The sequence below is a fragment of the Ictidomys tridecemlineatus genome, chromosome 9 (assembly GCF_052094955.1).
Source record: "Ictidomys tridecemlineatus isolate mIctTri1 chromosome 9, mIctTri1.hap1, whole genome shotgun sequence".
NCBI classification, from domain to species: Eukaryota; Metazoa; Chordata; class Mammalia; order Rodentia; family Sciuridae; genus Ictidomys; species Ictidomys tridecemlineatus.
In genome coordinates, this window is record NC_135485.1 from 33,543,802 (window position 1) to 34,120,517 (window position 576,716).

The 576,716-nt window shown below is 34.4% G+C and overlaps 4 protein-coding genes and 1 non-coding gene across 10 annotated transcripts; 2 read left to right on the forward strand and 3 right to left on the reverse strand.

Annotated features, from left to right (window-relative positions):
* Window positions 1-89,893: 89,893 nt before the first annotated feature.
* Kctd8 (potassium channel tetramerization domain containing 8) lies at window positions 89,894-336,967 on the reverse strand. Its single transcript, XM_005319957.3, has 2 exons — window positions 336,005-336,967; window positions 89,894-91,270 (listed from the first exon to the last, which is right to left on the reverse strand). The coding sequence occupies exons 1-2, from the start codon at window positions 336,963-336,965 to the stop codon at window positions 90,810-90,812; spliced, it is 1,422 nt and encodes a 473-aa protein (XP_005320014.2). The 5' UTR covers window positions 336,966-336,967; the 3' UTR covers window positions 89,894-90,809.
* A 22,689-nt stretch (window positions 336,968-359,656) lies between these two features.
* On the forward strand, window positions 359,657-359,729 carry Trnat-ugu (transfer RNA threonine (anticodon UGU)). The gene has a single exon. It is a non-coding gene; the product is annotated as a tRNA-Thr (tRNA).
* A 129,587-nt stretch (window positions 359,730-489,316) lies between these two features.
* On the reverse strand, window positions 489,317-513,746 carry Yipf7 (Yip1 domain family member 7). The gene is given in 6 exon segments (XM_078020758.1): window positions 489,317-490,089; window positions 493,769-493,950; window positions 497,275-497,420; window positions 502,979-503,157; window positions 512,069-512,185; window positions 513,581-513,746. Coding segments are annotated over 5 exon segments (786 nt in total). The 5' UTR covers window position 512,185; window positions 513,581-513,746; the 3' UTR covers window positions 489,317-489,926.
* A 16,416-nt stretch (window positions 513,747-530,162) lies between these two features.
* On the forward strand, window positions 530,163-548,830 carry Guf1 (GTP binding elongation factor GUF1). 4 transcript variants are annotated; one of them, XM_005319959.5, is made up of 17 exons: window positions 530,165-530,576; window positions 532,027-532,138; window positions 532,288-532,436; window positions 532,690-532,770; window positions 534,206-534,283; window positions 535,035-535,118; window positions 536,657-536,721; window positions 537,174-537,377; window positions 538,694-538,833; window positions 540,021-540,144; window positions 540,496-540,628; window positions 542,113-542,256; window positions 543,242-543,375; window positions 545,279-545,380; window positions 545,930-546,049; window positions 547,792-547,828; window positions 548,628-548,830. In XM_005319959.5, the coding sequence occupies exons 1-17, from the start codon at window positions 530,391-530,393 to the stop codon at window positions 548,763-548,765; spliced, it is 2,031 nt and encodes a 676-aa protein (XP_005320016.2). In that variant the 5' UTR covers window positions 530,165-530,390; the 3' UTR covers window positions 548,766-548,830. The 4 variants fall into 4 exon arrangements, with proteins under 4 accessions (XP_077877378.1, XP_077877377.1, XP_005320016.2 ...); XM_013356265.4 differs by lacking the exon at window positions 530,165-530,576 and adding an exon at window positions 530,592-530,921; XM_078021251.1 differs by lacking the exon at window positions 537,174-537,377 and having other exon boundaries at window positions 530,164-530,576.
* On the reverse strand, window positions 533,269-574,217 carry Gnpda2 (glucosamine-6-phosphate deaminase 2). Of its 3 annotated transcripts, none has more exons than XM_021722772.3 (7): window positions 574,088-574,217; window positions 571,365-571,526; window positions 567,400-567,501; window positions 566,267-566,449; window positions 560,955-561,139; window positions 556,497-556,671; window positions 533,269-533,513 (listed from the first exon to the last, which is right to left on the reverse strand). In XM_021722772.3, exons 2-7 carry the CDS (start codon window positions 571,486-571,488, stop codon window positions 533,458-533,460), a joined length of 825 nt encoding a protein of 274 aa, XP_021578447.1. In that variant the 5' UTR covers window positions 571,489-571,526; window positions 574,088-574,217; the 3' UTR covers window positions 533,269-533,457. The 3 variants fall into 3 exon arrangements, with proteins under 3 accessions (XP_021578447.1, XP_005320019.1, XP_040148423.1); XM_005319962.4 differs by lacking the exon at window positions 533,269-533,513 and adding an exon at window positions 550,472-551,787; XM_040292489.2 differs by lacking the exon at window positions 533,269-533,513 and adding an exon at window positions 551,709-554,896.
* Between the last annotated feature and the right edge of the window lie 2,499 nt (window positions 574,218-576,716).

Sequence of the window (576,716 nt, forward strand, 5' to 3'; positions counted from 1 at the left end):
ATATCATCATGGAGTAATTCTTCTTACTCTATTTTTTCCTCATCAGCGACAGTAGGGAAAGTTTACCTGCTTAATTTTTTATTACCAAATATTAATTTAAGACTCACAATCCAAGTCTTATTTACCACTATAAAACTTTATAGCTTCATGCAAATTAACCAGTTCTAAGCAACTTGGATCCTCAAAGCACAACCAGACTCTTCTCTCATTTTAATTACTTTGTTTTGATTTACAGCATTGGACCAAATCTATAGCCTTTTTGAGTCCTCATTGAAGTTAAAAATAAAATGTCATTTCTTGTATCCAAAAAGTTAGAGAAAGCCAAATGTTGCCTGATTTCTACTCCATTAGTTATCCAGCGCTTAATAAGTTCACGTTTGGAGGCTTCATTTTGTTTTTTAATTTTAAGTTATATATTTTCTTTCTTATTTGGCATTTTCATTATGAAACATTCATACTTCTATTGATTTTCAGAATTTGGTCCATTTTACCATTATAATATATTTTCCTCACTGTCTTCTGGAGGTTCTCATTTTTTCCCACCATCATAATTCTTCCAACATACTTCAATTCACAGCTCAGACCTTCAAATTATCATAAAATGTTCATTTTTTTAAAGCATTGGTTCTTTCACTGTTAAGCTTTTATCTCATTTGGATAAGATTCAAAATCTATATGCATTTCACTTTAAATCAAGTTCCTATTTTTCATATATCTTTATTATTCTAACTTGGTTACCTTTCACCAAGATCTCCTTTTGTGTCTCTTAGAATAAACATAAAAAATAAATAGCCAGACGCTCTTAGTAATTTTACAGCCAATATTATTTTCATATCTCTCATTTATTTTCTATTATTTCTCTTAATATTATTATAAAAGCTCCAATTAGTCTATATAATCCCCCTGGCTATAATTTTTGCTTTTAGTTTAATTTTTAAAAGTCACTTACCTTTTTTCCTTTAAAGATTTAATTTGTATTACATGATTTAATTTCTGCCCCTATTCTTTTCCCCTTGGCTGATTTGGAATTCCAAACTATATATATTTTTAACCATATATATATATATATATTTTTCTTTTACTTTGCAATTCCAGAACACACATCCTCCTGCTTACCTCATTTAGATGCAGTTTAATATTGGATATTGTCATTAATTTTGTATTCTACTTAGCAAGCTAGAGTTCTTTCTGGTTGAAGGATTAAATGCACTATATAATTATAGGTGATCAAATGTATTACACTAAATGCTGTAATAAATGCTTGTGATAATAAATTCAACTACCTCCCTCTTCATCAGATTTGCACTGCTAATATTTATAGCATCCAATCATTTTCCATTCTGGCAAACAGTGTAAAAACCTCAGATTGCCTCAGGGTCAACCTGATGTATAAAATGAGAAAGTGAGGGATATATTTTTTAACAACTGAGTGATAACATTTACTTTTCCAGAGAGAGAGCATATTAAAATTTGTTGTCTAAGGATTGAGAAAATAATCAGGTTACCATATAATCATAATTAACCAGTGTGCTATCATGAACTTTATCTAATGTAGACACATTGTTGATAGTTTTGAAACTCAAGTTTGGGACAAGTCTAACAAATCTGACAAATAAAAATTGAATTTACAGGGAATGGAAAAAGTTCATTAAAACCAGGGCTGTACATTTTATTCCACAAGGGAAGGGCTCCCACCTTAGAGAAAGCTTACTAAGTAGAGTGGATAAATATTCTTGGCAGGATTGACAGGCCCATCTGGCTGGGCCCTGCCTTTCTTGCTGATGTGAGCAAGCATTTCTCTCTATGCTATTTTAATTCTGAAAAGGATAATGAAGAAAAAATGTTACACTGTTTTCCTCCTAAAAATGCTAACTTCGGGGCATTTCCATTTTTAAACATGGCTAGATATTCTCCCTCCTGGCTTTAAACAACACATATACAATAGCATCTGCAATACTGAGTTTATAGACTTAACAATTAAATCTGTTCACTACAATGATAGGAAATATAGATATTTGCTTATTTACACACTTGTAGTGAGTTTTTGTTTGTGTCCATTTCTTAACTCAATATTCACCAACGTGAAAGAAATACTTTAAAATTTCAGATGCTTCATCATGTTTTGAAGTTGTCTTGATGCACAAAGTTCAGAGACTAATAATATACAGTTACTTGCACTCAATACCAGAATAGTTATCAATTGATTTTCATATTAAAATATTTTAATACATTGAATAAAATATTTCTGATAAAATTAAGGTTTCATTTATACTTTATTTTTGATCATGCCTCTATCTCCAGAGAGAAGCATTATCATGAGTTGGTATATATTCTTTAGTTTATACTTCAATAATAAGAGGAAGAATGACTACAATGAAGAAAAATAGGAAGAAGGGAAGGTGCAGAAGGAGAAAGATATAAAAAGGAATTATTTTTCTGAAATTTGCTGATATTTTTGTATATAGCAGAGATTCATCATTAATATGATTTGCACATATTAATTCATGCAATCATCAAAACAACTGAATTTATAGATAAGGAAACCAAAGCAAAAAGTTCTTGCAATGTCACAGATATAAATTCTGGAATAGAACATAAACCCAGCAATTCTACTACTATATAGATACATATACTCATAAATTATATTTCAACAATTTTGAGGGGCTTTTTTTGTTTTGTCATAACAATATTTTACATATTTTGTAAATATATTTTTAAAAAGATATTTACATATATACTAGAACATTGTTAGATTTAGTGAATGCATATTCCTATTTTTGGCTGAATATTAATTTGTTCTCTAATATAGATATATGAAATTATACCAGGAGGTTTTTGAATTTTATATTTATCACAGGTTTTTGTAAACATTTCATATTGTCAAACTGATTTTCCCCTCCCCCCATTCAATGGTATGGGATTTTTTGGTTTTAAATTTTTATTTCCCTTGTGGTGTAATAGATAGAAGTTTTTCCTTGAAACACTCCTATTCCAATATTTTCCCCAATTATCTTTTGAGTGCTTAGTCTCTTTTTCATTGATCTATAAAAATTTTAATGAATTCTGGATACAAATGCTGTGTCTATTATAAAAATATTCTTGCAGTTTATCAGATCTTTGTAATCATGTATCATATTATTTTACATGTATTTCCTACTTTGCTAATTTTAACATTCTTAGCTATCACTCTTACTTTAATAAGTTGCACTTTTTAAAAGTCATTGGCTTCATTCAACTGGTATATCCACTTTTCTATATTTATTTTTAATAATTTTAAAGTTCTATGAATGATATGTGTGTTATATGAGGTCATTATGTCTCATTTCATCAATTTTATTATGAATAGACAATAATTTTATTATAGTTAGTGAGCTGTTAAACGTTTTAGTTTTATCCTATAAATGCCAGTTCAGAGTCAGTGGCTCAGGAGGAGGTCAGGGGAAACTATTTTGTAAGTAGTCATTCAGTTGTTATAACAACTAAATAATAGCATATTATAAGAACTAGTTGAAAAGTAAAAATGAATGAAAATAAAGTTAAGTCTAAAATCAAACCTGTAAGCATAGAAAGCAGATGGGGAAAATTATGTTTTCTAAAGATGTCATTAACATTATTTCCCATTCCATATGCTCTTCTGAAATTTCATTTTGCTGATGTGGATATACAGATTGCTTCTCAACCCTCTTGAAACTGAATGAACCATGAGACTGTTTTGTCAATAGACTATGGCAGAAATGACTATACAATTTCCTGGCTCAGGCTTAAATGGCTTGATGTGCTTCTCTGTCTACTTGTTAACAGCTGCTGCCATTAAACATATCAACTTCTGTGAGACCACTAGACATCAGAAGCCCAATCCACCTAAGTTGACTTTCAGGTCAAAATGCCATGTGAGGAAAGAAAGGGATGATGGAGTACCAGTTATGTAAGTGAAGAGCCACCTTTGAAATGAATTTCCCAGTCCTCAGGTGCCTCTTCAGACATTATATATATCAGGGACAGACTGGAGAGGAATTCCTGACTCTTAAAATCTGAGCAAAATAAAATTATTGTTTTAAGTATACTTTTTAGTATTTTGTTACACTAGAATGCATAATTGCAACAGTATACTATTTGTAGACTTCAACTGTAAGATTAAGGTGGAAAAATGCTTCAAAGTGTCAAGTCACTTTCATAGAGGATATTAACTCCACAGGAAAGATTAGACAAGAATAACTCAGAGATCAAACCAAATAGGATGCATGTATTAAGAAATGCATTGCAAGAACTTAGCTGACTTGTTTGTGGAGGCTGGTAAGGCAAGTCCAAAATCCATGGGTCAGAACTTCAGGAGGAGCAGGTTGGAATTCTTAGTCCAGGTTTGAATTTGCAGTTTGCAGGAAGAATTTCTTCCTCCTCAGGGAAGCCTCAGTTCTGTCTACTCAGGCGCACCTGGATTATGTAGCATAATCTCATTTACTTAAAATAAGTGGATTGTAACTGTAAATCACACCTATAAATTCTCTTCACAGCAACATCTAAAGTTAGCCTTTTATTGAAAAACTGGGTGAGTCATTAAACTAATTTGACTACTATACCACGTTAGTCTCTCATTTCAGATGACCTCAAGAAAACATTCCCTTTAAATGTGTTGTAGGGGAAACCATAAGGATGGCATAGCAAAGGAAGAAAGCAGGCTAGAGAGTTGTGTCTGGAGAGGAATTTTGAGTATGATTATTGGAACAGAAACAAATTGATCAAGAACCTGCTAAGTTTGTGTTGGGAGAACTTTTAAGGAAGAGGCCATGAACCTGGCCTCAAAGTTTAGTAGTTACAAAATAATTCTTGTCCCACAAACTTGGTAGAAAGAAATCATTATATAAATAAGAAAGAAAGGTGTTGCTCCACAAAGTCCACTTTGTAAGTTCCCAGACAATCAATAAAGTACTCCCCAGATGGTAGAATCCGCAGTGTGAATAGATATGAGCAACAAGACTGTAAAAACAAGGAGTCTCCTCATGGCTGGTGCTTGGTCTACAAAGTTCCTGCTCTAGAAGATTACATCATTGCTATATGGTTTTTTTTCCATGTTTCCAAATTCCTAAATGGAGGAATTTTTTTTCTCTATTTGTGTATAGACCATGTGCATGTGAAGGATTAGATAACAAGCATTTTAGATGATGGATGGCAATCTAGGAGTCATATCTTGACCTAATGGAAAAGACTTAACTTCCCCTAAGATAAAGTGATATAGTAATCTGATGGCAATCTGAATCATCTTGTAGAAATGGATGAATGGGTTCCATGAGGGGCAGTGAAAATTTGTGTGGATGTTTTGTTGACTAATGAGGAAGAGAGTAGCAGAGTTTGCAAATCATCCTCCAAACTGTGTGTTATCTCTCCCCCCTCTATAATATAGAGATCCTTCTAGGGTATGGTTTTGCAGTCAGGAAGTCAGTTCCAAACCCTTTTTGGCTAATTGAAGCTTAGTGAGTAGTTATGAACACTGGAATACAAGTAGATGATATTACATCTGGGCCAGGGAGTTAAAATATCATTCTCCAATTCCATTCTTTCATTTCCTTTTCTCTTTGATGCTGTGGAACCCAAGGGACTAGGAGATAGTGTGGCAATAATATAGAAAGTGCCTAAATTTCTGAATGGATCCACATTTTTATAGAAAGAAGGCCACATGATTAGAAAGTCAACACTCAACTATTGTACGAGAAAGAAAAATAAAATTGAAAGAAAAAAACTTCCATTGATCCATTGAAAGTCACAATGTTGTCGTAGAAGCTGGTTTGCCTAGAAAATATGATCAAGAACATAAGAACTAAGATGAATTATAAATAGCTCTAGTATCACTAGTTTTTACTGGTAAGTCTTCTAAAGTCTGTAGTTAATATATATCAGTCTCCAAAGAATTTATCACCATAAATATTTTAATTGATTCACAGCTCTTATGTGTCTTTTCTGGATGGTAGAATAATATATGTCAATTTCCTACTTAAAATATTTCCTCTTAGATGATCCATGGACTCAAATTGGTTTCCAAATCCATGAATTCCATCAAGTAAATCTCTCATAAAAATGTCCTCCTAAAATAACAATACTAGCATCATATGAGTTGTAGCAATTGTGTCTCTGATAGTTTTATGTAGAATACATTTAATGTGTATATTAATCTTATCAAATAAGTTGCAAGTTATCTTCATTTTATAAAATGTCATTTATTCACTGCATTTAACGGCCAAGATTCTAACCCCCAGAATCCAATACCAAGGCCTTATTCTCAAATAGAACACTTTCAGCTTTCATTACATCTTACCTCATTTTCTGCAGTCCTTCTTTAACTGCCTTCTTTCTCAAGCATGGACAGTGTCCAAACATGTATACCTCTTAAACAATATGTCTACCAAACCATATTGATGTACTTTCTAAAATCATGCCATGTCTTCATATTTCTTTATTTAGAGATTTTGTTCTCTTTTCAGAGTCAGTGTGACCCATTGTGCTTTGGGCTTCTGTCTCAATTCAACTTCATCTCTGGCCATACTTTTCTTCTTGTGCCTTGCCCAGGTGACAATGAACCAATTGAGGGCCATCTTTGACAGAAATGTCTGTCCTGATCTCATAGCATGATGTATTCATGGAGGCATATTAAACTACTAAAATAAATAGAACCAAAGTACATTGGAGTGATTTGAATATAATAGAAGTTTTTCTTTTTTATATAATAATACAGGGTGGAAGTTACAGGACAGTGAAACAGAAGAGTGGAACCTTACTTACTCATAGTTATTCAGAGCTCAAGAATGATAATGTCTTTGCCATCAGTATATAGTTTCTAAGACTGCTGTCATAGTTCCCATTTCTGTTCATGTGAGATAGGAGGATGTAGAGAGTCTAGGTCTAAGTGACTCTGTGGATTGATACAAATGACTTTGGCTCAGTTTCCTCTTGGAGGAACTTAATCACATGATTTTTATCACTTTTTAACAAGTTGAGGTTTATTGTCCCTAGCTGGGCAACTATACCCCAGGTAGAACTCCATTACCATAGAAGAAAAAAAGATAAGGATGGAAAGTTTTTCCACACATGGTTAGCTCTTGCTTGTCCTTGAGGACACAGATCATAATCATCTGCCCTGAAATGTCTTTTCTGACCCACTAATTGTGATGAAGCATCCCTTTTATGGCCTTTCATGGCCAATTGCCTATTTCCAATTAGATGGTGAGATTTTTGAGGGGAAGGACGTATTTATCAATCTTAATGTTCCCAACATCCAGCACCTTGTTTGGCATATATGCAGTAGTTCTCAAGAACGTAAACTGAATTGAACTGAAGTGAAATGATATGGAGTGGATCAAAAAAAAAAGGAAAGAAACAAAACCCAGAAAACCATAAACAAACAAAACCTAGGAAAACCTCCACATTCCCTCTTTGTACAGAAACCAAATGAAAGAAAAGCTACATGAAATACTTGAGAGCAACTAATTAAGTTTATGTCTGAAATAAAAGATTTTTTACTTGGGGCTCATAAATAGAGGTAAGCATGTGAGATGAGAAACAAAAGGTGAAAGCAAAGATGAAACTAAGTGACAAAAGAGATCTAAGGAGGATTTCACCTGTATTTTAAGAAGGAAATCCTGGCTTTCACAAGAGGTATCATAGGATATAGAAAATAAATAGCTTGCTCTATAATTGTTCCCAAGTGTCTAGACTTGGATTCATTTGTTTCATACTAAGCATAAATAACTCATGCCCTTTAGTATTCAAGGTTAATGATGTCCAATTTTTGGTTTTCTCAATTGTCAAAGAAGTATACTTCCTAAAATAGCTGAGCAGGTATATAATTAAGCAGGCATATTATATTACAGGAATCAGGGTATTTTGAGTGACTTTGAGTATTTGAATGTGTTCCAATTCTCCAAAGGTTATTTCTCAGAAAGGTTTTATTTCTTCTTGCATTTTAAGCTAACAGTGATTATATTTTTGAAGAGAAAACAAATTTAATTTCTGTATTCCTTTGTTAGTACAAATGTGTTATAAATCATACAAATAATGTTTACCTGTGCTCCACTGAAGCCCTTCTTCTCATTTGTCCAAAATAAGCAATTGCACTTTTTCCAGACTTTTTGTATCACAAAAATGAAAATCCTCCTTGATACTGTTTCAGTAGTGACTTCTTTCACCTTCATTCTAGTCTCTTAAGATAAAAGCCTCAGACAATTACAATTTTTTATATGTTTTTAGTTGTTGATAGACCTTTATTTTATTTATTTATATGTGGTACTGAGAATTGAACCCCGTGCCTCACACATGCCAGGCAAGTGCGCTACCGCTGAGCCACAGCCCCAGTCCCAGACAATTACAAAATTTTGAGGAAGCAGAAAAGGGCATTTGACTCTAGAACATCATCTTTTTTATTTTTTTTCTAGTATCACTGTATTCAAGAGCAGAAACTTTTATATCTTTTTTTTATTTCCCAATTCCCTGGATTAAACTCAAGACCTTGTGCCCATTAGGCAAGCACTCTACCACTGATCCATATCCTCAGCAAGTATAGAAACTTTACAAGGCATTAAGGGAATCTGTGAATGTCAGTTATGGAGGAACAAAGAAGACCCTGGAATAGAGCAGTACTACACATCTATTTTTCTTTCTTTCCCCAGTGATCTTTGGACCTGTGTACATACTCTATGAATAGTACTGAGTTATGAACAGCACTGTGTGATCCCACATACCCTTATATCTATATTAAAATATATCTTAACATAAATTGTTGGGATTTTCTTGGAACCCATTTGGAGAATGCAATTGTCCCAGTCAGATCACATTTCTGTCTCATGGCAATCACTAATAATCAGGAAGACAGGGTCACATTCTACAAAGATGGCGGACTTCATGAAATTCTTAGAAAAAGTATATCATGAGCTACTGATGTTTCCATAAGAAAAATAGTTGTATTCAGTCCCAAAGGACAAACATGAGGGTTGGCATCTGAGTCTCTTGGTAGAAGAATACATTACTTACCTTCAAAGATTTTGCTTTTTATTAAGATTAGAGTCTCAGAGATGTATGAACTGAGGGTGGTAAAAGAAAAAGGACTGACCTATACAATTGGTAATACAATGGGAAATGAGACATAAAGAGTGAAAAAATTGTTCTTTGTACTTGTTTAAAAAGTGCCTTTCTCCTCCACACTCCCTCTTTTTAATTATTATTATTATTATTATTATTATTATTATTATTATTATTATTATTATTTTATACTTGGCAAACCTTACTGGGAATGAGTAGTTGTCAACACAGCAAAGCCCAGTTTCTAATTAGCTGTCTACATTTTCAGGGAAATGAGTGAAAGAATTTGATGAGTAATAATTAGTAAAAAGTTAAATTAAGCTATGTTTTGTGTTTTTCTTGGTTCTGAAAAAGATTTGTACTTGTTTGAAAAGATGTTATTAATTGCTTTTCTGAAGGATAATTAACTTCCTTCAAATAACAAATCCCCAAAGCAATTGGACTAAGCAATAATAATATTCTTAGGAGGATATATATGTATGTATGCATGCATAGATATATATAAAATATATATTTCTATATGTAAAATATATGTAATATATAAAATATATAATATATTTTGATAAATATATAAATATATATTTTATAGATATAGAAATATTTTTACAAAAATATAAATATTCTTATAAATATGTAAATATATAAAGATATTTTTATAAATATATATATATATATACACATATATATATATAAAGTTTTTAAAGACTTTATAAACTATTTGGAATTAAACCTCAAAAATTTATTACAATTGCCTATCAGAGTATATAGGCTCTAATTCAAATAGTTCCCAATTTTTAAAAAATTTTGAGATGTTTATTAAGATATAAGTTACATACCATAAAACTCACAACCATGTAAATGGAAATCTCAACATGATTTGTTATTTATTATATTCATGATTTGTTATTTATTATATTCATAATATTATATTTATTATATTCATGTTATTTATTATATTCATATTCATGGAACCATCCCCCATGGTATAATTTTGGAACATATTCATAATCCTCAAAAGAAACCCCATAATGATTAATCGTGGTCTGTCTCCGATCACCTCCACATCCCTGTACTCAGTTCAAGACAACAACTAATTAATCTACATTAGTTTTCTATAGACTTGCTTATTCTGAACATTTTATACAAATGGGATTAAAGAATAAATAGTCTTTTGTGACTAGCTTATTTTACTTGGTATAACATTTTTAGGATTCTTGCAAGTTGTAACATGAACCAAGAATGTATTCTTGTTGCTGAGTAATTTCCATTATAAAGAGTTACCACATTTGTTGATGCATTTATCATTTGAAGGATATATGACTATTTTCAATGGTTGACTATTATTCAAAACACTGCTATGAATATTATTTTTTGAGTGGACATAAGTTTTCAATTTCCTTGGATTGGATTAGATCAGATACTTGCAGTAAGATGACAAGGTAATATGATAACCCAGGCAGGTACATCCTTTAAGGGTTTAGCCTTGCATTTCTGATAGTGAATTATGTTGAACAATCTTTTATGTGCTTTTTTTGTCACTTGTATAAATGCTTGGAAAAATGTCTATTCAGATTCTTAGCCCACTTTTAAATGGGTTACTGCCTCTTTTTTATTTTAATATTTATTGTTTAGTTACAGGAAAACACAAAATCTTTATTTTCTATTTTTATTTGGTGCTAAGGATCAAACCCAGTGCCTCACACAGGTAGGCAAGTGTTCTACCTCTGAGCCATGACCCTTTCCCTTACTGCCTCTTTATTGAAGAATTGCAAAGTTTCCTTATGTATTGTGTATACAAATTCTTTATTAGATATATGTTTTGGAAACATTTTCTCTCATTTGGTGGATTGTCTTTCCAGATGGTATCATTGATGCTTGTCAATAATTGTTTCAATGAAGCCCAATTGATCTACTTTTTTTCTTTTGTCATTTGTAATTTTGGTGTCAAATTTTAGAAACTACTTCCTAGAAGATAAAAAAAAATTATACCTACATTTTCTAGAGAAGTTTTATAGCTTTAGCTTTAATATTTGATTAGTTGATCAATTTTGAGTTGCTTTTTGTATATAGTATGAGTTAGGGGATTCAACTTATTTATTTAGCATGTGAAAATACAGTTGTCCCAAATCCTTATTTTGAAAGAATATTTTTGTATTAGTTAAGATAATTATGAATGAAAAATTAGAAAAAAATATATTGATAAAGTTGATACTTCAAAAATATTTAAAATATTTAGTAAAATGTCACTGGACTCTTGACTGGCAATCCTCTCTATGAAAAGAAAATGATTGTAGCAAACTAAGTGTAAATTCTTTTGTAAAAACAAAAAAATATCCTCATTCAGATTGTCATTGGCAGAGCTAGCTGGTTCCAACTCCTGTGTTTCATGGTCCAGAAAGGAATAACTCCTTGAGTGTATTTAAGGAATGGCTCAAATTATAAGTTTTAGGAATATTGGAAAATTTTAAATTATTTTATACCACTATATTTCATAATCTATAATAATGTCTGACATACAGGAGATGCTCAATAGAAATTTTTCACTGAATGTTTGATGAATATAATTTATTTAGAAATAACGGAAATGATCCCCCTGCTATAATTTGTGAATGGGCAGGAAGAGAAGGCAACAGAATTTTCAACCACTTAATAACTGTTTTGAAAATGGGAAATCTATATAATATGCCTTTGTAGAGTTACAATCTAAAACCTCCCAGGAACAAACAGAACCACTAACCATAAAAGATAATCCATAAATATTGTTAAGGAAATATTGCCAGTAATTTATTTCCAGAGAAAAAAATATATGGCATTTTTCAGAAGTTTCATTTATATATATCTCCAAAATCCAATTCAATGCACAATTCCTTTGTATCATTTTTATACTTACAGGTTTCTGATATAGAAGAAAACCATCGAGGCAATACTTATTCCAGAACAAAGTTTTCTTATTACTACTTCTAGTCTGGAGATCCAACTAAGCACCTATTGCAGGAGTCGTTGTACTATTAGAATAGAAATTAGTTGATTATGATTATTCTTCATTAGGAACTGACAGCTGGCATCTTTTCTTGAAGCAATTACAGCACGGTTCTTGAAAAACACAAGGCTTTTACATCCTTATGATCTAAATGAAGAATAATGTTAGGAAACTGCATCTTAATATTAGAAGTCTAGAGAATTAAGCTATGCTTCCTCATTTCCTATAAATTCTCCAATTTTTGCTCTTAGTTGACTTGAGAATATCTATTCCATATTCTTACTTCATTTTGAGAGTGCTTAAAATTTTTAGTAAGTTTTGAATAGTGAAAAGAGTTCTGGTCCTATAATACAAAATATAGGGAAAATTAGTGGAGTAAAAGGAGATCAAAAGGGAGGGAGGAGAGATGGGATAGGAAGGAAATGAGGAATGAATTTAAGAAAATTACATTGTATGCACATGTAAATATACCACAGTAAATTCCTTATGTATCTGTAAGAAGCACAAACCAAAAATAATAAATAAATAAGCAAAATGAAGATTAGAAGAGAAAGGTGAATTTAGGAAGGAAAGGGGAAAGGGGTAATGAAAGACTAAATCAAATTTGATGCCTGTATGATGTTGTCAAAGTGAAAAAAACTACTATGTATTACTATGATGATCTAGTTTAAAAAAAAATCTGATCTGAACATGGAAAAACCTAGGTCCAAAACTTGTTCTCTTAGTAGTTAGTTGAATGATTTAGAAAATTTAATGTTCTCATTTGAAAAGGAATGTTGAAGCTTATCAACTTGCATGAACAATCTTGAGAAAACATGAATCTGCCTCATACCACCTAATCAGTAGAAGATATAGACACACAAACTAGAAGATTCTGTAGATAGACGGGATTCTGCAGCGACTGGAAAAGCCTTCAAATGGTCTAAATTTTAAATTCTTAGTCAACAGTTTCTTGCCATCAACCTTTTAAGTTTGTTTTTACTCTGACAATTAACAAGTCTATTTTTGAAAAATGCTTTCCTTCAAATCCTTTCCACAGTATCAATTCCAAAGATACAGTCTCTCTCTGGAGTCTAGGAGAAATGAAAGACAGAAATATTTATACAGCAAAGAATTGTTCTTGGTTGCTACTCTCATTGCAAATGAAATGAAGACTCAACTGAATCTTTTGAGTTCTGAAAGTTTTCACATATTCAAAGTAATTAAGAAATTTTGTCAAGTGTAGTTTATTAATTTCTCTGATGTTTCTCTCTCGTTACTAATTGGATGGCCTTGGCCAGTTACTTAAATTTTTTAAATTTTAGCTACCCCAAATGTAAATTGGGGGTAACAACAATATCTACCTCCTAAAGCATTTGCAAGGGTAACATTTAAATGGTAAGCACAGGATTGTATTGAACAGAATCCATATATTTTCATCTCATAATATTATTTTTTTGTTTATAGTGGTTAGAAGATTAACGGCATACATGACCTTCCCTGCCATTTATGCTGTATTCTGAAATTCCAAACCAGTCCTGAAAATAGTCACCTCCCTCTAGATTTCTTCCATTGGAATAGCAAAGATGCTGCAGTAACTTTACCTTAGTCAAACAGAGGGGGGAACAAATGCCTGCATGGTGAAACATGGAGGCTATTTCAGTTTCCAAGCAAAGCAATATTGAACTATCAGAAATGAAACACTTTTTATTAAGGTTTGGTGTGGGGCATGAGAATGGGAAAATGTCATAACTTAGAGAAAAAATGCAAAGATGTCTAATGAGTTGAACTATAAAATTTGTTTTTTTAAATATCATTTTAACAAGAAGATTAATCATTTTTTTTCTGTAATACTTCTGGCTTTATTCTCTTGTGTTTTGGCTTCCTGAAGATGACTTTCATCACAGAATATTATCTAAAATGACAGATTACAGCTACAAATTTTCTAACTTTACATTCTTTGTAGCAACAATGTAGTTTTCTACAACCATCAAATTTCTGAGTTTCACTTTGAATGGGCCAAGATAGACCAATAACCATGATAAGAGCAAGGTCATTGTCCAAGTCTTGAGCCATTGCTCATCCTTGAACCCATGACTATGGCAGTAAGGATATGATTAAGCCTGCTTCTCACATCCATGAGCAGGTACTTGCGGAGCTACAGGTAGAGCCAACATTTATCCCATCCAAATCACACAACTGCCACACAGAAAGAAAAAAAAATTGAATTCCCTAAGGACAAATCTAGGTTTTGCTAAAAAAGGATAAAGTGAAGGAAATAATGTCTGAGTTGACAACAACTAACCAATGATTACTTAAAATCTAATCAAAAAGTCACTTTTTGTGTAGCTGATATAATACTATCTCTTTTCTTGCACAAAGAGCAAATATGGAAAGAATACATTTACATATATTGAGTGTGTCATGTGTTCTATTACCAGTCATGTTCAAAATATCTTATGGAAGTCTTGAGATATCTTTGGTGTGGCAGTAAGGTTTAAATTTCCTCATTTTATGGATCACAGAATGTTGGCTAGGGAACTTGAGACTTGCTCTCTGAACAGATTTTAGGTCCAGCAAAATAACCTATCAAACTACAGGCCGATAATTCAAATCCACTTGTGTTTAGCCCTAAATCTTGTGCTCTCTTTCCACCACACTGCACTGTTCCTTCTTGATTTTACAAAAGCAGCATTTTCAAAGAGAATATTTGGAGCAGTAAACAACATAGTGAAGACACTTTTCTGAATTCAGAGTTAGGAATCAACTTATAGTTTAGGCTATTGAGCACCCAGAAAATTAATAATAGTAAAAATATAAACTTCTTCAAAGAAGCTTTCTAATATATATTCAAATTTAAGTGATTTGCACTTTGGATCTATATACTTCACTGTTAGAGGATAAAAATTTTAGGATTAAAAGATGTGAATATAAGGACATTAATTACAATGTGGTTTTGAAGTAAGAAATAAGAAAAATGCTCCAAGTGGAGATATAATCAAATAACTAACTTTGTATCTATATAACACTCTTGAAAACCTGAAAAGCCCACATCTGGTCAAAATTTAAGGCTGTCTGTGACAAAATTTTTAAAAATATTGTAGAAGTAAAAGTTTGGCTTTATATAATATGACCTCTATTTTTTTAAGTGAGCATTCACTCATGTACTTAAGACTATAGTACTTAATATGATATCAGTGAATGAAATAGTGTTTGTTAGCTTACATTCTAGTAAGAAAATTCTAATAATAATATAATCATTAACAATATTAAAAATACACTGGAAAATAAGGAGAAAACTTTAAAAGAAAGCAGAAGAAATCAGAAGTGCAAGAAGATGGTAGGAGATAGATTCATAATTAAAGAGGGTATAGAGATGGGTCTCATCCTGATAACCATGTTTGAAACTTAAAGAAGAAAATTAGCCAAGTGGAGCCAGTCATGGTGGTGTACACCTGTGATCCCAGAGACCCTGGAACTAAAACAGGAGGATCTCGAATTCAAAGCCAGCCTAGCAACTTGGTGAGGCTCTAACCAACTTGGCAAGACCTGTCTCCAAATGAAAACTCAAAGGACTGGGAATGTGGCTCAGTAGTAAAGAATCCTAGATTTCAATCCTTGGTTACTCCCACTCCCCCAAAAAATTATTGGGTAAGGGAGGAGATAGGTAAAAAAAGAAAAGTAGAAGAAAGCAAAGGGGTAGGGGTGGAAGTAAAGGAAGAAAACACATCCAACTAAATCCAGGGAGGAGATAGGAAATAGGATCTGATTTGCATTTCATAAGGATCACCCGGACTTGGGTAGGGGAGGAACACAGCAATGCAGTGCCATAGATGCATCACTTCTTTCCAGGTGCCAGATAATGACACCTTGAAATAAATGCGGATGTCACATAGTGCTAATGGATAGGAGTGAAAAAAAATGAATTCTTATTTTTTGAAATACTTTTAGTTTATCTTGACTCCGAAAGTTGTTGTTGGTTGAGTCCAGCTATATAAGTTTTTCCTCTAGTACATTGAAGAAGCCAGTCCATTTACTTCTAGTTCTTAGTTATTTTTATAGATCAAGTATGTTAATAGTTTTCTAATTTATTGTGGCTCTAATGTCTTCTGCTAATCTTTGTCAACCTTTAAAAATCTTTATCCTTGGAAAAGCTGGCTTGAATTACCTGATTCTTACCAGTAGAAATAATTTTCTCCTAAAATCAGAAAAATTAATAAAATTAATTTGAAGAAACTAAATTATAAAGTCCCTAGATTATACTGACAAAAATATCAATCTGAATATGTTTACTTTGTTGACGTGATACAGTGATTTAGCATGATGAAAATAATAGAGAAATTTAGACTTAGAAATTATTAGCATAGATATATCATGGACAAATATATTAGCTACAAGTGATAAAGGAATGATTATAGCATGAAAAAATATTGTGTTTAATAAGATTTTCAAAACATCACACTTAAAAAATGACAAAACACTTAGGGAGTAAAGAATATTATTTTATGAACTATCTTTGAGTCAGAAGGAGAACCACAGGATTTCAAGTTCGAGAAACTAAGATACACATGTGTTTCAATGAAAAGAATGCAGAAATTACACCAAAGTATTCAAACATGTCAAAAAGGATATGTTCTCAAGCACTTCAATTTCTACAATTCCAGTGTCCTTAGTTGATTTTCTATAATTGAAGAGGGAGTATATTGCTAGGACCTGACATTTAAAAATGGATTAAGGGATAAGAATGTAATAAGTAAGCAAGAAAACAAATGCAAATGCAGACGTTCTGATTGCTAACAGAATGTAAACTATTCTTTAGTCATTCAGTAATGTAGCTGGACATTTCTTGAACATCTACAACAAATAGGTCCTATGGTGAAGACTTAATGGACTTTGTGTCACAGAAACTCCTCAAAGCAATCATTGGTATCCTCATTTTACAGAAGAAGAAAGTGTGTTTTAGGAATCTTATATTCCTCCAGTCACACATCCAGAAAGAGACTGAGTAAGGATTAAAATACACTCTGTGGCCCAAGGTCTGCCCTCTTGCAACAACACAATGATGCAATTTATGTACTCACTGAGAGATGTAAGTTTATGGTGGAAAGAAGGTATGAACATCAATGGAAAGGAAGAGAATACATAGGAAAACAAGAATATTTAGAGTCAATAGATCAAGGTCCCACTTAAGTGATTTTAGAGAACCTGCCATTGTTTCTATTGGATTGTTTAATTTTTCACAATTATGTTAGAGGGGAGAATGCAGAAATGTGATTGAGACTACAGATTGGTGGACTGCAAATGATTTGAAGATTGTTTAGGGCATAAATCCAGAAGTCTGAACAGATGTATGGAAAGACTGCTATTATACTTCAGAGGCCCAGAGAAGAGAATATAAAATAATCATTTACTGGAACCAGGCATCAGAGCCATAAGACTTTGACCATTAGTGGTTGGTAGGGTAAATTCTTAAATATGAAATTGCTGAGTCAGACTGCATTGCATATATGTTTTTAAGATGTTATACATATTACCAAATTTGCATATCAACTGTCAATTGGGGTACTCAAAGGCTATATTCTACAAGGAAAACTAAAATGATTAAAGACATTATTGCTGAAACTTTGAAAAAAATACTAAATTATTCTTTATTTGATATTTAATGTTGAAACTATGAAAAAAATATTAAGTTATTCTTTATTTGATGTTTTATATTTTCACAATTTTTATTATGAACATTTAAAATATTATGATGATAAATAATATAATTTTTCTTTAAAGATAAGACAAGAACTTAAAAGTGTAATTTGACAAGTAAAAATAAGAAAGACATTTAGGTAAGTGAAAGTTTCTAAGACAGTGTTCCATCATCCATCATTAGATGATTAACCATGGAGCCCAGGTGATGGACTAGTAGGTCCATGGAAAGAGATGAATTCAAAAGGAACACATAAGAGAGTAGATAAGAAATGGAAGCAAAGAGAATGAGGAGATGGCTTGAAGTCATGATGATATTGGAAAACAGGATGAGAAGAAAAAGAAGGAGTAGAAGCAGCAAAGAAAATCAGGAATTTATATGAGACAACAGATTCAAATCCTGAGATCTTTGACAAATAATGGTTTGTAGAGATAGCATGAACATAAAACATCACCATGAATATTTTAAAGAAAGTCAGATATCTGGGTACCAACCTACACTTTTTGAATCATTTCTATCAAGTTTCTGTGCAGTCTTTAACTGAACATTTTATATAATTTCATTTTTATTAGTATACAAGTTGCAGGTTGTTTTGTTTGTTTTTGTTGCCCTAGAGGCTGAAAAATCACATTTATAACTAATCCAATTCCATATAAATAACACTATCCTACTTCTGAGATACAAGTACCCTATAACAAAATAATTATAAATTTAATTGCTCTGTCCTTTCTATTATATCATTATTGTCATTCATTTCACTTATATTTAAGCATCAATAATAAAATACACACATGTATATATACACAAACATTTATTACATATACAAGTATATATAGTTGAAAACATTGTTGCTATTACTATTTTGAGGAAATCATTCTCTGAGAATAATTATAAGGAATAACAATAAAGTTTAATTTACCTTTACTTTTCCTTTTTCTAATGCTATTCCTATTTTTTTCCATTGATTGGAATTAAATCCAGAGTTGCTCTATCACTGAGCTACAATCACTAGTTACTTTTTTCTTTTCTTTCTTCCTTCCTTCCTTTCTTTCTTTCTTTCTTTTTTTTTTCTTTTTTCTTTTTTTTTTTTTTTTTTTTTGACACAGGGTATCACTAATCTGCCCAGGCTGATCCTGGACTTGTATCCCATTGGCTCAGCCTCTTAAATCCTGGGATTATCAGCTTCTTTATTTATATAAATCCTATTTTTTCTGACCTCTATCATGTTTCTTATCTCTAAAGATTTTTTTAAACATTTCTTACAAAGCAGGTATAATGGTGATAAATTTCTTCAACCTTTGTTTTTCTTAGAGAGTCTTTATTTCCCTTTAATTTTTGAAGGATGACTTTATAAGATACAAAATCTGAGGTTGGTAGTGTCTTTCTTTCAACACTTTAATTATTTCATTCTTCTTTGGTTTTTTGCATGGTTTCTAGGGAGAAGTCAGATGTGATTCTCATCCTTGTTCCTCTATAGATAGTGTTTTTTTTTTTCCCTATGTGATCTTTCAGGATATATTTTCTTTAATTTTAATTTTTCTGTACTTTGAAATGATATACCTAAATGTGATTTTTGTTTTGCTTCTGATTTCTCCTGCTTTGTTTTTCTGAGCTTTATGGGTCTGTGGTTAGATATTTGGCATTGATGTGAAGAAATTCTCACTAGCTATTGTTTCAAATATTTATTAAATTCTTTTCTGTCTTCTCTTTCTGTTATTTAACATTACATATATGTTAGACCTTTTATCTAACCTTGGATTCCACCACGCGACCAGCACGCTGGTTTCATCAAAGAGGTTCGTAGTATAGAAGTTAACTAGTGAGATCGAAATAAACACACAGACTCAATTACCTTTTTCTATGCCCAGGTCAGAGATGGCTCTCCCCTCTGGCTCTCACCTTGAACCACGGGCGGGGGGCGGGGGGAGGTCAATGGTCAGTTACACCCCCACATGGACAGGCTCTTGCACCTGGAGAAGGTGGGGATACCTCTGACACAGTTTGGCCAGAACGCCTCACACCCAATCAGGGAGGTGCCCAATCACGTGCGAGAATGGCTTCCCACACTTGGATATTCAGTTGTTTGGTCTTGTGCTTTCTCATTTTCAAGTTTCTACTGATATATTCTCAAATTCAGCCATGTTTAGTTTATTAATCAGCCTATCAAAAGCATTCTTCATTTCTGTTTAAGTGTTTTTCGCTCTCCCACCTCTTTTCATCCTCTTGCTTGGGATTTCCATCTCTCTGTTTACATTTCCCTTCTGTTCTTACATGCTGTATACTTTATTACAGACCTTAGCACATTAAGTCATAGTTGCTTTAAATTCCCAGTCTGATAATTCCAACATCCTCACCTTATCAAACTCTTGTTTGAGGTTCACTTTGTCTTTCCATAGTGTGCTTTTGCCTTTTATTATGTCCTGAAACTGATTCTTGATACCTGGTTAGTAACAGAAACTCCTATAAATCAGATTTCAGTAATGGTGGTGCAGAGTGAGGGGATGGAGGGTGTTCCACAGTCTTGTGGTTGTCTTAGGTTTTTAATAAGCATGTGCTTCTGGGCTGTGACCTTCACAAATGTCTCTTAGTACTCCTCCCCTTAGGTGGAAGAGGAAGACCAGAGTGGGCTGGAAATGGGTACTTCAACCTCTACCAGTCTGTTAGCCTCTGACAATAGTGCAGCATTTTCAGCACTGGATAAATAATGTCTCCTGAGCAGTCATTGTTAAGACAAATAGCATTTTGTAGCCTTTTTAAAAGGAAAATAAAAGAAATTCCATACCAATGATGGAAACAGAAGATTTTTCTCTGATATTTACTGTGATCAACATCCTAGGAGTAAATCTCAAAATTGTGGGGGTCTCTGTTATGGTTTAGATATGAGGTATCCTCCAAAAGTCATGTGTGACACAATGCAAGAAAATTTAGAGTTGAAATGATCTCCATCTGCCAGAATTCTAAAGAGGCTTGAGAGTCAGCTGGCACGCATGGTTTGATGTTCAATTTGTCTAATCAGTGCATTGATACCCTAATAGGGATTAACTGGGTATTAACATAAGGTATTAGGATGTAACTGGAGGTGGTGGGTCAATGGGAGTCAATGGGGTTTATATTTGTTCTGGTGAAGAGAACTCACTCTCTCTGCTTACTGAAGCCAAGTCCTAAGCCACTTTCCTCTGCTACACTCATCCATCATCATGTTTGCCTCAGTTTGGTCCCAAAGCAATGACGCCAGGTGTCCATGGACAGAGACCTCTGAAACTGTGAGCACCAAAATAAACTTGTGCTCTTTTAAAAATATTCTTGTCAGGTCTTTTGATCACAGCAGCAAAAAAAGCTGATTATCCCTCAAGATTTTAGCTCACAATTGTCAGCATTGAGCCTCAGAACTTTGTTCATTACAGTTCAGAGAAATCTCTCCTAACACTAGTTCCCAGGCTAGTTTCTACTAATGAGCCTCTGCTCCAGTAAGCACTGACGTCCTTCACTCGTGTACTGGTCTGTCTCTCCAATCTTAAGGACAATGGTCTGTTCTAGGTCCTCATTTCTTTTGTGGATTCTAGAATAATTGTTGATATTCAATTATTGTTGGGATGAAATGGCAGTTTCTAATATCATCTGAGGAGTAATCAATGGAACTGATGTGATCTTAATGTACACTAGAATACAATGACAATTGATTTCATGATTAGATTGCTGAAATACAGCAGAAGTGGATGCCACTGAGTTCAGGGGTCTGAGAAGTGAGATTTTTGAGCAGAAGATCATGAATTGATGCATTTTATTTATATCTTCCATTGATGAAATACAGAGTGTGGTAAAACTTGAGAAAGAAAAACATAAAGAGCAATATTAAGAAAAATTTATTGGTAATACCAAAACTTTTATTGGAAGTAGTAGCAGATAATGAGAAGGCTGAGCACTTTTCCTGGCCACCCAAGTAGAAAATATCCATTGTTCAGAGGTTAGTAATGATAGCATCTGAGCAGGTGTCTTATAGCTCAGTTCACAAAATGTCAAAAGCTCAAAATGGTGCTTAAGAAACTTTTGAAGAAATGCAACCACTTTTTATTAAAAAGCAAGGGTATAAAATCCACTGTGAAGGAGAATCAAGAATGAGATTCCCTAATAATTTCATGATTCATAAAAGTTTATTTTTTTCTTTGTAGGACTTTTAAAAACATATATTAGCTGCCATTCTAAATCATCTAAAGAGTAATTATGTGCTACAGTTAAATAGGTTCTATTTCTGCATAAAATAAATGCATTTATTTTAATTTCACTTTAAATTAAAGGAATTCCACTGAAATGCATAAAAACAAATTGCTAATAGTGTTATATGGATTTCATTTTTATTGCAATCTATTTAGCAATTTGGAAAAAGTTGATTCTTAATTGCTTTAGGTAATTGTGCCTATCCTGATTACATTAGCAAATAATTTATTACAGAAAGGATTAAGTAGCTATTGATTACAGCTCTATGAATTTCCTAATTAATTTTAAGATATAAAAATGTAAGTTTTAGCTAAGTTTTAGATTTGCTGTCTTATTCTTACTCTTTTGCAAAGGAAATTAGCTGCAAGGATTCTGAATTTAAAATGCTATCCTGATTATTCATCCTTTGGGCCTTAGATTTTTTTATTTTCCTGAGCACTGGAAGAAGAAAATCATATATACCTGAGAGCCTGTGTGCCTGTGCGCACACACACACACACACACACACACACCCCACACACATAAACAGAGGCAAAAATTTTATCTATTATGTTTATCATTTAAAAAAAAACACTTCCCTACATATTGCAATGACCTGTTCAAATGATTCAAGCACCAAATTTGTGGGATCCATCATTCTGACTCCTGAAAAATATGATAGAACTGATACCCTCAAAATCCTAAAATATACAGAAATCTCCTTTCAAAATTTGTAGAAAAAAATGGGCAGGTCATTATTGATAAACTCCTCAAGGGGCAACATCAGATAAAATTTAGTAACATTTTCCATTTACCAAGTTCAGGGTGAATATGATGTCATTGAACTATGTGTCCAGAAGAAGGAGACAAGCCAATCAAGCCTTGGCCCCTAGGAACCAGTAACAGCTGGATGTAGCAGTAAACAAGACAACCTTCCTGGTGCATGCCAGCTGACTATCAAGCCTCTTTAGAATTCTGGCAGATGTAGCTTCAAATATTCGTCCTGCTGTGTGACTTTGAGAAAGTCATTAAACTGTTTAAATAATTGTTTGTTTTATTTCTGTGTCCTATATCCATGGGATTGTTGCATGATAAGAATATAAGTAGATAATTAAACAAGATAATCTTTCCAAACACACAACATATATGCTCACATAAGTGAACATACCTGTTTGCAAATGTTTACATAAGAAGTTTTCCAAATTCTTTTTTGTTTGAATTGGTGTTAATTATTGCAAAAAAATATATATATACTTGGAGTGACTAAAAATAAGAGAATAGATAATTCTAAATATTGTGAAGATGTTGATTTTTTTCTTCTTCAGATAAATTTTCCAGATGCTATTGATTGCTTAAATAGAACTAGGGTCTATGAGGTATCTATGAGAAATAAAACTTAAACGAAGAGTTTCATTACTATATCTTTCTGTTTGATTGACTTAATGAATAAATATTCTGCAAACCTTTGTTTAACGATGATGATGGTGATGATGAAGATGTTGATAGCAAATACCTAGTAGTGATTACAATGTTCCTGTAACAGTTTTAAGAGATTTCCTTATGTTTGATTGACTTAATTATCATCATTGTTTACATTTCATAGATGAGGAAATTTAAGAACAAAAGTTAAGACATTGTGGCTAAGATGATATTTCCTATAAATTCTAAAACTGGTCTAGAACCCAGGTAGTCAGATTCTGAAGTCTATTTGCCTGACAACTTTCCTACTTTCTCCTTAAGTATTTCTACTTGTCAGAAACTTGAACAAATTCTTGCATTTATCTTATAACATTAATGTTTGAGTAGAGTCTGTATTTAAATTTTGAGAGTGAGTAAAGAAAGACTAGACAATTATGAATGATGTAAATCCAAGTTCCAAAGGAATGAGAGATACAGAATTTTTACTTAAGATTCCAAGGAGGGTGCTCTATGAAATGGTTTCCAGAATTATATTGTGTTGAAAATTTCATTTTTTATTAAAAAAATTAACAGTCACTGTTTAATTAAACTGGTGAAAATATTCCATTTTCCTGACTCATTTTCATTTGCCTGGCTGCAACTGCTAATGTAACCTGAAAGCAGCTCAGTTAGCTATACCACCAGAAGCAATGTAAAACAACAGAATGAGCCCTGATTGCAGCTGTAGGTTCTGATTTATAGTCACTGGAATAGAATTGCACTATTTCAGAGATTGCTGGTTTCCATTTGTCTGGCATCTGTATATTTCTGTATAATATCTAAGTCAAACAATGGCTAATAAAAAATATTGATAACTAGGAATTCCAAATGGAAGGTATAAATTGTCAAGCCTGGCAGGGGAAAAATATAAAACCCACCGAGTCCACAGTTTTCTACTTCCAGGGCAAAAACATGTTCCCCCATAAAGAGAAATGAGCATAAGGGCATAACAATAAAGGGATGTGATTGATTTCCTGGGTGACTGGTAGCAATCAGTCTCTTCCATTTGAATTACACCTCATATGTCACAACTCAAAGAGCCTTAATGCCAGCTAATGTCTGTACCCAGGAAGAGCAATAATGAATTCATGGATTGCCTTTCTTTCTACACTTCATTTAAGAAAGCTAATTGTTTAGGGAATAGACGTTCCTTGGCTCATTGGCTTAATAATACAGGAAACTCTTTTGGAATTTCACACTAAGAAGCCAAACTCAACCTATATGAACAATCCATCCATCCTTAACTTACATTTATGAAAAAAGCACAAAGCCTTATTAAAATCTAAACAGATAATGAATGAATTCACTAAGTATTCTTCCCTGCTGGGGCATTTAGTCTTTGGGTAGCCTTGAGCTCTAAACTGTACAGAAAGTAAATCCTCATTAATTTGAAGCTAAAGGAGATCACCAATAAAACATTTATTCACTGAAATTTAACCTCTAGATCAAAGGACCTCCACCAGAAAAAGGTTTCTATATGGTTTGTGAGGAAGGTCACTGGTATTTGATAATGTATTTTTTATTAATTCTCATAGATTTCTGGTAGTATTACAATAACCTCACTCTCATGCATTTGCTTTCTGAAATACAAATTCTGAGTAGGAGAAAAAAAGGTCGAACTTACAGCCACAACACCCAGAATTGCTATAGTAATATGTATATCCAGAAGAATATTTCTCATTTGTGAATATCATCAGTTATGTGTTTCCAAAACTATAACACATTGATTACCCCTGACTGAGTTACTTTACATAGTATGTCTGACTTGAAGAAACTGTCAATTCTCATCATCAAAAGTGTATACATATAGAACAACAACAACAAAAAAAACCAAATTTCTGTCCTCTGAGATTTATGTTGTAGAGCAAGCAATGCTATCATGGACTAATAAGTAATGCATTCATGGATGATAGAGCAAGTATAATCATAATATCACTGTTATTAATAATTTTAATTCCTGAATATTTTGCTATTTAACACATATTGTAGAGTGTTAAATTTGCTCAGAGTAGATAAATAATATGGCTCAGTAGTCAATAATGATGGCAGTTAAAGCCAGGGCTTACTCTAAATCATGTGTATATGTTTTTCTCATATGCCACTGAAATGTGTCCACACAATTTACAAATCAAATTTATATCTAATTTTTAATGAAGGGCAAAGACAATAAAATGGAGGCAAAGAAATTTGAAAGGGTTGAGTACGGGCCTGTGGCAGTTAGGATGCTATTATGATTCTTCATAGCCCATTTCCTCATATAATCCCCTCCTCTTGAGTATGGATAGGATCTGTGAATACACAGAACATCTCACTCTATAGACATTTGACTTAAGGTTAATCAAAAATAGAGTCTCCTGGGTTTTGAAGGTGAGTCTTTGTAAAGAAGGCTTCTAGTGGGGAGGAAGGGGTAAAGGATGTTTTTCCCTTCCTTTTCTGAAGTTTCAATTCTCTAAATCTGTTGAATAGATAGATAAGCAAGAGACAGAAACACACATGCTAATTGATGTGCATTTGTGAATAAGACCTGTACAAAACATGAAACTCTACAAGAGCCTGATGGTTTAGGTATCGATATCTTCTACATAAGAGAGAGGGAAATAGTGGGCTACAGGCAATTCCAGATGGGTATCTAATTCTTTTCAGGAGAAATGAATGGGCCCAAAGAAGAGACAATGGCCTAAGGCAAAAGTCTTCTATGCTTTATGCATGAAGTTTGGTTTTTTGTCTTTTCCTCTAATGGTTAATACTTACTGATTAATAATATTTCATAATTGCTTTCCTTCTGGGAAGGGAATTTCCATTAGTCAGATAAGGGAAGTTCAGAGAAAGCCTCTTCTGGTACTGAGAGAAAGAGATCTAAGTGGACTGAAAGTCATGTAGTGGCATATGTGTGCAATTCCAGTGCCTCTGGAGGCTAAGGCAGGTGGATTGCAAATTAGAGGACAGACTCAACAACTTTATTATTTTTTTAAAAGGTAGGGGGTTAGGAATGTAGCTCAATGGTAAATCACCCCTGCCTTCAATCCCCAGCACCAAAATAAATAAGACAAAGAGACCAAAGATAGGGGAAAGATCAGAGAAAATTGAGTTCTGAGGTTGTTTTTCTAGCTGTGCATTACAAAACACCTCACATTGGGGTTTCATTTCCTGAACACCAATGGATATTAAGGAAAGTAATCATTTTCATTCTTAGGAAAATGTTAATGAAAAGCTCATTCAGGAAGACGAGAGAGAGAGAGAGAGAGAGAGAGAGAGAGAGAGAGAGAAAGAGAGAACTGAACTATGAATACAAGGACAAGTGGGGGTTTATGCCAATGAACAGACAGACAGGATCAATGGATGAATCAACGAGGGAAAATTTTTGCTAAAATTGTATATCAGTATTTTTTCTAAACAGAAGCTAAAGATTGAGCCATCAGAGATGAAAGATGAAGATCTCTATCATATGCCAAGGTTGAAGGAGACTCTTTAAATAGATAACAGAATTCTTGTTAAACCTGGAATTGGAAAGGATGGACCTGTCATCCCACCTGCCAAGGCCTAGTCAAGAAAAGGGCTTCAAGAACCTGGAATAAAGTTTGGTCAATGAGAAAGTCAAGTGGTTGTCATCCCCTATACCTGTGGTCCCACAGAAGTCAACTGACAGATTGAGAATGTAGAAGGGACCACATGGGAAAGACCTGAGGACTGCCTCTAAGAATGAGTGGGGTCCCTGCCTGCACACTAGTGAGAAAATATAACACAGCAATATTTTCACTCATTCAGGGAGAATTGTTTAGGAGGAGGAATTCAGAAATCAACATCACATAGTGCTCTGAAATATGATAAACATATGGCAATTTATAAGTTGGCATGTACAAAATATTGCCTCGTCAGTGATACTCTCAATAGAGTGTTGAAATGATAAAAATTTCAGAATAGCTTTGAAAAAAGAAGGGAAGAGTAAGCTTAATTAGCCAGTAAGAAAATATTGACTTGTATATACAGGAATAAAGCATTCCTCTAGAAAGCCTGAGCAGAATTTAGAGTGAATATATGAGGAAGGTGGTTTGAAATCTAAGTCTAGCTATGTTAAATAATTTGTCACTTTTACTTTATTTGATGTGACAGATGTACTGACACCTTGATGAGGCTTTCATATAGAAAATAATACCTCTTTGTGACCAAAAATCTACATCTTAAAAGGCTATTTCTCTTCTGGGCTAAAAAAGTAAAAATAGCACCTCCTGCCTGTCTTCCATGTGTTACTGGATCCTCACAGTCTCTCCTTTTCTGATTCTGAAGACTCAATGAAGGTGCCCTGAGCCACATCACAACAAAATCTAATAGAGACTGTGACATCTACATTGACATTAAATTGTAAAGGAAAATAGGATATCGCACCCAAGCTAGGGTCATGGAAAATATGCAGCAAGCAGATTTATTAAATGAAGAAATCACATGAAGATGTTACTTTGCATGAAATGAAATACTATATGGCCGTTTCAAATTTTGACCTCAAAATGCTTAATGACTTCAGCAAACTTTACTCATAAGTTAAATGGAAAAGAGGTATCTCAGTCCGAGATTTATTTTGTTTAAAAATATTTAGACAAAATACATGAAAAAAATTTAGACCAACATGTTAGTAGTTAGTATTTTGGGGTAGTGGGGTCATGTATGGTTTTAATTTTTATGTATTTTTGCATCAATTGATTTATGTGTCCTTATTTTTCAATAACATGCAAATTTAAGTGAATTTTGTTAGCTTTAGAATCAGGAAAATATAAAGCTGGAGAAATTGATCTTTGTAGCAGAATATTAGAATTTAAAATGACCTAAGAGGTCTGTATAAAATAAACAAAATGCAATCATTGAATCCTTTCCAGTCCCCAGATGCCCTGATTCTAAGTTCACACCGGGACATGTGCAAAGACAGATGTTCTTTGGCATTTAGCCAAAGCCCATCTTTCACAATGAATCATAAATGAAACATTACTCAGTCTCTTTAGCTATAAAAAGTGGTGGCCAAATCAGATGAGCTTTATGATCTCTCCCAACTATAATGTTTTGTGATTCACTGGTATAAAGTTCTTGCAGATTTCAGATTTTATGCTGGTTAAAAATTTTATTTTGTTTAAAAAAATACAAATTCAAAACATGCAGTCTTAGAATCTATTTTATATCATGAAAGAGTTAGGATGAAATCAGAGAAAGACAGTCCAGAATGGCATTGAGAGTTCCATGGACTGGATCCAGATCACCTGTGGTTGAATCATGTCACTGTCATTTATTAGGTGTGTGACTTGGGGCAGGATACTTAACCTCTCTATGCTTCAGTTTCTCATCTAGGCATGAGAATACTAAGTGCTAAACTCAAAGAGTTGGGGTGAAAATTAAATTAATGAAGACATGACGAGCACTTAAAAGAATGTCTGGCATATATTCAATAAATATTAGCTATTATTATTTTCCTTACTTGCTTAAGTGGGAAGGATAAAATGAGTCAAATGAAAAATGTAGCCCTGGGGATTGAAGCAATTTATCTTGCATTAGAAAAAGACGAATAGGGACATCTCAAATTTCAGTTAAAGCCACCTTATTAACTTGCATGATTGCTTCCCCTCTAAAACCTGGCTTTTTACCTTTAGAAAAGTTAGAAGAAGAATTAAGTGGGCATATTGCTGAAAATCATAAAATTACTCTAAAATTCTAGTTGGGACTAAGAAGGGTTCTGCACATAACTTTGTTTGCATTTCAATTCTTTACCTTTCCTTAAAGGCTGCACTCAAATGTCCTTTTCTATGTAAAATTTTTCTATTCATCAAAAATAGTAGCCTCATTTTGTCTCAAGTTGTCCTTTGTGTTAGCACATATGACACTTTTCATAGAATCGTGTTTCACAGAAAGTGTAAAAATACATTCTTGAGTAAAATATGCAGTAATTATTTACTAAATATTTTGTGGTTTATACCATGTTCAAATTTCTAAGCACTTTGTGAATATCACTTCATTTAATTCTTATGCAAGACTGCACTTTCCAGTCATAATTCCTTCCATCCGTGTTTGCACACCTGTTTGTAATGTGACTTTGCCATGCCTCCCAAGTGTATTTGTACGCTCCCTTGAATTCTTATTGCTCCTGTAATCTCTTTCCATATAGAATGCAACAGAAGTGACATTTTGAGTGTTGAGAGTTGAGCTTGCAAGAAGTTTTGCAGCTTCCCTCATTCTCTTGCTACCCTGAGATTGTCACATAAAGGGACCTAAGCCAGCCTTCTTGAAGAAAAATGACCACAGGGACAGACAGGCCAGCCCCAAATTACCACCACCTACCAGAAATGTGAGTGAAACTCTGAGATTATTTATATGCTCAGGAAAATCACCAGATGACTTTAGCTGCATGAGACATCTAAGCAAGAGCAGCAGAAGGATCACATAACTGATGGAGCCACTAAGTTGGGGACTTCTATTTGTAGAAAAGTCTAAACCACATGTTCTCGATAATACTAATATGAACTAGCTCTAACACAATTCCCATCTTAAAATTGAATGTTCCCAGTGATATTCAAGCAGTAAAAATGAAGAGTCTTAACATGAAATCTCTGTACCTACATGACCTAATGCACAAGGACATTTTATTTCAAGGTGCACTGTTTTAATCAATTTTGCACCATTGTGACCAGCCATGGTACAACAATGGTGTGCATTGTGACCAACCTGACAAGAACAACTTATAAGAGGAAAAATTTATTTTAGGACCATGGTTTCAGAATTCCAATCCATGGATGGCTACATCATTACTCTGGGCCTGAGGTGAGCTAAAACATCATGGTGGAAAGGCATGGTAGAGGAATGCTGCTCTGCTATGGCCATTGGGGAACAAAGACAGAGAGTAAGAAAAGAGCCAAGAACAAGATATAGTCCAAGGGCACACCAGCAGTGACCTACTTCCTCTAGTCATGCCCTACTTGCCCATGGTTAGCACTATTAGGCTATTCAATTATTAACCAACTAGGTTAATTCACGAATGAGGTTACAGCTGTAATCATTCCCTAAAAGCCCCACCCCTCATCCTTTCTGCACTGGGGATGATGCACTCAAAACATAAGCTTTTCAAGGTATATTTTAAGATGAAAATGATACATGCACCAGTAGAATGTCTGAGTGGTAATATTCAATAAATATTTATCACAAATAAATCCTTGAGGACATATCACTCCGTCTTTGTTTAACCTTTCATCCCCATTCTTTGCAAATGAAATCATTCATGCTTCTTATTTATATTTCTTCATTACCCATTTCATGTTACAAAATGTAACAGCAGACACTTTCATAGCCATCCCTAGTAGTGATAATAAAGATGAAATACTAAACGGAAATGAATTTCTATGTTTGCCTTCTCCTTTATATTTTATTCAGTATCTAAGGATTTTGGTGACAACCACCTTAAAATGTGACAGCTTGTGAAAGGAGAAGATAATCTGGTAAAAAGGCACAGAGACAAAAAGAAAGGCCATAGATTTAGGGTTAAAGGTTTTTAACACAAGTATATGACAGGAAAAGGAAGATTATATAGTAGATAAGCACTGTAAAATTATATTTTTGACCTCCACAGAAATAAGTTAGAAATTCTGCATTACACTAATTCATAAGTATTCATGTATATATTATATACATAAATTATATGCATATATGTATGTATATATATATATATATATGTATATTCATGTACATGAATACACAGACATATCTCTATTGCTTGAATGAGACATATGGTAGTTATTTAATTTCATTTCCAACAGGAAACTTTGGATGATTTGTGAACCTCAAGTGCTGATAAAGAGTCCAGACACTTTGATTTATAATTAAATGAATAAATATCACAAATCCCTAGCACACTAAATATCAGGACTCCTGACCTATTCAGATGCTAATGTCTCATTGAAGTTTCTGTCCATTGCCTTAGGAAAATAGAGCTTATGGGAGAATCATGAATGCCAGCCCCGGGTGGCTGAACTTTAAGAACCAATGCAAACACCAGGAAGGCGAGATCTATTTAAGTAGAGAGGATGTGCCCAATGGAAAATATAAATATAAATGTGCTATTCTTCCTACCTCTCCCCTCTCCTCCGACAGCTGTGTCTTTTGGGATATTTGAGGAAAGAAAGAAGCCTGTCAGTTTAGCAAAATGAGTTCACTGTCAAACTTGAGCAAAAGTAGAAAACAAAATAATAGTAGCTTAAAATATTTTTAATGCACAAAGTTTTCATATTCCAGACAGAACATTTGCCACTCTGGGTCAAACTTAATTTTATATGTTGAGGGATACATTAGACTATGTGTTAATTTTTATTATGGTCACTTTCAAGAAACTGAGAAACCTAAGGGCAGAAGCAAGAAGATAAGAACAAGAGAGAACTAGACAGTATATTATTATGGAAGTTGGAATCAATGGATTCAAGAAGATAAAGAATAAGGTCTGCACTTTTTATTATTTCTTTCCTGTCTTTATCTTTTCTCTTGGTACAAAACAAAATTCTAGGATCTGGACTTAAAATATAATAGATTCACTGATGTTTCACCAAGTAAAAATAATGCACATATTACTGTATATTCAACTATAAGTATGAAATGATCTGAATCTAAATTACTACTGCTAATGCAACTAAATATAGTTTGTTTTCTAATGTCCTCCCTTGAAAATAGTTTTACTACTAAGAAGATAGAGGAATTCGATTCAAATTTCAGGGATCTCATCTATATATTTTCTCCTGTGGTATTTAACTAATTTAAGAAATAGCATCAAAATGAATATGAGAACTAAAGAACAATATAGGCTTCATTTTTCCAAAATATGAAAAAGACATGCTTTAAGCCTAGATCCAAAGTAGAACCACCTGTATTCCTTACTCATTCCTGTAAAAAAAAAAAAAAAAAAAATTGCACCTAATTTAGACTAAGGAATTCACCTGGGAGGACTGAGGTTTTAATATAAACTCTGAACATATATGCAGCCAGCTTGTTGAAGAGCATGAGAAGAAGGCTAAAAGACAAACCAGTACTGCTTTTTAAATCAGTTATTCATCTTATTGAGTTCCATGGCATCAATAGGGTGAGAGACAGCTCTTCTGCTGAGAAGAAATGAGTGTGAGGAATTCAGAAGGGGCTCCAAATCCTTTTTATACTTTCCTCTCTGGAATGGAATGGAAGTTCTTAGCAAATATGAATATGGGGCTGTAAAAGCCCCTCCTAATTCTAATAAAGAAGTTATAGGAATTTCCATCTTCAACTCAAAGTTGACTAAGAAAAATGACCAACCCAAGTTCATAGAAGACTTGGATTTTCTATTCCAGCCCATAATTGATTGCCTTAATAACACAGTTATTAGGATTTTGTGTTGTCAGTATACGAAATTGGAAAGGAGGAATGAAGGAAGCAAACAAACAAGTGGGAAGGTAGATAGGAAGGAATGGTGGGAGGAACAGAGAGAAGTCATAAAAAGTTGCTATGATTTCATAACAGAAAATCAGGAAGTTGAGAGAGTATATAGAGATCTATCCCATCCACTGAAGAATTAAAGGAGACAATTTAATATATTTTTTTAAATCAGTAAGATATCGTCAAAACAAAAATTTTACCAAAGCCAAATGGTTAAGGAATACTTTCTTCAAGTCCATTGCAATAGAGAAGGTAGACCAGACTCAGTCTTAATTCATCTCCCCTGAAACAGGGCTGTTGACAGCCTCAAGAGATGAAAGGGGTAAGAGATATTAAAATTTTCTTCTTCTTCAAGTCATGTAGTTTTACAACTTGGATAAAATCCTTATCAAAAGTTAAGTACCAATCCCATCAACATATCAATGAAGTTCTTCACAGAACTAGAAAAAGCAAACTTAAAATTCATCTGGAAGCTAGGTATGATGGAGCATGCCTATAATCCCAGTGGCTCAGAGGCTGAGAGGCAGAAAGATCTCAAGTTCAAGGCCAGCCTCAGCAAAAGCAAGGAGCTAAGCAACTCTGTGAAACCCTGTCTCTAAATAAAATACAAAAAAGGGCTGGGGCTCAATGGTCAAGTGCCTCTGAATCCAATTCCCAGTACCCCGTCCCCTGAGGAAAAAAAAATCATCTAGAAGCATAAAAGACAGCAAATACCCAGCAATATTGAGAAAAGGGAACAATTTTGGAGGCATGAAAATACCTGATCTCAAGATATGCTCCAGAGCCATAGTAACTACACAGCATGATATAGATGTAAAAACAGACACACAGAACATTGGAACAGAATAGAGGAACTAGAAATGAACCCACAGATCTAAAGCAAACTGATTCTTGACATAGATGCCAAAAAACGTACATTGGAGAAAGGATGGTCTGGTCAACAAAAGGTGCTAGGAAAAATGGATACATAACTTCTGCATCAAATCTTGACCCCTCTCTCTTATCCCATAAAAAAATCTACTCAAAATGGACTGAAGACATAAATGTAAAGCCAAACTCTGAAATTTTTAGAAGAAAACAATTCAAGACATTGGTTCAGGTGATGATTTTCTAGATAAGACCACAAAAGCAAAGGAAATAAAAAGTAAAAATTGGGGCTGGAGTTGTGTAGCTCAGTGGTAGAGCACCTGCCTTGCATGTGTGAGGAACTGAGTTCATTTCTGGCACCACATAAAAAGAAACAAAGGCACTGAGTCAATCTACAACTAAAAATATTAAAAAAAAATAAATTAAAAGCACAAATTGATAAATGGAATCACATCCAACTAAAGAGTTTCTGCATAGCAAATAAAACCTACAGAATAGGGGAAAATATTTGATCTGACAAAGAGTTAATATTCAGAGTATATATGCAACTTAAAAATTTGAACAATCAGAAAACAACGAGTGATCCAATTAAAAATGCAAAAATTATTTGAATACAATTATATGAACAAAAGAAGAAATACAAATGGAAAATAGTATGAAAAAAATGTTCAATATGTAGATATCAGATAAATAAAATCAAGACTACAATGAGATACCATCTCAAGCCAAAATTGCTGTCATGAAAAATAAATAAATAAATAACAAAGGCTGATAAGGATGTATAGGAAAAGGAATTCATACTCTGTTGGTGGAAATGGAAATAAGAATAGCCATTGTTAAGCTTTGGATGTGAGGAGTTGCCCCAAAGCTCCTGTGTTAATATGAGACTGTTCTGAGATAAAATGATCAAATTATGAGAGCTCTATCAGTCCATCCTAGTTGGATTGGACTGACTGGGTGGTAACCATAGACAGACAGGCAGGTGGGGCATGACTGGAGAAGGTGTGTCCCTGGGAGCATGCGCTGAAAGGGAACATTTTCCCTGAGACCCTTGCTCTTTCCCTGGCTCTCTCTCTGTCCTTATTGCTATGTGGGGATCAGCTTTCTTTCCCTCAGCTCTTTCCCCTATGATGCCTTTTCCAGAGCAAAGGAGTCTGCCATCTATAGACTGAAACTTCTGAAAACATGAGCACCAAATAAACTTCTCCTCCTCTAAGTTTTTCTTGTCAGGCATTTTTTTTTTTCACAGCAATGCATAAGCTGCCTTAAAGATCCACTTAAAAAACTACCATATGAGGTTCCTCAAAAAACTACCATATGATCCCAGCAAGTCCACTCCTAGGTATAAATCAAAAGGAAATAAAATCAGCATACAAAATGAATTTCTGCATACCTGTTATTATTGCTGCATTAGTCACAGTAGCTAAGATATGGAATCAGCCTAGAAGCTCATCAACAGATAAATGAATAAATAAACTACAGTATATATTTATGTATATATATATATATACACACATATACATATATGTATGCATATATATTTATGTTTATGTATATATAATATTATTGAATAAATAAATTACATATATATTACAGTTTATTAATCTGTTGATAGAGAAAATACAGTATATTCTGGCCAGCGACCAGTGCCAGCTTCATGAAAGAAGGTTCGAACCATGAGCAAAACGCTAGGGAGTTTTAAATAAAAGAGACAAGACTCTAATTATCTTTAAAAACAGCTCCAGGATGGCTCCTCCTAGCTCCAGCCTCCAGCCACCTAATGTGGTAGCAAGGTTTACTGAAGAGGCTAGAGAGACAGAACACGCCAGGGAGTAGACTTTTATTGAGGAACAAAAAATTCTGGGGAAAATCCCATCCAATGAAGATTAAGGGGGGCAGCATCCCAAGGTCAGGGGCGACGATTGGGTCTTCAGGGCAGTGGTCAGACACGCCTCAGCACAGACAAGCCCTGGGACCAAGAAAAGGGTGGGGAAAACTCTGACACAGCTGTGTTTAAGCACCTCTCACCCAGCCAAGGAGGTAACTCAAATCACATGCGAGGATGGCCTCCCACAATATATATACACTGTATATATATTAATGAATAAAGACAATATAGTAGATATTTAGAAAATGCAGTATACATATATATACATACACACATATAGACATTATATACATGCTTGATGGGCGTATAGGCTGGTACATTTATATGCATAATGAAATATTACTCAATCATGAGTAAAATTAAAACTCCTGTTATTTTCAGTGAGATGAATGGAACTGGATGATATCAGGTTAAGTAAAATAAGCTGGACACAGAAAGACAAGTAGCACATGTTCTCTCGTATTTGAAATCTTAAAAGAAAAATCAACATGAAAGTAGAATAGTGATACTAACAACCAGGAAGGGTGTGTGGAGGGGTGGTGGAGAGAAAGAGGGAGGAGGAAGGGTGGATGGATATAATCCGTGCCCGCTGTTTACGTGTATTGAAATATCATCCTCAATCTCATTAATATTATACATATCAAATGTGCTAATTTAAAAAAAAAAAAAAGCTAATCACTACTACTTCAATCTCCCATACAGAAACCAGGAGATAGGGGCACTCTCTTACTCGGGAATTCTATTTTAAATTGACAATTCAAAAGGCCGAAAAACTATGAAACGATTTTTTAAAAGATTTACATCTCAACAAGGCAGAGATAAGGTTTGTAATTACAGTTTTCTAAAGTAAGTGCTTTGGGGAGGTCAGAGGCCGAATGTCAGGAGATAGACTGTCTAGAGTTTAATCAATTTGAGGGGAATGTTAAGGTCCATCTTGGTCAATCTTATAAATAAGAATTTCAGAGGAGAGCAAACACTTGAAAAATCTGATTAATCCAATGCTAATGGTCCAAATTAAGCATAAGAAGGAGCTTGCTAGAGGGTAAATATGGCTGCTCAGTGAGCTTTTCTGAAAGGTTTAGAAAGAACAAATATGTGAAGAAAACAAAAGACAGACAGCCAAGAGTGAACATTAAAGGATAATATCATGAAAAAAGGTCAGAGTATGAAAAGCGAAAATGTGCCCCAAATCCAGAGAGCCTTGACCCAGTACAAACGTTTTTGGTTACCTATTTTATTACAGTGAGAAGAAAACCCAAAATAAATTATTAAAATTGTTTATTATGGTTTATTTATATGAAAGAAAGCAGGGAGACAACTGTTTGATATTGTACTATTAGTATGAAGAAGGACGGTTCATCTTACCTCAGAAATCTTCACTGAAGAGATGAATTTTAAAACAGGAAAAGCTGGCCAGGATAGATAGCACATCCCTGTAATCCCAATGGCTCCGGAGGCTGAGACAGAAGGATCAGGAGTTCAAAGTCATCCTCAGCAAAAGTGAGGTGCTAAGCAATTCAGTGAGACCCTGTCTCTAAATAAAATACAAAATAGGGCTGAAGATGTGGCTCAGTGGTAGAGTGGCCCTGAATTCAATCCCTGGTACCACCCCCCATCCCACCCCCCAAAAGAAACAAAACAGGAAATGCTAACCCAAACACCACTGAAAAGAAAGTAGGCCTCAATAAAGAAGACTATCATAAGTTTACTCAATTATTTAGAGTATGTTTCAGACCCCAGATCCAGTTTCCAGAAATCATCCTAAAGCTCAACTGCTCAGTACATCCAGGATTGGAAAACTTGCAGATTGCAAAAACTAGGCTAAAATCTTTGAGAAATGGTATGAAACAATGAGTACATTAAAAAATAATAATTTAAAAGGTATATAAGGAAAAACTTTATTTCAAATCTTGTGAACCAAGTGCATCTTTTTGTGTAAGTTTTAGCTCCACCCTTGATATTTATTTCAGTTGATAGCTGAAATGACTGGTGGTTACCCATGTACAAAAAGAATCAGCATCTTTTGTTCTTTTTCTTTCTTTTGTTTTGTATTTAAGATTTACAGTGGTGTCAAATATAAGCCTGTTTTGAAAGGACAGAGATGAGGTACAGATATTGTTTGACTTCTCCTCTTGGAGAAATTCATTTATTTTGAAATGTGCATGAAATAAATAATACACAATTATATAATCTATGATTTATCGGGAATGGATTACACATTTCTTTATGTGTTAAAATTTAAAATTATCATTATAAAATATTATTAGGTATCTAAAAATAGATATCAAGTAATATTTTACTGGTTTTACAGGTAATAAAAGAGAAGCCATATCCAAATATTTGCAATCATCTTCATGTTACTACCACATTTTATGTCTCAAGTAAATTTAAGACAGAGCTAACTATCAATGACTTATTCAATAATTTAGCATTTTTTCTCTCATAAGTAATATACTAGGTGTAAGGTGAAAGCTGATTTCAGAATTCCATTCTTTCTTGCTTTTTATTCTACCATCTCAGAAAACAAATTGGCCAACTAATCCCTGGTCTTTTCTCTTCCGTTATCAAAATATACTCTCCAGAAATATTCTGATATTAATAACTTTTATTTAATTATGTATTTGACACATCTAAATGTAATTACATTTATACAGCTAATTCACCTGCAATGTGCCCTTCAGGTTTTTATTCCATTCCCTACAACATGGGAGCAGGTTAGGTGTTGCAATATGGATCCTTAATTTATTTACTCATATGATTATTGTTCATTTATTTACTTTTCTGATTATCATGTCAAATATGCATTCAATAGGTTTGCATATATCAAGAAGTTCTCAAAAATTTAGATCCCATACAATTCCAGTGATTCAGCTAAATATCATCCCCAAACTATCTTATTCTTTATTCAGTGAAAACAAAAATCCTTCACTGTGGATTTTATTTTGCTTTATGTGAAATTGATTCTGAGAGGGGGGGGGACACCAAAATACTTACACCTTGATTGGAGTCACTGCAAGTGCATAATAGGCAGTTAAGGCTCACTGAGTGAGATTGGCTCTTTTATTTGTTCAAACTAGTAGTTTGTCCTTTGCTGATCTCACCCTTAAAATCACAGAAGTGCAAACATTGTCCATTCCTCCCACTTTGATCCTGTCCTGATTTTGCATCAGACTATGATCAGGGGATGCTTCCCTATCTTCATTGACACAATATTTCCTATTTCAACTAGGTTCATCTATATACTGTCTTCATCCAAGTCAATAGATTTCTATTCTAGTCTGTTCTGATGTAATGAGTTTACTCATCTGGTGTTAGAGGTATTTCAGATGACGAACAGTAAGGCATAAATTCTGGAGGGTGGGGGTGGCTACTGCCCTTGAAAAAGCATTGCTTTCCCACCAGGATTCATCTTACATTGGCACATAGCTAAAGGCAAGAAAAATATATCCTGATTTTACTTTCACTCTTTCTTCCTTGCAGTTGCTTTAGATAAGGCCTCATCATTTGTCAACTGGATTACTGCCATAATCTCAGTTTTTCCTCCAACTCTGCATGTCGTCCATCTCTAAATCCTTTGTTCATGCTTACTTCCTTTCATTTCTCTTCCCTGACACTTACTGATCTCTCCTTGCCTGCCATCTTTCCTGAAGGGTTGCTGACCTGCTGCTCCTCAGCCATTGGCCAACTGAGAAGAGAAGAAAGAATCCAAAACTAGTGGTTTCAAGGAGAGGACCCTGAAGGCAGAGCTGAGTCAGGATACAAAGGAACCATAGCCGCTTAAATCTTTTTTTTTTTTTTTTTTTTTTTAAATTTTGAGACAGCGTCTCATCCAGTTGCTGAAAGTCTTGCTAGGTTGTCAAGGCCACCCTGGAACCTGTGATTCTCTTGCCTTAGGCTCCAGAGTTTCTGGAATTTCAGGCACGCACCACTGTGCACCATGTGTTTTTATTTTTAGTGTACACATAGGTTTCTTGGTGTAGGAATGATTTACATTTTCACTGGGATAATTCTTCCTTATCTGAAGTGTTTCTTGGTATTGTAAAATATTTCACATTTATGGCCCCAACTCAATAAATGTTTGTCAGACTCCAAGTCCAATTTTCAAAAGATAGTGTTCACAAAACAAATGTGTGGTATGAAGATGTCACCCAAATATGTGATGAATAAATTAAAGGATGGATAAATGAAGCCTGGCACAGTGGTGCACACCCATCAGGTCAGGAGGCTGAGGCAAGAGGATTGTGAATTTGAAGTGAGTCTCAGTCAAAGCAAAGAGCTAATCAAGTCAGTGAGACCCTGTCTCTAAATAAAACACAAAATAAGGCTAAGGATGTGGCTTGGTAGTTGAGTGCCCCTGAGTTCAAGCCCTGGTTCCCTGCTCTCAAAAAAATGGATAAATTAATTATTTAATGAAGGGATAAATTAATGCCTTTGCTTCAAAATAAACTAGTTTTCTTGTTGTTTTCTCACAAATTCTAAATGAGTTAGTAGTTTTCCCTCAAATATTTTCAATTACCATGAAACAAGTAACTTCTTTTAGACAATTTCTAAGTGACAACTTTTAAAATTATGTTGATGTCATTAATACAGATATTACAATTACACAGAAAATTTTTAATTAACAAAGATTTTTCTGTTAACTTTAAAGTTTAGTCTATATGTATTGAAAACTTTAGTAGATAAACATTCCTTTCTCATAATAGATAGTGCATAACTTTAAAGATAGGTATTATTAAAACATGGCCATTTCATGAAGCATGACATATGCCAACATTTTTTTCTAGAAGTGTGATTATAATTGAAAAATATTACAATTTTCAATAGATTGATCCATAAGTTTGGTGAGTATATGTTGTTTTGACAGAATAAAGATAATGTAATAAGTTTTCTATCAATACTTTAGAGTTTCAAATCATGTCTTTCTGGTTGCATGAGAAAATGCAACTTTCTGGATGCATGAAAAAAGTAGAGAAAGAGTTATTGTCTAGTCAGTGGAGAATTATTATGCATTATCTGTTATAAGAAAAACAATTTCTATGAAAATTGTGAAAATACATAGGCTTAGTCTTTGGGTTTAACAGAAAATCTGTAGAAGTTAAACATTATCAGTTTAAGAAATTTATAGACACAAACACATTTGCTTTGGCAATATAAACTTTATCTCTCTTTAATTGCTTTAGAGCACACACTAAAATGCAATGCAGCTTCATTTAAAAGAAAATCCCTTATAGATTACCTCCATCATATAAACAATAAATACCATACCTCCTGTTTCCTCTATTTTTTATTTATTATTTATTTGTTGTTTGTATGTTTGTTTTTTGGTATTCAGGATTGAACTCACTTTACTATTTTATTCTTTTGTATTGAGACAGGAGTCTTTTAATTTGAGGATATTCTGTTTATTTATTTTTGGTTTTATTTCTTGTGCTTTGGAGATCTCATTAAGGAAGTTGGTGCCAACACCAATATGATTGATGGATGTTGACCCAATGTTTTCTTCTAGCAGTTGCAAAGTTTCTGGTCTAATTCCTAGTACATTGATCCATTTTTACATGACTTTTGTGCATTGTAAAAGATAGGGATCTGGTTTCATTTTGCTACATATAGCTCCAATTTTCCCAGAACCTTTTGTTAGAAGGCTGTCTTTTGTCCAACATACATATTTTGGCACCTTTGTCAAGTATCAGATGACTGGAAGATTTGTCTCTGTGTCTTCTACTCTGTTCCATTAGTCTTCTTGTTTATTTTGATGCCAATACCAATACTGTTTTTGTTACTATAGCTCCTGAACGTAGGAGGCATCAAAATACCTGATCTGAAATTATACTATATATATATTATATACTATATAAATTTTCTTGCTCAGTATTCCTTTAGCTATTCTTGTTTTTTTTTATTTTTCCAAATGAACTTAAGAATTGTATTTTCCAATTCTATGAATAATGTTATTGTATTTGAGTGGGCATTGCAGTGAAACTGTATGTTGCCTTTGGAAGTATGGTCATTTTGACAATGTTAATTCTGACTATCCAAAAAGATAGGATGTCTTTCCATCTTCTGAGGTCTTCTTCAATTTCTTTCTTCAGAGTTTTATAATTTTCATTTTAAAGCCCTTTAATCTCCTTGATTAGATTAGTTTCCAAGTATTTTATTTTATTTTGTTTTTTGAAGATATTGTTAACGGAATGGTTTTCCTAACTTCTTCTTCGACTGAATCACTGTTGGACTGTAAGAATGATATTGATTTATGAGTGTTGATCTTGTGTCCTGCTACTTTGCTGAACTCAGTTTCAGCTCCACGTAGTCTTCTGGAGGTGTTTTTGTGTCTTCTAGGTATAAAATCATGTCATCAGCACACAGAGCTCGTTTGACATCTTTTTTCCCTATTTGTATCCCTTTAATTTCCTTCTTTTGCCAGATTACTTTGGCTAGTTTTTTGAGGACTGTATGGAATAAGAGTGGTGAGAATGAACATTCTTGTCTTGGTCCTAATTTTAGCGTAAAAGCTTTCAGGTTTTCTCCATTTAGTATGACGTTGACTTTGGGTTTGCCATAAATAGCCTTTAAGATTTTGAAATAAGTACCTTTTACCCCTAACTTCTCCAGCTATTTTAACATGAACTTTATCAAAAGTCTTTTCTGCATCTATTCGGATGATCATGTGGTTCTTGTCTAGCAGCTCCACACTAGGGGATATGATCCAAATCTCAAATACTCACGAACAGAACTCCAAAGCCCACTGGAAATTCCAGTTTAGAACTCTGCATTACTTCTGCTACCGTATTAGACAAAGCACTCCCCAGTCTACCCCACCCAATAGTGGGAAATTGGAAGCTGAGAGCTGCTATGTACCTGGTTGGCAGCTAAGTGAAGGAACATAAGGAAAATATCCAAAAATACAGAGCCAAAATAAATATAAAGACTGAAAATCAATCCCTGCCACAGATTTGACCACCACAGTGGGAAAAAAAGCCCTCTATCTCTCATTAAGATTTTTTTTTCTTTTTCTTTTTTCCATTTTTTTCTTCTTTTTTCTTTTCTACTTCCATTTATTTTACTCTTTAAATTTTAACTTTGTTTCCATTTTTCAAACATTTAATTGTATTATTCTTTACTTTTTTCTCATTATGAATGATTTGGTGTGTATGTGAGAGTGTGTGTGTATGTGTATGTGTGTGTGTGGTTGTATATGCTCTCACTTTGTGAATAGATTTGAAAAAAAGTATGTGCATATATGTATTATACACACACGTGTGTACGTGTGTATATATTTGTTCTTATAACTTCATTTACACATTAATAGGTCTCTCCTGCATGTGTTTATTATTGAACCTTCATCAGACTAGATGGGGTACAATTATATGAGAGTTTGAGTTGTTTTAATCTTAAATTTGCTGGTTCACTCATACCTATATTCTGAACCCTCCTATCTCCCCTTATTCACTCTCTTCCCATAGTAACCGCCAAAACTTCCTATTTACTCCTCCTTTCTTCCTTTTAAAAAATATCTTCAGTTAATATTTTTTATAGCTGATATCTGCTACCTATCTCCTTCTTATCATCTGAACACTTTTTCAAATACTTCAAACTTTCTCTTACCTTATTTTTCCCTATATTCTGTTGTTTAAGAAACTATAATCCCACTAAATAATAAAAACTATGTTTTGTGTAGTTCGTATACCATTTACGTTGTTGTAATTATTAATACAGTAGACAACACAGTAGAAATTAGCTGTCAAATGCCTGATCTAGTTCACTTTTTAAATTGTTGGTACTGTTGTTAAAAGCTAACCATATCATTTATATAGGTGGCAATTAGCAATTGGCATTACAGATATTGAAGTAGACAGTGGACATTTTTATTAAGGCTTTATATCTGTTGCTGATATTAGTGCTATTCCTGCTCCCCCACCCCCCTTTCTCTAAGAGCAGATGGAAAGGGTCTGGAACGTTTCAACATCAGAGTAGAGATCTTCCGGCTGAGAAATACTCACAACTCAACCAACCAACAGTGAATTTTGCCTCATACATGTCCAGCCCCGCTCAAGCCTTGACATCACTCCAGCTCAAAGAATTGAGGAGGCAAAAACTCCAAACCAACAACCGGAACTCAAGGAGGTACCTCAACTCCCACCCCTTGGTATCTACCCAGATATCAAAAACAGAAGTCCCAGAGCAAATAAGATAATTACACACAGTAGGACACATGTATTTGATATGTGGATCATGCCCCACATTGATGTGAAGCTGCTGTTCTCTGCTGGACTTCTCAATCTCTGGGACTTCTGGAAAAAATCCACTTTTAGGGTATACGCCTCCACAGGCTTCACCTTCAGCACTATGGATGTGAATTACTGGCTGTCTTCCCTGGAGTCCAGATGGACTAGTGTGGCCACAGTGAGCACCCTCACATTAGCTCTTGTGAGTTTCACCCTTGGGATCCACAGACTGAATGGTCCAGGTACAATTTTCTTAGGTTCAGGCAATCTCTGGGAATTTTTGCATCATCTGCTAGTAACTTCCTTTAGGAGTCCCCAACCCCTTGTCTCTGTTCTCAGCTGCACAAGCTGTGCAGGGAGGATTTCAGTGTCCAGGAGCATTTTCTTCACCTACCAGCATGCTCTGCACTCACAGAAGGCTTTACAAACTGCCCACAGAGAGCTTTCTGCACTGAACTTGTGGAAAGCTTTAATGCCTGCAGACTGCTTTGGATTTGTTTTCACTGAGATGCTTGCCCTACCCCAACTCTGTATCCACTAAAATATGACTTTCTTTGTAGACCACAGATTTTCCCAGGTCAACTTTTCTTTACTTTTTAAATTTCTTTATCTGTTGGCCAAGTGTCTATTTTGTCTGGTTCCTGGATCCTCTGCTGACTACCAATAGGTGGTCAAAGCCAGCGCATCTTTAAGGTATAATTTTTTGTGCTTAAGTTACTGACTTTCTATAGCTATGTGTTTTTTGTTTGTTTGTTTGTTTGTTGCAGTTTACTATTAAGTTTCAGTGAGGGGCATCTTCCCTCTTTGTAAGTCTGGTGCTGAAGAGATGCTGGGACATGCTTCCTTAATCTAATCCGCCATCTTTTTCCACCATTGGGTTTCAAGGGAGAAAAAAATGCTTGATGGAAGAAGGTGTTTGAGGAGTGTGGTTGTGGTTGCTGAGGAGGAGACCCCTCAGACTTACCCTATTTTTTATCCCTCACTGTTTTTCCTTCCTCAGCCTCCCTAATGGACATCCAATCTTGCCTTGCTGTTCCAAACTTTCCCAAACCCTTTAAACAGGGCTCTTCCAGCATAACCACCAACCCAGTCTTCACTGTTGTCAATGATTCTCTTAGCCATTGTCTGTTATAAGAGAAAAAAATTCTGCTGAAAGTTATAAATATATATGTTGTCTTCAAAATTAATAAAAATAATGTAATTGTGCATATTATGTAAGAAATTTATACACACATGTACATAATATGCTGAATCGCTTTTTATTACCTTCAAGATAAACTATATGCATCTTTACAAGCTGCCTGGAGTTTATAATTTCTCCATCCTTCCTTAAATTTCATAGATTTGAATCCTGTTATCATGCCATACCACCTACTACACTTTTTTCTTGTAATTCTTAAGAGATTTAAGATTATTTTCTCTCATTTGTTGAATATTTAAACTTTAGGCTCAAGGCTATTTTCCCAGCATAATGTTTCTCTTTGCTCTTGACAATTTCAATATTCATGTGGATGACACTTCTATTATCCAGGCCCATCAGTTCTTAGCATATAAATTATTGTTCACTTCTGTTTTTTTCAGTGATTTCTCTAGAGTCTGAAAAAAAAATTAAAATTAATCCAAATCTACCTTCATGTAATGATAGCTCATTTTCATGGGCAGTGCAAGTACTTTAGAGCAATGAAATATCCCTAATCACCCGTCTTCCCTTTTATCATTCCATAATTTATTTTATTTGCACGTGAACTATATTAACCAAAGATATTATTGTGAACAAATTCTTATCCTGAGATAATCTGTTGTTGAAAAGATGTGTTTGAATAAAATAGCTCAAAACTGGTATTTTGAATGAATTGGTATCTGTTAGTTCAATTAAGAAAAATAAAAAGAAAAGTTGTAACTTTGGTTTCACTTATGCCTTCTCTAACCCTTTTGCTTTATTTATGTTTCTGAGCTTCAGACCTGTATCATTTTCTTTCTCATAAGAACTTCTTGGTGTATCTTGCAAGACAGGTCTACAGGTAACAAATAACCTCATTTTTGTTTCTCTGAGAACGTTTTTATCTTTTTTTCACTTTTGAAGGGCAATTTTATAAGATACAGAATAGTAAGTTGGGTGTTTTTCTCTCTCTCCTTAAATATTATATTCCATTCTTTTCTTATTTGCGTGGTTCATGGAGAGAAATCAGTTATAATTTTCTTATCTTATTCCACTGTAAGTAAAGAAACATTTTTCTCTGGCTTACTTCAAACTGTGTTCTCCGGCTTATATTCTCTGCACTTGGAATACGTGGTATGCCCAGGTGAAGTTGTTTGTGGATATTTGTTTGTTTTTGGATGATATTCTTTATGTTCTCTGCACTTCCTGGATCTGTGGCTTGGTGTCCACCATACAGTTGGGGAAAGTCTCAATCAAAAATTTCTTCTGCTCCCTTATCTACTTTCTTTCTGATATTTACATTACACATGAGGTTCTGCCTTTTGTAGTTGTCCCACAGTTGTTGAATGTTTTAATCCATTTTTTACATATTCTCTTTTTTTCAATTTTGGAAGTTTCTATTGACATATTCTCAAGGTCAGAGATTCTTCTCTCAGTTTGAGTCCATCAAAGATACCCTGTTACAGTATTTATTTATTTATTTATAGCATCTCTTTTTATTCTTTCTCTGGATTTCCATCTCTTGGTTTATTTTGCTCCCTCTTCTTGCATGTTGTATTATCCATTGGAGCGCTTAGCATGATAATCATGGTTGCTTTAGGTTTCTTTTATGATCATTCCAACATCCTTGCGATATTTCAATCTGTTTTTCATGCTTTCTCTTTCTCCTCAAATTGTGTTTTGTGCTTCTCAGTATTTTGTATTTTTGTTGAAAGTTGGACACGATCTATTGATGTTAGAATTTGGATCTAGAAGGTCCCTCAAAAGTTCATTTGTAGAGAGGTCATGCCCAGCTGGTGACACTATTGGAAAGAAGTGGAAAGGTTGAAGTGAGACCTAGTTGGAACCATGGGTAAACAGAATTGTGCTTTAGAAGTCCATATTTTGTCCCTGGTTTTCAACTTTTTCTCTTACTGTGCTTCCTGGCTGTGGAGAGGTGAGCGCCATTGCTCCATTGCTCCATAATACCTTCTGTCATGACGCTATCTCCTACCTGAGGTTCAAAGCAATGGAATGCTGACCATGAACTGGAACCTCTGAAACTGTAAAGCAAAATAAGTCTTGTTTCCTCTAAGTTAATTTTCTCAGGTATTTTTTACAGTGACAAAAAGCTGACTGACAAACTGACCAAAGAAACTGCAATAAATAGACCTTTAGCATTGTAATGGTAAGGCATAGTGAAAAAAGTAGCAATGTATAATCCCAAAATTAGTATCAGTTTTTGGAGAACTATTGACCCTGGACTGGGAGCCTTGCAAATGTGTCTCAGTCCACTGCCTTTTTGGCAGGAGAAAGGGCTAGAGGGGGACAGAATTTTGTATTTCCATTCCCCAAGATCAATTTAGCTATGATATAACCCCAATAGATTAGGCACTGGTAAAACAGCTCCTCTTGAGGGCAGGCCTACTGGAGAACAGGAAGCTCTGGTTAGTTTACTTCCCTCACTGATGGAAGATAATAGAGGTAAAATTCACATTATACCACTGAAGAAAGCCCCTCACTCTGGAGTTTTTAACTCTCAAACTGGTCCTCACAAAGCTTCCAACAATTTATGAATTGCAGTTCAGGTTTTCCTCCCTGTATTGGCTCCCACAGAGGTTTCTGCTAGCATATCTCCAACTCAGCAAATTGTGATTCTCTGTATGTGCTGTCTTTCCAGTTTTGGGGGCGGTGGTTTCCCCTGGGAATTCAATTCTCTGAACGATGAAAGAGTTGTGGATTTTAATTCATTCCTCTTCTCACTTGTTGCTATGGCACAGTGGTGACTTCCAAACTCTTTATGTGCCAGATCAAAAATACCTGTCCTTCATCCCACTTCAGTCAGTTGCCACACAGCTTATCTTAGACTTTGGCAGCACCAAAGACTGTAAGTCTTCCCCTAAACATATTTTATTTTATAAAATGTGTCATTAAAATTTATATCAATCCTTTTTTTTTTAGAATTTTATCTTTGGCACACTAAAATGTCTTAACTTCACCAAGACTGAAAAGTTATTTCTACATTTCTCTTTCTTTCCTCACTGAAATATGCTTAATTTCTTATTTACTGCTTAATATATGGATCATTCCTATAATCAGTCTCTTGCATCTTCATTCAATATCTATGTCATTCTCTCCTATCTTCAAGGTATCTAAAAAAAAAACTACAAGCAAGTAAATCAAATTCTTTGCATTCTATATTCCTATAATCAGTTGAATGTTTTTGAAGAAGACATCATCCATGCTAACTTTTCTCATCAATCTATTCAACAAATTCACTTTAGTCTTTTTTCTTTTCTCCAAACTAAAACAAACATACACATTCATGTACATACACACACACACACACACACACAAACACACACACACACATGAAGACAAAACTTTATTTTAACCCCAAATTATATTACATCTAAATTCCATCTCTATCTACTGCATCTTAGCAATATTCCTTTTGAATATGATATATGTTGTTATCTTTATTTTTCTCAACTGTAATTCTTCCTTAAATACAATTTAGATTTTCTAAGACATCTAAAAAACCATCAATCTGTGAGGTCATTGATGATTTCTATGAAAAATTAAAATCAATAACTAATACTCTATCATCTTGTCCCATAAGCAGCATTTCAGTGAATATCCAATTATTTATCCTCTTTGAAATTCTTTATTTGTTTGATTTTAAGGTACTTATGATTTTACTAACTCAGTAGTTCCTTCTTTCAGTGGCTTTTGTTGCTTTCTTTTCTTCTACTTGACCTCAATATGCCAGAATTCAGTCCACAAATCTCTTCCCTACTTATATTCTTTTAGTGTCAGGACTTTACTATTCTGAGAGCGACCAGATTTTTATCTATTGCCAGAATTCTACCTAGAATTGAATATGCCAGTGTCAATTCCATATTCTTCCCTGATGGCCGCTAGATATCTCAAGGTCAGCATAATCAAAACACAATTCCTCCTCTTGCCATCACTAGCTCTGTGAAGTTTCAATCTATCATTACAGTTACTCAACTAGAAAATTTTAGTCCAAATGTATATATAACCATAATTTCTAGGATCATGTCAGTAGATGTTTAACTAGCCTTCCTACATCTACCATTGTCCTGTCCTATGATATGTTCAGCACTGAAGCCAAAGCGGTCCACCTGACATTTAACCCAGATCATGTCACTCTTTGGCTAAAACCCTTAAATGATTCCCCACCTGTCTTGGTCTCTTCAGAATGCTCTATGAAAATACCGTAAACTCTGTGGCTTATCAATTACAGAAATTTATTCTCACAGTTCTAGAGTCTGGGTAGTGCAAAACCAAGGGGCTGGTACATTTAGTATCTGGCAAGAAACTCCCTCATGGTGGCACCTGCTCCCTGTATTCTCACATAGTAGAGGGGACTAGCTAGCTCTCTGTGGCCTCTTTCATAAGCTCATTAATTCCTCATGACTGATTCACCTCCCAGAAGCCCACCTGTAAATACTATCACATTAAAGATTGGGTTTTGACAAATTTCATGTGAATTTAGTGGGACACAAATATTCAGACCCTGGTTTTAACTGACACCAACTCAAAAAAGCCATGTTCTCTATACCAATCGGTACAGGGCAACAGTGTTATTGCTCTTCTCTCATTTGCTTCCAGTCTTTCCCTCCTGTTCTTGATCCAGTCACATTGTTCTCCTCACTCTAGTCCTATTAACATGTTCCTGCTTCCAGCTCTTGGTCCTTACTTTTCTCACTGACTAGAAATCTATTATCCAAATGGATTTTTCCTTGAAAATTAAAAAGACTTTAATAAGCTTTATAATTTTAGAGAAGCTTTAGGTTTACATAAAAATAGAGTGGAATGTACATAGATTTCTCTGTGTACCTCCTCAATCACTCTGATCTCAACTTGCCCCTGTGATTAACATTTTACATTAGTACAGTGTGTTTTTTACTATTGATAAATCAACATTGATATCATATTATTAACTAAAGTCCTTTGCTTACGTATTTACATGAGGATTCACTCTTTATGCTGTAAGATTATGGGTTTTGAAAAACACATAATGATACATAACCATCATTGCATTATCATGCAGAATAGTTAAATGCCTTAAAAATAACCTGTACTCTACTTCTTTCCTTCCTATCTTTTCATGGCTTGATAGCTCATTTCTTTTTTAATGTCTGAAAATCCATTGCATAGGTGTACTAGAGTTCATTCATTCACCTATTTGAGGACATCTTGTTTGCTTCTAAGTTTTGGTAAATACAAATAAAACTATTGTAAATATTAACTTGTAGACTTTTGTACAGACATACGTTCTCGACTCATCGGGAGTCTAATTTTTTACTATATGACAAATCATATGTTTAGTTTTATAAGAAACTATGAAATGACTTTCTAAAGTTTTTCTTTCATGTCTTCTCTAAGGCTTCTATTTCCAATTGCAAACCACTGCCTCCATACCATAACCTTGATACTCTTAACATGTGGTAATAGCCCTCCTAGAATAAAGGAATCTCCCAAGAAAAAGGACAATACAATGTGACATAGTCAGTATCTATATGGGCAAGCATAATTGTCACAACTTTTCTACAACTCTGTATAGCCTAGGATACCTAATCAAATTGTATGTTACCATACATGGGAGACATGGGGGCTAATGTGTAAAAGAAACTAACAAAGCATATATAAGGTAATGTCCCAGCTATGTTGGGGCTCAAACTGTAAGTCTGATTGCATACTATATATAATCTGATGATGCAAGAGTGTAATTTTCCTGAGAGTGATGTCATTTTTCCTTGTTTTTTTTTTCCTTTCAATGTTTTATCCACAAGGTTGAAAATATAAAGACCATTTAAAAATTGTAGTTGAACAGACGAATAAATTCAAGGTCAAGTATTTATCAAGAACAGTGAAGGTATGTGGAAGCTAGAGAAAAAATGGATCTCATAAATATAGAGAGAAGAACAGTGGCGTAGAGAGGGACAGAGGAGGGAGGAGAGGAGGGAAAGGGGCAGTATGGAGGAATGAAATTGAGTAAGTTTTATTATGTGCAAGATATGTCACAGATATGTCACAATCAATCCCACTATTATGTATAATTGATATGGATCAATTAAAAAAATCAAAATAGGACTTAAAAGCATCTGAGATTTTATCCTACTTACAAGTTAAAAGTTTGATGCTGTAGTTTCACTGATGTTAGAGAAAACACGAGACAAAAGATTTTATTTGATGTGGCACAGCAAATAGTATAAGTTTCATGGTTATAATGATTCACCTTATTCCCCAGGACCTAGGGAACCAATATTGTGATGGGCCCCAGTGTTTGTTGCACATACATTGAGCTTGTGGGAACTTCAAGAGTAGAGAAATTCAGTCTTTTATAATGAACTGCAAGCGTATCCACAGGATCTTTGCCAAGGAGGGAGAGATATTACGTTTATTATATTAGGCACTAAATAAAACTTATCTCTGTTCCTGGTCTATTAATATCATTCTTGAAATGATAATCTGCAATGATATGTGTCAATGACATTGCACAAGGTGAAGAAACATTAGAAATTCATGAAGATTTTTCTCCCAGCTGTAATGAACTAACTCAATTTTATCTCTTATGTTATTTTCCTACTCATGTAGGAAAGATACCTCAGAAGAGGTATCTCGCATTATGAACTATTTGGAGAGCCCAAAGTGTATCATGATGCTCTGTCTTATCTTTCTTTTCCTGGAAGATGTTCTGATACCCCATTCTACCTGGTATCCCACATTTCTAATTGATGCTTTGTGTTTTTGTTTGTTTGTTTTGTTTCGTTTTCTTCTCTGAGTACCTTAGGACTAAAGATCACCCACCTTAGTTTCTGCACTGTTTCCCATTCAGATATATTTCAGAGCACCAAGAGGTTATATATTTTTACATTCAAATGCTTTGTATTTTCCAGTGGGCCTGTACATACTGGTAAGGCATGTTCTATCATGGAGACTTGCAAATTCATTATTACCAATAATAAAGCACTAGAATTTGACTCTGCATTGACATTTAAGTAAGTCTCAATACTTTTGTTATCATCTTTATTTTAAAATGTTATATTCATATACTTTCATTTCAATATTCTTTGTTTCTTTTCACAATGGAGATTTAATTAAGTGATACTTTATCTCTGAGCACATCCCCAGCCACTTTTTACAATTTTTATTTTGAGACAATGTCTCACTAAGTTGCTTAGGGCCTTGCTAAATTGCTGAGACTGGCCTTGAACTTATGATCCTCCTGCAGTAGTCTCTGGAGTTTCTGGGATTATAGGAATGCTCCACAGTGCCTCACTTCAAAATGCTTTCTTAAATGAGAAAAGACAAACAAATAAACCAAAATCCAGAGGAGTAATAGATCAGCCTCCCTTTATCTGTGGGGATATGTTCCCAAACCTTCAGAGAGTGCCTAAAACTATGAATAGTATTAAAACCTGTATATATTATGTTTTTCCCCATACATTAGCACCTATGATAAACTTCAATTTATACATTAGACTGATATATATAGTAACTACTCACAAACTAGAATGCTTATAACAATGTACAGTAACAAATTTTCAGCATTGCAACTTTTGTGCTTTGGAGGTGTTACTAAGTAAAACAGGATTGCAATTTGATAATATGATCGTCAATTTGATAATCATACTAAATGACAGATAAGTAGTGGACACAGTGTGGGTACTCTGGACAAAGGGATGATTCATGTTTTGGCTGGGATGGAGTGGAATGACTTGAGATTTCATCATACTGCTCAGATTGATGGACAATTTGGCACTGAAGAGTGATTTATTTCTGGAATTTTTCCTTTAATGTTTTTGGACCATAATTGGGTGCAGACAACTAAAAGAGTAGGAGGCAACCATGGGCAAGGGAGGATTACCTTATTCATGAAGACACGCTGTCTAAATTATTTATGAGTAATATTTTCCCAAAGGTTTTCCTTTATCATTAATATAACTAAAGAAAAGTAATTTTTGCTAACTTATCTAGTTATATGTAGTTCTGAACTTAACATTTTTCTATTTATATGTCCCCAAATTTGCTACTGAACAGTATTGTGCAGTATCAAAATGGTACTAGAGGTGTTATTCCACACAAAATAATTCTCCTTAAATTCCAGATTGTAAAATTAATATGATTGTGTACAAAGTTATATTTCTTATATATCTTGTTAAAGAAGAAAAAATAAAACAATAAAGAAAACATTTTTCTAACTTTGGGTCAAGGCTCCTCTTAACTCACTGTGCCTTGAGAGTGAAGCAATTGCTTTATTTTTCATTATTCCATGTGCTGAGACCACTTCAATTTCTTTTGTGGGGAGACAATGGCAGAATTGTGGTATTAACTCTCAGCTGCCTTCCTTTAATTCATTAGTTATAATATTGTTAGATATTTTGTTTTTTGATATTTAAAATAGAAAATATTCATTTTTTCCTATTCATGTAGCTATTTGACTTTTCTAAAGAGAATATTTAATAATTCTACATAGTGTTGGCTTGTACAACCAAATTCATCCATGAAGAAATCAGATAAGTAAGACATTTTGTAAAAATAAAAGAAATATTGCTATGAGACTGTGAAAGCTCAAAAGAAATTCTAACACAATTTAATATATTGTTAGCCTAGAGCAAATTCATGTGATGTCTTAGGACATACCATCTTGTAAAAGCAAAAATAAATAAATAATATACAATAAAATATGATTCTATATACTTCTTAAAATGCTAACATTTGTAGCAGTAATGAAAGCATAATATGTGTCCAAAGTGGCCAAAGGATTAATGGGTTAAGCAGGAGTTACATATTCCTTTAGTTTATAGGTTCATATCATTATTTATCTTGAAATTCCAGACGTAGCATCATCCTACTACAGAGTGGAGGTTCTGAATACCATCAGAGAAGATGCAGTATAGCAAAGGTCCTAATAATTCAGATTTAGTTTGTATGACCTTCAGAACATTATGTCACAAGAAGGCCATTATATGCTGGTAAGGGGAATAATCCAATAATGATAATAAGTGTATATGCCCCAAATATCATCACACCCAATTACACTTTTAAAAAAGTACTCCTTGACATTAAATCTCAGATAAACTCCAATATAATAATACTGTGTGACTTCAACATACCCCTATCACCAATAGACAAGTCATCAAAGCATGAAATCAATAAAGATATATCCAACCTAAATAATACTATAAATCAAATGCACCTAATAGACATCTCCAAAATATTTCACCATAAAACAGATGAATTTACCTGCTTTGCAGCATATCATGGAATCTTTTTCAAAATAAACTATATTCTAAGTCACAGTGTAAGTCTTAGAAAACATAAAAAGAGATTCTCCTATGCATCCTATCAGATCATAATGGAATAAAACTACAAACCAACAGCAAGAAAAATAATAGAATCCCACAAATACATGAAGATTAAACAATGCTCTTTTAAGTGAAGAATAGACCAAAGAAGAGATGAAAGAAGAAATAAAGAATTTCTTAGAAACAAATGAGACCAGAGATACAACATATCAAAATCACTGGGACAGTATAAAAGTAGTGCTAAGAGGAAAAGTTATTGCATTGAATGCCAACATTAAAAAGATAGAAAGAGTCCAAGTTTAAATGCTTGTATTTCATCTCCTGGCCTTAGAAAAATAAGAACAAACTAAAAATCAGCAGGAGACAGTAAATCATAAAAATAAAAACCAGAATTAACGAATTGATAATAAAAAATACACAGGATCAATGCAACAAAGAGTTGATTCTTCAGAAAAGGTAAATAAGATTGATAAACCCTTTGCCAAACTAACCAAAAGAAAAAGAGAGAAGATCCAAATAAAATAAAATATAGAAGAAAAATAATGTATTACCACAAATACTTCTGAGTTATAGAGGATCACTGGAAACTATTTTGAAAATTATAGTCCAATAAAGTACAAAACTCTAGAAGACACTTATAAATTTCTATACATATATGACATGTTAAAATTGAACCAGGAAGATATAGACAGATAAACAAACAGACCAAAATATCATATAGTGAAATGGAAACAGCTATCAAAAGTCACTTGCAATAAAAGCCCAGGACATACCAGACCATTAAAAACAACAAACTAACACTAATCTTTCTCAAATTATTCCGTACATTTGGAAAGGAGAGATTAGTCCCAAATATATTCTATGAAGCCATTATAACTCTTATGCCAAAACCAAAGACACACCAAGGAAAGAAAATTACAGTCCAATTTCCCTAATAAACATAGATGCAAAAATCCTGAATAAAATGTTAACAAATCACATTGGAAAACATTAAGAAGATAATAACCATGATCAAGTACACAGCATCCCAGGGATGAAAGGTTGGATCAAGACACACAAATCAATAATTGTAATTCACCAGGTAAACAGAATTAAGAACAAGAACCATATGATAATCTCAAGCAATACAGAAAAAGGCCTTTGATAAATATAGCAACCATTCATGTTAAAAAAAATTCAGAGAAATTAGTGATAGAAGGAACTTACTTCAACATTATAAAGGTAACATTATAATATTACAATATTATATGACAAACCCAAAGCCAAAAACATACTGAGTGGGGAAAAAAGCTAAAAGCTTTTCCTCTAAAATCAGGAAGAAGTCAAGTTTGTTCACTCACACTATTTCTATTCAATATAGTTTGTGAAACTGTAGGAAGAGCAATCAGGTAAGAGAAAGACATTAAATAAATACAAATAAGAAAAAAAGAAGACACACTATTATTGTTTACTGATGACATGATACTATATCTAAAAGACTCCCCTAAAATTTAAGAAAATGTGGTATATATACACAATGGACTTTTACTCAGCCATAATAAAGAACAAAATATTGGCCTTAGCTTATAAATGGATGGAAAGAGAGAATATCATGTTAAGTGAAATAAGCTAGACATAAAATCAAGGGTCGAATATTTGCTAAAGCAACGTAAGGAAATAAGGAAAGAAGGTCGTGGAAGAGGGGGTTAGATATCATAAAGATATAGGGAAGTTCAGTGGAGTGGGAAACGAATGAGAGGGAGGGAGGAAAGATGGAAAAGGGAAAGAAATGCAGAATGAATCTCACAGAGTCATGTTATACATACATAAATGCACAAAAGAGAATATCTCCTTTATAGATCTATAGAAAGTACCAATCAAAAATAAATAAACAAAGGAGCAAAAGGAAGATCATTACAGACCATAGAGAAAAGAGGGAACGAAGAGGGGGAAAAAAAGGAGGGGGAATGGGGAAAAAACTATGTCGCCTACCTGTGCTTCAATTTATATTCATAAGTTCGGAGTAACAACAACTTTTAATTATCTTCATCATATGCATTATAACAACTAAAATCTTGAGCTTTGCCTTCCTACCTATGTGCTCACAACTGTACTACACCTTTTATGTTTATCATCCTATTTACCCTTAGAGCAAAATCATGAAGTATGTTTTTTTAGATAGGGAAAATGAAGTTCAGAAAGGTTATGTCATGTGCTCAAAGTCAGCTAGAAAGATGCAAAACTGAAATGAGAGCTGGGTGTATCTGAATTCAAAATCTGTCCACTCATCTATGTTCTAGGAAACAAGAAAAGAATGCTTTCAAACTTTGTGACCCAGTCAATGTCATAAAGCAAGTGCTATGCCAGATGGTCCCAATGCAAGTTCTTCAACTCAGAATTTTGTGGAGGTGGCAGGATAAAGAACGGAAGAGGAAGAAGTGCTCATAATTGGTGCCTCCTCCATCTTCATTAGTGATTCATACTATGAGTCACTGCCAAATAGTTTTAGGACAGAGAACTCCCCAAAACAACTAATAAGCATGTATAGAGGAGAGAAGAAATAGATGTCATCAAAGAAAAGTACTGGCTAAGTACAACACAGCACTGGCAGAGTCAGGCAACAGTAAGAGGGGAAAGAGCACTAAACTACTTCCCAACCTGAAGGTTATTTTTCTGGTCATAGAATAGAATGGAACTCTCAGGAAGCATGAACTCACCATGAATCTGTAGCAAATAACACATGGCTTCCCACTGTATTTTCCTTCACTCGGCTTGTCTGTGTTTCATTTTGGCAATACTAAAACCTAGCCCGTTTTGCCCAAGATATAGACCCAAACACATAGGCAAGCATGCAGTCATACTTAAAGCCCAAATCCCTGTGTTCCTGTGCTCCAAAATCAAAGTTTCCTCTTTCAGCATGACTTTTTTTTTCTTAACACACTTAGTGGAACATTCAGCCCTTTTACAAATATTTTCCCATTTAGAGCCCAGATGAATGAAGATTCATCCTGATGAGGTATGTTAAGCATAGTTGTGAACTATGGCAGATGTATGGTTTGCACATGGAACCCGGCATTACAAGATGCATTTGTCATCCATTAGGGCTACCATAACAAATTGCCACAGACTGGGTGCTTTCAACAATAGGGATTTATTATCTCGCCCTTCTGTAGGCTGGAAGTCCAAGATGGAAGTTTTGGCAGAACTGATCTCCTCTGAAGCCTCTTTCCTGTTTTGTGGAAGGCCTTTCTTTCTATGTAATTTCACTGGTGCTTCCCTCCGTCTTTCTCTCCTAATTTCCTCTTCTTATATGGACACCAGTTGTATGGATTAGGACCCACACTAATGACCTCCTGTTAACTTAATTACCTCTATATAGGCCATGGGTTCTCTATATAATAGGCCATGGGTCCAAATACATCACCTCCTGAAGAAGTAGGACTGAGGACTTCAGCACATGAATTTGACAGTAAAGGGACATGATCCGATCTGCAGGCATTGGTAGGCTGCATCTAGGCCCTGATTTCAGAACCAGTCCAGGGACTTGGACCTAGGGACTCCTGTTCTCTCTCCTTTCTTGATCCTCTTTGATCTAGGATAAAGGCCAGCCTTCCAGAGGTCCATAAGGAGGTAGCACACTAATGGAGAAACCCAGAAGGCTGCTCTTCTGAGCTGCTTTCTTTACTTAGGAGTGCCTCGTTTTTTCAAGAGTTTATGAAAGAATAGTATAAGTAACTTAAATTAGTATTTTATGCCCTTCATTTTCTTTGCATCTATAATATTTTGAAAGTCCTTATTGACACAAACACTTGCAGACAGGAGCAATCTGGAGAATTTAGTGTGGGCCTCTGTGATCTAAAGCTGAACCTATGGGCATACATTCCTTCCAGAACTATCTGAGGGAAGACAGAACAATGAAGAAAGCACACCTGCTTTCATGGTGCTTTGTACCACGGGGAGCCATGAAAGCTATGTCCCCTGGACCTCTGAGAACAGGCTGCTCTGTAGCCAGGTTGTGACAGCAGGTTCTTGTGGCAGACAGAGAAAAGACAACCCCTCAGGACAAGCAGTCCTTTTTATCTTAGCATAATTCAAAGATGTCTGGCAAGAGAATTTAAATTCAGATTCCTTTTGTTCACCAACCCTGACTGCAGACACAACCCAATTCCACAGGTATCATCTCCTGGCACTAGATCTCCAGAAGGAGCTCATCTGGTTTTACTAGGGCTGTTTTTCCTGCAGAGCACAGGATTTTGTATTTGTGTATTTAGCTTCCTTACAATTTTCACTACTTAGGTAGAATTACAGCAATTCTTTATAGTGGCTTTTGCTTGTTTGCTTTTTAAATCTGCCTTGAGAATAAGGGATGGGTACATTATGTAAATCCCATAATAAATAAACAGATTATACAAAAACGAAAATGATATGTTGTTCTTTAGAAGTGCTCCTAGGGGCTCAGCTCTAGGCACATGTTACAAATCAGTGATTTTGGAAGCACTTTTGTTAAAAAAAAAAAAATATCCAGTGAGTGTAGGCAAAACTCTTCTCCCTTGTATCTTGTCAGAGGAAACAGCCAGAAAGAGAATTGGCTGCTGTGGACTTGCTCTAGAGCTATTTTGACAGATTTTTCTTTCATGCTTTATACAGTGATTGTTCTTGCTCTAATTATTATTATATTACTGAGCTTAGTATTTCCTCCTGCTGTTCAGAAAGCAAATTTGCAGACAGAATGGCCCATTAATCACATTGATCTTAAGTCATTATCATGTGTTAATTACATAACAACCAAAAAAAAGCCTTAAATCCTTAAATGCATTCTACAACTAGTGACAAAACCTTTGCAAGACTTTCTCTGACCATTGAAACTTACTTTGTTTCCATCATTACCTAGATGTTTTATATTATATTTGTGAAATAATTTAAGCTCTAGATCAAAGCTACATTCACAGAAAAAAATTGTTTCTATTTCTCCTGTGGGATATTTGCTTTCCTGATTTCCTTTTGCATTTGGCTATTAATATCTCAGATGTTACAGACAGCAATTCCTTGATAGAACAAGTTTTAATTTTAATAGCAGAGGTTTCACTCTATTGGAAAAACTTGATTAATCTTTTAAAGTCAGGCATGTCTCTCTTTTCAAAGCTGAATTGTGGAATTAAAATAAATAATAAATTCTCAAACTTTTTTCATGCTAACTTCCTGTGAGCATGCCAATCTAACAATCATTTTCTTCAAATATAAAGATATACAACATTGCTAGTGGCAGTAGCTTTGAACCTATAGATATACATGCTACATATACATATAGATATACATCTACATATGCATTTATATGACTACACACAAATATATACATAAAGGAAATACTGGGAAAATTATTAATGACAAAATTATTTTCTTCATAAACTGTACTATTTGAAAGCTGGTCCTAATGTTGTACATCTGTAATCCTAGCTACTCTGAAGGCTGAGGCAGAATTGTGAGTTTGAGGTCAGACTGTAGAGTTTACACAGGGAGAACTGACTCAAAAATAATATATAAGTGTGTGTACACACAAACATACATATATCATATATGTGTGTATGTGTATACAGGTATATTGTGTATAGAGACATCTGCACTCCTATGGTTATTATAGTACTATTAGTAGCTAAGAAGCATTAGTTTCCAAGTGTCCAGAAACTAATTGGTTTTAGGACCTCAATAACCATAAGAGTGCAGATGCCCTTTGACATTCCAATTTCATCTTCTTTGGTTATGTACCAAGAGCAAGATTTCTTTCTCAAAAGATACTTCTATGATTATGTTTGGAAAAATCTCTACTTCTTTCCACAATGACTGTACCAATTGACATTCCCAGCAACAGTGTACAAGGGTTCCTTTTCTTCACATCCTTGCCAACATTGGCCATCTTTTGTCTTTTTGAAAAGTCATTCTTTATGCAGAGAGTTGACCTTTATTCTCCTGAATTTATCCTTTTCTTTGTGTTTTCCCTGATGCAATTTCTCCATTGTTCTTCTTTTTCTCAACTGCTTTTGTCTGTTTATATCTGTGTGTACATAGTCTAACTTTCCCTTTCACTATTTTGTTTCTGCCTGCCACCCTATAATATAAAATGATAACATGCCCTTTTTATGTTTGCTGTAGTCTGATTGCAATGCTGTGTTGCTGCCCCTCTTGGACCTTAAATGGTGATTTTTTTGTGTGTGCTGGATTTTATAATTCATTTCCTCAGAATGCAAAATTGTAATGGGTAGATAGAAATGTTACTAAATCTGCAGTGTTCAGACTGTCATGAGTGGAGAACACATTTTGGAAAATATATCAAGTAGATTCCCCAGCTACTAATATGAGTAACAAATAAATTTACCGGGAATATTTTTCTCTCAGCTTTCTTTTAGAATCCATCCTTCAGTTAAGCACCTTGGGAGAAAAATCTTCTAAATTTTTTTTACTTTTAAATTTCTCTTTTCTCTGTTCCATGAACCATGTAATAACAAAATGAAAACCACAGAAGGGCTCCTTACATCTCTGGTACCAGTTTTTCTGCAAAGCAAGGGAGCTAGTTTTATACAAAGGAAGGAAGAAGGAAAGAAGGAAGGAAAAAAGGAAGAAATAAAAGAGAAATCAGTGTCTATGAAGTAATAAAGAATGAAACCCTTTGCTAAGAATGAAATGTTGTTTATATCAAGAAATACCTAGCCAAGCACCCTGGTGTATGCTTGTAATCCCAGCATCTTAAGAGGCTGAGGCAGGATGTTGGCAGGTTCAAAAAGCCAGTCACAGTGACTTAGTAAAGCCATAAGCAATTTAGCAAGACCTTGTCTCAAAATAGAAAATAAAAGGAGTTGGGGATGTGGCTCAGTGGTTAAGTGTCCCTGCGTACAATCCCTATGACTAGAAAAAAAATAGAAAGAAAGAAAATAAATTTTTAAATTAAAAAAATATCAATCTCTTATGAATATTCATGGTTACTAAGTGTTATTGCTAGCTCTGTTGTGCTCAATAGGAACCAGATGAGTTCAAAAAAAATCTAACCTGTAAGAAGACTAAGCCTATATTCCCAGCATCATTCATGGTAGAATATTAGTCTTCTTAGAACCCTTGGGTGTCTATATTCATTCTCAATTGGAGGGAACAGAAGTCAATCCAAAACACCTGCCTTATCAATATTAAAATATAAATGCTCTTTGAATGCATACCTTGGAAATATAGCCATCACAGTGAGGCTTAATTTATAAAGTTATGAGGAGTTTTATGCTTATGCAACTAAGGTTTATGAAAGTAAATGGAAATTATTGTTCTTTGTGTACGAGGATTTAAGTGGAAATTCCCTTTAATACCAAAATTTCAGTGAAGGCTGAAACTGGATGATAAAGGGATCCAAATATTCCTACATTCAGACCACTACAGAGCTTTCTGAGATGCTGTGGGATAGGACAATCACCTCCTCTTTAGCCCTGTTGAAAAGTTAACCTAAACACAGGACTATAAGAAATTTAGGTCATGAAGAATCTTGTGAAACAGCTAATTCTCTATCCTTTAGTTCCAAAAGTGTATGAGAGAGCCTGAAGAGAATCACTCATAAATATTTGGGATGCTCAAAAGAAGAAGAGATCAAGACTACTTTCTTTGCCTGAATATTAAGCTGTAGAAGCCACACTCCCTTTTTGCCCTCATTAAAGTAGAAGACAAGGAGAGAACTCTTGGAAAAGTGATGTGAAGGATTGGGGAAGAGTTTTGGTGGCATGCTTAAATGTAGAGACATATGGAAATTCTTATCAAGATTGGTAAAGATAGAAAGGCTGCTGCATCCTGTTGGAGTTGCCCATAGTAGCAGAGCAAACAAGGGGTCTGGTGGCAGCAGCCTGCAAGGTATAAGGGAGCAATCTCAGACCATGCAATAGATAACCATTTGTGCAATGCATACCAAGGTACTGGTAGTAGGCAGATACACATAATGGGACACGTGTTAGCTGAATGATGAGAGTCATGTCCATTTAGAGAACAGAGAAACCATTGTGCAGAACAGAGTGCTAAGGAAACGTGGAAAGCTGCGATTTAGGTAGTGAGTGAACAAAGAGGAACTGAAAAGAACTGATTTGTGTGGTTGATAATATAAGTACTGGATCAATGTTTGCAAATTACTTATTATAATTTGTTTTTGAAACATGTTCCAGAATCTGGATTTGGATCATACAGTTCTCTGATGTAACATTCCACCACTGAGTGCAGGACCAACTTTGATGCTTACAAAAAATGGAAAAACATTGAACTTGTCCATACAAAGTTAAAGACTAGATATACAATTAAAAAGAAAAGAGCATCCCCTGAAAAAAATAAACTATCTTGAAATGACACAAAATTACATGGTGATAGCAAAATAGACATCAGAAATTTCAACAACGGAACTTACAAAAGATGAAAAACCTCTAGATCTTTTTAAAAAATAAATTCAAATTCTGCTTGATTAAAGTGAAACTTTTTATTTCTATCTCACACATGATATAAAAGCAAAGCTTTAGGCACATTTGCATGTAAAATGAAACTTCCTTAACATAAAAAAAGGAAAGTCAGTATAGAATGGAAAATCGGAATAAGAAATCTAAGACCAAGGGTAGAGAAAAGCTGTGTTTATCTGTTTTAAGTAATTAAAGATATTCTTCTCAAAGATGAATTATATACTTTTTTTCTTTTAAAACTCACATATGATGGGCTGGGAATGCAGGGGCTATAGCTCAGCAGTAAGAAGGTTGCCTAGCATGCACAAGGCCCTGGGTTTCATACTACATAATTCAGATTTTCTAGAAAGACTTCAAGGATAACAGCTCCCAGTAGGAATCCTTTCCCAAAATTTTTATATTTTTGAATACACAATTTTGGCATTAGTCACTAATGGGTAAATCTTTTAGTAGTAAGGATAATTTAGCTCTGCTTGATGAATCTTGGTAACTTAGAATATGTGCACTTCCAATGGAGGGAAAATAGAATGGAAACAGTTTAGGGATAACTTGTTATTAAGGAGGACATTTAGCATTGTGTGTGTAAAAAGCTCACTGTTTTGACTAGATTTTTTTTTCACATTTTAGACAAGGCTGTAACTGTACATTTGCATATAGGCAACCAGGGGTGCTATGTCATTAGCCAACACCAGCATCAGCCTTCATTCCAAATCCTGATGGATCCTGGTGGTGGCTTGCTGTCATTCATGGGCACAACTTTGGTTCGTCTCAAGAAATTTACCTTTTCTAAATTCCCAGTCTAAAAAGACATCACTAAAAATTAAAATGTATCAGGTGTGGACAAAAGAGGAAAGAGTACCAACAATCTTAGGATATTTACTTAAGCAAATTTTTTAAGTATATTTTTCTATTTTTAAGTTGTATATGGGTGCAATGCCTGCATTCATTCCTTCCTTCCCTCCTTCCTTCCTTCCTTCCTTCCTCTTTCTTTCTTTTTTATTTATATGTGGTGCTGAGGATTAAACCCAGTGTCTCACATGTGCTAGGCAAGTGCTCTACCACTGAGTCACAACCCCAGCTCTTAGTTAAACAATTTTTTAAAAATATTAAAATACAGGCATAATGCTGATTTTCATGAGCAGTCGTTCAAAAGATTTTTTAAAGTTTGTGTATACAAAATAAACTTGAATAATCCTTGTGTCAATAAGGGTTATGAAACCAAGCATGTGATCATAAATAGAATTTTATTTAAAATTATTCAGACATGAAAAAGTTGACAAGGTACGTGATGTGGAAGGAAAGAGTTATTGACTCTGAGATGCAGAGCATGGAAGAAAGATTAAAATAAAATTAAGTAGAGAGTATTAGTAATATATAATGTGGTTGTCTACATTTAATATATTTGCATATAAATACTGGAGGTGAAATAAAATTACTATCTAAAATGAGTAATGCTATTAAAACAACAATGAATATATCACTGAACATATACACACATACATAAATATTCAATATATGAATAATTGCAACAAAATTGAAAAATTTGCATGTAATTTTACATAATACAAATCATGCTGAACATATATATTAATATTATCATGTGTATGTGTTCTTCAGACACATCTACATAACAAATACACCTTGGAAATTATATTTTATTAATCATTTAGGGCCCTATGTCCCTTAAATAGGAACAGCAGAATGGTTTGGATAAAAATAATGATGCCTAAGTTAGTGAGGTAAACAGGCATTTTGTTTTATAGAAATAATGTGCATAGAATTATGCTTTAGACTCTGGGATTTATGAGAACAAAACAAGGTAAACACCTTCCCTGACCCTACCACCTCTTTGTATATATGAGGAGCAGAATAAAATTAACATGTCACTATGTAAATGCATTATTCCTTCCTTTGCATATCAGGTCAAGGATCATAAAGGCTTACTCAGGTACACACTACTAAAATATTGAAGAAACGATGTTGAGCCAGAGAGAACATCTCTGATGGCCTGGGGGTGGGGAGAAGCAGGAAAATGGAAATATTTGTGCTGAGACGTGCTATCTTAAGGATAATTTTAAATTAATAAAAAGCATGCAAATTAAAATGTGATTGGATATATTTACCATCCGATTAGAAACAAGACTTAAAAGATTAGCAACATCATATATTGATGAGCGGTTAGAAACAGGCACTATTAAACACAATAGTAACTTCTATGGGAATTAATTTATTACGATATTTTACATTACTGGTATTTTAAAGTTGCAATCACATGTACTCTTTGGCAAAGAATCCCACCCCCCAGAAATTTTCCCAAAGAAATAAAATTTGAGACTATCACTATATACATTCAAGGATATTTCATGTAACAGCAAAACTGAAATCAAGCTTAATGTTCATCAATAAAGTATGATTCAGTCATTAAGAAAACCAGATAAAGATACTTCACAGAAGAAGAAATATAATTGATAAACAAACATATGAAAAACTGTTAATCATCACTAGCAATTAGAGAAATGCAAATCAAAACTACTCTAAGATTTCATCTCACCCCAGTCAGAATGGCAATTATTAAGAATACAAGCAATAGTAAGTGTTGGCAAGGATATGTGGGAAACAGAACACTCATACATTTCTGGTGGGACTTCAAGTTTGTGAAACTACTCCGGAAAGCAGTATGGAGATTCCTTAGAAAACAGGGAATGGGATCATCATTTGACCCAGCTATCCTACTCCTTGGCCTATACCCAAATAACTTAAAATCAGCATACTATAGTGACATAGCCACATCGTAGCTATCATGTTTATAGCACCTCAATTCACAATAGCTAAACTATGGAACCAACCTAGATGCCCTTCAACAGATAAATGGATGAAGAAAATGTGGTACATATACACAATGAAATATTATTCAGCCTTAGAAGAAGAATGAAATTATGGTATTGCAGGTAAATGGATGGAAGTAGAGAATATTATGCTAAGTGAAATAAGCCAATCCCAAAAAAACAAAGGTCAATGGTATCTCTGATAAGTGGATGCTGATCCATAGCAGGGACAGAGGTAGGGAAGAATGAAGAAATATTGGATTGTGCAGAGGGGAGTGAGGAGAGGGGTGGGTCTGTGGGGATGGGAAGGACAATAGAATGAGACAAACATTATTACCCTATAAACATTTATGATTACACTACTGGTGGGACTCTGCACCATGTACAGCCAGAGGAATGAAAAGTTGTGCTCCATTTGTGTACAATATCAAAATGCATTCTATTGTCATGTATAACTAATTAGAACAAATTTTAAAAATTAAAAAAGAACAATTTTATTGATATGAAACCGTTTTCTTTTAAAATGCTAAACGAAAACAAATGTATATGTGCATTTTCAATTTAATAAGAATAAAGCCTAGGGCCAGGGTTGTGGCTCAGTGGTAGAGTGCTTGCACAGCATGCATGAGGCACTGAGTTTGATCCCCAGCACCACATAAAAATAGAAAAAAAAAAACAAGCAAACAAATAAAATAAAGGTATTTTGTCCATTTACAACTAAAAAGAAAAAAGTTTTTAAAAAGCATAAGTGTATATATTATGAATTATGAAATGTTTAAGTAGATTTATGAAAACTCCAAAAACACATATGCAGAGTAGCACTCAATCAATGCTTCTTGGACTTCCTACTTAAATTCACTTATCCACAGGCATCTTCTAAACTCAAGCTAATTTCTGATAGTTAGTGGTAATGCTACATCTGTGATCATTTGGACTTAAATTTTTCCACAATGTACAAAACTGGAAGATCACTTTATTCATTTTCAAAATAAGGGCAAGTGGCTTACCTTATATGTGATGATAAATGTCCTCAGTAATACATTTTGGGACAAAAGTATTAATGCTTAACTCCATGGAAATGAAACTGTTGACACTGTAGAGACACAAAGAAATCATGTGAATTTCTGAAACAGAGTAACAAGTAATTTCTTTGGGAGATAATATTGAATGGAAAACCAATAGCAGTATTAAATGAAATGAGTGATAAATATACTTAGTGCACAATAATTATTTTAGGAATCCCCTCCCATCAGGGAAAACTTATCCTAAGAAGGCAATGATTGCCTGAAAGGAAAATTCAATTATCCAAGCCACAGACAACAGTTTTAACAGACACTTTGGCTGTCTATTTGTGATAATGATAAGTAATGATTAACTATTACCTGCTAGCTTTTCACATCTACACCAGGGAGTTTGCTTTGAAGTAGTTCCAAGCAGACCTACCACATGCAATGTCAAAGGTCTGTGCCCTAATCACTGTTCTTTCTTTGGCAGTAACTTGCTTCCTTCTCTTATTTCCAAAAATAAGAATGTAATGTCTAGTTATATTTTTCCTTTATCACATGGTGCATGAAGAAGTGGGAAACTTCTGTTAGTTAACAGAGATATTGCAGAGTTGCAAGTCAACAAGATTTGTTCTTGTCGGTGAGGGATGGAAACATTGGAGAAATGTTATGCTTTCTTCAGTTCTTTTCCCCTCTGTTATAAATGTTTCCTGGCAATGGGATAGCTTAGGCTTTATAGTCCCTTGGACTCCTAGGATCAGTTTGCTGAGTTCATGTATTCCTAGTTGAAGGCAACACTGTCTCATGACAAATGTCCAAGAAGCCTTCTTAGCCTGACCAGTAGATTATTTGAGGACCCTCTGGCACAGTGATCCAACCTATAAATATGCTCTGAAGTGAAACAAGGACAATACAGAACATGATGGTACTCAATTTTTAGATGATAGGTTAACGAAAGAAGTCATTAAATCTTCACTGGGTGGACTGGAGATAATACAAGAAGACTGAAAAAAACTGAAAAATGGCTGAGGGCAACCTTCTTTACTGGGATTTTCTTTTTTTTAACTTGAGTGCAGACCTAAATGACTGTCACTGGGTCCAAGAGATAGTCACTTGTTTTATGGAAAGGTGACAGAGAGTTGAAATCAGACTGGCCCTAGGAAACACTGGGGAATGGATGAAGTGTGTGATAAGGACAACTCCTCTTTCAGCCCTCAACCACCCAAACACAAGTTTCCAACACTCCACCTGCCCCCTTCTTCAGAGAAGGAAAATTGACCCAGGCCACTCACACCTCACTGCGAAACAATTGAATTTTCTTTATTAACTTGAGATTATTTACATGTTTAAAGAGAAAGAAGAACTAATATAGTTAATGGGAATGGAAATTAATTTCCAGTGGTTGAGTTCCAGGCACTTACCAGAATAGGTGATAACTGACTATGATAGAAATGAAGTCTTTCATATGCCCCTCAAATTATGCTACACAAAACCAAAAAAGTACATTTATTCTTCTCAGCTTGAAGAGGCCCGTTTTGTTGTGTGCTGATTGCAAAGAGACAAATAAATATATAATAAGTCCATAATGATTTTATGGTAACTATTTGATTAACAAAGACAGAATTATATCAAATTAATCATTTCTTTAGCTCAGCTAGCCAATACCTCAAATTCTGGAAGGATATAGGATAAGGAAATAATTACTTGACATATATCACATAATTCTTCCCATTTGTCTGAGTACTATCATTTAAGTAGCAAGATTTAGTTTATCTAAGGTATGTAAACAATTATGGTTATTTGAAGTTCTATGGGAATTTGATAGCTACAGTTATCTGCGAGTCACACCAGAAATCACACTAAAGTACAAGCCAAATTAGCACAAAAGAGAGCAGGTTCCAAGACACTGCTATCCCAGCAGCTTGTCAGTGATATCAACGTCATCAGGAAACAAGTAAGATTCTCCCAAATAGCTTCCATTTGTTAATTTTTGCACTTGAGGATGTGAGACAAACATTGCCAGACTTGGTTGAGATCCCATGTATACGACACTAAGAATAAAAAGGAAGAAAAAATAAGTATTGCCAGATGGACAAAAGGTGACCATGAATAACACAGCAAAATCAGGGAAAGAAAAGCAAACTCAGAGAAACCCCATTACAACTCCCTCTAGTGACACCGACTGGCATGTTTTCAGGATCAAAGTCATATCTGCCTTTAGGGTGTGCGGTATGAGCCAAACACACACACAGGCTCCCTCAAGAAAGAAGGCTGTTTTTCTGCAAGTAAAATGAGAAAGTACTTTCTATGAGCAAGCCAGTGTCTGATTTCTAAACATTGCTACATTTGAAATCCATGCAATAGATTAGTTAGTGGAATTGAGGGAAACAAGACAGTGACCACATCTTTTCAAAATAATAGGACAAATATTTGTATGTGGCCTTTTGTAATTACTCTTCCCAGCAAAGAGTGATTGAACTAAAATGACTCAAAAATCAATTCTTAATAATTTAGATTATTTTTAATTAGAAACTAAGAAAACATGGACTCAAACCAGGATATTGTAGTCATAATTCACAAGTTTTTGTAATATTTTTTGCTGTTATCAAATATATTCCAATAAATAAAGGCATGATAAATATAGACACTAACTTTAGGACACTTGAACCATGGGTATGTACTATTCTGGTTTTGAAGATATGCATTATAAATGATGTATATGTTACAGATATAGTAACTGGTCAATATTGAATCAGCTTTTTAGTGGTATGCACAGAATGGGAAAGAAATGCTGTCACTCTCATAATACCAGATAGAGAAATTGGTATTAAAGTTTGCAAAGCCATACTCCATACTGGTTTTGTGCAGGATAATGGGACTCCTACAAATGTTTTATGTGCTAAACAGGTGAAATTGTCAACACAATCTTGTTTATTATGTGCAATGGAGCATTGAACTTCCTTTTCACAAACATCTCTTAAATAATAGTTTATTCCTCTTCTACACACTTCACTTTTTTTGTCTTCCTTCAAGTGCGTAATTATTGCTACTAATCAACTTGGATTTACTTTCTGCTAATACCAATGACATCTTCATTTATAAAATATTCTATGTATGTATTATTTACCAAGCCTATAGAAAGAACTAATTCGAGAGTGTAAATGGCTTGCTGGGGGATTCCAATCACATCCACTGCTGTCTGTACTTACATTCTAATTTGCAATACAAAGTTACTTATGATGGTTCTGCCACCAGAGCCATTTGTATCAGATATGTGACAATATTCTAATAAAAGGATATGTTCTTAATAGCTCTAGATCTTTTCAATTATATCACATCCTTCCATACTCGGAATTTATGGCCCTGTTCAAGTACATAATTGCTCCCCGGGGTTTCTATGACAGAATTCCTACTGGTCAGACATAAACTCGTACATTCTTCTGCTACCAAATTGATAGTCTAAGAACTTTTGGTTCATACACTCTCAAGTTTCTCAATTTTCACTGCTTCCCAATGTTTCTAAAAAAAAAAAAAAAATCTATGGTCTTTGACATGACAAAAGATCCTCCATGTTCTGGTCTCCACTGACGACTTTAGCCCCATCACTCTGCATTCTGTCTTCTGGATTTCTTTCAGTGTTTCATTCATACAAGCCTCTCAACTTCAAAAATATCAATTCCTCAACAACAGCATTAAGTCATACCTTATCTAAAATATTCCTAGTAATTCTTTTGATGTGGGGCCAGTTGTCTTCTGCGAGACCTTCCCATTTTATCCCTGAGTATTTGAGGTCCACCAGGCTCCTGAGGCATATGTGCTTCTATTTTATTACCTTCATTTCTGCCCAGAAGAATTTACTAACGATAAACTGTGTGAGTCTGCTGTGTCTTTCTTATCCATGACTATAATATCAATGTCTAATTTGGTAGACACAAACAAACAAAGTTAACTAACAAAACCCATCAATGAATGGAGAGATTTACTAATAAAATAGTTGATAAAAATATGAATAAAAAATAATTATTTTCTAGCTAGGGTTTCATCTACCTTTTTTGTTTGCATAAGTAAAAAAGCAAATACATTGAAAAACAATAGGACAAGCACATCATACCAACCTATGGGGTATTTTCCATATTCATGTACTCTATAGATTAACTATTTAACATACAAAACATACTATTTTGCAGATAAAAAAATATAGACATGGTGATGGATATAGTGAAAGAGGACATGGTAGCAGCACAGGAAACTAAACATTTTCAATAAAAATTTCAGACATGTCCTTACTGGGCTATACTCAGTAACTGTTTCAGTGTCCAGACATTGACAATAACACCTGTGAAATACAAATTTCATCCTAATTTGAAGTAGTTCCTGTCTGCTCTCCTACTACATGTTTCCACTCACAAATAGAGGAATCTTGGAAGTTCGGCTTTAAAGCAAACCAACATTTTTAAGGGTTCCAGCTAAACATTTAGTATTAAATGATTTAATAGTACTTTAGCTAATTCTTTGCAATTCTAGGAACAATGGCCTACACATTTCTTTGAGATGATAAATATTAGTTACTCAGGACTATAGTGATGATTGTTAAAAGCAAGTTTGCTGAGTACCAAATAACGCATTTATGGCACACTTCATTTTCTTCATGTCCCCAGGTGACAAGAAATAAAATTTTCAGTGAAGATTATTTATTATTTGGAAGAGTCTGGCCTGAGATTGAATCAATTTAATTAAGTGCGGTTTGTGTACAGGTAGATTCTGAATTTTGTGCTAAGACATTGGTAAAGCTATTTATGAGTAATTCACGTGTCCAAGAAAGCTGTTTTATCCTGCATTTGTACTCCCTCTAGTTCAATAGGAAAAAGTCTGAGGTTGTTGAAATAATGAGCAGGAAGTGAGAAGGCAGCTTTCAAATATATTAATGATTTTTTTTGGATTTAGGATTATTACTGTGGTGTCAAAGTGAAAAAGACTGTTTTCAAGAAAAGTTCTAGAAAGATCTTGCTCTGTCTGGCAGCAAGTCAGTCTGTGCAGAAGTGAGCATGTCCTGTTTAAGGTGAGCCAAGCTGTCACTTACCCACTTTGAAAATGCACTTCCACTGGTCACTAGTGATTTTGTTTCTCTTAATAGAAATTTCAAAGCTAAAGAAAACTCCTCTACTGACAAGGGTTTTGAAAAAGGTGACTATTGTAAATAGCAAAATTTTTGCTGCAGCCAGATTGAATCAAGACCAAGCTATCTACTGTTTTGAAGTGATTGGCTTTATTACTTAGTGTAGCAGCTCTTGGCTTGGCCTTTATCACATAGGCTTCTGATTTCTAGGCCTTGAGAGAAGTGATTATTCTGATGTGTTGAAAGCAGAAAATTCTAGAACAATGAAGGCACCTATGAAAACTATACTTTTTTTCCCTTTATTTTGCTGATTACTACCAATATTTGTCCAAGAAAGAAATTCTACATACAGCAATCAGTGTTTTTCTTAACATTAGATCAAATCTGCTAACATTTTCAGTTATGTGAAATGCACCTTTCAAGCTATCACATATTCTTTGATTTGTGTTATTCCATTGTGGTCTGATTTTGCATGGTACATAAATCCATCAAACGATTTCAATATGATCACAGATTGGATAAAATCAAAGAGCAAATAGATAACTCAAGAGGAAAATGATTATTATGTGGTCTCTTTTCCAAGGACGTCAAACTATATTAAGTTTGAATTGGGGCTTCTGAGGCAATGAAGGGAATGACTTGACCCTGGGAAATTTTATATGACTCTGTCATACAAGCACAGATTTTCTGTGCCTAGAAATATGTGATTTGATTTGTATGAAAACTATTCCTCAGAAAAGGACAAACAGCTGGGCATGGGGGCTCACACCTGTAATCCCAGAGGGTTGGGAGGCTGAGGCAGGAGAATCTCAAGTCAAAGCCACCCTCAGCAACAGCAAGGCTCTGAACAACTCAGTGAGACCGTGTCTCTAAATAAAAATACAAAATTGGACTGGGAATGTGACTCAGTGGTTGAGTGCCCCTAATTTCAATCCCTGGTCAGGGGCTGGGGGCGGGGTTTTGTGAGGACAAAAATGGAAATTATACCAATTTCAAAAACATTGATTGGGCAGAAATAAATAAAATTCTCTCTTCCTCATATGCACTTTTAAAATGATTCCAAAAATGAAAACAACTTTTAGTTATGTGAGTGACATATGTTATGCTGAGGTAAGCACATGGAGTAGAGTATACTCCCATTCTCCTTGGGAATATTATATGACACTTATCAGACCATGTCATGTGCATCATTGGCCTCAACTACTGAACTCTAAAACACATATTGTAGGCTCCATTATCTGCAGAGGATGTAGTCCAAGGCTTCTAGTGGATGCAGGAAACCATGGATATTCTGAACCCTATATAAAGTCTTTTATACATTGCTATCAATCAGAACACATATTCCAGTTGTTTTCCATCCATAAATGTAATGCCTTTTTCATTTTAACTAAGCACTTTATCACTCACTGTTGATGTAACTTTTTCAGTTTGAGATGTAAATTCACTAGAATGAATTACTTTTTCCTTGTTTAAAATTTCATAGGTAAACAATTTGTTCTTACAGTAGAACTCAGCAAACAGTATTGAATTTTTTTCTTTCTTTTTTTTATAATTTTTTTTTAAATTTTTATTGTTGGTTGTTAAAAACATTAAATAGTTCTTGACAAATCATATTTCACACTTTGATTCAAGTGGGTTATGAACTCCCATTTTTACCCCGTATACAGACTGCAGCATCACATCGGTTGCACATCCACTGTTTTACATATTGCCATACTAGTGTCTGTTGTATTCTGCTGCCTTTCCTATCCTCTACTATCCCCCATCCCCTCCCCTCCTATCGTCTCTCTCTACCCCATCTACTGTAATTCATTTTTACCCCTTGTTTTTTCTCCCCCTTTCCCCTCACTTCCTCTTGTATGTAATTTTGTATAACCATGAGGGTCTCCTTCTATTTCCATGCAATTTCCCTTCTCTTTCCTTTTCCCTCCCACCTCTCACCCCTGTTTAATGTTAGTCTTCTTCTCATGCTCTTCCTCCCAACTCTGTTCTTAGTTACTCTCCTTATATCAAAGAAAACATTTGGCATTTGTTTTTTAGGGATTGGCTAGCTTCACTTAGCATAATCTGTTCTAATGCCATCCATTTCCCTGCAAATTCTATGATTTTGTCATTTTTTAATGCAGAGTAATACTCCATTGTGTATAACTGCCACATTTTTTTATCCATTCATCTATTGAAGGGCATCTAGGTTGGTTCCACAGTCTTGCTATTGTGAATTGTGCTGCTATGAACATCGATGTAGCAGTGTCCCTGTAGCATGCTCTTTTTAGGTCTTTAGGGAATAGACCAAGAAGGGGAATAGCTGGGTCAAATGGTGGTTCCATTCCCAGCTTTCCAAGAAATCTCCATACTGCTTTCCAAATTGGCCACACCAATTTGCAGTCCCACCAACAATGTACAAGTGTACCCTTTTCCCCACATCCTCTCTAGCACTTGTTGTTGTTTGACTTCCTAATGGCTGCCAATCTTACTGGAGTGAGATGGTATCTTAGGATAGTTTTGATTTGCATTTCTCTGACTGCTAGAGATGGTGAGCATTTTTTCATGTACTTATTGATTGATTGTATGTCCTCCTCTGAGAAGTGTCTGTTCAGGTTCTTGGCCCATTTGTTGATTGGGTTAATCATTTTCTTATTGTTTAATTTTTTGAGTCTTTATATACTCTGGATATTAGGGCTCTATCTGAAGTGTGAGGACTAAAGATTTGTTCCCAGGATGTAGGCTCCCTATTTACCTCTCTTATTGTTTCTTTTGTTGAGAAAAAACTTTTTAGTTTGAGTAAGTCCCATTTGTTGATTCTAGTTATTAACTCTTGTGCTATGGGTGTCCTATTGAGGAATTTGGAGCCCGACCCCACAGTATGTAGCCCATAGCCAACTTTTTCTTGTATCAGACACTGTGTCACTGATTTGATATCAAGCTCCTTGATCCATTTTGAGTTAACTTTTGTGCATGGCGAGAGAAAGGGATTCACTTTCATTTTGTTGCATATGGATTTCCAATTTTCCCAACACTATTTGTTGAAGATTCTATCCTTCCTCCAATTCATGCTTTTAGCCCCTTTATCAAATATAAGATAGTTGTAGTTTTGTGGATTGGTTTCTGTGTCCTCTATTCTGTACCATTGGTCCACCCGCCTGTTTTGGTACCAGTACCATGCTGTTTTTGTTACTATTGCTCTGTAGTATAGTTTGAGGTCGGTATCACTATACCGCCTGATTCACACTTCCTGCTTAGAGTTGTTTTTGCTATTCTGGGTCTTTTATTTTTCCATATGAATTTCATAATTGCTTTATCTATTTCTACAAGAAATGCCGTTGGGATTTTGATTGGCATTGCATTAAACCTATAGAGAACTTTTGGTAATATCGCCATTTTGATGATGTTAGTTCTGCCTATCCATGAACAGGCTATATTTTTCCATCTTCTAAGATCTTCTTCTATTTCTTTAGGTTTCTGTAGTTTTCATTGTATAAGTCTTTCACCTCTTTTGTTAGGTTGATTCCCAAGTATTTTATTTATTTTTTTTTTGAGGATATTGTGAATGGAGTGGTTGTCCTCATTTCCATTTCAGAGGATTTGTCCCTGATATACAGGAATGCCTTTGATTTATGCATGTTGATTTTATATCCTGCCACTTTGCTAAATTCATTTATTAGCTCTAATAGTTTCTTTGTAGACCCTTTTGGTTCTGCTAGGTATAGAATCATGTCATCTGCAAATAGTGATAATTTAAGTTCTTCTTTTCCTATTTTTATGCCTTTGATTTCTTTCATCTGTCTAGTTACTCTGGCCAGTGTTTCAAGAACTATGTTGAACAGAAGTGGTGAGAGAGGGCATCCCTGTATTGTTCCAGATTTTAGAGGGAATGCCTTTAATTTTTCTCCATTCAGAATGATGCTAGCCTGAGGCTTAGCATAGATTGATTTTACAATATTGAGGTATGTTCCTGTTATCCCTAGTTTCTCTAGAGTTTTGAACATAAAGGGATGCTATACTTTGTTGAATGCTTTTTCTGCATCTATTGAGATGATCATATGGTTCTTATTTTTAAGTCTATTGATGTGGTGAATAACATTTATTGATTTCCGTATATTGAAACAGCCTTGCATACCAGGGATGAATCCTACTTGATCATGGTGCACAATTTTTTTGATATGTTTTTGTATTCGATTCGCCAGAATTTTGTTGAGGATTTTTGCATCTAGATTCATTAGAGATATTGGTCTGTAGTTTTCTTTCTTTGAAATGTCTTTGTCTGGTTTAGGAATCAGGGTGATGGTGACCTCCTAGAAAGAATTTGGAAGTTCTCCCTCTTTTTCTATTTCCTGAAATAGATTGAAAAGTATTGGTATTAGTTCCTCTTTAAAGGTTTTGAAAAACTCTGCTGTATACCAATCCAGTCCTGGGCTTCTTTTAGTTGGTAGTCTTTTGATGGTTTCTTCTATTTCCTCCATTGATATTGGTCTGTTTAGGTTGTCTATATCTCCCTGACTTAATCTGGGCAGATCATATGACTTAAGAAATTTATCAATGCCTTCACTATCTTCTATTTTATTGGAGTATAAGGATATTCAAAATAATTTCTGATTATCTTCTGTATTTCTGAAGTGTCTGTTGTGATATTGCTTTTTTCATCCTATATGCTAGTAATTTGAGTTCTCTCTCTTCTTCTCTTCATTAGCATGGCTAAGGGTCTGTCGATCTTATTTATTTTTTCAAAGAACCAAGTTTTAGTTTTATCAATTTTTTCAATTGTTTCTTTTGTTTCAATTTCATTAATTTCAGCTCTGATTTTAATTATTTCTTCCCTTCTACTTCTTTTGCTGTTGTTTTGCTCTTCTTTTTCTAGGATTTTGAGATGAAGTATGAGATCATTTATTTGTTGGTTTTTTCTTTTTTTAAGGAATGAACTCCTAGCAATGAATTTTCCTCTTAGAATTGCTTTCAATGTGTCCCATAGATTCCGATATGTTGTGTCTGTGTTTTCATTTATCTCTAAGAATTTTTTAATTTCCTCCTTGATGTCTTCTATAACCCATTTATCATTCAGTAACCTATTGTTAATTCTCCAAGTGATGCATGATTTTTCCTTCCTTCTTTTATCATTGATTTTCAGTTTCATTCCATTATGATCAGATAAGATGCATGGTATTATTTCTACTCCTTTATATTGTCTAAGAGTTGCCCTGTGACATAATATATGATCTATTTTTGAGAAGGATCCATGTGCTGCTGGGAAAAAAGTGTAACTGCTTGATGTTGGGTGGTATATTCTATATATGTCAATTAAGTCTAGGTCATTAATTGTGTTATTGAGTTCTATAGTTTCCATATTCAACTTTTGTTTGGAAGATCTGTCCAGTGGTGAGAGAGGTGTGTTGAAGTCTCCCATGATTATTGTATGGTGGTCTATTAGGCTCTTGAACTTGAGAAGAGTTTGTTTGATGAACCTAGCTGCACCATTGTTTGGGGCAAGACATAACATATGATTGTTATGTCTTGTTGGTGTATGGTTCCCTTGAGCAGTATGTAGTGTCCCTCTTTATCCCTTTTGATTAACTTTGGCTTGAAATCTATTTTATTTGATATGAATATGGACACTCCTGCTTGTTTCCGAAGTCCATATGAGTGATATGCTGAACATCCAAGAAATATGGGATAACATTAAGAGACCAAACTTAAGAGTCATTGGGATACAGGAAGGTATAGAGGTCCAAACCAAAGGAATGAGCAATCTATTCAATGAAATAATAAGAGAAAAATTCCTAGGCTTGAAGAATGAGACAGAATCCCAAATCCTAGAAGCCTACAGGACACCGAATGTGCAAAATCATAAGAGATCCACACCTAGACACATTATAATGAAGATGCCCAACATACAGAATAAGGAGACAATTTTAAAAGCTACAAGAGAAAGGAAGCAGATTACATTTAGGAGTAAACCGATCAGGATAACAGCTGATCTCTCAACACAGACTCTGAAAGCTAGAAGATCCTGGAATAACATATTTCAAATACTGAAAGAAAATGGGTTCCAACCAAGAATTGTGTATCCAGCAAAATTAAGCTTCAGGATGGAAGATGAAATTAAAACCTTCCACGATAAACAAAAGTTAAAAGAATTTGAAGCTAGAAAACCATCTCTCCAAAAAATCCTCAGCAAAACATTACAGGAAGAGGAAATGGAAAATAACAATGAAAACCAACAGTGGTAGGTAGGACAGTAAAGGGGGGAAAATAATCAAAGAGGAAAACAAACCATGTTTAGTAACATAAATAAACAAATATGGCTGGAAGAACAACCCATATCTCAATAATAACCCTAAATGTTAATGGCTTAAACTCACCAATTAAGAGACACAGGCTAGTAGAATAGATTGTCGTGACCCCTCGCCGGCAAAGGAAACACGACACAGGATTCTTCTTTCAGCAGTTTACTCAGGACCTTTGAATCATGATGAGAAAACAGGAACAAGAGAAGAAAGCGCGCACACCAGCGGTCGGTCTGCCCTAGCTTAAGTACCCAGCCTTGCCAATGAACCAGCACTACGTGGAAGAGTCTAATAGGTACAGTGCAGCAGAAGCAGGCTAGAGCCCAGCCCCACAGCCTTACAAGGAGTTGTTTACTTCTAACAACTCTAACTGCTGAGTCATCAGAAGCAGGAAGCCAGTGCCATTTTCAGGGTGCGGTCGCCGGCTCCCAACAATGGATCACAAAACATGACCCAACAATATGCTGCCTACAGGAGACACATTTGATAGGAAAAGACACACATAGAACTTTTTCTTTCTTTAAGTCGAGAAATTTTATTTTTTCTCTTAAATGACTAACCGTGTGGCTTTTCTTAAACTGCCAGCATCATTACTCTTGCACTTTGGGGTCATTACAGTCAGCCTTTTATATCTGCAAATTCTATAAACATGAATTCAACTTAGCAGTGATTGAAACTGTAGTTCGACTTATGGTGATTATGTCTGTGTTGAATATGTGCAAACTTCATTTTCTTAACATTATTCCCTTAAAAATACCCAGTAATAATGATTTACATAAACTTTATTGTATTAGGTATTATAAGTAATTTAGAGATAACAAACTATACAAGCACATGTGCTTAGGTTATATGCAAGTACACACAATTTCATATAAGGAATTTGAGCACTCACAGATTTGTGTATCTGATGGGGGAGATTCTGGAACCAAACCCTACAAATATAACTGTATGAGTAAAATGAAGGTAACTTGAACACAAGCATTTCAAAACTGTGGCAGTTAATCTGATAATCAAGATGGCTGTGGTGTATTCAGTGCGGATTCACTAGACAAGGGACTAATTCATAATGTGGGTGGGATGGAGTGGGATAATGGGAGATTTCATCAAGCCACTCAGAATGGCATGCAATTTAAAACCTTTGAATTGTTTGATTCTGAGATGTTCCATTTAACATTTTCTGCCTGTGGTTGACTGAGGGTAACTAAAGCTATTGGAAGTGGAACTGCAGATAAGAAAGGATGATGATATAAACCCAAAAGTTTGAAAGATACATTGAGAGCTTAGGCTATGACAGGGCTGTGTTCTGTCAGCATTTAAGATGTTTTCTGAAGTCTCATCTGCCAACACATAAAAATTGGGGAATGAAATCCTCATAGAGGACTTTAAGAAATTCAAATGTTTCTGGCAGTCTATCCAGAAGACTTATGCTTAAGCACCTGGAATGTTTATGGAGAGCCATAAACATTTCCAGGAAGGACCAAGAAAATCCTAAGCTCTCCCGGTTAGCTCCCTTTCATTTTGCAAACAAACAATATTTCTGTTACTGGTAGTTCTAAACATTAGATATTTTTCTTCTCTGTGGGTTACAAAGTATCTAAATATTTAGATATGTGACTTTGAGCAGAAAAATAGTAGTTAGAAAGAAGATATACCTTGGCAATTTTTCTATTTTAACTTATTGTGATTTTTTAACATAAATGTGGAGATGTAAAACATTAACAATGTCCAAACATTTGAAACATTGTCCAAATGTTAGTGATCAGGTTCTGGCAGTTTCATGTTGCAACAAAAATAAACCCGTTCAATTTTTCTAGACAACACCAGGATTTGGATATTTTTAAAAATAAGTAAATTCCTTATTGATGGCAAAAATAAGAATTAAAATTGAAAACGGAGGTACTGAGTCTTAATACAACATGGATATGCCTTGCAAACATTGTGCTAGATGAAGGAAGCTCCACACAGAAGGCCACGTATTTCATGATTGTGTATGTATGAAATGTCAACAATAAGAAATACATGGCGAACAAAAGTAGATTATTGACAGCCAGGGGCTGGCCAGAGATAAAACAGATTAGTAGGCATGATTGTTAAAGGTACTTATTCTCTTTTCAGAATGAGAAAAAATGTTCTTAATAACTGGGGATGGTTGTGTACTTGCTTTTTGTTGTTGTTTTATTTTGTTTTGGGTACTGGGGATTGAACTCAGGGGCACTCAACCACTGAACTACATGGTACCCCAGCCCTATTTCGTATTTTATTTAGAGACAGGGTCTTATTGAGTTGCTTAGCACCTCACTGTTGCTGAGGCTGGCTTTAAACTCTCCTGCCTTAGCCTCTGGAGCCGCTGGGATCACAGGTATGTACCACCACGTCCAGCTGGTCTGTATATACTTGTGACTTTTGTTAATACATTAATGACGGATGAATGGTACCATTGCAAATAGTGTATCATGTCTCAAAAACAGTGGTAATATTTATTCAATAAGTAAGACAGAGAAAAGAGATTCACATTGGATGCCAATTTTATGTACATTCAAAATAGTAATCAATGACATATGAATATTAAACAAACATTGAGGGAAAATATTACATTATGAGCAGCAATACCCCCAGGAAAATATTTAGCAGAATTTCTAAATATATTTGTTTTCTTGTAATTCAACTTGTACTACATTGTATGGATAAGTTAGAATGTTAGATTGTCAGATGGAATATCTACATAAGTAAGTATCTAAAGTGTTAACATTGATTTGTATTAGTGTGATGGTTTCAATCTGGACTGTTCCCATAAAGCTCATGGGCCAAAGACTCCTTCTCCAATGCATTGATGTTCAAAGGTGGGAATTTGGGAAAGTGATTGGATCATGAGGGCTTCGTCATAACAGATGGATTAATCCTTTGCTGGCTTCATAGCTGAACAGACAATTGGAAGTTGATAGAATTAAATATTGGGAGATGATGGAAGCTACAGGAGTGGGGTCTAATTGGAGAAAGTTGGTCATGTCCTTGAGGATATATATCTTTGGCCTCTTCCTTACATATTCCCTCTCTGCACTTCCAGGCTGCCATGAAGTGAGCAGCATTGTTCCATAGGGTCTCCATCTCATAATGTTCTGCCTCATCACATGCCCTTATCAATGGGACAAAGTGACCATTGCCAGAAATCTTGGAAATGAACACCAAAATAAACTTTTGGTCCTTTAAATTATTTTTCTTAGTGACAAAAATCTAGCATATTTTACTTTTCAAAATTTCCATAGAAGAACTTTATAAAGCTCAGTTACATTTTTGAAAACTTCCTAAGACTGCATATTTTCTTCAACTTTTGTAGAGTAGACTAACCTTACTAACAAACAAGGGTCAGGTATAATGAGGAGAAATACATACTTTGGTTTTCTGAAGCTGAAAGGTGATGATAGTTAATTGAAGGCCATAACTCAGAAGTTCCAGGGTTGAGATTTGAATGAAAAATTTGCATTCTGCTGTAAAATAACCTGGGGATTTGAGACAATTCATTTCTCCTGAAATTTTGCTTTACAAATTTATGCTATTTTGCTTAATCATTCATCCATTCTTTCATCTACATATCTGTTAATTTTATTTAATGTAAATATTAGCTATCTGATTAATCATAGGTACTTATTAAGAAACGAATCAAAATGCTACTTAAACATAATAAATTGCAAGGACAGTTCATGTCATATCTATTTTTTAATAAGAAAAAAACCCAGGCACCATTTGAAAACATTTTGAGATAGAAAAATTCTGTATCTCTGCTAAAGGAAATCAAATGAAGAAATATCATGGCAAGGAGGACTTTTCATATGTAGTTGAAAATATCTGAGGGTAATGACAGTTTGTTGCAAGTGCCTGTTGAAAGACAAACAACAATTTAGTTTAAATATCTTAATTGGCCTTACTTTTTATTTTAAAATTTGGTAACACTCCATTCCATAAACCAAATGAGTGTTTTAAAGAGCCAAGCAGAAGGTATTGTTTTTATAAACAGAGAATATTTGACAAAAGCAGAAATAAAAATAAAAAGTACATTGGTCATTACATTTTCCTTATAAGGCAGGTATAGGGAAACAAAATAATAGGAAAATAGCTGACAAATTAGCATCAGGTTATTCCAGATCATTTCCTTTGTACAAGGATTAAAGAGGAGGAAGCTTCATTATTATGACAATAGAAACTGATCTGTCCCAGAAATTTGACATTTTTCCTCTCTAATCATGATTTCTCAGATTAGATAACAATTTAGGTTCGATTTGACCTTTAGTATGTATGATTGCATGTGACCTTTTATTCTGGTCTGCTGCAGCCTGGTATGAGAGTATATTCCAAACCATTTTTACTTAACATGTCTTACATGTTTTAATGCTCCCAGTAATCCTGAGGACAGGTACTATTATTGTCTGTGCTGCATGAAGCTACTGTAGAGGAGACCTAGATCCACTATGCAGTACCCATGTATAACATTCATGCTATGCTGAATTTATCTAAGTTTTCATGGGATTGTTGATTTCCTATACAATAGCATGAGGTGGGAAATGGATTTCCAAATTTGGGGGGAAGAAAATAACATAGCAGAAGAAATGAGAGGAGAATATGTCTGACTGGAACTGAGGCTGATGGGGATTGGAACTGGAAAGGTAAAATGGACAGGCTTTGGACTGTTGGGAGAGGACAATGAATGATGGACTGAGAATCTTTTTATATCTGTTGGATAAGATCTGGAAGTAGGGACAAAGCTACCAGAGAGCCTTGAGACAGACTACTGTGAAAACAGAGTTTTTGAAGAGTCACCTGTCTGATACAGGCTGATTTGTTTGAGAGAATATAGCAATAGCTGTCAGGGAACCATTGGAGTAATTTATCTTTCCATGTTTCAGTGATAGTGGTCAAAACTTAGCCAAGAAAACAGCAATAAGTAGAGTCATGTGACGTTAGCTTTTCTGGATTCCTTTAGTAAAATCCCCAATTAAAAAAGCTCTTTATCTGACCACAACAACATTTCATCCAGATTTCATGTCCAGACCCTGCATTTGAGAACCCATTTTGATTTTATGAGATTTTCAGGATAGTATCCACTCCATTCCTCTAACCTCTAGTCTATTACCTTCTGTCTTCACTTTACTTTACAAAACTGGGTTATGTTTTTCAAGGTCATCATTTAACTAATGCCATCACAAAATTTCTTAATTTTTTTGCCTCTTTGAATTTCATTACATTTCTCTGATGGATAAAAAATTAACACAGTGAAAATTATTTATGAGCCTTTTAAGTTCCCCCATTCTGCCCTAACCCCCTACCCCATGAATCTAGTACTGCTTCAGAAAGTCACATAATGAGATACTTTAGTGTTATTAATAGAATTCTTCTTTACCAATCTCATAAATATTATGTTTAGTTACTCAACTTTGTCCAAAACTCCTATGATGTTTTTGACTCAACATTCTCCTACTCCTCAACGTCCTTTAAAAAATATTCTAAAATCATGGGTATCTTCAAATATGTGCAATAGTAGAAAGAAACTATGAGTAGCCACTTTCTGTAATAATTATCAACATGGCCAACCCTTGCTTCATCTGATTAAATATACTACTCTTTCCTCATGTTATTTTAAGGGTAAATTTTGATATATTTATGCTTTATCTGTTAGTACTTTGAAGAATACCTCTGTTATGGCTTAGTTAGTAATTTGAAGAATACCTATGTTATGGTGAGATGTTCCCCAAAAGCTCATGTGTGAGACAACGCAAGAAGGCTTAGAGGTGAAATGATTGGGGTATGGCAGCCTTAACCCAATTAATGAATTAATAATCCCCTGAGAAGGATTAACTGAGTGGTAACTGAAGATGGTAGAATGTAGCTAGAGGTGGTGGGTCATTGGGGGTATGCCCTGGGGGTATATATTTTGTACCTGGAAAGTGGGGTGTCTCTCTGCTTCCTGATTGCAATGCCCTGAGCCACTTTCCTCCAACACACTCTTCTGCCAAGATGTTCTACTTTACCTGAAATCCTGAAGAATGGCGCCTGCTGTCTATGGACTGACTCCATTGAAACCGTCAGCTCTTAAATAAACTTTTCCTCTCTAAAACTATTCTTGTCAGGTCTTTTAGTCACAGCAGCACAAAATCTGACTAAAACAACCTCTAAAACATAGAGACATGTTTTTTTCCAAAATATCCATAATAACATTATAAAAATAAGTTGTTTTCATTAAACTTTCATCCTAAGATGGATGAATTCCTCAATGGTGATGCTAATGGCAATGATGTTGGTGCTGCTGATGAGGAATTTACAGTTGGTTTGGCAGGATTTGGCATCCAGATAGTTTCCCATTTAGCATGTGTAGAATATATCTTTTGAATATAGGTCCTTGTTATGGTTTAGATTCTGAATATCCCCCACAAGCTCACAGGTTGAATGCTTGGCCTCCAATGCAGCCAATATTCACAGTGGGGCCTTTGGATGTGATAGAATCATGAAGGTCCTAATCTCATCAGTAAATTAATCCATTGATGTATTTATTGCTCATTGGGTTTTGGGGAGGTGGTGAAAACTGTAGGAAGTAAGGTCTAGTGGGATCTTACAAAGGTTTCTTTGTCCTTGTTTTTCCAGAAAATTTTCAGCAATACCTAGAGACTTGTAAGTTTTAGCTCTACTGTTTTTGACAAGAATACATCACAGGTGGTACTGTGCTGGCTATAGCTTTGCATCAGTAATCACTAATGTCTGATTGCCTTCCCATGCATGATGTTAAGTTCAATGGCAGGATCAGTTACTATAAGCCTGACATATTCATTATGAAGTTTTCCATTTTCCCTTCATGTAATAATTTAAGCTGTTATGAACAGCATTTGTTTAGAACTATTACTTCATTAGAGTTTGCAAAATGGCAATATTCTGTTTCTATTACACATTCTGCCTTGCAGGTACAGGTGAGAAAGAGAAAAGATATGGTAGAAAGGAAATGTGTGCTCTTCCTTTCACCCCCATTCTCTTTGTTTTTGTCACTAAATAGAACAGGAGGACTATGCTGACCGTCCTCATTTTTAGGAAAAAAAAGGTAGAGGAAGGACATAAAGACAAGATAACAAATTATGTACTTGTCATAGTAAACATATTGATAAACTAAAGAAAGAATTATTGAATTCTACTTGGGGATGACAAGAAGTTATAAATAGCTGGGAGTGGGGGGGAGGAATAACGGCATATGTGAAGTGTGTTTTTATATGTGGTGTGTGTGCTTGTGTTTGAGTAAACAGTGGTAAGATTAAAGAGAGGAGACAGAAGTGGAGGGCTTTATGAGTTACATGAAGTAGTTTGTAAACTTTTTCTCTAGTAGGCAATGAGATGAAAAGTTTTAATCAACAAGAAAGTAATATGAAAAATGTGTATTGAAGGAAGATCACCTCTCTAGCAGCAGGAAGAATGGGCCAGAAGGAAAAGATTAGTTATAGAGACCAGTATACTCTTTATTATTGTAGCTGCAGTGGAAAATGACAAGATCTGAACTTTCAGTAACATTCAGGGTAGTTCTCTCATGTGCTGCTCATTGGTACTTGTTCAACTCTCTGAAATCACCAGTTTTCTTATCTGTCTTCTGCATTAAACTATGTGTATAAGGAACGGGGGATGGGACCAATTGGCCCTACATGCAGGTAACAAATGTAGATTATACTAAAATGCCAATAAAACTACCAGTTAATCTGCTTTTATTATCACCTTGCATTGAAATCTCAAAACAATATCAGTGTTAAAATAGTCCTGTCTCCCAAAATATTTCCAAGTCTAAGTTCCAATTCACTTGCATCTAGTCATCATTTTGAACTAATCAGCTTCCATTTAGTCTTTTTAAAAACATTCTAAAGAATACTCAATTTGCTTCTACTTTGGCACACTGCTGCTGCATTTGGAGCCTGGACAAAAGACACTGGGTAGGTATAAAAAGAATTTACTCATAAGATATAATCTTGAATATGAAGACTATTACTAAAATAGTCTTCATTAATATATTCTTCAACATAAGGATGATATATGTATATTTGGTATATGAAAACACTCAGTAATATTTTTGTGAAAAATTTTCTAGAATAACTTTGTTTTCTTACATTTTTTAACTTACAGATTTATCCCTTTCTTTGTACCCCTTTTTAAAATCCTCATCCCCTTTCTGTCAAGACCCAGCTCACATTTCACTTCCACCATAAAGCTTTCATTTCTTCTAAATCTGTGTAACAACATTTATGCTTTTATGATACCCAAACATCGCTGTACTTTAAGCATTGTGTATATATCTTATCAAAATGCACTCTATAAGTTCTTGGGCATTTTATTATTTTTGTATCTTTGATATATTTAATAACCCTCAATCACAGTAGGTACCCTAGGGATAGTTATAGATCATTTTGAATTAATTTCTATAAAAATGTATATGAGTTTTAAGAATCTTTCAATCCTGCAGTTGTGAGATTCTTTTAGTGTTCTATGTTATGCTTCAAGTTGACTCTTTTTAGGACTATGAAATGGAAAGTATACATTTGAAGAAAAAAAGATTTGATATTTAAGAGTTTTATAAGAAAATTTTCCAACTCACATTCTTTTTCTAAGTGAACATAACAATTCTTTGGTGATATTTGTTTGATCCAAACTAGAAAGCTAGTCTAAACTAAAAAACACTAGTACACCACATCACAAGTTATGTTTACTATATACCATCAAAAAAGGTTCACACTGTGGGAGAAAAGAAATAATGTCCAGGCTTGGTCACTGTATCTCTAGAAGCCAAAATCACATTCATCAAAATTGAAATAAACTATGAAATATTTTTAAAAATAGTCCTTTAAATAATCTCTCCAGGAGATATTAGCAATGCAAAAATCTATAAGTGGGATTTGGACTGAAAACATAGTAAAATGGCTTTTAGCCAGGATAGGAGATAGGAATTTATCAAGGACTAATGATGAGATTTTTGCACTAAAAATGGTATTTATTCATTTGCCAAGGTGACTGATACCTGCTGTGTGCCATAAACTGTTTACTCATTGTTTCTTCCTGTTTGAATAAAAGTAAGGTCTACATGTCTATGAGACATGTTTAAATCTAATGGAAAAAAATGTAATTATTATGCTCATTCATTACAAAATATAAATGACAGGTACAGCAAGGATATTTTTAAAGTAATTTGAGATATCTAAGAGTGGAATAATTAATAGTTTTATCCTGAGGGATCAAGGAAAGCTTCTAAGAATAGGTTTCATTTCAGTTGAAGTATGAGTAAACTCATAAATTTTTGGATTGAAAAATTTATGTTTTTGGTTTATGGGGTGTAGTGGCTGGTGATGATTTAAGGGTATGACTACATATCCTTAGTAACTGGTGTGCAGAGAACTCAATTCTAGATGTGAACCTGGAAATGATGAGTTGAATGTATGGTAGAGTACAATTTGTTTCAAGTTCTTTGGTGCTTTTCCCATTAAGAGAAAGAGCATATGTCCCAACCCCTTAAACTTGAGATGACTTGCTTTGCCCAAAAGAATATAGGGGAAGTAATATTGCATGTGGCTGAAGCCTTGTCCCCTCAGGCCACACAACTTCTGGACTCACACTCTTGGTCCAGGTGGTAGCATATGTCTAAACCTGAGCTGGACTACTAAAGAGGACATGTGGAGGACTCAGGCACACTGAATCAACAAAGGCCATCAGTGGCCAACATAAAGTGAGGCCAGTACAGATTGTTCAGTCACTGACAAATACAAGTTCATTGTCCAAGTCAGTTTATACAAAGATCATTGGGAGAACAGCCCAGCTGATCTTAGGCCAGCTTGACAGTCCATAGAACTGTAAGTTGATAAATGACTGCTATCCAAAGTTACTAAATTTTGTGAATACAAAGGTCAACTGATATGGTGCTATTTTATTGAGCATCCATAATTTGGTATACAGTACTTGGATTTTCTTCTCCAAAATAGAGTGAGTATTATGTTTAGATAATACCTGCTCTGCTATGTCATGTAAAGGGAAATGGAGATAATTACTAGTAAGAGAAATATATTAGGTCATAAGTTGAGTGCCTACTGTGTACCTAACAGAAGGTAAACCATGTAGAGGAGACTAAATACTGAACTTCGGAGCCTGTTTCCAGGCTTCTGACTTTTAGTGATTATTACAGCTCACCTCTTTGGGAAGAAAGTGTTACATAGCAACTACAGCCAAACTTACCTTTAATTTTTTTGTGTTACTTTTTCCTTCAAGAAAGAGTCCCTGTTCTAGATGCTTCTTTTTATTCCCTTTTATCCCTTTGAGGCAAGCCAGGTTCTAGCCTGGTGATAATAAAATGTTTTAAAAGATTCACACTGAAAGTTTTTTTCTGAAGGGCAATAGCTAGTAATTTGTATTTCTTGAATAGGTTGTTGACCTCTACATCAAATATTTGGAGTATAATAAGTGCTTAACAAATTAGAACTAATATGATTACATCTCCATCCCACGGATCAGAACCTTTATTCAAATCTATCAAGGACTATAAAGACAAACTCACAGGCATCACTTCTTTTAGAAGATCTGAAATAGTGATGAGTTACATAATTCTTTGCATTGCTATTCTACTTGAACATTTGTATAGGAAAAAAAAAAAAAGACCAAAGTGCAAGAGTACCTTTCAGATTGATTCTCTGCCCTTAGCTGTGGGGCTTTGTATCACAAAGGGATCACGTGTACAATTACATTGCTTCTTTGCCAACACTTTCTTTTTACTTGGGAATATGAAAGGTACCCATGGGAAATTAAATATAGGGTAAGCTAGGGTAATTTCCCCTTTTTCTTTTGCTTTGCAAGTAACTGTGACTCCTTAGGGGCTATAGTTCTTACTAGACTGCTTGTCCCTCTGTATTCTAAATTCCCCATTGGAAGATGCTAGTTCCTGGATTCTGTAAAACCACTAGCTCCCAGTTTCTTCCCAGATCCATGAAGGGTAGTTATGCTTTATTTCAATTACATCATTTAAATCTTCTTTATGATGTTATTATTCCTTTATTATTCCCTTATCACCAAAATCACATAGATAATTAGTGATAGACATGGGATTTAAAATTTGGCTCTATCTACTCACCTGTGTTGTAGCTGTATCAAACCATGCTGGGCCTCATAACCTCCCCAGATCACATGAACTTGAGTGCGTATTTTTTAAAGCCTGATAGATAATTCACAATAAATCATATCTCTTAGTTTTTTTCAATAGCCCATTGTAGGTGATATTATATAATGGCACTATGAGAAATCTCAGATACAACCAAAAATGAATGTAGATATTTTTAAAACTTTGAGTTGATAATGCTTATCTCATTCTATCATGCTAAAAGTAATGATACCACATGTATTGCTCAAATTTTCATTTTAGCTAACCACAGAAGAGATTGAGTTCTACAATTCTTGAAAGTATTCTTACCTCTCTCAACTTATTCTTTAGCAAAATTTCATGATATTATACATTTCTAAGACACAGTGGGGCAAAGTTGTGTGGCTTATGATAAGAAAGCTTGTATCAATGAGGAAGAAATCACTTTTCATAAAAGGCTGACCTTTTACTATACTATTGACATTTTGTCTTCTGATTTGTAGGAGGTAACATCCCAATTTTTTTGGAGAGTTTTCCAATCTGGTTGTCAGCTAAAATAAAATTTTAGTGTATTCTCAGATGAGGTCTTTTTCTGTCATGGCTAAGGATTTATTAATCAATACCAAACCTATCTGAATCTAAACTCTAGCTTCATTTTGAATTATGTTTACAATTGTCAACATTAAGTCTGAGCAGACCATTCAACATGGAGTTTTAAAGAAAAGTTGAAGACAATAAAACAATTGTCAACATTAAGTCTGAGCAGACCATTCAACATGGAGTTTTAAAGAAAAGTTGAAGACAATAAAACAATTGAATATTTTTAAAAGAAGAGACAATAGAAATCAAGGAATTCTAATACATTTTCCTTTTTTTAATAAATACATAAAGCTCTTTACCATTTCCCTAAATTATTTTGAATAACATGATAATAGGATCTTTCAGACCATCATTATACCGATTTTTACATCCTGATGTAAAATACTCATTTCACAGAAATCATCATGACTAGCATTAATAGATGAATGTCAATGTAGTAACACAATAGTATAAGGCATATTTACACCATCTTAACATACAGAAATACCATACACATACACATTAAAAAACAAAAACAAAAACAAAAACACATATCCAGAACAAAGAAAACTCAATCTCCTAGACAGCTTACATTTATAGGCTTTGCCTGAAACTTTTTTTTTTTGCTTAATTTTTTATAATTTTTTTTCTTTCCAAGCAACAAACAGATCTTCCCTATTTCTTGTAATGTATTTGTAACATTATGCTCATGCAAAAAAATAATACTTGTTTTATTGCACTGACATTTAAACAGTTTTAGATTTGGATATTAAAACCATCTCTGAAATTTTAATTGATGTTGCTTCGTCCATATTGTCATTTCAGTTGGTGTGATATGATGATTTGTTTTTGGTAAGTTACAAAATGACAAGCATGTCCAGTTGACCACAGTTCAAAAATCAAGATTCTAAGCTTCTTGATCATGCACATTTTACTTTCATTCTTGCAACACGATTTGAATCTGATAGATACACCATTTTGACGCAACTTTTATTGGATTCATTTTTTGAATGGTTTCTAATAATAACAACCACCAAAAAAAAAAAAAAAGAAAAAAAGGAAAAAAAATACTGTCCCACATCCACTGTTCACAATAAGGAAGAGCAGCAAGAATCACACTGACCATCAGTCAGGTGGCGACACTAGTAAACATCAAATGTCATCAAAATACCCAAGGGATGTGATCATCACTATAACCCATACTTCTGCAAGAGTTCAGATTGCCATTGGCGTTTGCGCTCTGGGAAATAATCTGGAATGTGGATTTTTTTAAAATCTTGAATACACTTTTTCATTTCTTCTTCCACACTTAGCTTCTCACAGACTTTCTTTTTGGAAAGATTTGTTTCTCGGGACTTGCTGATGAGTGTCTGAAAGAGTTCACTGTTTCTGCGTTTATCTGGTGGGGGCATCCATTGCACAGGGGCTTTTTTGGAGGGACGATCCAATGTTAAGGTGTTAGGTTGGTGAGCTGTAGCCTGCTGGGCATTGGGCGGGTTGTCCTGGGGAGTGCTGGCCTCTGAGTGGCTGTCACAGCTGGAAGTAGAGAGCTCATTACAGGAAGTCCCACTTTCACTTCCTTTATCTGTCACTTTGTCGTGTTTTCTGTCTTCGTGTTCTTGTTTAGGTGACACTATTTTCTGAGGTGGTCCTAAAGAGGAAAAAAAAAGTGGATCAGAAAAACTGAATAAATTGGAAGGTCAAATTAAATAAGCACTGTATTTTCTATTTTAAATGAAGAACACGGATCATATAAAGAATGCTATTTGTTGTAGTAGCCAGCCTTTGAGATATTATACCCCAAACCTTGCAGCTTTAAGTATACATTGAAACATGCATCATGTTTGTTAATATTTCATAATAATAAAATTTGTGAGGTTTGCTTAATAAGCCTTTGTGCCATGATAGATCATCAGTAGCTTTATGCTGTAAAAAAAGACTTTTGTTATTTTAGTTAGAAGATCCTGAGATCTGAAAAAAAAATATCATATGTAAGTATCATGCTAGTTTTATATTTGTTTCATTAGACACTTGGTTCGTTTCTGATCAGGACACTGTACAAGGTGGTGTCCTTGGTGCATACAGTTTGCCATTATAAAACAGGAAAGTACCATTGCTCTGCTTTACAAAGTAGAGGTATTCTCTCAGCTCAGAGGTGTAATAGCATCATTTATACTTCAGGTGGTAGGCTGATTTAAATCTTACCCTCAGTCTCTTAATCTTGTTTCCTGTCTATTTTCTCAGAAAGAATTATGAAAGTGCTATAATATATATATGGGCCTAATATTATGGTGAAAGTATATAGTTGAAATATAGTATTTTCCCAAAATACGAGACTTAGCATTTGAAATAAATTACCTAGAGGACAGTTTTCAGAAAGTGTTAGCTTGCCAAAATAATTATTTCAAATATACCAAGAGTTTATTTCCAAGAGGGAGCATATTTTATTTTCCTTGACTCCACTGTGGGATTAGGACATCCATCTAGCATTTATTGAGCACTATCATATACCCCAAACAATAATAAAACCTTGATTAAATGGAGCCTAACCATTCAGAGATCTTAGGGGTCCAGATTATCCTTTTTCTAAGTCAACTTTTATGAACATGCTATGTAAGTCGGCCTGGGGGAAGACATCAATGTTCTTTAAACATTATTCGAGGGATTTTACTTTGCATCCAGAATTGAGAAAATTTCTTCTAATTCATGGGGTCTCAACCTTGACTGAAAAGTATAATAATTTAGAAAGCCTTAGCTTATCATTCTCTGGAATCAATCCAGAATGCCTGATGTCATGAGGAGCCACCTGGACATTGGGTCATTTGGTGGCTACAGGTGATTTCAGTGTGCAGCTAGTTATGGACCATTGTTCAATCCAATACATATCACATGAGTTAACAAGCAACATTGGTAGTTTACTCATAAGATCGATGAGACAAATGAACAAATATATTTCATGAAAACTTGTAGTATGTACATCATGCGGCTGGTTGCCATCACAAATTTTCTTATTCAAAACAGAAGAAACAAAGCCAGTTGCAGCAGCATATGCCTGCAGTCCCAACTCCTGGGGAGGGTGAGGCAGAAGGATTGCTTGAACTCAAGATGTTCAAAATCAACCTGGGAAATGTAGTCAGACCCACATTTAAAGATAAATAAATACATAAATAAATAAGAGTAAAAGGAGAACCAACAAGAGTTAAGTGGGACTAAAGTTTTCAAAAAAGCTTGAGAACTTCTCGCAGTGAGATTCCATATCTTGATTGTGGAGCTGGTTAGAAGACTGTATTTGCTTGTCAACAATGATGGAATTCCATATTTTTTTAAAATGGGAGTTTTCTATGTGTAAGCTGTATCTAAATTAACTGGACACCCTACCAAAAGACTTTCTGAAACCACCTCAAAGCAAATGTACGTACATGAAGAAAGGTCTTAACCAATATTTCAAACTTACTTCATCTGCCAACCAGTAAAACTAGAATAAATGCTAATTTTTAAGACTTCTTAGAAAGAAAGTACACTAAGACATTTTTTATAGATTTGGAGCTATGGATTTTTTAAATTTATTGTTGGATTTTTGTTGTTTCTTGAATCTCAACAATTTTTATTTCATTTCTTCTGTCAGGGAGAATGGGACATTGAAGCTGAGGAAAGGAGTAGAAAGGTACATTGTTAACAATTCTGGACTGACCAAGGTCCCTATCCACCCTCCTGTGTCCTGAGGGCCTGATGGACATGGTATTTGTTAGGCTTCTGGCCTTCTGGTTTCTAGGTGGATTTGTCCAATGGCAAGATTAGCCAGACAATGCCCTCACCCCACCCCACTCCTGGGATTGCTGTATTATACTTGTGTTGCTAGTACAAGAAGCCCAGATCTATCAAGTAGCTCTCAATTATCCTCTGCTTTCTCTTCCTCCCCTTTCCTCCTCTTCATCCTTCTTTTCAAATTCCATTAAGGCTCACACTTCAGGCCTGTAGGTCATTATTAAGACCAGGGTATTGTTCACACTCTGGTAAACCACTGCTATTAAGTTCTCTTAAATTATTACCCTGTTAGGTATTTCCTTTTTTCTTCCTGGGTCCCTGACTGATAAAGCCACACCTGCCGTCAGCCATCATCTCCATTGATTAGAAGGGTGTTACTGTAAGGCTCTGATTTTTACTGATACTGTATTTTGATGACAGTTGTACTGGGGGGAAAAATGAGTTTGAAATCCCACTGAGCTGGATTCAATTTCTGGTTGTTTCGCAAATACTAGCCTTATGACCTCGATTAAAATACTTTTCCCTCCTCTGCACATTAGTACTATTTTCCTCAAGACAATTTTGAGACTATATAATATTCCATAAAAACAGAATCTTGTACAATTATTCTCAACAGAGAGAGTACAAATAGGTATAGCAACGGAACCTACTCAATGTTCATGCCCATGCCTGGAGACTTTATTTCAGTGTGCTGAAGGGGTTCTAGATAGTGTTTATGGAGATTGAGATTTAGGGAAGACACAGTATTTGCTTAATTATCTTTATGATAAATGAGATTCATGCAAGCACAAAACTCATCACCCTAAACAACACCAAATATAAAGTATTTTTTTAGTCTTTCTGTCAATCTTTTGCATTTCCTTAACCAAAAATCTCTATTAGAGGAATATAAGATTTTCATTCCTTATAAAGACTAAAGGATTAAACTGCAAATACCTGTGCAAGCCAATTTACATTTAAGGATCAATTAATGAGGAGAAAAATAATTTCCTCTTAATAAGCAGGGGGATAGAGCATTAGATAGAGACACTCAGGCAGAAAAGTAATAACATGGAAATGGAAGACAGTACAGAGAGAGGATGTCAGATACTGCCAAAGTGAATGCTTCATTCTGTTTCTGTTCACTGGGAGAAATAATTGTTAACAACTTATACCAGTGAGGATACAGAGTTACATAAAATCTCTGTGCTAGCTAAATGTGTTACTATTATGCTGATGGTATTATAATTTATTAATGAAAATAAACACCCCTCAACACATACAAATATAGATACTTGCTCTTGTACTGCAAGATGGAAGACCAAAGAAGACTTCCTTGAAGAAGACATCACAAGATCAGCCAACTGTTTGAGGCTGAGTACCCACTATGTGCCAGGCATTGTGCTAAGATCAAAGGACACAAAGATAGATAAGATGAGCTCTCTGTTTTGATGAAGCTCACAGGCTTATTCTAACTCTATGTAGGTGAGGACAATTGGATACAGAGAAAAAGACTGGATATATGTGGCCAAGGATCCCTGGAATTTTCAGTAAAGACAAGCTAAGATGCATTTCCCATCAAATGAGTCCTAATTGAATTTCTCACATGAAGCTTTTTATTTATTTATTCCAATTCTTTCTGTTTTCTTTACCCCTCTTTATCACCTCTGTCTCTTTATTCCTTCCACAAATAAGATGGATCAGAGCATGCTCAAACATAGAGTGGACTTCATAATATTTTATGATAACAACTTAACTGTATAGGATATTTTAGAATATTATACTTCTCTCTGGAGACTTTAAGATCTATAAGGAAAAGATGGTGGGAACCTAAAATTATCATAAATTTATAAGCAAGCTTTAGGCAAGAAGGATTACCAATTATATCAAATAGATAAAGAAGTTTGTATTATATGATCTAAGGGAAAATGTTATTTTGATTTTGTCCACATTTTCATTATATAGAATAATATGGGCAATTCTCTGTAAAAATCATTAAGGATGACCAACAGTCTTCTTTTGATTTATGCCAGCACTTTTAAAAAATTCAAGTTGGTTAAGCATGTTCTAAATCATCATTGATAAGATGGTAGATACAAATTGGGACTAATGTATTTAACTTATTTATGTGCTTTAATGGCATGAAATTAAGAAAAGTAAATTTATTCATGGAAAATAATGATTTACTCTTGTTGCCTAGTTTTCTTGTGGATGCCTGCTAATTGTAGGCTTCTAGGGGTAATTTCAAACTTTAATTTTATATCATTCCATTCAGTAGTCCAAAACCAATTGAAATGCCTTAAGCAGCACACAAACGATAATTTAAATATCACTATGTGGGAACAGCATGACTATTATAAATCCTGCATCTCTTAAACTAATAAGAGAATTGAGTATATATTTGAATGATCTTCCCTCAAAGCATTTAGTCCAGTGAGATAGAGCATTAATCAGACTTGGCATAAAAGGGAAAAGGTAAATGTGCTCTGGAGGTCTTGTCAGCTGGGCTTTCTTCCATCACATAACAACTCATTACTAAGTATTAATGCAACAAGAAATCAGCAAATAAGCAAATCTGTACCTGAGATTTGTTTGAAAAGGAGTGAATTTTTAAAAGCATTTAATTCCATACATAGTTACCCTTTAGACACTTTCAAACATTGGGGCCATTACTCAACCTTTCATTTTTTCATTTACTGTGAAAGCATATTGGACAGCTCTACTGCAAAACCACAGATCATTTTCCATTGGGAAGCACAGGCTTACTGACCCAACAGACCAGCAGGCCACCAACCTAGGTTATGCTGCTCCTTGATTAATTGTTAAAAAAAACTTATTAAAGAATTATGTATGTGCACACCCGACATACCTAATACTAATTTTATGGTATTTTTAACGGTGTGGGAATACCTTGGAAGATATTTATGTTGAATAATAAAATTAACATTTCTGACTATTTACACATGCCAGCCTGAATCAAAATACTTTATGTGTATTAACTAATTTCATCCTTGCCATGATTCTTTGAAGCTTAAAGGTAAGGAAACTGAGTCTGAAGGAATACAAGTCACTTGCTACAGAAAACTAATCTAGTAAATTGTTGAATTGGGGTGTGAATCAGACAGAATGCACTATGTATCTTTAGGCTTCATTCTGGCTGTTGATGATTTAAACACTAAGAATAGATGCATTAAACAGATGTAAGTTGATAGTATCTCCTAGAACTACATCTTGATGAAGTTACAGAAAGTTGTCTTTGAACCCTAAAACTCTGTGGAACACTTTTGTGGAAATAAAATTTATTTCCCTGTTCTAATATCTAATTTCTATCCATGGCAAGTTTTAAAATCTTTAATGTTTAATATTTAATTAAAATTTTATAGTTTGAAAAATCCCTTCCTATTCATTTTAACATTTAGAATTGTAGAAATTTATAACAGATGAGAACTTGGGGCTAATATCACAATATTAAACAAGGACCAAGTGCTATGAATGTTAAATGACCAGTTAACATTAGTTGGATTGCCTGAGCCAGAATCAAACTCAGTTATACTGAAACAAAAAGGAAGAAAGAGGTAGTTTTGCCCACTCATTCAGGTAGATAATTTGGTATAGAAATTGAACGTCAATATTTTTGTCTTTAAATCGCCACATGATTCCTGGGTAGTTCTGGATGTGGGCATGTGCAATAAGAGTAGCTCTATATTTTTCCTTAGAATACAGAAGCATTTCCAAATGAAGTTTGTATACAACTGCACACTTGAAAAAACCCTTTATTTTAATCTCTTTACCTGCCTAGTGATGATAAAAAAGACTCGGTATGTAAAATTTGTCTGCAATGGGCATAATTCCCAGAAGGGAAATTGCCCTTTAATAGTACTAAACTCAATGGTGTGTGAATGGTTATGTGGTACTTGAATAGAATGAACCAATCCATCTTAAATATTAGCACCACATGCTTCTAAGTATTAAGCAGTTGAATCAAAAAGAAAAAAACTCCATTTTTTTCACAAACATTTATTGAGCACCTGTGATATACAAAGTTTCATGTTAGTTACAAGAAGGGGGACACACGTGTGCATATCCCCACAACAACCACAGTCCCTGATATCCAGTGGTTAATGCTGGTCCGCTGCAGAAGTGCAGATGAAACAAAAACATAAATCAATAGACAGGCAGGAGGTAGGAAGGTGTAGAATGTGACTGGCATGAGCTAAGGAATGGAGTCATTCTTAATTCATCAGTAGAATTTCTACAGAAAATTGAAACTTAGAGGCCATACAGGAGGTGTGTTTATCTTGGGAAAAAAAAGCTATTCAAATGAATAAAAATTAATTTCTATGAGAGAAAAAAATGAATTCATATATTTATGAATTCTATTATCTTCACTAGCATTACTTAGCCACTTTTAGGAGTTGAGGGTAATAAAAAAAAGTGAAATTAAAAGGAAAACATGTTATGGTACTCCTCTTTTTATCAGAATGTGACCCTTATCAGCCTGTTCTTCTAATTATCCCTATACTTGTTAATTTTTCTGAGAATTTATTTATTTATAGTATGTTTCCTAGTCCTAAATTATAAACTCCCCAAAGAAGGCTGAAACTGCCTTTTTATTGTATTGTCTTTATTTTTAAATTTTTTTTTTTATTTTGGTACTGGGGATTAAACCCAGGGGCGCTTAACCATTGACCACATCCCCAGCCCTTTAATATTAATATATATATATATATATATAATATATATATATATTAAGTATATATATATATATATAGTACCTACAACTAAATATATATATATATATATTTATATATATATATAAATATATATATATATATATATATATTTAGTACCTACAACTAAATATATATATTTAGTTGTAGGTAGACAAAGTACCTTTATTTTTATTTTTATGTGGTGTCAAGGATTCAACCCAGTGCCCCACCCACACTAGGTAAGCACTCTACTACTGAGCCACAACCCAGCCCATCAGCCCTTTTTATTTTTTATTTTGAGACAGAGTCTTGCTAAGTTGCTGAAGCTGGCTTTGGACTTGCAAACCTCTTGTCTCAGCTTCTTGGGCCACTGGGATTACAGGTGTGTGCTTCCATACCCAGCTTACTGTGGTAATTAAATTAATTAAATATTCATGTTTTTATTAAATTAATATTATTAAAAAATTACTCCTGAATTTCTATAGTAATGGATTTAACTATATTATCCATTTGGTATTTTGTATTCACCATGTTTTGTGTTACTTAATATTCTTGAAACTGACCATAGAGTAGTGTTTTAGGTGGGTTTTTTATTGCTCTGACAAAATACCTGAAATGAACACTATAAGAAGAAAAAATTTGTTTGCCTCATGGATCCAGAGGTTTCTGTCCATGTTAGTTTCCCCCACTGCTTTTGGGCTTTTGTTGAGGTAGAACATCATGGTGGGGAGAGTATGGTGAAGCAAAGCTGCTCACCTCAAGGCAGCCATAAAGCAAAAGAGAAAGACAAGAAGAGACTGGGACCCCAATATCTCCTTAAGAACAGGGTCCCTAAAGACCTAACTTCCTCCAAAAGACCTCGATTCTTACAAGCTCCACCACCTTCTAGTAGTGCCACAGGCTGAAAGCAGATCTTTAGTACCGGAACCTTTGGAAACATTCAAGAACTCAACAATAACAGATAGTAAGAATGCGCCCACTTCCCCACACAAAAATGGGTTCTAAGGTCACATTTTTGTTGTACTATTTCCCTCCAAATGTTATAATTTCCGTGAGAGCAGAGACTGAATTTCCTGTTTGTTTCACCAAGGGCGTTCAGAAGGCTGGTGTGTTTTATCACTGAATAAATAATACTAACAACGTGAGTAAGCAAATGTAACATAGCATTAGGGAAAAAATGTGAGAGTAAATATATTTGCTTATTGGAACATATATTCCAGGAAATTCTAAAAGTAATCTTGTTGTCTTTCTCCCAAAGATTCATAGCCTGTTCTAAATGTTGCTTTCAGCATAAAACCTTCCATTCTCCCATATGGATGTGATTTCTTGTGATTTTTTTTTTATTCCCTTAACAATCCATAGTAGTTTGTTTGAATCTATTTCCAAGTAATGCACAAATTTTGTCTTAAATAATAGCTATTTCTGTACATTTTAACTGCCATCCTTGTTTTGCCTCACAAAATAACACACACACACACACACACACAGAGATACACACACACACATGTACTACAGTACCTCATGAGGCAGAGGTTCTTTCTCTTTTATTTTTGTATTTCCTGAAGTACCTACCACCCATGACCCATGAAAATTCAGTGACTATCAAACTGAATTAAATAAAATTAGTAATATTTATACAACCATATCTAATCACATAGGAAATTGTTGTATTCTAAATAAACTCAAGTATAACTAAGCTTAAGTGGTATAACAAAAACAAACAAAAAGCCAGGAAGTAGAATAAGACAAACCTTCAGCAGTGAAACACAAGACAGACTTCATAGGCTCTTTAGTTATTAAAAATGCCAATCCCTTGGGAAGGTCCCTGCATTATCCCTTCTACTTATTAAGGAGAAACACACAGTACTCCAGAACCCTCTATAATGGAGAAAAACGATTTCCTTTGCTCTGAAAGTGGATTCTACATTATTTACATGGTTTTACCTGATACTTGCGCCTAAACATGACCAGTACAAAAGATATCAGGGGTCCTCTTGGAAGACTGTTATAGCCATCCTGCAAGAGTTCTTCATTTAAAATCCATCTCCATGTTGCATAGAGCTAGGAGTCTATGCTATAGTCACCCTTCTTATGCTTCAAACAAACACATAAATGAAGGCCCTTTTGGGATCCTGCAATTAAGAAACAACCCCCCTGCTTTTTCTAGGTTCCCAAGTCTGAATCCACCAGTCCTTGTTACTGATGTCACAGCTTTCTTCTCATGCCCAGGATGCCACCTTCTCATGACCTCCTTTTCACAGGCACAGAGTATATAAGAGAATGATTTATCTGTTTTCCAAATTTGTGAATAGAAACCTGTGTATGCCTCTTGTTCCACATCTATAAAACTTGGATCATCACCTCTACAAGGTGCTTGGCAAGGATTAATGAGATGTTGTTTTTATACCACATTTGATGGCACTGGGAGGGGGGAAAGGCGCTCTATAAATATAGGCTGGGGGTGCACTTATGATGTGCTGTGCGTAACAAATTTATGTGAACATAAAACATATGCTGGTCGTAAATCATGGTTGTTTGTTATACAGTACTAAACAGCTGCCTGAAGCTCCAGACAAAACTTTGTTGGTTTTAACAGTGGAAGCAGAGTTTGTGAGGAGACAAGGATAAAAATAAAACAACAACAACAAAACAAGCTAACGCTTGTGTACCAAGAGCAGAAGCAATCACCGGCAGAAAGCCATAGTTCCCAGGAATTTTGTCAGATCTTTTCAACTCTGGACTGTCTGCCTGCCAATAAACATTTTCAAGTATTTCCCATAATGTTCTGTGGGATGTGACTTTTTGTGAGCTGCCGTACTATTTAATGTGAGTACCGCCTCTTTTCACTTCGAGATGTATAAAGTGCCTGTTACAGAGGAGGCAGGGTGCAGAATCACTACAATGAATGGAAAATGGAAGCATATATGTGCATAGCAGAGCTTAATTTCACTTTGTGGTATACTGAAAAAAAAAAAAGGAAAAAAAAAATGTTGCCCTATCTTTGAAAATAGTAAACCTGAACTAGAGGTGAGGTTCTAACATGTAATGCCAAATGTCAAAATAATTGTTTGAAACTTATTTTCTTATTTTGCTTAAGAATGAATAAAAATATGGGCATCTTCCTCCTAGAGTGGGGTTTCATGTCAGGATATGTGAAGAACTTTCTAGTAAGGTTATAAGAGGCCCTAGAAAAGACAGTAGGTCCTAAAACCCATAAATGTCACTTTACCTGGCAAACATCTTTGCAGGTATAAGTAAGGATTTTAAGATTGTAAATGTATTATTGTGGATTATCTGGTTGGGTCTTAAGTTTAATTGCAGGTACCTTTATAAGATAAAAATAGAGGGGAACCTGAGAGACACAGAAAAGGTGGAGAAAAAGAAAAGTGATGTGACCACAAAGGCAGAGGTTGGAGGAATGTGGCTACAAAGTAAGATCAAGGCAGACACCAGAACTTGGAACAAGCAAACACTATATGAAATGTTGCCTAGGAACAACGGGAGGTAGCACAACCTTGCTGACTTCTTGATTTCAGCCTAGTGAAACTGATTTCAGGCTTCAAGTCTCTAATGCTATGAGAGAATAAATTTCTGCTCTCTCTCTCTCTCTCTCTCTCTCTCTCTCTCTCTCTCTCTCTCTCTCTCTCTCTCTCTTTTTCCTTTTGGTACTAGGGATTGAAACTAGGGTACTTGACCACTGAGATAATTCCCCAGGCCTTTTTTATTTATTTTTTTTATTTTTTTTAATTTTGAGACAGGGTCTTGCTAAGTTGCTTTGGGCCTTGTTAAGTTGCAAAAGCTGGCTTTAAAATTGTGATCCTCCTGCCTTGGCCTCCCGAGTTACTAGAACTATAGACATGTGCCACCATACCCAGCAATTTCTGTTTTTCTTAAGCCACTAAGTTTTTGTTAGTTATAGAAGCCACTAAAAATTAATATAAGTCCATTTAGTCTAACATCTGGCTCTTTGAGATGCTAAGTTCTCTTATATAAGTGAAGATGATACAATCCTTAATGACAGGATTATACTGAATCTGAATACAGGATTTTAATTTCTTTATTAAAATAAAATGTCTTGCAGATTCTGTCAGGCTGTCATCCTGTTTCTGTGCAAGCTCCTTAGTAATGATAAGCTCAGAATAGTGTATTGCAAATCACTTTTCTTTGGGAGTATCCCTAATTTTAGAACATTTCTCTAGTTATAATTTTTCTCCTCAAATAATGCCAGCCATGGGTCCTGTTTCTATCTTTTGGAGCAACATAGAATGAATTTTCCCCTCTTTTAACTAATAGTCCTTATTATTTTGAAAAAGATTATCACATATTCTAAGTTCCTCCCAGTTACACAGATGAGCCACATTTGAATGAGGTTTACAGTCTCCTTATACCATCTCTGTTCCCACAATACATTATTTTCTTCCTCTTTCTGAAAATACAAACATTACCACCTACTTCCTCATTCTTACACACACACACACACACACAATCATTAAACATGAGGCCCTTGTCTTTAGCTGATTCACACACACACATCACTAGCACCTGATCACTCCTTGAGGTTCCAGGCCCCTGACTTCATTGCCTTCTAACCTTCAAAAACTATGTCAAAACATAATCTCATTATTTCTTTTCCCTCTGAACTTATTATCCTTCCTGTGATTTCTGTTTTTCTTTTTTTTTTTTAAATAAAGGCATCCAATTCTTCTTAATCACCCAAATTTACAATTTGTGACTCATCTTCACTCTTCCAACTCCTACCCCTGGACTGTTTCCCTTCCTAGGTGATCAGCCACCTGATCCTACTGAGTAAACTTTGATGTGCCCCTATCACTTCATCCTCATGCTTATGAGCCTTTATTAACTGAATCTAGGGCAAGAATTCCAAAGAAATGCTTTCTTTTCTAGACTCTATGTCTTATTATCAATGCTCAGATCAAGATCCCAGCTCCACACCAATGAAATATAGCTCTTAATATAATACCTGTTCTAAGATGTTAACACCTTTCACAAGCATCCAAATCTCTTAGTTCCACAGACAACACTTCCCATGGCCTAGACTCAGCTTTAACTCCAAAACTCATTTTGTATTGCTTCCATCCTCTGTCCAAACCTAACTGGAGGAATTAATATTATCCTAAATACCATAAGTATTTGTATTCACTATGTGAATGATAGTTTGGTTTCAGTTTTTAACTATACTTGCATACATGGAGCAAACTGTTATTGGTTCTGTGTGTATGTGTGTCTAAGGACTTACTCAATGCCACTATGTACTTAATGTATTCAGCAGACTCCAGATTTATAACCTAGACTGGCCATTATAATAACTTACCAAGCCAGCCCCATAATCTATGGCAAGAACAGGGCTTGGCAGGCAAATAATCTGGATGGTGCACTAAGCAAATATCTGGGATACACTGAATTCTCTTTGAGGGGGGAAGAAAGAGAAGATTGTTTTACCCTTTCCAAAAAAGATGAGCCTGCATGTGACTGAGTCCCCCAGTCTCAAAGACAGGAGAGGAGAAAGAGAAGATACCCTAGCAGCAAATGGGTGTCTAGATCACTAATTCCTCTGTGCTGTTTTGACAAGTAGTGTTAAACCAAAAATATATATAAATCTTATGAGGAAAATTTCTTTAAAAAACTTAACTAAGTATTTCATTAGATGCAATTAACTTTGAAACACAGCTGAAACTTCTCTTCCTAAAGCAGGTTGATGGAAGTATTGGCTGTATGTGTTATTGGAAAACTTGTAACACTTCTAATGTGTAAACTTAACTTTTTATACACATTTTAAGATATATCTCAGAAAATTTGGGGAAATTTGGAGTAAGGCAGAGAAAAATAATAAATCAACGTGTATTTCTGAGAAAGTTATTATGAGAATAAACCTACAATTCAAAGAATCCAAACTGTTGTACTACTACTGAAGTCACGTACCTCATCTATTGTGGCCAAGATGGGTATTATTGGCTCTATCATTATTATTACTATTATTACAATTATTGTCCTCAACTGAGCTCCTAATCCATTCTGTGTCCTGGGAAAAAGATCTATTTCAATTCAATCAAGTTAAACACAAACACACACATATGCACACACACACACACACACACACACATACACACACACAATCTATCTATGTATCTATCTATCTATATTTTATTTCAATATGAAAAGTGGGGTTAAATATAGAAATCAATATTCTTTGTAGTGAAATAAGTGTCTCACACAATTCCATAGCAACATCTATTGTCACCTTTTTCTGAATAGCCACTTTATGTAGAACAAAATGAGCTGAGAGATAGAAACTTACTGATGGAGTCAGGAGACAGCATGTGTACACATACATTCTCTGAGGCTGGGGACTGTACCAGGGCCTTGCATCTTCTAGACCACTCACTATCAACCAGGCACCTGCCTCATGCACTACATGAGGCATCTCATTTACACCTCACAATCACCTAATAAAGTAGATGCTTATTATGCCTATTTTCCACATAAGGGAATTGAGACTTAGATTATGAAACTTGACAGGTCATATTTGGAAGTGGAAGAGGCAATATCCAGCCATAAATCTGTTTGACTCCAGAGCTTATACTGAATAAGTTCTGGAGATAAACTGCCTCAAAACTCCTGAAATTGGTGTTGAAACCAGTTTCTTTGAAATCTTAAATTAGAGCTATTGTTTCTTATAAATTTCATGCTCTGAGAAGATGAAATCAAGATGCAGATCTGTAAAAATTTTGAAATAAAAGTGTGGAACTATACCTGAGTATTAGTATTTATTTAGGTCATTTTGACATAATATTATTTGATATCATGACTAGCCATTGTGACAAAAAATAAATTTAAAACGTACATATGAAGATGTGGACTACAGTTTCTCTGTTTGTTGTGAACCTTACTAACTGGGACCGTGCTATTTAACCAAGCAATTTCTATTTATCAAATTTAAGGTTTTCCCATTTCAAAATAATTGCTTAAGTTGGATATCCATTGATATACACATTTTTGTAAATTCAGACCAATAATAAAAGCCTATTTGATATTAATTAAATGGACTCAACGTAAGTGAAAACTATGGTTCAAAGGAATAGTGTATATTTGTAAAGTGTATCTTACTATAATTTTATAGAGTGAAATTAATACAATAGACAAGATGTTGAAGGGACATCATAGAGCAGAGAAGGAACAGCAAGGAGAAAGGAAGTATCTTAGGATTTGGGGCATGTCAGACACTATATTTTAAAAACTATCAAAGTTATATTTGTACAGTAAAACACCTGTAAGACTTAATCTTTCCTTGATGTGTTCCTCTTGATTAGAAAAGGTTCTGACATAGGCCACAAGTTTCTGCCAAGTTCTTTCAGGGCTTAATTAAATAATGAGTAGATCCTGCCACTGCAGAGCTACCTGAACTTTCCATGTCACCTCAGAGCATGCTTTAGTCTAAACCCAGAATTTCAACAGCAGACAGAACATTATTTTTCTTTTTTGATATTAAAGCCTTATAAATTAAAAGTAGAAGATTCTGAAATGCTGCCTATGAAACTATTACAAGCTAAAAAGATGTATTGGTACAACCTCTTAGTGGATCAACCAAAATATTATGTCAGGGAAGAATTTGCATGGATGATACTTTTGGAAAAATGTATTTAATTAATAGTTGTGTGAGTAATTATTCATTAAAAGCTTAGAGATAGATTTCTTTAAAAATACAAGAAGCATTAGTAACAGAGTATGTTCTTGACATGACATGTATTGAATAACTTTCCATGAATTGCTGACAGCACAAAAACCACAGAAATGCATAGTTTGCTTTGACTTCATATAGTTCAGTGAAAGTGATCAGAGATGTCCACTTACAGTTAACTTTCCAAAAACTACTTAACAAAATTATGAGCTATTTGAAGGAAAAAAATGAAATATATTCATTTCTTTTAGAAGAAAATTCTCATAATAATAAACGAGAATTGTATAATTATTCAATTACAAAAACTAAATATACAGATTATTAACTAATTGGGAATTGTGATTTACAATATAATTGATTTAAATGTAATTATATCAGTATATTGGTATTACAGAGGAATCAAAAATATCTGTCAAATTAATGATTAAGGGGCTCACACTCCTTTATTTATATGGTCAGCAACAGTGTCTGCCTTTAAAGTGCTATGAACTCTTCCCCAACAAAACTTCAAGGTCAAGGCTAATGGTCAAAGGAAAGACAGAAAAGATTCTGATTTTATAGATCAAAGAGCAGTGAAAATAGTCCATGTTTGCTTTTAATTTGTTTTCTGTCAGTTGGTCCTTTCTGATTACAAAAGATGCAACTAAAAATTTATAATTAAAATCTTTAATACTATGTGTCCAATTGCTCTACTCTTTATCTTATTAATTATAAAAAGATTATTTTATAATCCAATTTGTGGTAATACAAGTTTCATTAAAAATATTACCTGTTGGCACACAGTGCTTTCTATAGATAACTCAAAGTAATTAAGGAAAAATTAATTAAATCCATTCCACTTTTATTGGTAGTATGTATTTATAGAATATCACCAGGGAATATGGTTTCAAGCTTTCAACTTTATAGAAACTGCAAAATATGCATTTCTTTGGCATGATATGGTATGGACGGCATAAGAAAAAAAGAAGGAGATTGAAACAAGATGGTGGGCAATTTCTTTTGTATTTTTAAGTCTGTTGCAAAACCTTTTATAAATGTTATCGGAGCCCAGTGACTCAGGAGGCTGAGGCAGGAGGATCTCAAGTTCAAAGCCAGCCTCAGCAACTTGGTGAGCCCCTAAGCAACTTAGTGATACCCTGTCTTGAAATGAAAAATAAAAAAGGCTGGAGATATAGCTGAGTGGTAAGTGTCTTGGGTTCAGTTCCCAGTGCCCCTTCTTAACAAAAAGAAAAAAAAATGAGACAGGGAGGAGATAAATAGCAAAGGGAGAAGAAGAAAGCAAAGGGAGAAAACATCCAATTTAAGCAGGAAGGAGTAGGAAATTGGATTAGATTTGCATTCTCTAGTGATCATCCGACTTGGGTAGGAAAGGAACAGCTGCCTCATTGCTTTCTAGGTGCCAGATGATGCCACCTTAAAGTAAATGTAGGTGTCACTGTGGTGTTAATGGAGCAGAGTAAAAAATTTGAGATAACTTTAGTGTAAAAGCCAACAGGATTTAGTGATGTCTCATTGTGAGGACAGAGGAGGAACCTGCAGGGAGAGGAAGAAATCAGTGATAATGCTCATCTCTGGCCTTCATAGTAAACTGGGAGACAATGATATATTGAAATTGTAGATATTGGAAGAAAACTAGGTTAATGAGAAAGAAAGAAAGGGGACAAAAAGGATGAGTTCATCTGCAGTAAACCTATTGTATTTGGAGAGTTCAGCACATCAAGTGCAGATTCAGGTACATACACTTGTCCAAATCTCAGACATACATTTGGACATACAATTGTCAGAATCTCAGAAAATAAATTGATCCTTAAATTTAAGAAAGAAGACAGAGAACATAAGGGGAAAACTGGAAAAAAAAGAAATCATGAAGTCATGATATTAAAAGATTACTAGCAATCTGGAACCTAGAACCCAGATGGTTACAATATAGCAAGTGAGAGAGAGGGCTAAGAGAAAGAAATAGCATACTAAAGATGCTTTCTTGTTCAGAAAGAGAATACAGATCCTGGTTAGAACCAAGGGGGAAAATAGAACAAAGCAAGTGAACAGTAAAACACACACTCAGAACTTGGATAAAGTAAGCAGGTTACATTAACACCAAATAAGCAGAAAGGAAGGTTGGGGCACTGACAGCCCCAGAGGCTACATTGTCTCTTCTAACAGGAACTGACTTGGATGCAGAAAGAGAGCAGCAAAATACTAAGAACACAAATGACCAAAGAATATTGCCATATACCTTTTTATTCATCACTATGCTGAAAATGATGATATAGAAAGAAAAAGAGAAACACATAGTACTTTTTCTTTCAGTCTTTCTGTACTCATCAGTAAACCTAAGGGAGACAGTAGAATGCACACATATTAATAAGTGGAATAAACATATTGCTTGTTTTGCGTAGTGTTTCACTCTTCTGGCAAGAAATATGCAATGGAATAGCGATTATGTAAATTTGGGGATTCTATATATGAGTTTAATGCTCTTATATTTGCATTCAAAATTGACATCACAAAATATAAAGATAAACATTAAAACTCATACTAACCATTTAAAATTAATGTTTTTCTTTATTTAGAGCAATAATAAATGGACAAATAAGAAAATACTATTTAACACAATCACACATACATGCATACACAGAAACAGAAAACCACTTGGACAAGTGGAGATAGACCACAGAAAAAAGGGAAAAGCTTTATTTCTTAATACTATCAGCAGCTCTTTTTTCCTGCCTTTTGATCAAGGGATCCTGTGTTTTCATTTGGCACTGGGCCATGCAAATTGTGTCAACCAAAGAATCCAACCAATTTATTAAAAATAATGGAGATAAATGAGGCCACTGCATTCCAAACTCTTAGTACATACACGAAGTGAAAGAAATTATAGTCTTAAAGAAAGAAAATTTGTAGTCTTAAATATATTTAATCAAAAGTGAAAAGGAATAAAATAAATGAACCAAGTCTTCAACTCAATGAACTGAATTAGAGCAAAATAATATAAAATAGTAGTTTAATATAGAAAAAAAAGCAGAGAATAACAGAGATGGGAAAGTTATGGAGAAAATAAATGAAATGAAAAATTGACTATTGAAAACAATAGGCAATTTGGCAATATATCTGATAAAAAGAGAGAAAAGATCATTGAGACTGAGAAAAGTGAATAAATAAAATGTTAGTAATTTAACACCAAATAAACTTCAAATTAGTAACTTTCTAGAGTGTAAAAATTATCAAATTTGGCTCACTGAAAATATGAAACATGAAGAAATTATTATAGCTACAAGAAATAAGAAATAATTCTGAGATCTAATCCTAAAAAGTAAATATATGTAAACAGCTTTATAGAAACAAATTTAGAAAGAAAATATAAAATCTGTGCTACACAAGCATCTCCAAAAAAGTAGAAAATAAAGGAAACTGTCCTAAACAGTTCTTTAAGTGTGAAAAACCCTAACTCTGATATTACGAAGCCAAAATACACATACAAAAATAATTCTGTGGGTCCATCTACTTTCTGAGCCTAGGTGTAAAAATCTTATATAAAAATACACAATTTGAATTCAACAATGTGTCAAAAGAATAATGTATCATATATGAGTCAATAATATTTATATTCTAAAATGAAAGATGTTTCACCACCATTAAATATATGATATTTGGGTTGGAGGTATGACTCATTGTTGGGCACAAAAGACAGCTTAGTTTTCTCTACCATGAACAGTGCTGCTATGAACATTCTGGCTGAAGTTCCTGTACGCACATGTGAGAATTTTGTGGCATACATCAAGAGTAAAAAAAAAAATTAATTTTATAAGAAAATATCATGTCATTTTCCTAGTTTTCTACTATTTTTCTAATTTTCTACTATTTTTTCCTATTTGATTTGTGCATAATTAAAGGAGGAAATAAAAATACTCCATCATGTTATTAATCTTTAAAGTTCCCCACGTGTATTTTTATATTTTGTGCTATTTGTTATAGTTAATTTATTTTAAAAGCTTTATTGTATTTTATTATTATATTCTTAATTTGTAAGAAAATTCTGTAGACTTCAATTCTCATACTTGTTTTAAATCTAAAAAACAGCAAACTAATATTAAGAGGAAGAAAAACATTTTTAATTTGATTGTAAAGTATCAAAAGTATTTTAATTGAAGTTAGAAACAAACCCAAAACAACAGCTATTTTTGTCATTCTTCAATGTTGTATAGAACGATATAATCAATAAAATAACAAAACGTAAAGAAAAATAAGCAAGAATATTGGTTAAAAACAAAGAAAAGCATCATAATTTTCAAGTAATATGATGATCTACATAGAAAAACTAAAAATCCAGAGAGTTTTCTAAGAAGACTGCACACATGATTAATATATAAATCAACATGTTTCCTATACTTTAACAAAACTGAGTTTTTTAAAGCATAGCAAATTCATCATGCACAGAGAAACAAAACAAATTTCAAAATAACTTTGTATAAACTTAACAAGAGGTAGACAAAAAAAATTGAAATTTGGGGACTGCTGGACTTTACTGATACCCCTGGAGGTACTAAATAAATAGTGAGACGTAGTATGTTACCTTCTAGAATAACATTGAAAGGAAGTGGTTTTATCCCAGATAAATGTATGAACACAATGCAAGACTAATACAAATCTCAACAAACTGATTCTATCCACTAACCTAACAAAATGATCTTGACAGACTAGTCCTAAATAAACTGGGAAAGGAAACATATTAAAATTGAGCTACAATATTTCAAAACAGTAAATAATTATGTGAGATTTGCCTTCTTAGCTACAAAATCATGTGTTAAAACTTTAATATGATTGCAGCAATGTGAAAAATTATGGTGGAATGGAGTGAAGAGTGCAAAGACCAAACCATGTACCTAGGGAGGTTTCAGTTTGCTAGGAAAACACACTATTCATTGAGCTGTGTTAAGCAACTTGCTATGCATTTGGGAAATTTGTACATTCATTTTCACTTCATCCCACATATAAAAATACATAAAATATATTGTAGGTCAATTAGAGAGTCAAATATAAACATAAACAAAAGAAAAGATAGTTATTTGAAAATAATTTTATGTTATTTAGTTGGAGTCAAAAATATAGCAGTTATAAAGATGAATCATTTCTATTTATAAAAGTAGAAAATTTCTATTGGAAAAGATATCATTGCAACATTAAAAACTTGCAACAAACTAAGGAAATAACTCCAGGAATATAATGTATTCTGACCCAATTGAGAGACAAACAAAGCAGTCAGTCTGATGGAATTCAAAATGTCACATTTGCTAGTGGTAAAAGCATTAGAAGACCTGAGATTTTCTATGAGGGAGAAATGATTTTGCTCTTACAGCACCCTACAATTAAACATACCATATCACAGGTAGACTTGTACAATTATAGATCTCTTTCTGTAGGGGCCTAATCCCTCTAAAGCTCATGTAATAAAAGAGCAAAGCAAAATTCATCTTTTCTATAGACAAGCAGATTCCCAAGGAATAGATCATGAAAAGCTAGAAGAACACAAGAACATATACCAATCTGATAATCATGTTTCACAGGGAAAAGAGTCTGGTACAGGAAGCATGATGGGGAGCTTTCCTTACATTACTTCGTTTAAACAAATAATTGCAATCAATGCGTTTACAATATATGGTGATTAAAAATACAGGTAGAGAGACATTACAACAAATCTGCCTTCAGTCTAACGAGTGACTTTGCAAAGGAACACCACAAATTTGTGTCCTAATTCACTTGTCTTATAACAGGGGAAACAATTACCAAGGGAACCAAATGATTCCTTTGAATTCTGAAAAATGCAAATATCCCATCAGAAAGATTTAGAGGATTTGGGCCAGCATTTTCTACAAGCAAGGCTTGGACACTATCCCCTTGACTTAAACCTCTGCAGCATGTGAACCCAATGTTCACTGCTGCTGTCAATAAAGATGAAACTATTGGGCATTGCATGTCCAGGTTATCACTGCCTCTGTCTAGAAACACCTATGGATTGCAGAGTGGGAAGAAGAGCTTTCCTTCCACCACCTGGAATGCTGCAACAGGTAGTCTAGGTTAGACCTCGTGACTATTACACATGATGGGATCCAAAGGCCTCACCCAGATCATCTCATTTCAATTCCTATGAGTCTCTGCTAATTGAGAAGAAATCCCATCTGGGATATTGCTGAGAGACACAGAGGTCTGAGTTCAGGCTCAGGTCTGAGACACTTCTTGGCTGGAGGAGATCATATATAAATTAAAATATCTATAAATTAAAATATTTATATAAAACATCTATATGAAATATTAAAATATATCCCTCAAATCAGGGTGTTCTCCTCTGTGAAGGGTTTTTCTGAGGATTGCATGAAACATTCTAGGCAGGTAAGGTAAGTGGTAAGCTTGTGGTATTATTTTAAAATTTAGATAATAACAATAACAGTAATAATACTTCAAATTACTTTCTACTGTGCATCAGGTTCTTTTAAGAACCTTACAAATTTGTGAGAGAGTATATTTGTGCTCAAGGATCAAATGAGAAACCTGAAAAATGGATATGTCAATGGCCTAATCCTGACATTTGTGCTGTGGCTCCCTAGCTGTGTGACCTGGCACAAGTGATTTGAATTCTTTGTATTTTGTACTCCTGAATCTGTAAAATGGAGATTAAAACGTTGTGTTTTCCAAAGTATTGTGCCTTACATTATATATTCAATATGTATCTAAAATTAAATAACAATATAAATCTTCAAGGGAACTTCAAATGGCCAAGGATGATATGAATGATATATCATTTTTTCCTGTGTTTGATAAATATCATCTTCTCTATGAGTTCTACCCTGATGCTCTATTTTAAATCAAAACCCACCTCTTTTTCTTTCCTCCTGCTTCTTCTTTTTCTGGTTCCTCTAATGTATGATGGAATTTACTTTTTATGTTTCTGGTGTATTTCAGCATTTACCCCATTAGAATGTAAATGTCAGTACCTGCTATATCCTGTGTACCTGACATATTATAGGTATTTAATAATATTTATTGAATAAAGAAATGAATGAATGAATTATTGAAAAAATATCTCCCCAACATCCTTCACATTTTTCCTCTATCTCTGGAATATAAAATTGTTTTTTTTTTTTTAACCAAGTGTGTGTGTCTGTCAACAAATCAAGTTAATATGTTTAGACATAGTAACTTCTTAAGAACCCTGCTAGCATATGACGCCTTATTCAACTGCCACATAAACACTAAACACAATATGACAAGCCTCCTTTGTAACAGAAAGGCACTACCGTTTTCCCTACAGGAAGCCTGGGATAATGCTGAAAGATGGAATTGCTCTGCCTGAGGAGTTTTATTAGGTGTTACAAGCACGGGGGATGGCTTGCCACAGAGTTGCTAGCAGTATAAACCCAGCAGAGTAAGCAGGGACAATAATCAGAAGTCCAGAAACCAGGTTGAGAAGATGACATGTGACCCATTTGGGGACTAAAAAAATTCTGGAACTTGAGACAAATTCTGAAGGAATCCCAAGAGATTGTGAGAGTCTAAGAAGTCCTGTGTCCAGCACAGAGTTTTCCTTTTTTTTTTTTTTTTTTTTTTTTTGATATAAAAGGTGAACACAGCCTTTAAGAAGAGATGCTCCTTAGCTTTCTTAGAAATTTCCCCAGGAATTCTCTACTTTTCTTTCATCTGTTGAAACATCATCTCTGATCATTATCATAATTGTAATATAGTAATTGCATTCAGTGTTTAACCAAAGGCACCATTAGTAATTATTTTTACAACAGTTTTACTGAGTCAATACCAATTGGTGTCATCTCTCATATTTGCCCCTGAGTATCCTGGCACTGTGAAGGACCAAATAACAGAGGAAGTAATTATCTGGCAGCATGGCCACGGGGACCTTCACAGAACTGCAGCACCACCAGAATGCATCTTAATGAGTGGCTTTTGAAGCTTTACCTCTACCTCTTATCACTACTTCTATGAAATGAAAACTTCCCTAATTAGGATCATCCTATCAAGCCACAAGATAGAATGCAAATTTTATCAAAAACTGCAAAATAACACCAAAGAAGCAGCTAAGTATACCGTATGCAAATATTCCGTCTGAAAAGCAAATGAACTTGTCCTGTGCCTCTCAACTTCTGGCAGATATATTGCCCTGCCCTTTAATTCATTTGTCCTCATGAAACTCAATTGGAATCTATTCTTACTTATAAAAACTGCAACAACTGAGTAAATCAAAGGCTGCATCCTCAGATGACAAGTTAGAAACAAGGGAGGATGTGTTTATTTTACAGTGCTTATTGCTCTGATTTGGTGACTGAAGTCAAGGCAGGACAGATTACACACCAGTTTAAGGTACATCTTGAAAACATGATATAAATGCCTAGGACAAGATGCAAAGATTTTATTCATTTGCTTGTTTATTAAGAAACATTTAATTTGCATGTGGATTTTATTTGAGGGTTTGTTATTTTATACATGGCATGCACTTCCTTTAAGTATCCTAATAGAAAAATTAAAACAAAAAGATTAAAAATGTGCTTGATCTGGAATCTCAGATTTTTACCTCCTCACAAGCAATAATATTTAATGATCTGTTAAAATGGTGTTTTCTGAAAGGTTTTTATTATGCATACACAGCAGGGTTTGCTTTAGAATGGCTTCTCTTGCAAAGAGGAATAGAGAAAAGAGATGTGATGGGCTTGCACACTTAATAAAAGAATATGAGATTCAGTATTTCTGTTCAAAGGCAAGATACCCACTAGGGAATGCCAAGCTCAAATATGATTTCCTTCTCTTTGAGTTCACTCTCCAAGCTAAGTAAATGCTTTATTTTATAGACTTAAAAAAAAGGTTTCCTTTCTCCCACTTCTTCTACATGTATAATTTAGGTTCTTTGTTCCTCTCTTCATAGATATAGATGAAAACAGATTCACCATAGACATGGATATGCAGATGTAGATATTGATAGATAAAGGCACAGGCACATACATGTACATACATCAGCACTTGTTGAAGCTGCTTGTTTGCTAGGCATTGCCCTGGGTTTCTTGTTTCACCTGTGATTACTCAATTCATTGTGTGTTAGACTTAGAGTTGAATATTGGATGGCTAAAGAAAAGCTACATTATGAAAACTAACGGTGATTACATACTTCTGACTAAATGACTCCATGAGTTGGAAGCCACTGAATGATCTAGAGTTGAGGATTGGTATATAAAAAGCAGAGCTATAACAGAGTCACCAGAAGGCAAATTAACCTCTCTGAACTCAGCTTGAGATCTCCCTATTAGAATGTGTGATATTTACTTTTTCTGGGGATTGTGTAAATATTTCAACAGTTTATCAAATCATCATCTGAGCTTTTCATTATTTTCTTTCCCAGAAATGTTTTCTTCCTGTCTATGAAACTTAAAAACGTCCCCAGTGAACTCGAATCTTTTGAGAGTTTGAGAAATTAGCTAATTATTCAAATGAAACTTCCCAATTATCTAAAATTTGGACTGTATCTGTGGCAATGAAAAGAAAAAAAAAACAAAGCTAAAGTATTTTCCTTTTTCTTACATATTTACCTTCTATCAGCCACAGCATTTTTAAAGCAGTGATAAGACAATCTGGAAATTTTATTTTAATACAATAACCAAGGAAAAGTTTTATCAATGGCTAAAATGTAAGGGATTAGAAAATAAGAAAAAAATACAGTTTTGTTATTAAAAAAAACAAGTGGTTATCTTATTATTATTTCATTATTTTTGTGTGCCTTGAAAATATTTATCTACTGTGCATCTTAATGATCAGATAAGACAAAATTTGACTAAGAGAATTCCCACAGAGATGAAGTTCATCAGTCTTCCAGAGGCTACAATGTGCTTATCACAACTGTCTAACATTTGTATATAGCACTGTATTTGACAGTGCAATTCCCCTTTCACTAGCTCTGTTTATTCGTAAAACATCCTTACAATACTATTAAAATGAAGCAAATTTTACTAGGCTCATTTTACTGATTTTTAAAATTTTTATTATATACTATTTCACACAATGTTACCAATTGTAACATGCTATTCAACAAAACATGATATAGCAAATATTGATGATCACACCATAAATCTTAAGAAGCAAAACTTTACCAGTACCTTTCAAACATCTGTGGCTTCTCTCTGCTGTCATACCTCTGTGTATCCAGAAAGTTAGCTATTACCCTTAATTTTTCAAGTAATTTCCTTGCATTAAAATTGTTTTAGTATTCATGAACACACATACACATATATAATATCTGGCATGGGTCTTCCTATTTGAGTTTTATGAAAATGCCATTATACATTTTATTTTTTTTCTATTCAGTGTAAGTATTTCTAAGATTCATCCAGTTATTAGGTGTAATTCACTCATTTTCAGAGCTTCTTACTTGTGCCATTGTATGAAAATACCTTAACTACTCTCCTGTTGGTGGGCACTGGAACAATATCTAGTTTTTAACTATTATTAACAGTGCTACTGTGAACATTCTGACTAAAGTTCCCATACACACGTGCAAGAATTTTTTAGAGTATATCATGGGTAGAGATAATTCAATTTTATAAGAAAATACCTATCATTTTCTTGGGTTATCTTTACATGGTTTATCTTTATTTACACTTTTTTTGGCCTTTTGCCTTTTAAATAATAAATAAGGAAATAAAAATATCCCAACATTATTAATCTATAAAATTTCCCATATATATTTATGTATTTTGTACTATTTTTTATTATTATTTTTTGTATTTTTCTTGTTCTTTATTACTATGTAGTTTATAATATTTATTTCTTCCCAGAAAATACAAACTTTATAGTTGTATAATGTACCACTTTTTATAAATTTCTTACCTTAAAAATTCATTTGTCATTCTGTTGATATAATTTTTTTGAAATGGCAATTTTATGCACGAAGAATAGACATGTTGTTGCCAGGAGACAGGGATAAGGAGTGGAGTGTGACTATTAAAATATAGCACAAGAAATATCTTTGGTAATAGAACAATTCTCTATCTTGGTAGTAGTAGTGGTTATACAAATTAGACATGATAAAAGTAGACTGAAATAAATACACAAAAGTGAGGATATATAAAACTGGTGAAATCTGAATAAGGTAAGTAGGTTGTACCAATGTTAATTTCCCTGTTGTGATTTTGTAGTTTAATTAAACAAGAGTTGAAGAAACAGGACTAAAAATATAGTATATAGGACCTCACCATACTTTTGTACAAACAAATGTGAATGTATGATTATTTAAAAGTAAAATAGATAATTTTAATTGTTTTTACTAGACACAGCCTAGTAACTTGTTTTCCATTGTTTTACTTCCAAAATATATATTTCCAACTAAGCACAGTGGCTTATTTCTATAGTGCCAACAGGTGAAAGAATTGCTTGAGCCCAAGAGTTTGAGACCAATCTGGTCAACATATTGAGACTTCATCTCAACAAATGAACAATAACAAACAATAATAAAAGCCCACAACTTGTATTCCCTTAGGTTTTAGACATGTCTATTTAAAAACTATTTGGTTATCAGTTTTAAAATGTTAAGTGTTTAGTTACATTTTCAGTGATTTAAATCTCATCTGAAAATCTGTGATTTTTAGCTGTGAATTTCTGTCCTTTACATTTATTGTGATTACTGAAATAAGTGGGTTAATAGCATTTTGTTTTTTTTATTTTTCCTTTTGTCACCTTTCTTTTGCTTTTCTAATTGATTAAATATTTCAATTAAATTTTTATTCTTGTGTCCTATATTTCCTTTAATTTGAGATGATAAATTCTCCTTTCATTCTTATAATGGTTAAGAAAAAATACAATGGATATTAACATCTTTAGATGCCAAGACTAAAGTTAATTAGCGTTTTGGACAACCTCTTAAACAATACAAGGCACTAAGAATATTGGAACTCTGGCCACCACTCTCTCTACTTAAATGCTGTTGTTGCTCAGTATCAACTTCTGTTTTGTTTATTTGCTTTCTAATTCTACAATTTAGATATTATAACTATTATTACATATGAACAATATGTCAATTTATATATACATTTTTTTTCTATGCTTTGGGGCTTTTCTAGAGTAATAGTGTTTCCTTGTAAAACAATTTTTTGTAGATGATTTTCAAGGATGTTTTCATAGGCAATTTTGTATCTGCTTATCAATTTTTTAGTTTTTCTTCCTCTTAAAAGATAATTTTTCTGAGAACATAATTGCAAGTGGATTAAACTTTTTCATTGTAATTTAAAGGTATTTGTTTAATTTTTTTATTTTTATTTATTTTTTATTGGTTGTTCACAACATTACAAAACTCTTGACATATCATATTTCATACATTAGATTGAAGAGGGTTATGAACTCCCAATTTTACCCCAAATGCAGATTGCAGAATCTCATCGGTTACACATCCACAATTTTACATAATGCCCTATTAGTAATTGTTGTATTCTGCTACCTTTCCTATCCCCTACTATCCCCCCTCCCCTTCCCTCCCATCTTCTCTCTCTACCCCTTCTACTGTAATTCATTTCTCTCCTTGTTTATTTTCCCATTCCCCTCACAAAAGGTATTTGTTTAATGATTTCTGACATCTAGCTGTTATACTACAGTCTGTTGTCATTTAAGTGATCTTGCTTTTGTTTCCCATGACACTTGAGCTAGGAATGCTTTTTATATTTTACAGTTTTAAATAAGAATGAGAGAGCAATTCTGCATGACACACAATGCCTCAAACACTTATCCTGGATTGTTCAGTTTGCTGGACCTTATCTCTTATATGTCTGTGTTAAGGGTACTTTCATTTTCCTTCCCCGCCCACTTTCTCTCATGAGCATGTGCACATGCACACAGGTATATTCTCTTCCTCTTTGCTTCTCCTTTGTTTCTCTTTTTGTTTTTTAATTTCTTATTTTTTACAGTATATTTGCTTCCCATTTATTTTTTATTCATTATGCTTTATTATTGTATAATAATATTACATAATTTATACATTATATAATTTTTAAACTTTGGGTTGGTGAATTTAATCAATTTGGCCTACTTAAAAATAATTTTCATTAATTCTTTAAAATATGGTCTTTCTTCTACTTTTCCACAGATAGAACATTTTTTGAAGATCTTACTTCCAATTTAATTTTTATTTATATATTCATGTTAACATAATGAGACCTCATCTTAACAAACAAGCCACTATTTATGAAAAAATAAAAATTGCAATATTTATTGGGTGTTATCTGTTTCAAGGATGTATACATTGTATAACATTCAAAGAAGAGCAAACGTATTTGTCTTCTCAAACATTTATCATTCCTTTGTGGTGATAATATTCAAAATCCTCTCTTTTAGCTTTTTTGAAATTCATAGAATGTTTATTATTGGTCACTTGATAGGAAATAGAACAACAGAACTTATTTCTTATATATAGATACAGCTTAATATGCATTGATCAACTTTTACCCATTGTTATAGTTTAGATTTGAGGGTCCTCCAAAGGCTCTTGTGTGAGACAGAGAAAAAATGTGTAGAGGTGAAATGATTTGGATATGAGAGACTTAATCAGTGCATTAACCCCTAATAGGGATTAACTGAGTAGAGACTGTAGACAGGTAGGGTGTGACTGAAGAGATGGGTCACTGGGAGCGTGTCCTTAGGGTATACATTTTGTCCTTGGTGAGGGGAACTCTGTCTTTCTCTTTACTTCTTGGTGACCACGTCCTGAGCCTCTTTCCTCTACCTCACTCTTCTGCCATGATGTTCTACCACACCTTGGGCTCAGAGCAATGGAGTTGGCTGTAAATGAACTGTGAGACTCAAATAAATTTGTCCTCTTCTAAAATTGTTCTGGTCAGGTCATTTTGGTCATAGATGCAAAATAGTTTACTGAAACACCCAATCCTCTCCCTATTACTATCCCAGCCTCTTGTAACCACCATCAATTTTTTTAGATCACACATATGGGTGAGATCATGTAGTGTTTCTTTTTTTCTGTGCTTGGCTTATCTCATTTAACATAATAACCTCCCTATTCATTGAACTTCTTGTTCTATTCAATGTCTCTTAAACTCTTTCATATTTTCTACCTCTTTATTTCCTAAAACTGCACTATCGCTCAATTTCCTGGCTCCATCTTCACTTTCTTGAGCTCTCATTTCATTTGTATCTGAAATAGCTATTGACAATTTACATCTTTTGTCTTTCTCATGTACTCCAAATAACATCAGAATGTATATCAAAGAAAATGGACCATTGCAGGATTAATGATAACTTCATTGTCCACCTGTCTGTGGCTAAAACTACACCACTTTAAATTTCCTGTAGGTGCTTTTTGCCTGTGATTATAACTCTGATGGTCATGAGGATGGTAATTTGGCCATTTCCCAATGAGCCAGTTCATCCTAATATAGTTCTCCCTTTTTTCCTGCCTTGTCTCTCCTGCCAACCAGTGAGCCAACCAAGTCTTTTACATAATAATGTTCTAAATTCCATAACTTATAAATATGAAGTATTTTTGTATTAAATATGTTGGATTTTATTATTAATCTTATTGATGTCTCATTTACTTATAAATTGGTTTTTTTTAAAGAGAGAGAGAGAGAGAGAGAGAGAGAGAGAGAGAGAGAGAGAGAGAATTTTAATATTTATTTTTCAGTTCTCAGCTGATACAACATCTTTGTTTGTATGTGGTGCTGAGGATCGAACCCGGGCCACACACATGCCAGGCGAAGGCACTACCGCTTGAGCCACATCCCCAGCCCATAAGTTGGTTTTTAAAATTATTAATAGTATTGTGAGCCCATATTTGGTGTAGATTAATATGTGTGATATTTAGCACTTAAACATAGACTTCTTCCTTATAAAGAGGTTGCCATCAAATTCATAGACTTAGAGGAGTGCAAAATCTCAAATTGATCCTTCTTATGGTAGTATAGATTTAGCTTCTTACCTGATCCTGTCTTAACTCTTTATTAGTGTTTGCTCCCTACAGGCTGTGGTTACACACCTGCTGGTAAGCACTATTCAAATTCTCTTTCCCATTTCCCAGTGTCCTCTTCTTCCCTTTTTTTTTTTTTTTTGGTGGGGGTAATACCCAGGATTGAACTCAGAGACACTCTACCACTGAGCCACATCCTCAGCACTAATTTTTATTTTATTTAGAGACAGGGTCTCACTGAGTTGCTTTGTGCCTCGCTATTTGCTGAGGCTAGCTTTAAACTCAAAATCCTCCTGTCTCAGCCTCACAAGCCACAGGGAGTATAGGCGTGTGCCACTGTGCCTGGCTTCCCTCTTTTTTTGACCCTGGGGAATTCCCTTAGTTTCCTGAAAGCCAGGGATCCTTAAATATTATCTACAGTACTATGTCAGTGATATACTAGTAGCAAGATTTATACTTTAGAATATGTAGTAGGTTTTACTTCTGTAAAACCAAAGTCCTCTAACTAGCCCATCTTATAGGTCCAGAAACTAAAAGAATGATAAGGCAATTTTTCTTATAGGATGTAAGTAGCAGAATTAGCACTAGAACTCATAATAATTTCTAATTCCAATTTCAGTGTGTTTTCCACTGGTTACCATATACATCTGTTTTTCATAAAGGAAGTTCATTATTTTCTATTCCTTTAAACTCATTGTGCAGTATAATATGAACTACCCAATTCATCATGATTATTTTTTACAAAATTTGTACAGTTCATTTATTTTAAATGTGTATCAGTTTTATCTCCATATTAATTTTATCTCCATATTGAGACTAGAAATCCTCTCAGGAAACTGTCATTTGTGGAATTGTCTTTTATCTCTTTATACCTCAAATTTCTAAGTGAACTCTGAGCACCAATGCTCATTTCCTGATTGTTTATGAATAAATTTAATCTTTGTGTTGGGGCTCAGGACATACCACCCCCAAACATATGTGAAAATATGTCACCCCCAAATGTCCCTCTTTGGTGTATGGAGTATTAAAGTGGGTTATTATGAAAAGTCTGAGACATAGTAGTTGCTTTGAGAAACTGCTAAGAGCCACAGCCAAGTACTAATGATGCATGGCATTTTTGGTTGAAAGGTGATGTCAGCAAGCCATTGAGATGATATGATTATGTTAAGTTCTGCATTCAAATGGATATTAGACCCCTGCTGTCCATCTCAGCCTGCTATGGGACTCCTGGAGAGTTCCCATTGGTTGGGGAAGTGCAGTAGGAGGGAATTCTGGAGGAGGGATTTCCTGTTGGTGTGTGTGTCCGGGAGAACGCCTCATGTGTGGGTTGACATATTTCCCGGGAGCATACAGGGCATTGGCGGGAGTTTCAAAAATAAAGTTTATTCCTGTTTGAGTGGCTCGTGATTTTATGCCCAGCCAGACTGCGGCAATTGGTGCCCCGTGCTGGGAATGCCTGAAGCTCTGAGGTAAGTAAAATTGCTCGCCCCTGAGGGAAGGCGAGAGAATGGGTGACCATTTCAAAAAACAATGTGTTCTTGTTTTGATTTATTTTGTTTTTGTTTCAAGCTGCCTATCCCTAGAACTTTCTCAGGCAAACTGGGAAAAATGGGTGGCTCAAGGTTTGAAGTTGTTCGGCCCTGAGAAAGAGAAAATTGATACAACGATTTTTCGTTCCGTTTTTGTTTCATTCTGTTTCAGTTTTGTTTTATGTTATCTTGTTGGGTTGTGTTATCTTTATATTAGATTAAAAATTAATAAAAAACAATCTGAAAAACTGTTAAGTAAATTGTTAGAGGTCCAGACTATGCTAGAAAACATGTTAGGTCAAGCAAAAGGGAAGGTCTCTTGACCTAGTCTGATAGAGGAAGAAAATTTAAAGGAAGAAAGCTTAAAGGACAAACAGCTATCAGGCAGGAAACTACAACAGGAGGCTGCTACTAATTCTGTTCTATCACTAGAGGACATAATTCAACCAACAGCTCCATCTATAGAGACAGCTGAGTGGCCCTCAACCCCCATAGTTGATAGACGGAATCCTGAGGCAGGACCTCAAAGATTTGCATGCCCTGTACTTGAGCAGGCAGGAGGGCAACAAATTCACCGTGCTTTAGATTTCAAAACAGTGAAGCAGTTAAAGGAGGCTGTAACAACCTATGGTCCACAAGCACCCTTCACAGTAAGCATGGTCGAATCCATTACCAACTTGGACATGATGCCAGCAGATTGGGCTAGTATGTGTCTATCTGTGCTAAATGGAGGACAATATTTGTTATGGAAGGTTGTCAATGAGGAATTTTGCAAGGAGACAGCTAGGCGAAATGCAGCAGCCGGTTACCCTCAAAGAAATCTAGATATGTTGTTAGGAAAAGGATCTTATGAGGGTCAACGGCAACAAATTGAATATGATCCTGGCTTATACAGCAGTAGAAGCGGTTAGGGCATGGAAAACTTTACAGGGGCATGGAAATTTATAAGGACAATTATCTAAGATAATATAAGGAACTAATGAACCTTACGCTGAATTTGTAGATAGGCTTATTCAAACATCTGTCAGAATTTTTGGGGATACAAAACAAGCAATGCCATTAATAAAACAACTGACTTATGACCAAGCAAATCGTTACTGCAGAGAGGTCATTAGACCATGGAGACATGAAGATTTAAACACATATATTAAATTATGTAGAGACATTAATGAACAAGGGCAAGTCTTGGCAGCTACAGTACAGCAGGCTTTAGATGCCAGGCCAAAAACATGCTACAATTGTGAACAAACAGGACATTTTAAAAGGAGCTGCCCCATAGGAGGAGGGTTTAACAAAGCCAGGTATCAAAGGAATAGAATACCAGGTATTTGCCCACGGTTTCATAGAGGGAGACACTGGGCTAATGAATGCCATTCTCAAACCACCATAGAGGGTATTCCATTATCAAAAAACGGACAAGGACCAAGTGTTTACCCACAATATCCTGGAGAAAGGCATCAGGCTCCATTGCCAAAAAATGGACTGGGGGGCCCAATGCTCCAGGGCCCTCAACCTCAAATATACGGGGCAATGGAGGAACCCAGCAACACCATCAGGGTAGTGCCCAGGACACATTGTACATTAAATCCCTCATCAGACAAACTAGAGGGAGCGCAGGATTGGACATCTGTGCCTCCGCCAGAGCAGTACTAACTCCAGAGATGGGAGTTCAAATCATTCCCACAGGAGTAAAAGGACCTCTTCCCCAAGGAACAGTAGGCTTATTATTGGGACGCAGTTCTTCTACACTAAAATGACTTATGATAAGTTCTGGGGTAATTGATCCCGATTATGAAGGTGAATTAAAAATTATAGCTAGTTCTCTAAGAGGTATATCAGTAATTTCACCAGGAGATAGAATAGCACAGTTATTAATAATACCCAGCCTGCATGATGAATTTTCCAGTCGTACTGTAGAAAGAGGTTCCAGGGGATTAGGCTCCACAGGTGTGGATTGGGCTATGCTGTCTTTAAATTTAGATTCTCGCCCAATGCTAAAACTAAATATTCAAGGACATGAATTTAATGGGCTACTGGACACAGGAGCTGACCTTAGCATCATATCTCATCAAGAATGGCCAAAACATTGGCCATTAAAACAAGCCACTCAAATGCTTCAAGGCCTAGGAGTGTAAACTAATCCCCATAGAAGTGCAATGGTATTAGATTGGAAGGATCCTGAAGGATGTGAAGGAACTATATAACCCATATGTATTGTATCATCTTCCTATAAATTTATGGGGACAAGATGTCCTAGATCAATTAGGTTTGACATTAACAAATAACATCAATCCTAACGTGCCCACTACTATGTTTAGAAAAGTCTTTAGGAAAGAAAAAAGATTAAGAGAACAAGAAAAAGGTATAACAGCATCAATTCAAATAGATCAAGGAATAAATAGACATGGATTGGGTTTAAGGGCCACTGAACAATAAAAATTACTTGGAAATCAGAAAGACCAGTATGGGTTCCTCAGTGGCCCCTGACTAAAGAAAAGATACAAATAGCCCATGACCTGGTCAAACAACAATTAGCGGAGGGACATATACAACCTTCCGTATCTCCACATAATACTCCCATTTTTGTCATTAAAAAGAAATCTGGTAAATGGAGATTATTGCAAGATTTAAGAGCCATTAATAATGAGATGGTTATTATGGGACCTGCTCAATCAGGGATTCCCCAATTGTATGCTTTGCCAAAAACCTGGTATGTTTTAGCTATAGATATTAAAAATTGTTTTTTTTTTCAATTCCAATTCATCCTGAGGATAGTCCACGTTTTGCATTTACTATCCCTGCACTAAATCATGAAGGTCCGGATCAAGATATGAATGGAAAGTACTCCCTCAAGGGATGGCTAATAGTCCAACTATGTGTCAAATTTATGTTAACAAAGCAATCCAGCCACTTAGAAATCAAAATCCTGAACTACAAATATTTCACTATATGGATGATGTATTATTGGCACATAAAGTTAAAAACACATTGCTGGAATGTTATGCCACACTTACAAACTTATTAAAAAATTATAATCTAGAGATAGCAATAGATAAAGTACAATTAAATTTTCTAATTAATTATTTAGGAGTTTTATTATCCTCAACCATGGTCCATCTACCAAAAATTCAAATATGAGTAGATCAACTCAAATAACTTAACGACTTTCAAAAGTTATTGGGAGATATAAATTGAATATGGCCTTATATAGGCATACCAACAGGAGAGTTGGGACCTTGATTTGATATCCTAAAGGATCCATCAAATCCAAATTCACCCCGCATGTTAACACCTGAAGCAAGAAAGGCATTAAAAATCATTGAAATACATAGGGAAAATATGCATTTGGATAGAATTGATATAAGTTTGCCTTTATTATTTATTGTACTACCAACAAAAAATATTCCTACAGGGGTATTTTGACAAGAAGGTCCATTATTGTGGATACATTTATCTTATTCTCCTAACACTATTCTTACTAGGTATCCTGAGGCTGTAGGACAATTAATACTCAAAGGAATAAGAGCAGCAAAGGAAGTGTTTGGGATTTCTCCCAATAAAATTATTACTCCATATATTATGGATCAAATTGATGAGTTAGCTAATGAGTTAAATACTTGGGCAATAATCATGTGTAAATCTAATGTTTCAATTGATAATCACTTACCATCTAATCCTTTGTTGTCTTTTTGGTCTTCGCATCCTGTAGTTTTTCCAAAAATGACAATAAAAAAACCTATCATGAATGCTCCAAATATATTCACTGATGGGTCAAATAATGGTATAGCAGCACTAGTTACCTCTGATCAAACTTTTACATTTTTAGTACCCAAACAATCAGTTGAAAAGGTAGAGCTTAATGCAGTATTACAAGCTTTTATGATGTTTAAAGATTCTGTATTTAATTTATTTTCTGATAGTATGTAGTTAATGCTATAGTATCCCTTGAAGATACTGGTAGAATTTCCCCTTCCTCTACTGTTTTCTCTTTGTTTTCCACTATACAAAGTCTAATCTGGGACAGAAAAGATCCATTTTTTATAGGACATATCAGGGCACATACAGGATTGCCTGGAGCCCTTAGTTTGGGCAATGAATTAGCAGATAAATCTACACATGACATACATATTTTTTCAACAATAGAAGAAACTATAAATTTTCATAAAAGGTTCCATGTCAATGCTAATACTTTACAAAAATGTTTAAAAATAACTAAGGAACAAGCCAGACATATAATAAAACAATGTCAAAATTGTGTGACCTTTTTACCACAAGTTAATCTTGGAGTCAATCCTAGAGGATTGATACCTAACCATATTTGGCAGATGGACGTCACACACTTGCCAGAATTTGGAAAATTAAAATATTTGCATGTTACAGTTGATACTTCTTTCGGATTTTTGATGGGCTCCCTTCATGCCGGAGAGAAAACTAAAGATATTATAGCTCATTGCTTACAAAATTTTGCCACTGTGGGTGTTCCAAAACAGTTAAAAACAGATAATGGTCCTGGTTATACTTCCACCTCTTTTAAACAATTTTGCTCATCATTTGGCATTACTCACATAACAGGAATTCCATATAATCCACAGGGACAAGGCATAGTTGAAAGAGCTCATCAAACTATTAAAATGTACTTATTAAAGCAAAAAGAGGGAATTGGAAAGGGGTATATATCCCCCAAAGATAAACTTAAAATAACCCTTTTTACTCTAAACTTTTTAAATTTGGATTCATCAGGACTTAGTGCTGTGGAAAGACATATGTATCCAAAAAATGTACATAAGCCTAAGATACTTTGGAAGGATATTCTAACAGGATAATGTAAAGGTTCTGACCCAGTGATTGTCTGGAGTTGGGGTTCTGTTTGTGTGTTTCCACAGGGAGAACAGCAGCCGATTTGAATTCCAGAGAGACTAACCAAAGTGATTTCTACAGACCAAAAAGAAGATGATTTGACTCAAATCCATAACAGCTGATATCCAGAGCTGATATCCAGAGCTTGGCTATTCTTATATCTGCAACAGTGATTAACCAGGATGCTTTTTTCAATATCTATTTTATTATTGCTTTTTCCCACATCATAAAGTTCCATTTTATTTTTTGAGCTCATACAGACCTAGGTTAATGGTTTTCTGATCAGTTTTATTTTTTGACTGTGGAGTTTTTAAACATTGCAATGGAGATTTCACGTGTGTAAAGCTACAAGGCCTTTACCATTGTCTTATGTGTTGTTTGTTTGTGTGCACACTTCTGTTTTGTGTTGTATGTCTGTATGTGCGTATGTCCATATATCATAGATTAGGAGCGCTCATGAAAAAATAGATCTAAATTTTTTTATTATTATTCACGTGATTTTAATGGTTTAATTTAAATTGGGTAAACAACTGTTGAGGATTGTTTTAATATGTGAACAAATAGGAGGTTAACAGATCTGTTTGTTTACTTTCACCTTTCCTTTTCATTATATTTAATAATTCTGTTCAGGATAATGTAAATTGTTCAGAAAATTGTTTTCTTAGTACCTGTTGGAATGTTACATAATTTTTTTTAGCATCGTTGTCAGAATTCCTATCTTCATCCCAGTGCCAGTGAAGACAAATATGAAACCAAACTACAGCTTCTTCAATAGTTATCACAACAAACTGTATAAACTGATGCATCAATGAATAATAACTCAACAAGTAATGCTCAATCAAGGAGTCGATTTACTTTGGGAGGAAATGGACATATTGATAGATTCCTCTGCTTTGAACTAATTGCACAACTTGCCTGGACTATGTATCACTTGTATGCATTGTGAACTATCTGTTGGTGCAGCGAATTGTGGTAGTGCTGGCATATCTTCGCTGATGGTGTCACCCGTGATACAATTTTCCCAAAGGAGCCGTCAATTGGCTTGGTGTTGTGGCATTTCTGTATCCTCCTCCCTTCTGCTAGTGATGGTCTAAAATTTGGGGTCCAACAGAGGTGAGGCAAAGAACTTCACCCGCCCACTGGCACCAAGGCCAAAATTGGGGGCCAACAGAGGTGAGGCAATGAACCTAACCCCCCCACTGGTGCATAGGCCTCTCCACAAGTATGGCTGTATGCTGGACCGGTAGTCAGTGACAGGTATGATCCAATTGCAGTGGTACCAACCTAAGACAGGAGGCTGATGCCTAGAGGTCAGCTCATCCAATGACTGGTAAGGACCATATGTTAAATTGGACAACCTAACAGGCATGGTCTCTAAGCCATATTGCTTGTTGCTTAATTAAACTGAAGGGGGGAGATGCTAAGAGCCATAGCCAAGTAGTAATGATGCATGGCATTTTTGTTTGAAAGGTGATGCTAGCAAGCCATTGAGATGATATTTATGTTAAGATCTGCATTCAAATGGATATTAGACCCCTGCTGTCCACCTTGGCCTGCTATGGGACTCCTGGAGAGTTCCCATTGGTTGGGGAAGTGCAGTAGGAGGGAATTCTGGAGGAGGGATTTTCTGTTGGTGTGTGTGTCCGGGAGAATGCCTCGTGTGTGAATCAGCATATTTCCCGGGAGCATACAGGGCATTGGCGGGAGTTTCAAAAATAAAGTTTATTCCTGTTTGAGTGGCTCGTAATTTTGTGCCCAGCCAGACTGCAGCAAGAAACTTTTGTTTTGTAAAGAAAATTTATATCTTTACAGGAAATTTTCATTAGCCAAGGTGTTTTTACCAGGAAAAGAACTACCATCAGACAAGTGTTATCATTTGTTGTCTCCTAGACCTCCAGAAGTTTGGATTCGTCAATGCCCCAAAGCCCCAAACTTCTATTCCTTTTTGTAGGTAAGGATATTACATAAGCTTTGATCATCAGGTCCTGTGCTAGGTCTCATATTTTATGGGACTCCTGAGTATGTGTAAGTAAAATTGAGTTTTTCCAGTTAATCTGTTTCATGTCAATTTAATTCATAGCCTAGCCAAAGAAGCAGAAAGTACAGAGGAAGCCATTGTACTCTCCCTCCATACACCAGCAAATTCCTTGTCTCCTGTTTCTTTTCCTTTGTCTCTCCTCTCTTTCTGCTTCAGTTAATGTCTTGAGAATACAAAAAAAATGTAGTCTTCTCTATATCAAAAGTCTTCTTCATTCTTCTTGAAAAGGAGACCATACATACAAATAATTTGTATATAGCAATAAGAGCAATGATATATAGCTTTGTGTTTTACCAGTATAAATCTAAACCTACAGCAAACAATTTTATTTATTACAAAATAACAAAGCCTTGGTATAAGAATAAAATTCTATGTGACAAATTTAATGACAGGCCAGAGGATGAAGAGGGGGGTAATAAGGAAAAATATTTAACAGTTATAGGCAAGACCAATCCAAAGACTGTTTATGTTGAAATCTGCCCATTGTAACCCCAGGGACAATGTGCCCTATTTATGTTACCTCTGGAAAAGAAATATTTCAGTGGAGAAACACAATTAGAAAAAAAATAAACAATGTGTTTATTTAGAGAGATGGAAGTAATAGAATCGGATGCAGAAGGGTGGCTCCAAGAGTGGAAAGGCCTGGGGTTTCCCATGTGGTAGACATTTTGTATTTGATCTGGAAATCTCTCTCTTCATATATTATGTATTTGGGGTAGTTACTGTGGTTTTTGTGCCTGGCTTATTGTGCCCACGATGGTTTCCCTGTGTTGAAAGTTTACATTAATGTCTAAAGCAAACCCACTGGGGTTTAAAGTTGTAATGGAAATGACAATGAATGGGGTTCCACAAATGACAGCCTCAGTGCTCTGCTCATTGGAAGCTGGAAGTCTGTTAAGCAGATTAAAAATGTCAAATCTGACTCTGAAGGAAGCAGGTTTCTGAACAAGGACCTTTATCCTGAAGTTGGGATGACCTTTTGTCATTCAAGATGGAGCAGGCCCTATTTTCCCTCCCTCCATCCCCCTCTAGTCTCAAGTTACCTACTCTAACAATTAAAAGTAATCTTTTGGACTCATAACCAACAACCAATCCAGAAACAACAGTTGTTCCTTCTTCTGGAAAGCCCTGCTCTCCACCAGCTCCAACCCTGCCCTCCGGGCCCCCATCTGGTTCTTCTCCTCTTATCTATAGCCAATGAAGGCTGTGATGCTTTCCTGTAACAGTTTATAACAATTCTCTTAGCTTTGGTCTGGAGGATGTTTCCTGAGTGTCACCCAGATGTGATGCTGATAGTGGTGGGAAATTATCTCAGGATCTGGTCCTTTCTTTTTTCTTAGCTATCAAATATCATAGCTCAATAAACCCTTTTATTTCAGAGATCCCTTGTTCTCTAGAATTTTGGTCGAATAATAGCATAACGCCCAGGGAAAAATACTTCTTACTTGAAGAATGTTTTAATTAAAAAAAATTATAGTTAAGGAGACAGTTTTAAATAAGATGCATATAAGGTGATAAATTCTTAATTTATTCTAATAACATTCTTTGAAATGGTTTATAATTTTTGATAGGGAAACGCATCTATCATATTTTATCAGAGGGCTTATATATTTCACATTCCTATATTATAATTATAATATTTAATTATGCAGTCCGTCACTTAGGTAAATCCTTAATTCAGAACTCTTTAGAGATACCACAGAGAAAGCGATGTTCATTGATCCTGAATTTTAGCTAAGGTCTGTTTGGAGATCCGGTTATCTGTGTAATATGTAACACCTCAATAACCTTTTAGAGAGACTTAATGAACTCAAATCATACAATACAATAGGGCTTTTGGAAACTGGTGGAGCAGTATTAACCTGCCTAGTTCTCCTGAAAGGAAAGAATCTACACAGGAGAAAAGAGCAGGGTCTGCCCTAACTGACACATCTTAAATTATAAGACCAGAAAACAGGTCTCCTGTGTGGTGTTGTGTCTTATTAGAAGCTTAAAAAAATACCTAAAGGCTAATAATATGGTGAAGTGCACAAAGAGGAAACTGCCAACCTTCACTGAAGCCAAACAACTTTCAATTTTCATACAAAGACTCCATATGAAAGAAAATAGTTCAGAACAGGAAATCAGTATCTGTGAAAAGGATATCTGCTACTAAATTTTTCTGAGTGACAATTCCAAACTAAAGCTTATGATGATACAGAGTTCGCTATGTTGTAGAGATAATCAGTATATACCTTTTATAATTTCTCAAATTAGTTTTCTCATTCCTATTAGCTAAGGTGCCTTTTAAATTCATAGCCATAGTGGTGGTATGTTTTGAATGTGATCTGTCCCTCAAAACCTCATGTGTTGAAGGATTGGTCTCCAATGCAGTAATACTCAGAAGTAGGGTTTTAGAGAGGTGATTGGATCATGAGGGCTCTAACTATATCAATGCATTAATTCATTGATGAAGTCATACCTTCATAGGCTGTTGTATTGGAAACTGGTGGAAACATTAGGAGTTGTGGCCTACTTGGAGGAAAGAGATGACTGGGGCAAAATTGTGAAGGTTATATTTTGTTCAGCACCCATCCCCCTGCTTCCTGGATAGGAGCTCTGCTCCACCACCTGCTCCACAATATGACGTTCTACCTCACCCCAGACCCCAAAACAATGAGCCAAGTGACCTGAACCTACTGAAACTGTGAGCCTAAATAAATCTTTCCTCCTTTATGTTGATTGCTGTCATGTGTTTTGTCAAAATTAGACACAAATACATATGTCTCAATGTTTGTTTCTCATCTCTTACCACTTCATATAGTAAGTAAATATGTTAAATCTTGGTGACATTATTATAAGGCTTTGCTGGGATTAAAAAAAAGAAACAATGACAGAAATAAGATCAATTAAGCTTTAATTTTTTTCTGATTTGATAAAGTAGGAGGCACTAATAATCCAATACTTTAACATATACAGTGGAAGTTCTTGTTATCACAATTAATGGACATAGTCTCATATTTATAAATGAACAGAAGGTGAGATAACAGGTGGTGGATAGGGATGTGGGAATATGAAAACCATACACACAGAAATTGTGATTTTTTTCACTTCAAAATGAGAGCGGGTGAAATCCTAGTCCTCTATTAGGAAACAAAATCTGTGTGCTACAAGACCAGCACACACTGAAATTACCACTGGCTTCTGCCAAAGAAACAACCTCATTTTGTCCCAGCTCTTTTTCTTTGTTTCAAAATTGCGAGTATCTGTGCATTTATGTGTGTGAGGGAGAAAGACAGCATGATAAATAACAATATACACAAGTGGCTTGACAAATTGTGGAAGCTATTAACATCTTTCTGTCAATGGAGAGTCACCTTTTGTGATCTGAAGCCCAAAGGATCTTTCTAGTCATCTAGAAACAAATGCTCCTTGTTCCTTTCAATGCACTAAAGTGAGCAAAAAGGCACATATGTCTCTCTTCAGCATGGCAGGCAATTAATTTTTAAAAAAGCTAAAGGAAATTATATTAAATGAAATGAGTTAGGTACAAAATGGCAAATAATGCATGTTTTTAAAAGTGGGAAACATTTACTTGTATATATTGCTCTTTATCATGCTATCTATCTCACACACACAAATGCACACATATAATTTTGAAATTAAAAAATCAAATGTTGATCTTATAGAAGTAGAGAGTAGAATAGTAGTTATCAGAGTCCAGGAAGGATGTGGGGGAGAGAGGATGTTTAACAGACACAGAGGTGCAGCTGAGTAGGAGGAATAACTTCTAATGCTCTATAGCACGTGAGGACAACTGAGGTTGACAACAATTAATTGAATATTCCCAAAGAACCATAGGAGGAAAATTCTGAGTGTTTCTAACACCAAAAAAATAATAATGTCTGAGAGGATGGATATGGCCATCACCCTGAGCATTGTGCCATGTAATACATGCATTGACATGTTCCACTGCATCTCATAGATAAGTAAAAGCACTGTCAATTAAGATTTATATATATATGTATCTCCATATGAAATATGTAAAATATATAAAATATATTCATATATATATTGAAACTGACCTTTAGATCTGTATCAGTGAGAGAGGATTTAATAACTGAAGGTAGAGTCAAGAGTGATCCTTAGACACAGAATGAAACAAATACCTCTCACCAAGGCTTTCATTTGTTGAACTAAAACTCATGGGAGACAAAGAAAGTCTATTGGAATGACAGACCACAAAAATAAGAATTCCTGATCCCAAGATAGGGATTTCACCAGGCAAGAGTAGGAATTGTAAAATGGGTCTGTGGAAAACTTCACTGGGTAGAAGAGGAAAATTTATGGAAGAAACAAAGAAATACTAGCACCTCACATAGAAGTCAGAAAGTAAATAAAATAAGATAAAATAAATGAGGAGTATAATATTTGCATGTGATTGGTGTTGCCAAGAGGCTTTCCCAGCTTGCCTTCCTTAATCCTTACACCGTACTCTTTCTTGGTCAGGACAACCCAGTGATACAAACGTAAGAAGCAGCATAAAGTGAGATTCTGAGCTAAAAGGTGACTCCAAAATCTTTCTCAACTTCATGAAATTATAATCAGATTTCTATGGCCATAACTCTTATCACTGGATTTGTGATTTCCAAAGTGTTCGTAAAGAAGCCATTCCCTTTCTGCTCAAAACCCTGTGGTATACATGTCTCACCTTGTAGAACCTGGCCCCACGCACCATACCTTTCCTGAGATCCTAAATCATGGTCCCTTTTGTTACTACAAAACGTATTAAAAAGGAACCAAATCTTAAAATACCCTTGAACAATAATACTAGACTATTATTACTTCAAATTTATTTCTGATTTTTAAGCCAATCCATGGTTCTAGAAATTAATTTATCTAGAAAAATTTTAAATGTTGCAAATATAATTTTTATCATTTTAAACAAATAGAGATGACTATATTTTAGAGGCAAAGAACAAATTAACAAATTCGGATTCTTGATTGCTCAATAGTGTGGGTTAAATAGTATAATTGCCCCTTCCCTCAAATATGTTCAAGTCCTAATCTCCTATTCCTGTGAATATGATCTTATTTGGGAATAGGATCCTTGCCAGTGTGAACAAGTAAAGATATAATTGTATCAAATTGGGGTGACTCCTAACCCAATGAGCACTCTCCTTATAGGATGAGGGAAATTTGGGCATATACCTAGAAGGATATATGCCACATGAAGACAGAGGCAAAGACTCAGGTCATAAAGATGTAAGTCAAAAAATTCCAAGGACTGATGGTCTCCACTAGAACTGAAGAAGAAACAAGGAAGATGTCTACCTAGAGTCAGAAGCAGCATGGTGCCTTGATTCCAGACCACAACAATGCAAAATTTATTAATATAAAAATATGATGTTCTTAATTTCAGTAAGTGAAAAGCCGTACTTGAGTGTTTATGCAAACTTACCAGTACAACATGATATCAGAAGTATAAAAAGTCATAGCATCTGGTTTCTGCACTCATGTTAAAAGGAAGAATAAGATTTTCACACATGTGGATCCAAACATTACAATGTCTGATATACAAAACTTTACCATGAATGACTTTATTGATTTTACTGCCTATTTTGATGTTGTACCTCAGACATTACTTTTGAGTTGAAAATAAGGTTAGAAATTTATCCAATATGTATCTGAGCTAAAAGGAGAAATCCTAAATAACTTATTACATGGCAATTTTAGAATGCCGAAAGGGAGAGGAAAAGAAAATGCCAGTTGTCTATTGTATCTGATACTCTGAGCAGAACAATGGTTTTTCTTGTGAGATTGGATAGTCCCCATAAGGTTTGGTAAATATAATAGAGTCCACACCAAATATTACACCGTTCAGGAGAATGCCTGCATATGAACTGCTGGTGGAGAAAGAGACAGAGACATCAGTATGATGAATCTAAACAATTTGCCATCGTAGCAAGACTGGTATTAAGAAATTGAATGCTCTCATAAATTCAGTCAATGGTATCCATGACAAGATTAAAAAACCAGCTTGGCATTTCATATAGGAGTGGTGGTGGTGATCTGGATAAGGCCAGAGAAGTTAAAGGAATTTGAAGGGCAGGCAGAGGCCCTCCTTCATGTCACTTAATCCCAAAGAGGTAGTAGTCTTTCAAAGAGTTAATACCATGCAGGGGTCAACAGAAAAAAAGAGTTGTTTGGGGTTTCTTTGGAGATGGGGATAGAGAGGTAGATATTCCCTAATAGAGTGCAGATTTTCAGAGTCAAAATGAAATTTAATTTATTTTTTTTCTATAACAGGGCAGGTGACTAACACATTTAATATTATCTGACAACTAGGATGTAGTAGCAATGAAACAGGGTTGATGACTCTTCAAGAGGAGAGACCCACAGGAAGTGTTGAAAAGGGTTCATCCAGGTTGGACTAGGGAAGGGTGTGTTGAAACTAACACTGTGCTCTCTCTCAGTCCTGCCCCAAGGTTCATTCACTGCCCTAGTCCATACTGCTTTAATAAAAGATGTGGGCATCCAAATGAAGTAGTAGATATCTTGCTTTTGCTTCCCACATAGGAGTATTTTTCCTTTTGACCTCTCTATATTTATCCTTCAAAAAGGGATGTACCTTGTCACACTAAGTTCTTTTGGGTTTCTTAATTTTGAAAAGGAGTAAATTCTGTCTGAGGAGAAGAACAGCAGTTTTGTGAAGCTGGGGCTAAAGGTGTAAGGTTTAGGTGTACTGGGAGTGAAAGGTCCATTGTTCTGGACTCTGAAGAAAATAAACTAAAGATGAACAGAGAATATTTAAGGTAAGTTCTGCATCTGTCTCCACAGTGTCTAAGAACTTCCAATTGAAGGGTTTGTTTTCCTTTAACCATGGTGCCATTATCATCTTGGGCCCCAAAGGTCCTGGATTTTCACTTGGTATATTTTGGGAGCCATATGATTGATTGTAGGCCTAACCAGCAATACTCACATCAGAATAAATTCCTGATCCAACATGAGCTAACAATGTATATCATCACCACTGCTGAATTTCAAGGGTTAGACAGTACAAAGACAGGACATTCAATCAGCAGGAACCAGAATGTCCTTATAATGCAGCTAAAATCCAAAAGTCATTAGTTTATTTAAAGTCTCTAAGCTGCAAATTCACCCTTCACTACCTTCCTTGCTACAGTAGACTGGAATCTGTCTGGATGCTGTTTCCTATTCAGTGAGTACTGTGTTAAGCTTTGGCAGTGAAGGGTGGAGCTGGATCATTGCAGAAGAGGTGGAAAGATGTCTTTTCTTCTCCAGTGCTCTATTTGCGTTTTCTTGCTCTTCCCACATGGTGTGTGTGTGTGTGTGTGTGTGTGTGTGTGTGTGTGTGTGTGTGTCTGTCTGTCTGTCTGTCTGTCTGTCTGTCTGTCTCACAGATAAGTTACTGCCTTTTAGCGTGAAGCAAAGGGCAAGAAAATTATTTAACAATAGCCATGTCTGTGATAGGTACAATAAGGGATACATGTAATGGAAAGGATCAATTTAGGATAAGGGTCAGTGGAGAAATTTCTTTATGAACTGGTATTTTCACTAAAACCTATGTGAGGATTCACTAAGAGAAGCAAGATTACTATGAGATCAGAGAATAAGGAATATATTGCAGGGATGAGTACATATGTAAGTGTGGGAGCTGATGGGAGAGCATCGGCAGCCCCTCTGCCTGTTCATCAGATCTAGCACACAGGTACTACTCCTACAGAACAATCAAAAAGAGTGGGAGAGAGCCAGGCAGAAAGAGGGACAAACTTAAATACCTGCATTCAAAACATCTTGAGAATTTTTAGGAAATGACAGCAACAATAACTTGCTAATTTGGGATAACCTTAAGAGTCGTCTTTATACTGGGTTAGAGATGTGGGTTAAAAACAAATTATGAAAGTCCTTGTGGGTTATGATATGGGACAGAGATTTATTCTAAATTCAAAAGAACATAATAGAATATTTTTGTCCAGAAAAAAAAACTGAATTAATGAGATAGAGAACATAAGGTGGGTATTGATATTGGAATCAGGGGTATTTTTCAATACTCCAAATGAAAAATTATGGTGGAAATAAATAAATTGATCTGAAACTAAAATTTGAAAGTGGGACCCACAGGAATGTCTGAATGTCTCTAAATTGTATTTTTAGAGAAAAGAATGGCTCATAGGATTTCTGTTTCTAGTGATCAGATAAATGTTAAAAAAAAATTAGAGAAAGATGGAGATCATTAGAAGATCAGATTTGGGGTGGAGGTAAAGGGAAAACAAATGTCTCATTTTATGCCTCCTGTTTTTAACATCACTTTGGGACATTCAGGTACAGAAGACTTAAATAAGTTGTTCAAATCCATGAACATTTCTTATAATGGCATGGCTATTTATCAGTCACCCATGACTAATAAACACTTTGAAGCTCCTTGGATCTTTGCTTTTTCCCAGTTTATCATAAGGTCTAAATTTGAAACAATCCACCAAAGGCCATGTATTTGGGAAAAAATAAAGTTTGGTCCCCTACCTCTGGCACTGTTGAGAGCTGGTGGAACTTTAAGAAGTAGGGCCTGGTGGCAGGAAATTAGGTCATTGAGGTCATGCCTTGGAAGGAAATATTGGGACCCCAATTCCTTTCTTCTCTATTTAATTTCTGTTTTCCAAAACATGTAAAGCTAGGCTCCACTGCATGATCTCAGTCATGATGTGTTTCCTTGCCACAGTCCCAAAGCAATGAGAGCAAGCAACAACAGACTGATACCTCCATGAGCTAAAATAAACTTCCTCTTTGTAAGTTGATTTTTTTCAAGTAGTTTGTCACAGTAACAGAAAACTGATTAATGTACTTTTCATATTCTGTCAAAATTGATCCAATTAACTTAAAAACATTTCACTGAGAACTTGATATATTATTTTTTTGGGGGGATTCTTATTAGTTGTACATGACAGCAGAATCAATTTTGATAAATTATACAAGCATGGAATATATCTTATTCTAATTAGGACCCCATTCTTCTAGGTGGGCATGATGGTGGGATTCACTTTGGTATTTTCTTATGTGTACATAGGAAAATTATGTTAAGTTTATTCTACTGTCTTTCCTATTTCTATCACTCTCCTTTCCTTTCATTACCCTTTGAATAACCTTCTGAACTTCTCTCCCTCCCTCTTACTGTGGTTTAGCTTCCACATATCAGCAAAACGTTCGTAATAAAAAGGTGAATGAATTTCAGCCTTTACTTCACAGAACTCTCCTACTGCAGTGGAAAAAGAAAATGTTGTACGGATTATTAGACAACGTGGGAAGTGCTATCCTAGTGCATTGAGTTCTATTAGAATGACTTTGAAATATGTGTCACATTACTTTCCTTCTTTGTCCTTCAAACCCCTCGTCTCCATAGTTTTATTTTTGTTACTCTTCCTTCTGAGCTCCAATGATCTGGCCCATCCTGGCCAACTCATTGGCTATACAACTATTTTTATAAATAGAGTTTTACTAAAACACAGCACTGTGCTCTATGACTGCTTTTATGCTACACTGTCAGATTTTAATAGCTGCAACTCAGACTATGGCTTGTAAGTCTGAAATATTCATTATTATAGTTTTTAGGGTCCCGATTGACTAAAATATTCCGATATCCTATTTTGTGAGTGTCATGCTTCCTTTCTGTCCTCAATCCAATGCTTCCTATATGCTACTGCTATATTAATTACTTGAAGTTGCTATAATCTTTTATTCAAAAATGCCTTCTAGGGCTGGGGTTGTAGATCAGTGGTAGAGCACACACCTAGCACATATGAGGCACTGGGTTCAATCCTCAGCACCACATAAAAATATATAAAGTAAAATATACTGTCTACCTATAACTAAAAAAACAATAATTTAAAAAGGCATTGTATACGTAAGTGAATATGAAAAAATCATTCTACATGTGCTTTTGAATTTATAACACCATGCTCATAGTTCTTTAACAGTTCTTTAGTATATTATGAATTAAATATGAATACCTATTCCACCATTCAAAAGCTTTCATTATGACCAAGCCCTAATTAGTTCTTTAGGCTTATTTCTAACTATACGTCAGTAGAGGTGCTCCAGCAAATTTATCCCCTTACATCTTTTGTCACTTCTGTGGCTTATTCCTATTTTCAGTCTTTACCAGGAAGTTCCTTATTCTGCCACTGGCCTTGAAGTTTTCATGATGTTCACCTGTGCTTGCTAGGATAACATTAACCTATAAAATATGCAAACATTAAAGTTTCAATGTCTTAATAACCTGAAACTTTATGTCTTGTCCACATGATAGCTCAATGCATGTGTTCTTGATCTGCAGTGGGTGGTGAGGTGGTGAGTGTGGTGGTCTGCTTCACAAAGTCCTTCGAGACTACTATCTAACTTTGAATTTTCTGCCAAAGTCAACCTGGACATCCACATCTAGCCAGCAGATGAGGGAGAGGCAGCAAAAATAGGATTTGGCTTCTTAACCCCTTTAGCCAAAGAAATCACAAACATTGCTTCTGTCTATATTCCATTGATGAGAATTAGTCATGCAGCTCCCTATAATTTCAAGGGGGCAAGAGAAATGTGGCCATCACTGAACCACCACCCCCAGACAACAACTCTACATTACTAGTGGTGGGCATTTGGCACTCTCTACCAAATCACTTTAATGCCATGTTTCCGTACTATCTTAATTAGATAAGCTCTGTCCCCCTTCAACCTTTGTAACCTTTTTTTTTTTTTTTTTTTGGTATCGGTTATTATGTTCTCACAAAGTCTATTAAGTATGTATAATTTTTTTATTTCTCTTTTTACTTTTTAGACAATATTATTTTATTCAACTTATTTTTGCAACAATATCCTTTACATCCTTTGTGGTAATGCTGGATTTCATTTTGAATTTGTTATGCAGTTAATGATTTTTATGAGTAAAGAATCCAAAATTTTTCCAACTTTTACACTACTAAGGTTACTATTTGGATGGAGAAGGAAATGAACTCAGTGAATATTTCCTAAGAGAAATATTCTTGAAGTTTACTTGAGATTCATAAATGGTTCTTGCTGCAAAAACATGATAACCTTAGAATATATATGATTACTGACTTCTCTAACTATTTTTGATTATATGATTTTTTTTCCAAAAAGATATAATGAAGTGTTAACCACTAAGACCTGAGAATGTAAACTTATTTGGAAATAGGGTCTTTTACAGTAATAATAAAATAAAAATGAAGTTTTCAGATTTGGACCTAATGCAATACGACTGTTGTCATTATAAAAAGCAGGAATCTAGACAAAGACAGGGATGTGCATAGGGGAAGATATGTAACAATATGCAGAGAGAAGGTCATGTGAACGTGGAGCAGAGAGGAGAGTTTATGCTGCCACAAGCCAAGGAATACCTTGGACCCACAAAAGCTGTAAGAGGCAAGAAAGCATCCTTCTTCTTTAGGTTTCAGAGGGAGCATGACCCTGTTAACCCTAATTTTGAGGTTTTATCTTGAGAACTGTAAAACAACAAATCTATATTGTTCTAAGGCATCTTATATGTGGTATATTGTTACAACAGCCCTTAGAGACTAACACATTGCCTCTGGATTTAATCACTTTATTTTCTACTGATTTTTTTTCCTCTGGTGCCTCAGAAGTTTTAAAAACATTAGTCTTTACATGAGCAGTGGCTGAAGTGAACCCAGATTATTGGTGAACATACTTCCATATGGAGACTTCTCCAGGAATAACTTGGAGACATTAATTATATTTCTAATATTATTTAGACACATGAGTCTACAATTCTTTAAGTAAAGGACCTGAGAGTGGATGTTTTTGATACTGTGGGCCACTCTGCCATTTTAAGGTAAAAGCAGTTGCAGACCACATGTGAATGAATGTGCATAGCTGTTTTCTGAGGAAACTTTATTTACAAAAACAGATGGTGGGTTACAGTTTACCAATTCCTGATTCCATCTAAAAACATTAGTAAAATTGTACACGTAGCTTTTGGTTATGGTTATGTAGAACAATCCCAAAGAGACAACCTTATTTTTTTTTCTATCCACAACTATAGATCCATATATCAAAACATTTAATCACTGATTACAAAATATATGTCAACACATTTGGTCAAGCCTACTGACTGTGTAAGAAAAGATGCTTAGTAAGTAGTTCCTTTGAATGTGTGTCGGCATTCTCATTATTTGTGGAGAAGCATAATTTCGAAGCTCATAAAAATAATATCAGTGTAATTTTGGTGTGAACATACTAAACCAGAAAGTTTAGAAGTCAGAGTTTATTCCTTTACTTCACTCTTAAAATACAGTCTATCTTGCCACCAAACCCTTTCTCAGATAACATTCTAAGTTCTGTCACTTTTATTCTTAAAACATATTTCAAATATCTACATCTCTTATATGTCTTACTTTTTAGACAATATTTAGACATTCATATGGCCTGATATATCTCACAGTCCTCCTGTCACCTTGCATAGCTAAAGACTGTTCTTTACAAAGGAACCACTGGACCTCTTAAAGAACAAACCATACAATACTATAATCCTGTTTAATATCCATTTTTTTTGGCTTCTCAATGTCCTTAAGAGGAAATTCAAACTTCTTTATCATCAGAGTCATGATCTGATCCCATCTCCAACTACAACTGAATCTCATACCCTCTTCCTTATATGAATGGCTTCCCTAACAAGCACCAGAAATTTACTTTTGCACGTTGCTAGTGCTATGAGTCCAAGATGGAGGTGTCAGCAAGCCCATGCTCCTTTTGAAAACTGCAGAGGAAGTGTTTTCTTCTTGCCTCTTCCAGCTTGTGCTAGCCCCAGATGTTCCTTGACTTGTGACAGCATAACCCTACCCTCTGCTCCATTTCACATGAATTTCACCCTATCTGTCTTCCTATCATCTTGTCTCTGAGCATGTCTGTCTCTTCATCCAAATTTGATTCAGAGAAATTTGGGTTGACCTCTTTTGAGGCCTCTCCCCTGAGCATACAGCTGGCCATCTTTTCAATGTACCTTCATATGGTCTTCTCTCTGTACCTGATTTTCTTTTCTTATAAGCATAAATGCCATATGGGATTAAGGTCCCCCATATGACCTTCATTTTATTTTTAATTACCTCTTTAAAGGTCTTACCTCCAAATATAGTCACCTTCTGATGTACCAGTGGCAAGGGCTTCAAACGATGGATTTTTAGGTGATGAAATTAGATCATGACCATCCTTCTCACTGATTATATATGAACAATATGACTTCCTATTTGTTCCTAAAACACTAAGTTTCTCCTCTCCCAGTGATTCCACTTGCTTTTACTTTGTCTACAGTTTTTTGGTGCCCTTCATAGGTCTGAATTTTTCTCTTTTTCATACTCATTGCCAGCTCTTCTTGGCCAACCAATCCAAAGCACCAAGTTCACCGGACTGTTCCCCCATCACCACTTAGCTGAGCACTTACTTAGCTTGGTTATTTTTTGCTTCCTTCTTTCAGATGTAATCTCCTAGGACAAGATATTTGTCCCACACATCTATTGCTTATATCAATCATCTCAATATTTCATAGGTCCCCAATAAATAAATAATGATTGTTCCTTTTACATTCTGTAAATTAGGAAAGCTATTCAAAAAATCACAAAACTTCTCTAACTTCTAGTCATTTTTTTAGATTTAAAATACACAGACTGTGACACCAGACTTCCTAGGTTTAAAATCCCACTCTTGCCATTTCATAGTTCTGAAGTAGGGCAAGTTGAACAACTACTTTGTTATTTAATTTTTACATCTGAAAAACTGGTAATATCTGTATTTATGACACTGCATTATTGTCATTATCGAATGAGTTATATATATATAATGTTTAAAATTATTTCCATTACATGACAAATGCTATATAACTGTTTAATATTATAATTTAAGATATACACAGGTTAATAGCATTTGCTATAATCTATCAAAAGAGACAAAAGGCATTTTGTTCTGCCCATGAGGACTTTACTCAGAGCTAAACAGTCTATATAAGTTAAATTATTGATAAAAAAATCAATTTACTAATTTAGAGCAGATGAGATGATACAATTAAAAGTACTTGGACTAGTAATTATGAAGAAAGATAACTAACATGATTTTGAATCGTATAGAAATTGCCAAGTGAATTATAGGACCTATTAATGATTTTATCATCTCCCATCACCTGGTTTATACAGTTGATTTACAAGAAGTATAATTTGTAAGGTACCTCTGGATATTACAAGTTAACTCTTTTTGAAATATTTCTCAAAAATGTTCATTTCTCTGTGTAGAAGAGAAACCTGCAGCGAAATAGAAGATGGTCGGGTGTCTCAGCTTGCACCTCAAAATTTAGAACCAACAACCTTACAAATTCTTGAGCCAAACTTTTAGTTCAACTTTGCCATTAAGATCTCTTAATATTCAAAGCTTGTCCTCAGAATTTAGAAATCTTATTAGATTTAAACAGCTGCCAATTGGGAATATACAGACTCTCAAGCATAATGGAAGGAAAAGAATGTGATTTCTGAGCCCATCTGGTCATCTGTGCTAGACAGTTCCAAGCAAATATCCTGAAAAAAATTGATTTTGCTTGCAAATTTATAAATTTGGTCCTAAATTCTCTGTGTTTGTTTAGTATTCCTCCACTGGGTAGCAGAGATAGTAAGTGGTAATGACAAACTCAGTTATGCATATTTAGGTGATTATTTTGGATTCCAAACACCTGCGCCAAGAATGGGTTGCTGTTCAATAATTCCAGTTATTCTCCAGCTGCCACGTGATTGTTTCATATTTAGGTCAGGGAAAGATCATATATCTCGATCTATTCCACCCTACACTGGCCTATCTCTGATTTTCAAGTCTTTCTATAATTACTCCAATCAATGCTATAACACATTAAGTGGGTATTTATGGAAAATCAATTCAGAACACTATAATTAGCAAGCACTGTAAAGCCTGGAGATGTCAATGTAAAGCATTCAACTCTGAGCAGGGATTTATTTATAATAAAACTTGTATAAAATCACCTGTGACATTTACCAATACTGAGTTGGTTGAGGCTCAATCTTGATTTTTAATTTATTTGAGATGGTACCTATAATGGCCTTTATCTTATTTTCTTATACAATAACAGTGAGTTATGTCCTTGTTACATTTATCAAAATAGAATGTTATCTTTGAATATGTAGTGTTAAGCATTTTTAGAATTGTGTTATAAACCCTGGAAAATCTAAATTTGCATTCTATTTGTGAAATAATTTTGATGCTTTTCTCATATCAAAAGACATACCACAAAAAATTAACTGTGCTAATCTTTTAATTTCAACTTTTTATGATTTATGATGAAATTTCCCAAGAATAGTTCTCTCTCTCTCCTTCCCCACCCCCCTTTCTCTCTCAGTACAGGGGGATTGAACTCAGGGGCAGTCAACCACTGAGCCACATCCCCAGCCCTATTTTGTATTTTATTTAGAGACAGAGCTCACTGAGTTGCTTAGTGCCTCCCTCCCTCAGCCCACAGTGCCCAGCTTTGTCTCTCTTTCTTATGGAAAAACCAGCTGTTATCAGTTCAAGTTGATTCTATGCAGTGACTCCAGAAAATGAAATAGTGGTCATTCCCCAAATCAAGAACTGAAATGAAAACTCTTCCAGTATCTCTGAGTGTTTTCATAATGGAGTAAACACCTTAAAACTGGATGCTATTGTCAATTAGATACCATTTCCCAAGGTTTTATTCCTACATTAGAATTGTTTCTTCCAGAGGGGTGCTAGTTTATATACAAACTTCCAGGTTTCCACCATAGAAATCCTATTTCCATTGCTGTGAAGTGAGACCTTTTTAGTTTTTTTCACTCACTCTGGTGAGTCTTAAGTGATTCAGAAACAGCATTTTCAGAAATGGTAATTTTTATACCAAAAAAATTCATATTGCTCAAATATTTCTACATTTCTCTCTTAATGCTTAATTGTTCAAGATATTATTATTCTTATCAGAGACAAAAATCTCACACCTTTATTAGGGAATTAGGTGGGTAAAGGAACTGTCAAAATACCCAGTGGCAGAGCATATATTCAAACTGACCCTGCAGTCCCAGACTTTCTCTCAGGTCACCCTGAGACATTGCACACCCAGTATACCTAACCATTCTATGGAGGCTGACTGACAAATGGGGCTGTAGGGGTCTTCAGCACCCCTCAATTTTCAAAGTAACTGCAAAACTAGGAGCTGAGGACGTAGCTCAGTTGGTAGAGTGCTTGCCTGGCATGCACAAGGCTCTGGGTTCAATCCCCAACACACACACACACACACACACACACACACACACACACACACACACAAGAAAAATGCTAGAGAATGAACTGGGCCCTTATATTCCACTGGAGGTACAAAAGAAAGGAATTCAGTAGTATTTACATTTCCATAATGGAAGAATCAACTTTGCTTTAATTTTAGCTTCTGAAATGACAAAATGATAAAGAATTTTTACGACAATGCTAGCTTATTAAAAATCATAAAAAACAGGAAGGTGCTTTCCTTTGAGAAAGGAAAAATCCAACAGCAGCTAGTTTATTTTATTTCTTAAGTTGACATAGATCCATTATATTATGATGTGATTATTTTTTATAAAATATGTAAATAAAATGGTATTAAATGCTCATTTTGTAGAAACATGAAACAAAATGACCAAATAAACAAGAGAATAAGTAGAAGGTGGTTGCCTCTTAGGAGTTAAAGTTAAGAGAAGGAAATTAGAAGAATATGCAGAAAACTGGTTCTTTGTTACAAAATTTATAGTATTAGTTAGCACCTTTTAAATTTTAAAGCACCTTTTATCTCATACAATGCATTATTCAAAAACTATAAATTCAAATTTAAAAGTTAAAAATATTAAACTACTAGTGTTTTTATTTGGTTTTTCTTTTTCTTTTTCTTTTTTTTTTTAGTTTTGTCAGTTTCTATAATTTGAGCTACAGTTTAGATGTTTACCTTATGGTGATTCTTTCCAGAGACTCAAAAAGAATGTGTGCTTTCTTTACTATTTCTTGAGTGACTATCTTTACAATATTCTGATCTGGGTTTTTTATTTTATGAGCTTTTTGATTTGCCTAAGTGTTTTCTGCCTATTCAGAATCTTTCCAAGCCTCAAAAATTTTTATCAAAGATCAATTCTTTCACCATTTGTATCTCTCATTTCAATTCAGAGTGTTTCTTGAATTTAATCATCACAAATATAATTTGTTCTGTTTCAAGTAGCTTCCTAATTCATCTCAGTGCTGTGTGATGGTCTAGTTCCACTGGGTTTGTTTACCACTTCAGCAATCTTTACAGCATGTGAATCTGTCAATCCCCGATTTCATTAAGATTAAACTTGCTTTAATGCAGCAAATTCAGTTGCCCCAAGGTTTAGACAATGAACCAAAGAATAGAATCCAGGTTGCTGTCATATGGAGCTGTCAGATATACAATGTTGCTTTTTCTGTTTTATTTTTGTTTACAAATTCTGAATCTTGGCCAGGACTATCAAAGGTTACCATGATTTGGATTAAGAATACAATTTACAACAACAATGCTTATTATTTGAAAAAGGAAAAGCATATGATATGCAATCTCTGAGAATTTTGTCTGTTTTTTTTTTCCCTAAGAGATGGGATTTTTCGAAAGCTATGTATTATTGACACAAGCACAATGTAGAGTACTTCGGTAAAAGAGCAGTCTGTACATGTGGTGATTTCAAATACTTTCTATTCACGAATATATTATTTCCTACTCACCACATGACCTTGGGAAAATTGCTTAACCTCTCGTGTGCCTCAGTTTTCTCTTCAATAATATGAAGTTTATAATACTATCAATATTGGAAAATAAACCACATGTCTGGCTTAGCCTCTTGGATATAATATTTATTAGGTTCTCAGAATAACCCATGAGTTATTTTCTTATAAACATTTGGTTAAATGCATTCCGACAGTGATGCTGGCCCATTGAGAAACAGTGTTATCTCTGACAGACACATTTTCTACTCTAAAGGAGTTTCTAGAATACAGAATGTAGATATTTAAAATCAAGGACAATCAGGGTTTGGACATGGGCACATATGAGGTAGGATGCAGAGACAACAGGAGGCTCCAATCTACACTTTGAGAGTAAAGGAAAATACCTTAGGATGGATCAAGTAGTAAAAACTGAACTCTGTGCATTTCGAAAAACGACAGTTCTAAAGATGACAGCAAGGATAGCCCCGTAGGTGTCCTCTGGCAGATGGATATCAAAAGGGAGAGTTGAAGGTGTTTTAGAATGAAAGGAAGCTGTTTTCTCTCTGGTCGTATTAATAAGTGTCACCGGACAGAGAAAACAATCAGAAAGAAGTTCAGTATCGGCCAAGGGCAGACAGCAGGGTACCTTGTGTCTCCTGCCTTGTGTGTTCTGCCTTGACTCTCAGCTAGAGAGCAGAACAGAAGATCACTCCATTTTGCCCACCTTAGCTGCTCCTTTCAGTTACTGAACAAGTAAGAGATCATGATATGCCAGGCCCTGCTGTGTAACAGCAGAGAAGGCCACAGATAAGGTTCCTGCCCTCAGGCCTTGACATTCCGATGTGAACTGAGCAAGAGTGAAGACTTCCCTATGGAAACTATTACTTTCCTACAGGAGGAAAAAAAAAAAAAGGTTCTTTTAAGTAATGTGCTATAAAACACAGACTTATGCCCTGTTCTAATTGATAGGATTGGCAGATAAACTTAGCTGGAGCCATGGTGTAAAGAATAATAGAACACATGAAAAGTCATTAGACAGAAGGTGAAGTGTGTTGTGCAACTTAAGTCAAGATCATTAAATCATTAGATAAAAGCAACAAAACAACATGGACTTAGTCCTCCCTTATCCACAGGAAATATGTTCCTAGACCAACTTGTGGATGCCTGAAGCTGTAGAGAATACCACCAAGCCCTGTATATATTGTTTTTTTTCTACACACATACATGCCTATGATGAAGTTTAATTTTACCATTAGGCACAGTAAGGGATTAATAAATTTTACTGTATATCTTAATCTCGACATACAATATATTTTCTTTCTTAAGTCAAGAATTTTCACCTTTTCACTTAAAGGAAGTACTTTGTGTCTTATTTTGGGCACATCTGAATTGCCAGCATCACCACTATCATGCACTGAGGCCATAATTACCATGACAGGGGATTTGAAAACTGTAACAATGTCTGAATGGCTAGTGTGGGTAGCAAATACAGCATGGATGTGCTGGATACAGAGAGAATCTCGTCACGAGTGAACACTACTTGGTCATGCTACTCAGAACAGTACTCAAAATTTAAAAACCTATGAATTGTTTATTTTGGAATTTTCCTTTTAATGTTTTAGATCCTAGTTGACTGCGGGAAATTGAAAATATGGAAAGCCAAACCAAGGTGCATATGAATATCATAGAAAAGTGAGTGCATATAACATGTTAGGCATTTATAGACTATCTCACTTAACACTCAAAATCCTTTGTGCAGGAAAAACTTAGGACAGAAGGATTGACTAGCCAGTCCAAGGTCATCCAGCAAAGAAATAGCAAGATTGAGATTTAAAGTTATATGTTGTGATACTTTTTGGATGTTATTAAAGTTAGGATCTCTCTCAACGCATGGGAGATTATTTCTCATGTATGAAAATTTTGTGCATTGTGATAGTATCTATAAATAACTTTGCACACTACCTGATGTGTTTATGTGATCATTTTTTGTATGACAGTAGTACCTCCTCATCCATGGTTGGGATCCCCATGGTTTCAGTTACCTACAGTCTCTCAATCAGAGAAAAAGAGAGAGAGAGAGAGATACAGAGAGAGAGAGGATAGACAAAATAGCTTTCAGTCTCCAATAATTTTACTTAATTCTAATATTTATGGCCAAGTTTTTTTTAATGCACACATTTTAATAGAGAAATAATATCATGCATGCCTCAATTATATGGCTGCCCAGCAGGGCTCCAGCCACAGGTCCAGGAACTCAGCCATTGTCTAACTGCGGTCATGAGCAAAGAAGCTAAGAAATAAAAACATTGAGTTTATCATCCTTTGGTGGATGCTACAGGACCACTGTCTGGACCCTACTAGAAGCTACAGGACAAAGATGTACGGTTGATGCAGTACCAAAAGGCACCTCCTGGAGTCTACAAGGGTCAGACACAGGTCGGAGTGTAAGATGGTTCCATGGCTTCTGGCCACCTGGATCACAGAGGCTGCAGCATGTACTCAAATGAGAAGCATGAAGAGACACATGCATGAGGGGTTCACTGTGGGCAAGTACATTAATTTTAAGATTAGTTCAGTTTCGAAGAAGTATTTATTTCTTCCCATCACTTTTATGTCTTTTAGTAATTTAGATTGCCTTTGATTCTTACCTATATAACCAAGCATTTTGGAAGATCCTTCTCTCTCTCTCTCTCTCTCTCTCTCTCTCTCTCTCTCTCTCTCTCTCTCTCTCTCTCTCTCTCCTCTCTCTCTCTCTCATCTAAACTAATTATCTACCTACCTACCTACCTATCTCTGTAATTCTTCTCCACTTGGCTTATTTTGTTATATTTGCCTGAAATGTACACATAACTACACATGAGTGTGTCTGCATGGAGAGAAAGAGACTAGACTTTCTAGAAGATATTGAAGAAACAAAATAAGACAGAAAAGAATGAAAATATGCTGGAAATATACAGAGGGGGCATTTATTCACTACACACCCCTTATTTCTGCATTGTGGAAATAATTTCTTCTGAACCTCTAAGCAGAACAACATGGGAAGAACTTTTATCCTTCTTTTTCATACATCATCACTCCTCTCCTAGAAGGGGAATAACATCTGGATAGTCTTTCTCCAGCTCCTCTTCCCTGTTTTTTCCCATTTCTTTACAAGACATACAGTAGTTCCTGCTTTTCTGTAGGTGGAACTTATTAGGACAGGTTTCTATGGGGAGGAGGAAGTGGGTGGGATGGGGTTTGTAGTTCTGCATGAATATGATTATTCTTTCAGGAAACAGGATTAGGAAGATCAATTGTGACCTAGATGTTTACCATATTCTCCAAGTTGCATGTGCCAATAAAGAAGCTAAAGTTTTGATCTCCATTTATCTAACTCACATCTCATTTCAACTGGTTTTCAACTTGAAAGGGAGGAATGAGCTTTACAAAAACTCTACTCTGGAAAGAAACCCAGCCACAACTATGTTGAGGAATGAAAGCTATAAGAAATCCTCTCCTGATTCTCTACCCCTGAGCATAAGCACATTTGTAAGAACTCTAATCTGCCCACATTGTTTGAGCATGTACAGCACAAACAGTGCAAGATGACTCATTAAATGAACCTCAGGTGTTGGAGGAGAGAAGCATTGCTGAAGGATTGAACAGAAACCAGTGAAACAGCTGGGGTCCAAATCTCAGTTTTTACTCACATGAACACAGCACTTATATCTACTCCTGTCCTCGCTCCCTCCCCAAGTAATCTACTAAAACCAGTAAGAAATAAACAAAAACAAACTGAACAGAAACCTTCCAATATCCTCCATTGATCCTGGGATAAAGTCTAAAATCTCTGCCAGGATCTCTAGCCTTTTCTCCCACTCAGGATTTATTTTGTACTTATTTATTTACTATGATCCTCCCAACTCTTTTCTTCTCCAGTTCCTCTATGCCAATATTAACCCTACTTCAACAGGGCCTTTGCATATGCTGTTTCCTCTACTTGAAATGTTCTCCCCAATACTATCCTACTTAATTGCTCCTTGCGATTGTTCTTATTTCAGCTTGAACTTCCCTCCAGTTTAGGACAGGAATGATGCCATATGTTCTCATAGCTTCAGCTATGTCTCTCATATAAAATGACACTACAGTAGATATGAATTATATATCAGATATAAATTATTCATGGTATTATTCTAGATATGATGTTTCATTTATTGATGGGATTACTTGGCTGATGATTATTTCTATCCAAATTGGAGTTTCATGATAGTAGAGATGTATAATTTTGCTATCTACTATTTAAAACAACATTCAGTAAAGTTATAATAATTATTTGTTGAATTAATGAACAAAAGAATGAATGAAAATTAATGAAAAATTCATTCAACGATTAACATGTGAATATATGCAGAAGTACTGACAAAAATAGATTTTATGGGTCTCAAAATACAGGATTCTAGTGTATTTCCAAAAAATTTTCCACTGGAATAAGAAATTGATTTCTGCATTAGATTTTAGTATTTTTATTTTCTGTGAGTTAAGAACAAAAATTTCTTTTATTTTATCAAACTTAAAAAAATTTTTCCTGTGGTACAATGAAGTTATTTCTTTACTATTCACACAATTATCTCATTTTTGAAATCTATATAATTCACACATATGGTAGTCATTTTAGCCATTAGTATACTTCAATGTATTTTATAGAATTATAAATTATTCCCAAAATGAATATTGCTTATTAAACAGTATCTTCTATTTAATAGCTTTTATTTATAAAAGATTATCATAAGATGCAGGGAAGAATAATAGTAGATGCATATTGATCTGAAGGAAAAACAAACAGAATATCTAGGTTCCAGAATTTTCTAATTGTATGCATGGGTATACTTAAACAACCTGAACATCTGTATGAATATGGTTACTACTATCTGGCCTGTTCTTTCACACCAGGGCAGGATTACATGAGGTCCCATCTATTGGTAACATCCAAAGTGCATTTCAAATCTAAGATAATCAATCTATCCTGAGTGTAAAATTTCAAAGGAGACATTGATCTTGTTGTAGACTCCAGAGCTTCATCATACTCTCTCAAGTAAGTAATTTTGGAGCTAAGAGATAACCTCTGCTTGTCTCAAATTCTAACTTGAACACTTATTGTGCATCCAGGCAAGATACTTAACCTCTGCCTTCCTTTATTTTCTCAGTAGTGACATAAAATCAACAATAGCATAGATCTTGCATTTCCATTTTCATTATGCAGGTGAAGTTAGGTAGAACAATGACGTCCAAAAAACAGAGTGAGCATCAAATAAGTGTTAAAAATTATTCATAAGAATGTGCTATGTAAGAATTCACTGTCTAATATATAGTTCCTTATATTGGATGGTGTAGTGAAAATTTATTAAGTTGTTCAGAACATGACTCTGTAGTCTGTTATGACAAAAAGAAAAAAAAGAAATTTGTGTATATTTGATACTTTAGGTATCAGGGGGAATATAACTTTGTCAATTATAATTTGAGTGACAGTCATCATTTTTCACTTGCTGTTCACCTCTACCATCCTTTTGTCTCACCTTTACTGTGAGCTTCTCCCTCCTTCAGTGATATGTGTACCTGATTCTTTTGGTTAGCTTGCACCTTCATCTCTCAGACTCTACTTCCAATTTTTCAAAATGTTTTGGCTTCTAACCTTAATAATCAATTTCTCTTAGCCTCGGGCATAGCTCACTTCAGGATTTGGTAAATTGTCTGCTGTATTTCATGCCAATTACCTTCCCATATGGATTAAGAAATAAAGAAACTGGCGATGCAACCTAATACAAACTCCTGCAGAAATCATTAGAACTTTGCATAATGCCATCTATCAGAACCCTACTGCCAGTCTCCATTATGGAAGGCAGGTTTGCTTGGAAGCCTGTTTGAATCAATGTGTAAAACTGCTTAAGATGCTCACCGTTATTTCCTGAAATTGAGATGTAACTTTTGGCAGCCGTGGATAGGGATCCTCTATCAAAACAGTGATCTGATAAGGTTTACATTACTGGTTCTTAGGACATCTGTGGACTCTATGGCTCATATCTGCTTCATTTTCTAAATGTTACTTTCCTTCCCTATTGACACACTCGGTGGAGACAAAAGTTTTGGAGTGGTGTCCAATGACCTCTTGTGCAGCACCACACAAATTTTCAGCACTCCCATGCACTGTCCCTGGTGTGCTCTTAATGCATGCCTCTAATTCTACTCAAAAATAATTGTTATCAGCAGAATTTTACCCTTGTTTATGTTCATAAATGATTTTGTCATCCTTTCAAGAACGGTGCCAAGAATCAAGTAACCTCAGGAGCTCAGAGATGGACTAATCCCTACAATAGCTTTTTAAATGTTTCTAAGACTGAAACCTACAATTCTAAAGATCAAATGGCCATGGTCAAAACATGTATGTGGAGATGTGCAGAATCTACAAATACCAGTGACTAGTGCTCAACTGTCTATAAGCAGGACTTTCTATTATCTTATCTAATTTTTCAGAAGGCACTTAGCAAAAGAAATGCAACCAGGTACCATTCTTTATTCACTTTTCCATGGTCTTAGACCACAATAGGGGAGACCAGAACCCATCCTTTCTTATTCACATAGACCCCTCAATACCAACTCTTTCCACCCTTGTTTTAAAAGGTCAATGTTGCACTGTCCCTATTTTTGCTAAGTATTTAATACCTAATCCATATTTCAGTTATTGTCTGCTAGGTTGGTTTGCAAGCATTATTTATGTGTTTTGCATGCATTTTCTTTTTTTAATCCAAGAAAAAGAAAACAATATAAATCATGTTTATAACACTGGTACAATTCAAAAAAGTTTAAAAGAATATAGGACTACAAAGTAGCTGAAAATGCCTTGTGAATGTTATCACAAGTCTAAAAGAAAATAGGAGCTATTTTCCCTAGAGGATTATAAGGTCAAAAGTAAAATAACTAAAATGCAACATTTGTTGAGTACATACTTTGGGCTACACAGTCCTCTAACTATATACATACAATGTCTTCAATTATATACACATAAATTAAGTCTTGATTCAGTTGTCCCTCTGTGTCCATGGGTCCTGTACCCACAAAGTTCATCTAATTGAAAATATTGAGGGAAGGTAAAGTGTTTCTATAGTGAACACGTACAGACTTTTTAAAATCTTGTCATATTCCCTAATCAACACAGTACTATAGCTAATTATGTAGTATTTGCATTTTGTTAGATATTAAAAATAATCTAGAGATGATTTTATTAAACAGAAGAATGTGCATAGGTTTTATGCAAACATTATTCCATTTTATAAAGGGACTTGAGAGCATCCTAGAAGCTTGGTGTCAATCTTTTGAGGAAACTGAGGGACAAAAGCACACACACATATACCCACTCATTTAGTTCTCACAAAGTCCTCTATGAATATCTCTATTGCATAAAATGAGGAAATTATAGCAATTAAGTAACTTCTATAGGTTCTATAGCTTAATAAATAGCAGAATTGGGTTCATATCCCAATGGTCTAGGTTCAAGAACTAATTTAAAAAATACTTAAGAACTGTGTGCTATATGATCTTGGCAAGATACCAAGGTGAATATCACTTGCATACTTTATTTTAAAAAAACCTCACTATTACCAGGAGACATTAGCCTAACCAAAGTGGACATATTCTTTTTCACTCTTCATGTTTCTACTTGCCTTTTTCTTAGGCTTAATCTCCATATCTAAATGGTATGTATAGTCTGATTTTTTATCTTTTATCTTTTAATACTGAAATCTGAATGCAGAAAAAATTTAGTAAATACTTTTTTCCGTTTTTAATATTAAGATAAACATATTTAATCATTTTCTGTTTCCTTTAGCTATTTTTAAATATGAAAAAAACAAAACTAACAGACAAAACCATACACACTTTCACTGATATAAGGGCAACCCAAAAGGAAGATGGCAGATAAGACAGTGAAAATAGGAAATTAAAGCCAGTTTTTTTTCTGGAATAGACAAAGGAATAGGGAGGCTGAGAATGAATATATTATTCCTCAGCATGCTTTAAGATACATAAAATATTAACAACAGGACACTTGAAAAAATATGCAGGACACATCATACTCATAGGAGGCTAGCAAAATGTACCATCTATGGAAAACTTCAGAAAGTAATCTAACAGAAAAAAAACTTACATTTTATAAACAATGTATATAGTGTCCAAATTAATAAACATAGGTCCCTATATGTATTGTGACTTTTATACAAGTATCAATGGTATGTAAACTTTTAGGTGTTATTTAGGTAAAAAAAATTGTAAAAATAAGTCTTGAAAAAAGGGAAACATAAGATTCTTTTCATAATGCAGTAAAATGAAAAAAGAGACTATCAAGAAAATGCTATTAAGTGTATATTCTAATCAGTGTTAAAATGTCAATATCCCAATAACCATATGCCAGCAGTAACTTCAACTTAATTAGTATTTTTTTCTTATCAAGCAATAAATCAAGTAGAAGACTGATTGCAGGAAAATTTGCTGACTACTATGAAACATTCTGAAATTGGTTTTCTAAAACTCAGATGCCTCCAGATAGATCAGGAAATCTTGAACACTTAAGGGATTCACAGCAATATATCTCATCTGTATCTGTGTCATGCTTCAAGTACTTTAAATTTGCATAGTTTCTTTAAATACAAGTGGTAAACACTAAAATGAACAAGCCAAACACACAATCCCCTACTGGGTAAGGGTGGGATTTGAAACAAGAAGATGATGACTGGCTCCCAAATCCTGAGCTGGAGGTATAGCAGATTCTAATACATAATGACATCTGGACAATACACTTATTTCTGCTCCATGGGCCATTCCTCTTCACATTCCATCTTATCATTCTATTGGTTCAAACTATTTAGAAACCCCAAACAAACCCTTACAATAATCCTCAGAATAAGCCAATCTCAAGTGCTTTTCTTTTCTGACAAATGTGTTTATTGCTTACATGAAAAGGAATTTGAACAGTCATTGGGTTTGCACCACAACCTTCCAGACTATTGAACTTATCTGCTTCTTATCCCATGTTTCTCTCCATCTCTTAGGATGAAGCCTTCTCGTTTCCAGTTCATCTTTTCATTTATGGTTCTCAACTCACTGTTTTCCACTTCTTCAGGGACCATGCTCCATTGTTCATAGCTAATTTCTCCTGGATCTTCCATCTATAAATGTGCTTCCTCCAAAAGCAGCACATGTAATTTCTTCCTATTCTGAAAATTAAAAATCCTCCCTTGGTTTAGATTCCCCATCATGACCTTTTTTCACTTTCCCATTTTTCCTGTTTAAGTGTGTAGGTTAATCCTTGATGTATTCATCTCTTTGTTCCACATTTATTGAAAATCATCTTTCTTCTCGAATCTCCACCTCTACCTCATCCCTTTCCTTGGAAATAGCTTTGCTAAAATAAACTGCAAAGACTCCTGCCAAACCCAGTGGCTGTTCCTCAGTCACTGACTATACTTCCCCATGGCCTTTGAGACATGGACCACAGCGCTGGCTTCTCTGCCATCTACTGCTGCAGTTTCTCCTTCTACTCTCTGCTGTTCCGTTTTAAATAGGAGGATGTTTTTGCTCTGTCCGCCTATACGTAATGGCATTCTACAGAACTGTGGCAAAATCCCACCCCTTTTTAATTCGATGTCTCCCTTACTTTGTAGTTTTAAGTGACCGTGTCCAATTGACACCCATGTCCATATATCTAACAGGAATTTCAAACAGAATGTAGTATCTGCCAACTGTTCATCATCCCCACCTGAGCAGCTATCAATCAATGAGATCAAAGTGTCCAAAGTTATCATCTTATGCCTCTGCCTCTCATCTTCCTAAACTGAGTTTTTTTTTTATTTCTGCATTCCTTTTTTCTGCTTATGGTATCAGTGATTCCAGACTGATAAACAATGTTCTAGATCCACTTTTACTGATCCAGACTTCCCCACATCCAACTCATCATGTACTTGTACATGTTCCCATTTCTAACTACTTCCTGATTTCTTTTTTATTTTCCAATTTTTTCTTTTGCCACTAGTTTTTTTTCCCTAAAATCTCTTTATGGAGTTATTGCACCAATCCAAGTATGTATATGTGTGATGAATGTGAGGATCATCATTATCCAATGTACATGTATGAAGACATGAATTGGTGTGAATACACTATGTATACAACCAGAGATATGAAAAATTGAGTTCTATATATGTAAATAGTAGAGGATAGGAAATGTAGCAGAATACAACAGTTACTAATATGGCATTATGTAAAAATGTGGATGTGTAACCAATGTGATTCTGCAATCTGTATTTGGGGTAAAAATGGGAGTTCATAACCCACTTGAATCTAATGTATGAAATATGATATATCAAGAGCTTTGAAATGTTTTGAACAACCAATAAAAATAAATAAATAAAACACTGAAGCCACATAATTCTGTGTTTTTGTGCAGCTGTGTGCAGCTCTTCTACCTGCTAGAAGTAACAATACTTGTTACAACCCAAGAGAAAAGGGTAATGAGGCAAGTAAACCTGGGTCTTTGCAGTGCCTAAGATCCCCTGAGTCTTCTAAACCCTGGTGATTCTCTCTGCAATGCTTCCCCAGCAGGAGAAGAGACAAGACCATGTTGTGAAGACCATGTTGTGAAGCTCCAGGTTGGAACCCTGGTTTCGCAATTTCCCATCTCTATGGTGGGGAAAGCCAATTATTCTTACAGAGCTTTGGCTTCATCAGCAAGAGAGGGGCTGGATGCTTTGTAATGACCCCTTTAGTTCTAAAATCAAGCCATTCTATGAGCATATTCAACCTAAAGCCATTACAAGATATACTTGAGTTTCCAAAATTTTCAAACCAGTTAATTAAAAAAGGGGGGCCCTATTTATGTTACCTTACCCCCAAATTTCTAAAAGACTAAGATTTCTGAAATTTGCCATGAAATAAATCATGTCTGGATATGTGAAAAAAAAAGTTATAATGCATTCCACTGTTATATATAATTTTTTTTTAAAAAAGAACACAGAATGAAAGCTTTCTTCACAAGTTTAAAGAGCAAAGTATTATTAACTCTAAGCACAATGTGGTAGAGCAGATCTCTAGAAATTATTTGTCTTGTAGAATTAAAACTATACGCATGGAAAGGCAACTCCCTGTTTTTCCACTCCCTTCATCCCTTTGTGACCATCATTCTACTGTTTCCATGAGTTTGATTATTTTATATACCTCAGCATAATCATGTAATATTTGTCCTTCTTTAGGTAGGATTAATTCATTTATCTTAATTTGTCCTCCATTATAAGATTCCTTTATATACATTTATATTTATATTACATAGATTTCATATATATGATGTATTTATATCACATTTTCTTCATATAGTCATCTACCAAATTTAGGATGCTTCCATATCTTGGTTGTTGTGAATCCTGTTGCAATGAACATAAGAGTTCCCCCCAAATATATAACTACCATATGATTCAGAATCTCACTTCCAGTTATATCTCTGAAAGAATCAAACTTGGAATCTTGAAGAGATACAGTATTTCTTTTGTTGTCTCTTTTTTTGTCTCTAGTTTTGTCCTTTTCCAATCTGTACCACACTGTACTGTCATTGCGCCTTTTTAAAACATTCCTATAAGTTTTGTATGTGCTACTCAAAAGCTTTAATGATTCCTTCTGATCCAACAGAATGCAAGCATTTTAGCTTGGCATGAAATAATTTCACATTATGTAGCTTTACTAGATTTAGAAAATAAATTCATTGCTGAGGAAATACTTTTACTCAAAGTTAGTCAAGATTTCGATGAAATTTAAATTTAATCAGATCTCCCGATTTTTTTCTTTCAGCTTCAATGATAGGGGACTTGCTTATTGTTGAGTGTGATGTATTCCTGTATAAACATCCATGCTTGCATTCCCTACTTCTACATATTACCCCCCACACCTCAAAAACAACAAAAAAAGGAAAACCTACTAACTTGATATACTTTTCTTCCAAGTCTTTTAAAACACTACATTTTCTGCCCATAACATCTTCTCTCTATCTGAGTGTGCTTCCCTCTCACAGTTGCCATGCCTATGGCTGGTCAGCCTATTCCCATTTCACAAATGGACTTGCAGTTAGGTGTGGTCATAGGACCAAATTTTCTCCAGTGTAATGGAAGCAAGTGTCATGACAGCCATCATCCATTCCTCTTTTACAAAACCTCCAAAGACTGTCCATCCAACATTCTTTGGGATGGTGACTCAGGAGGGACTTTGAGTCCATGTGTGAATGATTACCAAGCTGCCATCAGCCTAACCACATCAAAACTACATGGAACAAAGTGCCTCTAGGACTCAGAATGCTTTGGGGTAAAGAAAATAAAAACAAAAAATATTTTAGCTATTACATTGAGGACCTAATTAGCCTAACATTAATTCACTGTTCTCCCTCATATTCAAGTCCCAGCTAAATACATACTATTATTTACGGTGGGTTATATATTATGAAAATATAACCCACCGTAAATATCACCTAATATGCCTTCCAAATACTAGAGTGCAAAAGGAGGTGTAGAGTAAATCAAGATGTTTGTTGATTCTGGGGAGTAAGAGTTGCAGTGATAGAAGTAGGACTTTTATTAATTTATCTGGGGCATGGATTATACTGTAAGAAGCCTATGTTCTCATTATTTCTTGTGAACAATGACATATGGGTTAATGAATATGTTTCCTCAGGATTAAATATAGCTTTTCCTGTCTTTCACTTTTGAAAGAAATTGAAGTTAACAAGTTACCATTAGCAAGGCCTTTGAATAAAATCACTCAAAAATCAATTCCTTTTATAAAACAGTGCATTCTAATACATAGTTATAAAATTACAGAATACTTTTAATACAAGGGGAAAGTGCAATTTGTACTCTATACCAAGTACTGGCACTATTTTCCTCTGAAAAGTCATATAAGAGATATTTTAGAAGTTTTAGACAATTTTTTTTTATTATTATCAATCAATTCTGCCATTAAAATGCAAAATCAGTCATAAATGACAAGCAAATCAATGAGCATGGTATTATTCCAATACAGCTTTATTTAAACAAACAGGTAGGGGACACAATTTGGCCCAGGTATTATAGTTTATGAATTCTTCCAAATCATACAGTACCTATATAGACATGAAAAATTGTGTTCATGTTCTCACATACTCTCTCTCTTCTTCTTTTCCCTCTCTCTCTGTTCTTCTCCATATTCTTTCTATCCTCCTCCCTCCCCATCTCTGCTTCCTGCTCTTCTCTTCTTTCTTTTATAATGTAAAATATTATAGACAAAGCCAAAACCACATTTCCTATCTGATTCTAAGATCCTTTACCTTCATCCTTTCCAGAGGTACTACTATTCTGAATGTGGTGTCCATTAAGGTTTAGGTATGAAGTGTCTCTCAAAAAGCTCAAGTTAGTCAATGCAAGAATGTTCAGAGGTGAAATTGGAATTATGAGAGCTATGGGCTGATCAGTGGTAATCCATTTGATGGATCAATAATTTCAGAGGATTACTGGCTGATAACTATGGGTAGGTAAGGCATGGCTGGAGAAAGTAGGGACTTGCCCTTGGGGGTTATATTTTGTGTCTGATTTCTCATATTCTCTCTCTCTCTCTCTCTCTCTCTCTCTCTCTCTCTCTCTCTCTCTCTCTCTCTCTCTCTCTCTCTCTCTCTCTCTCCTTCTTGGCTGCCAAGATCTGAGCAGCATTTTTCCACCATGCCCTTTCCCCATAATGTTCCACCTTGGACCCAGAATTATGGAGTCTGCTGACCCTGAAACCATGAATGTGAAATAAATTTTTCCTCTTCAAAGTTGCTCTTGTAAGGTATGTTGGTGACAGTGACAAGAAGCTGACTAACAGTGTCTATCATTCTTATGATTGCATATATGATTAACCTACATGTACATATATATAAACCATGTGAATTAACATTTCGTTTATGAAATTACACAAAGTATTATTTTTGTACACAATATTTTGCAGCCAGTTTTTAATTTTTATTAGATTTTGAGTGTATTTTTTAAGATCTATATTTATAGAAAACTTTGTATACTTCTACAAAATGGATATGTGTAAGAATATATATGCACAAGGGTAAAATTTTTTTTCTTAGATTCTTAGAAGTGGAAATACTGAGTATTTACAATCTATGTATCTTCACTTATCACCAAGTTGCTTTTCAAATTAGATGTTATTTTTTCACCACAAATATATTTGTTCATTATCTCATATCTTGTCACACACATGGTGTTACCTGACGGAATGAATTTTGCCTGTTTGATGAGAGTTCAATGAAACTCCAATATTGTTCTAATAGTAATTGTCTACGCTTATGGAGTGCTTATTATGTCAAGCATGATTCTAAGTAGTTATTCTAAAGAGTTATTTTTAAATTGCATCATATGCAAAAAAGTATTATTTGCATCTCCACTTCACAGCCAATGGAACAGAGACTCAAAGATGTAAAATACCTTTTCAGGGTCAGGTCATTCAGGTTGGCAGTGGAAGAACTGGAATCTGAACCCAGGTAGCCTGGCTCTAAAGTTCACGTATTTCGTCCACAAAGCTGACAACTGTCTCTCGAGGTTCAACTTTGCTTTCACCTGATTACGAGTAAATTTTACATATTTTACCATTTTATGAATCTATTAAACAGTCAGTTCTCCTCTATTGTTGAATTATGGATGAACTCTTGGTTTACTGGGTTACTAGTTCACTACTATTTGTATGTCTGCATATTTTTTTTACTGGTTTGCAGAGGTTTCTTTATATATTATGAGAAGTAAATACCATTTGATTTATAGAGGGTGCAAACAATTTCTCCAATGAAAAGTCTGGCTTTTCATTTTCTGAGGATGTTTTATATAATTTTGAGTGATTTTTCTTTAGTCTAATGTATGCAAATGTATCATTCCTCATTCTTTTCTTTCTTGCCTATATTTTTAAATTCTTATTTAAGAGATTCTTTAATTCATGATCATAAGGATATTTCTTTGTGATTTCTTCTTCAGATTTTTTTCCCATATGAACAGCAGATTTTACTAGTTTCATGTATAGAAAAGTCAATCCTTTGTTCTACTACATTGTAAGACCACCTGCAATGCTTACTGTTCTTACCTGTTAGGCTATTTTGAGGAACTTTCATTTCCACTAAGATATTTCTCTTTTTACACATATCAAAGTATTTTAATTGCCAAGTCTTTTTAGTATCTCTTATCATTTAAAAGGGTGAATTTTCTTATATCTATGAAAACATTGAGACTTGACTATTTTCATCACATCAGCTTTTCTTGTAATTTTAGGATCATTTGAAAACTTTCAACAGATAAGGACCAACTGGTTGGTTGGGAATAATTTGAATATATAAAATAATGTATGGAAAACTGATGTCTTTATTTTACTGGGTTTTTCAAACATAAATATGGTGAATCTACTTAAGGAACTTTTATGTCTTCTCTTGAGATTTTATATTCATTCCATGAAAATTCTACATGACATTTGTTAGATTTATTCTTAGGTAACTTGTTTTAATTGTTATTAAAAATACTATTCAGTTACATTTTAATCATTTATTATTAGGATTTATGAAAGACTCCATTTTGGTGACAGCACTTTTCCTTATGTTGTTCCTTTTAAAATGAAATGACTAAAATTTCTTCATTAAGGATTACATTAAAGTTTTAGAAGATTTTTTTTTATTGAGTTCAAGAGATTTTCATTTCTACTTTGTTCTTTTTAGATCATGATTAAACATAGAACTTTCCAAATGCTTTTTCCAAGTGCTAAACAGTTTTTTCCCTTTTATTATTTACTATAGATAATTTCAATAATAGATTTTTCTAAAGCTAAAATATCCTTCCTTTCCTGAAACAAATTCTACTAGTCTCAATGTTTTTTTAAGTATAATCTGGATTGGTGTTGTTAATATTGATTGAATATTTTTACATCTAAAGACACTTGAAATATTTTTTGGTTTTCTTTTCCATCAAAAAAAGTTTTATTCCAAATTACATACAAGTCTTAGAAATTCAAAAGAGACACTTTCCGTGTGTGGTGTAAGAATTCACATATTATAGAGAGAGATAATTTGAAGGTTTATAATATCTTAACATGTAAATCCCCTTCAGGATATTGTTATGTTTTTGAGGATAGTTTTCAGTATATTGATTCTGTTTAATGTCTTTAAATTATTAACAGTTTTTTTTCCTTAAATGAGATTGAAAAGTTCTATTCTTAGGTGCTTTTATTTTTAATATTTCCATATTTTAGAATTAATGACTTTTTTCCTTTGTTCTTATTTAACTCTCTGGAGTAGGTATAGCCCTTAGTCTTCCCAAAGAATTAAAACCTATTGTTTTGTTTCCTGTTCTTTATTTCTTGCTTGATAAAATCTATTGGTAAAATGATCCAGGTGTGGAGTCATTTTATGGTTAAGTTTTTATTCCAAATTCAATTTTGTAGTTCATATTGGCTATTCAAGTTTTTAATATTTTTCTCCCTAGCTTTAATAAATTGTGATTTTTAAAGAATTTGGGTCTGATGGATTAAAGTGACCATTCACCCGAAATGATGGTGGAGTTTGTGTCCTCTTGCCTACATCTGGGCTGAGTTTGGCAAGTAGGACATAGCAGAAGTGGTAGCATATTATTTCTGGTCCTGACTTTTAAGAGGGCTCACAGCTTCCACTTGTCTTACATTCTTGCTCATGGTGAGCCAAAATACATACAGAGAGATAGTAGACTTTCTCTGTTGGTCCTTTCCAATATCTCAGTCAATCACATGTGGAGTCATTGGTGCCTGGTTAGCCCTATTTGCCTCTGATTACAGCATCTTGAGAGAACCCAAGTGTGGCCAATGGTGTAACTACTTGATCACACCATTGATTGATGAGATAATAAATGATTGTTTTTGGATTTTGTCATTGAGTTTCGGAGTTTTTGTTCCATAGCAATAAGTAATCAAACAGAAATTGATCCTATAAGAAGGAGGTTTGTATTATAACAAAACCCTAAAATATGGGCATTGATAGTATACAGATGCTAGAAAACTTTGAGAAAACTGTAAGTGCAGAGTGGAAGGAAAGTGAAGAAATATTAGGGAGGCGATACAGAAAGAAAATATTATATAGTGCTTAAAGATGGGGCAATACTGTCACCTGCTGTGATATAGAAGTTAGGAAATATACCTAAAGAGTCTGCCAAGAAGATTTTTGTGCAAAATGTTGAAAGCACTAACTGGTTTCTTTTAGCCAGGTATGATTAAGCATTGAGAGAAAAATGAACAAAATGATGAACTGTTCAGCTCTTTATTTAGTCAGAATATGAAGACATTTCCACGTTAGAAATTGCTAAATCAAATATGAAACTGCCTCTCATTCTCAATGTCCCTCAGCAAAAGATTTTCAAAGTGAGTAATAGCTTCAGGACAAAGATCAAAAGGAGGTCCCTTACAGGAAAATGTGATAATATTAGGGTCAAGATGTCTGTGCACTGCTTTGATAGCACCTTCTCATTCTCAGATCAGCAGCAGCTAGTCTCTCTTGGGGATTATACAGCCTCACCCATAAAGACACAGGCCAGTCTTGGGCCAAGGATCTCTGAAACCAGAGCAAACATCTAATTCCTCTTGTAGAGTTTCCTTTTCCAGTTAATTTATGCAAATTTCAGCTACTTTAATAGTTTTTAATTTTGGTCTATACCTTCTCAGTCCCAGAAAATCACCTTTCAATTTGTGAATTCCTTCTCTGCCCTATGGTAAAGAAAGAGCCTGCATTAATATGAGGTTGATTTCATGTATTTCATCTGACTCGAGGGTCTTGGGTTCTATGAAGATAGCAGTTCTAAATATTTCATACTTTTGTATTTAATTACAATATAAGGAAAAGTCTGGTACCATTTCATCTGTCATGATTGGAGGCATAAATGTAATGAATTCATATTTATCTATGCAGATTACCCTTATATGAGGATTATTTTATAATTTGTGAGTGGGAACCCCACCTCCTCCTAAAGTATTATACTTGTTTCTGCCAGGAGTCATTGCCCAAGGAACCAGTTTCAACTTGAAACAGGAAAAATAAGCATCCCGCTGTTAGGACAGAAGTCTTGACCCATTGACCTGAATTTCTATTTTGTAAGAGCTGAGAACTTAGGTGATACCTATAGATAATCTTTAATATAAAAATAATAAACATATAAAGACATTGTATGTATTTAGATATGTAAAAAGTTATTTCTAAAAATCAATAAAAATACAAAAAGCCTACAGAAAAACGGCAAGTGATTTGAATAGATCCTTTAAGAAAATATTTAAATATATTTTGAAATATATTTATAAAATATATGAAAGGTGAATTACTTCATTAGTCTACCTACCAATTGATGAGGATGTGGAAGAAGGAATGTTCATAAGTTCATAAACTGTGGGTGGGAATACAAGGTCAAGAAACAGCCTTGGAAAACTGCTTGGCAGTGTATGGTATAGTAAAGCTGAACACCTGGTATTGCCTGTGTGATAGGTAGAGTAGCAGCCGCCAAATATGTTCCCCCCTGAATGCCCAGAACTCATGAATATATTATCTTACCTGATCAAGGAGATTTAGCTGATGTGATTATATGAAACATCTTGAGAAGGGGTGCTTATCCTGGATAATCCAGGAGAGCCCAATATAATTACAAACACATTCATAAGAGACAGGCAGAAGGGACTGTTAGAGAGGAGATGTGAAGACGGAAACAGAAGTCAAGATGATGTGAGAAAAGGCCATGGGCCAAACAATGCAGGCAGCCTTTAGAGGACGGAAAGGTCAAGAGCATTAAGAAGAAACAGCACAGAGACCTATTTTAGACATCTGTACTGCAGAAGTGCTGGAATATTAGACTTGTGTTGTTTTAAGGCTAAGTTACAGAAACAATTGAAATTGCATACTCCTAACATGGAGTGCATTCACAAAAAGGGGTACTGGAATGTGTACATCAACACAATTTGTTGTTCTAAGCTTGAAATCAATTGCCTATAGTAGAATGCATAAATAAATATATTGTGACATATTCATACCATAGAATATTATGTAGGAATGAGTCACCCAAAAATTCATGAAATGATACATATGGATATCAAAAACATAATGTTAGGTAAAGAGGTTTTTATACAAGAAGGAAATGTATGATCTCTCTTACATAAACTGTAAAACAAAATCTATGGTTATCAAATATAGTGGTTATCTTAGGGACAAATTTGAGTAGGAAGAGAGCAAAAGAAGGGCCTTCAGGTGCTGTTAACATCTGTTCCTAAATCTTGGTTATGACTATATAAGAGTTTTCAGTTTGCAAAAATCCACCGGTTTTATGTATTCAATTTAAACATTAATTAAAAGTTAATATAAATTAAAAAGTATGACCCAGAATTTTTTTTTGATTGGCAGCAGAGAAGATTAAAACCTGTGCAAAATTTAAAATGTTAAAAAAATTAAAATAATTTAAAAAGTCACTTTGGATAAATTCATCAAAAACATTAACCAAGGTCTTTTTGAGGTCTTATTTAAAAACTGAAATATTCTCTCAAGGCCTGAGGGCCTTGCCCAAGGTGAGGAATGTCCCTGGAGAACTGGCTTGAGGCCATGCATATCTAATTGAAGAGTTAATTGAAACACACATAGAAAAATATTCCCCCAAGCTGATATAGTGACAATGTTTTCCTCTCTAATTATTTTTCTCATGTCCCTACTGAGACTTTGACCTTATTATAGGTTGTATTTGTGGCTAAAACAGCTTCTAGTTAGATATCTCTTGGTTTCTAGCAGGGTTTTTATTCTACTTCTTAACAAGCACACTGAAGTCCTCAATACCAGCTGCTCTTTCTGTGTATAGAAGAATAAGGATTCAAGGAAGTTGTAATCCAATTTGTAAAATGAGTTGTAATGGATAAACTCCCTGCTTTCTTCTACCTCAATAGAAAGAAAAAAGCGTATGCATCCCACAGTCAAAATACAAACATCTTGATCCATTGACCTAAATTCCTCTTTTACAAAAGACAGGTACCTAGACAGGCTGATACCATGTTAATAACTTGACCAAACTGTGGTTTCCTAAATTAATTAAATCTCACTAAGTCCTTTTAACCTTTCAATTACTTAGGTTGCTTCTTGTGCAGTGAGAGCTGTTTTAGGAAACTAATGGTATAACAAAAAATGAGTAAGAAAGTTCCTATACTTAGAGAAATGAGAAATTCTGAGGATAGGTAACTCATGATTCATTAATACAAATTCATTTTGATATTTCAATTTTAAGAAATATCTGAATATTCATAATATAAGAATTTGTGTTGAAAATCAAAATACTGAGCATTAGGGCTGGGGATGTGGCTCAGCGGTAGCGCACTTGCCTGGCATGCGTGCGGCCCGGGTTCGATCCTCAGCACCACATACCAACAAAGATGTTGTGTCCGCCGAGAACTAAAAAAAAATAAATATTAAAAATTCTCTCTCTCTTCTCTCTCACTCTCTCTTTAAAAAAAATACTGAGCATTAAGTAAATTTTAAAAAATGTATCTTTATTTGTGCACTATCTATATTAAAGTAATCTTACAATTCTATATTATAAATGTCAAATGCAAGCAAGACTTAAACTGAATCAAGCAAAGATCATAACTCTATAATTTAGTTTGAAATAATCTTCTCAGTTTGAGTTTTGGAAGTGGATGTATGCAAAGTATTCTAAAGTCCCCATGTCAGTGTAGTAAAATAAAAGAAATCAGTGATGCCTGGCATTCATTTTTTTTCTGCCTTTATCATTCCTTACTTCTTTATGCTCCTTATTATTAACCTGTAGGAGTCTGCATTGCCCACCATTCCCTTTTCTAAAAACTATCCTTCCTAGTGTTTCATCTAGGGTCTCAGTCTAAGCTAGACCTTTCACCCAAGCCAAAGAATCATTTTAGCTACAGGTGATTGGACCATGAAGAGGCAACTAGACAGAGGCTGGCAATCTTAGAACTCTTAAATTGGAGACCAAGAAAATTCAGAGAGTTTGATGAGAATCAAAAATTGAAAACACAGAGAAAAATAAGAACAGTGACTATAAAGTAAGGAGCCATGAGGAAGCATATGAGGAAGCATAGGTTATTAATTAAAGTCAAGAGTAAGCAGAAATTGACATATACAAAAAGTAAAAAGTTGTTGGGAGAAGGCAGATAGAAAAGCAGATGTGAATCAAGGATAAAATGTACCCCACTGCAAGCAGAACATTACTGTCAGAACAGGAGAAAATATTTGCAAATCATATATATATATATACCTGCTATACGACTTCTATCCAGATACGTAAAGAGCTTCTGTAACGTAACAGTAAAAAGACAATCTAATTTTAAAATGATCAAATAATCTAAATAGACGTTTCTCTAAAGAACATGAAAGTGTATACGACGAGATGCTCAAAATTATTAGTCATTAGGGAAATAAAAATCAAATTGACAATTTACACCACTGCACACTCACTCCAGTGGCTTTAACCAAAAAGTCAGGGAAGTATAAGTGTTGCCCAAGATATGCAGAAAGTGGAACTCTTCATTCATCACTGGTGGGAATATAAAATGGTTCAGTCACTTTGAAAAACAGCTTGACATTTTCTCAAATTGTTAAACATAGATCTACCAAATGATCCAGCAATTCCAATCTTGGTTATATGCTCAAAAGAAATGCGAGTATAAACACATGAAAATGTGTATACAAATGTTCATAGAAGCATTATTCATAATTGCCAACAAATGAAATCGACCTGTGTCCATCAACTGATGAATGAATAAACAAAATGGATCACATATAGTGAAATGCTATTATGTAACAAAAAGAAACAAAGTACATGCTACAGCTGGATGGATCTGAAAAAGGGTACCTGAAAAAGCCTTTCACAAAAGACCAACATTATTGAATACCTTTTATATGAAATGTACAAGCAATAGATTACATGAAGTAAATTAATAGTTACATGGAGCTGGAAAAGAGGGTGAGCGGTAATGGTTAATGGGTACTGGGATTATTTTGTAAGCAATGAAATGTTCTAAGCGTAGATTGTGGAATGGTTGCACAGCTATGACCACAGGCTAAAAAAGAAAAAGACAAAAAGGAAAAAGAAACAAAGAAACAACATGAAATGTGCTCTTTAATGGGTGAATTTTATAATATGTGGGTTATAAAGCAATAAGGATATTTTTTCAAGAGTACCAGAAGGGGGTTAATAAATTCATGTATCCAGGCAGAGAATTAGATTTCATTTTTCTGTAGCTGAGATGTAATATTTGTTGAGGGCACATACTTTCTGGTTCTGTACTTATTTTCATATTTAAAAATGAAGATGATTTCATTCCCTTAATATCACATATTTGTTAGTATTAAATACCCTAAGCTTTAGGCAACCTGAACAACACTGTTTTCCTCAAAACTCAGATAGTATATTTATACATTTCCTTAGATAATAATGTCCCACCACTTTCCATTATTAGCTCTACTTCCTTTACTACAAATAAAGAATAAGGAACGTATTTGCTTTCTGCATTGACATATGAGGCAAGCAGTTTAACACGTGGGCTCTGGAGCTAACATGCTTGGGTTCTGATCTGATACCACCACTTAAAAACTGTGTGCTCTCAAGCAAGTTACTTAACCCCTTGATTTGCCAGTTTTACTTATTTATTTTTTTTAAATCTGTAAAAGAGTACTAATAACAACACTTACTTTGTAAAACTGATGTGAAGTGCCTGACACAGAGTAAGCATTGATAGATTTGTTGTATCATTTAGAGCAAATAATTTCTAAATATATCTTTCCACAATGAATGAATGAAGCTAGGGAACATTTTACAAGACAAAGCAGCTAAAGCAGCTTCTCAAATTATCCAGGTGAAAAAAACATTTAAGCATTCAGCTAAAGACGCTGTTCTGAGTCTGAAGCAGTTTTTTCAGGAATCCGTTTTCTCAAAGGCAAATTTTGGGCTTGGTTTTGTCTATTTGTGTGAGGTGTCTTTGTTTTTTTTTTGTTTTTTTTTTTTCTCTTTTCAAGAGTAATAATGCACAATCTTCCACCTGCAAGTCAAGAGAATTGGTAATTACATGTCTCCCCCCGACCCCCTTTTTTTTTGTTACAATACTGGGGACAGAACCCAGAGCCTTACACATGTGAGGTAAGAATTCTACCATCAGCGACATTCCCCTAGTTGTGCACATCCGAGTGTTTCTTTTCAGCACCATGAAGAATATGGTAGCCTTTGAATATCATCAGCAGGTACAGACTATAAATAAAGCATAAACCTGCTACACTAACACTTTGGCTCTAGCAATAAATCTTCTACTTCTCTTTACAAGTATAAATGGTCATAGAATTCAAGAGTTTAAGAAGAAATTATAAGATTTATGTACTTTGTCTTCCTACATCCGAATACTTAAACCATCCTAAAAAGTAAGTCTAATTAAACACCTTGAGAGAGGAAAATGTATTTTCCCTTGCCAACCCGTTCTAATTTCTTATCATCTGTATGGCCAAATAGTTATTTCTAAGTCAAATATAAGACTAAAATTTGGCTGCAGTTCTATTAGCAACTCTTTTCCTATACATGATGTTTTATTTCCATAGAAGCTGCCTTAATTTTATCATCCTTTTGCAATATATCTAAACCCATGAATGCAAGAAAATTTTGCTGTGAGTAAAAAATAGTGAAAAGGCAAATTATACTTTATGGATATGCTCTTCTAGGTATATTGGGATTTTCATGATTCCTCTTACCCAAGGAACATCCTTAAATATGTCAATTATAAATCGAACACTTCACAAATATGATTATATGCTCAACTCTACACTACTCATTTAAATTTGACAGGAAGACTATTTCTACATATACCTCGGCTTTCCACAAGTTATTTAGGTGTTAGGAAGGCAGGCAGAAAGTGAAAACAACGAATTACTAGAGTTGGAAACTCTAAGAGGGCTCACTTGGTAGTAAATAAAATGATAACATGGAATAGAAATAAACATTTTATGTTAAAGTGTAAAAGAGTTATTAAAGTGATAAGGGAAATAGTTCATATAAAAGTAAGTACGGTAACATCAAACAGTATCTTGAATATTTTCTAGAAAATATTCTGGGATGGGAAAGTAGGGGGAATATGGCCATGGTAACCACAATTCACCCAGCCTGTGTGAATTAAGTACTTACTAAGTTCTAGGCACAGAAGATTCAGTTTTGAGCAAAAGGGGGGAAAGTGTCCTCCTGGGACTTATATTCAAAAATAACAAAAAATATACAAAGGAATATAAATATAAATGATATACAAAGGCATATCACATACGGATGAGTGCTCTGAAAAACTACAGCAGGATAAGGGGATAGACTGAGAATTTAAGACATCATCGTCAGCAGATGTTCTTTGAGGTGCTATTTCAGCAGAGTCATGAACAAAACGAAGCAGGCCACACCAATATCTGCAAGGGGAGCATCCAGCTCAAGAAGCCCACCACCTTCTCAAATGCTATTGTGTTTAGGATTTTCAAATAAACAGAAGGCCAATGTACTGGCATGAAGTGAGTGGGAAGACCAGTGATGGGAAATAAAACATGAGAGCTGGCTAGAGCCTGGATACTAAGGGCCAAGTTGAAATTTAGGGTTAAATTCTAAGTGAGATGGAAATTACCGGAAGGTTAAGTGCAAGTGCTTGACATGCTACGTGTCTTGCTTTAAAAAGGATGGTTCTGGTTGGTATGTGATAGAGTTCACTGAAGCTGGAAGACTGAAAGCTACTGGATTAAAGCATGAAAGAGAAGAAAGAGATTTACACTGTGCTCTTGGTTGTGGGAGTTGGAAGTGGTAAGTTTTCCGATGAGTTTTGAAGGTAGAGCTAATAGAATTCCTAGTGCTTTAGTGATGTGACGATGTTCATGGATTTGGGGGAAAACACAGGAAGAAGAAGAGTTTGGGGAGAAAATGTAGACTGGAGTGATGAAAAGAAAGTTTGAATAGAGTGGGCTCAAAAGTAAGCAGAAGATCAGAAAACAGAAACTTCAAAATACTTGCTAAAGAAAAACAAATAGAGCCATCTCTGTAAGAGAAATGTGTTCTTTCTCTCTCACACCATTTCTCTTTTTCTCAATGGCAATAGTCCGGGAGAGAAGGGATAGCTAATGATAATGAAGGAAGAGAAGGGGTTAGAGTTGTAGCTCGGTGGTGGAGCGCTTGCCTAGCACATGTGAGCACTGAACTGAATCCTCAGCACCACACCAAAATAAATCAATAAAATGCAGGATTGTGTCCATCTGCAAAGAAGAAGATGAAGAAGAGGAGGAGGAGGAGGAGGAGGAGGAGGAGGAGGAGGAAATAATTGCCTGAGCAAAACCTCTGTAAAGGCAGGAACAGGTAGAATTCACATGAAAAATGTATAAAGATCTATTTTACTTAAGAGAAAATAGACTCCTCTCATAGTAAATTACTTGTGCCTCAGGGCAAACGAAAAGTTATTTATTTCTTTAATAATAGCAATAAAAAAGAAAGAATGTGTTTTGTGCCTTTAATGAGAAAACTTCTAGAAAGTGTTCATTAAATTTTATTTGAATTACCTTTTGAGCAATGTCTTAAGGTAGATGTAACAACATTTATGGTTCTAAAAATAGGTTTTCAAAATAGTCATATTTTTCTCCCTTGGGTTTAAAAAAACTATTAATCAAGCAGGATTAACTGTCACTAAGGGTAGCTGTATAATGGCAGAATGATACAACATGGCCTAGAACTACACTGCCCGTTGAAAGGGTAACAGCTTGTTCAAAAATGATCCTTCAGTACTCTCTAGGGTGTCTTTCAAACTTCAAAGTGAGACATTCTGATGTTGTAATTTGTATGAAAACTTGGGTAAAGTGAAATATCTGGTGTTATGAAATTAGACATATGTTAAATTACCACAATAAAGATCAGCACAGGGCTGGGGGCTGCTTGCTCTGCGAGGCTTTTTGTTAACTGTTTTCACTCTGCTCATGACAATTCTAAATTTCACTCTGATACATTTTTCATCTGCCAATGCAGCAGTGGAGAGCATATGGTATTTTTTCTCTTTAGTGCTATATTTTGATAATCTTTATTTTGTCATAGTTGAGACATAACAGTAAGTTGAAAACCATCTCTCTTTCACCAAAACTGGATTTCTATGTTAAAATTTAGGTAGATAAGGGGATGGAGCTGTTTTACTTTGCAAATAATAGTTTTAATACAAAACACAACCATATCTCTGGAGTCTTTCAAAAAGAATAAATGGAACACCAATGTTGTGCTGACATTGAATCAATACTAAACACGGTGGCCTCTGGCAGAAAGTACTGATATTACAGCCCTATAATTGGTTATTTCTTAATTGTTTACTCTGGCATAGGCCTCTTAAGCCTAGATATAAACACTGTGTTTTTATTATCTGTAGGTAGATTGACATAAAATGTATTATTTAACCTGGACATTTGAAAAGCAGAAATCAGTAACAATAGAAAAAAAAAAAGAAAGAAAAAGAAGAGGAAAAAAGGAAAGGAAAGAAGAGGGCAGAGGAGGTAGAGCAATACCCATTCTGGGAAATATGATTCAAAAATATGGAAAACTTGTATTAAGCCTAGGGATGTCTTAAAGCGCATTTTTAGTTAACAGCCTTCAAATGGCACATGAAGTTGATTCTGCCATCAAGGTAGGACGTATTTATTATTAGCACACTTGCTTCCAACATTCAACTGTTTATATATACATTATTAAGGGTTATTCATTGCATATGATTTTTTGTGTCAAAACAATTAAAATTTTCTTTTCAAATTTATAGTATCTTTAAGTAAAGAAAACAGGGTCTTTGAAATCTACTTATTCTCATAATAACATAATAATTGTGCCTCCTCACAATTTTTTGTTATTTCACTCCTACTTTTACTTTACACTTTAATGGTATAAAAATAGTTATCTTATGTGTTAACTACAGAGATTGTTACTAAGTCAGTAGGAAGAAAAATGAATGTGTACACTGTCTACTCTGTCTACATATCACATACAAGCATGAACTCAAGAGGAAAAAAATACATAAATAAGTCATAACTAATTCCAAGTAAATCAATGTCATGGTTATGCTTATATTATTAATTAGTTCTTAATTTATTACAACTATCATTTCCTGTCAGAAAAGATATTGCACTTCAAAATACTTCCATTTGAGGTTCATCCTCCATCAATATTTACATGGAATACAAATCCTCTAGACATAATACTCAAGATAATGAATGGTAATCAATCATGATAGTGATACATTGAGTATATCAGACAAGTAATTTGCTAATAATTGTTTTAATGGTAGGCGACAGAAAAGCATAATGATTAAGAGTCTTCAGACTACAAACACAGACTTAAAGTACAAACCTCGGGCTGTGGATGTGGCTCAAGCAATAGCGCACTCGCCTGGCATGCACGGGGCGCTGGGTTCGATCCTTAATACCACATAAAAAATAAAATAAAGATATTGTGTCCACCTAAAAAAACTAAAAAATAAATATTAAAAAAATAAATAAAACTATTTTTTTTAAATTACAAATCTCAATGCCACAGTTTACTGAGTATGCAGCTGTGTTAATCCCTCCATCAAATGAAGATGACAAGAGCATCTACAGCTGAGGGAGTTGTCAGCATGAAACGAGAAGACATATACTAAGTGCCAGCACATAGTAATGGCCTATCAGTGAATACCCATGATATTACTAACATGGATATACATGGAGGCTGAGCCACAAGTAACTGCCCATTTTGACAGTATCTGTCACATTTTGTCACTTTCATATGGTTTAACTCATAAAAACATACATACACAGAATCATTTATAGGATCTTCAAAAGAAACCTCTCAAAACTTAGCAACATGCATTTTTTTAAATGTCAATCATGTATCAGGCATGCTGCCCAGTATTAGGGACACAATTGTGAATGTAAGAAGTAACATCTTTACTCACAAACATACATCAATCATTTAAACTACAAAAACCTGGTAATTATTGCTATGCCATAAAACCAGACGAATAAAAATTCTTCAAATACAAAAGCACAAATTTGTCAGTCTACTGAGCATTTAGTAGGGCCAGAGTTTTTGGTATTCTCAAAGAAGAGTAGAAATAGCTCCTTTGTAGAAGATTATCCCTCTTCATTTATGAGTTACATCACATATTAAGAACCACACAACTTCTTATTTGACTTGAACAGTTAAATAGCTAACAACAAAACTGAAAAATTGAAAGAATAATAGGTTATTCACAAGTCTACTTAAAGAATTTTGAATGTTATATGACAGGTCATTTCTTTAGTTGCATATTCCCTAAAAAAGAAATATTTCCCAATTTAAGAAAGAAAATCAAACATTCATAAATATTCAAAAGATGACATTCTTTCCATGTGGCATACATAATTCATTGTTTTCTCTATGCTACCTTTATACAGGTTAAAAAAATAAGTACATTGAAAGAGGGCTGACTATCCATTTGAATTTAAAAGCTTGTTCTCTTGGTAGCAAATTTACAGCCAAAAAAGCATATGTATACATTTGCCAAATGTATATTAACAGAATGCTACATAAATATTTTCTATGAGAAAACAAGTAAGACATTTTCAATGTTAGCATTGTAAAATCTTAATGAATTTTTCATGACTGAATGAATGCAGAGGTTTGCAATACAAATTAGAAGTCTGGTGAAAGGTTGGAAATGTCTTTCAGTCCTCTCATGAAACCAAGGGAAGAGAGGAGATAAAGATTTTAGGAAAAGGAGTCACCTTTCCTGAAATCAAAAGAAAAAAAGAAACACCTCATAAGTTGAAGTGCCAGTATCATTTATAGATGGTCATTTCTTAATTTACCCACTGAAAATTAAAGAAGTTTTTAGGGCAATATGTATTTTATGAAATATCATTTTTAAAGGCAAAAGAAAAAATGAGAGAAGGCAAATACAACATTATCAGTTAAGCGAAATAATCTAGATGTTTGTGAAAAGATAAAAATGCAAATAACCAAAAAATACTGTAATGTCAATATAATTTATAATTATCTTGTGAATATGAGAAGATGTTGAGTTGGATTCTCATAGTTAGGTTTATTAAAAGTCATTCCAAAAACTGAGGAGAGAAGCATAAATTGTCATCTAAAAACTATTTCTTGGGAAAAGATCTTAGTGTTTGAAATCAAGTAAATGTTCAACAGAAGAAAAAAGAAAGCTCTAAAAGTTGAGTTTTCCAAATTGAAAAGGATTATAATTTCCTACTTGACCTATTGGTGCCACCACTCCCTGTATACTTTAACCCCGTAGAGTGAGTCAAATATACCTCTTTTCCTTATAAAGTCAGATAACCTCAGCTGTTTTGTTTACAGGTATCCCATAAACTTGAAGGATAATTTTAAATCCTTGTTTTCCTTCTTGGAGAAATTTATGAAAACTTCACTTTCTAGCCTTCAAAGGAACATGATGTCCTTCTTTGAATGATGTCATGCATATTTCAGAGACAGCTACACATCCTTTTCTTTTTCAAAGGCAATCAACAAATTAAATATTTTCGCATTTTTTATCTCCATAATCACTATCTAAAGACTTCTAGCTTTTCTCTGTACTAATAAAATCTGGAGCTTATCTGTTTCAATGTAATGCTAACCATCAGATTAAACTGAGGTCATATGTTATTTCTTGGAGCCTTCTTCTGATCACTTGCACTGTTTCCACCTTATTGCATGTCAAACTGAACTGGCTTTGAGTATCTGATCTTCATTATAGTATGTTAATATTTGTACAGTTAGTCCTGGACAAGTGTCAGAAATTTCACTGAAAATTTGTTGTATTATTTGTGGTGAGCGTTTCAAGTCTGAAATAGGAAATATATCCTTAATAAACTTATTGACTTTATAAAATAGTCTCAAATTAGGATTAGTTTGGCCAGGTAACTTGCTATAAAGAAAAAAAATAAAACTTCTATTCTTCTGAATGGAGCTTATCCTATCTGGAGATAAGCCCATGGCAGTCTATTAATGATTCTTTACCCTTCATGCTGATTAAGGTGCTCTACATATTTACAAAGTTGAAAAGACATTTCTATTACCCAGAATGGCTTTTCAGGGGTAAACTGAACCCTTAAGAAAATATAACCTGATGATAGCAAGCAGTGAAGGTTAAAGTTGAAAGAGTTTTTTCAAACAATAAAACTGTATTGGAAGGATCAAGACTATGTTGTTCCTTGAAAAGATGAGGGAAAGTATGCTGAAAAAATAAGGGAAATGAGATGGAGATTATTTGGAAGATGAAAGTGTTGGTATAGCTGGAGACAACAGGACAATAAACACTGGCTCTCAATATTACCCACGTTAGGATGTGAATATAAGCTTTCCTTGTGTTGGCTATTAAACTTTAGGTAACCTTTCTCTATGAGGGAGGAACATTCTCTCTCCATCTTCTTTCTTCCTTTCCCATCTGTTTTTCTTTCTTCCCTCCTTCCTTTCTTCTTTTCTAGTGCCCTTTCTTTTAATGTGAGAAATAAAACAGCAATAAAGTATCCCCAACACTCATAAAAACATGAAAGCAAAAGAGATCAAAATCCTAGGGAGATCTGGGGATATAGCTCAGTTGGTAGAGTGCTTGCCTTGCACATACAAGGCCCTGGGTTCAATCCCCAGCACCACCAAAAAAAAAAAAAAAAAAAAAAAAAAGAAAGAAAGAAAAATCCTTAGGAATTTCTATAGTCACCTATAAGCTGCACCAGTGAGACACATGGAGACTTCAAGTCTATTTGTATAAACTAGGTTGAAAGATGATGATTTAATTTGTATCTATTTGTATCTACTAAGATACAAAATACTGTCTTCAAGTCTAAAAGTTTCTTTGTGATGTTCTTTGTCAGTTCTTTATTTCTTTTGCATTGTGGTAGGTCACGCTGAATCCAAAGGGTGGCAACTATTCCATGCTGCACATCCATGTGACAGGCAGCACTCATGCAGGTCTGAATGACAGGCTGGGTGAAGGCAGGTAGGTAGTGTGAAGAGAATGGTGGGAAGATAGGAAGGATGCTGCCACAAAAAGCTTTCAGCAGAAAATCAGGACACTAAGATATTATTTAAACAAATAGTCTAACATAAGGAACTATTGGTTAAAGGTGTGCATTGAAATGCAAGGGAATTTGCCTAAAATATGGTTTCTTATTCCATGAGAGTCAAAAATATTTCAGGTTGGTTATGCCCATTACCCCAGGGCAATGGCATACTAAAGGTGCAGTGGAAGCTCATGCTCTGGTTCAGGTAATAAGGTATGCGCATTGTATTCAATTAAAAAAAATAATAATACAACTATACAAAGGTAATACTTTTATTAACCTCATGCATGTGTAATTCTGACCCTTTTTCATGATAAAATATCCCTTCTGTTCAAATAAGTTCTAAGTACCAAGTTTTAGTAATTATGTGCAAGCTTATAATTAGCATATTTATGCTATATTTTTTAATAAACGTAGTATTTGACATGGAAATTAATTCATAGCATTCTCAGTTATACATTTGGCCTCTGACCCATGTGGATTTAGTTGTATGTGTCTCTCTGAAAATAATTTCCTGAGGATTCAGATTTGTTTAAATTTGCTTAGGACACAATATTTGAACTTGTTCTCTATGATAATAAACATTCCTTGGTTTAAATAGTAGATTCAAAATAAATAATAAAGCACAATAATTATAAAAATCAAGAGACCAAACTTAAGTTAATTTGAATTCTATTATTTTGTGAGATCAAATGGCACTTTTATTTATATTATTATTATTTTTATTTATTTTTTTTACCTGGAATAGAATCCAGGGATGCTTAACCACTGAGTTACCTCCCCAGTCCTTTTTATATTTTCCTTTGAGACAGGGTCATATTAAGTTGCTGAAGCTGGCTTTGAACTTGTGATCCTCCTGCCTCAGTCTCCTAGCCACTAAGATTACAGCTTGTTCCACTGAACCTGGAAGTAATGGAAAATTTTAAAAAATCCTATTTAGATTGCTCTGAATATTAAATGAGTTAGTACAAGTAATTAAAACAATACCTGGAGATTATTAAATAATTGAAGATGTCCAATGTTATTGGTATTCATTCTGGAAAACATGATAGACCAACACTTCCTGAAGTGTATACTTCAAAGAATTAAAACTTAGAAATGTTTGGGGGAAACAAAGGTTATGCTAAATTCTAAAAGAATAAAAAAAAAGAAAAAGTTTTATATGAAAATTCCAATCTAAGTTAGTACATGAGCATATAAAGAATTTAACAGCAGGGAAATTGCTTAACTTCGCTTAATCCTATAATTCATATTTGTAGGTCATGGGATTCTTTTTCAAGAAATACTATTTGTATACCTCAGAAAACAAATCCACAGAGTAAATTGCTTATTTGCACATTCATTCTAAAAGCTTACTAAGCAAGAACTACAGAACAAATAACTTTGCTAGGTTATGAATAATCCAAAGAAAAATCGTGCATGAGTTTTCCTTCTAATATTGAATTAATAATTAGTAATGAACATTAGAGAGCACTTACTTCCATGAACTGTCCTTCACATGTCACATCTATTGTTTCTTTCTTTCTTTTTTTTTTGTACTGGGGATTAAATGAAATCAGGGACATTCAATCACTGAGCCACATCCCCAGCCCTATTTTGTATTTTATTTAGAGACAGGGTCTCATTAAGTTGCTTAGTGCCTCGCTTTTGCTGAGGCTGGCTTTGAACTCATGATCTTTATGCCTCAGCCTCCCGAGCCCCTGGGATTACAGGTGCACCACTGCACCAGACCACTGTTTCTTTTTATTTTAACCCTTTCTTCAATCCTACATGTAGAAATGATAAAGAGCATTGTAACAATAAAGAGTTTTAGGGTCATCCATCTAGCAAGTTGTGGAACAGAAAGGACTTTGGACTAAGAGGTTCCTGACTCAATGCAGGTTCTCACTATACCACTATATAAGGTAAGTTTTTCTGTTTCGTGAAGGAGTTTACTGTCAATAAGTTTACACAGAGGGCTAAAGCATTCTTTATGTGTTTTGTTTTTGTCTCAGCTCAAAGCTAGGCATATGATCAATTATGATAGTTTACTATAGCCTTGGTTTTCTGAAAACATTATCTCCTATGTTTCTTATTACTTCGTTGATTTTTATCAGTGTTTTTAACAGAGAAACATAAACTAGTTCAAGTCCATTGAGGATGGTAGTAGCTGAGATCTTGAGGGTGGGGGGAATCCACATTTAGAATAACTACATCTATCAACATGAATCATTCATTAATAATGTTGTATGATGTAATCAAATCATTCTCCCCTATGAAAGGTTAAAGTAAGGGTTCCTTTCTCTCCCAAATTATCTTTTTCTAATCCCACCTTCTTTCTGTTCTTTTGCTTGGATCTGGAATATACCTAAAAGGTTCATGTGTTCAAGGTTTGATCATCAGTGCAACAGTGTTCAGAGGAGGGGCCTTCAGGAAGGCAATTAGCTCATGGGCTCTAACCTCATTGGTGGATTAATCCATTGATAGATTCATAATTTGATGGCATTATTGGATGGTGGTGGAAATTAGGAGGAGGGGTCTAGTTGGAAGAAGTAGGCCACTGGAGATGTGCCCTGGAAGGGCATTCCCTCTCTATTTCTCTCTCCCCCAATCACCCATATCCCTCTCTTTATCTCTTTGCTTCCTTACCTCCATGAAGTAAGGAAATTTGCTCCACCATACCCTCTCTGCCATGATGCTCTGCCTCAGAATGGGTCCAGGAGCCAGCTAAGCATGGGCTGAAACCTCTGAAACTGTGAACCAAAATAGAACTTTCCTCCTCTAACTTGACCTTGTCAGGTATATGACAAACATCTCACCAACACAATTCTGTGTTGTGATACTGATTAATAGAGCAATAGGTAAAAATGAAAGGGGCAGTGTATTTTTAGAGATGATGAGTAAATAATTTCAAAACTCGAAGAAGCAGTCAATAGTCATTGGTTCTTTGATCTCATCCTGAAAAGTAAGCCAAACTTTAAAATTCTGTTGGATTTGGAAAATGTATCACACTCATATGGCTCAACAGTATTCAAGTTGGAAGAAAGTTTCTGAAATCAGAAATAAGAAGAATATCAGTGACCTATTTTATAGCCAATCCAATATCCCATATCTGTTTTCATTCTTTCTGACTTCTCAACAGAGTTGACCACTGAATGGCCTTTCCTTGGTTGAGGAGAGAACAGACTCCACAGACTACTAAAACCTTCTGCATGCTCTCGCCAACATTTTTCTTTTGACATTCTGTAGCTCATTGAAGACTTTCTGTGATCTATTTTTATCCTTGTAATCTTACCTTTGGGAATCTCTTCTCTTAAAGTCTGTCTGGGAGGACACTGAATAGTGGGGAAAAAAATGGTCTCTGGGGGAAAATATTCTTAGATGTTATTCCCCATTACCCACATCACCTATGTGACCTAGGATAAAGTCCACACCTTTAAGTTTTAAACTTATCTGTAAAATGGAGATAATATCTACATCAAAGTGTATTCCTTTTCTATTTTTGTCATTACAAGTTGTCACAAACTTGGCACTTAAACTAATATTCATTTGTAATTTCACAGTTTTCATGGGTCAGAAGTTCACAAAGCACTGTATGGCTCAATGGTGTTCTTGGTATAAGATCTCATATGGAAGAAGTCAAGGTGTTAGTAATGTTGTGTTCCATACTACAGGCATGAAGCAGGGTCAGGTGGGATCTGCTTTGAGGTCATTCAGGATATTGACAGAATTCAGTTATTTTCCCTCTTTCCATGGGGTCCCCTCCATCTTCCAATGGTGTTTGGAGTTCTTTTTATGCTTCAAATTGACTTCCTCTTTTGCCCTTAGCTGGAAGAAAAATCTGCTTTGGAGGTGTCTTGTGATTACATTGGGCCAGTTAGTCAATTTATTACTAACTTTAATTACATCTAGGATGTCCATTTTGCCATGTAATACAACATATTCCTGATCAGAACACCATGAAGCAAAAGCCCATAAGGTCAAAAATTCTGCCTACTATAAAAGATTACTGCAAGGACAATATAAGTAAATTCATACACAGGGTGCAGGATCATTATAATGCAAGATATATAACATAAACTGAATAAAAAAATCTTTTATTGGCTCATATCACACAACACACACACACACACACACACACACTTCTCTTAGCTCTGATATCTTGGCTTACATCCCTTCTTAAAATATTTATTTGAGCAAATAAGATTAAGTGCGACTTTTTAAAATCCCAGTATCATTCATGAAGACATTAATGACTTAAAAACCAACAAAACAAAAATGTTTACTATTTTCCCCTGGTTTTCAATGGCCAACTTGTAACCTAAATCCTCAGTTTCTGCTTTAACCTGGGACTGATAATGATCTCAGAAATTTTCAGCCGTCTTGGAGAAGGTGCAATGAAACCTGAATAATTCCTACTCCAGAGAATTTCTACTGAGAGAAACTTCTGGAGAAAAAGATTTATCCATCCTTTATGTGAAATCAAGAAATTTCACAGAGCCAAAGTAGATCTCTATGAGGCCTATATTATTCAGAGACAATCATTTGATTTTTCTTCTCCAATCCAATCACATGAGACAGTTCTAGAAGTTTCTCAAAACAAGAAGGGACCACTGTGCAATTCACTTTGCAGATTCAAGTTTTAAAGCAATTGAAGTTATTTTCCTCTCTCTATATATTCAGCTTTTCTAGCACTGTCAAGAGCACATTTTCTCCTCAGATTTAGGGCATCCAGGTACTTGAACTTCAGTGATGGCAATTAACAATCTCACTTCTAAAGATCAAGAAAACAAATGAGAGGCTTTTTCCATAGTGAAAAAGGATTCTATATCTCCATTTTACGCCATCCTTCACAGCTCCCTAGGCCAGGGAGACTATTCTAGGAAATAAAATCATGGACAGGGACAGACATATTTTGTAATATGCTGCTCTCCTCCTGGCCAGCCAGTATCATAGCCATGGTTCTCTTTTTGGACTCTCTGAAAGTTTCTTTGTGTTATATAAACCCTTTCCCGTGACCCCAAAGCACCTGTCAAATCTAGATGATTTTTTTTTTTTGCCATCTGCTACTGAGATGGTATCCGTGGTTGCCTGCTTGGGTTCCTGTAATTTATGTATAGCATTTCAGAATGTGTTTCAATTGAAATAAGGGAGGATGCAGGCAATGTTTCATTGGGAGTAACATGAAAAGTGAGACATCATATGTAGAGTTAGCTGAGAGTAGATATTTTTTTCCCTCTCCCAAAGTAAAAAAGTCATTTTAATAAGAATCACAAAGTTTCAGAGCTATGAGATTCAAAATTACCCATTCCAGCTATCTGATTTTAAAACTGAGTAAATTGTGCAAATTTAAGAAAACTGTAATTTTATAGGCATGGTAGAATTTCAGAAATATGAGATTCAAAATTACCTAATACAGCTATGTGACTTTAAAAATGAATAAATTGAGGTCAAGGAAAGCAAAGTAATTTGCCTGAAGTGGCACAGCTTAATGCAGACTGGTGTAAATCAGCACAATGGGGACAAGTCTTGTGTTATTCCTAATATATCATATGCCACACTCCCTTGCAAAATTCTGCTAAATTCAATCTATGAAACTATCTTCAGTTATCTTCACCTGAATTAAGTAATACTTATCACATTCAATTGCTGGTTACTGAATTTCACTTACTAATTGCAACAGAGTGAAATTTATAGCTCATTTTTTTTCATGACAATGGCTTCCATTTCATAAAGTGAATGCATCTTCCTATTTAGATTTTAGAAGGAATCTATGTCCTGCTTTCTCCTGTGCACATATTAAACTATGAATGGCTTAAATAATAGAGATACTTTCTTCCAGCAACTTCTCCTGGACACTACAAACTAATGTGTACACTCATTAAACACTGGGGTTTGACTGATAAGAGATTTCCCTGGGCCTCCTGCCTAATGATATTAAGACAGAGTTCCCAATTTGTATTTCTGGTGATTTAGTATTCCTGTCCCAACCATAATGATGGAAACCGCTTTTCCACTATCATTTAATTAGCCCAGCAATCCTGGTGGAAATTAGTCTTTAGAATGTATCAGCAGAGAAAAGATTGAGAGTAGTTATAAAGAACTTTGCAGTAAGACTGGACAATTTTAATAGCACAGCATTTGTATTAAACACTATCAATAATAGGAGTGATCTTTTAACATAGAAGGATTAGAACCAGAGGATCTTAGCATTGGGAGCTTGTGTTCCCTATCTATGTAATGAAGGAAAAGCTCTAGAACACTTGAAATATTATTTCTAATTCTGACTTCATTTCATCCCCCAAAGCATGGCCTGTGAGGATAAATGGCATGATGATAAATATCCCTAAATTAATAAAAAAATTGTTTTAAGACAATGAAGAAAATCTGACTTGATTATAACTGCTATGTCTGTTCATAGCATAGCTGGATTCTTCTAAGACCTATGCATTCATCAAAGTATCTAAGATTTCAATAAATTTCATGCATGTTTGGAATTGTTCTGCCTTGTATGTTGAAGATATGAATCCATGTGGAATCAAAGAGAAATTATAGTTTTCAACAGAATTAGCAAAATGTAAACAATTCAATTAGGATCACATACCACATATTGAAACTATTTGAATAAAACAGTTATTGCTATTGGCATTAGAATTCCATGGTGACTTTCAGTCATATTATTTTAAAAAATAAATAGCTATGGTTTTTGGAGCTTTCCAGTTGGAATAGTTTGAAGCACATAAAACCAGATTTGTACTTTTCATCTGCCAAAAAGCAGTCAAAATTTGCTTTTTGTCAGAAAAAATATATGCATATTCCTTCTGCCCTTTTTATTTTTTTAATTTTCTTTTTAGCAAAGTGAGAAGTTAAGCATTGGAGCTCAGATAAATTAAAAAAAAAGATGTGGTCTTTCCTTTATGTCTCTGCTTCTAAGTCACATAAATACAAAATTATTAACAAGTTTTCAACGTTATTCACCATATTGCCTTCAATTTTGATTTTTTAAAAAATATGCAAATCAATCATGATAGACTCAAGGAAGTAGAAGCTATTTATCTAAAGTGAAGTGAGAAATATTTTTGTCACATTAAATAGATTTTTTTTTAAAGTATGAATACCTGATTTCCAGGGAGTCTATAAAATCTAAGTGATTAGTAGTCATTATTTTTCTTTAACCTGTTCAGACTTTGAAAGAAATATACAAACTATTTGCACATACACACAAAAAAATCCTATTCTTTCACACAAAGCCAGATTGACGAAACATTTGTTATCTCTTCAAAATCACCAACTCTTTGATTTTTACAGGTACATTTCCAACATACAAGCAATGCAAACATGATATAATTTCTTCCATCGAGCACAAAACAAAGTAAACAACATGTAACTTGGCCTCATTTACTGCTCCAGGCACAGCCCACATCATTTTGTTACCTGTGCAACAAAATACATTGAGAGTCGAGTATATATTTGCTGTCCCCATCTCCTCTCTTCTTAATCCCTGTCCTCTCTCTTTCTCCCCCACCCCACCCCATAGTACTGGTGATTAAACCCCAGGCATTCTACCACTGAGCTACAACTCCAGTGCTTTAGTTTGTATTTTTAGACAAGGTGTCACTAAGTCGCCCAGGCTGGGCATGAACTTGGGATTCATCTACCTCATTAGCCTTTTCAGAGTCTAGAATTACAGATGCACATCACCACATCCAGCATTCCATTTTCCCTTAATCCCATTTAAACTTTCCCCTTGACCATTCTTCCAAAAGTTTTTGTCAAGGGCACCAGAGACCTTCTTATTATCGGAGCCAGTGGTCAATTCTCAGTCCTCACCTTGATTAACCAGTTAGTATAATCTGACACTAACACCATTTCCCATTTCATGCTTTCCACTAGACTTTGTGAACAGCACCCTTTCCTGGCTTTCCTCCTATCTCAGTGGTCATTTCTTCTCAGTCTCTTTGAAAGTCCCTTCTCTTTTTCCAAATCATCTTTGTATTCTAGTGGTCACTGTCTCCATTCTTGAACTCTTTCCATTTTTGTCCAAATTTACTCCATTGGTATATGTAGGAAGTTTGATGATTTCAAATGACAACTATATTCCTATAAACTTGAAGAATTATACCTAAACTCAGACTTCTCAGTGCCAGGCTCCTATATTCACCCTTTAAACATCTCATATTCAACATCTCCAAAACCAAATTCCTGGTCTTTATTTCCAAATCTATCCTGAACTTAATCTCTATTTAATTGATGGCAACTAGGTCTGTGGATCTTCTCCGTCAAAATACATCCGTCAGGAATTGTTACTGCCTCCACCTTCAAAATGCATCCATACTTGACTACTTTTTATCATCTCCAAAACTAACACCTTGTTTCCCACTTGTAACAAATGCAAAGTCTCCTAACAGATTAAAAATTCAATGTAGTCAAGTGTGTATACGAAGGAAGAGAGGTGACATCAGAGAAAAAGACCAGTGACAGAATCCTTTAGAATTTTTCATGTAAAGTTAAGAAGCTTGGATTATTCACTATTCGAATAGGAAACCACTAGAGCATTTTAAGTAGAGAAGTCACATTACCTCATCTGTGTTTTTTTTTAAAGAGAGAGTGAGAGAGGGGGAGAGAGAGAGAATTTTTTTAATATTTATTTTTTAGTTTTCGGCGGACACAACATCTTTGTATGTGGTGCTGAGGATCAAACCTGGGCCACACGCACGCCAGGCGAGCACGCTACTGCCTGAGCCACATCCCCAGCCCTCATCTGTGTTTTAAGATAACTTTCATCATAGAGAGAGAATGAATGGCACAGAGGAAAGGGTGAAGACAGAAGGGTCAAACAGGAGGCAATGTGATAGACAAGGGAAAGAGTATATTTGGGTGCAGATTCAGGGTTGGTAGAGACTTATTGATTAGCTGAAGGAAAGTGATGTGGTAGACGGTGATGTCATTTACTAAATGAGCAGAGATTAATTTACTATAATAACCTGGCATCATCAATGAATGACAAATACAAAGACTATTTATTCATGCTTAAATATTCTATATATTTAAACCACACAAACTGGTACAAGTTCATTGAAATAGAGAAATTAAAGGTTATGTTCACACATCTAATAATGCTTCTCTGCTTTAAAATTGATTATTTAATTATATCTCGGTCCTGTTCACAAACTATTTCCTACAGGCTTCAGTCACAGAGTTGGAAGTGTCTGTTAGAGTTTAATATTTCCCAAGTGTTTGGTGAATGTTTATGTGGTAAAAATTCCAAGAAAAAGAAGCTCATCTACCACATTCTTTCACTTCAGAAGTCCAACTCCTTTAAGCAGTTCTTCTATAGGACTGTAGTCTAATGGTGCTAAATAACCTTGGTTTTCACTTATTTGAGTCTTCACGTCTTCATTTCTAAAGACATTTTTGCTGGATATTCTTAATTGACAGCTTTTTTTTTTCTTATGAATCCACCAATGGTTTAATACACAGATGAGGTCGAACTCGTGACTGATGATCAATCACTTGCCCTCCATCCCAACTCTGAACACTGCTACTGTCAGGAGCAAGCCTTTAATAAATGAGCCTTTTGGGGACATTCCAGATCCAAATTATAACAATAGCCATTCCTGGTAAAAGGCCTATCCTAATAAAAGGCTTTCTTCTAAGGTGTTTTCTTTTTTTTGGGGGGGGGGGGGCGGGGGGTGTTGCTTTGGTAGGACAGGTTGGTTTGGAATCCAATTTGAAGAAAACAGGGAAAAACACTTCAAGGTTTGGATAAACAAAGAATATTTTTGATAATATCTCAAAGCAATGAAAGAAAACCCAGGCAAATGGAATTTTATGAAACTCAGAAGTTTCTGCCAGGAAGGAAAGCACAGAGTTAAGAGACAACCTACAGAATGAGGAGGTATTTGTAAACTATTCATCCGGCAGGGAATAATAACCAGAATATGTAAGTCAGTCAAACAACTCAATAGCAGCAGCAACAACAACAACATAAAACACAGATAATTCTATTAAAAATAGGCAAATTATCTGAATAGACATTTCTGAAAGATGATAAACAAGTAGCCAACAAACATAGGAAAATATATGCTCAATATCCCTACTCACCAGGAAAACACAAACCCAAACCATAAGCAATAGCATCTTACCATAATTAGAATGGCTATTGTTAAAAAGTCTAGAAATAACAAGTGCTAGCAATATATGGAGAAAGAGGAGCTCAATCATTGTTGCTGGGAATGTAAATTAGTATAGGCATTATGCACTACAGTTTGAAAGTTTCTCAGAAAACTGAAAATAGAACCACTGTATGATTCAGCAGTGTACATCTTGGTTATATAACTAAAGGAAATGAAATCATTATTTCAAAGAGACACCTGCAGGATCATGTTTATTAAAACACTGTTCACAATGGCAAAGATATGGAATCAGTGAAACTGTCCATTGATGGATGAATTGATTAAATACATGTACTGAATATATATGAGGGATTATTATTCAGCCATAAAAAAGCACAAAATCCTGTCATTCCAAGAAACATGTATGGAACTGAAGGACATTACCTTAAGTGAAATAAGCTAAGAAGAAAAGAGCAAAAACACTTTCTTGCTCATTTGTTAAAGCTAAAAAAGTTCATGACGTAGTAATAGAGATTAATATAGAGGCCATTAGAGGCTAGGAAGTGAATGATAGGGATTATAAAAGATGGACAATGTATACCAAAATAAACTTGGGGGAGAGCATTTCTAGTGTAATAAATCACAATAGAATAACACACTCTAAGTAATTATTTATATATTTCAAATTAACAAGTGGTTAAGAGTTTGAAGGTTCTCAGCACATAGAAATGATACTAGAAGAGAAGATGGAAATATTAATTACCCTGATTTGATCATTATATATTACATATGTGTATGGAATTATAATATTGTATCCATAAATAAATAGAAATATTATATGTCAATTAAAAGTAAAAATAAATACAAGTAGTGGTAATGTGTTTTTTTCCTTTAGTGACTATTCATTAGAGTTAGGTATATTAAGTGATATAAGTCCAGGAATTATCAGTGATATTAAGTTTTCATTAATAATTCCTCAATTTGAAAGGTTTTCTATTTTTCTAGTCATTATATGATTTCTTGAGGACTAAATTTTGTTTCAGAAAAAAGTCATTCCCCCCAAGGTTTTTTTTTTTAATTATAATTTTTAATTCTAAAGTGGTCAACTGATTAATGTTGTTTGCTTACATAAGAAAATTTTCTGTTTCTCATTAATAATCTACAGTTAATAAAGGTTTATCTTATAAATAATTACTGTAGATCATTAGGAGAGTTGATAAAATGTTCCAAATAAAACAAATATAAATATTTATAATAAGTAACCAGAATCTGAACAGAGGGAAGCCCTAAGTCAGGACTATCATGGAAAATGACACCTTAAAAATTATTTTCAATTTGATATTTTTTCATGTTTATAACATGGCATTTTCTTTTGAAAAGTATTTTATGAGAATTTTTCTCAATTGATGACCTTTTCCCTTTCAGTCTGAGTTATCATATATAATCTGCCAGACTGCTGAGCTCAAATTACTTTAAAAAAAATGTTCAACTTGCCCAAATTTGAAACCAAATTAATTTATTCCCACTTATTGAACAATATTAGCCTTAACTGATGCCAAGGCTGTGAACTCAGTTCTGCATATTAATTTGTGTTGAATCTGGGAAAGCAATGGTCCATAGCTTTATAGTCAAGCCTTGAAGTAGTAAAGGTGTTATTGGTAGAAGCAGCACACAGAGGGCATAAAGAAATCCAATTCGTGTAAGAAAATGTCAGGAAAAAGCAAATGATATTTATTACTTCATATTCTAGGTTTTCGGTCTTTGATCATTTTTTCTTTTTCCAGGAATGTGGTGAGGTAGGTCACTTGATAGGGTTTGAATCAAGTGTCTGATGACATGAGAGAAATAAAAAAGCCCAAGAACCTTTCAACACTGACCAAAAATGGAAGATGGAACAAGTTGTTAAAAATGATGGAGCAGAGCGACTTGAAAATTCTTTCAGCTTTTAAGTTAGAGAAGAAAATTCAGGATGAAAACATTGTCAAATAGCCTGTGGACAGACAAGCAGGAAGTATACTTTATCAGAAGTGCAAAAGGAATTATTTCATTGTGTAATATAAGTCTTTTCATTCATTGTTCAATTATCTTCTGGATATTTTATTTTATTAACACAAAAATTTTACATTAACCCATAATAAAATGTTTAAAATAATGCAATGTCATGCTTTTTGCTAAAAAAAAAGAGAATAAAAGAATAAAACAGGATAATGCTCATTTTTGGCAAAAGTTTAATGAAATTGATAATCACAAAATTTTAAGTGATGTCATGTAGTACTGTTAAGTCATAGAAATGATATCATACACACAAGTTCTATATAAACATACATAAGGAAAATGAACAATTTCGTTATTACTTCTAGGACATCCCTCATCTTAGTGTATCTGGGACACTGGAGTCTGGTAGTAATTTAGGCATTAGAGAAGTCAATCTGAAACTTAAAAATTTAAGAGATTTTATGTCTCATTTGCCCGTTGGCACCAAAGAGCCATCAAAACTCAAGATCAGCATATAAGAACACATTCTGCCCAAGGCTTTTGTAAATCAAAACTAGGTTTTTCTCATTATAATGTGACAAATGTTTTCTTAAGAGAATACCTATTTTTCTCTGATACATCAAGTTCAAAGCATGTTCTTCTCACCCTCCAGCACCATATCAAAGGTGAGAGTACCTGGCTTCAATTTATAAAAACATTGGCCCACCTTGACATAGAGCACCTATGCATACTGAAAAATTTCCTGATGAACTCTGAGTACTTTGGCAACTTGTCCCCTGAGATTTCACCTGGATTCTCATCAAACACTATCACCAAAAGAAGTGAAGACCCTTGACTTTCCAATAATCCTATATATCAATTTGTGCATCCGTTTTAAAACGCTGGACTTGCTTTCATAAGCAAATCTTGTACAGAGCCCAATAAAGAACAGATGATTTGTTAAGGTCCTCCTACTTTTCTCTGGGAAAATCCTGAGGCATGACCGATAAAACTTAAGGAGGAGAATTGAATTGAAACACATAACTTAGGGAAAACACAAAATAAAATATTCAATGTAAAAAGAGATAAAAGGCTATCAAAACCAGAGAAACTAGAGGACTCTAAGCATGCCCTAAAGAACTAACATGTTGATCATCTTAGGTTTGGACCTGAATTCAACAGCTTGTGAGACCCAAGAATGCCCTGGTTTCTAGTCCTTTAACATTGTCTTTATTTAATTAATAGTTTCTGAAAAAAAAAAAAGAAAGAAAGGACAGCAAACAATAATGATAATGACAAAACAACAGCAACAAAAACTTAAAACATTTAAAGTATTCGGGTAAATGTGTTTTTTATCTGAGTAAACTTTTTTTTTAAATTTTAATACAACTATTACTTGTCATTTACTTTTACTTGTTTTTATTTCACATCTGGAATGTCCCCCAGAGGCTCATTGAAGGCCTGGTCCCCAAAGCCTCAATGATTAGAGATAAACCTTTTTGGAAGTGAGTGGATCATGAGGGTTCTGGTGTAATTAATGGTTCATCTACTGATGAGTTCATCATTGAATAGAGTGTTAAACAGTGGTGTAAACTGTAGGAGTTGGGCCTAGTTAGAGGAAATATGGTGTATCATGGGAGGTTATGTCTTGTCTCTGGCCCCTTTCTTGCTGTTGTGTTCTCTCTCTCTCTCTTTCTCTCTCTCTCTCTCTCTCTCTCTCTCTCTCTCTCTCTCTCTCTCTCTCTCTCTCTATCTCTATCTCTCTCTTTCTCCCCTTGCTTCTTATGTGCCATGACATAAGCAGCTTTGCTTAACTCCATGATCCCTGCCATGATATTCTGCCTTACCAGAGGCCCAAAGGAATTAGATCAAATGACCATAGACTGAATTCTCTGAAATCATGAGCCAAAATAAATCTTTCCTTCTTTAAGTTGTTTTTGTCTGGAATTTTTTTCCCAGAAACAAAATGCAAACATAGTTTGCATGTTGCATCCTTTTGTAATGGTGTAACAGAATAGTGGAGGCTGGAAAAAATTATGACAATAGGAATTTATTTCTCTAGTACTAGAGGCTAGAAGTCCAAGATCAAGGTTCTGGCATCTGTTGAGGACTTTCTTGCAGCATCCTCACATGGTGGAAGGAGGAAAGGACTGACATTAATTCCTTCATGAGAGAGGAGCCTTCATGACCTAAACACTTCCCAGAAGGCCTCATCTCTCAACACTGGGGATCAAGTTTCCAACATATGAATTTGGGGGGACATATTCAAACCATATCTAGATGTGATTAATAACACTGATGAGCCACAAAATACTGATTAAATATTAATTGTTTCTCCTTTTGTAAAAATAGTCTAGGTATTTGGTAGTTAAATTTAAAAAAAATTAAGTCCCAAGATACTTTGAACTATTCTTTCAATTTCCTTTAATTGCCTGATAAGTAATAATGGTTTTCCTTCATTTAAATATTTCTAATTCTCATCCTATCATATTTTTTAAAGCTGTATAACAAGTAATACTAAGATTCTGTGATTTAAGAAATGATAGCATAGTGCAATAGAGATCATGAATGTACTATCTGAAATCCAGACACATACTACATTAAAGGATTTCAATTTTCCTCCATTGGACAAGCCAGAGATAAGTTTTACCTCATTTTTCTGATCTTGGAACTAAGCCTAATTTCTCTCCCTTCCTTTCCATCCTGACCACGCCAAATTCTCTTCTATTCATAATAGCCATACCAAAAAAAAAAAAAAAAGGCTATGGGTAATTTAGCCCCCAGAACAGAAGACCTGTGTTTAACCTTCAAAATGGCTTTCCCATAAAATTAATGGGATAAAGGATGTTAGTTTCACAGCACCATAACAGCATTACATGGGTTAATTAGACATTTGAGAGCAGGATCGGGGATCCAACAATGCTTTATAATGGTGTTCTATTATATTTAAAATAGATATGGTACATTATACTTTACAAACCAGTTTTATTTTTAAAAATAATATCTCAAACAGCAATGCAATCCTTTTAATAACTTCATATGTTACTGTATTCCAATAACACAGTGATGAACAGTGTCATGTGGTCTCTACCAAAGTTTTTATTCTCTGAGTTCTAGTAAAAATACCTGACGAGCTCGATAAGCATAGTTTTTTTTTTAATCTTTAGTTTCTGTGATTTTCTAAAAAAAAAATGTTTTGAATACTTTTCAAATTGAAAACCTAAAATCAAAGGATATAAACTACCTTGGAAAAATTCAAAAGAGTGACAGGTCAAAGATTACCCTAAGGATCACAGAGTCCAGGTTATATAAACCATTATCTGAAATACTCAAATAGATTACAGAAAATGAATCCTTTCCATCTTTTTTTTAACGTTAATCAGACATTTACATAAGTTCCTATTATCAACACTTCCTAGTTTAAAGAGTATATCAAATGCTACAAAATGCAGAATACTTTCCCATATATTCTTGACATTTCTATGTGCCAAACACTGGGTTAATATTACAAAAGTCCAAAAAACATATTTAATAATTTAGACACTAACATATATAAAATGTGTTATCAACTCAAACTACTAAGTTGAAGAAATATTTACAATAAAAAGGAAAAAGAATTCCACAAATAGGTAACACCAGTAAATAGAACTAATTAAGTAAAAATAGACTAGAATAAGAATGATTCTAATAAACTTATAAAAATAGAACAGTTAAAAAATTTTAATTTATAAATTAAATTACATTTTGCATTTTTTTCATGCAAAAAAATTCACCTATTTTAACATAAAAATTCCCTATGTCTAAGATGCATATATTTAAATTTAAATAAATATTAAATATATATACATAAAACATAGTCTTATTGTGTATTTTTCCTCTAGCAAATTATTAGTTAATAACATCTTAGGGTGAATGAAATATAGTGTATGTGTGTGTGCATTTCTTGGTTTTAAGGCAAACACTAATTTACCATTATCTTTTACTTTAATACATTTTTGAAAAATAACGGCTTTCACATATGGCCACCATAAAGACATCTTGAAGAAAGACTGTGATTATTAATATTGTACAAATAAAATACTATATCTACTTCATCCCAGGTCAGTCTTTCCAAGATCCTAAATAGAGACATGGCTTGTCTTAAACTCCGTACACTCCAAGGGAAAATGCTTGTTATGTATATATGACACTAGAAATGTCCAATTTTCTACAGTAAATTTGAGACTTCTGTGGAACATATCTGTGTGATGTAATTCTAACACTTCTGAGTAATGCATGTGACAAAAATCTGTGGTTCTCCATGGAATGTTTTTACCTCTTATAATTAGAAGCCAGTTGTAGCTTTCAAAGCACACAGTAGTTTCAACACCCTTTCTTGTACATATTACAATGGATGTAGCTATTTCTAAGTGTGTCATTAGTCTGTGAAGTTACTTGAGTCTAAACAACCTTTGTTCTCTCTCTATCTCTCTGTACCTGATGCAAGGTTCATAAGTTTGCAAGAATACAGGTGTATGATGAGGATTAGGATGAAAATATAAACCATAACACATGCAGGAGGAACAAAAGGACTTAGGCTCTAAAATGTCTCTTTTTCTCAGTGTGCTCATATGGAAATCTGTAAAAGTCTTTCTAGATCTACTGAGGCTGAAGAACTATTTGTCATCCATAAATGACCTACTGGAAATCTTCTGTTTTGGAATTAGATGACATGTCTAAATGATGTATACCACCTGAATGGATTCTCATTCCTACACTGTCTCTAAATTTTCCTAATAATTTCCTTCAAAGTAGTGACTTGTCTCTCACCCCCCCACACACATACTCCCTCTCTAAATAAAAATAAATAAATAAATAAAATTAACCAAGGTAAACTAAAGGGGTAAGTGCAAAAACCCATTACAATTTTGACCACTAACTTTGCTCATGGAGTCTGTTTTATCAGCAATAGGTACAAGTATATATTAAAATTAACTCAGATGAAGAGCTGACAGCTCTCCAGAAACAATGGAAAATGGCTCCCTGGAGAACAAACCTAAATTTGCTCCCTGATCATATCCTGAGAGTCTCACAACATGAAACACACTCCCTTGATGACTGAAATTTCAAGTATGGAGAAGAGATATCAGTCTAGAGTTCACACCCGCTGGTTCTGTATCCAAGTGACAAAACTCTTCTGTCTTAAAGGTAAGTGACAACATTTCTGTTCTGAATAACCCTCAATGGATCATTCAGAAAAGAACACAAAAATATAAATTAGAAATTGAATTAGGTATTAAATGATAGTAGATAATGTAACAAATGAACAGATCTTTTTAAAGTCATTATGTCCTATAAATGAGTAATCTACCAAGGTGAAAACATGACAAACACATACACAGCTGGCCCTCTGTAACTGTGGGGTCCACATTGAGTATTCAGCCAACCACAGATTGAAAACATTCGAATAAATTGCATCTGTACTGTTTATAGACTGTTTTTCTTGTTATTCCATAAACAACACAAAATAACTATTTACAAAGCACTTGCTTCGTATTAAGTGTTATAGGCAATTTACACATGACTTAAAACATATAGGATGATTAGTTATATACAAATGCTGTACCATTTACATAAAGGGCTTGAACGTCAACACATTTTGATGTCCACAGTGGTTCCTGCAAACAATATCCCATGTATACTGATGTTGAATTTAGTTGTAAAAATAGTTTATTTCAAATTTTTAATTGATATAAAATTTCACTTATTTATTATAGTAAATGTCTTTGAAAATTGCCTTGCATCAAGGATATAAACATAAATATTGCTAAAATTACTTAATTATTTAGTTTTTTGCTTTAATTGACACATTTTAATTGCACATATTTATGGGATACCATGTGATGATTCAATAATGAATACACTGCATAATGTTCAAACTATACATTAAAATACATTAGAGAACATTAGTTAGGTATCATCCATATTATAAAATTGAATACATACCTGTGGAAATTTATTTAAAACCACATAAAAGTAAGAAAAAGAGAATTAAACAGATATCAACCCATCAAAAATAAAAAGCATCATAATATGTGTGTGTGAGCACATGTTTGTATAAATTCTTGTGTAACACTGGAGATGATGTTGGCAAAGCTCTTCTCTGCTTTGATTTAATAATAAAACACTCCTACTTATTTATCCTTAAAAATGGGAAATTAATCATGTTGCTGCCCACCAAGTCCTCTTTCAAGTTGAAACATTCTCACATGATAAAAATCAAAGATATTTTTACTAAAAATTTAAGGTAAGATTGAAAACTGTTGTGTGTTCTTTTTTAGTATAAAAACTTAATGCCTTAGGTGATCTATTTAAATATCTGACTTTTATCTATTTTTTCATATGTAATAGAAATTCAGAATTGTCCTACATGACGTAGAGCACTGCAGGGTAACACATTGTTTAGTTTTATAATTAAGCCACCCACTTATGAGTAAATTAGACTAGATTATAGCTCTCCAAAGGTCTGATATTTATCAAAGGCATAGCTCTGTTTCAGCTTTCTTACCATGATTTTGATTGCTAGTAATAACAGATAACAATAAATGTAAAGCACCTTCCACAATGGGTCTAATTCCAATCATGCTATCAGAAAAAAGATTATATTCATATATTTATGAGGAAATTATACTCTATATTGCAAACTCCTTTTAAATGAAAACTTATTTGAAATATTTTATTAAGTGATAGCAGAAAAGAATAATCAAATTTGTAATCTCATTGCACCAAAGGAACATACTATCATATGCAATAACTAGAAAAATAATAAAACTCATGCTATGTTTTTAAATGTGCAGTTCAAACTAATCCTATGCTAGTAGGCTTATCAACAAGAATGATTAAATGTTTTAAATTTTTTCTTAAATAGGCTAAAAGAAAGCAATAGTTCTTTAAAATAGCAAATGCTTAGCAGAAAAAAATATTGTCTTCCAATATCTCACCTGCACAATAAATAAAAATTCAGGTTACAAATCACAATAATGCAATACATATAAATCTACACTGATAAAATTTTATATAACACTAAACTTTAGCTGGGACTGTGCAATCTCTTGAGATTCTAATAATACCGTGTCCAATAAGGAGACATTACTTAACATGAGACAACTAAATTTTGACTATAAATATCTCCAAGTAACTATTTACATTCATAGTTTTATAAAAATTCATTTTCCCTATCAAAGTCTTTCTGTTTATTTTAAGTCTAAGAAGAATAAAACAAAAAAATTCATATCTTGGGAACTAGATCATATTTAATCTGTGTTATTCCCAGTTCCAACTAAGCTCCTATAATATAGATTTCCACCATTATATTAATGGCTGAAGCAATAAAAGTATAGGAAAGTATCACACAGGAAAGATGAAACAAGAGTGAGTCTCTACATTTAAGTGCATTCAGCAGTTATTTGTTTTTGCCAATCCAAATGGCATAGGAATGTTCATGGAGATGCAACTGTTTCTATCTTGATATGATAGTGGCTGCCAATATTTATACATTTGTTAGAATTTATCGAACTATACACTAAAATGGGTGAAATTTTATACATGTAAACAATACTACAATATATTTTTAAATAACAAAAGAGGACTTAAGGAGATATAAATATATTTATTAAAAATTCAAAAGAGTAAACAGATTTTATATATGTGAGAACAAAACATTAAAAAGTAGATGATGATAATACAGCAAAAACAAAAAAATGGTTAATGTGGAAAGGAGTTTAAAGTACAAGTAAAACTAATGGTAAATTCTAGTGAATGAATCGTCTGAACGCTAGACAGAGATATGAGAAAGAAAAAAAGAATGTCAGATTTGAATATATAACAACTGAGAATTATGCAGATGATTAAAACACTAGTTTTAAATTTGAAGTTTCAGTTAAAAAAATAAAAGAGCCAGAGGAAAAAGATGATGATATTCCTAAAGACAGATTTCTTAAAGGAGAATGAATGAATTAATTAAAAGAGTTGAAGCTTAAAGTAACTATCAATGAGAATTAAGCACTGTGATCCATTATACCAAAAACACTGTCTTCATAAAGAAAATGTTCTGATAAACACACATTCAGACAAACAAAGTAAGAGATTCTACCAGAAGCTGATTTACTAAAGTAACTTCCAATGTAAAAAACTCAACAGGAAACAAAATTATTCCAGAATGAAAGTCTCAGAAGCAAGAAAAAAAAATGTGGAGAAAAGACTAATAAAATTTTTATCTAAATTAAGTGCCAACTGTATAGAACAATATTGACAATCTCTCGATTATAGAGCATTAAAAAGTAAAAAAGAAAATTAAAAATTCAGAACCAAAACACTTTAGTTAATAGCAGATAAACTTGGCGGAAAAGATTTTAAGTTACACTATCATAAGAATATATTTTTGTTTGTTTTAGAGTAGGAAAAACATTGATTAATCCTGTGGGTTTTTTTCAAGTAAATATTCCTATTAGAACAATTAAAATAAAAACAAAAAGACCAGAATATAATATGTATATTGAAATATAGAAGAAAATGAATTTTACAAAATCAAAGATCAGTTAAAAGAAAAAGAAGGAGGAAGAAGAAGAAGGCAAAAGAAGCCTTTATTCAAATGCCATTACACCAGGGGAGGCCGACCAGACTCAATCTGAACTCAACTCCCCTGAAACCAAGGGCAGCTAAAAGTTTAAAGGAACTGAGGAGTGAAAATCAAAGGCCATCAGTGTTTGCTAACTCCCCTTACCCAGAGGAAACGTAAGCTTTTGTAACTTTCCTCTTCTTCGAGGCTGGAGGTAGTTTTAGAAATCAAGTAAAGTTTTTATCAGAAGTTGAAGTTCCAATTCCCATCAAAATACCAATGGCATTCTTGACAGAACTAGAAAAAAACAATCTTAAAGTCCATCTGGAAGCACAAAAGCAAGCCCAGAGCAATCCTGAGCAAAAAGTATAGTCCTGGAGGCATCTCACAATGCCTGATCTCAAAACAGTATTACAAAGTCATAGTAACAAAACACCAGGGTATTGGCATGAAAACAGATCTGTAGACAGAGCAGAATAGAAGAACCAGAAATAAACCCACACATCTTCAGCCAACGGATTTTTGACAGTGGTACCAAAAACACACTGGAGAAAATACAGCATCTTCAATCAAAGCATGCTGGGGAAACAGGAAAGTTACATGTAGAAGACTGAAAGTAGATCCCAGTCTCCCACCTTGTACAAAAATCACTCACAATGGATCAAAGATTTTAACTGAAACTGAAAACACTGGAGCTGCCAAAAGAAAACACGGGAGGAAAAAACCACTTCTAGAATTTGAAATAGGCAATGATTTCCTGGATATAGACTCCAATAGTCCAAGAAATAAAAACAAGGATTGATAAACAGGATTATACCAAATTAAATTTGAGCAGAGCAAAGCAAACAACATTTGGAGAGTCAGACTACAGAATGAGACCAAATCAACTATTCATCATATACGGGATTAATGTCCAGAATATACAAAGAATTTAAAATTCGTAACATAAAAACAAACCATCTGATCCAAACAATTAGTGGGCAAATCATCTGAAATAGATACTTCACAAAAGAGGAAGTACAAATGGCAAATAAACACATGAAAAACTGTTCAATATCCTTAACTATTAGGGAAGTACAAATCAACTACATTAAGAGTCCACCTCATCCCAGTTAGAATTATTATTATAAAAAAGAAAAAATGCTGGTTAATTCATAGAGAAAAAGGGAGCCTTCTACATAGTCACTGGGAATATAAATTAGTACAGCCCCTATGGAAAACAGTATGGAGGGTCCTCAAACACTAAAAACAGAACAATCACATGACCCAGCTATACCATTTCCTGTATATGAGTCCAAAGGAAATGGAAGTCAGTATAGGAAAAAGATACCTGCATGCCCATGTTTTTGCAGGACTATTCACAGTAGCAAAAATATGGAATCAGCCTAGTTGCCTGTCAATAGATGAATGGACAAATATATATATGACACTATATATAATACACAATGGAGTGTATTATTCAATAATAAAAACAAATGAAATCCTGCCATTTGCAGGAAAATGCATACAACTGGGAGGGAATTAATAACAACAAGGAAAATAAGAGAAGGGAGGATTCAATATAAGCTACAGTGGAAATGCTACAGTGAAATCCATTAACTTTTAAAATTAATGGGTGTTAATAATATCAAAGTAAAAATATTTCTGTACTTTTATAGAAATAACAAACAGAATATGTGATATCAATAAATCTAAGTACAACAAACTTGAAGTAAGTATAAATGGAATAAAATCTCCAGTTTAAAAAAAGATTATGCTTTTGAATAAGAAAGTATGACTTAATTGATTACAAAAAATTCTAAACTTGATGATGGAAAAATATAAAAATAAATGGATATATTTTAAAAGTTTATTATATGCTACATTGATATTAAATTTTAAAAGAAAATGTATTCTAAAGATAATCACTTTTTGATTAAATAATGATATTCAATAATAAACTGACTAGGATTATATGTTTATGAACTCATATTCACACAATAACATAGTATCAAAATATGTAAAGAAAAAATGGGTAGATCTATAAGAAAAAAGGGAAAAAACTGTCATTATGCTAGGTGATTTTATATTCCTCTAAGTTGATAATAAATCAAGTAGACAAAAATAATTTAACAAATCACTAAACCTATAGACAATTTGAGTGATATATTAATAGGATTTATGTAAAATATGTGTGTACATGTATGATTCTTTAGTCCCAAATGAAAAACTGGATTTTTCAACACGAATTAGACATTTAACAATGTCAAACAATTTACTGCATTATAAATTAAGTTTTAAAAAAATGTCAAGGACTATGTAATGGAGGGGTAAGACAAGATAATACAAATGGAAGAAATGATTTACAGTAGAAGGGGTAGAGAGAGAAAAGGGGAGGGGAGGGGAGGGGAGGGGGGATAGTAGAGAATAGGACTGACAGCAGAATACATCAGACACTAGAAAGGCAATATGTCAATCAATGGAAGGGTAACTGATGTGACACAGCAATCTGTATACGGGGTAAAGTTGGGAGTTCATAACCCGCTTGAATCAAACTGTGAAATATGATGTATTAAGAACTGTGTAAGGTTTTGAACGACCAACAATAAAAAATAAATAAATAAATAAATAAAAATAAATTATTAAATAAAGCTAGAGAAAATGCTTTTAAAAAAATGTCAAGGATTTGCAATCATTATAATCCTATTGTATTTTCTTTAAACGAAAAAATGAATTAGTAATATCAAAAAATCTTGTATTTAGACAAATTTTTAAAGTAAAACATTTCTACATGATTAATGTAGTTTTTTACACATTTGCTAGTTAATTAATATAATGGAAATTACACAATACTTAGTTGAACAATGATAATGCATGATAATGCAGCACTTAAAAGCAAATTGATCTAATAAATTGCTTACAGTAAAAAGAAAAAATAATTAAAACTTAATGAGATAAATAATCAAATTAATATAAAAAATTTTAAAAATAAAATTAAGTTAAAATAGGAAAACAAGCGTTCAGGTAAGAAGGTGGGAAATACCTTATATTTTAGATTTTTAAACATCGTATCCATGAATGAGAAGACCAAGCTGTAAAAAATATCTGACCCTGCAATAAGTAATGTATTCAACCCAAGTAAATACTCTGGAATGCCAGTGATATATTTATTAAATGTGGATTAGATAGTTTGGCTGTTAATAAGCAGAACACAATTGAAAGTATAAAAGCTAACAGTAGTTTAAACAAGATTATTTTCTTTCACATCAGGAGTAATTTGGAAACAGGCAATGTGAAGATGGATTGCCAGTTCTACAATGTCATTGGAAATATACTGTCATCTTTCCGGTCAGCCATTCTTGGCAAGTAATTGATGTCTCATTGGCACATAATGATGGATGTACCTCTTGATTCTGAATTGCAGAAAGAATGACAGAATGGGGGAACAGGAAAAGTTCCATCAATGTAAGTCAATCTTCTTGTAAAGGCACATTATTGGAAAACGTATCAATATTTTATGCTAAAATGTTGTGCAGAATATTCAATGACCCTCTCAGCTAAGAAATGTGCAGTTTTGTTGGATTCATAATTAACAAACCTGGCCTTCTCTGAACAAAAAAGAAAATGGGCTTTAATAGAAATCTAATTTTTTTTTCTTTTTAAATACATTATTTAAGAATGAGAGGAGAAAAAAGGAAAAAAGAAGAAATCTCTAATTAAGTTAGATTTTGTTCAGTAGATGTCAAGCACCAGAATGACTTAGAAGTCTGGAGACACCAAAAGACAAGAAGAAATTTTTAAGGTACCAGGAATATATTGCTTAAAAATGTGATGTGATAGCTGTCTCCAAATATGTAATGAATTACTTAACTATAGTAGCCAAGAAAAGATTAATTAAGAAGCATTTTATTGGAAGGAAGGAAGGAAGGAAGGAAGGAAGGAAGGAAGGAAGGAAGGAAGGAAGGAAGGAAGGAAGGGAGAGAGAATAGGGAAAATCACCAAATCCTGAATTATTGAAAAATTTTAACAAGGTGTGTCTCAGTTGAAAGATCAGATTAGGAGAAACTTCCAACTCCATGATCAGGTACTGGTAACAATGATCACATACTTTCTTCATTTATAATGCCCATAATTAATCAAATTTGCAAAGTTGAATTAAGCTAGCTTATGTTTATCTATTGTCTAAAACTGGTCTGTTTTCTTTCCATTCTCACATTGTGAAATCCTCCTATACTCTATACTCGCTCATTCATTATTATTTTCAAGAATCTTATCATTTCTAACCTCTAACCTGAGCATGATGGCTCACACCTGTAATCTGAGTGACTCATGAGGCTGAGGCAGAAAGAGGGCAAGTTTGATGCCAGCCTGGGCAACTTAAGGAGATCCTGTTATTAAAATAAAAATGGCTGTGGATACTGTAGCTCAGTGGTAGAATGCCTCTGGGTTAAATCCGCTCCTGCCCCCCCAAAAGATATCATTTCTAGAAAATAGTCCAGCACTAGATAAACATGTCTTTAAAAAACAAAACAAAAAAAATGATGTTTACTCAAGTTCAACATACTGTCATTATGTCATTATGATGTCAAATTACAAGTAAAATGTGAAACTTCATTTAAAAAAAAAAGACCATTGGACATAAGATATGATTTCTCCCATTGTAATTTATTTTCCGATTAATTGCATGATTAAGTCTAAAACCTCAAGTGAAAACCTTTTAATTCAACCTTTGTATCAACCAGTGATTTTCATTACATCAACTGACATGTGAGCAAAGTAGTAATTACCATGAATCAGGCCACAATATGTACATATTTTTTTAACAAAATGCATATCCTTAAACCCAATAAATCTGTGTAATTAAATAAAATTCTTACTCAAAAATTCACAAAATGAACATAGTGTAGATGTTCAGTGTATATTTCAGAGACACAAGTAGAACACAGATTCAACAATTACAAAGAAATATATCACATCTGTAAGCAGCTTATTATAAACAAGACTACAGCACAGTCTTAGTATGCCTTACTCCCATGCACTAAAGTATATTACTTGTCATTTTTTCATGTGTTATGTTACTATTATATAGAAATATAAAAGTTTCCCATAGTATGCAAGTATTTCTCTAATTTTTTTTTCTCTCTCCTGAAAATTGGTATTAAATCTTTAAATATTTTGAAAAATTCAGTAAAGAAACCATCTGATCCTAGGCATTTTTTGGTTGGGAGACTATTACTAATTCAATCTCCTAATGTGTAATTGGTTTGTTCAGGTTTTCTATGTGTTTGTGGTTAAATTTAGTTCAGTTATATATGTTCAGAAATTGATCCATTTTTTTTCTAGGTTTTCCAATTTTTAGACATACAGTTATTCATAATAGCCCCAAATGATCTTTAAATTTCTGGTGCTGGTGTGTGTGTGAGTATGTGTATGTGTGTGTAAGTGACCTGTATTTATAAATTCAACTTTTAATGGGACATGATGAAAAGAAAACATTTAAGTATAAATGTATCTTATAGCTAGTTATAAAAACAGAATTTTGTAACTATTACTTTAATGTAGTATAATCTATCAATGTGTGCTGATTAAGTTCCAAATCTGAGACTTCAGTACAGACAAAATGATGACAAATCATTGTCCCTAAAACTGTAGGATCTGTTCCATATTTGGAAAATATGATTTTCTAAATATCATTTTTCTTGTATAATAGACTATGTACTAATCATAAGGTAGCATTGTCATATGTTAATATAAAAGAAAGAAGTAAGAGAAAACAATGTATAATTCAACACATTTTGTGTTCAAGGTCTATATAATTTTATATTTCAAAATTTCAGTCTGTGTCCTAGTTTGATAGGGATGAGATTTTTATAAGGTTGTAATGCTTCAAAAGACAAATATACAACTAAGTGTCAGTAAACATGCTTACATTTATGGACACATCTTATTTAATGTTTATGGCCTCTTCCATACAAAGTACTATTAAAGATAATAAAACTTAGGTAGAAATTTAAAAACAAATTAATGCATTAATCAACAACAAAAAATGTAGATTAACAAAAATATTTAATACACTAAACTTAAATACAAAAGGAAGAAATAAATATTAAATCATCACCATATATATATGTTATATATTTTTAATTCTTCTTTACTTATAATATATTCAACAACTTATACTATTAAAATTTTATAGCTGAGATACAAGGGAAATGATTAAGATTTTCAAAACTTTAATATGTACCATTAGACTATTCCTATAATCTTTTTTTCTGAATTTCTAACATTTAATTTTTTAAATAGAATTACCAAATAATTGCATCTGTTAGCACAAAAACATTTAAAAAAAACAGTTGACTAACAGAATATTGAATATTTAAAGGTGATTTTATCATGGGATTTATATTATTTTCAGGCTGCTAAGTCTTGGAAGTGATCTTTCAGAAAGAAAAGGTGAGAAGAAATTGAATATTCTTTAAAAACACAAAGCCTGCTATTATTAAATAATATACAACCAAGAAGTAATATAACCTGTTTTTGTTTATATGTACCATTTTGAAATATGTGACATTTTAGAAGTCAATTTTAAACTTAGTTATGTGTAGTTAATAAAGTAGATTGATAGTACATATTCTGTTTGTATAATGGGAATTTCGTGAATAAGCTAGTTTTGAATGTAAAAACAACCTTGATATATAACGTCTAAACCAAGAAACACGAAGTGTAATGAAGTATTGTAGAATGAGATGATTTTTAGTGCTACAATAAAAAAGGCAACAGGGGATTTTATTAAATAATTAAAATATTAAAACTTTTAAAATACAAATTTTGTAACATGCTTTTTAGCAAACTACAGTCTCCTAAACGTGTCTAATGTCATTGTCTAACCCAATGATATTGTTAGTTAATCACTTTCAGGAAGAATAAACAAACATATACTATACTACAGAAGGAATTTTATCTACTCCAAAAATGTGTCAAAGTAACCTGTTTTGGAAACATTAGTTATACTTCTATAAAGAATAATGATACAATTCATTAGTAAATCAGAGGAACACAGTATAGATGTTACTAATGTTCAGAGGTCACTGTAAATGTGATTAAGAGATGTTTGTGAGGCTGAGGTTGTGGCTCAGAGATAGAGCGCTCATCTCGCACGTGTGCGAGGCCCTGGGTTCGATTCTCAGCACCACATAAAAAATAAATAAATAAAAATAAAGGTATTGTGTCCAATTATGATTCAAAAATAAAATATTTAAAAAGAGATGCTTGAATTATAAATCCTATTTCAAAGTCAACTTTTTTATTTGATTAGTGTGGAGGTTATAAGGCATTTGTTTTTATTTTTGCATGTGTGTGGGGTTGTAGACATTAAACATAAATCACCTATTTTTCTGGATTCAGCTCAAATATTTGCCCTGATAAACTCATCTCCTTGCCACTGACTAGAATATTAAGCATGTATCATAATATCCATTCTCCAAAGCAGATCTGTTCTATATGTATATTTCACAAGCTTCTACATCCCTTATTTGTAACTCCTCTGCACTGCTGTTATGTAATTTTAAATTTAGGCTTGTATTAGTCAATTTTATTTCACTGTAACAAAGTACCTGAAGTAATGTGTAAAGAGAAAAGTTTTATTTGGTTCACAGTTCCTGAGGCACCAGCTTAATATTAAGTGGCCCCATTGCTTTGTGCCTTTGATGGAGACACAGATGGCAATAGCTCAGAGAGTGAATGTTGAAGGAAACTGTTTACATTATGAGGCAGGAATCAGAGAGGGACTGAGAGACTAGGGTCCAGCAATCTTTTAAGGGCATGCCCTCAATCAGCTGAGAGCCTCCCATTAGGCCCCACCTTTTAAAGGCCCTACTACCTTCTGATATTGTCACCCTGGGGACCAAACCTTGATTGGATACATGGACCTTCAGAGACACTCATCCAAACTACAGCAAGGTTTGCTGGTACCTCAAGGTAAACGTTTTTTCTAACATTGCTCCTAAAAACACAGGCCCTCAAATTCTTCCATAAATGACATTCCAACCAACCCCTTAAAATCATACACATGTATGAAAAAGTAGCAAAAGAGAAGGAATAGTGATTGTATGTATAAGACCTACTAATTTCTAAGTGCATACTGATGCATCAAGAAAGTTTAAATTTTACATAGATACACAGATGAAAGTATTATTTATCCTCTACCCCTGCCACATTTAATATCTAAGTTTGATATGAATCTCTTTACTCTTTATGCATGAAGATATGTCTCTACACATACACATGCATGGATTATATGATTCTTTCGTTTGTTGTGGGTCCGTTATAGGAACTTTACTCTTTGTGGGAAGATGAACAGGTTTGTTCAATGATTAATACAGGTAGTCTCCTAAAATTGCTAGGCAATGAGCTGTCTAGGACCAGGGTTTTTGTCTCTCTCCAGTGAAAAGTGCTAAGTAGGACCATACTTTTGCCAATGTGTCCAGTTGGTAAGCAGGTGACATTCTCATCACCCCATTAGTAGCTGATGTCCTGGCAGACTATTTTTCCAAACAGCCTGTTCCCCGCCCCATTTTTTAGGTCACTTCAGGATTCATCTCTCATAAAATGAGAGCACCAGAGTGTAGGTCACATTCCTGGAACACAGTGCAATGGTGTGCTCAGCTGTGCTCAAACAAAGCACATTTCTGCAGAATTCAAAACAAACTGTGCACTTGGATTTATCTCTAATTCTCTCCTGAGCTCTGAACTAAGTAAAATGATATTTCTATTATTTTCCCCAAAACTGCTGGTCATCAGTGGCATCAAAGATAAAGTAAGTACCATTACTTAGAGCATGTAAACAACATTTAGAGAATATATTAACAATGGGAAATATTTTTACAGAGTTATAGCAGGCTATGGTGAAAGTAATGGTCATGTGCTCATGTGACCTGTGGGCTAAAGCAGACCATATGGCCCTGAACTATGATCTTTAGTAAAACTATTTTCTAGTTTGTTACTTTGCAACAGTATTTCATCAAATACAAAATATTCAATAAAAAGTTTTCTTTTGCCCATTAATCATTAGAAATGAAGAACTGTGTAAAGTGATTTTAAAAATTAATGAGAACTACCATCTATTTAACCCATAAAATAAGTCAGACCCTGTCTGGAAAAATGGTACTTACCACTCATTATTCCATTTCATACAACAGTGTTAAATTTCTGCAGTTTATCAGGTACTGGTCTAGGTAATGAAGATATAATATCCTTGTAAGAGACAGAGAGCAATATAAAGCTCTCAGCCATGGACCAGATCAGGCACAGGATGCTCTGGGAAGGAAAGCTAATTTCTGGCTTCAGGAGTAAATGAGGATTTGGCCATCAGGGATGTGTGGAAAGAAATTCTAACAGAAAACATTTGCAAAAGCCTGAAAGTTGCACCTGCCACAGTTAGAGAAGTTGCTATCATGAAACAGATTATGCAAGGAAAGGAGTCATGAGACATACAGCTAAACAAGTTAAGCACTGGAAAGATGATGAATGATCATGTTAAATATAAGCATTTGAGCCTGAAGTGGAACTGTACAAGAAATAAAAAATGATAGACTCAAAAGACAAAAGAAGGTGAGATGGATAGGACTTAATGAGTAACTGGATATGGTTAGTTACAAAGATGGAAAATTAATGGCATCATCCCAACATCTAGTTTGGGCACCTAGTGGGATGGAGAGGCCCTTCCTAAAGAAAAGAAGGATAAAGAACAGTACAGGTTGGTTAGTATGGAGAAACAGACAGAAATCAGGACTTCTGTTTTGGAAATGTGAGTGTGAGCTGTCCACAGGACATGCAAATAGATGTCAATATGAGAGTCAGATACATAAGACTGGAGATCCAGAGGATTCTGGTGTTGATGATTGAGATTTGTCAATCAGAACACAGCTGAAAAACTAAGCATGCTTAGAAAGAATGTTTGGAAAACAGCATGGGAAAATACAGTGTGGTAGAACCCAAACAATAAGAGCTTTTAATTAATTTATATAAATTACATATATTCCTTATAATCTAATACAAACAGTAAACTGTGCATTTAATAAAAAAAAAATTCTGCTTCCTCCACTTGGCAAAATCTAGATCCTAAGAAGTCATTAGCAATATTTTAGTGTACATATATCTGTGTATATATAAGTGAATACATCCATATGTGTAAGTATTTATACAGTAAGATTCATATTCTATATTTTGAAGCATGCTTGTTTTATTTAAAAGAATGTGGGTGTATTTCAATATCAATGCATGATTTCAATAGCAGAAACACATACCATTGTATGGAATTGTGATAGATTTACATCTTAAAATTCACATTTAAATGCTTTTATAGAAATAATTCAAGGACATTGTAGAAAAAAAATATTAAAGATATTTTAAAATCTTCTTCCTCTTTTCAGACTCAATCACTGTTAATCTTTTTAATTTTTAGGAAATCTGAAGGTTCAATGTTCCAATATTACATTTAAAATTTTATGATGTAATTTATCAGGTTTAAATCTCCATTATTCTCCATTTATAAAAGATAAGAAATATAGTAAATTCAAAAAGCCTATATCTCATTTTCCCTTGATGTCAAAATATGCATTAATCATTTTAATTTCTTCAGAGGTTTGCATTTATTTTTTTTCATTTCTTTCTTTATATAATGGATGAAAATTTCTTTTTTCAAAGACATCACATTTTATATCACCTGTTTCCCCCAGATTAAAAAAAAAAGAGGAAAATAGTGACTTAGCTTCTTTCCATCTTTTCTTCCATTTCTCATAATTTTTGAGGAAAATTGTTGTTTTATATTTTAAGACATGACTTTTGCATTCTCTTCTGTAAATATAAATTCCAACAAGGAATTTATTTATCTCTATAGCATAATACTAAAAATATTCAGCCACTGTGAAGATATCAACTAGTGATTATGGAATTGAACCTATAGTGAGTGACTTGAGATCATGCTATAGGAAACTCATTTCCAGCTTATTACTTTGTCTCATGTATTCTATATTGTCTCTCTTTTTTAACTTTTAATTTAGTCTAATTTTAATTTTTTATTTATTGAGGAGGATTCTTTTATTTTCCACAAAACTTTTTCAAGTGATTTTTTTATTCAGGGTAAGTATGAGTTATTCCATTTCTAAAAAAAAAAAAAAAGTGCACATTCCAATGATAATGTAGTGTAATATAGAACTCTAGGTTCAAATAAAAAATTTCTTCTTCAGACTTAGATATTTGTGGTAGGGTCAGGTGTTAGTGGTGACAGGTTTCATGTGTTTCAGAGTGATAATTGTTTGAAATCAACATAATTAATATCACTACTATGTTTTTTCATTTCTTTCTGGATGCTTTTAGATTTTCTTTGTAACCTTGCTATTCTGCAGTTTTACTCGTTGGGTCCTTTTCATTAATCTTGCTCAACACTTAATAACTTGGATTTTCCACTCATATGCATAATACCAGATAAGGCAGATCATTGTCTGTCTACTCTCCATCCAAAACTCCTTTAGGACTTAAACTAGACTTAATAAAAATCTCATTTTCTTATCACTTAAGTTTCCATATAATTTTCATGCCTTTATTTTGTCTGAAATCTGTCAGATTTCCTTGATTATTTTTCTTTTAGACAACTGTTGTTGAGATATCTCTTCTCCCCATATACCAGTGTTCATTTTTACCATTCAAAAGTTATCTACTTTATCTTCATACTCATCCTTACTTACCCTGAACAAAAATTCACTTGAAAAAATTTTCCAGAATATAAAAGAACTCTCCTCAAATAATAATAATAATAATAACTTAATTAGATATATTTGGTTGACTTTAAACCCAAATCTGTACAAGAGCAATTAAATTTTCTCTTACATTTTCTTTTGCTGACTTCTTAATTTGGCAGTGGAGAAATTCTTTAACTGTTGGATAAAGCTGTCTGTTTGAATTTTTTTCCTTCTGGGGATCTCCAACAGGAGTTTTACATACATACAAAATTTTAATGGCACATAGCATGCTCACTTATTTATATATGGTCTACAGTTGCTTTCACACTCTAATAACAGTGGAGTAGCTACACAGATACCACTAGGCTGACCAAGTTCAAGTTTAGCACTTAGGGTAGAGCGCTCAGGATTTATGCTGATGTCAAAAACTCTAATTGCTAGTTACTTGGTTTACAATAGGGAAGGATGCATCTCTCTCAGGTGTTCTAAAGGCTTTTATTTTATAAATTACCTCAATGATTCATACTGGTTGTTGCATCTGGGACTCTGAATTTGGAACATTTTTGGACTTCTGTGGGCAGCTCTGTTTATCTCTAGTGTTTTGTCCTTTGATAGCTGAAGTATACTCGTCATCAATCTCCTGCAGTCTGCTTTCTATGTTCCAACTCTGGTATAAGACTTCTGAGCTACAGCTCACACTGTTTCTTGTTTATTATCACTGTTATGGGGTCAGGTGTTCCATTTTCATGAAATTTTTGATAATTCTTTGGAAACTCTGGAAAGATGTGAGCTACGTTTTTGAGCTCAAGTTGTTATCTGAAGCATGAAACTGAAAAAAAAAATTTACAAGGAATAATCAATAGTATCAAATACCATGGAGACTTCGAGTGAGATGTGGGTGGTAAAGGGCTCTGGATATAGAAATAAGAATGTCATTGGTTACCTTGGAGATAGCAAGTTAAGTGGAATTGTGGGGGAAGAGGGCAAAGAGCAGTAGCTTAGGGAATAACTGAAATATGAAGAAACAGATACAGTGAACACACAACTTTTTAATGTTTGTGAAATACAAGAGAGAAATAGGCTGGTAGGTGACAAGGGATGTGGTATTAAACTTAGACTTTTACTTATTTATCACTGCTGTTAACTTTTAAGATAGAAGAGAATAAATTAAATTTAAAAGTGAAAGAAACTTTGAGACGGAAAGTTGTAGAGAAGAGTGAGGGCGAGGGGACAATTTGCGAAATACATCCTTGAAGAAGAGGAAATGAACAGAATTCTGGCACAGATGGAAGAATGTAGATGAGAGAGCCCACAGTGGGGAGAATGACTGTGGAGAAATTGATAATGCAAAGGTTTCCATTGGTCACTTTTATCCTCTCTGTGAAGCATAGGCTGAGAATGTGCATCAAGTGGTAGCTGACCTAAGGAATTCAGAAAGTCTTGGGAAAGCTGCCATAGATGAAGGAAAAGAGAGAAAAGCTGGATAATACTAAGTATTGAGAAAGGACTGAGATCCAAGAGAGAGTAGGTGTCATTTATTTGGAGTGACACAAACTTACAACTGTGAATTTTAGTCATATCTTTCCACAATATGTGAAAGGGTGCAAGGAGGCACAGTTGGGGTTTCACCCAGGAGGGACTGGGAAATTACCAAGAGACTAACTGAAATTTGATCAAAATGTTTAAAATAAACAGGAAAGAAAGTAAAAATAAAATGCGACTGAGAGAAAAACTGAAGAATGTATAAAAAAAAGAGTGTGGAGTACGGCCAGGTGGCCAAACAGATGCAAAATAACAATCATCAAACTCTCCAGAAAGTGCTTGCTCTCATTTATCAATGCAGTGAGAGAGTTAAAAAAAAATACAGTGAGAGAGTTGCAGAAAAAAAGATACTCCGTATTAATAATAGAGAGTAAACTTCTACAGAATGATCCATTCTGTGTGCAGCTCTAGAAATTGGTTATCTAGCTGAATTTTCATATCAAGTTTAAAAATTATTATGGACTTCCTCTTAGAAGAAAAGCATGTCTTAGGTAACTTGGCAAAGGGTTATACAATGTAAAAAAAGTGTAGAATTTGGAATCTAAACAGTATGGATATTTCTAGAACTAATTCCACATTTTCCACACTCTTCCCTTGTCCCAAAGGTATTTCCAAAGAGACTGAGGGCAGCCCTACTAGATATAGGCAGTTTTATTCCCTCATCCCATGGAGCTTCACATCCTGGAACAAGTCATTCCCATCCCTTCGTACACTAACTTTCCTTCCTTGCAGACAATTTCACAGGAAGAAAATGACCCATTGGTGGAAAACTTTAAAAAACCCACATCTAGAAGGAATGTCTTTCTTTCTTTCTTTCTTTTTTAACTGAGTGATTTTTCAAAGGGACTTAGAAAAGGACTTTTCAGAATTTTCCTCATAGAAATCTTGCCACAGATTCTATTTCTGCATTAAGTTACAGGAATACCTGTTATAATACAGATATACAGCTATGTCTAGTCATTGGGACATTTCTCCTGTAAATATTGTGAAATAGGGCTCCATAGATTTTGCTGGTGCAAAGAGAATCACTGAAAAATAGCCCTCACCTCATAAAGTATTTTTATTTTGGAAGCTTAATTACAACCTGAGAGAACTCTGCTGGAAATAATTTCCAGGAAAGGTTTCAAAGGTTTCAAATTATTTTTAGGAAAGACTGGGAGGCACAACAGTAAAGCAGTGGCTGTATGTGAGAAAATAGAAAAATAAACATTAACGAATCCATAATAAATCTGGTGACTGGAAGAATATTAGACAGATGAAAAAATTCAGTGTTTGTTCCTGATTTTTTTAAAAAAAACTATCAATAACTCCTTTTTGCTAATGTAGATAGGTTTGTTTGATTTATAACAAGTAATAAATATAAAGGCAAGCAAAAGTACAAGATCGGAGTGACAGTAGAGATCAATATGACATTGAGTCCTCACCAAAGAGCATTCCATTCCCAGATGTGTTTGCTATTCCAAAGGCCTAGGATCTGTTCCTTGCAATGCTTATGTGCTACCTACCATTTGCTCACAGCTACTTCCACCAACCCTCCTAGGTAACTACTTCCTACCTTGTTGCCGCCCCACTCTACTCTGTTGATTTCTCTCAACATATTCAAATTAATACCCATATTTATTTTTATACATTCTCACTTTCTCTATAATCCCCATTTTTAACGATGCCAATAATTAAGCTGGGGACCATGCTGTGATATGCATAACTCTCCACCAAGAACCTTGCACATACTCGATCATCATTTGTTAATAAATTCACCATCCTCCTCAACATTATGGCAACAATTTTCCAAAGGCTGACTGTATGATTTACTGTGTCACTGAAGGTTGTATTTGGGTGAAGGTAACAGGCCATAAAGGGGGTCATCTGAATTTCCAAGATAATTTTTGTATGTCTTTTCAATAATTTTTGGCTTTTGTTATAATAATAATATTATTATTATCATCATTACTATATAATAATCTTTTCACTTTTGTCATCCCACACTTAGTATTCTTCATGAGAGGCTGGAATATGTCGTGTTTGTTTGTTTGTGTGTTTGTTTAAGCTGAGAACATTATAAAGATATGAGGGATTGGTTAAGAAGAAAGAAGCCTGTGTAGAGAATGCTCTCAGACCCACACTGGAATGTCTCTTGATAGACAACAGCAACAAGAATAAAATCATCACCACGTGGTCTTTATTATTCCCACAAGCATTGTAATAGGAAGTAAATCTTTACCAGAGGAAGGTCCAAAACTATTATGAATTAGAACAAAGAGGAATAGCTAAAGAAACTAAATACTTAATAGCAGAATAAGATAGCCTCCTGTGTACTTAGGTTAGGGTTGGCCTTTATCATCAGACAGGGATATTCAAAGTTTGTTGCGGAAGATACCTTCTCTCTTTAGACCATTGTTTGATTGACACAGTCATCTATTAATTCTGAGACTCTTCTCTTTGCTATATTTCATTTTCCAACAAACTTTTTATGATCACAGGCTTCTTTATGCTATGTTATTCTATTTAGTTAAAGTTTAGTTTACCATTCAGTTAATCTTTCTCTTTAAGGAAATTTGCATGCCTTTAATTTGATCTATTATGTGTTGACTTAACAGTTTAAGTCTCAGAAGGATATTTCATTTCCACTTTCTCCAAGTTTTCCTGGAACATTACAGCAAAGTCATAAAATACTAACAAATGCTGTATGTAATAGATTATACCTAGTTTGCATTCTTAAATTTGACTAATAAATATTCACCATAAAAATCTCCTTCAAAGTTTGATTAACTTTTCCCTCAGTTTTTCCCTTAGTTTGGGGAATTGTTCTTAATAGTATTTTAGGAATGCAGATTATTTTGTTAATGATCTTATATTGAAAAAGACTTTGCTGAATATGCTGAATGAGTCTTTTTAAAAAAATATATGTATATAATTTCATATTTTAGGCACTTTTTGCCTTCATAAGCAATAGTGTACACCACTGATGCTATAATAATTGTGTGTGTGTGTGTGTGTGTGTGTGTGTGTGTGTTGGGGGTGTGTGAGGGTGTGTGTCTATTTTGGCTTTTATACTTTCTTGATCATTGTACTGTGTGCCTTTTACCCTTATAGATTTAGAAACTTTACTACAGCAGTTTGATTAATAAAAACCTGCAATTTGGTGGGGGGAAACTGCTCTAATTACATACATTTTACTTACTTGTTTGGTTTGAGCTCTGAATTACCAAGATAATTGTTTCCACTCTCCATTGCATTTGCTTAAACCACTGAAAGACTAAGAAGCATTGGATTTTCACATTTTTTGTTCCTTGATCTTATGTAATCAAGTGTGTTTTTCTTCCTCTGCTTTATGCTGTATTTGTCTGCCTGGTTAGGTCTTTATTCTTCTTATTTACTATGTAGGTCCACACTCCTGTCTCTCCCATACATGAACTTCTGAAGTCAAGCTGTTTTCCACACAAATCCCCATGCATGAGTAACAGGTATTCTGACAGTGAAATTAACCAGCTCGTGTGTTGCATCCTTTCTCCTTCCAAATGAGAAAGCTAATCTTGTTATGTAAGGAGTCATTACTTCATCTACTCATCAGCTGCTTCTGACATGCTCCAGTTGGCTCTCAGTTTGGAAATAAAATTACACAGGGATGAAAACGAAGCTTGTTTCAGAACACTTTCAAGGAAGATTTGTTCCTCTCTAATGGGCTCTTTGCCGAAAGATATGGTTTTTAATTTGCGAGAAAATAAAAATGCAGTTCCGACAAGTGAAGCTTATAAAGTCAGAGGTTAAGAGACTTCCTTATTTTTATAGCAAGAAAGTTCAAGTTCCATATGCATGATATTGAAAACACAATTTTTGCTATGATGTAACAGTTTGGGCAATTCATCTGGAAACAACTTAAAATTAAGTCAGGTTTTGAAATGGTGGTTTTCTATGCATATTAGTCTCAGAATACATTTTTTTTCTCCTAAGAAAATATTAAACTCATGAACTTCAGCCTCACCATCTCTATTTCCTTATAATTATAGTTCTCTGTTTCACACTTTCTGGCAAATAAAAAATTTTTGCTATGATACATGGGATAATAAAGAATGTTTGCATAATTTCCTCACAATAGCTCTGGTTGCAAGAGATTTTTGTAAATATTGGAACTAAGAGCAAACCCTAACAGTATATTGAAATAAGTCTTAGAAAGAACACATGTCTGAGACAAAGCTATCGATCATTATCACTATCACCCTTACTATTATTATTTCATTGAAATAATTTAGAGAAGGTAAAAATTAAGAATATCTAGTCAAGATATATTTTGTGCATTCTCCTTCCAGATATTCCACAAAGTGATCCTGAGTAAGTTACTTCAACATCTTTATGCATTGATAGCCATCTTTAGATTGGGGGAGTCTGAAAAAAAAAGGAGTTTCTAACTTACATAGCTGTTGTGAAAATGTAATGAATCATTATAAAGACTCTTCATTTACTAAATACTTGCCTTTTTTTCAGACCCTGTTCTGAGCAGTTTATAGTACAAAAACAAATTGGTAACTTTAAGGAAGTTTTAAAATATATTTCCAAAGCACATCAGAAACTTAATATACTCCTTTAGAATTATATCTTTTATAGGGAAGTAATGTCTCTATTTCAAATCAAGTACTAACATTATTTTTTACTAAAATACCAATGGCCTATACATAGATCCAAGTCTATGTGCCTATTTTTAAATACAAACATAGTTATCGGGACTATTGCCTGTAGAAAGAACTTTTCATAAAACATCATCATAAAAGTTCAACAAATACTATGTGTACTTATATAGGCATATTTAGTTGTTTGTACATTAGGCTTGAATAAAGTCTAATGAAACAAACAAAAAGTAACCAATAAGTAACTGTTTTTTTGTCACTCATAAAGGGAAATATACATTATGGGTACTTCAGTCAGAATAGCAATAATCAAGAATATAAGCAACAATAAACATTGGCAAGGATGTGGGGTAAAAGTTACAATCATACACTGCTGGTGGGACTGCAAATTGGTGCAATCACTATGGAAAGCAGTATGAAGATGCCTAAGAAAACTTGGAATGAAACCACCACTTGACCCAGTTATCCCACTCCTAAGTTTACACCCAAAGGGCTTCAAATCAGCATACTACAGTGACTTAATCACATCAATGTTTATAGCAGCTCAATTCACAATAGCTAAACTATGGAACAAATCAAGGTATCCTTCAACACATGAATGGATAAAGAAACTGTGGTATATACACAATGGAATATTACTCAACCTTAAAGAAGAATGAAATTATAGCGTTTGCCTTTAAATGGATGGAACCGAAAAATACGTTGGTAAGGAAAATAAGCCAATCCCCAAAAAACAAAGCCTGAGTGGTTTCTCTGATATGTGGATGATAGTTCACAATAAGGGGGTGGGATAAAGAATAGAGGTATTTGGGACTAAACAGAGGGGAGTGAAAAGAGGGAAGGGGGTGTGGAGGTAATAATTATGATAGAATGGATTGGATATTATTACATGATCTGTGTAACTCTACATCATGTACAACCAGAAGGAGAAGTTATACTCTACTTATGTATAATGTGTCAATTGAATGTAATTTATGCATTCTACTGTCATGTAGAATTAGAACAAATATATATTTGTACTGAATATTGAAATTAGTTTTAGTACTCCAAGTTAAAAAAGTGGATAGACTTTTTAACACAAAATTTTAATATCCATTCTAAGATTGACCTTATAGATTTTAACTGATAAGAGAAAACAATGAATGTAACACTGACTTTTCCTTTAGAATCATAGACAGTTCCACCTACTACAATTTCCCAGATATACTATGAGAAATGTACCATAAACCCTCCTGTGTCCATACCTTTGGCCATGATACCCACTGTATATTTTATATAGAAAGACTCCCATCAATTCAGATAAAAATGTAATAAGCCCATCAGCTATTACTGTTATCATTCTATTTTTTAGTGTAACTGAAGCCTTGCATTTCAGATTAGATAACTCCATCTCAGCAGTTAGGGGCATCCTCTGATCAGTCTTATAGCCATCGGTAATATGCCACTATAATTTATTTTAAGATTTACAAATGTGTATTACTCCTCCCATACATTTCTCTCTTATGAAATTCTATGCATACTGACTAGCTTGAAAACAAAGGCCAATACTGTCCTTACTTCTCCAGAACACTGAAACTAGAGAATTCTTATGCTTTACGTAGTTCTCAAATTTGTCAATTTCTTTTGTTAGGCTACTGGTTTTTAGAATGATTATCTCTCTAGGATTAGTTAAATTATTGCCATTTTCATCAGAACTTTGCTATTCATGGATGTTATCAGTTTCCTCGGATGTTTTCTACTTTAAAGGGGCTGCAGGCCATTTCTGCAGTAGCTAATATGATAAAAAGTAAGTAGTTAAGCATGCTGTGAAGGGACATGATAAAACCAGAATCTGAAATTAGAGAGACCTGGGAATAAATTCAGTCTAACAGTTTCCAGAAGTGTGAATCTGAGTGAAATCACTTACCCACTCTGAGTTTTAGTGGACATGTCTGTGATTTAGGTATGAAAAATGGCTATCAAAAAGCTTGATGTGAAAATTACATAAGGTAACCATATGCAAGTACAGATGATAGTAAATGTAGGTATTCAGTTTCATCCTGGGTTTGGTTGTAATGACGATGACTATGATACCAGTGTTGAAGTCAAGGTGCCAAAGATGATGATTCACAGATTCAATCACTTTCCTGTTTGAACCAGAGAAGGAGGGACTTTGGTATAAATACATCCACCTAGACTAGACAGAAGGTGTGCACCTGTGACACTTTCCATTCCCCCATCCTCTTGACATGCCATTAAGGAAAATGGATGCTTTAATGATAAGGCAGGAACACTTTCACTTTTCATGAATTAAATGTGCACAATAAGCATTGTTCATCAATAGGGAATTTGCTGTATGGTCCTAGATGTACTGTAACCCAGAGAAGGCACAATAGCTTCACACATATCTTAAAGGGATATCATGAAAAAATGAAATATGAAAAAAAGTATTTCTGAAGCTATTTGCTTCTTCTCAGTTAGGCAATAGCTAATTCTAATGAAAAGAATAGCTCTAATTGTCAGGCCCCATATACATATTTTTTTTATTTTCTATCCTCTTAATACTACTCAGAAAAAGTGAGGGCCAGAATATTAATCATATATGACACACACACCCAGTGTTGAGAATGTTTTCATTCAATGCTGATAAAAAATAAAATTAGCTCCTACAAAATTTAACAACACAATATTATAAAATGAAACCCTTTTGGAAAAATAAGTTTTCCCTATATAATATTTTTTATTCTAATATAAAGTACTGAGAAAATAATTTGGACTTAGATAAAACAGATTGCAGGTAGGCTCTTAACAATGGGATATTGTACTTGATATAATGAATGTGACACAATGTGAATTCAAATCAACTTGCAAACAAAACTCATTACCATTTTTAACTAGAAAATTCACTGCAAATCTTCCTTGTTGATTTTGGAGATGATAGCGATTTATAGAGTATGTATATCTTGACTGAGGTACTGTGTATATGTAAGACAAATAACACTTTTAAGAGAGAGAGAAATAAGTGATTCTTTAGGAGTCCATGTAAATATTGCATCTTTCTGAAACCAATTTTTTCAAAAGCCTGAAATAAGACTCACATAATAAAAATTAGAATACAGTTACTAGGCAAAACTAATAAATAACATCAACTGAAACACAGATCAAACTTCTTTCAGATCATCACCTCTGTAAAAGACGTAAAGCTAATGCAATATGCTGAAAGAAGTACCCTAAGGAATCAGAAGATCTAGATTTCCCTGATGATTCAATTATTTTCTAACTTCACAGTCTTGAGTACATAACCATCCTCTAAATTTTAATGTTTTTGATTATGAAAGGAGTGCGAAGAGATGAGCCAGTATTTCTCCTGGTCTTCTTAACAGTTGACTCTGCTTTTCAAACATAGTCTCTACATAATCTCAATGTTTCTAAAAGATGAGAGTGTTCTTGTTCTGTTGGAAGGAAGAAGAGAGCAATGCGGTGTGGGGATTTCCAACCCTCTCTGTCACACATGGTTTTTATATGATATCTTAAATATGATTATTTTAAATCAAGTACTTCCATTTCTGGATAGTAGTTCCATCAACACATTTTAGTCTATTCATACAAAAGAAGGGAATCTTTGTTAACATTTTCATTCTCAGCAGAATCATGTAGTGTAAGTGCATAAATAAATGCTAATTGACTTGAAGGATTTCATATGCAATGCCACCTTGCTCTATGTTCTATTTTATTTCTTACAAAACACTTTCAGAGTTTCTCATTATTTGCTTGCTTTTTCCCACTAAGAAAATAGGTAACATAGGTTTAAAGAAAATTGGAAAGGTTTATTTTCACAGTGTTAGTATTTCTCTTAAGAAAAAAAATAGAAAAAAGATTAAGCTACCATGTGAATTCCATATTTTTATGGCACCACATTTCACACATGTTCCAAATTCATATTGCTATTGCAAAAAGAGTCTCTGTTTACATAATAGACCCAGAGATTCTCAATGTTGACACTTAGTCCTAGGTAATTCTTTGTTGTGTTGCACGGTTCTGTGAACAGTAGGATGCTGACTAATATTCCCGACATTTATTCTCCAGCACTTTTCCACTTTGACAACCAAAGAATGTCTCTAGACCTTGTCAAATGTCCATCAGGGGACAAAGTCACCCTCAGTTGAGATCCATTTGATATACAACACTGAGACCAATTGCCGTGATAAATTCATTACAGTATTCCACATTCACAAATATTTGCATAAATTGTCCAGGATGAATATACAGCAATGTCATTTTTTAATGACCAAATAACCAACTAATTTCATTGTACTCATTTTAACTGTAATGAAACAATGGAATGAAAACCTCAAGAATGTACAGACACAACCTTACATGTTAGAAAACACTATCTCTTGATTGATCTTAAGGATGAAGATGGAAAATCTGATATACGGAAGAGGAAAGATGTGTTACCTATGAGCAGCATTATTCCCAAATCACATACAATGACAGACTATATAGAGAGTGTCATGCATTTAAATAAGTCACCAGCAACACAGGGAAGGTTTTCATTGGGAACATTCTGGAAAAAAATCTTGGGTTACTATTTTAATAACAGAAATGCATACTTTGGTCAATATTGAGCATCATTCACACATTCCTGATGATCCACAGTAGTAGTCTTAATAGTAAAAAGCAAAGGTGAACACCAGGAGGGTTAATGTAACTAAAGCCAAATCTCTTGTAATTGTCTACCAACAATATTCAATTGACAGTTCCTCCAGGATCATCCTCATTGCTACTTGCAACTGATCTTGTTACTAGCTCATTTCTCCACACATTTATTTATTTTTAATTTTTAAAATTATAATTATTAACACATTAATTGTGCATATTTATGGGATTCACTATGATGTTTCCAAACATACACAAATCATGTGTTAATCATGTTCAGACATCCATCTTCTATATCCTCCATCTCTTGTCTCCCTTTCCCCCAAATTCTTTCCTAGACCCTAGGAATCCATGTTCTTATCACTGTATTTAATTTTCACATAGGAGAGAAAACATGATACTTTTGTTTTTGTTTTGGGGTACTTATTAAGTTATCATCATCATCTTCATTATCATCCTTTCTTGTGCTGGGGACAGCACCGAGGGCCTCAACCGTGTAGAAAAGTTCTCTACCACTAAGCTATATGCACCCCAATCCTACGTGACCGTTTTTATTTGATAATATGCAACAGATCAGAAAGTAAAGTAAGATGATATAGCAGCTGAGCTAAAGATTAATGTTATATAGGGATGAATGAAATTCGTAATACAAGATGAACATATAAAGAGGAGCACTCTTTGGAAAGAAAGTTTTAAAATGAAAGGTAAAAGCCAAAGACCAAAAAGACAAATCTGAATGCAAAAAAAGGGTAATGGATATAAATTAAATGCCTAAGAAATTAAGGAAAAGAGAGTTAACCACTTGATTAATAATTATAGAAAGATACAATATTCAAAATCCTCTGTGTATAAAAGGCATCATCAAAACATATGGAGCAAAGATTTCCCAAAGAACCTATAAGAAATATTGAACTAAACACAATTGTGGGTATCACAATCAATTTATAGCTAATTAAGAAAATAGAAATCAGGATATTTGTAGAGAATTTGAAGCTCAGAATTAATGAGGTTGAGTTAATAGCTATGGTATGTTGAATGTATCACCCTACAGACAGATACTATGCTTTTCATTCCTGTAAGTCATTGAAGATTTTTTAAAGGCATTTGATACGTGCCAAATTCTCTTCTAATTACTGTGATACAACAAAGAACAAATGGCATTTGTCTTCATTGTGCAACAAATATTTTGGTGTACTAAGTCACTATGGAACCTCAATAAATTTCAAAGCAGAAATTATATGGGATACCTTTATAAACCACACATGCTAAAGGAAGAAATTAAATTAGACATATTTAAGCAAAATCCTCACCTATTTTATACTGTATTCATGTCGATTTTACACAGTAGCACTATTTCTAAGAATTTAATCTACAAAAATAACCTGAGATGGGCATACTATGTACTTACAAGGATATTGGTTAAGTAATAAAATATATTAATGAAAGTCTGTTAGGGATTGGATTGCAAACTTATGAAAACATTTTTAAATCATAACCTGTTGTCCTAAGATGCAATTATTTAAAACACAGATTTGAGAAGAACATACAATATAGCGGTATAAGAAAATTCTTTCGTGTAAGAAACAGCAACACCCCGGATGTAATCTAATGTAGAGAGTTTGATGACAAAGAAATAAAAAATCAAAATGAGAACTATAAATATAAGGGGACAGAAAGGGGCAAGAATTACAAATTCATTAAATAAATATATCTTGGAAATTTTAACCACTTTGCTCAAATGCTTTATAATCAAAGAGAGACATCTAAAGAAATCAGACAAGAAACAGCAACATAAAAATATAGCTTTAGGTCAATTAAAAGCTCTGAAAATGGCCAATCCTAGATTTAAGACTTGCAAAACATGTTTTAAGTAAGGTAGATGAGAGCACAAATATAGGTAGTATTAAAATGTTACATACAACAGAATATTTGAAAATTATGACACTATGCATCAATGTATGCTAAAAACTCAATAATGTCCAGGAGATTGAAACTTATTTGTAATAAAATATTTAACAAAAAAAAAGAAAAAATCCTGAAAACCCTGAATAGAATATTCGCCATTGAAAACATTTTAAAGATTAAAAAAGGATTACTTACAAAATTAACACTTTTATTAGTGAGGCTGAATCATTAATGAATTTTTAATACTTTCAATGAACATATAACATCTATATAAGTCATAGTATACTAAAAATACGAAGAAAAAATTATAATCTTAGAGAGAATGCAAAAGAAAGTATCCATTGATTTAATAAAAGAACTAAAACCTCTTAGAATCCCTGAAGAAAATTAAAGGTAAAGTAGTTAAAAACTTACAGAAGAAAACATTAATTGTTCAAAGTGTTAAGTGAATCAAATTTAATGGAATATAAAAGAAATAATATCTAACAAGTTTTGATCTCAGAAATATAAAATAGCTAAAATAAATGCTAGAATTTCTAATAAAATAAAATGTCAATGAGCCAAGTTAGAAAAAAGATAATTATCTTAGAATTGAAAACTATTTGGTTAAGTTCAGTACCACCTAATTAGAAACTCAAGAATGCAGAATTCTTCCTCCTAGTCAGGAGACATACTTACTTTGACAACACTTTATATATGGGGAGTCATTGAAGGCACTTGCTTTAAAAAAAAGAAACTAAACTGAAATAAGAGTTTGAATTTCAGGAAAAAGTATGGCTACTTACAAAGTGTCAGTTGAAAAACTAAAGATAAAACAACCTTACTCAAATGGACAAATATCTGGGGAAACGATAAAGGTGAAATTTACCTGTATCATAATAGTAATTTAAAATAGTCAAACTTGTGGAGAAGTAGCATGATTTACTAGATTTTGGTACTGGATTGAACTCAGGAGCACTATACCACTGAGTTCCATACTCAGCTCCCCCGGTCCTTTTTTAATTTTTTTTTTAATTTTTTTTTTTTTTTTAGTGGTTGATGGACCTTTATTTTTTTCATTTATTTATATGTGGTGCTGAGAATCGAACCCAGTGCCTCACACATGAGGCAAGCTCTCTACCATGGAGCCATGACCACATCCCTACCCAAGTCTTTTCTTATTTGTTATTTTAATGCAGGGGCTCACTAAATTGCTTAGGGACTCCTCCCTAAATTGCTACAGTTGGCCTGCAATTTGTGATTCTTCTCCTTCAGTCTCCCAAGTGAGTTGCTGGGATTACAGGCATGAGCACCATGCCCAGCTCAAAATTATTTTTAATTAAAACAATTGTATTATTTTTAAAGTAAAACAATTTCCAAATGGCATATATGCTATATATTTTAATTGAATATATAGTGTCATTGATGCTATTTCAGTAATGTGGAAAAATTTATTCACAATTTGAATGTAATATTTGTAGAATCCCAAATTATAAAAATCATACAAATGAACTGAGCTATTTAAATTTCTATCTTCCAAATAGTAGAAATATTTCATTTCTGCTTATTAATATTCAATATATCATCAAATTTTTAACAAGATATACATGCAGCTTTATGATAAAAACAGAGTAGTTAAGTAAAAATAAACTATGATATCAATATCATTTTATTGTGTAAGATTATTCAGTGATTTAAAATTATCATCACAATCTGTTTAATGCAAAAAGAACATATTTTAACTCAGTTTAAGCCATCATCCTTGTTTATAAATAATAGTTAGGCAAAGGGAGTAGAGCTAAAACTACACAATAAAAATATTAACAACAGAAAATTTGTTATTGGAATTAGAGATGATATGTGATTTTCCTATGTATAGTTATTTCAAATTTTCAGGAAATTTCATAATTAAATAAATAATTATCATATTAAAAGACCAAAGAAGTTATTTTTCAAATTAGCATTAAAAATATCTGAATTGGTAGCACTGGTTGTAAGATTTCCATAACCCAGAATAACAAGATGTCAAAATGGATTTGAAATATACCTGAAAGAAATTTGGAAGGTAATTGAAGTTGCAAAAAGAGAAGAAATCACCAGTCAGTGTGGTGATCTGAAAACCAGCTTAGTTTCTAAGGGAAGCATGGGGTAAGGTATTCTTGGGATGATAGTAAGTGGCACCACATATCTTTTTCTCTGACATGTGTTCTCAGGACATTTAAACTGGTGTGTGTGTGTGTGTGTGTGTGTGTGTGTGTGTGTGTGTGTGTGTGTGTTTGTGTGTGTACCCACACACACATGTGATGTCTGTTAACAATTTCAACTAATAATTTATGCACTGAATAAAGAACTTTATGAAACATCATTAAAAAAGCTTGTGAATTCAGCAATGAAAAAAATATTTTGACAGGTGAATTAGCTCTATGAAAGAGCTAATCTGACAAACTTTTTGAACTTAGATAAATTTTGAAATATTATAGGAAGAAATTGGCACAGAAAATGGTTAAAAATTAATTTGTGCTTATAATTGAAAAATATCTCACCATAAGCCCCTTATGTACTTGTTAGAAAATAAAAAGATAAGAGAAATAGCTAGGATTAATAGCTTAAATGTTAAAAAGGAAGATTTCTTTTTTTTTTAAATTACCTTTTTTCTATTTCCCAACAACCTTGTATGAAGAGGGAATTGAGGTTCTGGAGACAAGAAGAAAAATCATTTTAGAATCATCAATTTATAGCTTGAATATTGGGTGATAATGTCCTTATCTCCAAAATGGAAATATGCATAAGGCAAACTAAAATATAGAGTGAAAATGTAAATAATACCTACCCAATCTACCCACTTGGGTAGATTGTGAGTTGTGATTATGGTTGCCTTTTATATAAAAAAAAACTGCAAAAAGCACTTTTTCATAAAATTCAAAATATATTAATTGCAACTCATATTTTCTTTATTGAGTGAAGAGGAAATACCATCTATTGATTCATATATAAGAAGAAATTTAAATATGTTCATTGGTTATATAGCAGAAGGCTCCCTCAAAATTGCAAAAAAAAAAAATTTAAATGGATACTATTATTAGAGTTTTAGAATCCGTAACAAAATATCTAAACATACTAACAGCAATACTGCATATGCAGTTGACGTGGTGGCACACATCTGTAATCCCAATGGCTCAGGAGGCTGAAGCACAAAGATGAGAGTTCAAAGCCAGTCTCAGCAAAAGCGAGACACTAAACAAATTGGTGAGACCTCAGCTCTAAATAAAATACAAAATAAGACTATGGATGTGGCTCAGTAGTCAAGTGCCCCTGAGTTCAATTGCTGGTACCAAAACAAACAAACAAATAAACAAACAAACAAAAAAACTCAAAACCAAAACAAACAAGCAATTAAAAAAAACCCATAATTTTAAAAGTATCAGTATTTCAACCTTTAGGAAAACTAGAATAGCTAAAATAAATTTGTGTGTGTGTGTGTGTGTGTGTGTGTGTGTGTGTGTGATCAGTTTCACCAAATTTATAGAAGGAAAAGGAAGATTAAATAGCTGGAAAAAGGAAACAAAAAAATTAAATTATTTGGCATCCCTTACACACAATTGCCTCTTTTTATTTTGTTAGTTCAGTCCCAAGACCTATTTTTTTCTCTCTCCTGGGTGCACACTAAAAATTACATATCTTCCAACTGAAAGCACCTAATAATCTGTTAGTCCATTTTAAGGTCTTGCACAAAATTTGGGACTCAGGTTAGTTCTTCACTTTGGTCTCCACCTTTCATCATACGTAGCCAAACTTTGATAAAACACAGAGTCAGAAAGTATTGGTTCCTATGTAAGACATGGGACCTCAGCATTTCAAATCATAATGAATTTTAAAAGGCAAAATCCATCAAGGTGCTATGTTCTCTCTGTGGTTCTTGAACTAACAGATTCCCCAGGGAAACACACTCTGGCAGCCAGAATAATGCCCCTTCTCCACCCTAAAATGTCTAAGACCTAATCTTGGATACTATGACAGTGTTATCTTAAATGACAACATGGGGCCTTACAGTTGTGATTGAGGTTAAGGGTTTGGAAAAGAGGAAATTATCTTAAATTATCCTGGTGAACCCAATCTAACAAATGAGTCCTTCAAGTGGAAGTCAGAAGAAGAACGGTTCATGAGGACAGGAGGACACACACCACCATTCCTATTGAAGGAGGTGCCACAAGCTAAGAAATACGAGTAGGCTCTCAAGGCTGAGAATGACCCTTAGTTTAAAACCAACAAGAATATGCAGACCCTGTTCCCACAACCACAAGGACCTTAATTCTGCCAAAAACCTGAAAGAGCAGGAAATGGACACTCCCCTTAGAGTCAGAAATAATTGCAACTCTGCCCAATACCTTGCTTGATTTTAGCTCTGAAATTTTTGCTGGACTTCTGATCTAGGGACCTGTAATAAATTTATTTTTAAGCCACTAAATATGTAACTACTTGATATGGCAGAAATAAAATATATAAAGCATACACTTGGAGAAAATGTTAAAAGTCATTCAGTTATACAAATTAAAATCATAAAATTATTAGGCTCTGTCAAATATTGATGTAGAAATAACTGGTTAAGAAGCATTCATACTTGTTATTTACAAAGTCTCATAAAATAATATCATTTTAAAAGTATAATTAATGCTAATCATGTATTAGTATACTTATATGTATACTTAAAAGTAGAATTAATACTAGTATGAATAACTTCTAATATATAGTGAAAGAGGTGTTTATTTTTTTCAATACTTGACCAATTTTTCTTTAATCTTCTGGAAACCTTTTTGATTATATTTTATTTTTATTTACATTTTATGCATAAGGCAAACTAAAATATAGAGGGAAAATGTAAATTGCCCAAGGTTACACAGATAGTAAAAGTAAAGATGAAACTCAAATTCTAATCTCAGGTAATAAACCTTGTGATTTTAATGCTATGATAAATTTTATATATTACATATTAATATAGTTAGCAAATTTGCTTTTATGTCATTTACCCATTTGCATAATTTGGAGTCTCTGGTCTAATTCTATGGAATCTCACAAAGACCCAGAACCAGGAATTTCACATAATAATTAATACCTTACAAGGCCTGCAAAATGTAATTACATATAAAGTTTTAAAAATAAGTTAAATTATTGTGAACGGTGCTGCTATAAACATTGATGTGGCTCTGTCCTGTAGTATGCTGTTTTTAAGTCCTTCAGGTATAGACCGAGGAGACAGCTGGGTCAAATGGTGGTTCCATTCCCAGTTTTCCAAGAAATCTCCATACTGCTTTCCAGATTGGCTGCACCAATTTGCAGTCCCACCAGCAGTAAATGAGTGTACCTTTTTCCCCACATCCTTTCCAACACTTATTGTTGTTTGTATTCATAATCATAATGGCTGCCATTCTGACTGGAGTGAGATGAAATCTTAGAGTAGTTTTGATTTGCATTTCTCAAATTGCTAGGGATGATGAACATTTTTTCATATATTTGTTGATTGATTATATATCCTCTTCTGAGAAGTGTCTGTTCAGGTCCTTGGCCCACGTATTGATTGGGTTATTTGTTTCTTTGGAGTTTCACTTTTTGAGTTCTTTATATATACCCTAAAGATTAGTGTTCTATCTGATGTGTGAGGGGTAATGATTTGCTCCCAAGATGTAGGCTCTCTATTCACCTCACAGATTGTTTCTTTTGCTGAGAAGAAACTTTTTAATTTGAGTCCATCCTATTTATTGATTCTTGATTTTAATTCTTGTGCCAAAGGAGTCTCATTAAGAAAGCTGGGGCCTAATCCCACATGTTAGAGATTAGGGCCTACTTTTTCTTCTATTAGATGCAGGTTTTCTGGTTTTATTCCTAAGTCCTTGATCTATTTTGAGTTGAGTTATATGCATAGTCAGAGACAGGGATTTAATTTCATTTTGTTGCATATGGATTTCCAGTTTTCCCAGCATCATTTTTTGAAGAGGCAATAGTTTCTCCAATGCATATTTTTGGTACCTTTGTCTAATATAAGATAATTGTAATTTAAAAATAAATAAATGAATAAAATAAAAATAAATAAAACTTTCACTACAAAACACTTCAAATATGAAAACAAAAAATAAGAAAAATAGTATACATTAAAGGTCAAATTTAAGAAGTCGTCTTGCAATTTCTTATGAAAATATTTCTTGAGAGTTAACTACATGTTATGCATTCTTCTAGAAATTATGGCTACAGCACAGGCATTAATCAAAGAGAAATGAAAATTTATGCTCTCAAAAAATGTGTACATGAATTCCTATAAGTCTATTTATTCATAATTACCAAAACCTGGAAACAATCCTTCTGTACTTTACCTGAGAAATTTCTAAACAATCTCTGGTGTATCCAAACTATGAAACAGTACTCAGCAATAAAGAGGAATGAGCCACCAATATGTACGGATGACTCTCAAATGCATTCTGCAAAGTGAAGAGGTCAGCACCCAAAGGCTATGTAGGTTATCAAACGTTACATGCAACTAAAAGACAAAAGTATGGGGATAAAGAACATATTGATAGTTACCCATGGCTAAATGTAGGAGAAATCATTAACAGAATATTTTATATCTTGATTATGGTAGAAGACATAATTCTACATACTTTTAAAAACCTATATAGCGGTAAATCAAAAAGAGTAAATTTTACCATGAAAATCATAAATAAATAAATAGCAAATAGAGTTGACTTTATAAAATAGTGAGAGCTATTCAGGAGATAGCACAATTTAGGGAACAGAAAAATATAGATCAAATGGCATAAATAGAAAAAAAAAGACATCAGAATCATCACACAACTGAACATACCAATAATGACATTATAAGCTAATTAATTAAAGTGAAGCAACTATTAGAGTAAATAAAAAAAGCAAGAACTGAATATATAGTATATATATATATATATAAAGTCACCATTAAATATAAAAATACAAAAAGTTTAAATGCAGACAGCGAAATATATAACTTGGTAACACTAATTCTAAGAAAAATATTATTGATAATATCAGTAAAAAAAATTACTTGTAGTTAAAGTATAATGTCCAAAATTAGCAGGGCTGACTCAAGGTAAAGGATGTGAAGTGGGAACTTCTATATTGCTTTACCAGAGTGAAAATCATATATTTTAAAAAATTTTTAATACTCCTATAAAACAATTTGATGAAATTCTCTATGTCAATCAAAAAAATTAAAAGTAAAAAGAGACATTTCTCCAAAACATATATAAGAACATATTTATTCTATACAAAATTTGAAAGTAACCTGAATGTCTGTAAAACAGTGGATATGTAACCAATGTGATTCTGCAATCTGTATATGGTAAAAATGGGAGTTCATATCCCACTTGAATCAAAGTGTGAAATATGATATGTCAAGTACTATGTAATGTTTTGAACAACCAACAATAAAATTTTTAAAAAAGATCAATGGATAAGCATATTATGGCATATTCAAACAATGGAATGCTCTTCAGTAATAGAAGGAACTGAAACACTGATAACACAACAAAGTGAAGCAATCTGTTGAATCACAAAGATGATGCACAAGAGCACATACTGTGCAATTCCATTTCTAAGTTCAAGGTCAGCAAAACTAACCTGTGACAGTCACAGTCAGAAGAGTGCCTACCTTGGAGGAAAAGTGCTGGTAAAAAATTGACTGCAAAAGGCAGGATGGGATTTCTCTGTGAAGATATGCTCTATACTTTAATAAGGATGCATATTATATGAATGTATACATTTGCTAAACCTATTAAACCGTAATCTATAAAATCTATGAATTTTAATGTATATAAATTTAAAAAATTACAGTCCACAACATAAAATTAAGTGTAGAACCATTAAGTTTTTAAGGTTTTGGCAACTGTAAAATTAAAATAGGTAAAATCTAAATATACTTTTATTATAAACTAACAAAATATGTAAATATTCATATTAATATAATGTAAAATGTTATGCTGAGCTAAATCAGTGCTTTTTACTTGAAAATAAATTAACTGAGCTCAGAATTATAAGTTTATTCTTTCAAATTTAGTAGGTCTACATGTCAACTATTGAACTAGTTTCATTTTTCTATTTTCAAGCTACCTTGGAAACTTCAGTTACACACAATCTCATTACAACTACAGGACTGGGTTTGGCTCAGATGCATCCTTTGCACATTAAATACCCCTCTCTCCAATTTTATTGGCTACCAAGTTAAAGTGGTGGTCCAATACAGGCTAAAAACATGCAATGCAGACACGTAATCTGGTATCCTGACATAATGAATGAGCAAGCAGTTGACTCAGAGCATGTTTATTTTTCACAGATTATCATTTAATTTGAAGCAGAGAATTTTAATAACAATTCCCATAAATATGAGAAACAGGACTCTATGGAGCTACAGTTGGAGAAACACTGCTCTGAACTCCCCCTTTGAATTGGCAGCATACAATGGAGAAGAAACTAATCAGAGTTTTGCCCACCTCACTGTTCTTTAGCTTAAGCTTCCCCTCACATTATCTTCTTCTCCCTGTTTCTATGCTTTCTCAAGACCCCAGAGACCATTTTCCCTTTTCTGTACCTCAGGACATATAATAATTAGACTACTTCAGTGTATTTCTCAAGCTTAGGTACTAGAAATAATTTCTAGTTCTATTTCTAGACATATTTTAATCACTTCTAATATTCAAGTATTTCATTTGAGAATATTTTTATTAAATACTAAGTACAACAAGTCAGTCTTTTAGGTTTTAATTTATCATACAAATTATTTTTGTTATTCAATATCCTTTATTTTTAACATAAATTACTTTTAGAAATAATAAATATAAAAGAAAATGATATCATATATTTACATATAGATATAGCATATAGATTCGAACATAGTAAAGAAAATAAGAAATTTTCTCAAATATGTCCTTAGCATATCTGAATAAAATGCCTTTAGGGAATGGTTTTAAAAGTACTCTCTGGTCATGAAAACTTATACTTACACAAGGTAAAAAGGTAAAACAGAGAACTGGCAATCAAATGGTAAATTCTGGAGGTATATTAACAAATGAATAATTGAAACAAAAATGTACCAGAGGTCCCAGCTATCTAAATGACTACATATGTTTAATGTACCATACATTAGTCACAAAAATTCATTTCATGAAATTAAGGGCTAAAAGAGAAAGAATGGAAAAATTGGTAAGGCTGGCTACCCTTAGTTTTCCATATTACCATATATAGATAGATATGTTTTTTCTAATAAAATATGTATCCCTTTAGTTAAAGGCAATACACATTTTCATGTTTAGTAATAGGAATTTGGATTGTACCCTTAGTTTCATAAGCCCATCAGCAAGAAAAGTGAGGTATGTATTTTGAAGAAGAGGATAAGGGCAGTAAGGACTTGGACTAAAACTCTCATGAGTTCAACAAGAAATGAGAAAATATGTTCAATGTACCAAAGAACTCTCTAGAGTTCCTAGAATTTAGATTCTCCAAGGCATTCTCTTGGATGATACTATGACCTACAACATCAAACAGAAGCACTTCTTGCTTGAAGAGGTCAAAGTAGAGGCTGCTGCTAAGATGTTGTGTAAAAAGGTGTCATTCCAGCACTTCATAGAGTGAATATCAGGCCAACTTGTGGAAATGAGCAATTGCTCACATATTTTAAAGCTTCAAATCACCTTATTCAACATGATAAACTCAGCATGAGGTATATGTAATGAATGAAAATGCCATCCAAGTTACTCTCGCCAAGGCCCAGTGATGTTTGGAACACAGGCAGTGGACCACATATGGTGTAAGCCAGTTCTGCAGCATCAACAACGGCTATTCAAAGCAAAGTGGTTGTCAAGTGACTCAGCTTTCAATGGCAATTGAAACACTAGCAATAGAATGCACAAAATACCAAAAGCAGATAGCTCCTGATCAATGAGGCCCTTCCAACCTCCATGCTTAATATGTGATCCATGGAGAAATATCTGTGTTTACTGCTATTAGTTCCATGTTGTTTAATGCAGTACTCCAGAGCCTTTTCAACTACACATGATTATTTAACACTAAATCCCAATAAACCTTTAACAAGTAAGGTGTTTTGTATCATAATTTTTGTATAGGCCTTTAGTACAATTAACAAGAAAATAATATTAGATTAAAATATGTCAGCATTATCATTTATGATCACTAATGCAACTTTATATAAAACTTTTAAACTATAAGATTTAAAAATTAGTTTTAAATGTGATCTCATATTACAGGCACAAAATAGAATCATGCTAATGATAATGCAGGCAGCCACATGTTTCTCCTGGTACCATTAAAGAAATAACTAGATCAATACTTTTATACAAAAAAAATGCCATTATTATCCCTGTAGGGCATAATCTTGGCCTTTCCCTTGAAATAAGTCGGCAAGTTACCTTCATGATAAATAATGTAATATTAATATCACAGTTGGAGAACTGTTCTCTGAATACACACAGCAGGTATTGAAATTATAGCCCAATTTTGCTTGGAAATGCACTATCCCTTCCTAATGAGTATGTCTAGCTTCAAATAACATAGGATGGTAGAGTTAAGAGCATAATTAAAATAATTGTATTACATAAAAAAGAGCATGCAACTTTGCATGGTAAAGACTGTGGGTCAGCTGTGAAATCATTAAAGAAAATGGCATAGTTAATTAGTCTAAATATTAGACAAGTAAAGCATTATTCAAAACTTGACTTCTCTACTTCTCTCTTAACTCAGTACTAAATAACTTCAATAATGCAGACAGAATATGTAACATCAATCTGAAATTTCCATTGTAAAATGTAAGTGAAAACCAACTTAAGAACATGTTGTGGTTTAGATGTGGCATCCCCACAAAAGCTCACATGTGAGACAATGCAAGGAGGTTTAGAGGAGAGATGATTGGTTTATAGCCTTAACCCAATGTATGAGTTAACTGGGATTAACTGAGTGGTAACTAAGTGGTAACTGAGTGGTAACAGTTGGAACATGTGGGAATTTGGGTATGGCTTTGGGAAATTCATGTGTATCTGATAAATGGAGAACTCTCTCTCTGCTTCTTGATCATCATGTGAGCAGCTTTCCTCTGCCACACTCTTCTGCTATGACATTCAGCCTCACCTCAAGCTCCAAGGAATGGTGCTGGCCTTCTATGGACTAAGACCTCTGAAACCATAAGCCTTCAAATAAATCTCTTCACTAAAATTGTGCTGGTCAGATCCCTTAGTCACAGCAGCAAAAAAAAGCTGACTAAGATAGAATATATTGTCTTTTGTCTCATTTGTTGCAATAAGAGTGAAAACTTAATGCAAATTATAGAGAAAAATAAAGTATCCCAAAGCCAAATGCAAGTGTGCGAATGTATGTGTGTATCTTCAGGTTCTATTCTTATGACCAACAGTATTTGTTCTAATAATGAACATCTGTGTGTCTCGAATATTTTCAGTTATAACTTATATGTTATTTTCTTACCCAAGAACACTCATAAGGAAAGCTGTATCTATTGCCCCAGAGGGAATGTGGTATATTTTCTTAGGATTTTTAACATTAATGAATGTTAGACCCATCATTTTAGCAGACTAGTGACATCTCTTGGACCTTGCTGCTTAGAACCATTTGTGTTCACACATAATCACAAAGTCACATTTCAGAAACAAATAACAACAAAAATGGGTAACATGACCATTTTGCTGTGTTCACCCTACTAGATAGATTAATGATTGACAGCATTAGGGTATTGGTTCCCTGAACTTTATTGAATTCCTCTTTTCTCTGTTGACACAGTCCTAATCTTACTATCTACACTTTTTTCTCATTTTTTTCTTTAATTCCACCTTTTTGAACACACTGTCACTTCTTAAAATAGTACATTTATAATTTATGTTTCTAGCTGAGATTACAGAACAGTTTAAGTGATGTTAAAGTCTATCCATCATTATCATCATCATCATCACCATCACCTAGCTGTAGCACGAGCATGTCTTCACTTTTCAATTTTCATTCTTTAATAAACCAAGGACAAACATGTCTGAGAAAGAACTAAGAGTATATGAAGTTTGTGGGACATAATAACAGACGGAGTTTAAAAAAAAAAAAGAAGGAACTGTGCAATGAAAACTGCAGAACACTAAAGAAAGAAACTGAAGAAAACCTTAGAAGATGGAAACATCTCCTATGTTCTTGTATAGGCAAAATTAATATTTTCAAAATGGCCAAACTATCAAAAGCGCTATACAGATTCAATGCAAATCCCATCAAAATTTCAATGTTCTTCACAGAATTAATAAAGGCTATAATGAAACTCATTGGAAAAATAAAAGCCCAGAATAGCCAAAGCAATCCTTAGCCAGAAAAACAAAGCAGGTATCACAATACCAGACCTTAAATTATACTACAGAGCTATTGTAACAAAAACAGCATGATATTGGCAGCAAAACAGGCAAGAAGACCAATGGAGCAGAATAGAAGACAAAGACAAACTCACTTAAATAAGGTTACCTAATACTAGACAAAAACAGATGCTGGATAAAGGATAGCTTCTTCAACCAATGGTGCTGGGGAAAACTGGAAATCCATATATAACAGAATGAAAATTAATCCCTATCTCCCACCCTGTACAAGAAACTACTCTAATTGGATGAAAGACCTAGGAATTAGACCAAAAACCCTGCATTTACTAGAAGAAAATGTAGGCCCAACATGTTTACATATTGGCTCAGGAACTAATTTCCTTAACAAGACGCTTAAAGCACAAGAAATAAAAATTTAAAAAATCAATAAATGCGATGGTATCAAACACAAAATAATCAAGAGCATAAAGAGAGAGCCTACAGAATGTGAGAAATGTATTTACTACCTGTACCATAGATGGGGGCATTAATTTCTAGGCTATATGAAGAACTCAAAAAGCTTAACAACAGAAAGATCCCAATTAACTCATTCAATAAATGGGCAAAGGAAATGAACAGACCTTTCTCAAAAGAAGAAAAATGAATGGTCAACAAATCCTTGAAAAATGTTCAACTTCTCTATCAATTAGAGAAATGCAAATTAAGACTATACTACACTTTCATCTCACTCTAGTCAGAATGACAACTATCAAGAATACATTAGCAATGGATATTGGTAAGGATGTGGGGGAAAGGGTCTGCTCATGCATTGTTGGTGGGACTGAAAATTGGCACACCACTCTGGAAAGCAGTATGGAGATTCCTCAAAAAACTAAGAACTGTACCTCCATTTAAAGCAGTTATCCCACTCCTTGGTATATATCCAAATGATTAAAAATCAGCATACTACATTGATGCAACCAAATTAATGTTTATTATCAGCAGAATTCACAATAGCTAAGCTATAGAGCCAATCTACATGCCCTTCAACAGATAAATGGATAAAGAAATTGTGGTATATACATACAATGGGATATTATTCAGCCTATAGAATGACTTTATGGTATTTGCTGGTTAATTGATAGATCTGGAGACTATCAAACTAAGTGGAATAAGCCAATCCCCCCCCCAAAAAAAAACAAGGTCAGGTATTTTCACTGATATGTGGAAGCTACACCACAATAAAGGGATTGGGAAGAGATGGTGGTGAGAGAAGTTCAATAGAATAGACAAAGGAGAATAATGGCAAGGGAAGGCAGTTAGGAATTGAGAAGTCAGCAGAATCAATCTGACATAATTTTCCTGTATACACCTATATAAAAGTACCTAAGTGAATCCCACTACATCCACAACAATGGGGTTCTAATTAGAATAAGATATATTCCATGCTTGTACAATTTTATCAAAATGAATTCTACTGTCATGTATAACTAAAAAAACCAATAAAAAAAGAAAAAAACATAATTTTCCATAACACTTAAAAAAAGGGTGTATATGAAAGGGGAAGGATGGATATTTGTGCATGGAATTCCATTCATGTATGACAACTTCTAAAGCTTCCTCCCTGTCTTTTATTTTTCTTTTTTAATAAAAGAGGAAGCACCTTTGTAAAAAGAAGAAGAAGGAGGAGAAGGAGGAGTAAAGATTTCGAAGTTCTGGGAAGGCCTTTAGGGTGACACAGAATGAAAACTGTGTAAGGATAGGAACATAGGTGAGGGCAACACGATGTAGCAGGGAGCCACTAAGACCACAATAATGATCAGAAAAAGTCTTGTCTGAGACATTGAGATAGCTGTTACAGAGCACTCCTAACACATTATGTCATTGGTAGAAAAAGCTTCCAAAGAAAGACCATGGCTTCGGTTCAAAAATCCTGAAGGATTCTCGAAGTACTAACAGCTGGACCTCGTCCACCAACTTCAAGGCTTACAGCTGAGCCGCATGCTCCTTCTGGAAGGAGAAGCTGAGCAGCACATTTGTACAACTGTCCTCCCATTGACCTTCCACCCACATGATTGTATCTGACTCAGTCTTAGTATCCTCTATCCTGATTACTCCACACCAATCATTTCTAGACTCAGTCACCAAATTTATCATGCAAAGCACAATTCTGTACCAATGCCTATTTAAAAAATTGTCAATATTGTTTAATATTACTCTTAAATATTTATTATTTAACAAATTTGAAGTCTTTAAGCCAGCACCCAATGCTCACCAAAATCTGGGCCCAATCATTCTGGGTTTACCTAAGGTACAGTAAAGTCCAGTAGAAAAGGTATTTCAGAGGTAGAGAAAGAAGTGCTTTGTAATATTGCATTTATACTCTACTTAATAAATATATACCTTTTTTTCCACCTTAAATTCCTCATTGCTAAAATAATATCTGAGACAGATTCTTAAAAAGTTTGCTGAGACAATTTTAGGGATTAAAAAGCACTTAATACATTTTAATTTCTCTTTACTATTCTTTCTGCTGTGCATGCATCCAATCAGATAATTTTCCATGTCTTGAATATGTCTCATAATTCCCTGCCTAGACTCTAACTCTGTCACTTTTAAAAATTCCTTCTCAGGCTGGGGATGTGGCTCAAGCGGTAGCGCGTTCGCCTGGCATGCGTGCGGCCCGGGTTCGATCCTCAGCACCACATACCAACAAAGATGTTGTGTCTGCCGATAACTAAAAAATAAATATTAAAAATTCTCTCTCTAAAAAAAAAAAAAATTCCTTCTCCACATCATACCAATTTCCTAAAACTTTCTCAGCTATTGAAATCCTACCTATCATCTGAAGTCCTGAGCCCAGCCCCTTCTGCTCACCCCAAGCCAATGTTCCACCATTTACACAAGAACTAAAATTGAAACCAAAACCAATTTGGGAGAATAACCATGGAACGCCATGTGCTCTTTGTATTTCTGTACCCTTTTGTTTTCCTTTATTCTTGGAATAAGTGAATCATGAGGCCAAGGCCAATGTGTGTATTTATTTGTGTATAAATATAAATATTAGAGCCTCTAGAACAGCATTTGCAGTAGCAGACCCTAAAAATAATATTACAGCATAACATCACCTGGAGATATGTGCGCTTACAACTTCAACAGATTATTTAGTGACACTCTAAGACTATCTTGTTTATGTGTAACAGTTCCGCAGAAGACATACTTGGCAAAATGAATTAAAAAGTTTTCATTGTTTGGAAAAGTAGCATTTTATAATCATTAATCTATGATATGCCATCAATGTAAAACGGCATTGAATTCCTGAAATCAATCTGGGAAGCTAGAACATCATTTCCATCATTTATTTAACAAATATTGATTTTTCTGCCCCAATTCAGCCTCAGTCCTTGAAAGAGCTGTCAGTACCTACTCTTGTTCTGATTCCTCCTCCTATACACCTATCCACTTCAATCAGACTTCTGTTTCAAGTATCTAAACACCTTACCCAATCAGCAATGAATTCAGTGCTGGCTGCCTGGAATACTCATAGGATAAACTTGGATTTGCTCAATATTTCCATTTCATTCAGATTCCTTTCCAAAAATAGAGTCCCAGCTCCCTGACCTCCATCTATAAAAGAATTTCTCCTCATTTATTATTTCCTTACTCTGCATTTTTCTCACATAAAACAATTATCTGATATAATTTATGTATTGATTTTGAATTGGTTCATATTTTTTTTATCTTCTTGTTTAGAATGCACACTTAAAAGAGAATATGGGTTTTGTCTTATCTTCAGCACTTTAAGCAGCTCCTGGCTGTTCGAAAACCGTCTCAGAATGCATGAATAAATGATGCTCTGATGATAACACGATTGGTTAGATGACCTGACCTTTTCACCACAGGACTCAAATCAGTTCAGTGTTTAATCATTAAAAGAATTTTTTATACATCAAAGGTGCCAAACAAACCCATTGAGTTGGTATTAAAACCAAGTTAGATTTCTATCTCATTTAGGTTGTTTCTTTGAAAAAAAAATTATACATGTTGCTCCCAAATTATCTTTGCCATTGATTTTAAATTTTAAACCACGAGGTCCCTGGATCTCCATGGAGATTTCTGAAATGAGTGAAACTTTAAGTTAAAGGGCTTTTGGCTCACTTCCCTCTCCCCCATGACTACTTTCATTAATTTTATACACTGAGGTCCCATGAATTTTTTCCTTTACAGGGAGGAGGGAGTTGTAAGAAATAACATTTTATTATTTTAATAATAGCACAATCCAAAAAATAAAAATAAAACTATCAATATATTACAATAGGACAAAGAGATCAAAGGACTTTACTAACTTGATATTAACTCCCTGCCTAGCACATTGCTGTGTAAAGAGGGTAGCTATTCAACTAAGGTGAAATAACCATGGATTATTTTTTAAACACTTATAGTTCCAAATTAGTCAATACTCGAACTCCATTAAATGTCCACTCAACATTGCTTATGCAGGCATAGTGTAAAAAGAAAAAAACATGAAATATTTAATATTTTTCTCAACCCTCCCCCTTCTTTTCTACTCTCCATCTGTATCTCAAGGTGAGTAGAATGCATGGAAAGGTATACATTATTTTTAGTAATTATTGGGTAACACCTGTCTTCCACTCCAAAAGTAGATACTCACTCTAACCATACTAGAATTTTATAATCCTTCTCTTTCTCTCTCTACAATATCAACTACTTTAACCAAGTCTTGCTTACACTGGTTTAGACATGTCTTTAAAAAATTAACTGTCAAGGTGCATACAATAAATGAACTTATTTTAAGTGTGTACGATTCAATAAGCTTTTACAAACAACATACCTTAGAAGCCACTGCTATATTAGAAAATAGACCAAAACTCAAAATTTCCTTTCTGTCACATACAATCTCTATATTTCTGATCCCAGACAATTACTGAGCTGCCAGAACTAGAAATGTTGTATCTCTTATAATTTCATATAAATGGAATTATAAGGTTAAAAATCACTAGTATCTACTTTGTGTTGTGTTGTATCATTATCTCACTTTTAATTATTAAATACTATTCCGCTATACAAATATGCCAAAATGTCTCCTTCTTATGGACATTTGAAATTGCTATGTTTTGGGTAAGGTTACCCCAAATGCCTATGTTGTAAATGCTTCATCCCCAGCCAAAGGTGTTCCTGAGAGGAGGTAGAAACTGTATGAGATGGGGCCTAGTGTGAGGTATTCTGATTATTGGGCCACCCTTCTGAGGGGAATTTTGGAGTACCCCAATACCCCTCTTCTTATTTCTTTGTTTCCCAGCCACTATGAGGTGAGCAGCTTGCTCTTCCATGTGGATCTCAGTCATGATGTGCCATCTCTCTACAGGCCCAGAGGCAATGGCCCAAGCAAAAGTGAATTGGGGCTGGGGTTGTGGCTCAGTGGTAGAGCATTTGCCTAGCATGTGTGAAGCTCTGGGTTCAATCCTCAGCACCACATAAAAATAAATAAAATAAAGGAATTGTGTCCATCTACAACATAAAAAAAATTTTTTTAAGTGAACTGTAGCCTGTGAAACTCTGAGTCAAAATAAACCTTTCCTCTTTTAAGGTAATTATCTCAGGTATTTGTTACAGTAATAGAAAACTGACCAACAAAGGAATGTTTCCAACTTTGCAATATTCTCCTAGGAACATTCATATGCAAATGTTTGTATGCCCACATGTGTTCATTTCTCTTGGGTAAATGTGTCATGTAAAGTATATGTTTAATATCATAAAGGACAGAAAGATTGTTTTCCAACTTGTCAAAATTTATATTCCAAAATTCATTTAAGTTAATATGTAAGGAACTTCAGGTTTTCTATTTCTTCTTGGAGTATAAATTGTTAAATTGTGTTTTTAAAACATATAATCCTTTTATCTACATTATTAAAATTTAATCTGGGCTTGGTGGTGCACACCTATCCAAGTGACTGCTGAGGGTGAGGCAGGAGGATTGCAAGTTCAAGGCCAGCCTCAGCAACTTGGCAAGGCCCTAAACAACTTAGTGAGACCCTGTCTGAAAATAAAAAAATAAAATAAAATAAAAAATAATAATGTCTGGGGGTATGGTTCAGTGGTTAAGTGCCCCTGCATTCAATCCCCTGGTAACAAAAACAAAAATAAATAAATAAATAGTTAAATGTATTCACATAAAAAATTACTTATTATTTTTACTTCTTATTTTTTTAATATCTGGAAGTTATTAAGTAAAGTCCCCTTTCTTTCCATTCTAATACCAATAATATATCTTCCTTTTCCATGATTAACTAGAGGTAAATAAATTATGGGAAGTTTTCATAAAGTTGCTTCATTACACGGATTTTTTTTCTATTTTTAATTTTACTTTTATGCTATCTTTATATTTCAGCTTTTCTTGGTTTGAAATTGCTTTTCCTTCCTAAGATCTGAAAGGGAAGCTTATATCATTGATTTTATATATTCTTCCTTTTTAGCCATAAACTTTCAATATTAAATGTTTTTCTGATTCCACAAAGTTTGCATTAACATTCATTTAGTTCAGATGTTTTGTTATTTCATTTATCTCTCCTTTTTACAAATTGGTCATTCTAAAGTATGTAGTTTGATTTCCCAATATTTAGGGATTATACAAGCAACTTTCTGTTGCTTTGATTTAATTCTACTGTACTCACATCCTGTATGTCATTTGCTACCAATATTTTTAATTGCAGTAAGACTTGCTCTATGATTCAACATACGTTCTCTTTGGTGAAGCGTCCATATGCTCTTGAGTGCATTATGCTCTTATTGGGTGGAGTTTGATTCTGTTAAATGGAACCCTTGATCAATAAATGTCAATTAAATCAAGTTACTTGATAACTTGATCATCTTTTAAAATTATTCTGAGTTTATATCTAATTGTTTTGATAATTTTATATCTAATTGTTTTAAAAATTATTGCCAGAGGGATATTGAAATTTACAATCACTATTTTGGATTTTTTTTATTTGTCCACTCAGTTGTATCAATTTACTTTCTGCAATTTAAACTACTGTTGGGAGGTGAATAAGCATCAAGTATTGTTGTTTATTCTCAATAACTGTGCCTCTTAACATGCTAATAAGTTCTTAATTATCTATCCCTGTTAATTTCATGGTGACATTAAACATTATTTGATAATAATAGAGTGGCTATAGTTTTCTTTATAATTAATACCTGTATGTATGTACTTTTCTATTTGCTTTTTTAAATTTTTTTGCAACTTTTTTGGCCTATTTTTACTGTATCCACTTATTTTGACATCTTTGATGTCACCAATATCAGATAATGAGTGAAGCCAACATCACTAAAAGTTTCCTTGACTCTTTTATAAATCTATTGCTTTTTCTTTTCCCTAGAAAATGCAAATATGTTATATGTCATAAAAGATGAATTTTAATTTTCTAGACATTTAAAGAAGTTAAGATAAATATTTTGAGATTTTATCTATGTCATGTTTATCAATAGTTCATCATTATTTTGACAATATTTCACACATATATATGTGATTTACTATAATATATAAATAGATAAAATTTATTCATTCATCTGTCAGTTAATGTAATTGTGGGTTGTTTCTCATTTCAAACTGTCACAAATAAAGTTTCTATCAGCATTTGTGTACATGTCTTTATGTGGACAGAGGCTTTCATTTTTCTTGGGAAAATATCTAGAAATGAATGTTAGATTTGCATAGCAGGTTATACTTACTTTAAAAGACAAAACCTATATGTGCTCTGACAGGTTGTATCATTTTATATAGCTGGGAGTACTGTTTGATTTAAAGCTGTTCTTTATTCTTCTGCATACTTTATGATTAATCTTGATAATGTTAGCCATCCCAATGGGGAAACTAGTAGATAAGTAGTAGTGGTATTTCATTATGGCTTTAGTTTTCATTTCCATAATAACTAATTTATGTATAACATATACATGCATATGCATTTAAAACATATATAAATGTATGTGTGTATACTGAAATATATGGATAATATTTGCATATACAGGTGGATATATAAATACATGTATAAATACATACATGAATAAATCTTTTGATGTCTGTTGCTCAATTTAATTTTTTTTACATTTAATTGTAATCCCTTTACATATTTTGGTAAAGTTTCTGGTCTGATGGATGTTTCATAAATATTTTCTCAAAGATTGTGGCTTGTATTTCACATTTGTGTTCTTTATTTGAAAGTAGTTATGAAAATGTATATGTATATTGTAAACCATAAACCACAATAAAATCCACAATAGGTGCAATTATGACAGAAATGACGGAAATGAATGGAATGACATTCAATTAATCAACAAAAGGAAAGAGAAAAGGAAAAAGGTAAAAGTTTATGATTGTGATGAAGTCAAATTTGTCAACATTTTCCTTATACTTTAAAATTTTTATATTCTATAAGAAATCTTTGCCAAATCCAATGACATTAATTTTTTTCCCAACCTGTTTTAGATATTTAAACTTTTAGTATTAAATTTAGGTCTATGATCCATTTGGAATTAAGTTTTACATGAAGTGTAAAGTAAGGATTGGTTCATTTCTTTTTATTCATATGGGCAATCCAATTATCCTAGTATCAATTTTTGATTACTCATAAGCACTGTGCTATATTGTTTTACTTAGCCCTTCTTACAATATAAGATCTATATCACAAACTCCACAAGAGAAGATTTCATGACACATTTAGCAAAGAACTTGTAAACAATAGGCCTGATACAGCCAATATGTGTTTCTGTTGTGGATGGCAGAAAAAGTAATAAATAATATCCATGAAATGTTATTATTTATGAAAAGCTGATGATAGTAGAAAAATTGACAACAGCTGAAGAATTATGAAGTAGGCAATAAATAATAAAATGGCTATCATAGTCTCAACACTTTGTTACATATTGTATTAAAACTGAAAATTCAAACAAAATCTTATGAATGCTTGAGTGAATCTAGAAGAATTTGGTAAATAACAGATAAGATGAAAACTGTTTTCAGATAAAGTTTACCCCTTTCTTCAACAAAGCATTAGTTTAAAAATTACTAATTATTACTGAGGACAAAAACAATAGTATATAGTACCATGTTTACCTCTGTTTTTAAAAAGGAAACACCAAAATATAATTTATCCTACTCTTTTTTTCTTTTTTATATTTTTTTAATTTATTCTAATTAGTTATACATGACAGTAGAATGCATTTTGACACATCATACACAAACGGAGCACAACTTCTCCTTCCTTTGGCTGAACACGTTGTAGAGTCACACTGACAGTGTAATCATACATGTATATAAGGTAATAATATCTGTCTCATTCCACTGTTCTTCCTATTCCACACTCTTCCCCTCCCCTCAATGCCCTCTCTGCAATCCAAAATTCCTTCATTCTCCAACCCCCCATTATGGATTAGCATCTGCTTATCAGAGAAAACATTCAGCCTTTAGTTTTAGGGTTTGACTTATTTCCCTTAGCCTAATATTCTCCAGCTCCACCCATTTACATGAAATTCCATAATTTCATTCTTCTTTAAGGCTGAATAATATTCCAATGTCCATTTCTTGTAATATTCTTTAAAAGTTTTGATTACTAAAGTATGCAGATAAGGTCATTCCTTCAGAATTTGGTGAGACAAATGAAGACAGCTGAGCAAGTTTGTTCCTTTTAATTAGCAAGCAAAATACAGTGTTTTAGGTTTTAGGAATTCTGACTAATGCTGTTAATATTTTATGATCTTCACTAAACTACTAAATTATTCAACCTAATTTTACATCTAGTTTTTTAAAAAAATCCTCTGCTGTTATGGATAGTTACAATCTCATTACATTTTTTAATTTATTTCTTACATAATAATAGTGGAATGCATTACATCCATAATTATCCATTCACAGCACAATTTTTCGTAACTGTATATAAAGTATGTTCATGCCAAATTATGCCATTATACATGAGCCCGCTTATTTTTTTTTGCATTACAATACTTTTATATGGATTTTCAATATGTTTGTCACTAAGAAATTGTTCTCATAATTTCTGAGTTGTTTTGTGGTTAGACAGGATTGTCAGAACATGACCTCTGCATAGAGTATCAAACAGAATAAGTCACCATCTATTGTTTTAGTGAAAATGATTTAGTCCACAGTGTTTTTGTGAAAATTTTTTGGTCCACATATTAAGGAAATCACATGATCAAGTGAGAAATCTAGATTAGCATAGTTCTTCTCTATTTGCTAATATCAATATCAAACTAAAATGTAATTTATCCATCTTAGCATACCACTTGGTAGTAGTTATGTAATATTTTTAGTGAATGAACAAAATATTGAAACATTTAAGTATGATCATTTTAAAACCCATTAAAAGATGACAGACAATAACCAAGATATTTTATAGGTAATGTTTAAGAAAATACAAAATCTGAGTATAAGTATTATCAAAAAAATCACTTGGAAAAGAATCACAATCTAAATGTAGAGTCTGATTGCATAAACACACACACTCAACCCTGAACATTCAACATTCCGTACATAAGTTCTTCCCATCCTGACTCTGGCTACCATACCTGGGTAATATACATTCTTCTGATTTAACCCCTGGCTTACTCTGAGTCTTTGCTAATTTTCAGAATTTGACTACAGCTTGAGTGTGTCTTTTCAAGTCCTTCTTTCCACTGCTTTTCTCTCAAGTTTAATCTTTTATCTGCTTTACCAAAAAGTTAGTAAGCTCCAAAATATTCCAAGCAGTTTGCTGTGAGTTGAGAATGACTGACATGATCTCTTTTTAGATTTCTTCTTTCATTGCAAAATAAAAATACAAAGACTAAGCATTATGAGTTAACAAACATAACAGAACAATTGATACCATCTACTGACCTGTTAACATAGCCTTAGATCTCTGTCTCTTACCAGGTACCCTCATCAAGTGAAAAGAACAGTGCACTACCATTATATGTTCCATTTTCCATTTTTATTGGAGATATTTGCTCTTTTTATAACTTGGAATAAAAGGATTCATATATGTGAGGAAATTAATGACCATCAGGCCTATGACATGAGATGGCTGTAAGACTGAAATGATTCCATGCTAAGAACAATATTATTGAAAACTTTAAAATTCTATAAGATTATAAAAGACACTACTTTTGTAGATGATCCTCTTTGCAAGAGGTCATGCTCTTTTTTAAATAACTCCATTTTAAAGACATTTACTTCAAAGAAAAGCATTTAAAGCAAAAAAATCCCTTCAAAGATACAAAACTAGTCAACATTTACATTACATAAATCCTATTTCATCCCTTATAGTGCCATCATGTTACTCTTTAAAAAATGAGAAAAAAGAGGTTAAATAACTTGACAATGGCAGCACAGGGGGCAGGGAGGTGGAATGCAGGCCATCTGACCCCAGAGACTGTGCTCTGCCCTCAGCCATGGTCTCTCCTCTTCTCTCTCCATTCTCCTGTGTTATTACCAAACTACTGGGACAGAGAAATACAATGACTCTCAATATTAAAAGAAATCAAATGACTGAAAGGTATTTCTGTATTCTATTACAAGAATACTTCAGAATGTCTATGTCTGGTGGTGCACTGCCTATAATCCCAGTAGCTCAGGAAACTAAGGCAGGAGATTGCAAGTTCAAAGCCAGTCTTAGCCATTTAGTGCCCTAAGCAACTTAGTGAGCCCTGAATCAAAATTTTTTTTAAAAAAAATTTAAATAAAAAAAGGAAGCTGGGGGTGTTGCTCTGTGATTAGGCATTCCTGTGTTAAATACCTGGTACCAAAAGAAATTAAAAAGAACTCTTCATAATGTGCAGGGGCCAATTGACTCCACTGTTTAATGGCAGAAGACTTGCCTCCAAGACTGACAAGAAGACACTAAGCTAAAGTCTATGAGGAACTTTGCTTAAGGAATCATTAATTCTGATTACTTGAGTGACAATATTAAATGCATTGTCACCATTCTAAAATCTATCTAAAACTTAAGAAACAAACTTCAAGTTCTCTCTCTTTCTCCTTCTCTCTCTCTCCCCCTCCCTCCATCCCTCCCTCTTTTTTTTCTGTGTGTGTGTGTGTGAGCACGAGTATGTAGAAATTTTATTTTATACATTGTACCTTAACTTTGAATAAATACTCCCCTAAGTTATCATCAAAATAAAAGGAAGCATGAAAGTTAAATAATAATTATATCCAGCATGACAATTAAGATCCTCTCTGAACATATAAATATTCTTTAATTAAAAACTCTGGATATCTTCTGTTTTGTTTGTTTGTTTGCTGTACTCACAGTGAAATGGAAAACAACATGTTAGGGGAAAGAGGTGCTGCTAGCAATATTTCTTATGGTAACCTTGAATGCCATTAAAGCATCTAAATATAGAAGGTGAAACTGAGTTGGAAACTTCTGCCGAATCTATAGAGGAAGGACTTAACAAAGTCAGGATGCTTCACCCTCTAGAAGCAATATGCTTCTTGTAATTTAATATGAGCATAAACATACTTCTTAAAATGTCACAGTAGGGTCACTGCTTAATTAGCAGTTTAAAAATTATTTCAATCAAGCATATAGTATAAAAGCTACATAGCAGAAAAACAGATTCTGATTTTGGAGCTAGTTACTGCAGTTATAGTCTCAAATCATAGCCAAGTAAAATTTCCACATCATTTTCCTTTATGAATTTCATTTTCTCCTTTGGTAAAATATAGAGATTGTTTCAAATGATATCTAGTGCAATGTTGTGTTCTACTAAATTGCTTTACATGTTTTTTTTTTCTTGCTTGAGCTTTCTTTCCCAACCTGAAATACTGTGTTCTCTCTTGCTCCAAAGTTCCCCTTTTATTCAACAGTTTTTTTTTTTTTTTGATGTTTCACAGGGAAATAAAGAGAACTTTCAAAATCAAAGCCTTCTACCTATATAGTCTATGAATTTTAGCACCAAGATATTTTAATTCCTGAAGCACACATTTTTTTTTCATGATTTTTGACCTACTGGTTTACTTTTCTTTGTTTTCTCAAATTACTATACGACTTACTTAGTTCTGCATTTCATGTAAAGGAAAGAAGCATTTCCATTTCTACTATATTTCCCACAGCATATTATAGAGTGCAAGAAACAGAGATATTTGAATATCACTGCTCAAGGTTTCTCAAGTTATTTTTATTAATGTAACAAATTACTGTTTATCAAACAGGTTCAAAACGGTAAAGGTTTAATTTCCAGTTTACCACCTACTGGATGAGTGGCCTCTAGCAACTTTCTTAATCTTTGTATTCTACCAAACTGGAGATAACACACCTCACTAGATTTTGTAGATGAAATGAAGCAGTTCATGGAAAGATTTCAGGAAACCACCTGAAATAGAGTAAGTCCTCCATAATACATATTAGAGCTAATTATATTGCTATTTTCTTTTTTTGCATCCAGTTAAAAAAGAAATATCATCAACAAGAGAGAAAGAAATTAATAGTATCTAATTTAGTCATGGGAATGGCTGCTTCCAATCTATATTGTACATTTATAAGCTATAAGAGTACCAGATTAGAAATAGGAAAAGGTGTTTGGTAAAAAAGAAAAAAAAATCTCCATGAACAAGTTCAAGACAAAGAATACCACACTAGAATGGTATATTTGCATCATAAATAATAGACAAGGCAAAAAAACATAATTTTAAAAGGATCATAGTAAATCAATAATAAAAAGTAAATAAATCAAATAAAAAATATGCAACAAACATTCCCACAAAAAGATGTTCCAAAGGGCACAAATATACCCTCATTAACAAAGAAAATGAAAATGAGTTGTCTCTTTTTGACTATTCAAAAATTTTTAAAAAGTGATATTCATTGTTGGAGATAATGAGGAAACTATTCAGTCAAAACAAACATGATACAAAAAAAGACATTTCACGATGTCATTAGAAATAAATTTTATTTTTGGGGGGGAAACTTGGGATTGAACTCGGGGGCACTTAACCACTGAGTCACATTCCCAGCCCTATTCTGTATTTTATTTAGAAACAGGTTCTCATTGAGTTGATCAGCACCTCGATTTTTCTGAGGCTGGCTCTGAATTTGCAATTCTTCTATCTCAGCCTCCGGAGCTGCTGGGATTACAGGCATGTATCACCCAGCCTGGCTAAATTTTGAAATTCTAAATCACATTCTGAACCAAGTTCAACTATCTACTATGGACACAACTATATACTATTGTAAAGAAATATTTTGCAACATTATTTGTAATCACAAATAATAAAGTACCTTAAAAAAGAAGTGAGTAATTTCTAGAGTTAAACTATAGATTAATAAGCAGTTAATTTTAATTTTTTTAAAAATGATAGATCTACTGATATTAATTTGCATTAAAATTTAGGAAAACAATGCTAAATAGTTATAGTCTTGTAGATTACACAGGTCAGATGAATATTTAAAAATATATATTAATGGTACAACCATGGGCTCAAATCAGTTTTGTTCTTTATTCTATCACTGTGTTAATACTTAAGTAACAAAAATCTAAGGGATATCAGTAGAATAGATGACAGGAACAAAGCAGCAGGGAAGAGGAGAGGGAAAGAAGAAATACTAGGGAATGATATTAAGCAAATTATATTGTCTTATTGTGTATATATGTTAATATGTAACAATGAGTCCCACCATTATATAGAATTTTAATTCTCTGATAAAAATACAGAAAAAAAGACATCATTAAAAAACTGCCTTACTTAGAAGAGTTTTCGAATATTTGTTATTAATTTGGAACATCAGAACAAGCATATACACCTGTGACCCTGAAACAACACTTGTATTCATTAAGAAAGTGATGCACGTACTGACTTAAGCATTTTGAGAATCTTTCAATGCAGTTATATTATAAATCAAAAGAATTCTTCCTTTGGTGTACATTTTATGAAAAGGAGACTTTTGACAGTTCCATTAAATGGAAACGTTTTACAATAGAAACCTGTATGATAAAATAATGTCAAAGTAATGTTCCTTTCTATTGAATCAATATCTCAAAAAAATGGTCATTTTGTACTGCACATGCTGCACATGATGGCACACACCTGTAGCATCAGCTACTCAGGAGGCTGAGGATCCTAAGTTCATGCCCGCACAGGCAATGTAACAAGTATATGTCTTAAAGTAAAATAAAAAGGGCTGGATATGGCTCAGTGCTTGAGCACTTGCCTAGAATGCATAATGCATAAGACCCTGGGTTCAATCCCAAGTGCCATACTTAAAAATATATAAATTAAGAATAAAAAGAAGCCATTCATGCAGCTATATTCTACTGACAGTCATTCCTATTATGGTTTCATGTAAAAATGAAATTATAGCTAAAACATAGCTCAAGAGTATCAAATCAAATTTTGCAAAAATTATACAAAATGTTTACATGTTAATTCCACTTTCTCTTTTAATAAGTCTCATTTGTACATAAAACATTTATTTTAACAACCTAAAATGTAAGGCACAGTGGAAAAGGGGAAAATGCACTCCCAGACTCAATGAAGGCATAGGAGTTGTTTTTGAACACCAGCAAAATTCTCACATGGAGAAAAAGTAGACATACATTGCCTTGCTCTCAAAGGTTGAATTTAGACAAGTGTTTGGAAACAATAAAGGAAGAATTACTTTAGAAGTATAAGAAATTTGTAAGCTTTCACTTTTTGTTTTATACAATTCTCTACTTCCTGAATGTTTTTTTTAAGGAATATATATTGTTTTTAGAAGGAAAAAAATTCACAATCAAGAAATAAAAGCAGCTTACTTAGCAGACTCATGGCTCTTAAAGAAAAAATAATTATTTTTTTAGAAAGTGATTTTCACATTTCCTATAGTAGAGAAGGTTGTCACAAAGAATACTGTTTCTCATCCCAGAAAGCTTTCAAATAGATATTGGGCTATTAGAATCCAATAATATCTAGGCCAAATTCCTTTGTTAGATACTTCTTTAGATGGAAATTGAACAAAGATTTCTGAAGTCTCTTTGAAGTGCAGTAGACCACTATGGCACTGTGAAGTTGAACCCTGCCCATATACAAATATTATTTCAAATGTAATTTATCTCCATAAGCCGAATGCAACTGGATACATCTACAAGAAAATTACTCCTTTTTGTGAGGTACAGTTTTGTTTTGCTTTGGATGTGAGGTATACCCCAAGCTCACATGTGAGATAATGAAGAAAGTTTGGAGGAGAAATGACTGGGTCATGGCCTTAATCAGTGAATTGATTCCTGATGGGATTAATTGAGTGGTAACTGGAGGCAGGTGGAATGTGGCTGGAGGAAGTGGTTCATTGGGGGTGTGGCTGTGGGGTATATATTTTGTATCTGAAGAGCAGAGTCTCTCTTTCTCTGCTTCCTGATCGACATGGGAGCTGCTTCCCTCAGCCACACTCTTCCGCCCTGATGTTCTGCCTCACTTGAGCCCAAAGGAATGGAGCAGGCCTTCTATGGATAAGACCTCTGAAACTGTGAGACCTCAAATAAACTTTTCCTCCTCTGGAATTGTTCTTCTTGGGTCCTTTAGTCACAGCAGTAAAAAAGCTAACTAAAACAAGTTGAAATCAGAGCCATCCTGAGACGGTGGAAGGGGTAACATACCAATCCTATATTTTATTGCTCTGTAAAATATAAACATTTTTACCTCATTTTAACTCCTGAAGAAGTTAAGTTATAGGGTAGTTTACTCTTACTTCACTAAATAATAGTGATTTTTTTTGTTTGTTTGTTTTTTGTCTTGTTTTGTTTTGTTTTGTTTTTGGTACTGGGGATTGAACTTAGGGGCACTTGACCACTAAGTTACACCCCCAGCCCTATTTTGTATTTTATTTAGAGACAGGGTCTCACTGAGTTGCAAAGCACCTCACCTTTGCTGAGGCTGGCTTTGAACTCGAAATCCTCCTGACTCAGCCTGCGGAGCTGCTGGGATTAGGGATTACAGGCATGTGCCACCACACCCGGCAATAATATTGATTTTTATGGAAAAATATTTTAAATAATTATACAAAGACTTGAATTCCTAATTTTATAATCTTCTACTTCATGAAAGCTTTCTCTTATAAATTATCATGTATTGATATATTTAATTGATAAGGGATAACAATGGCATATAAATATGCATATACGTATTTTTGAGGTAAGAATATGTTGAATTCAGAAACCCTATAATAGCGCTGACAGTTAGCCAAGTATTTCAAACTAAACTACTTGATGGGAACCAAGCTGCCATCTGTCATCTTCCTCTAAAGGAGAGGTGATAAATTGTTGGTTTTTTTCTCCAGCATCCAGCTCCTCCTCTTAAAAACGTCCACTCTTGAAGAATCACACTCCTCTCTGTGTACTATTGGTGGGAAGAACACTTTTTCACTAGGCCTGCCAGACCTTGTGGTTTCATTGTCCCCTAACATCATCAAGAACAGTCCTCCATAGCCCATCCAGGAAAAACAGTGAACACAACCCTCCTCGGTGGGATCCCTCACAAAAAGGGAGATCACCTCTCTCCTCCACCCTACATACACAATAGATATGTGTGCCATATTTTTTTCCCTACCAATTCTTAGGGCTTGCTTTTCAGTGAAAAAAAAGAAAAGAAAGACCAAATTTTCCCTTTCTTTACCAAGGAAGAGTCAAGAAGTAATCTAAGTCTGGATAATTAAATGCTCTCTGCTGTGAATACTCCAAGTGAGGAAATGATGTACAGATGAGAAAGCTGAACCAGCATAAGACTCACAGAGGCAGTTGCTATCAAGCTTGAGTTCATGCTACTCAGTGCTTTGGGGCTGCCATAATTCCAAATTGTTTTCAAAACAGTCCCCAGAAACCCCAGAAGCTCTATCTCTGAGTTCCCACATACTCTCCTTGTAAATTTTTCCTTTGCAAGTGTTAGCCAAAATCAGTTTCAGTATCTGGCAAACAAAATCCATAGATTAACAGGGGATAACGTCAAAACATGTAGTTAGAGTACTGAATTTAGATACACAGTAAGAATTACTAACCCCGATACAAAATATTTTTGGAAAGACTTACAAGCATGAAATTGAAAAATCAATTTTATTTTTCAAAATGTGTCATATACAACAGCAAGAAAACCAATCAAGCACGAAGATTAAAAATTTATAAAAGATATACAAGATCTTGCCACAGGGAGGGAAAAAAAATTGTGATAAATTAAGAAAGCTCCCACCCCCCCCAAAAAAAACCACTAAATATCATGTTCTTGGACTAGAAGTTTTAAAATTTTCAGGCTTTGATATACCTCAAATTGCTCTAGGGATTGAATAAAATCCAAGTAAAAATACAGCTGTGAGTATGTATGTGTAACTTGATAAGGTGATATAAAAGTGTGAACAGCCAAGAGCCAAGAATAGCCAAAACTGTACTAAGCAAAAACAAAAAAGGAAGACATGCTCTATGGGATATCAGGAGTTATAAAATAAAATTTTAAGACAATGTGGCAATGGCCCAAGGACAGACGAGTTAACAGATATAACAAAATGAAAAATCCATTTCCCGATGCATGTATATCAGGACAACTGATTTTTAACCAAGTTAGTCCTTCATACATTTGGGGAAGGACAATCTCTTTCAATAAACAATTCAAAGACAATTTAATACCCACATGCAATAAAATGAGACTTGAAATCTATCATGATATATAAAAATCAATTCCATATAAATTTTTAGAGGTAAAATGTAAAAGGCAAGATATTAAAAGTTCAAGAATATAGTTTATGGAAGTACTCTTATGAAAAAGGACAGGAAAACCTTGCCTAAACAGGACACCATAAGCACTAACCATGAAGAAAAGGATTGACAAATTGGACTGTAAACAAAAACAAAAATTGAGAATTTGTGTTCATAGAAAATAGCATCAAATGAGTGAAAAGGTAAGCCACCAAAATATACAGAACCAATTAACACAAAGCTTTCATACTCTGTGTGTGAGTATGTGCATATGTGTGTATTGGTCACCCAGATCAATAGAGAGGAACAAAAAGCACGACAGAAACATATGGCAAAAGATTTTAAATAGACACTTAACAAGGGACCAAAAAGACTTCAACCTCGTGAGCTAGATATTCACATTAAAACTACTCTAAGATACCACAATACACCAATCAGAGTAGCTAAAGTCCTAAAAACCTGACAAATACCAAAGTTATCAAGGAGATGAAGCAATGGGAAATCATCACGCAACTGATGCTATAACCACTTTGTAAAATTGTTTGGCATCATCTATTAAAAGCTGAAGATACATATACTGCATTCCCCACCCAAGTATACACCCAACAGATATGAAGGTAAAAACCAGAAACATTGTAAATACTCGGAAATTGTAAAATGCATTTAAAAATCATAAAATGTCCATAGAATTAATACCACAAAGCAATGAAAATGAACAAAGTATAGCTACACATAACTCAGCACATATTACAATATTCTGTTGGGAGAAAGAGGCCAGGCAGAGATGGATGCATACTATATCTTCCTGTTTCTCAAAAATAGTGAAATAAACATGTTTAGGGATGAGCACTTCAGAGTATAAACTAAAAAGCAAAGCAAGGGAATTAACAACAATAAATTAGTAACAATAAAACCAACATGAACCATTACCTTAAGAGGCTGAGGAACAGATGGTGATTGAGAAAGAAACTGGGGACTTTGGAGAGCTGGCAAAGATCTATTTCCTCTCCTGGCTGTTGGTGCACAGTGTTAACTGTGCCCTGGTGCATTAAAGTTCTCCTAACTGGCTTTTCCTAAAAACATCAACTAATATAATTTTAAGAGCTTGTTGATTATTTTATTAGAACTGATAATAGGATAGTTTTTGTCATAGGAACATGGTAAATTATGGACATGATATTTTGTTTATAAAACTTATTGATCATGTAAGCCATCAGTTATTTATAGACTACACTTAAGCATACCTTACAAATAGAGAAGGGAACAACATACCCTATTGTTCTCTTCTCTACACCTAAACTCCTTTTTATATGTATGTTCTCTTGTATTGAAGTACTATATGATTCAAAACACCCAACAAAGATACTTATTTTATGTAAATATTGTTTATTTCATTAGCTGTTTAACTCTCTTCTTTTGATCTTCCTGCTTTGAGTTCTAACTCACATAGAGCATGCATCAGATCCATGTAGGACAGTTACATTTTCTTCAGGTTTATAGAAAAGTTCTAGCATCAGGGACCCCTCTGATTATAGTCAACATTGATGATAAGATCAGATAAGAGATGTACTCTTAAAAATATGCATGTAGTCATTCCCTACCTATTTCTGAGACAATACAAAATTATAATTTCACTCTACCTTTATGTGTTTTAAAACATACACACACACACACACACAAACACACACACACGCAATATGTATACACACTAGACTTTTTAAAAAATAAAGGATAATGTGTTATTTTGACAGCATTAAAACACAGGCAGATTATTACATAGGGATACAACACACAGAGAAACATATAAACACTTCTTAAGACTAAACCACAAGGGTTTAGCAATAATTCAGTCAGTTTTTCATTAGATGAAAGTTAACAGTTATACAACACTCCAATGTTTTTCTTTTTCTTTACATTTTAATGAAATATTTTATTCATAAAAGAGAATATATAGAGTATATAAATTATAAATGAAACATAATGAAAGGGTAGATTATCCACTGTTTTGCTCCTACCATTGAAACTATCTGAGTACAACAACATTTTTATTTGCTTTATTTATTCCTGGCCGCAAATAAAAGATAAAATAAATTGTGAAAAGCTCTTCTCTCCCTGTGCTACTTCACACATTACTGCATATGGTTTTCTTTCCATCTGTGCCTTCAGGGTGATATAGTTATCTTCCATGGACATTTTCATAACTCCTAAAGAAAACTTAAATACAGCCAAAGAAAAATAGAATTCACTGCCCAAAGGAAAGGGGAAACTATATTAATTGATGATGTTAATTATCCTTATATCTACTGAAGTCTGGAGAAGTAGACCAAGTATTTTCTTGATTGAATGAGTTCACTGTTTTTCCGAATACCAGGAGAGAACAGAGGGAAAGATAATCCCTACATTTAATTCACTTGCTAACAAATAAAGTGAAAATGAAGTGATATTTGTAGTATCATTTTAGAAAAGTAACCACAAACATTTAAGATTTGAAGGGTTTTTAACTTTTTCTATTAGCAAGTCAGTGTAAATGGGCAGCTAATAGTTTCTTAAACTTCAGATAGATACTAAATAATCAAAACAGGATCTAGAGGAGCCACCTGTTTCAGACCCTCTGCACCTTACATATTTCATTTACATCCAGGTATGTTTCTTTCTACATAATTACTTTGCATTTAATTCTCAACATTTCTACTTCAATTTGCTCAACACTTTTCTTTTCCTCTCCTTTTCCGTCAAAATTCATTATCATCTTTTCATTCTCTGTCTCAGAGCAGAATTTTATTGAGATCATCATTAAAAGCCTTCACAGATGTCTTCTGCTCTCCTACGGGTAACTTCAAGTGAGGTGAGAAGTCTCCTCCTTGATCTTAGCATTCCAAGTATTTCACAGATATCATTCATCTGTCACTGCAATAGCTCTAGCATTCATCTACCAAGCTCACTGTGAAGATCTTTATTTTATAAGAGAGATTATGAAATCGTCTTCCTTTGGGATAAATAAGAAGAGTTGTCTTTGTGTCAGAAATGGTTTAGGTAAAACTTGCCAGAAAATATAGAAAATGCACCAGATAGATTAAAAATTCTTTCCTAGTCCTGATAAGTAATGAGATATTATGCATTATTTCGGGTATTGTTCAACACATTCTTATCAACAAAAGGACATACATTCATTAATACAATGGAAGTTTATGTACTAAATGTGGGTCAGAAATAAACTAGATATTTAAAAAATATGAAGTAATAACTATTGCCTCAGATTCTTTCTAGAATGAAGTAGAGCTGTCAAACCCTGATACAATAGAGAATATTTCTCCTGTTAGCCAATTTAAGCTAACTTTCTAGAAAATTATAATTTTAAAACACTCAAAGTGAATGTACTTTACATTGTTAAAATGGTATAATAAGTCCCCTTGAGCCAATACCAGAAAAAAATTATACCAAAATTTTGCCAATTTTTAATCTAATGAGAAAAAGCCTTATTCTATGAGAGAGACTCCTGAAACAATAGGATCATTTTGAATATTAAAAAGATAAATGACATGTCAATTCACTAGATGGTTACTGAAAATTTTCTCTGTGTCTGATTGAGTTCTAAGGGCAATAAGCATGCTTGAGTATAGCCCCGGGCTCGATACTTGTAGTCTCCTAGAAAAGATTTTCACACATTTAACTCCAATTCAAAGCAGTTAGGTAAATGCCATAACAAAGTTAAAAATCTCTGTGCCATACAAATTTCAGAAAGACAAAGGTCATTTTAGACTGGCTATTTTAGATCAGGAATTTAAGAATGTCATGTTAGTTGGCTTTAAAGAATTGGTAGTATTTCCATAAATTGGAAGATAGAGGGAAACATTCTAGGCTGCAGAACTATAAATAGAGGTGGAGGTACAGAAACAGATGCCAAGTCCCAGTGGCTCAGGAACTGAGGCAGTAGGATCATGAGTTCAAAGCCAGCCTCAGCAGAGTAGTAAGTCTCTAAGCAACTTAGCAAGATTCTGTCTCTAAATAAAATATTTAAAAAGGCTGAGGATGTGGCTCAGTGGATAAGCAGCCCTGAGCTCAATCCCCAGTACCAAAAAAAAAAAAAAAGGAAGAGTGAAACAGATGACAAGGATGGGGTAAGAGATTCAGAATGGACTTTGGCTAAAGCACTGTTCACATGTGGATAAGTCAATGTCAATGTTGAGAGGTTTTTCTGAGCCCATATTTTTAGTTGAATTTTTATGCAAAGATAACAATTTTGAGCCTTATTGTTTATGCATTGATATGCACAAAGATAATAAATATTTCTATTTAATCAGAACTTCAACTTACGTAAGTTTGCCAATAATACTTTCTTTCATACTTAAAGACATTAAATCTTAGAGGGATTAAAGTATACCCAAATCCTCAGGTAATAAGTATTGCTTGTGCCAAACCCATATTCTTTGTCCAACACAATACAGAACATCTAATGCAATGATATGAATTGTTCAGTTTTTCTGTAAGATCAAATGATAATGTGGAGGGGAGTACAGTGCATTCAGGAAAAGTCATGGGGACAAGATGACAATACTGTAAAAACAGTCATGGAGATGAAATGGAGAGCAAGGGTGATTACTCTAGGAACATAATGGAAAAGAAATCTTTCAAACAGTGTCAACGAATCTACACAGTATCTTTACCACATTATAAAGAGAATACAGGTGGCTAGTTCCTTCTGTATTAAAAATCAATTTAAAAAGCAAACCTTATAAAACTTTAACCAACTCAAGATCAAAACTTTTTAAGTTGTGGATATTTAAAAACTAAGATTTAGCTCAATAATTATAAGCAAAATTCTCTAAATACCAAATGTGTTATAAGATGTACTTATAATACTTAATCCATCTGCTTTATGTATTTTTATATAATTCAGGTTAAAATAACACAGTAAAATTAGAGCATATTGTTAGATTTATTAAAATGATTCTTGAAATTGATATTTTCAGTTCATTTATGCCAAAAAGAAGTTCACAAGCAAGATGGTAATTTAAACAAGAAGCTGGAGGATTAAAAATACATTCCTTTTTCAAGTCATCTGAAAGCATCATTAATTCTCAGTATTTCCTTGATGCTTGTCACCATGGTATCAAGTCACCGAACTATTAGAAGAGAAGCATTAAAAGGAACTGAAACTCCTATGTCTTTTTTATTCCATTGTAAGTCATATCAAAGCTTACAATTTAAGAGAAATACTTCCAAGTTATTTATTCTAAGGTCAAAGGGGGACATATTTAAAGAGTGACTTTGAAGTACCCCTGTAAATTGTAATACTAGGACTAGAGCTGGTCTCTTAAGGCAAGGATCAGGAGCTGGGGCATCTACCTGAAAATTTTCTCCCTCCAGCATCAAACAGTGAATGAAGTACAGCGCCAGCCAACAGAGATCACAGCCTCGAGTAAAACAAGAGGCTTTAGGAAGGACCAAGGCACAGAGGGAGATGTAAGAAAACAGAATTTCTCCTCAAGGCACACTTATAATTTCACACCAATTTATGAACTGTCCTTTGTGTGTTCAAAACAACACACTGATTCTATTAAAATTGAGCTTGAAGGAAGTGTTGCTGCCTGTGATCTCACCCTGAGTTAAAAACATTTAGTTAAATAGAAGCCACTTTAATGGCTTTCAAGCAGGGAACTCAGAAATGGCTAAACATTCTTATCTATATCTAAATGCATTGCCACATTTATGTCTCTGTATCCATAACAGAGAAATGGTTGAAGGCCTTGTTCATGAATAAGAAACATCTGTGGTGCTTATATAACTAGATATTCACATACTAAAGCATCAATCATACAAAGATTTTCCACTTAGAAAAATAAATCAACTAAGTGGATTATTAATCTAAACATAAAACACAGAACCATAAAGTTACATAAAGATAGGAGAAAGTTTAGATGATCTTTGATTTGACAGTGGCTTTTTTTTTTGGTTGAAGGTGACTTTATTTTTTTTTATTGTTGGTTGTTCAAAACATTACATAGTTCTTGATATATCATATTTCACATTTTTATTCAAGTGGGTTGTGAACTCCCATTTTTACCCTGTATACAGCTTGCAGAATCACATCAGTTACACTTCCATTGATTTACATATTGACATACTCATGTCTGTTGTATTCTGCTGCCTTTCCTATCCTCTACTATCCCCCTCCCCTTCTCTCCCCTCTTCTCTCTCTACCCCCTCTACTGTAATTCATTCCTCCCCCTTGTATTATTTTTTCCCTTTCCCCTCACTTCCTCTTGTATGTAATTTTGTATAACCCTGAGGGTCTCCTTCCATTTCCATGCAATTTCCCTTCTCTCTCCCTTTCCCTCCCACCTCTCATCCTTGTTTAATGTTGGTCTTCTTCTCGTGCTCTTCTTCCCTAGTCTGTTCTTAGTTACTCTCTTTATATCAAAGAAGACATTTGGCATTTGTTTTTTAGGGCTTGGCTAGCTTCACTTAGCATAATCTGTTCTAATGCCATCCATTTCCCTCCAAATTCTATGATTTTGTCATTTTTTAATGCAGAGTAATACTCCATTGTGTACAAATGCCACATTTTTTTAATCCATTCGTCTATTGAAGGGCATCTAGGTTGGTTCCACAGTCTTGCTATTGTGAATTGTGCTGCTATGAACATCGATGTAGCAGTGTCCCTGTAGCATGCTCTTTTTAGGTCTTTAGGGAATAGACCAAGAAGGGGAATAGCTGGGTCAAATGGTGGTTCCATTCCCAGCTTTCCAAGAAATCTCCATACTACTTTCCAAATTGGCTGCACCAATTTGCAGTCCCACCAACAATGTATAAGTGTACCCTTTTCCCCATGACAGTGGCTTTTTAGATACAAAACTGAAAGCACTATCCATGAAAGAAAATTCATGTCAGACTTCATTAATATTAGCAACTTCCACTTTGCAAAAGATGTTAAGAGAATGAAAAGACAAGCCACAGACTAGAAGAAAAATAACTACAAACATATGTTATAAAAGACTTGTATCCAAGATACAAATAAATAAATAGATAAATTTATCACACTAATGCAAGACGTTAATACATTAAAGATATTAATAAGAAGAAACACTATACCAGGATGGTGGTGGATATGTGGGACCTCTCTGTATTTTCTGCACAGTATTTCTTTAAACCTAGAACTTTTTTAAAAAACAGTCTATGAATTTTTTGAAATAAAAAGTTGTGAAATATTTAATCTTAAAAAATAGAACTTTGCAGAATATATGATATATAATATAATATAAATATGTAAATATCTTTATAACGTTAATTGCATATGATTCCATCAAAATTCTTATACTCTCTTTAATATAAAAAATGACCTCAAAGTGCACAAAGAATGGATATTACATTAATTACAAAAATAAGTTCAGAATCATTGACCATTTTAGAATTAATGCACCAAAAATGTGATACAGAAACGTTAGGAGCAATAACAACAAGTTGAAAAAAGAAAATCAAATGAAAACAGCAAAAATGTAAGCCTTAACATACAAGAAAGACAAAAAAAATTACTAATCTTAATAAAAGGAATCTACCCAGCCTTTGCAAGGATATGGGGTAATGGCCATAATTTCCAAACAGATAAAGATTAAATTGTTTCAAACTCTTGGAGAGCAGAGAATTCAAAAATATGTTGAAAATGTAAATGTGTGTACAAAGTGACCCAGTAATCTTATCTTGAAATTTATCTTAATGAGATAATCAGAAAAGAACCAAAAAAATGTGGAAGAATATTTCTTCCAATCTTAAATAATTGGTGTAACTTAGAAGTAGCATGCATGCCCATCAAAGAGGAAACTATTAAATAATTGTGCTTATCCTTAACTATACATTACTATGCAGTGATTAGTGTGGATCTGCTATATCTCTTTTTGACAGGGAAATGCCTTACTTACATACTAAGTTCACTATAAAATTATATTTATAACATGATGCATATCAAATTATATGTAAGCTGTCTGTATGTATACATTTATATAGGTTTGTGTGCAAAGAGAAGGCTGAGAAGGTGTCTTTGCCTTTATTTTTATATCTTACTTCTTAAAACCTTAGACCTTGGGAACATCATCAAAACAAGGAGGGAAGCAAAGAAGACGTAGCTCATCAAAGCACCACCAGCACTGTAATCAGTGTTGCACCCCTCGTTCCTTGTAGAGGATTTGGAATCACAGACATTCTCACCAACTTCCAGAGACTTCATTAAGCCATCTAGTCTTCCTTTTACTTACCCTCTGTCATTTGTATAATCCTAGGAAGCACATGACAGGTGTACACTATTCTCCCACCAATTTTTTCTATTCTCACAGCCTGAGTGGTCTCCTTATAAGAGGAATTTTATCATGTTGTATGTATTCTAGTCCTCTCCCTGAATCACCTACTAAAAAAAGTACCCATTGCTCTTATAATAAAGACGAAATACATTAAGACCTTTCATGGGAGCCTGTTAGCTACTTCCTCCATTCTCACAGTGAAAGAATTTTTCCCTATAATTCAGCTAAATAAGTTTTCCTTCAGTCCCTCCTACTTGCTAGGCTCCCTACTGCCACAGGACCTTTGCATAACTTGTCCTTCTTCTTTCTTTTCTCCTAGTTAACCCCTATTTACTAGCTGAAGCATGAAATCCTCAAGAGAGCACTCTCTGACCTTTTTGACTAGGTGAATTTTCCTATTATACAGTCATATAGCATCATTTCTTCTTCTGTTGCTCTTATGCAATTTATGAGAAAGTGGATTAATATCTGTCTCCTCTACTTCACAACAATTTCCAGGAGTATGGAGATCAAGTCTATTTTTGCTTACTGATGCACTGCCAGCACACAGCCTGAAACACAGAAAGAACTCCATAAATCATTCATTGAATGGAATATACGAATCAGTCAATGAACTAAACAATCAATCCCAAAGCTAGCAGAATTCTTTGAGGTTCATCTTCCATTACTGGATTCAGTTTAGCATATGAGGTTCTGATGCTTACACTGTATAGTATATGTACAGGGAACCATATATGGATAGACAGTCACTGACTATGAGGAAGTACATGAAATGTCAGTAAAATGAGAGCAAGAGGTAATTTCTCTCAGTATTCAACTTTTTTATTGGCCCCAGAATACTGGAAATGAGAATTAATACCATTATATACTCCGTTAACTAAATATATCATTAGTTAAAACCTTTTGAGAAAACTACAGTGAGGCATCTCTTTTTTCTGATTGTCAGCTTGATAATCTAGGCAGATGCTCTTGTGCATATCTTTCCAGCTATGGTATTATAAACTATAGCAAATGTCACCACAGAAACCATCACCCTTCCAGATATTCATGATTTGATATAATTTGTAAAGCTATCAGTGCAAGTTGCTATCTTAGACTATGGTAGGGACAAAGAAGGAAGAAGAAGAAAGAAAAAGAGAGAGAAAGAGGGAGGGAAGGGAGAGTGGGTGGGGGAGGGGAGGCAAGGGGAGGGGATGTAGGGGGAGAGGGAAGAGGAAGGGAAGGAAGGGGAGAGGGAGGAGGAGAAGAAGGAGGAAGAGGAGGAGGTAAGAAAAAAATCTTTGTCTTCAGGAAAAAAAATAAATAAATCTTTCAGCTGTACTATCATTGATGGTGTTGAGCTGAAGACCTCTGATATATACAGTCATGTCCAGCCAGTGAGATTAAAGATAAAAGTCAGGATTTCCACAGCATCAGAGAAAGCTTCCTGAACAGATTCTTCAGTGTCTGGTTTATATCTTCCTTAAAGGCAAATCAGATTCCACAGGAGCCTACTCAGGAATTCAGCCAATTACTGCAGCACCTCAGTGACACTAATACTTTTTGGGGATATTAAGTGTAGGACTGTGTCTGTGTGCATGAAGAATCCCTCTAAATGCGAGCGTGGGGTGGAGAACTAAGCCACGGATCCCCTGACTGTTGGAATTACACAGCAGTAGAAAGATAAATATGGATTTTGGCACCCAGAAAGAAAGAGGTTTTTGAGGAGAAAAGCTGTTATGTAAACTACAGACAACAAATGATGAATGCTGTTTGATTTGTCTTTGTCCCCTGGTATCTTCAAAAGCCCTTGCCTCAGAGAAAAGCAACCTCAACTCAGATTATAATTAAATTAAAAGGGTGATGATGATATTTTGAGGAAGTGTTAAAAGTTTTCATAACCCCTGAGAAGAGACACTTTCTAGAAAGCCTTACCTTCTGACTCACTTCAGCATCTGTACTGGGATGCTTCTAACTTGGTTTTACATTTGATTGGACTTCAGTAATTCATGGGTGTAGACACTTTTCAGTTTTTCTTGCCATCTTTTGCAAAGTTTAATGCAACCTGGTGATCCAGGTTTTATGCACCAGCAGCTCCATTCAAGTAGGAACTGAATGCACACCAGCATATGAGAGACATGGAATAATAAGACCTGTCTCTGCTGAAGGGGAAAATGTTATAGTAAATGCTATCATAAAAGGACTCTACGCTGTAGGAAATGGGTTAATTTCCCTATCACAATCTTCAGTCATTAATTTGAATTGCTTCAAGTTTATGTCTATGCTTCTAATTAGGTTGTGTTTAGGGTTCTACAAAACAATTTCCAAAATAGTGTTGTCAGGCCTCTATCTAGGAGCACTGAGCACAATTGCTAGTTCAATATATGATCCATAGTTCCAAACCAGATGAGAATATGTTCTACAGAAAAAATCCATTCAAACCTACTGACAGGAGTCACACATTTTTGCATGAAGGAGTGTACAAACTGCTGAGCACTTAAGTGAGGTCTTTTGAGTTTCACTGAACTTAGTTGATAATCACGTTTTTCATAAAAGGAATAAGAAATTATAATAATAGATAAAAACAATTGCTTTCACTGGCATTTCTTTTTTGAGAACTTGCAGGGTTTTTTTCTTTTAAATAAACAGAATCAAACCTATTGGTTGGAATCTTACTAGAATTTATACATATTATTGACATATTCTGAGTTTGAAAATACTCAGATATTTCAGAGTGATGAAGAAAATTCAAGATGATTGAGAATAAATGTTTCCTGACATTGTAGTTTTTCCTCTTCCTGCCAGATACCAAGGATAAGTTCTCTTTTTACCTGTAAAATTCACACAAGGAAATGATTCTTTTAAAAAAAAAGGTATTTGGGTGTCCATTAGTGTTCCATCATTTCTTTTAATCCTGCTTTCTCATAGAGAGCAGATGAGGTTATGAACTCAAATCTACCTTCATTATCATTAAAGGAATACTATGTTTAAAATGCAGCTAAGAGGTACCATCTATTTGAAAAGCACACTGCCATGCATTTAGGAGTATAAAATATTTCAAACTTTTGAGGTGGCACTATAGCCAAAGTACATCAGAAGTTATACCCTTAGATTCAGCAATTATATATAGGTGAAATTTATCCCATAAGAATTAAAATGGGCTCAAAATTTTACACATGAAATTATCCATTATGTCATAATTTACAAATTGAATAAAAAGCATCCTAAAGACATTGAAATAGTATGTTGGCTAAGTAATATATAGCATAAGGACTGTGTATACTTATAAATAACAGGATATCTGACCAATGAAAGTTTTAGCAAGTGAGAGTCCATTTCACCAATGATAAGTTAACTGATAAATAGTGGCTTGCCCTACTTCCAGTGTTCAGTGATGCCCCAGGATCATGGCATTTTTCTTTATTTATGCTCTGACATCCTTAGAATAGTGTTTATATTCTCATAATTGAAAGATGGTAAACACAAAATAGAAATAAGGGTACAATGATCAAGAATCTCAGTATATCAATCTCTTTTCTTAAAAGAGCAAAAACTTCACAGAAATCCAGCAGCAGGCTTCTACTTAAATCCCATAGGCCACAACTGAATTGCATGACCAACCCTTTCTGGAAGAATGTACAAAGTAAGTATGCTTTCTCCAGGTGTAGTTCTGGGAAGTGGCAAGAAAGGAGGTGGAAATGAATACAAAGTTGGCCACTTAACAGCACTGGTCACTGTATCTTCAGGATTCTCCATAGAAACAGACTCAACAGGATTTATGGAGAGATACAGAAAGAGATTTGTTATGAGAAATTGTCTCACATGGTATGAAGGCCAAGAAGTCCTGTGAACTGCTATCTGCAAGTTGGGGACCTTTCAGTCCAAAAGTCTGAGAATTGGAGGCCAACAGTTTAAGTTCAGATATGAGTCTAACAGCTCAAGAAACAGTAATGCCAATGTCATGAGCACAAGAAGATGAAGGTCACATATCAATCACAGAGTGTATCTACCCTTCCTATAGCATTTTGTTTTATTCAGTTTCTGAGTGGATTGGATGATACCTTCTCAGGTTGGTGAAGATGACCTCTACTGTTCATTTTACCTTTCCATATGCTGATTTCACTCAAAACACCTTCATAGTGCATACCTGAAGACACTGTTTATCTAACTATTGGACATTACTTATGCCTATCAAGTTGATACATCCAATAAGTAACACAGATACATCAGCTCTATCTTTGAAGCAATTTACCTAATAGCAGGGACTTTATCTGTTTGTTCAATTTCTGAGGTTGAGTATACCTTTTGGCACACAAGAAGGACTTAGTGAATGAAAGGATTGACAAGTGAATGGAATATAGGTAATCATTAAAAGTATATTTTCTTTTTTTTTAAAGAGAGAGAGAGTGTGAAATTTTTTAGTATTTATTTTTTTAGTTTTTGGAGGACACAACATCTTTATTTTATTTTTATGTGGTGCTGAGGATCAAACCCAGCGCCCCACACATGCTAGGTGAGCGCACTACCGCTCATCCCCAGCCCCAAAAGTAGGTGAGCGTACTACCGCACATCCCCAGCCCCAAAAGTATATTTTCAAAGGATACTGAGAGCATTGGAAATTGTGTCCCCTTCCAAAAAACAAAAACAAAGAAAGCAGAATGCAAACCTATATCTTCTATGATCCCAATCCTAAAACATACATGTAAAATATATTTGAAAATAAATTCCAAATTATCAGGAGCAGTTCTCTGTAGTTACTATTACTGTGAGTTATAACTATGTTGTACCTTAGTCTCTATATTGTTATACAGGTGGCAGAATCTATAACTCAATGTTCTTAGGAAAATAAAATGAAATGAATACATCTCACCTGCTAGACATCCAAAAGATTTTTTTCCTCCCTGTTTCATTTTAATTAATTTTTTTGGACAGTTTAAAAATTCTCTGTGATTTAGCCTTGTTTTCCAGTGGGATTCTATCCATTTCTACTCCAGATAATTTACATTAGGCTTACAGTTAGTATTCTGCTGATTCCCCATCTGAGGCCAGTCCTGACTATGAAATGGTATGAGTGTACACATGTGTGTGTGTATGTGTGTTACAACTTTTGTTCTTCTTTGGAGCAGTGTTATTTGCTTTTTCTAATTGAAATAGCTTTATTCACACTAGAAAATGTCTTGGTGAAATATGTCTTTTAATAAGCCTCCTGTGTCATGCAGTCTATTAGTTAGAATATAATACTGTTCCTACTCTCCATGGGCACACAATCCAGAAAAAGACACACAGTTGTACTAGAAACTATAGAATAACAAGGCAGATGCTCAGAGGATGCTTAGGCTGTACCAAGGTGTGGGTGCAAATGTGGAGAAATGTAACAGGATCTACCTGAGGGCAAGGAGGATCCATCCAGGCAGCTTTATGGATGAGGTGATAGGAGAGAAGATTTAAATTATTAGAACAGTAATTGGCCTTAAAATGAGAGAGAAAAGAATGTGAAGGATTATTCATTTCATGGTAAACAAATCCTGGGGCAGTTTTTCCCTTAGTCACTTTACTCACAAACTGACTTGAAAATCCTGTGAGTTCCTAGTTAATAAAAATTCTTCACTCTTTCAGCAAAGGAAAGTTCTTAAAGCTGACATTAGGATGCTTTCCAAGCACATATTTGCGTCTAAATTTATGCTTCTGAAAATCAGTTCAGCTATCAGAGACACTGCTTCAATTCCTTTAAAAACCTGGGGCATGATTACAAGTTGCATCCTTGGTGCAGAGAAATAACTTTGCATTATCTTTCATTGCAGCACAACTATAATAAAATCCCAGCTGAATCAATGGTTTTGGAAATCTATGTAGTCGGTTTTAACAGCTCATGTAAAACATGGAAGGTTACTTTTGCATCCAATAAGATGGAATCTCATCTGTTGCAAATACCACAAGTAAATACAAATGCAAAACCTTTACCAGTACTAACAGAGCTCACCCTCCAGTGAACATCTTGCCTCCTTCCCACACCTGGCTGACTCCGCTTCACCACAGTAGACATAAATTCACCATCTCTGGTTTCCTTCCTCACCATGGAACCTGGAGAGTTCTTTCTGTTTGTTCCCTTAGCTTCCTGTGCTGTTCATCCTAACAAATGCCTAACAATTACCCACCTCCTTCACAATGACCCTGGACCATAAAACCCTTAAAAAGTGTCAGTACATAATAGTGATTAAGACTAAGGGCATCAGAGCCAGGCTGTTAGGATTAAATTTCCAATCTGCCACTCAAGGCTCTGACCCTATGTATTTAACCTGTTTATTCCTCAGTGTCTTCATTTCTAAAATGGAAACCATAAGAATACCTACCCTGAGCTGGACGCAATGGTACATGCCTATGATCCCAACCACCAAAAATAAAATGGGCTGGGATGTGGCTCAGTGGTTACGTGGCCCATATTTCTATTCCTGGTAACCCACTCCCTCCAAAAAAAGAATACCTACCTTGATTGATTGTTATAAAAATTAAACGTCATATTTTAAAGCATTATTCTAGAGCTATAATAAATACTATATGGGTTTGGCCATTTAAAATTATTATTTAATCTTCAGTGGATATGGCTTAGGACGTACACGATTCCTGGCACTTAACAGATAACGAATGTGTGCTGACTCAATGAACTGAAGAAAATCATTTACCCAATTTTTCTTCCAACCTCATGCTTCGTCATTCCCCTGCTTCCCCTACTTCCTCCTTTTTCTCCAGCCCCTACTTCCTTTTCCTTCTCCCTGATTTTCCTCTTCCTTTGATTTCAGACTTCTAGTCAATACTCCAAGTCATTATAAAACTTCAGATTAGACTTTGTAAATTTTCCCATCCCTCATCCATTACATTGAAAAGTCAGGCTTAAAGAAGTCTGAGCTTATTTATCCCCAAGTATTATTCTTTAGGAAGACCACAGAGCAGTTGAGATAGATACATAAGCAAGGGAAGTGAAGATCCCAATCTTCTCCACTGAGTTCCGGCAACCTTCAAAACCAGTCATCAGGGAAGGTGCTCACCATTCCTCCATCTAGGATAACTAGGATCCAGATGGTAGGCTTTCACTGTACACAGAGGGGCCCAAAATTACAATGTAGATCAGTGAAAAATTGAGAGAGAAGTGATCAGAGAGAGGATAGGACAGTCAAACTGGAAAGGGGAGGCATGCAGGCCGACTGCAGAGGAGGTCATAGATAAATCAAGAGCAAGAAATGGAATTAATAATTGGGCAGTTAATATGTGCCAGATTCTCTAACAGAGGCTCTTTACATCTTTTTTTTTTTTACTCTTTCTTTACAGTAAATGAATGAGTTAAATATCTCTTGACTCCTATCAAAACTGAAGAAACAGAAGCCTAATGAAATTAACTGGCATTTCCTAAAGTTAATAAGCAAGGTTGAATGTTCTCTGGACTAGATGAATGCTATCCCACAACATGGGGAGTGGAGCAGGAATAGACGTTCAGTGGATTAGACAAAGGGGAATGAAGGGAAGGGAGAGGAGCTAGGAATAGGAAAGAGTAAACTGAATCTGCCATAACTTTCCTATGTATATATGTGAATATACCATGGAGAGTCTCAACATCATGTATATTCACAAGACTGGGATCCTAATTAGAATAAGATAGATTCCATGAGTGTCTCAATATATCAAAATAGATTCTACTGTCATGTCTAACTAAAAAGAAAAAACAAAAATTTAAAAACAGCTCCTTTAGGATTGGACATGAAGTCTGATTTATGCCATTTGAAAGGTCATATTTTTTGTACTACATTATGTTAATTAAATAATAATAGTGATGATAATAGTAATTTTGACCAAAGAGGTTTTCATATTTATCAGTAAATTACTTTAAAAGTATACTTGCTTAAAATATATAAGACAACCAAGATAAATGTGAATGTTCTTTATATTCCAAGACACAGGTGGTGAGTACAGTGAAAGCTGAAATGACCCAGTGTATCAGTACTTACAGAGTGTCAGAGAGCCTGATGGCTGAGAAAAGTGAAGAGAAGGGTGGGCATTCAATGGCAGCTGTTTGTTTTATTATGTAGAAAAAGTATGACATAGTTTTTTAAAAAGTAAAGCTAAAAAATAAAGTAAAATAGTCATGGGCATCATAGAGTACCTAACAATAAATGGATACCATTGTTATGATTAATATTCTATTTTTTAAACAAATAGAGGTTGCCAAGTTACAATCACAGGATAAGTTATAGATAAATCAGATATTGAAACATTATAACATAATTTGTATTTTCTCAAAACATTCTGTTTCTCATTTCTTTAACTTTTAGCTATATAAAATTAACCTTATTCATTTGAAAGAAAATATGTGTATACATTTATTCTTTATATAAAAATATGTGTGAATTTACTCTTTATTCTATAAGTGGATATTTTATGTACTTATCAATAATACAGTTATCTCCAAATTTAACATTATTGGGAAAAACATAACATGATAGACATCATTTTTACCGGAAAAGTATTGGGTGCAATTTATTTTTGTTTTTCAAATTTCCACTAAGGAAATCTGGTAGGTTGCTTATATTAATTGGTCATCTTAAATATTTTCTATAACTTCCTATGACAAGTGTTCAAGAGTGGAGAAGAAAGAATAGCCAAAGCAGAAAATGCTTAAAGGAATTTAAAAAAATAATAGCTTATTACATAAGCTCAGGTTAAATGAAGCAGACTCCTGGAGGACAGAAATATTCTCCAAACAAAAGTTATGAGAGAATGAAATAGTGCCTTCTTTCTAGCAAAGAACATACAATTTAGCACATCAAATCAGCAATTTGCTGCCTGGCATCCTACGATCTAAACAAGCATATGCCTAGACCTCTTAGACAGGTCTATATTCAAACAAAATCTGTCCCACTAAATATTGTGGAATCCTATTAAAATCATAGTATTTTAGGAAAAAACAACATTTTCCTTAAAACTTAGCCATATTATCACATTCATTTGCCTGCATTTATTTTAGGTTAGAGACCTCAAGTTTGGAGAATTAAACATTACATTATTTCCATGTAAGCAAAAAAATATAGACAATAAAGGGTCCAGTCAAAAGTGGTACCCAGGGCACAAGTTTCTCCTGCTAAAGGCTAAGGGTGGTCCTATTATAGGAGGAAAGGGGAAGAAAGTCACAGAGGATTTTGCTCTTGATGTCTTCTGGGTATTATTATTATTATTATTATTTTCTATAGATAATAAAGTTTCACTGAAGGAAGTCACATGATCAGAAGGCCATCCATGGAAGAGATGCAGACTTGCTACCTCAAGAATCTGCAGGGTTGCTTGTGCCATAAACTATATTCTTTCCTTCCTCTTTCTCTTTCTAACAAGCTTTTATTAAGCCCAAACATCAGACAAATAAATCGCTCCTTACTCTACCTTCCTAGAGAGCTCTTATCACAATTCTATCTTCCATATCCAGGCAGAAACTGCAGGCAGTGATTTGCAGTTGCAGGTGTGCATGTGTGTCTGCGCATGCTTACCCATACATGCATATATGAATGAGAGGGAGGAAAGGATGACTGGACTTCATAATTGGATAAACTAGTTAAATATCAAAATTCTATGATCCTCATATTTCATTATAAAATATCTTCTATGAGATGGCAAACTGCAAAGCACACAAACTTTTTTAATTTGATTAAAACACTGTATTAAGCTAGATAATAGAATTATATATTGTTGCCAGGTAACATTATATTAATTTTCAATTACTGAAATTTTTATTTAAATAAATTCTACTGCGTGACCACCACACACACTAGGATAATCTAGCAATTATACAGAACTAATATACATTTTTAAATAACTACTAAAGTCAAATTTGTATTAGTTCATTATACAATCTCCCTGATACAGCGAGATGTTTCCTTTTCAATTAAATAAAACCTATTATGATATTTCATATTTCTGTTGTATGTTAACAGTGAATGACATAGATACATATTTCTTCACATATAGAATATACACAGATCCATATATCTACATAATTAGAAGTCTGTTTGCTTTGCTTCCTGAACTGTTGCACTTGAATGTACAATTCATCAATAATTGTGAGCTCTGAATCAGACCTAGACAAACCATAGAGCAAATAAAATTTCTTTTCCGTTTTATGTTTTATCATGGGACACTTTACATGCACTATACACAACTGTCCTATAACATCATCATTTTTTAAATGGTTTCCAACCTCATTATCAAATTAAGCTATGCTAGGTTTTATTCTTTCATGAAACTCATTTAATCACACCTATCCACAGAAGGTCAAGCTAAATCAATAATATATTTTGACCAAATGCTGACTGAGCACATGATAAAATCAATATGGCCAAGGTTAGACCCAAGTGAACATTTTAAGTATGCAATGAACCTATGGGACACAAAAATAAATCTGAGACCTTATCATGAAATTTTGTTAATAAAATTTGATTGTTAAAAATTTTGATGTTGGGGCTGGGAATGTGGCTCAAGCGGTAGTGCGCTTGCATGTGTGTGGCCTGGGTTCGATCCTCAGCACCACATACAAACAAAGATGTTGTCTCCGCCGAAAACTAAAAATTAATATTAAAATTTCTCTCTCTCTCTCTCTCTCTCTCTCTCTCTCTCTCTCTCTCTCTCTCTCTCTCTCTCTCTCTCTCTTTGATGTTGAAGTTTTAAAGGTACCAATATAATACAAGAATGTCGTATGTCGTTTTTACACCTTCAATCCTAAACAGATGCTAACTTTGCAATGAATAAAGAAGATTTTTAAAGCATATCTCAATTTGCTCTATCATGATAATCTTTTATAAATTTCATATATTGTTATAATTTAGATATGTGGTATCCCCCAAAATCTCATGTTTGAGACAATGCAAGAAGGTTTACAGGTGAAATGATTGGGTTATGAGAGCCTAAACCTAACCTATAAATTAATTCCTTGATAGAGAATAACTGAGTGGTAACCAAAGGCAGGTAGGGTGTGGCTAGATATGTACCTTTGGAGTATATACTAAGTATCTGGCAAGTGGAGTTTCTTTCTGCTTCTTGGTGCTATGTTCACAACTTTCCTCTGCTACATTCTTTTTTTTTAATTGATTGTTCAAAACATTACATAGTTCTTGATATATCATATTTCACACTTTGATTCAAGTGGGTTATGAACTCCCATTTTTACCCCGTATACAGATTGCAGAATCACATCAGTTACACTTCCATTGATTTACATATTGACATACTCATGTCTGTTGTATTCTGCTGCCTTTCCTATCCTCTACTCTGCTACATTCTTACACCATGATGTGCTACCTCACCTAGAGCCCCAACAGATAAAGCCAGTCTTCTATGAACTGACATTTCTCAAACTGTGAGAAATAAACTTTCCCCAAATAAACTTTTCTCATTAAAATTGTTCTTATCAGGTATTTTGGTCACAGCAACAACAACAACAACAACAACAAAAAGCTGACTGAAATGCATACCTATCACGTCTGTTTTAAAAATAATTCATCAAATATCTTACATGATTTTGGAGATTTTTCTCTTGTAAAATACTGAAGGTCAAAGTCAATATTCTTTTTCATTCTTTCTTGTAAAAAGTGAAGACTTTCAAAGTGAAAGTCTTAATTTTTAAAAAAATTTAATTTTTAAAAAATACAATTATGAAGCCATGTACTATTATTCTGCTTTTTATTAATAACATTTTATAAACACCTGTAAGTTCAAAAATAATATAATATCTTCCTGAGCCTAGTTAATGGAATCATTCTTATCAGAACCATTACATTTCAGCACATTTCCAAATTTATTTATTTAGAACTCTGTTATTTTTGTTACTAAAATTGGGAGCATTTACAACTATTCATCACTGCAGCATTTTTATTTTTTTTTTAATTTTTTGTTTGTTTGGGGATATACATGACAGTAGAGTGTATTTCGACACATTATACATAGGAAAAAAATTTGTGGAATGAATTGTACATAACTTTCCTATTTCGTATGTGAATACATCACAAGTGAAACTCCATATCATGTATAACCACAAGAATGGGATCCTAATTAGAATGTTATACTCCATGTATATATAAAATCATCACTGTAGCATTTGACCTCGAACTAATCTATACTTATACTTCAATTTTAATATCTCATGAGATTTTTTATTCTGTTAAATGTAAAATATTTACCTATTTCTAAAAATACACATTCATCTAAAATAAAGACCTCTCAGAACTAATAAATGAGTTCAGCAAATTTACAAACAAAAATCAATTGCATCTTCATACACTAAAAATGAATGATCTAAGAAGTAAATTAAGAGAGTAATTCCATTTTAATACTATCAGAAAGAATAGAGTATGTAAACATAACTTTATCTAGGAAAGCAAAGTAGTTGCACACTACAAACTACGAAAGTTGTTGAAAGAAAGTAAAGAGGATACAAATATATGGAAAGACCTTCTGACATTCGTGGACTGGGAAACTTCCTATTGTTGAGCTGTGAATGCTATCCACAGGGATCCATAGATTGAAGGCAATCACTATCAAAATCTCATTGCCATTTTTCTTCAGAAATACAAAAAAAAAATCAGCCTTAAATTTATTTGTAATCCCATGGGACTCTGAATAGCCAAAACAAATTTTAAAAAGAACAGTTGGGTGATGCACACTTTCCAATTTCAAAATTTATTACAACATTACAGGTAAAAGAAAATGATGAAGTACTGGCATAAAGACAGGTAAATGGAACAAGAAAATAGAATAGAGAACCTAAAAATAAACCATCACATACATAATGAAATAAATTTTGAAGGAAGCCAAAACTATTGAAGGGGGAAAAGAGTCCTTTCAACAAATTGTGTTGGGAGATCTGCAAATGCACATGTGAAAGAATGAATCTGGACATTTAATTTACATTATACACAAAAATGAACTCCAAATTGATTGAAGAACTGAATGTAAGAGTTAAAACTTTAAGATACTTACAAAATGGGAAAAGCTTCATGAAATTGAATTTAACAATGACTTTTCTAAATATAGTACCAAACACACACACACACACACACACACACACACACACAAAGGTAAATTAGATTATATCAAAATAAAAACTTCTGTGCATACAAAGATATAATCCACAGAATGGGAGAAATATTTTCAAATCATGTATCTGATAAAGAGTTAATATTGAGAATGCATAAAAGAATTCCTACAAATTAACATGACAACAGCAATAATAATATTCTAATTAAATATTGGACAAAGAACTGAATAGATATTTCTCTAAAGAAAATAATCTGAATAACTAGTAAGCACAAGAAAAGATTCTCAAAATCAGGAAGGAAAATGCAAATTAAAAACACAATGAGGGAGAGCATGGGAAGAAGATTATTTCTAGATAGGGAAGAGGGGAGGGAGGGAAAGGGTGGGGGAAGGGGAATCGCAAGGATGGGGGAATGTGATGGTCATCATTGTATAAAATACATGTATGAAGTTTGGATTTGGTGTCAACATACCTTATATACAGAGATATGAAAAATTGTGGTATATATGTGTACTAAGAATTGGAATGCAAAAAAATAAGAGTACATGTATAATGGCAGAATTTGGCATGAACATACTTTATATATAGAGTTCCAAAAAATTGTGCTGTATATGGGTAATAATGAGTGTGATGCATTTCACTATTGTCATATATTTAAAAAAACAATGAGATATCACATCACACCAATTAGAATACTTATTATTAAAAAAAAAGAACAGAAAGTAAAGGTGACTTTTGAGGGATGTGGAGACACTGGAACCCTTGTGACTTGTGGGTGGAAATGTAAATGGTGCAATGACTATAGAAAACAAACTGACACTTCCTCAGAAAACTGAAATACAATACCTATGATCCAGCAATTCCACTTCTGGGTACAAACCCAAGTGAATTAAAAGAAGGATGTCTAAGAGATATTTTTATACCCAAGTATTTAATAGCCATATTCACAGTAGCAAAAAGGTGGAAGAAACCAAGTGTCCATGTGCATATGAATAAACCAAACAAATAAAAAGGGTTACCCAGCCTAAGAAAGGAAAAACCCTCTGATTCCTGCTACATGATAAATGACACTTAAAGACTTTATTCTGTATGAAATAAGAATATATCTGATATTTAAATTTACAAAGGTTCAAATACTATATGAGTCTTCTTACATCAAGTACCTAGAGTATTTGAATTTCTAGGGACAGAAAGTAGAATGATGGTTGTCAGGGGATAAGATCCATGGGGAATAAAAGGTAGGAAAGCTGTTTAATGTTTAAACTTTGCAAGATGAAAGGGGTTGGGGAATTGGTTGTGCAACAACATGAATGTACTCAACACTACTGAAGTAACTGCACACTTACAATAGGTTAACATGGTCAATTCCTTATGTGTATTATTGCAATTAAAATGTTTTAAATAATAAAAATGAATACTCAAATATTCAGAATCAGCACCAAAGACATTTTTTTGTTTGTGTTACTGTGACACTGAATAGATATGATAACAGTGCTCTTGAGCCCATTCAACTTGATTTCTCAGAAATAAAAGTTACTGTTCAGGAAGTCAGTCCTCTAAAACAGAAGCCTGAAGCTAAAACCAAACATGAGGTTTGATCCAAATTTCAAGGCCTATCCCAAACCTTAATACATTCCTAAATAGAAGACTTGTGTCTTGCTCATTGTGAAAATATCAGAAACTTTGGCAGAGAACAAACTTTTAGTCCTATGTCCCTTTTTGTGTTCCCTCTACCTGCATAGGTCATGTTATTTAGACTTATGCTCGTTTGATTAACATAGAACCGGGTCTACAGATTTTTACTGTACGAAAAGCTTTAAATAAACCTCTTCCTTCTTTTGGTGTCTGAGAAAGGAAATGAAGCCTTGCTGGAAATGATAGAAGCAACCCTCTGAGCCAGCATACAATATCACCCTCTTGTGTCTTCAGTGTTACACAGTGATATATATGGCCTGATGCAAAATAAGGCATTAAAAATATTAAATGACCTGATTGTTGGTCACATTTTTTAGTACAATTAATAAGACACAATTTGAGTTTGTGGCTTAGAATTATAGTTCTCATTTGCATAGTTTTAACTATCGCTGAGTCAGTTTACCACAACATCAAAGTCAAACTTCAATTAAATATTTGAGGTGTGCTTGAAGAAGGTTTGAATGGCTTCAAATCACCTTGGTTGCTCCTGCCAATATTCATGAGCATCCAAAGGTTAGAGGCCCCATTAATCTGATTCACTCATATAAAGTACCCTTAAGAAGATGCTTCATAAGTGTTTTTTGATCACATTCATGATAAAAAACTCTCGGCACAGTCAAGTGAGATAATCCCAAAAGAAGGAAACAACTTGTCTTGCAGGTTAAATGAGGAGACGAGACATATAAAAATGGTGAGATTGGTTTACATGCAAAGATCAGTCTAGCCTCATCATAATTTCTGCCTTGAACACCGAAATATACATTTTATTATAAACTATAGCTCTGTACAGCTGAAAAACATCTATTTTTACTAAATGCCCAAAATACCATCAAATGGTATTCATGCAATAAACCTAAATATATCAAATTGTCAGAACAGATACGGACAAAGAAGCATTTCCTTCCCGGCCTACAAAGCAAGAATACTGATCACCACTAAGACAGGAAAAGTGCTGACACTTGAATCCCAATTCCTGCTGGAAATAGTCACACCACAAAATACAGGAAAGACACGATATTGTGACAATAAGGCAGAGTTGTACTCCTTCCATATTTAACCATTTATTGTAGTAAACACAGTTCTGTGGCAGTAGGTGAATGTGATATTTTTAGGAGTAGGATCAGATTTCAGTAAAGGAGAAAACAAAAGGTTATTCTATTTTCCAAAAGCTATAAAGAAGGTTAAAAGAACAATATAGATTCACCTTGAAAATAATTCTTTCTTTAAAAAATAATGTGAAAAAAAATTCTAATATACATTACAGCTACTCATGCACCAGTGAGGCTAAAAGTAAGTGATGAAACAAAAATATTGGGGTAGTAAAATTGTATCAATAATTTGGGTAAATGTAATATGTTTTCAAAACAGCAGCTGTTTTGAAGGTCACACTGAAACAATACATGAAAAAGAGGTCTAATTAACATTATAAATATTACGCTTTCCTAACATTATAAATCTTAAACTTAATTTTAAAACTCCAGTCATAAAATTCAAATGTCCTTTTTTCTAAAAAACTTTCATGCACTCACAATGAGATTTTTGAATGGCAATAATCAAAATCTCAAGCATCTTATTAATTAATAATATTAAAGTGATATTTAATATAGCAGCATTAAGTTTATATATCTCTGTATATATAATTACTTCAAATTTGACAATTTCTGTAGTATAATTTTGGTCAATTGCAGTGTAGAGTTCAAGAAAAGATAATATTTTCCAGCCAATCTACTAGGCATAGCTGTTAGAAGTTTACTTTTTTTTCAGTCATTAGAGAGTACCGAAAGTCAAATTTAGTCCAAAATATGACATATTCCTTACAGAAACATAATTTTGAGTAGCAAACTCAAACAAATTCAAAAGGAAAATAGCATCTACTTATTACCCCATAACATGGCAAGGACCGGAAGTTTTCATATGCACCACCTCCATGGCAAGTGCTACTACATCCTTCTATATAGACAAAGAAATTAGTCAAAAAGATTACGCAACTAGCCCAATTTCACAATTCACAAAAGTAGGATTTGTTCGTATGTCTTCTTTGAGCTAGCAAATTCCATGACCCCAAGGAGCAATCACAGTGGGCCTCAAGAAAGTGTAGAGACTTTAAGTATATACCTCAGTAGTAAAGCATGGACTTACTATGCCCATAGAGAAGAGAAGGAAAGAAAGAGACAGGGAGAGAGAAACAAGAGAATGAAGGAAGGAAGGGAAGGAGGGAGAAGGAAGGGAACAATTGAGGAAGGAAGTGCTCCTTTGGTCTTTTTGAAAGCATTCCAAAAGAAGGCCAATGTTTTGCACCAAATTTACCATCACAAAATGGCATGAAATAGTCACCATTATCTCTGTTTTAAATTTGTCTCTTCAAGATCAGGTTTTGGCTTCTCGTTGAGCCCAGACTAGATAATTTGACCTCCACATCTGTTTGCTATTACATGTGTGGTATAAGATGGAGGAAGCACTGCCTCTAGAGACTTTTGATTACAACTCTAAACTAGGTCAAACGCTCAAAAACTACAACAATAACAATGACCTTTTTGTTTTATTCAGTGAAGAAAAATGAATTTACCTGAAAATAATGGAAGAACTTCCTAAGGATAACAAGCATGTTCTCACATCAAAAATAGCATTTAGGTTTTCATATAGGCCTTGGCCCAGTGACTCAACAATAGCAGGCCATAATGCTGTGAACATTTAGGCTTATGTTTCATGAAGGTCCTTCATATTCTCGAGATGCCTGCTCAGCCTTCAGACAGGACAGTCGTACTCAAGGAAAGAAGAAGAGACAGCATCATCCCCTAGTTTTCCACTTTCAATGACAAAGCAAAACCTTTCCTGAGCATACTCCTAGCCAATTTCTTCCTATTTCTAACAGTCAGAGCTGTGAGCTCTTAAACTCTAGCACCAAGAAAGGCAGGAACGGGAATGTTTCCATTTCCACACACTGCAGGAAAAAACAGCGATTGGACAAGGGAGAAGAAAGAGGATGTACATGATCCCACCATAGTGCTTGCCACTAAGGTGGTTTTCTAAAACACATTCTTTAAATACTTTTAAAAATATTTCTTAACTATTCTTTTTTTACATAATGATCTTGTTCCTTTTTCTTACAAATCATTCTTGAGCATAAAGAAGTTGAGACTTATTGTTGTTAGTATATTGGCAAATGTATATAATATCAGAGAAAACATCACAAAGATTTTAAACAATTCTTTTCAATAAAATTATAGTACCTAACTATGCAGTTAATGCAACTAATTTGTTTGTGATTACAAAGCAGTTGCACCATAAAAAAATATAGTTAAAGCTACATTTTGAAAAAAGACACCCAATTTCCTTCTGGCTACAGGTATTCTTTTTTGATGCAAAGGACTCATTTCACAGACATATTCTCATAGGGAAAAATTTATTGACAGAGAATTGAAATATTTATTCTTAGGCTCGGAGAATGAAAGTCAGAAATGTATTTTGTTTTATAAAGAAGTCATAAAATGTATTTTATTTTATAAAGGAGTCATGAGAAAATCTTTAAAATGACACATGTCAAGCAAATAACTGGAATTTACGTAACTCTGTGCCTTTAAAGAATTCAAATTTTTAACCTTTTTTCCTATTGACTAAAAGTTACTTGGAAATAAGTTTAAAAGGCAACTGTTTCAGTCCATTAAATCATGGATGCAAGAAAATGATATCCAGTTGTCTAAATCAGCTGATGGGTCGCTGTTAATCTTAGCCACCTTTGGTTCCAAAGTATTCAATTCTCTATGTGATTTCTCACCGGAAATAAAAGCAGGAAAACTGAACCAAAAACACTAAAGATTAACTACAAAGAAAAGCCACTTGTCCTAAGTCACATAGCAACAACTAATTTATTCATTAAGTACTCACTGTGCATTGGCTATATTCCAGCTTTCAGGAACACAGAGTTGATGAAGAGGATAATAGAAGGTATTTCACTTGGTGGCCATTATAGCAGCCTTTCAATTAGCTCATTTCATACCATTAAAGAGCTCTCACAAAATTAAGGTTCAGAACAGACTCTAGAAGTCAGCTAGTCATCTAGGTAAATTTCTCTGGGGTGTAAGAGAGCAGACCTATTCCACACAGGATGGTCATTTAAAGTGAATTCTGCAGAATGAGCCAAGCAGGTGAAAGCCAGGTACAGTGTGCCCCATGTGGGATAAAGAACATTTGCTGAGCACTCCATTTATGGAAGAAAGAGTACATTTGGTTCTTGGAACACAAAATATCCAGGTTGACAGCAGCATGTTGATTCTGAAGAAAAGTATGAGTCCAGGTCTAAATGTAGGCCAAGAACAAATAATGCAGAGCCCTGGAGTCCATGGTAAGAAGGCTGGATTTAATATTTTAGGTCAACAAACAAATGAGAGAAGAGATCTGATGAGAAACCCTTTAAGAAGGTCTTTATGCATTCAATAAATAGAAGAAGAAGTCATTCCATTTGTCCATGAGGTGAGAAGGGTTTCAATAAAGTAGTGAAAAGGCAGAAGTCAAACTGCAGAGGTCTAAAAATAATTGGTCAGTGAATTCAAACAACTGGACTTAGAAGTGAAGGGGGCAACAGAAATAACAGCAGAGAGACCACTTGGCTGAAAATTATTTTTTTAAAAAATTGCTGAGATGTGGAAATTTTAGTTGAAATGCAGAGATGAAAAGAGCTAGGAGAACAAGGAATGGCTGAGGGAGTAAGAAAGATTGACCCTAGAGCAGGCAGAAGTGGATGACATCTATTTTAAAGGTGGGGGAGTTACTTGAGCAAACTTTCAAGGAAACTTTCAAATTTCAATGAAGATATTGGTGGTCATCTTTAAAGAACGAGGGGGAAAAAAAAAACAAAAAAAAACAGGACACAACTGATGTCTCCAAACAGGACAAAGTGCATCTAATAAAACATCAGTGATCAAGTGGCTCAAAGACTTGATTACAAAGTAAAACAGGGAGAATATGGTCTGTTAACACAGTCTCCTTCACAAGATGAACAAAAACAGTCAAGTTACAGTAAGAGGCGAAGGTTGGGTACCAGGAATACACAACAGAAGGCTCAAACTCAGAGGGAATACTTTCACCTCTCACTAACTGAAAAAGGGTTAAATCTTCTGCTGAACATTCACTCTAAAAGACACTGAAGTAGAATACAATGTGTTTCTTTCCAGATAAGCCAACCCTTATCATATTTTCTGAAACAACTTTGAATATCCCTCCCTGTATCATTCTTTAAGTCAAAATTTCTTCTTTGATAAAAAGAGAACTTGACACTAGTTAGAAAACAGATAATCTACCATTAACTCAAATTCTTAAGTCATAATAATACATTTTCCAATTGTATAACTGACATCCCTGCTTACTTATTTAATTAAACTGATTTATTTTATTACTAGAAGAAAACAAGCTAAATTTTCTCATAGTTAATTTCTAATAAGAAGTTTCTCTAAAGTTTTTTCGAATTTAAAAATAAGGGCTGGGGATGTGGCTCAGTGATAGAACACTTGCCTACCATGCAAGAGGCCCTGGTTTGATTCCCAGCACCTAAAAAAATAAAATAAAAAAGTAAAATTTGAAAATAATGGTCTGTGTAGCCTACCCAATAGCAACTGTTGCATATTTGAATCAGACATAAGACATTTAAAAATCTTTTGAAGTGCAGAATTTCATCCACTGATGTAAGGACGAAACTATGATATTGCTGTCTCTTAGTTTCTATCTTTTCTAGCATGCTGTTACCATGCCCAGACTGGAGAGAGGAAAAAAAAAAAAAAACATCAAAAGCAGTTTTTTTAGCACCTTCAATTCTGCAAGCTTAATCAATCTCCTGGGAATTCACTATGTGGCTAGTTTATCTTAGTTCACTGGATAAATTTCATAACTTTTTTTTTTTGATCTTGAGTTTCTTAAGATACAGTTTGGTATGATAAGTAAAGGCTTTAGGAACCTATACTGCTATGGTTTATGGTGCTGAGGCCTTTCAAGCAAGAGTTTACAAGTCCTCCTTTCAGTACTTTTCCTCTAATCAGCATATCAGAAAGCCTGAATTCTTTAGAACTCTCTGGAATGACTGGAGTTTTCATTATAGCTTGTTTTAAAAAGTACTTCCCTGTCATGCATCTTCTTTTAGCTGTCACATTGTCAAAGACAAAGGACAGTGTAAGTCAATGTTTAAGTACATGGGCTTTGATGTTAGAAAGATAATGAGGAGGTTGTTTTCATACAAGTCTCTTTACCTCTCTAGGTCTTGGTCTCCTCATCTATAAATGGAGATGAACATACTCCTTATATTATAGATGCCTCTAAAATTAAAGGAGTTGATATATGTAGGCTGTTTAACACAGGACAGAGGACATACTAGATCTTAAATAAGTTACAGCAATTACCTTCTTATTCTGTCTTCTCCTCTCATTCTCATTCCTTCATCTCTCTAAACCTCAAAATGTGTTTACTAGTCCATCCAGAAAATGCAACATTATTATGATATTGATTAAATGAGTTCAATTTTTTATATTGCCAAGACCAACATAGCTCTACCAAAATAAATTTATATAAAGGGCCATAAATTTCCACAAACTACAATATATGGTAAAGCATAAGGTAGTCCAATAATGATTCCCTTAGAATAAGGGACAATTCAGGGAGTTACATTCTTAACACGTTAGATGCTAGTCATGCTGTTATTTGATTTTTTCATTTTAGTATCTCTGAATTTAAGCCTTTCAAATATTTATTTTCTCTTTAAGCCCAGACCTGAGCTCAACAAAACAATATAAAAAATCATATTTTAATGCAAATGTTCAAAGACTCTACTTTGTCTTGCATTAGTGTCTTTAATAGAATATCAATATTTAATCGTTAATTGATATAAATTGTCATATTGCATTTAAATAAAGGAATAAAAGTGCATTAACCCAATGCTCTAAATATAAGACAAAGAAAGCCACATAGAGAAAGAGGTCTATTATGCCATTAATAATATTTAGAGAAAAAGGTCTAGGAAAATTATCCCATTAACTTCTATGTGAATTTAGGCAAAACTCTCCAGTCTTAGAAGCTGACTTACCTGAAGTTAATAAAGATGAAGCTTCAAATCTACCTCCTAGGTCCCAAGAGGAGCCCTAGAAATGTATTTACACTTATATTTAATAAAATTTGCAAAATCTATTATAACTAAAATTGATGATAATTGCTGTCTTTTTCTACACTGACTTCTTGCCTGCTGGCACTGTAGTAGTCTGAGCACTTCAGAAATATGGCTAAGGGGAAACTGAATTAGAAGTACCTTTAGTCAGGCTATGAAAATGAAGTTAAATAACTACCTTTAGGTTAGCCATCCCAGTGCAAAAAGGGCTTCCAAGAATATTCCTACTCTCCACTGACCATCTTAGCCTTGTCATACAAAGACATGACTTAAACATGCCTTTTGACACCCAGGACTAAAAGCAGGTGGCCAGTGAAGGAAAGCAAGAATGGAAATGAGTGGAGCTAGACACAAATCTGTGGGAAATGCTTCCATTTATCAAACATTCAGTGTAACACTGAAAATGAGAACTTTGTCAAACCTGAAGATACCCATTGTCAAGAATATATTCAACAATGCAGCATGAACGATCACAAATATATGACTTGGGGGTGGGAGTTAAACAAAAAAAGAACTTATCGGAATCCCTTTAATGGTCACAAAGCCCTAGGAACAGCAAAGTCAACGTATATGCATGTAAAGTCACATTTGTGAATCCCCATAATAAAGGTATACTTCAGTCCATTATCAGGAACACAGGCTAAGTTATCTATTTTTTCCTATAGAAAATAACATAAAATCATTTTAATATGTAGAAGGCAGAGGCATTGTATTGGCTTTTTAGGGCTATGATGTAAAACAACAACAACCACAAAGATTGAGGGACTTAAACAATAGAAATTTATTCTCCTCAAGTACTGGAGGCTGGCAGTTCTGAACTGAGGTGTCTGGAGATCTGATGTCTCCTGAGGCTCCTCTCTTTACCTTGCAGTTGACCATTTTGTCTGCCCTCACATGGTCATTCCTCGGGAAGGACACATCCCAGGAGTCCCCTTATATGTCCTAATATCTCCTTTTTATAAAAATCCAGTCATATTAGATTAGGTCCTGACCTAAAGAACTTTTCAAATTTTATTATCTCTTTGAAGACTTTGTCTCCAAATTTCAGATGCTGAGGTGCAAGAGATGAGGGCTTAAAGGAACACAATTCACAATTCAGACCATAAAAGGCACAAAGACACACAGCCCAAATTGTAGTAAAAAAAGGTAACAAGAATGTGTACAGCCATTAATAAATTTTAAAACACTGTAGACGGCTTTTGTGAATTTTGTGGTATTTCTGACATTTTAATTTTTTTTTAAATTAGCAATTTCTCGCCTTTTATTTTCTCCTATGAAATATTCACTTTTGTATCTTATTTTGTATTTCATAATGTACTTTGTATTCTTCTTTTAAGAGCTCTTCTGTCAGAGCCCCCGATGTTGAGGTAGATTTTGTAAGAAACAAAAATCTTTGCTTACTATATACAAAGCCATGAATTCAATCCTTAGCACCAAAGGAAAAAAAAAAAGAAAAAAAGTGGGGGGAAAAAATCCAAGCTTTAGATTGAATGTCTTAACATAATATTAGAGTTCAAATGTCCCATCTTTAAATTTGAAATCATTTTATTGACATTGAAAAAATATGTAGACTCAATTCCAATACAAGATATCAGCATTTTTAAAAGAAGCAATTATCTCTGAGATGCTACATATTGAAACTATTTCCTAGGAGCCCAAGGGGAAAAAATTGTTTATATTTTAATTTCTGATATTCAACTGTACTTAAAGTCTAGACATTATATTCCTGTTTATATTCTTATTTTTTTTCATGTCTTGTTTCTATGTACATAAAGGTCAGATGTAGGAAGTTTTGAAAATACCAATGAGGAAAATTTTGTCTAGTGACATCAATAATCTCTACATGAGGCTGACCTTGCCAAGGGGACAAAGTATGATATTTTATATTTTTATATGAAAATCTATACATCATTATTCAATGAGACACTAAACCTGTATAAACCCTACATAAAAACTTTCCTGGAACATAAGCTTGACTTTGGGTATGATCCACGTTTCACACAGTACTAAGGAGATAGAAAACAGGAGGGGAAATAAATGGAATAATCAAAAGAGCTGGCCTATTTGTCAGATAGCCAGGGGGATAATGAGAGAAGCTGGGTTTTCAATTTCTAAAATCCTCATTTTTTGCATTTCAAGAAACCGCCTAACTTACATTCATTCAGGATTCTATCATTTTACATTTAATTTCATGTTTGAAGTCACATAAAAGTAATGAAGCTTGTCAAGCAATCTCACTTTGAACGTTCCCTGAAATGTTGAGAAGAATTTAGGTCAGACGTTCAGGTGCTAAATGCTTTTCTTGTTTCATAATAATCACAGTTCACCTTCACTCAGCAATGTGTGAAGCAAAATATTCTGGGTTTCTTAGGGAAAGTTACTTTGAAAAACTTAAAGAAATTTACAGTTCAAAGTAGATAAAGTGCAATTTCATATTACTAAATTTAAAACTCTCGAGACTTCTTAATAGAGATCTAGATTTATACCTTCTGTGATCTAATATTTATGATCAAACATACATGACTTCCTTCAAATCAAAACAACAGTAGAAAATGAATTCATAACACCACACATGGTTTTAGGTTAAAAAAAAATCCACTAGCAAAATGGTCTCTTACTAAGGGTCAAAGATTTGATCTGCTGAGTCTTTAGAATCAGAAAAGAATAGAGGAAAACAAGGCCATAGTTGGTGTCTCTCCTCTAATTTTCTTCTGTTCCTCTCTGGAACTCCCCTCAAAAAGTTCTACCTAACAAGAAAAAAAGGCGCTCACTACTCTTTTTTGATTTTTTTGTTTGTTTGTTTGTTTGTTCTACTTAGTTCCGAATGCATTTCAATTCATTGTACACAAACAGAACACAACATTTCAATTCTTTGGTTATACACGATGTAGAATTGCACCATTCATGCAATCATATATGTACCTAGGGTAATGATGTCTGTCTCATTCCACCATCTTTCCTGCCCCATGCTCCCTCTCCTTTGCCCCCTCCCAGTTATGGATCAGCATCCACTAATCAGAGAAAACATTCAGCCTTTGTTTTTTGGGGACTGGCTTATTTCACTTAGCATGATATTCTCCAACTCTATTCATTTGCCTACAAATGCCATAATTTTCAAGATAACAATTGCTAAGTATCTTAACAGTAGTCCCTGTTAATTTTATGGTCAGTCATCCTTCTACCATGATTGGTTTGAAGGTCTTGACCCCCCCCCCCGTTTTCTCAGAGAACAAGCCCAAAAAGTTTAGGGAATCCTCAAACATTTCTTTAGATACTGAATCATCCTTTCACCAATTTTTGGTTTTAGGAAATTGAACAAAAGTAGAATTGTGAGGTGATAGTTGGACAAGTAAACTGAATATATTTAGTGGGCAGAGTGGGCAGTGGACCATGGGTGACCATGCTAGAAGACTGACATATTTTGAAAGCCTAACTGCAAGATCAAAAACTACATTGTTCATTTCTTTGTAAAGTTAACACTAATAGAATAAAACATATATATTATGTTTGCTTTAGATTTATATATTTTGCTTACTTTAAACTACCTTGGAGACTCTTCCTCTTCCCACTCTGACACAGCATTCAAAAGCAAAAGAGTGAACATACATTGAGTATCAGTACTGAGCTTGGAATAGAACAGCAACAAGTATGTGGGAGTCCCTGTGGCATCCAGAGTACACAATGGATGGCTTTGGGTGAAATACAGCCCTTAGGGCTGGGCTTGTGGCTCAGTGGTAGAGCGCTTGCCTAGCAAGTGTTAGGCACTGGGCTCAATCCGCAACACCACGTAAAAATAAATAAATGAAGATATTGTGTCCATCTACAACTAAAAAAAATTTTTTTAAATAATATAGATCAGACCATCATCCTCAATGCATAATTTTATGTATTAAAAAATATGACTCTGCTTTTCCTTAAGTCAAACATGGTTTATAAGATACTGAGTCTTAAGAAAAAGATTTCAGAGCATAAAAACCTATGCAAATAAAAGCCTTGACCAAAGAAAAGGAAAAAAACGTTGAAATAAAATTTTTAGAAAAATATGTATTCATAATTCCAATGAAGAAGATCCCATCTGTTCTTCTTGTCACATTTTTTTTATCTTCAAATTTACATATTGTATTTACAAATGTTTCTGTTCTCAAGTTAATTTTAAGAGCTCAAGTTGGGTATTTAAATATTTGAATAAAACATAACTAAATAAATATGAGAACACAAAATCTTGGATGTTAAATGCCTATAGACGACTACATAACTTTTCTCTCTAATTATCAGCCAATACTTGGGTTCAGTTCCAACTAACAGCCCACTAAATATAATCAGTTTATTTGTTCAACTATCACCTCACAATTCTCTAAAGTACATTTAGTACTAATACTTTCTTGTGCAAAAACCTACTGCTTTACATTTTCCTTACTTTAATCAATATTCTCCCAGTTATTTAAAACAGCACTCAGCTCTTTTATTTCAAACCAAATTCTAAAGACACTGATTTAAAAATTGCCCATTTTATTGACATAATCTAGGTTCTCATCCTACACCTCTCCATTACGATAATAAACTTTTAATTCATTATGTGTGTGTGTGTATGTGTGTGCTTCGAAGTCTACTTTTCACTTAAACTAATACAGTCATGACATTACTTTTTTTTTTCTATTTTACCACATTCATCATGACATTCCATTACCCTGGATCAAATCCTTCAATAATCTATCACCTATAAAAACAACCCTGAGCTTTCCAGTCCATTACAAGGATGAGACAGACTCCTAAACTCCTCTCCTATTAAGCCCTGTCATTACAATCAGAATGGTTCCCCTTGAGTTCTGCAAACAACTTGAGATCTTTCATTTGCTCATTTTCTATCCCTCACTGCATGCCCCACACAGAATGCCTTCCTACTTTGTTTCTGACTGCTGAATTCTTATCAGAAGAGGAAAAGTAGAGTGGGGAACATGTACCCTGAGTTGTCATTCAACTTTGGGATCAAAGCCCAGTGCTACCTTCTAATCCACCATAAAGGACAAGTTAACCTTGGCTTCATTCTTTGCAATACGGAGGTAACAAACTCATCCTGTGGCCAATGGAAGATTAAATGAAACAATGCATGTAAAAAAAAAAAAAAAACTAAATGGATGAATGATTTAATATACCAGTCAATTAAATATTAAGTCCATACTTTTAAATATCATAAAGTTTTTAAAATTATGACTTTGACTCATATATGATCCCTAAGTATTTATTAAACAGAAAGGAAATCTCTACAGCATTTTATTGTTGCCCATACATTTTATGAACTTTTTAACAATTTTAACTAGAATTCTTTATCAATGGAAACAAATAATAATAATAATCTTTTTAAATGACATACCCGTAACTAGAGTTTAATATATCTAACAGTTGAAAAATAAGTGGGAAGATATTGGAATTGGACAAGATTTGAATGCATAACTTCTCACCATATCTTTTAGTATTAGGAGTTTTCTAAGTAAAGTGGTTGACAAATGTGAGAAGGACATTTTTAAACATTCAAAAATAAATTCCTAGCATAATCGTTGGCTTGTTCAAGACAGGCCTGCCATGCAGATAAAGTGTTGGTGGGAAGACAATCTGCATCATGGAATGGGCGGGAAGACCAGTTCTAACCATAAGAGACACAGTGGGGGTCAGGGTAACCCCCTTTGGATAAATTATGAGAAAGTGATGGGTAAAAAGAGCTGCCAGGGACTAATGAATAATGGCGAAGTAGTATCTCAGGTCCTCTCTTGACTAAAATAAAAATAGTAATTTTTAAGGACAAACTACAGTAACATTTTACCAACTAAAGTGGAATAGTAGAATGAGGAACATATACTCTAAGTTGTCAGGCAACTCTAAGGTTGAATCCCAGAGCTATCATCTATCCAGTGTGAAGGACAAGTTCCATCCTGGTCACTGAGCCAGTTATTTCAACCACACATAAAAAATATTCTTAGCAATCTATATTAAATATGGCATAGTAACACAGGAAAAGGGGAGGGGAAGAAGTTCAGTGGAGTAGACAAAGGGGAATGGAGGGAAGGGAGGTGGACAGGAATAAGAAGACAGTGGAATGAATTCAACACAACTTTCCTATGTTCATATATGAATACACCACAGTGAAACTACACATCATGCACAACCACAATACTGGAATCCTAATTAGAATAAAATATACTCAATGTATGTCTAAGATGTCAAAATAGACTCTGCTGTCACATATAACAAAAAAGAAAAAAAAAACTTTTAATGGGGATGAAAAACATGGGATGGGGAATGGGAAAATAAACAGGGAGAGAAATGAATTACAGTAGATGGGGTAGAGAGAGAAGATGTGAGGGAAGGGGAGGGGGGATAGTAGAGGATAGGAAAGGTAGCAGAATACAACAGTTACTAATAGGGCATTATGTAAAAATGTGGATGTGTAACCGATGTGATTCTGCAATCTGCATTTGGGGTAAAATTGGGAGTTCATAACCCACTTCAATCTAATGTATGAAATATGATATGTCAAGAGCTTTGTAATGTTGTGAACAACCAATAAAAATAAACAAATTTAAAAAAAGAAAAGAAAAACATGGGATGGTATGAAACTAAAAAGCTTCTTCACAGCAAAAGAAACAATCAAGAGCATGAAAACAAAGCCTACAAAATAGGAGAAAATCTTTGCCACCCACACCTCAGATAACATGTTAATTTCCAGGATATATAAAGAACTCCCAAAGCTTAACACCAAAAGAACAATTAACCCAATCAATATGTCCACAACCAGAAATTTCTCAAAAGGAGATATATGAATGGTCCACATATATATGAAAAAAAATGTTCAACATCTCTTGCAATTAGAGAAATGCAAGTTAAAACTACACTGAGATTTTATCTCACTCCAGGCAGAATAGCAACTATCAAGAATAAAAGTGACAAAAATATTGGCAAGGATGAGGGGAAAGAGTACACTCAGAAATTTTGGGGGGTAAAGCAGTATAAAAATTCCTCAGAAAACTCAGAATGGAAACTCCATTTGACCCAGTTATCCCACTCCTTGGTGTATATCCAAAGGTATTAAAATCAGCATACTACACTGACACAGCCACATCAATGTTTACAGCATCACAATTCACAATAGCTAAGCTAGGGAACCAAGCTATATGCCGATCAATAGATGAATGAATAAAAAAATTTTGACATATGTACACAATGGAATATTACTCGGCCATAAAGAAGAATGACTTTATGACCTTTACTGGTAAATAGATGGATCTGGAGACTGTCATGCTAAATGAAATAGGCCAATCACGAAAAACAGATGTTGAATGTTTTCTTTGATATGTGGAGACTAACCCACAACAAAAGAGAGAAGGAAAATAGAAGTTCAGTGGATTAGATAAATAGTAATAAAGGGAAGAGAGGGGGGATAAGAATTTAGAAAGACAGTGGAATGAATCTGACATATGAATGTATGAATGTATGAATACCCCACAGTGAATCTCAACATAGTGTACATCCATAAGACCCATGCTTGCATAAATATATCAAAACAGATTCTACTGTCAGATATAACTATAAAGAACAATTAAAAATAAAAAGAATGTAAAGCATTAAAAAGTCTATATTAATCATAAGCAAAGCTATAGCATTCTGAGTCTTTTATACCCATTTTGTTGATTGTACACATTTCAACTGCTCTGGGGTCATTGCTTGATTAATGGTACAATGTAATGGCTGGTACCCATAATCAGGAACCTTCTTAATTTTAACTCTTCTCCACAAAACTATTTCTAAAATGTATGGCACAGTTCCCTCTCTTATTATGGATATTGCCCTAATTCTGATATAAACCTGTTTTTATATTTGCCGAGACAAGACTGTAAAAAAACAATAAGTTAAATATTTTGAGAATGATCTATATCAACTCTTTAATCCATAAATTTTCTAGAAATTATGTTCAAGTTAACAAGTAGGGCCTCTTCTTTGATGGAGCCCAACATTTGATGGAGCCTAATGGTTAGTGACAAATATCAACAGATTATAATACTAAGCACAATGATAATAAATATGCATCAAGCTCTTTCTATGGTCAAATGATGAATCATATTCTGCTTGAATTATCAATTTAATAGTTTCAATCACTTTAACAACATAACTACAACTATTATTTTCATTTTACACTTGAGAAAATTTAAGCATTGAAAAATGTTAACTAATTTCCCCCAAGTTCTTAATGAAAGAGAATAGCTGCATGAATGTTGTTAGAGCCTCATTTGGCGTTTCCCAAGATAGTTCTATAAAACAGCAAGTATTCTTTGATAAACAGTTACCAATATCAAACACACTTTGGAGACTTTGAGTTAGGCTAAAAAAAAAAATTAACACAGAACTTCTTAGAAACATTAATAATACTCTGAAGCACTAGGTCTCCAGGAAGGTACATCAGAAGGTAGAATAACTCAATATGTCCACAATGATTTGATAGCACACTCCATTTTTCTTTTAAACATCAAGTATTCTTAGAAGACACTTTGAGAAACACTTTCAAAAAGTATAATGCTTTTTTTCATATAATCCTAAGTAGTATCATCCTTCAACATAAAGCTGACAGCAAAATGCCAAAACATACAATTTGTAAAAACGACCTTATGCTTTTTCAAATGTGTTATACCTGGTGTTATGAGCGGAATTGTGTCTCTCAGAAAAGATATCTTGAGATCCTTACTCTCAGGGCCTACGAATGCTAGCTCATTTGGATATGAGGTCACTGGTCACTCTAAATGTAATTAATTAAGATGAAATCAAATTAGAGTGCAGTGGGCCCTTATCCTTATATTATTGGTGTCTTTATAAGTAAAGGAGTAAGACAAGAAAGGGAAATACCATATCACAACAGTTCCAGACCTTGGAGTGCTTCAGCTGCAAGAGAGGAATGCCAACGTCTGACAGCCACCAGCAGAACTTAAGAGGCAAGCAGGGATTCTGCGCAGGCTTTCAGTGGAAGCACAGCCTTTTTGACACCTACATTTCAGACTTCTACACTCCAGAAGTGTGAAGTAATAATTTTTTGTTGTTGTTTTAAGCCACTCTGTTTGTAGTACTGCGTGACGTCAGCCGTAGAAAACCAATACCAAAGATTAGGAGGATATAAAATTTTGGTACTTGAAGCTGGGATAAAATCTAAAATCTTAGAGTAACATCACTGTGTAATAACTGGAAAGGATCAACAATTTGGGGAAAAAAAAAAACGACTTGAGGAGTGATATTCACGTGATTGATTGAGATCTTATTTGCATTTTAAAAAAATGAAATAATCCAGAGTAAATGATTATTAATAAATTTCTGAAACCCAATTTTCTCAGCTGAATAATGAGGCTACCAACTTCGCCTTAAAGAATTACTATGATGAATAATAGATAATGGCACACAGGAATTAATCAAGAAAAATCTCTGCACTAGCTACTTTCTGCCCCCATTCTCTCTGCAGACAAAAATCATTCATTCACTCTTTGAGTTATCATAGAGAACTCCAAAGGCATTGTAGAAGTATTATGCTAGCAAAGAAAGAAGGTAATTAGAATATAGTTTAACCAGCTTGAATACAGCCTCTCAAACATGGGGAAAATATTCCTATCCATGAGATGCTACCATTTGCATAAAGGCCCAGAAGAGTTAATACAACTTCTAAAGCAAAGCACACATCTTTGAAAATTACCCTTCTGTTATGGTTTAGATATATCCCTCAAAAGCTCATGTGTGACACAATGCAAGAAAGCTTAGAGATGAAGTGAATGGGTTATGAGAGTCTTAATTTAATCAGTGAATTAATCCTTCCATAGAGATTAACTGGGTAGTAACTGTAGAAAGGTAGGGTGCGGCTGGAGCAGGTTGGTCACTGGGGGTCATGCTTTCTGGTATAGGTTCTGTCTGTGGGAAGGGAGTCTCTGCTTCCTGGCTGTCCTGTCCTGCCCTGCTTTTCTCCACCACACTCTTCTGCCAAGATGTCCAGACTCACCTTGGGCCCAGAGCAATGGAGCTGACCATCTGTGGACTGAGGCCACTGAAACCCCAATCCTCAAACTAAACTTTTCCTCTTTTAATTGTTCTTATAAGGTTTTGGGGTCACAGCAAAAAAAAAAAAAAAAGAAAGAAAAGAAAAAAAAGAGAAAGAAAGCAAGCCTGACTAAAACACCTTTTATTAAAGGGATTTCTAGAATACTATTTATTTATAATAAAACGTGGTAGACTGATCACTCATAAGGACTGCTGTGATTTCATTGGGCCCTCCTGGATAATGCAGGATTATCCCCTGTCTCAAGATACTTAATTTAAACACATCTGTAAAATCTTTTTTATCCAAGACACAGGTGTCAGGGATTATAGGCTGGACAGATTTCGGAGGCCATTATTGTGCCTACTCCAATCACCTACGCCGATAATCTTTCTTTGGAATGTAATACTATTTATTGCATAATGGAATTTTTAAGATTTAACGCCACCACACTTAGATCTCCAAACTGTGTTTGAAGCATTGATTTGGAAGAATTAAAAACTTTTAAATTACTTAATTGGACAGAACAGCCTCCAAAAATAATGTAGTAAAAAATAAATTACTTAGTACAATGACACTTAAAATGAAATTTCAAATTGGTGCTATCATTTTTCTAGACATACTGTCAATTAGTTAAATTATTCAATATGATGAAGCTATTTTCCTGGCATTTCCTAATAATAATTTTAATTATTTGAAGGGCTGCACGAAAATAAAAAACACAAGATGGACTTCTTTCTTTTCTCTGAACCCTTTCTTCATCACCCTTTCATGGTCATAAATCCTTGCCTTTGTAATTTATTTATTAACTCAGGGCTTGTTCGATTAATGGATATTGGCAATGAAATATTATTTATATGCTATCTGGAATTCATCCACAGACAAAATGTGCTTACTCTGTCCTTATATTTTGCTGTTTAATACAATAAATTCAATATTAAAAGAAACTATTATACTACATCAAATATGGTACCAATATGTAAAAATCATCAGAAGAAAAATTCATTGAATAATTTACCTAAATTGATGATAAGAAGCATGAATACATCTAAATGAAAAAAAAAATGGATTATAGAATTTGTTAAGATATAAGAAATTTCTAAATATGCTACAATAATATCTAACTAATTTAGTAAACCTTAAAGAATGGGTAGGTCCATGAAATTAAATTTCCTAGGTAACTGAAACTTGGAACATTAAAAGATAAATTTTGGAAAAGAAATCCCCACCCCTCTAGATAGAAATCTCTACAACATATGACCTATATCCCTATGATCTATGATGGGCAAGAGGTTTGCTTGAACTTCAACACAGTCTCTAAGAGTCATATTACTAAATATAACATGAAAAAGATAAGCTGACATCCATATACTGAACCCTGCCTAAAGGACGACACGTCTCAAAAATCAGAGCTTAGAAAGCAGTTTGGAAAGTGTGGTACGTACGTGTGAAAAATTCCATTATGTCGTGAACAGTATTGCCACAAGCAAAGAAAGACTACATAGTTGGTTGGGGTAGGCAGAATCATGGCCCCCGAATGTCCAAGCCATAATGCCTGGATCCTATGACTTGTACAAATGAAATTTTATGGATATGACTAAATTAAAGATCTTGAGATAGAGAATAATTAACTAGAAGGGTCCAGTGTAATCCCAATAGCCCTGATAAGTGAAAGAGAAGAGAATTGGAAAAAGAGACTGATTAAATGAGTTGAAAATGACACACTGATGTTTTGAAGACAGAAGGGGTCCCAGGGGTAAGGAACATGGCCAAGCTACAGAAGCTATCAAGGAGAAAGATGGTCTCCTTGAGCCTCAAGAAAGAATACAGTTTTGAAGACAACTGGATTTGGGCTCTAAGGCCCCTTTCAGACTACTGAACTCTAGAAATGTTAAGACAACAAATTCACATTGCTTGAAACCACAAAATTTGTAGTAATTTGCTTATAATAGCAATAAGAAACTAGTACCCTGAGCTTTATAGAGTCTTAAAAAAGAACACCAAAGAGCAAATGGTTTGAAGGATTTCATTCAGCACTGACCAAGGAAAGAGACTCTTTCTATGATTCTTCTGATTATTTTCATTAAGAAAGGTATACTCGTCTCAGTCAGGAGACCCATTAGGTCTTTAAGAAAAAGCTGTTAAAATATTCCACGAATCAATGTTGCTCCCCTTGATCTGCTCCTGTCTTCCTCATGTAAACTTCCAATGACCACACTGACTTCCAGGATGTAAAACAGGGAGAAAGTGCTCTGAACTTGAATTGTATTCTGTCTCTAAGAATGGCATTCTCTTCACTACAAAGTAATAAGTGTATTCTAGCCCTCCCAATCCTATTCAAAGGATATACCCTAACAAAACTGACCTGGCCCCTCAAGGCTGAGGATTAGATTCATGGCTGTTCTTTCTGAAGTTTGAATGTCCTGCCATGTTACCTTTGTAACACTTTTACCTCACTCTTTTAGGCTGACATGTTTTTAATTGATACACCTGAGTAGTACTACATTAAACTTATGTTGTAGAATATTTAAAATGTTTTTAAACTACTTCAGGGGCATACTTGTAGTCAAGATAATAAATACATTTCAAGGGTTTGATCTATCTCGTAGACTATACGATGAACTTCAACAGTTATAATCTGTTTTAATCCTCAAAATAATTTCTGCATCATTGCACAAGTGAGGAAATATGCTTAGAGAGGTTGAGTAATTTGTCCAAGGTCACACAGTTATTATGGAGCCAAAATTTGAATCCTTGTCTACGTGACTTCAAAGTCCCATGCTCTGAACTGTAATCACAGCAATACCACCACGTTGCTGGGGATTCAACTACTTCTTACCCCTATACAAATAGCCTAAGAAGGTGGGGTTTTGAAATTCTTTTTTTTTTTTTAAGAGAGAGAGAGAGAGAGAGAGAGAGAATTTTTTTAATATATTTTTTTAATTTTTTGGCAGACACAACATCTTTGTTGGTATGTGGTGCTGAGGATCGAACCCAGGCCGCATGCATGCCAGGCGAGCACGCTACTGCTTGAGCCACATCCCCAGCCCAGAGTTTTGAAATTCTTGAATGGTGTCTTTGTTTTTCCTATATTTCTAACTTATGTCTCCCACAAAAATTAAAAAGGAAAGATATTAAAATTTATGCCTATTTTTTCTTATTTTGATCTAGCTTCTGCATATGGAAGAAAACATTCAACTCCTGACTTTCTTAGTCTAGTTTATTTCACTTAGTGTGATGACCTGTAGTATCATTAATTTACTCAGAAATGCCATAATTTCATTCTTTTCTGTGGTGGGGCAAATCCATTGTGTATATATACCATATTTTCTTTATCCAATCATCTTGGGCATCTGGGCTGGTTCCATAACTTGGCTGTTGTGAATTGTTCTGCTATAAACACTGATGTGCCTGTATCACTACAATATGCTCATTTTACTTCTTTAGGAATAAATACCAAGACATGGGGTAGCTGGATCATAATGGTGGTTCCATTTCTAGTCTTTTCAGGAATTTCTATTCTGCTTTTCAAAGTGGTCATAGTAATTTTCAGTACCACCAACAATATATGAGGGTACATTTTCCCCCATGTGGGCCAGAGGGAATCTAGTGGAAAATGGAAGGGAGATCAGTGGAGTAGAGAAAGGGGATGGAGAAGGAGGGGAGAGGAATGAGAAAAGGGAGTAACTGTGAAATAAAACTGATCAAAAACTATGAATGAAGGGCTGGGGATGTGGCTCAAGCGGTAACGCACTCGCCTGGTATGTATGGGGCACTGGGTTCGATCCTCAGCACCATATAAAGATGTTGTGTCCACCGAAAAACTGAAAAATAAAAATATTAAAATATCTCTCTCTCTCTCTTTTAAAAAGAAAAAAACTATGAATGAATAGTAAGAATACCAGTAAAGAGGAAGGGAAATGTGGGGAGGGAGGAAAGAAAGGAAAAGAGAAATACTGGGGACTAAAGTGAAGCACATTATATACCATGCATGTATGATGATATCAAAATAAGCCACAATATTTTGTATAACTCTACTACACTAATGAAAAAAAAAAAACACCCACTGTTCTTGAAATTACTGAGCCCAAAGAAAGGCAAAATTGCTTTCCTATGCAATATCACAGATACTAGTAATCTGCACCCATGCATATGTATAAAAAAGTGGGAAAGAAAAAACAGCATCATACAGGGAAAAAGACTCTCAGAAGTGCAGTCACTTGTAGATCATCACTTACAGTTTAGAATACAGCCATTTGGAGAATCATATTTCTCAATGAACTATGAGTTTGTCAATTGCAAAAAAAAAATAATCTTCATCATCATTTTCTTACACAATAGATGTTCAAGCTTCCCCAAGATCTATGTGCCATTTTTCAAAGCAAAAGAATAGAAAACAAAGAAAGGAAGGACAACATAGACTGTTCTCATGTTTCCTGGGAAAAGCCTGCTTTTGAGAAATTATTTTGTGCCTGTTTATGTTCAACATCTACTGTATATGTAATATGCATTCAATGGGGCTGAAATACTTAACTACTATAAAACATTATTAAATTTGTATTGAAATAATTTTTTAATTATGTCTAAATCATAGCCCTCAGGCTATTACTCACTAGGAGAGCACTACAGTTGTGTTTTGTGAAAACATTAGCTTTGAGAAGGATTTTAAAGTAAAATAATAATACTATCTTTTCTAAAAACTTACTGGTCTAAGAGAATGTGCCACATTTTATAATTCCTGGTAATACGCTTTCCTGTTAGATTACAAATGAAGGAAGAAAAGATGCATAACTAGGGCTTATATACCTTTCTATGGTGTATCCTCAAGAAAAATCTCTTCCATGGGGCCTGAAAAAGACACTAACATGGACCAGAAACAGTCTCTCCAGCAAGAACCTGGTCAGCTATATCTACTATAACTGTTGTTCTAAACAAGCTTCCCGAGATCTATGTGCCACTTTTCAAAACGAAAGATTAGAAATCAAAGTAAGGAAGGACAACATATTCTGTTCTCATGTTTCCTGAGAAAAGCCTGCTTTTCAGAAATTATCTTTGTGCCTGTATTTCTATTTTAAAATAGACATGAATTTGTTCCTCTGTGTCTCAAACAAGGCTAAAGAAAAAAAAAGTGTGTTTTACTATAGTCTAAAGGCCTATAACTTCTGGTCTTAGAGGAAAGTGGCAAAAACCTTCCCACTTGAAATAGAAATCCTTAGAAAATACTTACTTGCCAGGAAAAACACTTTCATTTGTCAGTACCAGTCATTATGTCTATAACTACCAACTTGGAGTCCAAAGACATTGGGACAACCATGATATGAGGTCTTTAGTCAGAAGACCAGAGATAGTTCAGTTAACTTCTGAATATTGTGTAGGATCACATTTAATAAAAAGTAATGAACAATAATTTCATTTTGTCTATTCTGCCTTTGATGTCCTTTCATTGTGATTTAGAACAATCAAAGTAAAGTCTTACCCAGAGTGGATCATCATCTCTGATTTGAGCAAACTCTAAACCCATCTAGAGATGACACTCATTAACTTTAAATATATGTCTGATTTGTTAAGTTGATGAAAAAATTAAATGAATGATAGGAACCAAAGTTGCTGTCGTTGTTAAAGAATGTAAGGTTGGATAAAGAAGAAAATCCATCTAAATCTGGCTTTATAAATGCAGTGTTTAATTTCTCTTTTAAATTCAATTTGCTTAAATGAATATAAACCACTAAACCCAAGAATAGGAAAAGCTGATTACAAATGTTAATTAAAAATATTTAATTTTGCTGGGCAAGATGAAGTACATGAAGAAATATTATTCATGCTCAGATAATTCTCAGGGAACTGCCATGAAAGATAAAAGGTTAATTTTTCTGAAAATATAGGTAAACAAAATGCTGTCTGCCTGTTTATTCATGCTTATTAAAGCATAATTTTTGAATATATGTTATTAGATAATGATAGAAAGACAAAATTAGTATACAGCTATTCAGTCTTTGTTTTTCATGAAACTCAGACAAGTCATAACCAGTAGAGTCATCTCATTGATAATAATAAATAGGCTCATCAAACAAAACTGATTTAATGAAATACTATGTGCCAGGTTCTGTGGAAGATCTGGATTAGAAAGATGAGTAAGATATTGTGCTGCTCTTTAATAAGCCCAGAGTCTAGCAGAGCAGACAGGTACAAAGATAACTCACCTAAACACTCTGAAAAATATAACAATCTGAATTTGAGGATAGTTAAAACCTACAAATCACAACTCAGATTTTGGAGGAATTGGAAAGCCACAGATCAAGAAACCTAGACATTTGGCTTTAAAGGATATCAATGGAAGGAAGATATCACAAGAGGCAATGGCAACTTGGGCAGAGACATGGGTGAAATTAAAGGGCAGCACCAAGAAAAGGGTATAGAGGGATGTGGCCAGAACCAAGCATTTGCAATGGGCAGTAATTAGCAGTGAGTCCAGAGATAGGCAAGAGCCAGTGGTGGAATAGTTTCAATGTTTCCGATGTCAATTAAATGTGAATTGTAATATTGGCCCTAGGAGTATCCTTAAGACCAATTAGAACTTGTTACAGAGGTCTTCACATTTTTGTTTTGTGTAATCTATGATTAATCGAGGTGTCAGATCAATGGTCAAAGGTATGCAGGAAGCTGGAAAACTATAAGGAGGTTATTTTTAGAAACTCTGGAGAGGAGATAACATCAGTGAGAAAGGAACTGGAGAATATATAATGGTATAAAAACAGGTCTGGCTAAACAATGGCAAGTATACCATTGTGGATGGACATGGCTTTTGAGTCACACAAGCCTTTGTTAGAATTTCAGTTCCCCCAATTAGTAGTTGTTTTACCTCAAACAAATCAAAATGCTCTTCACATTTCAGCCTCATCTGTAAAACTGTAAAAACAAATGCTATATGTCTCTTAGAGATAATTAAGGAGGCATACAAAGTACTTTGCCCCACATATAACAACCAAGAAATGAAAAAAAAATAGTTACCATTACCATAATTTTAATACTGTCTATTTCTATCCACAGTTGTTCATATGACAAATACCTTTCCTAGAATTCAAATAAGGCCTTCATTTAATGAAATTCAAATTGTTTTATTATTCTTCTCAAAAATTACAACACAGTATACCTAATACACTTAACTCATCAAAATGTTGAATCAGGAACTCTGGGAAGATGGTGATAATTTTGAATCTTCCAAATCTCCAAATAAAAACATTTAGAAACTCTAGGTGGCAAAACTAAAAATCCACGAACATTTATCAAAACTAGGTTGCAAGATATTGTACTAAGACTCAAAGTATATATGGGTGAGTTATTATCATTAGCAACTTTTTAAGACTGGGTTGGTAACATCAATATGTGGAAATGATTAGAGCAACTGAACACCTGAGAACACAAGAATCCCCAAGAATCCAATAGGTGCTCACTGAAAAGTCCTGGGAGCTAATTAAAGAATAGCAACTGATATCAGGGGTGTTTCCTATCCTAACAAAGCAGAAGTACAAGGGTCCTGAAGGGAAAGCTGAAGGAGATGGAACGGTTTAATGCTGGTAACTTCTAGAAAAAGACCTCCCAAACTATCTTCTTGAATAGTATCCCTTCATGAGAGAATACTTCTGGAGGCAGAATCAAAATGCAGCAGGGCAGAGAAAAAAGGCAGAAAGACACAAGAAGGTTCAGAAAAATCAGAGTTGGAGAAACAAACTAATCAGTCTTAGAAAAAAGGCACTCAACTGTTTTTTGTTCTGGTTTTTTTTTTTTTTACAAAAACAACAGATTATAGAAAAGTTTTTCAGATAAATTACTTGTATTCTTTTATAGACTCTAAGAAAAAAAAATTTAAATGTGAAGAAAGAGAATGGAGACTCTGAAGTATCATTGTGAAAATAGAAAATATGACAATTTTAAAGAAAACATGGTAGACAAGATTGACAACTTGAGTGTGACAGACACAGGGAAATCAATTGGTTCAAAATCTAAGGAAACAGACTCTTACAAAAGACAAGAGGTGAGCAGTAACTGAACTGGTGGAGATACATCTGAACACTGGTAAAAACAGGACAAGGATGAGCAAATTTCTTCTTTCATAGGGTCACATTTAGAAAAAGGTATTTTCTGATTTGGAACCCATACCCATACACTTAGTCACAACTACTCAACTCTGTCAAACACAGACATAGATAATAGGTTAAAACAATGAGCATAGATGTGTTCCAATAGAGGTTAAATCACACGCAGGCATACGCGCGCGCACGCGCGCACACACACACACACACACACACACACACAACAAGCCACAGTGGGTCGCCCCAAAGCTAGGTGTTTGGTAAATCTTTGGAAACTGAGTGTATCCTGGCAAGATGGGGTGATACCTCTGGTAGCTGAAAACACAGGGGGAGTTTACATCTTCTTCCAGGTTTCTCCTCCAGGAATACAGATGTTCAAAGAAAAGTTTAGGAACACCCTGCAAAAGTTTTCCTTGACTAATATGCTGATGGTTCCTAATAAAGTATTTCAGATAGTACTATTAAAGAGGTGCACAGGCACATGAAGAAAAGGATCATAAGACTCTCATAAAAACTAAATAAGAGTCAGAAGATGAAGCTCTAACAGTACTGAAATAAAATAGTTTTAAAGAAAACAGTATAAACCGTCTTCAGTAACTGACATGACTCTCATCCAGAGACAAACATAAGCTGCTTTTCAGGAGAGAGGAAAAAAAAAAACGATCAAAGAAAGGTAGGCAATGAATTTTATTAGGGTTTGGATGTAAATTGTCCCTCAAAAGCTGCTGTGTTAATGGAAGGATGTTCAGATGAGATATGATTAGATTACAAGAGCTGTAACACAATCAGTGGATTATGCCACTTGGTGGATTACTAATTTTAAATGAGTCTAAAACTGGGTAGTAACTGTAGAGGCAGGTGGGGTGTCACTGGAGGAAGGAGGTCATGGGGTCATAGCCTTACATATTATATCTTGTCCCCTGGCTTCTCTTCCATCCCCTTCCTTCCCAGGTACCACGAGCTGAGCAACTGTCTTCTCCCTGTCCTCCTGCCATGATGTTCTGTATCATCTCAGGTCCAGAGTAATGTAGTCATCCGTCTATTCACTTAACCTCTAAAACCATAAACCCAAAATAAAATTGTCCTCTACTAAGATATTCTGGTCAGGCATGTTGGTCATAGGGATAAAACCCAACTAATAAATTTCCAACAGAAAGGCAAGGAACTTGTGAAACCCCTTCCTGAAGGTTGTCCTTCCTTGCTCCCTCCCTTTCTTCCTTTTTCTTTTTTTCTTTTTCTTTTTTTGTACCAGGGATTGAACCCAGGGTTGCTTAATCACTGAGCCACTGAGCCACATCTCCAGCATACCCCCCATTTCTTTTATCTTTCACTTTGAGACAGCGTCTTACTAAATTGCTTGAGGATTAAATTGAATTTTTTATGAATAAATTCAAAATTTCAAACTGGACATTCATATCTTTTGGTGAGAATTTTGCTCCTCTCAGTTTTTACATGTACTTACTAGCCCTTTGGTAGCTGATCAGACTTTTCCACAAAGGAAAACATTAAAAAGTGCTCAGGTTGAATTGATCAAATTTTGATCATATTTTGACATTAAGAATAAATTCATACAATGTGATAGCTCAGGTTATATAATATTGGACTTTTCTCTACTATTAATTGTTGGAGTAACTTCTGAAATACATTTATTAGTGTGATTTTCAATTGGGGTATGTGGGAGAGTGGGAAGAGATAGAACCAGCACCCATAGCCAAAAAGGAACTATTAGAATTCCTTGAAAGATAGAAAGGTAGATATAGTTTTAAAAAGACTTTCCTCTAACTTTTTACAAACATTTTTATTTTTTTTTTTTTTTTAGTTTTTTTTTTTTTTTTTATTGATTGTTCAAAACATTACAGAGCTCAAGACATATCATCTTTCATACATTCGACTCAATTGAGATTTGAACTCCCCAAATACATAATACAGACTCACTTCTGTTACATACTCACGTTTTTACATAATGGCATATTAGTGACTGTTGTATTCTGCTACCTTTCCTATCCCCTACTATCCCCCCTCCCCTCCCCTCCCCTCCCATCTTCCCTCTCTACCTCCTCTGCTGTTGTTCAGTTCTCTCCCCTTTTTTCCCCCCACCCCCTTTCCCCTCATAACCTCTTATAATTTTGTGTATCACTGAAGGTCTCCTACCGTTTCCATATGTTTTCCCTTCTCTCTTCCTTTCTCTCCCCCCATTCGTCTTAGTTTACTGGTAGTCTTTTCCTCATGCTCTTCCTTCCTGTTCTATTCTTAGTGGCTCTCTTTATATCAAAGAAGACATTTGACATTTGTTTTTTAGGGCTTGGCTAGCTTCACTTAGCATAATCTGCTCTAATGCCATCCATTTCCCTGCAAATTCTATGATTTTGTCGTTTCTTAGTGCTGCATAATACTCCATTGTGTATAGCTGCCACAATTTTTTTATCCACTCGTCTATTGAAGGGCATCTAGGTTGGTTCCACAGTCTAGCTATTGTGAATTGTGCTGCTATAATCATTGATGTGGCCGTATCCGTATAGTGTGCTCTTTTAAGGTCCTCAGGGAATAGTCCAAGAAGGGCAATAGCTGGGTCAAATGGTGGATCCATTCCCAGCTTTCCCAGGAATCTCCATACTGCTTTCCAAATTGGCCTCACCATTTTGCAGTCCCACCAGCAGTGAACAAGTGTGCCCTTTTCCCCACATCCTCGCCAACACTTATTGTTGTTTGACTTCATAATGGCTGCCAATCTTACAGGAGTGAAATGGTATCTTAGGGTGGTTTTGATTTGCATTTCTCTGATTGCTAGAGATGTTGAGCATTTTCTCATGTGCTTGTGGATTGATTGTATGTCCTCCTCTGAGAAGTGTCTGTTCAGGTCCTTGGCCCATTTGTTGATTGGATTATTTGTTATCTTATTGTTTAATTTTTTGAGTTCTTTGTACATTCTGGATATTAGGGCTCTATCTGAGGTGTGAGGGGTAAAAATTTGTTCCCAGGATGTAGGCTCTCTATTTACCTCTTTTACTGTTTCTCTTGCTGAGAAAAAACTTTTTAGTTTAAGTAGGTCCCATTTGTTTATTCTTGTTATTAACTCTTGGGCTACGGGCGTTCTATTAAGGAATTTGGAGCCCGACCCCACAATATGTAGATCATAGCCAACTTTTCCTTCTATCAGACGCAGTGTCTCTGTTTTTATATCTAGCTCCTTGATCCATTTTGAGTTAACTTTTGTGGCTGGCGAGAGAAAGGGATTCAATTTCATTTTGTTGCATATGGATTTCCAATTTTCCCAACACCATTTATTGAAGATGCTATCCTTCCTCCATTGCATGTTTTTAGCCCCTTTATCAAATATAAGATAGTTGTAACTTTGTGGATTAGTCTCTGTGTCCTCTATTCTGTACCATTGGTCCACCTGCCTGTTTTGGTACCAGTACCATGCTGTTTTTGTTACTATTGCTTTATAGTACAGTTTGAGCTCTGGTATCACTATACCTCCAGATTCACACTTCCTGCTTAGAATTGCTTTTGCTATTCTGGGTCTTTTGTTTTTCCATATGAATTTCATGATTGCTTTATCTATTTCTACAAGAAATGTCTTTGGGATTCTGATTGGCATCGCATTAAACCTGTAGAGAACTTTGGGTAGTATCGCCATTTTGATGATGTTAGTTCTGCCTATCCATGAACAGGGTACATTTTTCCATCTTCTGAGATCTTCTTCTATCTCTCTCTTTAAGGTTCTGTAGTTTTCATTGTATAAATCTTTCACCTCTTTTGTTAGGTTGATTCCCAAGTATCTTATTTTCTTTGAGGATATTGTGAATGGAGTGGTTTTCCTTATTTCCATTTCAGAGGTTTTGTTGCTGATATACAGGAATGCCTTTGATTTGTGCGTGTTGATTTTATATCCTGCCACTTTGCTGAATTCATTTATTAACTCTAGCAGCTTCTTTGTAGATCCTTTTGGGTCTGTTAAGTAAATTATCATGTCATCTGCAAATAGCGATAATTTAATTTCTTCTTTTCCTATTTTTATGCCTTTAATTTCTTTTGTCTGTCTAATTGCTCTGGCTAGTACTTCGAGAACTAAATTGAATAGAAGTGGTGATAGAGGACATCCCTGTCTTGTTCCAGATTTTAGAGGGAATGCCTTCAGTTTTTCTCCATTTAGGATGATGCTAGCCTGAGGTTTAGCATATATAGCTTTTACAATGTTGAGGTAAGTTCCTGATATCCCTAGTTTTTCTAATGTTTTGAACATAAAGGGATGTTGTATTTTGTCAAATGCTTTTTCTGCATCTATCGAGATGATCATATGGTTCTGGTCTTTAAGCCTATTGATGTGGTGAATAGCATGTATTGATTTCCGTATATTGAACCAGCCTTGCATCCCAGGGATGAATCCTACTTGATCATGGTGCACAAGTTTCCTGATATGTTTTTGTATTCGATTCGCCAGAATTTTATTGAGAATTTTTGCATCCAAGTTCATTAGAGATATTGGTCTGTAGTTTTCTTTCTTTGAAGTGTCTTTGTCTGGTTTTGGGATCAGGGTGATGTTGGCCTCATAGAATGAATTTGGAAGAGCTCCTTCTTTTTCTATTTCTTGAAATAGTTTGAAAAGTATTGGTATTAGTTCTTCTTTGAAGGTTTTGTAGAACTCCGCTGTATACCCATCAGGTCCAGGGCTTTTCTTGGTTGGTAGTCTTTTGATGGCTTCTTCTATTTCTTCCTTTGTTATTGGTCTGTTCAAATTGTGTGTGTCTTCTTGTCTCAATCTGGGCAAATCATATGCCTTAAGAAATTTATCGATATCTTCGCTATCTTCTATTTTATTAGAATATAGGGTTTCAAAATAGTTTCTAATTATCTCCTGTATTTCTGTAGTGTCTGTTGTGATATTGCCTTTTTCATCCCGTATATTAGTAATTTGAGTTCTCTCTCTTCTTCTTTTTGTTAGCATAGCTAAGGGCTTGTCTATCTTATTTATTTTTTCAAAGAACCAACTTTTAGTTTTATCAATTTTTTCAATGGTTTTTTTTGTTTCAATTTCGTTTATTTCTGCTCTAATTTTAATTATTTCTTGTCTTCTACTACAATTGCTGTTGTTTTGTTCTTCCTTTTCTAGGTTTTTGAGGTGTAGTGTGAGTTCATTTATTTGTTGGTTTTTTCTTTTTTTGATGAAAGAACTCCAGGATATGAATTTCCCTCTTAAAACTGCTTTCATTGTGTCCCATAGATTCCGGTATGTTGTGTCTGTATTATCATTTGACTCTAAGAATTTTTTTATCTCTTCCTTTATGTCTTCTGTAACCCACTGATCATTCAATAACATATTGTTCATTTTCCATGTGGTGTAGGATTTTTCCTTCCTTTTTTTATCATTGATTTCCAATTTCATTCCATTATGGTCAGATATGGTGCATGGTATTATCTCCACACTTTTATATTTACTAAGATTTGCCTTATGGCATAATATATGGTCTATTTTTGAGTAGGATCCATGTGCTGCTGAGAAGAACGTGTATCCACTTGATGATGGTTGGTATATTCTATATATGTCAGTTAGGTCTAGGTTATTGATTGTGCTGTTGAGTTCTATAGTTTCTTTATTCAGTTTTTGTCTAGAGGATCTGTCTAATGGCGAGAGCGGTGTGTTGAAGTCACCCGTAATTATTGTGTTATGGTCTATTTGACTCTTGAACTTGAGGAGCGTTTGTTTTATGTAGATTGCAGCTCCATTGTTTGGTGCATACAAATTGATAATTGTTATGTCTTGTTGGTGGATGGTCCCTTTTAACAGTATATAGTGTCCTTCCTTATCCTTCTTAATTAACTTAGGTTTGAAGTTGATTTTATTTGATATGAGTATGGCCACTCCTGCTTGCTTCCGAGGGCCATGTGAGTGGTATGATTTTTCCCAACCTTTTACCTTCAGCCTGTGTATGTCTTTTCCTATCATATGAGTCTCCTGAAGGCAGCATATTGTTGGATTTGTTTTTTTGATCCAGGTTGCTAGCCTATGTCTCTTGATTGGTGAGTTTAGGCCATTAACATTTAAAGTTACAATTGAGATATGATTTGTACTTCCAGTCATGCTTCTTTATTTATTTATTTTAGTTTGGCTAGTTTTACTTTTTTGGTTATTTTCTTCCTCCTTTACTGAGATACCTCTTGTTGTTAGTTTTGGGCACTATTTTACAATTCCTCTTCTTGTAGTATATTGCTCAGAATGCTTTGCAGTGCTGGTTTTCTTGCTGCAAATTCTTTTAGCTTTTGTTTATCGTGAAAGATTTTAATTTCGTAGTCAAATCTAAAGCTCAATTTTGCTGGATACAGTATTCTTGGTTGAAATCCATTATTTTTCAGCGTTTGAAATACATTGTTCCAGGATCTTCTCGCTTTCAAAGTCTGTGCTGAGAAATCAGTCGTTAACCTAATTGGTTTACCCCTGAATGTAATCTGTCTCTTTTCTCTGGTAGCTTTTAATATTCTCTCCTTGTCCTGTATGTTGGCTATCTTCATAATTATGTGTCTTGGAGTTGGTCTATTATAGTTTTGAATGTTTGGGGTCCTGTAGGCTTCCAGGATTTGGCAATCCATTCCATCTTTCATCTCTGGGAAGTTTTCTACAATTATTTCATTTAATATGCTGTCCATTCCTTTGGTTTGAATCTCTGTGCCTTCTTCTATCCCGATGACTCTCAAGTTTGGTTTTTTAATGGCATCCCATATCTCTTGAATAGATTGCTCATGGGATTTAAGCATCTTTTCTGTGTTGACTATACTCTTTTCAAGTTGATAAACCTTGTCTTCATTATCTGATGTTCTGACTTCTACTTGATCAAGTCTATTTGTAATATTCTCGTTTGAGTTTTTAATTTGGTTTATAGTTTCCTGCAATTCTAGGATTATATTTTGATTCTTTTTTAAGATCTCTATCTCCTGGTAGAGCTCGTTCTTTGCCATTTGAATTTGTTTGTTTAACTCATTTTCAAAATATATTTTTATTGCTTGGACTTGCTGTCTCATGTCTTCTCTAATATTCCTTTCCATTTGAGTTAGGTATGCCTTGAGTTCTTTCCCTATCCCTGCTTCTGATGTTTCTATGTCCTCTTGTAGAATTAAGTTGTCTTGCATTGTTTGTACTCCTTTTTTCCCTTGTTTTCTCATGTTGTCCCCGTTGCTTTCCAGCTCTATTTGATTGTCGTGTTTCTGTTCTCTTCTATAGATTTGTTTCGGTTCTGTATTACTCTGATGCCTCTCCTTAGTGTTGTTAAACTATGCCTGCTGACGTGGGTTCCACTGTGAAGGCAGATCCGACGTCCGAGCTCCAGTGACGACACTACTTCGCTATGACTGGCCCCAGTTCCTTGCCGGGGTGTCCTGAGGAGGTGGTATGACTGAACTGTCTCTGTTTGATTTCAGCTCCCAGTCGCGGCAGGCAGGCGGTCTCCAGCCGCCCAGTATCACAGGCCGCAGGCGGGTGATCGGTCACCTGCGGCCGGGTGTTCTCCTACCGCCCACCTATGCGGGCAGTGGGTGAACTGTCGCCGGCGGGCCTGCAATTTCCAGCTGCCCAGTCTCGAGGGCCTTGCCTCTAGCCTCCTGGTTTCTCCTGCTAGCCTTCTGTAGCTGCAGGGCAGGCCGCACGAATCAGTCGGCCTGGATCTCCGGGGTCCCACAGTTGGCAATTGGGATCCCAGGCACTCTGTCCTTTGGATTTTTCGTGCTTGCCCCTCCCCCAGCTCTAGCTAGACAGGTTTCCTTTTGGCTGCAGATGTGTAGGGGGGGTTGCAGGTCAGGTGCCTCTAGTTCCCCCCCTAGTCTTTATGCAGGCTCACTCTGATTCTCCCTCCCCGGCAAGCCTAGGAGAGATTTTATGCGAGTTCCCAATGTATGGGGGATGGGCTGAGTGCCACACACCTGTTTTGTTGTTGAGATCTGTCGGAGAATGGCGGTGGATATTTCAGCTGTTCAAGATGCTGACTGCTGATTGCCTTGGCGGAGTGTCCGCTGTGGGGGATGGGACTGTACCGCTTCCTTCCCCGTCTAAACTCCCGAACTCAGCCCGGGGGTCAGTGTGGGCTTGGCTGGCGGGATTCCACCTGGTCTCAGCCAAGCCTCTCCCTGCTTGCTAATTAATGGCTTCCCTGGGGCGCCACGCCTTCTGTAGCCGCAGGGCAGGCCGCACGAATCAGTCGGCCTGGATCTCCGGGGTCCCACAGTTGGCAATTGGGATCCCAGGCACTCTGTCCTTTGGATTTTTCCTGCTTGCCCCTCCCCCAGCTCTAGCTAGACAGGTTTCGTTTTGGCTGCAGATGGGTAGGGGGGGTTGCAGGTCAGGTGCCTCTAGTTCCCCCCTAGTCTTTATGCAGGCTCACTCTGATTCTCCCTCCCCCGGCAGGCCTAGGAGAGATTTTATGCGAGTTCCCAATGTATGGGGGATGGGCTGAGTGCCACACACCTGTTTTGTTGTTGAGATCTGTCGGAGAATGGCGGTGGAAATTTCAGCTGTTCAAGATGCTGACTGCTGATTGCCTTGGCGGAGTGTCCGCTGTGGGGGATGGGACTGTACCGCTTCCTTCCCCGTCTAAACTCCCGAACTCAGCCCGGGGGTCAGTGTGGGCTTGGCTGGCGGGATTCCACCTGGTCTCAGCCGAGCCTCTCCCTGCTTGCTAATTAATCTTACAAACATTTTTAAACAAACTATTAAATTTGAAGAAGGGCTGATGATTTTATCAACATATACATATCACAAAAAAATTAAAATAAAAACAAATTTTAACTTTCAATGCTTTGACATCATTGACAAAAATAATAAGATTTTCAGAAGGTAAAAGTGTTTTAAGGGTAAAGTAGAATAGGATGGAAAGTATATGAACTTGGGAAGAGGACTCACTAGCTGAATCCCAACCATACCACCTATCAGATGTTTGGCTTACTTATCCTGGCCTCAATTCCATGGCAGTAAAATGAGAATGCCAATCTTCTATCTCTTCATAGGACTACTAGGATTAAACAAAATAGCACAAAATTTCTACAATAGTGTCTGCTAGTTGGATTATATCAAGCAAATATTCCTTTCCATCTCCTCAGCCTTAGAGTGGCAGTGAAGTGGTGGCTGTCATTGGTGATGTTTTTGATCATATTTGAACACCCATCTAAGCAGTTCTCAGCCAAGGAAATTTTGTCCTCCAAGATGCATTTGGTAATCTCCAGACTTTGTACATTGTTACAACTGCAGAGGGGAAAGTATGTGCTACTGGCACCTGTTGAGTAGAGGCCCAGGATGCAGATAAACATCCTACCTGAGTTAATCCACCTGCTGCAAAGAATTACTGCATCCAAATGTCAACGAGGCTGAGAAAGCCTGACCTAAAAGTTGACCCTGTTATTTGTCTCTTTAATAGCCATTAAAGGGAACAGATTCCACACTTTTCCTCTCTGGAAATTTCTGAAGTAATGACAAGATTCTGAATGCAAAATAGTCTGTTAGTAAAACTGTTATGCTGTTAATTATTTTATGAACTGTCAAGATGTCAGTGAAACAAGAGCGTCTGTGCAGTTCATTAACTGACACAGCTGTGATTCCAGAAAATGTCTACTAAGTCTGTCTGCTTAATAAAAAGTGACCCAATTCCACTGTTCATTTAAGCTGGAAGAAGTCCTTGACAATGGCCCACAAGAGACAATGAACTTCATCTCCCTTTAAAGGTGAACCCAGAATCCTAAAGACAAATGGAGAGTAAAAATTTGGCAGGGGAAAGAAAATAAGTAACAAATGTACCATTAAATCGTTTACTTGAAAATGTAGTGATAAAAACATAAGAATTCTGAATAGCACTTCCCTATGAACAGAAGTGAGCTGCTTAAAACATAAAAGAATGTTCTAATCAATGAAATATCCTCCATTATATGAAGTTACACTCTGAGAAGTTCAATTTTTAGAACAGGTATTTAATGAGAACTATGAATTATGATTATGACTTGATTTGATATACATATTTTCAAGTGTTCATAGAACGATATTTAAATGATATCATAATTTCATTTTGAATTTATACATAATGAAGTAGTGTCAAGTAGCCCAGCCAAAAGGGTTCTAGATGGATTTTAAACGAAGACTGGCATCTGCTTTTCAAGTTCAATGAGACATTGTTAACCAATCTGGGTTAGTCAGCCTTTAATAAAGACTTACCTATGGATTTAAAAAAAAGACTATCCTGGGTTTACTGCCATCTCCCACAATATTTCCAGTCATGAGCAGCCTGGTAATTTAGCTTTACTGACTCCATACATCAGGCATGTTTTCCGCAAATGTTCTTGCTCACAGGCCAGGACTCTCAAGGCTCTTTCCACTACAGTATCCTGCTTTTCTATGTAGTTAGATGAACCTCCACACACATAAAACGTAAATAGCCATTCTCTTTATACTTCTCTGTCAATCAAATAATTCACATCTATACTTATAGACAGAAATTAGTTCAAAAAAATGAAAATATTCTTCATAGACTTAAAAACAGCTAAATGCTGTTTTCGAGTTGCCTATCAAAAGAAATCTTACCCAGTTTAATAGGTGAGGTTTTTCCCTCCATAAATCAAGTTTGTCCACAAAAATGTTAAGCTTAGCAATTGTTTCAGATTTTATCTCTGAAAAGCTAAACACCTAGTCTCATGGTTTTAAATACCCTCAAAACTCATCTCCAAACATATGGAAATGGCATGCACTTCTGCTAATTCAATCATAGAGACTATCTACCAGGAGCATTTGTTATTCTAACATTAATGAATACACTGTGCTTACAAGTTGAATTATAGACCGAATTGTGTGCTGTGCGCTACCCCAAAAATTTATATGTTGAAGTCTTGCTATCAGTACCTCATAATGTGACTCTTCTTGGAAATAGGGTCTTTTTAAGAAAGTAATTAACGTTAATCGAGGTGATTAGGGCAGGCTGTGATCCTATATGGCTGGTGTTCTTGTAAGTAGAGATTTGGACAGAATACACAAAGGAAAACCTATATGAAGACAACAGAAGACAGCCGTCCCCAAGCCATGAAGAGAGGCCCAAGAAGAAACCAACCTGGTAATAGCTTCATCTCAGACCTCTAACATCCAGATTTGTAACAAAATTAATTTATGTGTTTAAGGTCACCCATTCTGTGGTGATTTATGATGACAACCCAAGAAAACGAAAACACCCAAGGAGTCTACACATTCTCGTATGTGGAAGGAAGGAAGTATTTATTTTCCACAGATCATTTCCACAATTAAATGTGATTTACTACCTTTGCTCTTTCTGAATCTGAAAGGGCAAAGACAACTAAGAATTAAGAATACACCACAGTCAGCCAATCTTCTCTCTCTCTTCAAACTGCGTATCATATAACTGTTTTGTTATTTGGATCTGGAATGTCTCATAAAGGCTCAGATGTTGAAGGCTAGGTCACCAAAGAAACAAAGTTCAAAGGTGGGACTTTGGGGAAGTAACTGGGTCTGACCTAATTAATGGATTAAGTCACTGAAGAAGTCAGAGCTGAATAGGTTATGGGGAGGTAGTGGAAACTAGGAGGTGGGGCCTAGTTGGAGAAAACAGATACTAAGGCACATTCATATCTCTTACCCTTGGTACCCTTTCGCGTGCGCGCGCTCTCTCTCTCTCTCTCTCTCTCTCTCTCTCTCTCTCTCTCTCTCTCTCTCTCTCTCTCCTTCCTCTCTCTCCCTCTCCTTCTCTCTCTCCCTCTCTCTCCATCCTGGCTTTACACTTCCATTCCTTTCCACCTTGATATTTCTGGCTTAGAATGAGCCAATCATGGGACTGAAACCAAGAGCCCAAACAAACTTTTCCTCCTTTCGGCTGTTTCTGACAGGTATTTTGTCACAGTGACAAAAAGCTCTAACACACTATACTGACATTTAAACCAGGTCTAACAAATCAGCTTGCTTTGCATTTAATAAAGATAAGGAGATGTTTCCTTTTGAGTTAGAAACAAAATATTCTTTTACAAATAAAAACAGGGGTTTAGTGTATATCTTTCTACAACTAATCCTAAAATCTAGAACTATTCTGGACATCATCATTGCTCAAGCAATACTTGATGAATGTTCAAAGAATCACTGAATAGAAAATACTAGGTAGTTTCTGTTTGTTCCTGACAAGGTGAAAAACTTGCACAAGTTGGTGTTTATTCCCCAATAATTCATCCTTAGGACAAAAGATAGAGAAAACCATAGATCTAAGGAACCAGATATGTCTATCATTATGAAAACTATGAGAAAACTGTGCTGTGAGATAAGATCCTGTGGCAGAGAATGGCCCAGTGCTCCATCACAGGATAACCAAGGGAGCAATCCTGCAATTGCCTTTCCTGGATATACTGTGGAAGGGTTATTCTCCATATCATTTTCCAGATCATACTTAGCAATAACAGCATAAATACATCAAAGTTATCTAGCTGAAAGCAATAAAAGTAAAAGAGCAACTCAAAACAAAGTTTAAGAAACAAGCAAGTCTACTCAATAACATACTAAAAAGTAAAAGAGAAATCTTAAGAGAATTGAATCTGAGCAATACATACTAAAGTGCATGAGTGCTTTATAAAATACCATATATTATTTTATCATGTACAACATGATGTTCTGAAGTGTATGTACAATGTGCAATGTTCTAATTTGCCTTATTCACAAACATTTTAACTAAATGATACCAGTTATCATTTTTGTGGTAAGAGAACATAATGTGTATTCTCTATATTTTTCAAAACCATCATTGACTATAGTCACTTTAGTGTATAAGTGATCACTTGAATCTTATTCCTCCTATATAACTGAGATGATGGTTGTGGGATGGGGAGAACTTGGTCAAAGGATACCATTTAAAAGGAAATTTATTTTAAGTAAATTTATTTTAAAAAATTGCTTGACAAAATGAGCCAATTATTAAAATTAGTGAGCCAGAAAGGAGCAAACGAGCAAACCTAGCAAAATAAGGAGAAAAAATAATAGATATTTAAAAAAAATCAATAGAGAACAAACCCATCAAGGAAAACCCCAAAATTTAAAACCTCAAAGAGATTAATAGATGAAGAGACTTCAACCAAAAACCAGATTTTGCTCATTAACCTTAAAGAAGTGAGCAAAACTGAGAGTAAGAAAGAAAACACAGAGAGATTTAAAAAAGGAAGGTAAAGGGGGAAGAAAGGCTATACATATTTTAAAAAGCCCAGAAATGAGAGAGAAGTAAACATAGACATAAAAAGAGATTAAAATGGTTATGAGTACTTATGTGCTACCTAGTTTAGCACTGAGGCAAAAGATATATTGCTGAAAAAAGCAGAAAATATATAACAGGTATGAAAGGAAATAGAAAACTTGAACAGATTTATGAGTATTAAAGAAATGTAAAAGACAGTCTTTTCCTCCCCAAAATTCCCTGGCTCTGCTGATTCTGCTGATTTTTAGATGCATTCTGTCAAAGACCAGATAATTTTTACCTTTCAAGTAAAAACCAGGAACAAGTTGCCCATTCTATGAAAGTAGTGTATCTTAATTCCAAAATTAGATAGAAGGAGTACAAAAAGAAAATTATAGATTCATTGGATTATGGATATATATGCAAATTCCAAGACAAAATTTCAGCTAAATGTAATCCTATATTAAAGACAAATTCAATATAATTAAGTAGATTTTTTTCAGAATTGCAAGACTACCTTAGTACAAAAAAAATAAAAAACATAAATTCCCCATATCAATAGACTAACAAAGACAAAACCTACAATTATTTCAAGAGATGTAGGAAAGCAGATTGAATATATCTTAAAAAATGTGATTAAAAAGAGAAATCCATCCCTAGAAAACTAGCATTATAAAGGAATGCCCTAAACTTTGTGATAATTAAAGACTAACTGCTTAGGGCTGTGGCTGTGGCTCAGTGGTAAAGCACTTGCCTGTGTAAGGCACTGAGATTGATTCTTAGCACCACATATAATAAATGAATAATACAACAACTAAAAAAAGCTAATTCCTTAAAGTAAATACTATGCTTAAATATTATAATTAAGTGGAAAACTTTAGGCACATTATCTTTACAATAAAATCATGATGGACATTCATCCAAAATTATGCATTAAATTTCAAAAGAATTACATAATTATAAAGGTCCAAGAATTGCATCATTCAACATGTTTTAGATAGTGCTATAAAGCCTGGAAAGTGCTATTTTAAAAAGTAAAAGAAACAAATGTACAAATATTGGAAAAGAAGGAATAAATCAGTCATGTAAATAATATAATGATCTTCAATAGAAAAAAAACAATAGTCTTAACAGACAGATTGTTAAAACTCAGGAAAGAGTTTGATTATATATAAGATTGATTTATAAAAATCATGAACATTCTCTACATTAGAGATAACCAAATAGCCAGCTAGAGGATGTAATCAAAAGTACAATATCTTTCATAACAATGAAAAACTCAACAAAGTAGAAATCAATTTTGAGAAGGAACATACAAATCCACAACATTAAAAAATGTATGGCATTAACAAAAACTAAACAAATGAAATAAATTCTTCAAAGCAGAAAAGAGAACTTAATATAAGAGTAAGATAATTTCCCAAATCATATAATAAGTAAGCATAAATTAAGGAGAAAAGGACAACATCATTTAGTAAAGTAATAAATAAATAAAACAGGATTCCTATCTTTGAACACTGCATACAAGATTACTATGGATAGTTAAAAGACATTAACATGAAAAATAAAACTATTAAGATAATAAAATAAATATCTTATACAACATGTCCTTGTTTTTGATAGTAGTGCATTGGACTAGGAAATGGATTCATAAATCCGAAATAAGATCAGGGCACATGAAACATAATGGTAATTAATTTGCAAAAACAAGTTAAAAAGAAGTTCATTCTATCACAAATTTTTAAAATATAAATATAAAATTTGATCATAAAAAGCACTCAAAATGTTTATATATAAGCATAACCTCTTTAAACTTAGGAGAAATTATCACAGAATTTTCCAATGCTTGGGCACAGCAAGAACAATACCTTAGGACTTGCATGACCACCAACACATTTTCATTTATGATAATAAATGATGGCCTCTACAGGAAATAATTTGATTTGATCATTAAATGTCTTATAAAGAGCCTTCCAGAGCCTACTTGTTCTCCACAGAGATCCAACCTTGGCAAAGCCTCTTATCTTCTGTGGGTTTTAGTTTCTCCATTCATCTGAGAAGCCAAGCTGGACCTGATCTGTGCTATTAACAGACCCACCAGAAAATTAGGAGTTAAAAAGTGGAGCAGTCTTCAAGGCTATGGAATTAAGATCCCTGGAGATGGTGGGTTGGGAAGCCAGCTCAGTCTTCTGAGACATGGTCAGCAGAAATACCAAGAAGCCAGAGCCAGACAAGAAAGGTCATTAAAGTCAAAACCACTGAGAAAGGACAATGGTCTTCCCTGTTCTGAAAATAATATTAGGGATGCTCCCAGATGACAAGGGGTGGATTCCAGGTGGCAGGAAGCAAATGCATGCAGAGAATAATCACTAAAGCAATCTATAATTACATTTACTTTACTAGCACAGTAAAAATCACACCCCAAGGTAGAGACTTCAGATGTAATGAGAAATGCATCCCTTGAAGAGGCATGATGAAGAAGAGCAAAGGGGCAACGAAAACTCCCTCTGCCTGTGATGACATCAAGAGATTGGGTCCCTGCCCGTCCTACACGTGATATAAAAGCTAAACACTTTTTGTCCTTTGTTCTGAGTCTGTCTGGGATTTGTGTCTCTTGCATGCTGCCTTGTGCTCAGATGTGGGAAGAATCTTGGTCCTGTCTCAGATGTGCTTTTCTCTCCTTTTGAAAAGAGCACAAGAACCCCCCAAGGTCAATAACAGGTAAGGTGGGAATTTAGTCCAGATAGTGAGTAGTGTTATCAATGATATTTGGATTACAGATCCCTTTAAGAGTTTATGAACACTAAGGACCTCATTGTCTTCTAAAAATGTGCAGATTGTACACATAACTTTGCCCAATCTGGATCTCAGATTCAATACTTCTAAACTAGAATATACACCTAAAATTCCTTTTAATTCCAAAACATAATAATAAAAAAAAATGTGTTAAGTTGGTTACTAACTTTCTGGCTTGTATATTAGAAGGCATAAAATTACTAAAACAGAATGGGTAGGAGAAAAGAAAGAAGATTTTGAATTTGGAGCTTATCTTGGACACAGTAAGCAGGTATGCCACTTACATATCAACTTGCAGATTTCTAGTGGGACTGGGTAGACCAGTAGGTAGGGGTCTCGAAGGAGAGATGAATGCTAATCACTTTCATCCCATCTTTTCTCTCCTTAGTACCTTTTTTCAGAATTAAAACCTCATTTATTTTGTCTCTTCACCTAAATTGTAAATTACCTGAAGGAAAGGATGATGCCTATGATATACATATTTTGAAATTCCTTTTTAAAGATTCTGGCCTCATGATTACTTGATAAACATCTATGAAATCAACATGTTCCAATGGCTTGGACAATGTTAACTTTCATCAAAAACAACAAAAAATGCCTTTGCATATGGTTTTCAAAGAATATTCTGGCTTCCTGCACTCAATTTTTTTTTTCAGGATAGCTTTTGAGCTTTTGACAGATACATTCCTAGGTGCCCAGATATCTTACAGCATATATCCGCCATTCCTCTAAAATAATCTCAGGGATTTTCTTAACACCATAGGACTCATGACCACAGATTTTTCAGACCTATACTTCCTACACATCTCTGTAGTGATTCCACAAAGTGGTCTGTATCTATTTAGATTATTATTATTTGTTTTATGACACTTTCAAAAGTTGATTTAAAAAAAAAAGTCAGACAAAATTAAGCATTTTCAGTCTCTGGGTTATTTAGAACAAGGGCTGCCCTAGGCAAAATGATGACATACATGGCATTTGTGTTTTTTTACAAATGTCTGCTTTAGTTCCACTGCAATAGTTTAGATGTTGAATGTCCCCCAAAGACTCACATGTTAAAGGTTTGGTCCTCAAGGTGACATGATTGGACTGGGATGGAAACTTTAAGAGGTACAGCCCTGTGGGACGTCATTAGGTCACAGGAGACATGCTCTTGAAGGGATTTTTTGAAAATTTCTCTTCCTCTTTGCATATCTGGCTGGTATCATATGCAAGTTTCCTGCACCACATGCTCCTACCATGTGCTACCCTCAACAGCAAAGGAGGTCAATAGATCTTGTACTAAAACTACCGGAACCATGAACCAAAATAAAATTTTCTCTTCATAAGTTAGTTACCTCAGGTATTTTGTAACGTTGATGGAAAGCTAATACAATGTATTTTTTTGAAATAGCTTTCCCTCTAGACCTAATTTTAGTTAAAATGATTTCATGTTCTTTCTCCCTTCTATCCTATTAAAACATTTTCTTGAAGTGTGTATTTTTTATCTCTATTTCTATAGTTCTATATATGAATATATATATCATTTACTATCTAATTTTAAATATTGTGATTAATTTTTAATTACAAAAGAAATATAAGCTGCAATTTAAATATTTGCTAAAAAAAAAAATGAAAGTTAGGGATGGATTGTGGTTCAATGGCAGAGTGCTTGCCTAGTAAACTTGAGGCCCTGGACTTGATCCCCAGCACCACAAAAAAGAAAGAAGGAAAGAAATTTTTAAGAAGAAAGAAAAAGTTATTAAAATATCCATTATCCTGAAACTAGTGGTCTGTATCTATTTAGATTATTATTATTTGTTTTATGACAATTTAGACCAATAGACAGGGCACTCAAAGGAGAGATGAAACTATCCATCCAGTCTTTACAATGCATGTACATTTACCAGCTATTTGTTAATATAATTAAAAATATTCTAAATATACAGATCTCTGTCCTTTCTTTTACTTAATATTATGAAAAGACCATAATTTTTCTTATAACCCACTTACTTATATTAAGCTTCTTAAATATTAATCCAGAAAGGTTCTGAAAGAATATTCCCAAAACTTCATTTCAGTAAGGAATACTAGATTTTTAACTAATATCCCAAATGACATTGCTACAAGTACCTTAGACTATCACTGCTTTATTGATTTCTTCACTCATCCAAGAGAAAGCAACTGATCACATCAACCGCTCTCATTGGTATCCTTAACTACCTCTGATCTGTTCATAACATCCGCATTAAGAATCCACAAGTGAGATCAATCCAATTATCCACCCTCTCTGCTTCTGAATCCACACCAGAGACCACCTCCCAGTTATGCACTTTGCTACCACTACTAATTTATAATTTTCTTTAATTATCTCTGAAGTTACTAATAAGCTTCTAATTGGTAAATCTAATTGATGTTTTGAGTCTGAATCTGCAACTGATTCCCTGCACCATTTCCACTTTTGAATATACACTTATTTGTGCTAAATGTTTTTCTTCTGTGGCTTTCACAAACAACCACTCTTCTGATACTGCTAATGTCTGACTGGCATATATGGAATCCACCAGATAGAAATTCTTCATAGAATGTGACTTATTTACTGTAAGTCACCCTTTAATTAGGGCCATCTGGTAAAGAGCTTCACAAGATAAGGTCTCTCCTTACTAGAAATATCATTTCTCTTTTATTGGGACAGCAAATTGATATGGAGATTTGACCATATCCTCCATTTTCTTTTCTTTCTTGTAAGACATCCATTAATAAAGTGAATTAATGAATTACAGGCCAGCTGCCAGCTGCTATAATTCCTTACTCCCAATTCACTTGATTATACCACCTTTCTAGCGCAAGAATTCATCCTTTGCTTCCCATTGCCACTGCTGTGCACTGGCTCAACTCTACCTTGAACCTTTCCAATAGCCATCAGCTAACCAAACCAATTTAGTTTCCCCAATTTTGTATGTCCCTCTGCTTCCACAGTTGTTTTTTCCAAATGCACATTTTTGTCAAATCAATTTATGATTTATAATCCTTTGCCTGACGTCTAGTGTCGTCTGCCTATATTTCTAATTTCTGTACCTCAAAATGTTCCTTGATATTCACCCAAATCAAACTATTCCTTGAACAGACTATGTTTGTATGACTAGCAAAGTTATCAATTCCTGTCACGTGAATGTCCACAGTTCCATCAATAATTTGCAATGTCTTTTTTCTCTAATGCCTTCCTGAACTCTTCATTCAGTTCAAGCAATTACATCCTCCTCTTTATCTTATCCCCCATTGTTCTTTATAAATAATAAGTAAAATAGTTACTTCAGTAAATAAGGCTTTTTATGCATGACATTACTGAATACTCAGACAATCTTTTGAAATATATACTATTATTCCAAGAATTCTACAAAAGAGGAAACCATGATTTTTGAAAAGATAAATGATTTACCCAAAGTCAACTCAGTTATTAACTAAAGAGGAATATGGGGTATATGTATCCTTGTTACTCCAGAGCCCTCCTCCTTAAACCTGGACATAAGATGTCTCTACTTACCCATCACGCAGTTTTCCTAAATAAACCAAAAATCATTTTCCAAGTGACAATTTGGTGCCAAACACAGTGTGAGGCTTTACTGAGCATGGAAAGTAAATCTAATTTTAAAAATCACCCTTACTGGAGAAATCACCAGTTTTAATTTCATTTAAAATGCCTGCTTAGTATATACCATTCTTCACAACTTCATCCAAGAAATAGTACTGAATGTTAGACACAATTTAACACTTCATGCCGGAGCAAAAAGAGACCAGATCTGAGGCTGGGGTTCTGGCTTAGTGATAGAGCACTTGTCCAGCATGTGTGAGGCACTGGGTTCAATCCTCAGCACCACATAAAAATAAATAAATTAAATAAAGGTATTGGGTCCATCTATAACTAAAAAAAAAATATTAAAAAAAAGGAGACTAGATCTAAAATGAAATAACCTTCCTTAACTTGACTGACCAAAACATTTGCTTCGGGTTTAATAGTGAATTCCTCTGGGGAGTTTAAAGTCATGTAATAATTGCTCTCATCATGAACTTTGGGGGATTATTACAACATACAGGCATTACATTGTCTGTAATTTTCCTCTACCACCCTTTATCTCGAAATTTACTGACTTAACTTTATATTCAAAAGCTAAGTGAGGGGCTGGGGTTGTAGCTCAGTGATATAACCAGAGGGCTTACCTGGAATGTGTGAGACACTGGGTTCATTTTCTAGCACCGCATAAAAGCAAATAAATAAAATAAAGGTATTGTGTCCACCTACAACTAAAAAAAAAAAAATAGAAAAAAAGCTAAGTGAAAGCTGTTCACTGGCAAGTTGCTAGGGTAGAACCTTCCACTTGCATCTTTCCTATATCATGACATAGGATGTACTTCCTTAGCCACAACCCTCCTCATATTTTACCTCAAAGCAATTAATTTATTTCACTACTGATTCAATTTTATAGCACAATTCAACTGAGATGCTAGACAAACTTGACAAATGTCATCATTTTTATGCTTAAATCCTTTTCAAATGGGAGATAGGGAAATAACCCCAAGGTGATTTTCACCAGATCAATAACTAGAAAGTGGCAGAAGCAAAAGGAACCAACATCTTCTGATTTTCTTTAACCCTTGCCTGAATTTTTATGCACTAAAGCATAACTACAACTATAGTCGTCTAACAATTTAACAGATATTCATTTATTCTTGACTTTGTATATCTGCTTTAAAACTATATACAACCACAATATAAATATTTTTCAGGTGTTTTTCATTAGCCAAAATGAGACCCTATTTTCTATACTTTCATTTCATTGACAATTCACAAATAAGAACTGTTTGATATAATACAATTAAAATTACTAGTCTCCTGTTCACTAAATACATATTCTACACAAAGAAATATCATAAGAGGAGTTAGATAATATTTTCTTCACAGAGATGTGACATGTACAAATAAGAATACAGTTATAGATATTTTAATAAAAATTATCTCTTTAGACGTTTTTCCCAAATGCAGATGAGGCACAGAGAGGATGGGCTTGCTGAACATCAGCATAAAGTAGCTACATGCTGAAAAATAAAATTTTCTGATTCTATTGTCTTCAAGTTCTGGCTCTGATCAGTTTGCCCTCCTACTATGAAAACTGAAAATCAATAAGAAAGACTTGTGCATTTGCCCTGCCTCTCCTACGTTGAGCATATTTTAAGTAGTTCTTCAGAGAAAGTTCTTCACTACAAAAATTCCAACCAATAAATTTGGAAAATAGGATAAAAATAGAAAACTACAATCTTGCAGGCCCTAATATAATATTTGAATCAAGAAACTGTATTTAATGATAAAATTATTAGGCAAACTTATACTGGAGGGATCAGACTGACATCTACTAATCAACCTAAGTGTCATTAAAAACAGGACAACCATAATCTGTCTGCAAAACAGAATACATAGAATCACCTATAAATAGTCTTACAAAAAAAAAAAGAAGTTGAATCTAGTCAAGGCCAACTTATAGAAAATATAGGGACAGGAAAAAAACAATTTATATGATATCACAAAAAAGCAAACAATCATATCCATAATGTAGGCCATTAATTAGGTCTTTTGCAAGAACCTTATCTGGTCAGCAAAACAAACTGACATCATTACCTGTAAAGCCGGATGGTGGGAGTCAGGGGTGGAGAAAAACAGAGAAACAAAGAACAAGAGGAAAAACTATCCTATATTGAGAAAAAATGAGACACAAAAATAAAATCTCTATTCCTGAATTTTGAAATATGTATAATATATTTTTGAGATAATCTTGGATTTAAGATTATAAACTATGCATCAGGTATTTCCATGAAATTATGATTTATCTTGCTAGGATTGAAAACAAAATAATGCTTATGCAAGAAAATATCCATTTTTATTTTTAGATATTTAAGTATGTAGGGGCAACCATACCATAATATTTTCTGTTTGCTTCAAAATTCTTTAGGAAAAAAACAAGAGAGAAATGAAGTACTGTTTTGATAATTGTTGAATTTAGGAGATGAGCATGTGGGAGTTTATTATTTTTTTAACCATTGTGTCTATTTTCATTATGTTTTCAGTTACATTTTTAAAAAAAAGACAACCCAAAATCTAAGTAGTGACTATCAAACTGCTGCCTTAACAGGACACAGGTCTGGTGCCCTTTCATGCAAAGGCCACTACCCTGCTGACAAAGCTGGAAACTTCCTCCTAAACCATTAGATTAAGAGAGGGAGAAATAAGTGACTTGCAGAGGCTATAAAATACTCTTTAATCCTAAACTTTACTAACACAAGATCCTGGTTAATTTGCTCATGAAACTGACCAGAAGTGCGCAATGATTTTTGAGAGAATTATTTTGCCAAATAAACTGTAAGGCTGGCTATGAAAAGCCTAGGCTATTTAACCCTGAGAGCAATTCACAAACCCCCGACCTACAAAGATAGGAAGTGATCTGTGAAATCTGAGAGGCAGCCAGGAGGGTATGCAGCCATTGGGGCCTCAGAGGTGGCCTCCAAGGACAATTAACAGGAGAGAATCTCTCAGAAGGTAAAGGAAAAGACCGCAAAGGATAATACAAAAGAGTCTTACGCAAGGGATGAATCAAACAACACAAGAAAGATTTAACAGGGAATTTATTCTATGGCCAGTTGAAGGACTGTTTGTTATGCCTTCACAGCAAAGATCTGCTACAGACCCATGGCCATTGTGTTTCCCACTCTCCTATTATCAAATGGAAAACTTTCATTGAAGTCATGCTCTTATTTGATAATTTTTATTGAACTCACTGATGGCAACTAACAAACACTGGCATAATCAAAGATGACCATGCCACAAGGAATCATATTCAAAATTGGTACAATGTAGTAACACATACGGACCAACAATGGAGGCAGGCTGATGAGACATGGAATCCCTTGTAGGGCAACTTTAGGAAATAATAATTTGCATAAAGTTTTATCATGTTATTCAGGAGCTTGTGTCCATGATGCTGTGGCTGTGGTTGAAATTTCAAAAGGGGCAGAATGTGGTGAAAAACATAGACTATAGTGGATCCCTCTGACCAGCTCACGCAAATTATTTCCCAAAAAAAAACCTTGTGATTTACAGAGATTAGAGAACTAAAAACTACATTTCTATCAGTAGAAATCAGAAAAATAAAAATTAAAGTACAAGTGAAATTTCACCTATTTTTGCAACAATTACTTCATCCGCTGGTTCTAGATGTGTAGACCGATATATACTCCTTTGCTAAACAATCTGACAGTATTTAGTCAAATGACATACATGTCAAATAACATATATACAGAGGCCCAACAATTCCCATCCCAGATGTATATTTCAGGAAATTTTCACACAGGTCTCAGTGAACTTAGTCATAATCAGATTGAAGGCAATCTGAGTTAGATAAAAAACATGTTGGGAAGTAAAAAGCAGCCATTAGGAACAATCACTTAGTTTACATTAAATACAAAAAATGAAGATATCTAAAAAAGTAAATGCTTAATAAGAGAGATAATGTATATACAAACTAAAAATATAAGCAAGACAAAACAGAATGCACATTTTTCCAGCACACATAAATATACAAGGCTTCATGTTAAACCATCAGAATGGCTATAGAGGATGAAGTGGTGAAAATCACATAGAGTAAACTTTAAAAATAATAATTAATAAAATAATAAGATTACCCAGACCAACTATGAAAACACACAGGGAGGAGTTGTTGGTGTTTTTTGTTTTGTTTTTTTTTTTTCCTTAAACTATATTTCCTAGACTCTCCTGTGGCTTGCTTTCCACATATGACTCATATTCCACAACTAGACACTCCTGTGAGTCTAGGCAAAAGAGAAGGAAGAAAGTATGCTAAGGATGGTGTTTTGATGAGACATGCGTCATAGCCCAGGTGGTGTGACTAACCCCTGGAAGCTGCCTTGCAAGTTCCTGACTGCCCAAATCCTTACGAAGAAGCATCTCCCTTAGCAGCCCTACTCTGTGATTTGGTTGGGATTCATTCCTGGAAGCTCTACCCTCCCAGCCAGTCTGCACTAAGCTATTACACTTAATAAATTCTTTCCAGCATACATTAGCTGAACTGGAGTTTGTTGTCTCTAACTAACTTCAGAAAAAAACAGAATTTGAAAACCATTGACTTTTCAGATTTTTCCAGATTTTTTATAAGGTGGATTTGAAAGTGCCGTAGTCGTTTGCCAGACCTGCTGGAACAAAGCATCCCAAAGTCAGTGGCTTGAACAACAGAAATTTACTAACTCACAGTTCTGATTGCTGAAGTCTCATACTGAAGTATTAATGGGTTGGTTCCTCCTCAGTGCCACCAGGGAAAATCTGTTGCAAGTTTCTATCCTAGCTTTTGGTGGTTTGTTGGCAGGTTCTGCCATTGCTTGTCATGTAAAATCATTTCTTCTACTTCTGCCCTCATTTTCTCACATACATGTAGGCATTCCTCTTGTGGATGTGAATGGCTAACTCTATGTTCAAATTTCCCCTTCATGTAAGTCTACCAGTATTTTGGATTAGAGCCCATTCTAACGACCTCATTTTAATTGATTACCTCAGTAAAGATGCCATTTCCAAGTAAGGCCACATTCTGAGGTACAAAGCAAACGGTTAGGGCTTCACCATGTCTTGGGGGGAAAGTGCAATTTAACTCATAACATACTTCATACAATCTAATGAAAAAAAAACATTGCCATTGGTCCCTAGAGTTTGATGATTCTGCTAAAACTGTGGGGTAAATATCTCCCTCCTCCTTTTAGGTTTATCAAAGACTGGGTATTATTACTAAACTCTGCAGCAAGAATGCTAAGTATCAAATGGTTTGATAGTAGCAGCTATAAAACAGTCATCTTGAAAAAACTAAGCTTATTTTATGATCCAAACATGTTAGTACAAAAAGTAAAAACTGAAATATCATAATGGTTATTAAAATGCTTAGAAACATATCAGGCTAGCAGAAGAAAAGGAATAATCATATACTAAACTATAGCAACTTCAGCATTAGACTGTCAAGCATATATGTGCTTGATTTCATTTACCAGCAATATTACCAATTGTCAACAGGTCCTTTTCTTTTATTATATGGAAAACATATATCTTTAAACCACTGTCTATGTAGCTTGCTAAATCAACCCTTTACAGGCCCCTTGACAGAAACGGAAAGGATACCTCAAAACTATATCAAATTCTAACTTAAACTTAATTATCAGATACTTGCCACAGATAACTCTGAAAGTCTTCATTTTAACTTGACTTAAGGATTTATTCTTCAGGAATATGGAATATCTATAAGAATTATGACAAAAATCGGACTCTTGAATTCTATTTCTGTAAATGATAAACTTTCTCAGAAAATAAGTCAGGTGTAACACAGACCAGAAAGACTGTCACTTTCAAAAGACTACATTTTTCTCTAAGTAGTAATTTTTACAAAAGATCAACATCAAGAAGTACCTCGTTTTTAAACATAAATTGGTCATTATTCAACTATTGCTCAAATGTTTTAAATTGTAAATAGTGACTACACAGTCATATTGATACTCTCCCAAGACAGGCTGATTTTTGTATACCTGTACACACACACATACCATCCCCCCAACACACACACACACACACACACACACACACACACACACACACACAAGCTCCTGTGGTCAGAAGTGGGTAAGAGATATAATCAATGTTTGGCCATGAGCAGGGACTACACAGAGCCTCTCAGTTTATGAAAGGCACATGTGCTCAGTGTGCCATTCACCTAACATTAAATATAAAATCAAGCAGGGCACACAGGCTGCAAATCTGTATTTCTTGGCCCTGGTGATGAAAGACAGGAAACAAGTTCACTATTCTTTACTACCTCACTTTCAGCAGTTAACAGGCTACAGGCATATAATTCAGTTGATGAATGCATGGATAAATATAAGCAGACTAAATAAGAGATATGATTCAATAGCTTAAAATTAGTTTGAACTTCTCTCAGTTTAATAGTTTAGTATTTCCAATTTCTTAAAAAGCCATTGAATGACATAGTGCATGAAAAAGTTTCCCATTTAACAAGTGTTTTGTTAAAAGTAATGTACTCAACACATTCCTTTTAAGAAATGACAGTGTGACACAGGAAAACAAGAAAACACATTCTACTTTCATTCAGCATAAATTACTTAACACATATTATTTATGGTGTTCCATGAAGGTATGATGGAAAAGAAGATCAATTTCTACCATTTTCTATGTGAAGAGTTGAAGTACAGAAAAATAAAGCAGCGCAAAATAAAATAAATCTAAGTACCCATGAAGGTTAAGAATATAACCCAAGGATTTCAATTGTCAAAAAATTTTAATCCTAAATTAGGATCAATATTAGAAGGACCTATCCCAAAAACCACCATACAGATGATACCAATATTTCATACCCACCATGCCTTCTTCCACTCACCATTCACTAAAAAGCTGCCACGTTAGCAACTTTTTTCATCAAAAGAAAAGTGGAAGTCATTTTGGAATTATATGCATGAATTCTTATCCACCACCTGCACAGAGGCATGCTAGATGCAGCCTTCACCAACCAGAAGAAAAGAGGTCAGAATATTAGAGAATTACCTCTCAACAGCTGCCAGCATTTCCCAGCTTTCTACAAATACCTGGACTTTGAGCAACTAGAAACACATTCAAAGAACAGTTTCAATAGAAGCTGATTGAGTTGACAGCTAACAGTTTTCCTAAATTTGTAAAGATATGCATTTGAATCTAAAATATAGCCTAAAATTTTGGCCAAATGCCCAAACTCTAAGCAATGTTTGAGCTCACGTGGCTCCGTAACAATTTGTTCTCTTGCATAAAACTGCTGAAAATCAGAGCTAGAAGCTCCCATCTGAAATATAAATAAAGAATATGAGTAACAGATTGAATATATCCCATGGTCTGAGCCAATTTTCATTGAATACTAGTAGACTTATTAATTATACCCAAATTGACCATTATTAGCACTGTGTCTGGAAAGGTACATTTTCCCCCTAAATAATAAAAAACCAATTAGAATAAAGGTGGGTTTTGTTTTATAGTATGTAACAATTAATGGTATATTTAACAAGTCTATAATTTAAAAAAGTAAAAACTCACTAATGATAATAAGACTTTTCTGATGCAATTTTGTACAAGTGTTGCTCTCGATTTCCTCAAAAAGAAAAAGGAATCTGTTACTTATTATTAATAATATAGAGAAAGGGATTACCTATGTATTGGGGGGCTCTTAAATTAATATTGGCAGTTACTAATACTTATTGAGCACTTAATTTGTGCCTGATACGGTTCTGTGTTTTATATGGATTACTTCATTTAATCTTCATAACAAATCTATAAGGTGAATACTGTTGTTTCCCTCACTTTCCCTTCAGGAAGATTTAATTATTTTCCCAAGATCTCAAAGCTATAGCCTGAAGTTTCCAAGGAACATGACTGAAAAGTATTAAATTAAACCATTTAGAGTGTTTAAGAATTTGCTTCTTAGAACCAACAGAGTTAGGCAATACTAATCTCTCTATTCTACTTTTACCAAATATTATAAAATACATACTATTATGCAAAATGATAAGAAAGAGTGATACATTAGAAATCACTTGTCAGGGTTTTTGTTACTATAACCGGTGAGAGAAATTAAAGTAGCATAACTGATTGGGTTAAATCTCTATTCTGGTAATGCACAATAAACATTACATATATTTTTTCATACATTCTTCTGTTATATTTAACTTGGGTTTTTTCCCCTATATGGAGTTTTATGGGAATGGTTACAATATGGTGGAAAAAACATTATAAGGTAAAAGCTGACCAAACACTGCACTAGATTTAACTAGTGAATAATCAAACTAATAAACATCCTGTTAGATAGCATGAAATAATGTGCTGTTATGGCCAGCAAAGTTTATGTTTATTAACTACCCTGACACAAGGTTAATGAATATAGGTAAAACTGATAGTGTTATGTTGATCATTAAACATTAATACCTATTAAGTGTATTTTAATATGTCTTTTAAAAACTGAGTTGAAATTGCAATGTAGATATAACTGATCTGCAAATAATTATCTATTGGTATAGACAGATACTTCCTAAACCTTCCTGAATTCATACCAAAATAGGGCTTGATCACATCTGGAGGCAACCATCATTCCATACTCTGTTATTTTTTAAAAAGTAATTACTCAACATGATAGAGGAGAAACTGGAGCACTGAGAATTTATCCAAATCTTGCATACACTAAACAAATCAATCTATTAAATTTTGATCCTTTATACCATACCTTCCACTATAATTTAAATATCAAGAAATGTGTATGCTTACAATTTCTAACAATTTAGCTTATAAGAGCCTTTTAATTTTCTCATAGTTAACATTTTCTTTTCATTCTTTATATCGATGTGTAACAACTCATGTAATTACTCCTGCCTCTTGCTAATATACTAAATAACACCTAATAACCCTTCTATAATATAACCCCTAATAACCCTTCTATAATATAATTTACAATTACATAAAGCTCAAAGTAATTATCTTAAATATAAAGCCTCTGTCTTGTCCACAGTTGCATGTTACAGGTTCTATAGCCTGGTAAAATTATTTAACAAGTGTTCTTTAAACTGAAGTGAAACTAAGTCTCAAATTCAGCAACTGTCTCAATGTACTCTTGAACACCTATAGCTCATTCCTCAATCCACCTTTTCAGTTGGAAAACACTGTCAGTAAATTCATGTTAGCTCTTTCACTTGGCCACAGATAATACAAAATTGAGATGTAACACAAACTCTCAGGGAGAAAACTAACATGAAGGTCAACATGAAAACAGGTGGTTACATGTGTAGGACAATCAATAAAGGATCTATAACTGCTGAATAATGAAAATATAGAGAAGTGCTGAAGCACCATGAAGAAGGATCGGACAGCCAGGGTTCACTCAGCATTATAATGCTGGGATATCAGGGGATACACTAAAAAGCCAATGCATCAGGAAGTAAATTTATAAATGAATGAATTCGACACAAAATACTTTATATATTTGTATTTTTGAAATCACAAAACACCACTAAATTGTTATGGTAATTAGAAACTTTTACAGGGGCTAGAGTTGCAGCTCAAGGGTAGTGAATTTGACTAGCATCTGTGAAGGCCTGGATTCCATCCCCAGCACTGAAGAAAAAACAATTAAAAGAAAAAGTTTATGTGGTTAACAGAAACTAAGAATGAGAAGTATGTCAAGGGACAGGGAACCTATATTCAGATCAGCAGCTGGATCTCCTCCATCCCACTGACAAGAGAATGCTTACCTTACTTGGTGGAGTGACTGTAATCCTAGAAATAAAGCCATTCTATCTAATCACACAAAGTTGCATCAGGGGAGCACAAAAAGCTAAAGAAGAAGGTATGTGTAGAGAGAGTACTATACAATACATTCAAGTTCAAAGGCCCGCTAGAGCATCCAGTGTCATACCACAGCCTCCTGTGGAATTGAGTACTTGCATACATGTATGTTTGCTCAACAAACATTTGGAGTTCAACATATAAACTACTATTAAAAAGAGAACAGGAATATATCAGCACTTCCTTTACTGTGAAATTACTAAATATGAAAAATCAAAGAAATACATAATGCTGGATTTAACTATGAGTGAGCTACATATCACATTTTAAGTATATAACTATACACTGTCTATGCAATACTGTAAAAAATAATTTTTTATCTTTATTATCTCTTATTAATTAAAACAGCCACAGCTACACTTACCAGACATCCCCTCCAAAACAGCACAATAAACCACTCTGTTTTGCCCAAGAAAAGGGCAATCCATCTTCAATAACAGAGGAATAATTTTATCATATGAAACTTTATCATACTAGTACATGCTGTAGTATACTAGAAAAACTTGATAAATAATGAGTGAAGAGTGAAAATAGATGAAGGTGTCCATGTAGCCAAATAAACCTGGAATTTAATGTTTAGTAGGCTGTATATAACCTTGAGCATTAGATCCCAATGACTTAAATACAAGCACTTAAGATGTGAATCCAGCTTGGTATTTCTCAGAAAATATTGTCAAAGTTTCAAGTTCTAGTAGGAAGGGCTAAAACACATCTTGGCTCTGAATCAGAAATGTGTTCTGTTGGGAGGTGATCCAGAAAAACCAACAGGAGGATGATTGGCAAGTCTAGGTCACTTGGTCTGAAAAATTTAAGTTCCAGGGTAGAAGTTAGTTACTTAATTAGTTATTTCATACTCCTCGAAGTTTAGCACTCTATTATTTAATTGAGAAATAACTTTCTGATTAACTTTACAAACAACTTTAATTAACTATGCTTTGAATAAACCAAAAATGAAAGTTTAATGTTGGCAAGAATAATAAGGTTTATAGAATTTTACTTGCGATAGAATAGCTAACATTGCTCAACTTTGAATATGGGTCAGACACTTTTCTTGTTTTCTCAAATCTTATAAAATTGTACTATAATAAGTCCCATTATACATGTGAGGGAACTAAAATACAAAACTAGTAAGTTAGTTAACCAAGATCACACATTTGCAAGTAGCAATGGCTGGGATTACTGAACCATTTGCCAATCTCTTTCCTTCTATTGTAGAAACTCAGGAGTGATGCAGAATGCTAAAATTGATATTAAAGTGCATAACTATAATTCTATTATTTTTAGAGTAGCATAATCCACTAAGTTCACTTGTAACTTGTAACTCGATAATGTATTATGCACTAAATAAATACATTTTATATAACAAATAAGTATTTTTGAAAAATATGTATCAAGGGGAAAATTAAAACATTAAGATTCTTTTATGCATCTAAACCACAAATAGATATATAAGGTCATCCAATAATTTTACTCTCATGATAAATATTAAAAGAAATTCCATTCAGTATAATCTGTGGCAATATAATGGAGGCTATATAAAATATTATATACATGTACATATGTATAAATATATATATATTAGTACTCAAGATAAATTTTACATTCAAATTTAAAATGAGAGCTATATTTAATTGAGTCACAGCTGAATTGCATCTTCAAGAGACAATATTTAACCTGGGATTGTATAATTCAACCTAAAGTTAGAATAACCCTTAAAAAAGTTCTGGGTTGCTTCCTAATATTTCTGGGACTGTTATGAATCAATTTCAGAGCTCAAAAGGAAAGTGAGTACTCTGCAAGTGGTTATTCATAGATATATAAAGTCATCCAATATATTGAATATTTTATTTTATGTAATAATCCTAGCTCCAGATTTTTCAAAGATCCTGAATTTTAAATATCAATTTATCTTATTAGTTAAGTTTTCCTAATTTATAGGCCAACTGTATTATCTATTCATAATCAATGTAATGAACATTCTCAAGTCTATAATTTTCTGGGGGGGGGGAGGTTCACTGAAATTATGAAAGATTACCAAAATTTTTAAGAAATCTTAAGAAACTTAACTCTGTAAAACACTCATGCATCTATCTATTTTAACAAAAATCGCTAATCACAAGAAAGGCAAAATTTCATTTCACACCACCTTCTGAAATGCTTGAAAATAGTTCTTTGATGAAATTTTTTACATATTTAAAATCTAAAATAAGTTCATTGATAAAGATAAATAAAATATGCTAAAATGTTTTATTTAATATATACTGAAGAGATGCCAATTTTATATGAATCTAAAAATACTACTTTCCTTCATGTGGCTTTTCTGACCATTAATCTTGCTCCTGTGTAACAAATAATACTTTGATATAGTTAAGACAATTGGGTTCTGATCTACCACTTCAGTAGACACTTCATTTGCTTCTTTGGTATGGTTTCCTGAGGAAATCCAGCACTATTTTCAAAGACAATTTAACTCTAGAGCTAATGTGCGTATCTGTCTCCTACCTCCAAGGTTACCAAAATATACAGACAATGACCACCTTATAATCAAGCTTGCATTTGTTCAAGGAGAAGTCTCTTCTACTTTTCAAATCAAAACAAAGTGTACAAAATTGTACATTTCCCCAATAGTGAATGAATTAGTAAAATAAATAAACATAAACAAAGCAGATCTATGTTCCTTGTGAGTTTTCAATGCTACTTTTTCTAACGCTACAAGCAAGTTTCTTCGGTGACATGCCAAAGGAAAAATGTTTGTAAATAATGGCAAAACCATCTCAGCTAACTTTTCATTTACCCAAATTTTCCTCAAGTTGTTGCCCTTCTAACTTTACACCTGTCACTGAGAATAGTGGAAGCCACACTCCCACTCTACCCACAAACAGTCCTTGAACTCCACTGAGCCCCCACCAGAAATGCACTACTAAATGGATAGCTGATGATAGATAGATAGATAGATAGATAGATAGATAGATAGATAGATAGATAGATAGATAGATAGATAGATGGATGGATGAAATGTGTCAAATACTTTCTGAAATCCTGTTCCTATTTCTAGTATTTCAGAAAACCCATGCAATGTTCACTTTGGGAAAGTGCATTCAACCCCATTTAGCACCCAAGAGATGCAAAAAAGAAACATAATCTATCTCCCTCTCCCCCCCATTCATATTTCTCTCTCTCTCTCTCTCTCTCTCTCTCTCTCTCTCTCTCTCTCTCTCTCTCTCTCTCACACACACACACACACACACACACACACACACACACACACACGGGCATGTTCCCTTTCTAATCTCCAACCCTGAAAATTGCCCTCAGACATCCAAGCCCTCTAGTTCCTTCCACCCTCGCCAGTCCAAAACGGGGGAGTTGCACTTAAGGTGCTAACTGCCTCGGGTAATTGTGGGTTTCCATTGGTCAGTATAAGCTTTGCCACCAACCGCTACCACGCCCAGGCCCCTGAGGAATCCTAGAGGCACTTTCATCACTTGGTTGCCCCCTACCGAAACCGCCCGCGGTTGGCGCCGCTGCGCTGGCCCACACCTAGGAGAGAGATACTCTGGGCGAAGTCCAGCAATGCCTAGATGCCACTCCGCCGCCTGGAAGACCACCACTTAGAGACACACAAATTGACCCCCCACTCCCCGCCAAGAGTCCCACGGAAGCAGACAGGAGGAAGGCCTGTGAGCGCAGCATGTATTCCTGTCTCCTCGTCACTGTCCTCAGTCTAGGACAACTCACGGCATCCAAAAGCTAGGCGGGGCAAGAGGGCAAGATCAATAAAGTTATGGAAGAGGACTTCCTTAAGTAGGGACTGGGTGCTACTGAATTCGCGAAAACGTTAATCTAGAAAGAGAGATTGGAAAGGAGGGAAAGAGTAAACTGTCCTCCCTTCATAAGGGAGGCTTGCAAGAAGACCTGCTTGCACTATTTAACCAGCTCCCTCCTGGGGCACTTCTGCAGGGGACACCCTTACAGGGTTACAACTGAGCTGGAACCTGCCACGGTCTGGGAGCTGCGGATAAATTAGGAAATGCAGAGGTCGCGAACTTACGGAAGAAGATGTACTCAGTGTAGCTGCTCCAGATCTTGTCATCGCGGTATTGGTTGACGAAGGCGGCGGTGCCTGAGGAGTTACATGCCACCATGTGGAAGCCGGCCTCGGACAGGCGATCGAAAGCCTGCTCCAAGTAGGTAAACTTGAGGTAGAAGCGGGACGTGTACTTCTCAGGCTGCCGATCGGGGTCGCGGCTTTCGTTGAGCGTGTCCCCAAAGACCTCCTTGGCCAAAGCTATACGCCCGCACACCATGATGCGTGCCACACGCCGGAACTTGGCATCTGCCTGGTTGTCGCGCACGGTGGTGTAGGAGCCGCGGTAGCCCAGTGTGAGGAAGCCGGAGCGCTTGTCCAGCGCGGCGCCGCCGCTACCGCCGCCGAGCGCTCCTGGGCCCGAGGGCGCGGCGGCTGCGGCTCCTCGCAAAAGCAGCGCATCGCTGCTGCCCTGAGAAACGTTGTCCTCCAGGTCGCTCTGGCAACCCTCATCGTTGAGCGAGTTCTGCTTAGTGACCTTGGGCGACAGCAGCTTGACCAGGTCGGTGAGCTGGAAGTACTCGGCTTCGCGCAGAAGCCGCTCCTTCTCCGGGAAGTGCTCGGGCAGCGCAAGCTGCTTGTCCCGCAAATAATCCAGCACGTACCTGAACAGAAAGCCGTCCCGGTCGATGAAGAAGCGCGCCCGGCTGTCCCTGGGCAGCTCGCCCCGGCGCCGGGCGCCGCCCCGGGGACTAGAAGGCGAGAACATACTGGCCAAAGTGCTGTCTGGGACGCTGAGCAGCGTGGAGTGCTTGGTCACATAGACCTGGCCGCCCACGTTCAGCTCCACCACCTCGGGGAAGGGCGAGGGTGCGCAGGGCCCCGGGGCGGCGGCTGCCGAAGCGCCGGGCGAGCTGGACGAGGAGACCATCTCGCTAATTGGCAGGATGGTGCTGCTGCTGCTACCGGTGTCCTTCAGAGCCATGGTCCCCCCCACCGGCGGCCAGGTGACCTGAGAGAGCAGCACTTTGTGGTTCCCAGAGCCCGTGCCCCGCACGCCTCGCAGCCCCCTGCCCTCTGCGTGCGCCTGGGCGCCCTGCACCCTCGGGTCGGTGCGTTCCTCCCGGCGGGTGGCGGGGCTCAGGGCTCGGGGCAGCGGCGGCGTCGGCGGCGCCCGAGCTCCATCGGGGAAGCGATGCGCGGGAGAGTAGCTCCGCGGGAGCGGCGGTGGAGGAGGCGCGAAGAGGAGCGACCGCTCCTTTGGGGCGACGGCGGGGAAGTGTGAGGGAGACTTGCGAGAGGCTCTGGGGCTGCGGCTCGCTCTCCGCGGGGAGGGCAGGAGGAGGGGCCGGAGCAAAGAAAACTCGCCGCCCCAGCAGCTTGCAAGCGCGCCGTGAGCCCCGAGCGCGGACGGTGGCGCTAACTACTCCTTGCAGCCCAGGAGGCGGCACTGACGTCAAGCCCAGTACTGGGACCCCAGCCACAGCTGTCATTTAAAGAGATAGGCTCCAGCCGCTGGCTACCGGACTCCGACGCTAGGGGGCGGGGCTGAGGGCCGAGCCTGCAGGAGATGCTACTGGGCAGCCAAACGGGAAAAGCGGGCAGGGAGCCACCAAAAACAAACCCAGAAAAGGGACATCTCTCTTTCATTCATTTAATTCCCTCTTTCCATCTGTCCCTGCCTTATTTTCTCTCTGTTCCTTTCTCTTTCCCATCCACCCTTCCTTGTCTTCCTCCTCCATGTTAGCCCAGTAAAACTAGTTTCCTAGAGTCTCCTTAAGAAGCAGGGAAGAGAGAGAGATTAGGTTTTGATTATAACACAGACGCCAGGCACACAATCTGAAATTACTACAAATGTTTACAACTGCAAAAAGACTATAGGCGAGGGAGAGTTTAATCTCTCACAGTTGCTTTATAATACTTTTTTTAAAAAAGGAAGAGCAAACTGCCTGTTACCTCTACTACAGTCACATTTCATAATCTAATATGTAACTTCATGCTTTATATCTAGTTAAGGATTTGAAATTCAGAATCAGATTCAATTTCCCAAACAGTGAAGGACTATACGTAATAATGTAATTTTCCTTCTATCATCTTTATGACATTCAATTCATGAAAGATGCTTAAAAATGTTTATGGACAGTGGGATTGGGCCAAAGAGCAAACTTATTCTATTGGTTTCTTGTTTCTAATCCTGATCAGTTTCTTCATTAATCTCTTTGTTTTGTTTTCAGTGTCACAGAGCAAGATAATGGTAGCTTTCTAAGCTCAATTTGTCACAAATGAATTTAAGCCCATCTTTTATTTGTACATAGCAAAGGTACATACAGAAAAGTCAGAATCATATGTGATTGGTTTTGTGTCCAGAAACATAAGGAATCATTGGTTTATAAAAGTACAAAGGTGAATAGAGCATGTTGTGACACTGTGTAATTCGTTTCCAAAAGTATTATAAAAATATAGTAGATGAACTCTCCATTAAGGGTTAAAATTGTGTCCAGATTTTAATATTTTTAAGTCCTATATAATTCTTCCTCTTCAAATTCACAAAAGAAAGAAAGAGATTTGAGATGCAATTTTAACTTTAATTTTTCACAAATGAATAACATTTTATTTTTTGGAGCATTGCAAACTATATTTAATTAATTAATCCGTATAAGCCATGTCCACAGAAAATGCTCTACCAATTTTGAAGTTTGATTACCTGAGGCAGAAAGAGCCTAACAGACTAATGAAAGAACACATATATTTGCCAAACAACTGAGATTGAAATAAAATCGGGTTTGCACTATCCACGTTCATGCAATCCTCTTACTCAAACCACTACCTTATCCCAAATTTATAAATTTACTGATCAAATTAAGAAGTAGAATTGAAAGGCTGGAGATGTGGCATTCGGGGGCACTGGGTTCCATCCTCAGCACCATATAAAAATAAAATAAAGATGTTGTGTCCACCAAAAACTAAAAAAGAAAAAAGAAAAGTAGAATTGATTAGGCCTTCTTTATTTAAAAGCTAAAATTGAGCATTGAAATAATAGGAAAAACAGATCATTTTCTATCTCACTTGAAGAATAGGAAAACATTTTTTTGGATTTAAAATAATAGTTCCTAGATAAATGAATTAATAGAAGCTTTATAACCTTCAAAGATGAATAAATAATAATGCCTCAAAGCACTACTAATGAAGCCCATTTATCATGATGTAAATATCCCTAATGATACGTATGGTACAGGCCATAGAATTATAATGAAGTAGATATATAATAAATATGAATACATATATATATGAATATGAAGAGTCCAATATTATCAGATTGAAATTATCATTTCTATTTTAAAAATTACAGGTCCAATTACATAGAATATGCTTATAGGGGCCTCTAAAATTTATGTTCTAAATGAAACATCTTAAGATTCAAAATGCATTACATTGTGTGACATGTTGCTTTTCAAAATTATCCCTTCAACTTTGATTGAGTTTTCTCCTTAATCTCTTCTGTTTTGGCTACTCCTCTTACTCTCTGGCACCCTCTCACATCTATACCTTTCAACCAAATTCCAAACCCAATAAATTGCAGGTCCAAAATGTCTTTACCTGACCTCTGTGCTAGGAATTCTTCTCTTCTTCCACTGGTTCCCTGGTCTCTGTCCACTGCTTACCACTTCCTTACAGTTTAAATATCACTTCCTCTGGAAATCTTTGCATTTTTTATCTAAAGCAGAAGATCCCCCCTAAGTTGCTCCCACAGAACCCTGTGCTTATATATGAACAAAGTTTATCATACTGAATTGTCTCCCACCAGATTGTAAGTATGGCTTGAAGCTGGATGCACTTTTCTTTCCTCAGAATGGTGCCCTGTACCTAAGAAGTAGCAACCATTTATTTGTTGAATGCTTACTGCTTAGAAATGTGTTCATACCGTGAATAGATGTCAGTACATCACCTGTGTCCTGACATTGAGATTGAAAAGGTTAGATTTGCCTTCACAATTAAAATCAAGACAAGTGAGAACAAAATCTTATCAAAATAAACCCAGACCTAAAAAAGAAAGGAAGCAAAAAGAGATAGACATGATTGGAGCAATCTATTTGGTGCACTGAGCAATCTACACCAAACACCACAATCAGAATCAATTTGCTCCAAACCACAGACACCATTAACGTTCTTAAGACCTACTTGATCACAAGTATGGGTCCTTGAAGATTTTGCTGTGCAAAGGCAAAGCATCAAATTTCTCTGACTATAAGCTACATTAGAACCCATTCCAAGCACATTTTAAAAGAACACAACCAAAACTGTCTCAAAAAGCACAGAAAACAAACATAAAGAATATATTGGGTCCAGATTATAACACATAACCCTTTGTAACTTAAAATAACAAGTTGAATATTTCTTCATTAGAATTATTTAAAGGCAGGAACTGTGTCTTCCTTGATAGGAAAGGAAAAACACAAAATGTAACAGTGGGATTTTGAGTCAGATAGAACTGTGTTAAAAATCTTTTTTCTCTTACTGGCTTTATGATTTAAGCAAGTTACTTAATCTCTTTGAATCTCAGTTTCCTCCTGAGCAGGGTGGAAATGACCACATGCTCCTTACTTTGATGACGCTTCTGGTAACAGGGTCATCCAAATTTGATGGAGTTTATTTTAAGTTATTACATCTGTTTCAAACCAGTTTTTAAGGAATAGATGCGAAGATATATCCCAATGGGATGCATTTGGGATCCAGAAGTAGTAAACTAATTATAGTAGCTCCACCTACCTTCTTTCTAAATGTCTCACACCAAGGCCTATGGGAATACAGATCTACCATTATGAATGTCTTCATACCACCATATTCATTGTGGACACTATTTTGTTGTACATTATCATCCTAGATACTGATATGATTTCATTGATCAAATTTACCCTTTCTCTGATTTTTGTTTTTAAACTTTGTTCATTTTTTAAACTTTTGCTTGTGGTTTAATTACCCTTTTTAGGGTGTTTGTATCAAAGTCCAGCTATACTTCTAATTTTCAGTAAACTATGTGGTATTTGTTTTTCTTATTAAAGAAATACACATTTCTTATTAAAAGCATATATATATATATATATATACACACACACACACACACATATATGTATATGTATATATATAAAGAATTCCCGAGACTCTCATGTAATTCTAAGTAAAAAGACTGGGATTCTTTCCAATTTCAGAGACTACAATTTTCAATCAGTGCTGTTTAATAGAACACACAAACCATTTCAAATTTTAGTAGCCACACTAAAAAGTAAAAAGTTAGATAGGTAACTTTATTTAAACTTATAACACATCTCAACTCAAACTAGCCATAATTTATGTGCTCAAAAGCCACACACGGCCAGTGGCTTCTGTGTTCTACCTCATAGCTCTTCAGCATTTATGACTCAAAAACACCTGTGTGTTTTGAGGGTTGGGTAAGAAAACATGACTTGGAAAATTTTATCACAGGACTTATAAGAGGAGGCTAGAATCCAGTGCTTAAATAAAGTCATCTAACACATGGAATGGAGACTATGAAAATTTTTCTAGCCAAAAAAGAAAGAAAGCTCTAAAGAGAAGAAAGAAAATCATGTAATCACTAAAGAATTTATGTTTCCCTTACAAACCTCTATAATGGCAAAATTTGAACACGTTTTTCAGTATACATTACTCTTGGAAAAAGGCCAGACTAGAGGTTATTTTGTGGGCACATGGCCTCTTGTGAGGCAAGAAGTAAAGGGTTTCCTGCCAGAGCAAACTAAGCAACGCTACCGTTATAAGAACAAGACTGAAGCTAGGATAGGAATAATCATCTACAAATTTAACAATTGCTGTTCAATCTGGAGAGAGCTGGAAAGCAGAGTATAAAGAGGAGTTTATCCACAAATCTCTTATATATCAATTTTGAAAATGTCAGTGATTCCATGAAAGGAAAAACCTTTTGCAAATGAGATATTTAGAAAATTCAGAGTATCTGTACATTTCGGGCATGTGATAGATGGCATAGTCCAGCAATTTAAATATCTTCATATAATGTAACAAGTTATTGTTTTATATTAAAAACTTTACAAAATAAAAATTAAATGTTAGGGTGACCCCTAGTAAAACTCTAATAAGTTAAATGCTCAAATTTATGAAAACTTTGTATTGTAATTTAATATAGCTAAGCATTTAATGTAATGCCTGGTACATAAAAAGTAGTCAACAGGTCTTTGTGAAAAAAAAAATCATTTCGAATCCTTTATTTATTAACAAAAAGTTGTGTTTTCGTGGCTATTTAATTAGGTGTGGGGAGTGTGAGAGGGTGGTTAAAACACAGTTTCTTATTTCATATTTCCTACCTAGCTGCTACCTTGAAACAGGACTTATCTCCCCAAACTGGGGTAAAGGGCAACAGGATCACTATAACCTCAGGACATTCTGGGTAACAATTTTAGTTAGGCTGGGAAAAGGGATAACGTTCAGAATCTGGATACACTCAAACCCTGGTCAAGTTACATCAACCAGGAGCCTAACACGAGGGATATTAAATGCATATAAATTTTCTCCTATAATTAAAAGCCTGTTTCACTGATTGGAAAGCACACTGTAATATATAAGATAATTTTAAAATGTTAACTCTAACAGCAAGTTAGAATTTCCTTTAGAAATGCTTCCAAATTTACATACTTATTTAATTTGTTATTTTGACCAGCGATTACTCATTGTTGAGTTTGACTCCATTGGTACAATTCTAATAGCAAAAATTCAATTATTTTCTATACTTTGAAATTTTTATTCTATCACTGATTTTGTCTAGAGGATCATTTAGGTAATGAATGTAAAACATGTAAAACACTATATGCTTCTTGAATGAAGTTACTATGAAAATAAAATTGTACTATTATAAATATTAATTTTCTCCTATGATGCTTGTTCTTAATGGAATCATTAAAACAATTGGATTTATTAAATTTATTCTTTGATTAAAAGTTTGTAGTTAATAAAATGTTTGAAAAATATTTGGGTTTTTTAAAAATATTTTTTAGTTGTTGATGTACCTTTATTTTTTATTTATTTTTATGTGGTGCTGAAGATCAAACTCTGTGCCTCACACACGCTAGGCAAGTGCTCTGCCCTGAGCCACAACCCCAGCCCCTGAAAAATATCTTAATCTAAAACAAAGCAAATATCCAGGTGTGGTGGTGCTCTCCCACAATCCCAGCAACTCAGGAGGCTGAGGCAGGAGGATAATGAGTTCAAAGCCAGCCTCAGCAACTTATTGAGGCCCTAAACAACTTAGTGAGACCCTACAGTTATATTAGACAAAGGCACCAAAAACATATATTGGAGAAAAGATAGCCTCTTCAATAAATGGTTCTGGGAAAACTGGAAATCCATATGCAACAAAATGAAATTAAACCCCTATCATGCACAAAACTCAATTCAAAGTGGATCAAGAACCTAGGAATTAAATCAGATACTCTGCTCCTAATAGAAGAAAAAGTAGGTCCAAATTTTTGTCATGTCAGATTAGGCCCCAATTTTCTTAATAAGACTTCTATAGTGCAAGAAATAAAATCAAGAATTAATAAATGGGATGGATTCAAACTCAAAAGCTTCTTCTCAGCAAAAGAAAACAAACAGTGAGGTGAATAGAGAGCCTATAGAATGGGAGCAAATTTTTACCACATGCACATCAGATAGAACATTAATCTCTAGGATATATAAAGGACTCAAAAATCTTAACACACACACACACACACACACACACACACACAAATAACCTAATCAATAAATGGTTCAAGGAACTGAACAGACACTTCTGAGAAGATGACATACAATCAATCAACAAATATATGAAAAATTGTTCAACATCTCTAGCAATTAGAGAAATGCAAATCAAAACTACTCTAAGATTTCATCTCACTCCAGTCAGAATAGCAGCTATCAAGAATACTAACAACAATAAGTGCTGGCAAGGATGTGGGGAAAAGGGCACACTCATACACTGCTGGTGGGACTGCAAATTGCTACAGCCAATACAGAAAGTAGTATGGAGAGTTCTTGGAAAACTGGAATGGAACCACCATTTGACCCAGTTATCCCACTCCTTGGTCTATACTCAAAGAACTTAAAAACAGCATACTACAGGGACATAGCCACATCCATGTTTCACAATTCACAATAGTTAAACTGTGGAACCAACCTAGATGCCCTCCAGTAGATGAATGGATAAAGAAACTGTGATATATATACACAATGGAATATTACTCAGCAATAAAAGTGAATAAAATTATGGCATTTGCAGGTAAATGGATGGAGTTGGAGAATATAATGCTAAATGAAGTAAGCCAATCCCAAAACCACATGGCGGATGTTTTCTCTATATAAAAATGCTGATTCATAATGGGGATGGCGAGGGAGCATGGGAGAAACAGACAAACTCTAGACAGAGCAAAGGGAAGGGAGGGGACACAGGGGTAGGCAAGACAGTAGAAAGAAATGGACATCATTACCCTAAGTACATGTATGAAGATATGAATGCTGTGACTCTATGTTGTGTACAACCAGAGAGATGAAAAATTGTGCTTATATATGTGTAATATGAATTTAAATTCATACTACTGTCATATGTAACAAATGAGAATAACTTTTTTTAAAAATGCTGGGGATGTGTCTCAGTGGTTAAGTACCCTGGGTTCAATCTCCATTAATAATAATAATAATAATAATAATAATATAAGAAAATTAAAATAAATGTTCCCAGATAATATACTATAAAATTATAAGTGTGAGTGGAAAGAGGAATGCTAATAGTTTGATATAATTATAGGTAGTATTTATCCATTAATAAATCAAATTGTTTCTCTTATCATTGGGATTTTTTAAAGGAATGATTGAACATATGTGAAATTATTGGAATCTTCAATAGGAAGCACTTTGTCTGATCCTGCAACATTGTTTTCACCTATGTGAAGCTAATGTGAAATGTGAGGCTCAACTCCATGAAACAGTTACTTTTGTAAAATCTCAAGAATTGGCAGTTTTATATGGTGCAACCTAACAGTTTTTTTTAACAATGAGAAGATGAATCTACTACCCTATCAACAAATGCTTAAACGTTGAGAAATGCATAATTTATAACTTGGGTTTTAAACACTCATATTCGAGTGTGCCAAACACTTATATTTTTTCCTAAACAAACAACAAACAAACAAACCTGCCTACCACTTTACTCAGGACTTAAATATAGCTTGTACAAAGAATGATTCATTTATCTTTGGCTTGTTTGTATTCTCAGTTACCATTCATATATATCTGTTTTCTATCTGCACCTAAATATTAAACTCTCTGAAGACAGGGACTATTTCTCAGTTTTTTCATTGAATTCTCTGTATACAGGAACCCTAATATGAGGATAAGCAAATTATTTATCTACAGTGTGACTAATTAGTGGTGACTTATCCCTGTTTCTATGTACTACTACTAGGTAGGGAAGTATTGATATTTGTATATCTCTACTTTGTACTTTTAAAGTACATCATCCAGTCAGACTTAAAAGATACAATTAAAGTACAATCCTTTAATCTAGGAAAGCACTCTAATATAAGTTATAAATTTCAGCTAATGAAAACCCAATTCAGTACACTAAGTTACTCAGATTCAATAATCAGCTGTTTAAAAATCTAGCTTTTAAGGAAATTGTATGTTATAAAGTTCCATGCCAATAAATGTTAAAGTGTGTTGTGTTTTTTCCCCATAATAGCTAGAGTAGATTTAAGACAGAAACTCTGAATTTCAATCCCAGCCCTAACAGTGATACAGATTTACTTAGTGACATAGAGTATCCTTTTTTTTTTTTTCTGGTAATTTTACTAGCTTGTCAAATACAAACACCCTAATATCTTCTGGGAAATGCTGTTCTGATTGTATATTGTTGCACTGCAAGCCACCCCAAACTTAGTGGCTTAAACAACAAAAACTATCACTATCTTTTTAGTTCTGAGCTAAGCTGGGTAGTTTTTGCTCAAGGTGTTTCGCAAGGGTGAAACGAGAGAGTGTCTGGGGCAGGATCTTCTGATGCTTGAGCTATGAGGTCTCAAACAGTCAAGGGCTGGAATGGCCAGAGCTCTAAGAGTGTTCCTGTGTCCCTCTGCTTGGCCTGGCCTCTCCTCTTGTCTCTTCTTTCTCACCTCTTCTCTCTCTCCCTTCTCCTTCTCCCACACCCTCTCTCTCTGATCTGCGCACGTGGTCTTTCCATTGTGTACCAGGGCTCCATGTTTGCACAAGTGAGGAACAGAAAACAAGGCACAAAATGTATAATCTTTTATATACTAGCCAGAGAAGTCACAATGTGTCACGGCCACCATATGCTACCAATCAAAGCAGAATAAGGTCTTCCCAATTTTTAGGGGAGAAAACATAGACATGGCTGCTTGAAAGGAGAGGGGAAAGATTCTAGAAGAGCACTTGAGACCAAAAGTACTGCTGTGACAGTTCTCGGAAAGTATACTCTTTCACGAAAGCAATGAAAATCAAGCATCATTATACCCTTATGACATTTATATTGAAAGAGTTCTGTAAACAGAGTCATAGCATTTTACTGTGGCATGTATTTTCTAGGATTTTGCATACCTAATTGTGATGTATGGGACACGTATACACAAAGAGGCACATACACTTGCATAAGCAGCCAATTGAATAGTGCGGCTGTCACATCTTAAACAAATATTTAAAGACGTGAAAGGACAGTCAGGTGTTTCCTTCATTTTAAATAAGAATCTCCATATTGTTCCATCCTGATCATTTATTCTGCTCTAATAAATTGCTTCAGCCAATTTGCCTTTGCTCTAGTTAATCCAGAACTCCCTCCGCCTTATTCTTTTAACATCCCCTATAACATCTGCAAGCTTTAATTCTCCCTCAGTGAATTATCTCTTTTCATCTGTTAGATGCTGACCTAGTAAACACAAATACATCTGTGCATACTTAAAAATTTACTTGTTATCCCATTTTCAACAATTTTTCCTACTCTGATTATTGTATAGTCGATACAGTTCCATTGCACAAATTCTCATCTCTGTGTTCCAAAGTTCACTCTTCTCCCTGCAGAAGCATTGGCTTTTGTTTAGAAGTAACCACTATGCTCATTTTTGGTCTGATTTCCCAGTTATTCTCATTATATTAAATATTGGAAAAACAATAAATAAAATGTGGTTTGGTGCATGACAATCCAAGAAACCAGAAATTTTGAAGTTTCCTATCCAATCTTAAGGTAACTGATCAAACAAAAAGAACCCGTCAGTTATTCCTACTGAAATATTTTTAAATGCTATTTATGTTTTATCATACACATGGTTTTAATAAGTTTTGAGGTAGCTTTGCAATCTAAGCTCATACCAATTTCTTTCAACAAAATTCAAGTATTTATTGAATCTTAATTATGTACTCTGCTAAGTACATTGGGGTATTATTACAGTGAATGGGACATTTATATTTACAGCATGAGAATTTACATTTATAGCATGAGAAAGGAGAATCAGACAAGTCCACAAATTGAACCTGAATTACAGAGGGATTAAATGCTTCAAGAAAAGAATACACAAAGTGATGTAAAGGTCAGTGGGAAGAGGAAGGAAATACTTCTGGTTGAAAAGTTAGAAGATGATTGAAGAATAGGTAGTGGGTATAGTAGGCCCTAAAAGATGGCAAGATTGCGATGGACTTGTGTGATAGAAAATAGTATTTCACATTAAAATTACAATGTGAAAAACCAGGCAGGTTATTTTCAACACTGTCACTGACCATCTGTCCATCATCTATTTACCTAGCTATATATCCAACTGTTCACCTCCCAATCCAAATCCATACTTGTTTCTAGAAAGGCAGCTCATAAAAATATAACAGATAAAAATCAAGACAGGGTAATAGCATGCAGGAATGAGACCAATAAGAAAGCTATAATATAATTACACATTTCGTAGTGTTCTAGGTTATTAAGTTTGACGCAAATTAGACTTCTATGGCATATGAGCTTCCTAGAGAAAGCAAAAGATAAGTGGTCATATGAAAAAAAGAAACTGCCAATCCATTTAATAAACAAATTGATTTTCTAAATGTTACTATATACAAAACAGCTTAGTATAAAGTCATGGTCAAGATCTCAAATAATTTATCCGATAAACATGTATTAGCAGATTAAGGAAAGTGGCCAATTTATTCATCCTAATAGCAAAAGAACTGTACATTAGTTTTACTGATTAGTAAAAGCAACTCTGTAGGTGAGGTTGGTAATATTATCCATATATTTTTTCTTTTTTTTTTGGTAGAAAGAAAGAAAGAAAGAAGAAAAGAAAGAAAAAAAGTGGTAATAGAGACTCATGGATAGTAACTAAATCACCAAAGATCATAGAGGTAATAACTATTGGAGTTGGGATTTTGTTTATATCCAAGTTTGTGAGAGTAAAATAGCTGTAGGTCACAAAGTATGGTTGTGACAATCAAGTGAGAATATACTGTTAGGGTTGAAATAAAAACTGTGGGAGCAAGAAAGATAAGGATGCCTTCAGGTCAAAAGGAGGCAGTGTGTGGGAAAAAAAGTATATCATAGAACCGATGTTTAGTGGAACAAAGCCCTAAAGAAAGATGGGATAAAGAGAATCGATGAAGGGTCAGCCATTACAGATAGGCAGAAATATTAGTCCCTGGACAGACAATGAATAAAAGCACTATCACCTAAAGTCCCCAAGAAATGGTCCACCTACTTCCCAGCAACTTTGAAATCAAATATCCTAGGGTTTGTTTAGAATTATAGACTAATCCAAAATATTTTTATTGTCTTTCAGTCCCTGAAAGAATCAACATTCAAGAGCAAAGAAATAGGATGAGAGCAAGTTTCCAATTTTATTTTATTCCATGTTCTACCTCTATGAAATCAATCATAAATGTCATTTTGGAAATGTGTGTCCTAGTCTAGGGATCAGAATTGCTAGATTTTCCTGTGAGCCATGGACATGCCACTAACCTAATATTTATATGGTATTTGGAAAAAAAAAAACCAGACTGGGTCTTGGATTTTTCATTTTGGATTGCTTTCTCATTTTGTGAGAAACTCGGTATACCATATAAAAATTAAATTGCAATATTTACACACTTGAAATTTATTATAAATTAAATGTTCCTAGATCATGTTCAGCATTCAATAAGCAATCAATTACTCTAAGTGCTTTTCCTCCTGTACCTTAACCTCACAGAGGATAAACTAGGATCTGACACTAAGATAAGAGTCCTTAATACAAGAACACTAAATGCCTCTGAGTCTGTCATTTACTCATTATTTTATTTCCGTTTTTTTTTTCAATAAATATTTACTCAATACCTTCTTTGTGACAGACATGCAACTCACATAATGATGCAGAACTTCAGGTTTGGGTGGCATTCTCTCGGCTGTCCTGTTTATCCTGAACCTTGAGTCTATTCCCTGGTTCTAACTTTTTTTTCCCCCCAACGGTTAGTCACACTTCTTGTGTTAGTGATTAAAATCTTGTGTCTTGGTAGAGACGTTTAAGGTAAACTAAGATGCTGATTTCTGCTTCCTGCCTCACATGTCTTTCCTAGGTTTTATATACTGTCTCTAGATTATAATTTGTTCTGATGCTTGGTACAGCCTGGACAGAATCAATGAGATAACATATCACATGTGCTTTAAACACCTCAGAGAAAAGAATATGAGCAAGAGTGAAATATAAATTGTGTCTTTTATCAATATAAGGAAGAACAGTAAAATTTATAGTGACTGTGCTGAATTAATTATTTCTTGCATAATCTTTCCAACCTAGAATTTCTGTCATTTAATCATAAAACATCAGACAGTATACAGGAAACCTATGAAGCATTCCTGTTGTATGATTGACAAAAGCTGGTGTGTATAGAGCTTAAGAAATGCAGCAAAGGAAGCAGTGGGCCTAGCAAGAGCAGAGGGGTCATTGCTGTACCCAAGCACTAAGGGTAAAAGGAGAAAGCAATTCCTGGAACCTCAGAGATGAAGAACATCTGGAAGAGTTGTTGGAAGAGGCTGAGGCCTTTGGTAGAGACTAACCAACCCTGTTAACCCAGCAGAAAAGCAGCAAGGGGAAAATAAACAATCTTAATTCTCATTATTTTGTTATTTAATTTTTTTGTCAGTCATCACACTTTGTTAAATGCAACAAAGCTGTAGAGAACAAGAAGGCTCACTATTTTACTCCATGTGGTTCAGCATTCTGGGGACACAGATCAGAATGTGGCAGGGTGGAAAGTAGACCTGGCAGAGGAGATATCCAGAGCACACCAATACTCCAAGCACTCAGTGCTAGGATAGCAAGGTAACCAATGGGCAAAGGGAACAAGCCAGAAAAGAGAACTCTGGACAGGTGTTGGTGGCAGAGCAGGCCAGGGCGAAAAGCAAATGGAAGATTTAGAGCAAAAAACAGTATTTTTTTCTGGAAAGTTCATTTTTTAAAAAGCACTTGGTATTTTTAGAAGAATTTTAGTAAATTGACAGAATTGGAATACAGAAAGAGTGAGTGGGGGGAAAAAAACAAGATCAAAGCTAAGCTAGAAAGCCAAGTTAAGTAGTTTTGCATTTATTATGTAAATACATGGTGTGGGCTTACCCAAGTTATGTGAAGGAAAAGAGTGATAAAATCATCATATGATAAAAGAAGTGGAGGAAGGAACTAATAAGAACTGGGAAAGTAATGACACCATTTTTCCAAGACTTCATATACCCAACCAGAATAATAATAGTAACTCATTTCTTAATCCTGCAGACTATGTGCTATGTGCAGTTTTAAGAATTTGGCTTATATTAAACTATTTTATCCTCATAATAACATTATAAAATGTGTACTCGCTCATCCCCACCATGGCTTAGATTTATAAATGAAAGGGTGGCACAAAATATTAAATAACTTGCCAAAATTCACACATCAAGCCAATGGTGGATGTGAGATTAAAAATTAGGCAGCCTGGCTCTAGAATTATGAGTATAATCCCTTCCTTACTCTAATTTCTAGCCTGTTTTGTTTGCTTGTGAACAGAGAGAAGGATTCATGTAAAGTTACAGCAATATTTTTATTTCCTGGCAACCCATTGCAGTTTGCTTTTGAACATTTTCACACATCAAACTTCTGACATCTGTAAGACTATGCTTCCACCAGATGATTGGCATGCAAACTGAAATTTGCATACTTAAAAAATGAACTGCCGTAAATAATTGTCCCCTTCATTAAACTGTGGTATCTCATCCTGCCTTATTACACGTTTCTGCTAGATTCTATCCTAGTGCTATGGAAAAGAAATACAATACAAAAGTGAGACATACACTTTTAAATGTTCTAGCATGGTCCAATTAGATAAAGAGAGAGATAACAAAGTTCAGAAACAAACCAGAAGACCACCCTCACTTCTGACAACAACTGCAAGTTCAAAGATCCCCAAGGTCATTCTTACTTCTGATACCAGTTACAAATTTCAGGACTCATGATACCCACCCTCTTAGTTTTGATATTTGCTAGAAATACTCAGAACTCATTGAAAGCTATGACTCTCTTGGTTAGAGTTTATTACTTGAAAAGATAACAGGTAAAAAGTTAGTCAAAAGAAAAGGCACATGAGATAGAATTCAGGAAAGTTTAATGCATGGAGCTTCTAGTGTTCCTCTCCCGGCGGAATCATGGACAGTACCCACTTTTCCAGCATCAGTGTATGGCAGTATGCACAAAGTAGTGCCCAAAACAGAAGCTCAAATGACTTGGTGTCCAGAGATTTTATTGGAACTCAGTCAAATAGACATGTGTAGCTGCCCGTGTGGCAGAACTCAGTCTTCAATGCCCCCTAAGTTTGAGCTAATACCATATGACTCAAAGCTCCATAATAAATCATGTTATTGGAGAGTTTGCAATGATCCAAGATTTCCAGATAAACAAAGACAGTCTCATCAGGCAGGAGGTTAGAAGGGTTTAGAGGTAACCTCTTAGGAGTTGAAGACAAAAGCCAACCTTCTCTTTGGCCAATGTTATATTTCTCTACTACAAATGGGTGAAGTTCATTTTAATAATGGATCTCATTTAGGTCATTACATGCAAAACATTATCATTTTAATATATACTCAATATAAACATTATTGATACTTTTTGTATTATTTCTCAGGTGAAGTCTTAGAATCCTGTGGATATTTTACATTTACAAAACATTTCAACTTGGACTAGCCACATTTCAAGTACTTTATAGCCACATATGGACAGTGCCATATGGCCAATAAAGCTCTAATCTCTTCTAATTCTTACTGAATCTAACAAATCCCTATACAGTTCTACTGTGGATATAATTATCAGTGTTTGGGAATATTTTTGTTTGTTATCATTTTATCACACTTAAAAATAATTATTCTAAACATAATATCAACAAATAATCCCTCTTACAACTCATTTGAAATCTGATTTTATCCCTTTTCAGAGTAGTCTTCTCTCCCCTGGTAATTTTCATTACTTTTGGATTGATTTTTACTTTGAACTTAAAGGAACACTCTAGAAGGGTGGTGACCTCTAGTCACCAACTGAAACTTTCTATTTCAGTGTGTTTGATTTTTGTGTAACATATATTATCCAGCTTCTTCTGAATATGTGTGTGTATATATAATAGGTATTGGTGTATGTGTGTGCAAACCCTCCTCTTTATTTTCTTAATTTTTTTATTTCAGTGTTTTAATTAGTTATACATGACAGTAGAATGCATTCATGCACTTTGACATATCATACATAGATGGAATATAATTTCTAATTTTTCTGATTGTACATGTTATAGAATCACATTGGTTATGCAGTTTTATACACACACACACACACACACATTCTACTATCCTTCCTATCCTCACATCCCCTCCCCTCCCTTCCCTTCACTTCCCTCTATCTAATCTAAGGTAACTCTATTCTTCTCTAGTGCCCACTCCCCCTTATTGTGAATTAACATCTCCATATTAGAGAAAACATTCAGCCTTTGGTTTTTTGGGGATTGGCTTATTTCGCTTAGCATGGTATTCTCCAACTCCATCCATTTACCAGCAAATATGATAATTTCATTCTTCTTTTAAAGCTGAGTAATATTTCATTGAATATGTATGACACATTTTCTTTATCAAGCCCTCTTCTTTCTAAAGGGGACATTTGATATAATTTATTTTTGTCTTGGTCTAGAAGTATCTCAAAAAGTTTGCAAAGAACTGGAATATATCTTGGAATCTTGCCAGTCTGGGAGCACCATTAACTATTAGAGAAGAGAAAAATGTTTTTCCAGAACTCTCTTCCTACTGCAGTCCAACACTTTAAAATGTATGCTCAATAACATTAAGTAAAAATGTAGAGAAAATATTTGTCATTTAGTCTGGCTTAGTTTTCTGGCACATAAACATACTAAAAGAGCAGATTCAAAGGAAACTGTAATGGTGGCTATTGAAATGCCAAGCTGTAAAGGTCATAGTCTGTCTGAAAACGCCTTCCCACTCCTTCTTGGCCTATGCTCTTCATCTGTTGTGCTACTTCCTGGGGTGAAGGAGCATGTTGTGGGTTGGTGGTTAGGAGATATGGACCTTCAGTATTTTAGATTGTTCCTTCTTCATTAAAGTTTTACAAGACTATAGTCTCATAGTTTTCCCTCTTTCTCTCCCTTTCAAGATCATAAAATCATCCTCTCTTTCACACTAAACAGTGGGCTCCTCTCCATCATAGATAATACTTGATGTGAAGTGATATTTGTAGATTTTCTATTGTTGCTTTGTTGCCCGTTTTGCTGATAATCATATTTCTGGGTTGTAGTCATCGGATCTACAAGATAGAAAGGTCTGATTTAAAGCACTCAGTGATTGTGAAATAAGAGCATTCTTCCCACCTAAACATAGGGGGGCTATTTATGTATTTATTGTCTGGATGTTAGCCTCTTCTGCCCAGAAAATCAGTGCCTTTCATTGTCATTATTGTTAATCTGCATTTCTCTCTCTCTCTCTCTCTCTCTCTCTCTCTCTCTCTCTGTGTGTGTGTGTGTGTGTGTGTGTGTGTGTGTGTGAACTAATACCCAGAATTTATCCTGACCTTTAAAATCCCTCCTCATATTCTTAACTGTCAACTCTGGTTCTTTCTTCCAAAGACTCCAAGTCATTTTTCTCTTTTAAATGTTACCTAAAGATCTCCTTCTCTTTTCAAGGCCATAGGTCATTTTTCATTTAAATCATTCTATGACTTATTGGGTGGGAATATCACTTCACAATAAGCCATATTTTACTGTCAGTTAGTGACCTATCAACAGCCATTACCACCAACCAGACCAGTACCTCAACTACACACATATGAAGTAGAGCTAAGTGAATTTTTGACTGAAGCATCTCTAGTAACAAATACCTGGACATTTACAGGTTGGTACAATCAGAAAACTAAATAGTTGTGAAAAACAAACCTAACATTGTTCTGATTCAGATTTTTTTTTAAAGTGAGTAATTAAAAGGATAATTTAATATCTAGACAATGTAGCTAAATCAAAGTTTAAAACAAACAAACTAAATCCAGGAATTCAGTGCTGATGGCCACTGGAGTTGCATTACTTTAGAATCTCTCTGAATTCATTGGCAAAACATATATGAATAACAAATATAATAAAATAAAACAGCCACCAATAACATTTACAAACAGTTTTTAAAAAAGGAACTGAACTGGGTTGGCAGATAAAATGTGAAACACCTAGTTAAGCTTGAATAATTCCTTTTAGTTTAAGAATATCCCAAATACTTCATGGGACATGCTTAAACCAACATATTATTCATCTTAAATTCATATTTAATCAGGAATCCTGAATGTTTGTAACTCTAGCAATACTTTATTTGCTAAATCTGGTGGCAAACTACAACTGCACAACCTAAGTAGTTTTACCACTTTTGTTAGAGAGTAGCAATGAAACATCCCACATAATGGGAGGGATGGGAAGAACCCTGAAGCCCAACAGGTACAATCTGGACAGAATGGCAAGTCACAAGAGAACAATGGAAACTGAATGGGTGATCTATATTGTCCAGGTTTAAGTGAGTACTAGAAGTTTGCAGTGTAGAGTAGGCTGGAGCAATCAACCAATTCTGGGTGCCTTTAAGATAAAAGATGAACACTCCTGGAAACAGAATCCCAAGTTAGCAGAATAGAGACAATAGATATAAATGAAAATGAAGGACCAGAAGGTCAGTAAGGGACATAGGCTAGTATATCTGTGGCTCTTTTTTTAATACCTGGAATCTTAAAAAAATAAAAGTATCCTCACCCATTTCTCCTTTCCAAGTATCCATTATCTGGGGACTAGTTGAATAAACATCCCACACAATGGACCATGATATGGCTACACAGGGAACAAAGACTATCTCCATATGTGACTATGGAGAGAACTTTCAGAATATATTACTGCATAAAATCATGTGTAGTAACATGAGATTAAGAAATATGTTTAGGGTTCAAATAAAACTTAGAAGTTGAACAAGAAGGAGGTTATATAAATTATAGAATAAAAAAAGTATTGAGGGAATTTTTGACCAGTTTCTTGACTTTATCCTATTGTGGGAATAAAATGGTAGTGCAAGTACATTTAAGGAAAACTCTTCAGTACGGTAATCTTCTGCATATAAAAAAGAAGCTGCACAGTAATGATAAATTAATAATAGCTTTGAATCTAAGAATAATGTTAAATCTGACAAGTTTCACAGAGAAGTGAAATGAAAAGGGAGTATAAGTTCAAATTTCAACAATATCTACAGAAATTGTTTTTAGAGTTATTCTTCATAGACAAGGATATCATAAAGAATGTCCAATTATATTTTAAAAGGCAATCAATTATTGGAAGACATAATAAGAGAATTTCTCCCAAGATATTAAATTAATGACTTCAGTCTATGAGAAGTAAATATTTAATTAAAAAATTAATAAAAATAAATAACATCCTGAAAATAATATTCTCATAACAAGTTTTGGAAATGCTGCCATATGCCACATTAATTTTCAAACTGATATGGTGAAACTACTTAGAAAACTTCTAAATTTGGTTTTGATGCATATTTCAACTCCTCAATTGATTTCATTAGTGTATTGTCAAAGTTCAAAAATATGTGTTACATTATTAAATGAATAATGATAATTATTTACATAAATATTACTACATTAATATAGTTTTGTTTTTATCTTACAACTTTGTTAATAATGGTCATGTTTATTTAACCAGTTGTGATTAGGGATTTTTGACCATCAAACACTGAATCAAAAGTAGAAAAGCAAAAAGTCAGATTATCATTGTAGATGATATGATCCTATACTGAGAAGACAAAAAAAAAACTCCCCAAGAAGACTTCTAAATCTATTCAACATATGAAAATCAATAGCTTTTCTATATACCAGTAACAAATCTGGTAAGAAAAAAAATCATCATTCCATTCACAATAGTCCCCCTAAAACTACGATCAAAGAGGCAAAAGTTTTACACAATAAAAATTATAGAACATGGGAAAAAGATATTAAAGACCCTAAAAGATGAAAAAACTCCCACATTCATGGATAGGGAGAATTAATATTGTTAAAATTATCATATAATGAAAAGTGAACCACAGATTCAGTGTAACCCCCATCTAAATACAAAAGACATTCTTCACAGAACTAGAAAAAATAGAAGTCCTAAATTTTATATGGAAAAATAAAAGACCCAGAACAGCCAAAGCAATTCTGAGCAAAAAGAACAATGATTAAGGCATCACAATACAGGATTTCAAATTATACTACAGAGCTATTGTAACAAAAACAGCATGGTACTAGTATAAGAATGGATTCACTGACCAATGGAATAGGATAGAAAACACAGAGAGAAATCCAATCAGATACAGTCATCTGATCCTTGACCAAGACACCAAAAACATACACTGGAGAAAAGACAGCCTTCCCACAAATGGTGCTGGGAAAACTGTGTATCCATGTGTGGAAGAATGAGACTAGATACTTATCTCTCACTCTGCATGAAAGTCAATTTAAGGTGGATCAAAGACCCAAATATTATACCAGAAAATTTGCAACTGTTAGAAGAAAAAATAGGGTCAACATCTAACATATAAAAGAAAGCAAGGACTTGCTCGATAGAACTCCTAAAGCTTAGGAAATAATACCAAGGATTAATCTAAGAGATAGTGTCAAATTAAAAAGCTTATACACAGCAAAGGAAATAAGAATATGAAGAGAGATAATATAAAACAGAAAAAAAATATTTACCAGCTATTCTTCTAACAGAGGATTAATATCCAGAATATATAAAAAACTAACACAAAATCTTAAAAAGAAGGAATAACCCAGTCAATAAATAAGCAAATAGACACTTAAACAAAACAAGAAATAAAAATGACCAACAAATATAGGAAAAAATGTTCAATATCTTTAGCAATCAAGGAAATGCAAATTAAAACTACATTGAGATTTGATCTCGCTCCAGTTAAAATGATAATCATCAAGAATACAAGTAATAATAAATTCTGGTAAGAATGCAGGGGAAAAGGAATACTTATACATTATTGGTGAAATTGTAAATTAGTAAAGTCACTAAGGAAATCATTATGGAGATTTCTCAAGAGACTAAGAATGAAATCACAATATGAGCATGTTACACTCCTCCTTAGTATTTATCCTAAGAATCAAAGTCAGCATACTATAGCAATACATGTAGAATCATATTTAAAGCATTAGCCTAATAGAAACAGTCTGAATCCATCAACAGATGAATGACTAAAGAAAATGTGATACAGACACCCACACCCTCACAAAAACACACACTCACAATAAGGTTATATTCAACCATAAAATATAGAACTGCAGAGAATCACATTAACTCGAATAATTCAGGCTCAGGAAATTGAGAGTTTTATGTTTTCTCTCATGTGAATGCTAAAGAGAAAAGGGGGGCAGGTTGTATGAAAATAGAAAGGAGACCAGCGGTGTAGAAGAAAGGAATTAGGGGAAGGGAAGAAGGGAAAGGGTAAGTACTGGGGAATTAAACTAATCTAATTATGTGCATGTACAAATATTTCACAATGAATAACTTATAATTATATTGCACCAATGTATAATTATGTATAATTATATTGCACCAATAAAATTTTTTTAATTTAAGAAAATCGAGTTAATTTTATTGCTCAGTTTATAGCACAACATCAACAGGTTATGGTCTGAATATTTAGTGTATCACTATTTACTTCCCTACTTTCACTTCTCTCCTAGTTCACTTCTCTCATTAAAACACCAGAGTTGATATTTAATGTGTCTTCTAAGATTAATTTTATGCATCCATCAACTTCTATTCACATATGTAAATAACTAATAATGTTTTCTATATGTATTTTTTAACATGATATAAACAACAAGGTGCTATACATTATGTATTATTTTTTTATTTTTCTCAGTAAATATTGTTTCTGATAACTATCATATGTTTCTGTAAATCTAGAGCTTTTTCTGATCAATATTCTATTACATATACAACTGCATGCTATTTATCTGTTCATATATGACAAACATATAAATTGTCTCCGATTTTCTACTCTGACACCACAAAAACAAACGTGTTTGTAAAAGTCTCTATGTAGCTACCTGAAGGAGAGGCTTGTGTGTTTATGTTCCAAAGTAATCAGGCATTTCCTCACTTTTTCTGAAATATTTTGTTTGCTCTCTAAAATGGCTTCAGTAATATACACTCTCAAAAATAAATCAAAAAATCCCCATTTCCTGATTTATCTAGTGTTCTCATTTTTGCTAATTATATGGGAATAAAGTGGCAGCTACATGATTATTTAGTTTTAAATTAATGTGAGAATATTTTCAATATTTATTAACTATTTGCATTTTCCTTCTTTAAATTGTTTATTTAAATCTTTACTCACTTTTTATATTGGGATCCTTCTATAATCTAAGTTATTAGACTTTCTTCAGTTAAACATGTTTCAAATAATGCCAGAAAATAAAGAACTGATAAACAATCAAACGAAAAACTCAATGACCTAGAATATAAAATAAGTAGCCATAAGTGCATACTGATTTAAGTAAATGATTGAGACATAAATAAATGGGGTGAAATGCACAAATCTCTGCTGAATTTAAAATAATGTGGTTAGATACTGCGCTCTCAATGATGTGCAGTACAGTGTTGTCTCCCCACCCTTAAGTTTAGTTTCCCATAGCTGAATTTCTTCTCAAGAATGTAGTATGCAAAGAAAAACTTTACTATGAAGAAACATGAAAAATACTACACCAATAGATAATCAAGGTTAACATCAAGAGTGATAAGTCTTATTGATAAAATATGTCCTCCATATTATGCAATGGGAATGGCATTTTATTTCTTGGTCTTCTTATGTCAAACACTTAATCCAGGCTACTCATGTGAAAAACATCACCCTAGTAATATCAAAGAATAGTCTACAAAATGAGTAGTGCTTACCAAAACTATTAAGGTCATCAAACACTAGAAATTCTAAGATACTATCAGTCTCCAAGAGCCTAAGGAGACATGATGACTAAGTGTAATGTGCCATCATAGATGGCATCCTGGAACACAAAAAGGACTGTAGGTAAAAAGTAAAATCTAAGGGCTGGGGATGTAGCTCAGTTGGTAAAGTGCTTGCTTTGTATGCACAAGGCCCTGGGTTCGATCCCCAGCACCACCAATAAATAAGTAAATAAAACCTAAGGAAATCTGAATAAAAAGGACGCTTTCACTAATGATAACATATCAGTATAGATTCCCTAGTTGTGACAAATGAACTACACTAATATAAAATGTTAACAATAGAGGCAATCGATGTCTGGGCATACAGGAGCACAGATAATCCCAGGTACTGGGAAGGCTAAGGCAGGAAGATCATAAATAAGTTCAAGGCCAGCTTCAACAACTTAGTAAGACTGTCTCAAAATAAAAAGGGCTCACTGCTAAATCTCACAGGTCAAGTTCAATTCCCAGGGCTGGAAAAAAAAAAGTCGAGGGAATTGATAAAAGGGAATACAGAAACTCTGTACTATCTTTGCCACTTCCTGGTAAATATAACTAATCTTATATCAAAAATTTATTTTTAAATGCTGCTAACTTGTCAACTTTTCTTCCAACTTGCCAACTGCATGTTTATTTTGCCTATAGTGACTTCATTAAACAGAAATCTATACATAAGGTTACATTGATGAAGGTGTTAATAATGGAGGTGAAGTGAACAGGTTTGGAAAATATACAGGATAGTAAATTAGATGAAGGACACATAAAAAATAAGCCTTTATGCATGTTATGAAATGATTCTAATTTTTTTACTATAGAAATGGAATAGAAGCGTTATGGCCTTATTGTGATAGTAAATAGCATCCAATTTTTCTATTTCAATTTCTAAAAGACAAGCCCCAATATCTTATTAGTTCTGGTGGTTTGCTGATAATTTTTCTAAATGACCGATTAATTAACAATATTGAACACTTATCTTCCTTTTATTTGCACACATTTTCCTTTGTATTTAATTGGGCAAAAAAAATAGTACCACATTAAACAGTAGACACATATCAGAATTTTAGTATTAAAAGTCAATTTCAGAAATCTTCTTTATTAAATATAACATTTGTATTTGTGTTTGTCAATTTATTTGCTTTGCTTTATTTTGCATTTGGGGATAGATGTCTAGAGTGTTGAGGGAAGGCCATTTTTATATGATTATAATTCCATTTATAGCTTTTAAAAAGTTTTTTATCTCAAGTTGATATTGAACATTATCAAAAGCTTTTTCAGTGTTTATTGAGATTATCACTCAATAAACCTTTACTCACTTTTATTATTGGGATCCTCCTATAGTCCATTTGTGTGATAGGCTGTGTTGTTTCATTTGCTGTTCTTGACAGTGCATTCCTGAGATAATGTTTCTGATTCATTGTGTGTTATTTATGTATTTCTTTATTTTGGTACCAGGGCTTGAACTCAAGGGCACTGAACCATCGAGTCACATCTCCAGTTAGAGACAGGATCTCACTGAGTTGCTTAGTGCCTCACGTTTGGGATGACTGGCTTTGAACTCATGATCCTCCTGCCTTGGCCTCCCAAGCTGCTGGGATTACATGCCTGGCTCATTGTGTGTTATTAAAAATATGTTGCTGAATTTTGTTGGATAATATTTCTAAATGTTTAACCCATGCTCAAAGGAGAAATTGGCTTATACATTCCTTTTTTCGTTATGTCTTCATCTAGTTTTGATATACAGCGGTGGATATTTTTTCATTTGTCTTTCAAGATGTATTCTTCAGTCTTCTTACTCTGTCATAGGAGATGATTGAATAGATTTCATCAGTGGGCTCCTTTTCCTTCTGGCTTCTGGTAGAGTTCAATGATCTTTCAGCAGCAAATGAGGTAGGTGTGAGAATTTACTCCCCCAATTCCTTTTCTGTTTGATGTATAGTTTGGTGTATCCTTCTACCAAAAATACCAGGACCACTGTGGATTTTGCCAATAATTGCTTCAAGTTGCCCCTTTAGGCAAAACAGCAGTATTGGCTTTGCCTGTTTATGTCTGGGTACAAAAATATTCATCTTTGTTTTATTTAATCCACTCCATACCACTAGAGAGAGTCCCTTCAATAAAATCTCCTTAGTTCCCCAGTGTGCATGTGGCAGCTGCTTCCTCCTGGACCCTGTCTGATAGAGATGCCCAAGTTACATTCACTTCAAAAATAAGTTGTGCATACTCTTTCCTTCTATAAGAAATAAATTATGTGATATAGACATAAATTTCTTGACAGAACTCCACCTATATAAACCATCATTTTAGAGATCAAGATTAAGTATTTAATCTGTAAAAATTTTCTGATTTGATATCAATTATAGGGCATTATATTGTAAAAATGTCTATACTTACATAGCATTTCAAATTAGTGGCATTTAGCAATTCATAATGTTCTCATAAAAATTTGGAAATCTTTCACACCTGTAGCTATTTTCCCTTTGGTTTAACATTTTGTTTTCTGATATGTTCCTACTCTCTTGATGTTTGTGGAAAGTGTGTCTTTTGCAATTCCTTTTTCAAACAACAAGATTTTTGCTTTGGAAAATCAACTTTTCATTATCCTTTGACTTTCTCCTCATTGGGCCCATGCACTACCTTTACAATTTCATTCTCCATCTATACATGGTAAAAGAGATAATTGCACTTAAATTGTATGTTTGGAATATAAAGAGATAATCTTTTATGTGTTTGGAGAAATAGACTTAACACTCCCTAAGATGATAAAAACACCTACTGTGGTATTGCTACTAGAGATGAGACTGCTTTTCATCTTTGTATTTTATAATTCTTGATTTTGGAATGTTTGAGTTAACTGATAACGTGCAAATGAGTACATTTAATTAAGCTTAATTAAGCTGGAAAACCCATTAAGAATATTGCCAGGGCAACCTGCAAAGTACAAATTTGATCAGTAATTCTGATGTAGTCACACCTTATGTGCCTCTTTAGATTTTCTTGGACTCATCTGTCTTCCTTCTGTTGCTCTACAATTGCCTCTGCCATAAGAAGAGAGTCATTGAGACTCAGGATTCTGCTAAGGCTGAGCAGCCCTTTGTCTAAATTCTGTATATCACTTACAAACTTGAAATAAGTTCCCAACTACATTCCCAACTGCAGTTTTCCTGGTGGCTACCAAAGCAGCCAGTTAATATAACCTAGTTACTTGGAAGGGTTACTTCTCTGTGGGATGAAATTTATCTAATGGTACGAGGTGAAAGAGAGAACAAGCAGGTTAGTTTCCTTCTCTTGTTCCATCCAATTTTTTCATATAGTCTATTTAGAGAGAGTCTTCGTGACCCAGTAGTGCTTCCTCAGTCTGCTATCACAGTAACATATCAACCTTCTTTTGTTGTCCAAACCACCCTTCTCTTTTCTTTTCTTTACTCTCACTGGCCTTAGAATGCACTCCTCTTAACAGATATTTTAGGTTCTCTTCCGGGGAACTCAGGCAATACAGATATTACATCAGTCACTCACATCCAATAGCAAAAAGTCCAGCATGAAAGAGCACTATTGTCTGCCTAGGGAAGCAAAAATACTTTCTGATAGAAAAGTAGATGTGAGAATTCATGATTTTGAGGTGTTTTTTTTTTCCTTTTCAAGCTTTCCTTTCAAACAAGGAAAACAAGAAATATTGGTAAGAATGTGAAGAATCTAGAATTCTTATACATTGCCTGGGGAATGAATATAAGATAGTACAGCTACACTGGGTAATAGTTTGGTGGTTTCTCAATAAACTAAACAAACAATTTTCATAGAACCATCATTTGGCATATACCCCCAAATGACTGAAAACAGACACTAAGCAAAAATATTTATACAAATGTTTACAGCAACACTGTATATAACAATGAATAAGTGGAAATAGTCCAAATGTCTATCAACTGATGAACAGATAAAAGGTGCTATAATTATAATAGCCATACATGGGAATATTTTCCCACAACCAACAGAACTAAACACTGATGTATGCTATAACATGGGTGAATCTTGAAATATTATACTGGATAAAAGAAGCCAGGTAAGCAAGGCTCTGAGTGCTTCTTTTTATAAGTAATTTTCAAAATAGGCAAATCCATAGAGAAGGAAAAGAATTAATGGTTGCCACTAACTGGGAAGAGAGGAATGGGAAGTGGCTGCTTAAAGGAAATAGGGTTTTCTTTTGGGATATGAGTAGATGACAGTGATGGTCCTACAACATTATGAATATACAAAGGTTATTATGGTGAATTTTATTACAATATAAAGAACTAAAAATGAATTAAAATGCATGTGTTTATCTAACTCTATTTATCTGATCTTTTAGAAAAACCTTACCCTTTTCTAAAATACTGTCCTATTTCTTATAGAGAATCTCTTGGTTGGGAGAGTTGAGGAAGAATAGTAAATTCTGAAATGAACTATTATAGTTTCAATATGAGGTGTTCCCCAAAAGCTTCTGCGTCAACGCAGGAGATGATCAGATTATGAGAATCCTAACCTAACTAGTAGATAAAGCTACTTGATGGATTGATCCTTTGAATGGCCTAACGAGGCGGTAACTGTAGTAGGGAGGATATTAAGTCTCTGAGGGTTTGCCTTTGGGATTTACATTTTGTCTTGGCACCTCCTGCTCTCTCTGTTTCCTGGCTACCATGAGGTGAGCAGTTTTCCTCCACTACACCTTTCCACCATGGTGTCCAGCCTCACCTAGGACCCAAACAATAGTACCAACTAACCATCATCTAAAACCTCTGAAACCATGAGCCCCAAATAAATTTTTCCTCTTCTAAATTTTTCTTGTCAGGTATTTTGGTCGCAGCAAAATTAAGCAAACTAACGCATAAACCCTGTGACCTTATGCTCCTTAGTCACTGCTTGATATCACCATTTCCTTCTCCTTTAACTGACATCTGTGATTATGTCTCCTACAGTGACGAAGACGTCAGCTTCATCCTGAATGCTCATTGAAAATGCTAGCTCAAATGCTATTGTCCCTGGTGTCCACACTGAGATGCAGAGGCTGCCTTTTGTCGTTTATTGACTCATTTATAATCCTTATTTTAGAAATGACTAGGGTTAATGAATGCCTACATGAGGAGCCCTTGTGTCTGTACCTGACTCATCATGGCCAAGACTCCATATGTAAATATGACTGGTTATTTGCCAAGCAATTTGACAGATTTTAGCAAAGTACATATTTTTAGTTTTCTCTTGTCCATTTACTAGAGACTTTTGACCTAAGTTTTAGACCTGAAACCCTAGAATGTCTGAGTGTTGGGAATAACCATTCCTCTTCTTGGTGTGCTGTGAAGACATTAAGTCAGAGGCTACCAGGATATGGTCTATTGGCTTCTGGCAAGGCTTACTCCAGATTATTCCTGGGATTTTCTCTGAGTATGCACAGTGTGGAAGAAGTCTCCACTCTCCTGCTCCTCTTGTAGTATCTCAGAATGCCAGCAGGCAACACTTAAGGAAAGTGGTGATGTTCTGAAGATTCTGACATGTTGTACATGGATAATCTGAGATTCCTTCTGCACCATGCCTGAAATAAAACATTTCTCTGTGATAGTGCCTTTGAAGCAAACAAAAAGAGTCCACTAATTTGGGGGTATGAATCTGAAATAATATAACTTTTAAAGTTGCATCTAAAAAGGAAAACCTGCTTCTCCTAGATATATAGTAAATTGAAGTTCTCTGAAGATACAATGGAGAATGAAATCTGATCATAAAATGATAATTTTGACATAAATTAGACATGTTCAGAGAAATTCTCTGAATTAAATATCCAATGTGATATAGGCACAAATTATAGACATCAACCATACCATAAAACTAGGTTACATTTAAATCTCTAATTCTTTAAGAGATCTATTTGAATAAGGACATTAAATTTTTAAATTCTCTTTTATCTATCTAAAAGAAATCTATGTGTAATTTACATAATGTGCAGACTGGGTACCTAATAAATATATTTTCAATGACTGAATAAAGATCTAATATTAGAAGTAATTAGATTTACAAGATTTTTTAAATTGGGAAACATTCATTTGCTACTAGTTTTCTATAATGGAGTATTTATTTGTTAAATCTTCAAACAGGAGAAATATATTTTTTATACTACCATGTCATTGTTGAAAAACATGAGAACATAATTTTCTTATAATGAACTAGATAATACATGAGGATAAAATAGCATCTATTTGTTCAATGCAACCTATTTTTTTTCCTGAGAAACAGAAGACTTATTTGACATGTAAAAAGTATTTTTATTAGAAGATTGAAAATCCTGGAAATGGTGATTAAAATGTAGCTAAGAAAAAAACTGTAATAGAGTTCCTACAAAACAAATTAAATTGGAATTTATTGACATTAAAATAAAGAAATGTTAGCCCAATAATGGAAGGATCTAGCCAGAATTAGAGAGTTGTTCATACAAAGCAAAGAAGTATGCTTCAGTCATCACTGTAACCTACAATGAAAAGTGGAACAACTGGCCCCTATATAATTAAAGGGTAGAAAGGAAAATGAGGGAGTCTGGCATTTTGTGAATGCAAAAAGTTTGGAAGGTATGAAGAAACTGCCAAATAAAAAGTGTAATTCACAGTATTAATTCCCTTAACAATCATTTTTTGAAAAGCTACCCTGAGTTGACCTCTCTGTGAAGTGACGTATAGTAAATTGAAGTTCTATGAAGATGCAATGGGGAATGAAACCTGATCACAAAATGATGAAGTGCTGGGAATGGAAAGTGAAGAGGTGGTGGTTGACATTCTAGAGATGGCGACGGATATGTCTGAGGAACAACAACAACAACAAAAAATTAAACATGCCATTTGATAAGTGCCTTTGTACACGCACAAATAAAGTGTTTTAACAACTTTAAGTTGAGGGGGCGGATATTGATTCTTTCCGATAGAGTTGCCAAAAATCTCCCTGAGAAACTGTCGTTAAACAGTAGCAATGCCCAGGAGTTATTGGCTATGGACCGGGTGGATGAAATGCAGGTGGGTCATGTTTGCTGAAGGATGACAATAGGTAAAATCACTGCCAACAGAGGAAGAAAGAGACTGAAACAAATACCAAGCATTGTAAAACCAGATTCTTACCACTGTAAGTTTTTTAGTAGTCATAGTTAGCAATAAGCTGACAAAGGAAATGCTTAAGAGTAATACAATATGGCTTCTCTGTAATTTTTTTTTAATCCATATCACTTTGTCATCACCATGTCCAAGGTTATATAAGGAGTTTTTGCATATCTTGGCATTGGTTGTAATACTTCCTCTCCTTCTCTGCTCTGGTTTTATTACAAAGTTGATTTGTTCATTTTTTCTAATGCTTCACTATTTACCTGTTTCCATTTTTTTAAGTTTTGAGAGGGAGAGAGAATATGTGTGTGTTTAGTGGTTATTTTCCCATCAGTGGATTCATAGAGACCAAGTTTGAGAAAGACAAAATCTTTATTTTACATGTATCACCTTGAAGACCTTTTTTACCCCCTAAGGTATCCTGGCATCTCCTGGCATAACCTGTTATTAAAATTTATATTCAAAGCATTCTTCCTCTCGAATAGCATTTGCATTCTAAAAGAGGTTAGAATAAAAATTCTCTATATTTCAGCATCTATAGAACATGGGAGAGAAAAATATTTGGGAAAAGGAGCAAGCCTTCATTCTATATCATGCTGCAGATGTTTCTTTTTATGCTTGTAATTCAAACTTTGAATGAAATTTATAATTAACAATTAATATCACTTTACTATCATAAGTGAGTAATAACATGTTATTTTATATTAATCAAAATCTTATTTTTACAAAGTATTTTTACAGGCTAGATCTTGGCAAAGTCTTACTATAGTTGTTGGTGTTGTTTTTGTGATGACCCATTTCAGAACTGCGGCAACTGGGGTTCACTGGGGAATTATATGTCTTGCTTCAGCTGATACAGCTAATAAATGACAAACCCTGAATTTGCATCAAACATTCTTTCTGTCTCTCAGTTGATGGTATCGCATACTTCTCTAGTTCCCCTACAAGGTTCTGACCTACAGTTGCAAGGTCCCATGCAGAGAGAAAAAATTCTGTGTATGGGGGTGGGAGGATGGGGAAGTTTTCCAGAAATTTATGTGAAATCTTTGTATTTCAGATGTTTCAGGTGCAGGCAGTTCAAACATCACTAACTTGAGACATAGCTCAAGAAGTACTCTTGGGAATTATGCAAATTGGAGCTGAGCAGAAGAGAGCCCCCTAAATTAATCACATTCCACCCAAGTTGAAAACGGGTCCTAATGTAACAGATCTTGTACCCTTCTACCTCTACCCCATCCACTTGCTGCCTTCCAGCTCTCAGGCCATCGCAGGGACACTGCCATCATGACTTAAATACTCATTTCTCCAGTTTGGCAGAAGGGCAAATGGTGTTAAATCGACCAAGTAATTTGCATTAGAAGAGAAATAGGAAGATTTTACCCCACACAATGAATTTCATATTATGAACATGAAAGTAGAAGACAGTCCCATATTCTAAATATACATAGAGCTACTCTTCTAAAATTGTTCCTTCAAATCTTATTGTTTGGTTTTGCTCTGTGGGGTTTGGTTTTGTTTTTTATGATCATATGCTGCACAGAACATCTGTGAACAATAGTGATTTAAAATGTAAAGATTAGTACCTTTACTGAGAAGTTTTAACAAAATGGGTTAATGACTAGTCTCTGTATCATAGTAATAATGAGCTCCATTTCAGAAACAGCCTTATTCAAGAGTAGGATAGTCACCTGGGACATTTGTACCTCAATCCTTCACCTGTAAATGAGGGTAAAAATCCTTGACTTTGGGAAGAATTAAATGAAATAACATATGCACATTGTTTTCCTCAGTTGTCCCCACCTCCCCCCCCCTTCCCCCACCCGCTCTCTCTCCTTTGTGAAGTCTCAGCTGTGTTGCCCAGGCTAGTCTTGAACTCATAGGCTCAAATGATCCTTCAGCCTTGACCTTCCCAGTACTAGAACTACAAGAGTGTGCCACCCCACTTGATTCTCATTATTCATAGCAGTTATGTTCTATAAAATTCAACCGAATTAGTGCATACTGAACAATTCACTGATACTAGAAGAAATACAGAATTAGGTTCCTATTAGCCTCTGGTCATCGCATTTTTTTTCAACTGATCAATAGGTTACCTTGACCGTTTCTACTTAAAGTGTATATTGTTGATTTATTAACTTTGAACTCACTGCCAACAGCACCATAACCCACACCTGCACAAGCCTTCTTGCACTTGGGACACTAGACAGAACTTGCACTCTTTTTGTGGAAGGCCACTTCATCATGAAATCATATGCACACAAGAACACACAAATGCAAAATATGTGGTGCTACTTAAGCTATGAAAGAAACACTTGCTTAAAGTGTGAAAGCTGAATAAAGAATTAATGCAATGTTTTATTCAGCTTCAGCTGGGAACATGACAGTCAGGTGACTCCGATATTTTACCACTCTGCACATGGCTGCAAATGACTGAAATAATGCATTAAATATTGATTTGAGGATTAATAATATAGTTTAGCTAAGCATATGAATTTGTGAAGATGAAATCCTGGAATAAGGAGCAACTGTACAGTGTTATAGTTAAGAGCCTGGCATTAGCAGATCAGCTTCATACCTTGCAACACGCCTCATCTTGGGCAAGTGATTTGTCTTTTTGTGTGTTTGTTACTTGAATCTCAGTTTTATCACCTGTGAAATAAAAGTAACAATGGCTATAATTTCTTTGATTTGTAGTGTTAAATGTGAAACTTCATTAAAGTGCTTACCTGGTAATATTAAATGATCAAACATATAAGTTACCAATGTGATGAGGACTAAAAAAATAGTTAAAAATTCACCTGTAATCATAAACAGAATTTTTTATTAACACCTCTCAAAATGCCTTTCTAAGAGGAAGGATTATTTGACTAAATAATTTACTATTTTTTTCTTGCATAGAGGGAAGAACAAACTTTAATGAAATATATAGTGTTATATTCTAATATAAAAATGACTTTGACAGAGCATTATAAATCAATAGCCTCATTTTTTATAGTCTTAACTAAAGTATGCTGGTGTGAAATTTTAAATGAGGCCTTGTGCTAGAATTTCAATTAATAAAAATGGAATAGAAAGTTGAACTATTAGTACTGATTTTATTTGCTTTGATTAAACCAGGAAAAATGAGCTCATGTCTCTAAGGGTCTGATCGAAATGCTGAAAGGTAAGTTCACAGAAACATAGTCACATGAACACAAATTTCATTTCTTTTTTATATACTCTAAATGGTTTCTATTTTAAATAAATCTTAGCTTTTGCCAGAAATCCTAATAAGCCATCCAACTGTATAACATATGTGATGCCCTCCAAAAAGAGAGAAAACGCACTTTATTAGCAACAAACCCAAGAATTCCTGCTCAAAAACAGAGCCTCCTTAATTCATTGAGATCTCTGAAATATGTCTTGCTTTATTTCAATTAGGTATATTCACCATTCAAAAATCTACCAGAGAGTGAAAAACACAATAATGAATGATGAAATGTTATTAAACCAGAAAGAAAATGAAGGGGAGGCTTTTTTCTCATGTTCTACATTGGGATTATAGACCGCTAGGTAGAGGTGAAATGAGACTTTTCAGGTTGAATATAGTTCAATTAAAAATATTACCAAAATGAGTTAGGTAACAATATACTCAATAGCTGTTCATAACATAACAATATGCTCAATAGTTTATAAACATTTCTGGCTGAGAATCTTAAAAAACAAAACAGCCAATCAGAACTAAAGAAAGATTTTCCCCAGAGGAATACCTAAAATGTACACATTTTTTTTTAACTAAGTCAGTACATTTAAGAATGTACTAGAGGTAAATGAATTTCATTTATCTCTTTTCTAAAAGGGTTAAACTGATTTTTTAACCAAGCTTTTGAAAATTATAAATAATAATTTAAGTAATCTTGAGGGAAGTCAACAAATATATTTATATTTATTTAGATTTAGATTTATATAGATTTTTATTTATACAGATCTTTGGAGTTTCATTCCCCTTTTATAGACATTGACTGAAATGGTTTTGCCAGAAAGTGCTACTTAGAAAAAATAAACTTATAATGTTATTTAGCCTTTTTAGACTGATAAGTACTTTGTGAATTTTTAGTAAACTGATACATATATACTACAAAGACCAGTGCAAAGTTTGCACAATTCATTGCTATTAATAAGCAGGTTAAAGGGTGAATGAACTGCAAGGCAAATCAACTGTAAGAGTAAGAAATAAACATCTTTCTCTTCTGTGATGTTTGATGGGTACTATTTGGAGAAATGATTATCTTCTTCCATAAGCCTATAGCCTAAAGCAAAGGAATATCATCATTCAGGTCAACAAGTGTCCTATATTACCACAACCTCTATTCCTGTATATTTCACAGTTCATTATGCTCCATAAACATATCATGGGGATTCATCTCAATCACATTACAAAAACATTCAAAGACTGGAAGTGATTTACGTTTCAAAGATCCATCGGTCACATCACTTGACTTTAATAGAAATATACGATTATGGCTGATAACGCCATCTAACACACCATGATCCAGAGTTTCAATCTGACACCCTTTGGTGCTTATCTTTGGCATCGTCCAGAAGCTGCATCTGATGCCAAGCTTGATCATGCAGAGAATGTAGATTTAAAGAGCCATTTTCATTTATAACAAACAGACCCAGCTGGGAACACAGCTGTTAGATGGGAAAGAAAAGCAAAATTTCCTACTACCTGGGAAGGCCTAATTATAAAACCACCCAGACAAGCTTTTAAATTCCATAAGTGAACTAGCCTAACATCAATGTGGATGTAATTTAAAGAGAGAAAAATGGCAAAATCATCTGAATCACATATTAGAGAAGAAACAAGTATTCCACAAATTCCTGAAACCTATAGGTCTTAATTGAAGTTGCCTTTGATTTTCACATAGTTCCCTGGTTTCTCTATATGCAGACTTAAAATCTATAACCCAGACAAAGAAATGTGAATTATAGTAATTTTTGTACTTTTGTACCAATATTTTTCATTAAAGGAAAATAAGAAAAGAAAATAAATTTATGAAAACAAGTCCAAAATTTTGAATGTAACAACAAATTTTCTTGTAATAGTGAAAGGAGATAAATAAATTTACATGTAAAGTCGCTGAAGCATTTCTCAATATTTTAGCAGGTTATGACATACAATTTCATTTTTATTATAGCATGTTATTCATGGTTGTCCTTTAAAAGTAATTTTGAACTTGAACTTGTAAAATGAAATGATCTCTGATCTACATAATTTTACCCTATATCTTAGCTGCCCGATATCTTTTCATTGTGCATTATAAACCTCTCTATACACTAATCCTGGAACCTACAGTCTGTAGAGGGTCTAAAGTAAGCAAGAACTGCATAGTATTTTATTCCCCCCCCCATGTAAGGTCTCTTTTAAATAGTTTTACTAAAACTCTGAAACATATCTACTATTCATAAAAGAGATGGACATTTTAAGTATTTTTCTAGATTCTAAAGGGTTCAACCTCTTGGTTCCTGAGTATAGTACCAGTATATCATGCGATAGATATTTCACGGACATTAATTAATTTTGACTTTGGAATCTTTTCATCTTATATTTATCCCATTCTAAGTCATAAGTAAAGATTCAGCTAACTTATAACTAAGCCCTTTCAGCAACTGTGATGACTAATTTTAAAAAAAATCATTTTTCAAATAAGATAGTTGGTAGGCTCTACAATTAAATATACATATTAAATTTTCTATTAGGTTATTCCTCTGAAGTAATTTGTTCTTGGGTTTTCTGTGGTAGGTTTTGATACCTTTTTAAGATGAAGAGTCCCTAAACTAGGGGTTAATTTTAGAATTTTATAGTGAAAAATAGACTTCATGTGTTAGTCAATTAAGTAGCATATTGTCCAAAATAGTGGAAGAACACACATAGATTCGTCTCACAATGGCATCCACAGATTTTAAGCAACGTACTAAAAGATCACAGAATACTAAGTCACCACCAGCAATGAAAAGTTTAAGAACCAACCATTCTTAGGAGTAACATCAATAAATATGGTGGAGTAAGACATTTTAAAAGTTGTCTCTCCATTAAACCAATGAAATAACTGGCAAGAAATTATCACAATCAACTTTTTCAGAACTCTGGAAATTATTCAAAGGCTTGCAACAGAGACTGCAGAACGTTTTAGTGAAAAATAGCAGCCGAGTCTTGGAAAAACAGTGAGCTTTGTGTCATTTTCACATAACCCTAATGCTATCCCCTTCCCTTACTCAACAGCATTGAGCAACCTTAAAAACAACAGCCAGCATTCCTAGTACCAGATGGAGCAGAACTGAAATGATACACTTTCAAGTTTCATTCCCAAAAAGGAGTCATTATTTCCCCCACCTGGTGCTTCCCTGGAAGACTTCACTGAAAAAGTCGTGTCTTCATTTGACCTCAGTTGAACTTATCCTGTGCTAATTTTTTAAACATCAATGCTGCCTGACAACAAATAACAGTTGGAAGACTAATCAAAACATTTTTTATTTTTTTATGTGTAGTTGGATAATATATTTATTTTTATGTGCTGCTGAAGATTGAACCCAATGCCTCACACCTGCAAGGCAGTTGCTCTAACACTGAGCTGTAGCCCCACCCCCTAATCAAAACAGTTAAAAAGGAAAAGTTGCAAAATGAGAGTTTCAGGAGGCTTTAAAATGTTTCAATATGTTTCTGGGAATCTGGAAGATTGATTTAATATGTGGGGTATGCATGTTCAGAAAAGACCCAGAAAAGTCCTTCAACTTTCACCTCTGTGCTTTGTAGCTCTACAAGCAGGAAATGCAGACTATGGGATTGACTGATGGGAGTGTAGAAGCCTGGGAGAAACAAACAAGCAGAGCAAGTAGGAAAAACAATGGCAGATGTGTCAGTTACAGATATTCAAAGACATCTCTGTCCCATCATTAGCTGACTCCGATCTAATCATCTACCTACCCTACAAAACTTTGTAGAGACTTCAGTGGCAGCACACCACCAGATAGTGAATTCACAGAAATGGTTCATGAAGGTCACTAAAACAAACAACCAAAATAAGCAGAAGCAACAACCACAACAAAAATCCTGCACCAAAATACAGGTAATAGGAGTTCTAGAATGAAAGTAGATAAATAAAAGTTCTTTTATATAAATATAATATTGTATAAATACATTTTTGCACATTTTTATACTTAATTATTTGATTTTTTTGTGGACCTGTATTAGACAGTTATATAATGCAATAATTATAAATCTAAGTTCATGGTAAAACAATGCCTGAGCATATAATTGATGAAAAATTAAAGCATTTAAACAAAAGAAAAATATGCAGTTATATAGAAAAAGAGTTTTGTGTATTATTTAAGCTGCTATTGATCAAGAATAGATTATTACAAATAAAGAGATTAATAATAATTCCCAAGGCAACCAGGAGTAATTTTTTAAATATACTGAATGAAATGGCAAAGCAATTAAATTGGTAGAGATATTAAACACACACAAAAAGTATTGAAAGAATTAAGAACAAAAATTATAAGACAAATAGCCCTATGTAGTAAAAAGCAAAAATAAATTTTGGCATACCAGAAATTCCATTAAGCATAAATGGATTAAACTATCTAATTAAAAGTCACAGATTGGCAGAATAAGAGTGCTAACCTAGTCCCAGCTGGAAGGCTTCTGAAGAATTCACTTTAGAAGAGTGAAGAAGCCAGAGTCCAATATCCTAGGATTGTAGCAGTAATCAAGAACCACTTGCAGATGAATGGAGCTTGCATCTGCTGCTGTGTCCCTGTTCTTCCAACTTTTATTTCAACCAAGCCATCATCCTATTGGACAGTGCTGCCCACACTTGGGGAGGGTCTCCATTTCAGTTGGCTATTCCACATGCTAATCATTCCTAGACACACCCAAAAGACTCCTAATGCTTGGCATCTCTTAATCCAATCCTGTTGACAATTAACTGTTACATACATGAAACAAAACCTGAAAGAATTGAAGGGAGGAATAAAAATCTTAACAATATTAGTTGGAGACTTTAATGCTCCCCTTTCAAAAATGAATGGAACAATGAAAGAGAAAATCAGCATCAAAATAGAAGCTTTGAACAACACTACAAACCAACCAGACTTAACAAGCCCATAATGAATATGCCACCCAACAATGACAGAATTCACAGTATTTTTAAGCCCTCAATAAATATTTTTCCAGTAGCCAAAATGTGAAAATTACCTGAATATTTAACAACCGGTGAAGGAATTAACAGAATGTGATGTACACATACAGTGGAAGATTAGTCCACCATAAAAGAGAATGAAATACTTACACATGCAACAACATAGATACATCTTGAAAATCTTATGCTTAGTGAAAGAAGCCAGATAGTGGGATATCTTATTTATATGAAATGTATAGAATAATCAAGTCCACAGATACAGCAATAGGTTAATAGTCACAGGGGGAAGAGAGAGGGATAAATGGCTGGTGATTGCTAATGGGTACAAGATCTCCTTTTGTAATGGTTAATGTGTTCTAGAAATAGTTGTTCTGGTTATGCAGTGTATGGATACACTAAAAATCACTGAACAGTATGTTTTAAAGGTATGGATCTTATGCTATGTGCATGATTTCTCTTTTCTATCCTTTTTAAAATTATTAGTGTTCTAGAACTGATTTTTTTCTAGAACTTATTTGTCATTTAAAATTTGACTCAAAAGTATCACAGTAAATATGTGTTAACTCATGTTAAAAGACTTGTTAGATTCTAATTGTAAACCAGATAGCTTTAGAAAAGGGTAATTGTAGTCACCCACTAGGAGCTCCAGAATGTCTATCACCTAAAATAAGTCAATATTGTCTAAAATGGTTGTTGAAGTAAATGTGAGGCTACAACTTAACAGAGAACCATAGAATACTAAAGATATTAGGATTATAACTATATGAAAAATGATCCTTAAGATTCAAAATTTTTATCATATTGAATATATTTATTCATTTATATGATATTGAACTTATAAGGCTAAATGTGTGTTTTCTCCTTTGAGCTCTTTTTAGAGAATAAAAGAGGGAAGCAGTACAGTATAAGGAAAAGGCTAAGAATAACTAAGTATTTAAGTACTAGTCCTATAATCTTAAGTAAGTCATTTAACCTCTCTTAGTGTCAGATTCTCTATAAAGAAGTTTGTCTCTCTGGGGTTGTGGCTCAGTGGTAGAGTACTTGCCTACAATGTGTAAGGCACTGGATTCATATCCTACCATCACATTAAAAAAAAACTAAATAAATAAAGTAAAGGTATTGTGTCTATCTACAGCTAAAAATATTAAAAGAAAAAGAAGAAGAAGAAGAAGAAGAAGAAGAAGAAGAAGAAGAAGAAGAAGAAGAAATCTGTCTCAAGTTTTGAGTTAGAATCAAATAAGAAAATATTTGTTAAAATACTTTGTCAAATGAATAATTTTTAAAACTATTTCATCATATTTGTAGGTTATTTATAGTTAACATTTATGTCACAATGAAGGGATTAGAATACTACTTTTATAAATAAAAAACAAAGTGTGATTCCAGGACTTTATGTGTTTTTAAAATGACAAAGAAGTATCATTCTGGTCTTGATTATAGATGTAAATACTCAATTTTACATACATCCTTTTTAGCCCTTTCTGTTTTTGGAATTAAGGACTATTACCACCTTAGCTTCTATTGTTGGAAACTAGAAGCAGTTGTTACACATAAGGATTTATGAATCCTTTACTCCTAAAGCATTTTTAATTATATATAAACAATCTCAGGATTCCCCATATAATTCTGGCCTCAATCAGAGAAAAAAAATCATTGAAGCCAAATAACAATAGATTAAATAATAGAAGTTCAGGAAGGGAAAAATATCTATGAATGAAAAATTCTAAAGCCATATCTAAAAATTTCAATTGATTTTTCTCTCTGTTTTAGAAACAAAGAGGAGGGGAAATACCAGGAAAAAGAAGAAAAATCTTCACTGATCTACTGAAATGGTTAGGTTATAGGAAGATTAAGAACACTGCTATAGTTAGTATCTATTTCAAAATGTTCAAAGAAATCTAGAAAACTGGCTCCTATGGGCTACAAGATACCCACTAACTTGGGTTTTTCTCTTTTAGAATTGCTACTGATTCTCTTTCATTCTATAATTCAGCCAGTATCATTGATTACCAGCTTTGTCCTGTGACAGGGAGGACTCAAATTGGCTTCACATGTTTTGGCTCTTTCTATACAAGGACCCTAGGAAAACCTAGGAGTAGAGCCAGAAAATCACCTTTGATGGCAGAGACTGTCATGATTCTCACAGCAAATGAGCAAAGGTCAGGGTGGGGAGTTAGAAAAATCCCTATTTTACTGCTGTTTAGTAGTTTGTGATCTTAGTCAAGTTGCTCCATCTAAGTCTCAAATTTCTCACCTACAAAATATGGATAGAATCTACTTCATAAGATTTTTGTAAGATGAATATAATAATACATGCAGACGTTTTACCCCATATCTTTTTCACTTAATAAGTGTCCAAGGATTGCTTTGTAACTTTTATTACCACTATTATAGAAAGGGGAGGTAAATGCAAAATAGAGAAAATAAACAATGGGAGCCATTTTACTGATAAGAGCTGATTTGCTAATTTTTAAAAAGCGTCTTTCATTTATTCAAAATAAAAGTAAACAGAATTATGAAATGATTCATGATTTACTATTTGTACCACATAAGTGGATACTGCTATTTGAATGGCTTGCAAATTGTTTTTGAAGCTTCTAAAATTCATCTAGTGTCTAAATAACATATACCTACATGAGCTGGATGCTTATCCTACCAATTCCCTCAGGTAAACTGCTAACTAAGTCTGGGACATACTGTCCTGGGACTTTGTGGATTGGCTCAGGCCCACAATGCAATGCTCTGTAATGTTTTCCAGAATTAAATGCTTGAGTTTCCAGAATATAAACATCCCTGAAATCACCAAACTCATTCATACGCATAAAACTTCCAATTATCATTGGAGTTTTGAGGGGGTGGAGTGAGTGGGATATTTTGAGATCAAATGAAAATAAGAGGTTAGATTGTGAGTGTGTTGTATTTTTTTCTTACACTGGACACCTAATCGTGAAACAAGTCAGCTAGGGTTGAAGGGGGCTCCAGATACTCTGAGGGGCTCAAGAACTGAGCATGCTCCCCATTGTATTTATATGCCTCTGTGCTCACCACCTGAGCTGATGAAGGAGATTTAAATTGACCTGTTGACATTGTTAAGTTGCAGGAAGATTAAGAATGTAGTTACAGAAACTTCTTCAAAATATGCCAAGACATCTAGAAAGCAGACTTCCATGGTAGCAAAATTCCCACCAAGTGAGCTGTAGGAGTCTATCATTTCTTTTCCTGCCAAAGTCAGCCAGCACCATGAATTGCCTGGTGAGCTAATGAGTTCCTGACTCCCTAATCCAGTGACTAGGTCCTTGGCCTAGTCACTGGATTAGGTGGTCCTTGGCCTGTGTATAAGTATGACCTGGGAAGTTGTTAGAAATGCAGATTCTCTAGCTCCACAGATCCAGGTGTTTTCTCTGTCCTAACAAACCCTCTATGTGATTCTGTTGCACTCATGAGTTTGGGAACCACAGATATAACATGCAATAACAATGGGGATTATATGAGGAATTGTGGAGAATGTCCAGGAAGGGTTCCACAGCAGGTTCCTAAGAACTTCATTTGCAAAATGTATGACAAAGAAGTAAAATGGGCAATGGAAATTTATGAGAAAGTTGGGGAAAATTATACAGCCATGAAATGGCAGTCCCATGAGATAGAAATTGCTTGCTAAGGTTGTAGCTGTCTTTGTTAAATACACTTTATAAAGTTCACACATTGACAAAATCACCTACGAATACATGTCTTAGAATGCGATGTGTTTAATTGCTGGAATCTCATTTACAATATGAGAGTAATGTGCTTGAATTATTAATTGAAGAAATCAGTAAGTTATATTTTTTTATTGATGCAGGTTGATGTCTTGAATAGTGAAAATAAATTCTAGAAGAATTTCTTCCTAGGTTTGGCCTTTCTAGAAACAATAGAACAGATTCCAGAAAAAATAAGATCTGGGAAAGAAGTGAGAAAAGCAAAGAAATTCAAAGGTATTAACTGGAGAAGGGAAATTAACTGGAGTCAAAATCTGAAATAAAACAATGTAATAAAAAGAAAAAGAGAAAAATAAACACAGGACCATACCAGCAAAATAGAAAACATTATTTTTTATCACATAGTACAAATCCAAATCTTCAAATCTCACATCTTAACATTATAATAAAGTGAATGCAAACACATGCTTGATCATAATGAATCTTTTCTAATAATTCTAAGAGGGTAACATAGGAAACTAACAGGTATTTAAGGCAGAGAGACACAGATGAATTTTTGTTGTTGTTGTTTCCTCTTGTGCTGGAGATGGAGTTTCTTCAAGCTAGACAATACTCTGTATCTCTCTCCCTAGAAAGTTTAAGATGCTACCTTTCAAAGTGCCCAGAGACATGAAAAGATGAACAAAACTCAAATATGCTGACTATTCTCTGCTTCTTTTTTCTACTTCATGAAGAATTAGATACCATAGACAAAATACATATGAATTATATCACTATTGATACTGAAGTCCTTGATAAAAAACAATAACATATGATAGATTTTGCTCTTCTTTTCAAATGTAGAGTGTGAATGTGGAAGAGATTTTGGTAAAAGGCAATTATATCAATAATATGATGGTGGAAAGCCACTTTTTACCTACAACATCTCAATTTTGTCCAGTGGATTCCAAAGATATGCAGAGGTGGGAAGAAAATTCCCAAGAAACAAAAGTCTGTAATAAAAATACATACATGTAAGTATAGAAAAATGTCAATATTGTTAGTGACCAAAAAAACCTTAAAAGAAAACAGGGGAAAGGTATAGAGTTTCGGATGTCTTTATTTTACATTTTTTAAAATTTATTTTTTAGTCCAAAGAGGTACTTAATCACTGAACCAAATCCCCAGCCTCCCCCTCACCCCCCAATTTTTTGAGACAGGGTCTTGCTAAGTTTCTTAGTGCTTTGCTAGATTGCTGAGGCTGGCTTTGAACTTGCAATCCTCTTGCCTCTGCCTCCCCAGCCACTGGGATTACAGGTATGCACAACCACACCCAGCTGGATGTCTTTATTTATAGTGATTGTTAACAACCACAACAACAAAAGTAATAACCCAGGTCTCACAAAAATCACCAGGTTGTGGAACACAAGACTGGGCAAGGGAAATGGAAAAATATATCTATTTAAAAGCAGCATCATGTGATATGGAATTATGTGCCAAGGAGATACTTGTATAAAAATTCACAAAACAGTGTACACATGAAGTAGAGAGCAGGTGGATGAGAGTAGAAGAGCTATGACATCAATATAGTACTGGTCAGGACCATCTAATCAAAGTTAGTCTGGGATGATGGTTCCTTGCCTAATACAGAGAACAAAACTGGAGCAGAAATTATTAGTGGTTGGGGACTTCAATTATCTAGACATCTGTTGGATGTTTCATTCAGCCAAGAGAAGAGCAGCAGATTAAATGTCGCTTTAAAAAAAGATGTCATTTCAGAGGAGACACAATTGTATAGTTTCAAGTATAGAAAAGATATTCATGAGTCTTATATTCAATCCCCTACCCAAACTTAAATCCAGGAAAACTGAGACCTGAGAGATTGTTGCAGAGTTGACTATATGTGAGACAGAAATAAGATACAAGTTGCATCTCATTTATTAACTCTGTTACTGATCATTTGTGTACCTCCAAAATTAACAATGCTATAGTTTGAGCATATCTGCTGAGATAAGAGTCCGTGTGTTGGAACCCTAATTCTTCAACAGCAGGGCAGGGAGGTGGAGCCTAGTAGAGGAGTTGGGGTCATGAAGTGGAGTCCTCATGGATAGATTAATACCTTTCTCACAGCAACAGGTTACCTATCTCTGGGGTTTGGCCTCTTTTTCTCATGTACCTGCTTGCCCTTCTAACTTTTCCATGAGTTGATCAGCAGGAGTACCTTACCAGAAGCTGGACAGCTGTGGGTGCCATACTTTTGGACTTCTCAATCTCTAGTACAATGCCTCAAAATAAACCTCTTCACTTCATAAGTTATCCACTGTCAAGCATTTTGTTATAACTACATAAAATAAACTAAGACAACTATGTTGAAACCTAATTCTCAAAGTAGTTGTATTTAGCAATGGCACCTTTTAGAGATAATTATGTTCTGAGTGTGAAGTCTTCTTGATAGAATTGGTGCCCTTAAAAAGAGACATAGGAAAAGCTTAAGGCATGACTCAGTGGTAGAGTGATTGCCCAAAGAACAAGATCTTGGTTTCCATTACCAGCATGGAAAAAAGACAAAAAGAAAGAAAGAGAAATAAGAGAGATGGTCTGCCTACCATGTAAGAATTAATCAAGAAGCTTTTCTCTGCAACCAGGAAGAGCCCTTACCAAAAACTGAGTCAGCCAGGAACTTTATTATACACTTCTCAAGCCTTCAGAATTGTGAGAAATAAATGTCTGTCTATGGCATTTTTGGTACTGCTGCCCAAATTGAGACACTCTTGAATATTCTTGACATATTCTTTTAATATTTATGGAATATCTTCTAGGTGCCAGACACTACTCTAGGCACTTGATTACATTTATAAAGAAACACAAAAATATCTGTATACAAGAATTCAGATCAGCTGGACATGGTGGTGCACACCTATAATCCCAGCAGCTTGGGAGACTGAAACAGGAGGATAGCAAGTTCAAATTCAGCCTTAGCAATGGTGAAGTGCTAAGCAACTCAGTGAGACCTTGTATTTAAAATAAAATACAAAATAGGGCTGGGGATGTGGCTTAGTAGTTGGGTGCCCCTGAATTCAAATCCAAGTACCAAAATAATAATAATAATAATAATAATAATAATACAGAACAAACTCTTCTGTGTTAGATGGAGAAATCAGACAATAAAAAACAAAAAATAAGTCAATGATCTAATAAAACACAATTAAATACTGTAGTCACTGACCACATATGGCAGAATAAATTAATTAAAACTGAAAATTTAGTTCTATAGTCATACTACTATATTTTAATTGTTCACCATTCACAGGTTTCCAGTAGTTATTCAGTAAAGTAGAACTAATTTTTTAAAGATAGTTTGTGGAATATTTTCTTTTGAAAAATGATTTCACCATATTGGTTATTTGTGGCTATGTAATAAATTTTCTCAAAATTTGGTAGTTGAAAATGATGCATATTTATCATCTCACAAATTTCAGAAGATCACAAATCTGGGAGTAATTTCTTGGGTGGTTCTGGCTCAGGGTTTCTCATGAGGCTGACATCCATGAAGATGAAGTCATGTGGTCAGCCAGAGTCATTTGAAGCTTACTCACATGGCTAGTGTCAGGAGGTTTTGTTATCTCACAAAGCAAGCCTCTGCATTGAACTGCTCACAGCAGTCCAGTTGATATGGAGAGGACTCCAATATAAACTTGCATCATCCAAGGCAAATAAGATGAGAGAGAGAGAGAGAGAGAGAGAGAGAGAGAGAGAGAGAGAATAGTTTTTTAATAACTTAATCTTATAAGTGACATCCCTTTACCTCAGCCACATTTTATTTACCAAAGAGTCACTGAATTGAACCACACTCCAGGAAGGGTACAAAATTCCCTCTCTTTAGAACAGGAACATTAAAAAGTGTGTGGACTTTTCTCTGACTATCTCACTCAGGATAAGGACTGGGATTCCCAGGTCCAGGGGTTAATGAGGGAGGAGGAAACAGTGTGAGGCATTTAATGGGGTGATCAGAGGAGATCTGGTTGAAAGATAGGACTTGAGCAAAGACTTGAAGAAATTTAAGAGATTAACACCCAGGATCCTTTCAACTATTGCCCATCATTTGCTGAGAAACTCACAAATACATGGGTTCCAAAGCACTTCTCTGGATTCAGAACCAATTTGTGACAACTGGGCAGAAAGATGTCTTGCTGCTGGTTTTGCATTCCTAATATCATATAAAGGGACTACTAGACATAGAAATATGGATTGCATAAAGTTCAAAAATATGATGACTTTTTTGCCTAAGACTGAAAGTAATTAAAAAATATTATCAAAATTGACACTGGATTTCAAAATATTTTTCTAAAGTTTAGAAATTTTTCATTATTAACATTAAAAATTATTTGTTTCTAAAGATGGAGGAATAATGTTTTTTTACTGAAGATTATTCTTTTATTTATGTATTTATTTATCTTTTAAGGAAGAATTTAATGGTAGTTCCCTATCATTTTGTGTATGTGAGGCAAAAACCTACTTGGCGTTTTTGGAGAAGTCCTTTGTGTAGTAAAGAAAACAAAGTCAAATAGTTTCAACTATGAGATGTTTCATTGTCTTGTTATTCAGGTTTATCTATATTTCAATATCTACATCTATCTGTTTATCTCTATATTTCAAACTACAAACTTAGATGTTTCTTTACCAGAAAGGTTATCTACTATGTTTATTATTGGCTATAGTTTGGTGTCCCCCAAAAGCTCCTGTTAATTTAGGAATGTTCAGGGGTACAATGATTGCATTATGAGAACTGTGTCCTAATCAGTCCATCATTGTTTGAGAGGACTAACTGGGTACTAACTACAGGCAGGTGAGGCGGGACTGGAGGTGGTGGATCACTGGGAGCCCTGGAAGGGTTATTCTTCTAGAAGCTCTTTCCTTCCTCCCTCTGTTTCCTGACCCTGCCATCAAGTAAGCAGTTTCCATTGACTGGGCCTCCCCCACAAAATGATGCCTCATCAGAACCCAGAGCAATAGAATTTGCCATCTATGGACGGAGACCTCTAAAACTGTGAGCCCCAAATAAACTTTCCCTTCATTAAGTTGTTCTTGTTGGGGATTTTAGTAACAGGGACAAAAAAGCTAACTGAAACATCTCAGGAAATAATGTTCTCTTGTTGAAGCAATGTGCTCAAAGAAGATAGAGAAGACCAAAGAAGCAGTGAAAGAGGAGTATGACCGTTGTGTCTTCTCTTGAAGAATATTTAGAAAAAAAGGAAGGTCTTGATGCAGCATAATCAGAACTGGAAAGTCAAGTAATCCAGATGCAGGAAATGTTCTCTTTTATACATATGTATTCTAAGGTAAGAAGTCAGAGTACCTTTTCTTCCCAGAAGGGAAGGGATGATCCATTGTCAGTTGTCTTACAAGGGGATTAATCCAGAAACAGAGAATGGGGTAGGACTTGGACTTGAGAATGGAATTTTTGCTTTTGTTTTTCTGCTATTAAGGTCCAGTTCAACCTCATCTTCCATCTGTGGAGATACTGGATTAATCTCAGGGGCAGTAGAGCATTGACCTCTACCATGTGGAGACGGCAGAGAGTAGGTTCCCGAAGGGGTTTTTAGGCCCGGCTACTCTAAGAAAAACAAGCTTGTATTAGAAATCAAAAACCTATTTTTAGTGTCCTACATTCATTAACTCTATGTTTTAAGGGAAAATAAACCCATCTAAAAGACAAAGCTGCCCAAAGTTTCTTTATGGGAAATATTACGGAGAGCAGGTGTTGTTTGAAGGGCAAGAGAGAAAGCTATGAAAACAGACCAGGTTTATGCCTTACTTAGAAGGAAAAACAGAAAGTAATAATATAAATAAATTTATAAACAGTATGAGAGCTGACAGCAATGAGTGCTATAGTGCTGGGAAGAATGGTAAATTTGAAGTATGACATGAAGTGTGCTACATTCAGGGAGGGTGGTGCTCTTGGTTTGAGGAAACCCAAAGAAAGAAATAACCAAGCTGCAGGGATATCAGAGGGGAAAGTATTCCATGCAACTAGAGGAGCATTTTTGAAGGTCCTGAAGAAAGTATTTGGGTTCAAACACGGGTGTCAAGATCTGAACATACATTGTCAAAGAAGACCAAAGCTTCTGTGTGCTGTGTGGAGAATACAGTGTGCAAGGACAAGCATGAAAGTAGGCAGACCAGTCGTTCTGTGGGTAACCAGTCCTATCCTAAGCTTCAGAAGCAGAGACAGAGGAAGAGAAGAGTCCTGCCCATGTGCTGAGTTTTCAGCAGGAGTAACAGTATGGAAACCTCAAATAGATAACTGAGCTTTTCAGACCATCCTACAGCAGCAGGCTAGCAAGAGCCGGTGACCAGAGTGAAAAGGACAGGGGATTTGTCCTAAAGCATATTACAGAGAGATTTCTGAGAAATGCTTAAAGACAATGCAAAGACACATTCAAAGAGGAACACAAATTTGGAAACATGGCTTTAGAGGTTCATGCCATTGTAACTTGGGTATGAAAATGAACTACAGTTTAGAAGTCATAGGCTGGTATGGTTTGGGGCAGTTTAAAAAAGTACAAAGCAATGGAGAAATAATTCAGGAAATATGTTCATAGTTCTATTTAGTTAGAAAAGCTAGTTCATTGGATCACATTGTCCCAGGGGGTGGTCTAAAATGAGTATAAAGGGTCATTTAAAAATGGAAGAAGTAGTTTACATAAACAATAAATGTAAAAGGAGGAACCTTGGCACTATAAACATCCCCAAATCTTGACAGAGTGGAACAGATGATAAAGAGAGAAAACTGAAAGGCTGTCTCAAAAAGTCGGCTATGAATCAGACCTGTCAATCCCCAACACATCTCCCCTCTAGAGGCCCCACACACTGTGGGTGCAATTCCATTAGTAACACTGATCCTTTGTCTTGGGGCTTTCTCTTAGCACTGGAGTTTGTTCTGCCTAGGAACAGAGCAAGCCAGAAGAAGTTCTGGGGAATTATCACCTCCTCTTACTCTCCGAGAACAGCCTTCAAGCAAAGGGCTGATGAGACGTGGTAGGCGAATACTTCAAATCCCTTACTCCATGGGGAAAACTAAGAGACATTCCTTCTGCTTGGTTACTGCAAGTTCCCCAGCAGGTGAAGATCCAGTGGCCCACCATGCTAATGACCTTTTATTAGCTTTCTTCCCTACCCTGTCTCACCTCTCTATCACCAGTGTTTTCCAGAATTTTACCCAAAATAATCTATTTATGTTCAAGTTCTTAAGTTCTACTTCTGGTCAAAGCAAATGAAGACAACCAGGGTTGTTATAATGTGCATAGGTCAGAATACATAGAATGAAAGTGGATAGAGATAAATGTGAAATTGTGTCTTTATTTTAAAAAACGAAATGACAAGAGAGTAAGGTGTGAACAACTTTATTAACAACTTGTGCCACAAAAGCATATAACTTGTATGAATTTTACATCATTCCTATAACAAATGATCACAAATCTAATAGCTGAAAACAACACAAATATATTTCTTATATTTATGGAATCTAAAATGGAACCACAGAGCTGTATTTTTTTTTTTAATTTCTGGGGTGGAATTTGTTTCCTTTCCTTTTGCAGCTGCTATAGGGTCCCCTATTCCTCTTTTCGTATCACTTTGATCTCTAGATCCACCATTGTATTTTCTGCTGATTTTTCCCCTTTCCTATAGTAAGAACTATCATGATTGCATTAGGCTCAACCCTATAGTCCAGGATAATTTTCCCACTTTAAGATGTTTAACTCAATCACATCGGTAAAGTTTCTTTTGCTTGTAATGGAATATATTCACAGTGTCTTGGAATTAGGATGCAGGCATATTTGGGAGGGTCATGGTGAGAATGACCTTTGGCATCTTATATAACTATAAATTTGACAAAATTGAATGTAATATGGCTACTTAAAATGATCATACTCATAGAAATTAATAACTCTGTTTTAAGACCTATGATTTCTCATATAACTACATTTTTTCTTATAAAACAAGGTTCATTCTTTTTTTTATGATGACTCCTCTCTTAGGAAGTTTGCCATTAGTCAAGTCATTGACGGATGATCTCAGGGCTCCACACTACTCTCTCCTGACTCTGCCTCATCTGTAGGGTGGTTGATCTTTTTTTTTCATATTTTCACTTTTTATTGATTGTTCAAAACATTACAGAGCTCATGAGGTTGATCTTTGTGGTCCTGCATGTTACTATTAGGGAAATGACATGGAAGAGCAAAGAATGGTCATTGATTCAAACTGCTTGGAGGTTTTAGCTCTGTAAAGTAGCCATCAAAGCAATATGTTTAGTCGGTCTCTCTCCTTTAGGATTCTTCCATTATATAAAAAGAAAGTCTGCAATCCACATCCTATACTGCATCATCCTGCCCTAGCACACCTGAATTTCCAGTGAATAGCTACAGCACAGAGTTTCAGTCACTAGGATCCTCGAGGAGAAAACTATTTTGAGGTTGGGCTTGGCAAGCAAATAGAATTTTGATAGTAGTATGGCACCTGGTTAGGGAAAGGAAGTTCAAGACCAAAAGTAAAATCACTAAAGTTTGAGTCATATTTATAGAACAGCAAGAAATTTGCATAGATTTGAACCTTATTTGTAATTTTAGTGCACTTGAGATGAAATTAGACAATATCACATGTGAACTTTAGCTAATAGGTTGCAATTTTTGTCACTGTGGCTTTTGTGTATTTATGTACTTAATTTAGTAGAAACCTAAAGTTGTAAAATTATTCTTCATGCAGAAGGAAGCACAATATCATTATTGTTGCAAAATTTGCATGCTGGGCTTATAATGTTTTTGTGTACTACCCCTGGAGGTTCATTATGATAAACTGATTAAGTTTGTGAATTCTTTGGTACATGAAAGAGAATCGTTGCTGAATAAAGATGCTTTCTTTCCTAAGGAAGCATTTTTTTTTTTGCCTATAAACTGGTAACCCTCTCATTAGAAAGAAACCCATGACTTATAAGAAATAAAGCTAACTTTTCTTATTTCCTTTTACATCAGGCATGAAGGTAGTTCCTTTCCTCAAATAACTTTTCTAAATTGAAAAATAAATTAAAAGTTGTCTAAATTATATCAATACAGATGTCTCCTCAACTTACCATTAGGCTAGGTCTCAGGAAATTCATACCAAGTCTAAAATACCATAATGGAAGATGTACTTAATTCACCTCAGACATCATAGCTCAGCAACACAGTCCACGGTAGACTGTTGGTTGTTGACCCTTCTGATCCTGTCGATGACAAGGAAATGTGGCTCACTGCCACTGCCCAGTATCATACTATATATTAGTCTGGGGGGAAGAACAAATTAAAAATCTGAAGTATGAGTTCTTCTAAATATGTATCACTTTTGTACCATCATAAAGCTGAAGAATCTTAAGTTGAACTATCATAAATCAGGAACCACCTATAGATCATATTTCTCAAACAATTCATTTTTTAAAATTTGTTTTAATTAGTTACACATGATAGTACAATGACCAAAGAAGGTTTTATGAGTTGTTTGTCTTTTCAACATTGGTGCTTAAGATCCTTGTGACAGCTTTAAAAGTATGTCTATCAGAAGTGGCAAAACAGAGGTTCATGTACCTAAACCACCCGGTTGTTCAATTTCACAATTGAATGTGTCTAAATTCCACAGCATTTTAGGTCATATTTCTTCTTGAATCATGGAAGGATTTGGCGATATTGAGCCTGCATGCATCAGTTGGCTCAAACAAATGAGTGGCACCCCATGTTGCTCAGTCACATGCTTCCCCCACAGGCTCTGCCCAGTCTTCTTTGCTCCTTGAACTTTCATTCCCAGCTTCCTATAGGCATTTGACTTTGTTGTCCAGTATCTATATCTGATACTTACATTGAAATTGTTTTGTTCAACTTTTTTGTTGTTTACACTAGTCCCAATAAGTGACATATCTCCCATATTTTTCCAGGAAAGTAGTATCATGCCATAGATTAATCCTTAGTAGACTTTCCCAAAATCCAATAAGGGTTCAGTAGTAGAACACCTCCTAGCACGTGAGAGGCTCTGCTTTTGATCCTTAACACATCAACAGACATGTACACACACACAAAGGATCTCCCTACATACCTGGCTTGAACCTTCCTTTCAGACTTTTCAAACAGGAATAAGGAAATGTAAGAGGAAAGTTTTCCAAAGTTGCATATTTATTTGCTCAGTGTAAAAAGCTGAAAAGAGAAAACACAGGTCATGTTTCACTCAATTTTTTTGCCACCCAGAAGGGGAAAAAAATAAAACGTTTACTGAAAATCAGCAGCTTCGGCTTTTGCTGCAGAAAAGAAAAATAGAGTAAAACCTACATGCAAAAAAAAATGTTTTTCCTTTTATAAAATCTCTTTCATTATTATAATGAAATGACTCTGGTGGCAGGCATTAAGCAGATCTTATTAAATGGAATTTAATTTGACTCTAAATTATAGTTTACTTACAATTTAGTGAACCCTTTTTATATTCAGTTTTCATTAGTAAAATGGGACTGATAATACCTAAACTATAGAATTGTTATGAGGCTTCTGGAAATGCATAGAGAAGTTGGGCATAGAGAAGGGTAATAATCCGTGCCATGTTACTGTAATTTGAGCTAAATCTCTACATCCAACCTCTACTTCAGTAGACAGAAAAAGTTCATTTAGACATGTTGTGGTGTTAAAGGATGGCTTCTGATATTCACCCCAACCTTACATGAACCCAGAGATATGCTTCCTTTGTACTGGTAACCACAAACTACAGCACAACGAGACAAACAAAATCATGTAACTAGGCAGATTCCACTATAAATTTTGGTGACTGAATTTAAGTAGGCACTAAACACTTTCTAGCAATTCTACCACAGTTTTCTATCAACCTGTTTTTTATTATTTTTTTATTTTCTGGCAAGATTATCTCATAATTTCTCACTTTTCACAATCCCCACCCTTTTTTCCTCCTTGTTTACAGCAGATGTGCATGACACATCTTCACTGATAAGAGACAATTAGTGTTCAAGAAGATGCCCATATTCCTCTCAATAAATCTACAGGACACACATGGTTTACACACTCCCTCTTATTCTGGTGTAGGAAGTATCACTTCTCCTATCACAGTCTGACTGCATCTTGATGCGTCCTGCAATCTCAAAGACTCTGACCCTTAGACATTCTATCTATATTCTCGTCATCATTCTCCCTCTCATTTAAATATTATCTTCATGCACACAAATGTGTATCTTTAATCATAAATAACTTCTTTCTTGACCACACATTCCTTTTCAGCTCCTATCCCACATCAGACTTCTGTAATAAGTTAGTATAATGTTGTGTTCACTCCTGACATCTGATCATTCAGCTCATTACAACTTGGCTTCCGCCTTACATAACCAATACCCTCTCCCCATCTAACCAATGACCTCCATGTGGCAAATTGATCATTTTTATATTTCTCAAATTTACTGTATATATTATACGCCTTAGGATCTTTTAAAAATTCATATTCAAGCCTACAGAATACAAGCAAATCTTTACCACAAGCACATCAGATAGGATATATAAAGCACTCAAAAACCTTAAACCCCCCCCAAAAAAAAAATAACCCAATCAATAAATGGGCCAAGGAACTGAATAGACACTTCTCAGAATATGATATACAATCCAATCAACAAATATATGAAGAAATGTTCAACAGATCTAGCCATTAGAGAAGTGCAAATCAAAATTACTTTAAGATTCTATCTCACTCTAGTCAGAATGGCAGCTATCAAGAATACAAACAACAATAAGTGTTGGCAATGATGTGGGGAAAAAGTCACACTCATACACTGCTGGTGGCACTGAAAATTGGTGTAGCCAAGATGGAAAGCAGTATGGAGATTCCTTGGAAAACTGAGAAGGGAACCACCATTTGACCCAGCTATCCCACTCCTTAGCTTATACCCAAAGACTTAAAAACAGCATACTACAGGGACACAGCCATATCAATATTTATAGAAACACAATTCACAATAGTTTAATTGTGGAATCAAACCAGATGCCCTTCATTGGATGAATGGATAGGGAAACTTTGGTATATATGCACAATGGAACATTACTCAACATTAAAAGAGAATAAAATCATGGCATTTGCAGGTAAATGGATGGAGTTGGAGAATATAATGCTAAGTGAAGTAAGCCAATCTCCAAAAAACAAAGGCTGAATGTTTTCTTTGATATGAGGATGCTGACTCATAATGGTGATGGAGGGGAAGCATGAGAGGAATGGAGAAACTTTAGATAGGGAAAAGGGGAGAGATGGGGATGGAGGGGGTAAAGGGGCAAGAATGATGGTAGAATGAACAAGGAAAATACTAGAGAGGGTTCTTTTTGCCCGAGTTATCTGTGCTAAACATGTGTGACATCAAGAAACTGCTAATGTTCATTCTCATTTTTTATAACACCACATCGTACACAGTGAAAGAAGACTTAATGTTTCTTTCTTGGAAAAAACATGCAGTGAAAGCGCTCACAAGTCTTCTCATTTTTATTGCAATGTTTGCAGAGTATTTTGTGTGATAAGATAGTAAAATCTTAGAGGAGTTTAGGAATAAATATATAATAACCATTTTCTCCCTTAGAATTTCCTAACTTTTGCCTTTGGGAATAAAAAAAATACACTCTGAAATAAAGGGCATAATTTTTTTAAAAAATTATTTCTTCTCAGATGAACGGGGAAATAATTTAATACACAAGGTGGGGAGGAGGGTAGAAACAGAGCTCAGTATACTGTTTAATCTCTTCTAAGTAAAGGAAGGTATTATTTAGTGGGGCAGCTAACCTCTTAAACCTCTCAGTAAACTCTGAAATTAAGCACACAGTTGGGAAGTATATTCTACTCAGCCATAAAAAAAAAAAAAAAGAGAGAACTGACCTGTCTTAAAATTCTACTGGTAAGAATACTCTGGAAGAGACATGGGAACTATCTGCTAAAATCATACCAGATTGAGAAAAAAAATAAAACAAATAAACTTGGGAAAACTTCAAAGGGATAAATCAGTATCCAGGCAGGTCCCCAAGCTGGCAGCTGTCTTAACAGCTAGAACTAAAGAGACATCAATTCCTGGTAAACAGGCCTTCACTCTCAGAGTACTTATAGACCACACAGAGAGGGCCCTCAGAAGGGACCACCAAAGAGCTCCGTGTTTCTTTCAGATGCTGTCTTTGCTTTCCAGAAGCAATTTGTCTGAAATAAATAACTCCAGGATTAAATCTTGAGGGACTTCAATGTGCATCTGTGTTTTGTGTTGTGCTTGTTTTTCCCTCTTCCTAAATTCACCCTGACAATTTTCTTTGTCTAAAATGACTCAAAATGAAGATGGGTTCTTTAACAATGTTGACCACCAATACCTGGGCCTAGTTAGCAATGATAGCTTATTCAGTAGTTAGAACTTTTATGGGCTAAGGAGAGAGCACTATTATCTTAAGACTTCTTCATTAAATAATAGTAGTATATATAAAAGAAGCTAACAAGAAAAATTGAATATGCTTAATAACGATCCCTGATCCCTTACATTTGTGTACATGCACCAATTTGTGTTTTCGTGTAAATGATCTAAAGGTTTCCATGCTTCCTTTTTTTTTTTTTTTTTTTTTTTAGTCTTCTTTTCTCTTTTCTGTTCAGTTTTCTTTCAGACCCAATGAAAATGGAGGAAAATTATTATCAAGGAGACAGGAACGATATATCGAAAATTAACACATGGAATAATCTAGAAATGGAATAGTTTGTTCTTTAACAAATTTCTACTTTCCCCATAAGAAAGCCAGTTCTAAATGAGTTGATGATTTATAATTCACTCCAACGATTAAGGGCACCAAAGTTCTGTCACTGAGGGTGTATTGTGTATAATTGAAAGACTCTTGGAGAAGATAGTGAGAGAAAAAGGAATATGAGTAATTGAGCAGGATATTGCTTGTTGATCTTACTCTATCTGGAGTCAGAGAGACATAGTGGGAATCTTGAGTCAATGTTCACTCTTTTTTTATCCTGATGCCATAACAGAGGTATCCCCTAGACTTCTCCCCACTTTGCCTGGTGTCCCATCTAGAATGCCTTGGGCTAAATTTTCCAGTCCACACAGGCATAAAACTTCTGACAAAGATGTGCTTCACTCTAGACTTTGCTTAGAAAAACAAAGTACCAACTTATAATTTGCCAAGATGTTTGCTACATACTTGAGACATAAATCATAAAAATAACATTTTCTACATGAGGTGTGTTTAGGATAATGACTGAGTTCTTGGCAAAGATTAGAATATGTAACCATGAAAATAGTGAGAGCCTTCCATCTCCTTTTGGGTCTCTCTATGTTAAACTTACATTGAAGTTGTACATCCTTTGGAATAAAAGAATGTGAGAAGGATTTATCTCTAAATTAGGATTTTGGTTCTGAGAAAGCAGAAATTATCACTTGCTTAAACCAATTCTAAATTTCGAACTTAGAAAAATATTCCACAGATGACTATAGTTTGAACTACAAATAGTTGCTGCTGATTTAATATAAAGTTTTAGAGAATTTACCTACTCTTGTTTTGACAAATATTGAGGGCTACAAGCCTTAAAGAATTAATGTCTTCTGATTATGCTTTTTGTACTATTAAGTAAAGGCTTATAATAAAACTTCTTTTCACCTTTTCAAAAGTATTAGACTACTTTATTTTCATAAATAACATTTCTTGTAATAGCTCAAGTTCTCACTTTTTTCTATTCAATATTAATATTTCAACAATTTAGAATAACTCCCTGAATTTGTAAAGTGTTTGATTCATATATTTTAAATCATTTAGCACAATTTTTAAAAATCATGACTAAAGAGCTTTAAGGCTCTTATAGGGGATCAAGAGAGAAGTAAAAATTCTCAAACTCGTCCTCATTTTGCAATCTTATTTTCACCGATGTACAAAATATTTAAGAGACTAGAGAGCATTAACTTAGGAAATACTGCAAAAATAATTCCTCCTTTCAGAAAGAAGCAGAGGAAACCCAAGTAGTTTGATTTTATAATGCCTCAGATGATTAGATAATTGCCTACAAGTGATCACCAGAAACTTAAGATAAAGCTTTTGGAGTTAGGCTTTTCTGACATAGTGGCTTGATTATGAGAATTCATCCCTAAAGATCTTGAGTCAGGAACATTACATGTGTCAGTAAAGCAAGAGAAAGTGCCCCTTTGCCTCTAGCACGGGTTCCGCCCTTTGTAGAGTTCAGCATCTGTAAGAAGGTCACATCACAGCTGGAGAGGCAGAATCAGCCAGTTTTTCCCAGGAATGACTAATGTCTTTTAGGAAGGAGTACTGCCTCACTGAAATTAGCAGGCAGTGGTCTTTCATATTGGATACTTTCTTGTTGTTTTATTTTTAAGTATGATTAAACAATGAAATGGACAAGCCCATCAATAAAGAAGCAGAATGGATAATAAATAGAGATTTTTATTCACTAGTTAGTGATCATCCTTCAACCCAGTTCAAGCAAATCACAGAACATAACGCAAATGATAAACGATATGGTGTAGCCAGCATTGTTAATTACAAAGTAGATCTCACTTGAGGTCACTTATCATTTGGAGTTTAAATACAATTAGACTGAGTTCTTTGCCCTGTATCCTGTGGGAAACACAATAGTGTCTCAAAGATTTCTATGAATTTGGCAAAGGCAGTTACATATTTATAGTCATCTCTAGCTAAAAATTTAAGTATCAATGGAAATCATGAACCAATTCATGTCTCATACCCTTGGAGTTTTTCATTTCTCTCTGCTCTTTGCCAGTTTAAAGGGGGAACTCACCTCTTTCCTTGATTTGTTCTCTAAAACATGCTTATGATGTAATTGCTTGGTTAGCAGACTTCAGTGGAAGTTTAGATCTACAAAGTGAAAGCAATAGATTTAAACTTATTAATTCAACAAGTATGTAATGGGTACCTGTTCTGTACCAGACACTGTTTTTTTGTATGTTGGGGTTCTAGAATTAAATAAAATTTTAAAATCCTTGCTCTTCTGAACTTAAACCCTAGTGGGGAGGGAGAGATGATAAACAAATATATGCATATCTTGTATGCCAAAATATATAGAGAGAAAACCAAAGCTTGGTGAAAAGGGGCACAGGGTTATTTAAATCAGAAGTCAACTTTACTGGAGATATTTAACTTGAGTCCCGGGGGAAGTCAGAGCAGATAGATAAGTCTACAAGCATGGGGTAGGAGGCCATAGGAACCCATAGGAGGCCACTGAGTATTATATATGGAAAATGACAAACCCCCCAACTAGTGAGACCTGGGAAAGGGGGAGTGAGAAGGAAAGCCTACATTGAGAGCATTGATCCTTTCCCAATATGTTCTTTCCTGGTGATAAACACTGGGGAAGTGGTGTTCATCAAACCTAGAAAGTCAGTCTCTGGGAAGAGGCCAAAGCATTAATCATTCCTCAAACAAATCCTTTCCAGATACCAATCACTGACCCCCAAGCCCTCCATCAAGTCCAGTAAGATGAACCCCAGAGACTGACTGCTTACCCTGACTCCCTTCCACTTTGAGCAGTAATACAGACCCCAAATTCCTGGGTGCCCGAGCTGACACATTCATTAATTAAGTCACCTCTCAGTATAACCTACCTAAGCCCAGACCCGTCCTTTGTTCAGTGGCTCATTTTCCACCAGAGAAGTGGGTCCGTTCTTGTAGGTGTAGTCCCGTTTCTGAATAAAGGCTGAAACGATCTGTGAAGTTTGGGTCCAGCAGGGTCTCTTTGTTCTAACACTGAGGCTAGAAGAAGTGACCAAGGAAAGAAGGAAGTCAGAGAGGTCAACCTATGCTGGGTTAGAGTTTGGGGGTAGGGTAAATAATGAAGTATTGAATGTGGGCAGAGCCTTCCAAACAAAGTATAGAGTATAGGAATCTGACATTTTTTGGTAGTCAAGTTCTTGGTAATTGGAACCGCTCCTGAGTACCACTCAGTTCTCTCTCTTCAGGATCCTGCATGTTCCTCTTGCCTTCTCAGGCCTCCATGGTGCTACTCTCTGAGGCTATGGAACAGGCTCTTCCAGTGCCCAAGGCTGGCCAGTCTTTTTCTGGCTCACCTCTGTTAACCTTAACAGATCTATGAAATTTGGCATTTGTCTTAAGGAAACCACACATGTCCCAGGGCACTTAGTGCAAGGGCAAAACAAAAAGACATCTTTCAGGCCTGCTCCAACTACCAGCTGTGCATGTCTGTGTGTTTGTATTCAGTGTTTTGACATGCTAGAGCTGGCTGTTCACATTTGCTCTTGAGATTCGGGTCTGCACATCAGGAACACAATGAGCCTGAGGCAAAGCAATCAGAAATGTCCATCTCTACCTCAACAGAGGTTTGGTGTCAACTTTTTCCTCTGAGACAGCAGCAAATAGTCATTACCCATTAGCTAGCAAGTTTTTTTCTTAATAGAAATGGAAATTGTACATTATTTTTACTTTGTATTTCCAACTTTTAAGTCTCTTCTTTAGAATTCTTTAAATACTATGAAAACTTTTTTAAGTTTGAAAAATTCAATGTACTTGTTGGTTACCCTATGTGGAAGTATTGTTCTATGTGTTACGGTTATAGTCATATGAGTTTGGATTTTGTTTCTTTTTCTGCCATAATTGACAAAGTTACAGTCTAGTGATTCTCAAAAAGTAGCCGGAAGAGAGTCAGAGTGACTCTTATCAAATATGGCAAGCACAGAGAAACCAGTGGGCTTTCAGGGTGGACCACCATTTGGGAAGTTTTCAAGAGTAGACAGTAGGACAAGGTGCATGCTTATGCAGATAGTAGGGACAGTGGCTGAGAAAGAGGTTGAAGAGATGATTAAGATAACTATATTAAGAAGACCCACTAGAATTCCTGACTACAAGGATGGAAATGTAATTCGAGAGCCTAGTTGGCAGGTAGGACTCCCTGCCAAAGACTGCACAGATTTTAGTACGAGAGGGATTTGAGCTAATAGGTGGAGAATCAAGATTCAAATTCTGGCACTATCAGAAAATAAGTCTGTTATTTGAACCAAGGTATTAAAATAATGCCTACTAGGTGGGCATGGTGGTGCATATCTGTAAGCCCAGTAACTAAAGAGACTGAGCCCTCAGCAACTTAGTGAGGCCCTAAGAAACTTAGCAAAACCCTGTCTTAAAATAAAAAGGGTGCAGCTCAGTGGTAAAGTGCCCTGGTTCAATACCCAGTATCAAAAAAAAAAAAAAAATATGTGCCTGGGATTATACCAGAATAAAAATGGAAAGAAAATGAAGTGTTTTGTTTTTTTGAACTTTGGGGTATATTTTAAAGTGATACTGTTACAGTAAAAAAAAAAAATGGCTCCAGGCATTATGTGAATATTAAAAAGGAAAGGATCATCTTTGGCTAAGAAAATTAAGATAATCTTCTTGGTAAATATTGAAATATTGTATCTAAAGTTTTGTAAGGTCAGGCAGTGGTGATCAAAAGGATGCAGATTTTAAAAGGGTCTGAAAGAGGCTTTATACTAAGATTTCAGTCCCAAGTGGAACCTTCAGACCAACAGGGTGGGTCTGAGGAGAAGTGCATGGGGATCCTCAGACTGGAATTTTTATTGGGTTTAGGGCAGAGAGGTGGCGGGGTTGGGACAGGAAAAGGGGTTTTTTGGAGTCCTTTATCTTACTGGGGTTGTTGGGGGTGCTGGCTAAGATCCAAGATTGGCCAGGAGACCCCGCTGATTGACAGGCGGTTCCATCAGTGCCTGATTGGTGATTCTTTCCCATGCAGGTTGCTTGGTGCTTTGTTCCTCAGCCACTTCCATAAACCTAACAAGTTTCATAACAGATCCTGAGAAAAATGTAAGATATATCCAGTCCCTCTCTCAAAATTAGCAACTGGGAGTGAAATTGTTAAGAACTATTAAGTAAAGCTTGGGGGAAAAGAAATCGCTATTGTGGAAAGCCACAGCCTATAGCATCAGATAAACATTGAGAAGGTTATATCCTGAGAGTCAGGTCTGTGCATCTGTAAATGACATAGTACAGAGTTCTACTGAGTTCAGTAGAAGATATTACCCATGTTCCAAAGTATTAAGACATTGGCGTTATGGTGGTTTTTATCCTATTAAAATATGTTAATATTCTATATGTATAGATGTAGATATAGGGATTATTGATCACAAATTTGAAACAATACTTTCTAGAATTTACAGTAAGAGAATTCCTGTTTAATTACATATAATGGCTACCCTTCTAGGATGGGCAAAGAAGGTTCTCAATGTATTACTTTAAAAGTATATATTTTTAGTAAAGACTGGACTTTGAAGGAAAAAAAAAGTTGCTTTACAAATCAATATGTGTATTAGCTCTGTTACTGTAATGGCTAAACATTAATGTCTAGTCCAAAGTTTTATTGGAAGGCCAAATGCAAAAACTAGTCAGTTGCTTTCCAAATGAAAAACTATACTGCCTAGCATTATAATGGTCTCTGTTTCTTGTACTGTTTTTCAAAGAAATGTGGTAATATCCTAATGAGCAATAACTAAGAAATATTGGGAACTCTTGTCCTCTGAAAATAAATATTTTATAGATTAAATGACTCCAATGGAGGAAATAAAGGTTATATCCAAGTAAAACACAGTGTTAGTTACATGAACCTGCTCTTTCTAGTGTGCTCCTCACAATCGAAGCAAAGCCTAGACACACTCATTTCTGTTGGTAACTCTATGCTACTGAATTTCTCGTAATAAATTTGGTTTCTCATTGTGGATGGAGAAAGAAGCTAGTGAGAAAGACACTTTAATTATTCTAAGGATATTTATTGAGCATTTAGTACACACCAGAGAATTTATTGTATGGTAGATATGGTAGTGATGATGAGAGGTTGGATAGCCCCAAAATGGCAATAACAATAGCTCCTATTCAATCTATCCTTCTTAAAATACGACTCTACCATTTTTCTCACAGGGAGGTGGTATCTATGTTTGTGACTATGGAAAGAATGAGAATCTATAACTTGTGAGCTTCAGTCATAAAAGAGGATTCAGCTTCTGCTGGAATTTCTTAGACAGCCTGCTCTTAAAATCAACTAATGCCTAGAGAGGCCCAAATGGAGAGGAAATGAGAGCTAGTCCCAATTTGCCAGCTTTGTGCATGAATCACCTGAAACAGGATCTTTGAGTCTAGCCCAACTCAAGCCATCTCAGCTAATATCACATGGAGCAGAAATAACCTTTTCCCCCCAAGATTCTCTCTATTGTAAATCTGTGAGCAAAATAAGTGATTGTTACTGTATTAAAACTCTATGTTTCAGGATGGTTTATTATACAGCAATAACTACCTGGAACAGTGAGAAATCAACCAGATTTGCCTTCTTCTGAAGCTTGTAGTGAATGTTGATGAAAAATAAGCAATTATGATATAACATAGATACTATTCTAATAACAAAAACATATTAATGTACAGGTATGTTGGGGGATTGAATTGTAGTGCTGAATGATAATTTTCTCATGAAGAATAAAATCTAAAGGGAATACCTGGAAAATGAGCAAGAAACGGAAACTGTACATTTTAGAGACAGAAAGGCAACATGTCTTTCTAATAGTCTATATGGTGATGGGTATATTGAACATGGGAGAAAAAATGAACAGAGAAGAAGTATGCAAAATAAATAAATTAAATCAGGTCATGAAAAGTTAAGACTTTATTCTGAAAGAGACTGTGAATCCAAAGAATTTTTTTTCCATTGGCTAAGGATGCAGACAGATTTGCATTTCAAAAAGGATGAAGGCCAAGGGAGGTAAATATAGAGGTGTAGAGATTAGTTAGGTAGTAACAATAATGAAGTCCTTCTATATCAGCAGAGTTTCTGTTCTTGGTTAAAGGAAACTTCATCCTTCTAGATACTCACATAGAACAAAGCGTTGGATGCATTTTTTACTCCTTTTGTAGCTTTAATCGGTATCTCTTTACATATCCTGCTTTATCTCCCTTTCAGCTAAATGTGGACTCTGATCATTTACCATCTACATTCCTCCTATCCTGGACCAACCTGTCATTACTCATGGGAATTACTGCAAAAGCTATTTAAGAAATGTCCTTAATTTTATTTTTGCCCAACCTATCATGTGCTCTATTCTCATCACAGCAAAGTCAATATTCAAAAGCCAAAATCAGGTCAGCTTACTCCTTTGCTCAAAACCATACAGCACCTCCCATTTTACTAAGAGTAAAAACCAGAATCCATGCAATGACCCAAGAGGCTATAAGAAAACTGGTCCCTTGTTTTCTGACTCTGTCTTCAATTCTGCTTCCGGTTGATCATTCTGCTCAAGCATCACCATTAACATCACCACACCAGTGGCATTTTAGTATTGGGCTTCTGTATTATCTGTTACTTCGTGCTGGAAAGCCTCCCCATAGAAATCTGTGTGTCTTAATTTTTTGACTCATTCAAGTTTTTATTAATCTCACCCATATAAAGATGCAATCAGAAGGTCCTGCATTTACCCACCCTTGTACTCCCCTTACCTTGCTCTACTATTTTTTCCTTTTCTCAAAGCATGTGTCACCTTATAGAATAGTACATAATTTATTTATTATGCCTATTTTTCTTTTACTATCTTCCTTTCTATTTATTTTCTTAAGTGAAAGAATATAAGAACAATGAGAGTAGGAATCATTTGTTCATGTATATGATAATTTTTCTTGAAAAGTCTCTAGGTCATGGTAGGCGTACATGTATGTTGAATGAATTAATAAATAAATGATGATCGAGTTAGTGGAGCTCTCCCCATTTTTTTCATCACATTCTTTAGAGTTCAACAGAACTTTTGACTTGTCCTTTTCTCTACTGAAATTCCACCACTGCACTATTTGCATTCTCCTTTCCTTTTCCCACCGTGACTGCCATTGGAATTTAATCGACTATCAAAGTCATCTTAGTTTCTTGGTCAGACCAAATACCAGAAAGAGCATTTCAAATATTAATAATCATACCATCCTAGTAAGGAAAATAGGAGTAGCCTTCCTAAGGCATCAAAAATTTAAGTGCTTTATTCAAGGTCACTTTTTCAATCAATAGGGAGCATAACTACTTCTCTAAAGGGCAAAAATTAAGTTCAATGTATTTCAAGGAATGGACAGGATGACAGAGCACATAGAGTGAAATTAAGCAGGAACAAGTGTTGAGTGAGACAAAAGCTATCTACATACATAGAAAATTTTTTTAAAAAATGGTCCTTTCCTCTGTTAAACCCATCTCCTCTGTTAAACATGCTAAATGTGCATTCCACTGTAGACTACCCAACTTGAGTTTTTTTGATATCTGGCCACAAGGAACAACTCTCTTAGCTTCCCTTCAAAATCATATGACAATTCATATGTAGCTCACTTTTTAAATAGTAACTCCTTTTTTACTTGTGTTGAGTATCCATTATTGTGTGTTTTACATGTGCTAGGTCCTAAGAATGCAATAAGAAACAAAAGATAAATGATTGTTTGCTCTTGGAAGTATGGTCTAGGTCATCCAGTAATTAATATAAATAGCAATAGTGAACTAGAGTTCATAAATAAATTTAGTTATTTTATTAGTTTTATTAGAAGTATAAAAGCACTGATACATTTCTCATGCTCATAGCTATTATATAATTAAAAATTAAATGCAAAAAAGCCATAAAACCGATACAAATAAAACATTAATGAGAACTTTTGATTTTGGCCAAGATAGAGTAACAGGGATGAAAGTATACATTTACTAGATGTTAAGTGGTATTAGATCACTGACAGTACTATATTAAAGATGTATACTATAAATTCTAAACTACAAATAAGAAAAACAAATAAGAGATATACCTAGGAAGATACATTAAATAAGGAAAAATAGGATAATACAAAAGAGGGAAGAAAATAGGAAAGGAATAGCAAAATAGTAATTTTAAACCAATACTATCATTTATCACATTAAATAGACATCCAATCATCATTACTTGTAGATTGTATATTTACAAATTCATCTACTCATTAAAATGGACATTCAATCCCCAAATCAATATTTATTGTTTGTTTGTTTTTTTTTTTTTTTTTTAGTCATCTATGGACTTTAGGAATCTAACACTGTATTTCCCTAAAGAACAGTTCTTTTTGTATTAACTAATTCAGTGATTGTGGAAACTTTATAAGATATAACTACCTTATCTATAGAGAATCAACTATAAATGAGCTTAACAACCCAATTAGATGCCAGAAAATGTTAGATTGGATAAAAAAAAAAGCAAGACAAAACAAATTTGTCAATTAGAAACTAACTCTGATGACACAATTTAGATTATAAAAGGAAATCTAAAAGGTACAACATGTTAGCACTAACCAAAACATGATATAACAAAGAAGAATTTAGAACAAGAATAATATCAGAGATAATGATATTGATTGTATAGTGAAGAATTTAAAAATTCTTAAAGAAGACAAAGTAATTCTAAGAACTTGTACACTTAACATCAGAACTTCTAAGCATATAAAGCAAAAAAAAAAAGAACCTGAAAAAACCACAAAGAGAAATTAAAAATCAATAATTATAGTTGAAGATTTCAATATTTATGTTATTGGTGAAACCATTAGAAAAAAAAAACATTAGTAAGTATACAGAAGATTTTGACATCTTAAATATCTTAACCTAATTGATGCCTATTAAAACAGTCCACCCAAAGACAGCAAAATATACCTACTTTTCAAATGTTCATGGGACACTTACCAAGATATGTCATATATTTTCCCATTCCCCTCACAATCTCTTATATGTAATTTTGTATAGCAATGAGGGGGAGAGTAATGAATTACAGTCGATGGGGTAGAGAGAAAAGAAGAGAGGGGAGGGGAGAGGGGATAGTAGGGGATAGGAAAGGTAGCAGAATACAACAATTACTAATTGGGCATTATGTAAAATTGTGGATGTATAACCGACGTGATTCTGCAATCTGCATTTGGGGTAAAATTGGGAGTTCATAACCCACTTCAATCTAATGTATGAAATATGATATGTCAAGAGCTTTGTAATGTTGTGAACAACCAATAAAAAAAATAAAAAATTAAAAAAAAAAGATATGTCATATAATAGAACTAAATTCACTAGATTTTAAAGTATTCATGTTGTATACATTATGTTCTCTGAATACTACAGAAATTATAAATCAATAACACAAACATCTGGAAAATTTTTTAAATGTTTGGAATCTGAACAACAAACTTCTGAAAAACTAATTATATGTCACACTTAATGAAAAAATAGCTAGAAGTTACTTCAAAATAAATAAAAATGAAAAGACAGCATACCAAAATTTGAGAGATGTAGCTAAAATAGTACTTAGAAATTTATAGCATTAAATTTTATATTAGTTAAAAAGACAGGTCTCAGTAGAATGGACCTTAGCTTCCACTTTAATGTAACTAGAAAAACATAAAATTAAACCCAAAGAAACACTAAAAGAAATAATAGAGGTCAGAATGAAGAACACATTAAAAAATAAAAACAACTCAGAAAAATCAATGAAATCAAAATGTGGCTCTTCGAGAAAACAATAAATTTGATAAATATCTAGCTAGCTGGAGCAAGGGGGAAAAAACCTGAGAAGATATCAATTTGCCAATGTCAGAAATGAGAGAGATGACGTTGTTATTTATAGATATTAAGAGGATAAGAGAATATTTTGAGCAACATTATTCTAATAAGTTTCCATTAAATTCTTCAACATATAAAATGAAAAAATCCCTTGAAAGACACAAACTACAAAACTAACTAAAAACAAACAAAAAAAAAAAAAAAAAAAAAACCTGAGTAGTCCTGCTATGGTTTGAATGTGATTTTATTTTTATCCTAAGGGTTCATGTGCTAAAAACTGAGTGCCCAGTGTGGTGGCATAGAAGTTGTGGAAGCTTTAAAAACTGGGCCTAATGGAAAGTGATGTGTCATTGAGTACATCATGTGGAAAACTTTAATGCTGGCCTCATGAAGTGAATTAATTCTCATGACAGGCAGTTATAAAAGAATTTGACTGGCCCCTGAGCAGAAGCCAGCACCCTATCTTACCTACATTACCAGAATGGTGAGCTAAGTAAAACCTTTTTCCTTCACACATTACTTTACTTCAGGTATTTTGTTATATAAATAGAAATAAAAACGGATGAATACAAGCCCTATCTCTTCAAAGATGTGAATTTATAGTAAAAAGTATTTTTCACATAGGAAACACCTGGTCCACATAGATTCAAACTTAATTTTTTTTTTGGTAATGGAGATTGAACTCAGAGGCACTCAACCACTGAGCCACATTCCCAGCCCTATTTTGTATTTTATTTAGAGACAGGGTCTCACTGAGTTGCTTAGCACCTCGTTTTTACTGAGGCCAGCTTTGAACTAACTATCCTCCTGTATCAGTTTCCTGAGCCACTGGTATACAGGTATGTACCACTGCGCCCAGCTTGAATTTTTCTTTAAGGAAGAAATAATGGCAAACATTAAAGAGGATGGAGTATTTATCAACTCATTCTATGAGATCAGCATTACTCTAATAACAAAAACAGGAAAGTGTTGGTATAATAACTACAGACCAATTTTTTAAAAATTCTTTAAAAATCTTTTAGCAAGTTAAGTCCAATAATATATTAAATCATTAATACATTTATGAACAAATAAGTTCTGTCTCGGGCTACAAAGTTGGTATAACATTTGTAAATCAGCCAGTGTAAACTGGTTGGGAGCTTTGCAAATTGTCAATTTGTCTAAGATGAAATATATTTCCCAGAGTCCTATCTTTTTATGTTTGGGGGTGGAGTGGACAATAAGGAGGACTCCTGTATAAGAATTATAGGCAGATAATTAAAGTAGAAGTTATTTTGCAGTTCAAACACATCATTGCTTATTGGTGGATTCAGCAACTTTGTATGTATCAGTAGCTAGGAGAGCAATCGCTTCACTTACCCTCCACTTTCCTTTGACTTCTGTTAGTCTTGAGCCAGATGTATGCTTAGTTCCAAAATGAAGAATGTCAGCTTCTCTGATAAGAAAAGCATGCTTTTAGGTTGTTATAGTTGAGATATGAGGTGTCCCCCAAAGCTCATATGTGAGACCATGCAACAATGTTCAGAGGTGGAAAACTTAAATTATGAGAGCTATGACCTGTTTAGTAGATTAAACCAGTGAAACAAATCAACCTGTGGTAACTGTAGGTAGGTCAGGTGTGGCTGGTGGAAGGAGGTCACTGGGGTTGTGCCTTTGGGATTTATATTTTGCCCCTGGTGAAAAGATCTCTCTCTCTCTCTCTCTCTCTCTCTCTCTCTCTCTCTCTCTCTCTCTCTCTCTCTCTCTCTCTCTCTCTCCTTCCTGACTATTGTGTTCTGAACTGATTTCTTCTGCCATGACCTTCCACCATGAAACTCTGCCTTACCCTGGACTCAGAGTTATGACATCAGATCATGGACTAAACTTCTGAAAGCATGTGTCAAAATAAACTTTTCCTCCTCTAAGTTATTCTTATTGGATCTTTTGGTCACAGCAATGAAAAAGCTAACTAAAGCATAGGCTAAAGAAAAGGACAACTGACATGAGTTTTAGTCTGTCCTCACAGCTTCCAGTTCCGTGCTGTGAATTACCCTTATTCCACCCAACTCTACTTGAAATCCACTTTTTCTTTTTAACTGATTCCCTTACAGACTTCAAGTTTCATCTTTCGACATGAAGACTCACAAAAACGATGTAACCAAATCCCCAAATTTGATAAGGTCAAATTATTTATAAGACTACATAGTAATCTGCATCTCTGATTGTACCATGACTGATCCAGTCAGCATATTCAATAGGTACAGAAAAATAACTTGACTAAATTGAACGTCTATTTTCTGTTAAAAATTCTTAGGAAACGAGGAACAAAGAAAACGACCCTCAGAATGATCACATGTCTTCAACTACAGATAACATCATATTTAGTGGTGAAAAGCTAAATGATGCCTTCTTAAGATCAGGAACAAGTCACAGAAGTCATCTCTCCTCATATATATTTAACTTTGTACTGGAAGTTCTAACGGTGGGAGTAAAACAAAATGAAATAGAAGGGAGCCAGAAGGATGAATTAAAACTGTTTTTATTCAGATGATATTATTCATATAGAAACGTTGAGAGAATCTACACAAATTCTACTAGAACTAATAAAGAATTTTGGCAAAAAGGCAATACATGAAGTTAATGGACAATAGGTGATTATGTTCCTATTTGTAGCAATGAATAACTTCAAGTTGAAATTTTAAAAATAAATCATTTAAAATAGAATAAAATTAATAAATACTTTGAAATACAGCTTGACAAATGTTTGAATGACTCCTACACTTTACCTACAAAATAATACTGGTAAAAACAGAAAACCAAAATAAGTAGAGGCACCATGTTCATGGATTATAAGACTCCGTGTTATTAAGACACAATTTTCCCAAAAAGTGATCTATAGATTTTTTTGCAATAAAATTATAGTAAAAGTCTACGAAGACTATTGTGTAAATTAACAAGCTGTTTCCAAAATGTATATGAAAATTCAGAGGACATAGAAAAGCCCATACAAAAGAAAAAGGAAAATTGGAGAATTACGTAACTTGATGATTTCCCATAAAGCTAAGGCAATCAAGACAGTGTGGTATGTGGGTATTGGAATAAATATAAATAAGTACACTAGTGAAATGGAACAGAGACTTCAGAAATAGAGACACACATTTATGATTAGTCTTCCACAATGGTATAAAAGCAACTTAATATGAGAGAAATCTCTCATCAACAATTACTAAAACAATTGAATAGAAAGAATTCCTATTATACGTCACACCATATAATATAAAACCTAAAATAGATCTACTATATGCAGCTATCCCACTTCAGTTTATGTGTACATAGGAAATCATATAAACATGCCAAAGAGATACCTTCCCACTGTGTTTGTTACTACACTATTCACAATGGCTAAGGTATGAATTCAATGTAGAGCCCATCAACTGATAATGGATAAAGAAACGTGGTGTAGTGTGTACATTGATACAAAGGAATGATATTCTATCATTCACAGAAAAATGGCTGGATGGAACTGGAGGGCATGTTAAGTGAAATAAGTCAGACACACAGAAAGACAAATACTGCGTGTTTCCTCTCATATGTAGATGCTAATAAAAGAGAGGAAAGCATCTGGATGTAGACTAGGGATTACCAGAGGCTAAAAATGGTGGGAATTGGAATAGAAGGAGGTAGGATAATGGATCCTAAAACATAATTTTTTTTAAATTTATTTTAACATGTTATATATGACAGCAGAATGTGTTACAATTCATATTACACAAATAGAGCTCAATTTCTCATATGTCTGGTTGTACAAAAGGTAGCATCACATCATTCATGTCTTCTTCATACATGTACTTAGGGTAATGATGTCCATATCATTCCACTGTCTTTCCTACCCTTGTGCCCCTCCTTTTTTCTCCCTCCCCTTTCCCCTGTCTAGAGTTTTTCTATTCCTTCCATGGCCCCCCACCAACGCCATTTGAATCAGCATCCTTATATCAGAGAAGACATTTGGCATCTGGTTTTTAGGGATTGCTAACTTCACTTAGCATTATATTCTCCAACTCCATCCATTTACCTGCAAATGCCATGATTTTATTCTCTTTTGTTGTTGAGTAATATTCCATTGTGTATATATATCACATTTTCTTTTTTTTTTTTGTCACATTTTCTTTATCCATTCACTTACTGAAGGGCATCTAGGATGGTTCCACAGTTTAACCATTGTGAATTGTGCTGCTATAAACATGGATGTGGTTTTGTCCCTATTGTGTGCTGTTTTTAAGTTCTTTGGGTATAAGTTAAGGAGTGGGATAGCTGGGTCAAATGGTGGTTCCATTCCCAGTTTTCCAAGGAATCTCCATACTGCTTTCCATCTTGGCTGCACCAATTTTCAGTCCCACCAGCAATGTATGAGTGTGACTTTTTCCCCACATCCTCACCAACATTTATTGTTTCTTGTATTCTTAACAGCTGCCATTCTGACTGGAGTGAAATGAAATCTTAGAGTAGTTTTGATTTGCATTTCTGTAACCGCTAGAGATGTTGAACATTTTTTATATATATTTGTTGATTGATTGTATGTCATCTTCTGAGAAGTGTCTGTTCAGTTCCTTGACCCATTTATTGATTGGATGTTCATGGTGTTAATATTTTTGAGTTCTTTATATATCCTAGAGATTAGTGTTCTATCTGATGTGTGAGTGGTAAAAATTTGCTCCCAAAATATAGGCTCTTTATTCACGTCATTGATTGTTTCTTTTGCTGAGAAGAACTAAAACACAATTTGATAGAAGTAATAAGTTCTAGTGTCCCACAGGACAGTAGGATGACTATAGTTTACAACAATTTATTATATATTTCATGAAAAACTAGAAAAAAGGAGCATGTAGGCTTCAAACACAAAGTAATGAAAAGAAGATGTAAATGTTAACTACCCTTATTTCATTAGTATACATTATGTACATGTATTGAAATATCCCATTGTAACTCATTAATATGTACAATAATTATAAACTAAAATTTTTTCCAAAAAAAAATTCCATGGAAATAAAAACATTAACTACCCTAATTTGATTGATATACATTATATACTTCTGTCAAATTATCACACTGCATTTTAGATATGTACAGTTAAAATAATAATTAAAAATAGAAATTTTTGTCCAACTTAAAACATAAAATAAGAGAATTCTTGAAGAAAACTTAAGGGAAAAATCTTTGTTCCATTTCTTAGATATAATACAAAGTATAAGAGCCATAAAAAAATTGATACAGTGGACTTCATGAAAATTAAAAACTTTTGTACTCTGAAGCCCCCTGTTGAGAGAATGAAAAATACAAGATATAGACTTTAAAAAATTGCAAATCTCCTTTTTGATAAAAGATTTGAATTCAGAATAGTTTTTTAAATTTTTAAATTCAAAATAAAGATATAAGAACTAATAAAATGGGAAAATATTTTTATATGTATATGTTTTCACTTTAACAAAGAAATAGATGGATAACAAATAAGTACAAGGAAATATCCTCAGCATCCTCTTTTATGAGAGAGATGCAAATTAAAACCACAATGAGTTTTTCCAAACTTATCAGCATAGCTGAATTAAAAGAGAATGAACATATCAGCAGTAGAAAGAATATAGAGAAACTGCAAATCTCTTTTGTTGCAGGCGAGAAAGTAAATTGATATGACTGACTTTGGAAAAGAGTTTTGAAGTGTTATAAAATATTAAATATACATGTGCTATATGATCCAGCTATTGCATGTGAACAAAATGAAAGCATATCCCATACAAGGTATGGGATGTATACATGCAAGTGTTTATAATTACAGCCTTATTTACAATAAACACAAACAAAAAAGCGATCCGTATTTCATCAATAGGTGAAAGAACAAATAAATTGTGATGTATTCATTTAGCTAGAAAATACTTAGCAATAAAACTTATAAAACTTATAGAACTATTGAGGAATATAAATGCACAGATAATCCAAAGTAATTATGCGGAGTGAGAGAATTCAGACAAAAACAATGCATACTCTCTTTAAAATCCCAGAAAATGCAGATCAATTTAATAGCTATAAAATAGAGTAGTGGTTACTTGGGATTGTGGCAGATTGGAGGAATAGGAATGTATTATCAAAGGTCACCAGGAGGGCTGGGGATATGGCTCAATCGGTAGCACACTAGCCTGGCATGCGTGTGGCCTGGGTTCGATCCTCAGCACCACATACCAACAAAGATGTTGTGTCCGCCGAGAACTAAAAAATAAATATTAAAAAAAAAAAAATTCTCTCTCTCTCTCTCTCTCTCTCTCTCTCTCTCTCTCTCTCTCTCTCTCTCTCTCTTCTCACTCTCTCTTTAAAAAAAAAAAAAAAAAGGTCACCAGGAAAATGTGTGTGGGGAGGGGGGTGATAGATATTTTCATTTGATTGATTTGGTGATAGTTCCATGAGTATTTTACCTGTCAAAACTTAACACATTGCTTAAATATGTGCATTTTATCTTCTGTCAATTTTATCTTCATAAAACCATTGTAAAGATGAATCTTAATTATTTATAACAACAGTTTTTTAAACTTACTAGATTGCAGATGTTGTTCTATGTGAGATATATATATAAATGTACTTAATATATTGCAGATGTATTCACATATACCCTGCACCGATCTTTTGAATTAAGGAAAATAACAAACCCTATGTTTCAGATGATACAACTGAGACAGAGAAATTCATTGAATTTTCCCAGAATCACGCTCCCAGGAAGTAAAATGGCTCCAGCCTGTCTGGTTTTGTAGTTTCTAATGCCTGTCTGGCAAACCCTCCTAAGCTTCCCATGTTTAGCTGCTGCTTTGTGACGCTCCTGTTCCCTTCAGAGGGGATGTGAACTGCTGGAACAGGCAGGCAGACAGCATCCTTTCATTTGTTTTACATTTTAATGTTTTACTTTACATCAAGAAAATGTTTCTTCTATCCAATCTTACAAACTGAATGAATGCTGCATTTATAGAGACTGTATTTCTTAGAAAATGAATCTAAAACTTGGACTATCGAGCATCAGCAATATTTGAAATATGTTCTTCCACAATGAAGGCAAGATTTTATGGGAGAATTATATATAAAAAAGTGTTGAAATTTTAAGAATAACAATGCCTTGCCACTTAGCGTGAAGTCAGATTTGCTATTTTATGCTGCCTGGTCCAGCAGTATTCTGTCTTTGTCTGTCTGAATAAAATTGTATGTTTGGGATTTTTTATTTCAAATTCATTTTACTGTGGAAAAATAGACAACATTTACCATCCTAACCATCTTAAAGCATACAACTCAGTAGTATTAAGTAGATTTATAATATCAAATACATTATATTGATATGCAACCATCAGCACCATCCACCTCTAGATCTCTTTTCATCCTATAAGACTAAAACTCTATATCCATTAAACAATAACTCCCCATTCTTCTCTGTACCCAACCCCTGGCAACTACCATTCTATTTTCTCTCTTTATGATTTTGATTACTCTAGTTATCTGATCTAAATAGAATTGTACAGTATTTGTCTTTATATGATGCACTTGCTCTACTTAGCATAATGTCCTCAAGGCTCATTCATGTTTTAACAGATGTCAGAATTTCCTTTCTTTTTTTAATTTTATTTTTACTTTTACATTTTAGTTGTAGATGGATATGATACCTCTATTTAACTTATTTATTTTTATGTGGTTCTGAGGATTGAACCCAGTGCCTTACACATGTGAGGCAAGCACTCTACGACTGAGCCAGAACTCCAGCCCAAGAATTTTGTTTCTTTTTAAGGGTGAATAATATTTTGTTGTATGCACATAGCGCATTTCATTTACTCATTCATCTGTTGATGAACACTCAGGTGACTCCCACATTTTATCTGTTGATGATAATGTTGCAAGAAACATAGGAGTACAACTGTCTCTTTAGGACTCCCTTTGTCATTCTTTGGGATGTATACACAGAAGTGGAATTTCTGGATTATATGGTAATTTTAGTTTTCTAAGAAACCCTCACAGTATGTTCAACAGCAGCTCTACCTTGCTACATTCCCAATAACACTGTATAAGACTTTCGATTTCTTTACAAACTTGCCAACACTTTATTGTTTTCAGTGGTTTTAATAATAATCATCTCAATGCATGTGGAATGGCATTTTCCTTGTAGTTTTGATTTTCCTTGTAGTTTTGATTTCCCCAATGAGATATTGATATTGACCATCTACTTGCAATTTTATTGGCCTTGTCATTATGTATCTTATTTTTTGAAGAATGTCTATTGAAGCCCTTTGCCCATTTTGAAAATTGGGTCATTTTTTCTTATGTTGAGTTTTCAAAACTCTTTATATATTCTAGAGATTCCATATTTTTATGAAAATGTATTCCTTGATCCATCTTTAAATTAGTATTTCTCTAGGTGTAGTCTGCAAACTAAAACCAGAATCAGTTGGGATATATGTCTAGAACACCCAATCTCTGAACCCATCATATTACCTGTTGAATTAGAGGAACTAAACTAGGGGCATTGATGATGTATATTAATACATGTTCTGAGTGAAACTTGCAAGCATTAGAATTTGAAAAAATAACTTTTTATTTATTTTTTATGGAGTTAGGGGTTGAATGTGGGCCTTTTGAGCTACACTTCACTTTACTCCTTTTAAGAACTTTTTTGAAAATACTGAGATGCAGTCTTGCTAATTTAATTTGCCTGGGTTGAAACTTGTGATCCTCCTCCTTCTGCCTCCTACCTATGTAACAGTGGTCCACTTTAAGCTCTGAATATAGCCCTTGCTGTTCTGCCACTGTGATTCATTTTTTAATATCTTTTAGTTGTCAATAGACCTTTAATTTATTTATTTATATGCAGTGCTAAGAATCAAACCCAGAACCTACACATGCTAGACAAGTACTCTACTATGAGCACAACCCCAACTGTGGCTTATTTTTTTTAATATTTATTTTTTAGTTGTAGTTAGACACGATACTTTTATTCCATTCATTTTTTTTTTTAATGTGGTGCTAAGGATTGAACCTAGGGGCTAGCACATGCTAGGGGAGCCCTGTACCACAAGCCACTAACCACAGTCCCAGTGACTTATTTTTTAAATGGTCATGTTTTTTCTCTTCTCTTCCTACTTCTTCTTAATCTCTCTCCCTCCCAAATCTCAGGAAAACAGGATTACCTTTATTGCCCATCCTAGATAGAGTTACTGTCCTTGAGCATCCTTGCACCATGGGAACAAAGGCTTTGGGGATGGCAACAGAAGAGCTCAGAAATTACTATCTCCCAAATCAACGAGTGAATTACAACTCAGACAGAGAACATGTGGAATAAAGCCTTTGAAGCACCTCTTTAAAAGCCCCCTATTTCAGCTCATGGGCAGAATCCCAGCTGCTGAGACCCAAGTCCCTTGTGTTTCTCTTTTGCTAACAAAGCAACCAACTTTCTTTTTCCTTTTTCTCAAAACCATGTTCTCATTATTGGATTGGCACTGGGGACATGGACTGAACTTTCAGTAGCAAATTTGGCAAACCATATGGAACCCACGAGCAGTCCCCACTCCAGCTTTCCTGGGCAGGTCTGGCTCTCCAAGAAACCACACTTCCGTGCTGAGGGTGCAAGGTGGCTGCTGAACTTGTTGAGAGGCAACTGCAGGAAAGTTAGGAGACAGGTGAGTTTGCCTCTGGGTGAACTGGAGGAGCGGTTCCTATAAGTAAAGGGGGAGTGAGGGACCTTCCCAACAGCTGTCAAAGCTCCTTTGCTTTGGGGAACTCTCACTTTCTCTCCATGAAATGGTACAGATTGCTCCATCATGGTACACTTTGAGAAAAATGAAACTGTTAGAAGTCGTGACAGCCTTGGCCATCTGGTAAATTCCCCCGTGTAAATGCAGAGACCCTTAATTCCACACATTGGTTCCTATTTATGGAAACATCTGGTCCCTCTTTGTGGGGATATCTGTGGCACCACTGGTGTAGGAGTCATGATTAAGTGGGACTTGAGAATCTCAAGATATTTACTCCCTTCTGGTCTGTTCTAGGTTTTCTTTTGTTTGTTGGCCTTGAGTTTGGAATTTCCCTGTGCTTTTGTCTGTATCTGTTTACTGCCTCTTTTAAGACATGGGCAATATCACTTTGATCCTATAGGTAGTCTCTTGGGGAAGATCTTAACTGGCCTGTCAACAATGGTTTTGGGGACCCTCTCTGATTGTCCCTTTGTTTTGTTTTTGTACAAGTTTATAATTGAAGTTGGTCTGTCAGAGATAAAGTAAGTTGGAGAAAGGACCACCTATAGGTGTAAGCCAATCTAAGATGATGTTTTACTCTAATAATCTGGCTTTTGAATAGCTTTCTGAATTATTATACAATCTTGCAGTTGGCATTGGCCTGTTACAGGTAAAGTAAGTAAAAGAAATTTGGATGTGCAAGCAGGTCTGTCTGTCTTAAATGTTCCCATCTGTCAGCCATGATTTTGGTGATTCTCTCTTGTCTGTTTTTTGTGTCCGTTACTGGCCCTTTAAGATATGGGCCCTGTTACATTGATCATACTGGTAGTTCCTTGGGAAGAAAGATCTTGGCTAACTAGGCTTCCTATAGATATAAACCTTTCTAAGAAAAAGGTGTTTTACAGGATCCCATTCTGGCCTTTGAATGGCTTTTCTGGATTTTTATGCAATCTTGCAATTGGAGTTTTCGGTCAGAGGTAAAGTATGTAGAAAAGATTTTGTACGTACAGGCATTGTGCAGTTAGTTGCATGATAAGGAGTTTGAACAGTCAGAAACTAAGCTGAGGATGCAAAAAAGGCACTGTCTGGTATACAAGGATAACAGGGCACCAGAAGAAAGGGTTAAAAAGATTTAAATCCTTTAAACCCAGTGCTGGCACTCCCAGCACTGCTTCTCAGCTGGCCCCAGGCAGGCGCAGATTGCAGATTATCTCACTGTGGGTCAAGGACAACAACCCAGGGTGAGGAAAACAACATATCTCGGAAAGATGCCTGAGCTATTAAAAAAAAAAAAAATGGCAAAGAGAACTTGACCTCTGCCCTGCCTGTCAGCCCCCTTTTCCCATGGGGGTATAGGCTGCTGGCCACAAAGGTTGTGGCAGTAGGTTCTAGCACTGTTAATCTAAGAACTGGGGACAGAAATAGTCTCCCCTTTTAAGATCCTAACTGCACACACTATTTGGACAACAGATATCTGTCATGGGGTAGAGCAATTTTTGTTATAATAATATCCCATAAAATTAAATGTATGAGGATACTGGCAGGGTAACAAGTGTACCTAGAAAGGAAAAGATAAAAACAAACAAACAAACAAACAAACAAACAACACCCAGAAACTAAGGCCAACCTGTTTTTCGGCAGCCTCTGCAAAGGGATCTTTAAGAGAGCCTAAAGAAAAGAATGGAAAGTGACCCCTCCATCAAATATCAATATGCTTAGTATAAAAAAAGGACCAGAAGGAGTCTCTGGGTACAACTGATAGTGGTGGGAAACTCACTTAATATTGATGGCATTGTGACAGTGATAAGGAAATAGGTCAGATTAAAAAATATTCCTATCCCTTGAATATCACCTGGGAGAATATATGCCAATGTCTCCTGGGATGAAATATGTTGTGTAAATTAATGCACAGATAACATTGATAAGAATGGTTTCAGAATATGAATTTAAGAAAATGTCTGAAATTAGAAAAGAGAGAAAATAAAGTTATAGGTATAAATACATTTTAGTATGGAAAATTAGAAGGTGTTATGCTCAAGTTTGGGACCCCCAAAAGACCCCCAGAAACCAAGATCGATGTAAGCAGCAAAGAGGTGTTTATTGGAGCTAGCTCCATCCTCCGCGCGCACAGCAACTGGTGACACTGAGAGGCCCCGAGCCCAGGGTTTGCAGCAGTTTTATACACTCTTTGGGGAAGGCAGGGACTTCACATACATCATAGCATCTCTTAGCAAATCATCACACACCACGGGAAAATCATAAAACAACTCTAAAACATGATTAGCACATTCACTGGCTGGAATAAGTTGGGTAAGGGTGATTGGTTAGTACAAGAAGGGGATTGGCTTGAACTGATTGGTTTAAGCCACGAGGGTAGTACATGCTGAACTACATGGTTTCCCAACACGTGATCAACCACCCTAAACTACTGAGGGGTCATCTGGCATCCCAGGTATTTTCCCTGTCTCATGCTGATTGGTGGTTGCTAGCGGGTTGCTATGGGTCCTCACCTAGCCTAACTAAGTCAGGGACACCTGGTGCCACAGATCTCTCCTGGTTTTTGTAGACAAACAACTCAGCAGGGTGGGTATGTGACTAGGAGTGCTCTGTGGATTTTTCCAAGGACAAGGATCATGCCCTCTTCCATGGACAGGCTTTGCTCTGAAGTAGAGGCTGGTTTCTCAAAGGTAAAGAAAATGTTTCTGACTGAAGAAATACTTTGTCTGGTAAAGTACTATTCTTGTGCTCAAGTCCAAGATTAAAGAGGACAAAACTAAGAATGTAAACAAACATAGACATAAACATAAATATAAACAAGTTGAGAATGACTGAGTATGTTGCAGAGGGTTCAAAAAAAAAAAAAACTGGGAATGTGATTAAATTGACTGTAATTAGCACAGTCAACAGTATTCAAATTTTAATGTACTGATTATGAAGCAAAGTCTGAAACATTGATCTGCTTTTATCTTTCAAGATAATTTTCTTGTACCCTTTAGGTTTTATTACTTAGGGAAAATAAGTATTAAAGCAATTAGGGTTTGTACCTGTTTTAAAGTCTTTTAAATAATTATTTTGTAACTGGTTAAATAAAAAACTGTCATTTTAGGTTATGACAATATAGTTGACACCTTAAATATATGTGTCTAAGTATATGTATCCATCTGAGAACTACACCTATCTAAGCCTTGTCTAAGTGTTATGTAGAAGTTTATAAAATGAAATTTTATGTAAGTTTAACAGCAAGATAACCAATAAGTGCTGTCTTTTATACATTGTATCTGACACTCTGATTTGAAGACCTTTCTTATATTTCTTTGCTTTGACTAAGACTATTTCTGATCATTAACTCTATTTCCTAAATACATAAGTGATTTAGGGCTATTCTTTGGTTTTTGCTAGTATGCTAACCCATGCAGACCTGTTATTATTGTACTTTAAAATTCTAAATTCAGATTTTAAATTGTACTTTAAAAGTTAAATGTAGTTAAATGTAAAGCTTTGGAAAGAGCACTTTACCAAGTTGGTGTTCTCCAAACTAAAATTAGCTGTAGCAATAGCATCCTTCAGATTTATATAGAAACAACAAATCTGCTTGATATTTGTTTATGTTATTTAAGGTTTTATAACCATAAAAAGGTAACCTGTTGTGAATAAGTTACATAAACAATTTTGTGTTATTCTTTATACTAAAATAGGAATTTATAGGTATTTTTGGAAGGTAATAAGGAGAGCCTGATCTGTTTAAAGGTGATATTGTAAAACATGGAAGCATTTTGCTATGTTTTCTCACAAAAAGAAAGTTAAGGCTCTTTTAAAAGTTATAAGTCTTAGTTTGATTCATGTTTCAGATGTACTATTGTATTGTATTATTTGTCAAGAGGCTGCCTTAGGTAAGCTAAGGCTCTGCCTCTCACCTTAATACCTGTTAGAATGACTCCAAATAGGCTACGCTTAAGCTCATTTAAAGTTATGTTCAAAAATCTATTTTTGTTGTAAAGATTACTGTGATCTCAAAACAAACAGAGGACATAATACATGACTAAGTAAGGTTTAATGTTATAAAAATCATTTTCTTGGTTTATAGCTATTACATAAATTGATTACGTTTTTGCTCAGTTAATTTTATTTTGTATTTTCCTTGTAAACTTTATAATTGTTGCCTGTTAATGTTCTGCAGAGGTACTGCTTCTAATAAAACAACCTGAATTAATTTGAGATAATAAGCCATCACCAACAGGACAGACAGGATATAAGGCTGTCTTCCCATACTCCAATTAAATGGAAAGGGTAACTCTAGTACTATATACATGGAAGTTAAAACATTATTTCAACAGCAAGGCAGAGGAAACTGGCCTGCTGTGTGTTTGAAATAAAAAAAAAAAACTTGGAGATTAAAGTAAAGGAAGTAAAAGGACCAGGGAAAAAGCAGTCAACATTTTGGCCCTTGCCCTCTAAGATCAGCCAGAACCCAGAGAATGACAGGACACCTACTGGGTCCTGCAAATCTGGTGAGTCACCAGATCTGCCAATCAGGGAGATAGAGAGGACTCCAGAAAACAGAAAGCCAACCAGTGCACATTATGCAAAGAAGAGGGTCATTGGAGAGGTAAATGTCCCTGATGCTTCCAAGCGAAGCCAGGGATAGTCAGTAAGATCCTGACTCCTTCTGGAAGATGAGACCACTGGTAGAGGAAAGCTAAAGGAATCAAGACAAGACGCTGCACAGAAGTTCCCAAGACTAGTCTCTGAGGAATCTCAGCTGACTCTTAAGAGTAGATAGGAGCAGGAGCAGTTTTGACCAACTTGGTCTTAAACACCTGGCAGAAGAGTAAAGCTAAAGCACAGTTCTATATGAATATTTAAAATGAAAGACATTTTTTAAAAATGTAACTTAATATGTGTACTTGTATCAGCCCTACCCAAAGTAAGTAAAACTGGAGGCTATAAAGGAAAGTTTCTTATGTGAGAGTGCCTAATAATTATCACAAAGAGCTCTAGAGTGGCAAGCTTGTCTTGAATCAATTTAAGACTGATCTTCTAGAGCGTCAAATCTTCCTAAACCTCTACAAAGATAAACTTGATTTGTTTTTCACTGATATCATTAAAAGTTACTGTTTTCATGGGCTTCAGAGACTGGCTGAAATAATAATCACTTTTGTGGTAATTGTTTACAAAAAAGTAATGCTTTCCTTTCTTGCTTATTATTGTCTTAGCATTATCTCTGCCCTATTTATGACCTGCCAGCTGCCACTGTATACCTCTGAACTACTCTGATGTTGAAAACCCTTAACTCTCCATACCCCACCTGATAAAAAACAAGGACTTTGGGATACTTTTCCCAGCTTGTCATCTTGGAGGTATCATCATTCATTTTTCAATAAAAATAGAATGTAGAAATTGACAGTGGGTAAATGTAACAGTGGTCCACTTTTTGTTTTGAATATAGCCTTTGTTGCTCTGACACTGCCACTTATTTTTAAAATAGACGTTTCTTTCTCTTCCTCTCTCCCTGATTCTCCTTAATCTCTCCCCTCCTTAATCTCACAAAAACAGGATTACCTTTCTTCCCCCATCCTAGACAGAGGTATCCGTCCTTGAACATCCTTGCACCACAGGAATGAAATAATTCAGACACTGGAGATGGCAACAGAAGAGTTCTGAAATGACTATCTCCCAAATTAACAGGTGAATTACAACTCAGGCAGAGAATATTTGGAATGTAGCCTTTTTACCACCTATTTAAAAGGCCCCTGTTCCTGCTGAAAAGCGGAATCACAGCCTCTGGTGTTGCCAAAAATTTGTTACTTGTCCCCATGCCAATCCAATAACAAAGACATGATTTTGAGAAAAAAAAGAAAAAGAAAAAGAAGATTTATTGCTTTGTTAGCAAAAGAGAAACACAGGAGCCTCCCTTCCCAGAGGCTGGAATTCTGCCCATCCACAGGAATAGGGGACTTTTATAGAAGTGATTCAGAGAAAATGAGATTAGGGTGGATAAAATCAGAGAAAAGAAGATCAGAGAGGAGAAGTTTAGGGAAAAGAAGATTGGGAAAAAAGAAAACAAAATATACGTTTCAAAGCCACAAGGGATATACTCAAAGCATCAGGTGAACCCCTATTACACTGGGACAGGAGTTTCCTGCATTTCTCCTTTGCTGGCAAAGCAATAAATCTTCTTTTTCCCTTTTCTCCAAGACTATGTCCTCATTATTGGATTGGCACTAGGGACAAGGACTGATCTTTAGGTAACACCTAAGGAGTTGCTATGATTACAGGTCTATGCTCTTTCACCCTGAGAGATATTTTCTTAAATGTTGGAGCTTCCCAGAGATCATCTCTGGGATCACTATTCCCAGTTCAAGGTTTACACACCACCTGCAGCTATGCTGACACCTTCAAAAGCATTACTGTGCATTCTGACTTCTGTTTTCTTATGTCCAACAGATCTAGACACCTCGAAATCAACATATGGAGAAATAAACTTACCTTTTCCCAGAAAATCCTCCTTCAACAGTCGCCCTCACTAGTACCCCTACCATCTTTCTATTCTCTTAAGTTGAATGCTTGAAAGTTAGAAAGCTGATAATAATCCTTGATTTTCCCTGTAATACATTGATTACCTAAGATATTGAGTACACTGTTCAGGGGGAGTGAGGGTTCAGGGTGGTCCTGAAGGAGGAGTGGCATTGGCAAAAGAAGAAGAGTCGAGATGACAGGTTGCAAGTTATGAGCAGCCTCCAGAAGAAATCTCTGCTGCCTCTGGAGGCAACTTTATTTTTATACCTTTTTTTACAGGTGTTTTTTCCGGTAGTTAATGGATAGCTTCAAAGCCCGAAACTTTTTTTGATTTACATAATTTTCAAAAATTACAATCTTTTCTGACATACATTGATTACCTAAGATATTGAGTACATTGTTCAAAATATTTTTCTGTAACCTTAGCCAATCATGATTAAGCTTTTACGTTTTCACCTCAATCACTAGGTGCGAGGCGACGACGCAACTAGACTACATGTCTCCTGACCTATTATTCACTTCTAACTTTAAAGCCTACCTATTATTATTTCATTAACCTTTAACTTTAAACCATACTGATGATTATTGGTAAGCTTTCTTACTTCTAAACTAAAATCCCAGTAAAACACAGTTAAAGTAGTGAAAGTCTATTATTTAAAAGCCTATTACTCTGAAGTGCCTCTAAAATATGTCTGTTAATTTTACATTATTTTATTTTTAATTTACAAGCTAATTTCCTTTTTTTCATATGACCTATTCAACTGCTTTCTTAAAGAACTTCCTTGATCCTTGGTCAAAGTACATCAATTCTTATGTCTTTGTAATCTTTAACTAAATGGCTGAACACCTCAACTCATTTGTCATTTATATTAACTATGTGTTTTCCATTTTCATCATAAGTTTCTGTGTAAAGCAAAGGAGGGTCTTTCGGTTGGAGGAATATATTTTTATTAGCTTCTTGTCCTCAGGGGGATACCATAAGCTACATATGGTGGTCCTTGTACTGTTGGCACAGCAATTGTTTTTCTGTAGCTAGGCTGTTGTACAGGTTGTGGCTTTAGGATGGGGTTAGGGGGCTAGTGTAAATTGTTAACCATGGGATAAAGATAAATATTTCTTGTTGTTCAGGCTTGAGGAATAACACCATTGTTCCTTTCCTGAGAGATATTGAAATGTAATTCATGGCATGTCTCAATTGTATCCTTAGTCTCATTCTGGGAATTTTCCTGCAGTCTCAGGCAATACTTCTTTTATTATTGATTGACATGTGCCCTGTTATCCATATCCTGAGTATCATAAACAAAACACTTAACATTCCTAATGGTTCCGGTTTCCAGATGGTGCCCTGCCAGCATGCCTCATGCTGTGACCCTGTCAGACAGCAGGTGCAGGACCACCTTCACCACTTTCCCTTCCTCCCCAATCAATTAGCATATTCAACTGACTTTGGATAAGAATAGTTGATGCTCAGGAAATCAGGGTACTGGGTGCCAATCACGAGGTTTTGTTCAAATGCAAAGACCATACCTGTCTAGCCACTAGAAACATTAATGGGCTCCATCAAGGCTTTTTTTATATATAAGAATCAAGAGGCTTATGTGTGAGAACATTCCAGCCAACCCCTTTGTCCCAGAGTTCTGGGGAACTAGAAGGTGGGGAAGAATCCTGAAGGATGCAGCCATTGACTTTGGTACTTTCTCAGTGCCTGGTTAACATATATTTGGATAAATGCTCATACCATTGCTCCCCTCTCAGCCAAAAACAAACAAACAAACAAACATATAAGCCCTTAGGCTAACATAGCAAAATGGATTTTTCCCTCTATCAGGTGCTCGCCTACATTGGGAGAGTTCTTTTCTCAAATAAATCCTAGCCCATTTATTCTTCCCCTTGGTTATTGTCCCTGGAATTTATTCTTCAAATTTGCTAGACAAAAACATAGAAACAATTGGTGAAGCAAAAAATCTAATTTCATCTCAAAATCCCCCAAGCATTTCTCACATGATTTTAAATTATTTTTAAATTTATACATGGACACAATATCTTTATTTATTTTTATGTGGTGCTGAGGATGGAACCCAGTACTCACATCTGCAAGACAAGCACTCTGCCACTGAGCCACAACCCCAGCCCTTCTCACATGATTTTAACATTTCTGTTTCAGTAGTCATTGAGGTAGTTGAGGACTTCACACCGCCTTAGAGGTGGCACATCCTAGCTCTCTTGTTTTAAAACTGCTCTCCAACTCCTATTAAAGCCTTAAGATTGTTTTATGCAAATGCAAAGCATCGGCTAATCCCAACAGGAAAGAATGGGCATTTTCAAAATAGCATAATTCAAGGAAGCTTTATTTACAAAGGGACAATTTCCACAAGTTTGGTCGACAACATACAGTGTAATAATCTGACCAAGCTATCACCATCTTTGAGATCTATGGGACGAGGTGAGAGAATGGTCACCAGAAAATGCAAAAATTAAACAAAACTGACTGCTTTGAAAGAAGCAAAAGAATGTGGGTCAGTTAAGAACACTTCAGCTCAATGTGTCCTCGCAGGGAGGAAGCCAGTACAAGCACTAGTGTCTGATCTCCTGCCTGGCTCTATTGGTGAACACACACTGGAAATCAAAATTCAAGAGAACCCCTTTGTTATGGTTGGGATCTGGAATGTCCCTCATATGTTGAAGGCTTCTTCCCCAGTGTAGCAATGTTCAGATGTGGGACTTTTAGAAAATGACTGGATCATGAGAGCTTACTTATTGATTAGGCTCCTGACACATTTTTTAATTTGAAAGGACTATTGGAAAGTGGTGGAAACTGTAGGGGGTGGGACCTAGTTGAAGGGTGTGGGTCATTCTGTTGGGGACTATATCTTGTTTCCAGCCCCTGTTTTCTGTCTTCTATGAGGTGAACAACTTTCCTCTACTATGCCCTTCTGTCATGACATTCTGCCATGGAGTCAGTCGACTGTGAACTAAACCACTGAAACCATGAGCCTAAATAAATCTTTCCTCCTTTAAGTTGTTTTTCTCAGGTACTTTGTCTCAGCGATAAAAATCTGACTAATACACCCTTGATTTAATCTAATGTATCAGTCTTCTCGGTGGAGCAATGAATTGGAAGGGTGGAAAATGGCTCTGGAAGGCAGTGGGGACCATCCAGTGCACAAATCACACAATGGCACTCCTGTGATTGTGCACGTTTGGATTCTCTTTTCTCCTGTTAGGCAAAATTTATTTAGTTAAAATGGAACGCTAAGGCTGGGCACGGTGGTGCATGCCTATAATCCCAGCAGTTTGGGAGGCTGAGGCAGGAGGATCATGAGTTCAAAGCAACTTAGCAGGGCCCTGTCTCTAAATAAAATTTAAAAAGGGCAGAAGATGTGGCTCAGTGATTAGGCACCCCTAGGTCTAACCCCCTGTACCAAAACAAAAAACAAACAAAAAAAGAAAAGGAACACAAAGCACCCCTTATTGCCTCACTCTCTTGCCTGACAGTGTGTGTCTGGTTTGCTGTGCTTTAGAATGCAAATTTTTGTGGCTCCATATTCTCCTCATATTTTTGATCAGTACTCTTCCTGTTAGCAGGTATTCTGTGTTCTTCCCCTCAACTCCTTCCAACAATCAGCTCAGCTTGTGTCTTTGGGTAACATCTCTTTGGCTATCTTTTATAAACATTCTAACTTGGCTAGTCATTTGTCCTTTATACAATGTGAAGTCTCCCTACCATTGCTTTTACCACATTGTTTCATTAATATCTACTTATGGGTTTTAAGTTCCTTGGATAAAGAAATATCTTATACATGTTTATAGTCAGAGGGCTTAGCCCAGTACTTATTTGTTGAAAGAAAAAATAATAAATTAGCAATTTCTCTCTGTCTCTTCTTTCTGGCTATGTGTGGTAATAGTCAAAAGAATCACTTTCAGATTTCTAACAAATGGTGTGCATCTAAGTACCTCTCAGTGGGGCTACAGCCAGCATTAATATTGAAGTGGTAAGTAATGGCCAATTTTGTTTCCTCTATAATGGAAATTGATGGAAGGAATCTTCACCATGGATAATTAGATTGATTTTAGTTATACCACTTTAATATCCAGACAGTTCTTGAAAGTGATTGTTGTAATTACAGAAAGACAAGCTGATACAGAAGGCCATTCTTCATTGTTCTCTCTTCAGTCTGGGCTCATGTTGCAGGTGAAAAGGCTTTGTTCATTCTTCTTCTACTGTTTGCTCATCTCTGCGGATGTTCTTTAAGAGGGCTGTGTTTTCTTTTTAAACTAACATCTTATCAGTGTAGATTGAAATGTGGAAGTCTGAGGCCCCAATAAGTGCACATGGAATCAATCATCATACTAAAAAAATTTAACTTCATGTCAGTGGGGTGTATACCTTGACTGTAATGTGAGGTATCAAGTAACAAAGCAAAATTTTAGCCTGCATTTTGGAAACTTATGCTAAAATTATCTTCATAAAAAGACAGGAGGATATTAGAGGGAAGACAACTTTCCCCAAATGCTCCTGTCTGCCAAGAGGGATATTTGCTAAGCATGCTCTTATTTCTCCTTACTGCTCTTTTTCCTTTTATTATCTCTACCTTTGGGGAGCAGGTGGAACATAAGTGTCTTACAGGCACTGTTAATTTGGAGCAGTTAATTGTATATATCTCAGAAAGATCTCACAATATGAGGGGATATTTGCCAGCCATTTGTGATATTTAGAATGGATAAAACTTCTCATTCATTATAATGCTCTTTCAATCAAATAAAATGCCAAGGAAATAAATGCTGGCATCAACACCATAATCAATTATTTTTTATGATTATGGTGTTCAAGATGCTATTAAAATCTTAGTTAGAAACAGAAAACTCTTAGTCACCTGTCTTTTCTCTTTACCATGGCACAAAGCAATAAAAATATCATTTATGAAGAAACCCATCTCTCATTTATATTGAGCAACAAAACAAATAGGGGAAGGAAAGCAAGGAGCTCACTTAAAAATAATAAAATTGCTTCTGTGAATATAAATGAAACTAAGAGATCTCGAACTAAGACATTGAAATATCCTTGAAGATAGAATTTGTATTCTCCATTGTTTCTGATATAATGCTTTGCATATTGTTAGTACTTAGCAATTTTTTCCCTATAGAATCTAATTAATTTCCAAGCATATATTTCTGAGATTTTAAACTGTTAAAAAGAAAGTCTCAGAAAGAACATTGTTGATCAAATTGTGTCTTGACACCTGTGAAATATATTTCCTATATCAGGTGATATCTCATTATAACTAATTCTATGTGGGTTTTAGTGAATCAAAAATAAAAACATATATGCAATTTTCTCTACTCAAGAGCCACACATTTTATTCTGCATCAGTGAAAGGGATTAGATAATCTCCAGCATCTCTTCATTGCTGATGTTCTATAAAATTTGTTTACACAGCTTTGTTAGAGTTAATCAGGGATGAAACAGGTAATCCAGAACTCGGAAATAACATGAGCTTTTAAGGAAGTAAACTCTAATCGTTAGGGGTATAGAAACTTGAGTTAAAATGATGCAATTATTTGATTCCATCCAGACTCTGTTTCTTACTAGCCTTGTGACGTTGGTACATGTCACTTGGCCTCCTAATCCTTAATATTCTTTTCTGAATATAGGGATAGTAACACTAACTCTAGAGAAATATCAAATGGGATGATGTATACAAAATTCTTCTCATGGTCTGGATAGATAGTAAATACTCTACAATTTATAACTATTTCTAGTATAAGTAACTATTACTAGTATACTGTAAGGGCAATAATTTAATTGCCTTACTGAAAGCTTTCTTTTAACAAGAAATGAGGACATAATCTAAGTTGAAGACTCACTACTTTTACATTTCTAAAGATCTTGAAGAGTAAAAATATAATTAATGTGTCCAAAATGGGAATTTGTCAACATAGATAATGGGAAGTACAAAGATCCAGAAGCCATTCTTTTCCAGGAAAAGGAGAAGAAGGATTCCCTGTATCACAGACTCACCCTGTCGTTTTGACTGGCCAGTAGTGCCCACACATCACTCCCTTTAGCAGTGCTTTCCTGAATCTCAGGTTAGCTATACTTCTTCACATATCATAGCTATATTGGAGTTCAAGTCATCAAACAAATAACTCCTTTCTTCTCCACTTGTGTTCGGAATCACATGAGAATTAGATAAAAGAGACAAAATGACCACTCACATTACTAATAAATTAATATAGAAGAATGTAGCTTTTATTTGCCAGTATGTGCACTTTTGTTTTTCTTGAAATAGAAGAATGGGAATTGGAACATAAACCTGAACTGTGGAATTAAGACCAGCTATACAATTCCCAGCAGTGATATATCCTTGAGCACAGGTACTTCTCGACAGGCAGAGGAGAGCACATCCACTTGCTCCAGGTGGGCAAGCAGATGAGGAAGATGAAGAAAGGAGAGGGGCGGTGAGTGCTCTGTGTTCTTGTCCTAATCTCTCCTTTAAGGAAATTTACTCCTCCTCCCCAGGGGAAAAATGAGTGAAAAGACAGAGAGAAATCCAGGGTTATGCTCATGAAAATGTAGGGTAAGTGGCTTCCATACAGAAGTATTATGAGGAGGAAGTAAATACTCCTCAAATTAGGGTTCTCCAGAAAAAAGGAATCAATGGAGTATGTGTGTGTGTGTGTGTGTGTGTGTGTGTGTGTGTGTGCGCACACACACACACATGTGTGCAGATACAGAAAGAGAAAAAGGAGAAAGAGAAAGAATTGGCTTACATGACTTTGGAGACAGGCATATTCCAAGATTAGCAGGATTGATGGGAAAGCTGGAGACCCAAGTAAGCTGATAGTGATGCTTTACTTTTATTCCAAGTCCAAAGGATTGAGGACTAAGTTGCTGATGAGGTAATTCTACACAAAATCCAAAGATTGAGAAACTGGAAATGTTCACGTTGCAATTCAGGTGCGAGGGTAAGGAAGAAGACAACATCTCATGTGGAAGGCTTCAGACTAGAGGAACTGTCTGTATGAGGCTTATTCACCTTAGGGAGGGAATACTACTTAGTCTATCAACTTAAATGTTAATCTTATCCCAAAACTCAATTACAAAACAGCCAGAATAATATTTAGGACCATATGGCTCAGTCAATTTTAACACATAAGATTAATTATCACATCCTAGTTTACCCTAAATAATAACATTCAGCCATCACGTCTTATTGTAATTATTTAATACACTACCTATTTTGATGTAAGCTTGTTAAAATAGGACATTAGTTTGATTGGTTGACTGTTACATCATTGTCACTAAGCACAATGAATGAATCTGATGAGGCACTCAATAGATATCAATAAAAATGATTAAATGACTCAAGAAACACATCCTCCAGCTCAGGTATCTTGGCTGCCACAACCCTGTTATAATATTGTGTACATCAGGCTGCTATAAGTAGCTCCATTAAATATACTAATAATATTAGTATGCATTAGTTATGCATATTAGTATGCATTTTCTTATGCAAGAAATAATTATAATTTTTTTTGTGTTAGTTAACTCACTTATCTCTCACAATGATCCTAGAGATAGGTGTTGAAATTTTATAGCATTATTTTATAGCATTGTGAACTAAGATTCAGGGGGATTAATTTTTCAAAATCATATGCTACTAGCTTCAGAGATAATCACCCTAATTTAATACTCACCACAAACCTGGTGACAGAGTAAGTGGGTCACAAGACAGAATAGCTGTTCACCTTGTTTTATGTGTGTGTGTGTGTGTGTGTGTGTGTGTGTGTGTGTGTGTGTGTATACATATAAATTCACACATGGGTATGATTCTGTAGGTTTTCTGGGTGGAAATCTGTATCAGAGATTCAGAGTCTTTTTTTTTTTTTTGTAAATTGAAAAGAGAAAATTTCTGGGCAAGCAGAATGAGAACCTTCTTGTTTCCATCTTAACCAAGTTGATGCCAATTGATGGGTCCTCTGGATGTTCAGCTGGCCTGCACTTCCCTGGTGTTGTAGGTATTTCTTTCCACATTTCTGTAAGACATCAAACTCACTAAATAATTTAATTTATCTATCTGTATAAGTCTGTCTCCTCTACTAGGTGACTCCATTTATTAAATCAAGACTGGGTCTAATTCTGCTCTAGATTATCAGTGCACTGTGTTGAACCCAAGACAAGAAAGTTAGTCCATAAATTTCTCTTCAAGTGAAAGAGGAATCTATTTTCTCTTGTATGGAGTGACTGTTTGGAGTTAGAGAATAGTCTCCAGAGTTAGAACATAGTTCAGTTTTGTGCAAAACATATGTGTTTTGTAGGAATAAATGTGTACCCTTGATTCTTTGCTCCAACAAAGGAAACAATTACCACATACATAATTTATTATTTGACTTAACAATTCATAAATTACTTAATTGATTTGAATTTTGAGCATTTGTTGTACACTAAAAACATGCTATTGAAGAAACAAAGATACTTAACAGTTAGCCTAACAGTTTAGACAAGTGAATAGAGAAAACTATATATAGTTTATAATCAAGAGCTTATATAGATATGAGTATAGACCATAAATGCAAAAGTATCTTTTAGTTAAAATACTAGACAAAAGTTCCCTAGAAGGAGTTAGACTTCAGTTGTTTCTTAAATAATTTAGTGGAATTTGATAAGTTAAAAGGAGAATAAGAACCCAAGGTACTTGAAAAACAAAGAACACAGAGGTAATGCGAGTGGGAGCATTGATCAATCTATGCCAATCATTTTCATATCTTGTGGTATTCATTATCATACTTATTCATGTGATTTTCTTTTTTTACATCATTTTGGAGGGAGAAGACATTATATTGTTTGTAAAATATTCTGTAAGCTGAGGTCTCTAGAACATTCTTTGTTTTTCTTGAAACAGAAAAGTGGGAATTAGAACATAAGGGGAACATATGTGTGTATACAAAGGAATCCTCAGTCTGAATTCTGTCGTGCACAATTACTATGTAACCTTGATTAGGCTGATTAACTTCTCTGAGCTTCAGTTTCCCTCATCTATTGAATGAAGGGAAATTTTATTATCTGTACAGAATTAAGATAAAATGATATACTGATTATGCAAAGTCTGCCAGCTGTTATACTTGTTGCCAAGCAATTGTCACTTAATGGCTGATGTCTATGAATGTCATTATACTGTTTAGTAACCTTTAGCCCATTGCGTTCTATTCCTTAGCCTATCCCAGGAAGGCAAGTTCTAATTCACACTGCTCCTGTTCTCTACTGTCCCAAGTTATTTATCTTTTTTCCCATGTTTGTCCTTTTGAGAACTTTCATCATATGCACCAAAGTTGTCTTGCTAAACCTGAAATGGAAAAGGAGGTAAACATTATCCTACCATGAATTACCCAAACAATTTCTTTCAGCTTTCAGGTAACAAAAAAGAAGAAGAAGAAGGAGAAGGAGAAGGAGAAGGAGAAGGAGAAGGAGAAGGAGAAGAATACAGAAAACACTGTTTGGCATCATAAATCTTATAGTATTTTTATTATGTGTGATAAGGAATTTGGGAAAGGGGAGCTTTTCTAAAAGATCAAGATTCAAGTGCTAGAGTTATGCTATATATTAGAGGGGAATCTTCTTAAATTTAAAAATAATAAGAATATCAAATATTAGGGAAAATTGTTTGGAATTTCATTAAATAAGAACTTTTTAAAGCAAAAGTATCACACAAATAATTTATGTATATAAAGCATAATATATGTTCAAAGGGTACTGCTCTGCTATGATCTAAATGTTTATGTTCTCTTAAATAAATTTGTTGAAATCTAATTACCAATGTGATAGTATTAGGAGCTGGGCCTTGCACAGTGATTAGGTCATGAGGGTAGAGCCCTCACGAGTGAGTTTAGTGCCATTATAAAAGAGGTCCCCAGGGTCTGGCATGCCCTTTTTATTATGTGAGAACACAGCAAGAAGGTACCATCTAGTGGGAATGGGCCCTCACTAGAGACTAAATCAGTGGACACCTTAGGACTTCCCAGACTTCAGAACTGTCAGAAATAAATTTCTGTTATTTATAAGTTACAGTTTATGGCATTTTGTTATAAGATCTTAAACAGACCAAACAGTCATTACATTGACTCTCTTACTATTAGGACTCTGATGATGAAATTTCCTTGCAACTCAAAGGTATTATTTTAGGTTGTTAACATTATTTCTACAGTACTCCAAAAAAAGACTCACTTGTGGAATGAAAGGATAACATATTTTGCTTGATCTTTTCTTGTTTATTAATCAGGTAAAAACTGGAGACACCTACGCTTATACTGTGTATTTCTGTAATATTTTTTAATGAGTAAAAAAATGGAATATGTGTTCCATTTATATATTATATATGTAAATGTATTTATACATATAAAATATAATGCTATATACTATTATTGACAGAATTATTTCCCCTCAAGTTTCATATATTGGAGCGCCCAACCCCAGGATGACTGGTTTGGATATAGAACCTGTGAAGAGCTCAGTAAGGTTAAATGAGGTCATGTGAGTGGGGCCTTGATCTGACAGGGCTGGTGTCCTTGTAAGAAAAGCAAGAGACCAGAGATTTTGTTCTCTCAGTGAGCACAAATAGGAAAAACTATATGAAGACACAGCAAGAAAGTGGCCATCTGAAAGCCAGAAAGAGAGAATTCACCAGAAAACTCTTCTAGCACCTTGACACTTCCAGCCTTCAGAACTATGAGAAGATACATTTAATGGTATTTTGTTATAGTAGCTAAAGCAGACTAATGTACGTATTAGAACATTTCTTTAGTATAATTTGAGTACATATCGTGAATAATAAATTGCATATTTGTATCATTCATTTTACAGCATGATTGAAAATAATGTACTTTTTTAGTCCATGAAGTCTAAATGTCTTCATACTGCTGCAAGTTAAAAATAGGATTTGATATGCTACAAGAGTTAATATGCTTTATTAATCGTTCATGAAGATTCTTCATTACCATTGTGAATCCATCGAATAATAAATTAAATGTCCATTATCATAATTGCTGCATAACACAATGTTGTGTTGATGTTAATATCTAGAGCCAGTACATGACTAAAACATAGTGGATGTCTTCCTAATTGTAGATCATTATAATTATAATAACTTCAATTTGATACAACATTATCTTTTCATGAAGTCATTGCATAGTATTTATATCATCTTTATTGGAATTTAGTAATAAATATCCATGCATTACAAGCACCCATTTGTCTTAGAAAGTTGTGTCTTTGTATATTTTGTATTTTGCTTTATTTTGTTTTGGTTTTTGTACCAGGAATTAAACCCAGAGGCATTTAACCACTGAGCCACATCCCCAGCCCTTTTCATTTTTTAATTTTGAGTCTCACTAAGTTGCTTAGGGCCTTGCTAATTTGCTGGCTTTAAATTTGTGATGCTCCTGCCTCAGTCTCCTGGTCTTTGTGTTTTTGATGGTAAAGAAACTGACAGTTTTTCTAGTAGTGTCCAGTAGGCAAATGCCAATCATTCAAGTAGCTTTTCCTCAAGTGTCTTCATTATGTGCTTTGTCCTGAATAAGAGTAAGAATCCTGTGCTTTTAAAGAACAGCATCACAGACAATTGCCGTTAGTGGGCACAGATGTGATATTCAAATGATCATTTTTATTTAGCTTTAGGTTTATGCCATAAGCACAACCAGACCCCTAATCAAACCTTGCACTCACAGATCCTCTGGTTCCAACCCCAAAGCCCACTGAAGCTATCCTGTTTCTGAACACCCTAGAAGCCATTGGATGATGAATTCTGAAGGGAGAGATCATAGACAACCCCATTTGTTCTTCAGTCTGTTTCTTTGGATTTCACCTTCCATGTTGTATGTGCTTCTGTCTCCTTCATGTACTTATGTCAAAATATTCTGAAAATTTAATTTTTCAAATGAAAATTCACGTCATTTATTGTAGTTCTAGGGCATAAAATGAAAGCATGATAAAACTATAGAAATTCTTCTTAGCTTTGGAATGTCAGTCCTCTGTGGTGTTTTTTTCAGGGCCATCAAATAGCATGTAAGGATCTGAATATTAAGGAGTTACTGATGTCCTTTGGAGAACCACGTACAATCTCCGTGTGTTTCTATAACATTTCCCTCTATCCAGATTCAACTCTTGTCTCATTTCGGGAACGGATGGTTGCTTTCCTGGACCTATAGGCATACGGGTGAAGGAAAAGAGCTATAATGAGGCCATTATATAGGAATGTGTAAAAGGGTAATGATTAATATGGTTCTGTTTAAGCCTGTTTCAGGAGAAACTATATGAATAAAACATAATTACATAGGTTTGGGACAGCAAATATTTATAAAAAAGGACAAGAACCAGTTCTTAAACACTGATTCTCTAGAGCTGTTTATAAATGACTACAACCATGAAAAGTTGGGTTCTGAAAATTGGAGTGAAAGTTCTGACTTTACCTTGTTACTTTCCTCATGCCAGGCCCAAATTTGGCCTGACATTTTCTAAATCTCTACTTGGTATGAATACCCTCGAACAACAGAGGATGGGCATCCACCTTGCTTATATTTTTCAACTTCCAGTCTTTTATCAAAAATAAAGGCAATAGTTAACATGAAAATTAAAATGCTGGGTATCCATCAGCCTAAAAGAAAACAAGTAGAAAAGAAAAAAAGAGAATAAAGACAGTCTCAAATTTAGTAACATGGTAATTTTCAATCCATTCCTTCCAATGCTTAAGGAAAGGGGAAATTTTTTAAACAAATATTTTGTGGCAGGGATATAATTTTTTTTCTGTCAAGTTACTTTTTCTGTCAAGAATAAGATAATAAATATTTTAGATAATGTTGTCATATGCAAATACTGAATTCTGTTGTAGTGCAAAGACAGTCATCAATAGTATGTAAATGAATGAGTGTGGCCATGTTCTAATAAAATTTTATTTATATGATTTCATATAATTCATACATGAATAAGATATTCTTCATCTTTTAATTTTTTAAGTCATTAAAAGATATAAAAAGCATTTTTACCTTCCAGACTATGCAAAAATAAGGGGTATATAGGATTTGGCCTTGTTTACCCCTATTTATGGCTTATTAAATGCAGAAGTAGAATGGCTTCTCTCGCCCATGATCTGTACAAACGAGATGAACTGGGTTTAAAAGATGTGGCTGCAACATTAAGCTAAGAAAGCTGTGAAAAATCACACAATGGAGATATAAGGTTTTCAGATTGAGGCGGGGACAGCTCTGCGACCTTAAGGGTCAGCTTCCACACTGGAAAGAGTGCTGGAAAAGATAGCATGAGCCTAGAATCCCTTTATTTTATGGCTGTGAGCAGAATCAGAGGGGGATAAGGTTTTAAGGGAATCTTGCTTTGTGATGTCTCCTGGTCAACAGATTGATTGACATGTTGATGAGTCACACCCATCCCAGGTGCTGTGTGGGATCTTAGGCAGAGCTACAGTAAGAGGCTCACCTGCATCTTGCCATCAATCCCTTGACAGGGAGTTAGTTCATAGTGCCAGGCCTATCCCCTCAAGAGGCTAGTATTTGCAACACAATTCACACACAGCCCACGGACTGCTCAGGGTAGGCTTCTAAATACCATTGCTCTTGGTAATGGAGGTCTGAGTGGGCAATGGTTTGAGTTTATTGAAGGCATGCCTTGCTTTGGTGCAGTTGAGAATAAGCTGATAGAGTCCTTAGATACCTGCATGTGGAATCTTTGTTCTCTCACTCCAACATACAACTACTCATTTACATGGCTCACTGTTGAACTTAGAAAAGGCCATCCTCCCCGAGTACATGGAATAGCAGAAAAAAATCATCTCTGGACAAAGGATTCTCTTCTACACTAATAAAAATAGAAGGGTCCTCTGAGTAGAGACACTGAGCCCCTGTTCCTGTGAGTGTGCTTCATGCCAGGATTGCAATATTCAACCAGCAAAGAGGCAAGCTTATTTCTCACTTGTTCTCTGTCTTCATACTCATGCACTTTCCTCCATTGCTCTTTTTCCAGTTTGTTTAGAGAAAAATTTATTGCCTAAACTGAAAACACATACCTGCTTAGTTGTGAGGGCTTTGGCATAGTGGAAATGGCAAGAGGACTCTAGTGATACATAAAATGACTTTCAAATAGAACCTGTTTCAAATAACCTATACCTCAATATAGGCCTCCATTGAAATTAGAGTCTGGGTTTCACCATGAAGCAGACTACCTTCTCTGCTGAAGGCTTTTTCCTTGTTACTCTGCTAAGCTTAATGAGTATCAGCATTTTACCTTTTAAATTTATTGTCAGATTTTCAGTTTCCTCATATGTATTTTCATTGTTCACTTTAAAAAGGAGTTTTTTTTCCCCCTTTCTTATTCTGGAGAGAGCAAGGAGGAAAGTAGAAAATAAACTCATGGGTTGGGCTTACCATTTTGAGCAGTGGAATAATAATTTTAAAAACTTATTAAAATAATTACAATAAAGGTGATGTGTTAGTTGTTGCGGGGTTTTTTTTTGTTGTTGTTGTTGTTGTTTTTTGTTTGTTTGTTTTTGGTTTTTTTTTTTTTTACTGTGGCCAAAATATCTAACAAGAACAACTTAGAGGAGGCAGTATTTAGTTGGGGCTCACAGTTTCAGAGGTTCAGTATATGTTCAGCCAACTCTATTGCTCAGAGCCCTAGATAACAGGGGAGCATCATAGTGGATGGACATGGTAGAGGGCTGCTCATCTCATGGTGGCCAGAAAGCACAAGAAGTTCAGGTCAGATATAGTCCAAGTGTCACAGGAAAGCATGGAGCTGGAAAGTAATTTCTGTTCGAAGTAGTTTACATGTATTATTTTATTAAAACTTCCCCAAACTTAAGTTCTTGTGTTCAGACAAAAGAAAATTTAAGATCAGACACCAAAAGTCATGCAAGAGAACTTTATTATAGGTGAAAGAAAAGTAAAATCAAAGTGAGGCTTAAGTAGAGAGCACTTTCGAGAGAGAGAGTGAGCCATCTCCAAGCAGAGAATAACAAGACACCACTGTCTCCATGTTTACCAGGAGAACTGGTACCACCTTCTGTACTCTTTGCCCATCAGATGTTCAACAACTCCTTCACGTTGGGCAGTGGAGTTTTTGACCTTAGTTGGTCCTCTAAGGAACTGGCATGGTGGCCACCTTATTAAGGGAGGTTTCATCTACAAGTCAGTCCCATGTTAAAATGGGCACTGGGGTCAATAGCTGGTCAGAAGTTACCTTAGTGTGCCTGCACTGCTAAAGGAATCTTCCTTCCCAGACAATTGGAGACACAGCTCTAATTTCTAGCTTCACATCAACCTCAGTGGACTCTGACAAGAGTTAATTCCATTAATCCTTTTCTCTTGACATGATTTCCATCTAACTCCCTTGTTTCTATTTTTTTTTTTTTACAAATTAACTTACTACCATTGGATTTCTTAAAATAGTTTAAAGAAAGACTCTTTAAAGAACACTTTATGGCATTATCATGCATTTTACTGCTCTTTGCTAGCTACTACTTAACACAAGGACATTCCCCTAGTGACCTACTTCCTCTAGCCATGCCCCACCTGCCTATAGTTGCTTACCACCCAACAGTCTATTCAAATTATGAATCCTTCAAATGGATCAATCCACTGAGGAGGTTACAGCCCTCATAATTTAATCTTGGAACATTCCTGTGTTGTCTAACACATGAATTTTTCGTGGGTCAATAAAGTTCCAAACCATAACAGGTAGGTTGGACCACGGTGAGAAACATTGCCTTAGACCATGTGGATCTTGCTACCTTTCTATGGCCCTCTCTCACTCAGAGAATAAGGTTTAGATTCAGATGGATTCATACTGTTAACTACACCATTTATTAGTTGTGAGAAATTGGATCACTGTTCAAAGTAATTTACATGTATTATTTTATTAAAACTTCTCCAAATAATGTTGGCCATGTTCATAATTTTTCTCATTGACAAAGAAATTAAAATCTGACATATTTGGCAATATCAAAAATATACTCACAATCACACTATATTGTAATCAATAGCTCATGCCATATTGTCACAGTGTGTAGTGACATTATTTCATTAGTATGCTGTATCAAATTTGAAATAAAGGAAGAATGCTTGGCAGACAGTGCTCAATGCATGAGTTAATTATATTTATCCTTTTTTTAAAAACTAGTCTTAAATTTAAAAACACAGCCTTAGCTGTTACCGTCTTCCTGCTTATTTCTTCTGTCTTTTAATTATTGGTAAACTCTCACCTGCTTCAGATTTACTCCTTTTATACTGTTTTAACTAGTATGGATTTTCTATTTCTTAATTCCCACAATAATCATAGTTCATAAAATGATTTCATTATACATTTAGTGGTATTAGCTGTTTTTTCAAAAAAAAGTTTTAATTTTATAAAAAATTATTGATAATACTCATATCAAATTTCTATGTTTTTTAATAAAAAGATTTGAAAGATGATAATGTAGAGATTACCTATTCATATATTTGTTGATGGAATATTTGATGTAGAGCTCAAGAGTTTTCTACATTTATGCTCTAGGTGGTCTATAGAGCAGTTGGCTCTACTAACATGTGTCCTATTGTGAACTGAAAAAAAGCAGTACGTGTATTTATATATATGTATTACTATATGTCAATATATATTTTATGCTATATATGTAATGGTAGATATTCCTCAGCTTATGTTGGAGTTATATCTTGATAAACTAATAAAATGAAAATATTATAAGTTAAAATGCATTTAATACACCTAACCTACAGAGCATCTAGGCTTAGCAACCCAGTTCAGTTGCTTGCTTTCCTGGTTACTTGGTTGACTAGGGGTGTAGTTCATGGTATACCCAGAATGGAACAGATGATCACACTGCCTGTTAGCTCAGGAAAAGATCAAAATTTAATGCATGATTTCTACTGACTATAGAAATGACTTTTGCCTTATTCTCAATCCAAAAAGTCAAACCATTTAAATTAGGAATATATATAATAGATAATATATAAAAAGCATATATAAATATTTTGTACCAGATATGTGTGTATATACATGTAAGTATGTATGTTTTGTGTGTATATATACATCTATACATACATACATATAGTATTTGTAATACTGATGTTCTGAAGGAGATAAAAAAATGAGTTCATTCATTATTGTTTTAAATATTTCGTATTAAGTCTTAGGTAGCAAACACTTTGCATTATTAGTGACCATAACAGCAAAGGACTTGATTTTTTTTTTATTTGACTAGTTAAAAGGAAAGGTTATGTGTAAGTACTGAGAATTGAGCTTAGAAGTTACAATTCAGTATTTCCCAATCGTTCCCCACTTTCCTTCCCATTAATACATTCCAAATGGTATTTTTTGGAATATCATGGGAAGAGAAAAACAAAGAATTATAATTGCTACTTTTGAACCACTTGCCTTCTTTTTTACCACCTGGGACAATTTTGATAATTGGCTCAATTTTCCCATTATAACCAAAGAAAAAATTAATAAATAAGAAATTTTGCCAATTTGAACCTTTACTGAGAGCCATATAAAACAAAGTTTAGTAAGGAACACAGTACTAAACACTTGAAACTCAATTCCACCAAGAAGAACGATAATGCTGATTAATGAATTTCTTTTGATGTCTAATTTATACAAAAAGATCAAAGTCAATTTCCCTTATTCAGCAAAACTGGATTCATTAAAAATTCTCACCTTAATTAATGGGTCTCCCTAAAAGAACCCAAAAAAAGAAAAGACCCATAATTAAATGCTAATTTTACACACTTAAAGTTACTGTAAATTACATGCAAATAGGAAAACATCATCAGTATAGGATATTTCTCTGTGAAATTCCGGGTGCCACTATCTGAATATATTCTGTGTTGTGTTCAGGGAATCTAGTCAGGCTCTGGGAAGAGAGCAGTCATTTTAGGGGCCTGGATTTCATGGTCAAGGCCAGCAGGAACCTTCGTTCATAAAAGATTGAACTAAAACAGTAGCCATGAAGAAGAAGAGGAGGAATTAGATACAAAATTGCTTAGAGGTGGAAAACTGTTACCTTAGCTTTAAAGACAAAAAAAAAAAAAAAAAAAACTTCTGGAAAAAAAAGCAATGAAGAGACCCAGCCCAGACTGCCCACAACAGCTCATGCAGGACCCATGCTCACAGTAGGCGCAGATTCACCCCTCCACTGGCAGACACCCACCAGAGCCTAGACTCTGGCCCAGGACCACCACTTCCAACCAGCAGACTACCACAAGAGCTCAGACCCAGCCCAGACCACCCACACCTACCTGTGCAGGACCCAGGCTCACAGTAGGCCCGTTTCCACCCCTCCACTAGCTTAGCCTCTGGTGCAGGACTGCCCCTTCCTACCAGCAGACTACTGCAAGAGGTCAAGCCCAGTGGCCCATATCTACTCAACACCAGCCTATGTGGGCACCCAGGCTCACAGTAAGCCTGGATCCACCCCTCCACCAGCAGGCACCTGCTGGAGCCCAGCCTCTGGCACAGGAACACCTCTTCTGACCAGCAGACTACTGCGGGAGTCCAGGCCTGGTCCAGATCTGTCCACATCAACTTGCACAGGACCCAGGTTCAGGGTAGGTCTGAGTTTGCCCCACACACACACACACACACCTGGGAGCCTAAGCCTAATCCACTTCCATCTTGGGACACTGCAGTCATTGCCATAGCAATAACTTCCCCAAGAAGTAGTCCCTAACTTTCTGACAACTGACAGGGCCTAGAAGCAGCTGCATCTCAGAGCAGGCATCCCAAAGGGAGAGTGAGGCCCACTCTTTCAGCCCCATCTCTGTAAGATATTGCTTCCATCTTGGGGCACCTTAACTATTATCTTGAGTTGCCTCTGCTATTGCCACCACCAATTTTAGATGCAGTAGCATACATTAAGGGACACCAGCAGGGTCTGGAAGCCCAACATCAAAGTGAGGAACAGATAATCTGCATGGGTACTACAAGAATATAGGGAAGAAACTGTAATATATCAGATCCCACACTGCAATAAAGGAAGACACATAGACAACATGAAAAAACAAGGGAGGAAAGTGCCCCAAACAAACCAGGATACTATACTAACAGAACCCATAGACAGTGAAGTTGACTAAATGTCAGAGGGAGCACTTCCAAACTCATTCTATGAGGCCAATATCACCCTGATTCCAAAACCAGGCAAAAACACAGCAAAAAAAAAAAAGAGAGAGAGAAAACTTCAGACCAATATCTCTAATGAACATGGATGCAAAAATTCTCAATAAAATTCTGCCAAATCAAGTACAAAAATATATCAAAAAGATCGTGCACCACAATCAAGTGGGATTCATCCCAGGGATGCAAGTTTGGCTCAACACACAGAAATTAATAAAGGTAATTCATCACACATCAATCAACTTAAAGATAAGAATCATATAATAATCTCAAAATGCAGAAAAAGCATTTGACAAAATACAGCACCCCCTTATGTTCAAAACACTAGAAAAACTAGGGATAACAGGAACATATCTCAAAATCATAAAGGCTATCTATGCTAAGCCCCAGGCCAACATCATTCTAAATGGAGAAAAATTAAAGGCATTCCCTCTGAAAACTGGAACAAGACCGGGATGCCCTCTTTCAACACTTCTATTTTTTTTTTAAAGAGAGAGAATTTTTTAATATTTATTTTTTAGTTTTTGGTGGACACAACATCTTTATTTTTATTTTTATGTGGTGCTGAGGATTGAATCCATGCCAGGTGAGCGCACTACCACTTGAGCCACATCCCCAGCCCCTCACCACTTCTATTTAACATAGTTTTTGAAACACTGGCCAGGGTAATTAGACAGATGGAAGAAATTAAAGGGATACACATAGGTAAAGAAGAACTCAAATTGGCACTGTTTGCTGATGATATGATTCTATACCTGGAAGACCCTAAAAGTTCCACCAGAAAACTCTTAGAACTACTAAATTAATTCAGCAAAGTAGCAGGATACAAAATCAACACCCATAAATCAAAGACATTTTTGAATATCAGTGACAAATAATCAGAAAGAGAAATGAGGAAAACTACCCCATTCTCAATTGCCTAAAAAAAAAAAAACTTGGGAAATGAAAGAGGTGAAAGATCTATATTATGAAAATTATAGAACCCTAAAGAAAGAAATCAAAGACCTTAGAGGATGGAAAGATCTATCTTGCTTATGGATAGCCAGAATTAATATTATCAAAGTGATCATACTTCTAAAAGCACTATACAGATCTAATGCAATTCTGATCAAAATTCCAATGACATTCCTCATAGATACAGAAAAAGCAATCATGAAATCATCTGTAAAAATAAGAGACTCAGAATAGCTACAGAAATCCTTAGCAGCATAGTAAAGCAGTTGGCATCACTATATCAGACCTTAAACTATACTACAGAGCAACAGTAACAACAACAGCATGGTATTGGCACCAAAACAGACTGATAGAGCAATGGTACAGAATAGAGGACACAGAGACTAACCCAAAAAACTACAATTATTGTATACTAGACAAAGGGGCCAAGAACATGCATTGGAGAAAAGATAGCCTCTTCAACAAATGGTGCTGGGAAAACTGGAAATCCATATGCAACAAAATTAAATTAAACCCCTGTCTCTCATCATGCACAAAACTCAACTCAAAATGGATCAAGGACTTAGGAATAAGACCAGAGACCCTGCGTCTAATAGAAGAAAAAGTAGGCCCTAATCTCCATCATGTGGAATTAGGCCCCAACTTCCTTAATAAGACTCCTGTAGTGCAAGAATTAAAATCAAGAATCAATAAATGGAATGAAATCAAACTAAACAGTTTCTTCTCAGCAAAAGAAACAATATGTGAGATGAATAGCCTACATCTTGGGAGCAAATCTTTACCCTAATCTCTAGGATATATAAAGGGTGTATAAAGAACTCAAAAAGTTAAACACCAAAAATCAAATAACCCAATCCATAAATGGGCCAAGGACCTGAACAGACACTTCTCAGAATATATTTTTCATATATTTGTTGATCGATATACAATAAATCAACAAATATATGAAAAAATGTTCATCATCACTAGCAATTAGAGAAATGAAAATCAAAACCACTTTAAGATTTCATCTCACTACAGTCAGAATGGCAACTATTTGAAGACAAACAACAAGAAGTGTTGGCAAGGATGTGGAGAAAATGTACACTCATACATTGCTGGTGGGACTGCAAATTGGTGCTGCCAATATGGAAAGCAGTATGAAGATTTCTTGGAAAATTGGGAATGGAACCACCATTTGACCCATTTATCTCAGTCCTCAGTCTATACCCAAAGGACTTAAAAACAGCATACTACAGGGACACAGCCACATCAAAGCTTATAGCAACACAATTCCTGATAGCTAAACTGGAACCAACCTAGATGCCCTTCAACAGATGAATGGATAAAAAAATGTGTCATATATACACAATGGAATATTACTCAACAATAAAAGAGAATAAAATCATGGCATTTGCAGGTAAATGGATGGAGTTAGAGAAGATAATGCTAAGTGAAGTTAGCCAATCCCAAAAAACCAAATGCCGAATGTTTTCTCTGATATAAGGAGGCTGATTCATAGTGGGATAGGAAAAGGGAGCGTGGGAGGAATAGAGGAGCTCTATATAGGGCAGAGAGGTTGGATGGGAAGGGAGAGGGTATGGGGTTAGAAATGATGGTAGAATGTGATGGTCATTATTATCCAAAGTACATGTATGAAAACACGAATTGGAATATACTTTGTATACAACCAGAGATATGAAAAATTGTGTTCTATGTGTAGTAAGAAGTATAATGCATTCTTCTATCATTTATAAATAAAAAAATTTTAAAAAATTAATGGAAGGTGGGTTCTGTACATGAGAATAAGTTAACATTAGTTAGAACGTTCACAGCAGTAGGCATAACTAAAAAAATTACTAAAAGTGATGTGAATTTTGTGTTTCTAGCTTTACACAACATCTTTACAACTTCCATGTTTATGTTGCCAATTATAGTAATTTCATAGAAAGTTCTAGAAAAGTCTTCATTTTGCCAATTTCTTATTCTGTTTCATATTTGGGCAGTGACTATGTTCCCCTACCTAGTCACTGCTGCTACTGGGCAAATCCTCTTGCACCAATACAGATTTTTCAGATGCCAGGGTCAACAACTCTGTCCCTTTAAATAAAAAATGGTAACAACTACTATCAACTGGACTCCCTAATGCTTCTTATCTCTCTTGGTTCCTTTAACTTTCCCCACATCTCTGAAAATAGTTTCTATATTAAGTGGTCTCAATAATCACTTCTGTGTGTCCTGCAAGGGTCTTGATAAAATGATCCATGTTCTTGAAGCATTAAATCACAAATTTTGCCTTGGAATTCAGATTTTTAAAATCAACTTTGTTGGCCCTTTTTTGGAGATTAACCCATCTTCCTTATATATCCCTCTTGTCTTCTCTGTCCCCATCCCCCAACAAAGTTTTCTTGTCCAAACATAGTCATATTTTTTCTCCTGCAACCCTTTCTATATACTGTACACTGACACATAGGCCATCACACTGTAATGAACCATCTACATACATCCCAGATTTTGGAGTCTAGGAAAACTGGCACTCAGTAATGCTTAATGAATGAGTTAATATTGTGAAATAAATCTCCTAAGAGTTGACATAATTCTGTGGCCCTGATGATGTTTCATTATAATTGTATCATTTTATGATTGTAGGGCACAGTGGTTATGAACTTGGTTTTTATGTCCAGGCTATTTAGCTGTGATCCTACCAAATGGTTCTCCCATTAACCCTGCCAAGTGGCCATGAAGATACTTATCCTCAGTACCATGGCAACTTTAGCTCTACAATAGTGATGATAATGATAGTACTTGCTTAACAATATTAATATAATATGGGTTTAAATGAGTTAAAAATAGATGAAGTGCTTAAGACTGTGTCTGGCATATAAGAATACTGTGTAAATACTTCCTATTAAGTTTGCCCTTTAATTTTTAGTTATTATATATGTCACTAGAAGAAAGCTAAAATACTGAACTGAAAGTAAGCAAAGAGAATATTTCAAACACACTGAAAACTGGATATAAATATACCATCAGAATTTTAACATCTCCATTAAGAGTTTTAAAAAAATAAAATTGCTAATGAGGAATTGTTGCTCAAAAGCTTAGTCTATTGATATTGTCAGGCTCACAGAACCAACAGAAGACCTTATCCTTGGGCTGGATAATAATCACAAGTCACAAAGCAACAGCCTTAAAATGACTTCTATAGACATTCAAGCTCAGGTAGCATTGTGTTGCTTATTAATTACATTTTCTTTATAGGCTAGATCTATTTCTTTTCTCTGAGTGTTTGAGAGACGTCCCATTTGGGATTTTTAAATACAGATAATTGTCACTAGTCCACCAGAAATCTTTGAAAAAATTAAAAAAGGAACATGGGTGACACTTCTGGATGCTAAATCCTTTGTAATCATTGTATTTTGGCAACTGATTTTATCATGGATAATATTTCTACTCTACTTACCTGTTGTATGACCTTTGTTCCTTTAACTGTAAAATGGGAGTAATTGGAGTATCTACACCATTACAGAGGTTAAATGGGGTGATAACAAAAGGCTCTTTAAAAAGGACTGGCACAAGATGAATGCTCAGATTGTTAGATATTATTGAACTTCATTTAAAATAAAAATACTTTGAGATAGTTTCAGAGTATTGTATTTTTTCCAGCAAGTGTTGGCAATTTTTATTTCGGCTATATAAAAATAAAATGTTTGAATAGAAATAGAAGACTAGACAACAACAAATACAGTAACAGTGGTTATCTTTCTAAAATAACAAAAAAAGGGAAAATTAGGAGTTTGGGGCATTTTTATTCTTATTCTGTGATTAAAAAATTTTTTATAAGGCTGAAAGTATCACTCAGTGGTGAGACTTTCAGCCTTTGTGCCATGCACAAAGTCTCTAGGTTCAATCTCTAGTCTCATGAAAATTTTTTTTTCTGTAATGAACATATATTAATTTTATAATCAGCAAAGAAAAATCCATGTTTTCTTTAATGCTGAAAATTTCTGTTAAATTTCTGACATTTTATAAAACATCTTTTGTTGACATTGTATTAATGATACCATCTAATAATGTCCCAATCTCTTCCTCTTGTGAAGACAGTTTATATATTTTTTTGACTTCTGAAATATTTGTTGTTTCAGGAAGATTTTTCAGAGACATTTGGTGACCTCATACTTGAGATATTAGGTATTTTTTATTTATTTGTTTTTCTTCCTCTTCAATATAAAAAATTAAAATTGAATTATGATCTGCTGAGATATCAAATTTTTTCAAAGCCTCTGAAGTATTGTTATTTGGAGAATGCTTGAAAACAATTTCAGTAGACAGAGTTCTCATCTTCATTTTGCCCAGTTTGTAGAGGTTAACTACTTTGTTTGCTGCCATAAGTATCTGAAATGGGTCAACTGTCATTGTAAGTTTTAACAATGCACCATCAATGGTACCTTTCATGATCTTTTTTCTCAAGTCTCAAGCATATTACATCTTTAAATAACAGAAGGATGACCCAAAAATTTATCTCTGAGTTGCTGAAATTACATCAGATTTTTTTTGTTGGGGGTGGCAGGAGGTGGGTGGGAGTCTTTGTTCTTCTGGGAAGATCTCCGCCTTGGCAAACCAGTTTCATACTAATTGTTAGTTTGAAAAAGAAGGAGCAACTTATCAAAGAAACATAAATTAATTATCTTCTTATTTAGATGTGATATGTTGTAGGCAAGAATAGCAGGGTACTTATCTTCCCTTTCAAGATGACTTTCAGTGTAATTTAGTTATATCCAATAGAAACAGATTCTTCCTAATGACACCTGAGAGGTTATTTTAACTGAGTATTAAGATAATAAAAGGATTAATAGCTAAGAAATTAGTTATTTCAATGTTATGTTTCATAGTTCATCAAGGCAATGAAATTTCCACTTATAATTTAGTCATCTGGCATATACACATATTCAAATCTATTCCAAGTGCCTTGGATGATGTTATGGATACAGCTCCTTTCTTTCATCAAGCTACTTTTACATCATCCTTTAATCTCCAGTATGGACTTTTGGACTCTGAACTAACCAAGGTCATTTCTTGATTTCATTGTTAGAGCTGATAAACTGTTAGTGTGAAGTGTTCCATTTGTTACTGTTTAAATTTTAGCATAAGCTGTAGAATTACACCAAGCCTTTATTAGTGTTGCTGTGATTCTGTGGTATATAATTGTTAATTTGCAAAGCTCTGTCAGTTACTAACTTGGCACTCGCAGGCAAGTGCATCTCCTTTAAAGTGTTGTGTCCTTTAAAATGGGGCTATTAAGAGTATTAGCTTATGAGGACTAAAAAAATAAAAATAACATTTGTAAATTTTTAGATCATTCTTGGCACCCAAAAGCACCATATTAATAATTGTAAAACAAAACAAAGACGAATAAGAGTATAAATCCTAAAACTTAGATAGTTGTGAAGTGACTATTAGTCAGATTTCCATTATTGTAACAAATATCTAAGATAAGAGATAGTGTGGGTGAGAGTTTTAGAGATTTCAGTCCAGGATCAGTTGGTCCCAGTGCTTTTGGACTTAGAACATCTTAGTGGGGAGCACATGACCGAACAAGGCTTTTTACCTCATGTCACAAAGTGAGACCAAGATCCTGAAATCTTTGTTGAGGACATGCCCCTAATGACATGACACCCCCCAGTAGGCTCCACCTCTTAAGGGTACCTACCAGTAGCTGCCTTGGGCTAGAGACCAAAACTTTAACACATGAACCCTTGAGGAACATTCCAGGTCTAAAATATAGCAGTGATGATGAATCTTTCAAGGTCGGGGGTAACTTTATTCTTTTGGTTGTAATGAAACAAACTGATAAGACAACCTTGCAGGAATGTGTGCTCATGCACACAGTTCAGTTTTGTTGTGCTTAGCAAAACAAAGGGGTTCTGTGAGAAACTATGAACTCTTTGAGCTGTGTCCTTGTTGAAGTCTTGAGAAAATAGGAGAAAAGAATGTTCTGCCAAGTTAAAAACCTATATAGATACAGATATGTGATTGCCCAGAAATTAACTACAACTCAGATAATAAGAAATATGGAGCACTGTGACCATGAACAAAGTTACTCTGAGAATGTTTATCCATGCTTGATAAGATTAAGCTGCCAGAAAGATGTGTTTCATTTTTGCTGTATAAGAGAAACAGGGAAGAAATAAAGGGGCTGCTTATTCTCTACTGGATGTGTGCGTGTGTGTGTGTCTTTCTTTATGTATGCATCTCTGCTGTGCCTTTATGCATCTCTGCTATACCAGGAATTACAGATTGTCAGCAGGTTCTGACACAGGAAGATCTCTACTGGTTGGTTGTAGGGGCATGAAAGGGATTTTAAACTGTAGAAACTCTAGGAAAGTAGACTCTGAGCTACTTGGGCATTGTCCAAGAAAGCACTTAGGAAGTGATGTAGGTGATGCTCTGAAGAAAGTAGTCCTGGGTTCTTTCAAGGCTACAAAGTCAACCCAATCCTAGGGAATATAAGAAAGTAATAAGAAACACAAAATCCTGTGGAAAATGTTCTGGAAATGCAGTAAGAAAATGCATATTATCTAGGCTGTAGTATCATGCTCCTGAGCAAGTTATTCAACTTCATGGAGTTTCACTGGCTTCATTTGCAAAATATGTACATTTTTAGTATGATTTACATTATAGGATTATGTGAGGATTTCATGAGATTGAGAGCTCTTATACTGTGTTCACTATAAAAGTAAAATACACCAGCTGTTATTCCTATTGTTAATAAATTCCTTGTGTTGTCATTTTATAGAACCATGGTGGTTCATTTTCTCAAATTCTTCGTGTCCTATGAAAGACCCTTAATTTTCTATTCCTCCATTATCATTCCCTGAAAAAAAAAAAAAGAAAAAAATTAAACTTGTAAATTTAGCCTAAGGAGATGAAAGTATAAGTAAAATTTGAAGAATATCTTCAAACTTTTTATCTTACTTACAGCTATAAGTAATGATGAATGTCTGAAAATTTAAAATTTTTCATATCAGGTATGGTGGAAAATGCCTATAATCACAGCAGCTTGGGAGACTGAGGCAGGATGATCGAAAGTTCAAAGCCAGCCTCAGCAAAAGTGAGGGGTTAAGCAACTCAGTGAGACTCTGTCTCTAAATAAAATACGAAATAGGGCTGGGGGTGTAGCTCAGTGGTTGAGTGCTCCTGAGCTCAGTGCCAGGTACCCAAAATAAAGAAATATTTTTTTCATATTGCATATTGTTCCTTAGGTATAGTTTGTTCAACATGATATAAAAGTATTTTTATTTATTGTAAAAACAATCTTTCAATATTCTATAATTTATTTTAAAATTTTTAGATTATTTTTGAATAATTTCTGTATCTCTCCATGTTTTATAAATTGTAAGCAATTTCTGTTGAAATGGAGTAATTTATTAGATGTAATTATGGAAAAATTAGGTAGAAAAACATAAAACAAGAGTGTCTATGGGAAAGGGTAAAGTTATTTCATCTCCTGAGAATGGTCCTTGCAAAATAGCTACCATTTTAGGAAGCTGCACCTATTGAATGTTTATGTGCGAAGGCATTACTCTAACAGCTTCAAAGATGTAACTCATTGAATTCTCCTAAAAATCATATTAAGTGCATTTGTAATTATACCCATATTATACAAAAGAAATTTAAGGTAGAGAGAGGTTTAATGGTGTGCCCAAAATTACACAGTAATTTGTGGAGGTGGCAAAACACAGAACACAAAATATAGTGTTATAGAAAGTGAGGTTGGTTTAAAAAGAAAATTAACTATGCCACAACCTAAAAATCTTTTGAAAAATACAACATATATATATATTCTATTTTTAATAGAAACAACTATAGAGCAAGACACTATGGCCTTAATTTAGAAGATAAAGAATTGAGCCTCAACTGAAATTCAATTGCCCATGGATGGTTGCAAAACAAAGTTTAAACATGTTTTTAACTGTGGAACAGTTACTTGGTTGTCAAATTACAAGGTGAAGGGGCTAAAAATAAACTTGATCAACTATTATCTCTTTTGGTTCAATGGTTTTCTAGCTGGATTTCATCAATATCTAAATGTTAGTAGACCTACTTCTGGAAGCTCTCCCCTTATCTAACCCAATTTTTAAAAATTATTTTCAGTTTGATGTTAAAAATAAAATATTTGAACAACATACCTAGATCATCTAGATTACCATGCAATGCTGGTAATTTCAGAGTTAATGATTGCCATTTACTTCATGGCTTCCATGAGTATGGTATAGTCACAATTAACTGTCATATTCCGATAGAAAACAATAATTTTGCAATTAATAATTAATTAACTCCATAAACAATTTAAATGTTATGTTTTATTAGAAAACCAAAACGGTTCAGCAGAAAAAAAGATGCAAGATTTGAGCCAATGAAAGAAACAGTAGTGCAGGCTTTCTGAATTTAGAAAGCAAATGCAATAGTAGTTGATACCTTATTCATCTTAGAAAGCACAGCTTGTAAATACTTCTGAAGGAGGAGTGTAGCATGACAGAGAAGTATGTCCTAAATATTTGAAAGTGACTACTCTTTTGAAGAATATAACTTGTAGATGGGGGTTATAGTTCAGTAGTAGAGTACTGTCCTGGCAAGTGTGAGACACTGGCTTTGATCCCAGCAACACACACACACACACACACACACACACACATATCTTGCCATTTTTGTAACAACAAAATCCCATATACCAAGAAAATTGCAAAAGCTCAGTTTGTTTTTTTAATTATCCAAAAGATTGGTTATACCCATATTTTTTTACTTGGCTCTTAAGCTTTCAGAAAAGTATACATTATCTCCCTAACTGTGCTTACCCTACACTTAACTAATGCTTATGCTGATTTCTGTCCTTAAAAATAAATGGTACCCTCCTAACTTCATCATCTTTTTCACTTCCTTCACTATTGCTGAAGTTGTTTTCTCATTGTTTTTTACTCTGATCCATTTCACATTGCCTGTTTTTACAACTTGTCTTTTTTAACTGATTTACTCAGTCATAAAAAAGAATAAAATTATGGCATTTGCAGGTAAATGCCTGGAACTGGAGACCATTATGCTGAGTGAAATAAGCTAGACCCAGAAAGTCAAAGGTCAAATGTTTTCTCTGATATGTGGAAGACAGTCCAAAATAAAGTGGGGCGGGGGGCGGGGGCAGATTGAGGGTAAGTGGGAGGAATTCTATCAAAACAGAAGAAAGATCAGTGGAGAAGACGAGGATTAAGAGAGAGGGAGAAGGGATGGGATAAGAGAAAAACAGTGGAATAAATCTGCCCTAACTTTCCTATGTACATATATGAATATACTACAGTGAATCTCACCATTAGATACATCCTCAAGACACAAATTTTTAAAAAAAAACCTGAAAATAAACAGCAGAAACACCAGTAGAGTAGAGGAACTGAACAGGGGGAGAGAGAAAGGGAAGTGTAAGGACAAATACTGGGGACTGAATTTCAACAAATTATATCCCATGAATTTATGTCAAAATGAATCCTAATGTTCCATATAACTAATATGAACCAATAAATAAAATGCTTGAAGTGATTAAAAAAGAGGCTTTGAAATAGGACTTTGACTTGGCCTCCTTATATGAAAGTTCTTTCGGCATCTGTTTCCACAATAGTGAATTTTCATCTATAGTCAAGATCTCCTCTGGCCAGTAATTTCCCTCCACCATTAGCTTATTTAGAATTTCCAAAATGTCTTCAGCAGTCTTTGCATAAGCACTTGCAGACTCACCATGTACCTTCACATTAGGTGATGAATAGAGATTTCTGGGAGGATTAAACCACCCAGAGCTAGTAGTAATTCAACACCAGTTAAGCCTAGCCTTTATTTAAACATCATGAATGACCCATTTGTTTTGTCTGTGGTGCTGATTGATATATGCTGTATATCTGATCTTCAATCCAGAAGAAGTATTTAAAGCAGGCTGTCTTTGAGTTTTTGTGAAGTTTTATTGCTTTCAACAAAGCAAACACAATTGCTTCTGTCACTTTGTTACTGTTCTTCAAGAGCAAAGCTATGGTGAAATGCAGCATGCTTGAATGTCCAACAATAACCCTCACTGATTTCCCAGTGAGGAAATATATCTTCGTATTCCTTAATCATTTCTAATTTCATTTTCAGGTCAATCACCAACATGACCTCTTACCAGCAACATTAGCAGTGCATTTTATATCCTTAGGAATCACCATGGACAAAACAAGATTAATTTAAGCACAAGAGCAAATAATGCAGTCAAGAGATGCTGAAATCTGAGATGTATGAAGCTTCTGGCCACATCTTATCTGCTGTTCATCAGTGACCAAAGCATTGGTATGTGGCACATGAATGTAACTCACATATGACCATACTTCATTTTATTACACTTCATTTCACTGAGCTCCCCAAATGCAGCATACTTTAAAAACTGAAAGTCTGTGGCAATCCTGCAGAAAGCAAATTTATTGCATTATTTTCCCCACAGCATTCACTCACTGTGGTTCTATCTCTGGTTGATTTTGGTAATTTGTACACTACTTACCTTTTTAAATACTATTGCCTGCTGTGATTGTCTTTGATGTTATTATTCTGAGATGGGAAATTTAATCAATGAAAATAACTTGTGTTCTGACTGCTCTGCTAATCAGCTATTCCTCTATTGCTCCCTCTCCTCAGGCTTCTCAATACCCTAAGACAATATCAAAATCAGGCCAATTCATAACCCTATCGTGCTCATGTGAAAGGAAGAGTCACATGTCTCTTCCTTGAAACCTAAAGCTGGGAGTAACAACACTTAGCGAGGGAGGCATATTGAAAGCTGAGAGAGGCACAAAGCGAGGCCTCTTGTGCCAAATAGTAGCCACGTTGTGAATGCAATAGAAAAATTATTGAAGGAAATTAAAAGGGTTATTCTAGTGGACACAAGAATGATAAGGATGTTAAATAGCTTCACTGCTGATTAGAGAAAGTTTAATGGTCTGGATAGAAGATCAAACCATGTACAACATTCCTTAAACCAAAGACTAACTGGAAAGGCCCTAACTCTCTCCAATTCTATGGAGACTGAGAAAGGTAAGCTTTGCAGAGGAAAGGTTTGAAGCTAGAAGAGGTTGGTTCATGAGGTTTAAAGAAAAGCCCAAAGTGAAGCAGCAAGTGCTGATGAAGAAGCTGCTGCAAATGATGGAGAAGATCTAGCTAAGGTAGTCATTACAATGAAACCTGCACTTAATTACAGGTTTCAATGTAATCAAAACGTCCTTCCATTGGAAGAAGATGCTATCTAGGACTTTCACAGCTGGAGAGGAGAAGTCAGTGCCTGGCTTCCAAGCCTCAAACAACAGACAGACTCTCATTAGGGACTAATGCAATGGACAAATTTAAGTTGAAACCAATGCTTGCTTACCATTCTGAAAAACCTAGGGCCCTTTAGAATTATACTAAATCCACTGTCTCTGTCCTATAAATGGAATAAAGCCTGGATGACAGCACATGATCTGTTGAATATTTTAAGCCTACTCTTGAGACATTACTACTTGGAAAAATAAAAATTCCTTTCAAACTCTTGCTGCGTGTTGTCCACGTATCTGGTCATCCAAGAGCTATGATGGAGATATAGAAAAAGAGGAATGTTTTCGTACTTGCTAACAGAAAATCCAGTCTGCAGCCCATAGGTCATGGAGTAATTTTGACATTCAAGTCTTATTATTTAAGAAGTCTATTTCATAAGGCTTTATTTGCAAAAATAGTGATTTCTCTGGTAGATTGGGGTGAAGTAAATTGACAGCCTTCTGGAAAAGATTCACCATTTCAGATGTCATTAAGGATATTTGTGATTAACAAAAGGAGGCCAAAATATTAATGTTAACAGGAGTTTGGAATTTGATTCAGTCCTTCATGGATGATTTGGGGAATTCAAGACTTCATTGGAGAAAGTAACTGCAGATGTGGTAGAAACAGCAAAAGAACTAGGAATAGAAGTGATACCTAAAGATGAGAGTAAATTTCTGCAATTTATGGATGAGCAAAGAAAGTGGTTTCTTGAGATGACAATTATTCCTAAGAAAGATATTGTGAACTTTGTTGAGAAGATAATACAATATTTAGAATATAACATAAACTTAGGTCATGAAGCAATGGTGGGGTTTGAGAAGGTTAACTCTAATTTTGAAAGAAGTTCCAATCTGGGTAAAATGTTATCTAACAAGTTTCTTGCTGGAGAAATTGTGTGTGTGTGTGTGTGTGTGTGTGTGTGTGTGTGTGTGTGTGTGTCTAAAGAAGGGTCAAGCAATGTAGTAAACTTCATTGTTGTCTTCTTATATAGAAATTGCAAGAGTCACTCAACCTTCAGCAAACACCACCCTGATCAGTGAGCAGCCACCAATACTGACAGGAGATCCTGCAGCAGGAAAAAGTGTGACTTATGAAGGCTCCACTGAGTATTAGCATTTTTAACAATGAATTATTTTAATTATAGTGTATACACTGTTTTAAAAACATAAAGCTATTGCATCATCAATAGACTACAGTAGAGTTTAAATGTAGCAGGTTTTTTTTTTAATTTTAGCTATTTCAAAAAAATTTTAATTTGTTCTAATTAGTTATATGTGACAATAGAATGCATCTTGACACACCATACATAAATGGAGTATCACTCCTTCTGGTTGTACTGTTGTAGAAATACACTGGTCATATAATCATATATGTACATAGGGTAATAATTTCTGATTCATTCTCTTATCCTTCCAACCCCCATGCCTTTCCCCTTTCTTCACTCCCCTCTGTCTAATCCAAAGTTTTCTTTTTTCTTCCCTACCCCATCTCCACTGACTTATTGTGAATTAGCATCCATATATAAGAGAAAACAATTGGCCTTTGTTTTTTTTTTAGGATTGGCTTATTTCACTTAGCAAGATATTCTCCAGCTCCACCCATTTACCTGCAAATGACATAATTTCATTCTTCTTTAAGGCTGAGTAATATTCCATTGTATATATATTCCACATTTTCTTTCCATTCATATATTGAAAGGCATCTAGGTTGGTTTCATAGTTTGGCTATTGCGAATTGAGCTGCTATAAACATTGATGTGGCTGCATCATTGTAGTATGCTGATTTTAAGTCCCTTGAGTATAAACTGAGGTGTGGGATAGCTGAGTCAACTGGTGGTTCCATTCCAAGTTTTCTGAGGACTCTCCATACTGCTTTTCTAAAGCATAAAAAGTAAATGTAGCATTTATATTCTGGGAAACAAAAATATTTTTGTAGCTTCATTTATCATGATATGGGCTTTGTTACAGTGGTCTTGAACCAAATTCTCCATATGTCTGAGGTATGCAGTAATGGATTGCACCAAAAAATGGTCAGATGAAGCAAATGTGGGGAGGCTTTAAAACTAAATAAAATAAAATCTCTATAGTATTAACTCAGTTTCAACTTCCTGTCCTTGAAGGTAAAGCTGTTGCCTTTTCTTCAAGCATAGGGAAAAAGTTTTTCACATCACAATTTTTATCTTCTGCTTTTAAGAAGCAGCACAAAGGTCAAAGTAATTCTTTTGTACCTCCTTAGTCCAAGTGTTTTTGACTTAGACAATCAATATGCCAGAATAGCATATTTAACCCCTTTGGAAGCAGACACATATGGATGGCTGATAAGGAGAGTGTGGAACTGCCATGGTACAACCATGGATCAAGTTTATGAGTATAGTTTCATAAATGAAAGAAATGGCCCCTACATATCCTAATTTTCTACCCGTATACTTCACAAAGCTTTGGCTCATTCCCACTTCAATGGTTCATAAAACTTAAAACTTAAACTAAAGTTAGAACTAAGTATACAAATAGAGTAAGACAACTTCCAGTTAAGCTCTGTTTTTGTTCAGACTTCTTTTACTTTGGCCATTCCTATTCCTGTAAACTGCTCCATAATCTGCCAGAGTAAAAGATACTGAGCTTTCTGGAATTTTTCCACAGTCATAAAAGTGACTTGTTATTCCTTGATCATACACCAGTACCTTGAAAATAGCATAGGACAAAATAAATGTTGAGGGGGCTCTGGGTATAGTTCAGTGGTGGAGTATTTATAAGTATGCATAAGGGCCCTGGTTTTGATCCCCAGCACTGCAAAAATAAGCAAGTAAATAAATAAATGCTGAATATGCTCTTGACTAATGAATGACTAATAAATGAGTGAAAGGACATATGGAAAACATCATCCAAAAGAATGATTAACATAAAATGATTGTCAATAAGGATTTGGATGAACTAAAAATATTAACAAGAACATTGACTATCAGACCATTTGACAAATGAGCAATGCTGGATAAGAACTGAGCCAGATGACTTCTTAAAGTGCCTTCTGTGATTTTTTGATAATAAAGTTCCATCATCATGAAGGGTATTTCCTTACTCAGAATACATTTTGTTTGTTGAATTTCTCTTTTAAAAATTAGAGAGCAAAATGTGCATAGCTGAATGCAGGGCAGGGTAAGGAGTAATGAGGTAATATAAGATCTGACACCTGCAAAGAAAGAGCTGAGCTCATTCTTGATAACCCTGCCGAAAAGACAAAGTACCTGAAGAGAAAACAGTTAAGGATGATTGGCAAGCATTCCATTTAAAGACAGATCATATCTTATGTTCTGTGAACACTATCACATTTAGAATGGTAGTGACAGAATCTTTATCAAGATCAAACAGAGGGAGATGGAGTAAATACAATCATAGCTGAGAGATATCATGTGTTCCTCCTTTTGGATTGTTAAATTATTCTACACTGAGAGAAAAAGTGACCCAGATCTGACAGAAGGACAGAGGAGGATGGATGATGATGGCCTCAGTATTTGCCTGTTCAGCAGTGTTGACTACGGAACATACTTCTAGTTGAACAGAAGGATGCTGTCTTCTCTGGATGTGTCTCTTGCATACTTGTATAGGAAGGGTTTCTTATGTCTGTTTAATAGCCTACTCATTGACAACCTTTTTGATAACTTCAGGTTTTGCTTACATACCCTCCCTTCTTTTCCTCAGCTATTAAAAATTTACTAGGCACAAGAAAATTTCATTTAGAACTCTAAATACCTCTTACATGTGTTTCACAGTCACTGCTAACATTTTTAATTGTTGGGCATGCTCACCAAATCTTCTAAGAGAACAGGGCAGAGCAGTGAGAACAAACTGGATCTATGTCAATGAGGCCAAAAGCAATCACAATTGATCTCCTTCTTTTTACTTCTGTCTTGTCCCTAGGGTTCCAACATACAGCTGTGCAGGTTGATTTCTGCACAAAGATATCTTGTAGAAGAGATAAGTGGGAGCTGAAATCTAAGCAAGCTCCATTTCCCAAGTTATGTGTCCTAATATACGGCTGCATTCACTCAGGATATTCATCTTTGCTGGATTCTCCTGAAGGTATTCTGTGGGCTCACAGCAGCTTTGCCTGTTTCTAACAGGGCATAGATAAAAACATGTGCCTAATGTTCAGCAGTGCTCTATCTCATATGAGAAGAAAGGTCCTTGTGAAAAACTGCTGATGATTACCAAATCTCTCTTTCTTCGTCTTAAGAAAACTTGGTATTGTTCACAATGGGAATGTACACAGGAACCCTCCTCTCCCTCCTGCAAAGTATAGCTAGGATTGCACATGCTTCATGATTCAGGCATGAGATATAATCTGAGGCTTTTCAGAAAGCTTTACCCTTTTCTGGGTACCAGATCTTCCTACTTCTGTTTATTTTCCTCTTTGTTTGCAAAGCAAGTAGCATGCTGTGATGCTTCTCAGCCTTTTTGTGATTATATGAAAACATGATAAAAAGACCTCCTACTAAGCAGGCACACCAGGAAGACAAAAGGATCCAGAACACTAACAGCATCATGAAGAAGATACTGCACAAATATGACCTTCCCACCTCCAGAGTGCTTGTTATGTGTAAATGTGTTTGTTAAACCACCAAGTACCTGTTACTGACATGTTAGTCTTGCCCATAGCATGGAAAAGATGTATGAGAATGCTTTTGCCAGATTTTATGTCCAAAATATTTAGTAAATATTATATTGATCTTGTTTTTAAAATTTTAGCATTAAGACCAAGGAGAACCTAGATCATTGGTTATACTTCATAAATAAGTAAAATACATAGGTTTTAGTTAAACTGTACAGATATATTGCTGAAGACTAATTATGACACTTCTAAAAGCCTTGGTAAGTTTCCAAAGAAAGGGGAGTAGCAGTTAAAATTTCGCTGAGTGCTGCTGTTTCCTCTGTTTAATATGCTCAGGATATTGAAATTTTTAAACAGATCCTGGCACAGAGTCAGTGAATATTAAATAATGATTATGATAGAAATGTATGTATGGTTTTAAATAATTTCCAAATGAACAATTTATGCCAGAGATAAAAACAGACTGCACAAATAATAGATCCTGATGTTACATTTCCTCAAATAGGCTATTTCAGAGGCCAAAGTTTCTTACTCTTTGAAGACTGAAAAGTTTTGTTATAAATTTATGTACAGTAAGGTTAACTACAAGTCTACAAAGAATACTTATTTTCATGAAATAAAACTTTTTGTATACACTATTTTAAAAGGAGATTGCTAAACAAGAGAGATAGATGAAGATGTTTGTGCCCTGAAGACTGGTTATTACCTGTAGTACCTAGCAAATAGGCTTAGTGCCAGGGCTCCTCCTCAGCCTACCTCTAGGGGGCAGTGTTTTCCATTTCACAGAACTAACTTCCTGAACTGCGATTTCCCAAGCATTTAAACTTCTCTTGTCTATTGTTTTCTAAATAAGATGCCAATGGAGAAGGAAAGATAAGTGAGGCTCAGTGTTTCTCCTGGGATTTTTAATGGTTTTATGGTAAAAAATACACCTATTTTTATGCAAAAGCAAGGAAAATCTAGTATTTAAAGTAGGTAAAATTACTCTGCAGTTGAGACATTTGAATAAAATCTGCTGGAAATAAAAAGAGAAACAGAAAAACAGGCTACTAGTAGAATAATTTGAGATGCGTTTTTCAGTCTTTGTTAAAAACAACTAAGTGGAATAACCCAAGAGATCATAGAAGTCTGAATAATAGATTATTTGAATGGCTCTAAAAAGAGAAAAGTTTATGCTGCATAAAGAATATACTTTTAAATATGCTTATAAAAATTTTCAAACATGACCCTGCATTAGGCTACAAAGAAAATGTCAAGTAAATCCCCAAAGTGGAAGGAAAAAGTATATTCTGATGATAGTGCAATTAATCTGCATATAAAGATATAAAAAACAAAATGCAACCACTTAAAAATGTTAAGAAAAATGTCTTACTGTAATATTTCATCTGTTAACCAATCTCTCTCCAACTCCCCTCTCTCTGTTCTTCTGAGCCTCTGGTAACCACTACTCCATTTTCAACTTCTGAAGATTAACTTATTCCTCATATGGGTGAGATCATGCAATATTTCTCTTTCTGTGACTGGCTTACCTCCACTTAATATGACCTCTAGGCTCATAAGTGTCTTGAATGACATGATTTCATTTTTATGGCTGAATTATATTTCATTATATATATATATATATATATATATACATACATACACATGTATATGTATATATATAATTTTCTTTATCTATTCATCCACTGCTGGACACCCAGGTTGATAGGAAGGTTAAGTTCTGGTACTCATTTCTTAGAAGTAAGATGACTATAGAAAACATCAATGCTGGATATATTTCAAATAGCTAGAAGAGGGGGTTTTGAATGTGTTTACAATTTTGAAAAGAAACATTTATGATGATATATATATTACATTATTTGATCTTTGGATCAATTACTATTATTTGATCATTACACAATGCATACATGTTACAGAACATTACATTGCACCACATAAACATGAAAAATTAATGTGTCAAAAAATTGTTTAAATATCTTCTTAAAATAATACAAAGGCAAAAAAATAGAAGATATTAATTTCTAAATATTTAGAAAATGACTATAAAAAGAATATTGAACATTGAATCTCTATGGGCTGTCACTAACATTCTACTAATGAGAAAAAATAGAGCCTTTGAAACTTTCATAAATGAATAAGAGGGAATAAAGATAAAAGTGTAATTTATAAGTTAGCATAAGATTGTAGAATTTTAAATTATGATTTTTCCTTTAGTTAGAACAAAATCTGGAATACTTTTACCCAGCTTTGATTACTGGGAACAAGCAAGATGAAGACTCCTGCCCATGGATACTTATTCTATGTTCTTATATTATAATAGGCCTTCCTTTAAACTAATGAGGAAAGCATGATTAATCAAAAACTTCAAAAACATAATAATTCAAAAACTTTTACATGTAAGGCTATATTTAACAATAGGTTTATATGATATAACAAGAGGAAAACTTTTTAATTTTTTTATTAAAGATTGATTGAATGCATGCATGCTAAGTGTATACTCTACCACTGAGCTATAAACCTAGCCCCAAGGAAAACTGTGTGTATGTGTGTGTGCGTGTGTGCGTGCTTGCATGCGTGCGTGCGTGAATGCCCATGCCCTATGTGCCTTCATATTATATAAGTGATAGTGCTGTATCCTCAAAATATTTTTAATAACTAGCTTTTTTACATTTAAAATATGGCTACTGTGCATTGTTTTCCTTTTGTAAAAGAATAAATAATATTTCAAAATTTAATGTAAAATTTAAAAAATATTTTTAACAGATAAAAAAAAATTGTATGTATTTTTAGGGTATCATATAATGTTTTCAATATCTATTTGTTGTATAACATTCAGATCAGAATAAACCTATTTTCTCAAAAACTTATTTATGATGAGCATTCAAAATCCTTTCTTCTAGTTTTTCAAAGTTAGAAATACATTATTGTTATCTGTGGTTAATCCACTGTGTAATAGAACACCATAACTTCTTTCTCCTGTCTAACTATCACTTAGTATCATTTTTAAGGCAATATTTTAATGAAAATTGACATTACTCAAAAAACCTATATATAATGTGGAATCTACTTATATCTCATCAGAGAATAAAATAAGGAAGTAAAAGAAAATATCCAAGGAGAAAAAATTGAATTTGTAAATTAGAATAAAAAAGGAAAATCCTTGATACAGTGATTTTGAGGGAATGAAGAAAATAAAACTAGAAAGATAAGAACTGGTGTTGAATGAATATATTTGAATATTAATGAATAGGAAAAGTTCAAAAGAGGAAAAAATATGATCTTACAACTAGATGCTAAAAGTCATAAATAATAACTCAATATCTACATCTGATTTTTTAAAAAGTAGAAATAAAATATTTTCTTAAAAGATTTTGAAAGGTGTATTTCAAGTGAAGGCCTCACAGCATGTTTAAAGATGTCTCTGGGGGCACGTCTATCAAAGTGAGGAAAGAAAATGTATTTACCTAACTTTCAATATTATTTAACATTGTTCTTGAAGAACTATTTGAAGCAATTGAAATTCATATCTTGCCTCAGAATACTGTGCTTCATCCAAATTCTGTCATTATTCTCAATGATGTCAACATGTTCCTCATGTACAGGGACCCTTCTCTTCACTTCACCAGATCTTTATATCACTAGAAACTGAAGCACCTGCAGATCTCAATCTCCAATACCCTACTTTCCAAATGGTCCCTCTGAGTCCTCCCATTCTCCTTGCTCAAGGGCACTCCTTACAACAATAAAGACATCGACCAAGTTGCTTTGCAAAACAGTAATACACTTAACTGATGGACTTAGAATTATTATATTGTCCTAAATTATAGTTTTGTTGTTCCTATTTTTATCACTTCTTTTGCCCACCAACAAGTCATTTTTGACCCACTGATTTATTTCAATACAACAGAAACACTGAGGCTTGCAAACTTAATAAATATGAACATTAATATGTATAGCCCATGAAAACAATTTTATTATGTATAACACCCTGTTAATTTAATGTAAGCTTGTCAAGTGACCAACACAATCCTTCAGTACATGCATAAACCTTGAGAACATTAATTTCCATTAAGAACATAATGAGATTTCTGTGAAAATCATAATCAGTCTTAGAATTCCAACTTGTAATATGTATGCTGACAAATTAATTCCATTTATTTTTCTTCTGTAAATGCTAACCCACCCATGGAACAACAACCCATTGTGCAATGCTTCTGTATAGATTTATGATACAGAAATACATGTACAACTTATCATTTCCTTAACATATATAAATAAATTATGTGGACATATTAAATAAACAGGAAGACAAAGAGAGATAGCTGGGTCTTTAACAATGTTCCCCAAAAGATACAAGTATTTCCGAATAAAAGGATGTTGACTTTTTATGCCTACTTCCATATTGTAAACACTAAGAAGCCATACTACAGAAGATATCTTCTAGATAACTAATATCTTCTAGATAACTAGAAGATATTCCATGTCATTTAAAATTTTTAAATTAACATAATTTAAGGATTCTGGAATATACTTCCTGCTCATTTATTTTCCTCAGAATCCTCAAATTTGTCTGCCGAGATTGATCTTTTTTACTAGAACCTAATTCTTCATACATCTAGGCAAAATAGTATATTAAACTCACTGTATGGTAGTATAAATTAGTTTGTAGAGCTTTTAAGTAATAGTATTTTGCAAGTTTTAATTAAAAGGACAGTAGGGGAGAGTGGTATAAGCCAGAAAGTCATGCAGGGATGGTCCAGGTTTGAAGATGAATAACACCATGCCATCCTGGACTGGGAGAAAGTGCTTGTGTGGTGAGAGAAGAAAGAGCCCAAGGTAAATTACTCCTGGGATGGGCCCCTTACCTGCCTGCTCAGCTTGGAGATTTCTGCATTTCACATTATAATCCCAATATATAATTAGTAGATTTTCTTCCTTCTCCCACCTATAAATATGTCCAAAGTGTCTCTCATTCATTTATTTAACAAGTGTTTTTAAATATTTACTCTATCCAATGCACTAAGCTTACAATAGGGATATATTGATAAACAAGTAAGACAACTGAAATGCCTAAAGCGTATATCCCAAACTTGGGTTTTAGATAACTCCAATGGGGTGTTGATATTATTCCTGAAAAAGACTGGATGAAGTATTAAAGCACAGCAGCAACTACAAAATTCAATAACATGATCAAGAGCACTTCCGTGTGTGGCACTCCAGTGCTTGCTATTTGGAGTCAGCCCCGTCTAGTTCCTCAGCACTTGACTGGAGCAACTTTTAGCAGAATATTATCCCTCACTGGTTCTTCCCTCGGGCTACAAATTTCTGCATTTTTTGTGGCCACCATTCCTATCTATGGGACCACTATTCTTGATGTGGCCCAAGAAGAATCCCATCCAGCACCCTCTTGGACTCTCCTTAAGTCTCCATCCCTCCCCTGGTCTCTTGCCCCATCCCTTTTCCCTTAAATTCTTACCAATCAAAGCTGTATTCAGATCCACTTCTTTGACAATAAAAATAATTAAAAAGATGTTATTAGAAAAAATTTCCAGTCCCTACCAATAGAAATTTTTTTTCATTCAGTCCTAGTCTGAATTTTCTCTCAATGAAAGGGAAATAAATGTAATACACATCGAGTAATTTCATTTTAATACTCTAGTTCAGAAATTCTTTGACAAGATCTTTAGGTTTTGCAAAATACAAATCTAAGTAATTCTAGAATAAAGTAAACATATAAAACTCTGAAAGAAGAATGCTGCAATAAAATATTCAAAATAGCCTTACTCTTTTTTAAATAAATGCAGTTACTTTCTCCCTTTATGCACAGACATGACATCCACAGAAGAGGCAATGGAAGAATTATCATTATTTAGACAATGCTGTTAATAAAATTAGCCTACAGTCACTGAAAACTTTTCAATCTATTTACATAAAGAAATAAAACACTCAGTTTTTGGCTACCCTGCAAAGATAAATGAAGCAATGGAGTTAGTGTTAAGAGGATTTAGACTTAAAAAGAGAGAAAATCTAAACTGAAAGATGAAAAATTATAAGGATACATGAACTGATTTTTGTCTGTAAATTTGCAGATAGTTAGAAAAGAGGGAAAAATGGATTCAGACACTTTTCTACAGTATCACTTAGCATAAATCTTTCTCACTGGAGACAGAGATAGTGTACAAGAGATAATGTATAAGAGAAAAAAATTATGTATATTTAATTAAGCTCAGTGTACTGCTAAAGCATTACAAGAATCAGAGACCAAAAGCTAACGGAAGGAGATTCTTTTTTGTTTGTTTGTTTTAATTAGTTACACATGACAGTACAATGAGCTTGACATATCATACATTTGAATCAGATGGGATATAATATCTCATTTTTCTGAGTATATAGGTTGCAGAATCACATTGGTCATGCAGTCACATATATACACACAGTAATAGTAATGTCTGTTTCATTCTACTATCCTTCCTATCTCCCCAACCCCTCCCTGCCCCTCCCACCACTTCTCTCTATCTAATCTAGGGTCATGCTATTCTTTACATTATCAAAGTAATTAAATTACAATAGTTCATAAAATAGAACCTAAGGTATTAGGAAAAAATGGTTGGAAATAAAAGCAGTGGCCATCACTCTGGTAAAGCCTGATGTTTAGCTACCATAGAGAATTTCATCTTCCACAAAGTTACCCAGAGAAAATTACTTTATCTGTAAAGAGATCCACAGAAAGCTGTGAAATTCTAAAACAGCTAAGGTCATATCCCCTATGCACTAGCTACAAGAAGAGAGTAAAGAAACGGAGAACACAGAGCCTGGCAAAATACAAACTGGGATTCAGAGATTTGTTGCTTTGGGCAAACTCAGGAGTATGTAATAATTTTTGACATTTCTGGCTCACTAACATTACAAAAGTACCCAGATTATAGAATTTGACCCAGTTTCTATCTCATTTCCCTCTACCATGACTACTGCAAGGAGTGAGTTCTACTTACTTTTGAAAAGACATCATATGATATCAAGAGTATATTTTGAAATTTTTAAAATCACAGTGATATTCAAAGTAGAAGAACACTTATAATTATTCAGCAATTGGTTTGTTGGTTCAGTTCCTAATCTTTCTTTTGCAATTGTACCTCTCTTTAAAAAAAAAAAAAAAAAAAAAGTCCAACCAATAGATTTACTTATATAGAGAGAAAAAAATAGAATTTAAAAATATACACATGCATTTTTGTTTAAAAAGATATCTAGGCATTATAATAAAGTGGGCTAAGATATTTGAAACATAGCTTAAAAATATACAACTACAAAAACAACACACATAGATACCTCAAGGAAGTTTAGAAAAACTTATTAATCATAAATCTCAAACTTTAGGTGACTATATAACAAAACCATTACAAACCATCTATATCAGTCTGAGTCCAGGCTTCCAATGTATAAGAAATGTAATCAATACCACCAGTTACTGGTGATGAGTTCTGCTTCCTCACATGTTGAAGGATAGCATTAGAGAAGCACACTGGGGCAAGCATATAAAGCAGGGTTTATTTAAAAGGAGGTACCATAAACTTCTCTCAGGAGGGAGAAGGGACCATAGCTGGTATCCTACTATCCCAAGAAGTGAAGGTGTTCTGCCTTTTTATATGTTCTAGGCTTTCTTTGTTCTCCTGATCTCTTCCCCTTATCTCTCCCCTTCCTATGTAAATGACTAGGTCCATGAGATGCTGTGTGGGACCACCAAAAGGTGGGAAACAGGTGGGCTGGAGGGACCAGGGAAGAGTGATCAGGGCAGGAAGGAGGCCCAGGGTGAATTAATTAGCAGATCCCAATCTGCTCAGAGTTGCTTCATTAACAATTCCTTAGGATGGGTAGTATAGGCCAGGCTTTGGGAACATTAACTATGAATCCAAATGTATTCTTCTGTCATGTGTAACAAATTAAAACAAATAAATTAATTAAAAAAATTCAATCATTTGGAAACATTTAGATTTCCAATCTTTGGACCCAAACCAGTTTGGTCTGTTTTCTTCAATCTGGCCTGATTTATCTATGTACACTGACTACCTGTTTTTTAATTAGGCTTCATAATGTCCTTTTAAAAAACTTAACTTATTGCATTATACTACTTTGTTGCCTGCAGGTGAGAGAAAATTATGTCTAAATCACCTTTCTCCTTGAGTACTATGCCAGACATTACTAGGATCTTAAATATATTTTTCTATGAAATTGAATGTGTTTAAATTCTTCCTGGTTAGTTTAACAATCCCTGAAGCTTTATTAATTGGGAAAAGAGAGAGAAGATTGAACATATGCAATGAAATGAACCATGTGGTCTTAAGACAATAAAAACAAGTAATATAAGAATAATTAAGACTAGTTATAGTTCTAGTATAAATGATCAGCCACTTCACTTTCTAAGATACACTGAGATTTGGCTAGGAATCCTCAAGGGGATCTTTCTGTCCTAGGTCTGGTCCAGATCTGCTAGTGCTATTTTTACCCCTTTTTTTTCTTAAACCACCCACTAACCTTGTTCTATTCCAAAATTGGTTCATGTCAGGCTAATTACTTCTTTTTATAAGAGCAAAAGAGTTTCTATACAGATCTCAGGGAACTGATCCAAGCTAACTTTAATGCAGAAACTTTTGCAACTGTTTTTCTATAACTCTAATATAGATTTGTAGTTTGCAAAATTTTCATGGGTACAATTCTTTTCCAATTGCAATTATTCCAAATACTAATAAACAGCCACCTGAGAATACTCAGAGATAGTTTCTTTCCTTACTTAACTGAAGAGCTTTCTGATCTTTAGGAAAAAAAATAACTCAGGTTGATTGGAAGAGTAAGTTCTGGTACTTTATTGCTTAGAAGTAACTTCTAAGCTAAATAAAATTCTTCTCCCAGTACTACAATAAGTTGTTATATAGCATTATAACACCCAAATGCCTCGTTCTTATGAATGCTCCATATACTTTTATGTATTAACCACTCATACATGGAAATTTCCAATATTACATAGTGTAAAAACACCACTTAAAATGAATCATACTGTTTCTATCTATTTAGATTTCTATTTCTATCTATTGAAAGTTTATGCAATATTGGATTATATTTTAAGGTAAGAGTGGATAAATTGTAGGTGGCAGCTAAGATAGGAACCAATACACATCATGATTGTGACTTCTCCAATCTTTTTCAAAACACAAAGGCTTAAAAACTTGATTTTTTTTTTACATAGATAGTAGGAGTAGCACTTAAAGTAGCAATTACTGTCCTCTTCCATCACAACTATTCATTTTGATATCCACAAGTTATTGCTTCCAATGCACTTAAAGTAACAGTATATTCATGCTATTACATTCTAAAAGGCAAATGGAAATCAAAAGGTATATGCACAAGAATATCCCAAAACAAGCAATAAAAAAAAAAAAAAAGAAAAACAAAAAAACCTATAAGCAACTACAGGAAAAGGAAATTTAGGTTTTTAGATGTACAGAATGTTTTTTAAAAATCCACAATTAGAATAGAAAATACATATCTTTGTGAGTATGGGATAAAAGCTACTAGACAGTTTTATGTTTGTCATTTGAAATGAATTCAGAATTGTGCATCTGGTAAAAATAAATCCAATGGATTGAGTTCTCAAGCAAAGTCATGTTTAAGCACAAAGTATATTAAGAAAACACAAAATTCATAAAATAAAATTTTAGTTATTCAATAAAATTAGATTCAGAACTCTTTTACTATTATAAATACAGTTGTTTATTATAGAAAATCTGAAGATCAAAAAAAGTCACTAAATAAAATGGTTATTCTACGTGACAAAGAAAATTACATTTGGTTTTCATTTAAATTTTTTTCTATTTGCACATTTTAATATCTGAGATAATACTAAAATTTCTTAATGTATGTGGATTTTTATATTGTTACTTAAGCATTTTCCATGTCACTGGTTTATTTGCAAGGAATTGAAACCCAATTAAAAGTGGCTTAAGCAAGTAAAGGTAAATTTTGGCCTATGTGAATAAAAAGGTTACTGAAAAGGCCAGGAGTAAGCTTGTTTGGACTCACATGCTCAAGTGAATTAATTAAAAATCCATCTTAACCCACCTCTTAGCAGTGCTTGTCCCCATGTTGGCTTTATTCTCAGTTAGTTGTTCCCACAAAAGGCAAAAGAATTCCAAGGAGCTCCAATGTTACTTCCATCTAGAAACCCCCTTGGAAATTTTTTGCCTCTTTAGCAATGTCCCAGAGATGAGTTACACTGGGGTCCTTTGCTAGACTCAAGGGGAATATAGCACTTACTACTCAGGCCTGAATTACTTGGAATATTTAGGAGTCACTGGCATACAGCTGAACCTAAAGCTCATGGAGTTGGATGAGATTTTACTTAGTGGGCAAGTACTAACACAGAAGAGTCCAAGGAATGAGTCATGTAAATAGATATTGAGTACAAAGCAATAATCCTATTTATCTTATATAAATTCCGCAATCTGTAAATTGTCAGAAAGGCCACAAAACCAAAATATCATGTATTCTAACATATCTAGAGGTTAGGATCAAGATACAATTTTAGGAGAAAGTATTTTATTATGTTAATACATCATTGGAATTCAGTACCACATAATCTAATTAAAATAGTACTAAATGCATTTAACAAAATTCTACATTTAAAAGTAAAGAAATAATCCATTGCTCTGTACCTAATGATTGTAAGTTACTTTCTGGTCAAACAATGGAACTGGACAGCCTGCTCATCTTCAAAGTCAGGTTTAATAATATATGGGAAGCTATGATATAAGACAAACAGCCATTCAATATTAACATAAACGTTTGCATTAAGGTAAAGCTGCCACTTCTGAGGACATTCAATGTCTTTTGAAAATTTTATGAACAAGATCAAATTGCACAAGACTAGAATTTTAAAAGTAATGTGTGCCTTATAACAATATACAAAGAACTGGGCATGACAGAAAATAAAATATGAATAGCCTTAGTACTATGTTCAGAGCATGTTATAATGAATAATTTGCAGTATTTCCTTTGGAATTTTTAAATAATGTAAAGAAACCTACATTAAGAGATTTATACAATGAAATATATCTAAATATCCTGATAATTAGTTTTAGAACATTGCTTGATGTATAATCCGTAAAATTGCTGGAGGTATTTTTAAATTGTGCCAAGAACTCATGGTTCAGGCTTTTTTTTAAATTAGGTGTCTCTGTTAAATAATAGCTATATAAGTATACTATGACTGTTTATGTGATTAAATAATCCAAATTTGTAAGATAAAGTAAAAATTTCAGTGTGATAGAACATATCCTGAATATTCAAAGCAAACTAGTTAATAATAATCTTCATATTCCCAAAAAAAGTATTGGAAGATCACTTTCACATTTATTTTATATGCATTTATTTTGCAGCACTTTTATAAAACATAATATCCTCTTACAATTATTTTAAAGCAATCTGCAGTCCTTATGTAGTACTAGAAAATACATCAACTGTGTCAAATTGTAATATACAAATGGATCAACTCTTTTTCTTGATTTAAAAATATATGTTATTCAGTCTCATTTGCAATCTATTACAATAAGTCTGGAGTAGATCACTGGGATTCTAGAGTTTCAATAAGCAAATTTAAGTGATTCTGCTAGAGGTAGTCTATAAGCCACAGTTCAAAGTACTTGGCTCTCATAATTTTAAAAAGGAAGAGAACTTTGCTTTTCTTAGCAAAAGCAAAACCAGGAAAAAGAGAGGGAGGAACTAGACAAATAAAAATGTAAAACTAAAGTATGTCAAAAAAAGCTGACCAAAATTAAAAAGCAAATGACAAATTGACAAAATCCAAAAGCCAGCCTGACTACAATATTTTAGGATATTTAAAAATCAATGAGGAAAATAAGCATCCTAATAGAAAAGACAAACCAAACACCTGAGAAAAATTCACTCACATGTTTCATAAACCTGGCATAGAAGTGTATTTAATTTAATAATCAAATAAATACAAATTAGTATAGTATTAGAAAATATAGAAAATAAGGTAATCTTCTTTATAGTTAGCTCTGTATTGAATCTTATTAAAATTTGTAGGAGTGTAGGATAATAAGCTCTATTATATCTGGTAGTGGGAGGTTATATCCATCCATTTGGAGACTATTTGGAAATATTGTAGAATGTTAAAGCATATATTAAATCTACTGGCTTAAATTCTAGAAGTTTAGTAGGCCATTCAATCCTTTAATGAATTTATTGATTATAGGTCATTCAGTCAGTCATTGGTCAATCGTAACATTTATCATATCTTCAAATTCTTATAAGGGGAAGACAAAATGAATGAGTTTTGCCCAAGTTATATGAACTAGGAGCAGATAGCCTAAAATCAACCAATTCATAGGCCAGTTGATGTTCATTGAATTAGTTTGATGGGAAAGATCTGCCCAACCAGACTAGAAATATTATTTGGTCTTGTAAGTTTTATATATCTCAAACATTCTGTCAAATGAAGAAGAAATTTTAAGCAATTAATCCTGAAATTTAGAGTTTATGGGCGAAATAGAAGAAGACATGAGATTTAGGTGGAGCTGAGGGGAGTATAGAGTTGAGGTCACAAAGGCCATAGAATGCTGAAGTTTAGAGGAAGCAGTCAGAAGATAAGTGAAAAGAGCATGGAAGTCAACAACATAAAGAACAGAGTACCCCTGTCAAGCTCCTGACAATTCATGAACTTCTGCTGTGGAGACTGTCAGTGCTGCCTTGGATCAAGCTCCATTTGTATGCTGGCCAGCTGCACAGTGGTTTCCATTCTTGGACTCCTATTTGATATTGGCCTCTCTAATTGCCCTAAGTGTTTCCTTGCCATACATTTTTCATTATTAAGACACCTAGAGTGAGTCTATGTTTCAACTAAAAGATCCTAACAACAACATCTCCAGAATTCTATGCAATTCATCAACATCAATGAATAAGCTAACATATTACCCTTGGAAGTATCACTTTAGGAAGATCATCATGTTTACTTGGCCTTGGTGGTCATTTTTACATAGGAATAGCAACAGGAAGGTCATTATATACTGTATATTCCATGTAAACCGATACATAATTTTATTTTATATTTATTTGCAAGAATCTGATATGTAGATTGTATGTCTTTGTTTCAAAAATATTTTTTAGTTGTCAGTGGATATTTATTTATTTATATATACAGTGCTGAGAATCGAACCCTGTGCCTCACACGTGCTAGGCAAGTGCTCTACCACTGAGGTATTACCTCAGCCCCAGATTGTGTGTCTTTTATGGGGAGGAGCCATTTCTTTCTTTTAAGCCCTCAAACACATTAGACTGTGTAGTTTATAGCATATGTACCTGGGCTCAGTGTCTTCTTATTTCCTCCTGTTCTATTTCCTCGGCAACATACACACTTTGAAATTAAGATATAAGATTTGCATATTTATATTTTCAATGAACAATATCATTATTTTAAAATAACAACCATATTTCAAAAAAGTTTTTCAAATAACATAAACACTAAGTAATTTGTTTCTACTATGTCAATGGCCCTCCAGTTGCTGACATTCCGAAATTTTTATAGCATACACATATTTTATTAAGCAGTTTTAAAATATATTATTTAATATATTTTTATGTTTTATATACACAAATTGTCTGCCGCAGTCTGGCTGGGCACAAAATCACGAGCCACTCACAGCCTTGTAGATTCAAACAGCAATTCTTTATTCCCGAACTCACATCGGCACTCTACACACGTTCTGGGGAAATCCACACGTTCTGGGAAAAATCCACGTACTCCACCAGGCTCTCTATCCCAAATACTCTCTGAATCCCGCGAGAACTCAACGGGAACTCAAGGAGCAGGCTAGCGCTTGAGGCAGAAGGATATGCCCTATTCCCAGCAGGGTCCACCTTAAACCTGGAACCGCCTTAGACCCAAGGAGCGGGATACTCCCTAATCCCAGCAGGATACACCCTAAACCTGGATCCGCCCTGGTCCTTGAGCAAGGTCACCTTACTCAAGCATACATGCAATGTCACTGCAAATGACCTGGGTCCTAAGGCAAGTCCATTTCCACAATGGAGAGTCCTTCCTCTAAGCAACATGGAGTAGGCTGACAAAGAAATTGCCATGCGTCATTCCTACTTGGCAATGGCTCTCAGCAATTGTCTATGGCCATTCATACCACATTATGCAGTTTTCACGTCCTGATACTTTATAATGATTTTGTCAATTCCTCAGGATATGACTTTGGAAAAGATGAAGCCTGTGTAAATATAAATATACACATATACATAAATGCACATTCTCTGTTTCCTTAGTATTCTAAGAAATTGAGCTCACATCTATGAATTAAACCAGAAGACAGTTAAAAGTGCTCATTTTAAGGAAGTGTTTACTTGACTAAAACAAGGAAACAGAAAATTATTCCTGCATAACCCAGGGCATTCTCTTCATAAAAAGCAGATAAGTATTTCAGTGTCTTCCTTGTAAGTACCACTTTAGGAACATTTATCATTTATGTTTCTCAAGCATTCCAGACTGAATGCTTGGTGTAGTTTTGTTTGATTTAAAAATTACTTGTTATTGAGGTTGACTGTTGACATATATGGGGTAAGTTGATCCACACCTTCTTCCTCTGAAAGTAAACATGTTTTTGTCAGGTTCAACTGCTAATTCATGCAAATGCAATCTCCTTAAAATTATGAGAAATTCTTTATAAAAATGTATGCATTGATCTCCACTTTGCACTTGTTATCATCTATAAGGAGTATTTTAAATCCCCACAATACCCCTAAATGTCTTCAAGATAATAAAATCATGGTTTTATCAAGAAAACAAGATTCCATTAACAAGTAAGCTAGACTACAGAACATGATAAAACTGAAAATTATCTCCTTTATGGAATTTGAGCAGAATCTGTGCTTTAAATAAAAGCTTTGGGACACATTGAAGAGTTTAATATCAATTGGCCTATTCCCTAATATTTGTATGCTCAGAGTCTCACAGTCCATCTTAAAACAGAATAAAGCACTGAGCAGAGACATTTTAAAATTTGTAGCTATTAGTTTCACATATATGCTGAGATTGGGATTCACTGCTATCTATCTGTTTCATCTAAGACTAAAACTTTTATGAATATGTAGACTCTTGAAAGTATACTTAACAGCACTATATAATATCAATAGCTTCTTGAAGACAGGAGAATCTTCTTGATAGAGGCATCATTGATATTGACCCCAAATTGGGAGAGGCATCATTTTGCATAATCCCCAATGAAATATTAAATTTGACTGAGTCAAATCCAACATTTGTTACAGCCAAAAAGAGACCTTGGCACCATTGAAATGAAGCTCACCAATTAAAGAAGCAGCTTTTTGTGTAAGTACTCTTCATAATTCACACAGAGATCTTGCCAACAGGGTCAGCAGGACACAGGAAATGCACTCTCTAAAAGGTGTACTGATCGATGAAGACACTTCGGTTCTCATTCAAGCTTCAGAATATTCCACCAACATTCAATTTGCAAACTCAGGGATACAGGCAGAGCTTCTGCATGAGTGTGTTATTCACAAGACACTAAACAGCATATGTAATTCAAAAAGCATCAACACAGCCTGAAAAGCTGGGGAATACCATTATTTGCAGATCATTTTTAGAGGGAGGAAGACATCTTGGAATATTAGGAAATTTAAAGTAATGCTTATAGGCTGGAGTGTTGCTCAGTGGTAGAGCATGTGCCTAGCATGGAAGAGGCCCTGGATTTGATCCCTAGCACCATACACACACACAGAATAGAGAAGAATGGAATGGGATGAAATGGAATGGAATGAAATAGAACAGAATAATGTTTATTTACAGTGTTTTTTTATTGCTGTGAACCATAATGTTATTCAATTTCATTCAATAAATAATTATTTAACACTGTTAAAGAAAAAAATAGAGGTGGACAATAGTTAAAGTAGTAAAAGCAGATTTTACTCAGGTACTAGTGCAATGTGGGATAAGAAAACTCAGCAAAGAACTTGCCTCAATTCCTAATGCAAGAACAAGTAGGGATTTACAGCCAAGAATCAAGGTGGGGAGAGGCAGTAGATAGAAAATTTTGGAAAGGAAACAGGGTAAGAAGGAATTTACTAAACTGCCTAGACTTGTGCGGAGAGGCTTTTCCCTCTAACATCCACTGTAGGGAGCTTGAGGGTGCAGAGAAACCCCTTCAGAGACTGTTTCAGAGAACAGCATCTGCTTTATTGCATACATTCAATACTCTGAAGCCTTGACCCAAAGGCTGAATGCATACAATAGGAACCAGTGTAATCCCAACCCAAGCACTCTCACAGCTACTAGTATCTTTTGTGACTGTAAAAGAGATGAGAACTTGGAAGCTTTGATAGTGGGTATGTGCAAATTTACATATAACAGGATAGGCCAGAGGTGATACATACATCAGTCAAGACACCAAGAGTCCAGAAACTACCACATAGCCTGACCCCGCACCAACAGGGGGATAACTTCTTGTTAAAGGAGCTAGGAAATTGCACCTGCCAGTGTTCTGACAGCACTTTGTCCCAAAACATAACGTTCTGTGTTAGGACTTCCCTGTTGCACAATGAGCAAGATAAGCATTCCTGCATGTGGGTTCAAGGTTAGGTCCTGCAGCAGACTGGATTCTTGCTGAAGGCAAAACAGCAACCAGATGTCATCTAGAGGTTGGAGGAAGGTGAGAAATTTGATAAGATATCATGTGTATTTAAATATGGAGGGTGGAAGTTTGATCAACTGAATTAGGAGGATTCTTGCTAAAACTGGGGAAAGGTTGGTGCCTCTCCAAAAAGGTAGATCAGACAGCCTCACTAAAATTTGGTTAAGAAAGGAGACTTTGCCAATACAAACCAGATACAATGTACTAAAATAGTTGTAGGAAGAAGAAGAAGAAAAAGGATCTGCCTTCAAGGATCTTAGTCAAATATAAACTTAGCCAAATATAAACATTAGTTCCTAGTCAAGACTAAGACAACTATTAAATCATGGCACCCTTATTTATTCCAAATAACAAAGGCCCTAAAGTTTATCAGAAGTATGATGGACTTCAAACTGACCTTTCAAGGATTCCTCCCCAGACAGTCTAGGGAGTCTCTAATGAAAACGGTCCCTTTCCTGTTTGTATATATTCATACAACCACAGGTCTCCAGCATCAAGGCTTTAACTGATGGCTTCCAGCTGTTCTGAGGGCACAAGATCTGCCTCTAGCCACTCTTATTGTCACCACCCACTTGGAAGCGACACTGAATGTCGCTGTACTCCAAGCATGAAAGAGTCTATTTTTATGACCTCACATCAGAGCTCAGGCTAACATTTTGTGAGATTTTAAGGAAGGTTTAATACTAGATGTAAATATTCGCAAGCCCCAGCATTCAGTAGTCTGAAGTCTTGGCCCAAAGGCTAACTGCATGCAGTAGGAACCAATGTAATCCCAACCCAGGCACACTCACAGATACTAGCATCTTTTGTGAATGTACAAGAGATGAGAATTTGGAAAGTGGACCTTCCTATGGGAAGGATGAATATGGGAGGACACCCCTGACAAGTTGTGCCAACTGTGCCAGTTTTCATGCTTAGTGGCAAAGAGAGAAAATATAGCACAGTTCTTAGATGTATGAACTCTAGAGTCACATTTGTATAATGGTATGATTGATCATTGTCACCAAGACTTGGGAGAACTGATGGTCACAATGGAATGGAGTGCTACATGATGCATCTGTCCCTAAGTTTCTCTTCAGTGACAACCCTTTGCAGTTTGAAATCAACCACGGCAGTTATATTAACCCCACAGAAATATTCAAATGCTACAGATCAGAGGTCTTAAGTCTGTTCAGGCTGCTGTAACAAAGCACCATAGAATGGGTGGCTTATAAACAATAGGAAGTCATTTCTCACAGTTCTGAAGGATGGGAAGACCAAGATCAAGGGACCAGCAGATTTGTGTCCTGTGAGAGCCTGCTTCCATATTAATAGATGGCCATCTCTCTGAGTCCTCACACAGCAGGAGGTGGAAGGGAGCTCTCTATTTTCTTTTATAAGGCACTATTCCCATTGATGGAGACTCTGCCCTCGTTACCCTATCATTTTCCAAGGATTCATGTCCTAATGTCACCACACTAAGGGCTAGAACTCCAGTGTATGAATTTTGATGTGACACAATATTCAGTATATATTATCAGAGCTCCCTTCTGCTTTTAGAGGTTGTTAAACATTTACCAGCAAATTCATTTTTTTTTAAGCTGGGCAAACTTGGGCAAACTGTCTACATATTCCTTTAATTTCTTCATCTATTGGTAATAAAAATACTCACCTCATAAGTGAAATGTTTTATAAAACACTTAGCCACCTATTGGACATACATTATCAATAAATACACATTGTTATTATCATTACTACAATTATGAAAGTGAAAACTATTGAAGGTTACAGTGCAATGTGAAACACATAATACATAACTGATCAGGACCTGCAGAACTTGAATTTCAAACAGTACTTGGTCAGTACTTCTAAGAATACAACAGCAAGTACAATGAACAAGAGAAATGACAGTTAATGCTGGTAGCTTGCAGTTTGTGTTTTCCTCAGAATTATTCAGACACTGTGAAGCCGTTGTTGATACCATAGCCCAATTATGAGACTAGAATTTGGGGTTTAATGGGGTTGTTTTAAGGCATTTGTAAGGGATAAGGGAGATCTGGGTTCTTTTTAAAAATTTTTTAATTTTTTATTTGCTCTAATTAGTTATACATGAATGCATTTTGGATCATTGTACACAAATGAACACAGCTTTTCATTTCTCTGGTAGTATATGACGTACAGCTGCACCGTACGTGCAGTCATACATGTACCTGGGGTAGAGACCTGCATTCTTAAATGTGCCTGACATCAGCTAGGGTGAGGTTTGCCTATTAATCTCCAATACTATCCTTGCATCTCTGTGTTTTTTGACATCTGTAACATGCAAAGGTTGAACTTTGTGGTTACTAGAGCCTCAGATGTGGTTAGCATTAGAACATTGGACTCTTCTCCCATCTCAATCACATCATATACCTAACAGCTGGAATTCAGGTCCATCAGAACCAGTTGTCCAAGCACACCAAGCTCTGTCAGCCTCTGGGACTTTCTGTGTGTGGTTCCCTCTCCCAGAAAATGCTCTTTTGCACATAAGCATCTCCACCCATCCTTCAAGTCTGTATTTGTCTGCTAAGACTGTCATAAAATCGTACACATTGAAGGGTTTCAACAACAGAAATTCATTTTCTCAGAGTTCTGGAGGCAGGATCTCCAAGATCAAGACCAGCAAGATTGGTTTCTGGTGAGGTCAGTTTTAGACTGCTCCTGCTTGCTATCTCACATGCTCACTCATTACCCTTTGTGAACCTGCAGAGAGAGACATGGCACATTTTTTTTTCCTCTTCTTATGAGGATACCAGTCATATTGGAATGGGATCCTATCAACCCTTTTGATCTCATTTACCCTTAATGATCTTGTTAAAGGCCCTGTCTCCAAATATAGTTACATTGAGTGTTAGGGCTTCATCATATGAGTCTGGAAGGACACAGTTCAGTAATTATTAGGAAACTGCTTTAAAAGAAATCTTGCTTGATTTGTAAGTACTGGTACTGCCCAGCCTCTCTAAATTTGATCTCTCCTTTCTTTCTCTCACAATATCATGACCATCTCCTTCATTATGTGAGTGCATGTTATGATTACACACTCATATTAGGTGTGATGAGTGTGTGTGTATTTTAGAAGATTTATTTATTTCCTTAAAGTCTGCTTTCAGTACTAGACCAAATATCACAAGGACAATCACCAAGCCCTCAGCATTCACTATTATATGTCCATTGATTAGCAGAGCCTGGCAAATAGTGAGCAGTGAACACATACTATGGTTTACTCTCTTGCTTATTTAATACATTAGCATTTTTACACAAGATGTAAAAGAAGAATGTTTCCTAACATTTGTTGAAATAATTTATGTCCTGGCAATACTATATATATTTTCAAGCATTATTTCATTTATCCTGCACAGCAACATAAACTGTTGTCCAGTTGGTGATGACAATTACTGTCTGCATTTGTGATTCACAGGAGTGGAATTACTGGGTCAAAAGGGATGCACATTTTAAGGCTCTTGACACATGTTGTTAAATTGATTTCCAGAGAGTTTATGGTGATTTACATTATTGCAACTGAGTGCTCACCTCACCACACCCTCCTAAGTATTAACATTCACTTTTACTTTTGCTAATTTTAGAAATGAAAACAGTATAGCATTGCTAGTTTAATTTGTTAAATTTAATTTATTTGGTTACCAAAGAATGTGAAGGCAAGGTTGTCAGCTCTAGGCTGTAGTCATATCTTGTCTCTCATATTCCATATTCCCCTAGCCCTGCTTCTTAACTTCACAGGGTCACCAAGGAGCCTCCAAAAATTCATAGGTTTTTCAGCACAATGTTTTAGGAACAACTTAAGTGTGATGAGTTTCTTAAAATTGCTTAAGGAAAATTTTTTTTTGTTATTCTTAACAAATTCTAAAAATTCTCTGTATGAAACCCTCAATAAATCCTGATGGCCAACAATGTTAAATCCAGACTCCTTGTTACAGAACCTGAGTCACCACATTTGCTGACCACCATCTCCTTAAGGGATCTAACACAGGACCTTAGAACCCAGGGGAATTGGTCAAGCAATCCCATATCTAGATGTTCAATTAGAACAAACCAAACTGGAAATAGCAGTCAGGGCTTTCTTCACTGACTATAACAACACGAACAAGGGACAAGGGCTGTCTCCTCGGTGTTCCAGTTTTCCCTTTGAACTTGGCACTGGGAACTTGTCAGATGGATGCAATGCAGATGGCAACAATCATGCCTCTGCCTATGAGTCCCACACAAATGGTTCTGGCTTGTTTATGAATCTGGGATCTAGAAGGAGGGACTGACGAAAGAAGTAGGAATGGAAAGGTACTGAGTCAAAGCTAAGAATAGCTCCTTAGAAGCTGCCTGGGAAGTGCTGAGGTCTTCCTGGGCCAGATAAGAAGGGCACTGATACACAGAAGAGCATGACTGGTCCCAGGGAGCCTGACTACAGTTTCTTCCAGAAAACTACAGTTCACCAGCTGTGCCATAAGTCTGGTGCAGGGGGGCAATTTAATGACAAGTAGAATACCCAAAAGGTAGAAAAACCTCACATTTGCCTTTTGCCAAAGCCACAAAGATTGACCACCACTACTCAGGAGAGTCTGGTCTCTGCTACTTTTCAGCTTGCCACATCTTGCATGAAAGACTTATTTAGTATCTAACCTGGAAATCTGTTGGTGGAATTTTGGTAAATATAATTCCCAGGGTTCTAGCTTTTATTTCATATATCATATATATCAAACAAAAAGGGGGAAAGATTCTAAGTTGTGTCAATACATTAACAAGCACAACACATAAGACAGAGTACAGGCATGGGGAAGAGGGAATATATTTGCCAAATAGACTATATATAGTCTAAAATGTTGGAAGCAGACAGAGTTGGGACAATGCAGAATTGAAAGTTCAGATGACTTTGAAAATGTGAAGAAATAATTTACAAAATAATAGATGCTAAGAAACTTATAAAATTAATAGTTTAATCCTATTAGTAATCAGATCAAACACACCATTTTTGGTCACTTAAAACATTTTTGGTCACTTGTAAATGCTGTCAGTATAACTTTTATATAAGCTAATCAGTGTGTCAAGTACAGGAAAAACCAGTTATTTCTACTGGAATTTATCTTTCTCTCTTCTCATAGATGGTCAAAGTACATCAAGAACCTTACACTGTTATTTTCTTTAGTTTCTTAATTCTAAATAAAGAGTTACAGTTGATGGTCCACAACAATCTAGATATCCACCAGTAAGGGAAAGTTAAAAATAAATTGGACTTGTCTGAAAAAGGAGAAAAATATAAATTAGATGTGGAAAATAAATCCTGTGATACAAAGTGCATTTTACAATATTAAGGGGTATTTCATAAAAGAACATGCGCTTTCTTTTTATTCTTTGTTAAACTAATTTTTTAAAATATTTATTTTTGAGTTGTAATTGGCCATAATACTTTTATTTTACTTATTTATTTTTATGTGGTGCTGAGGATCCAGGGCCTCACACGTGCAAGGAGAGTGCTGTACCTCTAAGCCACAACTCCAGCCCTTAAATATTTTTTTTTAGTTGTAGATGGACACTAATTTATTTTTATATGGTGCTGAGGACTGAATCCAAGCACTCTACCACTGAACCATAGTCCCAGCCCAGAACATGCACATTCTTGCTGTTGTATACATAGAAATAAGTGGAAAGAAGAACACCAAAATGTTAGTAGCCATTCTGAATAATTATATACGAGCCTTTTTTCACCATGATTTTTGTTTGTTGTTTGCTTGCTTATAAGGTCTATAATTAATGTTTCAGTTGTATAAAAACTTAATTGCTTAGAGAATCTATTTGCTATTTTGAGTTAATTAATTTGAAACCAAACTCTTCTGTATAATAATGTGATTCTTTCACTTTCCAGCAGTTTCCCATCAGACCCAGTAAGAAATAAGAAAACCAGAAATCTGTATGCATCGAAGGTTATATGCCACTTCACAAAGCAAGTTGGCTGAAGGCAAAGGACTTAAGAAGTTGAGAGTCTGAGACATTGTGTCATCCTGGGAGGAAAAATGCGAGGTTCTTGAAATACCTTCCTCCATTCCCAAGAACACAGCCAAGTTAAGGGAACAATAAGAGCTTGTCAGGGCAGAATGTCCCGAAAAACATTGTCTTGAAGGACATCAGCTTTTTCTCATGGACACTAAGATACGTAGAAAGTTGCTTTCTTAGGTACACACCAAGTTCCTTGGAATACTAGTCATACAATGGGACAAATCAAACTAAGCTAATAATGTCACTGCTTCTGTCACCTTTTATATAAGGTAGAAAACTCCGTTCCCAATGGTAACTGCTACAGAGCAGAGCACTGTGGAGAAGATAAGTTTTTATCTAATAGGCCACCACCAGATCACCAATGTGAGGAATGAAATTATTAATTTCTAGCAGAGCACTGGAGGAAACTGAGGTGCTACTTGCCCATTCACTTGCCACTTGACCTTCCTTGAAAGCGTTTTTCAACAAACCTTAGGCCCCACATTCCATCTCCAGATGTCTTCTGTGGTCTCATGACAACCTTTTCCTCTGCCCTACCACAACTGTGCTGTGGACAGTACAGACATCACGATATCTGGCCTGGGGAGATGTCTCAGGATGGAAGAAGAGTAGTGAAAGAAAAGGAAGAAACTGAGGAACAAAGAATCTTAGTGAGAGTTTTCTTTTAAGATGGAACAATTTTTTAAAAACAGCAGCATCCAGAGTGTAGTCGTGGCCACAACTACACTCTGGATGCCAAATGGAGGGCAATCAAAAGCTGCTCCAGTCACCAAAGAACTTGAGGATGGGGTACAGGACACACTTACATGGATAGGCAGTCCCTTGGGATGGTTCATACATGAGGAAAGAACAGGATACAATAAGGGTCCTGTGTTCTCAGTGGATTCAGAGGGGTACCCTGGAACAGAGTGGCAAGAACAAGGGTAAAATGCCATGATCTGAGGCAAACACCAGATGTGACATGAAGAGTTGAGAAGTGCAACCTGCCAACCTAAACTTCTCAGAATCCTCCATTTTTAACAATAACAAGAAACTTTTATTTTAAACATTTTTTATTATCATCACTCTTTAAAAATTTGTGTTCAGATATAACCAAATTTTCATGGTCCCTTTATGATTACTTAAGCTTCTGAAGGCAAAGGAGTGATGATATCAGCTAATTTATTTCCTAGCTATCATTACAGTGATTAATGACTGGCCATACATAGAAGTCTGCTTTTATTTTTTTTTTCCTCATTAAAATCATGCTAGAAATGTTGACACCTTTTCAGGCATTTCAGGTTCAAGAATACATTTTTGTGGATGCTTGCTTCAGTGAACAGATTTCAAATTATGTGAAATTGGTTTTATGTTAAGAGCAAAACTCTCTCCTAAAATGTATGTTAATTTTATTAAATTGTTTAGAAGCTTAGAATTCCCTTTGGACAGAGTTAGCTAACCTCTTGGGTAAGGACAGATGACAAGACAGCCTTTCCTGCCTATTGTATATTCTGAGCTAGTGCAAAGTTATTCCCTACAGTTATGTTACTCTATCTCCAAGATGGTAAAATGGAGGAGGCAGGAGATTCAGTGATCCCTAATGAGAACAGAAGTAGTTATGGTGTTGATGGAGAGGGGTCAAGAGATAAAGCTCTTCTAGTCAGAATTTTCATCCACATGCTCTCTAGGTAGATGCTATTTGTTTGAGGCAGCTTAGTTTTAGAAATGGAGCCACCATATAACCCAGCTATACCACACCTCAGTATGTATCCAGAACCAAATTATGCATACCCATGTTTACTGCAGCACAATTCATAATAGTCAAGTTATGGAACCAGCCTAGGTATCCATCAACAGATAACTAAAGAAAATATGATACACACACACACACACACACACACACACACACATGAATTTTATTCACCATAAAGAAGAATAAAATTCTATCATTTGCCAGAAAGTGGGTGAAACTTGAGAGCATATGTTAAGCAAAATAGGCCTGACTCAGAAACTCAGGGATCATTATGTTTTTTTTTCATTTGTGAAAACCAGAGAGAACAAAAGAATAAAAGAGGGGAATCTCATGAAATGAGGAGGAAAACCAGTAGAATAGAGGAAGGAGAGGAAAAAGATAGGTAATAGAAAGTGAAATTGACCAAATTATATTATGTGCACGTAACCTCATGTCACAATGAATCCTGCTATTATGTATAATTATAATGCACCAAGAAGAATCATTTTAAAAAGATATCTTTGTCTCTCCTTCACTATTTATAGATCTCAGTTCTCCTCTCTGTAGCATCTAATTCCAGCAGAGTAGCTTGAACTTCCTGTATAATGGCTCAAAGCTTCAAAAGACATGAAACCAAAATAGTTAGCTCTCTTAAAGTTTAGGTTCAGAATGGGCACAGCGTCATTTCCACTGTACTATTGGTCAAACCAGTCACAAGCATTCAAGGTTCAAGAAGGGAGTATGTACACTTATGTATAGAGAGGGAAGGGACTGGTGGCAGTGACCATCAGAGTCAAGAGGAGGTTGGTCATAGGGATTTGAAGATAAAAATTTCTTATCAGATTGAGGAAGAGATTGGAAATGACTTGGATAAACAGGTGATATTTTGATGCTTATGTATTCATTTTGACATTAATAAGCATTAAATTTGACATCAGTCTTCTTTCACTGAGTGTCTAACATACATCATTTTCCAGACCATGAACAATATGATGGGCTAGATTGCATACTTCCATTGCCCCCAAATTCATATATTGAAGTCCTAACTCTCACAACTCAGAATGTGAAATGGAAATACAGCCAATACCAAGAGTTGAGGTGGAGGCTGGTATCTACAGCACTGGACCACTTAGCATTATGGTTTAGCTATGAGGTATACCCTGAAAAGTTCATGTGTTGGCTATATGATATTCAGTGTAGGAATATTCAGAAGTGAGTAATCAGATTATGAAAGCTATAACCTAATAAATGGCTTAGTCCATTTGATGGATTAATACTTTGGATTACTGGATGGTAACTGTAGACAGGTAGGGTGTGGCTAGAGGAAAATTACTGGGGATGTGTCCTTTGGGATTATATATTGTCCCTGGCTCCTTATTTACTTGCTTTCTGCTTCCTGGCTGCCATGAGCTGAGCTGCTGTCTTTTACCATACTTTACACCATGACATTCTTTCTGTCTCACCTTGAGCCCAGAGTAATGAAGTCAGCCCACCATGGATTAAACCTCTAAAACCATGGGCACGAAATAAACTTTTCCTCCTTAAATTGTTCTTATCAAGTTGTTATGTTTTGGATATGTGGATCTCTCCAAAAGTTCATGTGTGAGACAATAAAATAATGTTCAGAGGTGAAATGGTTAGATTATGAGTGCTGAAACTTAATTGTAGATCAATCCATCGGTACAGTTTAAATAGGTGGTTACTGTAGGCAGGTAAGGTAGTTAGAGGAGGTAGGTCACCGAGGGTATGTAAGTTTTGTCCCTCATGAGCAGGGCAGTCTGCTTCCTTGTTGGCTGGTCCTGAGCTGCTTCTTTCTACCACTTATTTTGCCATGATGTTCTGCCTCATCTAAGTCAGCTGACTATGGACTAAACCTCTGAAACCATGAACTAAAATAAACTTTTCTTCCTCTAAATTGTTCTTCTCAGGTCTTTTGGTCACGGTGATGGAAAAGCTGACTAAAACTCAAATATTTTGATTTGAGCAACAAAAAACTGACTAATTCACTTAGAAAAATTTCACAACCAAATGAATGCTAGTTTTGATGTGCTATGCAGTTGTGTGCAGGATTCAGGATGTTTCTGATAAGCGTTTGTAAATATTCTGGATGATTTCATTCTACTCCAGTTAAGAGAAATATGTTTTTCAAGATGAGCTCAAGCTATGATTGAAAAGAAGGATTAGTAAATAGAATTTATCATTATTTTAAAATAATAATCTGTGAAAATACAATGTTTAAGCAAATACTAATGGCTACCTAAATGGTCTATTTTATCTATGTTTATAAATAATGGGAGGTTTATTGAAAAGAGTTTATGCTAAAGGGAATTTAACTTGGGAAATCTTGCTGGAAGTGGATTTCTAATGAGATCAAGTTGGTATTAATGTGTATCATTCATCAGGGAGTAGTTATTTACATTTCTGATTTATTGTTTTAATTAAGCAATGTTTTCTAATAGCAGCCATGACCCTAGGGCAGATAAATAGGTATAGATTGTAGGTATGAAAAGCTTTCCACCAGACTATGATTTGTTGCAGAGACACCAGCCTAGGGTCATATACAAATAGATATGAAATAAATACTTTTGTAATTATTGTTTACAAAATAGCACTGGGAATAAAATACCCTTTCTTATTGTATATGTTTTTGGAATTTGTTCCAGCAAACTCCCTGGGCAAAAGAATATTGAATATGGAAATATTATATAGGATTATAGTGTCTTTACAAATAATCACATTCTAAGCAGACCCCAGAAATCTGAAAGAATTCTACAAAATTTTATTTAATACACTTTTGACACAAGAGCAACCTTACTTGTACTTATTATACTGCCTTCTCTAGCCCCTATTTAGTAAATGACCCCTCCAAGGAAAGTTTGAAATGGCTATTTATCTATAAGGTACACACTTTTTTATTAAATAAAAAATCCCTCCGCTTGCACATTTTGAAAGGCAAGACAGATTTGAATGCCTTTACTTTTTGTTATTGTTGTTCTTTCTTTCTTTATTTATTTTTTTGTGGTACTGAGGATTGGACCCAGGAGCACTTCACCATTGAGCTACATCCTCAGCTCTTTGGTTTTCCTTTTGAGGCAGGGTCTCATTAAGTTATTGACACTGGCCTCAAAATTGTGATTTTTCTCCTTCACCTTCCTGAGTTCCTGGGATTACAGATGTGAGGCACCATACCTGACTTTCTGTGATTTCAGTGTGACCTGGTCAATGGAAGGACCCTCCAAGTATTCTGGCTTTGAATGGTATTCTTTGCCACTCTTAATCTACCCTGTATTCAACTTCTGTGAAATATTTGAGATGCTCTTCCTTACACACTACTTATTTTCTACCATGGCTTCTCTTTTGGTACAGACAGTTAAATACCATTTTCAAATTATCTTAGATTTGTTGCAGGGACAAGTAAAACCCAGGTTCTTAATCTGTCTCCAGAATTATACTTTAATTACCCCCCCCCAAAAGAAATCTCCCTAAATTACAGGCAGTTTCAAGTGCTATTTTGTGTGTTTTTGTGTATGTGTGGTTTTGTGTAATAAAAATGCCTCTGCAGTGACAGTTTAGGTGATAAATGTTCTACATGTGAGTGCTACATCATATACCATGGAACATTTTTTCAGACAATGTGAAGAATGATACTTATTTTAACTCTCTCTATTAAGATAACTTAATGTGAAATCCAAAGACTTGCTGATACCAAGATTACTAAATGTTTATGTTTACCTATAGCATAGGAGCTCTTATAAGCAAACCACAGAAGTTGACTCTAGTCAAGTAAAAAGAAATGTGATTTATAAGAACAATAAGTGATAGATCATAGGATCAACTTTAATGTGAGGGGATATGTGTTTGGAAAAAGGACATAATAAGAGACTAGAAAAAAACATAGTGCAGATCTTGCCAGATATAAATTGTTTGTGAGACATAAACTTCACCACACGTGCATAGCTACTACCAGAGATAAAATTTGGCCTTCTCCTTCCACAAATATTTCTAACAACCCTTTTGCCTGTGTACCCCTTTATCAGGATTCCAGGTGCTGAACAAAAGAATCAATTGGCTGATCCTAATTTGTGGGCTGCTAGTGACCAGAAAGAGGTTTAGGATATATGAAATGCTTTCAGCATAGGAAAGATAGTCAGAAGCTTGGGAGCCAAATAATGAAACTTTGGCAAAGGACATTTTTTTTTCAAATTTATAAAATTGCATTATTATTTCTAGTAATGCTTAAAAAAAGTTTAGCCAACCTTGACCTTATCCTACCCATTAGTTGCGCCACCATGCCAAAATAATTGTTTTCCATTAAATATGTGTATCAATTAGTCATCATCTTTTAGCTATAATTTTATTCATGATATTATGGAACAGCAAAACTATTCTCCTGAAATCTCATCCCAGAGGATCTATTACAGCTGTGGCAAGTTTCCATTTACTGAGTAATTACTATATGTTAGGGCAGTAGGCAAGGTAATTTATATGCAGCATCTTATTTAGTCTCCTAAGGACCTTGCAAACTCTACATCATTCACTCCATTTTCCATGTGAAGAAAATGAGATTCAGAAAGCTATGTAATAGTCTCAAAGTCACCAATTATTTATATTTCATATGCAGAGCCAGATTAGAACCTAGGATTGATTGGCTCCCTTTCTTCCTTTTTTCCTTCCTTCCTTGGATCCTTCCTTCCTTCCATCTTTGTCAAAGTCTTTTTTCATAAAATTTAAACCAGGTTGCCTGGCTCATCAACAGTGAAAAAGTCCATGAATTCTACCTTCACAAAACAAAACCAAAATCAATCAATCCTCCCCGCCTCCAGCCCTCAATCTTTCTCTGTTTTTAAATATATGGTCACCATCATGGAGATTCCTGTGAAAGCCTAGTTGGTTTTGAAACTTTGAAAAAACAATTTCAGACTTCCATTCAGCGATGAAAACAGTGTTAGAAAGATATAAACCTATGATTGTGGCACAAAAACAAAGTAGAACCCCCTGGTGCTTTAAACAAAAGAGGAGCAGGATGTTATCAGTGTGTGGCTTTACGGTTGGCATTCCTCACTTGGAGGCAGAGCAGGTTAGAAAAGCATCTGTCATCAAATGTTACAAAGGCCATTGCCCTAGTTAAACTGTTGTGAACTGGGGCGCTTGAGTCTGAGTAATTCAGGACTTTTATTTTCAGCACATGTCCCCAATCATTCCCGTCGAAATAAAGGCCATCTCTTGACTCCAAATGTGCCATTTATCCTTCACACATAATGTGTAACTTTTATCCAACCAGTAAAGACAGAAAAGTGAAAAAAATGTTACATTCTCAGATAAAAGAGATTTGAAAGCATTTGAGGAAAAGAGAGACCATCTCTGCTGGGGTCTATTAAAACAAAAAGATATTTCTACTTATGTACTCCATGAGTTTCCATTCACTTTATCATTTGTCCTATAAAACCCATTCTTCTCATCACAAATACATTTCATAATTTTTTTTAAAAAATTAATAAGGGAAATACCTCCAATCTACACAAATCTATATAATGTTCATATATTTTAGAATGGTGGAAAAGAACTATATTTTGTAAAATTTTTCTATTCAAATGTTAACTAGATCTGAATCTGCCTCATTTATTTAAACTAGAGCTCAGCAGTAGGCCCAGGAGTCATTCAGGTACCATTTTAATTCTGTATGACAATCTACATTTTTCTTCTATTTTATTATTGTTTTATTTTCCCCTAGAAGTTAAAGCCTTTTGACCCTGTATAGCATTGGCCAAGGTCAAGAAGAAGGAATAAATTTGAGTAAACAGTAGACACATTCCTAGCTGGTAGCAAGCAGTGTTATAGGCTCTGGAATCAAGCTTTGCTGATCAAATTCTAGGCATTCACTGAATAATGATTATCTTCTCTGTAACTTAGAAGCCCTACTTGTTAAATGGAGGAAATGATAACACACTGCATAAAACTGTGAGCTAATACATGTAAAGTATTTAGACAAACCCATAGTAGGTCTTCAGAAAATAGCCAAACTGTGAAAACTTAGTACCTGCATCTCCTGATGCAAGATTTCTTCCAAAATAGTCTCATAGTCACCTAGCAGCCAATCCCAGAGATGAACGATAGTTTAGCTAACTCACTTTCAGTTGGAATATGTTTTTAGATAATTTCCAATTTTTCACAGTTACATATTTGCTTTGTTTCCAGATTAACCTTAGAATCAACTTTTTAACTACTAAGAAAATACTTTTTTTGGTTTTAATTGTATTAAATAGACACATTTATATGGGAAGGGAGTCTTTATGAATTCCAGTTTTATCATTTAGGGATATAATATATATGTCTCTATAGTCAAGTTTACTTAAAATATACCTCTTTTTATAATTATCATATAGACCATCTATATTTCTGTTTATTAATATTAATATACATATTAATATAAATTCTTAGGTATTTAACAATTCTGTCATGAGGAATTGTTATTTTGTTACTTTTATTTTTGTTACTTTTATGGAAATGCTTAGTATTTTCTTTTTTAAAAAACTTTTTTTTTAGTTATAGATGGACACAATATCTTTATTTATTTTTATGTGGTGCTGAGGATCAAACCCAGTGCCTCACACGTGCAAGGCAGGCACTCTACCACTGAGCCTCAGCCCCAGCAATACTTAGTATTTTCTTCTCATGACTTTTTATATAGATGCTATAATTTTTAAAAAATATTCTTTTAGTTATAGGTGGACACAATATCTTTATTTATTTATATTTATGTGGTGCTGATATTTGAACCCAGTGCCTCATGCATGCAAGGCAAGTGACCTACCACTGAGTTACAACCCCAGTCCCAGATGCCATAATTTTTAATTAACTGATCCAATAATGGGTTGTTAACCTATAGAAATCTAACATGTACTGCAATTCTGACCTCTTTTTCACATATTCATACCTTAGCTGCTTTTCACACTTTTGTAATTACCTTGTTTCTCTATTGTTTTGTTATCTGCTTTTCCCCCATTCTCAAAGGACCAGAGTTTCAGGTGTCTTGTTCACCATGATGACTAATATCCAATCACAATCTTATTCATTTATTAATCTGTTCATTCATCCACACTCTAAACAAAGATTAATCTCCTGTTCTTTGTCATAAATTTTGCATAGACATGGAGTTTTGGGCTTCAGATTGTTTATCTTCCAGAGGGTCAGAGGGAGATAAAGAAGGAAGAGAATAAAGTAAGTTTGGATAATGTAATTTCAGTAATAAATAATTACCCTAAAATATAAGGTAATAGGGGAGATTAAGCAAAGGTGGGTGGATGTACTGCTGCAAAATGAACAAGCAGTGAAGGTGTCCATGGGGAGGTGATAATATGAACAGAGACCTGAACGATGATCCTGAAAGATCTGGACGAAGGATGTTGCAAGTAGACTGTATGCTGAGGTGGATACATTCTGTCATTTGAGAAACAATAAAACTGGTGAGAAGGGGAAAGAATGGAAGGAGGGAATGTTAAGAAGATAATCATGGTCACAGCGTGTAGGCAACACAAGTGTTTTTCAAATGCTAGCTAAGGAAACCTTCATTGTGCATATAGATCGTGTGAGGTGTTGTAAAAATGCAGACTCTAATTCATGAGGCCTGGGACTGGGCCTGGGATTCTGAATTTCTACCAACCTTCCAGAGAATGCTAATGCTATTGTTCTGGGGCCCACTCTTTGAATACAAGTAGAGCTATACAAAGCAGGTTGAGTTTTATTGTAAATATGAATTGAAGCTGTGAAAGGGTCTTGGGCTTGGGATGACATAATTAATTTACATTTTCATAGGAGCACACATACTGAGATGTAGAAAAAACTTCTTGGTGAGAAAGCGTGGAAGCAGAGTAATGTTGACCATGAAGGAGCTCATGCAACATATTTTATGCTTGAGAAGTATTTGATTAAAGAGTCAAAATACTTGATGGACTGGATGTTGACATGAAAATCAGAGTAACAACGACTGACTACTGGCTTGTAGATGGAGCCACTGGTAGATTTCTGGTTCTCAAAGAAAAAGAGGAGGAAATTTGAGGAGAACAGGTTGAATAGTTAGAAATCAAGGGTTTGATTCCAGATCTCACATTTTTTAGCTTATTATATTAAAACTCAAATGGAAGTATTAAGTATAAATTGGATATGTATTCAAGAGCTTAGAAGAGAGTGTTGGATGGAGATGGAAATTTTGGAGTCATTAGATTTTAAAGCTATGCAATTAAAATGAACTCAGATAACAAATGAATATTAGAGAAGAGATTTGAGGTTAAAAATGGGAGAAAGGAAAGCCAAGGAGACTGAAAAGGAGCCAATAGTAAAGTAACAGAAAAAAAAAATCAACAGAGAACATGGCACTTCAGAAGTCAACTGAAGAAGGAAAGGCCTCAGCACAGACACTGGGAGAGACTGGTGAAGAGGGATCCAATAGAGACCCCAAGAGCTGAAATTAAATGAGACTGAGAATTGACCATTGAATTTAGAGAAATCTCTTCTGACTTGACAAAGGTGATTTTTTAAATTATTTTTTTTTAGAGAGAGAGAGAAAGAGAGAGAGAGAGATTATTTTTTAATATTTATTTTTTAGTTTTTGGTGGACACAACATCTTTATTTTTTATTTTATGTGGTGCTGAGGATTGAACCTAGTGCCCTGCACATGCCAGGAGAGCGCTCTACTGCTTGAGCTACATCCCCAGCTCCAAATTAATTTATTTTTTAAATACATGACGATAGTGGAATGCATTACACTCATTATTACCCATATACAGCACAATTTTTCATAACTCTGTATATAAAGTATGTTCTTGATGGATAAGATAATGAACTCTTAACTAGACTTGGAGAAAGAAAGAATAGCAGGTGATAAAATAGAGGCAGAGGCAACAGATAAATCTTTCAAGGATTTTTGTGACAAAAAGGAATAGAGAAATGAGCTACATCTGGAAATTTAAATTTTAAGGAAGGAGATATTGAAACATTTTTATGTGCTGATATGAATGATAGGTCAAGAGAAAACACTGGTTATACAAGTGCAGGGGCTGATTGTGAAGAGAAGAGAGTGACCAGAGGATCACAATGCATGTAGGTAGATACAGAGGGTGGTGAGAAGATGAAATACTTTCCTTCTGTTTCTTTTCTTTTCTTTTTAAACAAAAAGATAAACAACCCACAGTGAGAAATGAGGAGTAATTGTTGAAGATGTGAGCAGTAAAGAACTGATGTGATTTAGTCATCTTAGCATGAAAACAAATTTACTATGAAAATGTAGTAGTTTCAAGGAGAGTACTGAGGAGCCATTTCAGATATGATAATATAATTATCATGAAAGAAATTGGATTGCCTCTAGTAACGTTCATGTATTTAGGGAGAAAAACGCAAGCTTACTGAGGATCCAGGCAAGGGAGAAATTAAATCAAAGACCATGGCATCTAAACCAAGTAAGAAGGAAGCGAGGGACTGAAAAAGTAGAAAGTTGACACATTATCTAAGCAGAACCAAGGAACAGTTGTTGAAGTAAGTGAACTAAAAGATTGAAGGTTTTTTCACTTTGCTAAATAAAACCCTAAATAACCTACCTCTGAACTCTCCCAAGGTGCCAAACTACACAATATTCAGCCCACATACGCACAGCTTGAGCAATCATGAACACTTCTCAGAAGACTTTACTATAGATTTCTTCTAAACAGTAAGCATATGATTTTATTTACTTATAATTTCTCAGAAATTACTTAGAAAACTAGTGTCCATCAGTTCAGCAATTATCTTTTTTTTTAATTTTAAAATATTTTACAATGTTTTAATGCACCAAATTGGAAAGCAAAACATCATTCAAACCAAAAAGGCCATTAGAGCACCACCCTTAATTGCTGTTTTGCCTCTCTGCTTATTATTCTCTCAACAGTAATAAAACAGAAATCATATCACCCAACTGGAATGCTATTACACTTCCAGAATAACCCGAACAGCAAAAAAAAAAAAAAAAAAATAGTCTTGCAAAGCCATCTCGTACATTCTTCAGAAGACTGTGAGGAGGGCGAAAAGTCCATAAAGTAAGGCACAAGGATAGGCAATGAGAAGCTGCTGTCCTTCCATGTCCAAGGCTGAAATGAAGATCTTAGAGGCTGAGAGACTACACCAGCCAATGATGATCAGGGCTGACAGGGTTCCAAAGGTGCCCCTGGAACAAAGACAAAAGGACACAATTGCCTTACATTATAAGTGAGATGACTGGATCAGAGAGCTGCCTCTGAAATGTCCTTGTTATCATATCCAAAATTACTTTAAGTGAGGGTGATGGACCATATTGCACCTAAAAGCCTCAGTCAGTTAGAAATGTTTATGTTTCAGTAAGACTAGAAGAAGAAGAAGAAGAAGAAGAAGAAGAAGAGGAGGAGGAGGAGGAGGAGGAGGAGGAGGAGGAAATTGCCTGCAGTCACACACTGTCATATTCCATCCAACCCCCTGAAATTCTCTTAAGCCCTTCAAGCAGAGTCTTGTCTTATAGCTATAGATTTCCTTTCCCATATTTTCTTCAGAAATGGACACAATTGCCTTACATTAGAAGTGAGATGACTGGATCAGAAAGGAAAGGTAAATAGAGATAAAATAGAGATCAAATCTAGCAGGGGAACCTACTCCTCCCAGGTCTACCTCCCAGGTTTTTGTCAGAGATATAAAACCCTGACACAGCTCAAATAGAGAACCCATGGAATAGGAAAGCACATATTTGTGGGACCTCCCAGTGCCTCACCAAGTACATAGTTCATAGGTTAACATGAGGACTTTTTAGAATTTTTAATCCATCCATACTGGAAAGAATTCGTAAAATTGGTATTTTCAAAAAGTAACTGTGGAGTCAATCTGTACTTTAAGAACAAATGGACAAATAAAATAGTTTAGTGTAGCCAGCTGGAGAATAAAAAGGGAAGTAAAGGTGGTAGAGAGTAAATTTCTTTCCTCATATGTAAAATAGAATGGATTCGTGAGGCAGGAGGATCACAAGTTTGAGGCCAGCAACTTAGTGAGGCCTAAACAACTTAGTAAAACCCTGCCTCAAAATAAAAATTAAAAAGAACTGGGGATGTAGATCAGTTGCAAAGCATCCATGGGTCCCCTTCCCCCCCAAATAATAATACAAAAAGACAGAAATAATTATTTAGGAAAATAAGACATAAGAGATAGGAACAATCTCAGGATTTAGTGTCTAGCTTTAAAGCAATGAAGTAACTTGACAATAGTTACCTGGCAAAGTGGGTGCTAGGCAAAGATCTTTTAACTCCTAGTGCATCGTTCTTTCCACCATCAAACTACACAACCTCATTTGATCCTGATTTGATTCTAAACTTGAATATTTTCAAGTTTAGAATTTTATTTTGTTTATTATTTGTGAGAATGACAGAAATACTAACGTTTAATAATTGAACAAAAGTAAAACAGGTAAAAAATTGCACAGTGCAGCTTATAATACCTTAGATTATAAATAAAACAAAAATATTAATGGCACCAAATACTATATTAATTGGTTTAATTAAAACCAATTAGAAATAATTGCTGGAATAATATAATGTGTATGTTTCCATGATGGAAAATTTAAAATTGTATATAATTAATTTTAATGATATAGTAATATGCTTAAAATGGCAATTTTAACTTAATGGTCTTAGAGGTCAGATAGTTATTCCCATTTAATATAATTTAAAATATTTCTAAACCATCTGTTAGGGTTTGGATCCCAACTGTCCCCTCCAGGCTCAATATTAAAGGTTTGGTCACCAGCCTGTGCTACTATGGGAGGCATTGGAACCTTTAGAAGGTGAGGCCTAGTGGGGGAAATCAGGTCACTGGGGCCATGGCTTTAATGGGGATATTGGGAGCCCCTTTCTCTCTCTCTTTCTTCTTCTTAGCTGTAATGAGGTAAGCAGCTTTGTTCTACCATGTGCTCCTTACCATGATGTTCTGACTTTCCATAACCCAAAATCAAGGGACCCACGCAACCTTTGACTAAAACCATGAGCCAAAATAAGTCTTTCCTTTTAATAAGTTGATTTTCTCAGACATTTCTCAGACACATCATCCTTTATACTTTCAGAATGAAAACAAAAAGTGCAAACTTTGGGTGATTTACCAAATCCAAGAGTTCTTTATTTTCCCCCTAATACTCTGAACCATTTAAAATGTCCTAAGGGGACATGCGACTAAATCAATCAGGGTCACTCCAAGTGAATTTTGGCTGACTAAATAAAGACATAGACACAGAAAGTACCTTTTTGGGTTTAGTGACATCTGCTCAGCCACAGCTTCCACAAGGAGGGCAAGGCAGGCAAGAAATAGAGAGAGCATGCCCCAAACCCAGGTTTTATTTGGCAGAAGCCATTCAAGTGAGACAAGGGTAGAGTTACAACAAACTAGTGGGTGTAATCCAACCCCATCAGGTTATGCCCACTTCTGGAGCTACATCTCTCTTATCCTAGCAGAGGTAAGGTCCAATTGCATTGCAATGGGTACAATACCAGTTCAGTACCTCTTTACTTAGGACTTAACGGTATATAGGTAGCTCCTGTCTAAAGCAGCTCCCAAAAATGCCCTAAGACTCTACTTTGCTGAAAATAATGTTAAAAACTTTGAATTTTTAAATGGTGGTCAAAATACTATTCTTTTACAAAGTGTCTGACAAAGTAGCAATAGAACCAAACTCTGTACTATCATGTCCAGCCTATGTACTAAGCAACCCAGTAAATGGAACAACTTGCTAAAGAACACAATATGCAAAATGTATACTTTTTTCCATGGATAAGACTCAATAAACATAAATCACATTATATTAATGCATTCAAGGTATCCATCTCCTGTTATTTTCTTCTTTTTTAAATGTTGAGTGATCAATGATAAACTAGGGGTTTGCTCTAAATTAATATTGCTTTAAATGAACATTACTTTAAGAATGAGACCATGTTAAACAAAAAGAGTACTGCTAAGGCATTCTCAACAATGTTATGACAACAATTGTTTATTATGAAAATAATTATAACTATGAACACAAAAATATTAAAGGCTTTTGTAAGTTGTTCATGCTTGCACTGGTAAATTTTTAATGTCCTATCCAATGCCATTAATAACCTAAGACTTGTCTCTCCTTTGGATATAAAAGAATGAACGAACACTAAAGGCAAATATTTATTTCCAAGTGGGTTTGGAACATGGCAGGTGACAAGAATTATGATATCACTTGCTTTCTCTCACCAAAGTGGTAGTGATAGGCAGATACACTGGAAAGTGCCCTACAGAAGCTTATATCTATGGTATCCTTATTCATAGTTTTGAATTGCAAATATCAACTGTGTAAGTGAAGGAAGAAAACTTTAAAAATGTATTGAATGAGAATATATGCTATAAAGTTCTCCAGAATTAATATCCTCATCAGGGTTCCTGGGAATTCTGCACTGCAAGGAGACCAGCTGAGAAAGAACAGTTGCTTCCAGCCTAGAAGGCGGAGTGCCTGGGAGCTGAAGCAATTTGTCAATGTTCAGCAGGCATTTACTCTTCCAAAATCAAATAAGTGAATTTTCTGTAGTTGTTATATTACCCATGACAATAGTTCACACTGAAGAATGTGGCAACTTAGAAAGTGCCAGCTTTAAAAATCGCTTGGCTTGATTTATTTTTTAAATCATGGAAATAGGAATAGCACCTGAGCCAAAACCAATTTAATTTTCTGAATCCATGTGTAGCTTTTAATAGACATGGTTTCCCCAATTCCATTGCCAAAATGATCAGAAAGAGCTTAACTTTTGCACTGGTCTGGCAAGCCTTAATGATGATTGTGCATGTGGGGTCCATCAGTGCACACAGACACTTACTGTAATGAAAAGAAGATGGCACAGCTGGACAGGATGACCATGGGGAGCAGGCAGTAACCTAGCACACTGGCCACACAGCCATATGACACCCCTGCAGAGCTCATCAAGTTCAGTAAGGCATGAATCCCAAGGCAGCCAATGGCACTCATGCCATACACGTAACCAAATTGAACTTTTCCTGCCTGAAACAAAGCGAAGAAAAAAGGATAAATGCTCAACCAATATGGAGAGAAAACCAGAATGACAACAGAGCAGAGAGGATCTGAGAGTCAGTTTAAGCTGTTCTGTATCTTTGTAGTACCATCATCAGGAGAATGGGAATTCCAGAAAAGAATACTGCCTATAGAATAAATTCTGATTCTGAAAACAAATATCATGAGTATACTTGGAGTAAGACAAGTAAAAAAGACAACAGAAAGATTAAAAACTGCTAGGCATATATATATATATATATGCCAGTGTAATATACAGACACATTTACCATAGGTTGTCTATAAGGAGAAGAGTTCACAAAACAGACTATATTTTCTCCCCATATTTGTTGAGTATCTGAGTAATGAAATAAAGTGATAAAAATTCCAACTTAGTCTTGTAGATCTCTACAAAGCATATTAGTAATACTGCCATTTTAAAATTCTGTTTCAAATTCCAACACAGGTTTATATTCAAAACAGAAAGCACAGATACTATTTTCTAACTTCAAAATACTTCCCGATCAACCCTGCCTGTAAAATTACCCTCATTACAACATCATGATTCAAAATATTTAATGTTCTTCTAATTATTATACTATTTTTATATTGCCCATGCATGTTGCATTTCTAGACCACACTCATAGTTCCATCAGAAAGGATAAATGAACAAGTAATTTTAAACCACTCATTTTCTTGGTGTTAGGGGTACAGATAAGGCCCAGGTGTTAAAGGCTTGAAGAGCAATGTATGGCACCATGGATGAGCATGGAAGGAAGTTAGGTTACTCTGGTTGTGTCCTAGAAGGGAATATTGGGACCCTAGTCCTTTCCTGTCTATCTCTTTTGTTTCCTGGCTGCCATGAAGTGCCATGAAGTGAGCAGCCTTGTCCATCAAAATTCATCCTCCATGATGTTTTGTCTTACCACAGGCTCAAAGACAAGAAGGCCAAATGATCATGGACTGGCACCTTGGAAACAGTGAGGCAAAATAATCCTTTTCTCCTTATAAGATGAATATATCAGGTATTCAGTCACATTAATGGGAAGCTAATTAACAGAAAGGAGAAAGAACAAATAAAGCTAAATTTATGTTCAGAGCTTGAAGTTATTTCCTGTCGTTTGCTTCCTTCAACCTGAAGAAATCCCACTAAAACAATTGTGCCTATGTCAGCAGAAATCATAAAAATGATGAGTATGTTATTATGAATCTTACATCTCAGAGATAGTGAAGAGATTTGGGTATTGATACCAAGTTAGCTTCGCTTTTACTGTACAATAGTTATACCAGCCCATAAAATGATTCCTTAATTATAGATATCTAGGGCACAGTTAACCTAGTATCAAATGGATTCTGAGTTAAATCTTACTTCAATTAATATCCAGGGGGAGATTTTGGAATATCTTTTTTGCTCTGTATATATCAGAATCAATTGTAAAGTACTGCATCTAATAGAAAACTCCAAATGGTAAAGTTTCATTAAATGATTCAAACATTATTATGTATATTATGTATATGAAATATACATGTATATTATACATTTATATATATAAATATACAAACATATATATGAAATATATATGTATTTCCATAATTTCAGAACTAAAGGGCAACTTAAGAGTCACTCAAATTCCTTTTGTCTTGAAGAAACTGAAGAAATAAAGGCATAGAAATATGAAACAAAAGTTCAAGATCATAATTAGTAGCAGTTATGGGCAGACGGAATTTTCTCAATTCCCAATAAGGTTTCTTTTGACTATATTGTTTGTATTTAAAACATAAGAGAGGATATTTAAATAACTCAAATCAACATTATACATCAAGAGATATCTTAATAAGATTAATGCTATCCTTTAAGGGATGATAAAAGTAATATTTTCTACAGAAAAATAAACAGCTGTTATATCACAAATGGATTGGAAAAGAAAGATGAGTTAATATATTAAATTGATTGTTTCTGACTATTTGATTAATTGGCATTGCCATGATTAGCAGCTTATTCCAAGATTATCAAATTATTGTGACAAAGACTGAAGACAAAATGAAAACTCTAATTGTTAGTGTATGATTGATACAGAATATTTGTATTAGCTGTAGCAAAAAGAAAAAAATAAGATGTTATCACTATCCTGTTGTATTATCATCACCATACTTTTGTGTTCTCAGCACTATATCACTGTATTATTATCACTATACTATTGTAGTGGATAAATATGATGTGATGGTTATTGGCAATAATACCATATAGAGACCAGATTGCTATCAGTATTTTGATTGGTATTATAAAATTAATATATGGAAAGTTAAAATTTGTTTAGTTACAAATACATTCTAGAATATTTTTGAGAATTGTAGCTACATTTAGGGAAAATTAGTTTTTTATAGGAAGTGGATAGTAGTAAGAAGAATGAATCTCTATTTTAAGGGCTCTTCCTAGAATCTTTAATTTCCTATAATATTTTCCCTGCCAGTTTGTGCTTTAATGAAACTGTAATTTTCAGACAGGCTTAATCATCTTATATTTTTAATGTATTGTCATTCTCTCCTTGATATAAAATGATAGCTTTTTTTCTCATCTCTATTTTCTTCTTCCTTTTATTAATGAAACACTTTAATAAACATGATCTGGACCTTCCAAACTTAGGTTTTTCTTAACCTTTTCAATAACCCCTTTAATATCATTACTTCCAAATATAAATAATATGCACAAGACACATGGTAAAGTCAGGGAGAAAATGCTTTCATAGAAGTTAGAAAACTAAAATTATAGTGAAAAGAGTTAGGTTGATTGAACAAATCATACCTTATCATTGCACCTTAATTTATTCATAGTAGCCTAATGAAAAACAAGGAGACCTGTCTCACATCTCACAGGATGTTAGAAATATTCTTAGGATATACTATGGCAAAGAAAATAATGACCAAAGGGAAATGATTTGTCCAGTGGGACAATATAAATCTAATAGGAAACAAGAACTAAACTTTAGGACTTTTATTTCTCAAATCCATGTTTTCCTTCAAATGATTCCTGATTGACAGTCTTTTCTTAGTAACAAGAAAATTTGATTTGGTAGTTTTATTTTTCTAAATTTTAAGTTTATATTTTTGTCTGTTTTCATACACTACAACAGCTTCTTTTTGTCACTATGGCTGATTAATTGAATATGTCTCTCACTTTAAAAAGTCAAAAACTAAACAATTTTTACTACATAAAGCAACATACTTTATTTCTTTTTTTAATTAACAAAGATCTTTTTCAGAACACATACTGGCAAGGATAGGCATTAAAATCTGGTGTTTATGGTTGCACAGTACCAGAAGCAGGGTGGCTCCCAGGGCTATACAAAAAAGGATAGGTCCTGTGAGATCAGTTTCATTCATAATGCTGCCATCTGCTGGCTTCATTGGGTTTAACACCGTCAAGGTTTTTTGCCATATATGATCAAAATTGATTCCAAGTTCTGCAAAAAGAAAAAAAAAATATATGTATATATATATACACACACACACCACACACATACATATACATATACACACACATACATACACACATACATACACACATACATACACACACATATACATTTATATATGTAAATATAGAGGGTAAAAAAAGTTCCATTATTTAAAATTAACACATTTGATTAGTTTACTCAGCCTTTTAATCTTATTGCTGTATCTTCATATTTTAAAGTTATATATAATAATCTTTAAAAACAAAATGAAAAGAGTTTTTGTTGCGCAAGTATATGAGCTAAAGGAATATGTTAGAGAAAAAAACTTCCATCTAGGAAACATTTTCCTTATTTATGCAATGAAGATAAGATTAAAATACAGTTAAAATTGGGAAATAGACTTATATAGTAAAAATTAAAACTCTAGCCAACAGACCAAAAATCTAATGCATCTGTAAATATTTCCTTTCCCTGTATACAATTGCTAACATTCCTGAAATTTTGTGTTATCAACCATGGCATCATTTTTTCAAATAGCAGAACTTCATAGAGACTCAATCTAGGTCTGGGATTTTTATTCCACTCTGGCTAATGAGAAACAATTTAATGCCAAATGGATGAAACTTCACAAAGGAAAAAAGGGTAGAGGTCTTTCCAGGAAGAAAAATAATCATTATGTTTTTATTTCTATAAAATCAATGCACTCTGAGGTAAGGTCAATATAGTTAAAGATTAACTTCTTAAGACAAGTTAATCTTTCCCCTTTGTGAGTGATAGCGTTAGAATAAAATATTCAAAATCAGTGGGGTCAATGTCCATGAGTCCAGACTCATTTAGAAATTTCTAATTCTTTTCTCCATAGTCTGTTTTCCAAGGAATTTTGACTACTATATTCCTCTCCTTCTATATAATTTTTGGGAAAAAAATCTATTCATTTGAAATCTACTGAATATAGAAATAAATTTTGATACTATATCAGTTTATTTTCTCACGACTCTTATAAACTAGGAAGTATCTTAGGGAGAAAAACAGAACATTCAAAGAAAATTATGTGGCTTGGCTGTTTAGGATACAACAATCAAACTTTCGCTTCCTTTCATCATTTTAAAATTTCAATAAGGGTGAGATATATCCTAGAAAGAATCGAGGGTAAGAATGTGCATTTCACCTGAAACAAACTACCATTTATTAAGTGTTTGATCCTTTCCAAGATTTACATGCATTAGTCTTATTAACATGTTAGCGCTGCTGTTTTAGTCCCATTTTATGTATCAGATGGATAAGGTTTTGAGAGATTAAGCAGATTATCCAAAGAAAGAAAATCAGTTTTGCGTATTCAACAATCTGAAGAGCACATGCATTTAACTGTATAGGTGTTTTTGGATGAATGTGCATCTAATCTTTATATATATATATATACTTAAATATATATAATATATATATATATATACTTAATATATATAATATATATATATATTTAAGTAGTCCAACTCTCCCTTGTAAAGGGCTAGCTTTCTAAATTCATTAGTATGTGGCATCCAACTTTCCTTACTAGGATTTGGCAATCTTGGTTAGATACTGAGTATACCTCAGCTGTTTCTGTTTTGGGCTTAGATTCCTGACTTACCACTGAGCTACACCCCCAGCCCTCAGCTTTGTTTTTGTTTTTTATTAATAGTGGCAAGTAGCACCTAAATACCTTGCAAACCTGACATTAAGTACACAGCATACAAGAGGGACTGTGAATGTTTCTATGATGAGGGGCATGTTTTAACAATGCAGTAATATTAACAGAGTCAGCTAGATACTGATCTGAACTGGGGTAGGAAAGACACTCTTTTTCTTGTTTCATGCACTGCTAGACACTTTGCCATCCAAAAAAAATTTTTATTTGACTAGTTAAATTAATAGTGAGTAACTCATTTACATTTCAACTTCCAAGTTTTTCCCTTTATTTTCCAATGCATTCATATATTTCTTAATAAATAGACACTTTGGAAAAATATACAAATCCACCAAGCTTAAAATAAGGTTAGAATTCTAATGTAACTTTTAAAAATAGCAGAAGATTTTAAAAATTGAGAAATGATGTCATTTAACTTCATCTGAGTCTTATGAAATTTTCAAATTTTATTTTTTGTTTTGACATTCACGCTAACTGCATTTTCAATATTTGCCATAATAAAGTAGCCTTTGATTCCAATTGCCTTTTTCCTTGAAAAGCATAGTTATTTCTCAAGAAACTGAGAGGGAAAATGATTTATGCAATATCATTACTGATTTCTACCATTTACTTGATGGCATAATTAAATTCCACACATATTTCAATATTGATTCTGAAATAGTGAATGAATGCAGAATCTACTAAATATTTTTGTAAGAAAAATATTTTGTTTACTGAATTATATCCATATAAAATTTAGCTCACAATTTTTTTTACAAGGTTTGGGAATTAGATAAGTATGTGTTAATTGTAGAAACCCTAATACAACACCTTTGTATACAAAATAAAAGATAAAAGATAAAAACCACTGTGAAATTTGAATGCAAAGTTTGTTGTTTTGCTGTCATCTAGTGGTAGTAAAATATATAACATATGCTATAAAAATAAAATATTTTCTATGCAAATTGTAGCATTACCCTTTATATATAAATATCAGGCTGTACTACAAATACCAATATCGGTATTTTTTTAGTCTGACAGTCTTCAGTTGACTATTATTCTTGAAAATGCCTTTGTTAACATATTGACTGTCCATTATCAAAAAGCAAAAATCATCATTCTTACATAAACCAAATGAGTGTCTTAGATTACCTTGAGGAGTAAGTAAGCACTGGAGGAGTAAACAAACAAATTTTCAAATTAATATGCTTTTATGCATGGAATGTTCATTATTATAGCTTCATAATTTTATAGGATATTTTGGTATGTGCTCAATCAAAACTAACACATGTCATTTATCACCTCATCCTAGAAAGCCTGCTTAGGGCTATTCCATGTCTTTGGACAGATGAAACTTGCAACTTTCACAGCTATCCAGTTTGAAGAACATTCTGGACCAAAACTCTAGATAGTTCATAAATTCAAAAAATAGAATTATGTCATGTGCTCCCTTCTCTAGTATGTATATGGTAGGGATGATAACAAATGTAAAAATTCATTCAGAAATGTATGGGAAGGGGAATCTAACATATTTCCTATTCAAAGTTAAAAAAGATATTAGTAGAGAATGTATAAAAATAAAGTCTAACAATAGAAACATTTCAGATAACTGAAAAAAAATTTTTCAATAAATTTTGTGGGAGAGAATTGGTTTACCATTAAAGAGAAAACTAATGTAAAATCCTTCACATGTTACACTAAAACAATTGTCAAATCAAAAATCTAAATACTAAGCAAAGGAATAATCCTAAATTTGAAAATCTATAAGTGAGTATGAACATTTTCTGGAACTAGAGAAACAGAGTCTAAGCAACACAGCAATTGGAAAGAAAAGTTTCCAACAAAAGTATTCTTGATTTTAAAATATAAACATTAAAATTTCTGTTTCCCAATGATCCATGACCAAATCAGATGGCAAACACAAGTTAGGAAGAAATGTTTGAAATATATATTCCAGGGCTGGGGATGTGGCTCAAGTGGTAGTGCACTCTCCTGGCGTGCGTGCGGCCCGGGGTTCGATCCTCAGCACCACATACCAACAAAGATGTTGTGTCCGCCGAGAACTAAACAATAAATGTTAAAAATTCTCTCTCTCTCTCTCCCCTCTCTCACTCTCTCTTAAAAAAAATGAAATATATATTCCAGAAAGTAATATCTTTACTATATAAATATCTCTTAAAGAAAGAAAAGATTAAAAATTTCTAGTAAATATGACTAAAATAAAAATTAAATAGGAAGAAGTGAAAATGGTCAATAAACTTGTTTTTAAAATGTCAAAATTTTTAGGAACTAAGAAATGCAAAGTCTTCCTTTTCCCTTTCTTCCTATCAAATCAAAAGAGATATATCACAGATTATCCTGCTCTGGTCTAATGGAAAATCCAATTTCTGAGATTTGGTTGACCTAATCATTTCAAGTTATGAATATATTCCAAGGACAAGGCTCTGTACAGGTCAAAGGATTTTCAGCACAATGCTCACCAAAGCATTACTTTTTATAAGGAACAACTTTTAAGGTATAAAACATTGTACTTTTATGCCAGAATATTAGGAAACCATTATAAATCATGTTTTCAAATAATATTTAATGACTTTTAAGAATTCATTATGGAAATACTCATGATAAAATGTAAATGAAAAGAATACAAAACTACATACCCATGGAATGATACAACTTTCACCTTTAAATACTCAAATTCATATACATACAATGAAAATAATATTTCATTTTTAAGTGTGTATATACCTACATATAAAATATATACACCATGCATAGGAAAACAGCACACAGACTGGACAGAAATACACCAAATTGTAAATGGTAATCATGTCTTGGAGTTTCAATTTGGAGTGATTTTTATATTTTCATTCATGTTTCCAAATATACTGGATACAATTAGACAACTGATAGTTTTTTTTAAAAGCAAAGATGTTGGTGGAGTCAACATAAAGGTTTTAGTTAATAATAACTTAAACACTATAGGTCACTCTCATTAAACTAGGTGTTTATTAATTACAGAGACAAAATACAATGAACCGGTAAAAACATAACTACCCCGAAACTTAAGTGGCTTCTAAAGAACCAGTGGATGTATTATACAATTTCTGGTATCTTTTTGAATGTTTTAAATCATTCATTTTGTTTTACAGTTTCTAGGCAGAAAAAGAAGATGGCTCATATAAAGAATTAGTATATGCAAAGGACTTGGAGTAACTAATCATAAACATATCTTCTTAGGTCTCAAATTTAAATCCACTTGAGTTTTCACTTTTTAATACCCATGTTTCTAGTATCATACTGACATTTTAGCATGGCTGAATGTATTGAAAACAAAAATCAATGGATAGATACACCTCTGAACACCCCGCCCCAGGGACCTCAGTTTCAAGTGTCAGGGTTTCCTTTTCAAAAGCAGCATCATTTTCTAGAATCACATTTTTTTCTCTGCCTAGTCATACCAAGCTGAGATGAGAGGGTTCATGTAAGTCAGGGGAGAGAAGCAGGCTTGTCAACAACAAATATTAATTTAAAAACTATTCCCTTTGCTCCCAGGCAAATAGCAGAAAATAAAATATAAAGTGCTTCATTAATTGGGGCAGGAAGGGTGGTTGCTTTGGTATTAGTACTTCTGTCAAAAGCTGTCTTTGCTGAGAGAGTCAAAATTTAAGAAAGAGTGAATAAACATTAATAACTATAGCCATATCATAATAATAGCGCAAATCTACTACCAAATTTCTCTACACAAACATGCAACAGATTTTCAATGATTTCCATGTATTGGTTTGGCAGGCTCTTGTTATGCTGAAACAATTATACATAAACACTGTACGCAGCATGCTGACAGCACACATTAAGTGCTGATTATTGCTATTATTCTTCGAGCTGTGCACACATTAATAACACTTCCTTAACTTATCTTCTAGCAAAGGAGGCTCTTCATCAAAACTGTCAATGTAAGGAGATTGTGAATAATAATCCGAGTTGGATGCTGGCTGAAAAAATTGTCCTGCATAACCTGACGGCATGAGCATCTCTGGAGGAACAAGAGGGTCAGGCTGAGGCTGCTTACTGGCTTGCTGTCTAAAAAAGGGAAAATACTGATATTTATACATGTAATGAAAGGATATCATGACAAATCAAGAGAGGACATATAAATTTTCCTTTTATTAATTCACTTATCTTTTATGAATATTTACTTATAAGTAAAGTAGCCTACTTCAAATTTAACTGTAATTTTTTAAATCCCATAAAATAATTAACTGGCCTTAAAAAGACTTGTAGAAGAATGAGCTATACCTAACAATTTTAACTGAGCATGTACAATGTGATGGGCACTGCCCCTTATATTTTCTGAATTAAAACTTTGTATGGTTAAAACTGTATTTGTAATCCCATCTCATAGGAAAGGAAATAGAGGCTTATGGATACAAAATGACTCTCCCAGTATCATGCCAAAACTTTGCAGGTGCTGAATGCACTTCATGGAAGTTTTCTAGATGGTGCTTTGCTCCCAAGAGGATGCAATCACCAATTGTGAAGCCCTTACAAATCTGTAGAAATAACAAGTGAGAACCACAATTTTAGTAGTATAGTCAAATTCAAAGGAATAATAAATACATGAACTACCTACTATCCATAATGGAATGCACTGTCCAGTTCTGGCCATTCCCAGAAAAATATTACTAATCAATGAATGTATCCTACAGTTTGCTTTAGTTTCTTTTTTGAAATGAGTTAGTTTTGCCAGGACATCATATTTCAATTCCTTTCTGAACATGGTTTTGTTTCATTTATTTATTTATTTTTACAGTTTGTGAGGAAGTGGGAAAATATTGATCTTTGTAAATAATGTCTTACTAGAACTAGAGAAAGGAAGAAAGGAAAAGAAAGAGTGGTAAAGTTACTGGTGAATTTTGTATAGGTGTATAGCTTTTACCAGGGGATGAAGTATAAAATATTTCCCATTAACACGTTTAAGTTTTTTCACCTAAGGCCTTTTGCCTTTATGTTAAAGATAAGGTCCAAAAATTTGAAATTTGTGACCCTCTGTGATCTGCTCATGCTAAAATATTTACAGAATGGCTTTTGAATATTTCCTTCTGACATTAATCTTAATATAAAATATAAGAATAACACACTTAATCTTTTATGTGTATAAACTTGATCAATAAAATAACTATTTTAGCAAATAAAGCCATAGAGATGGAGAGACATACATTTAATAATTCACAAACTCAACTGTAGCTCATTAAGGGTAAGGAACCTTTTGAACTTCCCACAGTATAGGCTGATTACTATAGTTTTCATTTAGTAATCCCCCCACCCCTCTTTCTAATAGAGTAGGTAAACTAAAACAAATGACAAATTGATCAGTAAAATTGCCCTAGTGTATCTTTTTTAATGTATGCCTTTCTAGAAAAATAAAAAGGGCAAAGAAAGATGACCCAATGATGTATCTAAATAAGATTTTCATTGACATACTTGCCTGGCTTCACCATGAATCATGCTCAGGCATTGCCAACTAGGTTAGAGGAAGTATAACTTCCACAGTTACTACCTGTAGAACAAGCTCTATAAATGGAGGGACTCAACATGGGTAGCTATTTTAACCCAGTGTCTCCCACAAAAGGGAAAAACACATTTTTACACATTAGAAAATACATATATGCCCATCACCAGCCAAATCCTGTCCCCTCCTCTTTCCTCTATCCTGCTTTGCTCCCTCATCCAGTAAAACTTCTCCAACAGCAGCTTGGTCTCTCTCATCCTTTGACTATAATATTTACCATTACATCTTAATGAACAATATTGAAGTGATACCACAAGAATCACATCAACAGTTCATAGTTTTACCCCCAAACACTCTATAAATAACCCAATTATCTTTCAGGCATTTTTCCTGAAAGTGTTATGAGGAATTATGATTTTAACCACATACTATGAATCTACTTAGTCCCATGTTTTCTGGTATTATCCGTTTCACTAGGTTGTGCCAATTCAAAATGGCTACACCAGCAAGTTCTTTTATATTCTTAGTGATATATGTAAAACTTTCTATATCTTTTCACACACACACACAAAAAAAAAAAACAGAGAGAATAGGACTGGAAATTTTGTATTACCTATAACATCATTCAGTGTTATTACCTATAACAATGAATGATTAACCTATTAGAAATAATGTCAGATTACTACACTCAAGACCTTAAAGATACATCATATCTGTACCCCACATAGCAGTGATGATTTTGTAGAGCGTACCAAAAATCATTTTGTTTTCAATTATACAGCATTTTTATTAGCACTATAAAAAGGCAGATAGTAAAACTGTGATGATTTCTAAGTCATCAAATTATTCTAGATGAAATAAATTTCTACTGAATTAGACCAAAAGAACTGGACTATGGATTGAAGGATTTAAACATTATCTTTGTTAGTAAACATCTCCTCTTTCTGTAAATGCCACTTGAAACAACTAGAAGGTGACTATAAAGCTCCTTTAGAACAATCAGCAATATTCTTAGTCATATTTCCATTATTTTACTTCTAAGGCTGTGGAGTTAACATCTCTGCCTTTAACCATCTTCCAGTCATAGGATTTTTCCTGAACCAAGACGTGAGGCTTAGCAAACCCAACCTATGGAGTTGAAAATCCTTGTGACTGAATTGCCATTTTATAATCTCAGGAAACCACTTCACATTCTATGCCTCAGTTTTTTTTTCATCTGTAAGATGAATATAGAACAGAACAACAGCATTGTTGTGAACTAAATTAGCAAAAATAAGTACAGGACTTAGAATAGTGTTGAGTACATGAGAAATGAGTAAAGTATAACTAATTAGAATAAATTTAAAAAATAGAATAGAAGAAGGAGATCAGGGGAGAGAGTAGAGGGAAAGGGGAGGTACTGGGGAATGAAACTGGTCAAATTATACTGTTTTATTGTGTACATGTATGAACATATTATAACAAATCACAAACAAACAAACAAACAAACAAATAAATAAAAGTTTAAAAAAAAAAAAAAACAAAAGTGAGTAATAAGCATTCGTTAAACATTTACAAGCTCTTTGCTTCCTGAGACTTTTGGATGCAGTTTAAATAACTTCCTTGCACCCAGGAATAGTGTGCATCTGTGATTGGGGTCCCTTCCTCAATGAAATTAACATTAGCAGAGAGCTGAGTTTGTGGCCCTTATACACTAGTTACCTTCAGCTTTTACACATTTTGGTTTCCCTAGAACACCTGAAATAATTTCCACAATATCCCACCCATCCTGTGTTTTCCTATCAGAAGAATCTCCACTATACCCATACCAGGAATTCTGTCTCTGAGCTATAAAACAATCACCATTTTTTCAATATCCCCCCTTTCACCACTCATACTCATATAAAACTTCAATTAGCTTTGAAAATCTTACCTTTACTTTACACTAACGTATTTAGGTGGTCACAATCGGGAAATATTTTTACCTGTTTCGGACTCAGTATGACTTAAAATTGTATCCTCTAATGCAAATATTTTTAAAATCATCATAAGAAAGCTCAGTTATAATTTTTGTGTTTAGAGATATGTTTGTTGTGTAGTGTCACTTTTCTGTGCCTTTTCACATAATCATTAGCTACATACTTCATTAGAGGTTTTGTTTTTCCCAAATTAAAAGTTTCTACTTCCATTGTGATGTTCAACTGGTTTCAGGGGTTTAATCCATGGTGTGCCTACTCCATGCTCTAGACCCAAGTGAGGCAGTGGAGGAATGCCACTTACTTCATGGTTGCTAGAAGCAGAGAGAAAGAATGGGACAGCAGGGAAGATGAACCCTTCCAGGGCATACCCCTAGTGACCAACCTCCATACTTGACCTGCCTGCAGTTATCACCCAGACCACTAGGATGGACTAACTAGGTCACTGAGAGTAGTCTAATCATTTCACTTCTGAATATTTCTGCATTAACACAGAAACTTTGTGTTATAAACTTTCATCCAAACCATAACAGCATCTGAAACAGGCTAGGCCATTACCCCAATCAACAAAATCATGAGCTGCCCTCATTTGGTTACATTAATTTCCATCTCTTTATCATCTTGACTTCTGGGAAATGTTGATATGAAAAATCAAATGAGGAAAGAAAATTGGGTCAGATGGGGTGGATGGAGAAAGCTGTGATCCATAAGTTCTTGCTTAAGGATAAAACTTTGTCTTTTGTTGTACTTAATTTTTTCAGTCTTAAAATGTAGATGGTAGTTAATACTACTCTCTTTGCTGCAAGTACATTTATGATGTTACTTTATTTTTCAAAGTGTAAGACATAAAAGGTCACCTGACTAATGCCAGACAACATAGAACAGGGATCTGTGTTGGGGTTTGAGTGTGCAGAGTTTAGCTCCCTCAGGCCTGACATTTTGCAAGAGCTGTGGCTGTGATTTAGGTCAGCTGAGGCAAACCTCAGCTAGGAGGAAAAGTTCTCTTCCCCTTATCGCAAGTCACAAGTTCTGCATGGTTTGGCCAAGAGGAAGAAGCTTCCTGCATACTTGACCTGGGAACAGTACATCCTAAAGAAAGAAATACATCCTCAGGGGACTAGATAATGTCTACAAAGAACTTCAAGAGGGTACTTATCAAATAAACAGGAACAATCTGAATTTAGCTCTGTGTACCCGCTGAGGCATGATATTTGGGCAATGTGGGTGAAGTGTTACTGAAGAATTGTTTGCTTTGTTAGAAGAAGAATATAAAAGGAACTTGCAAATAAACCTCAGCATGCAGTTGCAATTGCTGCCTTGTCTCTGCATCTCCTGTGTCCTGGTTATTTCGCCACCCTTACCCAGGGACCTGAACGCTCTAGACGTTCACAGATCTGAATGAGATAAAATTCCAGATACTTCACTTTTACAGTTGTAAATATATCCCAATACATTTTCCTATCCTTAGAGCACGGTTCAGCAAGTGTGGCTAGGAAGAAACTTGTGAAAGTAGCCTATGTGGGTAGGATGGATCAGTCAATGAAAACAGTGACCAAATTTCCCCAAGTAGAGTTGAACAGAAGAGCTTCCCAGTGCCTCTTATATTTATTCTGTCTTTTCGTCTTTCCATTTGGAGATTTCAAGGTAATTTTTATTGCTTGTTTTAAAAAGCCTTTAAGAATCTTGGTTGTGAGGTTATTTAGCCTAGATTTTTCTGGACTGGCATAGGCACCACATATCCTAGTTTGCCTATAGTGGTCCAGTTTATTAGTACTGTCTCACCATTATTACTAACAGCACAATTTTATGCTAATATATCTTCATTATACAACAAATCATATGTTAACCATCATTGTGGGCCTCATCAAACAACACTGGATTTACATCCTAACCCCATTTCTTATTAGTAACCTTGAGAAAGTTTCTTAATTTCTCTGTGTGTCCAGTTTCTCATATGTAAAATGAGAATATTAGTAGTACCTATCTTATAAGGTTATTTGAAGATACAGTGAATTAATTTATAAAGCTTATAATTGTTCATAACAGAGAAAGTGCCTTGTAAATTTAGTTATTATGAAAGTTGAAGTATCTGACTTTTCTCCTAGTTCACTAACAGACCCATAAAACGTCATTGGAAAAGAACAATATGACCAAATAAACAGTAAGTTTAAGTGACTTAAAGCTTATTAATTACCTTTTAAAACTATACTTATATAACAGTTAAATTGTGTTTTTAAATGTACAGTTTCCTACATATCATCATAATCATTTTTATTACAATTCCATGAAGTTGTTATGAGTAATGTCCTTATGTCTCAGATGAAGACAGAGAAGTCTTCCCAATGTCATGAGAACAACCAATGGTAAAGCCAGAACTTGAACCAGATGCTCTTCACTGTATATACATTATTTTGCATGAGTAAAGGCAAATACTTAATTCTTTTTTTTTTAAAGAGAGTGAGAGAGGGAGAGAGAGAGAGAGAGAGAGAGAGAGAGAGAGAGAGAGAGAGAATTTTAATATTTATTTTTTAGTTATCGGCGGACACAACATCTTTGTTTGTATGTGGTGCTGAGAATTGAACCCGGGCAGCATGCATGCCAGGCGAGCGCACTACCACTTGAGCCACATCCCCAGCCCCAAATACTTAATTCTTTTTTATTTTTTTATTTTTTGCCCTGCCCTCCTCTTTTAGAAACACTTTTCACATTTTTAAATATGCAGATTGTTTTACTTCGACAAGATTAAATGTTCTCTGGCTTTTGGGGATTGGCTTACTTCACTTAGCATGATATTCTCTAACTCCATCCATTTACCTGCAAATGCCATAATTTTATTCAATTTTATTGCTGAGTAATATTTCATTGTGTATATATACCACAATTTCTTTATCCATTCATCTATTGAAGGGCATCTACAGCATTTGTTATATAGAGCACTTGGTTCTACAGTTTGGCTACTGTGAATTGTGCTGCTATAAACATTGATGTGGCTGCATCACTGTAGTATACTGTTTTTTAAAATTTTTTTATTTTTTATTTTTTATTGGTTGTTCACAACATTACAAAACTCTTGACATATCATATTTCATACATTGGATTGTAGTGGGTTATGAACTCCCAATTTTACCCCAAATGCAGATTGCAGAATCACGTCGGTTACACATCCACAATTTTACATAATGCCCTATTAGTAATTGTTGTATTCTGCTACCTTTCCTATCCCCTACTATCCCCCCTCCCCTTCCCTCATATCTTCTCTCTCTACCCCATCTACTGTAATTCATTTCTCTCCTTGTTTATTTTCCCATTCCCCTCACAACCTCTTATATGTAATTTTGTATAGCAATGAGGGTCTCCCTTCATTTCCATGCAATTTCCCTTTTCTCTCCCTTTCCCACCCATCTCATGTCTCTGTTTAATGTTAATCTTTTCTTCCTGCTCTTCCTCCCTGCTCTGTTCATAGTTGTTCTCATTATATCAAAGAAGACATTTGGTATTTGTTTTTTAGGGATTGGCTAGCTTCACTAAGCATAATCTGCTCTAGTGCCATCCATTTCCCTGCAAATTCTATGATTTTGTCATGATTTTTATAGAACCCTAAAGAGAGAAATTGAAGAAGACCTTAGAAGATGGAAAAATATACCCTGTTCATAGATAGGCAGAACTAACATTATCAAAATGGCGATATTACCAAAAGTTCTCTATAGGTTTAATGCAATACCAATCAAAATCCCAATGGCATTTCTTGAAGAAATAGAGAAAGCAATCATGAAATTCATATGGAAAAATAAAATACCCAGAATAGCAAAAGCAATTCCAAGCAGGAAGTGTGAATCAGGCGGTATAGCGATACCAGATTTCAAACTATATTACAGAGCAATAGTGATAAAAACAGCATGGTACTGGTACCAAAACAGGCGCGTGGATCAATGGTATAGAATAGAGGACACAGAGACTAATCCACAAAGTTACAACTATCTTATGTTTGATAAAGGGGCTAAAAGCATGCAATGGAGGAAGGATAACATCTTCAACAAATGGTGTTGGGAAAACTGGAAATCCATATGCAACAAAATGAAACTGAATCCCTTTCTCTCACCATGCACAAAAGTTAACTCAAAATGGATCAAGGAGCTTGATACCAAATCAGAGACTCTGCATCTGATAGAAGAAAAAGTTGGCTCCGATCTACATATTGTGGGGTCGGGCTCCAAATTCCTTAATAGGACACCCATAGCACAAGAGTTAATAACAAGAATCAACAAATGGGACTTACTTAAACTAAAAAGTTTTTTCTCAGCAAAAGAAACAATAAGAGAGGTAAATAGGGAGCCTACATCCTGGGAACAAATTTTTACTCCTCACACTTCAGATAGAGCCCTAATATCCAGAGTATACAAAGAACTCAAAAAATTAAACAATAAGATAACAAATAACCCAATCAACAAATGGGCCAAGGACCTGAACAGACACTTCTCAGAGGAGGATATACAATCAATCAACAAGTACATGAAAAAATGCTCACCATCTCTAGCAGTCAGAGAAATGCAAATCAAAACCACCCTAAGATACCATCTCACTTCAGTAAGATTGGCAGCCACTATGAAGTCAAACAACAACAAGTGCTGGCGAGGATGTGGAGAAAAGGGTACACTTGTACATTGCTGGTGGGACTGCAAATTGGTGCGGCCAATTTGGAAAGCAGTATGGAGATTCCTGGGAAAGCTGGGAATGACCCTGCTATTGCCCTTCTCAGACTATTCCCTGAAGACCTTAAAAGAGCATGCTACAGGGATACTGCCACATCGATGTTCATAGCAGCACAATTCACAATAGCTAGACTGTGGAACCAGTCCAGATGCCCTTCAAGAGATGAATGGATAAAAAAATGTGGCATTTATACACCATGGAATATTACCCAAATACTTAATTCTTAATGATTGTTTTATTTTTAGTTCAAGTTCAAATTTTATCTCAAATAATGAATACATTGTGAAATATATTCATGATGATTCCATTATAGCATTTTTCTACTATCTGTATATTACAAATGCATATTTAATTACCCAATTCCCAAAAATAAATTCTCAAATTTTGTGAGGGAAGACGGTGTATTCCATTGTAAACCCTTATCTTTGGTTTGTAATGGTCTTAATTTCAGACACAAAGTAAAACACTTAAAAATTTATTAAATTAGATGAAATCTGTTTTGCAAGCAGTGTCTTAAAAAAGATCAGGTAAAAGGAATAAGCACTTGCCTAGTGCTTGCATTCAGGTGCCCTCTTAAGTGCTAGTTGAAAAAAATAGAGAAGATATTAACTTGGCATGGATTCCAAGTGAAAGGGGCATTCACAGAAAATTGGATTAATTTCTCTGCCCTTTCTTGTTATTTCAATGTGGGTACTTTACTGAGATATGGTAAGGAGAAGCTTGTCTTCTCCCAAAGAATTCTTCTACTTGAAATCCCTTGTTATCATATGAACAATTCTCAAAATGATTGTATATTGACTTAATATAAAATACTTACTCTCTTGATCCATAAAGATTTCCATAGGCATTAGAATCATTATAACTTTGCTCCTGATTATCAATGGTATAATTAGATTGGTAAAAGTCAGTGTCAAATTGTCCCAGGTTTGACATCCTAAAAAATAAGAGCAGTTTTTTAAAGTTCATGAATCCATAAGTTTTTGAGACACATGATGATATAAAATAATGGCCAAATTCCTATCAAAAGGTATTCTTTAGAAGAGAAATTAAGTATTGTGAAAAGAATTATGGAACTAAATGCTAGAAAGTCATTTACAAAATGTGTTACTTTTAACTACTTTTTCTGGAGTTTTAATATCTTCAGGTTGTAACTTTTGACTAAATTGACTTTTGTTGGCCTAAAAGAACTAACTTCTTCCCCAAATATCCTATTTTTAGTAGTTTAAGAGAAAAAGCTTAAAACTTGGTACACATCTAAAAAGTGTTCTCTTAAGCAGTGTCAGTTTTTCACTTAAAATACACACACACACCAAAGTCAGAAAGTAAACAGCTGAAAATAACATTGAGACTGAGTTTGATTTTCCTAGAGACTTACAGTTTGCCAACAGCCTCTCTTTTCTCCAGAGTAAAAACAAAACTCTACAAACCTATTTCCTAGTTCTTAGATGTTATACGTGGGCTTCTCACTGAGTCAGAGGGAGAAAGGCACAATACTGGTAATGGAATAGATTTTTTTTCCTACATTCTCTGTACATTGTTTCTACTCACTTCTTGGAGTGAAAAGGAATGCATGACTTTGACTTAGATCTCAAGGACAGAATTACCAGATAGAAGAAAAAATGAAGAGGAGAAAGAGGTGGTGGAGAAAGAAGCTGTTAGAAAGTAATAGTAACTCTAAATAAAAATTAGAGACTAGAGACTTTTTAGTTGAACAGATATGATTCTTCAACTCAACATATTAATCTTTATTTTTATTTAATAAACTTCTTGTTTTAAATAAGTAAATTTATAAGTCAAAAGCAGTTATTCATATAATTATAATCATTTATGGAATACTACCTATAATAAATTTAAAATGAAATTGCATAAGCAGCATTGACTTTAAGAGCTTCATTAATTAAAAAAACAAATTCAAATAGCAATTGTTAAATACATCAAATTTTTCAGTTCAGTAAAAATACAGAAAGGTTTTCCAAAATTAGATGCAGCAATTTATACATTGATTTAATAAATCAAGAATTTTCATTAAGAATGTGTATAAAAGTAGGTATGAATTATATGAACTAAAATCAGGACTTAGAAATAAATCTTTTAACTACTTACAATATAAATAACTTACAATTTCTTGTGTTATAACCATATCAGTCATAAAAACATGTTGTTATGAAGCATGGAAAGTAGTTTCATTTGAGAAAATACTGAGTTTTTACAGCATGCAAATCTTTATGTAATATACTAACTAGTGGTATTGGAGATCTTACATAACCCAACTTCATATTTTATTTAAATGCCAAGTCTTTTAAAAGGATCAGTAATATCAGGCACATACCTCTATTTTGTATCTGGTGTCTGTATTTTATGTGGAAAGATCCTCCAACAAATGTAACTTTACTTGATAAATTTAAAGCAAATCAGTTGGTGAAAAGATGACGAACTGGCTATATATAAAGTTTCTAAATTTGTACTCTGACACTCTGAACAGATGCTACAGCCAAAAAAAAAAAAAAAAAATCCTGCCAATATCCAGTATCATATAACACTTTTTAGGGTTTACAAACACCATGAACAGCATACAGACATAAATTTGATAATGTGGAAAAGTAGATTCAGTTTCCTAGTGTGGGGTGAAGTTGTTTCTTTGAGGCAAGCTGTGGAAACCAACAGACTCAATGCTTCTTCTAAGTCTGTGATATTCAACCTAGATAAAAGTTCCTAATAATATGCAGCAAAAACCAAAATAAAAATGGGGGATGACTTCAATTTTATCTATACCTAAAATGTTCAATTTATGTGAACAACATTCAGAAGGACTACAATGGTCTATTATTTTTTCCTGATTCTTACTCTTCATCAGAGGTCAAGAAAAATATACTAATATGATTTAGTGTTTTCCATGCAAGGCATGTTCTATCCCATTTTCAAGACCTCTCTAAGCACTGGAAGCTTTTCAACTCTTCCCTATAGCAGGTAGCTGCCTGAACTAGCTCTCTATATCACCGAGTCACTATCAAAAGAGGTTTCTGGTTCTGACTCAGGTAACCTGGCTAATCCTCTCAATTCTATCTGGATCTATTTTTTTTTTTTTTACTTGATACCAACCTCATAGGTGGAGGTCAAGTACTCCGGTGGTCTTTTTATGCTAATTCTCCTTTTAAAACTTGGAACTTCTCATGTATCCAAATTCCAGTAACTGAAATTTTCTGTTCAAGGGCAGATAATTTGACATTTAGGAATTCTCAGCAGAAACCAAAGACAGAATGTCAGAGTAAATTTTTTTTTCTACATTGTTTAAAGGCATTTGGAATTTGAATTTCTTTAAACAGAGCTGCTTTTTCTAGGTCACCAGTCAAGTAACAGTGGGCCACACACCTTAACCTACCACTGAGCACCAGACTCTATTCTTGATGCTTGGTTACAAACTAAACAGACTGGCATTTAAAGATATGTATTTTAATATTGATTATACCACATCTATAACTAATAACTATGACCACTTCGGCATTGTTGTAGAAACTTTAGATTTTGGTCATTATAATTTTTGTAATACCCTTCAGAGGTATTGTCATCTCATTTACAGAAAGAGAAATAGAGATTAAATAACTTGCACAAGGCCATCAGTTAGTGGGTAAAAGAGTCAATTACCAGGCTGAGTCCAACACTTACTTTACTACATAAAATAATTTTATAATAACCTTGTAGAATGGGTCATCAGATTGTTACAGGTGTTATGATTTAGGTGTCCCCCAAAAGCTCATCTGTGAGATGATGCAAGAAAGTTTAGAGATGAAATGATGGGTTATGAGAGCATTAACCTGATCAATGGGTCAATCCCCTGATAAGGATTAACTAAGTGTAACTGAAAGCAAGTAGGGTGTGTCTTGATGAAGTGGGTCAATGGGGACATGGGTTTGAAGCATATGTTTCATATCTGGTCAGCAGAGTGTCTCTCTTTGCTTCCTGGTGCCATGTCCCCTGTTCCTCTGCCATCCACTTCCATCATGATGCACTTGCCTCTAGTTTCAAGGAGTGGACTTGGCCATCTATGGACTAAGACCTCTCAAACTGTGAGCCCCCAAATAAATTATTCCTCCTCTAAAATTGTTCTTATTAGGTCTTTTGGTAATAGTAGCAAAAAAGTTGACTAAAACATTTGATGAAAGACAGAGTTTAGATGAAATTTATATATATATTCATAGTGTCATCAATTGATTATTTTATTTATTTAAGCAATTATTTTTGATTTCTGGATGACCAAAAAGACTGAATATGAATAACAAAATTCTCACCTGTATAAAGATCACCAAGTTCTACTCAGAAACACATTTTCCTTTTCTCTTCTCTCTCTAGAAATATAAAAGGTTAAGAAAGCCCTTTATTATCTAGATATTATTTATGATATTGACTAAATCCATTAGGTACCACTCAGTAAAGATGAACAAATGGCTTGGCTATATTTTCTTTAGCAATTAAGGGCAAAAAATCTTTCTCAATGCTCTGTTATATCTTTTTGTTTCAATATTACAATATTGTTTCTTCATAATCTTTGGGGTTTTATCATTATTACAATTTTTTCAAGGTATTTCAAGTCCGATTTGAATTTTATTCTTATCACTGAGTGAAAGTGTTTATGGCAGATTGAGGAAAACAGTAAGATAGAGTACATATTTCAATATTATTGTTAGTATGCATGGGCTGTTGTTGGCCATGATGGAAAAACCATTTTTCCTACTGCAAATGCATCATCCTTATCAATAATTTTCTTCTAGATTTTTATAACAGATTGACTCTATTTCATATTCTATTTGATAAAACAACAGCTCTATTTCCTTTAAGTATGAGAAACATAACTACTTAGCTTAGAGTTTTAATTTCAAGTGTCTTGATATAAGGGTGCTCTTTCAAGGAAAACTCTCTGCTTTGTAGTCTTTATATTTTCACTCCCTGGGAAGAAGTGTACAGAGAAACAAAAATTTTAAATATAATTTAATTTTCTTTAATTAAAAAAAATCTGCTTTAAAATCTACAAAGCTAGAATGTTTTCTCACAATTTCCAGAAAAATAACCTATGAGGGTTTAGAAAGAGACAAATACACCAAAATCTGAAAAACCAATGATTAAGAGTCAATCTGTTATCAGAATCTAGGGTAAAATTCTTGATAAGGATGATGCATTTGTAGTAGTTAAATGATTTTTCCATCATGGCCAACAATAGCCCATTCTTATGAAAGGAAGAAAATTCCTGAGATTCATCTTTTGCTAAATAGAAGAGCAGCTATCAACCCTACTGTAAGGACATGGAGTTGGGAATCAAAGCAGAAGTATTTTACCAGAAGCATTCTACCTCTGAGTTACATCCGCAGTCCTATCCTAATTTATTTTGTGACAAGATCTTGTTAAGTTTTCAAAGCTGGCCCGGTATCTGTGATCATCTTCCCTCAGAGTTTTATTCAGCTTCCCCTCCCCTCTCTTGCTGGGACCAAAACAACCTGACCAGGACAATTATAGGAGGAAAAGTTTATTTGGAGTTCAGTTTCAGAGGTCTCAGTCCATAGACAGCTGGCTCCATTGCTCTGGGCCAAGATGAAGCAGAACATCATGGTGGAAGATCGTGGTGGAGTAAAACTGAGCAGGACATGGCATCAGGAAGCAGAGAGAGCGAGCTCCACTCTTCAGGGAAATACACATAGGCAAAGAAATGCTCCTGTTGACCTACTTCTATTAGCCACACCCTACCTGCCTATAGTTACAACCCAGTTAATCCCTAACAAGGGATTTATGTACTGATTAGTTTGGAGCTGTCACAACCCAATCATTTAACCCCTCAGCTTTCTTGCATAGTCTCACACATGAGCTTTTTTGGGAATACCATACATTGAAACCATAATGCTCAGGCTTCAGAGTTGCTGGGATTACAGGTGAACACCAACTCTGGAATTACAGGTGAGCACAACTGCATTTGGGAAAAAGTGTTATATTCTTGTGACCCTGGCAGAAGCTTTTTTTTTTAACCATATATTTTTTTAGTTGTAGGCGAACATAATACCTTCCTTTATTTTGTTTATTTTTATGTGGTTCCGGGGATCAAAACCAATGCCTCACACATGATAGGCAAGCTCTTTACCACAATCCAGGCCCTGGCAGAAGCTTTTGATGGGAGACTTACTTGTGAAGCAAAGCTGTTCATGTGTTGCCAACATTTCTGCAAAAAACATTGTATTACATGGTGAAATGGAAGGCAAGCTACAGTGTTTCTTTTGCATAAAGCCTCCAGGGGTTTTTTTTTTTTACATTTATTTTTCTCACATTCTTAGTACAATTTATAAATGTTTATTTCTGATATTATTTATTCAGATGTGACAATTCCCTTCATGGGATTAAAAAACAAATAAGTTTTACAACTGCCAAGGAAAAATAAGCCTAAGGGAAATGATGCTCCCAGAGGTAACTCACTTTCAAGTAAATTAATACTAATGTGAGGTGTTGAATAAGTCTAAAACTAATGATATAAATTAGAGGAATTAGAAGAAGAAAAATTAAACAGCATTATATAAATAATGATTCACATAAAAAGAAAAACATGTCAGAGAAGCAAAAAAGTAAAACCTGTAAGAAGTTTATGCTAAAGAGATTTAGGGGAACTTTTTTGTTTGTTTTTGTTTATTTCAGTGCTGGGGAGTGAACACAGTACCTCACACTTGCTAGGCAAGCACTATATCACTGAGTTACGCTCCCAGCCCTTACAATAATTTTTTAATAAGACAAATGAAGCCACAAGAAAAGTAATTCCCTCAAGAAATAAAGATTCATATTCCTTGGCATTTGAGCACTTAAAATGTATTCTCCAAGACTACTTATGAGTCCTTTAATCCTAGTAATGGATATTTGTTACTACTCAACATCCAACTTGCCTTATCATTTCCTGCCAGCACTGTGTTTCCTTTGGAGAACATTGCTGACATTGTCTAAGAGCCATGTGGTTTGGATCAGAATGACTTATTCCTTAGTACCAGTAGCAGATCTAAATCCTCATCTCAGAATGCTTGTTTTCATTGGCTGTGAAAACTGATACTTTCTCCCAGAATTTGAAAAAAAAAAAACAACTAAAAACACAACATTTCAATTGGTTAAAACATTCATTTTTTTTTAAGTTTATGGTCATACATAGTAGTTGGGTTCATCCCAAGAAAATCATATATGCATGGAAATTGATTTCAGTTCATGATTCCTCCTTCTCTCCCTCCCCCTTTTCCCTTCCATCCTCTCTCCCCTCTCCCATTCAGCATTTATTTTTAAGTACATTAATATAGAAATACACTAAAATATAGTTAGGCAGAGCCAAGGGATTATCGGATAAAAATCACACATTGTAGTGTTCCCCAAGGTTCCCTTGCTTTTGCTCTTGTCCTTACTGAGAAACATAGAGTGTGTTGATCACTCTGTCACCAGCCAGCTACATGCTTTCTCCAGCAGGCTTAAGTCCAATCCCTGAACATTCCCAGGCATTGATAAAGGCCAGTTAGGTTATTGTCCAAAACATAGCAAAATAGCTCCAGTCCTGAGCCAAATCCTTAATCCCTCTTATAAACTCCAAACAAAAATACCTCTCCTTGGGAACACCTAGTCAGAGCATCCCTTCTCAATGTCCAACCAAGGATATGCTGCACTCTGCAATAAGTTTTCTAATAAATGCTTTCAAGTGATCATCCTGGAGTATAGTGTTTCTTTCTTTGGAATCTCGTCTGGCCCCTATCTGGGAATAGTTTTGGGGTACTCTCTTTATGGGAATTCCATTCTTGCCACTTTGGGGGCCATTCTAACTAAGGATTTGGCCAGAATCAAACATGTATTAAAATCCATATAAAATTAAATATATCTTTATAGCAAAAATCCATTAAAAGTTCCAATGAAGTACTAATCTTTAGTGAAATATACATGTTCCCTGACATAGCTTCCTGAAGAAAATAGATCTTTGCAGGTTTATTAGTGAAGACATTTGTTTCCAAATATATGACCATCCATTGTCTGGCATTGGTGTGGGTTTATGTAAGTTATCTGATTCATGAAAAGGATAGCTTAGTCACCAGTGTGTAATATGGTGAATGGAAAGCATTTCATTGAACTGGAGCATCAAATAGGTTTTGCACACCCCAAACATCAAAAGAAAGAATGCCAACAGAACTTTCAATCATTGCTAAATCTAAGAATCACGAGAGTCACTGAAGAATATGTGAATAATCAGCTTTGGTCTTTTAAAATATTTTTACTGATGAATTGCAATTTAATATTACAGTAACTTCAGAATGATGTATTCTTACCTCCACACAGCATGATTTGTACTATTTCATTCCTTGTACCTGCTCTTTCTCTCCTCTTCTCCCTTTCCCTAATCTCCACCCTCTATTTTACTGGTCTCCCTTCTATTTTCATGAGATCTCTCCTTTTTCTGTTTTATCTCTAGCTTACACATATAAGAGAAAATATATGACTATTGACTTTCTAAATAAGGCTTATTTCTCTTAGCATGATGCATTCTAGATTTTGGTTTTGGAATAATATCTCATGAAGCTAGAAAGTGGTTAAATTAATCTTCACCTAACTGCCACAGGAGTCTCAAAAGTAGAAAACAAAACACAATTCTGCCTCTTATCTTCTAGTACTACTTACTTTTTTAGACAATAGCTGATGGCTATCATGAATAGAAATCAGAGGCCAGTTGTTACATTTAACATGTGAACTAGGAGAGCCTCTTTTTTATTTTCCTATGCCTTTGTATGTTTGGTAACTGCCTCTTTGACACTCCATATCCTTTTAAAAGCAGTTTAATTTTACCTTCTAATTAAATTCAGTTCTTTTGCTGCACTATCACTATCCCTGTGTAGGCTGCCATTGTTATCTCTTGGAACTAGTTTATTTCTTGTCACCAGGCAGCTTTTAAAATGATCTACATGAAACATAAATTTACTCCGCTGCTTCCTGCTTAAAATCTCTTTAACCTTGCAGTGGGTACAGTTACTAACAACATGAAATCCAAGCTCCTATTCACATGGCCATCTCCTAATTTGTTTTCCAACTTCATTTCTTGCAAAACTTCTTGTAATCTAGAAGAGTCTGCTGGGCCCTGCACATGTTGTGCATTTGCTTACATAGGAACTTCCATGTGGAATACCATCCCCCACTTCATGTTCAGACTGAACATGAGACTCATCCTTTAAAACTCAAATTAGAGGTTTAAATAACTGTTCAATGAATTAATTTTGAAATTTGCAAGACAGTATTTAAATGCCATTTTGCTATAAGCTATATGTATGAATGTGGGTAAGTTATTTAACTTGCCCAAGCTTGGAAAAATCCATGGTAGCTCACAGGCTGATGATGGGAATCATCTGAAGACTTGGTCACTTACAGTTAATGTGTATCATCTTAGCAAAGAGGATAAAATTATCATCACTAGTCAATTGACTTTAACCTAATATGCAAGTTTTTTTTAAAGCAGAGTTTTCTCTGGTTAGAGACAGAGGAAGAAGTCAGAGATACAAAGCACAAAGGACATTTGATGTTCCATAATTGGCTTGAAGATGGAGAGGACTATGTATCAAGGAATATGGATAGCCTTTAGGACATGAGAACTCCTCCCAACAGATAGCCAACAAGAAAATGGGAATCACTGTTTCCAATGGAATGGAATTCTGCCAGGGTTTTAGTTAGTTTTTTTTTTTCCCCACTACAACAAAATACCCAAGGCAATAAACTTTGTAAAGAGAAAAGGTTTATTTAGTTCATGGGTTGGGAGGTTCAAACATCTGCATCAGCTCATCTTATGGCGATGGTACATCACAACACAGTAGATAACAATGGTGGAAGTGTGTACAGAAGCAAGCAGGTCATTATATCTCAAGCCAGGAAAAAAAGAAAGAGACATGATTCTGAGTCCCTATCCCTTTCAAGGACAACCTCTTGAAGACCTGAAGGTCCATGAGGCTGTACCTACCAAAGGTTGTACCTCCTCCCAATAGCACCACCACAGGGAACAAGCCTTTAATCACAATGGACCCTTGGAGGACAAAAAATCATATTCAAACTATAGCAGCCAGCAACCCAAATGAACCTGTAAGTAGATTTAAAAAGGTCCATATCCTGGAATTCAGCCTTATGGAATACTATGCAGAGAACCCAGCTGAGCCATGCTGGACTTTTCCCTACTAATTTGTAGTATATTAGGTACTATATCCATGACAGTTAGTTCCATAACAACAGAAAACTAATATGGTGGATGTGTGGTCAGGTTATGCAGAGAGCATGTTGGGCAAGGTATATTTCTGTGGTCATCTGAAAAAGATGTACCACAAGTTTTTATTGATATTTGTGGGTTTGTAATATTTTCACTTGAACAGAAATACTTTAAAAGTGGTTCCTATTAAAAATTCTTTGGACTAAGATTTATTTTAAGATAAGTTCACAAATCACTATAGATTTCAATGCAAATTCTTGGTTTGATTCATTTTTCAATTTCAGAAAGATGAGGTCCATTCAGGTTATTAATCACTATCAATATTTATAGAGAAGGTTGTTAACATTAGCTGGGCTGGAGGTCAGATCTTCATTAATTTTTGCAATGAATTATGTCTCTCCCAAATGAAATGATAAAGTCATAATCCCCAGTACTCCAGAATGTGACTTATGTGTATATAGGACTTTTACAGAGGTAACCAAGTTAAAATGAGGCCATTATGATTAGTCCTAACCCAATATTATGAAAAGAGAAATTTTGGACACAGACAAGCAGAGAGGAAAAGATGGTGGTAAGTGACATTGGAAACATACCATGCAATGAAGGCAGAGATTGGAGTGATGCAGCTACAAGCCAAGGAATGCCAAAGATTTCCAGGAAATCACCAACAGATAGTGGAGAGGAATGGAACAAACTCTTGCCGCAGTCTGGCTGGGCACAGAATCATGAGCCACTCAAGCAGGAACAAAACTTTATTTTTGAAAATGCCGCCAATACCCCGTACTCGTCCAGGAAGCAAGCCAGTCCACACACGAGGTCGGTTCTACCAGAACCAGGGACAAGGACCTCCCCTGGAAAATCCCTCCTACTGTACTTCTCCAACCAATGGGAACTCTCCAGGAGTCCCATAGCAGGCCAAGGTGAACAGCAGGAGTCCAATATCCATATGAATGTAAATCTTAACATAATCATATCATCTCAATGGCTAGCTGGAGTCACCTTACAACCAAAAGTGCCATGCATCATATTACTTGGCTGTGGCTCTTAGCATCTGCCCCCTTCTGTTTAATTAAGCAACAGGCAATGTGGCTAGGGACCGTGCCTGTTAGGTATGTCCAATTCAACATATGGTTCTTACCCATCATCAGAAAACTGACCTCTAGGCGTCAGCCTCCTGTCTTAGGTTGATACCACTGCAACTGAATCATACCCGTCACTGACTACCGGTCCAGTATATAGCCATACCTGTGGATAGGCCTATGCACCAGTGTGGGGGGGGTGAGGTTCTTTGCCTCACCTCAATTGGCCCCCAAAATTAGACCATCACTAGTAGAAGGGAGGAGGATACAGAAATGCCAGGACATCAAGTCAATTGACGGCTCCTTAGGAAAAATTGTAACACTGGTGACATATCAGCTAAGATATGCCAGCACTACCATAATTCGCTGTATCAACAAATAGAGCACAATGCATACAAGTGATACATAGTCCAGGCAAGTTTTGTAAGCAGTTCAAAGTGGAGGAATCTATCAATATGTCCATTTCCTCCCAAAATAAATCGACTCAGTGATTGAGCATTACGTGTTGAATTATTATTCATTGATGCATCAGTTTATACAGTTTGTTGTGATAATTATTGAAGAAGTTGTAGTTTGGTTTCATCCTTGTCTTCACCAGCACTGGGATGAAAATAGGGATTTTGACAATGATGTTAAGAAAAAAAAAAGTAACATTTCAACAGGTATTAAGAAAACAATTTTTAGAACAATTTACATTATCCTGAACAGAATTATTAAATATAATGAAAAGGAAAGGTGAAAGTAAACAAACAGATCTGTTAACCTGCTTATTTGTACACATATTAAAACAGTCTTCAACAGCTGTTTACCCAAATTAAATTAAACCATTAAAATCACGTGAATAATAAAAAAAAATTTGGATCCATATATTTATGAGCGCTCCTCATATATGATATATGGACATACGCACATACAGACATACAACACAAAACAGAAGTGTGCACACGTAACATACAACACATAAGACAATAGTAAAGGCCTTATAGATTTACCTAGGTGAAATCTCCATTGCAATGTTTAAAAACTCCATAGTCAAAAAATAAAACTGATCAGAAAAACATTAATCTAGGTCTGTATGAGCTAAAAAATAAAATGGAACGTTATGATGTGGGAAAAAGCAATAATAAAATAGATATTGAAAAAGCATCCTGGTTAATCACTGTCGCAGATGTAAGAATAGCCAAGCTGGAGTTCTGGATATCAGCTGTTATGGATTTGAGTCAAATCATCTTCCTTTTGGTCTGGAGAAATTGTTTTGGTTAACCTCTCTGGAATCCAAATCGGCTGCTGTTCCTCCTGTGGAAAAACACAGACAGAGCCCCGACTCCAGACTATCACTGGGTCAGGACCTTTCCATTGTCCTGTTAGAATATCTTTCCAAAGTACCTTAGGCTTATGTACATTTTTTGGATATAAATGTCTTTCCACAGCACTAAGCCCTGATGAATCCAAATTTTAAAAGTTTAGAGTAAAAAGGGTTATTTTAAGTTTATCTTTGGGGGATATATACCCCTTTCCAATTCCCTCCTTTTGTTTTAATAAGTACATTTTAATAGTTTGATGAGCTCTTTCAACTATGTCTTGTCCTTGTGGATTGTATGGAATTCCTGTTATGTGAGTAATGCCAAATGATGAGCAAAATTGTATAAAAGAGGTAGAATTATAACCAGGACCATTATCCGTTTTTAACTGTTTTGGAACGCCCACAGTGGCAAAATTTTGTAAGCAATGAGCTATAACATCTTTAGTTTTTTCTCCGGCATGAAGGGAGCCCATCAAAAATCTGGAAGAAGTATCAACTGTAACATGCAAATATTTTAATTTTCCAAATTCTGGCAAGTGTGTGATGTCCATCTGCCAAATATGGTTAGGTATCAATCCTCTAGGATTGACTCCAAGATTAACTTGTGGTAAAAAGGTCACACAATTTTGACATTGCTTTATTATATGTCTGGCTTGTTCTTTAGTTATTTTAAAACGCTTTTGTAAAGTATTAGCATTGACATGGAACCTTTTATGAAAATTTATAGCTTCTTCTATAGTGGAGAAAATATGTATGTCATGTGTAGATTTATCTGCTAGTTCATTTCCCAAACTAAGGGCTCCAGGCAATCCTGTATGTGCCCTGATATGTCCTATAAAGAATGGATCTTTTCTGTCCCAGATTAGACTTTGTATAGCAGAAAACAAAGAGAAAACAGTAGAAGAAGGTGAAATCCTACCAGCATCTTCAAGGGATACTATAGCATTAACTACATACTGACTATCAGAAAATAAATTAAATACAGAATCTTTAAACATCGTAAAAGCTTGTAATACTGAATTAAGCTCTACCTTTTGAGCTGATTGTTTGGGTACTAAAAATGTAAAAGTTTGATCAGGAGTAACTACTGCTGCTGTACCATTGTTTGACCCATCAGTGAATATATTTGGAGCATTCATGATAGGGGTTTTTCTTGTCATTTTTGGAAAAACTATAGGATGCTTAGACCAAAAAGACAACAAAGGATTAGATGGTAAGTGATTATCAAATGAAACACTAGATTTACACATGATTATTGCCCAAGTATTTAACTCATTAGCTAACTCATCAATTTGATCCATAGTATATGGAGTAATAATTTTATTGGGAGAAATCCCAAACACTCCCTTTGCTGCTTTTCTTCCTTTGAGTATTAATTGTCCTACAGCCTCAGGATATCTAGTAAGAATAGTGTTAGGAGAATAAGATAAATGTATCCACAATAATGGACCTTCTTGCCAAAATACTCCTGTAGGAATATTTTTTGTTGGTAGTACAATAAATAATAAAGGCAAACTTATATCAATTCTATCCAAATGCATACTTTCCATATATGTCTCAATGATTTTTAATGCTTTTCTTGCTTCAGGCGTTAACATGCGGGGTGCATTTGGATCTGATGGATCTTTTAGAATATCAAATAAAGGTCTCAACTCTCCTGTTGGTATGCCTATAAGGCCTTATACAATTTATGTCTCCCAATAACTTTTGAAAGTTATTAAGTGATTTGAGTTGATCTACTCGTATTTGAATTTTTGGTGGACGGACCATGGTTGAGGATAATAGAACTCCTAAATAATTAATTGGAAGATTTAATTGTACTTTATCTATTGCTGTCTCTAGATTATAATTTTTTAATAAATTTGTAAGTGTGGCATAACATTCCAGCAATGTGTTTTTATCTTTATGTGCCAATAACACATCATCCATATCGTGAAATATTTGTAGTTCAGGATTTTGATTTCTAAGTGGCTGGATTGCTTTATTAACATAAATTTGACACATAGTTGGACTATTAGCCATCCCTTGAGGGAGTACTTTCCATTCATATCTCTGATCAGGACCTTCATGATTTAGTGCAGGGATAGTAAATGCAAAATGTGGACTATCCTCGGGATGAATTGGAATTGAAAAGAAACAATCTTTAATATCTATAGCTAAAACATACCAGGTTTTTGGTAAAGCAGACAATTGGGGAATCCCTGATTGAGCAGGTCCCATAATAACCATCTCATTATTAATGGCTCTTAAATCTTGTAATAATCTCCATTTACCAGATTTCTTTTTAATGACAAAAATGGGAGTATTATGGGGAGATAAGGAAGGTTGTATATGTCCTTCCGCTAATTCTTGTTTGACTAGGTCATGGGCTACTTGTATCTTTTCTTTAGTCAGGGGCCACTTAGGAACCCACACTGGTCTTTCTGATTTCCAAGTAATTTTGATTGTTTCAGTGGCCCTTTCTGAAAACCCAATCCATGTCTATTTATTTCTTGATCTATTTGAATTGGTGCTGTCATACCTTGTTCTTGTTCTTTTAATCTTTTTTCTTTCCTAAAGCCTTGTCTAGCCCTAGTAGTGGGCGTGTTAGAATTGATATTATTTGTTAATGTCAATCCTAATTGATCTAGGACATCTCGTCCCCATAAATTTACGGGAAGATTGTCCAATACATAGCTGTAGTACCTCAGAATATGACTGTTTGATGATGGCGGTCTTTGAAGAGGTAATGAAGTTAAAATGTGGGCATTGACATTGGCCCTAATCAAATATGACTGGTATCCTCATGAGAAGAGGAAGTTAGGGCACAGAAACATATAGAGGGAAGACCATGTGAGGACACAGCATAAAAGTGGAGAGCTACAAGCCAAGAAAAGAGGTTTCAGAAGACACCAACTGTGCATATCAATATGTCCATTTCCTCCCAAAATAAATCGACTCAGTGATTGAGCATTACGTGTTGAATTATTATTCATTGATGCATCAGTTTATACAGTTTGTTGTGATAATTATTGTTGTGATAATTATTTTCAAAAATAAATACCTTTACCTTGTATTTCCAGCCTCTGGAACCATGAGAAAATATACTTATTATTCAAGCCACTCAGTTTGTGGTATTTTGACAGTCCCAGCAAAAAACATCATTATTGTATAAAAACATAAATAAAAAAAGTTTTGCATTGATTATATAAGAATGGAATCTCTCCCTAATATACATTGGTTCTTTGGGTGAAATGGGCCATGATTTATGATTTTTAAAATTAAATGAAGCCAGGCATGATGGCACATGCCTATAATTCCAGAGGCTTGGGAGGCTAAGGCAGGGGGATCATGAATTCAAAGCCTCACCAAAAGCGAGGCACTAAACAACTCAGTGAAATCTTGTCTCTAAATTAAATACAAAAGATAGGGCTGGAAATATGGCACAGTGGTTGAGAGCCCTTTAGTTCAACCCACAGTATTAAAAAAAAAATTAAATGAGTTCTTCAGAAATCCTTGCCTCAAAATATCACAGGCCTCAATTTTGACCATGATTCTCTGTCAACTCTTAGTCAATGTCTTATGATTGTACCCATTTGTTTCCTTGCTCAACAGAATGGAGACTAATGGAATAGTCTAGGATGTAGGTTCTAGAGCCAAACGGCTTGGGTTCATAGTCCTGCTTTATCACTGTGTGATTATCCAGTTATTTAAAATGCCTGGGCCACATTTTTCTTAGCTATCTGTGCAACGGAAATAATAAGATGCCTACACTAGAGGGCTCTGTAAGCCCTCTAAAATAGGGCTAGGAATAGAGAAAATGTGATGATGCTCTTGTCAACCCCTCTACACGATTAGGCTCCAGTAATTTCCCTGGGGATAGGCAACTACTTATCTTTCAACACACAGAAGATTCCCAGAAAAATAAACGTGTGCTGCTAAAAATATTTCAGAGAGATGAGCCTTGATTTCTAACAATCTGGATTCAAATGTAGATTTTCCCATTTACCTATTGTATCAGTCCATTTTGTGTTGCAATAATGAATTACCTAAGGCTGAGTACTTTCTAAGTAAAAGAGGTTTACTTAACTCACAGTTCTTGAGGTATAAGAGGAGGTGCTGACAAGGGCTTTTAGTCAGACCTTTGTGGCTAACATCACACTGCAGGAGTGCATTTAAGAAAGGTCATGTGTGAGTAAGCAGGAAACAGATTTGCTCTTTTACAATAATCTGTACTCATGGCAACTAATCCATTTTTGGGATAAGTACATTAATCCATTCTGAAGATGATGCCCCATGGTCTAATCAACTCTTATTAAAGATCCCACCATTTCAATACTGTTATATTACGAACAAAGCTTCCGGAATATGAATCTTTCAAGGACACATTAAACCATATCAAAACCACAGCACCCATTATACATTTTCAAACAATTTGCTAAATTTCTCTGAGTTTCCTCAACCAGTACATTATTTGACATGGTGGTGCTCAGTATTTTTCTAATGAATCTATTTTTCAGTTGTAGGCTGGACATGTTAGCCTTGTAAGATACTGCAGTGTTAAAAGTGTGAGACTAATACTTATGGAAATACCAAGTAAATGTAGGTGAGAAACAGATGTGGAATTAAAGACACTGAATCAGCCAGGCACTCCGGTTTAGGAGGCCCAGGCAGGAGGATCAGGAGTTAAAAGTCAGCCTCAGCAAAAGAGAGGCTTTAAGCACTTCAGTAAGACCTTGTCTCTAAACAAAATACAAAATAGGACTGGGAATGTATCTCATAGGTCAAGTTCCAGTACTACTACCCCCCAACCGCGGCAGAAAAAAAGACACTGTATCATACAGAGGAAGAAAAAATGAGATTCAACTCAGGGTATGATCCTTTTGATTAAAACAGGGCAAGTGGCAAGCATTAGATTAGAATTTTAAAATATTACCACCAGTTAACAAACCCAGATGGGTTTTCCATGGACCTCCCTCACACTCTTTTATTTCTTTCCACTCCATTGACTCTGCTCAAGTCCAGTTGTACAGTCATCTCTGTCCAGAGTGCATTTTGTTCACTCTGAACTGTGTTTCCCATTGCAGTAGTATGTTACTATTTAAAACCTGTGCTTATCACATTAACTGGTGTTAAGCTTCGTTTTTGACAGGATAATACTCAAATCATTAAAGTCAGGGCAACATTGACAAAGTATTATGCTCAATGCATTTCAAGATAATTATTTCTATCAACAGAATTAGTCCTGTGTCCAGAACCACTCTCTCTCTTTTTTTTAAGTTATGGATGGACACAATATCTTTATTTTGCTTGTTTGTTTTTACATGGTGCTGAGAATTTAACCCAGTGCCTCACATGTGCAAGGCAAGCGCTCTGCCACTGAGCCACAACCCCAGCCCAAGAATCACTTTTAACTCATAATAGTTTCGTGAGCAAACAGGCTGTAAGAACATTTTGATCCTAAAAGCCTTAATTTCCCTCAAATTAAGGGGAGGGGGGAAGTTTTGTAAACAATATTTAAGATTTCAATAACAATGGTGAGTTTCCAAGTGAATGGTGAATGGTGAATCACAATGGTGAACACACCCGTTATCTTTCTTATTTGCACCAAACTCTGGATACTTACAGAAAAACCCAAAAGAAATACTGGGAGACAGTCATGATACCCTGCAGGTCTTAACAGCTCTTTGTCCCCCATTCTGCCTTCTCCAAAGCCCTGTGCTCCGTGTAAGGTAAACAACTGATGAAGAGGCAACTTGAAGATAATGGAGACAGTGGGATCTTTCTCCACTTTCACTGCTTGCCAAAACTTTCCTAGATTCACCATTGCAATCAGCCTGTTTCCTCTCAGAATATTAGTGCAATAAATGACTACTCAGGGAATACAGTTCGACTTCCAGATTTTAAAATTGTCATTATCATTCTGCCATTAGGTAGGAAGCAAGTTCCCCAAATTAGCATCTTTAGGTCCCACGACCTAAACCTGGGGTCCTCAACGCCCCCTAGGGAGGGCTGAAGAGACCCGCACGTCAGGCTCGGGACTCGGGCTTTGCTGGCGCCTCAGCAGCTCCACCACTCCCCACCCGCGAGCTCTAGAGTGATCGTCCATCTGGAATTCCCGAGGTGGCTCGGGGACCTAAAAGGTCAGACTGACTCCACGAGGCCGGGGGCCGTCGTGGGGAAGAAGAGAGACAACCGGCATTGAGCTTACTGCACACCTAAAGGCAAAGTCTACTACAGTGCCCCGGCGCCCCAGTACTCAAAAAGAGGATTGGCTTTCATTCACGTGACCTCTTCCCTTCTCAGCGCAGAGACGCACTGACGTCAGGACGTCGCGGGCGTGCGGGCGTGCACTAGAGGTGCTGTGTCCGCGCACCCGCAGGAGCGATGGGCACTTGGTGTGTTGGGTAGTACGGTGGTTCCTTGTGTTTCGGCAACCGGGATCCTGGCCTGGCCATCCGCCCTAGAGGCGGCGATTTGGAATAAACGAAGCCTCTAGCTATGGCGCCGTCGCCACCCAGGGCCTTCTCTTGAGGCCTCCTCCTAGGGCATGTGGGCCCTAGCCGGCCGGGGCTGGTGGCGGGGACTGGTGCTTAAACCGCGGGCCACCGGGGCCGCGCGACCCGGCCTGTCCAGGGACCCGTCAGCCCCGACCCTTAGGGCTGCTACGAATTCCTGGCCCACAGACAGGCTCTTCTGCTCAGCAGAGCTCAAGGGGACGGCCTCTAAGTCTCCGGTGAGACCTTTTAAAATATTGGAGAGTGCCCCCCACATATGATCTTGGAAACGTACTGGGATTCCTGGAACTGGCTGTGAGCCCAAATTCCGATTCCTGCAAGGGAGGCGGAGAGCGTGGAGCGCCTGCAGGCTGCTGCCAGTGTGACCTTGAGCCAGTCATTTAACTTTCTCAGTTTAAATCTAAAATCCTCCAAGGAACCTGCTAATTTTTTTTTTTTTTGCATTTGATACATTTGGCTCTGCTTCTTCATTTGTTCAGTGATATACCAATTAAAGGTCCAGTGGCTATTTGCGGGGATTGTGTGATGCAGTACAAAGAGCTGAAAATGCAAGATGAAGAGAAGTATTGACTGTCTTAGCTTCCTTTTATTATTTCATTTTATTTCAGTCAAACAACCTGCAGTTTTGACTGTTGTAGATGGAGAAAGTGGGATTTCAGTAACTAGAAACTGCACAATATGATAGCTGTGAAAAGACTAGGCAGAAAAGTGAAAGATTGAATACAAGTTATGAGTTAGTAGAAAGTAAGGTCTGTGTGATTAGTCAACTTTGGCCTATTCTAAGATCCCTGTGGGGTGTGTGTGTGTGTATTACAATTAAAAGTTCTTAAAACTCGAATGAGGGAAATATCTACTGTGGAACTATCAGATTTAGTTTTATATTTTTACGCAATTAAGTATAATTGTACTTTTGTCTCCCTTGGATTGCGGCAGTTATAAATACAAAAACATTAAGGTGAATTTTATAATTTCGTGCTGTTTGTTGATTATGAAATATTGACTGGAAAAATAGAGTGCAAAAAATGAATATTTTACTTAAATGCCAATTTTTAGCAGTTTCTGATATGCTGAAGTAAAACGTTCAAAATGTGTGTATTAGAAAGCAGGAGTTTAATTTTTAAACATTTAAAAATGTAATGATAAGCCCTGGTTTTTGTTCTCTCAATTTAAAAAAAAAATTTTTCTCCAGGAAATTTTCAAAGTAACAAAACTATCTAAATTAAAATGTTACAGGCTTTATTAGGAACACAGATTTTTAAATAAACCTGATTTATGATTTCATGTGTGCTAGGAGCAGAGAATTCTTTCTTTCAGCTTTTCTGAGCTCCTTTGCCTTAAGAACTTCTACTAGATAATCTGCATACTCAAGACTGTTGAGAAGTTCCAGATGTCTTGTATTCTGCATTCATGGAAATAAATTCAGTTCCTCATTGGCCCCAGAAGTGATGGAAGCATTAAGGGATTTTTATTTACCTGACTGATTGTCTCTGACTATGAAAATATTGTGTTTGATGAGTCTTCTTGTGATATGTTGTGTTATGAGCTCAGTCATATATCTGTAGTCAGAATAATTATATGTAAACACTATAAATACTAGAAATAAAATTGAATTTGTTTCATATAAGGAAAATTTCATACTACTACATGTGATTTCTTTCCCCATTCTAGGAAAAACCTGACATGTCTAAATTTCTTGTTGAAGATATTAGAAATTTTAGTATCATTGCACATGTGGATCATGGCAAAAGTACACTAGCTGACAGGCTTCTAGAACTAACAGGTATTTTCATTTTATATCATATGCTTAATCAACTGCAGTGAGTTATTGGGAATCCACTTTTACCATGTTAAATTTTATTTTTAATTTTGTGTGTAGTATTTTCTTTTTTAAAGTCCAGAGAAATACCAATTAAATGTTTCTGTTTGTAGGAACAATTGATAAAACAAAGAATAATAAGCAAGTTCTTGATAAATTGCAAGTGGAACGAGAAAGAGGAATCACTGTTAAAGCACAGACAGCATCTCTCTTTTACAGTTTTCAAGGAAAGCAGTACCTTTTAAATCTCATTGATACACCAGTAAGTATATTAATAACTTTGCATGTATTATGAAAAACCTTTTATTAATAACACATTGTTTAACTTTTTTTAAATATCTTTTTTTCCTCAATGTTTTTTTAGTGTAACCTCTTTCAAAAGTACAGTTAAATAAAGAAAAAAAAGTAAACCTGTGTTTTAACAACTTTTTATCAGTGTCAGTAGATTTGCCATAATGTCCCTTCCTAGAATAACTGTAGCTAACATTTAAGGTATGGATATTTTTGTTTTTTAGGGCCATGTTGATTTTAGTTATGAAGTATCCAGGTCACTTTCTGCTTGCCAGGGTGTTTTACTGGTCATTGATGCAAATGAGGTAGGATTTTTCATTTTATATAATGATGTCTATTTGGTTGTTTCAAGATGTTTTCCTTAAAATGCATTATGGAAACAGAATTTTTCTGTTTGAATAAAGAAATAGATTGTGTTTTTCAAAATCATGCTTTGATGCTGTTAACTTGAAGTTTTATTACATTAAGGAAGGCATTCTGTAGGATTGAATAATTTTTTAAGTTTTTAAAGCTGATTGAACTATTCAAAAGATTGTATTTTTTGTTGCAGCATGAAGGTTGTCCTATTATCAGTACATACTATGAAAACCTCCTCCACCAACTTTAACAGTCTATGTCAGTTTTTAGTAGAGTTTAAAAATCTTTAGTTTTTAGGTGATTTTTAAGGCAATAATTTAGAAAGTGTTAGAATGTCTTAGGGTTAAGGCAATAGTTTAGAATGTTGCCAATTTTTTTGTGTGTGGCATAAAATTCGTGAAGTACCTATATAAGAAATATACTAAAGTTTAAGCTTTTCATGTATCTCAGTTTTTCACAAAGTCTGAATTAAAAATTCAGGTTTTATTGTTGTTGTATTGTGTGTCTTGATTCTGCCAAGAACAGTAAATCTCCACCTTACTTACATAGTACTAGGCTTTATAAACTGCATCACATGATTGTATTCTGTAGTAGGTTTTGAAGTCCTTGAGGATCCATTTTTCATCTCTGTGTCTCTAATACCTGGCACAATTCTTGGCACATGAAGGACCTCCAATTAATGTTTCTTGAACTGAAAGAAATTATCACAGGGAATGAGCCAGGTGTATGGAAGTGTGGGTTATCAAATTTGCTGTGTAAAAATCTCTGCTTGAGGCTCCCTGTGTTAATCTTTGTAGAATGTCTATTTTGTTTAAACTATTTCCTTACCATAAGTGATCTTTATTTTAACCCCAAACACATAAGCTAGAGAGCAAAGTAGGAAGGGCAGTATTGGTCAGCTACTTGTCATTATATTGAAATGCCTGAGATAATTAGCTTATATAGAGGTTTATTTTGGCTGTTTTGGAGGCTCCCGTCCGTCACTGATTGACCCATTACTTTGAGCCACTGACATTGCAGCATATCATGGTAATGATATGTTGCAAAGCAAAACTACCCACCTTGTCAGCCTGGAAGCAAAAAGAGGAGGAAGGGGTTACTATCCTACAGTTATCTTAAAGGGCATGTGCCAATGACCTAAGGGTCTCCTGCAGGCCCCACCTCCTAATAATGCAACCCTAGAGATAATACCTTTAATACATGGGCTTTTGGGGAATTCAGGGCCCAAACTACAGCAGGCAGATATTTGGCATTTTGTTTATTATTTGGGTGATGGAAAATCTATTTTGATGAGGATGATGGTTTGAATACCATATGGTTTTGAATATAAATTTTGTGATGGGAGAATGGTCATCTCAGACTCTCATGTCTTTATATTTCCAGGGTATTCAAGCCCAAACTGTAGCAAATTTCTTTCTTGCCTTTGAAGCACAGTTAACAGTAATTCCAGTTATAAACAAGGTAATTATAATAAGACAACAAAGCTATTTATTATTTTACTTTTGAAAAGTTTATTTACTGTTTAAATGTCAGGTGCAGGATTTTATATTTTATATGATGAGGGCTATCTAGCCACTTATTCCATGTATTGGTGGGATTGACCTCTTTGAGTTGCATGGGATAGAATTACAAGTCAAACTCCTAGGCCTTTGCACAAAGCTGAGAATGGAGTTCCTCTAAATTGCATGTAGTGTGAGAAGGCCATTTCTGTAGAAGTGGTATGACAAAATATATTATACAGACAAAAATATATTATACAGACTGCACATAGGAAAAGCAAAGAGGCTTATGATTATGAGAAAACAGTATAGCCCATGAAACAGTTCAGTGATAAACTGAGCTCTCTATATAAATCTCAGTTTCATATTTCATTGCATTATATTCCTTGATATTAGAGTTTAATAGAAGTAAGTCTGCCTATAGGTAAGACAGCTTTTTATCACACTTTATATTTAATTTTGAAAATCCATTCACATGGTGCTAATTGATGTGATTACTGAACTCTTCTGCACTGAAATATTTCTTTGCATGTTGTGCTGCCTGACTTGTATATTTTGTAGTCATACTTGTTAAAATTATATTATCTACATGTAAATTATTTTAATTTTTTGAAATAAAAACAGAGGTTAGCAGTAAGCCTTTAGCTTTCTCCAAATACTGTTAATATATATTTTGTTTTTATTATGCTAATGTGGTGGATTTTATTTTTAAGATAGATCTGAAGAATGCTGATCCTGATATGGTTGAAAAACAAATTGAAAAAGTATTTGATATTCCAAGTGATGAATGTATTAAGGTAAAATATCATTTTTTGAAGATGGATTTTGCTTTTAAAAATCTCAGGTAAATGGCTTAAGTGAATTTTATGGTATTTGAGCATCTGACATTGTACAGTCTTTGTTATTTCATTTGATTCTCACAAGGAACCCATTTTATATTATTAGGACACACAGGACTCATTTCTGTGTTTAAAGGAACCAAGGCTCAAAGATTTTTATCATGTTCCTTAGATCATAGGTTGTAGTTAGCCAGTGTATCAGGACAAAAACAGGCCTTTTGTTGCAGTATGACTTCTTGTATGCCATTTTACCTCTTTGGAAATACTGTCTTTGCAGACCAGGTTCCAACTAATTTCATATCTTTGAATTTTTACTTACCTTTCAAAGGATAGTTTGCTTATTAAGTAGCCACAACCATAGCTATGCTGCATGGTAGAAAAGCATGTCATTGCAGCAATGTAATATTTTCCTCTTATTTGGTTTTTGAAAGAGCAAATTTCTAGTGATATTATTTTTATCCTATACACAATAGACAAATGCATACAACGGAATAAAGTAGTAACATTTTACTTATATCTTATTTATTTTGGGGGTGGGGTACAACTGGCATGTATCCTGAATGCATAGGATAGCCTCCAAAATAAAGAATTTCTTGCCCAAAATATCAGTAGTGCTAACTTCTCTGCAAAGACTGTATTTCCAAAGGGGTAAAATGGCATACAAAAAGTCATATTGCAGTGCATTTCATTAATAACTGCAATGAAATGTCAGTAGAATGAGTTTGAAGGGGAAGAGGTAGTGTTCAGGAAATGGGTTTGGAAATCAATATTTCAGAGAAAGTTCTTACACTGATGATGACAAAGGTAACTCATAGTCTTGTGGTTTAAGTCTTACGTTGTTTTTTCAGTGTGAGAACAATAAAAGAGTAATGGGCTTTATAGTTGCATGCCATCCACATATACTGATCATTCTTGAGATTTAGGCTGAATATGAATAATCATTTCATATTTCAGATATGAAAGCTGAATTTCAAGAAAATAGGTATTAGTGAAAGTCCTACATTCCATGCAGACATATGATTGTTACTCTGTTTTTCTTGAGTATTGGGGATTAAATTCAGGAGCACTCCACTACTGAGCCACATCCCCTGTGCAATTTTGTATTTAATTTAGAGACAGGGTCTGACTAAGTTGCTTAGTGCCTTCCTTTTGCTGAGGTTGGCTTTGGACTCACGATCCTTCTGCCTCAGCCTTCCTAGAAGATGTGAGCCACCGTGCCTATCATGATTGTTACTCTTAGACTTTTTCAATTCTTAGTCCATTACTTTCTCAACAGCATGCTAAAAATGCTCTTATAATTCAATCCTGGAACCATGGAACCTCCTAACTGTAATGAAAAAAGGTATTTGTCAGCATACAAATGTGATTTTCCTTTTGCTATATTGAAACTAATTGATAATTATTAGAATTCTTCTGAATATAAAGCTTAAGTCATCAGAATAGAAAAATATATCCTTAATTTTAAATGCTTTTTCTTTTTTCCTGTATATTTTTAGATTTCTGCTAAACTTGGTACAAATGTTGAAAGTGTTCTTCAAGCAGTTATTGAAAGAATACCCCCGTAAGTATTTTTTGATTTTATACTGTTCACTTAATATGTAATAGTTCAAAGACCATCAGTTTGATTTTTTTTTTAAATCGTGGATATGCAAATATACTTGCAGTGAATGAGAATAAACCTTTGTTTTTAGTAATATACTTAAGCATATACAGTAGAGTAAAAGGAAAAGAACAGGGGTGGTGGGGATCTCTTCTTAACAACCATGAAAGAATTTCATTGACAATTCTTTTTTGCTTTATAATGAACAAATATATTAACAAATAAATATTGCAATTTATTCAGAGTTGAATTCAATCTGACATATTTTACAGAAAGATTCTTTTATTTTGGCTGTTAGGTATCAACCCTTTCTCAAGAACAAGAGTACATTAAACATAATATCCAAGTTGAAAATAGGTGTTTTTATTAAAATTTTAATTTGGTATATATATATTTTTACTTGTATTTAATAGCCCTAAAGTGCATCGCAAAAATCCCCTGCGAGCTTTGGTATTTGATTCCACCTTCGACCAGTATAGGGGTGTGATAGCCAATGTAGCATTATTTGATGGTGTGGTTTCCAAAGGAGATAAAATTGTGTCTGCACATAATCAAAAGACATATGAAGTTAATGAAGTTGGAGTTTTGAATCCTAATGAGAAGTCAACTCATAAATTGTAAGTAATCTGTAACAGTAGCTAAAATGTTTGTATATATTTATATTTCTGCCCCTTTCTCACCTTGGTGAGCTTACAATGATCTCCACTTTGTATCTTAAAAAAGTACCTGATTATTTAATGCAACTATACAGTCAATGCTGCAGAAGGGTCTCATGTATGAAGAATGGTAGGAACGTTTATGGATATAAAATATAATCAATAGATGTTTATTCTTGACTAGTCACAACTGATTTAATGATATAGTAGATTGGGTCCTACATTGATATGTTCAGTGGAATAATTAAAGAGTTAGTTTTTCCCACCCATATCCATGTTGAGAAAATTTTTTTAGACATGTAAGTTCATTACAACTAGATTTTCTAACATAAAGATAGTATAGAACTTTGCATTCTTTTCTTTAGTGTGAAATTCACAATAAAACCTTGATTAACTAAAATCCTTGGGGAGTGGGATTACAAAGGTAGTGTGCTTTAGAAAAACAGACCTGAGTTACAACTAGTGTGCCTGCTCTATGTTAGATACTGATGGGACATGACTTTAGGTACATAGTTTGAGGTTTCTTGGGTACTGTTTCTTCATCTGTAAAAAGTTAGGGTATTGTGCCAGATGTTTGCATAGACCACATTTGAAGGTTCAATATTGTATGCTTAGAAAAGCAGTACATTACTAATTACCTTGAGTCAAAAATTCTGTGTATTTTAATTTTACTTAAATAATTCTAAAATCAGCTTCTATTGTGCCAAATATATTATTGCATCTTCACTTAAGGTTCTCATATTTCATTCTACATATAAATTAGTTTACATAGGGATTTCTTTTCTAAACTAAGGTAAAACTCTTGACATCTTAGAATGTGCTCTTTTCCTACAATACAAATATCAGATAGTTGTCAGATTTGTTGAAAGCTCACATTTTTCTGCTTAAAATTCACTTTTTTGTTTATTAAAGAACATTTGTAACATTTTTATTAATAAAATAGATGATTGGTATATCATGCTTGTGTACAGTGAAACCAGTTTTACTGTGTTTATAATTTAGAAGCTGTTGTTTAATTTGTAAAAGTTGTGCAGACTTATGAAGAAGTTTTAGGCTTCTGCAGGGGTTTTTGTGGTAATGGCTGAGACATGGTGTTTTTGGTTTTTTGGTCTTTTGCGGATAAGCCCCAGAGGTTTAAAATTGATATGTAGCACTTATTTGTGGTTTGCTCAAGTTTTGTTTGGAAAGTATGTGATTGTTTCTTGGGAAAGCTGTACAACTGTAGTATGCAATTGAGATGTTAAAGCAGTATGTTTGCATATAATAATTTTATTTAGATATGCAGGACAGGTGGGCTATCTGATTGCTGGGATGAAAGATGTCACTGAAGCGCAAATAGGAGATACATTGTATTTACATAATCATCCAGTGGAGCCCTTGCCTGGGTTTAAATCAGCGAAACCAATGGTATTTGCAGGTGAGGAGCTCACAAATTCAAAGGTCAAGGGCCAAAAATTTTTCAACTAAAAGTCTGACCCTTTAGTGAAAGAAAAATCACAAAGGATAAAGACAGATTCTGGTTATTCTAAATGACTGTTAATGTCAGGATATTCTTGTCGTTTCATTTTTTATGTGTGCATGCTATTGACACATAAGTTGTTAATTTCATATATGAGATGAAGTTTTTCTGGAAGTTCATTTAGGACTCCTTAAGAAAATAAATGCATATGAAAAAAGCTGGTTTATAGGATATTATTTGCATTTCTCTAGGGAGTTCATTTTTATATCTGAAATGTTTTTTCTAATTAGGATGTTTTTATTTCTGATTATCAGTATATTTACTGAATATTCTCCTCTCACTTAACTGGGTTTTCTTTAATGTTGTACCAGTGTAAATGTGATACAGAATACAGTGTGACTTTAAGAATATAACTTCAGAACCATTTACTATTATGTGGTATTAAGATATTTTAGAAAAGAGCAGATCAAAGATCATCAAGTTATTCTACACAGAGTACCAATTGGTTTTCTCCCTAGAGATTATCTCATTGGGAATTATGAACTTGGGTTATCCCCACATTTAAGCAGCCAGCCATTTGGATATTGGTAACTTGCAAGGTGTGGTATTCACAGTTGTGAGACAAAAGAGAATTTGATGAATCAGTACACTCCCATAGTATTTGTTAGTAAATTCCTAAAAAAAAAAAAAATTTGTCTTTGGATTTAATAGAGAATGGATCATATAGAATTAAAAGTTCTATGTAGTTTTCATTTCCACTCTTATTTCTTCTCTAGTAATAGAGATGTAACTGTATAGTAAATGTTCCGTTCAATTGTAGAACATCTTACACTTAAATAAACTCAATTTTTTTTTCCTATAGGCCTAAATTTCCATGGTTCCTTCTTGTTTTTCTTCCCTCATACTTCTGTAAAAGCATAAAAACACTGGAATGTGAATCCATTTTTGTATTCCTTAAAGCTAATGAATTTTGCAACCAGTTTAACTTAATATTGATAAATTTTGAGCAAACCAGTATTTTAGTCAATAGAATACACTAAAGTAATGTAAAAGCCAATTGGTTACTTTTGGACTGGAGAATACCACATATTGTTTGGTTTATAGGCAGCTTAACTTGTGATAATTAAAACTTCTTGTGTCACCAGGAATGTACCCAGTAGACCAATCTGAATATAATAACTTGAAGAGTGCTATAGAAAAATTGACTTTAAATGACTCCAGTGTGACAGTGCATCGGGATAGCAGCCTTGCTCTGGGTGCTGGCTGGAGGTAAGATTCATTCATGTAGTAGAGTTGCATTTTTGTAGGAAAGCGTAGTTTAGATGGTGTATTGCTCTTGAAATATTTCTAAAGATAAGTTTATATTAATATAGTAAAGTTAAACCTTATATCAGCCTATTTTACACTGTGGATTCATGTTTTATGAATAAGTTTTATGATAATTTTAGATTTGCAATGGAGGATTTGAATCTTATTTAATAAATTATATTAGCATTTAATTATGATGTGAGTTATTTGAATGACTCTTGGTCCACCCCTCCCCTGAAGTAACATGTTCATCAAAGCTAATAGAGCCCCCAGGATATAAACAATTTAAAGTATGGCTTTTTTGTCCTCAAGGTTGGGATTTCTTGGACTTTTGCATATGGAAGTTTTCAACCAACGACTAGAGCAAGAATATAATGCTGCTGTTATTTTGACAACACCTACTGTTCCATATAAAGCTGTTCTTTCATCGGCAAAATTAATAAAGGTACTAGAATGTTTCATATTGTTTCACATCAGCATAAAAGGGAAAACTAAATTGTGTATGAAGAATGTAAGAGGAAATTCTTAGAAATAGCTGAGTAGCTATTAATAAACTATTGATTGATTAGTGTAATCATTTATGCATTGTTTTCTTAATTTGATCTCTATATTATCAAAGCTAGTCTATTACTGATAGTAAAAATTAGAATAAATAATGAAAATACTGTTCTAAATATTGGACAAAGATGAAAAATATAATTTTGGTCATAAGTAATTTATTTTATTAAAAAGTAAAGCATTCATTCTTGTGGGCATGGAAACTTTAAATTTCAAGTTAATGATGGAGACAATGTTATTTTCCATCCAAACAGCAATTTATTAATTTTAAGTAACCATTAACTTTGGAATCTATATTTTCCAACAAAATTAACTTAGTAAACTAATACCTTAAAAGGGTCAAATTGACACATATACTTTTTAATAGCCCATGAAATGTAAAGTATAGTAAGTCAATAACTGAAATATTTATTAACAATTTTAGTAATGTTAAATGATTATTACTGGAGGGGTTTTGAATTTTGTTGTTCTTAATTCTCTTTAGTTATATATAACATTAGGATTCGTTTTGACACAATTAAAGCATGAAATGTAATTCAACCTAATTCCTCCAGTATTTCCCCATTTCCTCATTTCCCCTTTTCTTCCCCTCCACCCTCCCATTGTTCCCTTCCCTTTACTGATCTTTCTGATATTTACACACAGTGTTTTTTGTTTTCTTTTTTTAGTTATGTCTTGTGGATGTACTTGATATTGAGAATTCACTGTGCTTATATTTATATATGGACATATGAAAGTTGGGTCAGATTCATTCCACTGTTCTTCTCTCATTTTGTTGTCCCTCCCTCCCACTCAATCCCCTTCATCTAGTCTACTAATCTTTCTTCTATTTTGATAGAATTCCCCCACTTTCTTCCTTTCTCCCCCCACCCCTTTTAACCACCTTATTTTGGACTAGCTTCCTCATATCAGCAAAAACATTCAACCTTTGACTTTTTGGGTCTGACTTATTTAATTTAGCATGATATACTCTGGTTCCATCCATTTACCAGCCAATGCCATAATTTCATTCTTCTTCATGGCTGGGTAATACTGCATTGTGTATATATACTACATTTTCTTTACCCATTCATCTGTTGAAGGGCACCTAGGTTAGTTCCATAGCTTGCCTGTTGTGAATTGAGCTACTATAAACATTGATATGGCTGTCTTATAGTATATGGTGCTTTCATATTTTGTGGATATTAATTAAAGAAAAGGCATGTTAAGATAATATTCTAAGCTTTAGGAATTCTTATATGTTCTTATTAGTGGCAAAAAGTTTAATAAAATAAATTCTAGAGTATGCTGTAAGGTAAAAGGTTTGCTTTTTAAAGAAATGTGGTAATTATTACATTAGTATTTTTTCTTGTTGATTTTTCTAAATTTTAGGAATACAGACAAAAAGAAATCACAATCATCAACCCTGCACAATTTCCTGATAAGCCAAAAGTAACAGAATATTTGGAGCCAATTGTTTTGGGTACTATTATCACACCAGATGAATACACTGGAAAAATAATGATGCTTTGTCAGGTAGAAATGAAAAACTATTTAATACAAAAGTAGAATTTAATCCTCTGAAACAGTAGTTCCCAACCTAGGCTTTGAAAGATTTATTTCTGTTGAGAAAATTGAGTTTAATGAGATTTTCATATGTATAGCTCTGTCTATATTTATACAAGTATAAAGATGCATATGCTTTTAAATTCTATTTTCAAGTAAGAAAAACAATCAGTGTTTTTGATCATCTGGTAACTTATTGATATTTTTAGCCCAAAGGAAATAAATTTAATATGCATTCTGAACTGGCTAAAAGTATGATTCCTTTTAGCCCTTTAAGGACTTCAATATCATTTGAAAGAGGATTTGAATATCATTTGAAAGATAATTATAAAACTTCAGGGACCCTAGATTAGAAGTATTCCCCATTTTGCTTTATAATTCTTGCCTTTTTTATTGTAATAATACCTACTCCACAAATGGGGTATAATGAAATTCATTAAATCTACATATTTGGAATATTGACACACAGTATTTGGAATATTGACACATGGTGTAAAGTATGTCAAATGGTGACTAGAAGACCTGAATTTTATTTTTGTACCACAAACTACATTGTAATTACGATCTGTTGCTTAATTTCTCTGGACTCAATTTATAAAAAAAAAAAAAAAAAAAAAGAAACAAAATTAGGACTTTGCCTTTTGTAGTTACATGTGATTTATTGCTCAATGTAATAATGTGTAATTTAAAAAAGATAAAACTGTTAGATAAACACAAAGGATTAAAAGCTTTGCTAGCAAGCATAATGTAATTGAAATACAAAAAGGTTCTTGTATTAAAAAATAATGCTTCTAAATTTTTACTAGGCCATTAGAGAATTATTTCTTCATTTTTTTCCATTCTTTATTATTAGGATTTGTAACTTGGTAGTTGATATCTGTATGCATCAGTTTAAGACCAGTATTTGTCTAGGTTTTACTTAAATACATTTTTTCTTTCTTTTTTTTTTTTTTAGGCTCGAAGAGCAGTTCAGCAAAATATGATGTTTATTGATCAAAGTAGAGTTATGCTTAAATATCTTTTCCCTTTGAATGAAATTGTGGTAGATTTTTATGACTCTTTGAAATCCCTGTCTTCTGGATATGCTAGGTAAAAAATATATGGCAATCTCAAATGTTTGTTAATGTTTGTTGAAATACTGACAGGAATATTCCACCCACTTAGTAATTTCAGCTCTTGAATATAGTTGAAAATAGAAGTCTAAGGTTGGAAAGGCTTGGAATCTTGTAGTTCTAACACTGAGGTGGTGTTAAGAGAATACTTATAATTTGCTTATGACAAAAAAATTCTTTTGATCAAATTGTAACTCTACTTTTAATAGAAAAAAACAACTTAGCACCTTCTTTATGAAAAGAATTATATTCCTTCTGTCTTTTTTAAGAATTGTACATGTTAAAAAGCTACTGTGACTTCAGCTATACTTTTGAAATGTATTTGTATGTTGCGTAATTCCAGGCACATCTATTTACACATGAAAAACAGAAGTACATATTCATTCTATTTAAAATGCTAGGGGTTCACCTGTGTTTATGATAAATAACTTGGTTTTCCTAGGAATAAATGTTTTACATCATAAAAAACTGTATGTATAGGAACACAGCCAGACAAAGTAAGAGTTGAAAGTTAATATTAAATAATAAATAAGGAACTGGGTATCTAGTATTCTGGCATTCTTTTTTTGTTGGGGCAATTAAGTCTGTATTATGTCAGTATCTTTAAGGTCTTACATTACAGGGTAGTGTTTAGTAGAATTTAAAGGAAATATGAAACAAAATAGAGAAACAGAGTGGGAAAATAAACATTCAGATCTATAAAAAACACACAAGACATGAATTTTAAAATTAACACTGAAAGAAAAATTCCAGTGTTTCAACTTCTGTAATAACCTGGAAATTTAACTTTTTTTTTTTTTTCAGGTGAAGAGGGTCAGCATATAGAGTAACTCTTTTTACTAAAGAAGTCTTAATGTTTGATTATATAGAGAACTTAGTTTTTCTGATTTGTCATCCATTTTAGTTTTTTTGTATGTCTTTTAGACAAGACTTTGAGCATGTAAGTGGTAATAAAATTTAAAATAAAATGAATTAAAGTGGCAGATTCAAAAATTACTATAGTTAAAAGGATTATTAGTAGATATATTTGTTTTTAAACATTTTAAACAAAAGTCTATCAACTATAGTTTGCCTTTGGGTAATACTTTCTGTATTAAAAAATCTTTTAGCTTGGAAACTTAAAATACATTTCAAATTTTGAGCTACATAAAACTAAAATACTCAAACTTCTAACATTAAGGTGATTCTCATGTTCAAGATGAATGCCATTTCCACACTTAACAGAAATTCCTTATAGTTCGTAGCCTTCTATAAAGCCATCAACCTCCCATGGATTGAGATCAGGAAAAATTAGTTTCAAGTTGAGTGTCAAAAATCTACTACAGCAATGGTCATAATGAGGATGTAATGCCAAACCAAACAGCTATTTTCTCTCAAACTTAAATTCCAAGCACAGTATCTTTTTGGAGTTCCGATGTGTTTCCTGTAATCATATAGGAAATCTAAAAGTTTCATGTATTAATGGCTGTTTGTCAATGCAACAGCACTTATTTAAACAGGATTGTCATTGATAATAGAAAACTAAACAGAAACTCAACTAATACATCTTGAGAATGACTCATTAATATATGGTACTGAACAGAGCCCACCAGCTGCTGGGAACATTGGGGAGGAAATGACTTTTGTCTTTAGTGATCTATTGTTCTAATCTAGTTTAACCATTTTCTTTTCCTTCACCTTCTGGACATACACCTGTTGTTTTTCATCCCTTATTTCATAAAGTTTATTCCTTATTGTGGACATTTAAACTCACTGTATATGTAATATTTGTAATATTTTGATGGCAAGCTAGATTTTGTTATAGGGGTGTGAGTAATGAAAGAAATAAGAAAAATTAATCTCCTGGGATATATGTCATTTGGACTTTTTTTTCTTGTTAGCTTTGATTATGAAGATGCAGGCTATCAGACTGCAGAACTTGTAAAAATGGATATTCTACTGAATGGAAATATTGTAGAGGAGCTAGTAACTATCGTACACAAGTAAGTTGAGTAGAAACTAATCATGAAATGTGAAAATAATCACTTTTGATGCATTTTTTCTTTAGTTATTAATCACTCATTTTTATTCCAACAGCTACATTAAAAAATTTTTTAAAGATAATTGAAAAATGAAATTATGAACTGGCACACTGGTTAAATTATGGCAAACCCATAACCATATTTCAACTCATTAAATTATATTGTAAATTAGTATTTAGTGACAGAAAATGAGGAAGATAAAATGTACACTATGATCTAACTACAATAAATATCAGAAGGATATATCTTAAAAATGTTAACTGGTTTTCTGTGGAAGAGAGAAGGGGCATCAAGGATGTTTTTTATTTTCTAATGTGTTTCTATATTTTCTAACATTAATTTTATTTTAAAAAGTTATTCATGATTCAGAGAGAGATGTTTATAATAAATAAGTTCCACTTGAACCTCCTCTAAAAAAAATCACTGTTAAATTGATTATACAAATGCCTATAGATACATTAAACATTCTTATTTAGGATATATAAATAGTTATATATTTTTCTATTTCAGAGACAAAGCACACACTGTTGGCAAAACCATATGTGAACGTCTAAAGGATACTCTTCCCAGGCAGTTGTTTGAGATAGCAATTCAAGCTGCTATTGGAAGTAAAATTGTTGCAAGAGAAACGTGAGTTGAAATTCATTTCTGTTCCCAGGCTGGTTTTAGAATTGATATACCTAGAAAACTGAAGAATATTGGAAATTTTAACTTACTATTGGCCTAAGTTTTATTCCTACTTGTAGAAACAGTATGATAGCTGACTCTAGTTCCAGTGGTTTAAGTGGTGACTTTTACTTTGAATTACTTACATAACTCTATCAGGAATGTTTTTTATGGATATGAGTTTGAAAAAATTTCCATTTATTTCCATTGAATGACTATATTGTATTTCCTTGGAGAGGAATTTCCTTAAGGTTTTATCTAGATAGACTCAACCAATTCAGGTAGTTTATACGTAATAGAAACTGAAACTAAAAGATAAAATAAGTATCTTTTACCTGAAGCATGTAATACCACTTCCCCAGAAGTAGGGAGGTTCTAAATCAGAAAGGAATGTGAATATCATATTAGGCTTTGGACTGTAGGTTAGGAACCTCATATGTGGGTTATAATAGATGAGAGATGCCTTCATTTCTGTAGCAAACTAGTCTTTTCCACAAGATAGTAATAAGTCAGAACTGAATCAGCTGATAGGAAATATTCCTAACTGCAGGAAGTCTTATAGTACACTTCCCTTTTTTTAATGATCCTAATTACTTCTAGGGAATCAGAAATATCTCTGTAGTTATGAAAAGTTGTAAATTGCTATTTAATTCTAGCTTAACCAAAGCCAACATCTATATATAGATTTGAGATAAATTTTATGTCTATTCTTGGAATGAATTTCATTTTGTAAAACTGTTTTGCTTCAGTTATTTCTGTGTTTCATGAAAACAGACTAGGCAGAATATAGTTGATAACCACAGAACATCAGGAAAATAGTAAATGATCATTCAATGATTGTGTTAAGGTTCTGCCAGCACATATGGTTTTCCCAACAGTTTATGTTTTTCTCTGAAACAGAAAAATATGTAATTATTTACCTATCCTAAATATTTGAATGTTTAATGTGATCTGTAGTAATTTGCATAATCAGTTTTTTTTATTCTTGAATAATAGAGGTCTATATCTTAATGAATATCTGTAAAAGGGAGTTTTGGGTTTTTTTTCCAGTTATATAGAGATTTTAATACAATCATTTTTTTACAATCATTGTGGGTATTCTGATACTATATGAAAACTAAATAAAAAAATTCTTTGCAGGAGGACTATTTTTAAAAATTAGAGTAACCTGGAAATTTCTCATATACTACAGTAATAGATTATTAATCTATGATACAGATATATTCAAATTAGAATAGGTTTTATAAAAGCTCTGTACCACTGAGCCACAACCCCAGCATAAAAGCCTAAATCTTGTAATGTCTTCCTAGTTTATCTTCCTAACTATTCCACCCACATTCAATACTAATAATAATCCACTTTAATTGTTTTAAGTAGTAGCAGTATTACTAGGTTGAGCCATAAATAATATAACTCTTACATTAAGGTCACAATAGGCTGAAGTTTGAGTAATCAAGCCTAACTACCACAGCTTGGCCTTTTTTTCTTAATAAAATACTGGTTGATAATCATGTTGAATTTATTTGCTGTTTTATGCTAACTGAATGAAAATACAAGGCACTTGAGCTACTATTTATTTGCTTACAGTAGTTTTATATACATAATAGCATTATCATTAAAATATTTTATTAAGGAGAAATTGTTTAAAAGTACTTTTTAAAAGTATAGTGGAAATGTGTACTTAAACATAATTTCCTCTCTTACAGTGTGAAACCCTACAGGAAAAATGTTTTGGCAAAATGTGTACGTATCTAGTGTATATTCTATTTTGTAGTATTTCTATTTTGTGGGTTTTAAGTCAAAAGGGGTAAAAATATATTGGTTTTCATGTTGGTTTTTATAAATGTCCTTTATTTTTATCTTCAGGTTTCCTTTTTAAAGAGGTAAATTTTAGATTGATCGTAGTAATTGGTTTGATTACATTCATAAGCATTTTTTCATCTTATTCATAAGACTTTCCATATATATGTACACACACACACACACACACACTCTAAGGGTAGATTTGATAACTTTTTTATGGTCTAATATATGATGAAAGATTCTGAAGACCATGGCTTTTACAGTGGTAAAATTGAGATCCACCTCTCTTGTTTTGCCAAAGTTTTCTGTATCTCAGTTATTACTCAATTATTATGAGAACTAAATGATTCTTTCTAAATGCTCAGTATAGTTTCTGGCACATTTTTGTCTATGTGAGTGAGACTTTCTATATTGGATTATATCTATATAATTTAAAATTACAAGCCTTGAGTTGAATTGGTAATGAGACTGATAATTCTAACATGCTATAAATAACTGTAGTACTGTTTCTGTGGGGAATCTTCATATCCATCCAAAATAACTAAACCTTTTATCATTGTTTGAAAAGATAGTTTAATGAGTGTCTGCCAGCAAGATTAGAGAGGTAACTTTGCGTATGTCTACTTCATGGACAGTAATTTCATAAGAATGTTATGATTCTATTGTGATCTCTGTGTAACTATAGGATTATTATTTTGTGAAGTTTTTTGGACTTACAATTTTTCAAAATATTTTTCAGTATGGTGGTGATATTACCCGAAAGATGAAACTTTTGAAGAGACAAGCAGAAGGAAAAAAACGGATGAGGAAAATTGGCAACATTGAAGTTCCTAAAGATGCTTTTATAAAAGTTCTAAAAACACAAACTAATAAATAACTCATGGAAAACATAAGGAACTTCAATAAATTATAAACTGTATAAAGAACTTCAACAAATTAAAACCTGTGTATTTTTTTCTTTATAGTAACTTACAACAATAAAATGAAAATAAATAAGTTTCCTTATTAGTTTCAGGGTTTTCAAGTTTGTTTAGTAAAAGTTAGGTCATAGTAAAGGTTAGGTCATTTAGTAAAGGTGAGGTCATAAGTGGAGCATACCTCCACAGGCTGTACAGGTTAAATGAGATAATATATTTTAAATACTCAGAAGAGTGAACAATGTAGGAAAGCATAATGAATTTTAACTGTTATGTTTTCATGCATGTTTTTCTCTCACTGCAAGGTCCCATATTAATATTCCATGTAGTTTAAGTGAAAGAATTTCCAAAATCCACCTTAAGTGTCAAAATGTTAGCTGGATCAATTTATCTGATATGTATGATTTACTACATATGAATCACTTATTAAACAAAGTAAAGTCAAATAACATAGTGTCTAGGCATCTGCTTTATCTTTTGATGTTCATACAGTTTATGACATGTTGGTTTGTAATGAGATGGTTTATAATGTACATCTAAATTAAAATTAAAGCAGAGGCAGTCTCTTATTTCTGACATTCAGAATTCATTCATGCAGTATGACAAGTGTTTGGTATTAGCGGCTGTTATGAATTACAGAATTTAATTTTCATACCTGAGATCACAGAGCCAATAAACACTATATTAACTCAAAGCTCTTTAGTTCCACATTCATTCATTAATAATCACTGACAGCATGCAGAATGTATCATAGCAAATAAAATGATTTAGTCATTGGTTTTTGTCTTCTACTTGAATGAGGAAAATGTCTTTTCAGAATAAGACTATCAGTGATGAATTTTATATTGTTACATTTGAGATAATTATAAATTAAGATAGTAGGACTTAAATTTAAATGGCAGAAGATATAAAATGGAGAAGCAATTAATATGGTTTCAGAACAAAATGTTCTATTCTTTCATTGTTGCAAAGGAGTCACAAGTTGCACCTGGCACATAATATGCACTATGTGTCTACCATTTAATATTTGTGCTTGTTTTATATGGTCAAATTTTATTCTGTAGTCAGTCATTCTTCAAAAAAATTTTGGAAAGTGACCTAACATAAGTAAGATTTCTACAATGAGTATTAAAATGGCACCACTTATTAGGTTTGTTGTGTGTCAGCCACTGTACTGAGTTCTCTTTTATTCAGTCTGTAAAGGAGAGGAAGAAGTTGACACTTATTGCTCACAGTCAGTTTTTGACATAGCTGGGATTCAGACAATGGTTTCTTCAAAGACTACTTAAATTTTTCTTGTGAAATGTGTTCAAAAGGCTTTAAATTCTTAAGAGCATCACATCTTCTGAGTTAGGGAATTACTGTGGCCAGAGAGCAATTTACTGAACAGTTAGAGGACACATAACTAAATTAGCCTCCTAACAGTGGCTGTAATGAAAAAATTCTTTTAGACCTTTAAAGCATAGAAATACCTGTGAATGGTACACAAAAACAGACAATGTTGGCCTTTTCATTATGGCATCATATGACCTAAAGTAGTGAGGGTAGTTAAAAGTAAACAATTCTTATTACCAGAACTATTAGTATAAGATACTACTGATTTACTGGATAGTTAAATATTTATAAAGCTATTAAAAACATGATCTATAATTAAAATAAGGCAGCATTATTTTACACTAACAGTTTTATTATTATTTCATTTTCAGTTTATTTGCTAAATATTTTAAGGAGTGTAACTACATTTCAATTGCAGAGACAAGCAGACATAAATAAGGCTTCTATAACATGGGCTTATAAAATGTGTAACATCAACAGGACAGGGAGTGTTTTGTCTTTAACTTCCAATGGAATACTGAGAAACTACAGGTAAATGTATTGTCTATCTGTAATTGTATGATGGAAACAAACCAAAAGGAAATGTAGGCTCACAGATATTGTTAGTTGCTGGAATCTCCCAAATGCAAGTATTTATTTCACTTCTGGAAATAAAATTTAGATAAATTATTTATTATAAGTTTTATTTGAAGTAAAAATAGAAAATATATTTAATTTGTACTTATGCAAAGTTATGTCACTCTAAAATAGTTTACAGCAATTCCTTTTATATATATTTCACATTATAATTTTAGACATTTTTAATATGGAATAAAGCTAATCATTTGTGAAGTTTAACAATAATCAGAAAATATTCTTCAAAAGAATTTCCTTAAGTGTGTACCTAGGTATAAAGCTCATAATTTTCAAGATGCTATTATTAAGGGCATGAACCCAAGTCATTAAATAAAAATAAGCATATCTGTAAAAAAGTGCTGTATAAGAAGGTAAGCAAAAGCATGCACTTAACCACTTTCCAAGAGGTTGTAAACTAAACATTTAGGCACTGTCATCTCTTCAAGTGTTCTTTGCCAACAATATATAGCAGGACTTTTATTAATGTCCACAGTTGCTACTGCAGGAAAATGACTAAGGCAACCACATGCAGAAAAGCATGTGTGTAATGCACAGAAAAAAGAGCATTCCAAAAGTAAAGGTTTTCCATGACAGTTGTTGATGAAAACTTGGAGTGTCTTCTTGTAATTAAATAAAAATCCATTTCACTAATCATGTCCCAAATGGTACCTGATGTTCAGAATCTTTTTTTAAAAACTTAATCATTCTAAAATTAATCAGGCAGATATTTCATTTCTATGCTGTTTTATAGGTGGCTATGTAGCTACTGTACTGTATAATAAAATAGCCAACCAATTTTAAAAGACTACATTTCCTAAATCCTAGTGTAAAAGAGGCATTTTAAATATGGAATGTATAACAGATTTTAAAAATTACAATCTTCAAAATTTCCAATTTTATCATATTGCATAGCTGATAATTCATCTAATAAAAAAGTTTTCTTTCAAGCAGAATTTTGCTTCAATCTCCTTCAATTTCCTTCTTTCATACTGTGTAGTGGGTCCACAAGTTTATTGTGCACATGCATTAAACCTTAAAGAAAAAAAGCACAATTCTAGTTTTGTTTTAGTTAATTTTGAACTCTCATTTACTTTAGCAAGCGTTTTAGTTAATTTTGAACTCTCATTTACTTTAGCAAGCAAAAGATTTATGATATAAGTATTTTTGTTCCCATTTGATACAAAAATCAAGTTTATTGAAAAACTAAAAAATGTTTCAAAATGTTAAACTACCTAGCAAATATCAATTTATAATATCAATGAAACAATGTAGATCTAGAATGTATACAGGTACTTTGGAAGTAGCCAGAAGTAGGAGCAGTTCTTCAGAGCATTTCTGTCAGGATACCAAATTTGAATACAATTTGTTTATTAATACATTCTAATTACATTTAAAAGTTTTTATTGACTTTGATCTTCTGGTAGTTCTTTTACTAGACTCCAGAGAGGAGCTGAGAACTATTATAGTAGGATAGCTTTAGTCCTTCAACATATTACCATATGCATTCATCTGGCAAATTGTTTTCTACTCCATAAATATGTGTTTATGAAAAGGGCTAATTACATATTAATCATTACATATTGAGAAAGGTTTCCTAAACCAGTACAGAAGATGCCTATATTAAACACTAAGTTACTGTAGAAATGGAGATTCTAAATTTAAGCAGTTTAAATTTCATTTTGTAATATACTTGTGAATCATTCTTAACATATTAAAGCTTCTTGAGAAGTAGCATCTTTTAGTTATTAATGTCTAAAGGCATAAGTACTATATTTCTTTGAAAAGAAATAGTTCTAAGAAGATTGTCTTTGACAGAATCAGTTAACTGATTATTTTATACTTTGGAAATCATTTAAATTTTCTAGGTCACTATAAACACAGAGGCTGGGGAAAAGCACTTGGAACTTGGTTGTCAAAGAAAATGAGATTTTTAGTTTGGGGAAATAGGGTAAGTAAGGAAATGTTCTTGTCAGGGAGGCTGAACAAAGCACCCTAAAATACAAATTGTGAGGGAGACCCACTTCTAGGGTATAAGCAAAGAACCCTGAGAGGAGTTCCTGTAGGGGGGAAAAAAAAAAACTAGGAGAAGTCTTCAAAGGAGATTCTGAAAGGAGGTAATATCCCATTTTCTACTGCTACTGAAAGTAAAAGAAAGTTAACTTCTCAACAGCCTACTTAAAGGCTTAATCAGCACTTCAAAGGTCCAATTTCAGTAAGACAGGGAAGAATAATTTCAGTTATGTAATTTAGAAGATGAATCATTTTGTAGAGGATCATCCTGTACAGTATAATTTTCTATATTTGCTAACAACTTTGATGATGGGTAGAATACATTGTGGCTTTAAAACACAACTTAAAACATCAAGATAAACATTAAAAACCCAACTACTTTATAAAGTTTTTTTTTTTTTGTAACTACACACTGAAAATAGCTTTTATACATAAGGCTGTTTTCAAACTAGAAATTAATTTGAAAATTCTATTAATTGCTTTCTAGCTAATCTTTAATAATTTACTATGAAATAAGGTAAAAACTGACAAATTTTTACATTAAGAAAATCCATAAAAAGAAATAATAACTGGCACTTAAGTCATAAACAGAAATAAGTAAATTCTTGATACAAAATTATTAATTTGTATTTAAATGACATTTTGTATGTCATAATGTTATGTCATAATGTTATGTCATAGTATCTAAATATCGATTTATTTACAAAGTAAATTTTACCTCTGTCAGGCTATAGGGTGGCCCCTAAAAGGGACACAACAGAAAAAAAAATGCATCACCATGAATAATGTTATAAAATACACTAACTCAAATATAAATAAGTTCTAATTAAAAAGCAATACCAAAAAGCTTTAGATGAATAAAATGCCCAAGTATTAAACTTTTCTTATGATTAACCTGTATCTTTCAAAAGGTACATATGAAATAAGCTTCCATTCAGTAATAATTGTTACTGTTTGGAATTTAGTTAACCTAGATCTTTTTCAGGAGCTAAATAATTAGAACCTTTACTAAATAATTAGAACTCTGTTAACATTTTTTAGTGAAGACAGAAGAAAAGGTAGTATTGTAAATGGAATTTGAAGAACTATAGGCAACAACACCCAGAATAGTATCCTCCAGTTTTTTGATGGGATATAATAGTAACTCAGTGAGAACATGCCAAATACATAAAACTACATTTGAAATATGTGCACACTCTTGAGTATTTAATTAACTCTACTCTAAATCAAAATACTTAACTGCAAAGTAAGGCTTATATATGGCCCAGAATAAGATCTAAATTCTACTTTTTTGACACATACTGATATTCTGAAACCTCTTTAGAAATATATACAGCTCCAAAGTAGAAAGTACAAGGTACTCTTCAGGTAATGCAAATATCCTCTCATGAACAGTTTACACTTTAACATGTTTCAGAAGAACTTGGAATTTATATAACACTAAAAGAACTAAACATACATAAATACCTCCTTCTCCTCTAGATTAAATTATCTAACTTATGCTTATATTTTTCCTAGAAGCAATGATTATAGTGTGGGGAAAAGCACACAAATATATATTTGATTTAGATGATACTATATTCACAGTTCATTCCTCTTCTGGGAAGTAGTGTAACGCTGTGGACAAAAGCCCAATTCTAGGTATCTGATTTCAGTTACCCAGCTCTGCCCACTATAAGCTATATGACTTCAGGTAAGTAACTTAATATCTCTATCTGTTAAGCCTACTAAATCCTTTGAAAATGGCAGTATATGAAAGTTCACTTTATAGCACTGCCATAAGAATTAAGTAAATCAATGATTATGATACATTTTGAATAATGCCTGGTCATACAAGTACTGGCTATTATTATTAAACTAAATATTCACTAAAATGTAAAAATAGTCTGATAAATATCAAGTTGTGATAAAATCAGACAGACTGGTACCAACAGGGTCTATTTGGGGATTACTGGTACTAGAAAATGGACACTGAAACTGGCATATGTGGAAATGTGGATTGCTGTATTAACTTCAAGAAATCTAATATGTGCGATGAAATCTGGAGGACGGTTTGGAGATATAGGGATAAAATTCCATTCAAGAACTCTGTCTACTCACAGTTTATCACTGAGATGCTCTCTGCTTCTATCTGCCAAATTACAAAGAAGCCAACATTTTGTTGTTGTTGTTGTTTAATTGGATATATTTGTGGCTTGGTAAAAACAAGTAATTTAAATGACAAGAGATAGAAAAGATGAAGTATTAAATAATAAGGAAATATTTAAGTAAGTCATGATTTATCCACTTAACTATCCATTAAAAAATGTTTTTAAAGAGTTATTTTGTAAAATAGGAAAATGCTCACAAAACATAAGTGCAAATACAAAACAAAACAATACACACAGCATTTTCTAAATTTGTTTTAAACATGAGATTTTTAGTGTTTTGTAAATTTCAATCATTTGTATCCAACCTCAATATTTTTGCCATATTCAGACATTTTATATGAATTGCAAGTTACTGATCTCCTTTAAATCAATTATAATTTTAAATATTATTAATACTATATTTCTGAATATGAGATTCTGTATACTATAAGACATAATTATTTGATATACCACTAAAACAAAATGCTATCAGGTATACTATGATAAGACACCAATTTTAAGAAACATTCTAATTTCAGAAAGATAAATGTGTCTTAGAAGCAATAAAATATGATAACTTTCTTACACCTGTATTAAACAATGATATTCATGAAATATAGCTGTGATGTGTTCTATACAATTTTTAATACCTGTTGAACACAGTAACTACAGTAAAAGATTAAAAATATATATTTATTGATGTAACAGAAGTAGCATATGTACTATACACTCTGTGCTAACATTTAAAATCAATTAATTTTCAATATTGACTACATAAATATAGATACTTTATAAAGAAATATCATTTATATAGCTTGTTTATGTTTGGGTTTATATGTAGAGTTCATTCTTAGTCAGGGAATGGAGTCTCCATTTAACATAGTCAAATTGTCACTTGAAAAATCTCCTAAACTATCCATTATGTCAAGTATATGCAGTTTTTTTTTTTTTTATACACAGAAAGACTTACTGAACTAGACTACAGAAAAAAGCAAAAGGAAAATCATCACACAGGATTGTGGGAAATCAAACTCTATCTGCAGAGTTTATTCCATACTCTTTCAAATTTAGTGCCATTATAACTTTAATCTACAGGAATATATTGGTTTGGAATTATTAAAATTAAATGAGACAGTGGGAGACCCATCTTAACCATGAATTAGGTTCTAGGTAGAGGGTTAAGATGGAACTTGTAAATATAAAAACAAACCCAGAAAAGACAAAGATAGACTTCCTGTAGGGTTATTTACTATGGTAAATTCAGTATAAAAGTAAAATATTTTCCGAAATTTGGGATTTCAACAGTTGGGTTTACTGAAAATACAAGTAAAGACATCTCTCTCTCTCTCTCTCTCTCTCTCTCTCTCTCTCACACACACACACACACACACACACACACACACACACACACACACAGGGAACCTACTCTGAAAGCCACTATTATCTGAGGTGAGAATTTTTATCCATTGAAAAAACTGGCCATTGTATCAGCACAATTCCAGTTTTCAACAGGCCACAGTGTAGAATTAAACCCAGTCACATTAAATTCTGTCATCTATAACAGAACATCTCAAAACATTGCTTTTTATATTCAATGCTCACCTTTAAAGTATTTCACAGTTTTAACTCTTAACTCTAAAGTAGCATCTTCATCACATACAAAAATAGTTCGGGGATGCTGCTGGAAAGCTGAAACAGTCCACATGTGATTGACTCCTTCTTCTATTGCTTTGTACAGGGCAAATGCCTTGTGTGCACCTGTTATGAGGATCATCACCTAAAAAGTGATGAATATAACTTGTTAATTAATAGTTTAATTTTGTTCCTGATGAGTAGGCAACTCTGACATCTAAGTGCATATTATTATAATGGTGGATACTGATGTGTAAAAGATACCTGGGAGGATCAAGAAAAAGGGTATGTCTTGCAAAAGAAGAATTATGGGTCTTCAAAAAATTTACATAATTTGGAATGATACACCAAATTGTTCTACTCCAGATACTATTACAGAAAATCAGAAAGACTATAAAACAATAGATATTTAAAGTGTTTAAGATCATTTCATTGACCATGTATGATTATCCAAAGTTGTTTCAAACAAAAACTGAACTTAAAGAGAATTAGGGATCCACTTACTCACAGGAGTTGCCTTTTAGGCACATATGCCTGAAACTTAAAATTTAGAAAAAAACCAAGTTCATGCTCCTAAATTCCTAACTGCCTATGAAATAATTCAAAGAACATATGTAACTCTAAGTGTATATGTATGTCAAAATGAATCTTCCCTTTATCATTTTTTAGGAGCAAGTCAATCTGATTTTACAACTTAGAATATACACATGAATATATTAATGTTATGAATCCTTACATAATTTGCCTTATAATTAAAAACATTAGATATTTGCAGTTCTAAAATACGTATAACATCATACACATTTTATACACATATATGTGCATATTTTATAACTAGGAGGAAATGAAACACTAATGGATCAGAATATTACAACATTTCTTTTTTATCACAATTTACTATTCAGTTTTCACTGTGAAGATATATCTTGATTAAACCCAAGTCCATGAATATATTAAGATATGTATGGATTTCCACTAATTTTTTTAATTGATAAATCTTATTCTTATGTATAGGTATACAAGCTCAACAAAAGAATTTAATGTATCTATAAAGCATTCATCTCTTAAAACATTCATCTTTTAAAACAGTAATTAACTATATTTGATATAATAAGATAAATAAAACATTAACTAATGAATATGTAAATTAGTTTTTCTTGCTGGGCATTAATAGCCAATGTGTTCTTTAAAGACTGATGCATGTATTACGGAAGGAACTCTGTAATAATACAGGTTACTGAAGAAAAACACTGGTGATTCTTATGCATGAACTGACGTTTGAGAATCAATGATCAGGCAGATATTGCAATGATATAGCCTCATGCTACTTAAATAATAAATGTATTGCATTAACACTATTTTAAAAGGTTATGAGACAAGCAGATTTGGGTGATAGTTCACATTTAAACAATCATTCCATCAACAAGTAGATATTTATAGCTTATAAAACTATTTTTAATCCATTGTATCCATTCCTAGTAGATATTTAAATCAAAAATGCAATTTTTAATATGTGAGGAAATTAAGGATTAAATATTTACCTAGGAAGAAACAGGAAGCAGAAAATACATGATTTTCAGATTTTCATTTCTAAATTCTTACCCACCATACAGCCTGAAGATGGCAAGGATGCCAGAAGATGAGATACAGAAAGAAACTATTGTACTCAATATATAAAATATATACAATATGTACAATACATAAAATGTAATAAAGCATAATGGTGACATGATGTAACACTCTCTGGGGGAGTTGAGGAAAGTTTTAGAGGAGCTCCTCTAGAAAATCAAGTTTAAGAATAAATACAAAATCTCTATATACAGGATCCTTTCAAACAGTTAAGGAGTAGTCAATAAAAAGCTAAAAGTTTGGTAAGGATGGAGCACAAGGAAATGAAAGGAAATAGCTGGACACTGGACACTGAAGTCAAAGACTTTTATGCTAAACAAAGAGGCTAGATTTGATCCTGTGATGGAATAATAGAGACTCACAATTACACAGATAAATAATAAACTGAACAATGTTTTTGATAAACTTATCCAGGAAGTAATATAGTGAATAGGATAGGTGAAGACTGGACACAAGCATGATTTAGGATGGGACTTGCAGAGAAGATGGTAATTTCAGTAATTAAGAAATCATTGATAATCTGTGTGACTTTCGGTAAGGAAGTGAAAAGCTGATTTTAAGTTTTATTGGCTTTGCTTTAATTCGTAAGAATAACTATGCAAATAATTACAACTAATAAAATAATTCTAAAGATGTTACAATAGCTAAAAGTACTTGTGTCTTTGGGGGGGATTATCTTCATAATATATGGCACTAATTTTTAAATATAATTTAGTAAAAACAAATTTTAATCATTTTTTTAAAATTTTTTGGTACTTGTAATTGAATCCAGGGGCACTTAACCACTGAGCTATATCCCCTAACCCCTTTTTGTATTTTATTAGAGACAGGATCTCACTGAGTTGCTTAGGGCCTCCTTAAGTTGCTGAGACGGACTTTGAACTCGAGATTCCCCTGCCTCAGCCTCTCAAGCTGCTGAGATTACAAACTTGAGTCACCGCACCTGACCCAAATTTCCTTTCCAGGTAAATTGGCTTTGAAAAATAGTCAAAAGTCAACAAAAATCATTTCTAGTGGTTCAGGTAGATAAACAATCTGTAGTGAATAGGACCAATTTTGTCCAAAATGGATTGTGAACCTAAGTATTTCATTCAAACTATTCCCAGCAGTTGCTTAATACCTATTATGTGACAGACAGTATGAAGGAGTACATATACATGCCTCATAAATTCATGCAGAGTATAAATTAGTGAAAAAACAGATATTAAATCAGTAAATATACGAAAATAATTACAAATTATGACAAGTGCTACCTAAAGGAAAATATCAGAGTGGTATGACAAAATAAGAGAAAATAATTTTGCCTATGAGTATGATGATAAAGAGAAAAACATGAAAATTAAATGGTGCAGTGTTGGCCATGCAAGGAATGGAAAAGAGCATTCTAGATATAGTGTCATTGTGAAGACCCCAAAGCAAGGAAAGAGTTTGATAATTGAGGCTATTAGCCTATGAGGTTCCTAATCTAGTTGAAATTTCCAAAATCTTAATGAAATATGAAATAACTTCTAAGGTGTGTTCAGAAGATCCTCATTATCTGAGCTGCCATGATGTGAATATGTATATCAATGAATTCACTACTTGAATTCAGTTCTATATTTAAATCTTTCCACTTAACAGTAGCTAAGTGAATGTGCTATTAAAGAAAATGACACGAAAGAAAAAGGAAAAGAGAATATGAATAAATTAAAGCATTATAATTAAAGATAGAAAAAAATCAATAAATAAAAAAACTTGCTTCAAAAGAATGCTATGAAAAAAGTCAAAGAACTAAGATAGGTCCTAAGCAAAATGACATAGCCCTGGAATAGTTTTATAATGATAATTTCCAGTTATACTTAGAAAAAAATGCTGTTAGGTGAATGACATCATAATTTTGTTGGAAAAATTGATTCAAAGTAGGAGGAAAAATCAGTATTTGAATATTCTGTTCATTCTAAAAATAAACATAAGAATTGGATTAAAACATATCTTGTTAAATGTTAGAAAACTTTGTTTCATTTTTCAGAAATAAAATTGTTCTAAAATGTTTTTTCTAACTTATTTACTATAAATTTCATTCATTAAAAGACATTTTTCAAATACTTATGATATTTAGATGAGAAATACCCATATTTCAATGATAATTCTATTTATATGTTCAAGTCTAAGTATAATTAAAATAGACTTTTTAATAATACTTTGTCCACTTTGAGCTATCCAATCTGGCTACCAGAAAATAACTGATTTCTAGGCTTCCACATAATTTAACCACTAATAATCATAAACTGACTATAATTTTTCCTGTTATTCTCAAGGAAGGTAATGACAAATGAATTTTAAAAACTTAAAAATTTGACAGGGTCTACTTTTCAGAGCATGTGCATTAAATTTAGAATAGATCTAGGATTCGATGGGTTCCTTTTCAGCTAGAAACTAACTGGTCTATCCTCTATGTATACTAAATCATCCTGAGAACTCCACATTATACAGTGGGCTACCACTGCATCTGTCCCAGCATCCTTTCACAAAACTGTTTACTTCAATTAAAAACAAACCATGTGATTGCTTAAGATTTTAGGACCTCCAACTGTGAAGCAGTACCTCAAAAAAAGGTGCTGCTAATTCTTTATAGCTCCAAAAGATAAAGTTAGTTGATTTCTAAATCTAACTGTGAGACTGACAAAAAAGCTGAACACTAAAAAAAAAAAAAAAAAACACTAAAAAAGAGAATGTGACTAAATATCAATCATTCTGCATGACAATTACTCCAAAATACATAAACATCAAAATAATATATAAAGAACATAGAATTCTTACTTCTCTAGCATCCATCACTGTCCCCACACCAACAGTGAGGGCCATAGTTGGCACTTTTGACAAATCTCCATCAAAATATTTAGCATTTGCCAAAATGGTATCCATTGCTAGAGTCTTTAATCTTGTCCTTGACACTAAACTGGATCCTGGCTCATTGAAAGCGATATGACCATCTGGACCAATTCCTTTAAAAAGAAATACACACATACCAAAAAAAAAAAATTATTATTTTTCTCTCATTTAAATTGTCTCAAGATTTAACACGGTTGTATGAGCAAAAATTCATAACACACTTACCTTGTCACAATTTATAGCAGAAATATACTGCATTAAAATGTGTTTCTGCATTTCATTCAATAAAATATTTCCATTTTTTTCTATAAGCATAACATTGATCTGGTATGATTCTAATAACAGCAGTAAAATTAAGTACTACCTTAATAACAATTCATAACAGTATTTTCACATACATCATCACAACATATGTGTAACAATCTTATGAGATGACAAGATTAGGCATAACTATTTCCTTCAAGTCCTTCACTTTTTATTAACACAGACAGAAATCTTTGATGCTTAAGGTAAATAAGAGACTCATTTAAGATCATAATTTGGTAAATACAAACTCAAATTCAAGTCTTCTGATTCCTAACACAGTGTTGTTGTTTTTTTAAACTGGGAATTGAACCCAGGGTGCTTAATTACTGAACCATGTCCCCAGCCCTTTTTATATTTTATTTAGAAACAGGACCTCACTGAGCTGCTTAGGGCCTAAGTTGCTGAGGCTGGCTTTGAACTTGCAATCCTTCTGCTTCAGCCTCCCAAGCCACTGGGATTACAGATGTGCACCACCACGCCTGGCTAACCAAGTGGTCTTTATACTCACACTTTAGTCCAGAAGGGGCAATAAACTAGTAGAATCTGTGTAGTATAGTTTCCTCAATTAAAACAATGTATACATTGGACAAGATAATATTTTTATTGCAAATATAATGCAACCAAAATATCACTAATTCTGCACTGTAATCACACCAAAATATATAAGCATCAAAAAAAAAAAAAAAAGAAAGAAAGAAAGAAAAGAAACTATTAGGAGAGTATTTTTTTTCAAACATTTTTCACTATAATCTATGTCAATAACATTTGACACTATAATGTACACATACACACATATCACACACACACACACACACACACACACACACACACACATCTATCTAAAATATAATTAAAACAACAACAACAAAAAATCACACAGAACTATTCTCAGTCTTAGTGGGAGAATTTCCCAGCCCAAATCAAGGTAAAATATGACATAGAATAACCTAGTTTTAAAGAATGATGAATAAATAAATAAGCTGTTAAGCAAATATAGACCACCAAAGCACAAAAAATCCAGGAAATTTTAATGTGGGGACATACCTTTTTAATGTGAGGACACACATGTGATAAATATGCATATTTTTTCAACTATTAAGTAAATATTTGCATCTAAAAATGTTTTAATTATAATTGTAAATTTCTAGGTTCCTAATAAAATTATTTCTTAGATATACATATATTTATATTTACATCTATATTTACATGTGTAAAGAGGAAAGGATGGAACCAGGAGAATAAAAGCTTCAAAAGAAAAAAAAAAAACGGTTAAGTGTACTAAGATCAACACTGGAGCTCTCACTGGTGATTTGGGCCATATAAAAGTGTGCAGCTAAGCTGAAGCTATGAGCATAGTTAACAGAAAAGCCTTGACACATTTGTTTACTGGACATGGATAACTCAAAAACTAAGGTCTCTGATTACATATATTATATATGTACACTTAAAATATACATATACACACGTATATAATTCGGCTAATTACTCTTTGGTCTTTAGGTCTAAAGTGAGATATCAGCATCTATATGAAACATCTCAAAAATTCACTGTGTGGATTATATATATGTCTTTCCTATGTTATTATAGTTCTGTGGGTAGTATGTAAAGTTCAGGAGAACAATATATTACATATAGGAGGTACTAAATAGATAATGGCTGAATAAATGAATGGATAATTTTTATTTTTTGGCAGACTCAGTAGTTTCTCCCACTTGTTGCTCTACTTCCCTCACCACAAGGGAACAATTATCATTTCCTATGTCCCTTTTAGATAGAGATTATTGTCTAGATATAAGCACTTGCCCCAAGATAAACAAATCTATAACTGCTCTCCATATTAGAATCTTGACCTGGAATACAAAAAAAAAAAATCAGAAGACATCTAGAATTGAGGCACAGGATGAGAGCACTACAGAGAAAAGATTGATGAGTTCTTACTTTTGAGATCTTAGGTTCTCTGATTCTTATTTTTCCAAAGACTTATTTTTTCCAAAAACTTATTGTTTCAACTCTTCCTTCGGTTTTGAGTTGCCTCAGAATCATTCCAACTAATTCACTTCTGGTCCCATTAGTCTGTCCATATCACTGGCAACCAAAGAATTCACTCATGTAACCAAAAAAACAAAAGGTTGGAAGTTTTTCCTACTGTTTTCACTTAAAAAAAATACTTTGAGATATTTCTTATGTTAATATATTTTATTTAGAAAATGCCACGTTTGTGTATCTTGTTACTTGGGTACGTTAAGAAGTCATGTTATACTTTACCCTCTCTTTGAACACTTTTGCCATTAGAGGAAGAATAAGAACTTTTAAGAAGATGTACTTCCTCGTTTCTCTTTTTTACCAAGAGAAGAAAACTCCTGCTCTAATTCCCTGGAGTAGATTAACATTCTTCAGCTCTTCTAAGTTCTGTTTCCAATTCAGAGGGGAGGAGGAGAAAACCCCATTCTGGCTTCAAGCCAACCTGCAATCTCTAGTCCAACTTTACCTTTAATAAAGCTGATATTTTGATCCCATTTGGCACAGTTCTTAAGTGTTTTTATTAACCAAACCCTGGAACAAAAGAAGGGTAAGTGGTAAGACCCTGATATCAAGCCTCATCTTGAAAAGTCCAATGATAACAAACCTAGATCAACAAAGGAAAAGAATCAAATGAGATTCTTTCATGAATACATATCTAATAAATAGGTTATCCCAAGTAGAAGAAGAAAATTTAGTAAGCTAACCTTTCTCTTTTCATGCAGAGTAATTATAGACTTTAGATGGTATATGGACAATGTCAGACCTGGGTTTATCAGACTATAGTGAGGTTGTTAATGGAGGAGACAAGGGAACTCTCTGAAAAAGTTTTTTTGTTTTTTTTCCCCCTCTTTCTCTTTTTTCTTCTTTTTTGGTGTGGGGGAGATGACTATAGAAAGCTTAAGACAACCTGGTTTTAAAAAATCTATTTTTTTTAAGTAGTCAGTGATAACTATAAAAAATTATAATTCATGCTCAATCTACTTTGAAAGGAAAACTGAGGTGCTGTAGTGAGGAAACCTTCCCAAAACATTTATCTAAAAAAACATATGAGAAATGACTTAGAGCTATATGGAATGAAAAGTGTTCTATCAAAATCTGGGATAAGTGAGCTACTGTTTTTAAAATTACACTAAGCTACGAATGCTTTCTGGAAAGATGGCAAAGAACAAAATAGGGAGATCTTATCACATTTTTAAACTCGACTTCCTGGCACTAGATTCTTATATAAGGTCAATAAATTAACAAGGAAAATAAAATTCCACAATGAAGACATTTTTTTTCCATGTTTAATAAGCAACCTCTAACAGCTAACAACCTCTAACAACTATAACTGCTTTCTTTGGCCCAAAGAAATAAGTGAAAACAATTCTCAATAAAAGTAAGATAAACAGGTTAGGTCAGTGATTCTACTTCAGTTTGGTATGGAGTTTAGATAATCTAAAGCGTGGATGGTTAGTATACTCCCTAAACATTCTCAAACATTTATTGTCTCTGGTGCAAATGGTAATTATGTCAAAATGATCCATATGTATAAAACTGGAACATGTAAGCACTCCTTTAAGGTTTGCTTAAGTAATACTAGGAAATTTTATTTAAAACATATATAACTTTCTATTTTGAAAAACAAAATAGTTTAACTTGGATTCTTGCTCATATAAATAGACATTCTATCTACACAAGAAAATAAATGATATATTTCCTCAAAGATTTTTTTATCTTATTCAGTAACCTGTCACTAATTTAATAAAAACCTCAGGAGAGAGAACTATGTCAGCAGCTGTAGTTTAGAAAAAAGAACAAGACTGAAGAAATAACTACAGAGCATCAATATATATTAAGCTCTGTTTCAAATATGTTATGGTGTGATTAATTTTCACAGATTTTGGAACAGTTAATATTAATCTTATTTATAAACACAGTGAACTTCAATAAACTTACCATGGACATGCAGAGAGCAAGTGGCCAAAATAGGATGTAAATTTATATCTCACAGCAAAACCCAATTTTGCAACCAACTACATCAAACATACTCAATTATTCCAATCATAAACTAACATATTTCCAATTCATGTAATTATGAGTGTTTTTCTAATAAGTAAATTATAAAATATATATATTCTGATAGGTAATATATGTTAATTTAAAGCATTAGTATTTTAGTTGAATACTAAAAACTCTAGTGAAAATAATTTTGGCTTTAGCTTAGTTGATACACTATTCAGATGGCAACTGGCTAGATGTCTCAGATGCTTTGTACTGATAATAGAAAATCATGTTATTACAAAGGAAGACATTCCTATTTTTAGTACATTATGCATACACACATACACACACACATATAAAAAATATATATTTATATACACACATAAATTATAAGTGAAATTTGGTCAATTTAATATTCATACACTGGAATTTATTAAAATTATTACATAGTTTAACTCATACTATCTAAAGGTTGATGATAAATAAAAAGACTTAGATCATTGTAATCTGATTTTTCTTAGTGAGATGAAACAATTTAAGTGACCTGCTACAATCTACCCATTTCTTATGCAAACTTTTAGATTCAACTCTAATTTGATAAATAGGCTGCACTGGAGTATTAAATATTAAAGATAAAGCTATCATTTAGGAAGTAAACGGGTCATTCATTTTTTATGATGTGGTAAACTATCAAACTTAAAGAGATAATTAGAAAACTATAACAGGGATTGGGACCTACCTCTCAAAATATAATTTAAGCAATTCTGAACATTTACTATTAGAATTTTAAGATTATGTTTGATGAAAATTAAAAAATGGAAGTCAGGCTATTTCTGAGTATTATACAAAGTTAAGATTTTTTTTTAAATTTTAAAATACTAATTCAAGAATTAAAAACCAAATAATTAGTGGCAAAATTGTTTACATACCTCCAACAAAGAGATCAATTCCTCCAGCTTCTTTTATTTTCTTTTCAAATGCATCACATTCTGCTTGTAAATCTGCAGCGTTTCCATCAAGGATATGAGCATTGTTAGGATCTATATCAATATGCTTAAAAAAGTTATTCCACATATAAGAATGGTAGCTTTCAGGATGATTTCTTGGAAGTCCTAAATGAATTTAATAAACAAAAGTAACTATTTCCAGAAGTAAAGCTTTTTCACACTGTATTTAATTTAAAAATATTTTTAATGTGGAATGCCTGCTTGTTATGTGCCCAGTATTATAACATACCCCAGGTATGTAGTAACACAATAATACACCCATGGAAATATTATTATCCTCATTTTATAGATGAGCAAGTAAAATAGAGGGGTAGTAGCTCACAGAGGGGTTGGAATACAAACACAGGCAGTGTAGGCCATGTGTACTTAATCACTATACATTTCTTGAACACATGAAGTTTTCAGCAGTGAAGCTAATTTACTAAATTAAATTTATTAAATTAATGTTTATTAAATTAACTAAATTTGTTAAATTAACTCTTCAACTAAATGTTGGCTATGTTACTACTCTATTCCTCCCATATCTATGAAAAGTATATTGAATCATAATAATTTGTGGGGCTATCACTTATGTTTCTGTTAAAAGTGTATTCCTATATTTATATTTTAACAGAATTTCTATGAATCAGAGATCTTCCCAGTTAAGCAAGATAACACTCAATACATTATTAAAAAAAAAAGCTTCACAGTTACATATGGTTTTTAATCTGAAACATATATTTTACTAATTACTTTTACATACATTAATTTATCCTCACATCACTAGTTTTAACTGTGCCTTAAGGGAAAAAAGAGAGAGAAAAAGAGACCATAAAATGTGAATGGATTGGCTCAAAGTTGCATGACTGGTAAGTGGCCAGTCATGTATTCTCCTCTTGTATTCTTGCTACTATATGTGTTATCCACATAAAAAATACAAATTTTTATGTGAATTCCCAATCTCAACATGAAGTGGTATATTCCTATTATATTCAAGACATAAATTAAATATATATATTTTCTAAAAATATATTCATTTAATTAAAAACATAATATGTAATTCAAGAAGAGCTTACCTACATATTCATCCATGTTAAAAGTCTTCACATATTTAAAAGAAAGGTCTCCACTCTTGTGATATTCTATTAGTTTTTTATAACATCCTAAAGGTGTACTCCCTAAAATAGATAAAGATTCCATTTTCTAACATAACTTGAAAATTCATCTTAAAAAACATTTCTATATGCTTACTTCAATTCTTAACTGTATTCTGTATTTTTAATTTATTAGGCAATTATTAATCTAAATACATACCCAATTAACAAATATACATTATCTTCTTTACAAGCTACCTTGTAAAGAGCATATTTGAATTAAAAGAAAACTAAACATCCCAGTTTTTGAAAAATGAAATAAAATAAACTCAAGTTCTAGTATAAATTGATACATAAATAGGAAAGTGTTGACCATTTAACAAAAAAGAGAACTAGTGCTAAATTTAAGTACTGCCCCTACAGTGAATTTTGAAATTGAGAGTAAGGAGCTTTAGCCCTACAGCTTTTTAACTGGAGTTCCTGTTTTTCATTTCCTGTTATCTTTAGCACATATCAACTAAAATGTGTAAATAAGAATCAGAAGTGTTAAGTATTTAAAACAGAGAGAACTTCTAGGAAATGGAATCTTGGCAGTGAGTGCTTGATTTTAGTTTTTTTTTTAACTATTTATTTTTTAGCTGTAGATAGACACAATAACTTTATTTGATTTTTATGTGGTGCTGAGTATCAAACCCAGTGCCTCACCCATGCTAGGCAAGCACTCTATCACTGAGCCACAACCCCAGCCCCTGATTTTAGTTTTTATAATGCGATTCTTTTATATGTTTTATAAAATTAATTGATATTTGAAAAGAGATTTGTTTGTTGGTGATTCATGATATGACACAATGAAGAAATAGATTTAGCCAATTGCAAATGGTCTCCTTCATTGTTTTCTAAATTTGCTCTATTTTTTTCATGTTAGATTGACAGCACTCTAAAACAACTAATCTGACCTTCCCAATTCTGATTGGAGTATTGGTTCCTAGTACAACCATCACCAGAAAGAAAATACAAAACCTACATATAAAATATATACCCAAGTAGCATGTAAAAGTTTGTTAGAAATTAACAGTCTCTGAACAACAACAACAAAAATCAAATAAAAAGAGGAAATTTGGGTGTAAAAAACTGCAAGGGGGCGCGGGGGTGGGGGGGGTGGGGGGGTGGGGGTGGGGGTGGGGGGTGGGGCATGCTCTCCTAGCATGCCTGAGGCACTGGGTTCCATCTTCAGCACCACATAAAAATAAAATAAAGATACTGTGTCCACTTAAAACTAAAAAATAAATTTAAAAACCTCAAAAAACAAAAAGCTGCCTCTCATTTGAGATGACAGTTATGACAGTTATAGAAATGGCTATAAATAATAAACACCACAAAGTTTAAAAAAAACCAGAAAAATAATAGATAATGAATCTTGTTTTTTCATTGTTAAGAGAATTAGAAGAGTTCCTTAAGAATATATGAATAAAAAAGTGAGAAACTGTCACAATGATAAGGACAAAAAACACATTCATTTTCTACTTTTTAATCTAGATAAACGAATGAAAGATATGGTACAGAGGGAACTGGTTAAGGGAATTAACAAAATTAATATTTTGTTTGCTATTGTTATTTAGTAACATTTAGCAAGTCCTCACTATAATTCAGATCAAATAGAGATTACCAGAATTTTTTTCTGTATGATAAGAACTGGTAATATAGGGATAACTAAGAACAAAATAACCATGACACAAAGAAAATCTTAAATAACCTAAAAGAAGTCTAATCAAAAAGATTATAGTGTTGCTAGTTGGGAAAATTATTAAAAAAAAAAAAACAGATGGCATTTTAATTAACTCTTTAAAAAAGTCTGAAATTCTGACAAAGGGAACAGCACAGTTGTGATTGAAAACAGACCAGAGACAGGGGAGGAGGCCCAAAGACATTATCTTTTGTTTTTACACATCACCTTATGTAAATCTCACACCCTTGGGAAACTGACACTATCTTTCTCATTCTGAGGATGAAAGAAATGAGTAAAAAAGAGAAGAATTTGCCAAATATCAAATGGCTGTGAAGTCAGAGATTGAAATCTAGATCTGTCTAGTTTCAAATCTCCTGGGTTCCACTATATACCATGCTAGCAACATGAATGGAAATGAAGCAAAGAAGTCAGCAAATTTAGGCCTATTCTTTGAACTACAGGCAGTTCAATTCACCGGTCAATTCGGTGTTTGGGAATGGTGGGAATAAGGTTGGGAGGCAGGTCAAGTTCTCAGTATGCAGACCTTTAAATTTCAAGCCCATTAATGTCACTTCAGTAAATATATACTGAAGAGCTATTCCCCAGCAATTGTGCTGGGTGAGAGAATAATTATTCTATAGCATGTTAGCTGCAATCACATATATTTATGTTCAAATTTTAAAAGCAGGAAGGAGAACATAATTATCATGTCAATAGTCAATGAAAATGAATAGGGGAAAACATCAATAAGAGTTATCCAGAAATACTCCCCTTGTAAGAGCATTACTAAGCAGTTACATTACCAAAATTGAAGCTAAAGTTGTAGATCTATATACATAAAAATATGTTTAGCACTGCTAGCATTTAAAATTCTGAAGTTTTTCTGTTTCCAAATTCAAATAAGTATTTACTTCTGCATGATAATTAAGACAATGTGATGGGCACAGTTAGGCTTAAAGTAACCCAGGATAACAGTAGACAAACTGATACTGTGAAGTCACATTCAATGACCATCTCACATTACAGAACTGAGGGTGCTGCTGTAAGTGTACAGTACTGTTGTGCATAATTTAAAAAAAAAAAAAAATCCCCCTCTGCTGTTCTCACCAAGATCTACTGCCCCAGACCAAAAAGGAAAAAGCAAAACAATAAACAAAATCAACTTGAGAAATATTAGTCATGCAAATCACCAAAGCAGAAAACATCTGTGATTAACTTTTATGTAGTTGGAATGTATAGGAGGAGGAACAGGAGAAAATTGTCTATTTGATTAAAACATTATGAGAGCCTTGAATTTATAGAGTATTCAGTATGCAGGGGACTTATGGACATACTAACTTAGTTGAGCCTCCAAACAGCATTTTAAGTTATTATTATTCCTACCCTTCTTACAGATAAGGAAACAAGTGTAGTTATATAAAATAACTGCCTTGAAATAACCAAGAAGTGGTTCTGACTCTAGGTATAACACCCTATGCAAAGTCAAAGGTTAAAAATACCAAATGAAGAGCCATAAGATCAAATGGCACACTTCCTGGTCATTTTTTAAGACAAGACTTAACAGAAAACTGAATTCAATAATTATAATTAATGTTTTGTTTATTCTGTGATAAAGAAATAACAGTCTTATAATTTTTCAATTATAACATTCTATATTTGAAGGAAAATAAATAATAAAAGGCTAATAAGAGATGATGACAGGTGATGTAAAATTAAGAAGCAACAATACATACTTAGGTACCTCCTGTGATTAATAAGAAAGGTAAGGTATTAAGAAATTGTATTAATAGTGAAAATAATGCTCCTAAAAACAAATAACTTATAAAAATGAACACAAAAATATAATGATCAAAATTTGTTAGGAAATTCCCTACTGCATTTCCGAACAGTAGGTAAAACAGAATTTTTTAAAAATAGTAATAAAATGTAGATACTAGATTATATATAATATATATACTAGATACTAGGTTAGACTAGATAATAGACTATACTAGATACTAGATTATATATATATGCATATATATGCGTATATATATATATATATATATATATATATATATATAAAATACTAGATTATATATAAACTTCTGACATAAAGCCATTAGGTTCAATCAGTGTTATGGCAAGAAATGAACAGAAAAAATATTTTACTAAGAGAAGCTTTACAATTTCACAATCTTAGATAACCTGGGTATCTAAAATTTAAAAAGTGGTTTATTACCTGTTGGTAAGCCCAGTGTAAAGTATCTGTCCTGTCCAGGTTTGAACTGAATGATGCGATTACAGATGTATTTGGCTGCCCATTCACTAGCCAAGTCATAATTATCAAGAATCACAAGCCTCATTATAGTGATACACAGCTTCCAACACAAGAAGTTCCAACCTGAGAAAAATCCATTGTAGAGCACTTTAAGTATTTTATAGACACTCAAATAGAAGTGTAATATATTGATGATTTTAAAAAGGGAATTATTAAGAAGAACATGATTTTAGGTTACTTGCTAAAACTCAGGGCATAACAGAATAACCAAATCTCTTTTCTGTTAAACAATGTTTAAATCCCACTACTCAGAAATAATTCTCATCGATAGGTATATATCATTGCAGATACCAATGCAAATAAATAATTTTTAAGAATGAGATAATATTAGACATGCTACTTTTAATAAAAAGCAAATAAACAGAAGAAAACAAAGTAAACTAAAGAAACTGCTGAACTGGGGGGGATGCTTCACAAAAACCAATTTGAGGTTTTAAAATATTAAAGAAAAATTATTATATGGATACTGAAATGAGTTATGGATTGATCTATCATGAAAATGTGGATTTTAGCATTTTTAACACTAATTCACATCTCTTGATTTATGCAGAAATGTGATTTTTATATAGCAAAGATTTATAACATATACACAATATTCTATATTAATTCTTAGATTTTAATTCTTAGTTTTATATTTAAATGGGTCATTCATTAATACCAATCCTTTTGACATGGCTTCAGCATTACTGAGTTCTGCACCCACACACTTTTCAGAGTATTAAGTCAAATGTTTTAAATTAATAAGTCAAAAAATATCTTATTTCAATGAATATAGTTAGAATTCTGACAAAACAATAAAAACTATGACCAGCATAATCTAGAATTCTAGCATAATAAGATGTAAATAGCATTTATACTGTCAAATTCAGCCAAACAAATGGACTCATCTTCTTTTTATCAATAACCTAATATTAAAAATAATTTTATAATCACATCAAAAAAGGAAAAATAATTGCTGGCTGATATGATCATCAAAGATACATATTTACTTCTAAGAAGAATAGTCTGCAAGCTTTTAATAAAAAGAAAAAAAAAGTTGTAAGGAGCAGGAAGGACATTAGATCTTTTCAAGTTTCTTCTACGTCCTGGGCATACTATTTTCTTAGCTTATCCAGTTTATGAAAATCTACTATATGCTAAGCACTATGCTTGGTTCAATAGACACAAAGGCCATAGAAACAATAATTCCTGAGGTTGAAATTATCATCCTTTCTTTTCAAATGAAGAAAACTGCAACTCTAAGAGGTTTATTGCTAAAGTTCTTAAAGCTATTAAATAGTTTTAGACAGAGGTGGAGGTGTATGTGATTCAAAGACTGGTTCTCCAAATATGCCATATTGGTTGAGAATCACTTAAGATGTTTATTAAAAATACAGATACTTAGGCCCCTCTTCCTAGGCAGTGTTTCAACATATGTGAAATGGGAGCCTAAGAAAGCTGCAGATATATCATAGGTGATTCTTAGAATTGGGTTAAATTTGAAAAAAAGAACACAATATATTTAATTGCAAAAAGATTCAAGCAAGTCTCTCAAAGCAAGGTATAGGCAAGTGTTTGTTCCCCCCTCCCTCCTCCCGTTTTGGGGGAGCACTGGGGACTGAACCATTGAGCATCTTAACACTAAACCTCATCGACAGTCCTTTTTTTAAATTTGAGATGGGTCTACATTGCTCACGCTGGTCTTGAATCTGCAATCCTCCTGCTTCAGCTTCCAAAGTCACTGGGATTACAGGTGTGGACCACCACACCCGGCTTGTTTGTTTACTTGTAACTCTCTACAGGGCATAGACTTCACCTCCAAAAGTCCTAAACAAATCACCTCACCCAGAGGAAAGAAAGTCTTCAAAATTTTAAGATGTGCCCTTTTCGGTTTTTGCCAGTCTTCAGAGATCCAAACTGCTGGGGCTTCATGGAATTCTCCAGTATTGTGACCAGAAGGCATTTAAAAAAACAATACAGCACCAGCCCTTCCAGCAGGTGCTGATTCATTTCTGATGTGCATCAGTTAGGGAACTGGCAGCTGAACACAAACCTGTGAACTTGAGAGCTGGATGGGAACTTCTATAACACTTAAGTTACACTGCTAGTTAGTGGAATGGCCAGAACAAGAATCTAGACATCTCTGTTCTAAGCTTCTCCCTACTGCACCCTGTACCTGATCTGAAAAGGTTTCTGAAGCTTGGACCAGAAAAGCAGCATGGGCGGCCTGGCCATACCGGCAGGCGCAGGATCCTGAAGAGCTGGGAGAAGCAGCGGAGAAGCCTGTGGCTTCTCCGGACCGTGAGGTCTGCAGCCCACCTCAAATGCGTGACTGGCTGGGCCCAGTCATTCCGCAAACTACAGCGAATGCAAATGAGGATGGCTGTTACGAATTTCTAAAAATGTCGGGAGAAGAGTCCTGAGAAAGGCGCGCGAGAGAAGGGGACAAGGAATTGGTGTCCCAATTCCGGAGAGAACGACCAGACAGGTTCGAAAGGGTCTAGGCCGGGGAACCACAGGTCCCCAGCCCCGAGCCTCTAGGGACCCCAACCCGGCCCTGGTCTATCAAGGCACAAAGCTCCACAGGCTAACCGCTAGCCAGGTCCCCGCCCAAGTTCCCTCCTAGGACCGATCCCCCAACTCACCAGCGGACTCTCCGGCTTTTCCGAGGCTGGAACAGCGGGAAACAGCAGCACTCAGCAACCCGCGAGCGACCCCAGCCGGCACTGGGAGGGCGAAGCCCGAGGACCCGGATGCAGATGAGACCCAGCTAAGGGAGCGGAGTCCTGCGCATGCGCACTGCCTCGGAGCTTCTGGTTGGAACAGCAGGTTTAGTGCGGACTAACCACTTCCTACCTGGCGGTCTTGGGTTCCTGGGGTATTCTGTAGACACTGGTTTCATTTTTTTTCCCTCTTCTTTCTTTTTTTGTTTCTCTTGCCTCTCAGAGATTGAACTGCATTAGATTCCTTAAATTTATAATATTTATGATATTTCCCATGCAGGACAATAATGCTCATAGATTAATTTTTAAAATAATGGGCAGTATGAATTCATCTCGTCACCCCAAGCCATTGCAAACATACTGACACTGTCTTTTGTATCGTAAAAGCTCATCAAAGTTAAGTTTCAAGAAAGGCAAACCATAAACCATGGGAAACCCAGGAGTGTCCTAAAAAATAGGAAACAGGATATTAGAGTGATGTATATGGCTTGTGCTGAATGATTCTGAACAAAGCATAAGGGAAACAGAAATCAACTTTGAGTAGATATCACTAATCTTTGTACAGGAGAAGAAAGTTATTGTTAAGCAAGTAACAATTACTCAAAAGGACAAAAATCTCTTGTGCTCACCATGTCTCACTAAAAACCATTTAGGGTTCTGTCAAAAACAATACACTGACTACTGTCTGTGAATGACAGACTCAAGATCCTATAAAAACTACAAAATTAAGGTAAATGTGAAATGTTATGTCCTCTAACTTATGATCTTAAGTTATAAGTCCAGGCTCTTTCTCTGGGTCATATACCAATCTTTGCTTATGTCCTCAAGCATAGTGGGATGTTCCATTCCTACCGATATGACAAATACCCGAGTTTCTCATTATTGTTACAGGACAAGGTTTCTTATCACTATAGCTTTGAGCTCATTTACCATAGCAATTTTTAACATCTTCCCAGTGCTATCATTTGTCATCTAACAAATATTTATTTGCATCTATTTTGGTCAGAAAGACCTGCAAGTAATAAAAGCACTTTGGCACAGCATGATAGCATACATGTAATACCAGCTCCTCCAGAGTTGAGATAGGAGGATCACAAGTTATAGCCCAGTCTGGCCAACTTAGTAAGATCTTGTCTCAAATAGAAAAGTATTTAAAAGGGCTAGGGATTTAGCTCAGTGTAGAGCTCTTGCATAACATGAGCAGGCCCTATTTGGGTTCAATATCCAGAAACAAAAGAAAAAAAAGTGGGAAATATTACTTATGCATAGAAAAACATTTCTGAAATATTTTCTTTCTTCATTGTTTTACTTCTTTAATTTAGAAAAATAAATTTGCCTATGCTGTAAGTACTGACTGGTTAATTTCTTCTTGATCACACTGTATCATGTCTCTTTTCTTAGGCTTGTGTTTCTCATCTCTTGCAACCCATCTGCCATGCTATATGTTCCAAGAAGTCACTGCAGTCAAAAGCAAAATCTTTAATAGTAGGCAATAAATTTGTTTTGGACAATGGCAGGGACATGTAAGCTGAGTCATCATTTGTCTATCCAATACTTAGGTAAATATTAGTAAATATTTGCTTGGTAAATATTGAATGACTATTATGCCAGATGCCATCAGGAGTAAAACAGAAGTATAGGCCCTGCCATTTGGGAACTAAAAGAATGATGGGAATGCAGATATAAATCATTACCGCCTCATCACTCAGTAACTCCAAATAATGCAAAGTAGTCTCAGTCATGAGTCTTTATTTAAGGCAGGTCTTTATGTTTGGAGATAACATCCATAAAAAAAGACCCATATCTTGTCTTTCAGATAAAATCCCAAGAAATGGAAAGTTTAACAGAAATATTCCCTGAACCAAGGTTTAGTTTCAAGAGTTTGCTAGAAAATCTTTAACAGGCTGTAATTCAGGAGAGTGGCAGAATTAGAACAGCATAGGAATAGTAGAATATAGACAGCTATATAGGTGACATGAGAGAAATATCAGAGAGCAGTAATACCTTATATCCTTGGTAGATGAGATAGGACCAGCAGTTATCTGACAAAGAACTTGAAGTTATCTGACAAAGAACTTGAAGTTATCTGAGGAGGAGCCTAAAGTGATGTTTCAGTCTGTATGCCTTATGCTAATGAAGTCCAGTAGACAAAACATGGTCATCAGATACCAGTGGGAATAAATGCTGTTGACCGAGGACAGTCAAGTGAGATACACTGTGGTAGATGTCAGAGAGAGAACTCCGGGAAAGATGCCTCCGATCATGTAGACTTGCAGGAGTCTTCTTACCTTAAGTGAAGGGAGATGCTCAGAATTGTCAGAATGTGCAACTGAAGTGACTAAAGAAACAGAAAAACAAATTAACCCCCCAAAAATTGTTGTTTTCTGCATTATTAAATAAATTAATTAATAAATAAAATGAGGCTCAGGGAACAGGGCTGAGGTGGTTTGGGTATGCATTTCCCTGAAGACTGATGATATTGAATATATTTTTCTGTGATTATTGCTGTTTCTGCATCTTCTTTGGAGAATATATACAAATCCTTTGTCAA

What these genes read in the sequence shown, in the direction of transcription:
- Kctd8 (XM_005319957.3), bottom strand. Translation starts at nt 336,965, where the DNA reads ATGGCTCTGAAGGACACCGGTAGCAGCAGCAGCACCATCCTGCCAATT. An exon ending in CACTGAGTACATCTTCTTCC is followed by an intron (nt 91,271 to 336,004) that starts GTAAGTTCGCGA and finishes TTTCCTCTTTAG; the next exon opens with GACCACCTCAGAAAATAGTG.
- Guf1 (XM_005319959.5), top strand. Translation starts at nt 530,391, where the DNA reads ATGTGGGCCCTAGCCGGCCGGGGCTGGTGGCGGGGACTGGTGCTTAAA. An exon ending in GAGAAGTCAACTCATAAATT is followed by an intron (nt 537,378 to 538,693) that starts GTAAGTAATCTG and finishes AATTTTATTTAG; the next exon opens with ATATGCAGGACAGGTGGGCT. An exon ending in CTGTCTTCTGGATATGCTAG is followed by an intron (nt 543,376 to 545,278) that starts GTAAAAAATATA and finishes TTTTCTTGTTAG; the next exon opens with CTTTGATTATGAAGATGCAG.
- Gnpda2 (XM_005319962.4), bottom strand. Translation starts at nt 571,488, where the DNA reads ATGAGGCTTGTGATTCTTGATAATTATGACTTGGCTAGTGAATGGGCA. An exon ending in TACACTGGGCTTACCAACAG is followed by an intron (nt 567,502 to 571,364) that starts GTAATAAACCAC and finishes TATCTATTTTAG; the next exon opens with GGAGTACACCTTTAGGATGT. An exon ending in AATTGATCTCTTTGTTGGAG is followed by an intron (nt 561,140 to 566,266) that starts GTATGTAAACAA and finishes TTCTTTTTAAAG; the next exon opens with GAATTGGTCCAGATGGTCAT.